Consider the following 462,686-nt stretch of genomic DNA (forward strand, 5'->3'; position numbering starts at 1 on the left):
ACTATTTGTTTTATGGTGGGAACTTCATTTTCTTTTTAATTCCTTTACTTCAATTAAAGGTTAGACATTTATTTATAATTTTGAGTGAAAGATTGAAACAAACATTTTTTCACAGCTCATTTTGCTTTTATTGATCACAGCAGGTGTCCATACTGGTGGAGGGCACTGGTAATGTGAGCTCATCGCAGTTCCCAGATCAGGTCAGTCCTTGTTGCCAGTCTGTTTGGTTCATTCATGTTTGTGGTGTTCAGCCCTGCCAGGTTTATGAATTCAAGCACGCTAAATACATTTTAGGCAAATTCCATTAACAGGATCATTTTGATTTCCAAAACCGTAAACTTGCTAATTTACGGTTTACGCGGGACAGCCCCCCCCCCCCCATGTTTTCTTTCCTGAAACATTTTTGGTGATTATGATCGATAATATCAAGCTGAACACAAATATCATTTCAGATTGACTCTGTCATGTATGAATTCAGAGAAGTGTGAAGTTAATTTTTATTGAATTTTAGTGTGTTTACTCGCTTAATGCTGTTTAGCTGTTGCACTGGTTCACTTGCTGCTGTTTTTCATTTCAGTGTCCAACATCAGCCAGTAAGCTTTAATGGGCTCCACTTTTTCATCCTTGCAATGTCCTGGTGAAGCCTCTCCCCACCGTCGTCACTAACTGCACCAAGACTGGCATGAAGAAGCCCAATGTGAATGAATCTTTAGCTAGATGGTGTACTTCATGCTTTTGTATGCTTGAAGCACACTGTGAACTGGCTGGGCTCAGTTTGGTGGTCTGCGGTTGTCAAGGAGATTCACCAACAGCATCGTTTTGAAACGCTTTCCATTATCTCCAGCCCCACTAGCAGATCTTCAGACCGCCTGTCATTGATGACGTGTCTAATTTGTGGAACAACCGAAGTGCCTTCCTGGTTATTGCCATCAGTTATTCGTGGAAACCTCTTCCTTGTTTATCGCTTTCATGAAATTTTTTGTTAGTCCCAGTTTTATCCGAAGAGGAGGCATAAACGTCATTGGGTCGACGGCTGGTTTATGCGCCACTCTTTTTTTTTACCGTGGAACCAAATGTTTATGGAGCGGGTATTTTTTTCATTTTTTTTTTTGATATTGTCAAGCTTGTGTCATGGAGTTGCACAGGATAAAGGGGACCAGGTTTCATAGGTACAAACTCCTTATTGCTGAACTGGCAGGTACAGACACAAGACTTTATTCAAAAGGGGATTCTCCTCGGCAGATGAGCCCACAGGTTACAACTGTCAAACATGGAGGTCCAGCCCCCCTTCCCCAGGTTAGAAGAACACCAAGTCTTCACGGCTCGGAAGCAGCGACTGGGGTAGAGTGAGAAAGAGAGGGCAGGAGAGTGAGCCGTTCGGTTGGCTGGGGCTCGACCTTTGTGTGGTAAGCCTGCCAGCTGGTAGCTGATCCCACAAAGGGGACGCGTAAGAGTGTGTTTGTTTCTCATTGAAATGCAGTTTCAGAATCAGAATATCTTTATTGTCATTGTAACAAATACAACAAAATTAGGTGCAGTCCCTGTGGTGTCAAAATATAATTAAAAAAAAGATAAGAATAAGGTACAACACAAACATTCAACATAAGACCTTATTGCACAAGATGTCATCTATTGCACTGCTGCATTGGAGGTGATGAGGTGGCATTCAGTGCCCTGGCAGCAACAGGGTAGAAACTGCTATTCAGTCTATTAGTCTTTGTTTTGATGCTCCTCTCTCTTTTGCCTGATGACATGAGCGGGGATTGAGGAGTCTTATAAGATATTTTCTACTTTCCTGAGGTAAGAGGAATAGTCCCAAGGGGAGCTGCGTTTCTTTACCATAGGTTTACTGTTCAAGAGAGAGACCACTCGTAGTCCAAAGCGTGCAGCTGGTGGCGCTAACTACTGAACTGCACATGAGCGACAGTCACCACCGTGATGGGCAGCGACGCCGCTCACAGAATAATGAGACTCGTTAGCACGGCCGTCCCATTCTGCTTTACTCGACATGTCTGCGCTGCAGAGCCACTACTTTTAGATCACCACAGGCCTTCCAGTTGTTGTGCTGTTCATGTGTACTTGTAATATGAAGTGAAATCAGAACAATGGCGCAGAATAGGATAACTTAAACATGGTCGTTGTGCTCAGGAAGCAAAGTCTTGGTTGTCCAGTGGAACTGAAATTAAAATGGCTGGCGTTGTAGGCCTCATTGCCTTAAATTCTGGTCAGCAAAGCCTGAAGGCTGCACCTCAGTCACCAGGAAGACCCTTGGCAGGCACATCAGTGGCCACGATGGCAGACATGCATGTCGTAACTGATGACGTTTCTCCAGATCTGTTGTATTGTGTACTAGCAAAAGAAGTAGTGTGTTCAAGAAGTTATGAAAAAGAAAAGGAAACATTTTAAAAATAACGTAACATGGTTGTCTATGTACTGTAATTGTCGTAGGCTTATTTTAGTATTGAGAGTGAATGTGATGATTGTAAAGAGTTTATGATTGTAAATGTTGTGTATGAGAAATGCACATTTTTAGGATGTAAGGATCTTTTTGTAAACGACGTTTGCAGTTCTGCCCTCGGGCTGTAAAATGGCCAGGCTGTCTGCTGAGCTCACTCTTGAGCATGTTGGCCATTTGAGAAGCAATCTCGTGTCAAGTCAATGCTGGCCCTGTGACTTATTTATTGTCACAGCAAAGCAGACCCTTACTGGAAATGGGAGGTCAGAGGGGATGAGAGGAATAAATCGAGTCTCCGCTGAGCCAGTGCCAGTGAAGACCGTGGCCTCAATGAGGTCCTTGTGCAGAGATTTGATCTGAAGCCTGGTGCCGTTACAAAGTTTTGGTGGTTGTAAGTTTCGTAGTAACATCATTGGTGCGCCGACCTTCAAAAGTAGAGAATGCGGAGGCCTGCCTGGAGGATTAAGAGTGTGAAGAAATGAAATGAAAAGGCAGGGAGACGTAAAGCAAGGCAAACAATAACAGGCTTGAAGAGGTGGACTAAAGCAGAAGGGAGCAGTGAGCACAATGAACAGCTGAGGAAAGTAAGGAGGCGAGTGAGGAGACACACGAGCGCGGGATAGCGTTAACATATGCAGGCAGGGAGCCAACCACGTGGACAAAGGATGAGGGACTGGGGGCGGCCCTTGTGCATCTCTGCCGTGAAATAAATCCTCCGTTAACGAAAATAAGGAATGAAACCGCCAGAAGGGGAGGTCAGTTCCGAAAGTTCCTTATGGCATAATGGTGAGAACCACCAAAAAGACGACGTTATTTTCAAAAGTTCGCAGAATGAAACCTACTTAACGTTTGTAAGTACAGTGGAAAGGATGAGCATGGGAAATCTGGGCTTAACACGTATATTGGAACTCGCAGAAATAGGAGGGGTTTCCCCTATCTATATATACAGTTTAGGCCCTAAACTTTAGGGGGTACAGCCGTTCCCCAATTGGGTGTTGCAATAGGACATGAAACATACCGAACTTTTGTAAGTACACTGCAAGGAATGAGCATGTGAATTTTCAGCTTCCCGCCTATATTAAGGTGACAAGAATTTTTTGGGCCAATCCGGGGACATATGGGGGGGGGGGGGGGGGGCTAGAGGAGCGAAGACTACAAAGCAAAAGCTTATCACGTGATTTCTCGCCAAAGTTGCAGGATGCGGTATAACATCGCGCACGCACGCTGAGTTCAAATTATCGTGGTGATGAGATACATTCAAAAAAGTGAACCAGCTGAAACCGGGGACAAAACGGGGACATGTTTCTGAGTGGGGACAGATGTCCAAAAAAAGGGGATGGATGGTCACCTTACCTATATGGAAAGTGGGAGAATTCGTGGGTCTTGTTCAGAAAGTGGACGCCACTTGAGACGGCCTTCCCTTCACCCAAACACTAACCTTAAGGTTAATCCAATATGTCTCTGATGTTAAGTCACTATTTGAGGGCTAAAATGATAACAGAAATGTGAAACCTACTTATACGGTTTACCTAATCTTAATTATTGTGAAACAACCGGGTGGCGTCCGCTTTCAGAACAAGAGCCGAATTAGCGCCGAGTCAGTGAGGGTTTGCTTTGCCGTTTACTTCTTTAAATGCCGCAGTTGGATTTCTGGGTTCACAGGAGCGGACGGCCCGATGCGAATCCCTTCGGTTATTTCAAGCACTGACCCGGTATAATGAGAGGGCTGATTTTTAAATGGCAGACCCCACTTCCTCCTGGCTCTAGGATCCTGGGTTCAAAGCCCAGGCTGAGTGAAGTTTGCACCCGTGTCCGTCTCTGGGTATTGTTACTCCTCTGTAAGATGTGCAGGTGCAGTGTGCCCTGTGATAGCCTGGCATGGCACTCCCTTGGGCTGAGTGACACCTCCAAACTGGATTGAGCCAGTTCAGAAGGTGTAAGGATGTGTGGTTCCCAGGCGCTGGCACCTAATGGGCAACCAGTCCCCAGAGGATGCCACATTCCTTGCACTTCATACCATTCTGGCACATGCGAGTAGTAATAGGCTGCTTCACCAGAGCCCTGTTTATAGACCACAGCTCAGCATCTAACACCGTTGGGTCATCAAAGCTGACCAGTAAACTCCTCAATTTAGGGCTCAGTGCCACCCTCTGTAAATGGACTGTAGACTTCGTAACCAACAGACCTGCAGCATGTGTGGTCTTGCACCCTCACATCCTCCATTGCAGAGTGACCTGCTCCAGCAGTACCATCTCTGTCATTAAACTAACTAATGACACCACCACCATTGTCAGGAAGGATGATGTGACAACAAGGTGACCAGCAATGTCCATCAAGCCAAGGAGCTGGTAAGAGACTTCAGAAGGCAGACCACCCAGCCATCGAACATCGGAGGGATTCTGTGCAGAGAGAGAGAGAGCGCTGCTTTGAATGTCTTGGAGTGACCACCACTGGTGAACTGAAGGGGGCACAACGCATTCAGCTCTGGTCGGAAAAGGCCCACCGGCACCACAGTTTCCTCAGGCGTATGAGGGCAGCTGACACGTCTCCATTGGTCCTCGGGAACTCGTGCAGCTGCACATGGGCTGCGTCACCTGCTTGGTGGTGGAAGGCAGCACAGAATGTGACCGGCGCCCAGTGGCCTTCTGTTTGGGATCCACATGACACTCGCTTATGGAGAAAGACCAGAGCCCACCTTCACGGCCACTCCTCTCACTCCCCCCATCTGGCAGATTCATGGAGAGCTTCTGAGGGAGCGAGTGCAGTGCAGGCCACGGACAGAAGGCAGCTGAGCACTGGGCACATTCTGAACCACCTTCACCCCCTCTGCAGGGCTTTATGACCCCTGATCTGGTCCCTCAGCCACCGGACCACCGCCACATCTCAAAGATACATCCTCACAAGGCCTTCATATACGGTCCTAATGCTGTGTCGTACAGGTCCTTTCATCCCAATTCTGACAACCCCCTTTCAGGTGCCCAGGACTGCAGATGTATCACCCCAGTGATGGACCATCTTAACCTGTAGTAGTGATAATCCAGCATTTTAGAAGTGATGACATTGCTGATGTGTTTATGGGATGCAAATAAAAAATACCCGAAGCAGACAGTAAAATCCATTAAAGTAGATACATAGATATGAAAAGCAAAATATAATAGATATATGAAAGGCACTATATAATAGATACATAGATATGAAAAGCAAAATATAATAGATATATGAAAGGCACTATATAATAGATACATAGATATGAAAAGCAAAATATAATAGATATATGAAAGGCACTATATAATAGATACATAGATATGAAAAGAAAAATATAATAGATATATGAAAGACACTATATAATAGATACATAGATATGAAAAGCAAAATATAATAGATATATGAAAGGCACTATATAATAGATACATAGATATGAAAAGCAAAATATAATAGATATATGAAAGGCACTATATAATAGATGGTATTTTATTTGTCCCAAGGAGAAACTTTGCGTTAAAGAAGCTCAAGAAATATTGAAGTATGGTGGGTCAAAATTGACCCAAAGAACACAGCAGTGTTCAAAATGTGTAATAGCAGTTGTATAAAAACTTAACATTTGGAAACGTTTTTGTTTTTTTTTTTTTTGCTTTTTGTAAAGTCCGAGCGCTTTATTAAAAGTTTTAATGTCTCTGAGCTGGAAGGATGACGTTTAAGTTGTTTTTTTGGCTTGTGAATTAAAAACAAAGGTACCCTAAAATCCATTAAAGTCAATGGCAGGTCAGAATTGACCTGAAAAACATGGCAAAAAGTAAGATTTTTTTTTTTTTTTTAGAAACTAAACAGATTATGGGATGTTTGTTTATTTTTAATTGAAGGAAATGTAGGGAAAGTCGCAACATTTCTTCCTATACAGCTGATATTAAAGTGGGCTCTTACTGATTTCAACCACAAAAACAGATCACTGTAAGGGTCACAGTGCATCCAGAAAGTATTCCCAGCGCATCACTTTTTCCACATTTTGTTATGTCACAGCCTTATTCCAAAATGGATTAAATTCATTTAAAAAATCTGCAAAAACCTCAAGTAAACTTTTTTCACGTTGTCATTATGGGTGTTGTGTGTAGAATTCTGAGGGAAAAATGAATTTAATCCATTTTGGAATAAGGCTGTAACATAACAAAATGTGGAAAAAGTGATGCGCTGTGAATACTTTCCGGATGCACTGTAACTGGGCCTGCACAGGTGAGGGTGCCCTGTGATGGACTGGTGCCAGTCTGGCATTAATTTCTGCTCTGTACCCAGTGTTTTTTGGATGGTTTCTAATGAACCTCTGAACTGGGATAAGGGGCTTCAGAAAATGAACGCATCAACTGTCATTGAAATCCCTTGGGCGAGCCCACGGTTCAACAAATGATCCTAGAAAGAGAACTGTTACCATTGCTGGAGAAATATAAACTTTCTCAAAATGTCTTATACTCCTAAAGTGTGGTGTATTTAGCGTTTTATGTTTAAGAAACTGAAACAAAGCATCCATAATACGCGTGCATTCGATTGATATTCAATTCTGAAACGCCCTGCATGGGTATCTTCATAATTGGCATCCCATCCAGGGTTGGCTCCGGACTTTCACACGCTTCAGGTGACCACAACACTCACCGGTGTTTCAATGAAAAGAAACAGAACTCGAGGGAGGAAAAACAAATCCCAGTAATGAATCCTGATTAATCTGACGAAATCAAAGCCCATAAAACCGAAGTAGTATACGTTAGGCTGCACTACCGGCATTGGACACGAGATGGCGAGCTTTCCCATCATTTTCCTTACTCGCTGATTCCATCTCGGAGTTGTGGCATTCACGAAGCAGAAAGCTGCCACTGCGGTTGATGCGTTTCTTTTATGTTGTGCCTTTCCAAAGCGCAAAGGTATTCGCTTCCTGAAGGATTTGTTTTTTGTTCAGTATTTACATCCACGTCTGCTGTAGCTAGGGTCAGGGAAATGGGGCGACGATTTTATTGTTCAAATGATAAACAGTGTTTACTGGGAAATGTGTAACGAAACAGCGGTGCTGCCAGAAATCACCGTTGATTGACATTATTTATATCGAGCGGTCAGAAGCGATCAATCCCTACCTCTCCGCACATACAGTACGAGAGTATGGCAATTGGGTACACAGGCGCCGAATTGAACTCACGCCTGCGCAGATGTGTCGGTCAAACCGCAGCCGGGTTGGTGAAGCGCATGCGTACGGAGGTCTCAAAGTGGCGCATTTTTCGAAACGCACGCTCCTCTTGACGGACTGCGCCGCCGGTCGTGTTCATGAAACGTCGAGACGAAATCCTCAGAACGGGTTATTTTTCTGGAGGTTATACATCCGGTGCGAGCTTTCCCGAGTTTGAAAAAAGTGTCACAGGACATCAAAGGTAATGTTTATTTTGGTTTGTTGGAATGTTGTTTGTTTTGTTAACGAGGTTCTGCATTAGAAAAAGGGGTTCTGGTACCACCTCAGTGTGTGTGCCCATAATCATGAATATTGATTTGCATGTCAAGTTGGACAGCGGGGATCATCAGATTGGGCAGAATTCTGATAAGAGTCCTAACGCGACGTTTGCTCCACAGCTACGCAAGCGTTTTACTGTTCATACTTGCGCGCGTACTTTACGTAAATCTGGAAGATTCCACCAGGTCGCAGTGCGAGATATCATCACGGTGAGAAAACGTTCGGCCTCGCTGTGTTATGATTTGCCTGAAACATCCATTAAATTCCGAGGACACCTCCCCACAGTATCTCTGAAAAGGATGTTTAATGATTACATCCATCAATCCAGCGATGCGCCCATTCCAGCAAGAATCGGGTGCGAGAAAGAAACAAAAATCCCTGGACTGGATATCAGCGCATGGCAAGGTGAACACAAGCGCACACATACACTGGCGTCATTTTAGCGTCACCAAATCCCCAAACCTTCATCTGTTTGGAAGGAAACCGCAGCACAGAATGGAAACCCACCAGGAAAACATGCAAACTCCACACAGGGAACACAAGGGACGCGACTCCCTGCGAGGCAGACCGAACCACCACAACATGTGTAATTATTATCAGCATTTATTAACCACTTATCTGTAAAATGTAACATACATACTTTAATGAATTTCATCACGAAAATGATATCAAGTATAAATCTAAGGATTTTAAATGTGCAGAGAGCTGGAATATCATAAATGTAATGTGTTCTGTGTGGCAATTGCAGCTGTCATGTCCGGAGGAAGCCATAGTGATTGGGTCGGTTTTAAGATGACGTTCACGACGATCTGCTTTAATGATAAAGTAAACTACCAGGTTAAAGTAGATATTTCGAGATTAAATCCGAAATTTCCACTTTAATCACAAAATAGACCTTTTCACAGTGTCCTTATTTTTTTTCTCTGTGGTTCAAATATGCTGCCGTATGTTCTGATGATGTTGTGAAGGTGCAAAAAAAAAAAAAAAGACAACGACAACATTTATTTCTAGAGCACATTTTCATACAAATGATGAAGCTCAAGGTGCTTTACAGGATGAAGAAGGAGAAAAAAGGCAAAATATTTAAGAAAATTAGGCAACACTAAATTAACATACAATAAAAGTAACGTCCGATGGCCAGGGAGGACAGACGGCACAGAAGATGGTATGTGAGACCTTTAAAACGTATCGTGTCATTACGTTGGGGAATATGTGACGCTTGAATATAAAAGCACCACGAATGCATCTGTATGTCGGTATTTTGCTTCACCACATCAAACCATTCATTCATCAGATGTCGAAAGCAGGCACGTCGATCCTTTCTGTCACATGTAGACTGTAAAGAGACATAGACATACCGTATATAGATAGGCGCCGCATTCACGGTGTTACCCAGTCGACACGATACATCAGTGCGTCTGCCATATTGCGAGTGGCAAAAGTGCCATTTAAACTCGTACAGGTAGACGTGGAAACCGGGTTTTCTGATGAAAAAACAATAACGTTTAAAACAGTATCGGTTACATACAACAGACTTTGGTGAATTGTTTACATGCAATTATTTATATCCATTTATACACTAATAATGGCAATTATTAAATAATAATGATAGTAATAATAATTATTATTATTAAATAATTCCTCCCATATAAGTAACATTTCTCTGACTGCCTCCTTCCATCTCCAAAACATTTCTAGACTTTGTCCTGTTCTGATGCAGCACAGTACTGAAGTATCAGTTAATGCCTGAGTCACCTCACGTATAGATTATTGTAATGCTATTCTGTCTGGCATCCCACAAAAATGTATCCATCACTTACAACTTCTTCACAATTCTGCTGCCAGGATAATAACCTGCTGTTCTAAATCCACTGACCATATTACACCGATTCTCTCTCAACTTCATTACCGATTACAATACTAAATACCGCTCTTAACATTTAAAGCTCTCCGCAGTCTCGCTGATCTCCTCCAGACTTGCTCTCCTCTCAGTCACTCAGATCCTCATCTGCAGCTCGACTTTCTGTACCGCACATCAGACTCAGTTCTACGGGAGTTCCAGCGTCTCTCATTCTGCTCCTAAACTTGGGAATTCTCTTCCCTCTCATATCCGTCAGCTCGATTCAATAACACATTTTAAAACTGCCCTCAAAACTTATCTTTTCAAACTGGCATACCAATTGTGAATTTTGCACGGTTACTGCCAGTTATCTTTGTTTGTTTGCTAATTATTGCTTTTTGATTTATCATTCTCGTTTTAATTTTACTAATGTTGTTTAAATTTATTGTAAGGTGACCTTGACTGCCAAGATTATAAAATGGGATTTTCTAATGGCCAGATATAACCAAAAAATTGTTCAGCCTTACCTATGAAATGTAATCCCCTGGGATTTGGTTTGGAGCGTACAGCGGTTTGTACAATCCCAAGCAGCACATGCGTGAGGCATCTTTATCAGTTACTTCGCCCCACAGCAGTGCCACTCGCAATATGGCGGCGACGTTGACGTACGATGCTGCTGGTCATGCGGCGTCTAGTAATTCTATGACGTCACATTCCGACTTTATCACACTGCGCCCCCCTGACTTTTTTCTGGTACTGCAACTCGCGCATGTAATTTCCGAGGACCTGCTCAGAGGACTCGTTAAATGAACGCTGGGAACGCGAAATTAAAACCACACCAGGGGGAGAACTGGCAGGGGTGGACCATTGCATCCCTCACAGAGACAGTTCTTTCTTCACCCTGTAGCGGTCTGGTACCGCTAAAATTCATACTGTCGAGAAGATGGCCATCGGACCTTACTCCTTCTTATGTTAACTAAGGTTGTCTTATTTTAATTTCTTATTTGTCTTTTATTCTTCTTTTCTTCATTATGTAAAGCACTTTGAGCTACTTTTTGTATGAAAATGTGCTATATAAATAAATGTTGTTGTTGTTGTTGTTGTTATTTAATTTTTATGGTGGAGATTCCAGGGACGCACCCGGCCTTGGCTGGACCCGCACATAATCACAAAAATGCAACCAGAAATAAAATCAATTAAATAATGTATTAAACACTAATACGCACTAAATAATCCCACCCAGTCCCCTTACAGCGATGTACAATAAATACACAAAAAACACTCAAGACGATGTCCTGTTGTGAATTTCCCATTGGGATTAGAGAAAAGCCAAGCAAAATGACACCTTTTATTGGCTAACTAGAAAGATTACAATATGCCAGCTTTCGAGGCCTCCAGGATCTCATGTTGAGCCGAGTAGGGAGCAGATCCCAAAAGAAACGAGGATGACATCTCGCCTGAAGAAGGGGCCTGAGTTGCCTCGAGAGCTGGCATATTGTGATCTTTCTAGTTAGCCAATAAAAGGTGTCATTTTGCTAAACATCGCACCATATCCATAATGGCTAACGCGGTACAACATCCTAAGACTGGAGTGCAAAATCAGGAGATAAAGAACATGTGCATTTTTTATTCAGATGGGTGTAACTGGCAGTTCTGAAGACAAGCAGAAACATAAAGAAGACAGAAAGTCATGGAGTCAGATAGTTTCTGTCCTATAAACTGACTGGCAGTGTGGAGGTGTTTGGGGGGCTGATTTTGAACTGGTGCCTTATACTGAGAGCCCCCAGCATTGCCTGGTAAGACATTTCAGCCTCTGGTCCTTTTTTCTGCTACTGGGCTGTCAGCCTGCGTTGGGTTGGCACCCTGCCCGGGATTGGTTCCTGCCTTGTGCCCTGTGTTGGCTGGGATTGGCTCCAGCAGACCCCCCGTGACCCTGTGTTCTGATTCAGCAGGTTGGGAAATGGATGGATGGGCTGTCAGTCCTTGCTGGTGTTTCTCTTGCTTTGAGCCACTAGGTGGCACCGTGGTATGAAGTTATAAAATAAACGAAAAGGGTGGGCGTCCACACTAAAGGGTCAGCCGGTGGGGTTCCAGAGTAGTGAAGGGTCTCTTCTTAACTAAAGGTTGTTGAGATTGGGCCAAGGCTGTGGTACTGTGGCTCCAAAGGGCAAGTGACAAAAAGGGGCACGTCACACCTTTCATTTTATTTTTTTGTCACTTGCCCTTTGGGGCCACCGTACTGTGGAACTGCATAAAGAACAAACTGGGACGCCCACGCTGAGTTTGAGATGTAAGACGTAAGGGGAGTAAGGAACACGCTGGGTTGTCATTTACTCTTCACAAATAAAGATGACATCTCGCCTGAAGCTGGGGCCCGAGTTGCTTGGAGAGCTGGCATATTGTAAGCCTTGTCGTTCATTTTGTTGGACTTCTCAGCACATTCAAAATGGCTGACACAGTACAACACCCTAGTACTACATACAGTGCATCAGGAAAGTATTCACAGCGCATCACTTTTTCCACATTTTGTTATGTTACAGCCTTAATCCAAAATGGATTCAATTCATTTTTTTCCTCAGAATTCTGCACACAACACCCCATAATAACAACGTGAAAAAAAGTTTACTTGAGGTTTTTGCAAATTTGTTAAAAATAAAAAAACTGAGAAATCCCATGTCCATAAGTACTCACAGCCTTTGCTCAATACTTTGTCGATGCCCCTTTGGCAGCAATTACAGCCTCAAGTCTTTTTGAATATGATGCCACAAGCTTGGCACACCTATCCTTGGCCAGTGTCGCCCATTCCTCTTTGCAGCACCTCTCAAGCTCCATCAGGTTGGATGGGAAGCGTCGGTGCACAGCCATTTTAAGATCTCTCCAGAGATGTTCAATCAGATTCAAGTCTGGGCCACTCAAGGACATTCACAGAGTTGTCCTGAAGCCACTCCTTTGATATCTTCGCTGTGTGCTTAGGGTCGTTGTCCTGCTGAAAGATGAACCGTCGCCCCAGTCTGAGGTCAAGAGCGCTCTGGAGCAGGTTTTCATCCAGGATGTCTCTGTACATTGCTGCAGTCATCTTTCCATTTATCCTGACTAGTCTCCCAGTCCCTGCCACTGAAAAACATCCCCACAGCATGATGCTGCCACCACCATGCTTCACTGTAGGGATGGTATTGGCCTGGTGATGAGCGGTGACTGGTTTCCTCCAAATGTGATGCCTGCCATTCACACCAAAGAGTTCAATCTTTGTCTCATCAGACCAGAGAATTTTCTTTCTCATGGTCTGAGAGTCCTTCAGGTGCCTTTTGGCAAACTCCAGGTGGGCTGCCATGTGCCTTTTACTAAGGAGTGGCTTCCGTCTGGCCACTCTACCATACAGGCCTGATTGGTGGATTTCTGCAGAGATGGTTGTCCTTCTGGAAGGTTCTCCTCTCTCCACAGAGGACCTCTGGAGCTCTGACAGAGTGACCATCGGGTTCTTGGTCACATCCCTGGACCCTGACTAAGGCCCTTCTCCCCCGATCGCTCAGTTTAGATGGCCGGCCAGCTCTAGATAGATAGATAGATAGATACTTTATTAATCCCAATGGGAAATTCACAAGAAAGAAGACTCTAGGAAGAGTCCTGGTGGTTTCGAACTTCTTCCACTTACGGATGATGGAGGCCACTGTGCTCATTGGGACCTTCAAAGCAGCAGAAATTTTTTCTGTAACCTTCCCCAGATTTGTGCCTCGAGACAATCCTCTCTCGGAGGTCTACAGACAATTCCTTTGACTTCATGCTTGGTTTGTGCTCTGACATGAACTGTCAACTGTGGGACCTTCTATAGACAGGTGTGTGCCTTTCCAAATCAGGTCCAGTCAACTGAATTTACCACAGGTGGACTCCAATGAAGCTGCAGAAACATCTCAAGGATGATCAGGGGAAACAGGAGGCACCTGAGCTCAATTTGGAGCTTCATGGCAAAGGCTGTGAATACTTATGGACATGTGCTTTCTCAATTTTTTTATTTTTAATGTGTAGAATTCTGAGGAAAAAAATGAATTGAATCCATTTTGGAATAAGGCTGTAACATAACAAAATGTGCAAAAAGTGATGCGCTGTGAATACTTTCTGGATGCACTGTAACAGTATGAAAATTATTCATATTTGTCAATCCTAAATTTTTCAAGCAATTGTTTTGCACTGTGGACTTCCCTGAACCTTCATTGGGTCTCTTCTTGCAATTTTGTATCTGCCTTTGTGCGGATACGACCGTGTGGAGACGTCAAGCCTGCCATATTAATGGATGTTCTTTTATTAATCAATCACAGCCATTACTTTGTTCTTTAGGTTCAGTTTTGTCCCAGCAAGAACGTCGTCCAGTTAAGCAGCAAACCAGGAAGAAGCAAAGGAAGTGGACAAGCGAGCAGGACGGGCGCAGAAGGGGCTCGGGTCAGGCTTGGCAGCTCTCCACCTCAACCCACTGGCATGAGCTGGCATCGGAGGTAAGCGTTTTCAGGAATGCTGAGCCTGTCGTTGGAATGGCGTTCCTCTCGGCAGGTGTTGCCCCTCACTGGTCTTGAGGGGTCTTTGTCTGGCTCTCCATGGTAAGCAGCTCGTCTGCGCCTGGCGTGCTGTGGGTCAGGGTGGACTGGTTGTGCCCCACTTGTTCCCTGCCGGATGCTTTCCACTTGCGGATGATGTACAAGACCTCGAGGAAACTGATCACCGAAGAGAACACCCCGACACCCAAAGTAGAAGCACAGAAATGCAGTTTTCTCATAGGAGCGTGCCAAGAAACAGTCCACATTGTGGGGACAGGGGTGTGCCGTGCAGATGTATATGGATTTCACCCTGAAGTCATATAAGTACCACTGGCCAACGAGGAAGCCAACCTCCACCAGCAGACGGACGATGACGTTGATAAGGTAGACGAGTCTCCTCCTTGAACGCTGCGTCTCTTGCCCAGCTAAGGCCTCCACCTCAGCGCCGTGCTGCACTGCGCTCTTAGTCAAAGCATACGTGACGAAGAGGATGACGGGAGTGGACAGGAGCACAACATGGAAGACACAGAAGCGATAGTGCGAGATGGTGGTGGCCCTGTTAAAGCACACCTCTCTACATCCAGTCATCTGGGTGTTGCAGGTGAACTCCGCGTATTCGTTTTCAAAGAGACTGGGAGTCACCGTGCCGACGAGGAGGAGGCGGAAGACCATAACGTGCAGCAGCCAAAGGCGGCCCAGAGCCGTCATGTCATTGTGGAGGCTCCTGAAGAGCTCCTGTAGAAAGTTCCACTCCGCCATGTCGCTGCTGTGCCCAGGAAGGCGAGGCCTGCTATGGACGGCTGGCACTTGGTGTTCGCACTGAGCCTGATGGGCACGGGGGTGCCAGGCGCTCCTTGTTTTCTTCTATACGTGGTCAGTGAGGGGGCACCTGGACAGAGGAATCAAAGAGAAAGGTCAGGCGTCACAAGCGGAGAGGCGCAGCTCATCCCAGTGGATGTAAGAAGACCTCAAACTTTATTCTGTTTTTGTTCTTTAAATTTAGGGCTTTTTGTTTTGAATTTTTAAAAAAGTCAGGGGGCTTTGCGCTTTGCTTGCCTTGCTAATCCCGCGGCTCACAGATTTGTGCAAAATCGGAACTGCGCGTGCCAACCTCTACCGACGGCTCACCAATCAAAACACAGCACTCGCTAGAGCCCGCCCCCTCGCGGCTGACGGCTTTCAATGACACTTCTTGCTTCATTTCATAGTTTGAGTGATGCGTGCAGAGCAGTTTAGGGATAGCGGGGGCAGCTCATCCCTATGGAAGATGATTTGTACCGAATTGTTAACTGCTCCGGAATGCAATGCTTATGCACTTGGTGCGTTTCATTTGGCCCAGCTTTATGGTGGCGTAATTAAATGACTTGTCAACTAAACGATCGGTTTGTTTCACTATGACACACAGCATTCCTGTCAGTTTCAGACTGCATTTTCATTCATGTCCTTTGATCGCATGTTGTATTACATTTCGTTCTGCGGCCACTCCGAGTGGACTGCGTCGCAATTCGAGACCACATGTTAATCCCACCAAACTAAACGTAATCGAGGACCAGTCAGCGTATAATGGTGGAGTAAAGGTTCATTATGGGAGGGTTTTCTTTTTATTCTTTGGGCTTTGAAACGTTTTTGGACAAAACTGAACCCTTTTACCGCTAAGTAGACAGGACTCTAACAGATCAAGGAAACGTGAACCGAGTCAGTGTGCCTGTATGCAGCGAGGGTCATTTCAAAAATTTGTTACCATCTGCTAATGGGTGCATATGGAAACTGGGAAATGTCTAAATATGAAAGCCCTCTTTGGGGAACCAAAATCGAGTACCCTATGGCGTCACTCTGAGGGACCATTTTGGCACCTTTTTCTTTTTAAAGAGTGCAGGTGGTCCCGTAATGATGGTTCGAGCCCGCGAGCCCTTCTGTAAGTCCTCCTCACGTGCGCCGCGCAGGTTATGAAGCGCAGCTCTAGTGGAGCCGTACATTGACCCTGGGCTAAGTTTAAGCAATAATTAAAGAAAATAACGAGTTACTTTTATTAAAAAGTCATGCTAGCCAATTTAAAGACCAACGTCAAAAGTGGATCTTTTGAAGAATGTCAAACTCACCAAACGTTTGGCGGCCCCATTTTGAAAACCATTTTTTAAGTTACCAGTTAACCCAGTGATCTCACCATCGTTTACGTGAAAGCGGGGACAACGCGCAGGACACAAGCTAACGGGACGGGACGCCGGCTGGAGAAGACCGCAGCTCGGTCACGTGTGCAGACAAACGGTCTTCTGAGACAGTGAAGCTAATCAGGGCGCATGAGCCTTGGCTTATTTCTGTGAGGAAAAAGTTTATTTATTTATTAATCTTATTAATTTCTATGAGGGAAAAAATGTTTTATTAACATTTCATTGCGATTCGGCGCTAGTGCGCATTAGCAGTAAGCGAACTCCTAAACGATGAAGAAACGAGCACGGACCGCTTACGCTACTTACGGCGGACCAGAGTCCACTAGACGTCAGTTTCTAGCGGCTTTCGCAGTGCGTAGGTGGGAAGGTCTTTTTTATGTGTTGCTGTCTTTCTTTATATTTCTTTCTTTGCGTAAAGTCGCTCGAGCGACTTTTAAAAAAACGCGAGGAACTGGCGACAGACTGCGCGAAATAAACAAGAGTCAGTTTGGTGTGTCTGAGGAGATGAGGCTACAGACTCGAAAGAAATAAGGCAACCCCCCCCCCTGCCCCCCAATTATTGAATCATCCTTCCCTTGAACCCTCGGCCAGCTCTCACCTGACTTCCTCGTGTTTCTTCCTTCGATCCCAGAGATTCTTTGCCAGTCCTTTTCTCCGAAGTTGTTTCTCCTCCCAAGCGCAGTTCCCCAATTTTATGTTTGCTCTTGGACGCCCTGCGCAGGCGCGCTGACAGCACAAGTTCAAGTTCGGTCCGGCCGGACGTCCGTTGCGCAATTCAAGGTGTTCCCGGTTTGGGAAAAAAAAAATCAATTTGATATCCTGGCTCTTATTTATTTATTTATTTATTTTAATCCGGTTGTTTTCTTGGTTTACGTGAATACTTAAGAACGAAAGTGCGTGACTGCGTTTTGTATTGCTTTTTTTTTTTTTTTTATAAAAACGCCTTTAGTAGTACAGTTACAAGACAAAAATGGCTGTAAAGAATAATATCAACGCGTAGACAGAAAAGACCAGTTAACGGATCTTATATCTCATTTTTGAAGCTTTAAAACAAAATAACGTCCAGCTATCTTCCTAACCAGTTTATCCTTTATCAGGGATCACACACACACGGGGCAACTCCGCATCGCCATTCCACGTAGAAAGCAAAAAAACAAACAAACAAACAAAGCCTTAAATGCAGTTGAAGTGACGGCCCAGCCCTTCGTTTCCTAAACCCGTTTCGCTCCCTTCCTCTCTTTCGGTGCTCCTCACAATGGCTTCCCACAGCCGACTTTCCTCCGCCCGCTTAACATCTGCAGCGTTTCTGGCATCAACTTAGCAGGCTTTAAAAACTCAACCAGAATTTAACAAAAGTGACACACGAAAGTCCACAAGATAATGAAAGTGTTTGAACTCCTCTGTCAGGCCGTCACAAAGCATTTTATAAAAGTAAAGAGGTCGACATGAAAGGCGCCATATAAGACAGACAGCTATGCGGATTCACAAAGTCTTCAGCCGCCTTCCTTGTTTTCTCACATTTTGTTTTTTGCAGCCCTGGGCTGAAATCATTCAAATTCCTTTTGTTTCCTTCATCAAGCGACACTCAGAATGGGAAAGCTGAAGCAGGACGTCACTTCAGCCATTTTTCTAAGTTTATTAAAAATCAGAACCTTAAACATCAGACCGGCACGAGTGTTCAGGCCCTTCATGCTGTTGATCATCGGTGAGATGTTTGGACTCCTCCTGTGCTCACGTCGTGATGATTGTCTGTGATGTAAGATTATTTTAAAAGTAAGTGAGAAAAGAATGGGAAGTCAAACTCGTGCTAAAATTGAACACATCGCAACATGGTTTGAATAGAGACAAGAGTTTTATGGCCGGGTGTGAGGATTGTTTGAGTCTCTCGGACTGACACAGACACCCCGACTACAGACCCACATTGTATGGAAAAACTCACCAGAAACTTGAAAAGACTTTGTTGGACACTCATCTTATCCAAAGATCTTCACCATACATTGTTCTCCTCTCTTGTTAAAGGAATCTTAGCCTGAAAGAAGTTTATTCATTTGTTACATTTAAGATTTCTCACTTAAAGATTTACCAATGTTGTTATTTGTCCTGGTGTGCCTATAAACACAGGGGACTCCAGTGACTGTATGACATCTCGCCAGAAGAAGGGACCTGAGTTGCCTTGAAAGTTTGCATATTGTAATATTTCTAGTTAGCCAATGAAAGGGCTTATTTTGCTTGATTTCTCACTGCATTTTAAAAATAAATAAATACATAAAGACACATTTACAAATGACATGGTGGACAGGCGTACAGCTTGTGGTGTCGCAACTCACTTTTAAGCCTTGTAAACGCCATAGCAGATGGACTGGCACCCAATCTGGGAATGATAGATAGATAGATAGATAGATAGATAGATAGATAGATAGATAGATAATGAAAGGCACTATATAATAGATAGATGTGAAAGGCACTATATAATAGATAGTGCTCAACCCTGAATGGACCCCAGTCCAGCTCTGTCCTTCCATTATAGCCTCCCTTCCAGGTCAGGGCCCATGCTGTACTTCCGGGTCGGGATGCCAGTCCATCCTATATGGCCCTCACAATAGACAGACTGAGAGATATGGATATACATTTTAAAAATAAATAAATACATAAAGACACATTTACAAACGACATGGTGGACAGGCGTACGGCTCGTGGTGTCGCAACTCACTTTTAAGTCTTGTAAACGCCATAGCAGATGGACTGGCACCTGATCTGGGAATGAGAGATAGATAGATAGATAGATAGATATAGATATGAAAGGCACTATATGATATATAGATAGATAGATATAGATATGAAAGGCACTATATGATATATAGATAGATATAGATATGAAAGGCACTATATGATCTATAAGGCACTATATGATATATAGATAGATAGATATAGATATGAAAGGCACTATATGATATATAGATAGATAGATATAGATATGAAAGGCACTATATGATATATAGATAGATATAGATATGAAAGGCACTATATGATATATAGATAGATAGATAGATAGATATAGATATGAAAGGCACTATATGATATATAGATAGATAGATAGATATAGATATGAAAGGCACTATATGATATATAGATAGATAGATAGATAGCTTTATTAATCCCAAGGGGAAATTCCCATACTCCAGCAGCAACATACTGATAAAAAACAATATTAAATTAAAGAGTGATAACAATGCAGGTATAACAGACAATAACTTTGTATAATGTTAATGTTTACCCCCCCGGATGGAATTGAAGAGTCGCATAGTGTGATGGATGAATGGTCTCCTCAGTGTGTCAGTGGAGCAGGACGGTGACAGCAGTCTGTCGCTGAAGCTGCTCCTCTCTCTGGAGATGATCCTGTTCAGTGGATTCTCCATGATTGACAGGAGTGGGGGGGTGGTGGGGTAGATGGGGGTTATGTCCGTTATGGAAGGACAGCTGGGATGAGGAAATAATGGATGGACTGGGGCACACGGCCTATAAAGAAAGGTTAGTGCCCCCCAGTTCATTAGGTGGCTGCCCCCAGGCCTACATTTAATGTTTAGTTGGGTCCCTTCCTCCGGGGCCGCTGCCAGAATTTTACTTCACTGGTCTATGGCGCTTCACTCCGGGCTGGTGGTGTTTCCTGGCTGTAATTCTATGAGACCAGAGGAACTCAGATATACAAAAGACCACCGTACCTCGCTGAAGCAGGGGGGTGCGGTGATGTTCAGATAGATAGATAGATAGATAGATACTTTATTAATCCCAATGGGAAATTCATGGCTGGTGACTCCTTCACAGTCAGATTTACAAATATATAAACTCAAAAGAGTCGCTTATTCACTATTCAGTTGACAGCCTGGCCCTGCACATTGACTACATGGTGAGGCGCATGTTTGGCTAAGAACGAACGTTACGTTTCTAGCGCCGCGAGGAGAGCGCAGAGAGCGCATTTGCTCCTCACCCTCCGAGTGTTGTTGCAATTCCACAATTCATACTCATTTAATACAAATAAAAGTATTGACTGCTGTACAAATAAAAAACGTATTTCAGTTTTGATCAGGTCCCATTTTTTTTATAAAACTGAAAACCGTTTATGGTCTTACCTTTATTTGTAAATGAAGTCCGTGTGCCTATCCTTCTCCGCGAAAATGTCCGTCATTTTCTTGTACAAGTCCTCCTTATTTTCCTTTAGTTTTAAAAATCTTAATCTTCCATTTTGGCAGTCAGTCGGAACAAAAAATAAAAAATAAACGGCCCGCTGCAGTACCCTTGACTTTCTGATATCGCTAACTTATTGGCGCCGAGCGTCTGCGTAGAACAACAGGAGAGACGAGTACCTGTTGGACTCACATGCGCCTCCTTCAGGGCGGTACGGTACTGTCTGCCTCACCCTGTGCCTTTTCACTGCGGTTTTATGTCCGATCAGAAAGACTAAATATGTCACACACATTCATTAAAGATATTAGAAAGTCAGGGTGTATAATAAATGTGTCTGCACACTTTATATCGGCGACATACAGAGAGACAGCGACAGGCACGCGCCACTCGCACGAGTGAGGAGAGCGCAGTCCAAGGAGATGGGAGGCTCGTCGCTGCGCACCTCGTGTGTCTCCCATGTATTTAAACAGGAAATGCGCCAATTCAGCGATTTTGACTTGTAGCCGTACTACAGTCAGTAAGAACTGCGTCTCCCAGCAGTCCATGCCGGGGCTGTCAGGGTCAAAGGTTGTCAAATGAGGTTAAAGGAGGGCAGGCGGCCAAAAGGAAAAAAACTAATAAAGTTGTTTTGTTTTTGCACGTTGTGTGTTGCGTTTATCTGTCGTACTGCCTGCTGTTAATTGAGCCTTAGCTAATCATCGTGTCCTGGAGTGTATTCGTCTGTCTACCTGTGTACTGAGGACTGTGTTTTCCTTCACCCTTTCAACACACAGATCGCAGGACTTAACTTCGTCACCTCTCATTCCATCCGGTTTGGTTTTTACATGGACTTTGCTGTGTGGTGTTTGTATTTATTTGTTAAATGTAATATCGCCGAAGGGGTCGGGGTGGTATTATTGTTTCCTTTTAGTTGATTTAATTCCATTATATTCTTAATTGTTTAATGTTTCCAGTGCGCTTCATCTGGTCCCAGTTGCGAGTGTGTGTGGGTCGATCTAAGACTGGGGACTTCCCTGCGATCTCCTCTATTAAAATAAATAAATCCCCGTCATTTTTGACGGTATGAATCTTAGCGGCCCTTGCCCGTTACAGACTATAAAAATGATCAAAGTTATTGGAATACTACAGAAAACAAATTTATAGCACAGACCAGTGGACACATTTATTTTATATTATTATTTTTTTACTTTTCGTGATGACAGACCCCCCTGACCGCACGTCCCTGCCCTGAAGAGGTCGGCGTCTGCTGGAGGAGTAAAGGAAGAAGGACATACGAATGGATTGATTGTGGTCATCTGATTGAAAGAGCCAGTAAAAGGAAGTGTATAGAATAAAGCACTCTTAATTTGAACCCAGGACTGAGTTGGCAGAATCGAGTCTGAGGTTTGGGGTCCACTGGGCACCCCCTACTGGCCACACCCTCCTTGTTTTCTTTAATTTTGCCACCCAATGTGCCACCCTACTGGCAGAGACTGTAAAGTTTGCAGGAGTGAACCCCTTGGGTTTTAGACTCAGGTCTGCGTTGCATTTATCATGAAAGGCGCTGTATTTAAGCTTTAGTGTCTACAAGTGTATCTGATCTCAAACCAGTGGAAGTTCATCTGGCAATGAAACAACAGAAGGAACTCAGCAAGAGCCGAGATTGTAACTGAGACCACCGCCTAATGACCACGAGTGGCAACAGCGATATAGCGCCATGCATCACGTGTGACCCCGAGCAAGGCGACAGCTGCTTCTTCTGGACTTGGCCATGTTAGGGCAGTAAGCCACTCTGGCAGTGCCATCTTAATGCATTGGCACAGGGGGCATCAACTGGGGTCATCAGGAGCATTGGGGCCCACGAGGCTTCAGTTCTGTTATAAAAACAAGGATCCCAGCACCCTACTTTGCCTGGGGGGCTTATGATGCTGGTAAGACAGACTGTGGTCGGGTCAATTTATTTGGACGCTCAGATTACTTGAGGCGCGCCACCAGTTCAAGTAGTCCGACAAGTCTGAGGTACCAAACAAACAGGGTGGGCTTGAACACTGAATACAGAGAAAATCTGCAGAGGCGTCTGAATGAATCTGAGCCGGGGGTCTTCATCAATTCAAAAGGCGTTGGTCAGCTGATCTGTGAAAGGAACTTGAAAATTTAGCTGTGCCACGTGCTGAATGAGACGGCAGCCCTACAACTGAAACACGCAGAGAAACCTCGTTAACCTGAAAGCCCAAAACTGGGTATTTGGTCCAACAGGTGGCGCCTGCAGCTTCTCACCGGAGCCTTCACCGTCTCCAAGGAGGAGCAACAAACAGAGAAGGCACCACTGAACCAAAGGTCCTGGGGTCAGAAAAGCCACACAGGGTCAGGACAGAGGATGACGAAGGTAGAGAGGAGCCGACCGCCCGGATGTAAACTGGCCGCCCCTGCCATTCTACTATGCGTTGATGGCCACCGCTGCCTCTGTTGGACTTGACGACCGTCAGCAGGCAGGAAATTCCACCAACTTGAAGCCACAGCGCCCCATCCATCAGACCTTAAAACGCGGAGGGCAGCCATCTTGTAAACTTGACAGCGAGGTGACCAACCGGCCAGCAAATGTGAAGAGAACGCGTTTAACTTGAGCGGCACGTCCCCAAACACCACCTGTAAATGACATCGTCTGTCCGCAGTGCCACAGCTCCACGACGTCACAACAGTTTTAGTGAGCAGAGTCCTGCTGCAGACCCGTGTGTCTGAGGACCCCGTGATGCCACTAGAGATCTACACTGGCAATCGGAAGGTTGCCGGTTCGAATCCCATAAATGCCAATAGGGACTCTGCTGTGTTAGGCCCTTAACCTGCAATTGCTGAACGCTTTAAGTAGTGAGAAAAGTGCTATAGAAATGCAAAGAATTATTATTATTATTAAGGGGCCTGCAGCTGGAGGTGTGAGGTGAAGAGTCTTGACGGAGGAGGGATCAGCGAGTCCATCGCTTTAGAGGATAACCGTTACGTGTGCACGTCAAAGCCGACATGGACGGCGAGCAGAAATTAAGAAATGGTGCTGACCTTTGCTAGCAAAGCCAAATATCATCAATGAAGACGTGTGCGGCGTCAGCCATAAACGGAGTGTTCAGTGATTTTTTTGTACCGTAAGCAGAAAGGAGTCACATTGTGTGCTTTAAATCGGCTAATACTGACGAGTGTCCTCATGTTAAACATGCAGCAACGAACATCGAGATGAGAAGACCGAGACAAACAAACATCAACAGCAGCTATGCCAGTTTATTACACAAAGGCAGATCATCCATCTGTACCTCGGGAAGCAGAGCGTCACAAGGCGTTGTCCTTACAAGAACTACAAAGTCTGACCCCACGACGCCAGCGCTCACGTCCCCGGCATTGGGCTTCCAGCCGATTTCAGTCGCCTCCATCTTAGATAGTAGGGCCTGTTCACCCATCTGAAATCATCGAAACAAACCGAGAGCTCAAGATGGAACTCTAAACTCCCACACAATAATTACGTGTTAAAAAATAAAGAACCTGCGGCCATCTTAATTCAATTTCTGAAAGGACGTAAGAGCCTGAGTGAGGGTCTTGGCCGCAGTGGGCCGAATAGGTCTGGGCACCATACCCCCAAAATGCAAATTCCAGCTCTTCCTGGGAAATTCCCAGGCAGGATATGAGAGACACACACAATCAAGTCTCCCACAGCATCTCCCACTCAGGGGGCACCTATAGGACGAGCCCGGACCACCTCAGCTGGCTCTTCTCAATCCAGAGGAGCAGCGACTCTACTCCGATGTTCCCCCAAAGTGTAACCCTGTGAAGAAGCCGCTTGTACTCGCGCCGAGGGTAACGAAGGAGAGCTCAGGACCACCGGCCAGGAGAGGGGTGCAGATGGACTGGCAATACGGAGGGGCTTTGTCTCCTGCAGAACAGCTGCCACCATCCCAGTCCACCCGTCGATCTCGCCTTCTCCTTTTCCATCACTTGCTCTTCCACTATCGGCAGCTGGACAGAGCAGTCCGCTCTCCACCCCCCCCCCCCCCCCGAACCGGGGGGCTGCAGATCCACAACTCCAAATGTGCGCCGAAGGTCACAGGCAGAGGAAACTGAGGACATCAGCATCTGCATTAGGCAGCCCGCCAGGTAGACCCCCTGATATCCTGTCCAGGAAAATGGGCCTCGTGACCAGCGAATGACTTCAGTTCCAAAGCTCAGGGCCAGCAGCCTTTAGTTTTCCGTTTATGATGTGCACTGACCTTCCCCGAAGGACCTAAAACAATAACTTTGGTAACAAAGAAAAGTGCGAGTGCATGACTGGAGACTGGAGACTGAAACACGTGGATTACGGGATGCGAGTTTAACTCCATTTGTTGTTTTTTCTTTTTTAACGGTCGTTTGTTTGTAGTAAACTGCTGGTCACCATGGCCTTCTATTATCTCCTAAAATGTTGAAACGAAGATTCAAAATTTTGCTCAATCTTAAGTGCGGACCTGTAGATGGGGTAACAAAAAAGTAAAAACACACCACTGAGAATTCAAGAAGAGCAAATGGAGATTTCACTTTCACGCCTCAGTAAACCTGAAATGATCGGAGAGGAGGCTGCGCAGCACCCAGCAGCTCACCGCGTGTCGACTTCCTATTACTGTCCACTCGGAAATGCCGAACCCAAACAACGCGTCAGACACACAGACCACGCTCACCGCTGGAAGTGGCAGGAAGATCGAGAAATGAAGCGAACGTCACCCACCGTGCGTCACGGACCTCTTCAACTGCTTTCACATTTTCTGTTTCTCCAAGTCAGTGAGGCTTCGCTTACCTCAAAACACCCAGCAAGTCACAGAAACCCGATTTCCAAAGTGCCACGTAAACACTTACCCAGGCTCCTCCGGCCAGTAACTCGGTGGGTTTATCGGTGGTCAGTTTCTCTGTGAATAACCCGATTGATTCTGTGCCCGGCTTACCGTTCAGGATGATGGCGCTCGTCTCCGCCTCACACAATCATCACCAGAAGGCTTCTCACCTGAAATGAAGGAGTCTCAGGATAGGCAAACAGAATCTATAATTTGATTGCAATAAAATAACCATAATAATAACACGGACTCAACCCAATACGGCCAAATTGAGCCGAGCCCCGAACAGTTCACAACCCAAAACCTATAAATATCATTTCTTATCAATCTGACCTCGTTCAAATGGGCTCATCTTCTCCGACTCCCCTCTACTCCTGTCCGGCCGATACCTCGAGTTCCCATGGGAATCCTTAACATCTCCTGACTTCACCCTGCAGCTGGCCCTGGTACTTTCACGGTCTAGTCTTCATTTCTACTTTCTGATTTTGCTTATTTCTTTCACTGGCCGAGGCCTCGATTCCACATATCGGTTTCCTCTCGTCATTTCCTTTTCTAAGAAGCCTTACTGACTGTGTTGTTATAACGGTGGCCTGAAGCTAAGCTTTAATCTAAAAAGAAATATGGCATGTGCTTTTATTCAATTACTGTATTTACTTGGCAATCCTGACTTGCATTAGTACCTACACTAAGGTTAATGTTTATATATTTGTCTAGATTTAATTATGCTAATACAGGAATACACTAATTTTACTTTCCATACATCACATCATCTTCCTTTGCTGTTTCGCTGTCTCACTATTCCAGCTGGCTTCTTATGTGCCTACCAGGGCCATTATTTCTATACTACAGAAAGAGTCCGTTTTGACAACGTGAAGATGAAACGGGCGCGAGTGGAATAGTAATAAGCACCACAAACCTGATATTGGTGTATTGAATCAGAATGTGTAATCAGGCCTCAAAGCTGTAGTCGAAATCGCCTTTTAGGCCTCTAGAGCTTTAACCGAAGTCGCCTTTCTCTTTGAATTTTCGTGACCGTAAATCCGACGCCTGCCGCGATGTCGGTCTCGTAAGGTTTTTCGGGCAGCTGCGCAGAAGGCGACTGCGTATTCGGCTTCGGACAGACGTGAGTGAGTGAGTAGGCTGGCGAATTCTATATAAGATTATGTCAGTGGTGTTGTTCCTCAGCTTCCCAACCTTGAGCACAGGTGTCCATGTTTTTCCCTTTCTTCTGTCCTCTGGTAGTTTCTGTGCGTCATTCTTGTCCTGTTCTCTTCTTCCTCTTATACTGGTGATTTTCCTTTTTTTTTTTACTAGAAAATGCAATAGGACTGATTTTTTTAGTTAACCATTTGCTTGACCTCTCTTATTTGCTTATCATTCTAATTTATGCTTAATCTAACGTTTTAGAAGCGGCTATTTGCTAATATGCTATTTATGCCTAATGTAAAAAATTTTTCCTTCTATACTTTCAGCAGCCACAACACTGAGTTCCAGATGCAGATCTTCAGGTGATTACTTTATTCCTTCTCCTGGCTGAAGTCTCGACATTTCAGAAATTGCTAAATTGATGTCAAGGAGGTAAAGACACAGCACTAAACTCGAGAGCGGAAGGGCGACGTGTGCTCCACAGTCCGAGTAACACCACACTGAGGGAACAATGTCTGCGTTGGCATCGCTACTCCAGCAGCACTGGGGGGTAAGGAGCCCACATACTGGTATGCCAGTCCTTTAAAGTGCAAGGTGGCAGAGCCAAACAGATGAGAGTGCGCAGCCTGCAAGCTGGTAATACAAATTAATAAAGCCGTCTGTTTGACTAAACATATTTATAAAACACAAAATGACGACAAATATCAAGCTTATTTTCAAACTGACAGTAGCCAATGATAGATAAGGCACTATATGATAAATATGAAAGGCACTATATGAGATAGATACCTTATTAATCCCAAGGGGAAATTCACATACTCCAGCAGCAATGGAAACACTTAACTCATTTTTTGTGCGGTTTAATGACATTGGAGCGATTTTAACGCCAGGAGAGTATTTACAGTACGTGTGTAAAGTAAGTGCTGTGTATCAATACCCCGGATATCCAACTTCAGCAGGTTACTCGCCTCAATCCGGTTGCGGTGCGCATCTTTCAGTTCCGTTTTTCTTGCCCTGTCCGTGTCTTTCATGTCGCTGTACGTTTTCGTCAAACACACGACGTGACACTGGGACCCCAGACGTTTCTAGTGCGCCAACAGGACGACACTGGGTTGGTTTTTGAGGATGAAAAACGAGCCGTGTCAGTGGTTTTGGATTTCGCTGCCATTCGTGGCTAACGTTTTCGAGACGAGACTTGTGGCGAGGGTGCAGACGTCTGGCCCTGCAAGACTAAACTGACTGTGCCGCTCTCGTGGCGCTTTACCGCACAGGCTCTCTTGTCCCTGGACAAATGGACCAATCGCTCGCCCCTACAAGAGAAGATGTGCATCATGGGGACCTTAAAACACACACACACACACAAGACAGCCGCCAAGTCTCCGGGGTGCACACTCCACGCCACAAACACCGGTGGTCTCCAAGACCACTGCTGCGGCAGCAAAAAGAAACAAATGACAAACTGTAGTCTTAAACAAACCAAAATCTGTTTTATTTCAAGTAAAAGGAACAGAAATAGAATCCTAAAAAACAAGAACAGTAAATATTTACACTACAGACAGAACAGACATGAAGACATACAAAAGGACACAACACAACAGAAAATGCAAATGTAAAAGTAGCGAACCCCCCCCATATTGCAAAGAGGTAAAATGGGGAGCAGTAATGTACAATGGGTGGGGGGGGTCAGAGAATATTAAGTGCCGAGAGGCCGTGTCTAAAAGAGCCGCATTAAAAACAATCAGAACACCCCGGCTTGACGGCCAAAGCCCCCTTGGAGCGCACAGGTGGACGCACCCAAACACCAACAAGTTAAAAACACTTCATTTGGGGGGGGGGGGGGTGGCGGGATTTGAAAAAATCCAAACTGAAGAAACAAAAAGGGTCCTAAAAATGAACACTAAACCTCACAAACGGGGGGCAGAGGCAGCGGGTGACGGTCAGCCCAGGCGAGTCTGCTCAGCAAAGCCCCCCCAGATCAGCTTGAAATTCATGTTGTAAAAAGTCTTCTGTTTAAACTTCGAGTTCCTGGCAAACCAAACCGCAACAAACTGAACAAACAAATCCAATAAAGTTCAACAATCAAGTGGGGGTGCAGGACAACTACTCCTCCTCCTCATCAGAGGAATCAAAGTTATATCTGACGACCTTCTTCTCTCGGCGCTCACGGGCTCGAGGTGCCACAGGCTCACAGTCGATGTCAACGTTAAAGCTTTCATCATCCTGCTTGAACTTCTACAGAGAGAGACAGACAGACATCGTTACTTAAAATATCCAAAAAATAAAAATGAAACCCCAGACGTCTACAGAGGGAAGAGACTCGAGGACCAAAGCAGCCAAGTCACACACATCGGCACGTTCAGGAGACAACAACAAACCTTGGAGGTGAGCCTGGACGCAAGGTCTTCTCCCTCATCTTCAGATGAAGAGGGCTTCCTCTTACGGACCAGCTTGGGTTTAGCTGCAGTGGTCTTCTTGGAGACCACCTTGGCTTTCTTTTCCACACTGGCCTTCTCAACCTCTGAGTCATTTGAACTGGACGCTGCAGTTGCCGCCGTCTTCTCTGCAGTTTTTGAAGTCCCCTTCATCTTTGTCAGGGCTGTCGATATCAAGGGCTGCTTGTCATCTTTGGAGAGAAAATAAAAATCAGCAATGCGCCCGCCTGATGACAAAGTGCTGAAACATTCTGAAGACCACTGCAAACATGCATTGTAATCACACTGGTGTCATGTTAAGTACTTCAATTCTGAATCTAAAATTCACGCCTATTGAACTGAGAACTAAACTACTGAAGACACTCGATGTGTGTGTGTGTGTGTGTGTGTGTATCTGCTCCTGCTCCACATTACAATCTCTCCAGACAAGCTTGACGATCTAATTACACTGAAAAAGTAAGTTTAGAAAGTGTATGAGAACAACCTGGACATTCAGCCAACAAAACTCGCCAGTCCAAACCAATGAATTCCTCTAAAATAACAACATCAGGCTGAGCTCTGAAGGTCCTCCTGTCCACCACACGACTCAGTCACTCATTTCACGTGTCTGTGGCTCTCTGTGTGAAGAACAACTTCCTGATGTTTGTGTGAAATTTACCGTCGAGTTCCTCAAGAACACAGGGACACAGTTGGAAACTTATCTTAAAAGTCACCGTCTTGATCTACTGGACCAATTCTCTTCATAATTTTAAACACTTCAGTCAGGTCTCCTCTTCATCTCCTTAAGGCTCAGCTCTTTTAATCTTTCCTCATAACTCATCCCCTGTAGTCCTCTAATCAGCCTCGTCGCTCTTCTCTGGACCTTCTCTAGTGCTGTTATGTCCTTTTTGTAGCCTGGAGACCCAAACTGCACACAGGACTCCAGATGAGGCCTCACAAGTGTGTTATAAAGCTGGAGCAGAACCTCCTGTGACTTGTACTCCACACATCAAGGTGCTATATAACTTGACATTCTGTTATCTTTCTTAATGGCTTCTGAACACTGTTGGGAAGTCGATAGCTTAGAGTCCACTACGACTCCTAAATCTTTCTCACAGGGTGGCCTCTCGATTTTCCGACCTCACATTTTTACTTCCTATGTGTAATTCTTTCCATTTACTGACATTTCATCTGCCACAAATCTGCCCAAGTGCCTGTGTGACGATTCAATGGATTCGAGATTATCTGGTAGTCTGCCCATCTTGGTGGTATCCGCACACTTTACCAGCTTATTACTTTCTTTTATATGAAGTATTGTAATTTTCCAAATATTCGATGTCGAGATTTTGAAGAATCAATGCTTTACACCTCCCCGAGCCCTAAAACACCGTTTATAAACACGGTAACGTGAGTACACTTTCACTCCGGTCAACCAAATTTTGCACACAAGCATTAGGTACAAAATGTAGATTTCTATCAAGTTTTTGGCTATTTCCATTAACCAGAGTAAAGTGGCGCTTTACCTTTTATTCATGCAGCAGCAGAGTCCGATTTATTCAACTTTACTTTTATAATAATTGTTCAATATATTATTAACTTGATTGATTTGTTGTTGATGGTTCTTTAATGTACATAATATAAAAATAATCATTGTCTTGTGGTTTACTCCTCAAATATCTGTCCCTATATCTGAGTATACAAGAAAGTCGGGTTGGTACCACTGCCGATTTTTATTTATATTTTTATCCAAATCATTTACAGTTATATATTACAAATAGCAGCGGTCCCAGGACTGCTCCCTGCTGGACACCTCACATCATCACCCAATTTCCTTTGTCTGAGCCCATGTTGTAACCACCCACACCCAACACTAACTGAACTCGATCTCTGCGGTGGGCTGGCGTCCTGCCCGGGGTTTGTTTCCTGCCTTGCGCCCTGTGTTACTTGGGATTGGCTCCAGCAGACCCCCTTGACCCTATAGTTAGAATATAGCGGGTTGGATAATGGATGGAGAACTTGATCTACTGGCCACATGGCCTGCAACGCCCGCTCAGGAATCAGAGCAGCTCATCAGCAATTAGTGCCAATGGCACGTCTGCGGTCATTAAGGGCGAACCTCCGTAAATAACAGCAACTTTTACAAACTCACTTGGTGGGACTGTGATGTGGGGAAACGAGAGGAACAACAATTGGTACCAGCATGTCCTGGGGTGGGGGGTCAGAATGCAAAATTAGGCTGATGTGCTTCAGGTCTGTCTGCTGGCTTGGCAGTGGTGTGGTGGGCTGCCCATAGCCTCAGTCAATGTGGTCTTCCCTTTCAAATGTGGACGCAGGCCCCTCAGAACATCTGCCCGTTTGAGGGTCAACAGCAAGCATTGTGGTTCATGCACAAACTACCCTCTAGAGGTGGTCTGGCCACATTTCAGATCAACTTTGAAAAGCAAGCTTGGATACGTCAATACAAAGTTAAAATTATAACTGAAAATTTATGAAATGCAACCTGCTAATTTGCGCTGTTAGCAGGAGTGTAAAGTTTCAGGCCATTTTCTGATGTTTACCTGCAGCCTTCTTTTTGGGCGCTGGCTTTTTACCAAGCGTCTTCTTGCCCGCCGTTTTCTGAACAGGTGGCACTGCTGGTACTTCAGTTTTTTCTTGCACTAGAAGAATGAAACAGACACGTTGAATTACGACGAGTACTTTGAAAGTAAAATAAGAACATTCCAGAATTTGGTAACCACACACAACATGAATTTTAAATTAAGCCAGCCACCATCTCACTGGCCAAGGTCACTTGTGCCATCTGGCAGCAGCATTCGGCCACTAATCTAATTACTGGGTTCAGTTATGGGACCTTCTATCACCAACCATTCTTTATCAAACTGAAGGTTTAGCTGCCAAAAACTTACCGCTTTCCTCCACAATTTCGGCCAATGGAGAAGATTCCTTAACTGGCTGCTTCTTCCTAAAGGCAGAAAACAAGTTGTGACAAAAAAAAAACAAACAAACCCTCAATGAGGCCCCCAATACCAAAAGGGCTCCTTATTTTGTACTAAATATCACAGGCAGTCACTGAAAGGATTTAAATCTTAACCCGACTCCATGATAGAACAGAGTGAAAACGGCCAAATAAACTCGGACAGCACGGCGCTACTCACTTGGGCTTTGGTTTAGAGAATTGTGGAGGGGAGTCTGGAGAGTTAATGGGCACAAAGTCGTCGTCGTCGTCATCATCATCATCTTCGTTACTCTCTTTCTCTTTGTTAACGGTTTCAAACTCCTCATCGCTGGAGTCGATTGTCAGCTTCGCTTTTGCAGCTGTAAGTGAAGAAACACATCTTATGATGCACAGACTCGAGGGCCGAAGCTGGAAAGCGCCGATGCCAAAAATCAATAAAGGAGGGCATTTCTAGAAGTGTGCACAATTTACTTCAAGGCACGAGGGTCCAAGAGCACAAAAGCTTCCAATCACCCGCTTAAGTCTTTCAGCTCCACAGACCAGCACTGGAAGTGATCAGCTGTTAGCGTCGATGCACAAATTGAGAAACATCAAGTTACTGTGGATATGATGAGCAAGAGGACGATGACACCGCACTTATATAGTGCTTTACATCAGGAAAGGGAGCCACCAAAGTGCAGCATCCAGCACGACGACGCAACAGCAGCCATTTTGAATCAGTACGCTTGTCACGCATCAGCTGATAGGTAGTGATGGGGTGAGGGAGTCAGAGATGGGGATATTAGGAGGACCGAATGACCAGACCACGATGGACAATTTAGTAAAGAATAGGGTGTGCCTGACTAAAGAAACCCAGGGGGTCTTTAATGACCACAGAGAGTTAGGACCTCAATTTTCCATCTCATCTGAAGGACAGTGCCATTTTTTACAGGACAGTGTCCCCGTCACTGCATTGGGGTCCCCACTCATACAACAGGGTAAGCACCTCCTGCTGGCCACACCATTACCTCTTCCAACAGCAACCCAAGCTTTTCCTGGGTGGTCTCCCATCCAAGTACTGGCTGGGCCCCAACACGAAGAGCTTCATATGGATTACCTGTTCAGTTCTGAAGGGCAGGTGGCATGGCTGCTGGCGAGAGTCGCTATGAACCAGTCAGTCACCACGCTTCTATTTATTACTCTTTTGCAGTAAATTCCTGTTGCATCTGAAACATGCGCAAGAACGAGGCTTTGCAATCCGACGGTCTCCCCACGCAGGTTACAGATATGGTGTCAGTATCAGTGAATCCAAACCGGAAGAGCATTTCTGATTGTTTAGAAATTAAACCTGTGTGTGTATATACAGGTAAAACTCCGTTACAACAATGTATTTTTATGGTCCTGACAGTTTCCCCATATGACACGGGTCTATAGAAATCTCGTTACTATGACGGACATTCAGCAGATACTTTCATTACAATGAAGTGCCCAAAAGACCTTGAAATGCCTGAATGAATCATCTGCAGAGCAGTTAGTTCTGTGGCCGCAGCTCAGTTGTGCACAATAACCCCCAAATAGAAACACTGTAAAAAAAAACAAAAAAAACAAAAAACACCTTTCCTCATACTGTATTTTTTTTTTTTTGCCTTTTTTGTTTCCTGTGGTTTTCAGTGATACCTTTTTCTCATCGCTCGTCAACATTTTAAAAACATCCATTGGAATTTAGCTTGTTGTAACCCTCCTATAGAAACGGCAGACACGAAAAAACGATAACAGTTCATATTGGGGGGGGGGGGGGGGGAACCTTACATTTTTGCAGCTCTCGATTGTGGCAAAAAGAAAAAAAAAAAAAAAAGACGTTGCCAGTGAATTCGGAATTTCGCCATCGACGCTGTCAAAAAATCTCGGGTTGCAAACGTATGTGAACTGCTGCATTCGAAGACATCAAAAAGCAGTTTATGTGGTTCAGTGACGCTCGTTCAAGAAACATTCCTATTAATGTGGCACTCATTCAAGAAAATGTGAGGTTTCTAAACCGTCCTGGGATGTCCGTCAATGGGACAACACACTGAAGAGCGTCCCAAAGTCCGATCTCTGCGTCTACGGAAGACCATTTATCTGTTGTCGCGGCAACAGCAGGCTCAAAGCTATGCTGCGTCTCTCTTATAGCGCGACCCCGATCTTTTATGATTTGCTTCCGTGTCGCTTGACTGCAGCGCTACAAAGCCTGTGTTTGCCCCGACCCGGCAATGGACAAAATCTTCCACAGACACTGCAATCGCACTTCAGCGTGACGTTCCTGTTGGGGAGTGGGGGTCTCAAAAGAGTTCAGAAACCTCACAACATGAAGAAGAAAAGGATGATTCGGCTCCTGATTGATAACTGCTGCCCACAACATGCTTCCACATTTAGATAATGTTCGCGTTCAATCCCTCTCATCCAATTGTTCAACAGTGCTTCAGCCACTGGATTTGGGCGTCATTTGCACCCTGAAAAAGTGTATCATCACAAGGAAATGCGGAGAGAAATTCTCATCAGCATAACTTGTAGGCAGGAGGAGATTAAAATGAACGCGAAAGAAGCTACTGCAGACGGCAGGGCGCAACCTAAAGAAAGCACTAAAGTAACAAACACAGAATCTCATTACAACAAAATATTTTTTAGGTCCCTGGGAGTTCGTTGTAACGGAATTTTACACACACACACATTATCTATATATATATATATATATATATATATATATATACACACATATATATACACACATATACGCACCCCGGCTGGCAAGAAGGTCTGAGACTCAAGTAGATTCTTAGCTGCTTAAATCACAAACCTAACACTAACTTCTTCTGGACTCCATTGCTGTTCCTTTACACGATTCTGAATCGTGTTCTTGTCTCATGATTTTTATGTAATCAGGACCACTAACTTCTGTGTGCAATAATACATTTCTTAACCCCTTGAAACTGGCAGGTTGGTTTTCAGGCCAGCTGCAGAGTGGTACATAGCCGAAAAGCCAGTATAATGGACCATCTATCTATCATCATAACTCTGCTGGCCTGAATAATGGCCTACGCACATCTGTAACGCTACACTACTCTCTAAATCTGAAAGTCTGCTGCTGTGGAGACATTTTCAACAAGCCGCTACACCTCTCTGCCATCATAAGCTGTCTGGGCAGAACACCGGCCTTTGCTATATTAGACTAAGCACATAATAATACACCTGTAAGAGCTTAGAAAGTTACACATATTAGTGTTTGCTTAATGTGAACAGAATATACTTTCTTTCATAGCTATAGATTATGGTATCCCCTTTCACCCCCCCCATAAGTTAACATGAGATAGATCCTTCTTAGTTACAGTGTGTGTTCATAATTTAGTCCGACTGCTAGCATGGACTGAAAGACTCACTTGCGGCTTGTAAGTACGACAGGCATAACAGTTTCCTGACAGTTAAGAAATGTTTCAACTGCATCGGAAAACTTTCTTAAAACAATAACGTTTCTTTTTTTTACAATACAACTTTGTTCTTTATTTTTGTGTGAACTGTTTTACTTTGAAATTTTACTAAAGCTTTTTAAAACAAAGATATTTTGTCTTTGGAATCGTTTCAACACGTCAAGCTATTGCCAGAATCCCACGAAGCAAACTAAGGCTGCAGAAGTTCTGGGTAAACGCAGCTACAGCCCCAATGTCTAGCTATGCTGCTGGATTTTTTAAGCTGCAGGTCAGCTTTGTTTTTCCTTATAAATTCCAAAACCAGAAAGGATTTCAATTGAACTTTAGCATGAGAGGAACTCTAAACAGCAGATGTGTAGCGTGTGGGTGAAGAAGTATAAACAGACAAAGGGGGGCTTCAGCTCCTCTGCTCCACAGAAGGTTTCCTTCCTCCCTTAAGACATCTGCATTACGGTGTGACAGACGTACCGCCCCAATCAAACTCTCGCCCGTCACTGTCCCCAATGTTGGCTGTACCAGGCCTGAGGGGGTTTGGGTCCTTGACTCCGGAAGCGAGAGCCCCGCAGAGATGCGCGGTGATTGATCAGAAGACACTGATAAAAATGTGAATTGTTCTTGCGCATTGCTTCTGGCATTAAACTATTTTCAAGCATATTACTGAAAAGTGCATCTTTGGCATTAGGCCCTTATAAAGCACGTTTTGCTCTTGTTAAAACAAACATGGGGTCATTTTAGCGCCAGCCAAGTTATCACGATGATAACTGATTATTTCTTTTTGGAAGACAGCAGACAGAGTGGAAAAGTTTCAGCAGGCGTCAGACATGCAAGATACTGCACCCCTCAATACATACAAGCGACTCTGAAAAGTAAACTTCAGTCATGCTAATTCCAAACATTAGTTTCCTTTCATGGACTTTGCCCAACAATCGCATGCTATGACTGCATCTGGGCACTGAAAGAAAAAAAAAAAAAAAAAAACTGCCAGGGGGCATCTGCAATGGTGGGCTCTTACCTGCAGCTCTCTTCTGTACGGCCTCTCGAGGAGCCACTTCTGTATCACTCAGGTCCGATTCTCCTTCAGAGTCTGACCACGGATTTTTCTTCTTCTTTAAAGGTTTAAATGGCAGCTTGGTTTGTTTTTTTGTTTTCTGGCCTTTGAAACGAACAGAAAAGGGTCCCAGTTAATTTAAACAAGAGCGGGTCCCATTTACGAGTACCCCAGTTCACTTCAAGTGACGGCACAGCGTCTCCTACGGACTTTTATTCATACCTGGTTCTTTTGGTTCTCTTTTGATTTTCCTGGCCACTTTGGAGGCGAGGCTGTCTCCATCTTGAGATGGGATGCTGCAGTCGTTCTCATCATTTCCACCTTCATCAAACTGTATCCCCATGACAACTCCATCTTCAGTCTGCAGAGAGTTTGGACAAAGGCACATTAGAAACTTCAGCCATTTTACTGTAAAAAGTGACCAAAATATTTAATTTCTCTTGTTTTAAACACACATTCATCAGCTGGATTACACTTCATGTTGAAAACTTTCTTCTTTTACACATAAAGTCAAAACCAGCCATGCACAAACCCCCACCGTGTCGTAACAGGCCAATTCAAAGTCACCAATCAAACCAACCTGCACATCTATGAAGTCTGGGAGGAGAGGAGACTGGCATATTTCAAGGCACACATGTGGGCACAGCATTTAAATTCTGTACGGGAAGTGGTCTGCTCAGGAATTCACCCCACGACTTGGAGATAAATCCATACACTGTAATGAATTACCAAGTAAAGGAATGTAGCAATGGGACTCTCCGTCAGTGCGTGGAACTCGTATTTTTAAACATTTCTTTGGTGTCAAGAAATTCAAATTATCACTGGACGTATTGTTTGTATTTCATGTAAAGGACATGCCTGGGGATTCATTTTATTATTCTACAGTATGAAACGTTTGCCTTTTAAGTCAAGTCAAGCTGGGGAGCCTGCACTGGTACAGTGTGTTGTCGCACCCACTACACGGCGAAACAACTCGGGATCCCGGTTGGGAACCCCCCCCAGGCAGACACGTGGTCCAGTCCCATCCTCCAGAAATGACCCTCTATCTGCCGCAGCCAGGTGTTACGTGGGCGACCCCAACAATGAGGATCTTATGAGCCTGATCACCCTCGGGGGGTTGGGGGGGGGGGGACATGCCACCATGGCCATAGTGCCGTAACTGGCGCTCCCTCACAATGCAGGTCATGTGCCTCATTCGGGACTCCACGAGCAACACAAACCAACGGTACCCAAGGATTTTCCGGAGGCACACACATGAAGGAGTCCAGTCTTCATCTCAGGTCGCTGGACAGCGTCCATCTCTCACAACCATATAGCAAGACAGGAAGCACCAGAACTCTAAAGACTTGGACCTTTGTCCTTTTGCATAGATATTGGGAGCGGCACACACCCCTTTCCAACAATGATGGATGGATTAAAAGCCAGAAGTCTGTATGACCATCAGCATCAAGTGACTCCGTGAAAAAACCCTAACTACAAAGAGGACTATTTCATTTATGTTAGGTAGAATGCCCAGAGGGGACTGGGTGGTCTCGTGGCCTGGAACCCTTACAGATTTTATTTTTTTCTCCAGCCTTCTGGAGTTTTTTGTTTTTTCTGTCCACCCTGGCCATCGGACCTTACTCCTTTCTATGTTCAGTAATGTTGTCTTATTTTAATTTCTTATTTTGTCTTTTATTTTTCTTCTCTTCATTATGTAAAGCACTTTGAGCTACTTTTTGTATGAAAATGTGCTATATAAATAAATGTTGTTGTTTCCAGCAACCTCATGACCCCCTGGTCTCCCAATCCGTCTACTGACTTCACAGGATGAGTCACCAGAGACATGAATGTCACTGCCAAGGTAAATAAACCTCTCGTCGAGGTGACTCTCTCCACAGACAGACACACTGCTGATGGCCGTGCCCAAGAGGTCATTAAAGGTCTCAAATTATGAGAACCCTCAGTGCCAGGATGCGGTCGATGGTAGACTTCTTAGGTGTAAAACCAGACTGTTCTGGTCACTGGTAGGTGAGCGAGTGATCATGGATCCTATTGAGGACAACCCTAGCAAGGACTTTACCTGGCACTGAGAGCAGTGTTATCCCCCTGTAGTTGCTGCAATCCAGGCGATCTCCCTTCCCTTTCCAGATAGGGATGACAAGTCCCGTTTTCCAGTCAATTGGGATGATGCCAGTCTCCCAAATGGAAGCAAAGATTGCTTGCAATGCCAGGAGGACAGCCATACCACCAGCCTGGAGAAGTTCACCCCGGATACCACAGATCCCTGCAGCCTTTCCCCACCTCAGCTGGTTCACCACCAATTGGAGGATCAGCCTCAAGAACCGTGGGCCCAGAGATGTTCAAAGCTGATCCTCCGGTTAGGACGTTGGATAACTGCTCAGAGTAGCCAGCCCAGCGGGTCACAACTGCAGTGTCATCCGTAAGGACCGTTCCATCAGCTGCCCTGAATGCGACTCTCCGAGGAACAAATTCAGATGTGCGTAATGCTGCGATTCCTCTGTAAGCGCGAGGAATCGTGGGTCGCTAGACCACAGATTCCTCTAACAAACGCCTCTTTATCTGCCCTCCGAGCCCTCGCAGCCGTCCTTCTCAGTTCCCGGTACAGACCAGAGTTGTAAAAGCTTGCCACACAATACTATTTCACTGCCCGGAGATTATAAAGTTATTATACAATAAACAGGAGCATCTCTGCAGTACCAGAACATGAACACACTCACCTTAACCTTCTTTCTAGCCTTCTTGGTGGCATCAACTTTCATGGCAGTGGTGATGCGTGGCACCACCCTACGTCCCTGGGGGGAAGGCATGACCTCCTGTTGGGCCAACTTCACCACCTTGGACTTGCCCACTTTGCCCTTAACAACTTTGACTCCAACAGCGGCGTCCTCCCGTTCCTGAGCCTCAACCCGCTGAGGAAGAAAAGGCAGAGTGGATGACAAATCTTTAAACCAACACACAAAAAAAAAATTCCTGACGTTTTTTTTGGCTTCGCATGTGTGGAAATGACAAAGCCTGGCCTTGGACAACTTACTTCTAATTCCTCGAGAAACGCTGCCAGATCCTCTTTCCACAAATCCGTCGCACTTTTTCTTTTCAAGGTGTTCAACTCTTGCTCCTGTAAATGAGAGGAGAGGAAACCGATCAGTATCTCCCGGCTGGCCTTGGAATGCCTCGGGGTCCTCCCAGAGGAGCTGGAGGAGATGGCCGGGGAGAGGGACGTCTGGGCTTCCCTGCTTAAGCTGTTGCCCCCACAACCTGACCTCAGGTAAGCGGTGGATAATGGATGGATGGAAACCGATTAGTGGATCGGGGCCTGTGATGTGTGTGATGGAGGAGGCTCCTCCAATGCTGGGGTTGATATTTCAAGAATCAAGTAAGCCAACAGGCCTAAAACAGCAGTAACAGGACATGTTTGCTGATCTCAAGCTTCCCTGTTGTCGGATCAGAAGTAGTTAAGCATTCAAAGAGATGTACCGTATATACTCAAAGTATAAGTCAGGTGTTGAAACATGAAAAATTGATCATAAAAATCAGACCCTGACTTATACACTCCGTTCAAAAAATACGAAACTTATATTTTTTTTTTACATCTTCTTGCCTCCTCCAATCTCACACCAGTTTCTCAGACACATTGAATTTTGTTGCAGCAGCGCAGTTACCAATTTCTTTTGCCACTTCAACTTTTAATTTAAAACCAACTTTATATTTTCTTCTGATCGAACGCTCCATCGTAGATAAGGGATGCTCTTACGATAAAGGTGTATGAGGGCGAGATACAAAAAAAACACAAAACAGTGCAAACGTCGCTTTGGAATAGTGTGGGCATCACCGTGTGGTCACATAGGCACAATACATAGGAAAAAAAACCAAAAAGGCCGTGTGCTCCCCTGTCTCAGGTGGGTGTTAGCATATCAATCTCTTGGACCAATAGCATGAGTTTTCCACATTTGGAATATACCACCGACATTATTAAATACCAGAAATTATGCGGTAAAATCAAGTCCCGACTTCTCCGCAGGAGAACTTAAAGGCGAGTATATACGGTACTTGAAATAAGGTCAGAAAGTGCCGATAGAAAACAAAAAGTTGTGTGAATTTTGCCAGATGTCACAAGGCATTTCTTCAAACTGAGGTGGGCAGGCATGCCTCATATTCTGCACTCTGACCCTCCATGTCCAGTTTGACACAAGTACCCCTAACTGAAATGAGGGAAGGAAGCCACAAACCTTGACATCCCGCTGTTTGCATAGCTCTTCTTTCTTCTCTTTGGTTAGGTACCACATGGGCATGCTGAGCAGGTAATTGTAGTCTGGACCAGATGTGACCGTCTCTGCATTCTCTTCAGCTTCTGGTTCCTCTTCAGCCTAAAACAGGTAGACTCATTTATTTATGAGAGAGTCCATTTGTTCCCTTTAAACAATCATCTAAATAGAAGAATTAATTTCTTTCTTATAAACAACTGATTTTGACACAAGTCAATCTCACCTCACCTTAGTAAGAGACAAAATATGGACATAAATAAAAGGCCAAACAGCCTGTCCAGGTCTTTCACTGTGTTTTATATTCAGTCTTTATACAGGAAAGCTACGAGAAGCTTCCAGAACCTATTAAATGAAATTTGAATCTGCAGGGGGTTTGTTTGCTGCAAACAACCTTGCAACTGATGTGTAAATGAGCCCCCTTTTACTTGAGGGACTCCCAAGGTTTGTAGTTTATGAAGTACACTTGGAATAAAATGTCCTGCTGAGCTCAAATCGCTGCTTGGAAGAATAGGTTTTTAAAAATAAAAGACAGGATTACAACCTGCCAACAGTTCTAAACGTTTTTGCCAGTCTACCTACATTGTTGAGCTTTATCTTGATAACACACACACACACACAATCTTCAGAGTTTCTAATACACTTTGGCACTTGGTTCCTCACTGACCACATTTGCAGAAAGCATGCAGTATAGCAAACTGGGCCTTGCTAGGCAAATTGAAAATCCTACCATCCACTTCCAACCTACATAGACACGGGATTTTATTTCGCTTCACATTTATCAGATGCACGTGGAATTCACCGGGTCTTTGAGTAGACTGGGCTAAGTGGAGAACACGGAACTTCTATACAAAAAGAGTCAGCGCAGGTGAAGGTCCTTTAAGGTGTGCAACATGCTGTTAGGAATGTTAAGTTACTGTCATGGTGGCCAGTGTACTAATGCGGTCTGCTGGGCAAGTAACATCAGCACAGAGGATGCCAAACCAGACAGGGCAGGGTAACAGCACTGCAGGGCTGGTCCTGGACCCATTACAGTCAGTGGCAGAAAAGACAGGGTGGTACGATTAGAGGCCATCACATGAAATGTTATGACCTGGAGTGCGTTCAGTTGCTGGCTCAGTCCGCCATTATTGGTGTAGAGGTGTAGCCATCAGACTATACGGTTATAGTAGACACACGAGGACAGGGCCTCATATTATACCGCATTCAAAACACTGTGTGCACATTTCTGGCTCTTACCCCTTATGTAAATGTATACTTCATTTTTTAACTATACTACTGCTTTTGTTCTGTTTATCTGAAGTGCTTTCTATCCTTCTGTATTCGGCTGGAGGAATTTAGGCGTATGATACACTTCAAGAGGGACCATCCACTATAATCCAAACAAACTCTTCTCTCATAATTCCTCAAAGGACTTTGTGCCTGACTAACAGCACATTCAAAATATCCACCCGAATACAACATACTGAGGAGGCATGGAAGAACAAATGTAGTACGGCAGGGAAAAAGTAACTCAAGTGTGCTAGGCTCTTTAAATCAGAGAAGGCCCCAGATGCTCCAACTCTCAAACGCCTGTCCAAAATACTTTACACGCTCAGTTCCTCCCTCGCTGGGCCACCAAAGGAATTTGTTGCAAAACTGCGAGCCCTGACAGCATGATGTGTGTGGGACGGCGTACAGCTGGGTTCACGACACCACAGACCCTTAAGCAGAACTCCTGCTTGAGACCGTTTGAATTCCACGCTTTGCAATAAGCTAAACCAATTTTACTCATAAAGAAATTCCTACTTCGGACATTCCATTGATGCAAAATTCACAATAGTGGTCTTGAAGGGCAGACACACTGGTGCCCAGTGCAGGGTTGGTTTCCTCCATGCACTTAATGCTGCTAGGGTCGACTTCAGCCCCAGTAACCCAGAACTGGATAAACAAGAACAGAAAATGGCTGGACAAATCATAAAAGGAAAAATGTCAATGCTGCCCAAACAAAGGGAATCGCTATGGTAGTGGGTCATGGGCTCTGCCAGTCGCAGAGTTCACAGATTTGGAGTCAAAGCTAAAAATCCTTTAAAAGTGCACATTGAAGGTCAAGCTCAGTAAGTTTCAAGTCAAAGTTATTTCCTCACAAACATGGCATACATGCATTTACCACGCAAAAATGTGTTCTGAAGTTGAGCAGTTCATCTTGGCACTGGATAATGGAAGCTATGGGGCACAGAGCACCATCGAAAAACTAAACCTTTAAGATGTACCAATTGTGCCAATTTATCAAGCCAAGAATGTTTTTCAGCATTGGCTCTGAGCCTGGAGATTACACACACATTGTGAAACAGCTTATACATGTCATATTCAAAAATAAAAACAAAATAAAATATTGAGATTCAGGCATTTTAAACAGACAGCCAGCTGTGTGCGCCACCTCAGTGCTCGTCTTCCTCCACAACACCCTTTCACTCCCAGTGGTGTGGTTTCCACTGTAAAGACAAATCACACAAAAAGTTTCCCACCAGATATGTGGTATCGTGGTGCTTTACTCCCACGAACACCACTAGTGCCACACAAACAGAAAACGCATCCTTACCTCAAGGAATAAAAAATAAATAAAAAATACTACCAGGAATGAGAGATAATGTGACTATTCCCAAACTTGCATCGGAAACACGGACAGGACGTTTGCTTGTATTGAAACCTTCGCTGCTTCAAAGTAAGCGTATTTGGTTAGTTTTTAGGCTTATTTTGACGGTGCTCCACGCCCCCTGGCTTTCATTATAAAACACCAGGATAGGCTCTGTACTGCTTTTTAAAATTTATATATATATAAAAAAAAAAGGTTCCCTTTAGAATACAATTTTACGTGGCCAATGCATATATTCTGTGTTTGTGAAGTAACTGACTTGAAAAATACCAAATTTATTCTTCAAGGAATCGCTGTTTCAGATCACCAAATGTCCCTCTCCCGCCCCCCCACTACCACAATGTGGTCACAGAATGGTCATTGGGTGATACGAGGACATCAGTAGACAGGATGACTACGCTCCTCACAGAGGATTTTAGAATCAAAAAAAAAAAAAAAATTTAATATATAGATATATCTATATATCTTACATCTATCTATCTATCTATCTATCTATATCTATATATATATATATATATATATATATATATATATATATATATCTATCTATCTATCTATCTATCTATATATCTATCTCTATATATCTATATTTCTATCTACATCTATATATATTCTTCCTCACTTGGCCAAATATGTTAGTATTGGATTCTGATCAGAAACTGGAGAAGTCAAATTTTATTACCGAAAAACTGACATCCATAACCTTGAGGATTTTAGACTGGACGGTCAGATCAGCGCGGTGGTGAAATCTTGTTTTTTTTCAGCCGAGACGTTTGGCAAAGATAAACATTCTTTCCAAAGATCAATTTACAACAGTAATCCACGCTTTCATTACAACCCGGCTGGACTATTGTAATTCGTTGTATGTTGGTGTTAGCCAGTCCACCCTGTCTCAGCTCCAGCTGGTGCAAAATGCTGCTGCACGCCTTTTAACTGGCACGCGAAAAAATGAGCACATTACACCTGTGTTATCCTCACTGCACTGGCTGCCTGTTCAGCTTAGAGTTCATTTTAAGATTCTTTTATTTGTTTTTAAGTCCTTAAATGGGCTTGCTCCGCCATATCTCGCTGAGCTGCTGCATATGCACTCTCCTTCCCGCTCACTCAGATCAGCTGCTTCTGGATGTGCCGAGGACTCAGCGAAAGCTCAGGGTGATAGAGCTTTTTCCGTTGTGGCTCCAAGGCTCTGGAATCCACTGCCGATCCACATTAGACAGGCCTCCTCACTGCTCATTTTTAAGTCTGCTCTTAAGACTTACCTCTTTGGTTTGGCGTTCGATCCTGTGTGAGCAGTTGATTTTACTCTGTATTAACTCTGTTTACTTGTGTTTACTATGTTTTAATTAGTTTAATTTATTGTATTTTATTTTACTTATTTATTATTTTGTTTTTGTTAAAATTTATTTTAGCCTATGTTCAGCACTTTGGTCAGCGGCTGTTGTATGTAAAGTGCTTTATAAATAAAGTTGACTTGACTTGCACAGCCAACAGTAGTCTACCTTTTCCTGTGACTTTTTCCAGGCCTTCACTGGATCCGAATCGTATCCCATTCTCTCCAACATCTGGATCAACTCCTTCTTTGGCTTGTTCTCTGCAGAAAAGAGAGAAAGCTGTAACATACACACTGAGGACACATGTATTCACTTGGGGCTTCCAGAACTCCATTCCATATACATTCATTTCTAGTGAAGTGACACGCGCTTTATTTAATTTATTTTGTTAAATGCTTTTACAGTTAGCTTGCCTCGAGCACATACGCCTCCTCCAGAGTTTCACCAAAGCCGATGTCACATTTGCTCCACCGAGAAGTTGTGCAATGTCAAACTTGACATCTGGGCTGTTGGTCTCATTGCCAGAGCAATTATGCATGAATTTCCAACACAGTGGTACATTTCCAAGGTATTGTGCACTCGTCCCCCTTTTCTGAAAGCCGATAACGTCCTGCCTGATGTGGCCAGTGCCCATGCAAAGGGTTTACAGGTACGGTGAGATCAGCCACAATTTCTGCTTTACTATATTTTACATAACATGACAGACAAACAAGCCCCTCTTCTATTTCAGAAGTCCAAAACACTCTCACTCATTGCTGCATTATAAGCCTGTTCTGACAATTCAAAATAAATTGCAAGCACTGATGCACAGAGAGCCTGCTCCGACACGTTAAAATGAAATCAAACCGGTTTTACATTGTTAGGGCGAGTCGCAGGGTACGTCATGCTACACAACTGTTGGTCATGGGAGATCTCTGACTGGCTAAGATATTGTAAACGAGGTTTCTACATTCATTTAAAAAAAGGTTGGAAAAGTTGTGTAGTAAAATGAAGAGTTTGTGAATATTTCACCAAAGAATGGAACGCGGACAGCAAGCCCAGATTAAAAAGACCTGTAACCGAGTTTAAGAAAAGTAACTTCTTACCAATGACAAGCTTGCCCTCAATCTTCTCCAGAATGAAGCGTGCTTGGTTACTCAATTTACAGGATTCCGCACCCAAAACACCCAGAAGCCAGTCCTTGCGCAGACCATAGTATTTCATCCTTAATTCAAAGAATTCTTTTAGAATGTCTTGAATTACTTCATATTTCCTCAGACAACCCATGTGGTCAAAAAGTACCTGCAGAAATAACAAAGAAGAATAAGGAAATGAACCTGCAATGCAAAAGAACTGACGCCTGTGTTAGAAAGGAAAAAACGCAATACAAAACTAGAAGTATCTGTGGGGCCAGATTTAGAAATTCACAAACATTAAAACAATTCAATGAAAGTGATCTGCACCACTTAAAAACAAAGTATTGGAATATTAAAAAAATAAAATACCCAGAATTCTAATCTGGATACTAATGGATCGGCCTCAGCTTCTTAAAAGTGCCATTACCTAATCTAACCGCACTACATTGGAAGGAGCATGCAGCAAACATCCATGTTTCATTGAAATTGCACCCAAAAGAATCACTGCATTTGGTTTCTTTTTTTATTAAAAAGACATATATAGTCAAATGACAGGTGATCCAAACCATGAATCAGTGTGTCACGATAGCCAACTCCAGTAACATGCTGCAAGCACCACAAGAATTTGATTGAGTCTACGTGAGGGCTGCAAATATCTGTGCTTCTTTCCGTCTGTAAATTGTAGCTGTATGTTCAGTTTTAGGGCGGCACGGTGGCGCAGTGGTAGTGCTGCTGCCTCGCAGTGACCTGGGTTCACTTCCCGGGTCCTCCCTGCGTGGAGTTTGCATGTTCTCCCCGTGTCTGCATGGGTTTCCTCCCACAGTCCAAAGACATGCAGGTTAGGTGCATTGGCGTTCCAAAATCAGCCCTAGTGTGTGCTTTGTGCCATGTGGTGGGCTGGCGCCCTGCCCGGGGTTTGTTTCCTGCCTTGCGCCCTGTGTTGGCTGGGATTGGCTTCAGCAGACCCATGTGACCCTGTAGTTAGGATATAGCAGGTTGGATAATGGATGGATGTTCAGTTTTACCTGAATTTTTAATATCCTTAAAATCAAATGACATGAGTAACACCAGACACACAATGAACTTTGATGACCGGAAAGCTCATGGAGTCAAACTTACCATTGAGTTGCAAGTGAGCGACGTCTGAAGCTTGAAGACTTTGTGCAGTCCAGCAGCCTCTGCTTCCGCCAGTTTCTCTTCAGTCATCTTCACCACAAAGCGAACCGTGGTGTCCGTGTGGTACTCCTTGTAATCCGTAATTAGAGGTGGGGTCTTCTCACTCCCATTCAACATCGGTTCTAAAACCTGTTCTTTGTAAATCTAAAACACAAGGATACATCTAATTATGAACAATTAAATCAGAGAGGAAACATTAACACATTAAACCGTGCATCTATAAGAGTAATAATAAAAAAAAAAAAGTGTGCGTGTGCTTGTACTGCTTTTATAAAAGGATCTAAGACCCTTAAGAGAACAGGCACTTGATGGCTTAAATCAGCGTTTCTTTAAGTATGGGTCAGTCACAGACATTTCTATGCTAGGTCGCCACATGATTGCGTAGTAAGACTTTGTTTCAACGGCCCACATTTAGCCCACCCTGCCATCTCAAATGCAATTGAACAGCTGCCCTCCATCACAACCTGCAGTTCACTGGAGATACACAAACTCGGGGATGACTGCGACTAGCAGCAGATGAGTTCTCAGGGGTGAAACAGGACTGGATCTACCAGTCTAGTGGCAAGAATTTGTCTTTGAAATACAAAGAACAAAAAACAGTTTTATATATCCTGATTAATTTCAGGAGCCTGAGGTCACAGACCCCATTGGCCCATGCAGAAGTCCAACTGGGACAGCAGCGTTGTATGCTAAATGCTGTTTCAGATGCCATGGAGTTCCAGCCAGTGCCTCATGACGTGGTTGCCATAACAGCATAAATGTAATGGAGTGGAAAAGATGTTTGGCATTAAGTTTATAGTGCCACAGTGAAAAAGAATGGCTTCATGTAACGCTATTTTAAAGTGGTTTGAGAAATCTCAAATCAACTGGTAGTGTAAAGGCCTTTTTTTTTTTTTTTGGACAACTAAGAACCGTAAGAACACCAGACAATATCACAAGGGTGACACAGGCTGTTGAGCGGAGCCCTCGACAACGCAGCATGACATTGAAATGCTTAATCCTCCTAACCAAACTAGACTGCTTGCCAAGTAACTTATCAAGATTTATCCTGTCACTGGTATGAAATACAAATAATGAACACAAACCTGATAGTTATGTGCACACACAGATTTTATATACTTTTATTAACTTTTGAGGGGTAATTTTCTTTTTGCATAACTTTTGGGGGGTCTGCCATTATACAACACCCATGGAGCAATTTTCAGGTTAAGGGCCTTTGCTCAAGAGCTCAACAGAGGAGGATCCCTTCTGGCATTTAGCTACATGACGCAGCTTATTACCGTTTATTGAAATGTTAAGCCGACAAACAGTTCAACGTCCTGCTTTTCATTTATTGATAAAAGTGGAGCTCATTAACAAAAAGGGCATTTACTTTGCCTTAAAAAGAATAAGCATTAATTGTTTTTTGCCACTTTATTCCTTATCTGATGGCCTAAGACAAGTGACCCAAATTAAGTGACCATTCATCCCGTCATTTCAAAAAATCACATCTCTGTGCTGAACCCAATTAAGTTATTTTTCTCAGCTTTACTAAAGCTTTGTAAGAACCAATCTAAGGAAGTTGAAGCTTTGAATTAAACTCCTATTAATGTTTGCTTAATTTGAATAGAATAGAATTTCTTTCATTGTCAGACAATGGTATTGAATTTTCACCCTATAAGTTAGTAAGAGATAGAATTTTCTTGCTATAACTGAGGTACAGTGTGATAATTGATTCAGTTGTTGTTCAGAACAGGTCCCAGTACTCAGGGACTTGACCCGTTTTCAACTCAAATGGGATAGGCATACAGTTTTCTGACCGTCGTCATTTTGAAATGGTTCAGAAACGTGTTTTGAAGTGATTTGTAACGATTTGAAATGTAACAAGACTTAAAGATTTGAACAGAACTTTTCTTAACAAGAACATTTTTTTTTGCTAGTTTCTTTTTGTGTGAACTGTTTGAATTTTAACTTAAAAAACTTTTAAAAACGAAGATATTTTGTCTGTGGAATCATTTCAGGCTTTTGTTGAATCCCATTTTTATATAATATATATAATATAATTTTTTTTTTCCACGGCATTCGTTGTCTGTGTCACAATGTGATTATATGGGTGGTGATGAGCCCAGAATTAGGGCGAAACACGTGTCGCGTACTCTTTGCATTATTTGACAGTAAACTATTTCAACCATATTTTATATATATATTTTATTTATATATATATATATATATATATATATATATATATATATATATATATATATATATATATATATATATATATATATATATATATATATATATATATATAAAGTTAGAGCTGCTGAACTTTGATAAATTTTAGAAAAACGCAGCTACAAGCTTGCACCAAGAATTTACACTGGCAGTGTTATACCACAGGAATCGATGCCCTGTTTTGAATAACCGTTTCATCAACAAATGTTTGCTTTTCACATTTCCCTTTAATATTCATGTGAAAAGTATGCTTTAAAGCTCCTCCAACCCGTCTTAAATGGCACAGACAAGGTCCTCACCTGAGTCCACGTTTTAGCCGGCAACTCTGTAATTTCCACAGTGGTTGAATCCAGCACCGACACTTCCCCACTGATAATGTATTGATTTGGGCCGAGTTCCAGGACGGTTCCTTTGAAATTCTTGAAGCTGGGAAGCTATTCGGAGCAAAAGAGGGGAAGGAAAAAAAAAAAAACCCAAAGTCGTACAATTCTGCTTGGTTGGTTTCCATTCAGAAATCATAGCCTAAGTAAAAGGTTTTGCAGCCAAATAAGTCTTACCATGGGAAGTGGTTCATCTCCATCTAGCATGCGACGAACATTGTTGACAACCTCCTTCACGTCAAAATTAGGAAGTCGGCAGGCCCATCCAGTCCCTATGCCCTCTGCTCCATTGATAAGGACCATTGGGATAATGGGGATGTACCACTCGGGCTCCACCTTCTGATTGTCATCATACATGTACTTCAGTAAGTTATCATCCACAGCTGGGAAGACGAGCCGAGCCAGAGAGCTGGGGACAAGAACACAATTGAGACGTATTTAAAATCACAAGGTCCATATATAGGTGCTGAAATGTGAACAATGAGAGGCGTCGTAGGTGTATTAATATTCAGACCTAAGCATGGTAAAGATGTATCGAGGACTAGCAGCATCTTTGCCACCATGTAAGCGTGTGCCAAACTGACCGATGGGTAGCAAGAGATTCAAGTTGTTACTGCCGACAAAATTCTGAGCCAAGTTTATAATAGTCATCATAAGAGACATCTGTAAAAACAGAAGGAAGACGTCAGAAGTGATACAAATAAGAATACAAGCCAACATATTAAAAACACATTTATGTGCTGTAAGAGAACAGGAAAAATACTCAGTACATCACCACAGTCTTCACACATCAACTGTATACAGTGTGGGGGGAGAAATGAGCAGGCGAGACTTTATAAATTCCCATGGTTTTTAGACATTAAGGTATATATTTCGATGTGTAGACTACATATAAATATAAACATATAAATATACATATAAAAGGCAAAGCCTTCACTGACTCATCACTAATTCCCCCACTTTCCATAAAGGTGGGAAGCTGAAATTTCACGTGCTCATTCCTTGCAGTGTACTTACAAAAGTCAGGTATGCTTCATGTCCTATTGCAACACCCAAGGGGGGTTGGGGAGAAACGGGTGTACCCCCTAAACCAGGGGTGGGCAAAGTCATTCCTGGAGGGCCGCAGGTTTTTGTTCCAACCCAATTGCTTAATAAGAAGCACTTATTGCTCTAGAAACACTTCTGCTTCATTTTAGTTATCTCCCTCAATAAGATTTTGAACCCTTATTGCTTATTTAAGTCTTAAACAGCTGTATTCTCGGTTTTTAATTGCTCCTTATTAGCAATAAGATGCAAACGACAAAATAAACCAGCAGTTGTCCATTTTGCTTGTTACCCTTTACACCTGTGTGTATTTATCATGCACTATTTGGTTTAATTAAATACTTGGAAGGAAAGAGAAGAGAAAAAAGTGAAGGATTGAGAATTACCCATCCGTTTTACACTTCAAAGTATTTGGATGATATCCTTAGAATGGAAAAAAAAAAATCTAGGATATGAGAATGACTTGACATAGCAGAGTTAAAGCACCAACAAGCCATGAAATGTAATTATTGGCAAGGTTTGTTTTCTAATTAAGCAACTGGGTTGGAACAAAAACCCGCGGCCACTGCGGCCCTCCAGGAATGAATTTGCCCACCCCTGCCCTAAACCATATATATAGATAGAAATAGTGAGGAGAGGTTTCCCCTGTGACTTCCAATATACATGTGAAGCCCAGATTTCCCATGCTCATCCTTTCCACTGTACTTACAAACGTTAAGTAGGTTTCATTCCGCACCGTGTTTCATAACGAACTTTTGAAAATGTCTTCTTTTTGGTGGTTCTCACCATTATGCCATAAGGAACTTTCGGAACGGACCTCCCCTTTTGGTGGTTTCATTCCTTACTTTCGTTAACGGAGGATTTATTTCACGGCAGAGACGCACAAGGGCCGCCCCCAGTCCCTCTTCCTTTGTCCGCGCACCTATCATGTGGTTGGCTCCTTGACTGTATACGTTAACGCCATCCTCGCCTCCTTACTTTCCTCAGCTATTCGTCGTGCTCACTGCTCCCTTCTGCTTTAGTCCACCGCTTCAAGTCTGTTATTGTTTGCCTTGCTTCACGTCTTCCTGCCTTTTCATTTCGTTTCTTCACACTCAATCCTCCAGGCAGGCCTCCGTATACTCTATTTTTGCAGGTTGGCGCACCAATTATGTTACTACGAAACCTGCACAAGAACCTCATTGAGGCCACTGTCTTCACTGGAACTGGCACATTGGAGACTCGATTTATTTCTCTCATCCCCTCTGACCTCCCATTCCAATTCAAACGCCTCCAATTTCCAGTAAGGGTCTGCTTTGCTGTGACAATAAATAAGTCACAGGGCCAGCATTGACTTGACACGAGATTGCTTCTCAAATGGCCAACATGCTCAAGAGTGAGCTCAGCAGACAGCCTGGTCATTTTACAGCCCAAGGGCAGAACTGCAAACGTCGTTTACAAAAAGATCCTTACATCCTAAAAATGTGCATTTCTCATACACAACATTTACAATCATAAACTCTTTACAATCATCACATTCACTCTCAATGCTAAAATAAGCCTACGACAATTACATTGACAACCATGTTACGTTATTTTTAAAATGTTTCCTTTTCTTTTTCATAACTTCTTTAACACACCACTTCTCCGCTACGAAGCGCGGGTATTTTGCTAGTATTCTTATATACACACTTACAGTATGTACACACAATGCAACTGCTTGTACTCCATTACATTCACAAATTTCAATTCAAACCACCCCCCCCTTCAGCTTTAACTGGCGTCCACCATCACCTCTGCGTTATTCGTGGTCACTACTATCAGTTTTGGAAACTGTCTACATCCTTTTTCAGATGCGTACAATGCTGATATTTTGTATTACGTTTTTCACCTTCAGCACACTGCATAGATGCAATTCTCAGCCTTGAAGCTCAAGATTCATCGCCTTCAGGCGGCATGTCACGAGAGTGAAAAGGGCTAATCTGGGAATTCAATGGATTTCCCACACCTGCCTCATGTCTAGCAACAATGCACACAGCTCTGAGAAGATGTTCTAAAAATGAAGCGAGATTGTTGTGTTGTGGTGGAGTGCCTGAGCATTATAAATTGTAATCTACCTACAGAATCCTTGTGAAAAGATTGTGCAACACACAACATATAAATCAACCTTCAGCTGGCATTAGTGGGGCGATGACAGACATCTACTCGCCTTTGGGAATGCTAGAATGCTGGTATGCTGCCATCAAGTGGACAAGATGAGTGATTAGTACACCACCGTTTTTTAATTGTAAAAGCCCACGAGGCACCACAACTTTGTAAATCTACATAATTTGACATCATTGAAGCCTTGATGGGTCACACAACGAGTAACAGAGGTCTTAAGGACCCACACGAGAACCACTGGTGTATGTTACACACACCAGAACCTGCAGCTTGCAGGATTCTGCACAGATTCCACTAAAATAGTTAAAAGTATTATTGCTTACCTCACCGTGATGGTAAGCTGACATTTCAGCCACAGACCCTGCCAGCTGGGCCACCTTCACTTCTCGCTTGTCGTTCCTTTTAAAGCAAGTGAACAGCACTTTTCTCTGACCTGGTTTTACACCTTGATAACGAAGACAGAAAGTTACACTGATATTTGGGGCAAATAACTCGGACTTGCCAAAAAAAATAGAAAACAAATGTACTTTTTCCCTCTCAGTAACATTTAAACAGTAGAATCCACCTCCAATCTGAAAAATTTCCCCCCTTATTATTAATGAGAATAAAAGGAGAGAATAGAGAAAAGGGTACACAAGCTAGGCATTTACTGTATATACAGTACATCAATGTCCACACAGCGCTCTGCCAAATTCAGATGGTTGGCATTTTAAAAAAATGGGCCTAAATGAAGCTCAATACGCGCATATTAGGAGTGGTGAAGATGCTTGGGTCCGTAACTCAAACCCACTCATATATGCCAGCTAGCAAACACTGAGCTCCAGCAGGCACAACTCAAAAGGCGATGTCACCACATTACAGGTATTTTAAAGAATCACTCGAGGCTCAGCAATGGCCCTCATTCAAAACCGTGTACTACAGCAGATCGGCAGCAAGCTAACTGGGTAGTAAGGAGACTGTGGAAGATTGTGGGTTCGCTTCCCGGTTCCTCCCTGTGTGGACAGCGCTTTGAGTACTGAGAAAAGCGCTATATAAATGTAATGAATTATTATTTATTATTATTATTAGTTTGGTTTTAGCCGTACGAACTAGACAGAGAAATTCCAGAGCTTACAAAGGCACAGATAATAACCCTAAATCTTGATTGTCAGGGAGCAGTTAACCATCTAATAAAAAGTGGAACTATTACAAAATGATAAAAGTTAACCAGAATTATTATTTTGGGAGTGGCTGAAAAGAAGCCAGTTATAAAAAAAAATAAAATAAATAAATTCAAATATATAGCAAAATAAATATGTCTAAGTATAAAAACAAAATTTTCTTCTCAATTGTTACTTGTGCATTTATACATCAAGCTCCATAACATTACAACACAGAAAAATCAACAGTGGTCTCCCTTAGACTCTCTCATATACTCCGATGTGGGGATAGATATTTGAGGAGTAAACTACAAGATAATGATTTTTATATTATGTACTTTAGTGGGTGGCACAGTGGGTAGCACTGCTGCCTCACAATAAGACCACCCAGGTTCGCTTGCTGGATCCTCACTGCTCGAGTTTGCATGTTCTCCCCGTGTCTGCGTGGGTTTCCTCCGGTTTCCACCCATGGTCCAAAGACATGCAGGTTAGGTGGATTGGCGATCCTAAATTGTCCCTAGTGTGTGCTTGGTGTGTGGGTGCCCTGCGGTGGGCTGGCACCCTGCCCAGGGTTTGTTCCTGCCTTGCACCCTGTGTTGGCTGGGATTGGCTACAGCAGACCCCCGTGACCCTGTAGTTAGGATATAGCGGGTTGGTTAACAGATGGACGGATTATGTACTTTAAAGAACCATCCACATCAAATATAATGAACAATTATTATTAAAAAGTTGAATAAATCGGACTCTGCAGCTGCATGAATAAAAAAGTACCACTTCCGGCTAGTGGAAATAGCTCAAAAGTTGATAGAAATCTACATTTTGTACCGAATAATTGTATGCAAAATTTAAGTGAAAGCGTACTCAAGTTATCGTGTTTATGCACACACACGCACTTCTAAAAATGGTATTTTCAGACTCAGGGAGATCTAAAACATTGAAATTAATCAAAATCGAGGTCAAATGTTTAGACAATTACAATACTTCGTATACGAGAAAGTAAAATGTTAAGCTTATCTCAAAAAAAAAAAAAAAAAAAGTTTGTAATTTTGAGGTCCTTTTTTCCTGCCATTGTGTTGTTCTGATTATACACACAAGAATCAGTTTAAAATAAATCCTATTCAGATCAAAGGTTCTAGAAACTCACCATCCACTATGGAAGGAATGGACCTCTCATTGTCAGAGTTGGAGAACAGAATTAGCTCTTTATTAATAAAGTCATTGTAAGTGAGGTGTTTAGTTGCTTGCCCATACAAATAATCCTGCAGAAAAAAAAAAATATAAAAATTTGATTATGAATCTGACAACAAAAGGCAGAGACTCGATTCTCTCTCATCCTTTACCAGTTTAATCAAAGCAACAATGTGATTAACAAAATAATCCTTAGAGCAGAACTGTTCAAGCATACTTAAGGCATTCACATTTCAGTAGAAGACTCTGGAAGTTCCACCCGATTAAAAAATGGCAGCCCTCATTAGCTTGTCTGCTGCTGGTGGGCAGAGGCCTAAATTGGCACAACTTTTAAACGAGGCATCAGCAATGTAAACAAAAACCCTTTTCCATACTCGGAGGAAAGCAGCACCAATTTTCTACACTTCATAGCCTTTTTGGTTTTTTTTTTTTTTGAATTCTTAACATTGTGTTGTGGAAGAGTTCATGAGATTTGTCTGTTCTGAAGCTGTCACACACTTTCAACACCTCAGGTAAACATCACACTTTCTTCTATAACGGTAGAACATTATGAGCTGTCTGCCTGACGAATCTACATGCTTTTTTTTTTTTTTTATAAATATACTTTTGTTAGTTCACCCCCCCCCCCCGAGTAGAAATTGTCGTTTTGCTTGTTTCAAGTATTGTTAAGTTGGTCAGACCCTTTACCTCTGGCAAGCCATGGAGTCGCCTCTGACGCCTGTCATTCATAAAGTTGGTAAGCCACTCCTTTCTATCGTCCACCTTCTTCTTACTAAAGGCCTACGGGGTGGGGGGGGAAGAGAAAGAGTTAAGCAGCACACTTTATATGGCAGCAACAGGAGAAACGGCGCACACTGCCCACTTTTAAGAAAATGCGAACTATGATCAGGTAACCATCGAACTAAACATGCAAATCAGACTAGTATAATCTAACAAATGTAATGATTTTAAAAGGAAAACAATTACATAAAAAGTACAAATATGTAAAAAAAACATATTACACGTGTATTACAAACGAAACCTAAACACATCTTTTTAGAAAGACATTATTAAATTATTTTTATAGATTATCTTGTTTGTTAATTTATTCTTATCTTGTAGCACTTTGAGATTGTTAAATATAAAGCACAATAAAATAAAATTTATTATTATTATTACAAGTTTAGCTGACATTACAATTACATCACACATGAAAAAAACTCTGCAGGAGACACTTTTACATGCCCCAGTATGCATTCTCAAATTTGAAAGACGTATACAGTTCAGAATTAACGGGTAAATAAACTAAATTAAAAATGGCAGTGGAGTCGTTACCAAGGTGATCGCAGCATCATCTTCAGGACCTGAATATTTGAAAGGAATCCGGTGCCTTTCCATATCAGCAAAATACTCTTTTGCTTCTTTAGATGTGCTGGTACCCAGACCTACAGTGAAGGAACAAGCAAAAACCAAAAAGAATGCAACAATCAGAAACGAGAGTGTGGGGTAGGAGAGTGCTTACGAGCAATGGAATAGAAAAGGGAAATATAAATAAGTTAAACAGCATTTCATTGATTGTGGCCCTAAGTCACAATTATGAAGCCCATATCACCAGGTCATTCTCATATATGAAAATCAACTTGCAGAGTTCTAAAATATATTAAAGGACAAAAAACAACATTTTCAGCATCCGTGAGACTGGAAAAATCTGTGCACAAATGGCAAGCATGGACAGGTGAGGGTGATTAATCTAAAAAATATACCAGTAAAACATAAAAAAGCACTTATCTTCCAAAAATGTGCACTTGAACCCCTGCAACACTATACGCCATGTCATATTCATGGTGCCTTACTGTGTTTACCATATATACTAGCAGGATAACTCGGGGCTTGATTTTATCATATAATTTTCGTTATTTTATAATGTCAGTTGTACAAGTCAAATGTGGAAAACTCACACTATTGGCCCAAGAGATTATGCTATGCTAACGCCCACCTGAGAGAGTCACCACGGAGCACACAGCCTCCCCCCACCCCAATGTATTGTGCCTACGTGACCACACGGAAAAACCTGAACTATTCCGAAGCTCTGTTTGCACTTTGTGTTTTTTGAATCTCACACACCTTTATTGTAAGAGCATCCCTTATTTACGATGGAGTATTTGATCAGAAGAAAATATGAAGCTGGTTTTAAATTAAATGTCGCTGAAGTGCCAAAAGAAATTGGAAACTGTGCTGCTGCAACAAAATTCGATGTGTCTGAGAAACTGGCGAGAGATTGGAGGAGGCAAGAAGACGTAAAAAAAAAAAAAAAAAAAAAAAAAAAAAAAAAAAAAAAAAGTCGTCGTATTTTTGAACAGCCGTATAAGTTGGGGTCCAATTTTATGATCGATTTTTCGGGTTTCAAGACCTGACTAATACCCGAGTATATGCAGTAATTATTTCACAAAAGCAGTCATTCCCTAACCAGACTACTCAGCGAGGGGTTCAAGTCTGTTCTGATCAAGAGTTACCTCCTTGAAAGACAAGCAAGCAGCACTGTGGATTTGACAAAATTAAAATGACACTGACATTCAATAAAAATTATATATATATATATATATATATATATATATATATATATATATATATATATATATATATATATATATATATATATATATATATGCACACAGAAGTTTTTGCCTATACTCATTATCAATTAAGCGCCTTTATTTGGGGGTGGGTGCGGGAGCAGAAGCCTATGAAGGCAACAATACATCCATTTTGGAAGTGATTTTTTTTTAGGGCTTGCAGCAACACTGCTCAGGTCACAAAGGTGTTGTTCTCAACGCATCCAACTAGCAGAGTAACGAATTTCTGGAACTTACACCGTTAAAATTAAGAAATTGTTTTATTATTTTAATAAAATTTAGAATACTGGGAAAATGTATGTAATTAATATTCAAATAATAGAAGTACTCATTTTTTTCAAATTCTAATTGTATTTCACTCGAGTTCTTGTTTGCTCACCAGTCTTGAAGGTTGTGTACGTATCCCCTTGCTGCAGATCCCCCCCCCCCCCCCCCAAAACAACTTTTCTGCCCCACTTTAATGTGAGCGGTTTTCAGATGGTCACCTTTAGACAGCCTTCCTTACAACATCGAGAGTTACAGATCCTGTATGTCCTCCTGTTTCCATTGACAAGGTTTTGTTTTTTGTTATTTTGAAGTATGTTTGTATTTTCAGTTGTAAAGCTGCTTCTTATATGTATTAATATTTGAAGATACAGTCCCAGATTTAGATAAACTTGTTCCAAAACATGACAGGTGTGTTTACAAGTCAGAAATTCCCTGGCTCTTTGTCCTGCTCTGAATGTTAAATCTCACAGAGCAAGGCTCAAATAAAGGAGTGCCGCCCATCACTCTCAACAAGAAAAGGTTCAGAAGAGTGCTTACATTTCTCAGCAGCACTACCACACAGGGTTTAGAACAAACCTTTGTAGTACTTTATTTTCCAAGCTTTGATATTCTCCTGATTGTTTTTCCATTCTTCAAATTCTGGAATGCTGTAGAAGGAAAGGTCCTGCTTTTGTTTAGAAGCCTGACAAGAGAAAAAGATGGAGAAAAGCTAAAACGCGGGCAAAGAATTTGCATCATTTAAATCATTTCTCTTGAATGGGTGGCTTTTATCCTGCATTAAACATTTACTTTACAAAGCAAAGCAGTATACATTACGTTGGGTCAATTTCGGCATAAATTTGCAATGAACAGTTAGATATATTACCTTAATAATGGGTGTAATAAATTCTTCTAAGAAATTGTGTCTCAGCAGTGAAGGCCAGTTGTGGTGAATAAAATTAATAAGAAGCCCCTTAATATGTGATCCATCTTGATCCTGTAATAACAAAAGTAAATAAAAACACATTTTTGAGCAAGGCTGTGACTTATAGGATCATGCATCACAAATAAAACAATCCTGGAAAAATGCATGATTTACATCTTTTTAATAAGATGTCATCCAATCCTGTTTTTTGAGTTTTTAGTCTAATAAAGGATTACAGTTACTGTAGTTTGTCTTGCCAGCTCCGACTGCTCAATAAGCACCAACAAGGGCCTCTCATTCAAAAGGGGATAATCTGAGAACCCAATCAAAAATATATAGTGGAAAACAGGAATAGCCTGGGAAGACCTGGACAGACAGAGAGGAAAGTGCGAAATGCTGGCCAACAAACCAAGTCTTCCACAGCAGTGAAGAAACAGCAGAAGCGCTCCTTCAACATGGATGTTCTTCTTTTGATTTTGCTGGTTATACAACACACACACAAAGGACACTTAACTTGCTCTATTATTATATAGACCGTATGCCAACCTGATCTGTCATGATCATGACCTTCCCATAACGCAGGGTTTTTAGGGATTCTGGATCATCATAGTTCTTCTTGTACTGAAGGCCCACAATTTTGATGATATTATTAATTTCAGCATTTTCCATGATCTAAAAATATGGAAGAGAATCCTTGGATTAGGCCATACAAAAACATTAGGCACGCAGGCCTGCTAAAATCTAAGCAAAAGACTTAGTCATGTAGAACACATCATTTGGTTTGACATATCGTTCAACCTGTCAAGATGCAGCCCATACCCACATAACCAAATAAGAGGACTTTAAGATATATTAATACTTAGGGTGAAACCTAGGAAGAAAAAAAAAAGAACACAAACTTAACATGAAGCACTCCTAACGTAGGTCATGTATGTATGTATGTGTATATATTGTCGAACCTGGACACAGCAACCAAAACCATTCACACTTTACACTCCTCTTTGAGGACATGCTTGATCACATCCACACAATAGTGCCATTTGTTAATAGTTCCCTTCAAATGAGAAGTTTTCTGAATTCTTTTTATTAATTCATGTGGCACCAATATAATTTTTGGATTTAGATTTTGCTACCAAAGTGATTGCTTATCTGCATGCTATGATGATCATGTCCTCCCCTCAAGCATATAAAAATCTTTCCCTTTATGGGATGAACTTTCTCTCTCTACCAAAAACAAACTACATTTCATTCAGGCAGCAAGTTTGAGATAATATCTGACAAAGTGGCTTGGGGACAGGGTCCTGGCTCAGATTTCTCAAGCGATAAATCTACTCACCAAGGGCGATTTTTATTTTTTTTAAAGCAAAGAATAGTATAGCAAAGACAGAAAAAGTGAGATGGATGGAGTTTGGAATGCAAACAAGCACCTGCAGTTCCTACAACGTTCCTACAACCACAAGCGCATTTCTGAACTACAGGATTCATTTATTAGCGGTAAGTGGAAACCCCCCCCCTTGCCATAGTCAAGTCCCTACTATTTCCTTGCTTAGTTCATTTAAACCCTATGAGGAAACAGAGCTAGATTATCACACCAAACACTTTAGGAACTTTGGGAAAAGGCAGTTAGGTGCTTCCCCTTGTGGCTGAGAAGGGGAATTTGACTTCATGAAGGCTCCGCCTGCATGAGGGGCGGAGTGGTGGCTCTGAGGCTAAGGATCTGCGCTGGTATCCCGAAGGTTGCCGGTTCAAATCCCCGTCACTGCCATAAGAGATCCTACTCTGCTGGGCCCTTGAGCAAGGCCCTTAACCTGTAATTGCTCCAGGGGGCGCTGTACAATGGCTGACCCTGCGCTCTGACCCCAAGGGGTATGCGAAAAAAACTAAAACACTGTTGTAAGTCGCTCTGGATAAGAGCGTCTGCTAAATGATGTAAAATGTAAATGTAAATGTAAATGCAAGACTAAACACCCTCAAGGAAACCAAGTCCGTTACCCTGCCTACAATCGTATTGCACAAATATTTGTGTTTGTAAAACAAATAAATACTTCTTTATGTAATACCATATTTAAAAGTATGTATTTTATAGTTATTTAATGTTGCCTATGAATGGACCAAATATATATCAGAAAAGTGTTTGAAAGTTCAATATAATAAAACTATATTTACATTTATATTTTAAGGGCTCTCCCTTAAAGACAGGGTGAGAAGCTCGGTCATCCGGGAGGGGCTCAGAGTAGAGCCGCTGCTCCTCCACATCGAGAGGAGTCAGATGAGGTGGCTCAGGCATCTGATCAGGACGCCTCCTGGATGCCACCCTGGTGAGGTGTTCTGGGCACGTCCAACCAGGATGAGGCCCCGGGGAAGACCCAGGACACGCTGGAGGGACTATGTCTCTCGGCTGGCCTGGGAACGCCTTGGGAAGAGCTAGAAGTGGCGGCCAGGGAGAGGGAAGTCTGGGCATCTCTGCTCAAGCTGCTGCCCCCGCAAACCTGACCTCGGATAAGCGGAAGAGGATGGATGGATGAACTATATTTACATGGCAAGGTAAAAAAAGAGGGAGAAAAATGAAGAGGGGAAAACGAAACAAAATCACACCCCTTCTTCTAAGATAGTAGCAGAGCACAACATAGGCACTACCACATCAACGGCGGTGACACACGACATTAGAACATTTGAAAAACGTTGATAAGAACAGGCACTTCAGCCCAACAAAATGCGCCAATCCTCATCACCAAATTTCTCCAAAATAAACGTCAAGTTGAGTTTTAAAGGCCTCTAAAGACCTACTCCCCAACACACTATTTAGTAATTTATTCCATGTGTCTGTGGTACTTTGCATAAAGGAGAACTTTCCAAATGTTTGTGTGAGTTTCATCCTTAAGGAGTTTCCAACGGTGTCCGCCTGTTCTTGATGAACTCATTTTAAAGTAACAGCCTAGATCCAATGTACAAATTCCTTTAATTTTAAAAACTTCAAATCGGATCACCTCTTAATCTCTATTTGCTTAAACTACAAAGGTTCAACTCCCTTAATCTCCCTTTACAGTTCATACTCTCAGTCTTGAATCAGCCTAGTTGCTCTCCTTTGGACTTCTGTCTTTTTTGTAGCCCAGAAACCAAAACTGCACACAGTACCCCAGATGAGCCCCACCGGTGTATTATAAAGCTTAACCATAACCTTTGACTTACACCCCACACATCAGGTGCTATACAACCCAACATTCTGTTCTCCTTCCTAATGGCTTCTGACCACAATCTGGATGTCTAGACAGTGACATGACCACTAGGACACCAAGGTCCTCCTAATTAAGAGAACTTTCAAATTTCAGACCTCCTATTGTGTATTCAAATCTAACACATTTTCACTTCTAAATGCAATACCCTTCATACTGACTTGCATTAACTTTCATTTGCCACAAATCTGCCCAAGGTCCTCAGTAACAATTTAGCCAATTCTACAAGTACATCATCTGCTCTTCCACCTAGTTTGGTATCATCTGCAAATTGAACCAGCAAGCTGCAAATATTCCTATCCGGATGATTTAGGTATGTTAAGATTGAGTGCTGGGGCCGCAGCTTTTTAACATCACTTAATACCAATAAGTTTTCTTGTACCATAACCCTTTGACTTGGCATAAAAATTAAAAAGGTTTAGGGCCTAGTTTTGTAGATGGGTGCAAAATTGTAGAAGATACAGAAAGATAGTTAGGCATGACCTTGGCAAATGCATCTGAAAACCAAGATACTGGTTTAAAGACTTCAAATCTTCACCCTTTTATATATAAACGTCCCATAAAGATCTACTGTACAGTCTGTGTGTGTCACATGACTGGCAATTTATTGACAGGTTCTCTCACTTTTGGGTATTTATCACCTTGCTGAAAAACTGTTTATAGAAATGGAGGCAAAGGTCAATAAATCAGTTTATATTTGTTATATATCTGTTATATATCTTACTGTTTTGGTGGTGGTTAGAGAGAATAATGAAGTTTTTATTTATGCAAACTTTTGATAAAACTGGACTTGTTCAGACCAGAGCTCATGAGTCAGTAAAGATGTGAATCATAACACCAGCATGCGGACAAAATTTAGAAAGAAACCTTCAGATACAACATGCATAACCTTAATAAATATTGCATATTAAATATCACTTAGAAGTTTGTTAATATTTTAGTATACTTACAATTTTATTTTTTCTGAACCTAAGATTTTCAGGAAGGAGTCAGCATTTAAGTATGTGATTTTCAGACAATTAAAGAATACTGGCAAATCTGACTATTATATGGATCAAACGTGGCATTTTCGAAAAGAAGGAACTCACCTGCTTATGTGTTGCTTCACGAACATTTAGGAGTTTACCTCGGAGGGGAAACACACCAAAACGATCTCGGCCAACCACACCAAGACCAGACACGGCCAACGTTTTGGCCGAATCTCCCTCAGTCAGAATTAAAGTGCAGCCACCAGAATGTTTGCCACCTGAAATTAAGTACAATTAAATAAAGTATAGCCTGGCCCCTTACCAAAACCCCTAAATGTGTTTGCAATTAATATCACCACAGTGTGACTGGTTCAGGCAGTTAGATATCAAGTTATTAAAAAACTAGCCGTACTACCCATCTAAAAAGAGTGGAAGTCCAAGTAATCAATGTAGACCACAGTGTCAACAGTTGCTGTGCACCAAGCAATAGGTCTCCGTTATATGCCATTTGGTATGGGATTCACAAAAGCCGTGGTAATGTTTGTGATGTACCATCTATTGGAATACCAGAGACATGGCTACAGGACAGACACATCTCTTATTAAGGTGAATATTTCAAGATCAAAAACAGGGCAGGATGAGAGAGCAAGACTAGTGTGCCTCAGGCTGGGCTAATGACAATTACAGCATGTTACATTCATAAAAACCACGATAAAAATGGCTCTTGCAGCTTTGCTGCCATCTACTTTATTGGCACTATCATAGCAGCTGTCACACGCTGAGCATTGTGGCTATGAAGAAAGTGATACTCACAAAACATTAGCGTGACAGCACAACTAAATGAAAACAATGAAGACCCCACTTTGGGATGCCATGATTTTCATGCTTTTAGTGATGATAGGAAGTTATTTAAGAAAACAGATGTGGCAACCACTCCACAAATACCGAATGTCTGAGGTAAACGTTGCTCTGTTGTTTAGTACCAAGAAATCTCAGATTGTCTAAGGACTTAAACAATAAGAAAACACTTCTGCATGAGGACACCGAGCTCCCTGGTTGTCAGACATGCAGTACCATATGAGGGCTGGAGGCATGAAAGCCTCTAGGTACCCCACACCTGCTAGTGGTCATGAAGCTATAAAACACTCAAAATATCGATATCTTCTACTCTAGGCAATGTAGGCCTAAATAGCTAATGTGGATTTCAGTCAACATGTACAATATTGTATGTAACAAGGGACACAATAAAGTGACCTCACGCCAACAAATCTAACTTAGCCAACTAGAAGCAGGTTAAAATTGACAAGCAGTCTTACCTGCATCATTAGCATCATCCAGCTTAGGTACTCCCTTGATTTTGGTATGCTTAACAGCGGAGCACTTTTTGTTCAGCTGGTTTTGTGCTTTGAACTTGACCCAGTTCATAATGCTCTCCACAATGCCAGAACCAACAGCCTGGAAAGGAAAGAAAAGAAAAAAAGCATTTAAGAGGAGACCACCACCACTATGGTCATTGTACTGTTTAAGCAGGGTGAAATGTCAAAATGTTAAATGTCCATATCAAGCAGAGCAATGAAGACAACATATTGTTAAAGCCACACTAATGTTAATTCTTTACGCCTAAGGTTCTTTGGATGGGAGAGCTACAGGCAAGAAAAGAAAAGGATTGGGGTGGTGGATCATTCCCCCTCTTAAAAGACAATAGGAGTTAAAACTTAGAAACACTGTACTGGCTTCAGAGCCAGACACTCCACTCGTATATTCTGCATTCCAACACCAGGATTAGCACTTTTATTACGTGGCGGACATTTTCTTGAAGAGGATTGGGAACTAAAGCTCAAAATACAGGATAAGCCTTTAGCCGTCGATCCTTTAGGAACTTTCACTTATCATGAGGCATAACCGAGGGGTCTGAAAACTCACCGCCTTTATGAACTTCTCACTCAGTGAACAGTTGGAGCCAAAGCTCTTACTCTGCAGCGTCATGTTCTCCTTGGTCTGGGAGTCAAAGGTGGGGTTCTCAATCAGACAATTCACAAACAGCCACATGTGATTCTTCACCTGAAATATTTCAAATACTCATTAAATGGAGAGTTTATTGAAAGATTTTATGGGCACAATCATACCCCCCCCCCCCCCCCCCCCCCCCCCCCCCCCCCCCCTCCACACAACTGAATATAGAAAGTAAAAAAATCAAGTAGCCTTAATAAATCGAGTGGTTAAAAAAAAAAAAAAAGTACAGAATTTGTAGATAGCGTAATAACGCCATTTTATAGATATGTTGTGACATACTGTATTCAACTGATTTACTGGAAGTGTTAGGATAAATACAAAAAGGATAAATATGTACACCTATATGTAAACAACCCGTTACTTTTGTATTCAGTTTTGTTTGTTCACACGTGTATTGATTTCCACTTATGTATTTAACCCTTTAACCGCCAACTCCCTAAATATTCCCCACGCCAGGCGAAATCTGAACAATTTTCGTTTTTTTACTTTTTTACATTTTTTACATTTATTCAAGCAGTATTGACCACTAAATGTTGTGCAAGTTCTAGAAATGGGCAAACACATAATAAAACACAAAATGTACCTTTTCTCAGGCTTCTGGATTTATTGTCTACTACAAAATGGAACAGTCAAAAGTAATTCAAAAGTCAAAAGTAGTTCAGTCAATCATAGTTTCATTCCCAGTATTTGAGTTTGCTGTGCCACAGGCCAAAGCAGGGAACTGCACAAAGTCCTGGATTGCTGGGACACTTTGAGCAGAAGGTCTTGACGTCTCTACGCTGACCCTTCTTTGAACAGACACGACAGCGTTTTTCTGAAAGTCCAAAGTCCTTACATTCATCTGGCAACACTGCTGAAATACTACTCATAGGATCCTCTTTGCCAGTGTATACACGAAATCTATAAATGTAACCTGAATTCTCAGCTAAGCAAAACATCTTGATACCAAACCGTGCCCTTTTCAATGGTAGATACTGTCGAAACTGTAAGCGGCCCTTCCACAACAATAAACTTTCATCAACTGTAACCGACGGTCCTGGCATGTAGGGCAACTGAAATGCTTCAAATAAATGATCAATCAAAGGACGTAGCTTGAACAAGCGGTCGCGGTTTGGATCTTTCTTATCTGGCTAATTTCTGTTGTCATTCAAATGAAAGAATTTCAGCAGCAAAGAGAATCGGTTACGTGTCATGACAGCTGCAAAAATAAGTGTTGCATACATAGGATCTGTAGACCAGTACATCTCAATATCTGGTTTTCTGATTATTCCCATCAACATCAAAATCCCAATGAATTTTTTCATTTCGTTTTCATCAGTGTCAAACCAAGCACGAACACGGGAATGTGGAGGTAAATTGGGATTTTTCTCAATAAACTGTGCTGCATACAGATTTGTCTGATGAGCAAAATGTCTGATCAAATCAGGTGACACAAACAGCTCATAAAACTGCTCAGCAGTGTAATTGTTTACATCAACAGTAAAGCCACACGTTGCCTCAAACGGATGCAGAAAAGGTAGTTCACCTCGGGCAGCAGCCCAGCTGAGATGCTGGGGATACACCCACTCATCGCCGTCATCCGATGCGTCTTCATTCACAGTATCACGCAGCGCACGTTGCTGCTCATCATTGTCGCTAAAATCTTCTTCAGAACTGCTACAATCATGATCAGAACTGTCCAAAATCGCCTGCAAAGCCTCACTTGAAGTCAGTTTACGTTTCGCCATATTCACAGCTGTTACATGCGAATCACGTCACATGACCGGCCAAAACAACCACAGACTTGTTGAAATACAAAGTAATAATACCCACGCCAAACCGTCAGTTATACTACTTGCCAGGCATTCATATAACCACAGGCAAATGTGCCGGATAATTCCGGCAGTATGGCGTTAGCAATAAAACAACGGTGCCGGATATATCCGGCAGAGGGCGGTTAAGGGGTTAAAAAACAAGCCCTAAGTGACCTTCTGCTAATTGTGCATTGTCTTGCATCGTATTTTAATTGAAAAGTCGTGTTTCTGTTGCACAGTACATAAAGTATTACTTGCTGTATATATTGGAATAAATTGTCACTTTTGCCTAAATTATTTTTTCTCATGTTAAATACTTTTGGTAATATTTGTCCAAGGTAAAGGAGCTGCCTTCAAGTCTGATTACATGTTTAAAAATTACACAAATGTTGGTGGCCATAGTAATTTCCAAAACGTTTTCAAAATCCAGATTCTTATTTAAACTCACTAATGTTCAGTTCTGTAAAGGTATTTGGTGCTCTATATCACACAATAATATGCTTTTTGGTTTTGTCAGGGTTCAGAAATACTATTCCAACTTAAAAATGATCAATAGAAAAATGTATAATAATTAATCGATATTGAATGAAATGGAAAAAATATTGTAATAACATTTTGCCCTTTATCATCCAGTCCCCAATTCTTACAATACAAGTTAATGAAAAGCCACCTCAGTCAACATCATCTGGTCTTGTGCTTCAGAAGACAGTTAAAGGAAACAAAATACCAATTCAGGGGACCTTTGTTTGTTACACATCTATCAACTACTCATTGGTCTCTGGAGGCAAAGGACCCCAGCACTCGTGTGTCTCTGAGCAGGTCATTGCACCCTGGCTGCTCGTATCCTTCAGTCATCCATCGGTCTGGAACTGGATCTTCTTTATTAAAGCGAACCGTTAAGGCAGCTAGCCGGACATAATATTAAGGTGATGGCCTGTGTGTTGAATACTCAACTTTCCTCAAAACAAAACCAAAAAGATCCAACTACACAAACACACTCATGCCACCACCAGCCTGATGCCTTCATTCTTCCAGATGAAAAATGAGCCAAGGAGTGTAGCTTGTGGGCTGCCCTTTTTTTAAAAGCACTCCAGTCACTTTTGTGACTACTCCAATATGGATTCACTTCGTTACTCATGGGTTTTATCTGCAGTAAATACAGTATTAAAGTGTTTAGATTAAGGAGGAGTGTAAAAACAAAAGTGCGCTGGACTACTCATACAAATCTGCAGCTGGTACCAAACTCAAATTGCTCTTCCTCAGTTGTAAAGTGGTAAATGACTTCTCTTCTTTATCGTCTTCTGTTATGCACCTAAAATCTGGAATAGCCTGCCAGTAGGAATTCACCAGGCTAACACAGTGGAGCACTTTAAAAAAACTACTGAAAACACATTACTTTAACATGGCCTTCTCATAACTTCACTGTAATTTAAATCCTGATACTCTGTATATCCAATTCATTATAATAACTATTCATGGTGGCTCTAAAATCTGTACTAACCCCTACTCTCTCTTCGGTTTCCTTTTCCGGTGTCCTTTTGGTGGTGGCGCATCTACCCAAAGCACCGTGATGTCCCAACAATGATGGATGGATTAAAAGCCAGAAGTCTGTATGACCATCAGCATCAAGTGACTCCATGAGAACCCTAACTACAAAGAGGACTATTTCATTTATGTTACGTAGAATGCCCAGAGGGGACTGGGTGGTCTCGTGGCCTGGAACCCCTACAGATTTTATTTTTTTCTCCAGCTTTCTGGAGTTTGTTTTTTCTGTCCACCCTGGCCATCAGACCTTACTCCTTTTCTATTTTAACTACTGTCGTCTTATTTTAATTTCTTATTTTTCTTTTCTTCATTATGTAAAGCACTTTGAGCTACTTTTTGTATGAAAATGTGCTATATAAATAAATGTTGTTGTGGTTGTATCTCTACCTGTCTAGACTTTTATCAAAAGTGACCCCTTGATTTTTCTTCCCAAGTTTGACTGCTTGGGAGAGAGACATTTCCTTGGGCTTAAAAAGAAGCCTTACGATGGACAGGAACAGGTAATCCAGAACAGGACTCATCAAAAGGACTTCAAATCATGGACGTTACCCCAAAGAGAACGACAAGAGTCCACAAGGAAAGGCGGACTAAAATGCGAGTCAAGGTATAATAGGTTGACTGTTATCAGAAGGTAATTTACACAAATTGGCGATTTACTCAACTCAAACATTTAAATAAGATGTACCAGAAATTAAATTTAAGACTTGCTTATTCTTTTTCAATCTGGGAGCATGTGCAGAGATCCAAGAATGCCTGCTTGGAGAGTGTCAATATAATAAAATAAAGACAAAGCGTTATAATTTTATATCACTTGGACGCATTAAGCCACATTAAACATATATATATATATATATATATATATATATATATAAATATATAAGTGTTAGTTATTTGTTTACCTGAAAGGGTTTAACTGTTACACCAGCTTTATTCTTCTTTTTCACCACTTCGATAAGTTTGTTTACGATCTGGTCAGACACATAATCAACATGCCTACCACCCTATTGAGGGGGAAAGAAAAAGAGCAGGCGCAGAATTACAAACTAAATTAACATTGTATAGCAGCTTTCACTGTTAATATCAATGCAAACAACATATGAAGACATCCAACACACACGTGTGAGACAAACAGTCAAGGGATTTTAAAAGCTGCATAAAATTATAAAAAAAAAAAAAATTTAAGGTTTTTTATTTTAACTAAAATTAATTTCAAAAGCTCAATCTGTAAAGTGCAAATGCCACCCTGCATTATCTGAACAAACACGAATGCCATGTGAAAGGTTTAGAATTACTGTTTGTGATGTCCCACCTTCAGCTTTGTTCCGTTTGTGTGTATTTTTGTTCAGGATTTAGGAAGAAACAAGAGCTTTACGTCGATTTACTGCATGATCACACAAAGCAATTAAAGATTAGCTTTATCCCCCCCAAGTTAAAATAATGAAAAATGTTGGCTGTTCCTTTTGAAGGAATACAATACAAATGTCATTTCTGGCATGAGATTAATATTTTTTGGTTTTATGGTGAAATGAGGAGAGTATTATGTGAACATTCAGCAAATTTAGGTGACAAAATTATTTCCAAATTCTTCCATGGGGAAATCACAAGGTCTTGTGCAGTGTAACATTCTAACACTTGTTTATATTTGAAATCATTATGTGTCTGTTGGGACGAAAAAGAAATCCACACTTATAAAATTCAATTGGGCTATACCTTTAGAGTGCATGTTGTTGTGTGTTATTGTATATTATTCTTGATTTCAGTCAAAGTTAATAAGGATCCCATTGAAATGTTTACAAGTGACGGTGCCAACCCCTATGTGCCTGAAATGAAGTAAGCAGATTTAAAGACTATCATTTACAGATGTCCAAAAAATATTCAGCTTCAGTGGTTGACCGAGGTGTTACGGTACACCCTGCTTCATATCAAGTAATTTAAAAAAAAGAAGAAAAAAAAAAATGAGGGGCTTTGGGGGGTGACGGGTGACACAGGTGTGGATAACTGATCTGAATTGTGTTTCAAAATAAGAGATCACTTTGCTATCAAATTTAAACTTCGAACTGGTTCATTTAAAATGTGGAACCCAGTACTAAACAATTATACACAATTCAGCATAGCAAAACATGTGAAAGGGTTTAGCTTTACACAAACAGATGGTTACCTTGGTTGTGGCGATGCTGTTGACGAAGCTGACTTGCTGGAAGCCCTTCTCGCTCAGCGTCAAGCACACATCCCAGCGCTCATTGACTGTTTCATGAACTATTGTAAGAGGTGCACCCAGCTCATCCACTTTATCTTTAACATAAAGGTCAACATAACTACGGAATCCATTCACCTACAAAGAACAAAAACTTATCAAATTATAAAACAATAATCTTCAGGCATTTTAGTGGTTTTAAAATTGACAGGACAGTATCTTGCAAAACATACAGTACTTCAAAGTTTATTTACAATACAAGCCCTTTTTCCCCCCACACACAGGTTGCAGGGTTTGCAGATTTGGGACAAAATTACAAAATAGCTGAAGCAAAAAAAAAAAAAAAAAAAAAAAAAAAAAAAGCTTTGGAGGACATATTGGGGCAATTTAGTAAACATGACCAAATAAATGAAAAGAAATAACCCTACTGGAGCAGATTTCACTAAAAATGTTTTATCAGATATGATGATGCTACTGTTAAATTTACATTATTCTATAATGCATTATCTCTTTCCATTCACAATTTAAATAACGTTGCAGGAAGAAATGGGCCATCCCTGTTACAGGACACTGGGCCAATTCAAACAAACCAATACATGTGCGAGTTTATTTTCTGAAACTGCAGAAGTAGAACAAAGCCTCTGAGGGAAACAACCTGGCAGAACATTCAGCCCACACATGGACAGCACCCTAGCAACTGTGCTCTCGCTTTTATTTTGGAAAACAATTTACATGATAATAAGTTCTAACAATATGGTGCTTTAGGTCATCAGAATGCTTCATTTAAAATATCCATCCATTATCCAACCTGCTATATCCTAACTACAGGGTCACAGGGGTCTGCTGGAGCCAATCCCAGCCAACACGGGGCGCAAGGCAGGAACAAATCCCAGGCAGGGCGCCAGCCCACCGAAGGGCACACACACTAAGGACAATTCAGAATCACCAATGCACCTAACCTGCATGTCTTTGGACTGTGGGAGGAAACCCATGCAGACACGGGGAGAACATGCAAACTCCACGCAGGGAGGACCCGGGAAGCGAACCCAGGTGTTTAAAATTTCAAAAACTCAAAATACTAACGGGCAGTTTTTTCCCATTGAGAAAAACTTTGACACCCTTTGATGCCCCAGCGATATCGTGTGCTCTTCTTGACATCAGTGCCACGATATCCTTATCCAAAGACTGCATTTTGAATTTAGGGAGATCAGGCTGGAAAGTAATGCAGGTGTAGTCCTCTCCTTCAAAAGGCCGGATCTTTGGCTCCCCAGCTCTTGCCATGTTTTCAAACCAGGTCTGAAAGAGAGACACAATGAGGATTACAAAAATGTGCCTTTTGCAACAGATTACAAGCAGAACACATTTAAAGTGTAGCATGGGACACATTCAAATTTAAACTCTTTGGTTAATTTTAAAAGCAGACCAGCAAGGTGGATTTTTTTTTTTTTTTTTTTAAACAAACATGAGCTCAAAAAAACAATAAGCCCCTTCAAACGCGCATCAAAACTACTAAAAAAAAAGTACTAATCTTGCTTTAAATAGAAAATAAAATCAGATGTGTAGGCGAGGAGGGTCTAATCTCATGCCAAATACAGAAAACTGTTAACCTGCTTGAAAGTCTTCTTGGACTCCCGGCAGGCTGTCTCCACTGAAAACTTGGTACTGAAGATGTTACACAGCTTGGCACCATACCCATTCCTACCACCTGAAAACAACAACAGAAAGATAGAATTTTATTGGTCATCCAGGGGAAATCTTTTAAAGAGCTTCTGTAAAAAGCCAGAATACATACATACATACATAAATAAGCACAAACACACACTGAAAAGGACTAGAAAGCAAGAAAATTCGAAAGAAAGAAAACTTCTGACTACAGTGAGACACTATACCGGCACCTGTCACTTTCTTTTCATCATCATAGTTGCTGGAGGTTAACAGCTGCCCAAAGAGGAGTGCGGACACAAACACTTTGTGCTGTTGGTATAAAGGACACCCCACCGTCTTGACACACTTCTGCTGAATGATTCGTTGGCTGAAAGTCCTCAGTGTTGGTGTGTCAGAGATAGGATGTGCAACATTGTTCATAATGGCACTCGGTTTTGTTTTAATTCTCTCCTCCCTCTACTACTTCCAGGTGGTTCACAGTGTGTTCTGTAACGGAGGTTGCCCTTTTAATTAGCCAGTTGATAAGGTGGGCATCTTTTGAAGCAATGTTAACAGCCCAGCACACCACAGAAAAATCATACTGGCCATCACAGAGTTATAGAAGATGAGAAGGATGTCAGGTCCCACATTAAAGAATCAAACAATTAAACAACGAGAGGCTGTACAAGAATTTCAAGCAGCAGGAAAACGGAGAACAAAACCACAAGACTAAACAGACACATCCCACTAACTCCAAGAATCCTGACAAAACCAGTTTTTATGAAAATGTGTTTCAATTTAAAATTTTAATCGCATATATTTTCAGTTAATTTATTTATAACTGATAGGCAGCATTTATAAAGCCCAACTCCCCCCCAAAATCATCACCTGTAACTTTCTTTTCATCATCATCATAGTTGCTAGAGGTCAACAGCTGCCCAAAGATGAGTGCGGGCACAAACACTTTTTCAACTTTGTGCTCCACAACAGGAATGCCCTTCCCATTATTCCACACGCTAATTGTATTGTTCTCCCTAAAAACAAATAAAACAAAACAAATTTGACCGTACGTTTTAAAAATGTGCTACTTCAGTGCCCAAGGAGTTGCACTTTAAATAACACAAGTGCAACTTCAATTCTTTGCATTGAGACTGTGAGTACCAAACCAAATCACTTCACCTGCCAGTGTTCAAAAATTGTGGCTTATTTTAAATAAAAGCAATGTCTAAATAAAAATGTGATCATCTAAAGTACTAATAAAGAGTATAAAAATGAACGCACTATAGAAGGGGGCACTCTGTTTAGGGGAGACACTTACGGGTCAATGTTAATTTTGATGCAGTTCATGTTCTTATCTCTTTGCTTATTGTCCGCGGCATTCACTGAAATGAGACAAATGAACACGGAATGTTAAACCAAACTAAAAGGATTAAAAATATCCTGTACCTCCAACGGCTTTAACTTACCAAGGATTTCATCAAAAATCTTGTACAACCCTGGAACAAATGTCACTTCTCTGTTATTTAATCCAGCCTCTTCATCAAAAACCCACATTTGCTAAAATGTTTAAAAAAACACGGTCATTAGGTGGGAAAAGATGTGCATTCCAACTTAGAAAAAAAATGGACATAGCGGATTAGTGAAACAAAGTAAAACGGTGAGAAGACAAAAGCAGACGCTCACTGACCTGCGTGACAGGCTCCACAGAGCCAATGTAGGTGTCTGGACGCAGGAGAATGTGCTCCAGCTGCGTTTTTTTTCTGATAAATCCTTTCCACTGAAAGTCTCTTGCCATCCTTCTTAGTCTTGACTATGGTCTTGTTTTCAAACAAAGCCTACAGAGATTAGAAATAAAAATCCCATTGTGATTACCTAAACAAATACAAAAGACCAGTAACTGCGCATTGCTATAACGATATCGTGCAGTGAATCCACTTGACTTGAGCATTCTTAGTTCTCCTCCTCTTTCTCTGTATGTTTAGCATTCATGTGCTCAGAGGTTGATGTGCTTGCTGCTTCCTGAGCGGCTCTTTACTCCACCCTAGCGGTCCGCTGCTTCTCTTCGTTCGTTGGCATCTTTTGGCGTTAAAACTAAAATCAGTGTTTGTATTGGAATTAGTACGTTTTCTTTAAATTTTTCACTTAAGTGTTCAATCTGCATCAAGAATGACTTAAGATATGAAGAAGTAGGGGAAGTGACGGTGAAGGTGGTAGGGAATGAGAACGGCGGCCATACGCACGCGCCGCACAGACGCCCTGCTGGCCGCTGCCAAGAGTTGATTCTACAATAAAATAAAAAGAGGAATAACCTTGGAGTTCAATCATCACCCCCGAAAGCGGATAGTCGACGTCACGTAGTATATGTTTACCAAATTTCAGTTCAATAGGTCAAACGGTTTGCAGGCTACAGACAGACAAACAGACAGCCATGGTAGCGTATTACAGTGCATCCGGAAAGTATTCACAGCACATCACTTTTTCCACATTTTGTTATGTTACAGCCTTATTCCAAAATGGATTCATTTTTTTCCTCAGAATTCTGCACACAACACCCCATAATGACAACGTGAAAAAAGTTTTTGAGGTTTTTGCAAATTTATTAAAAATAAAAAAACTGAGAAATCCCATGTCCATAAGTATTCACAGCCTTTGCTCAATACTTTGTTGGTGCACCTTTGACAGCAATTCCAGCCTCAAGTCTTGTTGAATATGATGCCCCAAGCTTGGCACACCTATCCTTCGCCAGTTTCACCCATTCCTCTTTGCAGCACCTCTCAAGCTCCATCAGGTTAGATGGGAAGCGTCGGTGCACAGCCATTTTAAGATCTCTCCAGAGATGTTCAGTCAGATTCAAGTCTGGGCTCTGGCCGGGCCACTCAAGGACATTCACAGAGTTGTCCTGAAGCCACTCCTTTGATATCTTGGCTGTGTGCTTAGGGTCGTTGTCCTGCTGAAAGATGAACCGTCACCCCAGTCTGAGGTCAAGAGCGCTCTGGAGCAGGTTTTCATCCAGGATGTCTCTGTACATTGCTGCAGCCATCTTTCCTTTTATCCTGACTAGTCTCCCAGTCCCTGCCGCTGAAAAACATCCGCACAGCATGATGCTGCCACCAACATGCTTCACTATAGAGATGGTATTGGCCTGGTGATGAGCGGTGCCTGGTTTCCTCCAAACGTGACGCCTGGCATTCACACCAAAGAGTTCAATTGTTGTCTCATCAGACCAGAGAATTTTCTTTCTCATGGTCTGAGAGTCCTTCAGGTGCCTTTTGGCAAACTCCAGGGGGGCTGCCATGTGCCTTTTACTAAGGAGTGGCTTCCGTCTGGCCACTGTATCATACAGGCCTGATTGGTGGATTGCTACAGAGATGGTTGTCCTTCTGGAAGGTTCTCCTCTCTCCACAGAGGACCTCTGGAGCTCTGACAGAGTGACCATCGGGTTCTTGGTCACCTCCCTGACTAAGGCCCTTCTCCCCTGATCGCTCAGTTTAGATGGCCGGCCAGCTCTAGGAAGAGTCCTGGTGGTTTCGAACTTCTTCCACTTGCGGATGATGGAGACCACTGTGCTCATTGGGACCTTCAAAGCAGCAGAAATTTTTCTGTAACCTTCCCCAGATTTGTGCCTCGAGACAATCCTGTCTCAGAGGTCTACAGACAATTCCTTTGACTTCATGCTTGGTTTGTGCTCTGACATGAACTGTCAACTGTGGGACCTTCTATAGACAGGTGTGTGCCTTTCCAAATCATGTCCAGTCAACTGAATTTACCACAAGGTGGACTCCAATGAAGCTGCAGAAACATCTCAAGGATGATCAGGGGAAACAGGAGGCACCTGAGCTCAATTTGGAGCTTCATAGCAAAGGCTGTGAATACTTATGTACATGTGCTTTCTCAATTTTTGTATTTTTAATAAATTTGCAAAATCTCAAGTAAACTTTTTTCATGTGGTCATTATGGGGTGTTGTGTGTAGAATTCTGAGGAAAAAAATGAATTTAATCCATTTTGGAATAAGGCTGTAACATAACAAAATGTGGAAAAAGTGATGCGTTGGGAATACTTTCCGGATGCACTGTATATAAGAAGATATTTATATATATTAATATATTATAATAATAATATTATATATATATATATATATATTTTTTTTTTTTTATTGGTCATTTATTCTTTTCTTATAACTTTCTCTTTGACGTCTTGTAAAGCACGTTGAGCTACACTGCTTGTATGAAAATGTGCGACAGAAGTAAATGTTGTTGCCTCCATACTGTTTGTACTGAACCTGCCTACCCATGCAGGCCAACACAAACTTTGACTTCATTATATGTGATTTTATTTGAAAATTCACTTTTATACATGGGGTTCATTTATTATTATTTAATTGCAACTGCCCAACTGTATGTTGAATCTGTAAAATATGTACATTCAGGGTATACATTGTTTTTATAAAATTAACATTTATAGCCTGCACATTGTATGCCGTCTGATTTGCTCTACATATACTTTTTACATTTACAACTTGTCATTCAGTATCCATTTTATGTAATATCTTTCATAGAGTATATCATCACTAGGTGCTTTATACATTAAACAATATATTTTGAAGTAAACATTAAATGCAACACCTTTTAAAGTCACGTTTTAATAATAAGATTAAGCACAAATATGAGCAAAAAAGTACAATGAAGCAGATGACTGTATACGGCCACCATTAGGATCAGTGCAAGTGTTACAGAAGCACGGCATCAGGATACAATAAGGGCTGAACAAAAGTGCATGTGTGACAGTAGAGGGACATCTTGTGCACTTTATGGATGTCATCTAATTGGCCACTTACTGCTCGATTACACAAAGCAATTCAAGATTGGCTCAGGTCAGAATGGTGGTTGGAGCGAAGGGCCCACTGATTTGCTATTCTGGGTTCCATCCTAAAACACACTCATCTGTGACAAGTTTGCACCTTTTTCTTGTATCTACGTGGATTTTCCACACATATCCTTACATAACTGTGTTGCTGGACATTGAAGTTGATTTTAAACCAGAAAGTGAAGAGCACAGAGCTCCACGATCGAAGAAACGGCCTAAGCCTGAGAACAAAGGCACTCAGGGATGCACTATGTCCGCAATGCCACCCCTGGAACTACTGCTTCGTTGTCTCAGCTGGTCCACTTTATTCTCTCCTTCTTGTCCTTTCTCATTACAAGATAGATAGGAAAGGGACTAATAGCTAGATATGAAAAGTGCTATATAATAATAACAAATTATTATTATTATTATATAAAGGCAATGGATTGACATATACAGACCGCCTTTTATGTATCGTCTTTTCAGTACAATGTATTAATCACCGAGGGGAAATTGTCTTTTTTTACATGACCTTTGGAGGTTAAAGCACAGGGTCAGCCATTCATTGTACAGCACACCTGGAGTGACTTTCAGGTTAAAGATCTGCACGCTTGGCCCAATTCAGACTAGTGAGGGAACGTTTGTTACCACAAACAAGTGTGGGCCTTAACACAGTCTGGTGGGAGAGTCTCTGGCCTCCTACAGCCCTGAAGTGGATTAAGAGTTTGAGGTTGTTATGTTGTATGTTTTACCAGGCTGTATACTTTGGGTATCTATAGTGAAAAGTTGAGGATGACCGAGTGAAATGGGGCACTGAGGCAGAGGGGATGAAGTCCTGAGGGAGGCTGGAGACAGGGTTGGACGTCGTGTTGAATGATAGAAAAATAATGTGCATCAAACCAAAGGATGCCCTGGACTACAGAGAGCGGAGGACAAAGACATGGGGGCAAGTGGCCGACTCCGATAAAGCTGGAAATGTTGGTTAGACCAGTGATAACGTGTGCACTTAATGTCTTTGTTTGAGAAAGTGTTCCTATAATTAAAAATGAACTTTATATGGAACTTGCAATGGTGGCACATGTGCACAGCAGACAAACATCACTATTGTGCAGTGCAGAATATGGTGGGTGGGAGAGAACCATTGTATTGCTGGTTCAGGATTTCCAAGCTTTTCGTTTAATCTCAAGTATGACAAACCCTTAAAAAAACAAAAAAGGTTTAGGGTTTCATACATTTATAGTGAAATACGACAGGTGCCCTTAATCTCCTTAAATACCCATTTCACATGACGAGAAGCTGCGCCGTCCACCTCAGGTTGATGTCACGTACAAACTGCGCCGAGTTACCGGGCAGCGATGTCCATCGTCAGCGTCAGAAAATGAAGAGTTTCAAATTTCAGTGCATCCGCTCTATTATTATTATCGTTCACATATTTGGACTTCCTTTTGCCGAAACACGACTCTACATGCAGTTTGGTCAAAGAAATTCCTGTTCTTTCGTCTGACCAACACGTCGCCATTCTCCGACGCCATGATTAAAATCAAGAAAAGAACTTGCTTTGTGGATTAAACAGTAAATTGTTCGAGAAGAAGTCAGTCCGCTTCATCAGTTTAAAAAAAAAAATTGGACACAAACAGATCAGTCACTAATTTCACAACCGATTGACAATTTTTTTTCACAATATTTACATTGGCCGTGAAATTACACTTTACTTTTTCAAGTTTTTAAATAATGGCGACTGCAGAAGTTTCTAAAGGTGTGTAAAACAAGACCGCCACTAGATGGCAGTCGGCGCGCATACAGTCGTTTAAATCTTCAGTCTGAAGCAGGCATCGAAATGCGACCGCCTTTATAAAGTGAATCATCGTTGTGAAATAAATTAGTAAATGCACCGATTCTACTACATTTCAGGAATAATATCGTCCATCCTAAAACAGGAGAAAATTGCGTTGGAAATTTTACGTCTGCTGTCCCGTTTCTAAACTTCTCTCACTGGTGGATGGAGAAAATCCTAATTGGGTACACTAGATGAACGTACAATCGACATTTTCATGTTTAAACGCTCAATGGCGATTTAAGATACGTTCCCTGAATTTACACCTTCGTCACAAGTACAACTAGCTGCAATAACTTTCGTTTTAAAAAACCACTACCTAAGATCAAATAAAGCAAAAAAATGAGTCTTCCTACTCAAAAGACACAAATTCTGGACCAATCTTTATCTGTCAGTTGGGATCAGAGTTTCTCACATCAGGGACAGTAGGATTAAGAACTTACGTTTTCAGTTTATTTAAAAAAAATATTGAGTTGAGACACATGAGTTATCTAATACACAATCAAAGAGGAATATTAATCCAGAAAGGAATTCAATAGAAGGTTTTACCCCATTGCTCTTAGGATTTAACAATATGAAGTATAGCAACTTACACAAACACTTTAATATCTCTGGTGCCATTTGTAATCAAGACAAGCAGTATTTTAAAACACAAAAATAATGAGCAACATTATTCAGTAACTGACGTACACGTGGAGTGAAATAATAATAAATATAAATACGAAAACAGTGACATTTGGATCTGACAGCCTGCGAGCAGGCAAGGGCGGCCCAATCATTCGCCCCTCTGTTTTTTAACCCAAAGGGCAGCCATCGTCACAAGGAAGCCTGCAGAAGCAGTAAAAGCGGCCAGTCAAACAAAATAATCACGCACAAGACACAACGCGTACAGGAAAAAAGCTGCAGCTCCTCTGCATTAGTCAAACATCTCGCTGTGGATTTCTTACCTTCAACGGAGACTCGGTAGCCATATTGTCGGTTATTTTACTCTCTGAAGTAAAACCAAATAAAGTTGGCGTTCTGTTGTATATAACCTCAGAAAGATGAGTAAAGTTTCAAACTAAAAAAAAAGCCCACGATACAAATATTTTTAATTAAAAAAACACCTTCTAAACTGTCACCTAAGGACAATGACCCCCTAAAACAACTACAACCCTAACCGAATAAGACGTAATGTGGTCTTCTTCGTCTCCCTCTAATTTTTTCAAAAAAAAAAATTCCGACCCACTACAGCATATCGCCGAATCAGAATCGAACTAAGGAGGGTTTATCCAACTAACAGCCAATCACATACAAGAAACTCGATTTTTTGAAATCCTGCGAAAATGATTGGAGTGTCCTTACATTCAAGCAAGTCGTATTCTCTTCGCAGATTGGATGTATTTTAAAATAGGCGTGTACAATTTAAACTTTGAATGATTCCTATTTTGTCCTTTTTTTAAGTGCCGACTTCCGTCGCGTCTGTTATCTTTGCAAGCGTTAAATTTAGAGTTTCATCCAAGGAAAACAAAAAGACTAACGGTTATGTGTTGTTTTAACAGGAATGGTGTATTACTTTACGGTAAATAACTGTATATCCACTCGTTCAACCTTGTATTTCAGTCCTTTGCGTGATTCGTTGAGTTTAGGCCTTCGAAGCCACCTTTATGATTTCTTTCTTTTTATTTTGATATACTTTGTTAATTCCCGAGGATAAATGGTCTTTTCGCATGACTTTTGAACCGGCAGCCTTTCAGATATCACCGCAGATCCTTAGCCATAGAGCCAAATAATAATAATAATAATAGAGCTCCAATAAATAATATTACTGTGTAATGTGACGATAAATCAACAAGAACAACACGAAATGTAAGTATACAATGTTGATCTTGGACTTTCTGACGGGCAGATATTGGCATGCCTCCATGACTTCAGTCCCCTTCTGTACTCTCAGGACATGACCAGAACTGTATTGCCAGGTATACAGGTAGGTCCAAATGTTTGCAAACAATTCCACCATCACAGACTTGATCACAGATAATGATGAGACCGCCTGTCAAGAGACGATTGGGCTCCTATCAGTGTGGTGTCAGGACAATAACCTCCCTCTGATTCCATCAAGACTAAGGAGATGGTCATTGATTTCAGGGAGCAGCAGGTAAATCTCACCACTTTTTACACTGGGGGGTGAAGCTATAGAGCCAGCGGCTTTAAATTCTTGGGGGTTACTATCCGCTTAAGTGGGCAAAACACAGCACAGCGGGCACCAAAACAGGTCCACCAGCAGCTTCACTTTCTCGGACCTCTGAGGAAGGCCTTGATGTCTCCAGCAGTCCTCATAAACTTTTATAAATGTATGGCAGAGTCCGTCCTGACATGGTGTGCTAGTATGGCAGGAGTTCAGCTGAAGACCCCAAGGCATAGCAGAGAAGGCAGAAAACAGTGCAGATCGTCATTGGCACACACGCATCATTTGGCAAGCGTGAATCTTTAAGGACCCAAGTCACTGGCATGGGCATTTTCTCCCTCCTTCTATCAGGCAGGCCCTACAGGACTAATAAGACCAGCGCTGGGAGATTTAAGAGCCGTTTGTACCCGCAGGTCATCAGGCTGCTCAGGTGCCATATGTGGTAAGCCCTCTGAAATCAACTGAGCGAGTCAAGTGCCACATCTTCTTGTGTACGTAAAGCGTTATTTACTCTGATTATTATTAATACTGGAGTCAAGTCTGAGCTGTTTCTTTTCCTGATGGTTTATGTTGATTATTGTGTTTGTGAGGAACATTACGCAAGTAAAAATGTACATTTAACAATAAAACTACCTTGATCTATAAATAATAACGTTTTGCCATGAAATAGATTTGTTAATTACTTATTTTATATATTTACTAGCTGAATACCCGGGCTTTGCTATGGGGTAGCAACAGGGAAAATGTGTTCTAAAATATACAGAATGACAGTATACGTCCTGTAAAGGGCATAAAGCGAAATTTAGCACATAAACGAAACAAAATAGGTTACTAATAATTTCTTGAAATGGTTTACTGAAATATAAGCTGTTTTAAGTATAGAAGACTTAAACAGCGATGATCAAAACTTGCTTTGGACTAAAGCCCCAGTGATCCCATCACCACCCCTGGTATTATTTAGTAACAAGACCGTGTAAGTTTTAAGTGCTAAATGTATTTGTTAATAAAAATAGATGAAGGTGAATGTTATAATTATAATAAATATAGATTTTCGAGGGGTTTTTAAGATCATAAAAAAAATTACAAATCCTAAGCAGTCTTAGAGAGGGTGCAGACCTATAAATACCTGGGAGTGCAGCTGGATGATAAACTGGACTGGACTACCAATACTGATGCTCTGTGTAAGAGAGGACAGAGCCGACTAAACTTCCTTAGAAGACTGGCGTCCTTCAACATCTGCAATAAGATGCTGCAGATGTTCTATCAGACGGTTGTGGCGAGCGCCCTCTTCTACGCGGTGGTGTGCTGGGGAGGCAGCATAAAGAAGAAGGACGCCTCACGCCTGGACAAACTGATGAGGAAGGCAGGCTGTATTGTAGGAACGGAGCTGGGCAGTTTGACATCCGTGGCAGAGCGACGGGCGCTGAGCAGACTCCTGTCAATCATGGAGAATCCACTGAACAGGATCATCTCCAGACAGAGGAGCAGCTTCAGCGACAGACTGCTGTCACCGTCCTGCTCCACTGACAGACTGAGGAGATCGTTCCTCCACCACACTATGTGACTCTTCAATTCCACCCGGGGGGGTAAACATTAACATTATACAAAGTTATTGTCTGTTATACCTGCATTGTTATCACTCTTTAATATTGTCTTTATCAGTAAGGTGCTGCTGGAGTATGTGAATTTCCCCTTGGGATTAATAAAGTATCTATCTATCTATCTATCTATCTATCTATCTATCTATCTATCAAAGTCAACCTGCGTCTGAACAGCCAGAGAAGCGGTGCTGGGCACAATAGGCCAGTGAGGAGAACAGGACCATTACTTTGTCAATATAAATCCTTTCTTCCCCGGTTATAGTTTTATGGGTTTATTTAAAGAGGTATAAACTTAATAGAAGAATTCCTGAAGAAAGTATGAAAAAGAATAAAATTTTAAGAAGTATGAAAATCAAAATCCTCAAAAAAAAAAATCAATTTGCTTTAATATACATTGGAATTACCTAACTAAATTATTTTAAAAAGATAAACAAATGGCAAATTCTAAATGCTTTGTAGAAACTCGAAAATAACAAAACAAAACTTGTCCGAGTGACCGATTGCACCATTGGAGATGTGTGTGATACGAATTCAAGAAAATGGCTAATTTGAAAATTCACTCAAATCCAATTATTTAGGGTCTTTTCTAGGGGGTCCCAACAAATGTGTGCAGGCCATTTTAGGAGATCTTGGTAGAATGAGCCCCACTTGAGCTCTTGTCTCACTTGCTTTGCTTGACTTGATGACACATCAAAGGCGTGTAAGTCTACAGGGGACAATTGCTGTTCATGTCGTCACTTTTCAGGGGGCACACACCACTTTTCCATTGAGCTGTAAGAAGACCAACACATTTGTCCAGGACCCCCTTTGCCACATTGCCTGGCCATCCTAACAGGTGGTCCCGTATTTCTGAGTCTTCTCCACCGCCTCTCTGGTCTTCGTTTTTCACAGCCTGTGCCTAAATGGCTCTGAACCCCTTTTAAGGGGGCCGCAGGGGGTCAGTTGAGCAGCTCCTCAAGCTCTCATCCTTTTGCACTGCTGTAAGCCCCCCTCTCCCCCCCGCCCTCTCTTTCTTATTGTCTTCATTTGTATTTTTAGATTTTACAGCCCTGCTTTCATTTTGTCATCTTAATGCTCTGAACTGGACGCTGTGTTCCAGTGTTGCGAGGCCTCAATGTCCCCAGATGTAAATTTGATGGAGAGACTGGTGCACGCGGGTCAATGAGATGGTGATGTGCCCACCATGCCAAAGATGGAGTGGCCTGCATATTGAAAGGGGAAGAGTGAGAATGAAATGACAGGTCCATCCTGAAAGGATTTATCTCATCTGCCCTCCTGGGTGAGCCTCGGCCAGCTCTGCATAACGATGTGCGAGGAGGACTCACTGCGGCTTTAAAGAGGCAGAGAAAGGGAAATCAGGCTGGGCATGGAGGTTACAGCGGCAGTCCGGGCCCCCGAGGGATATTAGAGGGGCAAAGGGGGTGTGGCTTGATGCAAAGTGATAATAATAATAAAAATCTTTACATTTATATAACGTTTTTCTTGCTGCTCAAAGTGCTTTACATACAGAGGGGGCAACCACTTCAACCACCACCAATGTATAGTACCCTGGTGTATGATGCCAGGTCAGGTTTGGGAGCATGTACTGGTACAGCGTGTTGCTGCACCCACCACATGATGAAACAGCTCAGGATCCTGGTTGGTAACCCCCCTAGGTTGACACGCGGTCCAGTCCCACCCTCCAGAAATGACCCTCTATCTGCCGCAGCTGGGTGTTACGTGGGCGACCCCTTGGCCTGGTCCAGCCACTCTGGTCCTCAACAATGAGCCGGATCACCCTCGGGTAATTGCACCACATGGCCATAGTGCTGTAACTGATGGACCCTCACAGTGCAGGTCATGTGACTCACTTGGGACTCTGTGAGCAACGCAAAGTCAAACCAGTGGTACACAAGGAGAGACACACTGAAGGGGTTCAGTCTTCGACTCAGGTCACTAGATAGCGGCCATGTCTCACAAATAGGGAGCACCAGGACTCTAAAGATGTGGGCCTTCGTCCTTATTCAGAGACTAGGGGGCGGGGTGCCCCCTGCTCGCTCCGCCCCTGCTCACCCCGCCTCCTGCTCACTAACCCCGCCCCTGCTCACCCCGCCCCCTGCTCACCCCGCCCCCTGTTCACCCTGCCCCTTGCTCACTCACCCCGCCCCCTGCTCGCTCCGCCCCTGCTCACCCTGCCTCCTGCTCACTAACCCCACCCCTGCTCACCCCGTCCTGCTTGCTCCGCCTCTGCTCACCCCACCCCCTGCTCGCTCCGCCCCTGCTCCCCCCGCCCCCTGCTCACCCCGCCCTCTGCTCGCTCGCCCACCCCCGGGTTTGCTTTACCAGATATACAATTTAAAGAGATTGTTATTTTCATAGGAATTATTACATATGCATTATTTTCACTTTTACTTTAAAACTTGTAAAAACAATACTTGTCCTTTATTTCCAGCCCCGGGTGTGGTTACATCTCTTTCTCGCAGGACGTATTACGCCGCTCGCGTTGTCATTGGGGGGGGGTGAACGCATGCTAAGGAGAAGCGGTCGGATCATCTGCTGGCTTTCTGCTTCTGGCAAGCTGCGTGTTTTGCTTGTCGTTTGTCGTTGTTTTAAGAGCTGGGCACACGTGAAAGTGTCTCTCGCGGGACTTCAAAATGTCTTCCGAGAAGATCACGTCTCGTCTCCCTAGTCTCCCTCCCAAAGATTTTTTTTTTATAATAGAGAGATATCGAGAGTGCCACACGCCCTTTCCAGCGACCTCAGGACCCCCCATGCTCTCCCAATCCGTCTACTGACTCCATAGGGAGAGTGAGGGAGCGTCAGTTATGGCACTATATGCATGTGGGATGACTACCTGAGGGTGGTCCGGCTCATTGTTGAGGACCTGAGCAGCTGGACCAGGCCAAGGGGAGGCCCACATAACAGCAGATAGAGGGTCATTTCCAGAGGGTGGGATTGGACTGCATGTCTGCCTGGGGGGTTGCCAACTAGGATCCCAAGCTGTTTTATTATGCGGTGGGTGTGGCAATGCGCTGTACCAATGTATGCCCCCCAACCTGACCTGACCTGAATCAGAGTGCGGTTAGAGTCTGCGTTCACAGAACTCTCCGTTTCCACTCGTCCACACACTGCAACGCCGAGCTGGAATTGTCAGAAGTGTTTGAGTCTGCAGAGCGTTTTCAAAAGTCTCCGTTTAAGGGGTTAAAAATGCTGGGGGGGTGCGGACGAAAGGCAAAAACGGAGACAAATAACTGCATTTTTAACCGAAAACGTACGCGTGTGGACGTAACCTAAGAAAGTCAAAAATCCTTAAGATTCTCTGGAAAAACTGACCAAGGTGACGGGCACGTACTGCAGGAGTGGGCTAGGCCTGGAGACCCCCCGGAGGGTGACGTCACAGAGCGGTGGCGGAACAAGGGAGGGGGGCAACAGGGCTGGTTTTTGAACCATTAGGCTGGTGGTGCAGTTAGCGTTGACATTTGGTGGGGGGGGGGGTCCTCTTTGTGTTTAGAGAAGTCGTGATCCAAGGGCAGATGTGTGTCCCCTTTTGGCGATTCTATCTGTGCTATAAAAGTGTGGGAGGACCCCCTTAGTGTTTAGAAGGTGGTCACTGAAGGGCAGTTGTGGGTCCCCCTTAGCGATTCCAGAGTGGGGGGGGCCTCTAGCAGATTCTAGCTGTACTATTAAAGAGAGGGGGTGCCTCCTTGGTGTTTATAAGATTGTGATCGAAGAGCCGGTAGGGGGGTCCAGCTGTGTGATCAAAGAGCAGATGGCGGAGTCCCCCGTGATGTTTAGAGCTGTGTGATCAAAGAGTTGGGATCCCCCATCAGCGATCTGAATGGCACAATCAGCACAAGTCTGCCTCAGGGTTGGGGGAGCAAGGCAACTTTCTGGGGGTCAATCTTGTTAGTGGGCCCACCTCAGGTAACCACTCTTAACGCACATCCGATGTCCAGCACAGAAAGATTCCACACATTTATATCAGCGGTCATTTTAGAACTGGCGAGGGTCAGTGGCGTCAGTCCTGAACAAGGGGGCCACATCTGCATTGTCAGCACTGGTGGGTTGTGATGGTCCACTGACTGTGTCTTCTTTGTTGCTTGCTCTCTCATTATTCCATTGCACTGTGTTCATTATGGGCCATTGAGAGGTAGATGGGTGGGCAAAAATGGCCACGTTCTCCATTTAAAACCCAATAAAGTGTGCAGAAAGTGAAGGGGCCCGAGCAGGTGCTGCTTTACTTTTTCCATCTTCTTCCCCCTTCTTTGGATGGCACACCTGCCATGACGCGTTTGCTACTCTCAGATCACAGGATGGCACAGTGAAGGAAACCTGTCAGACACGAGTGGAGCTGCGACGCCACTGTCAGATGAGCGCCTGTATAAATTTAGCTCGGCACACGATGAGGTGCGAACTCCAGGCGCCATCTGGGCATGGAGATTGAGACCTGATGTATTCTTAGAAATTTGGTGAAGTGCCACGGGCTGATATGAAGTCTGTCAGGTATGAGAGTCACAGCATGGCGCTGGCTGACTGGAAGGAACAGAAGGGGCACCGAAGTGGTGCAAGAGGAGGACGGCAAGGCAGTGGCCAAGTAAGGAAAGGAAAGCAGGATTGGGCACCAAAAAGTGTCCAGTGGGTAAAATGGAGGGCAATAAGCCTGGAAAAGGAATACCATGGGGGTGACGGAGATGCCAAGGTATCACCACAAGAAAGCCACCTCTAGACTTGTCAGTTAACATGCACAGTAAATCCTGGCTCAGTCCTGCAATAAAACTAAAGGCCACTAGAGGGCCCCTTACCGAGGGACTTTATAGGACAGCAACTGAAACATAAAGGGTCCCGGCACGGCCCCTACTTTGAGTGCTAATTGAGTCAAGCTGGGACAGGAAAGTGACGACGATGGAGAGGGGCCTACTCCTGTAAGGTGGGTTTAAATTGAAATAATCAACGCAGACCTCAGCATTAACGTGTGCAGTGCACCATCTACTGGAATGTATTTTGTAATGCAGGCAGTAATAAAAGGCATTGCATTTGTCATTCCAACAGATGGCACATCACACACATTTGTAGTAATAAAATGCATTACCAGAAATGATTAAATGAATGGGGCGGCACGGTGGCGCTGCTGCCTCGCAGTTAGGAGACCCGGGTTCACTTCCCGGGTCCACCCTGCGTGGAGTTTGCATGTTCTCCCCGTGTCTGCGTGGGTTTCCTCCCACAGTCCAAAGACATGCAAGTTAGGTGGATTGGCGATTCTAAATTGGCCCTAGTGTGTGCTTGGTGTGTGGGTGTGTTTGTGTGTGTCCTGCGGTGGGTTGGCACCCTGCCCGGGATTGGTTCCTGCCTTGTGCCCAGTGTTGGCTGGGATTGGCTCCAGCAGACCCCCGTGACCCTGTGTTCGGATTCAGCGGGTTGGAAAATGGATGGATGGATGGATTAAATGAATGAAAAATGCAATGCATATGTCTTTGAGCTGACACGTAGATCAACAGACATTTAATCTTTGATTAAGGTGGATATGATATCCTCCTTAGTAACATTAATAAAAGGGCAAGTTACCATGTCTCTGTTATTTGACATTTTTTATGGGAATCGTAAAAGCAGTGCTAATGTTTGTGATGTACCATCTGTTGGAATGACAACTGCAATGCATTTTTACAACAGACTTTTCTGATGCGCCATCTGTTGGAATGACAGATGAAATGCATTATGTCACTGTTATATGCCATTTGGTATGGGATTCTTAAAAGTACTGAAATGGATGTGATATGCCGTCTGTTGGAATGACAAATGCAATGGATATTATTAGTACACATGTTTATGATGTGCCATCTGTTGGAATGACAAATGCAATGCATATTATTAGTACACATGTTTGTGGTGTGCCATCTGCTGGAATGACAAATAAAATACATATGTTTTTGAACGGACACACATATACACACACACTTACCCTTTACTTAAGGTGGATATGATATCCACCTTAGTAACATTAATAAAAAGGCACATGTCTGTGTGTCCAGTCTGTTGCCATGTCTCTTTTATATGCCATCTCATATGGAAAGGCAATGCTAATATTTGTTATGTGCCATTTGTTGGAATGTCAAATGCAATGAATTTTTATCACTACAAACGTTTGTGATCTGTTGAAAAAAAACAACGGCAATGCAATTTTTACAAAATATTTTTCTGATGGACCAGCTGTTGGAATGACAGATGCAATGCATTATGTCTCTGTTATATGCCATTTGGTTTATGATTTGTAAAAGCAGTGGTAATGTTGGTGAAGCACCATCTATTAGAATAAGAAATGAGATGCAGTTTTTTACTGCAAATGTTTGCCATCACAAGCATTAGCACTGCTTTTACGATTCCCATACAAAATGTCAAATAACAGAGACATGGCAACTTGCCCTTTTATTAATGTTACTAAGGAGGATATCATATCCACCTTAATCAAAGAATAAATGTCTGTCGATCTACATGTCAGCTCAAAGACGTATGCATTGCATTTTTCATTCATTTAATCATTTCTAGTAATGCATTTTATTACTACAAATGTGTGTGATGTGCCATCTGTTGGAATGATAAATGCAACGCCTTTCATTACTGCATGCATCACAAAATACATTCCAATAGATGGTACACTGCAGATGTTAATGCTGAAGTCTACGTTGATTAATTAGATTTCAACCCATCTTAGATGGATGCCACAGCTATAATATAATATAATATAATATAATATAATATAATATAATATAATATAATATAATATAATAAAATAGTTTTTCACACACAACCTAAAGAAGCGCCAGTTAGTTTCACATTCCCCTGAATGAATGTGGCTGTTGAAGTGGCCGCACCCTGCACTGGACTAGCCCCCCCCCCCCCCCATCCAGAGTCCTGGAGGTCCTCGCCTTGTGCCCACTGGTTCCAGGGTGTGCCCCCCCCAAGCCCTTCATTTCAAGGGTGCTCTGCAGTAGCATAGGAGCAGCTTCCTGAAGTGTCTGTGGGCAGCAGAGCGGCTCACTTCCAGCCCCCAAAAACACCCCCCCCCCCCCCCCGCCCGTCACAATGAGCCCACTGCTCAGGTTTCCTCCATTAAACTCTTGAGCCATGACACTTCACTTAATTGAGTGAATCATCTGAGCTGTTCGTCCCACATGGCACCGAGCGGTGGTGGGGGGGCTCTCGACAAGTCAGCCTACAAGTAGTCAGAGGAGACCACGCGTATGATTTATAACTCAATCCTGTTGCTGCCCTCACCTTGGGGGGCGTGGGTGTGATCAGGTGCGACGTGGAAGGAACAAGACAGTTAAGCCCCTCAAAATGTCAACATGGCGGTTGCAGTCATTAAAAACGTTAATGAATTAAATGCCATCAAGTGAATTAAAACGCACAACAAGTGAACACAACCAAAGCTGCTCTTTCAGCAGACAAAGTTGAAAACAATGCCAGGCTAACATTACAGGATTCTGTGCCTAAAATGTGAGACAAACTTGACCCATGTGACACCCACCAAAGGTGCCCTCTTGACTTCAGGACGGTCTCAAATGATTTTCTTTCCAGATTATCCTTAACATGTGGCACATGGTGAGTAATCGGGCAATGCCACTTTGTTTTTTACGTATTCTAATAACGAAAACTACACCGTCATGTGTGAGATCTGCAATATCTGCAAGGGCATCGATGCCACCATTTCCATATAAATCTCCAGAAAAGAGAGGGCTGAGCTTGGGGGAGAACTCAAAGTGTGGTCTCGTCCAGGGCCATCTTAACAGCATTATTGGCCCGCCGGGCATAGCACTGGGGTCCCTACGTGCACAACCACTCAGCAAGTCACAACATACATAGATTAGCATGGTGCCCCCGGGCTACTGCCCACCGTGCCCACGTGTTAAGATGGCCCTGGTCTCATCACTTCACTTCCTTGTGCTCCAGTGGCGTCCTCTATGAAAGGCGCTATATAAAAACACAAGGCGTTGCCTCTTCAGTCTCCACCACTTACTTACCGAGTGACCCCTAATGAGTCCACTTTGGAGGAATTTGAAATTGTGCTGAGCTCGTAACATGCCAGCTGAGAGGACGGCCGCAGTTTATTACCCAAACGACCAGAGAAGGCGGATTCAGAGATGCAAAGCTGACCTGCGCCCCTCTCCCCTGGGCGTGTGGCCAGAGCGGCGGTCAGTGTGGCTCTCTGAAAGCCTCCATTACTGAAAGGTCGGCCTTTTCTTCCGTCCGCTAGCTCGTTTGCTCCTCGTTTTAGTGCCCATCAAGCCGGGTGGCTCCACTTGAGGACCTGTCATCGCTCAGTTCCGCTGCCTTCCACTGAAGGCTTTGATTTAAGTGCAGCAGAAAGCAAGAAGTTAAGTAAAAAAAAATGAGAAAGGCTGCTGCCATTTACCACAACAGACACAAGTGACCGGCAGGAGAAAAACAGAAAAGGGCACAAGGGTGTGCCCCATGGCGGACTGGCACTCCCTCCAAGGACGTCTCTTAAATCAGACCTGACACTTCTAACATAAGCCGGGCAAGGAAGATGGACAAATGGACGGCTGAGCAGGCAGGCAGACGGATGGATGGCATGGTGCACAGCACTCTAAGAGATGAAGGGGCAGCAAAGCGTCCTTCACAAATGTCCACTGTGCCACCAGTGCCAGCTGAGGTGCACTTCACACTCAGCGCTGCAATGGCATTCACGACAGAAGGAGCCCCTTCCCTATCGTCACATTTTGTTAGGTCACAGTTTTGTCCTAAAATCGTCTCAATTCATTTTTATTTTACGTGAACAACTCGACACCCCAGAACAACAAAGCGGGAACGGCAGGTGGAGAGCTCCTGCAAATTTATTAAAACATTAAAAATGAAATATGATAATGGCAGAAGAATTCAGACCCAGCCTGGGGTCTTCTTGATTTCACATGACGAGCGTCACACATCTGCACACCAGTTTTCTCTGCGGACCCTCTCAAGCTCTGCCAGGTTGGGTGGAGACCCTCGGTGGACAACTATTCTCAGTTGGGTTTGACTCCAGGCTGGCCCACTCAAGGACATTCCCAGAGTTCCGGTGTCATCTTTGCTTTGTGATCCTTTGGCCCACCCTGGGGTCCTGAGCAGGTCTTCATTTAGGATGTCTCTGCCCTGTTCAGCTTACCCTCGACCCTGACTGGTCTCCTGCTGCCACCATCATGCTGCACCATGGGAATGGTGACGACCGGTGACTGGACTCCTCCAGATGTGACACCAATCTTGGTGTCATCAGAAGGCATGGGTCTCCTCCAGACACAAACAGCCCAGAAGAAACAGACAGGGGTTCAAACAGAATGTTGGGGGGGGGGGGTCAGCTGACAAAACCCTCCATTATTGAGAAAATAAGTTAAGTACAAGCACTAGTGCTCAGGACCACCTCCTGGTTCAGATGAATGCTGGCTGCTTTACAGGTGTGAGCTTCAGAGCAGGACGTGGAGGTGGGACCACTGCTCCTCTGGACTGTGGACACAGAAGACTAAGGGAAACTTAAGAGATTCGTTCAGCATTTTAGTAGTAAAAGGAGGAGGTGAAGTGCATCAGGAATAGTAAAGGGGAATAAAAGATACAGACAGTGAAATAGCGGACCCTCTAAATTTACATTATTCTGAGGTGTGAGCAAGTGGATAACCGCCGAGTGGTAACAGGGACTACTAAGGAGGTGCTGAGGGATTTGGAAATTGTAAAGAGAGAGAAGAGCTGCTGAGATCAAACAAATCACCAGGAGCAGATCAGATTTACCCTCAAGATCTTAAGGAGGCTGGCAAGTGTAGATAGAAACCCTTGGCACATATTTATAGGAAGTCACTGCACACTGGAGGGATTCTGAAGGACTGGAAAATGGCAAACATCATCCTGTTATATAAAGAGGGTGAGCGGGCAGATCAGAGCAACTACAGGCCAGTAAGCTTAACGGGCATCACAGGAAAATGAATGGAAGGAATTATTAAGGAGAAGATTGAGCAACGCCTGGCAGGGACAGGAGTTATTAGGAACAGTCAGCGTGGGCTCAGAAGAGGGAGGTCGTGTTTCACTAACAGGCTGGAATTCTATGAGGAGGCAACAAAAGGAGTGGAGCTCATGATATTATAGATGTGGCAATTCAGAAAGCGTCTGATAAGGTGCCACATGAGAGGGTGGGCATCAAACTACAAGAAGTGGCAGTTCAGGGTGTGGGTGCAGAATTGGCTCAGACACAGGAAGCAGAGGGTGAAGGTGTGAGGAACCTCATGAGAATTGGGTGATGTTAAGAGTGGTGACCAGCAGGGGACAGTGTTGGGGCCACTGATATTTTAATAAATAGTAAGGATTTAGATAGGAATATAAGGAACAAGCTGGTTAAGTCTGCAGATGATACCAACATAGGAGGATTAGCAGATAATTTGGAATCCATTATATCATCACAGAAGGACTTGGATAGCAGACAGACTTGGGCAGATCTGTGGATGATGAAGTTTAATGTCAGTAAATGTAAAGAATTACACATAGGAAGTAAAAATGTGAGGTCTGAATACAAAATGGGGGGTCTGAAAATCGAGAGTCCACCTTATGAGAAGGACTTAGGAGTCTTAGTGGACTAAGCTATCGACTTCCCGTCAGTGTGCAGAAGACATTAAGAAGGCGAACAGAATGTTAGGTTATATAGCGCCTTGACGTGTGGAGTACAAATCACAGGAGGTTCTACTCCAGCTTAGAACACACTGGTGAGGCCTCTTCTGGAGTCCTGTGTGCAGTTTGGGTCTCCAGGCTACAAAAGGACATAGCAGCACTGGAGAAGGTCCAGAGAAGAGCGACGAGGCTGATTCAGGGCTACAGGGGATGAGTTATGAGGGAAGATTTAAAGAGCTGAGCCTTAAGGAGATGAAGAGGAGACCTGAGTGAAGTGTTTAGAATGATGAAGAGAATTAGTCCAGTGGATCGAGATTGTGACTTCAAAATGAGTCCATCAAGAACACAGGGACACAGCTGGAAACTTGTTAAGGAGAAATTTCTCACAAACATTAATAAGTTTTTCTTCACACTGAGACACATGGAATAAGCGACCAAGTAGTGTGGTGGACAGGAGGACTTTAGGGACTTTCAAAACCCGACTTGATGTTTTGTTAGAAGAATTGAGTGGACAGGACTGGCGAGCTTGTTGGGCTGAATGGCCTGTCCTCATCCATATTGTTCTAATGTTCTAATGAATGATGGCGCCCTCTCCTGGTCCAGTGTGGAGTTGCTTACTTTTCTTACAGCCCTGAAGGTGACCCCTTAAACTCCAATCTGCCTTCTGCGAGTCCTTTAGTTGCCTTTTTTTGCAAACTCCGAGTGGACTCCCAAGTGTCGTCTGGCCAGTCTACCATTAGGGTCTGATCAGTGGAGTGTTGTGGGTGGTGGTTGCCCTTCTAGAAGTTTCTCCCATCTCCACACAGGTTCTCTGGAGCACATCCTGACTGCTCTTGGTCACCAATTGCCCAGTTTGTCTGGGCAGCTCTGCGGAGAGTTGTGCTCACTCTAAACTTCCTCCATTTAAGGATTCTGGAGGCCACTGTGCTGAGTCCTGCTGGCCAGTCCTTTGACCTCATGGCTTTTTGCCCACCTGTGGACCTTCTGTAGACAGGTGGGGGCCTTTTCTAGTCAGTCCAGTTACCTGAATTGACCCCTGGTGGACTCCAAACATCTCAACGATGACCAATGCTATGGGACGAACCTGAGTCATGGCAAAGGCTCGGAATGGTCGTGTTGGTGGGCTGTTTCATTGTTTTATTTTTAATTACTTCCATAAAATTCCTAACATTCTGTTTCCGATTTGTCATTCTGACGATGTTAAAAAGTGAATTTTAAATGATTTTAGCAAAAGTCTGTAACAGAACAAAATGTGAAAAAAGTGAAGGCGTCTGAATACCTCCGAAAGGCGCTATATAAATGTAATCAAGATGGAGGACTGACTGCTCTTTAGTGGCTAAAAGAGCCGCTTGGAAAGAACGGTGAGCTTAATGGAGTGAGCAGGGGGCTCATAGGGGCAGAGAGTGCAGGACAACCAGTGGGCAAAAGTGGAAGTGGGCATGCGGGACCTTTATGATTAGTCTTAATATTACACGTAGGGCCTGGTGGCACAGCAGCTAGCTTGGCCAGCTCACATCACTTCGACCCCAGTTCAAGACCTTCTCCCGAGAAGCAGGAGACCTTGGCGCCCCCCCCCCCCCCCACTCGGTCTGTCCAGTGGGCCCTCACTCAGTGCCCACCCCCCACACATTCTCAGAAGGACATCTGCTGTCCACCTCCTCTGATGCTGAAGAAGGAGCCGCGAGTTTCTAGCGGCTGTGGACGGCGACACTGTGTTGCCATGGTAACCAATGGCCTCGGCACGCTGCAGCAGGAGGGAGAACTGATAAGGAGATAAACGAGGACGGAGGTGGCCCGTTTGTGAGAAGTTAGGCAGGGTGGCATATGCCAGCGATCAGCTCAAAGGTTTGCCAGCGCCAAACAAATTAAAAAGCCTGCATCAAAACTGTGAGGGGTCACTCACACCTGCTGGCTCGTCCTGGGTACGGTGGAGTGGGTGTCGAGGAGGACAGAAATCAGTAGAAGAGCACTGAGATGTGGACACCATACTGTGTGTTATGATGGACAGCAAAGCCTGTGAGGGACAATGACGCATTGTTTTATATAGCGCCTTTCACAGCCCTCACCATCACACATCACTTTATGTTTCCAGGATTATTGATAAAAGTGTCCAAGTCCTAAAAAAAAAAAATGACACAACCTGTGGTCAGAATGACCCCATGAGGACCACCCATTCACCCACCCAGCCATCCATCGAGCTGCTGCTAACAGCCTGACCTGCAAGAGGCCTGAGCATCAGGCTGCACACCAGGAAGATGCAACTTCAGAGCCCACAAGGGACTTCTTCGTGTGTGACCCCCCAGAGGGCCACTTTACTGGGCACTTCTTCAGTTGTGTAAACACTAAAACAAACACATTGTATCTGCTTAGAGTGTGGTCGACTAGGAAAGGCGCTATATAAAATCACATTTGCTGACTACTGGCTCCTTGTGCGACCCTCACAAGGCCATTTCATGTGCCAACTGCAACTATGCCAAGTATCACTTAACAATTGTCTACGTATGGAAACAAACATATTGTGCTGGCTTGTGGTTGACTTAGAAAGGCGCTATATAAATGGACATTTGTGGGATTTCATTCTGATCACTGGCTCCATGTGCGACCCTGACAGCGACATTTCACTTGGCCCATCTTCCATTGTGTAAATACTGAAACAAATATATCGTACCTGCTTAATTTTTTAGCTTTAGTGGGCCACGAAAGGCGCTATATCAAATTAAACATTTGCTGGTTTTCATGGAGACCACCGTCTCCTCGTGTCACTCCCAGAGAGTCACTTCAGGTCACTTCAACTGCCCCAGGTGTAGAACAGAAATGTGCTGTGTCTGTAAATTGCTTTAGGCTTTAACTGCCCAGGAAAGGCGCTATATAAGGTCCCATTTTCTAGTGTCCATTCTGGGAGCATCACTTCAAATGAAACTGCTACCCGATGTATGAATATGGAAATAAATGGTGCTCTGTTGAATAGGAAGGCGCTATATAACATCAGAGTCCTGCTGCTTTAGCTCTGCTCACGGGCTCCTTGCGTGACCTGAGTGAGTGGCTTCACGTGGCAGGACTCGAACATTCAAGTTTTTGGAGACCACTATTAAGCTACCTTGGGATTAAATGTGCTACATAAAATGACAGATTTGACAGCTTAATCTCCACCACTGAGTGACCCTGGAGGAGCCAGTTAGCTTCTCAAGGCCCCCACTGTGCCAATGCAGTAACTAGGGTGGTGCTCACTATAAAAGGCGCTATATGAAATCAGGATGTTTCCAGGACATCTGTGAGTGAGTTGCATAGCCCAGATGTGCTAAGACAGTGGAAACATTTCAACATCTGTATTCTGTCTGCACACAGCTTTGGTAAATGTTCACTATGAAAGGCGCTATATAGAATCACCCAAGTGGCCCTCCACTCAATGAAATCACTTCATCTGTCATTGTTAATACTATAGAACAGGGAGACAGATGTCCTGGACCTACAAAGGGTCTTGACAGTACGATTGGTATGAAAGGCACTATATACAACTGCAGCATCCCAAATGCAAGCTATGTGACTTGTCTGAGCTCTGGTGTGCTCTCTGAGGAGGACGGTCCATAAAAGCCCCAGGTCACAGACTCAGTCCCGGCCCTGCCCCCTTGTGTGACACCGGATGTGAGACACTTCATCAGTTAGCACCCTCGTAACATTTCTCACACCTGTGGAGGCTGCAGCCTATCCTGGCACTATAAGGCCTAGAAGGGGTGCCAGTCCCATGCTGGCGAAACTATCTTTTCCAACTCACCTGCCCTGGATGCCTTCTGACATGTGGAAGGAAAAGAAGAGCCCCTAGCAGAACAGGGGGAGAACATGCAGACTCTACATGGAAACAACTGAGTGCAGGAATCAAGCCATGAGTGCAACGCAGGGGTCATAAACCAACTGAAGTTCACTTTTTGTATTCAGCATTGTAGCCCAAAACAAACTGAAAGGCACAATATATAAAACATGGCGGCATGGTGGGGCATGGTGGGGCAGTGGGTAGCACTGCTGCCTCTCACTTAGGAGACCTCGGTTTGCTTCCCGGGTCCTCCCTGCGTGGAGTTTGCATGTCCTCCCCGTGTCTGCATGGGTTTCCTCCCACACACCAAAGACATGCAGGTTAGGTGCATTGGCGATCCTAAATTGTCCCTAGTGTATGGGTGTGTGTGCCCTGCCTGGGATTTGTTCCTGCCTTGCGCCCTGTGTTGGCTGGGATTGGCTCCAGCAGACCTCGGTGACCCTGTGTTAGGATATAGCGGGTTTGAAAATGGATGGATGGATTGACTGTTCATCATAAATAGAAACAGCAGTCGCCAGTGCACAGCAAAGGAAGAACTTGGAACTGAAGTGGAGTGAGTGTGGGGCTCACGTGGGCAGGGAGTGCTGGAGAACCCCTGTATGAAGGCGGCAGTGTGTCTGGAATACTGGCATCCAGAACATACACATTTATTTAGGAGAATGGCACATTGGGTGGCATAGCCAGCTCATGTTACTTAGACCCCCAGTTCAAGGATAGTTTGCCCCAACACCCCAAAGATGTGAAGTTAGTTGGCCTGGTGAATGCCTGTGTGGAGGCAGAACCTATGCCAGCACCATCGGGTACCAAGTAGAAGCCTGCCATGGCTGGCATGCTAGTCTTTTGCATGCCCACGTGGGGCTACTTTGGAGTCACTAGTCAAACCAATCTGAGCCTGCTTAAGGATGTGCAAGGAAATCTGGAGGATCTGAAGGAGACCCACTGGGACACATGCCAGCTGTACATGGACGATGACCGGGCACCAGCCGCACGTGGACGCCTTGTGACTAAGTGGTCGTGATTTGGATCAAAGTCTCAGATGAAGCCCCCTCTTTATCTGTGGCCTGACTTTGGGGTTTTGTTCGAAAAATGAAGATGACGTTCGTTTATTCCTCGGTTTAGGAGTTACGGGATGACTGATAACGCGGTCGTCGCCCTCCGTGAAATCGATTTATTCCTAATGATGTTAAAATGTGTTTCGTGAAGCCTGCATTTCCACAGAGAGACGAGCATGGAGGGCTGCGGTCAATCGACCAGGAGCCCCTAACAGAGCTACAAGGTGCCTTTATGAGGGCACTTTGTTGAATTTTTAATTTGTAACACAAAGACGGAGGGCGACGAGACCGAGGAACGCAATGTCCGCGACACTGATGTTTTTTTTTTTTTTTTTTTTGTCGTAGTTGGAAGAGGAGGAATTTGCAATTAAAGAGGAAATTAAAAATACGGACTCATAGTCGGGGAGGGGGGTGACGCGGACGGCACAATTACATAAGAACATCACTGCGAATATAACGCGATACTTCAAAAGCTCTTCAGACCCCGCAATAATTGAGTGCGGAGGAAATGAATGAACCGCAACATCACAAGAGGCACCAAAGAATGGAGGAGTAAAAAAAAAAAACATAAATAAAACATCGAAGGGGCTAAATAATTCACAATTGAGCCGTCACCGAGGACTGTAGAGCTGGTGGAACACAACAAGAAAACCCTGCGCTTCATCATTCAGCAGACCTGCAAAGGTGAAACACTGGAGGGGTCTGTTTGGGGCACTGGGGGGCACTGCGGGGTCAAACAACTGAATGAAACGCAACCTTCACAAGTCCATGCCAGACGCTACTCCGGAGGGGAGTGAGAGACACGTGAAGAAAACTAAAAAGACAAAAGTAAAGAAAAAAAAAGACAAGTCGGCCGAAGTCCCAGCGCAGCGTCGCGATGAGGGCCGAGGACACGTGACGTCACCTGGCCTTTCTGCGCCAAACTGACCGAACTCCACTGCGCTTGAGGTGCGGCAATGGGCGGAGTCTCGGCACACATTTAGGATCGCATTTAGGAGTGTGGGAGGAAACCCACGCAGACACGGGGAGAACATGCAGGGAGGACCCGGGAAGCGAACCTGGGTCTCCTAACTGCAAGGCAGCAGCGCTACCCTCTGCGCCACCCTATAATATAATATAATATAATATAATATAATATAATATAATATAATATAATATAATATAATATAATATAATATAGGGCGGCACGGTGGCGCAGTGGGTAGTGCTGCTGCCTCGCAGTTGGGAGATCTGGGGACCTGGGTTCGATTCCCGGGTCCTCCCTGCGTGGAGTTTGCATGTTCTCCCCGTGTCTGCGTGGGTTTCCTCCGGGCGCTCCGGTTTCCTCCCACAGTCCAAAGACATGCAGGTTAGGTGGATTGGCGATTCTAAATTGGCCCTAGTGTGTGCTTGGTGTGTGGGTGTGTTTGTGTGTGTCCTGCGGTGGGTTGGCACCCTGCCCGGGATTGTTTCCTGCCTTGTGCCCTGTGTTGGCTGGGATTGGCTCCAGCAGACCCCCGTGACCCTGTGTTCGGATTCAGCGGGTTGGAAAATGGATGGATGGATAATATAATATAATATAATATAATATAATATAATATACCCTGTGATGGATTGGCCTCTCATCCTAGGTTGGTTTCTGCCTTGTGCTGCTCCTGCTGTTGATACAGGCTTTAGGATTCCATGACCATAAATTATATTAGGCAGGTTTGAGAGTTAGATTATGTAGAGCAGGGTCAGGAGCAGGAGTTCATATGAGGATAGAGATCAGAAAGTGCATGAATCATGTATGCCAAACTTCCATCTATGCAATCAGTTGGAACTGTCAAAAAATATATTTCAGGGTGGTTAAAACCCAAACACCCCACATATGCCTGTAATGTATACTTCAGTATAACAGAGTACAGAACAGTATGGCGTAGTATAGTATAGTTTAGTAAAGTACAGTACAGCACACTATAGTAAAATAAAGTATAGTCTAGTACAATGCAGCAGTACAGTATAGTATGGTACAGTACAGTATAATATAATAAAGTATAGTCTAGTACAATGTGGTAGTATAGCATATTATATTATAGTGTAGTATAGTATAGTACAGTATATTATAGTGTGCTACAGTACAGTGCAATATAGTATAATAAAGTACAGTCTAGTACAATATACTAGCATATTATTGTATAGTATAGTGTAGTATATAGTATAGTATAGTGTGGTACAGTACTGTATAGTATAATAAAGTATAGTCTAGTACAGTTTACTAGTATTACATAGTATCCATCCATCCATTATCCAACCCGCAATATCCTAACTACAGAGTCATGGGGGTCTGCTGGAGCCAATCCCAGCCAACACAGGGCGCAAGGCAGGATACAAACCTCGGGCAGGGCGTCAGCCCACCGCAGATTACATAGTATGGTAAAGTGTGATATAATATAGCACCTTATACTATAGCAGTGTTTCTCATCCACTGGGTTGGCGTTGTGGGCTGCTGCCTGTGGGTCACAAGTTGGTATTGTTTATGGTGGTTGGTCATGAAGTGTGTCATGATACAATGTTGCTTTGATGATTGTGTTTGATTCAGTATTATGGAAAAAAAATTGGTCATGGCACCAAAAATATTGACTAACATTCTACTATAGTAATAATTCTTTAATAATAATAATTCTTTGCATTTATAATGTGCTTTTCTCACTACTCAAAGCACTCAACAATTGCAGGTTAAGGGCCTTGCTCAAGGGCCCAAAAGAGCAGAGTCCCTATTAGCATTTATGGGATTTAAACTGGCAACCTTCTGATCTGCCAGTGCAGATCTCTAGCCTCAGAGCCACCACTCCACCTATAGTATAGTATAGTATAGTATAGTATAGTATAGTATAGTATAGTATAGTATAGTGTAGTGTAGTGTAGTGTAGTGTAGTGTAGTGTAGTGTAGTGTAGTACAGTTTAGCATAGTATAGTATAGCACTGTAGTAGTGGTATTCACTATTGAGTACTCAGAGGCGCAGCTAGGGTTTTCAGTGCCCGGGGACAACTGAAGATTTCGCACCCCCTCATGTTTGCCAGAATGCAATGGGGAAGGGAAATTTGGCACCCCCTGGATGCTGCGCCCCACCCTTGCCCCCCCAGCTATGCCACTGTGAGTACTATGAAATTATTTTCTTGTATGTCGAACCATCATGCAACATGTCACCATAGAATAGGTTCAGATCAACAAAAAGCTGTATAAGGGCACCAGTCCATCCAAATGCCCACTCATGCTTCCAGCCACGTAAATGACCAGCCAGTTTAGAAGTGCCAGTTGGCCAAAGCTGCTGGTCTTTGAGGTTGTGGAAGGAGATCTGCACAGAGATGGGGAGAACATGCAAACTACACGTAGACAAGCACTGGCTGTAGGATGCAGGATTTGGGAGGTGGCAGTGCTGCCCTCTACACAACATGGCTTCTTATATTATATTATATTATATTATATTATATTATATTATATTATATTATATTATATTATATTATATTATATTATATTATATTTTTACAGCTGTAAATTGGTATGGAGTTGAGTGAGCTCCTTACCATCCATTTAATTCCTGTCTATCTGCAGGGGTCAGCTCAGCCATACGCTCAGCCATACGGGTACAAGAAAGGAAGGAAGCAGCCACAGAAGTGGAGCAAGTCTTCCACCTAAACATCCTTATAATGTGTGACCTGCAGTTAACAACACCTTCATGGGGTTTAGGGTGTGCAGGTCAATCTGTGAAGGCTATACCACCTTGTATTGTATCACATTATGTGATTTGTGCTGTTGGTTGAGAGTCACAATGGAGTAATGGCATTGTCACCACTGATTTCATGGGCGCAGGTCTCGTCCACATGTGTTCCCAGTGTCCCTGTTAGGTGAACTGGCGTCCCGTCCAGGATTGCTCACATGACACTCAAACTGAGGACAGTACGTTCAGAACATGGCGAGGACGATTCTACGGCTGCAGCTGTCTGGCTTTACTTTTTTGCCTTCGCTTTAAGACAAAGACATAAAAACGAGACCGTAAGCTTGCAGCGTTACTCGAACCAACGCGTTACGGGCCCCTCGACTGCATGGATGTGACACCCCCGATCCCCCGGTGGAAGATCAAAGCGACGCTGCGAGCAGATGAGTATGCGGGGCGTGTGCTGCTGTGCAGAATCCCCGCTGCCGCCGGCGCCCGTGCCAAGGAGAGACGGTGCCAACTCGAGGAGGAAGCCGTCGCTTTGGAGAAGAACCGGCGCCGCAGGCGAGGCGGACGCGCTTGTCATCAGCGAGTACCTCAAACCGAGCGCCTCAAACTGAACCCGGCTGTCCGGCGCTGAGTCACTCGCTGAAAGAGGCGAGAGGCGGGCTGGTGGGCGTTAAACACACACGAGGAAGGTTCTCAGCAGATCACTGGCCGCGTTAGCCTGAGGCGCTTGAACCCAAACCATCCCTGAGTTAGGAACGTGCGAGAAACGGCTTATTGAAAAGAAGGACGCCATATTATGCCTCCTTTGTATTGGTGAGGGTCAACGCGGCTACAGGTTTGCCCCCTGCTGGGGGATTTCCACACGAGCATGTCCTGGATCTGAACCGCACTTACATCGACTGGGGACCCAAGGGGCCAGCCATCTCATCAACAGGAGGAACGGGTCTACTTTAAGGTCTTCCCAGTTCCTCCAGTAAGAAAGACAAATGAGTAAGCCAAATGTTCTAGAGTTTGTTTACTGGGTGCCCCCTTAAGGGCACTATACACCAAGCTTACATTTTAAAGGTAGTCTGTGTTGTGCCCCATCCAAGAACACCTGTGGCCATCACAACCTCAAGGACAATCTGATCAGCTTCACAGGATGGCACCGGACACCTCAGGCTCACTGGTGTCCCTCTCACTGTAACTCAAATGAATCCCCCTGACCATCTATGAGATACACCAGACTGGCACCTTAACAATATCCTCAAGTTAGGGCTCAAAGTGACGACACTCACTGACCACCGACCTCTGGGTCAATGCATTTAATATGTGCTTTTATAAATGACCACCAATGTCAAAAAGGGGTGGAAAATGAGATTCAGGAGACACTTGATGAGTCCAAAGCACATTTAAAGGATGAGATGAAGAAGAAGAAGAAGAAGAAGAAGAAGAAGAAGAAGGAGAAGGAGAAGGAGAAGCAGCACACTGTCCACAGAATACGCAGCAAGCCAGTGCTCAGTCTCAAGGCTGTCATCGGAGCCAGTGCTGCCATTGTCAAGGTGGTCCACCAAGCTTTGACAGCACCTTTAGTGGAACACCACACACCCTGCAGATGTCCTTCTGCTCGATGCACACATCATCGTGGCCTTGGCCTTCATCTGGCCTTCTGGATTGGCATGATGAGTGGGATTGACTCAGTGCCCCCCTACTGTCGAGCACTTGCCCTGGTGGATTTCCATTAGATTGGCAGGACGTTAGCTAGATGGACACTGGCACTGCGACTCTGGCATAAAATGAAGTTTACTTTCACCACAATTTCACCACAATTACTGTGGGTGAACCTGTGGGCAAGGCATACAGCCACCAATTAGCATGTGCTGTATGACAGGGGAACAGAGTGGTGCCAGTTCAAGTGCCACCATCTGAGTGACAATACGTGAGGGAGTCACTGCACTGGGAACCCAGAATTAGTGCTACTGTACTTTAGGGTATAGTTTAGAAAGGCACTATATAAACTGTGCATACTTACGACTTTTATTTGGAGAGTAATGTAATGGTGTTCGAAAAGATACAAAAAATGTGTAAACTGTTATTATGATGATGATGTTAATTTTTATTTATTATTATTATTATTATTATTATTATTTGTTCCTACTTTCACTTGTTATTTTTGCTCAGGCATTGCCTTACTGCGTATCTCTTTGTTAGTAATTTGTACAAAAGCATAACGCATATAATAATTAGGGCGGCACGGTGGCGCAGTGGGTAGCACTGCTGCCTCGCAGTTGGGAGACCTGGGGACCTGGGTTCACTTCCCGGGTCCTCCCTGCGTGGAGTTTGCATGTTCTCCCCGTGTCTGCGTGGGTTTCCTCCCACAGTCCAAAGACATGCAGGTTAGGTGGATTGGCGATTCTATATTGGCCCTAGTGTGTGCTTGGTGTGTGGGTGTGTTTGTGTGTGTCCTGCGGTGGGTTGGCATCCTGCCCGGGATTGGTTCCTGCCTTGTGCCCTGTGTTGGCTGGGTTTGGCTCCAGCAGACCCCCGTGACCCTGTGTTCAGATTCAGTGGGTTGGAAAATGGATGGATATAATAATTATGGGATGTTCCTAACCCTCCTCTGCTCTGTTTCTCTTCTTGGTATGTCGATGTGCCACGTGGTGCCCCTGCTCTGCTGTACTGTCAAGTTGTTCTCCTGCCCATGAAAAGCCACCTCAGATACCGGGATCATCGGATGGAAAGACTCACCGCCGGACAGCGCGGCTCCGACTCTGCTATAGAATGACCAGCAGGGGGCGGGCAAGCAGCCAGTTGGCCGAGACCTCCAGGACTCTGACGGTGACTTAACTTTCTTTTTTACAATTGTAAGTGGACCCCCGCATTAGTTTGTCTCCCCCTCTGATGCTGCTGACTGGAGCTTTTGTTTTTCACGTCTCCATTGTCAACCTGCAATAGTGTGAAAGGATGGATATTGTGAGGTTCAATTAATGTTAATCCATTTCAAACTACTTTGTGTTCTTGTGTGTTTAAAAAATGTGGTTCTTTATGGATACTAATTCTGTATTTGGTCATTTGTAAAATTTATATTTACATTGTAGCTGAGAACTTGTCACAGCCCTCTGAGTCTGCACTCAGCAAAGAGCAACATCAGTGTATGAAGAACAAACCGAAACGTCCTACAGTCCTGAACTGCATCTTTGTGTTAGAAAAAAATATTATTATTATTGTAACACAATGACAAAATAAATGTAAATAGCATATAATTAGAAAAGGCTTGCACAGTGGCAGAGTAGTTAGTGTCGCTTCTCCACAATTCCAAACACTCGAGTTCAGTTACCAGTCTGTGCTGAGTTTGTTTGTTCTCCACAGATCTCTGTGTGGCTCTCCCACTGAGCACAGCAGTTGGCTCTTCACATGAAATACATCCAGGGACACTCAGTGTGTGTGTGTGTGTGTGTGTGTGTGTGTGTGTGTGTGGAGATGAACTGGCATACCATCCAAGGTCAGTTTCTTCTTTGACCCTTACATGGTACACTCCATTACAGGCTGTGCCATCCTGAGGCTCTGTGATGTGCACAATGACTCAAGAAACTGACCTGGGGGTCACATTAATGGCCCAGAGTTCTGTAAAATATTTAGCTCTAATTTGGAATCTGTTTGTCTAAAGTAGCTGAACAAGCAAGTTGGGTGGGAGGCGTACGGTGATCAGCTGTGAAGGATGCAATAAAGTAAAAAAAGAAATGATGGACAGACAGACAGACAGACATGAAAGGCACTATATGATAGATAGATAGATAGATAGATAGATAGATAGATAGATAGATAGATAGATAGATAGATAGATAGATAGATAGATAGATAGATTTGAAAGGGAATATATGATAGATAGATAGATAGATAGATAGATAGATAGATAGATAGATAGATAGATAGATAGATAGATAGATAGATAGATAGATAGATAGATATGAAAGGCACTATATGATAGATAGATAGATAGATAGATAGATAGATAGATAGATAGATAGATAGATAGATAGATAGATATGAAAGGCACTATATGATAGATAGATAGATAGATAGATAGATAGATAGATAGATAGATAGATAGATAGATAGATAGATAGATTTGAAAGGGAATATATGATAGATAGATAGATAGATAGATAGATAGATAGATAGATAGATAGATAGATAGATAGATAGATAGATAGATATGAAAGGGAATATATGATAGATAGATAGATAGATAGATAGATAGATAGATAGATAGATAGATAGATAGATAGATAGATAGATAGATAGATTTGAAAGGGAATATATGATAGATAGATAGATAGATAGATAGATAGATAGATAGATAGATAGATAGATAGATAGATAGATAGATAGATAGATATGAAAGGGAATATATGATAGATAGATAGATAGATAGATAGATAGATAGATAGATAGATAGATAGATAGATAGATAGATAGATAGATAGATAGATAGATAGATAGATAGATTTGAAAGGGAATATATGATAGATAGATAGATAGATAGATAGATAGATAGATAGATAGATAGATAGATAGATAGATAGATAGATAGATAGATAGATAGATAGATATGAAAGGCACTATATGATAGATAGATAGACAGATAGATAGATAGATAGATAGATAGATATGAAAGGCACTATATGATAGATAGATAGATAGATAGATAGATAGATAGATAGATAGATAGATAGATAGATAGATAGATAGATAGATAGATATGAAAGGCACTATATGATAGATAGATAGATAGATAGATAGATAGATAGATAGATAGATAGATAGATAGATAGATAGATAGATTTGAAAGGGAATATATGATAGATAGATAGATAGATAGATAGATAGATAGATAGATAGATAGATAGATAGATAGATATGAAAGGCACTATATGATAGATAGATAGATAGATAGATAGATAGATAGATAGATAGATAGATAGATAGATAGATAGATAGATAGATTTGAAAGGGAATATATGATAGATAGATAGATAGATAGATAGATAGATAGATAGATAGATAGATAGATAGATAGATAGATAGATAGATAGATATGAAAGGCACTATATGATAGATAGATAGACAGATAGATAGATAGATAGATAGATAGATATGAAAGGCACTATATGATAGATAGATAGATAGATAGATAGATAGATAGATAGATAGATAGATAGATAGATAGATAGATTTGAAAGGGAATATATGATAGATAGATAGATAGATAGATAGATAGATAGATAGATAGATAGATAGATAGATAGATAGATAGATAGATAGATAGATAGATATGAAAGGCACTATATGATAGATAGATAGATAGATAGATAGATAGATAGATAGATAGATAGATAGATAGATAGATAGATAGATAGATATGAAAGGCACTATATGATAGATAGATAGATAGATAGATAGATAGATAGATAGATAGATAGATAGATAGATAGATAGATAGATAGATAGATAGATTTGAAAGGGAATATATGATAGATAGATAGATAGATAGATAGATAGATAGATAGATAGATAGATAGATAGATAGATAGATAGATAGATAGATATGAAAGGGAATATATGATAGATAGATAGATAGATAGATAGATAGATAGATAGATAGATAGATAGATAGATAGATAGATAGATTTGAAAGGGAATATATGATAGATAGATAGATAGATAGATAGATAGATAGATAGATAGATAGATAGATAGATAGATAGATATGAAAGGGAATATATGATAGATAGATAGATAGATAGATAGATAGATAGATAGATAGATAGATAGATAGATAGATAGATAGATAGATAGATTTGAAAGGGAATATATGATAGATAGATAGATAGATAGATAGATAGATAGATAGATAGATAGATAGATAGATAGATAGATAGATAGATAGATATGAAAGGCACTATATGATAGATAGATAGACAGATAGATAGATAGATAGATAGATAGATAGATATGAAAGGCACTATATGATAGATAGATAGATAGATAGATAGATAGATAGATAGATAGATAGATAGATAGATAGATAGATAGATAGATATGAAAGGCACTATATGATAGATAGATAGATAGATAGATAGATAGATAGATAGATAGATAGATAGATTTGAAAGGGAATATATGATAGATAGATAGATAGATAGATAGATAGATAGATAGATAGATAGATAGATAGATAGATAGATAGATATGAAAGGCACTATATGATAGATAGATAGATAGATAGATAGATAGATAGATAGATAGATAGATAGATAGATAGATAGATAGATTTGAAAGGGAATATATGATAGATAGATAGATAGATAGATAGATAGATAGATAGATAGATAGATAGATAGATAGATAGATAGATAGATAGATATGAAAGGCACTATATGATAGATAGATAGACAGATAGATAGATAGATAGATAGATAGATATGAAAGGCACTATATGATAGATAGATAGATAGATAGATAGATAGATAGATAGATAGATAGATAGATAGATAGATAGATAGATAGATAGATATGAAAGGCACTATATGATAGATAGATAGATAGATAGATAGATAGATAGATAGATAGATAGATAGATAGATAGATAGATAGATAGATAGATAGATAGATATGAAAGGCACTATATGATAGATAGATAGATAGATAGATAGATAGATAGATAGATAGATAGATAGATAGATAGATAGATAGATATGAAAGGCACTATATGATAGATAGATAGATAGATAGATAGATAGATAGATAGATAGATAGATAGATAGATAGATAGATATGAAAGGCACTATATGATAGATAGATAGATAGATAGATAGATAGATAGATAGATAGATAGATAGATAGATAGATAGATAGATAGATAGATAGATAGATGTGAAAGGCACTATATAATAGATAGATAGATAGATAGATAGATAGATAGATAGATAGATAGATAGATAGATAGATAGATAGATAGATAGATAGATATGAAAGGCACTATATGATAGATAGATAGATAGATAGATAGATAGATAGATAGATAGATAGATAGATAGATAGATAGATAGATAGATAGATAGATAGATAGATAGATATGAAAGGCACTATATGATAGATAGATAGATAGATAGATAGATAGATAGATAGATAGATAGATAGATAGATAGATAGATATGAAAGGCACTATATGATAGATAGATAGATAGATAGATAGATAGATAGATAGATAGATAGATAGATAGATAGATAGATAGATAGATAGATAGATAGATAGATAGATAGATAGATAGATAGATACACAGACATATCCACCACTACTACACACTTATTAATTCACACACAAATGTAAAGTTTTACTTGAAATATTCAGAAATAAAACAATTACATGATCGACAAACATCATTAATATGCATATAAAGAGGTAATTGTCCTGGTGTGCCAGATTTGCATTTTTTTAAACAATATAGATTTACAGGACACTTGCAGTGGTAATTAACATCAAAGCATCTTCTCTCCTGAATTGTACCAGTGATCTGTCACCTTTAAGCATCTGTTTTTTGACTTAAGAACTGGGAACGCCTGTGATGCCTCTGGCTGTGTTGATTATTTTAGAACTTGTGAATGGAGATACCTAAAAAGAAGAACAACTATTGAGGAAAGTCATCCATCACACAGACAGCCAGCCAATCCAATGTGTGTAAGATCACGTGTCCTGAAGGCCCTGCAAGTGGAGTTTTAACAAACTGTAAATACGACTTGTCTGAGGGACCAAAAGGAGAGGATGAAGGTGATGTCAGAAGAGGAGACGGAGACACGTGTGACCATTTCATCTGAATGTCAGCGAGCGTATCTTATGAATAACACAGACTGGTATGTCAAAAGCCGGCCCATGCAGGACAAAATCCAATCCTTGACATTTTCCATAAGCTTTTTCTAAAGACTACATCCCGACTCTTACTATCAATTTTATTTTCTATTGTATCTTGTTCTACTTGATATTATTGCTCATTAATAAATACCACTTTGTTTGACATTTTCAATACTTTGTTCTTGTATCTTGAGTGATTAAAATGGTAAATTGAAAATTAAGACTCCTGTGTGAGGAGTTCACTGAGTTATGGACTCCTAAGGTCCTCAAGACTTAGAGGCCACTCGCTCCTCAGATGACAGACCACTGTAGTTGCAGCAGGCATATTGTTTGACTGGTAAGTGGCGTATAACCAAAGGAGTCAATGACCCTGGCATGATCGTCAGTGCTGGTGATCATAAGTTCTTGACTCCTGTACAATATTGTGTGATGCACTTAGGCTTTGCCATGATCTATATTAGGATATCCGTATAAATGTGAAGGAGTTCTAAGAAGCATATTGTGGGGTGACTGACAATTAGGCTTTCACCAGAGAGTTTGTCTACAGGATCCCCATGTGTCCGGTATGTGTATCTGTATGTGTGTTAATCTTAAGATGTGAGAGGAGATCAGCCTAATTACGGACCTGGCCAGTCCCACAGAACCCACAATAATACAATCATGAAGACCCCCTTCTGTGCTACTTATTGCATTCACATTTTTAATATCAATTCCCTCTCAGTAGATCCCAGCACCTGTCCGACTCCCCATACTGTACGTCACCAAACATTTCCATTTTTTAATGTAACCTCAAGTGCCGCCTGCACTTCACTATAGGCAGACAGACAGAATTCCAAAGTCACGAGGGTATCTGGCGGCCCACCATGCCGTTCAAAAGGCCACTTTGCTTATTATTAACTGTCCAGTTTAATTTGAAATTGAAATGGATTGTCAGATTCGAGGTGAATTTATGTTTGGAGCTGCACAGTTGAGCTCTGTTAGCTATTCGGTTGTAAATAAATTCGCCTCGGCAGCACTGAGTGGCCATCTCTGTGTCATCATCACCCAAAAGCGCACAAATAAACAAGCGTCTGCACTCTGCTGTGCAGGTACCTGGAGATGATGACGATGATGATTATTATTATTGTTATTATTATTATTGTTGTTGTTATTGTCAATGCTAAGCGCTGATTCTGTTTTGCCTGTCGTCTACTCCCTCAGGTTTATTCTGCCCTGGCACTGTCAGGCGCCAGCCAGTCGAAACGAAACAAGAGAAGCGGCCGGGTTAGCTCAGAGGAAAGGCGCCAACACAAAATAGTTTAACCTTTGGGGGCTTCGGCTATAGAGGGACTAAGTAAGAAAAAGAAACTGTCGCCGTAAAACTTAGATATGAGCCGTCACTTAATGATTGATCTCCGACGGATTTACCGTATCAACGCCTGGCAGCGCTGCGCTCGGCTGCACCTGAACCGGAGACACCGTGTTGATTCCGGGACTTAAGTGTTGCACGGTCTCCGGTTTCCAGACGCCACATAGTCGCTTGCATTATGGGTATTGACCAGGGCTGGGTAATCGATATTATCGATATTTCCAAAGAGTGTTAGTAACCCCTGCCCCCATGTCCCCCCAGCTCCCTCCCTTTCGTATTTAAGTCCGTTGTTGCAGGCAGCACTTAAGCATCTTGCATTGAGCGGCGTTGCGAGAGACGGATGACCGACTGATCCGCCGCTCGCTCGATTTTAATAGGAGCTTCCTGCACTGGCGGAGTGAGCGAGCGAGCGAGCTGGAAACTTGGGCTTCTCTCTCTCTCTCTCTCTCTACCGCCCTCCCTCTCGCCCCCCCTACGGACTGTACTCCTTACTGTACTGCAGCTGATGCCTCTGCTATGCAAACAGGGTGGACGGACGGCGGTGTGCGCCTGTTGCGCGGTGTCGATCTCACTCCAGCCGCTCCGGAGCAGCACCGGTAAGCACGACCGGCTTTTTTTCTTTCTTTCGGAGAGCTGGGATGGTTTGTAGTTAGCCCTGCAATTCCTGCCTCCCTGGCTTTATCACATTCCTGCTCAGCAACATAACGCGCATGTTCATCGTTACAGTTTACATGATGAACGACCGAACGGAATTGAATAGAACAGAATAAGTGGGTTGGCTAGCAGACTGCATTGCTCACGGCTCTTCTCTGGTGGCACCCTGATGCCCATCACGTTTCTATAACAGCTCTCGCCGTGTCGCCGGTGCCACCGGTGCGTGAGGAAAGCTCGCCGTGTGAGACCACACAAGCCTGAATTTGAGACTTGAATACCTGTTGTTCTTGGTAATTCGTGAATGCTAAGGCGTTGGTAAAGAGAATCAGATGTGTTTTTTTTAACTGAAGGGAATCCGCGCTGGTGTTCATTAAACTGTCATGTGACAGATTCCCACCCTCATTAAATAAATCGAAGACTGGAATTGGAGCCAAGGACCTCCACACTATCCCGACAGCTGCGACCATCCATCCTATCGTTACATGCAGGCACACCGTAGTGGTGTTTGGCAATAATAATAATAATAATAATAATAATAATAATAATACATTGATGACAGCAGTTAAACAACGACACCCTGGGGGGCTGAGTAATGCATGTCGATTAAATAAATAAGTGAGAAGAGCTGCTCGTGGCAGGCAGGTTTCTGGTAACACTGCCAGGCTGCCCTTCGTGTGGCTCTCCCGCACCTGCATCTTCGCATTTCAGTGCCAATGCAGTTCCACGTTCAAGAAACGGAATGATTAAGCAACTCAGTTTACAGGAGAGAGTCGGACCACCTCAGGACCCACCACCCCATGGGGAATACAGGTTATTTGAAAATGCCAACTATTTTACTCCAATGCTTCGATCTTTGAGTGTCAGGAACCAAACCAATGCAGGGGAGACTCGCGCAGGCACCACTAGCCCCTCACTCGGGACTAATTTAGCTGTCGGTAAATTAACTTAAAACGCTCGTCTCTGATATGTAAACCGAAAACAGCTGCAAAAACCCAACGCAGATACGGGAGTGACTTGTGAACTCCTACAAGCATTGATAGCAATGCGGCCGCCGCACTAACCACTGCGCTACCGGGCCGTCGTACTCTTACAAATCCGGGTTCTTTAATGGCCCATTTACCGGGTGGTGAGGCTCCTAGTCGAGTCATTACTTAACATTTATTCGGGGGAGAATTTTTTCCGTTTAAAGTTGTTTGTTTGGGTTTTGAAAAGTCGACTGTTGACGTGGATAAAACGGAAATCATTAATGGACTACTAGTGGGATGCAACAAACCAAAGCCCCGTGTGATTGTAGAAATGAGAACCCGTGGGCCCGTTAGCATCTACGCTGAAAAAAGATTTGGGTCCAGTTTTTAACATTTACACATTTCAATTGTATGATTAATTGCCGTCAAACTGAATCAAGTACTCTTAAAATTTAAGTTTTCTTTTTTCTCTGATAATACCATGAAATGATTTATATACTAAAGTTTATGAAAATAAAGCAGAGTAACTTAGAAAGATAGGTTACTTCACGTGATGTGTTTTCATTAACTTTAAAAGGTTCAGATATGTTGATTTTATTACCGTTTCTGCGTTTAAATAAATATTTGGGTCCACTTCTTACTGTGTGTTTCAGTCGTATGACAAACTGGGATGGACTGGCGGCCTGTACGGAGTTTGTTCCCGTCTTGCAACCTGCTAGCTGGGATAGGCTCAACGAACCACGCCCTCATAACCCCCCCCGGTAACCCCCCAACAACCCTCCACCCCCAGGGCCCCAGATTTGGATTAAGCGGGTTTACAAAATAACATGACATGCCGATGCCCACTCTTAGTACCACTGGCTCTTATGTTTCATTTATAGGTTCCACGTATGGATCCACTGCTTGACAAAGCGCCACTTCATTCTGCAGGAATTGGGGTCTCTGCATATGAAGTTGGTTCTTTGTGCTTTGAAAAATTTCCTCATTTCTTTATTGTATGGTACACTTGCGGAATAAAAATCCCAAACTGAGCCCGCCTGACTTCATGCGACGAGAGTCCTTTTAACATCAGGAGCCACTGGAATTTCACTAATCTGTCACCAGGGCCGGATTTATATGAAAAGAGGCCCTAGGCTATTCCACTTATGAGGCCCTTTCACCTTCCATTTTTAAGTTTGTAAATTACATGAGAGATAATAAAACACGTAATACGCGTTGATCTTAACCAATACATTTTTATGTTTGTTTATTAGTCATATGCGTAGAATTTCTCCTTATTTTCGGTTCAGTGTTTTAGTGTTCACTGTTTTTAGAATAGTGTCATTTTAATTTTGCTAACAATTTGAATGTAGGCCCCTCTTGATCTTGAGGCCCTAGGCTGAAGCCTAGTTAGCCTATAGGAAAATCCGGCCCTGTCTGTCACCATATATTCCTGGCTGTTTTCCGGGTCTAAATTAATACCAGTTCTATCTGGACTCTTCATTTATTTTTAAGAGCGTGTTTTGAGTATTAAATATGTGTTAATTTTGAGTAAGATTAACATACAATTGAGGAGTAAGGACAAGAAACCCCGAGGCTGTTCTTTTAAAGTAATTGAATGGTTTTGTTTCAATAGTATTTAATTTAATTTAAGGATTTAATGTGACATCTAAAAGAATTATGAAAACTTATAGAAAATATCACGTAATATCAACAGCCATAATTATTTTAATTTATATTGAGATAGATGAATAAAATAAACAGCCCAGTTGGTTTATTTGTGAGTGTATTTATTAAAATGACGGATTTCATTTATGTGAACCTGAAACAATTCAAATATCCGTCCGTCCATTTTCAGGACGGATCGTCACGACGCGCAAGCGCACAATGGCAACACCGCACCTATTTATTTTTAATCGAAAACCCTTCGTGTAGTTCCTGCGATATTGTCTGTTGAATTCTCCACACTTCCAAACATTTTTTTACTTAATTACAACGATGTGTGTGTCGTTTAAAATAATGAAAAGCATTTAACAAGACTTGATGAAACATTTGAATTTATGAAAAGACGTGAACCGACAAGTTTAGGATGGTCTGAATTTATAAGGGTGACGCGCGCACGTTTACTTTGAGCTAATTTCATACTTTGTAAAAGTTGAGCAGTTTTAAATAAATGTAAAATGTTTATTCACATGTTACCATTGTGAAAGCGTATGCATCCAGGCTATTTGTGCAAGGCCGGTTGCTGATGTAAATAAATAAAGGTTCTTTCTGGACCCTTCCCGGGGATGCGCTTTGTCCCCAGTGACGTTGCTTTGGCTGAACTTTGTTTCTGCGCGCAGTGGAGAACGCGCACCACATGAACGCGCGGGTATAGTCCGATATCATGCCTGAACACTCCGTAATGAATATAATTGGTGTTTCAGGTTACCTTTTAGTACAAGCGATTTATAAATCCTAATTCTGTTTTCCACTAACGAATAAAATGACTCGCTCAGACTACGCTAACACTATAGGAGTGTTTAAAAAGTGTCACTTTATCAAACCAAAGATTGCTATAGTTTTCCACGCAATGGGTTATATTTAAATGAGACTACCCGTTATTGCTCAATCTTCATTTTATATAGCGCCCTGCACACAGCGCACTATCACAGGCAAAGCAGGTACAGTAATTCCAAATTCAAGTTGTGTACAATAAATGGAGGCTTCGTGGATTGCTAAATATGGGAGTGCATGGAGTGTGAAAAGCTGCGACTTCAAATCGCTCTCTGGCTCGGCCTTTCAATCTTGGATTCTGCTTTTCTCTGCTAATAATTAAAGGAGTGGATAAAGGGAGACTCGTTGGCGCAGTGGCTGGCGCTGCTGCCTCCCTCCGCCATTTAACCTGGCCATATCGGCGAGCATTTTCTATCCTTCTCCATCCCAAAGTCATGCGGTGTTAGGCTAATGGCGACTGTCAGATGGTCCCCGGGTGTTGAAGTGTGTGCTTCTTGTAGTATACGCTTTGTGATGGCGCTGCTAACCTCTTTGTGCACAAAGCTGTCAATTTAGGCTCCTGTAATTTTGGACACGATTAGTGAGTTTGCAAAATCCATGTATAAATATACTGTGTTCACTGACAAGGCACTATATATAAACGAAATAATTGATTGTTGAGATTTCGGGGGCTTTGCCAGTGTAAACATTTCTGTTTTTTGCATTGTGTATTTAAGTGTAAAGTTTTAATATTGACTGTTTATTTGCCTGATATAGTGGGGGGTGGTGGTCGCGTCGTTACGTCATGGTATTCCAGAGTACGTCGGCTGCCTCCCTGCCCTCCTCATTGGCTGCTGCTCACTCGTAAACTAATGGCTTCTCTTAAGCTGTTTCAAGGTAGGAAGTATCACTTCCTAGTTAAAGAAGTGTGAAAAGCGATACTCTTTGAGATCGTAACGTGTCACTTTGTAGCGGACACTGTGCCACACAGGCTGGGCATCCGAGCAGAAAGCGACCCCATCTGGTGAGAGCCCCTGAGACGACTCGGAGCAGCGAAGAACAAAAAGACAAAGATGAAAGCTCATCCCCAAGCGAAAGGACTGGAAATCTGCAATGTCATGTGGCGGCCCAAGGGAGACACCTGGGCTTGCCTGCAGGTTTCCACTTTGAAAACGCACCCGAGGGACGCGTGTGACTCCGGCGACTGCAGAATAAACAGCGAATTCATCTCCACCCTGAGAGCGATCTGTGGCAATCTGAGCCCCCATTGACCTTCATTTTTGTATTGCGTCTGACTCTTTTGAAGGCGGACACAATCTATAAATCTCTGTGGCTCTCACCCCTCCAACCCCCCAACTACAGAAAGACTCCCAGGTGGGCGAGCCAAGCGCCGCTTGTCGTGTTGTGCATCTAAAATCAATGGCAGTGGAGGAGTGGGCTCGCTTGGAGAAACGACACAGGAGGTCAAGATCGATTGCTTTGCAAGGTGTCAATGGCAGCATATTAAATAACGAATAATTGCCTTAGTGCTTACTAAATGAAAGGCACTACATAAAATGACCCGAGAAGCTGTTTAGAAACTGCGTTTTGCTGACAGTGCAAAAAGAGTCGGCCCGCAGCTTCTGACCATCACAGAGCGCTCATATGGAAGGGGCGTTCAGAAAACCCAAACCTCCAAATAAGTAAAGTTCTGCAGAACATGACAACGTCGTCCTGCTTTTTAAATGTTTTGTGATTGAAAGGAAAGTACCAGCGGGGGAACCTGGCACTGCCCGGGGTGGAATAAAGTGCAGATGACGTCACTAAACACACCCCCACGGAGACATTTTGGCGCCAAACCGTAATCCGAGTGACTAAATAAACACACCGTGAGGGACAACTCCGCATGAAAGTCCCCAAAGTGCTTCATAGGGGCACCAGAGGATAAAGCGCAGGTACGGTCGAATTCTGCAACGAAACAGAGAAGATATACAGAGAAGACACCATATCATAGACAGATAGACAGACATGAAAGACAGTAATAAAAATTCTTTGCATTTATATAGAGCTTTTCTCACTACACAAAGCGCTCAGCAATTGTAGGTTAAGGGACCAACAGAGCAGAGTCCCTATTGGCATTTACGGGATGCGAACCAGCAACCTTCTGATTGCCAGTGCAGATCTCTAGCCACAGAGCCACCACTCTGCCTTATATACAGTATATACAGTAAAATGATAGATAGATAGACGGATAGATAGGAAAGGCACTATATAATAGATAGATAGATTGATTGATGTGAAAGGCACTATATAATAGATAGATAGATAGATAGATAGATAGATAGATAGATATGAAAGGCACTATATGATAAGATAGATAGATAGATAGATAGATAGATAGATAGATAGATAGATAGATAGATAGATAGATAGATAGAAATGAAAGGCACTATATGTTAGATAGATAGATAGATAGATAGATAGATAGATAGATAGATAGATAGATAGATAGACATGAAAGGCACTATATGATAAGATAGATAGATAGATAGATAGATAGATAGATAGATAGATAGATAGATAGATAGATAGATGTGAAAGGCACTATATAATAGATAGATAGATAGATAGATAGATAGATAGATAGATATGAAAGGCACTATATAATAGATAGATAGATAGGAAAGGCACTATATGATAGATAGATAGATAGATAGATAGATAGATAGATAGATAGATAGATAGATAGATATGAAAGGCACTATATAATAGATAGATAGATAGATAGATAGATAGATAGATAGATAGATAGATATGAAAGGCACTATATAATAGATAGATAGATAGATAGATAGATAGGAAAGGCACTATATGATAGATAGATAGATTGATTGATGTGAAAGGCACTATATAATAAATAGATAGATAGAAATGAAAGGCACTATATGTTAGATAGATAGATAGATAGATAGATAGATAGATAGATAGATAGATAGATATGAAAGGTGCTATATAATAGATAGATAGATAGATAGATAGATAGATAGATAGATAGATTGATGTGAAAGGCACTATATAATAGATAGATAGATAGATAGATAGATAGATAGATAGATAGATAGATAGATAGATAGATAGATAGATATGAAAGGCACTATATAATAGATAGATAGATAGATAGATAGATAGATAGATAGATAGATAGATAGATAGATAGATAGATAGATAGATAGATATGAAAGGCACTATATAATAGATAGATAGATAGATAGATAGATAGATAGATAGATAGATAGATAGATAGATAGATAGATAGATAGATATGAAAGGTGCTATATAATAGATAGATAGATAGATAGATAGATAGATAGATAGATAGATAGATAGATAGATAGATGTAAAAGGCACTTTATAATAGATAGATAACACTTTATTTGTCCACAGGGTGATATTTGGCATTTTACAGAAGCTCAATAAATGCATCGCTGGCCACTTTTTAAGGATGGTGCTGTTACAGATCGTGCATAGAAAGGAGTTTAAAGGTTTTATATATTTTTAATAGTGTATGCTATAAAACATAACACAACAAAACTTGTTGCCCTCTGCCCACTACAGGAATCTGAGTTGCAAGGCAGTAATCCACACCAGGTGCTGGGTCATTATATTATAAATTAACAGCCCTGGTTAATTCACTTGAGGGTCGCAGTTGGTTGTTTGAAGTCTGTCCTGGTGACACTGGGTACAAAGCAGGAATCAATCCTGGACAGGGTGCCAGTACATTGTTTCACAGCGTGGCCCACTATGGCACACAGGGTCAATCTGGAATCACCAGTCCACCTTTGAGGATGCAAAAGGAAAACTGAAGTATCCTGAGGAAAGCCAACACAGATGGGGGAAAATGTAAAAACTCCACATTGGCCGGCCTTGCATTTGAATGCACTGATGTTGGGTCCCTGAGCTGGCAGGTGTGTATTTCATAAAACTAGCAACTGTTCCATTTGTCAGACACTCTGCCACAGGAGCTCACTTTAAATGGCTCCATGAGCTGCAGATTTAAAAAGCAGTTTGTGACTGTGGCTGCCATGATCATCATAAAAGACGAGGACTGATTAGATTAATAAACACCATGCAAAATTGCTCACAAAGAAAGGCGCTATATAAAACAAATGATTTTTATTTTCAACACACATCTATTAAAGGGCTTATAAAAAGCAAAAGTTTCACTTTCTCGACTTCTGCTTTTACTTGCCACACTGTAGTCCTTACGTGGCACTTTACTGGGCTCATTCTGAGTCGGCTTCTTTGCGTATGAAACTGGGCGTTTGGGTTTTGAAAAGGTCCAAGCAGAGGTCTTTAATGTCTGATAGGCTACTAGCAGGACACAAAGAGATCAAGACGACCTGAACTGAGCCTGTGACATTGTGTGCAGTGACAAGTCCTTTAAAATCAGGAACCCACTGGGATTTCTCAGGTCTGTTATCATCTCTTCATGGCTATTTATGGAGCCTTTAATGGATCAAAATGGTTTCCTATGACATTGCTGGTTCCTTTATGTTTCCAACTGAATGTCCGTCTTCTCTGCTTCTCTTGTCTTTTCTGCCACCCCACCACATTTCTCATTGCTTTTGTCTACCCTGCCCTCGCCTTATCTTCTCCACTCTCACAATGTCTGCTACGCCTATCAAGCCCTCAGTCTTCACTTTTATTATTTTCCCTCCTGTAACCGTAGTCTGTGATCAGATATCCTGTGCCCCCCACTGTCACTCCCTCAGCCCCCTCATGTTTCATCTCTCTCCCTCTCTTTTAAACCTCCATCTCATGTGCCCCCCTGCTCGGTGATCAGGGTGCTGTGCAGCACTAAAACTCAAGAGCTTTTCCTCACAATGCCGCTTTGTAGACGTATAATGGAGCTGGCAGTGTCAATTACAGCACTTCTCTCTTCTGCCAGCAAACACACCGAGCGGCGAGAACTGAGGCAGGGGGCCCAGACACTCCATCAGGGCAGGGGATGAAAAGAACGGCTTTGGGGTAGGAGAAGGAGAAAATGACGGGAAGAAAAGAGACAGACTGGCTGTTTGATCTGTCCAGTTTTAATTCAATGTTTAGCTTATTGTCATGTGTGCAGATACAAAGAAAACCTTCTATGTATGTGTAAGCGGAATATGAGGAATAAAGACACACACACACCAAAGTTTACATAGCATGCAACATATACATATATATATATATATATATATATATATATATATATATATATATACTGTGTATATATCCAAAATAATAACAGAATAAGTGTCTGTGTGTCATTCCAACAGATGGCGCATCACAAACATTAGCAGTGCTATTACGAATCCCATATCAAATGACTTATATTGAGACATATGTATTGCTTTGTCATTCCAACAGATGGCACACCACAAACCTTTGTGGCAATGTATTATAAACATTTGTGATGCACCATCTGTTGGAATGACAAATGCAATGGATGTTATTACTGCTGTGACCAAAAAAGGGTGTCCCAGAGCCTCTGGACTTTAGGCACAAGTGCACATACACAGTCAGGGGTTCAAATCAAGTGACATATTATTATAACTCGTACCTTTCACATGGTTTTTCTTCAGCCACACAAGTAATCACAAACTGATAATGAGTCTCCTCCACCCATCCACAGGCAAGCCTTGTCCTCTGCCTCCTGGGTGAGGCAGAGTGATCTCCTTTGCGCCTCCGTTGCTGACACATTGCACCTGGGAAGCACTTTCGGGTCAGGTGGAAGCCTTACAAAGAAGGGACAGCCATTCCCTATCGCACCCCCTGGCAGCACCCATGTAACCCACAGGGCTGCCTCATGCCCTGCCGGTGTGGATCTGGGTACACTGTCCCCAGAATGCTGCCACCCAGTGCACTGGTAGTGCATGCATTCTTGGTCAAATCCCCACATCCATTCATTACTCAGGCCTCCTGACCCGGGCAAACATCCTCTGCTGATTCCCATCGGGATACCAGTCTGTCCATGTTGGCATGGTGTGTCCGGCTACAGTGTGATTTACTGACAGAGGGCAGTGATACTCAACTTATGATAGTAAGAATGTTTGTATCCTAAGTGGAGGATTCGGCTTTGATTCCCACCATTCATATTAAACGCTCTCTTTAATTAAGTATTAAGGACCCCAGGGGTGGCCATATTGTCTCCATAAACTTTCTCCATCACATCACTAATGCGATTTGCCCAACAGTGAGGCTGTGACCCGCTAGTCAGACCCGGTGCTGGGTGCCATTCAACTGTACAAATCCCAGATGTCGAGCCGGAATGTTGGGTATACTGTTACTTTTAAAAATGTTGGCTCTTTTATCACATTATATTGTCCCTTACTACTTTGGTGTGGAGCTCCAACCCCAGGATGAACTTGGACCACTGAACTCAGTTAGTTAGTCTAAGCACAATGGTGTATCTCGCTTTACATTTACAGTGCCCTCCATAATATTCAGGACAAAGACACAGTTTTTCTTGATTTCTCCCTCATCCACAGTTTAAAATTACAAATCAGACAATTGAGACATTGTGATTAAAGTGCACTTTCATTTAAGGGGATTTGCTCTGAAACAAAAGAAAGCTCCCTAGAGCACAAAAGACAAAAGGAGTTGCCCGGGGCAAAGTCCAAATCCTGTAATCCAGAGAATGGGAAAAAACAGAGCAGAAGGTTAAAAAAAATCACAAAACACAAACACAAGTAAACCCCCCGAATTCCTAAGGCATCTGAATGAACCGCCAGGAACTCTGGGAAATGCTCTCCCTTATAAGGCTGAGGGCAGTCCTGGGCAGTGATGGGCAGGAGGCTCCACCCCTTGGAGAACCACCCACGTGATGCAAGGCACACACCACAAGCATAGAAGACAACGCAGATAATTAACAAAGATAACATTCACATGGAGTGCTCTCCATAATGTTTGGGACAAAGACCCCTTTTTCCTTGATTGACCCCTCTGGTCCACAGTTTAAAATTACAAATCAAACAATTCAGACATTGTCATTAAAGTGCACATTGCAGACTTTCATTTAAAGGGATTTGCACCCATTTCTGCCACACAGCACTTTTTCTACATGGTCCCCCAAGAGCGCCACTCCACTAAGGAGGTTGTCACTTTAGAAGATACGTCGGCGATGACACCTGGTTACACTGTGGTTGAGATTAGGGTTAAGGGAGGAGTTATCTGACTCAGGTCAAGTAAACCAGGTGACAAAAATCTGCAATACAATTGGCTGTCCAGCAGAGCTACTGAATGGCAGAGCTGCAGAAGTCTGCAACTGGACCCATCTCAATACGTCTGCTTTGCTTTTAGTTATGCCATGCAGTTTATGGACATGAATTAAAATGAAATATGTTTATTGTATTCCATTTTAAATTAACAGAAAAAAACATGCTGTAGTGGAAATCAATCGATTATTTGGTTGAAATGTTTTTAATTACGACATGATAAAACTGTACCAAAATTAAATGCACCACGTGCACATGCTGGATGGCATTTAATTTTGGCACAAATAATCGCCCACAGAATGGAGAGCAAAAAGTTTATGACATAACTGAAGCCAATAGTGGCCAATGCTGTACATCAGCAAATAATGAGAAAAACGTACATGGAAAAAAAAGAAAAATAATAATGTTATGTTACTTGTGGCACACAATCCACATGTCAGCTGTCCAGTCGCATGCTCAACACATGAAAAACACATGCCTTTCTTATTTTTTTCGTTAAAATATGGTTATTTCGTAAAAATCAGCACACGTCATAGATAGGAAATGCGATCCACATGGAGCGGAGTTTATGAACTGAAGTCAGGACTTGAGTGAGGGGAAAGCGGAAATCGTGTTTGGGTGGGAAATTCAAGTCAGTTGTATTAGCAAGCCTTATTAGTTTTGAGTTAAGTCAATTTACGTTAGCCGAGTAACAGCCACCTACACCCCAAGAATCATTCTGAAGAGTGCGGGGTTGAAATCCCAGCCTGGCAGTGCCCACCCCTGCCTTCTGTTTTAGAACCCCCACCCTATTTGGTTATGTTTTCTGCACTCTCCCTCCTTTATTAGAATGCTGCAGTGTTTAATGTTTGATTTGATTGTAAATGAAACACAATGACAAAGAACCGTCACTTGAAACTAAAGAGAGCACAACCGACCACGCGTGAAAAACCCAAGAACAGCCAAAAACTCGACGGCCATGGTGAGATTCCGTTATGGAGGAATGCTGCGGGGCTTCTTTATGGACGGTGCGAACTTAATCAAGAACAAAGTTGCAGTTACGAACAAACACGTTGTAATATAAAATAATTCGGACTGTTTCCAGCTAGGTGTAAAACGGTGGGGTGGGGGGGGGGGGTGGTTTGGGGGGCTTCTTCATGGACGGAGAACACTTTGCAGTCATTCAGAAAATTAAGGCGAGCGAAACCAAAGGTTCAGTCAGCCAGATTCACGTCATCGGCGTAGTATAAAGTAGTGAGGAATAGTTCAGACACAACTAAACGAATAAATACGCAAATAAATAAAAGTACATTCATTAAAATTCATCGTCAATTAAGAGCAACCTAGTAACCAAGCCAAAGCTGCTGTTTTAACGGAAAATGAATGCAAGGCTCACATTACAGGATTCGGGGCCCGAATTTAATTGGGCTAAATTCTATTCCATTAGGGGGGGGGTCAGCATCTGATCTCAAACATCAAACTGAGAAAGACTGAGACTGGGGCTGTCATGATTACAGCTTAATTTTTTCCTATTTTGGAAGCCATTTTGCATATCGTTGTCAGGGTCGCGTCCCACATTTCTAGGGGTGTGGCCTACAGGGTCATGACCTTGAACTAATCAGCATACAGCATAAAAGGTCTGCCTTTGCATTGAGCCTTATCCGATCTGCAGATAAGCCTTTTTGAATTCTATTTGTGATTATTTTCGTGTCATGCCTGATAATTGAGTGTGATTTTTCCTTCTCGTCTAGATTTCGGCCACTCCATTTTATTTTATTTTCATTTGTTTTGTCTTTCTGCATGCACCTCCTGGTTTAACTTGTTCTCTGTTTTGCTGCTGCTAACTCATTATTTTAACATGGCTTTCTCTCAGCTTCATTTAGTTTAATTCCGATATTCTGTATATGCATTTAATTATCATTATTTTTCCTGGTGGCTCCATAATCCGTACTAACTTCTACTTTCTCTGCTGTTATTTTTCTGGTTTTCTGCGCCACCACCACCTGATCAGAGCACCGTGATGTCCCTACATTGATGGATTAAAGGCCAGAAGTCCACATGAGTGTCATCATCAAGTTCTTCCACATGAACCCTGAATACCATGAGGACTGATTGTGAGGTCATTTATGTCAGGTAGAATGCCTAGAGGGGGCTGGGTGGTCTCATGGCCTCAGACCCCCTGCAGATTTTATTTTTTTCTCCAGCCGTCTGGAGTTTTTTATTTATTTTTTGTGTCCTCCCTGCCCTTCAGACCTTACTTTTCCTCTTTGTTAATCATCCATCCATCCATTATACAACCCACTATATCCTAACTACAGGGTCACGGGGGTCTGCTGGAGCCAATCCCAGCCAACACAGGGCGCAAAGCAGTAAGCAAACCCTGGGCAGGGTGCCACCCTACTGCAGGGCACACACACACACCCACACCAGGGACAATTTAGGATCGCCAATGCCCCTAACCTGCATGTCTTAGGACTGTGGGAGGAAACCCACGCAGACACGGGGAGAACATGCAAACTCCACGGATGGAGGACCTGGGAAGTGAACCCGAGTCTCCTAACTGCGAGGCAGCAGCACTACCCTCTGCGCCACCGTGCCACCCTCTTTGTTAATTAGTGTTCCCTAATTCTATTTTCTTATTTATTTTGTCTTTTTTCACTTTCTTCATTATGTAAAACACTTTGAGCTCCATCATTTATATGAAAATGTGCTCTAGAAATAAATGTTGTTGTTGTTGTTGCCGAGTCAGGACAGGGATTACCCGTCTCCAATATCCAGCCCCCTGCCACCCACCCCAAAACCTTCTGTGTCATGGATCAGGAGTTAGTGCCAGCCTCGTTTACTCGCGTCTTGTTCTCACTTCTCACTCTCTTTCTTACTTTGTTTTCTCGGCTGCTGACAGTTACGTTTCGATGCCACGCTTTGCTGTTTTGTGTATTGATATCCAGATGGGGGCGGCTTCCCGGGTCCTCCCTGTGTGAAGTTTGCATGTTCTCCCCGTGTCTGCGCGGGTTTCCTCCCACAGTCCAAAGACATGCAGGTTAGGTGGATTGGCGATCCTAAATTGGCCTTACTGTGTGCTTGGTGTGTGGGTGTGTCCTGCGGTGGGTTGGCACCCTGCCCGGGATTGGTTCCTGCCTTGTGCACCGTGTTGGCTGGGATTGGTTCCAACAGACCCCCGTGACCCTGTGTTCGGATTCAGCGGGTTGGAAACTGGATGGATGGATATCCAGATGGGTGAAGGACATCTTGTTATCATCTTTTGATGTGACCAATCATTCTGGAGGGGTCCCTCTCTGTCAAGCCTGAGCCTGTTGTGTCCAACGACGCCATTGTGAAATTATTAGCATTGAGTCTGACATAACCTGCGGAGTTTGAGTAGAGAGGGCACCGGCGCTGCTGGATGGACATCATCTGGGTGGACCTTGCATGTTGTTTATAGTGTGCCACTTAGGTCAGCTGATCTATCGGTGTGTGAATGTACCCTGGTGCTTCCCACCCATCACTGTGTGACCCTGAGCTGCATACAGTGAGTGGGTTATGTTATAAGGGGTCTCTCCAGCTTGTACCCGGGCCTCACTGCTCTTGATGTGTTTGCCTCTGGCAGTAAAGTGCTTTTTCCGGAACAACCGTCGATACCTCCAGCTTGCTCTAATTGCTCTGGATGTTTTGGGAAGAGCGATGTCTCTAATTCAGCCGAGTGCAATTAAAAAAGTGAGAGAGGTGGAAAGGCTGCCACATTAAAGCCCGGGAGGCTCGAGTTCACCTCCGGTTTTAATTGCATTGTGGAGTGGAGGGGGGGAGTCGGCCACACATCTCATTCCAGTGATCTCGTCTTACTGACATTATATATTCACATATTTATATAAGGGCACTGGGGGGGGGGGGCACAAAGCAGACTTGGCTAATAGTGGCCATGCCTGGCGCTCTGAGGACCCCCTTCCCAAGCCAGTGAGGGTGGGCTGGAGCCACTAGGTGGCAGTACAGTACATTGTGTCGATGCCGAGGGCACCAGATTTAGGACGATACCGTTGTAGCTCCTTATGCGACGATATACGATAAACACAAACTCAACAATAACAAAAAACACACACGATGAAGTCCATGAAAAATGGCAACTGACGGAATGAAATGATGGAGGAAGATAGTCCAGAGATTACGTGAATGAAAAGATCAGTCCTACTGATACCTCCTGATGAGATGAAGATGTGTGAATGGGATCAGGAGCGGCTCCTTTCTTCTTTGGATGACAACAAATCCTCAGACAGTCCTCATGCGGCAGGAATACACCAGACAGTCCATACACCCGAAACAGGAGACGATCCACGGCAAGAACAAGAATCCAACGATTGTAAATGGGAAGGCAAACAGACAGGCGACTCCAGACACACAACAACAAAAGAACTGTAGAAGTGGCCTCCTTTTAAATCTCACGCTGGCCTCCTTGTTCCCAGCAGCCCCTGCACCCTCAGCAGACGACCAATCACAGCCACTGCAGGGATTGCTGGGAGCTGAAGTTTCATTCCCCAGTAACAATGCTACAATGTGGCAGGATTTAAATCCGGCTCTAGGACATTGGGTTCACTTCCCGGCTTCATCGCTGTCTGTGTGCACCTTTGCATGTCCTCCTCATGTTAGAACATTAGACAAATTGTGACCCAAATAGGCCATTCAGCCCAACAGGCTCGCCCATCTCAATCACCACGATTATCCAAAATGACGTCAGGTCAAGATCTACTCTCCATCACACCACTTGGTCAACAGCAACAACAACAACATTTATTTCTAGAGCACATTTTCATGCAAAAGACGAAGCTCAAAGTGCTTTACAAAATGAAGAAAGAAAAAAAAACAAAACATAAAAATAAAATTAGGCAACGCTAATTAACATAGAATAAAAGTAATGTCCAATGGCCAGGAGGACAGAAAAAAACAAAAAAAAAAACTCCAGACGGCTGGAGTAAAAAAACAAAATCTGCAGGGGTACTGGGGCCACGAGACCACCCAGCCCCCCTAATATAAGTGATCTCAATCAGTCCTCATGGTTTTCAGGCACCACATGGAAGAACTTGATGGTCACGTGGCCCTCTGGCTTTTAATCCATCAAGGTAAGGACATCACGGTGCTCTGATCAGGTGGTGGGGGCGCAGATCGGCACCAGAGAAAAACGGAAAAAGAACAGAAGAGAAAGAAGGGCTTAGTACGGATTGGGGAGCCACCAGGAGTGATAATGATAATTCAATGCATATACAGAATATCAGGATTAAACTAAAATGAAGCTGTAAGAGAGCCATGTTAAAGTAATGAGTTCTTAGCAGTTTCTTAAAGTGCTCCACCGTATTAGCCTGGCGAATTTCGATCAGTCAGCTATTCCAGATTTTAGGTGCAGAACAGCAGAAGGTCGCCTGCCTCAGCACTTCTTTCAAGTTTAGCTCTTGGAATTCTAAGCAGACCCTCATTTGAAGATTTGAGGTTACGATTTGGAGTGTCAGGTGAAATGCATTCTGGGATATAAGATGGAGCAGATTATTGAAGGCTTTGTAAATCATAAGCAGGATTTTAAAGTCAATTCTGAATGGCACTGGTAACCAGTGTAGTGACATCAGAACTGGTGTGATGTGCTCGGATTTTCTTTTCCTAGTTAAGATAAGATCGACAGGCGGATCAGTGCGGCGTCCACAGTGATGAGGTGAAAAAGGAGCTGAGCCGTAAGTCAAAGCTCTCAATTTACCGGTCGATCTACGCTCCTACCCTCACCTATGGTCATGAGCTATGGGTAGTGACCAAAAGAACGAGATTGCGAATACAAGCGGCTGAAATGAGTTTCCTCCGCAGGGTGTCTGGGCTTTCCCTTAAAGATAGGGTGAGAAGCTCAGTCATCCGGGAGGGGCTCAGAGTAGAGCCGCTGCTCCTCCGCATCGAGAGGAGTCAGATGAGGTGGCTCGGGCATCTGATCAGGATGCCTCCTGGACGCCTCCCTGGTGAGGTGTTCTGGACACGTCTAACCGGGAGGAGGCCCCGGGGAAGACCCAGGACACGCTGGAAGGACTATGTCTCTCAGCTGGCCTGGGAACACCTCGGGATTCCCCTGGAAGAGCTAGAAGAAGTGGCCGGGGAGAGAGAAGTCTGGGCATCTCTGCTCAAGCTGCTGCCCCCGCGACCCGACCTCGGATAAGTGGAAGAGGATGGATGGATGGAGTTAAGATTCTGGCAGCCCCATCCTGCACTTGTTACAATTGATTGATGTCTTTGTTTGGGTGGTCCTGAAAGGAGTGCTTTACAGTAATCTAGCCGACTGAAAACAAAAGCGTGAACTCATTTCTCAGCTTCTTGCAAAGTTATAAGAGGTCTAACTTTTGCTGTATTTAAGTGAAAAAATGCTGTCCTAGTAATCTGATTAATATGCGAGTCAATAGTTACCCCTAAATTCTTTACCTCCGTCTTGACTGTTAATCCTAATGTATCAAGTTTATTTCTAATGCCCTCATTATATCCATTTTTGCCAATCACTAAAATTTCTGTTTTTATTTAGTTTGAGAAGTTACTTTGGTCAAGCAGGGGTTTTCTTCAGATTCTCAGGTTTTCTTCCACCACCCAAAGACGCGCCTGCTGGGCTTGAATGGTAGCCCTCAAGAATGAGGTGTGGGTGTCCCGTGACTGACGGGCATGCAGTCCAAGTTTACCAGGACTGAGAATGTTCAGAAAATGAAGGCACACTGTGAGGAAACCTGCATCATCACATCCTCCCAGGCAGCAGTCCGGTGTCTGCTGAGTCTACTGGGGTCTTACCGCCAAAGACCAAGAACTGTTTATTTAGAAAGTCGGCCATTTTTCATGTGGAGACCACGAGTTCTCCTGGGTCTCTCTGGGTCTTCCTCCCACATCCCGAAAGGAGAGCAGGTTAGGTAAACTGATGATTCCTAATTGGCCATGTGTGCCCTGGGATGGATTGGCACACTGTCCAGGGTGGGCTCCTGCCTTGTTTCTAGATGTGTAGGGCAGTGTTTTTTAAACAGTGGGTCGTGGACGTGTCTGTGATGGGTCGCCACATAATTGTGTGGTAAAATTAATCAAGTCTGTCCGGTATTGAGTGATAAGCCAGTGCAGCATGTGAAATAATGGCGTCAACGCATCACAGAGAACCTTCATCTCTGTGGCACTAAAATATAATAAGCCTTCCCCCCTTCCATCTCACAACCAGTAACACAATCAAAATGGGGAGACTGGCATGTATAAGATAAAGGAGGGAATGACGGATAGAAAAGGGGCCGCGGCGATCGTTTGAAATGAAAATCGCAGGTGCGGCTCAAGAGTGCGGTGAGTCAATAGAGTGAGGGTATATATAGCGCCTTGGAGGTTTCATGGACGACCAGTCGCTTCCTCATTATGTGTTGGCCTTTACGGCATCTAAATCTGCACCCGAGGTACAAAGCAGACTTTGTGTTAAGCTTAACTTGCCTCCCTGTCACAGCATTTTAAAGCAGTTCAATAAACGCAAACCCACTGCCAGCGTGAAGGACCCCCGAGAACTGCAAGAACACCTGAAGATATCAAAAGGGCGAGACAAGCAGAAGACGTTCAGCACACAGTGAGTCAGTCGAGTTAAACATGTCAGACCGGACTGTCCACTGAATTATTCAGCAAGATTTATCCTATAAAATACACTTTAAGTATCATTTAGATTTTGTGGGTTAATTAAACTGTTAAATGGAATATGGAGTGTGTTAAGCTCTTTGTGAAGTCATTTAGAAAAATGGGTTGTTAATGGTGGAGCTCATTTGGGAAACGTTATTTTTTAATGTTGTTCAAGACCAGCAGAACAAGCTGCATTGATTCGTTCATTTTTGGATGACTTCATTCATTAACTGCCGCCATGATGAGTCGGATGACAAAGATAAGTGACCTCTCGGGCTCTGCTTTCAAAACTCATCAAATCCTCGCGGCACATAATAAGAAATTCTTCCTCTCAGCTTTGCTGAACTTTAAACTGGCGAATAAAACACCTCAGAAATCTGCTGCTGTTTTGAGTGACGAGAGCTGTTTTAGGGTCGGACCCCCTGTGCTGGGTGAGCGTCCTGCCACAGTCCAAGACACGCAGGTTAGGTGAACTGGTGGGGCTGAATTGGCCCTAGTGAGTGTGTGTGTGTTTGGGTGTGTGTACTGTGGGTTCAGGGGTGTGTGTCTGTGTGTCAGTGTTTGGGCGTGTGTGTGTGTACGTATGTTGTGCCTATGTGTGTGTGTCAGTGTTTGGGCGTGTGTGTGTGTACGTTGTATGTTGTGTGTGTGTTCTCTCTGTGATGAGATGGTATTATTCTGCCCAGGGATTGTTCCTGCTTTGCTCCCTATGGTTGCTGTGATTGGCTCCAGCTGCCCACATGACACTCCTCTGACTAATCATTTTTGGATACACAGTTGTGTTTTTTAATAATTCGTTAGTCTCACGCTTTTCTCTTTATTAATATTCATGTGATAAAATATGCTTGCAAGGAAACAAACTCACATACTTTTTTATTGCATAGTCCTTGTTATTTGCCTCTTTATATCTCTGTTGTCACTCTCATTACAGTCCTCTTCTTCGGCCTCAGTGTGGTATCGATTTTCTAATTTGGGTCCACAGTCTTAAAAAGTTTAAGAACACCTGGTGTAGGGCCTGAGAATGCCATGCCAAGTAGTAGAGCGTGCCCACCTAGCAGACTTTGGTGCTTTGGTGCCCGGTCTCGGGGTGTCCTTTTAAAGACGAGCCCGCCGTCCATGAAGTCTTCAACTGGAGATTCTCCTGCTTGAATTTGCTCTGTGCTTGTGATGATTGAAGCATACGGTTTTATTAAAGTGCCCCAAAAATACGTTTGTTATGTGATTTGGCGTTCGTGAAACGTAAATGAGGCGTTTTTGTGTTTTTTTTATAACTTATTTTGTTTACTGGAGGTGTTTTGAAAGTTGGTTGGTGTGGAAGGAAAGGACTTAATCTGTTGTGACCTATGGGGGGGGGGGCTTCAAATCCCAAACCTCAGACACAAGTCCCGGGTTCAAATGAATACTTCCATCCATTATCCAACCCACAGAATCCGAACACAGGGTCACGGGGGTCTGCTGGAGCCAATCCCAGCCAACACAGGGCACAAGGCAGGAACCAATCCTGGGCAGGGTGCCAACCCACCGCAGGACGGGGTTGTTGTTGTTTATTATAATATTTCATAAGCCTTTGTAAAAAACAAAATTTTCCTCTTGGGACAAATGAAGTAAACTAAAAATAAAGTACTTTGTGTCTATCTATCTATCTATCTATCTATCTATCTATCTATCTATCTATCTATCTATCTATCTATCTATCTATCTATCTACAGTGGGTACGGAAAGTATTCAGACCCCCTTCAATTTTTCACTCTGTCATATTGCAGCCATTTGCTAAAATCCTTTAAATTAATTTTTTCCCTCATTAATGTACACACAGCACCCCATATTGACAGACAAAAAAAAGAATTTTTGAAATTGTTGCAGATTTATTAAAAAAGAAAAACTGAAATATCACCTGGTCCTAAGTATTCAGACCCTTTGCTCAGTATTTAGTAGAAGCGCCCTTTTGAGCTAATACAGCCATGAGTCTTCTTGGGAAAGATGCAACAAGTTTTTCACACCTGGATTTGGGGATCCTCTGCCATTCCTCCTTGCAGATCCTCTCCCATTCTGTCAGGTTGGATGGTAAACGTTGGTGGACAGCCATTTTTAGCTCTCTCCAGAGATGCTCAATTGGGTTTAAGTCAGGGCTCTGGCTGGGCCATTCAAGAACAGTCACAGTGTTGTTGTGAAGCCACTCCTGCATTATTTTAGCTGTGTGCTTAGGGTCATTGTCTTGTTGGAAGGTAAACCTTCGGCCCAGTCTGAGGTCCTTAGCACTCTGGAGAAGGTTTTTGTCCAGGATATCCCTGTACTTGGCCGCATTCATCGTTCCCTCAATTGCAACCAGTCGTCCTGTCCCTGCAGCTGAAAAAGACCCCCACTGCATGATGCTGCCACCGCCATGCTTCACTGTGGGGACTGTATTGGACAAGTGATGAGCAGTGCCTGGTTGTGTCCACACATACCTCAGTGCAAGACACATGACAGCCCGCATGGAGTTTGCTAAAAGACACCTGAAGGACTCTGAGATGGTGAGAAATAAGATTCTCTGGTCTGATGAGACCAAGATAGAACTTTTTGGCCTTAATTCTAAGCGGTATGTGTGGAGACAACCAGGCACTGCTCATCACTTGTCCAATACAGTCCCCACAGTGAAGCATGGCGGTGGCAGCATCATGCTGTGGGGGTGTTTTTCAGCTGCAGGGACAGGACGACTGGTTGCAATTGAGGGAACGATGAATGCGGCCAAGTACAGGGATATCCTGGACAAAAACCTTCTCCAGAGTGCTAAGGACCTCAGACTGGGCCGAAGGTTTACCTTCCAACAAGACAATGACCCTAAGCACACAGCTAAAATAACGAAGGAGTGGCTTTACAACAACTCTGTGACTGTCCTTGAATGGCCCAGCCAGAGCCCTGACTTAAACCCAATTGAGCATCTCTGGTGAGACCTAAACATGGCTGTCCACCAACGTTTACCATCCAACCTGACAGAACTGGAGAGGATCTGCAAGGAGGAATGGCAGAGGATCCCCAAATCCAGCTGTGAAAAACTTGTTGCATCTTTCCCAAGAAGACTCATGGCTGTATTAGCTCAAAAGGGGGCTTCTACTAAATACTGAGCAAAGGGTCTGAATACTTAGGACCAGGTGATATTTCAGTTTTTCTTTTTTAATAAATCTGCAACAATTTCAAAAATTCTTTTTTTTGTCTGTCAATATGGGGTGTTGTGTGTACATTAATGAGGGAAAAAATTAATTTAAATGATTTTAGCAAATGGCTACAATATGACAAAGAGTGAAAAATTGAAGGGGGTCTGAATACTTTCCGTACCCACTGTATATAAAATCTCCACAGATGCCACACACTCACAATTGTCTCCTCCTCTCAAACAAATATTGTGGACCTCCTTGACCCCCCTAGGAGGGTAGAGCGGCTGTTTTCATGCTGGACCCAGAAGTACTTCCGACACCAGGCCACTGCACTTGAGAAACAGTTCTGGGCCGGGCAGACTCGGGGGTCCCCTTCCCAGCAGCTCCTTCTGGCTGCCCCCCGTGCTTTTGCAAGAAGGATGTGGTGATGGCATGAATTTTGCCAGTTTTGTTTTTTGTATTAAAGTCTTGCTGCAAATTCAGTTTCACGCAAATGTTTTTCTCGCATCACTGCTCTCCACTCTGCTGGCCGCCACATTGATCTTCTCTAATTCTTCTCCATAACTTTGTTGATTTGTCTTTTCCAGCCTAATGGACTCCTGTGGCCTGGAAGGCTGATGGGCCGGTGGCCGCCATTTCTCTTCTCCTTCCAGGAGTATGCCAGAAGCCCACAATGCCGCTGCTGCTGGACTGGCTGTTGCGCCACTCGGTGGCCATGTGTCTGCTCCTGCACAGTTTTGTGCTCATGACCTTCTGCTTCCATCATGCGGCCACCAGTTGCTCCAAAGGATGCTACTGCTCGGAAACGGGTGAAGGGGTCAAGACGGTGCGCTGCAGCAACACCAGGCTTGGCGAGATCCCTCAGGACATCCCTAACGACACTCATCGCCTCTACCTGGACTTCAACAATATTGCCGCCGTTCCCGCCGATGCATTCCGGGACCTCACGTTGCTGGTTGAACTGGATTTGTCACACAACATCATTGCCAAGCTGGAAAGTGGAGCATTCCGGGGCCTTAATGAGAGGCTCCAGCTGCTGGACCTCTCCTCCAACAGGCTCATGTCACTCAACAAGGATGCCTTTGGCAACCTCAAAGCTCGAACGAACCTGTCCAACAACCCCTGGCACTGTGACTGCGCCCTGCAGAACTTGTTGCCCACCATGGAGCTGGACCCAGTTTCCCTGGCTGGCATAGTCTGTGAGACAGCCGTCCCAGAAGAGTATGCTGGTAAGCCATTCCTGCTGGCCAAGGATGTGGACTTTTGCAATGTTTCCAAAAAGACAACTGATGTGGCCATGTTGGTCACAATGTTTGGCTGGTTCACCATGGTCATCTCCTATCTGGTGTACTATGTAAGGCAGAACCAGGAGGATGCCCGCAGGCACCTGGAGTACCTCAAGTCCTTACCGAGCAAACAGAGGAAATCTGAGGAGTCGTCTACCATCAGCACGGTGGTGTAAACCAGGTGGCAACACCCCGAAGGACATTACTGGAGACCCCAGGCAAGTGGGCGCTGGACTGGGCACGCTGAGTCTGATTGCACACTTCCTAAGATTTGATGATTCAGGCTCTGATATGCAATCCAGTGTGAGTCTGGTGCTGATCAGACAGGACAGGGATCACCACCGCTGACCTTAACAATTCCATTTCAACGCGTCCTCATGCCTTGAGTTTAGCTTTTCCTTCCATATTTTTAATATTAGACCCCCCACCCAATTGTCATGCTCTGTCAACTCCAAAGCTAACATATTCTGGATTGTCCTAATGTGTCCTGGCCTATCAGAGGAAGTGGGTGTGTCCAGATGTGTGGGCGGAGCCACACATTTAACACGCAATTCCGACCTCTGCCACTTCCACTCACAGGAAAGCACCTGTGATGGTCTTTTATATCAATGACTACCGTATAAAGAAAATTAAAATGAACCCCACCTATACCCACCTTGACGGCTGGATTCTGACTGTGACTTTTTTTGACGTCTATTTCAGATGAGGGTCACTTATGGCATCCCCTTTCTCCACCTGATGGAATGTGAGGCGCCCACTCTTACGAGATGCTACTTTCATTCTTGAATCCTGTTAGTGATATTTTGACACGTAAGAGTATGAATAAAGCGTTTGGACAGGGAGAGGTGGGGGCTCCAGGTTTTATTTCATGTTGGGTTGGTTTGGAGGGGAGGGGGGGGGGGATACTTGAAATTTGCCAAACGATCCAGGAAAGGCTCATGCCGATATGCCACTGGAGATGCCCCAAAGGCTGCTCGCTGTGATCTAATCCAGAGGCGCTCAAGCTTCAATCCCTTGACATGTTGGGCCTCGCACCTTACAGTGCCTATAAAAAGTCTTCACCTTTGGAATTTATCACTTTTTCTTGTTATACATCACTGAATTCCAGTGGATTGAATTTGGATTTGATCAAACTCTACTGTGGAAACAAGCAGCCTTTTTACAGCTCCGTTATTTCTCACTGTTTTTCTTTTTTTAAGCTTATTTACTATTTACCATCCATCCATCCATTATCCAACCCGTTATATCCTAACTACAGGGTCACGGGTTACCAGTCTTATTTAAAATGATAACTGTCCTATAGCTTCAGGCTTGTCGATGACAGTAGCCACTGGAAATCGGACAAATGGATTTTAAATAAATTTTAAAATTTTACCAACGAACTGAAATGCATGCAAACCCAGGCGCAACTTGTCAAGACTGCAATGGCTGCGAACTTGGATGGAGTCGCGAAGAGGACCCGAAGGCTTCCTTATGTCGCCAACACCTGTAAATATAAGAGACGCCGAGTGAATGCAAGCGGGATTGTATTAAATACTCCCGTAATCTGCGATCGCTACAGTTTACCGCCGGAGCGCAGATTTACCGGCGCGGGAGTAAAAGCGAAGCGAAGAGGTTTTAGAAGTGAACTGCCATCCATTGTAACGAGCGATTCTCGATCGCTGTCAAATAAGATGGATGAACTGCCTGCGCTTATAGCGGACCATAGAGCAGAGATAAGAATACAGTAGTGGCATTTTCTGCTTTTCAGAGAGCTGCCTTCTTTTTCTTTCGGCTGCTCCTGTTAGGTGTCGCCACAGCGGATCATCTTCTTCCATATCTTTCTGTCCGTTCCATCTTGTTCTGTTACACCCATCACCTGCATGTCCCCTCTCACCACATCAATAAACCTTCTCTTAGGCCTTCCTCTTTTCCTCTTACCTGGCTGCTCTATCCTTAGCACCCTTCTCCCAATATACCCCTCATCTCTCCACTGCACATGCCCAAACCAACGCAATCTCACCTCTCTGACTTTGCCTCCATACCTGACAATGTTTTGATGCTGGACGGATTTCATCTTATTCGAGAAGACAGAGAGACCCAGTGCGGTGTGGAAAAAGGACAAAAAGGGGAACTGGTCATCTACGGGAATGGTGTCAGTACCGCCGCTCCCTATACGCAGAGTACGCAGTCTGCGTAGGGCACCAACTCCCAGGAGGGCACCATCCCAGCTGCTCAAAAAAAATCGTTTTTATATATTATAATAATAAATTAATATTAATAATATACATATACAAATAAACAAAAATATAAACGTATATATTGCATTTTACGGTGAACGCAGAGTAGGCTAAGCACACCTTATTTGAATAAAGTTCTATTTTGGCCCCTATAGTAGGTGTTTTTTTATTTTATTTTTACTTCCGTAATATTTGGGGGAGGGGGCACAAAAGTAAATTTCTGCTTAGGGCACCCATTTGGCCAGCAGCGGCCCTGAATGGTGTAAAAGGGAGAATATTACAGTTAAAACTAGAATTTATAATTCAGACATTGAAATTCTGGCTGTCAGAATTTGTTCCCGTTATTTGTCCCGGGAGCGAAATGACGTCATCCTTATTAATAATGTTAATATTCTTCCCTCCGCGAATGGGGACCTGGCAACGGAAATGATTCATTCTGTCACCAACACTTTAATGATGATTCACTCCGACCCTGCAGTTATTATAATATACGGTGACTTCAGCCATGTGATTTTCAAACAAATGATGACAAATTTCTATCACTATGTGACCTGTTCCCCTTCAGAAAATAACAAGCTCTTGCTGTGCTCAGATGTTAAACATGCTTTTAAGTGTAAATTACTTGGATTTGGATTTACTTTATTGTCATTCAAACAGCACAACAAGGAGGGCACAGCTGTAGAAAATTAAGTTTCTCCAGGATCAAAGTGCGAACACAAACATAGAGACAAGTGCACGTCATACTACAACAGACAGAAGATAAGTCCAATCACAAAGACACATTGGTGTTCAAGTGACGAAAAACATTAATATAATCCAGCGTTTCTCAACCTTTAAGTATTTGCGACCCGAGTTTTCATAACAGTTTTAATCGCGCCTCCCCTAACGTTTTTTTGAAAGGATCCCACTAATACCAATTTGTTCTTTTTTAATTAATGATATATCATAGATGCATATTTTATTATACCTACTTAACTTTTATCGACATTTATCTAACTCTATATTTATTTTTCTAGTATCAGAATGTAGTTTACGCAGTGGGTGGCGCTGCTGCCTCACAGTTAGGAGACCTGGGTTCGCTTCCTGGGTCCTCCCTGCGTGGAGTTTGCATGTTCTCCCCGTGTCTGCGTGGGTTTCCTCCCACAGTCCAAAGACATGCAGGTTAGGTGGATTGGCGATTCTAAATTGGCCCTAGTGTGTGTTTGTGTGTGTCCTGCGGTGGGTTGGCACCCTGCCCGGGATTGGTTCCCTGCCTTGTGCCCTGTGTTGGCTGGGATTGGCTCCAGCAGACCCCCGTGACCCTGTGTTTGGATTCAGCGGGTTGGAAAATGGATGGATGGATGGAGAATATAGTTTAAGTTAATTTGTTTTGGTTTCAGTAGATGTATTTTTCATATTTTCGATTCTTGTTTTCTTATTTTCACATCTTCGCTCCCCCCTTTTTGTTACTTTGCGCCCCCCTTGGGGGGCCCGCCCCACAGTTTGAGAACCACTGAATAATGCAGGTGACATGTTAGGAGACACAAAGGAATTGCTTATTGACTTTCGTCGCAACCAAAGAGCCTCTATGTCCGGTGGGTGGTCCATTCCTGCAAGCACTTGGGGGTCCATATTAATGACAGGTTGGACTGTTCTCGTAACACAGGAGAGAGAGCTCAATAAGAATGGGCAGCAGAGGCTCTTTTTCAGAGAGTGTGTTCATTTAATGTGGGAAGTGAGCATCCTTCACATCTTCTTGAACTCTGTGATGGCCAGTGTGGTGTGCTGGGCTGGTAACATCACTTCAAGAGAGGCCCGCCAAATCAACAGGCTAATTAAAAGGGCAGGCTCACTTATAGGATGCACTCTGGACCCCCTGGAGGTGTTAGCAAAAGTGAGAATGAAGTCAAAACCGAGTGCCATTATGAACAATGCTGCACATCCTGTCTCTGTGACACACCAACACGGGGGATTTTCAGCCAACAAATCATTCAGCTGAAGTGCATCAAGAAACGAGACTGGGGGGTCCTTTATGCCAACAGCAATACCCCTGTAAAGCACCTCACTGTGACTGTGACAGCCAAATCAGAGCTTTTCTTCCTTTTGAATCTTCATGCTGTGTAGTAATTCCAGTGTGTGTGTATTTAATTTACTTACTATTTATATATTTATTTATTTAAAGAGCTTCTGTAAAATAAAAAGAAGGTGAGGCCAGTAAAGAGAATTCCAGTCACACAGGGCTGCACTTCCAAGAGGACGCCAAGCTTCACCAGCTTCATGGCCGGCTGAGGACACGGTCTCAGTCACGCCAGCTCACTTTCTTTTTATCACACTCTTCCAGCTGACCCACTTGCATATCTAAGCTATTTGTGCCACATTGGAGGGCAGCCGTGAATCAACTGCCACCTAAATCCAGGGGACTGGATTCAAATCCCAGCCCATTCACCGTCTGTGTGCAGCTTGTATGTTCTCTGCATGTTCTCCCCGTGTTCATGTGGGCTGTCTTAGGTTAATTAACAGCTCTAAATTGGGTCAGTGTAGCTGTGAGAGAGTCTGACCTGTGGTGGGCTGGCACCCCCCTCCTGGCTATGCCCCCTGAAGCTGCCTGGATTAACAGATTTAGAGATTTCATGGATGCACACTTTACAAAACACTTCATTAAGCAGAACAATGGAGAAATCCTTTCCCCTCCAACAGATCCCTCAGTTGGACCCTTAGTCTTCAGCCTGGGGCAGTAGCGTAGCATGGGTGTCAGCCAACGGGGCGGAGGAAAATTCCGCCGCCCCCTTATTTAGGTATGGTTCAAATTTTTACAAGATATTATTATTATTTATTGTGAAATTTTGCCGCCCCCTAAAAGTGCTGCCCGGGGCGGGCCGCCCCTGCCGTCCCCACTATGCTACGCCACTGGCCTGGGGTAGGTGACCCCGAATAAGTGAGTTATTGAAATGATAAATGGATGGAGGAGAGGACTGGAGATACAGCAGGGCTCCTCTCATCACCTGCTCCACCTGTTTGATCCCTCATTTGTCTTAAGTGACACAGGTGACAAGGACCGGCATGGAAACAATAAACCCACGAGGGTCTCTGCTGCACCACCCCTCACCTTCAGGAATATTTCCAGAAGACTGTTGTAACAGGTGGGTTTGTGTCCCCACAAAAGGCTGCCAGAATTTGAAATCTTTAGTGTAGCAAGGGAGGGATGATTACAGGGAGATCTTTGTGGGAGGGATGATTATAGGGAAAACACAGAAACAAGGGAGTTAAGGGAAACCATGACAGCCTGGAAAGGCTGATCCGGGACTTTCTTACTGGATTGCAGAGAAAAGCCAAACAAAATGACACCTTTTATTGGCTAATTAAAAAGATTACAATATGCAAGCTTTCGAGGCAACTCAGGCCCCTTCTTCAGGCGAGATGGAATCATCAATGTGATCAATTGATTACATCTCGCCTGAAGAAGGGGCCTGAGTTGCCTCGAAAGCTTGCATATTGTAATCTTTGTATCCATCCACTCATTATCCAACCCACTGTATCCTATCTACAGGGTCACGGGGGTCTGCTGGAGCCAATCCCAGCCAACACAGGGCGCAAGGCAGGAAACAAACCCCGGGCAGGGTGCCAGTTTAGTTAGCCAATAAAAGGTGTCATCTTGCTTGGCTTTTCTCTACATTCATATTGGCTAACACGGTACAACGCCCTAGTACTACAGACTTACTGGATTGTCCTAACCATGTCCGTCAGGTTGGGTGCCCCCCTATGAACCCCCGAAGCACTCCTCTCCTCACTGTCTCTCCGCCATTTCCTTCCTCCTGCCCCTGAAAGTTCTGGTAATGGCAGCCTTTAAAGCGCCTTCACTTCCTTGGTCGGAGACCTTCAGCAGACTACAAGGCTACAGCACCCTCTCGTGGCCTTTAGAGTCTCTGCACCCTGGAGTCCCATTTTGTCACATATCCAAAACAGCCAGTCAGAGCAGTAGGATGCCCCCCAATTCAGGTCTGATACCTACTCTGCCAATCTGAAGGACTCATCAATGATGTCCTGCCAGTGGTCTCTCCCCCCTCTCACTCTCTGGCACCTTTAGGAGGTCTCAGTTTCGTAGTAACCCTCACAGCTGTGATGTATATTGACTCCACACTGGTATGTAAAAAAGGGGTGTCTCTCTCTCCCTGTTGGGCATTCCCCCTGCCCTGTGTTAACCAATTGGCACCTTCATCACTGGCAATCCCATGCCAGCTGGCTAACCACTTACACTGTGTGGTGGCAGTAAAACAAGAAAGCCACTTTCACGTGGTATCGTTATGCTGTTCATACGGATACTAATGTGATGAAAAATGTGAGACACCGAGGGTTCAAGGCAGACGAATGAAGCAGGTAACTTCATCCAGCACTTTGTAGCATTAAAGTGCGGACCCCTGACTAATCTGGAGGGTGGTGTAGGCTTGTGTTACATTAGAGAATGAGAGAGCCGGCAAACTCGGTGTGGGTTACCCTCAATGGTAACTTGAAGCCACCAAGTGGATTAGGTGACACGGCTCGTTTGGAAAGACCTTGGCCAGAAACCCACCTGGAGGATCGAGCTGTACACTGGCATGTTGCCCTCTCCTGTTGGAGGACCTCATGTTTCAATGCTCACTGCCTTCTGCTTCTCCTTTTGGATCTGATGGACCAGAGAAATGAAGCCTCACTACAACATCATCTAACCTTGGAAGTAAGTGGTGCAGCCCATTGTCAAAAAGTACTTTATGTTGGCTGGGCAGCATCAAAGAGGCATCATACCAAGTCCTGGCCCCACTTTTCACCCAATATGTATGGCAACCCACCTTAACTCTTACAAGTGGTGAACGCTCATGGCAGCTCCACACAGCTTCTTATGAGCTGTTACATACGCAAGGAAGACATCAAACTTTACTCTATATAACACCTTTCAAAAAGCGAAGGTGCTTCAGCAGTACACCACGATTGACTTCAAACGTCCACCCTGGGAGAACAAGCAACTGAGGTGGCTCAGCGGCATGGAAACAGGATTAAAGAGTCCATCGAGTTAGCTGATTGGTGAGTTCTGTGAAATAAAATGAAGTTCTTCACTTTAACATGCACTTGTTTGCCATGGCACGGTGGCGCAGTGGGTGGCGCTGCTGCCTCACAGTTAGGAGACCCGGGTTCACTTCCCGGGTCCTCCCTGCGTGGAGTTTGCATGTTGTCTGCGTGGGTTTCCTCCCGCAGTCCAAAGACATGCAGGTTAGGTGCATTGGCGATTCTACATTGCCCCTAGTGTGTGCTTGGTGTGTGGGTGTGTGTGTGCGCCCTGTGGTGGGCTGGCGCCCTGCCCGGGGTTTGTTTCCTGCCTTGCGCCCTGTGTTGGCTGGGATTGGCTCCAGCAGACCCCCGTGACCCTGTAGTTAGGATATAGCGGGTTGGATACTGGATGGATGGATGGATGGATTGTTTGCCATGGCGCCGGAGAGTGGCAATGTGTCAATTGTTGCTCACATGTGCAAGTAAGAATTTCACTGAATTTTGCACACCTGACACTACTACTACAATAGTGTGGACTGAGTGTGAGAATATGACACACTCATGGCCAAACTGGGATTTAGTGTTGAGAAGTAAATCTTTTATATGTTACTTTATGTAGCACCTTTCACACTGAATACCACATCAAGGTCCTTTATAAGTAACAGTCCACTCCTATTTGTATCTGTTCTGTGAGTACTGGCATGTGAAGGGGCACACGTGATTGCTCAGACTCATGAAGAAAACCAGTGGCATTTATAGTGCCTTTCAAGATGAACACCATATACTGTAGGTAAGTCTTTTGTGACGAAGACGAAGACACTTTGTTACATAAGCCTATTACTGTCCTGTCTGACTACCCCTCCATATATATCCTACAAAATTTAGAAACAAAGAAAGAAGAAGCAGATATCTGTATGATCTGAGCTGCATTGGCATAATGGCCATGTCACATTACACGACTTTCACAGAGACTTTTAGCCATAGACTTCATTTACATAATCTTGGAGAGTCAGAGGGTGCCCCACAACTGACAATCATGTAGTCTGACATTCCCCGTCACTCAGTCCAGCCTCTACAGGTTTGATTATGTCTTAAGTTGTAGGGTGGGCTCTTCGCATACGCGAAAGTTGAGAGCTAATGAGTGCACAGCTCGAAGTACACTGCATAGAAAAAGCAGCCATAAGGAATAAGGAATGCAGGTGTTTATGACATGAAAAACAGACATCTGGCTTGCCCGTCTGATGTCTTGTGTTTTATGCACCACAATAAAATGGAAAAAGGAAAAAAGGACAGATTTCAGCTGAACCCACCATACCTGGAAAGCGTTTGTTGACCACCTGCACATTGGCTATCAGATAAATGGGCTGTCATGATTTAGGCTGTAAACAGAGGCTTCAAGGCCTGCTATTTGCATACTGTTGTCGGGGTCACGACCCTCGTTTCTAGGGGCAGGGTCGGGGGGGGGGGGGGGGGTTATGGGTTGTGACCTTGACTTGATCAACAACTGTAATAAAAGGTTAGCCTTTAGTTAGAATCAAACTCCTTACATTCATTTAGATATCATGTGCTTTCTTTTCTTGTATTAACTGGTTACAAATTATTGACATTATTTTTTTATTTTGCCTCACGTCTGGTTTACGGTCGCAACGGTTTATTTCATTTTCTTTTGTTTTGGCCTTTTGCCGCTTCTCCTGCAGGTTTACTCTCAAAATCAGCTCTCGTTTTCCTCAGTACATGGGCATGCTGGCTTTGGAAATATGCAACTGTGTTGTAAAGTCGTGCAATTTGTCACCCCCTGACATCCACAAACAACGAGATCAGCAACGGCATTCGTCAAGTTTGACACCCTGTCTGCACGGAAGTCGTGTAATATGAAATCAGTGTAAAATGCGAACAGCCTGTCTTCTTTGTCTTTGTCTGTCTGTCTGCTCCCACATGATCAGTTTAGTTCACTTCATCAATGAGGTACAATTGTCAAGGAAATTCGTTGAGAATTGCGCTTTACACAAATATTTAAAATATCAAAAAAAAAACATGAGCGAAGTTCTCCACCGGAAAGAAATATTCTGTGCGGCCTCACTTACTGATTCGTTTACTTTTTTGTTTTTACCTTTAAGCACATTATTTCAATTAATAGCGTTCGCACTTGTCGGCAAAAAGACACCCAATGCACGGGCCGTTGAAACAGCGTGCGGTTGAGAAGTTGATTCCTCATCTAGTGCGTTGCCTAAAGTCCGTGCGCGAGCATCACGCATTGTTCACGTCACCTTTTGAGCGCGAGCGCGCGGGCGATGCGGTTTGCACGCGCACTTTTTGAGTGCAAGCGATACATCTTGCAGACGCTTTGTACGAACGTGTTGTTTGCTAAAGTTTTCTCACAGTGCTACTTTCAAAAAGCCGGGAGCGAGCACGACAAGTTCCGGAAGCGCAAGTTATATTCTGAAACGTTTTGCAGTTGCACGTTGCACACTTGGACGCCGGCGATACATTTTGCAAAGCGCGCGTAGGGTTATATTGAAAGCGAGTGACACATTTTTTCAGTAGCGTGATTGTTGGCAAGACTTCTTGTGCACTTGTATTACCAAACGTCCGGGAGCGAGCGATACAATCTGCGAAGCGTAAGTCTGCACGTTGAGCGTGGGTGCGCGCGCACGGGCAAATTGATTATGTTAGCCATTTTAGCTCCATCAGCTACTTCAAGCAAAAATTTTTATATTTAAGAGATCTGAACATACAATCTGCTACAGACCCTCCAGAATCATAATTAAAAAGAGGGCAGGAATCGACAACGCTTTTAGATAACGGGTGTTGGAGTCGGTGAAACTGTCAGAGCCACCTGAAGCCTCTTTGGGCACTTTACACGATATTGTAAAATGTATTTTTAAAATGCGTATGTTATGTAGCCTGCTAATACATTCATCAATGATTCATTATTACAAAAATCGTTTATTATTGTTTATTACCATAAACAAAAATATGGTAACTCTTAATGAAATAACCCGAAAATTAAAAATTCTCCAACTTTCAAAAGCAGTTAAAGGCTATATTCTGTATTTTTCAAGTCAAAGTATATGATATATATGCATTTACCATGCAAAAATGTTTTCCAAAAAGAAGTGTTTTCTATAAATTTAAGAAAATATATCACTTTACAAAGGAGGCTATGGGGCAGGGGACACCACTTGAAAATAAAAGATTAAAAACGTATATGTCCAAGACAGTTGTTGAGTATTGGCTTCTTGCAATTACACACACATTCTAAAATAGTGTATATAGGATATTTTCGAACAAAAACAATATTGTGGGACTGAGCCATTTTGAAAGAAGACCAGCTGTGTGCGCCACCTCAGCGTTTCTGTTTTCCCCCAACAACCTTTCACCCCCCCCCCCCCGAGGGCGTGGCATCTTTTTTGACAGACCAAATCCCACTAAACTGTTCGTGTCACGTGCTTGGTGTTGTGTTGATTTACTTCTATATTTATGTAAGAACTCACGGAAGCAAACAGAAAACATATTCTTACCTCAGGAAAAATAGTGCCAGGAATATGCTATAAAACGATGATTTCCAGATCCCTTCTGTCATCAGAAACATGTGTTGGAAATGTGGAAGACATGTTTGTATATATCGAAAGTTTTGCTGTGTCATTGGTAAGTTTATAGACTTTTATCTTAGGGTGGTGCTTCATGCCCCATAGCCTCCATTGTAAATGCCAGTGTGGGTAAGATGTTTTGTTTTTTTTTTTAATTTATACAAAATGCTTAACTTTAGAGCACAATTTTGAGTGGCAAATGCAGACACATCATGTTTGTGAAGAAATAACTTCGACTTGAAAAATGACCAGGCTTATCGTTTAACAAACACTCTCTGAAAATGTTACACCATGCAGACATTTTTAAACTTGACAGAAACTGTTCAACCCGATTGAGCTGAATTTTGGGACTATTGGGTATTTTGAGCATTTAGAGCCAACTCCCATTTTTGGGGCCTGTTTAGGGTGAAGCCTGCAGGTTGTATTTGGAGACTGGCTGGCTTTTGCCTATTCTGGACAGGCTAGTGAAGGTCTTGGCCTCCTTTGTGGCTCTTCTGGAGGCATCACACCCATTTTCACCATGCTAGTGATCCCTAAACCCCCAACAGGATTCACCTGTGGTGCTAAAACATGAATTGGCTGTCTGGTCTGATTAACTATCCATCCATTTTCCAACCCACTGAATCCGAACACAGGGTCACGGGGGTCTGCTGGAGCCAATCCCAGCCAGCACAGGGCACAAGGCAGGAACCAATCCCAGGCAGGGTGCCAACCCACCGCAGGACACACACACACAAACACCAAGCACACACTAGGGCCAATTTAGAATCGCCAATCCACCTAACCTGCATGTCTTTGGACTGTGGGAGGAAACCGGAGCGCCCGGAGGAAACCCACGCAGACACGGGGAGAACACGCAGGGAGGACCCGGGAAGCGAACCCAGGTCCCCAGGTCTCCCAACTGCGAGGCAGCAGCGCTACCTACTGTGATTAACTATTGCTAACCTTTCTCTGTTTTATATCAAAATTCAAAATGTTAATATCTGAGTTTTAAACGTGATTTTGGGAGTTTCACGTTTGACATTGAATTTTTCAATTGCTGATATCCTGATTACAACAGCTGTAGCAGCAGAGTGCCCCCTAAATGATGGCAACAGTGGGCCTACATAAAAATGGATGGCTTTAGCTTTCCACTCCTATGTTCCCATGGTGTCCACCACGCCAGTTTGATTCTTCTGTTGTATTCACATGACGATGAGCCTTTAATTAGAAGATCATCTCTCCTTGGTCACAACGCCTTTCACTGTACGCTCGCATACTCGCATATCGATTGTGTGACATGCGCGTGAAAGCCGGAGCCCGCCGTTCATTGAAGAATTAATAATGCTCGCAACACGATCAGCTTACATCTCTTACTTCATCCTCTGGGTTCAATGCTGCATGACAGTAAATGGAAATAAAAAAAGAAGACGAGGCTGTTACTATAGCAACTTCATATTGACCCCTCCCCCACCCCTTTATTTTCTCTGAAGATTGCTTTATCAAACAAACTGCGGTTTGGCTCATTACTGCGTCACACGTGACAATAAGGCCCATCAGAATCGCAATAAATTTAAAAAGTGGAAATCTCATAGTGGCCCACCTGGGAGCAGCAGACCTCTTTTATGGGGAACACAAGGAGCTTTACAAACGACAGGCGGCCGCTCCATCCATCGCACTGCCTGCTGACTTGCTGACTCAAATCCACTCAAAGATGGCAGGGTGCCACTGAACAGTTTGCTCTAAGCACCTTTGTTAATGCCACTTGTAGCACCAGTCTGAATGTGGCACAATGGACACTGCTGCCACCTGTGGTGCCCGGCGGGCATCCATGCCCGGCCGGGACGCCCAGGAGGAGTGGAGGAGGGCTTGTGCCTCCTCCAGGACACGAGGGGGCATCCTTCCTGGTTGTATTGGAGGCCACGGGTACAGAGCTTGGAAGCTCTACCCTGTAGGGGCCTGTGGCCACCGCCAGGGGGTGCCCTGATGCCTTGGGGACCCTGGACCCCAGTGCTTCCGCCACACCAGGAAGTGCTGGGGCGAAGAGAAGAGGGGACACCCGGAGTGCTTCCGGGTACACAGCCGACACTTCCGCCACACTGGGGTGTGTCTGTGGAAGATTGCCGGGGAGCACCTGGAGCACATCCGGGTGTGGATAAAAGGGGCCGCCTCCCTCCAGTCAAGGACAAGAGTCGGGAGGAAGGAAGATGATGTCGGGAGGACGGCAAGGAGGCGGCCTGAAGAGAAAGAAGGCATTGTTGTGTGGCCAGGACTTTGGGGTTTGTGAGCACAATATGGACAATGTAAATAGTGAAAATAAACGTGTGTTGGGTGACATGAACGTGTCTGCCTGTCTGTGTCCGAGCCAGTCTCCACACACCTCATGGATTCAGCATCCAGGGTTCAAGTCCAGTGCTGGGTGGAGTTTATAGATTTGGTCAATGTGAGCTGTAATATCACGAATGTAATGGATTCTGTGTCCTGTCGGCGGAAGAGAAAGCCCATTTAAGAAGCACGTAGTGATTCACACACATAGAGCAGATAGATAGATAGATAGATAGATAGATAGATAGATAGATAGATAGATAGATAGATAGATAGATAGATAGATACTTTATTAATCCCAATGGGAAATTCACATTCTCCAGCAGCAGCTTATGGATACAATAAACAATATTACATTTAGGAGTAATCAATAGAAGAACACATACAAAACAAAGCATTTAACGTGCTACTTTAGTTACAATGGTATTTGAGAAACTAGTAAATTAAACGATTTAAAGATGAAGTTTATGATGTTCTACTTTAATGACAAAACAAAGTATGTGATTAACATGGAAATTTCGAGATTAAAGTTGACATTTCGGGTGGCATGGTGGTACAATGGTAGCGCTGCTGCATCGCAGTAAAGGAGACCTGGGTTCGCTTCCCGGATCCTCCCTGCGTGGAGTTTGCATGTTGTCTGCGTGGGTTTCCTCAAACAGTCCAAAGACAAACAGGTTAGGTGTATTGGCAATTCTAAACTGTGTGCTCGCCCTGCGGTGGGCTGGCGCCCTGCCTGGGGTTTGTTTCCTTCCTTGTGCCCTGTGTTGGCTGGGATTGGCTCCAGCGGACCCCCATGGCCCTGTAGTTAGGATATGGCGGGTTGGATAATCGATTGAAGTTGACATTTCGAGCTTTTTTCTCACCGTGTCCCTATTTTTTTTTCTTTTCTCTGTGCCTTAATAAGCTTTCATATGACACTCGGATGGTGGGCTATGACTCTCCTTTTCATGGTGACTTTGATATTGTAGCGCGTTCCTCTTACTATGGATAAGGAGCCCGCCACACACAAAAAACTCCTATTCTTAGGAAAAAATAATTATATTAGGTATGGAACTCGACAGAACCTTAGCACCTATTTGATGTCCCCAGATGGAGTTGTTTTTATGAATTTATACAAAAAAGAAAATAATCACCCCAACAAGTATTTAAAAAACAAAAGAATATATATTATAAGTCAAATAAATCATAAAACACTCTTTAAATTAATCCTTATTCAACTAAATCCTAAGTAATAGGCCACCCCTTTTACCCTTCTATAATATACAGAAAGAAAGCAAGAAAGAAAGCAAGAAAACGAGAAAAAAAACCCAGAAAGAGAAACGGAAATATAACCTACTTATCAATACCCCCAATGTATTCACAGAACATAACCGACTAAATACACATATATACACATATATACAAATATAAATTAGACACCCGCTTACACAATCCCCATGTGTTCCCCAGTCCCTTTTATATTATATTTGATAAAGTCTTAATCCACCCGGCCTGGGAAGTCTGTGACAAATCCAGCAATCCAGTCAGTTAAACTTCGCTGACTCGTACACTGTATTAATAGGTAAAAAGAAGCAATCTCACCGGCCTGGTGAACGATTCCTTGTTAAAATCTGAAATCCGTCTCACCCGGGTGTCTCGGCGTTAGCGTCCTTCCATGGCCGCCGCCCGCAGCACAAATGTAAGGTAAAGCCGTGCACTCCAAGATCCTTTTCGATTAGCCAGAGCTCCTTTTCGTTGAGTCCAACCGGTATTACAATGGAGCCTTACGAGTTTTTACCATTAACTTCTTTACCAAGTCACTTTCCCAGGTCCTTCCTTAAACCGACTTTCTTCACGCTCCTCTCCTCTTTCTTTAAACTCTTTCAAACTCCCTCCTCAACCTCCTTTTCAATACGCGCCTCCTCGCCTTTTAAAGAGGGTTCTTCCTCTTATGTCACACCACAGTTCATTTTGGCAAGGACCCCCAGGCATTGTTTGGACCCCTACTCCCCTTAAAGAGATATCCCACAGACATTAATTGCATTGGACATCATCTCTAAAGGGCAAGCGGCAGAAACAGTTAAAAACACACAAAAAAAAAACAATATGTGACAACCGTTACAATATCTGACAACTTCTTTTTTATTTCGGGCACTGTGCGACTTTGTGAACTTGAATTTTCGAATTTCTCCGACACTATGTCACTCGATCGACTCCCTTTTGTTGTTTATACCACTGTTTAAACCAACAAATAGTACGTTTTTCCTTGCCTCCACTTGGTATTCACTGAAATTCTTCTATTTTCCCCCGTGCTTTTGCCATTGTCTTTTCACAGAACACTGAGCTTAAGGGCTATTTATATTGATTTGCATATTCAAAGAGGTGTAATTCTGGGAGGAGACGGGGCGGGACAACAGGCGCGTGTGTTACTTTTCACGCTGACCGGGATTTATGGAGTAGAAGAACGTGGAAGTTGGCGAACACACAAATTTTTACATCTGGATTTTTTTGTGCCTACGCACATTTCCGCTTTTGTCCTTAGACCATGTTTTAGTGTGAATTCTACGCGCTGCGTTATGCATGAGGCCCCTGGACTGCATAATGCATACTTAAGGAGGGATAATGGCAGGGTTTGGCCTTGGTCACTTGGTTCTACTGTTAATGCTAAAGCATACAAAGACAGTTTAGATAATTGTGCTCTTCCAATTTCGTGGTAGCAGTTTGGGAAGTTCCCTTTATGTCCCATTATGATTGTGCCCCTGTGCACAAAACCAGATCCATAAAGCCATGGAAGAACTGCACAGAGTCCTGACTTCAACCCTTACTGAACACCTTTGGAACATCAATTGTGAGCCATGTCCTCTCATTCAACATCAGTATCTGACTTGACAAATGCCCTTTTAGCTAAACGGGCACAGATTTTTCGCAGGCACTCTGAAATCCTGCAGACAGAAGAGAGGAACCTTTTTTGGGGGGTTTGCTGGGAATTCCTTCAACCTCAAAGCCTAATCAGTCCAAACTGTTGAACTGACCAAAGGTGGACTTCAACCATCTGAAATGATTGATAGAAGGGAGACACCTGAGCCAAAGCAAAGGCTCTGAATACTTGTATCAATTGGATATTTCATTTTTCTGCTATTTTAATTAATTTGCAAGAATTTCTAAACTTCTATTCTCATTTCGTCATTCCGGGGTATTAAGCATTTCTTGATGATCGGAAAAATGAATTTAAATGATATTAGTGGGATTGGCATTCCAGTCACTGTAGAAAAACCGCACACTGCTCCATTCCATTGAAACCAGAGTGGTGCTGAGGTGTCACCCGTTGCACAACTGCACTCGGGTCTTGATCTGGAATCCTAAGGTGGTTTTCGTCGTGTGGTGGGTGCAATGCTTCCAACCCACAGCTCAGGCAGGGGCGGCCTTAGGCATGTGCAAACTGTGCCGCCACGCCAATATATATTGAATATAAAACAAAAAGAGAACATAACGACACAGCTGACGGCAATGTGGCCGAAAAACATCGTTTCTTGTTAATTAGTACGCTGCATTTACTAATGTCGCTAGAGTCGGAGCAGTAAGCTATATGTAGTATTATAACGTTCTGCCGTAATGAGAATATCATGGGCCGCCACTTGTTTTTCAAGTTACTGACTCGCGCATATAGAAGCGAAGCTAGTGCAAGTGGGCGAGTCGTCTTACAAGTTAATACGATACCGTGCATAAGATACCATATTGATATTGGCAGGCGAAGGGGCCACCGATTCTTTCTTTCTTTGCCCTGTGCCGCCACGAGCCTAGAGCCGCCCCTGGCTCCAGGCAGCTAGATAAAATATGGAAGAAGTGAAGGCGTCTGGAGGCTTTCTGAAGGCGCTGCGTCCAGAGTTTTAAGCCACGACCCAGCTGAGCGCACACTGACCCCTAGCGACCTCAATTTGACAGTGCAGCTCTGACAACGACTAGCTGGTCTGCTTTCCGTGCTCAGTGCTCGGCTAGCTATCCCTAGTTACCCAGAGGCCTCCGCGGTCCGTCCATACTTGCCAGTCATTCTACTGAAAGAACAAGCCGACCGGAGTAGAGAAATAGCAGCGCAGGTTTAGCCCGTGACAAGTTAAACGGAGTCCGAGTCCGTGGAAGTCATCGTATCACACAGAGCAAAGCATTATGAAGGAGACTGCGGCCAAGCGGCGGGAGAAACCCCGGGACTCGAAGGTGGAGAAGCAGCCAGAACCGGGCCCCGAGCCGCAGGATGAAGAGATGCCGGAGGAAGAGGCGGCCGCAGCCGGGAAGCCTCATAAGGAGATCGACGCCCTGACCCTTGAAGGTAGGCGGTCTGTGGGAAGTCGGGGTGCAGATAAAAGGGAGAAGGAAGGTGGGGCGAAGTATGTTGCCGTCGAACTCGCAGCTGTGTCACCTGTCAGTACAACCCGACTGCTTAAAAAACAGCAAATAAACCGTTAAAACTGACAAATGCGCCCTATCCTTGTAGGTGCATGATCTGCTAATAAACGGAGCTGATCGGCTGTTATTTGTACCTCAGAATCCGCCGATGTGTTATAGGGGCCGCTCGGTTGTTGTAACAATGTGGAGAAGTTTGCAAAGCGCTTTCAGATGTTGCCGACTATGAGAGGCGCTATATTGATTGGAACAGAGGGGAAACTGCGCAGACTTGATTGCAATTTCAGGGCTACTTGCATGATGGAGCCGAGCTTAACTTTAGGGTACATTTCATTTGAGGGGCAGTAGGAAAAGCGCTAAATAAAATGAAGTTTATTAGCGCCAGGAGGAGCGCGCTTCGATCACACGGCCGTCTGCTTCATAAATAAGAAAGGCTGCTTCTAAAAAACAGAGCAGGCACAGATTGTGGGTTTGAGGTTTGATTATTGTTTGCGTCCAACGTGACCCTGAAATGAAACTTCGTAGTTCTGCTCCAGCTTTACCTGCTCGTCTTTGGGGAAAAATTGCACTATATAAAATATAACACGAGTTACACAAGAAAGCGCGTTTGTGAACGAGGCAGTGCGCTATTTGTTTACAGTTTACTTATAAGTCAATGTTAGTTTATTGATATAATACCTCTGAATAACCAAAGTGAAATTCTTCAGAGCGATGCCATAGGTGAACCTTGTTTGGTTCCCGTAAGAATCGTCAACATGAGGGTTCTAGAAAGAACTTTAATTTATGTAGATTTGTAACAGGCTTCATGCAGTGAATACCTTGAATTGAAGGTAAGAGATACTGTATGTGAAATCCCAGTGGCTCATGATTTTAAGAGAGTTCAGTTTTTTTCCACATGTGAGGATGTTTTTCAAAGCACAAAGAACCAACTTCATATGCAAATTACCCGTCTCAGAATAAAATGCTGCTTGGTCAAGCAATGGTTCTATAAGGAACCGGACAACGAAGTAAAGAACCATAAACTGCTATTAAAGAACCAGTGCTTTTAATAGAGTAGGGCATAAGAAAACATTCACGAGGCGGCCGACTAAACCTGCTCTGTTAAAAGACTGAAGGGGATTCTTAAGGCTGAAGATCAGCCAGACACTTCATTGATGTCCCAGTGTGTAGCAGCATATCAAATTGGTGTTTAACTCACTTCATTGCTTTTCCTGCCTATCTTTGTGTCAGATTGGCATGACACAGACCAAACTTTCAGCTTAGGGTGCATGCATACTCAAGATGTTGAGGCCGAGTGTTTGGCGACGTTACACAGAGAAGTAACCGGTTAGTCTGTAACGCTGAAAATGGCAGCTTTGTGCTCTTTCAGTCAGTCCATCATGGCACTTTATGCAACAAACAAGAAGAATTAAAAGTGAAGTATGAACAGAAAGAGTTCAGGAGAGAGCACAATCACAAATGCAAGCAGGAAATGTTATAAACCAAATCAATGTATTAGGGAAAAATACTTAGGCATAATGTGTGCTCACATTCAGAATCAATATTCTAACAAGGAAAGAAGAGAAAGAAGTCCATCCACACGCACTTGGAGATCCAAGGCTTTAATATCTTATGAAATAAAGTTCTAATGGGCAAAAGGAAACATCCACATCGGGTAACTCGACGGTTTGTAATACTGACACCAAAAGACCCCCTGATTGTCTGGGATGAAGGTTCATGGAGAGTTAAGATGTAAAGGGGCTCAGAGCCAACGGAGAAGATGGAGTGACTCTTTACTTGTCATTTCCTCATGGCTGGTTGTGTGAGGCAGGCCGTCAGTCATCAGGCTTATGGATTTGGTGCCAAGTTCCCAAACTTTGGAAAGGATGATACACGTGTTAAAAGAAAAAATGCCAATCTGCCTGCATGTTTTATGGGCTATCCCAACTCATTAGTAAAGGTGATATAAAAAAAAAAAAGCAGTATGTCAACCCACGTTATAATAACGACTTAGTGACGTGGACTATTATACACACACAGTACGTCATTTAGCTGGTTTGGCTGCATTTCCCTACTTGATCAAAGATGTCCCCATATACATATGTCATTATGTTTATGCAAATATTCCAAAATCCGAAAATATCTTAAATACTTCTAGTCCCAGACATTTTAGATCAGGTATATGTGTGAAGACAAGCTACGCTCTGGGCTGGAGTGGGCACACTCGGTGCTAGGGGGCAACAGGTTTCACTGATTGGTATTCTGATGAGGTAATGGAACCTCTTGGCTTGTACTGCTCACCTTTTAAAGAAGCTAACGAGGGGTCGTTTTGCCGTTCTCCAGAATATCGGTGCAGATCACATGATCCAGTGCCCTCTACTCCATAAATGGTGGGCCACTTCTTGTAGGCGAGAATTGCAGCCACTTTATCCTGTGTCGTTTGCACCATTAGAGACATTGGACATTCACTGCTTTATTTTTTCATATTTTGGTATGAGGATCTTCAAAACCAAAGTGTTGTGACGCCAACTGAAAAGAAAGAAACAGAGCAGCAATGTCAATGATGCAACAAAATCTGAGGGAACAGTCCTTTTAATAACATAAGCCTGTCTCTGTCCATCTGGCAACTGCAATCATACGAAGTTTATGGTAAACTTCACTGCACTTACCTTAAAGCTCTAAACAGACCAGCTAGTTCATAAATATGACCCAAAGATAAAGTGGTCCGGTGAAACTTTTGACTGTCAGGAATACAACCCCTGCCTTAGGCGCACCATTTATTCCCATTAGCGGATGGGCGATCGGGCAGGGATTGATTCATGTCACAGACGGACATCACTCAGCCTCTTTCTTTTCTGTGCAGACATCAAGGAACACGTGAAGCAAATCGAAAAAGCTGTGTCTGGGAAGGAGCCCCGCTTTGTGCTGCGCGCCCTCAGAGCTTTGCCCTCGACCAGCCGGCGACTGAACCCCAACGTCCTGCACAAAGCCATCAGCGGCTTCTTCACTTCAAACGCGCCCACCAAGGAGTTTTTGCTGAACTTTTTAGAAGAGGTAAAGTTTTACACAAGGTTACTTGGAACCTTTTACAGGTTTATTTGTCGTTTGTTTCTGATGGTCATCTTCAATACTCCAAATGAAGATGATGGGGGGCGGTGTGGTGGGTATCGTTTGAGTTGTTGTTTTTTTTTTTTTTGTTTTTTTTTTAATCTTACTTTTCACGTGTGATAGGTTGTTGCGGTTTAAACCTGTGGAAGCCCATGAAGTGGTTGCCATCTTGCTGCAGTTGTCACATTCAATACCTGGTTCGTTTATTGATACATTTGAAGCAGTTTAGTTAATCTTGTGCTTCAGTGATGCCCATGTAATCTGATGCCCCCAGGTTCCACCTCTGCTTGGCACTCACTGAGCACTACGTGCTTGTTAGCATTAAAGCGTTTCTTACCTTGAAAGTAACTATACTGAGGTGGCCTTGTGTGGATAGATGGGCGTTTGGGTGGTCCGGTCGACATGCAGCATAAGAGAAGATGCCAGCTGAGCACACAGTAAAATTGGCCAATAAGTTTAACATTGAAGGAGGAAACACAAACTTTGGTAACCATTGAACAACACTGGTGCAAGCCAGATGAGTGTGCTTGTTTTTACATTTGTATTTGTGCTACTCTGAGTCGAGACTCTGATGGACTGGCAGCCCATCCAGGACTGGTTCTTGCCTTCTGCATGATGCGTCGCGAGTGTTATCTTATGGTTCCATTGAAGATACTGTAACATAAGGAAAGTACCTGCCGACACCGGAGGATACCAGTAACAATTTTTTTTTTTCCTTTTCATCAGCCGATGGACACAGAAGGTGACGTCCAGTTCCGGCCACGGACTGGAAAAGCTGCCACCATCCCTCTTCTCCCTGAGGTGGAAGCCTACCTTCAGCTACTCCTTGTGGTCTACCTCACAAACAATAAGCGCTACCCAGAGGTAATACTGGGTGAAATGTGCATTTTTTTTATTATTTTAGTTTTGATAAACTGTCTATTTAACTGCCTAGCCGATCCCAGTGCTGCCCAAATGTTCTGTTCTGTTTCTGTAACTTATAATGGAGGATGATAAAGTTATAGATATGAGCTCCAGCAGATTCCTAACTGTCATATATGGTGTGTGCCTGAAAAATCCCATAATTTCCAGTTTCCATTGAGATTGGCGTATGGGGTCTTCTTCTTCTTCTTCTTGTTCTTCTTCATTTTAAAAGCAGACACTTGCAACTGTGTCTGCATGGCTGTAAAATATTACAGCTAAGCAAGCTGTAATTTCCCTGTTTCTATGTTTCGGTGTTCATACAGAAATTACATTTCTGAGTTTTCTAAAATTTCTATTGCAGTGTGGCCAACATTTTTGCTTCTTTATTTTTAAGATATTCATCATTGAGATTTTTCTTCCACTTTTCTGGTTGTTGTAATGGGGAATGCTACAGAGTACTAAAGGCCTGGAGGAACATCAGTGAGCTGTATAAAAATGAGAGAGTGAGAACTGCCAACAAAACAATGTCTAAACAACAAAACAGCCTCATTTATTTTTCTAAGGTACTACCCCCCCCCCCCAAAACAAGGATGGAGATAGTACAGAAAAACGGCAATACAACACCAGCTCTTCGTGCTGTTCTTTAGTACCAAGTGTGTTAATGGGGCTGACGCTGAGGGAGCCTTTCAGTGCTGTTAGTCGTTGATTTGTTGTTATTAGGATACCGTTAAGGGAGCAGAAAGCAATAAGAAAATCACAAAAGAGAGGTGATGCACCCTTCCATGTTCTACCTTTTTATTTGTTCAGGGTTGTAGGGTCTCAGTGTAAGCAAAAATGCTAAGACATCTCCTTTAACTCCTCCAGGGGGATACCAAGGCATTCCCAGGCCAGACTGGAGATTTAATCTCTCCAGCGTGTCCTGTGTCTGCCCTGAGGTCTTCCTCTGGTTGGACATGCCTGAAACACCCTTACAGGGACGATTCCAGGAGGTGTCCCGGTCGGATGCCCGAACCACCATAACTGGCTGCTTTCGATGGGGAGCAGCAACAGCTCTGCTTTGAGCTCCTCCTGAACGGCTGTCTTCTCATCCTAACTAACTCCTGAGTCTGATCACAGACCCCATGTGAAGGACATTCATTTCCAGCACTTGTGTCCACGAGCTAGTACTTTCAGTCGCTACCCAAACCATACCTGAGGGAAGGAATGCAGGTGGACCACTAGACTGAGAGCTTTGCCGTTCAGCTTAGCTCAGAGTTCACCATGGGTGGCCGGTTCAGCGTCCGCATAACTGCAGACACCGCTCTGACCCTCCTATCAACTCCCTTCTTCCCCATCTTGTGAACAGAATACAGTACTAATATTTCTTTATTATAAATGTAAATCTCACACTAGTGCAGTTTTTGAAACGGAGAGTAAGAGAATAAAATAAAAGACCAGCTAATTAAACAATTGCATCAATTAACGGGAAAACGATTCACTAATAATGAAACGGGTATGGAGGACCCTGGGACTGAACTTGAAATGCACTCTACTGGAGTCTGAACTTGGCACTCCTAAAATGTTCAGTGTGGACGCGCCCAACACAGGACTCCATCCTAGCATTGCCATGCAACATTAATTGTGAATTTCCCATTGGGATTAATAAAGTATCTATCTATCTATCTATCTATCTATCTATCTATCTATCTATCTATCTATCTATCTATCTATCTATCTATCTATCTATCTATCTATCTATCATATAGTGCCTTTCACATCTATCTATCTATCTATCTATCTATCTATCTATCTATCTATCTATCTATCTATCTATCTATCTATCTACAGTGGTGTGAAAAACTATTTGCCCCCTTCCTGATTTCTTATTCTTTTGCATGTTTGTCACACAAAATGTTTCTGATCATCAAACACATTTAACCATTAGTCAAATATAACACAAGTAAACACAAAATGCAGTTTTTAAATGATGGTGTTTATTATTTAGGGAGAAAAAAAATCCAAACCTACATGGCCCTGTGTGAAAAAGTAATTGCCCCCTTGTTAAAAAATAACCTAACTGTGGTGTATCACACCTGAGTTCAATTTCCGTAGCCACCCCCAGGCCTGATTACTGCCACACCTGTTTCAATCAAGAAATCACTTAAATAGGAGCTGCCTGATACAGAGAAGTAGACCAAAAGCACCTCAAAAGCTAGACATCATGCCAAGATCCAAAGAAATTCAGGAACAAATGAGAACAGAAGTAATTGAGATCTATCAGTCTGGTAAAGGTTATAAAGCCATTTCTAAAGCTCTGGGACTCCAGCGAACCACAGTGAGAGCCATTATCCACAAATGGCAAAAACATGGAACAGTGGTGAACCTTCAAAGGAGTGGCCGGCCGACCAAAATTACCCCAAGAGCGCAGAGACGACTCATCCGAGAGGTCACAAAAGACCCCAGGACAACGTCTAAAGAACTGCAGGCCTCACTTGCCTCAATTAAGGTCAGTGTTCACGACTCCACCATAAGAAAGAGACTGGGCAAAAACAGCCTGCATGGCAGATTTCCAAGACGCAAACCACTGTTAAGCAAAAAGAACATTAGGGCTCGTCTCAATTTTGCTAAGAAACATCTCAATGATTGCCAAGACTTTGGGGAAAATACCTTGTGGACTGATGAGTCAAAAGTTAAACTTTTTGGAAGGCAAATGTCCCGTTACATCTGGCGTAAAAGGAACACAGCATTTCAGAAAAAGAACATCATACCAACAGTAAAATATGGTGGTGGTAGTGTGATGGTCTGGGGTTGTTTTGCTGCTTCAGGACCTGGAAGGCTTGCTGTGATAGATGGAACCATGAATTCTACTGTCGACCAAAAAATCCTGAAGGAGAATGTCCGGCCATCTGTTCGTCAACTCAAGCTGAAGCGATCTTGGGTGCTGCAACAGGAAAATGACCCAAAACACACCAGCAAATCCACCTCTGAATGGCTGAAGAAAAACAAAATGAAGACTTTGGAGTAGCCTAGTCAAAGTCCTGACCTGAATCCAATTGAGATGCTATGGCATGACCTTAAAAAGGCGGTTCATGCTAGAAAACCCTCAAATAAAGCTGAATTACAACAATTTTGCAAAGATGAGTGGGCCAAAATTCCTCCAGAGCGCTGTAAAAGACTCATTGCAAGTTATCGCAAACGCTTGATTGCAGTTATTGCTGCTAAGGGTGGCCCAACCAGTTATTAGGTTCAGGGGGCAATTACTTTTTCACACAGGGCCATGTAGGTTTGGATTTTTTTTTCTCCCTAAATAATAAAAACCACCATTTACAAACTGCATTTTGTGTTTACTTGTGTTATATTTGACTAATGGTTAAATGTGTTTGATGATCAGAAACATTTTGTGTGACAAACATGCAAAAGAATAAGAAATCAGGAAGGGGGCAAATAGTTTTTCACACCACTCTATCTATCTATCTATCTATCTATCTATCTATCTATCTATCTATCTATCTATTATATAGTGACTTTCATATCCATCCATCCATCCATCCATGCATGCATGCATGCATGCATGCATCTATGCGCCAGTCACATAAATGGGGGTTGAGGTCACCAAAGCATATAAAAGTGGGAGCCATCAGAGGTCCTTCACCCCTTATCAAGCGTTTCTGTGCTTCTTAAACTCAAATGTTGATTGTGTTTTTTATGCTTATTTCCTTTTGACTGTTTTTGATTTTTTCGTCATTTTATTTATTTATTGGTCTCCCATTTGCAGGCTCAGAAGGTGTCTGATGATCTCCTTCAGAAAATCAGCTCACAGAACCGCCGGGCCCTTGATTTGGTGGCAGCCAAGTGTTATTATTACCACTCACGGGTCTATGAGTTTCTGAATAAACTCAATGTCATCAGGAGGTCAGTGGCTTCTTTTTGTAATCTAAACACATACTTTTTCTCGTTTTTGGAGAGTTTACTGGAATGTTCAGGTTATCCAAGCTTGTCTGTCAAGGAAGTGTTTCCTAAAGTGTGCTGTGTGATACGTGCTGGACAAGGGTAACACACATATTAGAATGGCAAACTGAGATCAGTCTTTAAAAGGAGATACAATGTCTGCATTTTTTTTTGACATTGCAGACCATGTTTGTCTTTTGCGCCAGTATTCTTATTTTCCTCCTGTGCCACAAAGATGTGACGGTTACGTTGACTTTAAATCGGTTGTATGTGCATGCATGTACATGCGCTGCAGTGGACTGGTGCCACATCCAGTGTTGGCTTCCTCCTGCTGGGATAGACACTAGCTTTCCATGCCCGTAAAATGCAAAAGTGGATTAGTAAATGGATATATGTGTGGATAATTCTCTTGTTAAATAAATAACTCTAGGGTCGGGTGGCGCAGTGAGTAGCGCTGCTGCTTTGCAGTTAGGAGACCCGGGTTTGCATCCCGGGTCCTCCCTGCGTGGAGTTTGCATGTTCTCCCCGTGTCTGCGTGGGTTTCCTCCCACAGTACAAAGACATGCAGGTTAGGTGGTTTGGCAATTCTAAATTGGCCCTAGTGTGTGCCCTGCGGTGGGCTGGCGCCTTGCCCAGGGTTTGTTTCCTGCCTTGCACCCTGTGTTGGCTGTGATTGGCTCCAGCAGACTCCCGTGACCGTGTAGTTAGGATAATAGCGGGTTGGATGATGGATGGATGGATCTAGGGTCGCATGTCGGTTACCATTCAGAACCCTTAATTGCCTATTTAAGTTTTAACTGTTGCCCGTTTTCTTAACCAGACATTAGTAAATAATGAGAGACAGATAACCCATAAACCAGCAGCTCTCCAGCTCACGTGCTTACCATGAAGTGTCAGTGATAAAAACATGTTTAGAAATGAATGAGAGGGGAACTGGTGTTATGGTGTGAGAGCAACAACCTCACCCTTAACACAGACAAGACGAAGGAGATGATAGTGGACATGAGGAAGGAGAGGAGACATCACCTCAGAGGGCTGTTCATCAGAGGGCTTGAAGTGGAGAGGGTGAGCAGCATTAGATACCTGGGCATCTACATCAGTGAGGACCTCACTTGGACACTTAACACTACACAGCTGGTCAAGAGGGCTCAACAGCATCTGTACTTTCTGAGGAGGCTGAGGAAGTTTGATATGTCGACTAAGATCCTTGGCAACTTTTACAGCTGCATTGTTGAGAGCACCTTGACCAGCTGCATCACCGTGTGGTACGGCAACACTACTGCCATGGAGCGCAAACGCCTGCAGAGAGCGGTGAAGACTGCTGAGAAGATCACCAGGACCCCACTGCCCTCTCTGCAGAGCATCTACAACTGCAGAGTCCGCAGGAGAACTGCCTCGATCTTCAGGGATCCCACCCCGGATCCCACCCACCCCAAACACGAACTGTTCACACTTCGACCTTCAGGCAGGAGGTACAGACGTATGAAATGCAGGACTTCCAGGCTAAAGAACTCTCTCTTTCCAAAGGCCATTAGACTCCTAAATAACTGACTGGAGTCAATAACCGTGGGCCACCTCATTCTATCGACCTTACACAACTGTATTTGACTTGTCCATCACACACCTACCTGCACGTTACACTTTATATTTCTATTCTGTTTTTATACTTTATGCTGCCTCTGTTACTTATTATCTTTCTGCTACTTATTATTTGTTTATCTTTATACGTTGGTTTTGTCATTTGGTGCGGACAGTAAAGAAAGAATTTCATTGTACAGGGAAACGTGTTTCCTTACAGTGCACATGACAATAAACTTTGAACTTGAATTGGAAGGACCATTAAGTTTCAATCTATTTTGGTCCACAAAACCCTTGGATAACATTCTGACAGAAGGAAACTCTACAGTGCAATTCAAATTGCTGTTGGATGAACGCAAGCATTAACAAGGCAAACGGTTCAATACCAAGTTTCTTTATCAGCATGGACTGCTTTCTAATTAGGAAACTAGTTGGAATAAAAACCTGCAGCCACTGCGGCCCTCCAGGACTGTGATTGAGGACCCCTGCTTTATAGCCTTAAGCCTGAAAAACTCTCAGGACAATATTCTGCTGCCATCTAGTGGGAGAAGTAATATCAAAAAAAGAGAGAGACTATTGCCATGTATTGTGTCATGAATATTCATGAGCAGGGTGGAGCCTTCAACAAAAAAGAAACACAGTAGCAAACAAAAAACCTTAAACGCAGTTTTAGAACGAACTGAAACTGAACCACTGCTGGATCTTAGCGATTGGGATGAGGATGTGAATTGGTCATCAGATATTAACACATAAAATGAGATGGCACTGAACGACTGAACCGCTGCTGTATGTCTGTTGAATTCAGTCTCGTGAAGCTTCACCATGGTGTGACAAAAAGGCAAAATAACTGCAATTAGGTGCACGGATAAGCAAGACGATAGACCACTAAGCACTGTTTACAATGTAGCAAAGGTTCAGTGTTTGTCTTGGGAAATATGGATGTCACTAAGCCTTGAGCGTGTCGATCATGCAGGTCAGGCACTGACTGTGTGCCCACCTCCTCGTGTGCAAGCAACAGTAAATTATCTAAGACAAGTGTGCAATGAAACATGCGTCTACGGTCCCGATTGAAGCATCAGGCTGTGTGTTGGCAGCTGTCTCAGAACTGTCACATGAAGGACATGCACTGAATCTGCATCAGTCCTCACAGGTGGCGCAGTGGTAGTGCTGCTGCTTTGCAGTAAGGAGACTGTGGAAGATTGTGGATTCGCTTCCCGGTTCCTCCCTGTGTGGATAGCACTTTGAGTACTGAGAAAAGGCGCTATATAAATGTAATGAATTATTATTATTTATTATTATCAGTACAGCGTTGGACTCTTGACATAGCTTTCTGACTGTATTTATGTTGACGTTTTTTTATTATGTTCATGCTTCTGTTACACACAACTTTTATTGTTGGTGGAGGGGATCGTGTTTTTGGCTTGTTTTTTACTGGTTTTAACATAACGCTAAGGAGGTTAACCCGCCACACTGCACAGAGATGAATACCCACTTTACAGAGGCTTTGTAAATGTTAATAAGACCTAAAGAGGCCATTGTTACCGTCTTGTTACGCATCAGCGTGTGACTAACAGATGCATCACAGCTGGTCCTTAATCTAAAGTGTTACCCTTTAAAAATGAGACTCGTGGGGACTAATGTGCGTAAAGCAGAGACTGTAGAACAAAGTCGCAATTAATAGAGGAGGCTGAGGCATATTTGGTGGCGGGGTGAGACTTTAGTGATCTGAGATAAAATTGCCCCCAATAACTGTGCACATACTACATCACGTACTGTTAGAAGTACCACATGTGTGGACTTGAGTTAAAACCATGGAAAGACAGACAGGCTGTGCCATTTTTTTTTTCTTTATTTCAGGTCACTGTAGAGCAGTAGGATGCACTCGTTTTGTTTTTTCTTAAAACATTTTGTTTCTGCACTCTTTTTCAGTTTCCTGTATGCCCGGTTACGGACGGCCACATTGCGCCATGATTTTGACGGCCAAGCTACACTGCTAAACCTGCTACTGAGGAACTACTTGCAGTATAACCTGTATGACCAGGCCGAAAAGTTGGTGTCCAAATCTGTCTTCCCCGAACAAGCCAACAATAATGAATGGGCACGGTACCTCTACTACACAGGTATATATATATATATAAAAAAAGCTTTCAGTGGGCAGTGTTGATTTGTGCCTGGGTAGTTGTGCTGGAAATCATCAGCATTGTCTCCCTAGGTGGCCCAGAAGCTGCCTAGTGCTTTAAGGTGGCATTTACTAATGGTGCTGTGTAACCATGCTGGGGCAAACATTGTCCTTTTGGTTTTATACGGTCACAGAACTCATTGCTTTCTGACTCAAGCCTTTTCTATCACTCTGATAGCTGGCACTTGAGCAACTTGGGGCGGAGTGGTGGCTCTGAGGCTAAGGATCTGCGCTGGTATCCCGAAGGTTGCCGGTTCGAATCCCCATCACTGCCAAAAGAGATCCTACTCTGCTGGGCCCTTGAGCAAGGCCCTTAACCTGTAATTGCTCCAGGGGCGCTGTACAATGGCTGACCCTGCGCTCTGACCCCAAGGGGTATGCAAAAACTAACAAATTCCTAATACAAGAAATTGTATAAGGCGAAATAAAGAGCAAAAAAAAAAAAAAAACAACTTCATGTTCAATAAAATTCAAAACACTATAGGGAACAGTGACACATCAAAACAACGTATTTATATGGTGTGAAAATACTGTGAAGAAAGTGACACAAGTAAAAGGCATATCCAGTAATTTTCAGTCACAGCCTTCATTTTTATTATCCTAGCGTCCAGGAGGCATCCTGATCAGATGCCCGAGCCACCTCATCTGACTCCTTTCGATGCGGAGTAATGCACCACACTCGCATGAAGCTTATTGCGTAATGTGACATGTCCTTCGACTCACTCCAACTAGTCTGTGACTTGCACTGATAAAATCACGCAGTAGGGGTGGCGTCTGTGTGCATGAGTACCGACAACAACAATGGGTGCTCATCCAGAGGTACAGTGCTTGTAAGGCAACAACAAGGAATTTGGGACCTCACAGATACGAGGAGCTGGTCTATCTTTTTTCCAGACGTACCATGGCAGAAAGGGGGAAAAAAAAAAAAAAAACGACCAAGACTGCGACTGAACTTGCCGTACCTGTTAATCCATTGTACAGTACCAGCTCCATCAGGCAACACACTATTGGCTGTCAGAAAGCAGGGTGAGTATGACTGTGCTGGAAGATCAGCACTCCGTCATAAAGTGTGACATAGACACATGATTGAAAATCGGTGGCTATCACAGATGGACATACATACGATACGTAAATACTGACATGAACTAGTGACAAGATCAGCAACTGTGATTTGAAAGTGTGACATTTCCCCCAGCATTAGAAGTCATTGGGGAAAGGCTCTATGTAAATTATTATTGTTGTTATTATTATTATTATTAACTTAAGTCTCCAGGGCTCATGAAAGCAGAGTTGGGTTGGGATTGAGAAGACCCACATTTACCAACTTCAAATCACGTCTGACATGATCACAGCCCTGTGATGTCCCGTATTGTATCAGCCACTTGCCTTTAGGTGATTTCCGCCCTCAGTAAAATGTTACGAGCTGCATTGGATGCGTTGTTCTTGTTATTTTTGCATATTTATGGCGTCAGCCTATTTATCGGTAAAGTAATTCTTGGGCGTAGTCACATACAGCACCTCATTCGTACACGGACATCACTACCCATTTATTGAATCCATTTGGTGTACCTTCACTCGCACATCATAATTAATAGAGATCTGTTCGTTTGTTTCCCCTTGCATTTTACTTCATTTTTAAATGAGCTAAACATAGAAATATGAGAAACTAGTCAACCCGCGGCGTAGCATACGCCGCATAATTATGTATTGATGGGTGAACACTTCCTGAAAGACACAGTTGTCCAAATGGGGTGGGTTTGAGGATACGACTGTAGGTGAATGAAAAGATGGTACTCTGGAGAGGGCAACATACAATTGTCCGTGACTCAAAACTGGAGGACCGCCGTCGCGCCTCCACCTCCCAGAGCAAGGGACGGGGCTGGGTGTGGATGGCGGAACGGGGGGAGAGGGGAAGGATGCCCATTCCGCCCCTTCCCCCCCGCCATTCTAGTCTGCTGATTTCTTAGTCATCATTCAGTATGCACTGCCTGCTCATGTGCCCGCCCCCAACTCCTCACCTGAGTCGTTTTCGCCTTTGCACAGTCCACATGCACCTGGGAGTCACGTTGACTGTTCATTTTCCAAACAGCACCTCAGTTGCTTTCGTCTCTGCTACAGTCCACATGCACCTCTGAGCCACGTTGTCTTTTCATTGTTCTTTGCGGTTCTGGCTGCTTTTCTATATATAATCCACCAAGTCACCCGACCATGGTAGTAGCGGGGGGGGGGGGTGTGTACAAAGGGCAGGGACTTAATCAGTGTGAGTGTATGACCCGCACTTACTGGGAATTCCTCGTTTGTGGGGAACAATTCCAAGCCCCGGTCTCCATCCCGAATGGGGTTCAAAAGCGTACCCATGCCTCTCGGCGCCGGGTAGATACACGTTGATCCATTCAGTGTAGCGCGCGCGTTCAGCACCGGACATCTAAGGGCATCACAGACCTGTTAATGCTCAATCTCACATGGCTGAAAGCTACTTGTCCCTCTAAGAAGTTGGACGCCGACCGCTCTTTTGTCGAGTAACTATTTAGCAGGAGGGAGTCTCGTTCGTTATCGGAATTAACCAGACAAATCGCTCCACCAACTAAGAACGGCCATGCACCACCACCCACAGAATCGAGAAAAAGCTATCAATCTGTCAATCCTCTCCGTATCCGGGCCGGGTGAGGTTTCCTGTGTTGAGTCAAATTAAGAGAAAGGTTCCACACCTGGTGGTGCCCTTCTGTCAATTCCTTTAAGTTTCAGCTTTGCAACCATACTCCAACCCACCGCCCCCCCACCCCCGGAACCCAAAGACTTTGGTTACCCGGTTGGCTGTCCAGCGGGTCATGGGAATAACGCTGACGGATCGCCAGTCGGCATCGTTTATGGTCGGAACTACGACGGTATGTGATCGTCTTCGAACCTCTGACTTTCGTTCTTGATTAATGAAAACATTCTTGGCAAATGCTTTCGTTCTCGCTCGAATTGTTGGTGGGCGGGGCTCTGTCGTGCGTGTGCCATGGTTGGCTGCTTAGTGAATGGTGGGCGGGGCTCTGCCTTGTGTGTGTGCCATGGTCGGCTGCTTAGTGAATTGTTGGTGGGCGGGGCTCTGTCGTGCGTGTGCCATGGTCGGCTGCTTAGTGAATTGTTGGTGGGCGGGGCTCTGTCGTGCGTGTGCCGTGGTTGGCTGCTTCGTGAATTGTTGGTGGGCGGGGCTCTGTCGTGCGTGTGCCGTGGTTGGCTGCTTCGTGAATTGTTGGTGGGCGGGGCTCTGTCGTGCGTGTGCCGTGGTAGTGAATTGTTGGTGGGCGGGGCTCTGTCGTGCGTGTGCCATGGTCGGCTGCTTAGTGAATTGTTGGTGGGCGGGGCTCTGTCGTGCGTGTGCCGTGGTTGGCTGCTTCGTGAATTGTTGGTGGGCGTGGCTCTGTCGTGTGTGCGTCTTGCTTGCCATGGACTTAGTGAATTCTTAGAGTTGGTGGGCATGGCTCTGTGAGTTGGTGGGTGTAGCTATGTCTTGCGTATCCCATGGTTGTCTTGCGTGCCCTGTCGGCTGCTTAGTGAATTATATATATATTGATGATGGTAAGCATTACCAAAGCAAAAAGACACGAGAATTTAGTAATAAAAACAACTCGTTCTGTTCTGCAGCTGAACAAAGAAGAATGAAATGGGTGTTAAAATTAAAAGGATTACATAAAAAGTGTTGAATGAAATTACCGCTGTACGGGTACAGGAAATGTTCTTCTAAAGCCGGCATCAATTGCACGACTTCTTGCTGGTAGGGATGTCAAACTTGACGACTGCAGTTGCTGATCCCGTCAGAATGTCACATATAGGATCTGCAGAAGATGACAAAGGACACGGCTGTGTGACAGCTTTCCACAGGTATTGCAAGCCTGAGTTCGCCCTTGTTCTGGAAGCCAGTATCCCCGCCGGGACTGTACGAATGCTTTGCAGGTACGGTGAGTTAAGCTGAAGTCCTTGTCCCTTTTTTCTTTCCTGTCATGGTATGTAAAGGAGACAGCAGATAGGGCCACGGCGTCTCTCTTCTTTCTGCTTGTGAGGTCCACCTGTTCCCTGGCAGTTGCATTGCATCCACTTTACTTCTGGCTGAGTGCTCGTTGATTGTCGGCTGTTGCACACACAGAGGCCACCTATATGACTTAACACAAACTCAAACTGGTCTTGTTTAGTCGGGCCGAGCTGCAGACCTGTTTTAACTAAGTCACTTGAGATCTCAGACTACAGGACTGCTTGTCACAGACCCGCGCCATGACTGCTGCTGACTGAGATCATGTAACTAAGGTCTGTGACTGAAAATATCTAGAGAAATCGTGTAGTGTGACAGCCCTTTAAGTGCTCATTCTTACTGAAACTTGCTCTGTCCATCTGCACCCTTAATCAGGTCCAAACTCTGCTGCACATGTGGCGTAGAGACATTTTTGGACCATAAAGCACAAAGCTGCCATTGTAATGCCCTTCTCGCTATACATTGTTGGGTCAGAGAGCCTGTCGCACTTAAAATCTGCTCCTGCTGGATCTTGTCGCCTTGAGCAATCATAGCAGATGGCAGGTTTACTCAACTCTTTGGCCCAGTTTACAACTTCCTATTGTGCCACAACAGTATTGTAAGATTGACACTTTTAGGCAGCCAATCAACACGGAGCATCTTTTGTCTTTTTCCGCCCTGCTGTGGTAGGACAACAATGAGACATCAAAATGGACTCTCTGACTGTAAAGTTCTAGAGTTCCAACTTTCCTTTGTTTCTTTGATCTGATCAGACTTAGATCATGTAAGTGAAGGCTGTGACTGAAAAAGTCGTACGTCATAACGTTGGCTTACTGTGCGTCCTTGAGCGAGTCACTTAATCTGCCAATATTCTTGCTTTAGAAATACGACATCGGTCAGTCCGTGGTGGTTAGGGCTTCGCATTATAAAGCACAAGGTTAATGCTTCACTGAGTCACCAGCAGTCGTACTGTAGAGCTCTGGAAATTAATTGTCATCAGTAAGAATTTATCACAAATGACTGCAGATGTAAATCACCAGGCTGACACTTCTCTTTGCTCCACCTGCCAGCATTTACGCTGTAAGAACTTGAGAAGTATCTGTGATTAATAAGGCCGTGTCACAAATGGTGGTCATCATGGCCCCACAGTGGCTGAGGCACTGGACTGTAAAGCGCAAGGGTTCCCATTTCTTTCCCCATTGCTCCTGCACAGGAACACATCACCTACCACTGCTCCCATTTTAGAGATACAGAGAAAGCTGAACTGTGTACAGATGGTCCTCAGCCTACAATGGTTTGACTTGTAATTTTTCAGTTACGATGAGGATAGCGATACGAGAATTTATATAAAATTGTGTAAAATATACATTTGCAATTGGGAGACAGCGGTTTACCCTGGTGAGTTACCATGCCCCGCTTCAGTGGCTGATATGAACGTCCTACTCACTTGGTGTTGCGTTAGTTTGCAGGCTTTTGATGTTCGCCACCGTCCTGGGGCTTCATGCACCAATGCTGACATTCTTTCCCGCCTAGCCGAGCCCTGCTTAGGAGGGTCGCTTTGGCCACACCGGGGGGAATGTGAGATTTCAGAACTCTTTTGAGACCCCCTCCAACGGGGCGACACGGCGAAGTGTGATTGCCTTCGCACGTGGCCATCGCACTTCGCAGAAACACGAGGGACCGCTGCCACGCTAGAAGCGCCTGTTGCCGATGGATGATGCAAGGAACAGTTTAACTTGGCCACTGACCTGGTGCCAACTGTGTCCGTTTGTCTGTGTATAGGAGAGTGGCAGAGCCCGCTACAATAAATAACCGTGCTGTTCCTGTTTCAAGTTGAATAAAGCTGGTTTTGCTAAAGTACTGAGACTCGGCCTCCTCTTTGGGGCGCAAGACAGCGACTGACGCATCACAGAGTTTTAAATTGAAATATTACCCACAAATGAGAGCATTATTGATCACAGATTCCATGGAATTAGGCCAGGCTTAGCTTAAGTAGGCTAGGAGTAGAGTACACTTACAGTACTTTTAGCGACTTACGTTTGATTCAACTTGTGACCTGATTTTCGGAATGTAACCTCGTCGTAAGCAGAGGACTACTTGTATTTGTGATTTGTATGTTACTTTGGGTTAATCATTCACTAAATGTGGCCATGTGTGTATCCGAAACAAATATGGCAGCAAAGCAAATATGCATGAAGACGTCTCCTGCTCTCTTTACTACCCCGTTAATCTGAATGTCGTCTTTCTGTTCTTCATGTTAGGCCGAATCAAATCAATCCAGCTGGAATACTCTGAAGCCCGGAGAACGCTGACCAACGCGCTCAGAAAAGCCCCTCAGCACACTGCAGTGGGCTTTAAACAGACGGTAAGCAAGCATGAAAGTGGCTGACGGGTGTGCAGGAACTGAAGTGTTACATTGAGACAGTATGGCGGTTGCATCTGCGCTGCAGCTTTCTATTTTTTCACGGCCCCTCTGCAGGTGCACAAGCTTCTCATTGTGGTGGAGCTGCTTTTGGGGGAAATTCCAGACCGGCTACAGTTCAGACAGCCCTCCCTGAAGAGATCCCTCATGCCTTATTTCTTACTGACCCAAGGTAATCTGCATGTGTGGTGCACAGAGTGTCCGTTTTAGTGCCTGGGAACAGAAGGCCCCCATGAGATTAATGAAAAGATAAGTGACTCGAACCCTAGGGTGAGCAGAGGGGGGCGGACTGTGGAGGTGCCATAAAGAGCAATTTGTGGAGTTTTTGTCTCACAGATCATGTGTATGTGTCTATGAGGACCCTTCGATTGATTGTCACCCCATTTCTGCCCCAGTGTTGCCGTCGTAGGCTCTGGCCTCCAATGACCCTGAATTCGACAAAGCAGATTTGACGACTTTGTTATGTGACTAAAAGACTTTTAAACAGGATGTAAAATTGACCCCATGTAAGTGAATGTGGCCTGCAGTGAATTGTCACCCCGTTGAAGGACGACTACAGGATCCGCTCCAATCCCTGCAATTCCAGAATGGATTAAGCAGGTTGCATAATGAACAATGGATGGCCCTTTGTCATAGCGCATGATTTTTTTCCCAGTAGGCATCATTTTCATTTTTCATGGCCCAGACATCTAGACATTACTCTTAGTGTAAAAAAGGTGAACTCGTTAAGGACAGAAATTGAATGTGTAAGATAGTTAAGGACAGAGAAACACTGAGAGCCACGTCTGATGCTTATCTTCTGAGGATTTCGTTTTGTGTGTTGACCATCACAGATGCCTAAACGTTTCTCACTTGACTAACGCTGTCACAATTTCTGTTGCAGCTGTAAGAACTGGGAACTTGTCCAAATTCAACCAGGTACTGGACCAGTTTGGAGAGAAGTTTCAGACAGATGGGACATATACATTAATCATTCGTCTTCGACACAATGTCATCAAAACAGGTAATTCACATTATTAAAAGGATACGTGTCAATGTGTTCTTTCTGTGTCCATGTCTTTTCCATTCTAACAGATGGCACATCACAAACTTTTGTAGTAATAAACAATAACACTGCTTTTACAAATCCCATACCAAGTGGCATATAACAGACACGTGCACTGCATGTGTCATTGTAACAGATGACGCATCACAAACATTTGCAGTTTGTAATTTGCCAGCGCATTTTTATTACTAGAAGTGCTTGTGACCACCATCTGTTGGAATTGCAAATGCAGTGAATTTTAGTACTGAATGCATTACATATACACTCCAATAGATGGTGCATTGCAAACGTTAGAGCAGCGTTTATCAGCCTTTAAGTATTTGCGACCTGAGTTTTCAAAAGTTTTAATCGCCAACCCCCAAAAGGTTTTTTTGAAAGGAGCCCACTAATACCAATTTGTTCTTTTTTAGTTAATGATATATCATAGATGCATATTTTATTATACCTACTTAACTTTTATCGACATTTATCTAACGCCATATTTATGTTTCCAGTATCAGAATGTAGTTTAAGTTAATTTGTTTTGGTTTCAATAGATGTATTTTTCATATTTTCGATTCTTGTTTTCTTCTTTTCACATCTTCGCGTCCCCATTTTTGTTGCTTCGGGGTGCACTCCACAGTTTGAGAACTGCTGCGTTAGTGGTCTATGTTGATTACTTCGATTGCAATCTATTTTAGATGGGTCAATGGCCCAATGAAGAGAGTACCCCCTGGTAGCTTTAGCATATCTTTAAATGCCTCCTGCCTTTCATTTCTATAGAACCTTTTTTTTTTTTTGTGATATTCTCTCCATATTCAATTTTGATTTTGTATCTTTAAGGTGTGAGGATGATTAGCCTGTCATATTCTAGGATCTCCTTGGCAGACATTGCACAGAAGTTACAACTCGACAGTCCCGAGGATGCAGAATTTATTGTAGCCAAGGTAAATTAATGCTGCTATATCGGGCGCGTGAAGTGCACACATGAATTTTATTTTGTGCATGGTGTGTTGGCCTGGGACCACTTCTGTGACACAGGTGTAGCATGTGTGACGCTGCTGCAGATCCTCTTTAAGCTCGGCTGGCAGCAGGTCTTGTGTGTGCCTGCTCACATTTGGGGTCAAACCAAGGCTGATGCTACGGGTTATAATTGTTATAGTTACATTTTTTTGTTGTTTATTTGTTTAACTTGCAGGCTATCCGAGATGGCGTGATTGAGGCCAGCATCAACCATGAAAAGGGTTATGTCCAGTCTAAAGAGACCATAGACATTTACGGCACCAGGGAACCCCAGCTTGCTTTCCACCAGCGAATTTCCTTCTGCTTGGACATCCACAATATGTCTGTAAAGGTAAAGTGACGATGTGCCTGAACATATCTGTGCCTCCGCTGGCCCACCGTTTTCATGCAGTGTCTGTGACTTTTGTTGCACAATTAAAGAAAAAGGGCAAATGAATAGGAAAATGAGAAGAGGTGAGCACCTAAAAGTATGGCAAAATAGAAATAATTAATTTCTTACTGAATGTAAATCTCACACGGTTGCTCTTTTCTAAATGCAGAATAAGAGAAGGAAGAAAAGAAAAAGCCAACTATACATTGTTAGAAGGGGAGAAAAAAATGACTGCTTGATTTTTGAAACCAATTGGAACAAAACATGCAGCCATAGTGGACCCCAGGACTGAACCTGGAGAAGCCACCGCACTACACTTTCATGTGACACTTACTGACTGACTAACACACTTGTGATGGCGCTCAGTTTGTGTGTACAACATAACCCGTCTAAAGTGAAGTTAATTTGAGAGAACTAAGGCTGCAGCAGAGGCAGACATTTGTAGTCTGTGCAAGTCCAACACAGAATGGCTTCACAAAAGTGACAATCAGCCAGACAAGAGCTACACATTGTGAAAAGGAGACAAAGATGGAGAGTTGGGGCCAGGTGGACAGGTAATAGAAATGACATCAATTGTGGAGTGGCGGTTGGTCTTCAGTTGTGCAGAGGGAGGAGAAGAGACAGATTAGAACACCGCGCCAACCTCGTCACCAAAACTCTTAAGCTCTCCACCAAGCCCACATGCGTAACACCATCTTCTCTCTGTACACTCACAGGCCACTTTATTAGGTACGCCTTGCTACTCTCTGGTTGGACCCCCTTTTGCCTTCAGAACTGCCGTGGCACAGATTCAGCATGGTGTTGGAAACATTCCTCAAGGGTTTTGGTCCACAGTGACATGATAGCATCACACAGTCGCTGCACATTTGTCAGCTGAAGCTCCCATTCCCCCACATCCCAAAGATGAATTGAGATCTGGCCAACTGTGGAGGGCTTTTGAGTCCATTGAGCTCATTGTCGTGTTCAAGAAACCAGATGGAGATGATGTGAGCTTTGTGACCTGGCACATTATCCTGCTGGACGTAGCCATCAGAACATGAGTACACTAAAGTCGCAAAGGGATGGGCATGGTCATCAACAATACTCTGGTAGGCTGTGGCATTTAAACGATGCTCAATTGGTACTAAGGGACTCAAAGTGTGCCAAGGGAGTATCACAGACACCATTACCCCACCACCACCAGCCTGAACTGTTGATGCAAGGCGGGATGGATCCATGGTTTCATGTTGTTGATGTCAAATTCTGACCCTACAATCCAAATGTCGCAGCAGAAATTGAGACTCATCAGACATGGCAACGTTTTTCCAATTTTGTATTGTCCAGTTTTGGTGAGCCTGTGTAACTTGTAGCCTCAGTTGCCTGTTCTTTGCTGGCAGGAGTGGCACCCGGTGTGGTCTCCTGCTGCTATAGCCTACCTGCGTCAGGGTTCAGTGTGTTCAGAGATGCTCTTCCGCATACCTTGCTTGTAACGAGCGCTTATTTGAGTTACTATTGCTGTTCTATCAGCTTGAACCAGTCTGACCATTCTGTTCTGAACTTTGGTATCCCGTCACTGGATATTTTCTTTTTTTCAGACCATTCTCTGTAAACCCTAGAGAGATCCCAGTAGGTCAGCAGTTTCTGAAATGGTCAGACCAGCCTGTCTAGCACCAACAACCATGACACGTTCATAGTCACTTAAATCACCTTTCTTCCCCATTTTGATGCTCGGTTTGAACTTCAGCAGGTTGTCTCGTCAATGTCTACATGCCGAATGCATTGAGTTGTTGCCATGCGATGATTGGCTGATTAGACATTTGCGTTAACAAGCAGTTTAATGGGTGTTCCTAATAAAGTGGCCGGTAAGTGTGTATATCATATCATATCATCAAATCGTTTAGTTTGCTCTTCTGGAAAACCCAAAAATCACTGTGGCCCAGCATGCTCTGCTCATCATATAAGTTGATGATTTCTTGTGGACTCGGGAGGCCCTAATGATTTGCCTTTCTTCAGATGCTTAAATCAGATGTTGGCGTGTTGTGGCAGCGGTTAAGACTGTTGAATCACAGATCCAGTGTCCTGGATTTGAATCTCAGCCTGGTCACCATCTGCGTGGAGTTTGCACTGATTTGTTCACATAACTGGCAGGTCTAAACTGACTTGTCGTGTGTGAGTTGGAAGTGTGAAAATGTGTGCCCCATCATACACTACCTGATTCCTACCTTTGCCTGGTGCTGCTCACTGTAAAAAATGTCAGTAAATTTAACAGTAAAAATACTGTAAATGGTGAAAGTAAAATACCTTTTCTGAAAAAAAGGAAAGTTACCTTATGTTCTACTGACAATTTACCTGTGTATCTTAAACAAAACATTTCATTATTTTTTTACAGCCAAGTTCTGTAAAATCAATATTATTCTACCTTCAAAATATTCTGAATAACGTTTACGGATACATTACAGTTGCACTGAAAAAATCGCTGTTGATTTGACAATATGAAACTTAAATAGCGAAGGCGAACAACAGTAAAACGGTAAAGCGCTGCGTCAGTAACAGCGACGTTACAAGATTTGCATAAAGACACGCCCCCTTTACCATATTGTTCCTGGTGTACCGCATAACTGCGCAGTAAGGAAAAAAAACTTTAAAAAAACAAAAAAAAAAGTTAGCATCCGTATTATTCCCAGCATGTTGAAAGCTTTATGAGGTTATGGAAGCTGATTTATGGTGGATTGTATTCGATAAGCTGGCATACCCACAGGGCACCATACACCACAAAAGTAAACTTTACTTCTCTGCCAGACAATGTGCCATAACTTCCTTAAACACTGAATTCTTTTCAGTGTATATGTAATTAAAGGATACATATTTGCTATTGGTTGTTGTTACTTTATTGATGCCAACTGTGTAGTGGTATTTGATCCTGACAATATTTTCTAAGAGATTATTGATTTTTGAGTATTGAGAAAAGCGCTATATAAATGTAATGAATTATTATTATTATTATTATTAGCATATTTATTACAGTACATGGATTGTAGGCTGTGGTTAAATGTTCACTTCTGTTGGAATGTGTTGTAAAGAAAAATCAGTTATTTTTACTACAGTTATACCGCAGACCTGAAAATATTGTCATCTTATTTTTTACAGTAAAATTCTGGAAACCACAGCTGCCAGTACTTTACTGTAATTTTAACATTATTTTTTTGCAGTATAGGATGTACTTGGCCTCCTTAGATCAAGCAAATGCAGTAAATGAATGTATAGAACTTACTCCATTTTAAATTGGATAGTACATATATCATAGGCATGCAGTGACTGTAGTAAGCAGCAGGTGGCGATATTGTATTGTTTTTAATTCCACTTTCCTCTCTTGCAGGCAATGCGTTTCCCACCAAAATCTTACAACAAAGATTTGGAATCTGCTGAGGTAAGCAGTCCCACCTCAGGGCCTTTCTTTGTTTCTTGTATTTAATACTGGACTTTTTCATGTAGATCTAGAGTAGGGTTGTACAGTATACCAGTAACGAAAAACCAAATTATAAAATGGTCCAATACCAGCATTTTGGGATTTTTTGGTACTGGTGGTCAAGTGTGCACTTTCCCGTCTATTCACCCAACCACCCAATACACTCACTATAGAAGTTTTTTTTTGGGGGGGGGGGCATCCATTTTGTAGACTTCACAGAATGAAACTACTGTACACACTTCTTAAAGCAGTCGGAACTTGACTTGCTTCAGCACGATTGGAACTTCATGGGGTGCCCTGCCTTAATAGTTCAGTGCTTGCTGGACTTTACAGGGGGACCATTTATTGTTTTGACATGATCAAGACTTCACGGGGACCCACCAGTGACATCCATCCTGCCACTCCAATTATTGCTTCGGGGCTTCACGGTCCACCTCATCCACCATATTTCTTTCATGCAATTTTGTGGGGCAGCAGGGAGGCTAAAATAAGAAATGGGGGGGAGGAGATTGGAGTTATCCATTATTTGCTTCATAGATAGATAGATAAATACTTTATTAATCCCAAGGGGAAATTCACATTCACCAGCAGCAGCATACTGATACAAAAAAAATATTAAAGAGTGATAACAATGCAGGTATACAGACAGACAATAACTTTTTATATAATGTTAACGTTTACCCCCCGGGTGGAATTGAAGAGTCGCATAGTTTGGCGGAGGAACGATCTCCTCAGTCTGTCAGTGGAGCAGGACGGTGACAGCAGTCTGTCGCTGAAGCTGCTCCTCTGTCTGGAGATGATCCTGTTCAGTGGATGCAGTGGATTCTCCATGATTGACAGGAGTCTGCTCAGCGCCCGTCGCTCTGCTACGGATGTCAAGCTGTCCAGCTCCGTGCCTACAATAGAGCCTGTCTTCCTCACCAGTTTGTCCAGGCGTGAGGCGTCTTTCTTCTTAATGCTGCCTCCCCAGCACACCACCGTGTACAAGAGGGCGCTCACCACAACCGTCTGATAGAACATCTGCAGCATCTTATTGCAGATGTTGAAGGATGCCAGCCTTCTAAGGAAGTATAGTCGGCTTCATAACTCTTTTAGCACTGGTACTGAGGTATAAAATCTGGTATCGATACCAGTCAGACGTTTAGTATCGAGTCAGCACTGGTGTAGTGTTGAGTGCTTGTTTATCCCATTTGTGTCCAAGCAGGTTATTTTGTAAGAGTGTATCATTTACCAATGTAAAGGTTAGCATCCTCCAGCGATAAGGTGGGAAATGTGCATTATAACCAGATTCTTACTTTGAATGGATCGTAGAAATAGTAACATCCATGTATAGAGTTCTCTGTGTCAAGGCTTTGCTGTGGGTTTCCTGGAAATGTATTAATGGAGGTGTGCAGTAAAACAGAAACTGGTGGTTGATGTGAAAAAGAAGAAGCAACAGAATGCAATTTGTAATTTTTTTTTTTTCCCCCCCATCCACACATTGTGTAGAAATGTATGACAGTGCAGCTGAGAATGTGATTGCCTGCTGTAAGCTTTGGGGTATTTTTAAAATGTTTTTTTTTTTATTCAGATTATATACATATAATCTGTTCTTGTTGTCTTTCACCTTTGATTGGGAGAACCGTGAAATGCGTCCATGCTGTACATTTCTTGGTTCATTTTGAGCTAGACTGCAGCGCCACACACTCTTTTGTGTGCCATTTATCTTAAGCCAGTGTCACATGACTTCTAGATGGAGGGGATTGCAGACCTCCCCCCTTTTTCTGACAGCCAATACCGTGCTGCCTGACAGAGCTGGTGCCTGTGTGAAGGGTTGACAGGTAGGACCACCTCACCCACACACTCTCGCAGAACATGAAACAAGAGCCATCAGACAGATGAGCTACACTTCTGCTTGTCTGGTTGCAAACACCCACATTCCTTATTCCTCACTGCCACGTTCAATGAATGGTACGTCTGTGTGAGTGCTCACTGGTTGTGAACTGTTGTGCACCTACAGTCCAGGCCTACAACAAAAGACAAAGTGTGTTTGATTTTATTGCACAGAGCCTAAGACGGGTTGGAGTGAGGATATCGGACTACATGACTGCTTTTCACTGGAGAGTCTTGACTCGCTAAGGTTAGATAAATGAAGTCTGCGACTGAAAAATCACTAGAAAAGTTGCGTAATGTGACATGGGCATTAGTGAGTAAACAAAATACACCAATATCAGCGGGATATACAAGCATTGCCAGCCCAGGGGGCAGGCAGGGTGTATAAGGTACTGTTGCACTAATCTATTTTCAATTAACACGAGAATTACCAGAGCCTACGAAAAAACTCGTAGATCCGGCCCACCTTAAAACCGTTCTCACCTTTCTTTTGTCTTCTAAATGTGCCGATTAAGACGAGCCAGCAAGCAGCCGGCTATTCCATCCCCCACCATCACAAAACGTTCACTAAGTGTTCCCAGCTCATGCCTTGTTTGATTATCTGGGAGTGACTGAACTGCTGGAGTTTTAGAGTGGAAATAATAGATCATTATTTGGAAAACACACATTTCATGTGTGTTCCGTTTCTACAGTAAACACATTGTTAAAACAGAAACTTTTTTATATTTTAGTAATAAATGTTACAAAATATAGGTCACAAACTCCAGTCCTGGAGGGCTGCATTGGCAGCAGGTTTTCATTCTAACCCTTATGTAGTGACCTGTTTTTGCTGCTAATTGACTTGTTTTTTAAGATTTGTTCTCCTGAATGTCTTCATTTCTTTCCTTAATTGGCACCCAAACAGAAATGAAATATGAAGTGAGTGAGCCAGCAGAAGACCAACTAAGTCAGAGCCTCAAACTCCAACCAATTTCACTCCAACCAGTTGCTTAATTAGGCGCTGAGTCTTGTTGTTAATTAAACTCGTTCTTTAATTCCACGGCTTGTTGCTGCTCTCATTGTGCAAAAATTGATGATTTTTTTTCTTTGCTTTTCTAAGAGCTCTGTTAAAATGTTTTGGGGACCTGAGAAGGTCGACATTCCTGAGACCTTCATCTTTCTTTATTTTCAGATACTGTATGATGGACACCAGTTGTTTTGGCTCATTTTGTATCTCATGATTGTTTGGCTGCTAATTAAGGAAAAAGAAACAATTAAGGGGTCTGAGTCTTCAAGAGCAAGTCAATTAAAATTAATTCAGAAGAAGTTAATTAGCAGCAAAAACAGGTCACTGATTAAGAAAAGGGTTAGAATGAAAACCTGCAGCCACTGCGGCCCTCCAGGACTGGAGTTTGAGATCCCTGGCTTAGACGATGAAAATGTTGTGTCAGCATAAACCCCAATTCCTTTCCTGAGGTTGCTTTCTTGTAGGTCAGTGTCTCCCATCCCAAACTTTAAAAATCAATAAACATAAAGGTATCGCTAGCTAAGCGGAAGGCAAGTTACACTCCAAAACACACAGGTAGACCGACTCCCCACTCCTGACGTCACACTTCCCCCTCCCCTCGGCCCATTGCCGCTCTCTCGGATTCATGCAAATAAATTGGAATCGCAAACAAACTGTGATACTTAGTGCGATGAGAGAAGTCGCAAAATCAACTGGAATGTTCAAGCAAATTATATTAAAAAAAAAACCCAATCTAAATCCGTAAAGTAGTTCTGTTGTGAAAAGCGAACTGACAGACAGACATTGGATTTTATATATAAAGAGATGTTGTACCACTTCATTAACTCTTTCAGGGCTGATGTTGACTTTTGTCAAAAGGAGGAGTTGATGATGGTAATCAGTTGTAAACGGTGAAAAAACCAACTATTATGTTTTAGTTGGACTCTCATTGCTAGAATGAAAGTTAGCTTCATTAGTTTTGACCATGATTTCCTGCGCTCCCATGAGTAGCAAGGCACAAACAATGGCACTGACATCTGCCGAGAGATCAAAGTGAATGTGTAAAGCAAAATACTCCGTGGACGATGTTTTACATATTCTCTCTGAACTGGACTATGACTTGTCGGACTCCGATTTTGATACAAGCAATCAAAGACGAATGTGAGGTTCCGGATTCAACTGATTGGTCTCCGGCTATTCGTGGTACTGAACAGGTTCAAGTAACTCGCACGCCTACAGCACTTTTCGCCTGGGAGGACTGCCATTTAGCAATGATAAGTGCCCGTGCCCAGTTGTATGGGATGTTATACCTTAGCCATTCATTTTAAAAATGATAAAGATGGCCCGTGACTGTGTCATGAGGTGTTTTAATCAGAGCACAGCTTTGTGCATGTCACTTTATCCATCCTCTAACATGGCTCCTCAGGGCCTTCAATTCCATCTGCTTCTTATTTTAGACTTCATTCACTGAGTTAACTATTTAAAAAAAAAAAAAAAAAAAAGCCCACTCTTGCACGACTTCCTGTTGTTGATGACATCTTCACCTGCACATATTAGAGCAGTGTGTGCCAATATACAAACAGCCATGGTGACGCAAGCTCAGGAAGTTGTAGTGACACTTACTGGCACAAGGGAGCATGCTGGACACACACTACTAAAAATGGCCCACACACACTACTAAAAATGGCCCCTGACTGGGTTGTGTGGTTCTTAATAGAACCCTTGCTTGACAATGAACTTCTTCATTCTTGGAAGAGCTCACTCCATTGAAGTTCGGTCTTTGAAAAAAAAAAAAAAAAATCCTAATATGTGGACAACATAAATCTTGAATGTCTAGTAAGGGGTGTCCAACTCTGGCCCTGGTGGGCCGCAGTGGCTGCAGGTTTTCATTCTGACCATCTTAATTAGTGAGCCGTTTTTGTTGCTGATTAACTTGTTTGCCTTCATTTTAATTGACGTGACTCAGATCCCTTAATTGTTTCTTTTTCAAGTAAATTCTAGAAAAAACCCTGATCTAAATCCATTAAGTACTTCTCTCGTGAAAAGCAGACAGAGATACAGACATATATATATATATATATATATATATATATATATATATATATATATATATATATATATATATATATATATATATATATATATATAAAAGAGAGAGAGTGAGATATATAGAGATATTTTCTTTCTTCATGTTGTAAAGCACTTTGAGCTACATCATTTGCATGAAAATGTGCTAGATAAATAAATGGATGTTATTTTTGATTTTTGATCCTTTACTTGAGGTCTGGACTTAACGATATTTTGGAAGAATATAGGACTGGCGAGATTTGTTGGGCTGAATGGCCTGTTCTTGTCTAAATCGTTCTAATTAAGCCCTCACCAAACGTCTACCAGTGGACGACAAATGACAAAGTTTTATTACATTTGAAAATATTTACAGTACAAACAATGATTACATCTCGCCTGAAGAAGGGGCCTGAGTTGCCTCGACAGCTTGCATATTGTAATCTTTTTAGTTAGCCAATAAAAGGTGTCATTTTCCTGGACTTTTCACTACACTGCAAACATTTAAATTGAAGCACAGAGTTTAGTGTTTTATGGGTTAGCTGGCAAATTGAAACTTAAATGGAGGTGTGCAAGAAGAGGCCTTCTGTGTTTGCATCTGTTTATTACCGTCGGAGCACAAGCCAGTTAACAGACATCCTCAGTATCACACTGTGGGTCAGACGTGCCAATTGAATCTCCGGGTTTGCTGTGTTGTAACTGGTGTAAAATACCAGATGGTAATCTTGGGGTCCCATTTGAGACTGAACCCTCAAATCTTATTCTTAATACTGCTGTCACCGTCCTGTTCCACTGACAGACTGAGGAGATCGTTCCTAACCCTCACATTATGCGACTCTTCAATTCCACCCCGGGGGGTAAACGTTAACATTATACAAAGTTATTGTCTGTCTGTATACCTGCATTGTTATCACTCTTTAATTTAATATTTTCTTTATCAGTATGCTGCTGCTGGAGTATGTGAATTTCCCCTTGGGATTAATAAAGTATCTATCTATTATATAGTGCCTTTCATTATCTATCTATATATCTATCATATAGTGCCTTTTATTTTTATCTATCATATAGTGCCTTTTATTTTTATCTACCATATAGTGCCTTTTATTTTTATCTGTCTATCATATAGTGCCTTTTATTTTTATCTATAATATAGTGCCTTTTATTTATTTTTATCTATCTATCATATAGTGCCTTTCATTATCTATCAATCTATTATATAGTGCCTTTCATTATCTATCTATCTTATAGTGCCTTTCATTATCTATCTAGCTATCTATCTATCTTATAGTGCCTTTTATTATCTATCTAGCTATCTATCTTATAGTGCCTTTTATTATATCTCTATCTATCACTCTATCTATCTATCCTGGTACCATGTACTCTACAATAAATTAGCCATGGGGACTACAATCAGGATGCACACAAGTAGGTGATTCGCTATACACAAAGGCCAAACCACATCGTAGTTTGCAGTAGCATCATACACAATTGCCATATTCCATCACTGAGCTGCAGTGAAGCTCTGTGAGCCAAAAAATAAATAAAAATTGGAGGCAAAGCTTAGCAGGGTGTTCTCCACGGTCATTTTAACATGGAGCTTGTCTCTGTATGTGTGACCTGAACAGAATTTAGTAGATTTACCTTGTGTGTGTGAAAGTTTAATAATTGATTAAGAAAATAGCAAACTGAGGTCCACGTGTTCCTTGTTTATGGGCTCATGTTGCAAAAATTGTGCAGACGTAAATGTAGATGACGTGCAGAAGGGCATCTGCGTCAAATTGGGTGTTGCTGCTTTCTAATCAACTCCACAATCATGGAGGTGTCAAATGGGACTTGTGCCCATACACAACTTTTTCATGACATCAAATATGAGTTTACAAGGGGGATATTATAATAATAGGGGAGTGTAATTACCCAGCCTTAACTGGAAATGTCAGGAGCAGAAATTCATAGATTCTGTGTTGTTGACTCTATGCTAAAAGCACACAAGGAGAAGTTCTTCATCTTCTCCTAAAGCTTTTCCCACTTTTGCGTGGGCTCACTGTATTGGGCCAGCCTCCACCACTCTGGTCTGCTGTATGCTTCCACACCACAGCCTCTGCTGCCCTGAGCTTCCATGGCTCCTCTGTGCAGCTCCACATGCTTTTGTCTGACTTGACTACAACCTGCACAGTGCACCTCTCACTTGGGTCAGGGGGCAACACCCTCTGCCGTACTTTTTACTCGCCAGCCGTCTGACTGACCCGTCAACCATCAGACCTGACTGACTGTTTGACAGGACTACCTGACTGACCATCCAATAGAGTGTCTTGCTAACTGACAAGATCGACCAATTGTCCCACAGCATGACTTACCGATCGATCAATTGACAAACCTATAACTCTGCCAACCGACTAGCTAGCTGCTCGACAGGCCATGGCAATGACGGTTCCATCCATCCATCCATTGTCCCCCGCTTATCCGAGGTCGGGTCGCGGGGGCAGCAGCTTGAGCAGAGATGCCCAGACTTCCCTCTCCCCGGCCACTTCTTCTAGCTCTTCCGGGAGAACGAGGGAGTCCCCAGAAGGTATGCCCTCTAGCACCCCCTCCAGGGACTCCAAAAAGGGTGGGTACTCCAAACTGCTGTTCGGTGCATATGCACAAACAACAGTTAGGACCCGTCCCCCCACCCGAAGGCGAAGGGAGGCTACCCTCTCGTCCACCGGGGTAAACCCCAATGTACAGGCTCCAAGTCGGGGAGCAATAAGTATACCCACACCCGCTCGGCGCCTCTCACTGGGGGCAACTCCAGAGTGGTACAGAGTCCAGCCCCTCTCAAGGAGATTGGTTCCAGAGTCCAAGCTGTGCGTCGAGGTGAGTCCGACTATATCTAGCCGGAACCTCTCAACTTCGCGCACTAGCTCAGGCTCCTTCCCCTTCAGAGAGGTGACATTCCACGTCCCAAGAGCCAGCTTCTGTAGCCGAGGATCGGACCGCCAAGGTCCCCGCCTTCGGCCACCACCCAACTCGCAATGACGGTTCACCAGACTGATTGGCTGACCGACTGATAGAAAGCAAGCTTTATTTGCTCAATTCTCTGGCCACACTTGGACTGTCTCATGGCAACATCACAGAAATCGCATGAGATTTCTTCTCCAATCCTGGCCTCGAGCTCTGGCAGAGTGACTGATTATTTATTTACAGTGCATCTGGAAAGTATTCACAGCGCATCACTTTTTCCACATTTTGTTATTTTACAGCCTTATTCCAAAATGGACTAAATTCATTTTTTTCCTCAGAATTCTGCACACAACACCCCATAATGACAACGTGAAAAAAGTTTACTTGAGGTTTTTGCAAATTTATTAAAAATAAAAAACTGAGAAATCCCATGTCCATAAGTATTCACAGCCTTTGCTCAATACTTTGTCGATGTCCCTTTGGCAGCAATTCCAGCCTCAAGTCTTTTTGAATATGATGCCACAAGCTTGGCACACCTATCCTTGGCCAGTGTCGCCCATTCCTCTTTGCAGCTCCTCTCAAGCTCCATCAGGTTGGATGGGAAGCATCGGTGCACAGCCATTTTAAGATCTCTCCAGAGATGTTCAATCAGATTCAAGTCTGGGCTCTGGCTGGGCCACTCAAGGACATTCACAGAGTTGTCCTGAAGCCACTCCTTTGATATCTTGGCTGTGTGCTTAGGGTCGTTGTCCTGCTGAAAGATGAACCGTTGCCCCAGTCTGAGGTCAAGAGCGCTCTGGAGCAGGTTTTCATCCAGGATGTCTCTGTATATTGCTGCAGTCATCTTTCCCTTTATCCTGACTAGTCTCCCAGTCCCTGCTGCTGAAAAACATCCGCACAGCATGATGCTGCCACCACCATGCTTCACTGTAGGGATAGTGTTGGCCTGGTGATGAGCGGTGCCTGCTTTCCTCCAAACATGACACCTGGAATTCACACCAAAGAGTTCAATCGTCGTCTCATCAGACCAGAGAATTTTCTTTCTCATGGTCTGAGAGTCCTTCAGGTGCCTTTTGGCAAACTCCAGGCGGGCTGCCATGTGCCTTTTACTAAGGAGTGGCTTCTGTCTGGCCACTCTACCATACAGGCCTGATTGGTGGATTGCTGCAGAGATAGTTCTCCTTCTGGAAGGTTCTCCTCTCTCCACAGAGGACCTCTGGAGCTCTGACAGAGTGACCATTGGGTTCTTGGTCACCTCCCTGACTAAGGCCCTTCTCCCCTGATCGCTCAGTTTAGATGGCTGGCCAGCTGTAGGAAGAGTCCTGGTGGTTTTGAACTTCTTCCACTTACAGATGATGGAGACCACTGTGCTCATTGGGACCTTCAAAGCAGCAGAAATGTTTCTGTAACCTTCCCCAGATTTGTGCCTCGAGACAATCCTGACTTGGAGGTCTACAGACAATTCCTTTGACTTCATGCTTGGTTTGTGCTCTGACATGAACTGTCAACTGTGGGACCTTCTATAGACAGGTGTGTGCCTTTCCAAATCAGGTCCAGTCAACTGAATTTACCACAGGTGGACTCCAAGGAAGCTGCAGAAACATCTCAAGGATGATCAGGGGAAACAGGATGCACCTGAGCTCAATTTAGAGCTTCATGGCAAAGGCTGTGAATACTTATGTACATATGCTTTCTCAGTTTTTGTATTTTTAATAAATTTGCAAAAACCTCAAACTTTTTTCATGTTGTCATTATGGGGTGTTGTGTGTAGAATTCTGAGGGAAAAAATGAATTTAATCCATTTTGGAATAAGGCTGTAACATAACAAAATGTGGAAAATGTGACGCGCTGTGAATACTTTCCGGATGCACTGTATTTATTTGTTGATTTTTAATTTGTGTTTAACATAATAAAAAAGGGGCCAAGATTAGCATTACATCACAACTGTGCACATTCAGGTAATTCCAGAACACCAGCTTAGAGGGCCAAATCTCCCCCAGGAAGGTTTCATTGAAGAGTCACCAGGCTATGAGGAAAACTCGACTCCGTTTTGCAGCTCCTTTTTTTTTCCCTTTTTGACTTTCTATTTTGTGTTTTCTTTGAAATCGTTGTTTCATAATGATGAGCGTCATTTTAAAAAGAAATCCTCAAGTTACATCACAGGAAACCTTTCTTTTTTTTTTTTTTTTTCTTTTTCCACAACCCATTCATTTATTGTTCCACTGGTGAGTTGTGTTTTGATGTAAGAAGCTCAGGGAACTTCATGGGTGTGTAAATCGAGCCAGCGTGACATCAGAACATTAAACTGATGGCATTGTTGTATTCCTGTGTCCCCCCAGGAAAGGCGCGAACGAGAACAGCAGGACCTGGAGTTCGCCAAAGAAATGGCCGAAGATGACGACGACAGCTTCCCCTGATTCTACACCCAAGTGGTCTTGCATGACTTTTTTTTTTTTTGTATAATTTTCCTTTTCTGCTCTCCTTCACTTCAAGGGGTTTCAAATCAAATTGCAATGTGTGTGAGGGGGGGACCTCCTGGAGCACAATAGACCGTGCTGTGAAGAAGGAGCCAGGCTTTGATCTGTGGCCTTCCTCACACTGACCCCGGTGTAAAGCAGACAGTCTCTCCTTCCTTACTGGTTACCAGTTCATCTTTCAGCTCACGGCTGTGGGGTGTTGTTGTATTCAAGATGTAAGGACAAAACAAAACTTTTCTATACCTGATCTGAGTGTCTCATGGTGTCTTCTGTTACGTGCCGGGCCGCCGTCATGGTGCATTGGGGGGTTCAGACTGCCACCTGGTGCAGGGAGTGCAGTTTTCACTTCATGACAAATTCAGCTTTAACGGTTTTTGTTTCATATGGATTTGAACGAAAATAAATAACTGATAACCACTCAATGTCAGTGGTGGGTCCAGACGTAATGGGAGTGGTGAAGAGAATATGCGACTTCATTTTAAACTAATCACATGTTTGGGGAAAAAGAATATGAAGGTTAGGTGGATTGGCCATTCTAAATTGGCCCTAGTGTGTGCTTGGTGTGTTTGTGTGTGTCCTGCGGTGGGTTGGCGCCCTGCCCAGGATTGGTTCCTGCCTTGTGCCCTGTGTTGGCTTGGATTGGCTCCAGCAGACCCCCGTGACCCTGTGTTCGGATTCAGCGGGTTGGAAAATGGATGGACAGACAGATGGACCACCGACAGCCCCACTGCAGTAGCTTGTGGCCCGTGAAGGAGGTGCCAGAGACACCATCTGGCCAGCTGTGATGAGAAGGTCCCAGTTCGAGTCATGCAGCCTGGCTGTTGTCCATGGGTGACTCTCCAGGCACTCAGGTTTTCATCCCACACCTCAAGGACATGCAAGTTAGGTGGACTGCAGATGTGTGACAGGTGGGCACAGCAATGGACTGGTGCCCCCTCCAGCTTTAAATAAACGAGATGTGAAGGGCACCATATCTTAAGTAGACATGCAGAGCAGTGAAGGGCACTATATAATAGTAGGCAAATAGAGCAGTTAAAAGGCACTATATTAGATTGGTGAAAGTTACTATATGATAAAGAGATGTGAGAGGCAGTGCATGATAGACAAGTGAATGGTGCTGTGAAATAGATGGCAAAAGCACTAATGGAGAAAGATGTGAATGGCACTATATAATCGTCAAACATGAAAAGCATTATAGAAGTCAAAAGAGATCTAAAAGGCACTATATAGTAGGTAGACAAAGCTGTGAACTCCTCTGCACAATAGAGAGACATGAAAGACGTTGTTTAATAGGTCAAGAATGATGTGAAAGGCACTATATGACAGAGTCATACAGAGATGTGAAATTCATTATATAAAGGGTCAAAAATGATCTAATTGATAAAGGCACTCTATAAAAGATAGCGTTTTAATGTCCTAAGGGGACTTTTAACTTTTTATAAAAGCTCAAGAATTTTAACGAACAGCACACCAGAAAAAAAGAAAAACTTCCTTGGCTAAAGATAACAGCAGTCTCAGTAAGGCGCTATAAAGGTGTATTGTCATAGGTTCCTGCCTTGTGCCAGAGGTTGCTTGGATAGGTCCTGGTTTAACAAAATGAAAATATGAATTACGCAGGTTTGAGAATGTCACATTATTATTAGATTTAGTTAGTGAATGTGACCTGTGATGGACCAGCACGCCTTCTAGGGTTGGCTCCTGCCTAAGGAGTGTGCTGCTGGGATTGGCACCAAATCCCCCTCCCCTCCCCACTGACCCTGAACTGGGTTAAGCAGGTTTGACAATGTGACCTTCTGTTAAATGGATAGTCCAGTTCATCTGTTCTCGCCCATCAGGGCTGATGGAGCCTTCAGACTACACGCCGTAATTTCTGAGATTTGTCATTTTGATTCATGAAGACTGAGACAACAGAATGTGCTGCAGTTTACTCTGCTGTGACCCTTTAAAGGTGGCTGCCTGTTGTTAATTACAGTCATGCACCTCTTAATGACATGTAGCTGATGGCACCAACGAGTCCTGCTAGTCCACGTAGCTGACCGGCCAGGGCCCAATTGTATTTAGAGAACTATTCAGGAACTTTCAAAACTAAACAAGCGAAAATGTAATGTGTGTGTGGTGGGTCAGCAGCACGAGTGTGGAGAGGCCTGGATGAAGATCAGCACCTCCAAGTCTTGAGGTCATAGTGGTTCTCTCTCTCAAAAATGAGTGGAATGCTCTCTCCACATGTGGGGGAACTACAGCTGAAAGTAGAGGAGTTCGGGTTTTTCAGGATCTCATTCACAAGTGGTGGAAAAAGGGAACACGTGGACTGGGGCAGATGTTCTTCAGGTCCTGTGCTGGTCGATGCAGGTGAAGTGGGAGCTGTGTCTAGAGACTTAGACCTCGGTTTACCAGTCGACCTCCACCCATGTCATGACCTGCAGTCATGAGTGGTGGGTAATGACTGAAAGAACACGAGTGCGGGTACAAGCGGCAGAAATGAAGTTTGTTCACAGGGTGGCTGGGCTGACACTTCGTGACTGGCTGAGAAGATCAGCGAATTGAAAGAACATCGGAGCCGCAAGTCGAGGTGGTGTGGGCTCATTAGAAGGATGCCTCCCAGGTGGCTCCCAATAGAGGTGCTCTAGGCATGTCCCGCTAGGTGAAGACCCTGCGGCAGACCCAGGACACACAGCTGGGATTATAGCTCTTGGCTGGCTTGGGAGTGCCTGGGAATTTCCAAGGAGCAGCTGGAATCTGTAGCTGGGGACAAAGAAATCTGGGCTGGCCTGCTTAGTCAGCTGTCACTGCCACACTCACCTGGAAAAGCGAATATATATATAAACAATATTGTAGTGTTTTACCTATAATAATAATAATTCATTACATTTATATAGCACTTTTCTAGGTACTCAAAGCGCTATCCACACAGGGAGGAACCGGGAAGCAAACCCACAATCTTCCACAGTCTCCTTACTGCAAAGCAGCAGCACTACCACTGCGCCACCTGTGAGGACAATGTAATATAATGATTTATATACAGTAGTTCCTTGCAGACGTATCATATACAGTATGTACTTATATGTTACATAGTGCACTATCAATCATATAGTGCCTTATCTGCCTATGTTTAATACAGTGTCTTAAATATTTCCTTTCATATCTATCTTTTATATATTATCTGTGTTACATGGTGCTTTACATGGTCCCCTTCCTGTCTGTCTAATATGGTATCTTGTATACTTTCATATGTATACATATTTTAAATAATTATCTATTGATTATATAATATCTTTGATATCTATGATATAGCGCCTTTCATATCTGTATCATTTCATTTTACTGTATATAGTGCCCTCTCTATCTATCTTTAGGGAAGGACTTCAAAGTGGTACAGAGCTACAAGTACCTGGGGGTTCACATAAACAACTGGACTGGTCTGACAATACAGTGGCACTAGACAAGAAGGCCCGGAGAAGACTGGACTTCCTGAGGATACTCGGAATTGGATGCCATCATTACAAATTCACTCCGTCCCCTGCAGGAGTCGCTCTCTTTGAACACTTCTACCCACGGGCTCTTACCACCTCAGGAGTGTCTTTGGGGGTCTTTTCTGCTAACTGCTATCAGGCAACTCAGTGCTTCCACCTGATGTCTCAGACTAAATGCTGATACTCTTTAAGTTAATTTTACAGTTTCTGCAGAATATACATTAATTATTTATTGATTGTATTATTTCACCTATGAGTCTGTATCCTTGTTTTTAAATGTTTTCTGCTGCTGTATACATCAAAATTTCCCCTTAAAGTTATTCTAACCTAATGTAATCTAATGATATACTGCCTTTCACATCTATGTATCTATTATAAAGTGCTTTTCACATCTATCATAATATGTTTACTGTATATAGTGCCCTACTATTTATTATATAGTGCCTTTCACATCTGTCTATCAATTAATCATTTGGTGCATTTCATAACTATTTAGGCTTTCTCAGAAAAACAAAATCTTTGCATAAAGTATTGTGCCTTCGTAAAACTATAATGACGTTGACCACATTTCTTGTCATTTATTCTAAATTCAGTTTGCTTTTATGCAGTGCACTTTCTATTAATGGACTTGAACATTCTTATATAAAATAAAAGAATAAAGTGCAAAGTAACATTTAATAAAATGCAAGACATCCAGTAAGAGGGACAGAAAGCTGTCCTAATCTACCCATCTGTTTGGGGAATGTGCTTGTTCTCTCACCAGTTCATTTGTGCCCAGTCAAGATGGCAGCTGTACATAGAAATGACAATTGGCAGCTGCCAGCGATGGTCACACCCTGCACATCACCATACAAATATGTGTGTCTGTGTTTTATATATATATAATTCAATTCAGGGTTTAATTATGTCATCAATAATATTTCCATAGTAATTAGATTAATAATAAATGATGATTACATATATTGTACCTACAAACAAATCTTTACTGTCATAACACTGGCACAGCAGGCAGGATTCCTCTGACCCCAGCTGAGCCTCCTGGTTTTGTACCCTCTGAATGAATTAAAAAAACAAACAAACCTGAACCCGAGGAGAACGTGCCAAACCCCAGACAGACAGTGACTGAGCTCTTAATTGGGTCTCCACCCAGAGGTGTGAAGCTGCCATGCTAACCGCCGGGTCACGCTGTGCCTGTGAACCTGACGAGAGGAGCTGATGTGAGCCGCTGTGTGTGATGATCCTGTCAACAGCAGGCCCACACTGTGCTCATTACTTAACAAACTCGTTGATCTCGTGGTCTCTCCTACACAATCTCTCTCACGAATATGATTCAGTGACCCTTAACTGGCTCTCTGGCTTGAATATCCACCTTGTGTGGGGTGAGGTCTGCAAATTGATAAAATTCTGTTTTTTTTACCTTAATGCTGTCTATTTGGTAGATTTTCTGGAATGTTTACGATTGCAGCAATGCCGGAGGATGCCACTGCTGTCTCCACTTCATCTTTTAGACGGAACAGCTGATGCTCTTTTCCACAGTATTGTAGTGGTGGCACAGTGGAGAGCTCCAGGACTTGGGTTTGAATCCTTTGTGCAGCTTGCATGTTCTCTCTGTGTGCATGTGGGATTTCATCCCACACACCAATAACCTATGACTTAGTTTGAATGGAGACCCCAAACTGGCTCAGTGTGAGTCTGTCTGAGGTTGAGTAGAACTTTCTGGCAACTGCAGCGACGCTCAACTGGATAAATGGTTTGGGAAATCGAGGAATGGACAGTGAAGTCATAGCAACCTCAGTGACAGCAAACTCTACTGGACTGTGACACTCCAGCAGGCCTGACACTGGGAATTTGCTGGCACGATGAGTTAGAACTGGAGGAAAAAAATATGTTCTTGACGGAAAAGGCTAAAAAAAACATCTGATATGTCTGCCAAAAACCTAAGAACATCCAGATGGTCAGAATTAGTGAACTTCCAATTGAATTTAACAAAAATGAATCTCTCTCTTATATAGTGCACTTCATATCTATCTATCTATTATATAGTGTCATTCACTCTATCTATCCTGCCTACTATACTAAGATTAAAATCTATCTATTGTACAGTGCCTTTCATATCTATCTATCATATAGTACCTTACTATCTATCTACAGTGCATCCAGAAAGTATTCACAGCGCATCACTTTTTCCACATTTTGTTATGTTACAGCCTTATACCAAAATTGATTAAATTCATTTTTTTCCTCAGAATTCTGCACACAACACCCCATAATGACAATGTGAAAAAAGTTTACTTGAGGTTTTTGCAAATTTATTAAAAATAAACAAACTGAGAAATCCCATGTCCATAAGTATTCACAGCCTTTGCTCAATACTTTGTCGATGCCCCTTTGGCAGCAATTACAGCCTCAAGTCTTTTTGAATATGATGCCACAGGCTTGGCACACCTATCCTTGGCCAGTGTCGCCCATTCCTCTTTGCAGCACCTCTCGAGCTCCATCAGGTTGGATGGGAAGCGTCGGTGCACAGCCATTTTAAGATCTCTCCAGAGATGTTCAATCAGATTCAAGTCTGGGCTCTAGCTGGGCCACTCAAGGACATTCACAGAGTTGTCCTGAAGCCACTCCTTTGATATCTTGGCTGTGTGCTTAGGGTCGTTGTCCTGCTGAAAGATGAACCGTCGCCCCAGTCTGAGGTCAAGAGCGCTCTGGAGCAGGTTTTCATCCAGGATGTCTCTGTATATTGCTGCAGTCATCTTTCCCTTTATCCTGACTAGTCTCCCAGTCCCTGCCGCTGAAAAACATCCCCACAGCATGATGCTGCCACCACCATGCTTCACTGTAGTGATGGTATTGGCCTGGTGATGAGCGGTGACTGGTTTCCTCCAAACGTGACGCCTGGCATTCACACCAAAGAGTTCAATCTTTGTCTCATCAGACCAGAGAATTTTCTTTCTCATGGTCTGAGAGTCCTTCAGGTGCCTTTTGGCAAACTCCAGGCGGGCTGCCATGTGCCTTTTACTAAGGAGTGGCTTCTGTCTGGCCACTCTACCATACAGGCCTGATTGGTGGATTGCTGCAGAGATGGTTGTCCTTCTGGAAGGTTCTCCTCTCTCCACAGAGGACTTTTGGAGCTCTGATAGAGTGACCATCGGGTTCTTGGTCACCTCCCTGACTAAGGCCCTTCTCCCCCGATCGCTCAGTTTAGATGGCCGGCCAGCTCTAGGAAGAGTCCTGGTGGTTTTGAACTTCTTCCACTTACGGATGATGGAGGCCACTGTGCTCATTGGGACCTTCAAAGCAGCAGAAATGTTTCTGTAACCTTCCCCAGATTTGTGCCTCGAAACAATCCTGTCTCGGAGGTCTACAGACAATTCCTTTGACTTCATGCTTGGTTTGTGCTCTGACATGAACTGTCAACTGTGTGACCTTCTATAGACAGGTGTGTGCCTTTCCAAATCAGGTCCAGTCAACTGAATTTACCACAAGGTGGACTCCAATTAAGCTGCAGAAACATCTCAAGGATGATCAGGGGAAACAGGATGCACCTGAGCTCAATTTTGAGCTTCACGGCAAAGGCTGTGAATACTTATGTACATGTGCTTTCTCCATTTTTTTTATTTTTAATAAATTTGCAAAAATCTCAAGTAAACTTTTTTTCACGTTGTCATTATGGGGTGTTGTGTGTAGAATTCTGAGGGAAAAAATTAATTTAATCCATTTTGGAATAAGGCTGTAACAGAACAAAATGTGGAAAAAGTGATGTGCTGTGAATACTTTCCGGATGCACTGTATAGTGTCATTCACTCTATCTATCCTGCCTACTATACTAAGATTAAAATCTATCTATTATACAGTGCCTTTCATATCTATCTATAATATAGTGCCTTTCTATCTATCTATCTATCTATCTATCTATCTATCTATCTATCTATCTATCTATCTATCTATCTATCTATCTACCCATATAGTGTCTTTCCCTGTAAATAGCACCTTTCATATCGATTATACATCTTTTCTATGTATCAGATGTATATCTGCTGACCACTGTACCAGCCTGCCACCTGAATGCCCTTTTCTGAGTGTATGTTCAGTTGCACACATTCCTTCCTCTTTACAATAAGCTAGTAATGACCAGGTTTCATCAAACAAAATATGACATTTAAAGACTTTCAACAGAGGGTCACCAATGGTTATATATTGTATGTGACCACATTTGGAAGTCGGCATATAACAGAACATGCTCAGATCTGTAAGTGAGGCATGTTGGCTCATGTCAATCCCAGCAACATCAGAAACAAACCCTGATTGAGTTGCCATTCCAATCCTGGACCCACTTTACCCAACACACCCATCACTGGGGATGTGGGAGTACCTGCGGAAAAAAAATGTAAAAAGCACCCAGACACAGGGAGAACTGCAAATGCCAACCAGGGTGGAACCACAGCACCACCAAGCTTAGAGGACCAACACTTGAGTCATTTCTAATAAAGGCATAGACAAGCCTCTTATTAATGATTGGGGCCAGAATGAAAATTAGCAGTGGGTGCTTCAGCCCTTGAGGGTCCCAGTCAGACCCCTCTAAGCATTAAAAAAGAAAAGCCTAACCACATTGCTGAGTCCTACTGCTGTCCTCCTCTGGTGTTTGTGAATCTGTTCTGGAGAGGAGATGCCTTCGTGCACCCTGCCCTGATCTCGTGCCCGCTGGTGTGGCTCTGTCAAAAGGAAAAGCAGTCATCATAGTTCCTGTCTGTAGGAAAGGAAAATGAAACACCCAACCACCAGGGTACTGCCATCAAAGTTCCTGTTTCGGAATGTGTTTTTTCTTTTTTTGTCTTTTTTATGAATGAAGAAATCCTATATGACAAACACTCTCAAAAATCTTACACCCTCACCCCAGGATATCTAATAAGAAAATGACAGTGTGTGCCGTTATGCAAAGCTGGTGTTGAAATGCAAGAACAAATTGAGAAGAGCCCTCAAAAAACCCGCCACGAAGTGTGTCGAAAAGTGTTGTGACAAATTAAAACTCTGGAATGTTGGATCATGGTGTGACATCATACACAGTCACTCATCCGGCTGACGCTACTCTGCCGCTGATTCTGCTTCCCTTGGCTCGGCTTCTCCAGGATTGCTTAATGAATCGACCACTTTTGGATTACTGACAGCCCCTTTCAAGGTGCGTGCGATCGGATGGCGACATGGAGAATTAGCATCTCCTGCGGAATCCTTGTCCCCAGGGAATGTGCTCGTTTTACAATTTGTGCCAGGTATGGACATTCACACAGCTGTTTTGAGTTTGCATGTGCACTACTTTCTTCTTCTTGAAATAACTGAAAGTTTCTCTCTTTTCAATATGTCCTCATTTTACATTGGGCCATTAGCCATCAGAACACACGTCTAGTAACCTTCTGGGAGAAGTTTAACTCAATACAGGTGGGTTGGCATTCAAAAGCCCACACCCAGGCACCATTAGGATATTAAATCAAATAATTTTCCTTTTTCTTTTCATATATTCTGATTTATCATGGCATCAACATCCTGCATTCAGTACTTGGCTGTGTGGAGTTTGCATGTTCTCCCCATGTCTGTGTAGATTTTTCTTTTCACATCTCCAAAGTTAAACTGGCCCTGCATGTATGTCGACGTATGTATGAGGGTGCTATTCGAAGGACTGGCTCCCTTCCAGAGCTGTTTCCTGTCTTGCACCGAGTGCTGCTGGGATAGGCTCCACCACCTAGTGTCCTTGGACTGGATTAGGTGGGTTTGGAAATATGTCATCTAAGTATAGATGTGTGTATGCATGTATGTATGTATGTATGGACATGTGTATTTATGTACATATAGATGTGTGTATGGATGTATTTACTTATGCATGTAGGTTTAGGTGAATGAATGCATGTATGTACAATATGGACACATGCATTTATGTACTTGTGTATGCATGCATGCATGTATATATAGTATGTACGTATGTACTTGTGTATTTATGAATGTATAGGCATGTGTATATATGTATGGGTTTATGGATGTCTGTATTGATGAATTTACTTATGTATGTATGTATATATATATATATATATATATATATATATATATATATATATATATATATATATATATATACTGTATATATATATATATATATATATATATATATATATATATATATATATATATATATAAAGCACACTGTAACAAGCTTCCAGTCTTGCATGTATGTTATCATCCAGTTGACGCTCAGAACGTTTACTGAAGCTCCATCTGTTGGCTGATTATGAAGTTGACATGTAACTATCTCTATATATATATAAAATCCAACGTCCGTCTGTCCGCTTTTCATGAGAGAACTACTTAATGGATTTAGATCAGGTTTTTTTCTATAATTTGCTTGAACATCCATCCATCCATCCATTTTCCAACCCGCTGAATCCGAACACAGGGTCACGGGGGTCTGCTGGAGCCAATCCCAGCCAACACAGGGCACAAGGCAGGAAACAATCCTGGACAGGGTGCCAACCCACCACAGGACACACACAAACACACCCACACACCAAGCACACACTAGGGCCAATTTAGAATCGCCAATCCACCTAACCTGCATGTCTTTGGACTGTGGGAGGAAACCGGAGCGCCCGGAGGAAACCCACACAGACACGGGGAGAACATGCAAACTCCACACAGGGAGGACCTGGGAAGCGAACCCAGGTCCCCAGGTCTCCGAACTGCGAGGCAGCAGCGCTACCCACTGCACCACCGTGCCGCCCTTGCTTGAACATTCTGGTTGATTTTGCGATTTCTCTCACTGCGCTAAGTATCATAGTTCACTTGCGGCACTAATTTATTCGAGCTAATCCGAGAGAGAAGCTGCGGGCTGAGGGAAAGGGGAAGTGTGACGTCAGGAGTAGGGAACCAGGCAGGGCCCTCCTCACTCACACATCAGCCTCCGTTCAAGTCTGTCGATTACTGTGTTTTGGAGTGTAACTTGCCTCTGCTTAGCTAGCGATACCTGTTTGTTTATTGATTTTTAAAGTTTGTCCTATTTTACTACAACCGGGGGCACAGCCATGGGATACAGCTAGTATATATATATATATATATATATATATATATATGTGTGTGTGTGTGTGTGTGTGTGTGTGTGTGTAAACGTGCATGTATTTATACTTATGTATCTATCAGTGTATGGTCATGTAGATGTATGTATGTACTTGTATATGTTTGAATAGATGACTGCTTGTGTGTATGTATGTGTGTATGGACATGTGTACGTATGCATGTGGAGCCTATCCCTGCAGCAACAGGAACAAGGCAGGAGCCAAACCTGGCAGGGCACTACTCCATCACAGGACACACACCAGGGTCAGTTCAGAGGAGTCAGCTAACCTAAAATTTGAGAGGAAAACCTAAGCAGACATGGAAGAATATGGAAACCCAACACAGATGATGGGCAGATGTGGGATCTTAACCATAAGTACTGGAACTGTGAGGCAATACACGTCACAGCTGTGTTCCCCTTCTGTTTTTTTTTTAAATTTTTTATAGTGCCTTTAGAGATGGAACTGTTTAAGCTGTGAACAGAACATGAGGAAGCACACTAAATGCTGCAAATTAAATGTCTTTTGTGTATATTAGTCACTATCAGCGAACAGAGAGTTGTGATTTCCTGAGCTGTGACAACATACTATACCAGAATATTCTGCTGGGACAGAAACACTGCAGAAGGCTAGAAATGCAACCAGTAAAACAATTTATTCTATCTAGCACTTTTCAAACTGGACACTTTACTCGATCTGGGAAGAGAACTTATGAAGAGATTGCTGACTCTGATACATTAACTGTCTAAGGGTGGTGCCTGACTTGAACTCAGTGCTACTTGAATAGGCTTTATAACCTTGAATTGGTACTGGAGGGCACACAGACTTTTCATGATGGACACTTCAACCAGTTGTGTAGAACCAAGTCTGGCCTGGGAATCAACAAACATGTCTAGTAGAGATTGCTGACAGCTACATGAAATGAGATGGGCTGGCACCTTGTCTATGGTTGGGTCCTGCCTTGCAGCTCGTTCTGCCAAGAAAGGCTCCATGCCACACCATGATGAAGTGGGTCTGAGCATGCTGCTACATCTAATATCCCTCAAACTGCCATATACCTGGATAAGTGGGTTAGGAAGAAGGATGGATGGAAGGATGGGCTAATCTCAAGAAGAAGAAGTCAGAAATTTAAAAAGAGAGTGGAGTCTGAAATGAAGTAAAGGAGAAACAGGACTATGAAAAATCTGAAGACACACACCTCCAAACACACTCACACTTCATGTCAGCTGCTTTGATTTTAATATCTTCACTTTTTTTTCAGTTTTTTTTTTTCTCCAACTGTTGTAATCATGGAGGTGAATGAGCAACAAGGGAAGTAAATGACTGAGCAAAATGGAGCTCCTTCAGTAAAGGGACAAATGCAAAACCCACAAGGATAAAATATGCCCGATTTTAAAGAAACAAAAGTTCAAGGCAGATGACTGTGCTCCAGGATGAACCAGAGGTTGCTGAGGGTGACCAGTGCCAAATCAGATGATCGTAGTGCGGCTTACACAAACCCCGCCTTCGATTTTTCCCCAGTTACATCACTTTTTTGTTGTTGGCTCTATAAAAGTGGCCATGAGCAGCTCTGATCGATTTACACTGATAGGACTTTCTGCCCTAAAGTCTATCCCCGGCATTATCTTCTACGCCAGCGTGACGCCACATGCACATCAGGATGGACCCCGCCTACTGTAAGTGCTGTGCTTTTACTGCGCAAACTTCTTATCATTTTATGCCTTTTTTTTCAGGCTCCTCATATTTCACACAAACAAAGCTGTTTATAATGTGAGCAAATAAAGCCTGCCGCTCAGACTCTTAAATTGTTCTTTGGAATGGGACGCATTAAATGGCTGAAAAGTTGACAGCAGTAGCTTTGACTTGTAATGGGAGAAGGAGGGGCATGCTCACTGTCTTTTAAGGGCCATGCATACAGTAGCAGCTTTACTTGGCACTTAGGTGCCAGTGGTGCACATTCACATTCTATACACTTAACCTTCATTCTGAGGAGCGGCAAAAGGCAAAAATCTCTCACCTAGCCAGCTGTCGACATTCTAATCGTGCAGGTCTGCTTGCTAATTTGCTTAACTTCTGCTCACCCCTCCAGGCATTATTCTTTGCACATGGTTCACTATTTGGACAAGAATGCAGGCACAGGCAGCAGCTCTTCCAGAATTTTCTGGTGAAGTGAGCTCATCTGCGGAGCACCCAGAATTTCAGAAATTTTTGATAAACAGCCGGAGGTTAACGGACAAGATCCAGAAAGAGATCAAAGTCATCCAAAGGAGTTTGGTAAGTACCAGGAGCCGCTGGCTTCTTTATATTCTATATGGCATGAATGAAAACCCATTAGCAAAATGTGCTGCTGCAGAAAAATAAATATGTATAAGCACGCAATGTATCAACAGATGCCTCAAGGTTCATTTATAGTGCTGAGTATATGAGCCAGTTAAAGTGCAGTGACAGAGAGTACAGCAAGGACATAAAACTGGGACACAAGAGGTCATCTTCAACTCAGTTGGTGTCTGCTCTGCCAGCCTGGGTGCCAACTCAGGAGAGGCTTGTTACAGGATGGGCACTAGAGAGGGTCAGTTAGAATGAATGGAGTGAACAAACACAGTATACCATAAAGTGGATATATTTAAAGACACATACACAGAGAACAGACACACACACATTATATATATATATATATATATATATATATATATATATATATATATATATATATATATATATTATATATATATATATATATATATATATTTATATATATATATATATATATATTTATATATATATATATTTATATATATATATATATATATATATATATATATATATATATATATATATATATATATATTATATATTTATATATATACATACACACACACACACACACATACATACATTGGATTGGATTGGATTTACTTTGTCATTCAAACCATACAACAAGGAGTGCACAGCTGAATGAAATTATGTTTCTCCAGGCTAAATGTACGAACACAAACATAAAGACAACAGACAGATATAATAGCATAAACAGACAGAATATGTGTATAGTCAAATAGACACATTAGTGAATACTTGTAAAGTGTTAAAGTGATAAAAAAAACATTAACATAATGCACAGACAGAACAGCAGTTTAGGAGATGTGAGATTCTGAATATATGTGATCAGTCTGTGTGTGTGTGTTTAGGAATTTAACAGTCCCAGTAGGTCAGCATGTTGTGTGTTGTTTGTGGGAGCTGAGTAGTCTGATAGCCCTTGGGAAGAAACTCCCCCTTGACTCTGGCAGTCTTGCAGCGCATACTGTGGTAGTGTTTGCCAGAGGACAAAAATTTGAACAGTCCATGGGCTGGGTATGTGGGGTCTCTGACTATCTTAGTAGCTCTCCTAAGGCAATGTGACAAGTACAGATCTTGTATAGATGGGGGGGGGGGGGCGGTTCTGATGATTTCTTCTGCAGTCTTCACCACTCTCTGGAGGGACGTCTGATCTGAAACAGTGCAGCAGCTATACGAGATTGTGAGGCTGCTGGTCACGATGCTCTCTATAGTGTCTCTGTAGGACAAGAGGGAGGAGGGTTTACTCTCCTCATCTGTTGCAGAAAGTGAAGGCACTGCTGTGCTTCTTTGACAAGGGAGGTGGAGTTTGTATTCCATGTCATGCCATCCATGACGTGCACCCCCTGGAACCTGGTGCTTCTTTCTGAATCCACAGTGATGCCATGGATTATAAGTGGAGTATGTGCCTTGTGTTTTCTCCCGAAGTCTACAATGATCTCCGTTTTGTTGACATTCAGTGACAGGTTGTCACACCAGACAATGAGTTGCTTCACTTCCTTTCTGTAGGCTGAGTCATCATTGATGCTGATGAGGCCCACTACCGTTGTGTTGTCTGCGAATTTGATAATATGATCCTAGTCATGCATTGCATGACAGTTGTGAGTCATCAAAGTGAAGAACAGAGAGCTCAGAACACAGCCCTGGGAGACCCCAGTGTGATGGTGATGGTCTCAGAGATGTTTTTTCCAACACATACTGCATGGGGTCTGTCTGTGAGGAAGTCCAATATCCAGTTGCATAATAGGGTGTTGATGCCTAGTGGGTCAAGCTTACTTATCAAGTGCTGGGGGTTAAATGTATTAAAAGCAGAGCTAAAGTCAATAAAGCGCAGCTGCACATAACTGTTCTTATTTGACAAATGGGCCATAGTCAGATGCAGTGCTGCATCAGCGATGGAGCAGTTAGAGTGGTACACAAACTAAAATGGATCAAACGTTGCAGGGAGTTTGGATATTATATGGTCCTTGACCAGACTTTCAAAACACTTCATCATGATAGGGCTGAGAGCTATAGGGTGATAAGTCATTGAGTGTTGATGCTGGTGACTGCTTTGGCACTGGTATGATAGTAGTGGCCTTGAAGCACAGAGGTATGATGGCTTGCCTCAGGGAGGCATTTTAATTAATTAATTTAATTAATTCATCATTCAGGTTGGGTGCACCGTTCATTGTTGTTGTATTGTTCTTTTCTTCAAACCAGCTGAAGTAGGTGTTAAGTACTGAGGAAATCAATATTGTCATTACAGAGTGGTACTGTATGCCTTGCCGCAGGCGCTTGGGATCTTTTGAATCAGTGAAGTAACCCTAGATTTTCTGTCCATAAGCACGCTTTGCTGCTCTCATGTCCTGATTCAGGTTGGCTTGTGCAGATCTGAGTGCATTTTTGTCTCCAGACTTGAAGGCAGCATTTTGTGCTTTCAAAATTGCATACATACATATATATATACTTTATGGTACATGAAGTGCTATACACTTGCAACCTACAAATTAGCAGTGGAGTAAGCAGGTGTAGAAAATAGATAAAGTAATAAATGAATACATTAAAGTTCTGGCAGATAGATAGATAGATAGATAGATAGATAGATAGATAGATAGATAGATAGATAGATAGATAGATAGATAGATAGATGAAAGGGACTGTATAATAGATTGTTAGATGTGGAAGATTTTGTATGATAAATAGATAGATAGATAGATAGATAGATAGATAGATAGATAGATAGATAGATAGATAGATAGATAGATAGATAGATAGATAGATAGATAGATAGATAGATAGAAAGTACTTTATTTTTAGTTTACTTCATTTGTCCCAAGAGGAAAATTTTGTTTTTTTACAAAGGAGCCCCAGTAGCGTATCGTGACTTTTTATACAGTGCATGTTTTCTGATTATGTTTCGGCCTTAAATTTTGTATTTATATTGCATTTATTTTAATCATGTTTGTCAGTCCTTCAGTCATTTTTCAATCCATGTGGTCCAATGCGCAGCCCACTCACACAGGGTATACCGACTTTTCTCCTGGGTGCTCCTTATTTCTGCTTGTATCCCACTCTAAACTGGCCAGTGATTGAGTTTTTGTGCCTGCCTTGTGCTCAGTGCTGCTGTACTTGCCTTTAATACACATGTAATCCTGTAGAGGAAAAAGTGGTTTCAAAACTGTGGAAGGACAGATAAATGTATGAATACAGTAATATCTCTATAAAGTATTTTGTATTATTAACTCAAATCTGTAATTTTATATTAGCCACCTAGTAGGCCTGTCATGTCTCCAGGGCTGTTGTAAAGCTCATAAAATCACCAGCTGTACAATGCACCAAACCGCAGATATTGACAAAATTGCTGTGTACATTTGCCAACTTTAACACAAGCTTTAAATTTTAGGTTGTGCTCGTCATTCAGTTTGGCGTTTTGACTTGTTCCTAACCACAGCAACATAATTACAAGACACTTTTTCATTAGAATCGCTTTCCTTTTCAGTGCGCTGCATTTTGCCACTAATTAATAACATTAATATTAATGTTAATATACACAGACAATGCACCTGATACACCCAACATTAAAAGGTTGTCAAACTGAAAGACACACAATTAATTAAAAATGTCTTTCTTAAAGTTTAATAATAATAATTTTTAATAAATTAATATACTTACTTGCCTCTGCTCCTGGATTTTTTCTTACAGCTTGAACCTGTAAATATAATAAAAAGCATAATATTGCCATTGTTATATATGTGTGTATATATATATATATATATATACACTGTACATATATGCATATATATATACAGTATATATGTGAACATGCACACATATATAAGTATACATGCATATACAGTATATACATATAAATATATATATAAATATACATGAACATATATTTTCTTATTGCTCAATTCACTATTATAGTTTAGAAGAGTTTGGAGCAGCTTAAGCTGTTAAGTTGCCCTGCCCTGCACCCTCACACCCGTCATATCCAGAAATCTTTTCCTCTGAACACTTCACTAAAGTGTTGACTCACAGCAGTGATTTTTTTTTAAATACTCATGTGAAAAATTATATTTTAAACAGTCATATAAGCAAGAGTCATGGGGGTCTGCAGTTCTGCCAGATTCATGCAAAGCTCACTGAAAAGACAAAATTTCCTCCAAGCTGGAGAACCTCCTTTTGAAAATCCTATCAACAATCACATCTTAGTGTGCAGATTTGCACCCCTAAAGCGGCAGGGCCAAGGCTGTGTTCCTAAGTGAATTATACCAAACAGACACGACCCACACAACTCGTTTCTCATGCAATACCACTGGAGCCTCCCCGCCTTGCAAGAGTGTGGACCTCCGCTGCTCTGCTCCTTTGAGGAGGTTGTTGCCTTACATTATATGTCAGTGATAACACCTGGTTACAGTACTATGGTTAGGTTTAGGATTGGGGGAAGGGTATCTGACTCAAGTCAAGTAAACCAGGTGACAAAACCTGCAATCCAATTGGCTGTCCAGTGGAGCTACTGAATCCCAAAGCTGAGGAAATCCGCAGCTGGACCCATCTCCCACCTCGTCCCTTTACATCTTACTTTACGCTCCTTGTTTGGCTCTTCTCTAATAGGTCAATGTTGTCAAGTGGTTAGGGTACTGAATTGTAAAGTTCAAGGTTGCAGGTTAATTCCTTAACAAAGTGATCTTGCATGAGTGAGTCACATTGCATGCAGTCACAATATGGAAATAACTGCCCTGCAATATACTTGAAAAAAGTGTTCAAGTGTTATATAAATTTCAAGTCCCCACCACTGATGGCAAGTGCCCCTGAATGAGATACTCAAAACGCCACTGTATGGAAGCATCTGTTGTGCAATTTTCTACAGACTAGCTAATACGGTGTCATTTCAGCGCCGACTTTGCCTGCTTACACTCAAGCAGAGCTCAAGAGACTATGTAATTGAAAAGCTTATGATCTAAAACTGTTAGGAAACGTATGAGGCTTTGAATTGTTCGATGTTATAAAATGAATCAATAAAATAAAAATATGCAGCAAACAGTACACCCGCAATCTACTGGTGACTGTAAAAACTACCAAACGTAAATAACTCGAGCACAAAGAGGGGTTGTGACAGGACAAATTTAACAGGGGGGAGTGGATTTTAACAGGAAGGTCGATGCCTGATTACAGTACAAACAATGCCCTTATTATTTTTGGTTCATGACAAATATGCCTAAGAGTGCAAAATCAACAGATTTAAGTAATCAACGTTTGCTTTCATTTGCTTTGTTAATATTTGTTTATGAACATTTGGTACATTGTATATGTATACAACTGTTAAAATAATATAACTATTATTATAACAATTCTTTTGTGTATTTGAGGAGGTTGTTGCATTCTGTGAAATGCTAAATTTTCTCTTGGAACAAACAAAGTAGTATCTATTTATCTATCTTTTATATAGTGCCTTTCACATCTATCTATTATAGAGCACACTTCATATCTATCTAGTATATAGCACATTTGGTATCTACCTATCTATATATTATATAGTGCACTTCATATCTATTTTCCTATCTATCTAACCGACTACCATATAGTGCCTTTCCCATCATTTAGCTACATTATATACCATCTTTCTGGTCCAGGTCTCTATCTATAATATAGCACACTTCATACCAATCTATCTACAATATATAGAGACTTTCACATCTATCCATCTAACTGTCTATCAGCAGATCTCACATCTTCATATATGAGGACAAGGCCACACATTGGGTGCCATCAATTGTGTTACTATGTTCACATGGCAGTTCTCTCAGTGTAATGTAGAAAAAGATAACATAGCATAAAATACTATGACCTGTTTTGTCTATTTCAAGGTGTTGCAGAGCTGATTATGGTGGGACTAGGCACAAAGTAAGAATCAGCCCTGACAGTCCTTCACAGATCCCAATCACATGGGGCCATTTTAGTTCTAGTAGTAGCAGAAGCATCACCAATTAACTTAACCTCCTTTGAGATGTGGGAGGAAAACCCATACAGAATGGATAAAAAGCACAAACTCGACACAGACAAAACAGACGCAGGTTTCATACTTAGGATTCTGGATACATGAGGAAGTAGCATTAACTACTGTGCCATCATATAGAAGCAGATAACAATCATGTTTTTGACTATCAGATTACTTTGAGTCCATTATTGCAAGGCAAAACTTGTCCTGAACGAGTGCAAGACCTGGTCATCCCTCTGGGTTTCAAATTTAAGTGTGGCACCAGCTACAATGATCCCTCACACAACCAATGTGGATGTACAGCATGGGGTGTTCATACTGGTGGTATGGGTGTCATTGTCTATGTGGTTTGCAATCCGAATTTGACCTTTGTCTTTAAATGCCACCACAGAGTCTGCTATTACTATAAAATAGAAAGTGCCATCTCCAAAAATAGGCTATGACATGCTAGGCCTGTGTGACTGGCTCAGAATACAAACCAATGGAAAAAAAGAAATCTGGTGGTACGTCCAGCAGCAACTGGTCTAACTGATCTTTTCTGCTCTATACAGGTTCACAGCCAATATGAAGAGGAGAAGTTGGCATTCATGGAAGTCAGACTGCAGATCCCTAAGGTGCACTTAAAAGAGTGCATGTCTCGAGCTTTCCACTTGGTGAGTTTTCCACTTCAGTATGACCTCCACTGGCTTCTGCTTTACCATCTCAGACTAATGTTTGGCACTGATAGTGACATGGCAGATCTAGACAGAGAGCTGCCCCACAGTTATAGTGATAAGTAATTAAAGACATCTGCATGGTAGCACAGTGGGAATGCTGCTGGCTCACAACAAGGAGACCAAGGTTTACATCTCCGGTGCTCACTTTGTGGAGTTTGCATCTTCTCCCTGTGTCTGCATGGGTTTCCTTCCAAAGACATGCATGCTACGTGATTTGGTGCTGCTGAATTAGCGCCTTATGTGTGTGGGTTCACCGTATCCAGGGCTTGTTCCTAATGATTGCTAAGATGGGCTCCAGCTGTACTGTGTCCTGAATTTCTTTTAAATAAAAACTCTGAAACCATTGTAAAAAAGATCAGACATTGTATGATAGACACACAGTAGAGGACATAGAGTCACTCAGTGTATTTAAACATCTGACTGAGAAGGAAGCTGTTAGTCCACCCAAGCAGTAAAATAAGTCTGTGTTTTATATGCTGTCTTTGACTGAGACTGCATCCTTTAGACAATTTGGTATACAAGATGCTGCATTCATGAAAAATGCCAGTCAATGCATTGTGACGAGGCAGTGTGACATCTAGTGGCTGAACCATTAGACGTTTTAGAGCAAGGTTACCTGATCACTCCACACCAGTGATGCCCTGTGTGATCCTGGGAGAGGTGCATCCATCTTCTGCAATGGTGTAACTAGAATTTAATGGGCCCTAGTGCAAAGAAAATAAATAAATAAATACATTAGGCCTCCATATGCAAAATTAAATTCAATCAAAAAAAACAACCATCTTCAATGAGATGTGTCTAACATATAAGAAAGGTCAATGGTCATACTTAAGTTCTATGGAGTTGTGAGAATAGGAACACCACTACCCTTTTTTGTTCCGATGTCAAGTAGACAAGCATGTTAGCAAGAAAGCCTTGAAGTCACTGTGGGCTCCCAAGGTTGTAACTCCCTCACCATCAGCCCCTCCTGCCAGTGCTCAGTAACGCAAATTTAAAGCTCCTGAGGATGCCATTCTCCATTGACTGCCCACTTCTATGGGTTTATCTGAGCTTTTTGAAATGCTCCAAAATGTATTTGCACCACACATCTGTTTCTTTCACCTGCTTTTCTATTACTCATTTCAATTAATAAACACACAGATTTGTTTAAACAGGCAGCAAACAAACACAGGGTACAAGGCTGGAACAAACCCTACATTGCAGGGCGAACACACACCAAACACACACTAGGGCCAATTTAGCAACATCAGTCCACCTAACCTGCATGTCTTTGGACTTGGGAGGAAACCCAGATATGGAAACCCCACACAGGGAGGATCTGGGACATGAACCCTGGCACCAAGGCGACAACATGTCCCCAGCTTCAATATGCAGAAATGCCTTTATTCATGTATGAAATGTCTTTACTCTCTCAGGAAACCTGTCTGGAAAGGGCAAAGGCTGGCCTGCAGATGTTCCTGGACCACCTCCCTATAGTGCAGAAGCAGTCACCAGAAACCCAGGAGGTAGAAACTTTGAAAGCAGACCTCAGGGACCTTCTCAATGCCTTTAGCCAGCAGGTAAGAAGAGAAGACCCTGGGATGGACTGTGTTGGCACCCTCATCCACCTGTCCCACTGTCCCCTGCTAACCTGAATGTCTATTTGCTTTCTGCAGGTGACCATCCACTCCCTACCTCAGATTGAATATCCTCATCAGCCAGTACCCACGTTTTCCAATCAGTTTGATGAACAGATTGGCACTCACATCATCCTCAATTACATGACCCGCTTTATGAATGACATGTACCGCAGTCTACGGAGCCTCATAAGGAGCTAATGGGATTGTGCCAGACTGGAATTTTAGAGACATATGTTTCTTCATACTGTGTATGGCTCATAATTTATTTATGATTCATAATTTATTTGTTGCACCAGCACTGAATTTAAATGCACAGCTATATTTATATTTCTATTTATTTTAATATTCATAGGAAAAACAATGCAAGTTAGATGTGAATATTTGTTAAGATGTTTCTCTGAATCTCTGCTGTCTGCTGAGTGATATTACTCATGTCACAGTTATCGGACGTGTTGTAAATGGAACTATTTATACCCATGAGAGAGAAAGCATGTAAATTAATTATGGCATTAGGCATCATGGGTGGCATGGTGATACAGTACTTAAGGCCTACTGCACCACACCTCCAAGTGCTGCCCAGGTCCCAGAATAGAGCTGGCCCATTCACCATCTGTGCAGCGTTTGAACATTCTCCCTGTGTCCCTGTGGGTTTTTGACCCATGCAAATTAGGTGAGTGAGTGATTTGAAATTGTTCTGATGTGAATGAGTGTGCCCTGACTTATTCAAGTTCCGTTCTTGCCTTGAACCTGATGCTGCTGCTGGGGTCATCTCCAGCTTTGTGTGACCTTGTTCTGTATAAGCATATCCAGAACATGGGCCTGGATATAACACTGCCATCTTCCTTCTTGCTTAGGTTTTGTAACACAAGTCATGGGACAACAGGACACTGACACACAGTGCACTACTCCATCACAGGCAGCAATGCCTCCCAAGAGTGGATCAAAGGTCTAAATGCTAAATCAAGCATAGGGATTCTCCTATGAGCTTATGGAATGCTTTTACAAGCACCTCTAATTATATGTGTGTGAACGTGGATAGCTTGGCTGCAATGTTTTTTTTTAATGCTGCTGTCTCATGGACCCAGTGTCATGCTTTTGAATCGCATGCATGGTTGTTCTCAGTGTCTCCTTGCAGAGTGGCATTCCTCTCACATCCCACAGATTAAATGGTGATACCAAATTGGCTCTGTATGGCTGTGCATGAGCTGATCCTACCTGGTCTCAGATGCTTCCGGGATTGGACTAAGTGGGATGAGAATGTCATATAATGTGTGTATGTTTGTGTGACATGCTTAACACTATGTGTCTCATCTAATTTTTGGTGAGCTGCATTGGTCCACGTTGGTACATATCCGCACTAATTGATGCTTATTAGGAAGTTGGCACTCTGAGCCAATGCAGCTGGTTAATCTCAAAGTCTCAAAAACTAAACATAAGGGAATGTATATATTTATTTAAATACAGAATAAAAGTTTTTACATTTATATTTATAAATATTTATTAGTAACTTTGCTATTTATATTACAAGAGGACTGTGTTTTTATAAAGAGACATTTTGTAAACTTTTAAATCACAAGGATGCCAAGTCGATCTCCATCACTGATCACCTATGTAAAAAGCTTAGGAATGGTGTGCACTTTGGAAGAGCACTATATAAAATCTAAATGCTACTCCTCCATGCATAGTCCTGAGAAGCATCAGCCTTGATGGACAACGGGGGAATATTCAAGGATACACGTTTATATCGTGGATACTATGGCATCACTGATTTTGGACATTTTCATATTTAATACCAGAAAGTTAAGGACAAGTGACTTGTTATGCCTAAAATTTGAAAGCTTGTTAAAATGTTGGAAATTAGTGGAGGCTGGGTAATTGTGGACTTGTAATATTTAATATATGAACAAAGGTGTTTGCAAAATGACCTTGCTGTTTGTTGCTTTCAGCTGCTTCATTCTCCACCACTGACTCCGTCTGTATTATCATGAGTTAAGTCTGTGGTCAGATAGTTCAAGTTTGGAAACTATTGTTTGTGGTGTAAATACAGCTTTTAAGCTAAAGGTAACCCACACGATGTACTCCACACATCATAACAATAGGAAACGGCTCCATTCTGTAACACTACTTCAGGTGGTGGTGCTCATTATTTTATGGCTCAATGTTATGAGGGCAGGCCCCTCTATTAGTTAATGACTGGGCAGGAAAGAGATATACACTGAGCACTAGGACCAGAATAAGTTCCCCCTTTTATTTCCATCATCTTTTCTGTGTAACACCTCCTTGTACCCTGTCACGAGCCAAAGCCATCCCTTAATTAACAGCACAACAGCAAAAGTGAAATAAAATCATCTTGTCAAAGATGCGGGTAGCACAGTGGTGCAATGGTAGTGCTGCTGCCTCAAGGAAGGTCCTCCTTGCATAGACTTTGCATGGTCTCCCGGTGTCTGTGTGGATTTCCTCCCACAGTCCAAAGACATGCAGGTTAGGTGAATTAGTGATTCTAAATTGAGTGTGTGGTTTGGGTGTGTGTGTGTGTGTGAGTTTGTCCTACGATGGAGTGGCACCCTATCCAGGGTTTGTTCCTGCCTTTTGCCTTATGCTAGCTGGGATAGGCTCCAGCCCACCCACGTGACCCTGTTCAGGACACAGAGGATTAGAAAATGACTGACTGACTGACTGAAAGATGCAGCCCGCACCACTGACTCGCTGTATAATATCTAATGTGCCCTGCAAACTATTTTACTTGTTAGGACTTGTGGAATAAGCTGATAGCAGTAAGAGTACATACATACGTAGGAAGCATCTTGGGAGGGTGATTCTTATGAAAGGTTCTACATACAGATCACAAGATCACACACTGTATCTTTAGCACTGAGTCTGAGAAAGTGATTATTATGGTACAGGCAGGTGGATTTCCTGAATAAAAATTTATTTATTGTTTATTTAATTTTTTTATTATTATTTAAACATAACTTCATATTATGTTCTTAATTTTGTTTTGCTATTTATGTAATATTATGTTTTTTTTATCAATATGATATTATTTATGTATGTACTTGGTGTTTTATACTTTTTATATATCAAGCCTAAGGAGGTGGGGCCACCTAATTAGGCCACTGAAATATTTGGCCCCAGTAAATATTTAAGACAAAGCTGATGAAGATCCAACAGCTTTGGCACTGCATTTGTAATTTTGACTTTTGATTTATGATTCTTATTTGGATTCTTAAAACAGGCAATGTGACTTTTTTATTTGCCTCAATGTCTTCTCCTTATTGCCTTGTCTTTTGTTTTACTTTCTGGGGGAATCTCCTTAATAAATCTTCAAATATAAAAGAACTTGCTTGGTTTTGTGTTGGATTAGTGGTTTCATAGTGCTGCTCTTCTCCATTTGTCTGAACATTTTGGACCTTTTATTAGCTCCACTATGGGCCTAGCAGGCTTGTAAACCTGCCTGCTGAGTTTTGTCTTGGTTGCCAGTTATGAGGCCAACTTTGGGGTCCGACTCAGTGAAGTCCTGGTGTGAACTGGTGGTTTTTGGAAGCCCGTTCAACTTAGTTGTGTTTTGTGTGGAAAGATTTCACAACAATGGAATTAGAAAAATTGAGACGAGAACAGCCCTTTCAGCAGAACAAGCTCATCCATCCTATACACCTGGATCATGCAAAATAACATCAAAGTGAGATCTGAAGGTCCCTAAAGTCCAGATCTCCACCACACTACTTGGTGAATGATTCCATGTGCCTATGGTTCATTGTGTGAAGAAAAACCTCCTAATGTTTGGAAATCTGCCCTTATCAAGTCTCCAATCATGTCCCCTCTGTTCATGTTGCAGAATTTATTTAAAAAGTAAAATTTGGGATCTACTGTACTAATTCCTTTCATAATTTTAAACATTTCAAAGGAGTTCAACTGTTTTAGTTTCGACAAATACGGATTAAGAGGGGACACAATCAATCTCTTTTGCCTAGTTGCTTTTGTCTGGACTTTCTGCTGTGGTTTTTTTGTAATACGGAGACCAAAACTGAATACAGTACTCCAGGTGAGGCCTCCCCTGTATGTTATACTGTATAACTTAAGAATAACTTCCCTTGACTTGCACTCCACTCCTTGGGATGCTTTATAACCTCACAACCTATTAACCATCTCGATCGCTTCTGCACGCTGTCCGGATGCAGACAGTGATAAGTCCACTATGTCTCCCAGGTCCTTCTCATAAAATGTACTTTCAAGTTTCAGACCTCCCATTGTGTATTTAAATCTAACATGTATACTTCCAACATATACAGTAGTTCTTTACATTTATTGACATTCAATTTCATCTGAGTCAAATCTGCCCAACCCTGTATACAATCCCAGTCCCTATGTAACAATTTAACTGATTCTACATTATCTGCTTTCCTGCCTAGTTCGGTATCATCTGTAAATTTAATCAGCTTGTTGACTATAATCTTATCCAGATCATTTATGTATATTAAAAAAGCAGTGACCCCAGCACTGACCCCTGAAGGACATCACACTTAACATCACCCAGTATAATAAAAGTGATATCACCTGGCAGGCTTTAAAGTTCAGAACTTTGGAAGCAAAGTTTCAGCCAGGTGCCCCCAGTCCTTACCCCTATATGGGGTTCAAAGTCTTGTTTCTTGTCTTTTTTGTGCCAATTATTTAAGTTAATGTTGGTTTTGTTGATTACGTATTATTCTTTGTTTTTGATCTTGTCTATAAGCTGCCTGGTTTCTGTGGGTAGTCCCCCAAGAGGCAGACCACCTGCCAATCGCCACCAGGAACTGCCCTCCTCCTGCCTATAAATCCATAGGGTCTTACTCAGTTCCTGGCTGTTCATTTCAAACACATTTTGGAGGTTTGTTGAGCTTCTATGTTTCTGCTCTGCTTTGTGAAATTTCTAGATTTTTGACCTTCTGCCCTGTTGCTTTGAACTTGCTTTCGATTTGTGATTTTTGGGGCTGTGTTTGCTGGGGATTGCCTTATTGGCGAGCTACATTCTTTGTGCCTTTTGTGCTCTATGGAGCTTCACTGTTTTGACAGAGCATTTTTGTGGAAATAAAACCTTTTAATTTTTAGAAAGTTTTGTGTTTGCCCTTGTTACTAGCCAGGTTTGGTAGTTTTTCTCTCTAATATACCATTACTGGAAGTGTTGTGGACCACACACTTTGAAACCTACATGCTTTCAGACTCCTAATTCCACAATAGGTACAATGACCTGTGACTTGGGGGTGGTGTTCACTGTGAAAGGTGCTACAGTATATTAAATCACAAGGACACGGACAAAACCCTTAACACTGACACCTGACACGACTGACTCATGTGTCATTTCATCTCCAAGAGCTCATAGTGCATAAGTCAGTTTCTGGGATATGTCTTGGGATGGTGTTCTCTGTGAAAGGCTCTATATAAAAAGCTCAGATGACAACACTGACTTCTGTAGGATCTTGACCAGTTAGCACACCCACCGGAGATCACTTTGTACAATTATGGTAGTGATTGGGTGGTCACATTATTACCCCAGTTTAACTCTCCCTTCTTTGTGTTTTTGTATGACAGACATGCTGCCTGGCAATTCTAAATATGGTGATTGCACAAATGTGATTTTGGAAATGGGTGGAAATAATGAAATGTGATTAGCAAGGCACTTTGGATTCAAGTGTCAGAAGTCTTGGTTGCTATGTTTGGGACTGATAGTGATGAGTACCACAGTTTGTGTTACTTCTCCTTTCCAAACTCTATCATGTTATCAGACTTTCTTTGGATTTTGTTATAAACCAAATACTGCTAATTGGTGTTTCCTTTCTTATAAGCTAATTCCAGCACTGCAAGGGGTGAGTTATGTAGAAATATTGAGAAAGTCAAGCCTTTTCAGTTAAAGCAAAAGAAGATTAAGAGGAGACGTGGTGGAAGTATAAATGTTAGATTTAAATACCCAATGGGATATCTGAAACTTGAAAGTACATTTCATGAGAAGAACCTGGGAGACATAGTGGACTTATCATTATCTGCATCCAGACAGTGTGCAGACGCAATCAAGATGGTTAATAGGATGGGAGGCTATAAATTATGAAGAGATTTAGTCCAGTGGATCAAGACTGTGACTTTAAAATCAGTTCATCATGAACACAAATGGAAACTTGTTAAGGGTACATTTCACAGAAATATTAGGAAGATTTTCTTCATACAGAGAACCACAGACACATGGAATAAGTGACCAAGTAGTGTGATACACAGTAGGGCTTTAGGGACTTTCAAAACTTGGCTTAATGTAATTTTGGAAGGATTAAGTGGATAGGACTGGCAAGCTTTGTTGGGCTGAATGGCCTGTTCTCGTCTAAATTGTTCTAATGTTTTAATAAGTGACCCGATGTTAAATTATTTTCTATAATAGAAAGTAAAGAAAAAAAAAATGGAATACTGCCATTTGTACTTTTTGTTAGATGGACAGTCCTTTCTCAGTATCCTGTATTGTGTGGTTGTCTCAGTTTTTACCTAAAATATACAAAAATCAGCACCATAGTGGTGCAGTGGTGCCCCTGTTGCCCCATGTGCTCCAAGCATGGAATTTGAATGTTCTCCTCATGTCCACATGGGTTTCCTCCCACAGCCCAAAGAAATGCAGGTTAGGTGGATTGGTGTTGCTAAATTGGCCCCTGGTGTGTGTGTATGTTCACCTTGAGATGGACTGATGTCCTGTCCAGGGATTGTTCCTGCTTGTGCCTGATGCTTGCTGGGATAGGTTCCAGTTTCCCCATGATCCTGCTCTGGATAAAGAGAATTAGAAAATGGACAAACATACAATAAGAGCAATATGAAGCAGAAATAAGCTTAAAGATGAGACCAGAAGGAGGTATTTGTCCATTGTATTTGGGTCCATAAAACCATCAGAGCTTTACCTACAGCTCACTTTCAGAAATCTAAATGACCCTCTGCCAAAGTGCCCATCCCAGGTGTGGAGTTCTGAAACTTGACACTTGGGGTATTGGTGCCCAGCCCAATCCATTCAAGTGGAAGCCTTCTGTGATGTAAATGACTTCCAGTGCCACTCTTAAAACCTCTCTTCTGCCATTCAGAATTTAGGAAAGAGCAAAGACAGAATGCAATGTGAGCAACTTTCATTATTTGGGCAGAGTCACTTACCACACGATAGACATCAGCAGCTTTCCCAGACACTGCATGACTCCCTCAGGTGACCCGAGCCACTGACAAGTTGACATAAGAGATTCCATGTGCCACTTTCAGCTTGCAGTGACGCAATCCATTCAGTGGGGCTTTTGAATGCAGGAGGAACTGTTGAGTGGGAAATAGAAAAAAAAAATGCACAGCCTTCACAAGCTGGCATGAACATTGTTTTATCTTTTTAAAATTATTATATCTGTAGTACTAGGGTGTTGTACCATGTTAGCCATTATGAATGTAGTGAAAAGTCAAGCATAATGACACCTTTTATTGGCTAACTAAAAAGATTACAATATGCAAGCTTTCGAGGCAACTCAGGCCCCTTCTTCAGGCAAGATGTAATAGTGAGTTGCCTCGAAAGACTGGCATATTGTAATCTTTTTAGTTAGCCAATAAAAGGTGTCATTTTTGCTTGACTTTTCACTAAATTATTATATCGATAAGCATTCATTGATATCTATTGCTTTATTCATTTCAGAGAGTTTAAAGCAGGCAGAACTGTGTAGCGACTAAATCATAACACAAGATTTCCGGCTCACTCTGTGACCCTAAGCGAGTCACTTAACCTGCCTTGGTTCACACTTAATTCACTCTATGAACATGAAGATCCAAAGGGACCACCAGGAACCAACTGCAAAAGTGATAATAATAATAACATTTATTTGTATAGCACATTTTCATACAAAAAAGTAGCTCAGAGTGCTTTACATAATGAAGAACAGTAAATAAAATAAAAAAATAACAACATAAGAAATGGATGCCAATCCACTTTAAGGCACATACCCACACAAATGCTCACTTACACAAGACCAGTTCTAGAATGGTCTGTCCAAAGACTGCATTTCATAAATGGGTATTATGTCGCTTATATATAAAACAAAGATGACATTTGTGTTTATTATAGACTGATGAGCAAAAATGGCCAATTTACCCATTTAAAATGAAATCAATAGCTCAACAAAATGTACAGAAAGTACAGGGGGATCTCAAGACTTTCTGAATCCACTGTATAAGACAGGAACCAACTCTGAATGTGGTGCAATTCAATCACAAGGTACAACCAAAAAGAAACAAATTAGTGCTGTCATTTAACATAACTTCCACGTTTTAAGGATGTAATGAGGAAAATCAAACTAACGAGAAAAACCCACACAGGCATAAGGAGAACACGCAAACTGAAAGCTTTCAGATTCACAGGCAGTGTGATCAGGTGGTTAAGGCTTTGGACTTCAAATCCTGCTATTGACGCTGTGTGACCCTGAGCAAGTTCACTTGACCTGCCTGTGTTCCAATTGGAAAACCAAAGGAAATGCAACAAATTGTATCATAAATGTTGTAAATCCCCTTGGATAAACACATCAGTCAGTTAAGGTAATGTAAAACGTAATTTTGGTGCGCTGTGAGGCAGCTGGAAAGTAAGGATAACACACTATAACTGGGGGAGCCAGGCCTCATTAGCAGTTGGCAACAAGTGAAATGGGCATAGAATGGTTCTGATCATACCTTAGAAACCCTTGTTAGTTATAGTGCAACCTTCAATAAATGAGGATTACTTGAATCTTGTCAGGCCTAAACTTGTAATTAAACACAAAGCCAAGTGATCTACAATAACACAGCTTTGTTCAGTCTGGGATGACACCACTGACATGTTTGTTTAGGGTTTTCTCTTTTATATTATTACACAAAAAAACAGTCTTCATACTTAAACTTTAAGATGTCATACTAATAATTGTTGAATGTCAGCTATCATAAACACACTTCAGTAGTAACAGATTGGCAATGACATGCCTGCATTCTTTAATATTGGCATGAGAATGAAAGTTGAGGTTTATTCCATGTTCCATAGTTTGATTCTTCTTAATTCATTTTGGCATGCCCATATATATATATATATATATATATATATATATATATACACACACATTATCTTGTCCATAAGCTGCATATATATATATATATATTTATAGCACATACATTACATACAGTGGTGTAGCCAGCTTGCTGAAGGCCCTTGTGCAGTGCCCTGAGGTGGGCCCCTCCTGTCTACCATAACTCTTAGTAATTTACTTGCAACTAGATCCTAGGGGCCGGCTGGGCAATGGTGTCTGCGACACTATGAGATCACACGCTGGTGACAAATAAACTGTCCCTCTAAATGAAATTTGTAATAACTTTTTAAATCGCTTTATTACAGCCACTGTAAGTTAGCAAAAATTAAATAAATTGTGGGAATGAAATGTGGGAGGTGTGGGTAGTAGTAGTAGTACATACATCTATGTAAAATGTGGACCTGCTTACTTTTGCAAGACAACTTTGTGAAAGATGATTAAAATATAACATAAGCTACAAGGCAGAAACTGTTCTGTGCTATATAGTCATATGAAAATGTTTGGGAACCCCTCTTAATTCTTTGGATTTTTGTTTTTCATTAGCTGAGCTTTCACAGGGGATGCACAAACCAGTGTGTTTCTTCGTGCCGGTCCCAAGCCCGAATAAATGGGGAGGGTTATGTCAGGAAGGGCATCCGGTATAAAGTTTTGCCAAATGAACATGCGGACAACAATACAAATTTCCATACCGGATTGGTCAAGCCCCGGGTTAACAACGACCACCACCAGTACTGTTAGCCAACAGGGTGCTGGCAGAAATTGGGCTACTGTTGGGCGAAGAAGAAGGAGAAGAAGAGGGGGTAGACGTGTCCGGAGGCAGGAGGAGAGGAGGAAGGTAAAGAGAGTGGAACTGAGGGTAGGAACTTTGAATGTTAGCAGTATGACTGGTAAGGGGAGAGAGTTAGCCGATATGATGGAGAGAAGGAAGGTTGATATACTGTGCGTGCAAGAGACTAACTGGAAGGGGAGTAAGGCCAAGTGGATCAGAGGTGGATTCAAACAGTTCTATCATGGTGTGGATAGGAGGAGAAATGGAGTAGGGGTTATTCTGAAAGAACAGTATGTCGAGTGTTCTGGAGGTGAAAAGAGTGTCAGACAAAGTAATGAGTATGAAGCTGGAAATTGGAGGTGTGATGATGAATGTTGTTAGTGTATATGCCCCGCAAGTTGGGTGTGCAATGGATGAGAAAGAAGATTTTTGGAGTGAGTTGGATGAAGTGATGAACAGTGTACCCAAGGGACAGAAAGTGCTGATTGGAGCGGATTTCAATGGACATGTTGGTGAAGGGAACAGAGGAGATGAGGAGGTGATGGGTAGGTATGGTGTAAAGGAGAGGAATGAAGAAGGTTAGAGGATAGTGGATTTTGCCAAAAGGATGGACATGGTTGTGGTGAATACGTATTTTAAGAAGAGGGAGGAACATAGGGTGACGTACAAGAGTGGAGGAAGATGCACACAGGTAGATTACATCCTATGCAGAAGAGTCAAACTGAAGGAGATTGATGACTGCAAAGTAGTGGCAGGGGAAAGTGTAGTTACGCAGCATAGGATGGTGGTCTGTAGGATGACATTGGAGATCAAGAAGAGGAAGAGAGTGAGGGCAGAGCCAAGGATCAAATGGTGGAAGTTGAAAAAGGAAGACTGCAAGGTTGAGTTTAGGGAGAAAGTGAGACAGGTACTGGGTGGTACTGAAGAATTACCAGACAGCTGGGAAACTACAGCAGACGTAGTAAGGGTGACAGCAAGAAAGATGCTTGGTGTGACATCTAGACAGAGGAAGGAGGAAAAAGAAACCTGGTGGTGGAATGGGGAAGTACAGGAGAGTATATAGAGGAAGAGGATGGTAAAGAAGAAGTGGGATAGTCAGATAGATGCAGAAAGTAGACAAGAGTACAAGGAGATAAGGCGCAAGGTGAAGAGAAAGGTGGCGAAGGCTGAAGAAAAAGCGTATGATGAGTTATATGAGAGGTTGGACACTGAGGAGGGAGAAAAGGACCGGTGGGCTACAGAGGGACCGAGCTGGGAAAGATGTGCAGCAGGTTAGGGTGATAAAGGATAAAGATGGAAACGTCCTCACAAGCAAGGAGAGTGTGTTGAACAGAGACTGATGAATGAAGAGAACGAGAGAGACAAGAGGTTGGATGATGTGGAGATAGTGAATCAGGAAGTGCAACAGATTAGCAAGGAGGAAGTAAGGACAGCTATGAAGAGGATGAAGAATGGAAAAGCCGTTGGTCCAGATGACATACCTGTGGAAGCATGGAGGTGTTTAGGAGAGATGGCACTGAAGCCTTTTACCAGATTGTTTAAAGGAATCTTGGAAAGTGAGAGGATGCCTGAGGAGTGGAGAAGAAGTTTACTGGTGCTGATATTTAAGAATAAGGGGGATGTGCAGGACTGTAGTAACTACAGGGGGATAAAATTGATGAGCCACAGCATGAAGTTATAGGAAAGAGTAGTGGAAGCTCAGTTAAGAAGTGAGGTGATGATTAGTGAGCAGCAGTGTGGTTTCATGCCAAAAAAGAGCACCACAGATGCGATGTCTGCTCTGAGAATGTTGATGGAGAAGTATAGAGAAGGCCAGAGCAAGTTGCATTGCATCTTTGTGGACCTGGAGAAAGCATATGACAGGGTGACCAGAGAGGAGCTGTGGTGTTGTATGAGGAATCGGGAGTGGCAGAGAAGTATGTAAGAGTTGTACAGGGTATGTACGAGGGAAGTGTGGAGTGACGGATGCATTTAAGGTGGAGGTGGGATTACATCAGGGATCGGCTCCGAGCCCTTTCTTATTTGCAATGGTGATGGACAGGTTGGCAGATGAGATTAGATAAGAGTCCCCGTGGACCATGATGTTTGCTGATGACATTGTGATCTGTAGCAATAGTAGGGAGCAGGTTGAGGAGACCCTGAAGAGGTGGAGATATGCTCTACAGAGGAGAGGAATTAAGGTCAGTAGGAACAAGACAGAATACATGTGTGTGAATGAGAGGGAGGTCAGTGGAATGGTGAGGATGCAAGGAGTAGAGTTGGCGAAGGTGGATGAGTTTAAATACTTGGGATCAACAGTACAGAGTAATGGGGATTGTGGAAGAGAAGTGAAAAAGAGAGTGCAGGCAGGGTGGAATGGGTGGAGAAGAGTGTCAGGAGTAATTTGTGACAGACAGGTATCAGCAAGAATGAAAGGGAAGGTCCACAGGACGGTAGTGAGACCAGCCTTGTTATATGGGTTGGAGACGGTGGCACTGACCAGAAAGCAAAAGGCAGAGCTGGAGCTGGCAAGAGTTAAAAATGCTAAGATTTGCATTGGGTGTGATAAGGATTGGGAGACAAAGTCAGAGAGGCGACATTGCGTTGGTGCAGAGGAGAGATGCTGAGTATATTGGGAGAAGGATGCTAAGGATACAGCTGCCAGGGAAGAGGAAAAGAGGAAGGCCTAAGTGAAGGTTTAAGGATGTGGTGAAAGAGAACATGCAGGTGATGGGTGTAACAGAACAGGAGGCAGAGGACAGAAAGATATGGAAGAAGATGATCCGTTGTGGCAACCCCTAACGAGAGCAACCGAAAGAAGACTGGGTGAGCTTTCAAAGTAGCAACTTCCTTTTAATATCTGACATGCCTTATGGAAACAGCAGTATTTCAGCAGTGACATTAAGTTTGATTAACAGAAAATATGCAATATGCATCATAACAAAATTAGACAGGTGTATAAATTTGGGCACCCCAACAGAGATATGACATCAATACTTAGTTGAGCCTCCTTTTGCAAATATAACAGCCTCTAGATGCCTCCTATAGCCTTTGATGAGTGTCTGGATTCTGGATGGAGATATTTTTGACCATTCTTCCAAAAAAATCTGTATAGTTCAGTTAAATTTGATGGCTGCCGAGCATGGACAGCCTGCTTCAAATCACCCCATAGATTTTCGATGATATTCAAGTCAGGGGACTGTGACGGCCATTCCAGAACATTGTACTTCTCCATCTGCATGAATACCTTTGTAGATTTCCAACTGTGTTTTGGGTCATTGTCTTGTTAGAATGTCCAACCCCTGCATAACTTCCAATTTTGTGATTGATGCTTGAACATTATCCTGGAGAATTTGTTGATATTGGATTGAATTCATCTGATGCTCGACTTTAACAAGGGCCCCAGTCCCTGAACTAACCACACAGCATGATGGAACCTCCACCAAGTTTGACAGTAGGTAGCAGGTGTTTTTCTTGGAATGCGGTGTTCTTCTTCTGCCATGCAAAGCGCTTTTTGTTATGACCAAATAACTCAATTTTTGTCTCATCAGTCCAAAGCCCTTTGTTCCAAAATGAATCTGGCATATAACAAGCGACTCTGTTCGTGGCTTGAGTGCAGAAAGGGCTTCTTTCTCATCACCCAGCCATACATATGTTCTTTGTACAAATTGCGCTGAATTGTAGAACGATGTACAGATACACCATCTGCAGCAAGATGTTCTTGCAGGTCTTTGGAGGTGAGCTGTGGGTTGTCTGTAACCATTATCACAATCCTACGCATGTGCCGCTCCTGTATTTTTCTTGGCCTGCCAGACCTGGGTGTAACAGCAACTGTGACTGTGGCCTTCCATTTCCTGATTCCATTCCTTACAGTTGAAACTGACAGTTTAAACCTCTGAGATAGCTTTTTGTAGCCTTCCCCTAAACCATGAGACTCAACAATCTTTGTTTTCAGATCTTTTGAGAGTTGCTTTGGAGGATCCCATGCTGTCACTCTTCAGTGGAGTCTCAAAGGGAAGCACAACTTGCAATTGACCACCTTAAATACCTTTTCTCATGATTGGACACACCTGTCTATGAAGTTCAAGGCTTAACGAGCTCATCCAACCAATTTGGTGTTGCAAGTCATCAGCACTGAGCAGTGACAGGCATTCAAATCAGCAAAATGACAAGGGGACCCACATTTGTGCACAGCCAGTTTTTCACATTTGATTTAATTTCACACAACTAATGCACAGTAAGCCATACAGTACTAAGGTACCCAATAAAACAGATTACAGATTTGTTAAACTGTTAATAAAGCTTACAAAAATGGAACTGACTGACAAGTCACAAATCAAATTACTTCTAATATCACTAGTACCTTAAAATACTCGCTTGCGTACCTTCTGGTGCGCAAAAGTCTCGACAATATTTGACACGTCAAGTTGTCTGAGGCGCTACAGGAGTGTGAAATCACACACCACAAGACTGACACATAGTTTTTTTTCCACAAGCAATCAGACTCCTCAACAATGCTAATTGTTAAAGTCAATCCAAACCACAACTCATAGCCTCATAAATGGTACTGACTGCTGCGGTATGTCATCAGGTGCTGTGCACCTTATTTTGTAATTCTTTGTAATTGTAATTGCTTTCTGTCTTTGTATATGAAGGTGAGCAAGCAAAGTAAGAATTTCATTACATGGTTTTAACATGTGTTTTAACTGTGTATATGACAATAAACTTCTTGTATCTTGTAGAAACAGTCACTGGTATAGTTAGCAGTAACATGTAAGCCGTGCAAACGTCACTGGAAGTAGATAAAGGTGCATAGTGATCTATCAGCAGCAGTTCAGGTACTTCGAAAACAGTCGACTTGGTTGACAGGATGGATTGAAAACACACACGAAATGACAACAATTGAGTGCAAAATGGCAGTGAAATGTCAGTGCTATAGCATTGAATGAGAAGATCCTCAGCTGCATACAATTCGTCATCAGCCATCAAGGTCAAAGTTGATGGTAACAAGACATTGAATGTTGAAGCCACTGCATCGAGACTGTGAAACCGCTGATTTAGATGAATTATTAAAAATTTTGTTTAAAAATCTATATGGCCCTAATTGGGCCCCCCCAAGCTCGTAGGCCCTTGTGCTTTGCACAATCAGCACAATCCATTGCTACAGCAGTGATTACATATACATACCATATATAGTGACTAAAAAGTACTCTTCCCCTTGGAAGTTTTCCTCTTTTCTTGTTACACAACATTGGATCACTGTAAATTTGACAATTATCAACAGAAAATAAAAACACTTTAATATCAAGTGAAAACCAGATTTCTGCAAATTAGTCTTCACTAATTACAAATATAAAACACAAACTAACTGATCACATAAGCATTCACCCCCTTTAACATGACACACTTAAATCATCACTGGGACCGCCATTTAGTATTAGAAGCTACAGAATTAGTTCAATGGAGGTCACCTATAAGGTGATTAAATGCATCTGAATGTGGAGGGGTTAGCTTGTGATGAATCAGTGTGGTGTCATAACCCACACAAGAAAGACATAAGAACAAGCCATGGAACTCAGTGAAAAGTGCAAGTCAGGGGATGGAGACAAAAAAATCTGCGGTCATTAATAAATGAAAAGAGTATGGCACAGCTGGAAATCTGTCTACAAAAACTGAAGAAGACAAATGAGGGAGGCTGTCAAGAGACCACTGAGAACTGTGAGGGACATTCAAGATCCAGTGGCTGAGACTGAAGATACTATGCAGATTAGTGTCCCCTGAGTGCTTCATGAGTCACAGCTCTATGGGACAGTGGCAAGTAGAAAAATCACACAGAACATCTTGACAGAAGACACATTGGAGAATCTGAAATCATCTGGAAGAAGGTAATGTGGTGTGATGGGACCACAATTGAGCTTTCAGTCACACTGTCAGGATCAACTGCTGTTGTAGTTCAATACTTTGCCCCTTTCTATTACATTGTATAACTCCAGGCAATTAGATGGAGTACCAGAACAGGCAAGAGAGAAAGTTACACTTGTTTTCATTTATTATAAAAAAAATATGCCCAAAATATAAACAGAGTACAAATATGAATGTTGGCAAAACAATATTAACACAACCTGGGTAAATAATCACTTCATCTTGCTTAAACGACCAGGTCACTTGCTGTCTTGGCATGTTGATTGGCCTCATTCTTTACAAATGTTTGTGCACTTTATACATCTCTTACTTTGCCAATTGAATGATCAGGCCCTCTGCATGACAGACATAAACAACATGTAAAGATAGTTTGCATTTTCCTGCATACCATTTAAAGCAATTCAAAATGCAAAACCAGGCACACTGATGTTGGAGTGTAGGAAAAATTGATTTACAATTAAGAATACTTGTTAAACATTTTTGGAATTTTGCAATCAGAATACATTGATAATAGTAAAGGACGCACATTTATGAGAAGGGCAGGCCACTTGGAGACTAACCAGTATGGCCACGTGTTGTGCTCCCTTATGCACAAGCTGTGCCCACACACCAGAGCAGACATTACATTGAGCCCAAAAATATAACAGCTTTTGCACTGGGTCGAATGCAGGAACACTACCCATCATCCCCATCTAAATCACGCGTGCTGTTTGAACAGAGTATTGAGGAAGACGATTAGCAAAAAAGGTGTCTTAATTGATTTCTGCTGTGAGATGCAAGAGCATTGGCAATTAAATAACCAATGTTCATATTAGCATTTATTTAGCCCTTCAGACTTTGGGACTTATGTCATACATGGTGTAAGTCAATGAAGCCACGCTTTCATCATTTTTTTGAGGAATAATATGATAAACACAATGCACTATACATATGGGATAAGTTTCTTTTAATGAAATAAGCAGATGTAAAATTGATAATATAATATTGATACAGAGGAATTTCAGTACTCCAATTAATAAATGGTTCATAACTTTCTCTCTTTAATTAACAAACTGTTTTGGAGGTGGAACGTAAGCAAGCACTTGATCAGAAGTCGATGACCTCCAAGTAACTAGAGGGTTATCTGAAATCTAAAGGGGTTTAGAAGACAAATAAACAGTCGAGCAAAGGCCCTCTATTAAATATACTTGGTCCCTTCAATACCAAGATGCTAATCCTTGTTGGGTATTTTTCTCTTACGAGAGAGAGGGAGAGGGGAAGAGGTTAGGAGCAAACGCTGATACAGCATATTGATACACCCACCACATGATAAACCAACTCGGGATCCCAGATTACGACCAAAGTGCAGCCATGCAACGGGTAACGCCTCAGCACCACACTAGTTCAAATGGAATGGAACCAGTGTGAGGTTTTGTTATGGTGGCTGGAGTGCCAATTCTGCCACCAACCCCCAGGTTTTTCCCTGCAGGCTGGAAGGCCTACATGCGGGTCTGGATGCAGATTAGCATCATACCCAGGACTGAGCAATAGCAGGTTAAGGGGCTTGCTCAAGGGCCCAATGAAGTAGAGTCACTTTTGGGGTTTATTGGACTCGATCCCTAGCCTCAGAGCCACCACTCCACCCCAATCCATATCCTCACTAGCTGGACATCAAATTCTGGAAAGGAGTAAAACTGTTTAATTGATGGAATGTACTAAACCAGGTGCAGGCCTAGCCAGGTTTGGCTCGAAAATGGAGGGGGAAGCCTTTGATATCTAAAGAACTAGAAAATAAGAAATTTGAAAAATTAGAGGAGACTATTCAGTTCATCAAGCTTGTTTGTTTACCTAATAGCTCAGCTGTCCCAATACATAGCTAGATACTTCTTAAAGGTTATCAAGATTTTTGATCCAATTTCATGACTCACTAGTTTATTCCAAATTCCCACAGCTCTTTACAGGGCCTGCAGAAAGTATTCAGACGACTTCACTTTTCTTCAGATATCGTCATGTCGCAGCCTTGTGCTAAAATCATTTAAATTCATTTTTTCCCACGTCAAGCAACACTCAATACCCTAGCATGACAAACTGAAAGTTTGACTCTTTAGGCAGCACTCAGTCGAAGCCCCAGGCTGGAGTCTTCTTGGCTCTGCTGTGACAAGCTTCAAACACCTAGACTTGGACATTTTCTACTATTCCTCTGAAGCTCTGTCAGGTTGGATGGTGAACAACAGTGACGCGGAAGGACATAGTAGCTTTGGTCTCCTCTGAAAAGTCTTAATGATTTGTTTGTTATGCTAGCATATTTGTCGAGCAGTATAATCATTAACATTAGTGAAAATGACATATAACCAGGAGGACCTACTAAAGATTGGGACACTATGCAGGGAGATAGATTTCAGCAAGGAATTCCAAAAAGAACACATCCTGAGCAAGAGCATATGCACATCGGGGTCTCCGTGGATTACGGTACTGGTCTGGAGATGCAGGAGGCGGCAAAGAGAAAGGAAGCAGAAACGGGCTGCTGGGATGGCATACGGATCAGACTAAAGAATGCTTCTCACGAGCCTACACTGCCCAATATTTATTGATGCCAGATCTCTCAGCAATAAAATGGAAGAACTGGAGCTGATCATTTTGGTACAGAAGTCCATATGGGACTGCTCAGTCATGATAATAACTGTGACTTGGCTACACACAGGGATCCCTGATGAAGCTATTGTGCTTGAAGGCCACAGAGCACACTATGCTGACAGGAACAAAGGTTCCGGTAACAGCAGAGGAGGACAGCAATGCATTTACTCTAATAATATGTGGTGCACTAATGCAAATATCATAGACAGGCACTGCTCACCAGATTTAGAGTACATGACAGTTAAGATACCAACTTCTTTATCTGCCACGGGAGTTCACGGTTGTCATTATTGTGGCGTCTGTTTCACCAAGTGCCAACACCAAGACAGCATTTGACACCCTGCTAATAATAATCAGAAAGCTACACTGCTCACTTTGATGGGATTTTTAGCATAGTTGGAGACTTTAACCAAGCAAATTTGAAAACAGTCCTCGCTAAATTCTATCAACATGTGACTTGTACCATAAGAGGCCAAAACAAATTGGACAATGTTTACGGCAACATTAGGGAAGGAATAGACAGTCTCCAACCTCCTCAACTTAGGTCTTTTTCTCACGCCTGCATACAGACCTCTTATTAGCAAAGCAAAGCCAACTGTGAAAATCATCCAGACCTGGTCTGAAGGGACTTCCATTCAAGCCCAAGACTGTTTTGAGTGCACACACTGGGACCTTTTTGCACAACAAAACATAGAGAAGTACAGTACACAGAGTGTCCTTTTAATATACAGAACTGTGAAGATAGTGTCATTGTTAGAAAGCTCATTTGATGCTTCTCAAACAGTAAACCATGGGTGACCAGAGAAGTCAAGTTTTGGACAAAAGAGCTCAATACAGCTTTTGGGTCTGGCAATGGTGAATTACATAGTTCTTCCAGATTCAATCTGAAGAGAGCTATAAAGAATCCAAAAACAGATTACAGGCAAGAAGGCTGAAGGCCATTTCAATGATGGAGACTCCTAATGTGTATGGCAAGGCACCCAACCCTTTAAAAACTATAAAGGCAGCAAAGACCCAACCAACAGCAACAGTGACTCACTAGCAGAGGAACTCAACCACATTTTTGCTCATTTTGAGGTGAATGAGGTTACTGAGGCAGAGACTGGGACGGCACTGTCATCAACTACTAACAGTATGGCATTTACTGTTAGCACGAATGATGTCAGAAGAGCATGATGTCAACTCAAGGAAAGCCGCTGGCCCAGATAGAATTCCAGGGAGGGCATTCAGAGACAGTGTGAATCAACTGGCAGAGGTGTTCAGCAACACCTTTAGTCTCTGTCTGTCACAATGCACTGTCCCCAAATGCCTTAAGTCTGCCACAATTGTACCTGTTCCAAAGACGACAGTAACCAGCAGCCAACCAGCAGATTACAGACCTATAGTTCTCACCGCCACTATAATGAAGTGCTTTGAGAAGGTAGTACTGAGGCACATCAAATCTTCACTCTTACCACCTTGAAGCAGCACCAATTTGCCTACAGAGCCAACACGTTAACAGAAGATGCCATTAATACAGCTCTCCACACTGCACTGACTCATGTGGAACACCAGGGGGCATACGCGAGGATGTTATTTGTAGAGTTCAGTTCTGCCTTTAACACAATCATCCTTAGCAAGATGGTAACCAAACTGCTCAACCCGAGTGACAATCAGCACACATCTAGATGGATCAAGGACTTCTTAACAAACTACCCACATACTGTTAAGCTAGAGACCCACCACTCTCTGACCCTTAACACTGGTGCTCCACAGGGCTGCGTGCCGAGTCCTCTTCTTTATTCCTTATATACCCACGACTGCACACCAATACATAGGAAAAAATAAAATTATCACGTTTGCAGATGACACCTTTGTGGTAGGTCTAATACATAATGGTGATGAGTCTGCCTATAGGAATGAGGTCAGTAAACTATCTGAATGGTGCTTCATTAATAACTTGGCACTCAACACCTCCAAAATAAGGGATCTGATTATCGGCTTCAGGCAGAAAGAAGAATCTGCTCCTCTATACATCAGAGGGGACATAGTGGAGAGAGGGCCTAGCTTTACATTCCTTGGCACACATATCTCCCAGGACCTCACATGGTCTGTTAACATAATTTCTCTGGTGAAAAATGCACAGAAGTGGCTTTACAAGCCTGTCCAAGCAGCTGTTGGTGTCTTTCTATTGCTATTCAGTGGAAAGCATACTCAACTGTGGCTTCTGTTATGGTATGCTGGATACTCTGTGGCTGACAAGAAGGCTCTTCAGAGGATCATCAAGTCAGCACAAAACAACCAGCACCCTGTTGCCTTCACTAGAGAACACATACAGAACTTGATGTTTAAGAAGGGGCAAAAAAATTATTAGGGACCCGTCTCACCCAGGGCATCACCTTCTCACTGTACTGCCTTCTGGAAGGCTTTATAGTTTTATTAAGATGCAATTGTCCAAACTACTGAAAAGCTTCAACCTGAACACTATTAGAGAACTAAATCTTTGCTAAATAACTGTTTACTGCATCTAAGTGCTTTCGATCTTATGTCTTTCACTGTCACCCACGGCACCCATGGGACAAAAGTGTAACATCTCAGAGACTCATTGCAATTTCTGTAAAATTGTACTCCACTATTTAGTATTTATACGTTTCCACCTTCAATGTTTTATTGATTTACATTAATGTATGTGTGTAACTTAAAATGTAGAGCACATGTTGAATTTGTTTTTATTATAATGTATGTACTACACACCAAAATCTGTTTTATAGTAATTTTCAGGTCTCTCTGGAGATGTTCAATTGGGTTTAAGTCTGGGCAACTCAGACATGCCCAGAGGTGTCCCTAGGGCACTCCCATGTTATCTTTACTTTGTGCTTTGGGTCATTGTCTTGGTAGAGGTTGAAGCTCTCGGCACATTGTGAGGTGCACAGCATTCTGAGCACATTTTCATTAAGGGTACCTCTTTACCTCGTTCCATTCAGGTTTCCCTCAGCCCTGTCTAGTCCCCCATTCACTGCTGCTGAGAAAGAACCCCACAGCATGATGCTACCATTACCTTTCTTCATTGCTGGAATGGTATTGTGCAGGTGATGAGTGGTGCCTGATTTCCTTCAAATATGACTCTCTGAATTCAGGCCAAACAATTCATTCTTGGTTTTCACAGTCAGGCCTTAAGGTGCCTTTTTACAAACTCCAACTTGGGCCATAAAGCCCAGATTACTGGAGTGTTGCAGTGATAGTTATCCTTCTTGGAACTTCTCCAATCAAGTTCTTTGGTAGCTCAGCCAGCGTGACCATCAGCTTCTTGGTCACCTCTCTTAACATGACCCTTCTCCCCCGATTGCTCGGTTTGGCCAAGTAACAAGCATTAGGAAAAGTTGTAGTTTTTCCAAACTAATTCCATTTATGACTTATGAAAACCACTGTGGTCTTTGAGAACCTACAGTGCTACATGAATTATATATAGGCTTCCCTAGAACTTTACCTCAACACAATCCTGCCTCTAAGTTTGACCTCATGGCTTAGTATTTGCTCAACTGTGGAACTTTCTATAGACAAGTGTGTGCTTTTACTAATCATGTCCAATCAACTGAAGTGACCATAGGTGGACACCAAATAAGGTGTACAAATATCTCAGTGATGATCAATAGAATGGAGTGCACTTGAGACATATTTCAAGTATTATATAAATTGGTGTGAATACTAGTGTCAATGTGATATTTCAGTTTTTCATTTTTTAATAAACTTGCAAAAAATCCTAAAATCACTTTGTCATCGGAGTACTGGGTGTTGTTTGACAAGGGGAAAAAAAATCCAATAATTTTAGGATAAGGCTGCAGCATAATGTGAGGAAGAGTGAAGGGGTCTGAATAGTTTCTGAAGGCAGTGAAATGCTTCCTGGTTTAATTTCTAAATAAAATTTACCTTGATCTCCACTGGTGCCCTTAAGTATGTGATTCGTCATTCAACCGAAAGAATTTGTCTGGATCTACTTCTAACTCAGAGTAAATCATGTCAACAAACATCATAAGAAATGACCACGACATATAATCACAGGATAAATATGGCCTAGAAGACCTGAGAAAGGTCTAGAATGTAAGCCATTACTGTGATTAACAGTATTGTGGATAGAAAGTGCAGATTCTGACAACACAGGGTAGGAACCAACCATAGAGATGTCAGTCACACTCACTCCAGGCCTAATGACCTAATCTGCATGTTCTTTAGGAGGCAGAAGGAAAATTCCCACTAACTTCAGGATAACATGCAGACTGCACAGGATGTGAACTCAGTGAAGGAGTGTTGACTACTGCACTCTTGCACCTCCCACCTGTATTATAGAATATTGAAAAAAAAAATGGGTGAAACAACATGAAGAAATAAAAATGTTCAATTTAAAGAATATCTCTTTAAAAAAGCAATTGTTATTTTACACATGGCTGATACATGTAAGGCTTCTTGTAAGACTAAAATATTTTACAATTTTAACACTTGGAGCATTGACAGGTTAAGGGACTTTAGCAAGGGAAGACTGAAGCAGCAGTAGGAACAGAACTGTCAGCCATTATGCCACAATACCAAGCCAATGAACAGCATACCTCAGATCTGTAGCACTAATTTTTTTTTAACCATTGATAAAAGTGAGACTTTGAGTTCAATGAACCCAGACAAAGCAAGAGAAAAACAGGAGTGGCTGGCATGTGTCACATGTCTTCTAGCCTCTCCAAAAACTTCCTCTTTGCTGTTTTTAGAAACGTTCAGTCTGACTTGGCTTTCTAATGAATGAATTCAGAGACCAGAGCTTCCAACTAGGTCACACCCTGTTGCCTCATCTCCTTTCAACCACTACATCATGACTATTATCAAGCTGGCCTTATTCTAGAAAGGCACATGAAGATTCTGCAGAGGAATGCACAATTTGTTTTTCCTTAGTCAACCCTCTGCGTTCATCACACCATGGAGCTGATCTTGATGTCCTAATAACCTCACGAGAGTATATCAGATTTGAAAAGTGTGTCAAAGACTTGCTTCATATGGATGTATCACGTGTTTGAGGAATACATTTTTATTTGTGTTGTACACATTCTGGAAACATGCAGGTGCCAGTTTCTAGCTGTCAATTATAAAATGATTTAACAAATAATGTGGAAAGAGGTCCTATCCAGTGCAGCCTAACTTGGGCTAACTTTGACATAGTATCTCTACTTACTTAAGTCTCCTCAAAAATATTACCAAGCACTGGTCAACAATAATTTTCTCCCAAATTGTGACTGCTGATCTTAGCATACTTTATCATGCTGAATCCAAATTTGAAGTCTCATTTTTTCTATCAGACTTAGTTTTCTTGTTACACCACTGTAATATTTTCAACATTTACTGTCATTGAGGGATAAAAATTTTATTAAATATATATGTAATGTTTTTTCAAATATTAATTTCTGCTACACTAATTGTACCAAATCTTGTAGGACTGGGACAGTAGGAACAAGAAGAACCACTGTTACCAAAAAGTGAGGCCAAAACGTCTTGGATTTCCCTGGGTCACTGATGTCAAGAATAATGGAAAACATTGATATTTTTCCAGTCAAACTTATTTTTTCACAAATATGCTATATATGCATTTGCCACATGAAATTGTGTTCAGAAGTTAACCTCTTTCTATAAATTAAAAAATATATATATATATATATATATATATATATATCTTGCCCACACTGGTTTAGAGTTTTTGAAGGTCCTCACACTCCACATTTAACACATCTGAGAAGTGTTAAAGGTTGAAAGATTTAAAGAAGAGTTGAACAAGGTCGAGAAAACTGCTTGGCAGAGCTTCAAAAGTGTCTGCACAAACTTTCTGTTAAATTCTTAGGATGAAAACTATCCTGAAATTGTGAGTGACCAAACAATGGGAAGAAGATTCATTTCTCAGATTCTTTACCTGAAATTCTTGGAGCAGTGATGAACATAGCAAGTGATTTCACTAGGACATTTCCAATACGGAAAAATGTTACCAAGGCAAGTGAAGTCCCAGCATGGTGGCTGACTACTGCTGGACTCTTAAAAGAGACGTACTGGAGGCAAAGCAGAATATCTAAAACAACTCAGTTTAAGATTAAGTTTCCTTTCATTTTAGTAAGCATGTATACACATATATATACATATACATATGTGTATACATTATATATATATATATATATATACTAGCAAAATACCCGCGCTTCGCAGCGGAGAAGTAGTGTGTTAAAGAGGTTATGAAAAAGTAAAGGAAACATTTTAAAAATAACGTAACATGATTGTCAATGTAATTGTGTTGTCATTGTTATGAGTGTTGCTGTCATATATATATACATATACACATATACACACACATAGAGATATATTATATATACATATAGACATATATTTTTTATATATATATATATATATATATATATATATACACATATACACACATAGATGCACTTACAATAACATAGAAATCAATATAAACAACATTAACATCATTATCATATGAGAATATGAAGTAATATATAAGAAGCACATTTCATATAAATATAAATTATTAAACAGTAAAATCTTCTTCTATGATTTGCTACCGTGGCTTTTCGTTGGTCTGTCCAGGATTTTAAATCACCTGTAGCTTGCAAACCGTTTCACCTATTGACTTGAAATGTGGTACACATATAATACGTCACGTCCGCTATCCGCTTTATGGGTGATGATTGTATTACGCTTTTTATGTTTATTTTATTTTAGAATCAACTCCTATCTGCGCACACCAGGGCGGCCGTGGGCAGATGCGTATGGTGTATTCACTCCATGTTATCGTGTATTGCGCTGTCACTGGTATTTTGATAAAAGAATTTGAACAATATATAAGAAGCGTATAAATTATTAAACAGTAAAACATTAACATTTAAGAAGTAAAGTTACATTGAGTACTACTGCAGTGCCTTCGGGTATACCTCATTTTTTCTTTGCCCATTACATGCTTAAATGTATACATTTTTTGGTGTACCTACCCGAGAACACGCGACATATAACCGACCGTGGGAGAAGCATGGATTTTAAACACGCGTTGAGTTCATCTGCTGGTCTCCCTCGTGGAATAACTGGTAATGTTTGACTAAAATCTACAGCGAGTAAAACGACATTACCTCCTTTTTTTTTTTTACGATCTCTGAGATCTTGCTTTTTTCGGATCAAGGCTTCATAAGCTCTTTTATGTTCCATGGTGTACTTAATAAGTACTAATTATCCCAAACCATCATCTTTGAATGTTGCAAGACTTTCGCCTTGTATGTAGATCGGGGTAATTACATTCATTGCATTCCTAGTCTGAATCACAATCTGATTGTATGGGTGGTTACCTGGCACTGTAGGGTTGCCACCCGTCCTTTAAAATACGGAATCGTGCCGCGTTTGAGAATGAAATTGCGCGTCCCGTTTTGAATCAATACTGGACGGGATTTATCCCGTATTTTTTTTATCATTTTTTTTTAAAAGCAGCGTCTCATGCAAATCATCCCACACGCATTTTATGAAGATGCCTCCTTTCCTACTTTTGATTGGGTAATACTTGATGTCATCGTTAGTTTGATTGGTGTTTTTAACTGTCCAGTGAGGAGGGCGTGTCTTTTAAGTACAGTCTGCAAAGTGTTGGCACTGAGATGTGGCGTCAGCGCCATAGGTGAAGCCCCTAACGTTGCGGTCAGCAAGTCGGCTAACATCCGCCATGTGCCGTCTTTCAGTTGCGAGAAGCAGATCATAGAATGGTTGAAACTGTTGCCCCTAACGTTGCGCCACGGCGTGTGGTTCGTTTATACCTCGTGTGTTCTCATTAAACTTTTATCTCGCGAATATGTTATTGCAATCCGCAGCGGGAGCGTTTCTATAAACTTAATTTAAACTTACGTTTTACACCGTGCTTTCTTTCCCTTATGAACATGCTTGTATGCTTAACTCGCTCCGTTCTCAATTGTTTAATTAATTTTTTGCTCTTAGCTGTTCGCGGCTCTTCCTCCATTTCCCCCTACTTCGTTCTTTTATCTCGCGAATATGTTATTGCAATCCTTAACGGGAGCGTTTCAATAAAGTGATTGAAAATAGTTTTGCATTTACCTTTTTAGTAAAAGGCGAGCTTTTAAGCCTGAGAAATCAGCCCGTAAATGTACACGTTTAATTGCACGTGTTAATATGTATGGTTACACAGTATTAAAAGACAGTGAACAACGTCAGTTACCTTTGTTCCCGCGTTTGATAAAAGGTGAGCTTTTAAGCCTGAGAAATCACCCCGTAAATGCACACGTTTAATTGCACATGTGTTAATATGTATGCTTACACAGTATTAAAAGACAGTCAAAAATTAACGTCATTTACCTTCGTTCCCGCGTGTGACTCGTGCTGTAAATCTCTTCCTTGTTTTTAGTTCACGTGATTACGTAGGAGGCGTGATGACGCGATACGTGACTCCGCCTCCTCCATTACAGTGTATGGACAAAAAATATGTTCCAGTTATGACCATTACGCTTTGAATTTCGAAATGAAACCTGCCTAACTTTTGTAAGTAAGCTGTAAGGAATGAGCCTGCCAAATTTCAGCCTTCCACCTACACGGGAAGTTGGAGAATTAGTGATGAGTGAGTCAGTGAGTCAGTCAGTCAGTCAGTGAGGGCTTTGCCTTTTATTATTATAGATAGATATATATATATATATATATATAGATAGATATATATATATATATAGATATATATATATATATAGATATATATATATAGATATATAGATATATATATATATATAGATATATATATATATATATATATATACAGTTAGGTCCATAAATATTTGGACAGAGAACTTTTTTTCTCATTTTGGTTCTGTACATGACCACAATGAATTTTAAATGAAACAACTCAGACGCAGTTGAAGTGCAGACTTTCAGCTTTAATTCAGTGGGGTGAACAAAACGATTGCATAAAAATGTGAGGCAACTAAAGCATTTTTTGAACACAATCCCTTCATTTCAGGGGCTCAAAAGTAATTGGACAAAGTAAATAACTGGAAATAAAATGTTCATTTCTAATACTTGGTTGAAAACCCTTTGCTGGCAATGACAGCCTGAAATCTTGAACTCATGGACATCACCAGATGCTGGGTTTCCTCCTTTTTAATGCTCTGCCAGGCCTTTACTGCAGCAGCTTTCAGTTGCTGTTTGTTTGTGGGCCTTTCTGTCCGAAGTTTAGTCTTCAACAAGTGAAATGCCTGCTCAATTGGGTTAAGATCAGGTGACTGACTTGGCCATTCAAGAATTTTCCACTTCTCTGCTTTAATAAACTCCTGGGTTGCTTTGGCTGTATGTTTTGGGTCATTGTCCATCTGTATCATGAAACACCGCCCAATCAATTTGACTGCATTTAGCTGGATTTGAGCAGACAGTATGTCTCTGAACACCTCAGAAATCATTCGGCTGCTTCTGTCCTGTGTCACATCATCAATAAACACTAGTGTCCCAGTGCCACTGGCAGCCATGCACGCCCAAGCCATCACACTGCTTCCACCGTATTTTACAGATGATGTGGTATACTTTGGATAATGAGCTGTTCTCTGCCTTCTCCATACTTTTTTCTTGCCATCATTCTGGTAGAGGTTGATCTTGGTTTCATCTGTCCAAAGAATGTTTTTCCAGAACTGTGCTGGCTTTTTAGATGTTGTTTAGCAAAGTCCAATCTAGACTTTCTATTCTTGAGGCTTATGAGTGGCTTGCACCTCGCAGTGCACCCTCTGCATTTACTTTCATGCAGTCTTCTCTTTATGGAAGTCTTGGATATCAATACGCCTACCCCCTGGAGAGTGTTGTTCACTTGGTTGGCTGTTGTGAAGGGGTTTCTCTTCACCATGGAAATGATTCTGCCATCATCCACCACTGTTGTCTTCAGTGGACGTCCAGGTCTTTTTGCGTTGCTGAGTTCACCAGTGCTTGCCTTCTTTCTCAGGATGTACCAAACTATAGATTTTGCAACTCGTAATATTGTAGCAATTTCTTGGATGGGTTTTTTCTGTTTTCGCAGCTTAAGGATGGCTTCTTTCACCTGCATGGAGAGCTCCTTTGACCGCAAGTTGTCTGTTCACAGCAAAATCTTCCACATGCAAGCACCACACCTCAAATCAACTCCAGGCCTTTTATCTGCTTAACTGATAATGACATAACGACGGACTTGCCCACACCTGCCCATGAAATAGCATTTGAGTCAGTTGTCCAATTACTTTTCAGCCCCTGAAATGAAGGGATTGTGTTAAAAAAATGCTTTAGTTGCCTCACATTTTTATGCAATCGTTTTGTTCACCCCACTGAATTAAAGCTGAAAGTCTGCACTTCAGCAGCATCCGAGTTGTTTCATTTAAAATTCATTGTGGTAATGTACAGAACCAAAATGAGAAAAAAGTTGCCTCTGTCCAAATATTCATGGACCTTAACTGTATATACATACCTGTGCAAAAGTTTTAGGCAGGTGTGAAAAAATGCTGTAAACAAAGAATGCTTTCAAAAATGGAAGTGTTAATAATTTATTTTCATCAATCAACAAAATGCAGTGAATGAACAAAAGAGAAATCTAAATCAAATCAATATTTGGTGTGACCACCCTTTGCCTTCAGAACAGCATCAATTCTTCTAGGCACACTTGCACACAGTTTTTGAAGGAACTCAGCTGGTAGGTTGTTCCAAACATCTTGGAGAACTAACCACAGATCCTCTGTGGATATAGGCTTCCTCACATCCTTCTGCCTCTTCATATAATCCCAGACACACTCGATGTTGAGATCGGGGCTCTGTGGGGGCCATACCATCACTTCCAGGACTTCTTGTTCTTCTTTACGCTGAAGATGCTTCTTAATGACTTTGGCTGTATGTTTGGGGTCGTTGTCCTGCTGCAGAATAAACTTGGGGCCAATCATACGCCTCCCTGATGGTATTTCATGATGGATAAGTATCTGCCTGTATTTCTCAGCATTGAGAACACCATTAATTCTGACCAAATCTCCAACCTCCATTTGCAGAAATGCAGCCCCAAACGTTCAAGGAACCTCCACCATGCTTCACTGTTGCCTGCAGACACTCATTATTGTACCACTCTCCAGCTCTTCGACGAACAAACTGCCTTCTGCTACAGCCAAATATTTCAAATTTTAACTCATCAGTCCAGAGCACCTGCTGCCATTTTTCTGCACCCCAGTTCCTATGTTTTCGTGCATACTTGAGTCGTTTGGCCTTGTTTCCTCGTCGGAGGTATGGCTTTTTGGCTGCAACTCTTCTATGAAGACCACTTCTGGCCAGACTTCTCTGGACAGTAGATGGGTGTACCTGGGTCCCACTGGTTTCTGCCAGTTCTGTGCTGATGGCACTGCTGGACATCTTCCGATTTCGAAGGGTAATAAGCTTGATGTGTCTTTCATCTGCTGCACTAAGTTTCCTTGGCCGACCATTGCGTCTACGATCCTCAACGTTGCCCGTTTCTTTGTGCTTCTTCAAAAGAGCTTGAACAGCACATCTTGAAACCCCAGTCTGCTTTGAAATCTTTGTCTGGAAGAGACCTTGCTGATGCAGTAGAACTACCTTGTGTCTTGTTGCAGTGCTCAATCTCGCCATGACATGAAACTGTCTTCCACAACGTCACCTTGGTAGCAGAGTTTGGCTGTTCCTCACCCAGTTTTAAGCCTCCTACACAGCTGTTTCTGTTTCAGTTAATGATTGTGTTTCAACCTACGTGTGACATTGATGATCATTAGCACCTGTTTGGTAGAATTGGTTGATCAAACACCTGACTAGAATCCTACAAAATCCCTGACTTTGTGCAAGTGGACCTATAAGAATTGATGCTGGTTTGAAGGCAAAAGGTAGGAACACCAAATATTGATTTGATTTAGATTTTTCTTTTGTTCGCTCACTTTGCATTTTGTAAATTGATAACAATAAACAATCATTATTTATATTTCTGAAAGCATTCTTTGTTTACAGCATTTTTTCACACCTGCCTAAAAGTTTTGCACAGTACTGTATATATATGTATATGTGTGTATATATATATATATATATACACACACACACACACACACACACATACACACATATACACATATACAGTGGAACCTCGGTTCACGAACGTCTCGGAACACAACATGTACAAATCGGTTTACGACCAAAAAGTTCGCCAAACTTTTGCATCTGTTCATGACCACACACTCAGTATACGAACAAGCCAGTTTCCCTTTCAATTTGTACGTGTTCAGTCTCTCCCTGTGCAGCGACCAAGAGAGAGAGAGAGAGAGCGCGACACACACACGAGAGAGACACACACACACACACACACAGGTACGCGAGAGACACACACACAGGCGCGCGAGAGAGAGACACACACAAACACACAGGCAGAGCGAGAGACACACACAACCACACAGGCAGCGCGAGAGAGACACACACAAACACACAGGCAGCGCGAGAGAGAGGGCTGGACACATAAGGTAGAGAAGGCAGTTAAAGAATGCACTGGGCTTGTTTTTGTTTTCACTTCTGTTTACAGCGATCGGTTCGTAGCGTGCATTGTTGCAATGTTACTTTTCTTGGTGGTTTATTAAATTACGGATTTTTTCAAATATTCATTTTTTCCCCGTGCTTAAAACTCATTAAAAAAACGTTTTTAGCCAGCGGTTGGTAGCGCTATAGCGTAAACTATTGCAGTGTTAGTTTTCTCTGTTGTTCAAGGTTTTCTCAGTGTTATTCAGTGTTTTTACATTTAGTTTACTATTACGCTGTGCATTCTATGGTTTAATTAACTGTATTTGTGCTTAAAAAATGTTGTCTTATTTTAATTTTGTTTTTTGTCTTTTATTTTTCTTTTCTTCATTATGTAAAGCACTTTGAGCTACTTTTTGTATGAAAATGTGCTATATAAATAAATGTTGTTGTTGTTGAACAGATTAATTGTATTTACATACAATCCTATTACATCGGTTCACGATCAAATCGGGTTACGACCACAGTTTAGAACGAATTATGGTCGTGAACTAAGGTTCCACTGTATGTGTGTTTATTTTATATATATATATTTTTTTCCTCAAATTTAGGTTTCATGTTACTCAAAAACCATACCTAAGAGAAACATTCAAAAAACATATTTAAATTCAACACACAAAATATCACAAGTTTCAGGTATTTCCATCACTGGGACAATTTCTTTTTTTTTGACCAATGAACTTATTTAGGGAGGTGTATCCTGCAACAGCTGTGATCAATGGGGATTAACAGCATCCACATCAATTAAGTATATATAAAATATAAAGTTTATACAGGATGATAAAAGTAGGTATTTTTTAATTTTCTACAGAACACCCTGCAATCCATAGCCTGATGCAAAAATCATCAATTTGCATAGAAAATCATTCACAAAAATTTATGTTACAGAAGTCGAGGATAATGGACACCGACTTCAAAACTAACCACCACACTACCAAGACAAGAATTATGTATGGTCAATATCAGCGCACTTCACTTTACTCCTAAGGTCAGTTTTGGCTGTCAGGCTTGCAGAAAGACAAAGACACAATGGAAAAAGGAGTCTTTTTTTAAGACTGTCCAGCACAGGTGTGAAAATTTTTAGCAGCAACTGTTTCTGAATAAACAATTTCATTTGTAAGCTCTCATCCACAGTGTGCTACTTTAATTTAAAACATTGACATTTTATATATGTTGGTATTACATTTATATACACTAACACCAAATGAAGCATCATAATTGCATCAATGCACACCTTTCACCCGATTTAATTTTAGGATTTCTGACTGATCAATTTCTGACTAATCTTTCCAAAAAAGTGCTTCTAGAAAGCTAGAAGTCATTAATTTATAGGAACTCCTTTCCAATGCTCAACTGCTTTATTCTTAGAACTTACTGATGCGACAAAAAAAAAAAAAAAACTTGCCACAGTAATCCCCGAAGATTCAGCAGTAATTTCATTCAATGTGAATAAAATGTGGAAGGGATGGGCAGAGAGAAAAACTGAAGAAATATTAAAAAAAAAAAAAAAAAGGCAGCACTCCACAGACCCTTATTTTCAGTTAAAAGAAATTAAGGTGAATCACTGTTGGGTGAAATTCAAATCGCCCAAAGAAAAAGACATTCTCAAATTCAGGTCAAAGCAGGAGCACCCAGCATTGAACTACCCTGCTGCCACCCTTAAGTAAACAATAAAGATTGTAAACTGGAGACCCTATACAGGCTGTAGTGCGAGTGGGGGAGTACCCTGCAATAAAAGGGTTCATTGTCCAGAACTGTGCCCACTGCTCCAGCCCCAGCGACCCTAACTGGATCAAGATGGGTCTAGACAATGTATGTATTTATTGATGGTAACAAAGCTGATCTGTACTAAACCACCCCCAAGCTGCAGGACTGTAGGTAATGGCACTGAACTAACTGCCACATTTGACTCACTAAGCAACTCCAAATCACCTACTGTAATTTGACTGCGTTTCAACTGTCAAACATTCTAAACAAACAAATGTATTTTACTGTAGTTTCATACTTGGTAAACAGTTGTAAGATGGTGCTCACTATTTATAAAATATGCAACTCGAACAGAGAAATGTTCAAAGCAACATTCGCTCCCAGCTACTGTCGCTAAATAGTTAATCAAAAAATGGATACCCAGGATATACAAAGGCAATGGCTTTATTACTTTTTTTTTTTTGTTATAAAATATATGCACATATTTATAAGTCTGGTCCAAAATAATTAGGAAAAAAAAACCTTTTGGATGTATCCACAAAAATCAGGCAGCAAACAGGACATTTTTGAAAAATGGCAAGTAGTTCAGTCCCCATGTAATAAGGCATTGACGAGTGAAAGTTGGCTATGCTGGTGATGTCCCAAAACAACAGTAAGCTCCCATGGTTTTATAATGCAGCAATGGCTTTTGCGGCCACCCTCCGACCCAATGGAAGACTTAAGTCTGTTATCGCCAAGACCACTTTCGGTTTTGCCAGTGCAGGCAATTTCACCAACTCCGACACCTGAGAAGCAAACACAGGAGACAGCTGAGTTGTAATCAACACCCAGAGTTTTTACTCCTTTGGAAAGAAGAAGAATGGAAGTCACCACCAACATAATGTCCATTAGCCTTTCCCTTTATTCCAGAATTCCTTCCTTCATTCACTGTTTTCTCACACCTGCTCTTGAGACATTTGCTATTTATGAGACAGATGAGTGTATTAACTAGAAAAGAACAGAAGGGGCTGACATGGCTTTTCTCATATGCCAATCATCTTTTACAGATGGGGAAAAGTAAAAGACAACCTCAAATGGCAGGCTCTTATGGAAGTGAAAAAGCTGAAGATGAACAACTGGAAGACATAGACAGTATGATACAAAAGAATTAGGTTTATGATTGTGTGGCACATACAGTAAAGGTGCTGTAATGAAGAAAGTTTGTTTAGTGCTTCTTCGGCCTTAATTCGTGAAAATTGTAAGGGGTTGTGTACAGTCAGAATAGTAAGACCCAACTTTGAACACATGGGAATTGGACGAGGATGGAGTAAATCAGGGCAGCACGGTGGCGCAGTGGTAGCGCTGCTGCCTCGCAGTTAGGAGACCTAGGTTCGCTTCCCGTGCCTGTGTGGGTTTCCTCCGGGTGCTCCGGTTTCCTCCCACAGCCCAAAGACCGTGCTTGGTGTGTGTGTGCCCTGCAGTGGGCTGGCGCCCTGCCCGGGGCTTGTTTCCAGCCTTGCGCCCTGTGTTGGCTGGGATTGGCTCCAGCAGACCCCCGTGACCCTGTAGTTAGGATATAGTGGGTTGGATAATGGATGGATGGAGTAAATCAACACAGACCGTGTCATTAGAAAGATTTGGGGGGGAAAAAAAGTAGGAAAGTTCTACTACTTAGTTGATGTGTTAAGTGCAAATGGAGGTGTAGTCTCTGCTAGAATTTTTTTTTGGTGATTTCTGAACATCATCATCTTTAATTAGGAACAGTAGTTGCTTTAAACGCTTTCCCAAGACACAACTAAAATATACATTATAGAACAGCTGTTTATGAACTGAGAAACTGCCCAACATGATTTGCCCACCTTATTTAATGAACTATGCTGTCCAGATTGCTGAATTGCATTAAGTAGTGGTGAAAATTACTTCATATGGACAACTTCTTTTTCATATATATTTCATTTTTTGAAATAGGTGTATTTCTCTATGACAAATTCTACTACAATATGGCAAAAAGCATTCTTAGGCTCATAACATAAAGATACTATTCTCTCCAACATTGAAAAATGATATAAAAGTCATTTGTTCACTGACTTACCATGGTAAAAGGCATAAATTGCAGGATGCTACCCCGGCTGCCCTGTTCCAAACACTCAACACATTCTTCCATGAAATTCTGTACAAACTGAGTATGTGGACCAGCAGTCTTTGAGCCCAGAATGGAGGAAATCAGTAAGAAAAGGTTTGCTGAAGAGACAAAGGAAGTCACAACAATTAGAAATGCCATCTTCCATGAACAGGTTACCACTATGGTAGATTGGGTTCTCTCAAATTTACCTTCAAAAACCAGAATGAAAAAATAAGTGCCAAGAATAAAAAAAATAAGAATTGAAAAGTACAACTTTGCAATCTCTCGATTTTTTAAAATGGATATTTGCAGGTCGGCCAGAGGTGAACAGGCCTGAAAGTGACATGTTTCAGTTTTGAGATACAGAACTGATCGATATACAAGATACAAAAAAGTGGTAAAACCTCTCCATATTTAGCTGAGTTTAGCAACGTTTGGAATAATAAAAATTGAAAGTGGGAAACCACAAAACAACAAAGTTGCACGATTACTGCTCTGGATGGACTGAAAGTATTAAACAGCATTAAGAAAGCTCTCAACAAGATACACTGATTACGGCTTGAAATGAAGGATCATAATGAAGTATTCATACTGGTTGATTTTAATTCTCAGTAAATTTTTTGTCTTATTGATTCAGCAGAGTTTCTCCAAATTGTCAAAGATACTGCACACTCTGATATACTTCTAAAGATTCAATTGCAACTTTTGCCATTAAAATTAATAATGTGATAATCTCTGCTGAAAATTAAACCATTACATATAATTTTATTAATTTTGATCTTTTTCCCACTCTTGTCAATAAATACTAATACTAAGTAAGGAGGCACTACTATTAGGCATCTACATGTTATTAATACTAGAAGATTCATTAACCAAACTAAGAATTTTACATCTGACTTAGAAACTAATAACAATATAGATGGCGTGACACATCTTTGAAACGGGGCTTTTGATAAAGCAGCTCCTGACCAAATAAAAGTAATTAAAATTAAACATTGTTAAATAAAACTATGCATGCTTGAATTACAATAATGAAAACTGAAGTGTGAAAACAGAACAATCAATCTTGATGGACTGAAAGTATTACACAGTGCAAGACAGATCTCTAAGGCACTGAAAATATTAACAGCGCTCATGTTTTATTTAAAACAACAGCTAACTTTACAAAGAGGAAAAGCAAAATGTCTGACAATTCTACCCAATATTAGAAATAATTGCTTTATAGATTTTTAAATATCAAGCTAGATGTCATGTGGTAGACATAATGTTTAGTTTGATGGCTTTGTTCTTTGCTGGTGTGTTTTTAATGTTGCATTGTGGTCAAACCCTACAACTTGCTGAAAAGACAAATGTGACACAGGGGACATTAAAGCTGTTGAACTTAAGGTTTTAAGAGCTCTGCATGTCTAAACCTGTGGAACAGACATTGGTAATGTGCAAATCTGACTACAAAATGAAAATTAGCTGTAAACAGAAAAGTTTAGTTTGGCTATTTAAGAGTAACACAATACATAATTTAACCTTACATACTTAATCCAGTAAAATCGATTGCTTAAACCTCTTAAATACACTGTAAATGCTTATCGATCTGCAGCTTCTCCAATTCACTCCTGCCAAAAGAGATTTGTCTCCTTAGTCAAGACATGAAGAACCAAGTTATCTGTGCTTCCAGGCTCATGAGATGCAACTTAAGTCAGAGAAAATTGTTGCCTCCTTAAATAAAGTGTATGGAACATATCACATAAATAAGGGCACAATTTCAGTTTCTGACAATGATTACCAGGATGCTTGCATGCACCTCTTCTTACCCCATTACTTTTCAAAACCAGACACCATTTATCTTAAGATTTGTGCTGACCATATAATGAGCTCAAATTATGAGCATTGCTTGAGAAGTATAATAAATATGGAGCTACATACCCAAAACTCTGTTCAATGGATCCCGCATGTTGACAGTGTGAAGCTGGGAGGCAGAGAGTGAGCTACTCATGGATCGGTCACCTGTGTGAAGAAACAGAATGTAATTTAATGTCAAGAAGCATTCCTATGTGCCATTCTAGCCTTAACAGCAACCCTAGGGAAATTATCTGGCAAGCAGAGAATTACTATTTAATTTTGATCGTTAATAACAACAAAAGAATAAATAAGAGGAAATACGTTAAGACAAATTAGACTTCAGGGAAAATTTCACTATCAGGGCAATTATGCCTCTTCGCCTTCGGTAAGGAGGGAAAGTTTATGGTAGAAATGTAAACTTGTGATAAAAAAAAAGATTAAGGCTGCTAATTCCAGTTTTTTTTTCCCCATTTGTTTCCCTGATTTCTAAATCTTGGGCTGTTCTTATCTGAATAGCTCATTAAACCCACAAAGTGTTCTAGTATATGACACTTTAGATTGTGTAATTTTGACTTTGGGAAATTCCTTCTCCTTACTTTCAAGGTGCAGTCCATACTGCTCTGCGTTTTCTTTATACACCCTTCAAGGGACCCATTTAACAGCACAATAGGTTGTTTAAACAAACAACAAGCTCAGGCAGGAATGAACTGCAAGTAAAATCCACCCAATTAAAACAGATTTTTATCTGCAGTCCCCTGTACAAAAGACAGGAGCAGAAATAAATTTCACACTGAGGACTGACGTATGGCAAAAGAAGAAAAATGAAAAAGCTTCCTCTTGCATTTGCATTAATGCTCTTCATATTACAACGCGCCGTAAAATTTTAAAGTAAAAAGCATTACACCCCCTTCTTCCAAAAGAATTTTTTTTTGGAATGCTGCCTGTCTGACGCACAGGAGGATTACTCAACACAGTTGCCGCTGCCTTTTTTTCCACAAAGCAGTGTGGATAATAGTGTGTATAGTTGCTAAACATTGGGATTTCAGAAAACGCACAAGGGTTTAGCAACAGCTGATCTGGATCAAATGAATGCATTTTTGGCTGCTTTTGACGCATTAATATATGTATTCTGTAAAGTAGCAATTTCTGAGAGAAACAAGAATTTACAACATCAAACATAACTTTCTCTGACCATAAACTTTCTTCTCTCCCTAGCTGTAAAAGCATAACAAAGTACTATGACAGTTCAAATTTTAAACAGCTTAATGTTGTACACTGCTGACTAAAAACGAGGACACTTGCAACACCAAACAATGTATTTTAACAATAAAAAGGTAGAGTATATATGTCAAAAATAAGTGAAATGTTTTTGTGGATTTATCATTATTGACCATTATCAAATTTACACTCATTTCACGCTTTATTAAGACCATATGCCCATAAATATAAAAAGCCTGCTCCTCCAAACAGCCAAAAAAAAAACGTAGTGTAACTCAGTTTACAGTGGAATCAGAAAGTATTCAGACCCCCTCACTTTCTCCAGACTTTATTTATTGTATTGCATATTTAGTTTTAAATAGATAAAATTTGCCATCTTTGAACATCAGTCCATCTCTTATATATATTTCTCTTCTGGTTCATCCTGCTTCCACTTCAAAACCAGTCCCGCCCACACTCAGCCGACACAGCATTTCTCGATTCGTATTCGTCCTCCTCCAAACCCTTCCCCACATTCTTCAAGTGCGATTCCTGCAACAAAACTTTTCAAACGCGAACCTCACTTGCTAAACACAAGAAAAGGCATTCTTCCCAACAACTATATGAGTGCCAGAAATGCAATAAGAAGTTCACTACACAGGATTGTCTGACTAAACACAACAAAACTCCTTCACAACTCTTGTAATGCAACATCTGCAAAGCAATGTTTCCAAACCAACGCAGTCTCAGCAGACATACACACAATCCTCTTCCCGTTACCACAGGTACTTCACCTAATTCCTGTCTTCCCGTCCAAGAGTACAACATTGGGACTCCAGACCAGCAGTGCAAACACGGTCATGCACTATACTGGCTTGCTGAACGTAATACATCCAACAAGTACTGGAGGTGCTGCCACAACGGTAAAGTAGCTTTACCACCATTGCGGGAGCCACCTGTGTCTTTACAATAGCTTCTTACACAGCAAACATCAGAAGCTAAAAATTATCGTAAACATATTCAAGAATACACCTCTTCTCTAGCGTTTGCTTCCACGGGTGCGCAGAAAACTCAACCTCCTGGCCACGGACCATACTGTTTTAAAATACACGGGCAAATTTATCACCAAATCTCTCCACTATACGCTAACACTTCTACCTCCCCATGATATGGCCAGTTGTATGTTTTTGACACAGTGCAAGCTACTGAAGTACACTTACAAAATAAAGCAAACTCTGCATGCAGCGAAAATTTACTTCTCCAGCTAGATTCCATTCTCAGAACCATCAACCCCTTCGCTAAATCATACAAACACATGTATGAAATCGCTCAGTCCAATCCAACAGCATCTGTATGAATGGTTTTCAAAGAAAGGCAGGATTTACGACAATACAATGCCCCAAAATGTCACACCGATGTTGCAACGATTTTCGTCGGAGAAGATGGCGAACCACCTGCCAAATGGGACATTTGCATCTATCCCAAAGGCAACTCCTGTAAACAGATTTCCATGCTCAATATGAATTGCAATCCTATGGTTTACCCACTTTTATTCCCTTATGGAGACATTGGCTGGCACAAAGATTTACAACATGTTCCTGATAAAAGAACCGCCAAGCGAATAAGGCTTACTCAGTGCCAATTTTACAAGTACAGTTTAGCAATGAGGAATATATTTAGTATTTTGCACTCCAGCGGCAAACTATTCCAACAGTACGTCGTAGATGCGTATGAAACAGAGGGTGTGCGTCTCAACTATCTCATATTACATCAACAAGATCTGCGTGTAGAACAATACAAAAGGACTATCAGGCGCACTGCAAGCAAACGCTGAAAATAACAACGTACGTGTAGGCAAAATAATATTACGTCCACATTTCCAGGAAGTCCAAGATACATGCAACAAAACAATCAGGATGCCATGGCCATAGTATGTAAATTCGGAAAGCCTGATTTATTTATCACTTTCACATGTAATCCTGCTTGGCTGGAAATTCTACATGCAATGTCGGATATCCAAAGACCAGAGCACAGACCTGATATTGTAGTACGAGTAGATCTTTCGACTCATTATCTGTCGTCTTCACCAAAACACTTATTCACAACTGCGTCTTTCAAGAAGTATTTATTTCTTCTTGATTTCTGAATTCCTTTCTCACCGTTTTCCGTTCCTATTCTTACACCGCCGTATGCTACAGCGGGCTTCGGTTAGTACTTAATACTCCATAATGACGCAGTCAAAACATGTTTTCAGAAAGGTTTGTACATTTGCTAAATGCAAAATTTCAAGTCTCTTTGTAGAAGCCTCTTTAGCAGCAATTCCAGCTTTGAGTCTTCCTGGGCAGGTTTATGCCATTCTTCCTGGCAGATGCTCTAAATCTCTATTAGATTGACTGGGTGTCTATAAACTGTCATCTTTAGGTCTCTCCACACATGATCTATGGGACTTTGGCTGGGCTACTCAAAGACACTCATAGACTTGCCCGAAGTCACCCCAGCATTGTCTTGGCTGTATGCTTCAGGTCATTGTGATGCTAAAAGGGGAAGAGTCGCCCCAGTCTAAGGTGCCATGCACTCTGGAGCAGGTTTTCTTCAGACATCTCTGTCTTTGGCTGCATTTATCCTTTCCTCATTCTGACCAGTCTCTCTGCCTCTGTTGCTGAGAAGCACCCCTCATATCATGATGCTGCATCCAAAATACTTCACTGTTAGAATGGTATTAGGTAGGTGATGAGCAGCGCCTGGTCTTTGACAATATTGTGCTTGGACGTCTGCTCAAAGAGTTCAACTTCTGCATGTTGCCATTCCCTCCAGTAACCTTAGATCCTCTTCCTCCATCCATCTGACCGTCCCTCTTACCCATCTAACCACCATGAGGAGCACAGCATTCAGCCATTCTGCTTCCAAGCTCTGGAACTCACTACCTACTAAGCTTACAAATATTAAATCATTTTTAACTTTCAAATGCAAACTTAAAACCCATCTGTTTAAAATGTCTTTTTCTTTATGATTACAGTGGCTTTGTTTTGTTTTAATTTTTATATTTCTGTATTTTCTGACGTTTTAAGTTTTGTTTATAATGTGCTTTTTTATTTATTGTTTGTTGGGTGTCCTTGAGTGCTTAGAAAGGCGTCTTGTATAAATAAAATGTATTATTATTATTGAAATGCCTTTTCACAAACTCCAAGAAGGCTGTCATATGCTTTTAACTCAAAAGTGGCTTCTGTCTAGCTGTTCTAGAATAAAGGACTGATTGGTGGAGTGCTGCTAGAGATGGTGTCCTTCCATCTCAGAAGAGGACTCCTGAAGCTCTGTTAAGAGTTACCAATGTATTTCTTGGTCACCTTCTTGACTAAGCCCTTTTTGCCTGGTTACTCAGTTTGGCCCGATGTCCAGAGCAGACTTCAAACTTCTTCCATTTCACAATTAGTTAAGCAACTGTATTCCTGGGTAATAAAGATGAGACTGTAGTATAGCAGTAGCATTCAATCTTTGTTTACAGACGTCGCCTTTAAACTCAGCTATTCATGTTTTTCAGTCATGTTTAATTCTGCTTTTGCAGATAACTTTGCTAACCATGTATCTCATAAAAGTCAACATACAGAACACAACAAAAACTGATTGTTTTGTCTCCTTGTATAATTAAAGCAGGTCCAAATGGTATGTTTGTTGTCACAGGAAATTAATTAAAAAAAACCTGATGTGCCTAGCACATAAGTTTCCATATATCACATACAACATACTGCAAATTTAACAAAAAAAACACAGCTAGTCAATATTTTATTTGAAATAATAATGAAAGAATATGTTCTTGAAGACATCTTCTCCTTCCCCAATAGCTCTGGTGTTGAGTACAAATGCGTACAAAAAACAATACACATTACAATCATTCTTATAGAGCAAAATGTACTGAAGTGATTTTAACATTTAACATTTATTTTACAATGCTAATAACCACACTGGTATCATTCAGATCGAGTTACTTATTTTTGAGTTATGATGTTCACAGCCCCATATCCAGTTTCACACTCAGACAGACTATGGACATGGTGAACTTGTATTCAGTAGCACTTAAAACTTACCTAAATGCACTGAAAATGTAAAGTTTAAAATATATACTGTACACACATACACACATAAATATACATAAATATATTTGTGTGTGTGTATATATATATATATATATATATATATATATATACACATACACACACACACACAGCACTGTGCAAAAATTTTAGGCAGGTGTGAAAAAATCCTGTAAACAAAGAATGCTTTCAACAATGGAAGTGTTAATCATGTATTTTCATCAATCAACAAAATGCAGTGAATGAACAAAAAAGAGAAATCTAAATCAAATCAATATTTGATGTGACCACCCTTTGCCTTCAAAACAGCATCAATTCTTCTAGGTACACTTGCACACAGTTTTTGAAGGAACTTGGCTGGTAGGTTGTTCCAAACATCTTGGAGAACTAACCACAGATCTTCTGTGGATGTAGGCTACCTCACATCCTTCTGTCTATTCATGTAATCCCAAGACACACTCGATGATGTTGAGATCAGGGCTCTGTGGGGGCCATACCATCACTTCCAGGACTACTACTTCTTCTTTACGCTGAAGATAGTTCTTAACGACTTTGGCTGTATGTTTGGGGTCGTTGTCCTGTTGCAGAATAAATTTGGGGCCAATCATACGCCTCCCTGATGGTATTGCATGATGGATAAGTATCTGCCTGTATTTCTCAGCATTGAGAACACCATTAATCCTGACCTGCAGAAATGCAGTCCCAAACGTTCAAGGAACCTCCACCATGCTACACTGTTGCCTGCAGACACTCATTATTGTACCGCTCTCCAGCCCTTCGATGAACAAACTGCCTTCTGCTACAGCCAAATATTTCAAATTTTGACTCATCAGTCCAGAGCACCTGCTGCCATTTTTCTGCACCCCAGTTCCTATGTTTTCGTGCATACTTGAGTCGCTTGGCCTTGTTTCCACGTCGGAGGTATGGTTTTTTGGCTGCAACTCTTCCATGAAGACCACTTCTGGCCAGACTTCTCTGGACAGTAGATGGGTGTACCTGGGTCCCACTGGTTTTTGCCAGTTCTGAGCTGATGGCACTGCTGGACATCTTCTGATTTTGAAGGGTAATAAGCTTGATGCATCTTTCATCTGCTGCACTAAGTTTCCTTGGCCGACCACTGCGTCTACGATCCTCAGCGTTGCCCATTTCTTTGTGCTTCTTCAAAAGAGCTTGAACAGCACATCTTGAAACCCCAGTCTTCTTTGAAATCTTTGTCTGGGAGAGACCTTGCTGATGCAGTAGAACTACCTTGTGTCTTGTTGCTGTGCTCAATCTTGCCATGACATGAAACTGTCTTCCACAACCTCACCTTGGTAGCGGAGTTTGGCTGTTCCTCACCCAGTTTTAAGCCTCCTACACAGCTGTTTCTGTTTCAGTTAATGACTGTGTTTCAACCTACGTGTGACATTGATGATCATTAGCACCTGTTTGGTAGAATTGGTTGATCAGACACCTGACTTGAATCCTACAAAATCCCTGACTTTGTGCAAGTGTACCTATAAGAATTGATGCTGGTTTGAAGGCAAAAGGTAGTATCACCAAATATTCATTTGATTTAGATTTTTCTTTTGTTCTCTCACTTTGCATTTTGTAAATTGATAACAATAAACAATCATTATTTATATTTCTGAAAGCATTCTTTTTTCACACCTGCCTAAAACTTTTGTACAGTACTGTATGTTACTATGTATTGTATTTGTAAAGTTTACTTAAAGAACTGTATATATTTTGAACTTCACTTTGTACCTCAGCATGGTATGTGCTGGACTAGGCTGGCTGGGTGTTGTCTTGTCATGGCATTCCCCCCTTTTGAAATAAATAAATCAGTGTTTTTGATAGCGTGAATCTTAAATCTGCTACATAACAAGCACAAACACTGAGGAGTATATGCAGAGAAAAATTAGAAACAGAAGTCACACACTTAACAGGCTTAATAAAGACCACTGACCTGGGCTGGAAAGGACATTGGTGTCTTCTTCATTTGAACTCAAAAGTCTCATTAGCTTAGAGGGCTGTGTATCATCCAGTGGAAATAATGTGTTATAATCCTGAAATCAAAATAAGAAACGGTTAATGGTATCTCTACAGTTAATGTTAACTCTACGAGCAGCTAGAGCACAGCCACCTGACACAACTAGGTCTCCAGCATCTTCCTTCATACTAATTTTTCCAATTTTTGCAGTCTCCCTAATAAAGCTTGATCTGCTATGTAGCACTAAAAAAACATAAAAGTAATGGAAGGCTGGTACATAAAAGCAAGATAAACAACTAAGTCGAAAAATATCACTTGCTATGAAAAGCCTGAATAGTCGATTGAGTGAACAGACTTTGGAGAGGAAAGAACAGGACACAGCTTCACTTCTTGGTCTGTAATAATAATAGTCCTATCTGTCAAATGGAAGAGATTTACAGCTAGGATGGTCGTGATATATAGCAAACCTTATAGAACACGCAACATGTAAATACTTGTTTTATTCCCTCTGAGTTTGTGTTGGTTTACTTCATTGATATGGGTTTCCTCTCACTATTTAAAACCATTCTTCATGACTCTACAGCGGCCTATCATAAGTGAGTATAGTTAAGGGCCTCTGATACCATTTTAGTTTCTGCTTTGTTTTGGGATCTCCTTGTCCTCAGAAAATAGATACATATATGCCAGTGTTAATGTTAATTTAGCTTAATTGTACAGTATTTAATAGATATGAACACTTATGCCAAAGTTATTGTTAAATTAGCTCTATTGTTGTGTGGTGGTATTAATAAAGAATATAAATCCAAACTCTCTGAGGTGGTGAGTAAAGAATTTGTAACACAGATTTTATATTTAGAATCCACATGCATACCCCACCCATACAGAATAAAATGAGCATATAGTGTATAAAGAATTAGGAAAGTCTGAAACCTACTGTAGCAAGCAGTTTAATTAAATTGGGCAAAGAGGTTTTAATTTAAAACTGGACAAAAGAAAAGAATTTAATACTCCCTGGCAAAAATTAACTCTTACTTGAAGAATTGTTGAAAGAGTCACTAACAGCAGAGATGGTGAGGTTCACTCTTTTTTGCAGTGCCCACCTAACTGAACATGAATCAAACAGATATCAGGCTTGGGCAAAAAGGTGGTTGGTCATCTTTAGTTACAACACATGGATCAAAAGATCAATTACATTATCGAACAATGCTAGGGAGTCCCCTAGAGACAATGCATGCTGGCCCTGCCCGGCCAGCATGTCAAAAATGTGAGGGCTATTGACTCATGGATGGAATCAGTTAAGGAAACCAGCCCAAAACAACCAAGCCACATTGCTACAATAAACACTGGAACATTAACCGGTCGAAATCATAAGCTTCACTCAAGCGCCTCTGAATCAATATTCTTTGAAATTGATGACAAACGTCCCAATGGAAAGTCAAAACAATGGTGGCAAGCCACAAATTAACATATGAAAACCATCAGCCTACATCGAAAAGATACATGCAATCGTGCAAAGTAACATTCCAAGATCCAAACAGCAGACCCTGTGTCTATGTGGGTCAACGCTTAGAAGAGATTACTTATAGCAGGGATAGAAGAGATACATTATAGTGCACTGAGGTGGATTAGGGTTATTTTAATGACTTGCACAAACTACATTTCTGAGTATTAATGGAATGTGAAAGACTTACCTCAATATCCTCTCTCTGTCTTTTGCGCTGTCTGGCTGAGGCCTGGCTTCTACTGTGAGAGGCAAAGGAGCTTAGAGCACACCAGACAGCAAGTCTATAAATAAATAAAAAACATTTTTTTATTTATATGCTATCACCAAATTCTTTGCCAAACGATGAATACAGAAATTCAACTTTACTAACTATTTGTCCCTAGAATATGGATGTGCTTATCTAAATATTTAAAACACTTAACTTTAAGATGTTCAAATAAGGCATTTACTGGATAACTCATCAGCCCCATTTCAGAATTTCAAAATAATAGCAATGTCTAATCTTTTCACAGTCTGTTTCAGATAAAGTCCAAAACTACTTGTTGCTAACCACTTACTTAGCCAAGGACTTGCCAGGAGGATCAAGAAGACTTTGCCACTTTGAGGAGTTGGTGAGAAGGGCAGGAAGGATGTGTCCCAAAAGGGTGAGAGAAATCTGGTGCATGTCTAAACAGAAAATGCTGTACAGCAACTCCACCGCACGCAGTGTGTATTCCTGCCTCGTCTCCTTCAATAGCTCCTGCAGGTAAAATTTACAGTTTTCAAACAGAAACCTATTGAAATCTTCTCTTTGTCACCAATTTGTCATACAATATACTCTCTATAGGTGACACTAATTAACAGGTCATCTAAAGGTCATGATCTAACACCAAAAAGCTAGTTTCAAACATTTTATAAAAGTGCTTGGGAGTAATAAATCTTGAGCAATTAAGTTGCATGTTAGCAAGCACTAGCAAATGAAAATGTATTCTATAAAAACAGTAAAACTGTACAAGATTTAAGTTTTGTAAATTATACAAAACATGGCAATAACATCAACTCTGAACTTACAGTATAGGACCAAAAGTGTGAGAAACCCCTCTGCAGATCCAGCTATTTACCTTTAATCAATTAACCAAGAGATGTTTAAATGCACAGTAGAAACTGCGTTGCCACTATTGAGTACATGGTTCACAGCATCTTACTTTTGTGACTTTCAGGGCATCACCTCAAATTAACATACCATGGAATAGGATCTCCACAAGCATTTGTAAGTCTTAAAGTAAATGGAGGAGGAGGACCAGTGCATATTGTCAGCAGACAGTGCACCTCTGCATTTCATATCATGCATAACAAGGCTGTTTCAGCCTTCATATCTAGGGTTTATAGTACATTTACATATATATTTAATTGCTTAGCAGATTCTTTTATCCAAAGCGATTTACAAAAGAGATCAACATATTGAAGTAAACATCGATTATGTTGATGGGCAGTCTGGGGGGGATTGTTTAGGAACAAGTATTATAGGACAAGGTTACAAAATTTATCATCACAAGGGGCGAGATCAGAAAAAAAAATCAAGCAAGTTACAATTCTTAGATAGTAAAATGTAACAGCTAATATCAGACAAATATTCACAGTCTTCAAACGCATCTTAAACACATTGAGGGAGTCAGAATTCGGAATGCACATGGGCAGCTCATTTCACCAACTAGGAGCTTTACACAGAGTCTGGAATGAGAGTTAATACCACGTAGAGAGAGGATCACCAGATGCTGTTCATCAGCAAACCTAAGTGATTGAGAAGGAGCACAGGATCTCACAAGTGTCTCCAGATATAGTGTATAGGATCCATTGACAACTCTATGGGCAAGAATCAAGGTTTTGAACGTAATATGCACAGCTATAGGGAGCCAATTTAGTGATCTGAGGAAAGGAGTGACCTCAGCTTATTAAACACCAGACATGCTTTTGCATCTTAAACCATCTGCAGTGGCTTGGTGGCACATGCCGGTACTAAGACCTGCAGTAAGTTGCAGTAGTCCAGACGTGACAAGACCAAAACCTGGGCCAGGGGTTATGCTGCATACGGTTACAGTGTGATCTTGTGGCTATAATATAGAGTGAATCTGCAAGACCGAAGGACCACTGAAACACGGTCCCTAAAAGACTGCTAATCATTAAACACCACCTCAAGGTTGCAAATTGACTTGGCAGGCATTTGTGATAATGAGCCAAGGTGAACAAAGATGAGATGCTGAACAGACGGGCAAACTGAATTGACAAGAAGGTGTGTCTTTGCCATATTGAGCTGGAGATGGTGTTTCTTCAACAAAGTCAAAGTACCTGTGACATGAACAGAGATTCTAGTGGATAACCTTGTGGTCCTTTGGAGGAAATGACAGGGAAAGCTGCTTATCATCAGCACAGCACTGATAAAAGAAACCATTAAATTGGTTGACCATAATAGGACTCAGTCAGAAGGTGTACAGGAAGAAGAGAAGGCCCAGGCCTGATTCTAGGGGCACCTTGGTGCTTGCTTGGTGCACCCTTGACATCTCTCCAAACCAGGACACACAGTAGGATCTGCTCAAGTAGTAGGACTCAAACCACCTAAGGGCAGTCCTAGTGATGCCTAAGTCAGAAAGGACAGTAGTACTGTCACATGTATAGAATAAACTGAAATGCTTACGGTGCAAAGTATCGTTAACATAAACTATTGTTTTCTGATAAGATAAATAAGAATGGAGGGAGTAACTTTCAACAGGCCTTTGTTTTACTCAAGGTAACAGATTTCTGGTTTATGGGGCTAAGAAATAAATGACAGTAAGGCGAAAGAAGTTCATTAGACTCATGCAGGCTTATTTGCCAGAATGTGTTCAATTTACCCCAGGTGGAATGACTAAACAAACTAGTGAAGATGGGGTGAAAAAAATCAATACCCAAAAAGCAAAAATGTAATTATCTTGCTATATGTCTGAGCAGGAATCATTCAGTTGGTGCTACCCAAAGAAATCAGACATATGAAGTGTGTATTACAATGAAAACTACAATCACAGCCGCCATAACTTTAAACACTTCAGGCTACAGACCTACCTTCACAAGGTTGTTGGTGAACCAGTAAACGCCACCCATATGGAGTAGACTCTCTAACAGGTGTAAGGCTTGACTGTCCACCCAGCCTCTGTCTAAGACTTTGGTGAATTGCTTAGTCAGTGCCTCCCTGATTGGCTCCCGTGGAGGCAGCAAATTCCTGTATGGGATAGGATCCAACCCTTCCATTGGGAACTTAATTGAGTTACCAGTCTGCTGGAAAACATCAGCACACATCCTCTCCAGAATTGAGCTCATGATGACCACCCTGAAATTAAGAAAACTCAACAATTGATGCAGTATTCAAAACAAGTACATTAAAACTTAAAAACAGGAGCCCAACAGCACCTCCCTACCTCTCACTGTAGAACTGCAATGTACTCTCCCCATAGAAAGGTGTCATGAGCTGTCTGATCATGAGTTGGGGTTTTTCCCTTTCGTCAAGCCCCAGCATTCTGACATGAGCCACTAGCCAAGCCACTGCACAGATAGCCATGCTGCATACCTTCCCTTTTATGTTATCTGTGATTTTCTGAAAAAGCAGCGAAATAAAAAAATTGCTAATGTTTACATAAAGAGTTTTCAAGGTTTGGTCTCTTGCCCCCTGCCCCTCTGATACCTGCACTGATTCCATGGTTAATACACCATTCTCCCAGGCATTGAGAATCTCCAGTATGGCAGCTGGTATAGTCAGGCATACCTCATGACATTTCATTTGCCTGAAAGGAAAGAAGAAAACTATTACTTTCATTCCTTAATATCAAAGAACCCCCAAAGCACAGTCTGCATAAGGTTTAGGATAAAATATGGCTACCAAGCAAAAATAGAATAGCACCACCATCATCAACAATGCAGCTTCCCAACAAATAACTTACACAAGCTTCATCTCTGCACTGCTATTCAGCAGGGCTACCAGACCCTCGACTTTCCCTGGATCTAGTCTAAAGCATGGATGATCTGGGTTCAAAATCTTCCCCTCCTCTGGCATGCAGGACTGGAGCCATGTCTCAAAGAAAGGCGTCTCCCCCAAAGGACTTGGCTCAGAGAGGATTACCTGAAGGAAATGAGGGGTAATCAGAGTGAGATTAGAAACAGGGGATCAGCACTGAAACACCCAAAACTTTTCTCTTTCTCTTGCTCCTGCAACTATCAAGAAAGTAATTATTTTGTTTATTCTTAAACAAATTATTTTGTAATTATAAAAATAATAATTTTACAAATAATAATAATTTTACAAATTATTTTGTAATTATTTTTGTTATTTTATTCATTAAAAAATGACTTCCTACTGTAGTTCATATGAAAAGATACTAATGAAACTTGCTAGATCATGCATCCGTTGTTGCATTAATGCTAAACTAATAATGAGACTGATAATGTGCAAATTTTGTTTTTCCTCATGTTGAAAACACACTTGTACTGCATATCAGTATATGTAATCTTAAATCATTTTTGCTTGTTTAGCTTTGTGCATATCTATGAGATGCAGCTGTTGGCCGCGCATGAATTAGAGAAGGAAATGGAATCATGTTGCCATCCAGTGACTCAAAAATTAAAGTACATCAAAGAAGCTTCACTGGTATACTTCTGTCAGTTGGGTGGGCTTCAATTCTCAATGAATAAAAATGCACAATGCATGACAAACCAAGTATAACAAAAATCATGTATCAGACCTACCTCAGAGCCGTAGGTTTGGACCACATGGCACAGCATTAGGAAAGAGATGTCAAACAACAAAGCCCGAACTGATGCAGGTTTGGCTGGAAAAGAATATTGAGAAAGATCAAACAATGAAGATGACATCTGTACATGGCAAATATCAGGCATTAAGCAGAGCCATTAAAGAAAATTTTCAGAAAGAGAAGAAGTAATATGAAGTCCAAGAGGACTGGGTAAGGAGAGAGATGATGAAAAGAAGAAGTGCAACTGTGTGGTCAGCTGGCTAATGGGTCACATTACCTGATAAACTATTTCCCTTTAAATTTTTATTTATGAACTTATTTTTTATCCTTATATACCTCATTACAACAATCAATTCAAACAGAATTACCTAACAATCAAGCTTTACTTTAAAATAAATGATCAAAAATGACTTTACAAAGCAATTGACATCACAGTCAGTCTTAACTATTTTAATCCATCAAATTAATTAAAATTACAACATCAAATTATAAGAAAACTTTGCCTCCAATCAATTTTCTTGCCAACACTTTGTTCACTTATTTCTAGCAGAAATGGGGACACAAGAATCTCTGGAATTCATTTGATATTTTCAGGTGACATGGATAAAAACGCTACTTAGGGGCAACAGTTTGAGTACGCTTCTGAAAAATGAAATTAAAGAGATGACCACATATTATACATAACAAGTGTTTCATTTAAAATTTGAACTGTTTCACATTCTACTGTTTGACAATAGGCAGTTACTAAAATTATTTGCCAAAGAAACCACCAGTCTTTTAGACATACTGAATGGACGAGACAATGAACTGTGTTGTAGTGACACTTGTCTTCAGTTCCCAAGGTTACTGGTTTGATTCCTACTCCAGCTTACTGTGAGTCCTTAAGCAAGCCATCTAATCATCCAACAATCATAATGAGTATACAAACTGCACCATATCTGCAACAGATGAGTCTCCCTGGATAAAAATATCAGCCAAACATCATAATAGTAACAAAAAAAAAAAAAAATCTTTCCAAAGTATGGATATTTTAAAACTTTTTGTGGTGTACTTGCAGCTCAAATGTGGTAAAATCCCCAGCCTGTTATCTCTGTATTTATCTAATTATGTCTCAAAATGTAAATGTAATTAAGCCTGGGTGTCCCTTTAATCTCATATAGTCAGAATTAGTGTTTTTCTCAATCAGACTAACTGCACTTCTGGATACCATTTAAAATAATTCCTCAACTGCTCCACATATCAAAGAACATGTTAATGACCAAAAATGAATTGCAGAGACCAAACACACTTGAAGGTAACAGAAAGACACAAAGTGTCAGGGTCTAATATGCAATGTTATGCAATGCATAACTGACAACAACTAACAACTGTTATCGCTTTTTTATATACATACACACATTATATATATAAATTTTTTGGACCTTTGGGGGACAGCGCGCAGAGTCAGCCATTGTACTGCGCTTCTGGAACAATTTTCAGGTTAAGGGCCTTGCTCAAGGGCCCAACGGAGTAGTATCCCTTCTGGTAGTAACATGATTTGAATCGGCAACCTTCTTTATTGACTGATTGCTGTAAAATTACTCTTCCCTAGCTTTCTGCTGTATGCTGTATTTAAGGAGTAACCCTGTTTATTAAATGTCATTTGTCAGCAATTTGTATTCATTTCTTCTTCATTCAAAGTACTGTGTATTTAAATATAGCATATGCTTTTACGTATAGTCCTTAAAAATGAAACGACTGCAATTGACCTTCTGTGAATCCCCCTAAATTGTCCTGTTTACATAATGCAATTTACAATGTTGTTCTAAGTTTCAAGATTTTATTTAAATATCCATTCCAAATCTGTCTATATTATATATATAACATCATATTGCATATTATATTATTTTATATATGTTTTCATACTGAACAAATTTAGAGTGAACAATTGATCTAAAAAACATTAGTCTGTTGAGCTTTATGGGGGGGGGTGGGGGACTTTTGAGGGTTGGGGGCACAACGACAGAGTGATCAAACAAGGGATAAAGGACATATCCAGGAGGCTTTCAACCAGCAGTGTTAACGACTGCATCACAATATTAGTCAATTTATATAGGAACTAATTATTTTCTTGCAAAACGATAGCAAGAGAAAATCTAAACATATATTTTTATATTTTTGTTCAAGAACGTCTGGTTAAGTTGCCGAGAAAAACTTACTTCCTTCTCCAGTGATGTGTTTTGGAAACTCATTCAGTCTGAAAAATAGGACATAAGGAATGTAAGACAAACTACATTAAAACACAGCAGAGTACTCTCTACCCTCTAGAATAAAACTCACTTAATAAACTTTCTGGCAAAGGATTTCAGTTTGCCAGTAGCAGCAGCAGCAGCTAACAGGAGGTCTAGGCTCTTCCCTGACAACATGTGTCCCAAAACACCCAACAGTCCTTCTGGCGATTTAGAGTGGTCTGCATCCACTGTCTGTATGGGAAGAAAGGAACACTACTAGATTTAAAGATTGAAAATACACAAAAAAACAGTACATAGATTTAAGGCAATATACAAGCATCTCTAGCACCTTGAGGATGTTGGTTACAGTGGGCTCTGCTCGCAGAATTAGCCCAGGGTTTGGCTGGATGCTGGCATTTTCAGCAGCCTTCAAACGTGGAGCATGTTCTCGGTCAGCTGCTCTGGATGTTAATAAAAAGAGGAATTAAGATTTGAAAAAGAAAATAATGTAAGTCAGCAGAAAGTGAATGAGACAAGATTGTGACAGATCCCATATGGATGACCTTACCATTTAACCGACACACCACTCTGCACTTACCTTTTAGCAATGAGGTTGGCAGTATTGGACTCAGACAACAGGCCTAGTTTGCTGCATTCCTGGAGTAACATGCTCATACAATCACAGCTGTGAGAACAGAATTATATTAGGCACAACATTACTGTGAGTTTCCGAGACCTTGGGATGTTTTAATGCTGGGAATTTTAACAGAGCCTGTATGACAGGGTTGAGAGCATGTCCTAAACCCAATTAAAATCAGAGAGAATAATGACACCTCAATGAAATCTTCTGTAACCTACCAAGATGTACAAATAAGCCTACAGAACAGTCCACTGTTATTTTCATTGGACATAGACTATATGAAAATTTGAGCAAAGCATTAAATGGTAACGATACCTTACAATTACCTAAGAAGAATCATTTTAACAACTATTATGGGGGAAGACTAATGCCTTCATCATTTACAAATGCTGGCTGAATCCTCTCATTGAGATTCAGACACTCTTCTGATAGATATGTGGGCAATTGAAAAATTATTCTTTCTTACATCAGTTTTACCACAATAAGTAATCACTTGTGGGAATCTTTAATTGACATTAAAAGTGATTACAACATACTTGCACCGCTGGTCGGCCTTATCCAGGAGTGGGGTGAACTTTAGTAAATACTCAAACCCAGCGCTGATGTCTTCCATGAAATCCTAGAGTAAAATAAAGGAAAGCACAATTGTTATTGGCAAAATGCCCTACTGCCTCTTTGGTCACAGTGATAGAGAAACCAGATGCAAACAAAAAGCAGAACTTAAGCACCCCCAAGCTTATGTCACCATCACTGGTCAAGAACCACTAGATGACAGCAGATGATTTTCCAAAATTAGAAATGTATCATGCAGTTCTTAACCAAAGTACAGAATCGAAAAGTTACTTCAGGTTTAGGGGTTTTAGTAAAATTTCCTGCTTGCTTTATTCATTGCCATCCTACATGTCAAAATTTCCCCCGCAACTTATTACAAGTCAAGTGATACACTAAAAAAAAAAAAAAAAAAAAAACAACCTTTTCTCCTTGTGGGTATTTTTTTAATCTGATCAGCACCTGTGGAATCTTAAACAAAAAATGTCAGAGTATTACCAATGACACTCCACGGGAGAACAAAGCATGAGAAAACCGACACTAAGAGACATTTCTGCCTCAACATGCAAGACAAAACAGCAAAAATACAATGATGACCACATGCTGCAAATAGAATTTAAAATCTAACCTGTAGGTATAGCATCATACAATGTCTATCGCATCTCACTCAGACAGGCGACAGCCGAGTCAGAACAGCTGTGAGAAACTTAAAATCACTAAACACATACAGACGCAGCCAAATTTACATACTAAATCAAACCCAAATTGCCTGCTCTGGTGAATACCAATTACTTTAGTCGGTTTCAACCTGTTTCACAGACAACTGAAATTTGTTTCTTTTAAAAGTGGAAGGGTACCAAAACCTTTGGCTGTGTCTGTATTGCTAGGACATCCATCAGTAGGGACACCAAGACAGATGAACAGTCGCTTGGGCCCTGGACCTTAAACCACAAGGCTACCGGACTCAGATTCACTCTGTGACCCTGAGCAAAGTTGTGTACTATAAGTGTAAAATAAATATTGCTGAAGCAATCTCAAAATTCATAAGCAATAGATGACCAACTCTGATTGATTAATAACTGAATTGTTTAACAGACACCATGCTTAGTAACAAAGTACTAATGCAGAAAAGCTTTCTTTATGCATTGTGCGTGTTAAGATTTTAACATTAAACATGGAAATATGTCACAAATTGTCATTTTACATTAGGAAAAGGAACATATTGATCTGTTGTAATGTCAGCTGCATGTGCAGCCAGCCTCTGTGAGCAGCTGCTGTTTTGCTCAGATAGCCTCTTGCCATAGCTAAAATAACTGGCTGAGAATTCCTACACCTGTACAATACTAGTTCATTTCGAAGAAAACACATTTTTAGGCCAGACGTAAGGTTAACAACCCGTTAGTAGTAACACCAATTTTACCTTGAGGAATGTGAAGGCTGTCCACTTGAGCTCCTCTGTACCCTCTGGAGATTCAATGAGACCAGTGAAACAGGCTTTCCAAATCTCAAGGACAAACAGAGAAGATGGGATTCGCTAAAAAAAAATGAGAAAACATGTTTTCTTAAAACATGTTTAGCATATTTCTAAAGTGACACCTTAATATTAATACATTTTGTCCAAAACTCATCCAACATCTACATTCTGACTAAGCTATTACTCTTGAATACCACACACTTATCTTGAAGGTCCCATAGCTGACAATGTGTATCAGAGCAAAATTCAAGGCATGTGGTCAAATGAATTGCCTGAAGAGCTTAGAAACAGGATTGAGGCACAGCACAGATCTGGGGAAGTCTACAAAAAAATATGTAGCACAGGTGGTTTCCAAGAGCACCGCAGTTTCCATAATTCTTAAATGGAATAAGTTAGGAACAACCAGGACTGTTCCTAGAGCTGGCTGACTGGCTAAACTGAGCATTCAGGGAGAACGGCATTGGTATGTGATGTGACAAAGAAGCCGATATTAACTCTGGCTTCGCTCCAGAGAACCTGTGTGGAGATGTAGAGATAGGAGAAAGTTTCAGAAGGACAACCACCATAACACTCCACTAATCTGGCTTTATGTGAGTGACCAGATGACACATTATAGACCATTTGAAGTCTGTCAAACGTCACTTAAAGGAATCTCAGACTGAGAAAAATGAATTATCTGGTTTGAGGAAACAAGGTTGAATTGTTTGGCCTCAGTTCTAAGAATTACATGTGGAGGAAACCAGGCACTGCTCATCATCTGTACAGAACCATACAAACATCGAAGCATGGTGGTGTCAACATTATCCTGTGCAATTGTCTTTTAATGGCAGAAACTGGGAGACTAGTTACAGCTGAGGAAAGGCTGAACAGGGGAAAGGACAGAAATACTGTTAATAAAAACCTGTTCCTGAGTGCTCTGGACCTGACTGGACCAAAGGTTTATCTTCCAACAGGAAGATAAACAAACCAAACACAAAACAGAAGTGGCTTAGGGTCAACTCTGTGAATGTTCTTGAGTGGCCCACCACAGCCCAGACTTGAAGCCAATTGAACATCTTTGGAAAGACCTGAAAACAGCTGTCCACTGATGGTTTCCAATCAACTTGACAGCACGCGAGGAGATCTGCAGAGAAGAATGACAAAATCCCCAAACCCAGATGTGCAAATCTTGTTGCATCAGACCCAGGAAGGCTCTAGAGTGTAATTGCTGCCAAAGGGGCTTCAACCAAGTACTGAATAACGGGTCTAAATATTTATGTCAATTGATATTTTGATTTTATTTTTAACAAATTTACAAACATTTTTATGTAATTCTGGTATATTAAATGTTGCTTGACGAGATGAAAAAGAATTTAAATAATTTTAGCATAAGGCTGCAACAAAACAAAATGTCTCAAAATTGAAGGGGTCTGGATGCTTTCTGAAGGCACTGTAGATCATTTTACACTGCTGCCAAATCATAATTAGAAATATCAAACATGTCTGAAGGGTTAGTTCCAGATGACTGATATGTACAAAAGATTCTCTGTAAATCTAACTGCTGTGGTGGGTGGCTGGAATTCTTACCTGGCCAGGATGCCCAGAGAGTGGAAGGATAGGGGGAGATAATATTTGTGGTGCAGATTCTTCCCGGTACCAATAGTGGGCAGCCCCCTTGGTTTCCAGTGGGGTCACGGATTAAGAGCATGGGAGCTCAACCCTGTTGGAACCTATGGCCACCGCCAGAGGCGCATGGACCTTTTCAGGGCCTTATTTGGCCACACTTCCGCCACACCCGGAAGTGAGGCCGGAAGCAGCTCGTTAGGCACCTGGAGTCCTTCCAGGTGCCCTATAAAAAGGAGCCAGTCCCACCATTCAGGGGCCAGAGTTGGGTGGAAGGAGTGGACAAAGCCTGAGGACGATTGGAGGTGGAAGGACTGATGGCAAGGAAGGGAATGGACTGTGTATTGTGGTGTTGGTGATTGATGCACAACCTATAAATAAACACGAGTGTTAAGTTGAACCTGTGTCCTGCCTGTCTGTGTCGGGGGTTGGGGCGACAGTACACCCCCCCTAGTGGCTTACACTGCCAAACCAAACTAAAAAAAACAATAGATTTTTCAGGCAGCCTTTACACTAAAAACATCAAAATTAATATACTCACCTGCATGCGCTTAACCATCATTAGCTGCTCTACCAGAGGCTGAGTTTCCCCAGTAAGGTTCATAGTACCTTCCAGCAAAACAAGAGCATGTATGGAGGGGAAGGCCATTCGTGCAGGTGATTCTGAATGTGCTGACAGCATCACAGGTATACTAAAGAGAAAAGGACTCCAAATATTAGCACTGTCTCTGTAAAAAAATATGCAATATTCTGAATCATGTGAAATATGACTTTTGTGGCTATGCTTAATTGTTTAAGCACTTTCTTTTAACATGTCATTTTTAAAATTAAATAAAAATGTGTAAGAAGAAGTTGCTCTTGTCTTTTTCTACATTTGATCTTCTCAACCTGCAATATACAGTAACACAGGTAAATACAACCCATTGCAACATACATCTCACCACTTCCTCCTCATGGTGCACAAGTAAGGAAAACAATTTTTCCACTCTAACATTTTCAGTCAAGCTCCTGCATCATTCCAATGGCCAGTTTACTGAGGCTATCAGTGTATACACTTTTTAGTTGCATTTTACTTTGCTCAAGACTCCTCTCTTACCTCTTCACCAATGAGATGCACTCCTCCAGCTTTCCCCTCAGGACTGGATTGGACAGGTTACTCATGTTCTCATTTACTCGAACGACTGCCTGCTCCACATTTGTCCAGGATGCTGATGATTACAACAGATGAATGAATAAAATAACTCCCACTATATAAGCAGCAACCTAAATTCAAGCTCTTGATTGCCACGTCTACGTTTGCTGATTTTAGAAGCCATTTGAAGACACGGCAACAATACATTACCAACCTGGTTCTTCTAGCCGGGCAATGTGAATCATTGCTCGGTTCTTTGTGCTGTGAACAATATACTCTAGCCTTTCCAAACAATCCTTCAGCTGAATCTCTCCAGCATTGAGGTCAAGCACTTCCTTCAACCTCTCTGTGTAAAAAGCAACTCCTCGGAGAAGCCACACCACAACGCTGAGCAAAGCCCTGCATAAACCAATGCATTCCTCTCCTTTTCCATAGCAGCTGTGACAAAAGAGAAAAAAAAAATGATTATTTAACCAACATTAAGAATATGCTGGGAACTGGACAGTAGTTTTCTTTCATCATGTCCACTAACAGAATGCATTCAGGTGGCATAGCAAGAGAAAGGCTACAGCACCCAATCATAGCAGTAGAATGAGGCGGAGTTTAGACAAAAATTAATAAATGAAGAGGTCAACAAATTCTTGAAATTAGTAAATTATTCTATAGACTAAGAGAACACAAACAACATAACTGCTGCTGCTGTTTCCTGCAGTGCTTCCAGAGATTCTGTCTTTTTATGTATCCTGGTGACCAGACCTGCACAGTGTCTAAGCGCAATACCTCTCGATTTCTATTCAATGAAATCCCATATAAACATATGGAGAAAGTACTAGGGGCATTCAGAGAGCAGAAGCAAGAATGAAAGTCCAGTTCTATAGCGTAAAGGATATGGGGTGCAGGATACTCATGGGTTATCATAGGTAAGTTGGTAATTAGGGCTAAAGCTGAGAACAGCAATGAGACAAAGCAATCAATGAGGTGAAGGGTCTCAATTGTGAATGGCCTGTATACAGGAATGCAAACCTGGACAAAAAAAAAAAAAAAAAAAACACGTCTTTCAACCTGATGCCATGATCCCAGTATTAAAAGAAAGAAGAAGACCACGGTTGAGTAGGTGCAACTTCAATTTCAGGGACGAGAAAATAAGGAGAGAGAACAGGAGGGCATTACATTTAATAGGAAGCCAAGAATGTGGTTTAGCAGGAGGGTTAATCCAGCACCAAGGGAGGCATGCCCAAAAATGTAAAGCTACTTTAGGTAAACAATAAAAAAAAAACACTTCTCTTCCTATCCTGTAGAATGCCACATCTTATACAGGATCTCTTTTCAAGTCACAGAAAAAAAGAGAAGGGTCTTGACATCTGGACAATATTTGACTAGAGGGGCGAGGGGGAGCATATCATAATGATAGCAGCCAATTAGGAATGAAGAGGTGCAATTTATGGAGGGTGATGGCAAAGGGCGAGAGAGATTAAAGAGTAAAAAATCATTACATCTTGCCTGGAGAAGATTCCTGAGTTGCCTTGAAAGCTTGCTTATTGTAATCTTTTTAGTTAGCCAATAAAAGGTGTCATTTTGCTTGGCTTTTCTCTACATTCATAATGGTTAACACGGTACAACACCCTAGTACTATGGTAATAGTAGTAAAGCAGCTAAGCAAAAAACAGAATGGTAGCCCAGTCTGGTATTTACATGAGCTCAGAACATTAATTCATGTAAGGTTTCAGTTTTTTCCATTGTGCAAACAGTGTTACTTTCTTGTTTACTCTATGAGTTTCTTTTCTTGACTAAGCCACTTTGTGTTTGACAGTAAACCAAACCTTAACAAAGACATAATCAGAGGAAATACATGGTTGACCTCTGTAATAGTACAGTTTTGCAAAACCAACATATTTTTCTGAATGTTTTATTCATACCTTAATCTGTGAACAAACATATCTATGATTTCCAGAAGAGATTTAATGCAGAGCTCCCGAGAAAACTCATCAAACTGAAAGAAAACAAAAGTTTATGAGAGATCAAACAAAAAACATTGTACATCCTTTTACAATTATGAGCCTTAAGGAATATCACATTCAGGCAGCATTTTATTTATTTGTTTGTCATTTACCACTTTAGATCTGAATCAGAATGTGTATTCACACATACATCTAAAACAGGCAGCCGCAATAAAAATTTTATTAAAAATAAAACATCTGGTGTGTTCCCAGAAGGAGAGAAGAGCATCAAACAAAAATGGTTTTAAAGGAAATTATGACAAATTGTTAAATCCCAATGGATAGAATTCTTGCTTTAAACACCTAAGACGTTTGCCAAAATGAGAGGAGACCATTGGGTCCATCAAGTTCATTTGGTTAACTCCGTTTTCTTACACCTTCAAATTTTGTTTTCCAATTGCACTGTCTGCAACAGATTGCTTTCTCTAGGAGAATAACATCTTATATATAAACGACTACGCGTGGAAGTGTGTGCGTCTGTCTGCCTAGCTCGGAAGTGAGAGGTGGAGTCGGGGTAAGGGCTCCCTCCACCTCCAAGGATACACAAGCGAGGTCAGCACGTCAGCAAAGCGAAACCTCCGAAGAGTCACTCACTTAGTGGCTAATACAGAAGCGAGGCGAGAACATTAGCAAAATGGTATCCCTTTTACTTTTCCTCCTGCCACTAATACACAAGCGAGGTGAGCACGCCGGCAAAAGGAAAACTCTGAAGAAAGACAGTCGCATAGCTGCTAATGCACAAACAATGTCAGCACGTCAGCAACACAAAACCTCTTATGAGAGAGATGCCCAAAATAGTTCCTTCCAATTACCTGACATCTCTATATTGCAATTTTTTTTTCCTGACAATTTCAATACTTTCTAAGACCCTGTGCTTTTTACAGCACGTGCTTACACAGCTACTGTTTTATAATATGTTTTCTTAAACATGCCATTAATTACATTTGGATTGATGTGTTCTTCAGATTTGATATTAATTTTTTAAGTTCATAATCTATGCTTTTCTTTACATGCTGTGTGTTCACACCCTTCCTTCAACTTCGGGAACAGAGACAATATAAACAATCCACAGTATAAACATAATCGCATGTTAATGTGAAAAAAAAATCAAACTAAGGCTTATGTGTTTTTGTCACTTGCTATCTGAAGTTCTAAGTGGCCTTCAGAACTACAAGTTTGCCCACATAGATATAAAGCATATATAAAACATATGGCGAATATTCAATTTTGTTGACGCTACATAAAGCTGAAAAGAATTACCAGAATGTGATTTCACATAAGCAGCATACGTGTTCAAGATTTTGAATGCTGCACAAAATGAACAATAGGCAGAGTACAATTTGCAATGTGCTATACATACACTTAATCCAATTCAGTAATGTGGGGCTAGAGCCAATGCAAATGCAATACTGGGCACAAACTGAGAGATAACCCTGCACAGAGTGCCAATCCTTTGCAGAGCACACATTTCACACTCACAGGGACCAATTTAGAGTCACCACCTAATCCAAGACCAATGTCACCTCATGCAATTATGGCCTTCACTCTCATTAGTGAGTCATTGACAGTTAACAGTGTAGTCGTGGAGTATGCCTTCTCCAGAGACTCAGTAACAGTGATCTGTGATTAGCCACAGGTTTGATTTCGTCCTAAGACGTAGGGTGGGATCCTCTATGTACACGAGTTGACAACCAATCAGTTTTCAGTCAGAAGCACAATGCATACAATATGGTTTCAATGAAACAGGGACACTGTGTACTGTGGATAACAGAAACAGGAAAGAGGCTCGTGTTTGCTGTACCACTTAAGAATGGAAAAAAGAAAACAACATGAGCTGAGACTACGGCTAAATTCACCAATCCTGGAAAACTGCCACTGGCACGATATTGCAGCACATGAATTGGATGTCAAAATGCAGCAAGTCTGCAATACTTTGGAAATTTAAAATTGCTGAAAAGTTGTGGGGGAGACATGTAATATCTGTCATCCATCGTTACCACTATACTGCAAAAAATGTGGATGCAAAAACTAGAGAAAAAAAAAATCATAAATGGGAGTAGTTTTGCTTTTTATTTAGCAAAAAAAATCTACCAACATGGCAAGCAAAATTCACTGAATAACATTTCTTAAATTAAGCTAAATAATCTTAAAAATTTAAATCTTACTACTAGGAAAACAAGATTTAATGGCTTGATATAACAATTTTCCACTTGCTTAGATTTCATTTTTTGCAGCATAGTCACATAACCGATCATCCTTAAGGTAAATCAGATCCAGCAAGTGAAATTGTTAAATGTGACATGCTCTCCAATTTGAAGTCATATAGAGTGACACTGGCGTAATCTGCACATACGAGCATGTGAGAGGAAAACCTGAATACCCAGAGAAAAGCCAAAACAGACACAGGAAATAAGTGTAAACCTGAATCTAAAAGACTGCATTCAAGAGGAAGCAATGCTAATGTCTGTGTCAACAACCCACTGCATTGTGCCAAGTAAAAACACAGATGAGATTTAATCTTAATCATCACGCACTTAAAAATTCAAGTGTGTTAGTATTATCAACTAGGGGGCTCCACCCCCTGCTCGCTTCGCTCGCCAACCCCTGGTCTTGGGTAACACGAAATACATCCGATAGAGATTATTGTCTGTCTTGGTCATTGTCACATATGTATTATGTTCAGTGCAACGATATCTGTAGGTCTATGTAAGATATGTAAATGACAATAGCAGTGTAATTGTTATGTTACGTAGGTATAGATGTGCAGATCTATGCATGAGATATATTGGAGTGGTTATTATAATCTTAATGTTAACATTACATGAATGCCGAACTCTTGAGATGGCAACATAAAGTTGTCCATGTCTAAATACAGGCTCAGAGAGGTAAAGGCTGACTCTGTCCATGGTCTGTCTTTGGGATTTCTTGATTGTTATGGCAAATGCAGCTGTAATGGGAGATTGGCACCGTTTAAGTGAACTGTATCATTAGCAACCATTAATAATGTATCACTGCAATGTGCCTAACATATGCTGTGTAGTTTGGACGTTTGGGGATTCCGTCCGTATAATACGGAGCGTTCGCTTATTCATATTACACCTGTGGTATCGTGTGTGTGTTCTTTGTGGTTGTCGTTGTAGGCGCATACGCCCTCCGTATTATGTCGGGTTTGACTATGCTGCGGTTTGTGGACGTTTGGGGCCTCCGTACTTTCTCTGGGGGCGTCTGTACTATCCTAGGTTTTTGCTTGCGGTGTTGTAGAAGTGCGTTGTAGGCGCCTGCACCTTCCGTACTATGTCGGGTCTGACTATGCTGTGTAGTGTGGACGTGTGGTGTCGTGTGTGTGTGTTCTCTGTGGTTGTCGTTGTAGGCGCATGCGCCGTCCGTATTATGTCGGGTTTGACTATGCTGTTATTTGTGGACGTTTGGGGCCTCCGTACTTTCTCTGGTTTGACTGTAGGGCGGGACGCCGAGGCCTCTTGTGTGTTACTTCCGTAAGTACTTATAATATTGTATTACTGTAATGTGATTCACATATGCTGTGGAGTCCGGATCTTTGGGGCATCTGTACTATCCTGGGTGTTTGCTTGCGGTGTTTTAGAAGTGTGTTGTACGCGCCTTCACCTTCCGTACTATGTTGGGTCTGACTATGCTGTGTAGTGTGAACGTGTACAGTTCCGTATTCCTCCATCAGGTCTCGTGTCTGTGTGTTCTGTGGTTGTACTGTTAGTAATGTATCACTGTAATGTGCTTCACATATGCTGTGTACTCTGGACATTTGGGGATTCTGTCCGTGTAATACAGAGCGTTCGTTTATTAATATTATACCTCCGGTGCCGTGTGTGTTTTATGTGGTTGTCATTGTAGGCGCATGCGTCCTCCGTACTATCTCAGGTTTGACTATGCTGTGTTTTGTGGACTCCATACTCTCTCCGGTTCGATTGTGGGGAGGGACGCCGAAGCCTCTTATGTTTGTTTTGTCTGTGAGTACTCATATTATTGTATTACTGTAATGTGATTCACATATGCTGTGGAGTCCGTATCTCTGGGGCTTCTGTACCATCTCGGGGGTTTGCCTGCGGTGTGTTAGATGCGCGTTGTAGGCGCTCGCACCTTCCATACTGTGTCGGGTTTGACTATGCTGTGTAGTGTGGACGGTTAGGGTTCCGTATTGTCTGTGGTTGTTGCTTTATTTCGTATTTCCGTTAGTTGAGCTCTTTCGGTTTTGGTGGTGTATCAGAATTCGCTTGCGGTGGTTAGCTATGGTTCAGAAGCACGTTGTAGGTGACTGCGCTTTCCGTACTCTCTCAGTTTGATTATGCTGTGTGTTGTGGACCTTTGTGGACTCCATAGTATTTCTCGTTTCACTCTGGGGCAGTGGGCTGAATCCTCTTTATTGTGTGGCTGTGTTGTTACCTATGGGCGCGTTGCCTCATTTCTTATTTATGTTAGTTGAGCTCATTCGTTTTTGAGCTGTGACTCCTTCGTTCTCGGTGGATCAGACTTCGCTCGCTGTTGGCGCCTGCGCACTATGTCTCCTGCGCCGTGTACCTGCGTCCATGCCTTCTGGTTTACCGAGACCTGCGTCCATGTCTTCCGGTTTACCATTCTTGGTTAGTAATATGGATAATAGAAGAGAATTTCAAATGTATATTTAGTATTTAAGACATATATATTGGCACCCTTGCAGAGTGCTTACCACCTGCATACACTGTTTTGACACCTGTTGGCTCAACAGAAAGCATATTGCTCAAATACCTTTAGTCAGCTGCACTTCCATGTTTAAAGCAGAGAAGATTTTTGATACATTAATTCTTGCACCTAAGTGTGTGTGCGTTTTTTTTTTTTTAATATCCTGTAATAAGCATGTACATCATTTATGAGATGCTTTTTGCATTTCTATCCATCATTTCTTCCATCTACAGCAGATGTTCAATGTAACTACTAATTTACATTTGAATTCAGGGCTACCTAAAACACATCTTCTGATTTCTGAATGAAGCACCTGTGGTCTTTTTTTTTTGTTTACTAAACTGTCATTCATATGCCAGAAAGGTGTACATATTTCCATCATACTAGGAGACATGGGGAGAGGGGTTGAAGTAAATATTCAGACAGCAGAAGTGTGCAAGGGGCAAACAAACCTGCTCCTCTGCTGACAGGAATTGCAGCATGGTGACTCCAAATGAAGCACAACTGTTTCACTCAGTCCTTCTCTGACCACATGCAAAACAGTGACTGGAACAGAGAAATTGTTACCTTTCATCTGTCCTAACAGAAAGATCCTGATCAATATATTAAAGATATAAATTTAAAGCTCAACAAATCAGACAGTCCTCCAATATAAGACAGAATCTGATGACGTGCTTCAACAGAACAGTTTAATGACATTGATGGAGTCACGAATGTTTCAGTGGGTAAAAAAAAGAACAGGAAGTTCATTTGATGCATTGCAGTGGTGTGTTACTGCCTTTTACAAGTATGTTGACGTGGTAAGGGCCTGAAACGTTTTCATACTAGGATGTTTACAGCAATTATTGTCCTTCAGCCACACTAAAAAATAGATAACTGTAGAAATAAATGTTATTTTTTAAGGTATTTGTATATCTGAAAGCATCCCTCCAATGCATGGCAGCTGACAGACTCCAATGAACCAATGCATGCCCTCATTCAAAAACAGCCAAGATTAAGTTTCAAAAATCAATAGGGTCGTTTTTCCATCCATCAGCAGTAGTAGTTTTGAAGTCGGCCCTTGGGCAGTGCATCATAAAAGGAGGCACATGTGTCCTAGGACATATTCGATTGACCTTTGGTTATCATGGCCATATTGTGAATGGTACTTCATGTGTGAAAACGGATTCCACAATTGTTTTTTTTTTTTTTTGTTTATAACAAAGGGTGAGCAAAGGGCCGAAATAGTAGGATTTAACATGCAACTTACATTTATATCTAACTGTTCAAGTAAAACAAATACAACAATTAAATAACCTGATTAATAAACAAATCTGAGAAGGTTTGACAAACTACTGCACAAATTAACAGAAATCTGTCAACTATTTACATGACCACTGAAACAGTGCATGCATTCATTCAAACTGGACCCTTTACAGATGCACAGAAAAGTAATATTCCTCAATAATTGATGTTTTCATTGCAAGTGTACCAAATGTATAATAAACGTAGTCATGTTACTAACCTTACTAATAGCAGTTAAAATACCAGAATAAGACACCATCTGTTTTGGGAACAAAGAAAATTGACAAATATTAGATACAGTATTTGATAAATGTGTGTAGAAGATTTAATTAGGTACAAGCTAAATATGTAATAACTAGCTTATATAAATACAAAAATAATTATCAAGACTATTCAATGGCTTCCTCCAGTTTCACACAACTGTTGGTGTGCAGTAGTACCTACTGGTTTTTGTTGTGAATGCACTCTTCCTTAATCTCCACAAGGTGTCCTCAGGTATGTCAATTATTATTTATTGGCAAGAACAGTGGATCTTAAACTTCTATTTTTGCAACCCAATTTTGCCTTTCATGTCACTGTGTGTTATCCAGAGGTTCCCCCCTTGTGGATCTGCCATGATCCTCCACTGGAGGAGGGTGGAGTCCCCCCCTGGAGATTCAGTGCCGATTGTCATCCCTGAAGGGTGTTTTCCCCCTTGGAGAATTGCCTGTGTTTGTCATCTGGGGGATTGTTTTCCATGTGCAAGCAGTGACCCATCGCAAGGCCTTCTGCAAACCTTTCGCAAAACTTTGTCATTCACTATTGTAATTCATGACTCAGCACAACCCAAGTTCGGACATCATGTGCACCAAAATGGGTGGTGACCCATTTTTTAGGAAAACACTGGGCAATAAAAATGCTGCATCAACTATTTAATTCAGTTCACATTGAGAGGTGAGAAAGGTTTTGATCATTAAGAGAAATGCAAGCAAAATCAAAAAAGTTTAATTTTTAATGCCAGTGAACATTAATGCACTTGCTATACCATTCATTAATATTACCTATGCCACTCAGAACATTATGTCTTGTTTGTGAAATTACTTTTCTGTAGCTTATGTGATGTCTTCATCAGTGGAATAGCACATCCCAATAAGGTAGCCCTGCAGATTGGGGAACAAGTGATGGTCACATGGGACCAGGACTGAAAAATAAGGTGGGTGTGGCATCTCTTTGAATTCATCATTTCATAGAGCACATTGTAACCTCTGCATTGTCAGAGTAGGGTAAGTAGGAAGGGAATGGTGGTCAGCTTTTCTTGCCACTTTTCCTTTGAGTGATTCCACAAAGGACAGAGCAAATCAGTATAATGTTGACTGGCTATTTGGGACTTCTGAGGCATATAATCAATATGGACTACACCATCAAAATCATTAAGTCTGAACATAACCTTGCAAGTAAAGGCTTGGACCTAGAATGTCTTTAATGTTGGAGAATCAACATACTTCCATTGTTTTGGTTGCTGTTTGGAGTCTGGGTCATACTGAGGCATCCATGTACTTCCCCTCTGTTATGAAACAATTCTAAAATTCCTCCCACTCCAAATTTCCTAGCTCAAGATTCTTTCTTGAACATTGGCAGAGGAAAAACTTGATTTCATGAATCGACAATGGGGGCCAGCCAATGTGCACAGACCATGGTCAAGTTGCTCAGACCTTGCTGAAGTTTACTTGTGCATGAAGAATATATTTAACCGACTGATTATTCTGCTAATATAACTCCCTTCACAAAACTTTCTTCTTTCATCAATGTTGAAGGTCATCCAGACTTCGAATCGTTTTGGAAAGGTGTCCTGTCACAATGGAAATATGGAGCCCATTTCCTGTCTGCACAGTATGAATGAGACTGGTGCACATTGACCAGGTGAGAAAATTAGCAAAATACTTGATTTTGCAGTTTGGGGCTTCTGGGACAAGAAAGCATAATTGCTTCAATTGTTTAATTCACAAATTTTAGTACACATGAGCTAATTTTTATCCAATTACAAATCAGATCCATGGAATATCAGTTCCAGGTTCAAGTTCAAAACCTTTTCATTGTCCCCCATATTCAAATATACTAGAGAGAATGTAGAAAGTGAAAATCAAGTTTCATTTTATGATAAGAGCACTTGGAACTGTGCCACCCTAAGCCGAGAGAGTGGCTCCAGCAGACCCCAGATATTACACCATCACTCTCAGTCCAAAAGAGCTCAATACTAGCAACAGCAAAAACACTGAACGCCACCCTCATACACTATATGGGGAAATGTGTGGGGAGTGACACCACTCTAAATTATTGAGTCCTGGTGTTTCAGTCGTGCCCATTATTAACAGATGCATCAAATCAAGCAGACAGCCATGAAATCTCCACTGACAAATGCTGGCAGTAAAATGGGATGTACTGAAGAACTCAATGACATTAAATGTGGCACTGCCACAGGATACCGACACTGTCACAAGTCAGCATGTGAAATTCCTGCTTTGTTAGATGTGTCCCGGTCAATCGTAAGTGCTATTATTGTGAAGTGGAAGCGTTGAGGATCACTAGCCGCTCAGCAACAAAGTTGTAGGCCATGCAAACTCACAGTGCGGTGCCTATTGTAAAGTTTGATGGAGGTGGGGATAATAGTGTGGAGTTTTTTTTTTCAGGGTTTGGGCTAATTTCGTTGGATCCAGTGAAGGGTACTCTTAATGCTACAGCATACAAATACATTTTAGACAATTGTGTGCTTGCAACTTTATGGCAACAGTTTGGGGAAGGCCCTTTTTTGTTTAAGCATGACCATTGCCCCCTGTTCACAAAACAGGGTCCATAAAGACAAGCTTTGATGAGTTTGGTTTGGAGGAACTCAAGTGGCCTGCACAGAGCCCAGGCCTCAACCCTGCTGAACACCTTTTGGATGAATTGGAATTCTGACTGAGAGCCAGGTCTTCTCATCCATCATCAGTACTTGACCTCATCCATTTGGCTGAATGGGCACGAATTTCCATGGACACACTCCAAAAAGCTTGTGGAAAACCTCCCAAGAAGAATGGAGGCTGTTACAGCCACAAAGAAGTGGCCAGCTCTATATTATCCAACAAGTTCATATAGGTGAGATCGTCTGGTATCCACACATTTTTGGCAATATAGTGTACTTCTAGGCCTCTGGTAAGAGGGCCAAGTCAGAGGAAGAGACCCTTTGTAATTACATGCCTGTGGTAAAAATAATAGCATAAAAATAATTAAATCAAAAGGTACCTATGAGTACTGTGAATACCAGGATTAGGTCCCCATATAGCCTAAAAAAGGTTTAGCATATAAGAGTAGGCGATGCCCTTTAACCATGCATTTTGTTTTTGTTCTTTCTATTACTTAAAGTGCTGTTATGTCTTTTTTGCATCATCAAATCTAGAAATGCATTTAGTTCTTAAGATGTAGCATTACATGAGGATTACACAATTGGAGTATAATATGCATAGGTTAGGAGTCCCAGCTTCCTTTAGATTATTTGAATTTTCAATCCAGATGTTTTTTCGACTGTCTTCATTGCCATCTTAAAATACCAGAGACTGTTCAAGCACAGAGAAACAATAGACTTATTATTTCTTTATCTTACCTGTGAGGTGATTGCATACTTCAGGTAAGACAAAATCAGAGGATTAGGAGATGGCCCAATCATAGCTTGTTCAAGCAATGCTTCTAAAAGAGGCAAAGAGAATTAACAGAAAATTACTGGTGATCTGTGAGTAATGACAGTCTGCCAAGTGATATGATTTATATCACCTATTTTAAAATTACAATTAGTTTAATTTCCTACTCATCTACCTCTTCACACAAAGCACACTTACCTGCTAAATTCAGCATGTCCCACGTAGTACCTTTGGGGAAGTTCTTCTTGATGTTGATAGCCCATTGGTAGTCACTCCACCTTTCTTTCCACGCTTGCAGGATAGCCTGCTTCAGATTGACAACTTTCATGATGTTAGCCAACAGTACCACTGCGATGGAAAAGAAAAAGGCTCAAACATTGCACACTCTTCTGTCATGCAACAGGGGTGAACAGTGTTTCAGGTCTTTATTAAGACAATGCAAGAAATAAATAGGTCATGCAGAACTGCATTTTTAGCTATTCATGAAGAAGACAAGCCACACATACAATTTACTAACAGATCCAAGCATTAAAATGTTGAATAACCTATATGCTTTATATCACAGGCAGAGTTCACAAAAAATGTAAATGCCCAATATAGTTCAGTAGCTATATTAATTTAGGAAATTATTTAGGACATAAGAGCTCAGCAGGAACAAAGGAATATTTGGAACCTTTCCCAGACATGCACATATGGGAACAATTTTTCATGACTAATTAATTTGACAGCATGCATTTAGGCTGTGGGAGAAAATTGGACTTGCCAGATGAAAAACACAAGCAACAGAGAAACATATAAAGACACAAAAGACGGCAATGTAAACAGTGAGCATCTCTTGCATATTCCTTCCTTTACATTTTATAAGTGTACATTATTGCTCAGTTTGGTGTAGCAAATCCTTTGATGTGAGATGGGCAGACCCAAACAGTAATTACATAATGCCCTTAACATCACACAGTACTGTAAAAGAATGTTCATTGTGAATTCTAAAATGCTTTACAGTTAACTTCTTCAGAGTGGGATTTTTCACACCTTGGAGCATGAGGCTAAAAGCAAATTACTTTCTCTAAATGACAGTACACACTGTCTAAATATTCAACTTTTTAATGTAGCAAAATGACAAAAAAGTAAAAAAATATGAACATCAATTTAGATAGATAGATACTTTATTAATCCCAAGGGGAAATTTCTGCTATTTCAAACATATTCTCTCACTGGTAGTTGCACTGCCTTTCTATTTTGTTATGACAATCATTTTAAAAAGCTATCAATTTACTTCTGAGATGTTTTATGTTTGAAAATGTCATTGCATATATAAACCTGCATCCCAATTGCTGTTTTAGTTAAGCAGCTCTGCTTCAGTATTAACGAATTTAAAGATGAATGTTAGGTTTAACACAGTTTGAGCATAATGCCTTATGTTAAAAGGTGGATGATGACCCAAACAGAAAAAAAAGGTTAAAATGGAATTTAATAATCAACAATACACCTAACTTTTAAATAAACGGGGCAGATATTACCTTGTCTAAATCAATACAAAATGGAGCACTGTGCTGAAATATATTTTTAATGTAAATGGCTTCAGGGGCAGCAAAAGTGGTGCATCTTAAGGTATCACAGGAGAGGCTGGTCATCAAATCGAAAGACACAGAGGTTCGAGAAGCACCGTGGAGAGGACAATACTGGTCTAAACAAATAAAGCAAAGGGTTATGCTGCAAGGAAAGCTTTTTAAAACAAGGTGATCAGAGATCAGTGCTGGACCTTCTGCTCTTAATTTTTATAAATAATCTAGCCTAAAATGTGATCTGCCAACCGAAAATAGATTCCTGATATGATGATATGTGTTTTATACATGTAGATACTTTCTGTAGACTATGGTATAATAATCCTAATTATGATAAGTTATATATTAGCATGATAAATATGTACTTTATATGTTTTGCCTATTGCTTTTAACAGAGGGAAGTGTCAAAGATGCTTATATGGAAAGTGCTTCTCCAATACATGGAAAAGGGACTTGAACTGGGCCTTCCAAACCATCAGGTGATAACACAGACATCTACTGGACAGTGATCTTGAAAGTAAATGATCAAAAGAGTAAACTAGCAAGAGAAGGCAGCAAGTCAGGGGTAAAGCGATCATAAGGCAACAAGGCACTCTCTGCCAACCGGGAAATATGCTGGCATGTTAAGAGGCAGTGAACAAAACCTTGAACCTCCAGCAGGAACTTAATGATGCCTTCTCAGGTGGACATTCTATCAGTGTCTCTTAGTTCAAACCAGCACTTGAGCTTTTCAAACAAAAGCACTCTCGATGAGAGAAGATGACATCACTGACCAAAGAAATGAAAAAAAATTACGCAGATCTTGTTAAACGTGTTAATGCCAAGTTAGGCTTACATGTATTTTGTTCAATGAGAATCTAAAGGAATTGGAAAGAGGAGCCAATTGAATACCTGTTTTTACATTCTTATTTTTTTTTTATTACAGTGTGTATATAGTATTAATATGCATATATATTTAACAGTTCTATGTTTAAAAAGGCATGTGCAATAAAAGGGTTTATTTATTTATTGTTTGGTTCTTTTATTATTTGCACAATAAAGATATTTTATAGAATCACATTAGTTACTTAAAAAAGGTTAAAAAGGTAGCTATGAAAAGTGAAGAAAAGACCACTTGTAATCTGAAAATGCACCGACTTAAGCAAGTAAATTGGTTTCAGTCTGAAAAGATACATTACATTCTGTATTACAATACAGATACATTACACTGCAGCATATGCAAAAAACTTGAAAATTTTTAATTATACTGCAATATGCATAATAAATAAATGCTGGATAGGATGTCAGTCAATCATACACCATAACCATGTACAATATTTCATAAAGGACAATTTATGATTTGGATATCATCCTCTCACCCATGTCAGTGTAACGTGGGAAGAAACCAAAGTACAAATCACACAACACCAGGGGGAGAATGTGCACATTTCTACACATACACTGCCTAGACCATGATCCCTGCAAAGCACGGCCATGTTGGTTCTCACTGAAAGGTACGAGTGCTAATCGCTCTTGTACTATGCCAAACAAAATTAAAGAATATCATGAAGTTTTAGTTAATTGTAAACTCTAAACTGGCCAAGTGTGAGAGTGTGGGTGTGCATGTCACAATGCCATGCAATTTACACGTTCCCTCTTAGAGGCTGGATCCCATTTTGTGCCCAACACTGTCAAGACAGGAACTTCTTATTCCCTCCCAGAGCTGGATTAGCTGCTTTTTAAATAGCAGTAGTGTGTATTTTTCCCCATTTTTATTCTTTTCCTTGTCAGTGCGTCTTTGTGGATAAGTTGATTGATCATGGAGCATAAATAAATACTCTGTCAGATGAAATGCATGGAATGCAGGTCATCATCAGTAAACAGGTCACTGTTTAATGCCAGTAAGCAAAGAGTCTACCATTTTAAAAAGTGAGCTTCCATTTGGTTCTGCAAGGGTTAAATAGTGCTTTCCTTAACAATGATTGACAGCAACTGCAAAATATAACTATGGAAGCGTCTGCAATGCCTTCATTTAATTCTAGACCAAAAACAGTGAGGAGCTGTCACAATGGGAGACTACTTTCTATGCATGTAAAGGTCACAAAATCAGCAGACATCAATTTGCTCTGTGCCATATTTTATATGATAAATTGCAGCTTTTTATCTCCAGACTTTCCAAAGGTTGAAAGAAATGATGTAGTTGATTTGTTTAAAATGACACAGCCCGATTCTCTTAAAGGGTTTGTTTCTAAAGGACTTTTACACTACTCTACAATATTTAAAATAACAGTATGTGTGTTATGGGGTATATTTTTTGGAGAAACTAGCCTCATATTTGGGAGGCAATGTAACAAAATATTTGATCAAATAATTCTTTAATAATAATTCTTTGCATTTATATTGCGCTTTTCTCACTACTCAAAGCGCTCAGCAATTGCAGGTTAAGGGCCTTGCTCAAGGGCCCAACAGAGCAGAGTCCCTATTGGCATTTACAGGATTCAAACCGGCAACCTTCCGACTGCCAGTGCAGATCCCTAGCCTCAGAGCCACCACTCTGCCTAATTAATTAAGCAGCATTATTTCCCAGTTTCTGTGTTATGGTAACAATGCATAGGAATTTGAACTAGATCTGCTATATTTTCATTGGAATGTGGCAATTGTTTATGTATTATTAATGACAAGAATAAGCAGAAATCATAAATAACTGGAAATGGGTAAATTGTGAGGTAGTCAAATTAAAGAGAATAAAATGGATATACATATTTTAAAGAAAAATTATAAAATTTTAAAAATAGAAAATAGAACATAAGAAATTTGACCAGTGACAGGTGACGACTCAGTTCATCAGGCTCATTTGTTTAGCTAATAATGAAGATGACCCAATATCTCATGCAGATTCTTCTTAAAAGGTTGTCAAGGTTCCCGTTTCAACGCCATGTCTCGGTAGTTGATTCCCACAATTCTTCAGAAATGCTTCCCGGCTTCAGTCTTAAATGCACTTCCTCTTAAATTCCACTGGTGTCCCTGAATATGTGATTCTCTGTTTAGCTGAAAACATTTTGTTTGATCTACTTTATCATTGCCTTGAAATATTCTGAAATCCTGCTCTGTTTGAAACAAGGCAGGTATAATTCTCTGAGTCTGTCACAATACAACAACTCCTTAAGTCCTGGGATGCACTTGATTGCTCTCTTCTGCACAGCTGCAAGTGCTGCTCTGTCCTTCATGTAGCGTAGTGTCCAGAACTGAACACAGATCTCCAGGTGAGGCCTCACTACTGCATGACATATTCTGAGTTTAACAGCCCTTGAATTATTTAACAGTTCTTACAATATAAACTAACACTTATTTTGTCTTATTAATTGCTTCTGCATATCACTTAGATAATGAAAATGTTGTATGAACATAAACTCCAAACTCCTTATCAGATGTTGTTTCCTATAAGACATTTATAACTGATGTTCCTTTTACCCACATGTAATTTAACATAGAAAAGTGAAAAAGGACTACATCTTCCAAGTGTTTGCCCAGTTCTGAATCTTGTCCAGGTCTTTTTGGATTGTTTTTGCTGCCTCCTCAGTGTCTGCCAGCCCCCATTTTTAATGCCAACTGTGAATTTCACAATTTTACTAAATATACCACAATCAATCCATGTACAATAACAAATGGCAGAACAATCGTTGTATGTCATATTCTTTCATTTGTTTACCTCACAATTTACTGGTTTCCAGTTATTTACGTGTTGCCATCTCTACTAATATTTGTGTGTATATAAATATATTTTTTGTTCTTTTTAGCATCATTCCAATTTTTCATTTTTGTCATGTTTCATTTATTAGATTTTAACATTTTCCTCCACTTGATCGCTATTACTATGCTGACTTTATGTACATTTGTTTCCCATTTTATGTTCATTTCTTTACATTTACTAATTTGATTTATTCACTACACTGAATCCTACATATACTTTTCATTAGTAGTAAGATTTATTATAAGCAGGTCTTTAATTATCTTGGTGGTTTTATTTATGTCACATAAGGATAGTTTAGTGTTTTTAATCTTGGTTCTTAAAAGATTTTCACCAGCCTCACAATGACTTCCCATTCCGCTTTTTTGCCCTGCTTATTTAAGCCATTATTTACTAATGAGCCTGTTAGCGTAACATTGAAGCCGTTGCAACCTTTTGGTATTCATTGTCTAATCCCTGTTATCAGCTTGGCTTGTCAAATCCTAATAATGACAATTAAAAGAAACAATAAATTAACAGGAAAAGTAAAATTGTGCATTTAACGCAAGCAAATATCAACATATTTCAAAATTTGGATTAAACATATTACTCATCTAATTGTAATTTTTTTGAATGAGCAAAGAAAACACATAAATCTATTAAACAATTAAATCAATCAGTATGAAAATGTTACACAGATTGGCAGAGATAGCAGACCCCAGGACTGAACTTGAAAACAACTAATAAAAGACACACACACTTTCATTTCTGATACCTCACTTTATATGCAGACTTTTTTGATAATTCAAAATCTTTATATAAAAATTAACAACAACAACATAATATAATACAAACAAGAACACATATCACTGGTCACCTTCAAACAAAAAACAATAGCGGGTACAGAATAAAAATCAAATGCAGTTTACGGAAAAAATGTTTCTATGATTTAAATAAGGATAAAGTCCACATTATGTAGCAGAAACCCTAATGTAACATTTTTTGTCTATTAAGCTTTTATTTATATTGTCTTTTGCCTAACCGTCCTAAGTAGGAAGTATTCATTCAGGTATGCAGTCCCCTCCAGGTAGCCCCTGACCTTCAGATGAAGTATCAGGTATCTCTCTCTGTACCCTAAAACATGATGATCGAATGTCCCATATATCGACCAATTTATATTACAGTAACATGTTACCAGCTATATGCTAAATATTCTCTGGTTTATTCATACACTTTAAAGCCTTTCTAACAAAGAACTGTCACCACTCCTATGTTTATACTGCAGAAAGCATGATACAAAGATATAGTTGTTAAACAAATTTGTATATCTATATACTGTATGTATCTATCTCTATTATTTATTTTTTATATATTATATATATATATATATATTACTAGGGGGGCTCTGCTCCCTGCTCGCCAACCCCCGTGTTTGGTTTACCCGGATATACAATACAATTTATTTTTTGTACAGCCCAAAATCACACAAGTACCACCGCAATGGGCTTTAACAGGCCCTGCCTCTTGACAGCCCCCCAGCCTTGACCCTAAGACGACCAGAAAAAAACTACCAAAAAAAAAAAAAACCCTTGTAGGGAAAAAATGGAAGAAACCTAGGGAAAGGCAGATCAAAGAGAGACACCTTTCCAGGTAAGTTGGGGCGTGCAGTGGGTGTCAAAAGAAGGGGGTCAATACAACACAGTACAATACATAGAACAGAATAAATCCTTAATACAGTATAAAAATAAAAATTCTAGAAGTATGGAGTAGAATTTCACATTAGATGATATTACATAATATGATTTGGTTTTGTTTTAAGTCCTGGAGACCTAATTCATCAAGCTGCCTCCCCCATTTTGCCATTCCACATCTGAAATGGTGCTAATCCGATGAAAGGACCCCTCATTCCCATGTCCCCAGTCATCAGGGAAGACTTTACCTTAGGCAGGCAATCTACAATTTAAAGAGATTGTTATTTTCTGGGAATTGTTACATATGCATTATTTTCACTTTTACTTTAAAAACTTTTGTAAAAACAATACTTTTTCCTTTATTTCCGGCCAACTGCTCGTGTTGTGAAGGGGTTGGGGCGTCTAAACACACACTAAGGATATGTCTTTGGATCATTTGCTGTCTTTCTACTGCTTGCGAGCTGTCTCTTCTGCCTGTCGCATGTTGTTGTTTTAAGAGCTGGGGATCACATGATGCTTGTCTGCCAAAAGCAATCCAACAACTACTGTGGTTAGATGTCTGTGGACTTCTTTTAAATGATGGCTCACTGTCTGGTCTTGCGTGACGTTTTTAAAAACAATACCTGTCTTTTATTTCTGGCCACGGGCGTGGTTAAATTCTTTCTTGCAAAACGTATAACGCTGGTCGCGTTGTCGGGCAGTGGGGGGGGGGCTGCTGTCGCGCTGCCCTTCGATCTTTTTAAAGCCTGTACGGCCACTGTCCTTTTTTGCTACGGCCCTGGGACAATCTCTTGGCACCAAGTCTCTTGTTTACGGTCCCCGCAAGACGCACTGTGGCAAGTCTCTTTGGTCTCACTGGTCTTTGCTTTCCAGGACAGGATTATTTTTATAATAGAGAGACATATCCATCTATATACACACACACATCTATATCTCTGATATGAAAGAAAATATTGAGACAAGACGAGACTATTGCCAAGAGATTTTTTCAAGTCCCGCTGTCCTCTCAACAATTTACGGTTAACGGCTCACGCCCACGGTCCTCTCACCTCTTATTCATGCGATTGCTTTTGTCAGACACAGTTCCTGCGCTCTCAGCTCTTATAAATTTTTGCGTTGTCTTTACTTTAAGTTCCCGATAAAAGAAGACTTATATCCAAATCTTATTGAAGAATTTCATCCCGAAGGGTTATCAACACAAGAAATGAGTACACAGGCAATCCTAGCAGCGAGAAACGATGATGTCAAATGAATTAACACGAAAACTGTCGATCGGTTACACGGCAAATTGGTTAAATGCATATCGATAGACTATGCTGAAAACAGTTGGTGGTGATCATGCGGAAGAAGAAAACATCAACTACAATATCCCGTAGAATATCTACAACCATCAACACCGGCCGGTCTTCCACCGGCCGAATTACTGTTGAAAGAAGAATGTATCAATGTTATTGCATGTAAAATTTTAACAGGCGACAAGAAAGGTAATGTAGTACATCTTAAGTGGATAACAGACATCAAAGGAGATCTTGATATGACATCCGTATTAAAACGTTTACAGTTTCCCGTTAGAATAGCTTTTGCTATGACAGCTAACAAATCACAAGGACAAACATTCAAAAAAGTTGGTTTATTTATTAGAGACAAAGTAATTATATTCACTCATGGGCAGTTATACATTGTGTTGTAACTCCAAAGATGGAATCAAAATTCAATGCGATATTGACAAAAAGTTAATGCCAAATATTGTTTTTACTGAAGTTTTACAGTAAAATTGGAAGTTTAAAAAGTATTTGCATGTTAATTTCAAAGCCAAACAGAATGAAAACATACAACGCAACGAATACCGCTAAAGCAACATGAAACATAGTCTTCTTTCAATTTAATACGTTTTACTATGGTTAATTACTCGCTGTAATGTAAAATAGTTATTGTACATCCGCTTCCCCATATGCGAGTGGCAGAGCCGTGAAGTGGCTAGTGCGTATCACCCGCCCGGGGGTTGGCGAGCGAAGCAAGCAGAGGGCAGAGCCCCCTAGTGTGTATGTGTGTGTATATATATATATATATATATATATACACACACAGTAACTGGAGACGGAAGAGCTGTTTTTTTGAAAATAAAACTGGAATCACGATTTTTCCCTATCAGTTGCTTTCATATTTTTACATTCTAAATTAGTCCATCGATACACTTTTACAACTGTTTTAAACAAAGGATTTGTTTAAGACCATTTCATTTTGTGTATATAAATGTGCCAATATACTAATTAAGTTAAATACAAATTACTTTATTATATATAGCAAGATTTAACAGAATATATAGTTCTTCAAAACTAATATCCACAACTCCACCCAGAATTAGTTTTTTTTTTTACAATGGGACATAACCAAACTAAACCCTGAAATGTTTTAGGAATACTGTCACACAAAGTAGTATCGCCGAACACTAATTTGTTTTACAGTGCTTATTGGTTATCACCCACATCTTTCTTTCTTTTTTTTTTTTTTGGAACCAATCTGTTTTCAAATGAAGAATTCCAATATGCCGTAAAAGTAACATGTACAATAGTTATCATCCAATAACGACCTCAAAAATTGATTATTACATCCATAACTGAAACCATCCTTTTCCTGTAATTTAATGCATGCTGTAAATTCTTTAAATGGTTTCCATTAGACATTCACCACAGCTTCTTAAAATAGAGAATATGTCTCTACGAACTGCACTTATTACAGTACAATATTCATCAAGATTAATGGCTAACAAATTACAACATTATGATTCGCATAAATGTTATTTCTACCAATAACATCAAAAATACAATAGCATTATATAAATTACCATTATGGCTAAGTGTGTGTTTAGCAAAAATTATACTATTTTTAACTGACTTGTATTTCTTAAGGTACTTTTACAATGTAGTATCTCCACACCTCCGCCTTATCTTCTCATTCATTCATTCATTTCCAAGCTGCTTCATGCAGTAAACTATAGCAGTAAGCCACTTCTCGACACGGTGGTAATGGGCTAATTTAGACTCGCCAGTTTAACTAACCTACTTGTCTTTGGAGTGGAGTATTAGTGAAAAAAGCACAGACACGCAGGAAAAAAAGACATGAAAGACCCCCATAGTGCCGGGCAACAATCCATCAGCGAGCGTTACTTCAGAGTACTACATTTGTCAGACCCATTAATCATTCCGTTTTTTCTGTTGCACTCTTTACCTTTAGCATTCATAAAACAAAATGAAAAAGAAGCACCATTTATTTCTCGTCTGCACGTACCTGCCTTTTAGTTTTCACGGCCGCGTTACTTCAAAGCTGAAATAATACAAAAATAAAAACAAACAAAACCTTCACCACACGGACGCAGCCATCTTCCAACGCGGTCTTCCAAGTTCGTGCTACCGATTGGCGCGCAAGCTGTCGTCGTCATAACCAGTCAGTTTTGGCGACTTCCTACTACAGAGCATCCTGGGATATGTAGTTCAGGTTTATTATTACTAGTACTATTGATACATATACAGCCTATTGTTAAAGTCTTACTTGGCAAGTAACCTATATACAGACTAAAGGTAGAGCTATTCTCGGTTAATCAATGTACAAGAAACGATCCCACATATTAAAAAATAAATGCTATATATCTATTAAAATATGTTGGTAATTTGTACGTAATATTTCATTAACCATCCATTTCCTAAACCAACCTAATTCAGTTTTATTTATAGATTCCAAGAAGACGTATTTCAGGATGCCGGGGATAAACCCATGCAGATAACAAGGGAGACATGCCACATGCACATTGATAATGAAAGAATCCAGGCAAAGGCTCCACAAGGCAGTGATCTTGCTTCATTGCAACCTGTACTGGAATAAATTAATTAGTCATTTCTTGGTATCAATCAAATTAAACAACCTTTTCTACGCCAACATTAAACCCAGCTACACATATATTTCTACTTTCATCTTAAATTAGTTTTACTTCCATTCAATAATATATCCAACAACAATCACATCTATTTTTAAAATATTATATAATGTTCTCAATCCTGTTTAATCCAGTTCAGAGTCAGGAGGTGGAGGAAAAGAACCCTGGACTGAACCTACACTCAGAGTCACAAACAACCAGTCTGGCTTCACCAGCATCTCATTGGGAGTGTTAATAACATTAAATCATTGCAAACTAATTTTATATACCCTTATGTTCAGTTTTTTCCATAGCCAATCCTGGCAGTAACTGTGCAAAGTAGGAGTAAATTGTGGACAGGATACCTATCACCACACTTTCTGAAAAATATTAAGATCAATTAAAAATACTTTTTATTTTTATGGCATTTACATATCTAATCAATAAAGGTATCTGTTGCCAAATGTACATTATTCTACACATTATATATTCATTCTCATCAGGGATGTCATACTTGAAGCTGAGTATGCAGATCAAGAATTTTTAAAGTCTGATTCTGTTTTTCCTTTGCTGCTTGATGTGGTCTTGCAAATTGAACTGGACAGGGTTAATCAGAGTATTTTTATTACCTTGTAAATTTGATGTCACCTTTAGATAGATAGATAGATAGATAGATAGATAGATAGATAGATAGATAGATAGATATGAAAGGCACTATAGATAGATAGATAGATAGATAGATAGATAGATAGATAGATAGATAGATAGATAGATAGATAGATATGAAAGGCACTATATGATAGATAGATAGATAGATAGATAGATAGATAGATAGATAGATAGATAGATAGATAGATAGATAGATAGATAGATAGATATGAAAGGCACTATATGATAGATAGATAGATAGATAGATAGATAGATAGATAGATAGATAGATAGATAGATAGATAGATAGATATGAAAGTCACTACTGTATATGATAGATAGATAGATAGATAGATAGATAGATAGATAGATAGATAGATAGATAGATAGATAGATAGATAGATATGAAAGGCACTATATGATAGATAGATAGATAGATAGATACTTAAATCCAGTGAAATTCAAGATTCCAATTTCTCTATAGAAATGTAAATGTTACGTGTAGCACTTTATACCTAACCTTGTATGTATTTCATGCTGTTGTGGTTCTGCGTTTGAATTTGTATTAATCAGGAGTAGCACCTCCCAAATCTCCTTGTATGCACAATGGCAGTAAAGGTTTTGAATTGAACTGAATTTTCAACTGGCCATAGTTCATCAGTTAATTAATGGACAGATATTGTTGGCTTCACTTTGTGTTTAATAAGTGTCTACCTTGTTCTGTGTGTGTTTTAACCAAATCTGTATTGATGTATACTAGTTCTGTATTTAGTAATTTGTATTTTAACTGAGAACATGTTAGTAATTTGTATTTTAACTGAGAATTGTTCTCAGTCCTCTCCTCATTCTCACACTTAGTGATTGTTTTTTATCGTTTTTATTGTCAACTGAATGGAGTGAAGTTCGCTGTCAGCATTGGCTCGATTAGCTCTTCTCTTCTCTTCTGACCAGAGGGCTGCGTTATTTATGCTAATCTATTAAAAGCACAAACATGTCATACTACCAGGAATTTGAAGAGGTTGGGCAATAATTCTTTGGTGTTTCTTTTTTGCAGACCTAATCATGATATTTCTTGGAAGAAATAGAATGATTTCAGGATGAATGACTTTTTGGAAGTTGCTACATTTTTTTTTTATAGAAAAGATGACCTCCATTATATTGTATTGCATTTTTAGGGTGTGTTTGGGTGGGCTGGAATTCTATCAGAGGAGCTCAAGCTTGGGAGACCCTTGAGTTTTAATTAGGCCTGATTCCATCTGTATCATTTTTCATGTGTGTCTTGTTGTATTAGTGTGAACTTTGTGAGACTAACCAGGAACATTTATTAGGTTCATCTACTCTTACCGTTGAAGATTAACACACACAGATACACACAGCAATCCTAGCTGGACAAAGTTTCAAGTGCTGCCAATTACCAATCACTCCTCAATACTCTGCATAAGAGACTCTCTAAAAGGATTTGCCATCACCAGCTCAAACAAACAAAACACGCGGGTGTCGTCGCGACACACAGAAAAGCGCTGGCCTTTTGGATTTATGTCACTTACTAACCAAACCATGTCCTGCTTTTAACGCCACTGTTCTGATTATGGAGGAGCGACTTCAATAGCCTTGATAAACTCTTTACAAGAAAGTGGCAATGTTGCCCACACTTGATGCCCTCTTATTATTTCAATCACTCTGAATCAGGGGTTCCCAACTCTGGTCTTGGAGGACCACAGTGGCTGCAGGTTTTCATTCTCACCCTTTTCTTAATTAGTGACCTGTTTTTGCTGCTAATAAACTTCTTTTGAATTTATTTTAATTGAATTTTTCTTGAAGACTCAGACCCCTTAATTGTTTTCTCTGAGGCTAGAGATCTGCACTGGCAATCAGAAGGTTGCCAGTTCGAATCCAGTAAATGCCAATAGGGGCTCTGCTCTGTTGGGCCCTTGAGGAAGGCCCTTAACCTGCAATTGCCGAGCGCTTTGAGTAGTGAGAAAAGCGCTATATAAATGCAAAGAATTATTATTATTATTTATTATTTTCTTTTTCCTTAATTAGCAGCCAAACAATAATGAGATACAAAATGAACCAAAACATGAGCAGAAACTGTGGCCATCACACAATATCTGAAAATAAAGAAAGGTGAAGGTCTCAGGAATGTTGATCTGCTCAGGTCACCAAAACATTCTATCAGTGCTCTTAGAAAATCAACAATTTTGGAAATGTACAGTCGTGGCCAAAGGTTTTGAGAATGACCCAAGTATTGGTTTTCACAAAGTCTGCTGCTTCAGTGCTTTTAGATCTTTGTGTCAGATGTGTTTCTCTGGTGTACTGAAGCAGAATTACAAGCATTTCATAAGTTTCAAAGGCTTTTATTGACAATGACATGAAGTTTATGCAAAGAGTCCATATCTGCAGTGTTGGCCCTTCTTTCTTTTTCAAGACCTCTGCAATTTACCCTGGCAGGCTGTCAATCAACTTCTGGGCCAAACCCTGACTGATGGTAGCCCATTTTTGCATAATCATTGCTCAGAGTTTGTCAGAATTGGTGGGTTTTTGTTTGTCCACCTGCCTCTTGACCACAAGTTTTCACTGGGATTAAGGTCTGGGGAGTCTCCTGGCCATGGACCCAAAATTTCAATGTTTCATTCCCCGAGCCACTTAGTTCTCACTTTTGTCTTATGGCCTGGTGCTCCATCATGTTGGTCACCAGACTGTTCTTGGATGGTTGGGAGAAGTTGCTCTCGGAGGATGTTTTGGTCCCATTCTTTATTCATTGCTGTGTTCTTAGGCCAAACTGTGGGTGAGCCCACTGCCTTGGCTGAGAAGCAATCCCACGTGACATAAATGGTCTCAGGATGCTTTACTTTTGGGATGACACATGACTGATGGTAGTGTCGTTCACCTTATCTTTTTTCCAGATGCCCCAAACAATCGGAAAGGGGATTCATCAGAGAAAATGACTTTAGCCCAGCAGTCCTCAGCAGTCGAATCCCTGTCTCTTTTGCAGAATATCAGTCTGTCCCAGATGTTTTTCTTGGCTTCTTTGCTGCCCTTCTTGACACCCACCAGGCCATCCTCCAAAAGTCTTCACCTCACTCACACCTGCCTGCTGCCATCCCTGAGCAAGCTCTGCACTGGCAGTGCCTATGAACACTGCCATGAATAAAGAATAGGACCAAAACATCCTCTGAGATCAACTTCTCCCAATCACCCAAGAACAGTTTGGTGACCAACATGATGGAGCACCAAAAAAGCACCAAAATAAAGCAAAAGTGAGAACTAAGTGGCTCGGGGAACAAAACATCAAAATTTTGGGTCCATGGCCAGGAGACTCCCCAGACCTTAATCCCAGTGAGAACTTGTGGTCAAGAGGCGGGTGGACAAACAAAAACCCACCAATTCTGACAAACTCCAAGCATTGAATATGCAAAAATGGGCTGCCATCAGTCAGGATTTGGCCTAGAAGTTGATTGCCAGCCTTGCAGGGTGAATTGCAGAGGTCTTGAAAAAGAAAGAAGGGCCAACACTACAAATATGGACTCTTTGCATAAATTGAATGTTATTGTCAATTGAAATGCTTGTGATTCTACTTCAGTACACCACAGAAACATCTGATAAAAAGATCTAAAAACACTGACACAGCAAACTTTGTGAAAACCACCACTTGTGTCATTTTCAAAACTTTTGGCCACGATTCTATTTTGTAAATTAAATGAAAGCTAATTTCATTATTTGCATGGTGGAACAGGTTTTGAATTCAAGTCTGGCAGCCATCTGTATGGAGTTTGCATTTGCCATGGCTGTGTTTTTTTTTTTTTTGTCTGGGCACTCCTGTTTACTTCTCTCGTCTGAAAGCCTGGCTTTAGAGATTAACTAGCTATGCCGCCCATCTAAGACAGCTTGAATTCTAAGTAACCAATGTAGACCTCGGTGTTAAAGTTTGCAGTGCACCATGCAATGCATATGTCTCTGTTATATGCAATTCTCCATGGGATTTGTAAAAGCAGGGTTAATGTTTGTGGTGCGCCATCTGTTGAAATGACAGAGACATAGCAACAGGACACATTTGGATACACGGACACTTAGGCTTTTATTGTACTAAAATGACTTGAGCAGGAGATTGTCCTACGGGAGGCTTGTACCCAGTACAGTGGGAATGGAGTTTACGAGGTGGGCTGGGGAGCATGATGGTTGAATGGATGGATAGGATGGTTTCCATGGGGTTGGATGATTGCGGATGACAATGTCCGGTGTTTTTGGTTGGGGCCCGGGGTGAGTATCCCTCCACTCCCTGCTGGCTCTGCCAATGGCTCAGTGTTTCTAGGTTTCCCTGGGGGACGGTGGTTGGTTGTAGAGGATGGTGTCCATTAAGTGTTTTGATTTTTGTCACAATTGTTGGCCCCTCATCTGGGTAGGCCCCAAGGCGCCCCCCACCCCATTTTTTTTCTGCTGGTTTTGCCACTGGTGTGTGTCAGTTAGGCACCAGCTCCCTTTGATGAAGAACTGGATATGTGGGAGAGGAAATGAAATGGAAATAATTCATTTGTGGAAAAAAAACATTAGTTTTCATTTATGTTAATCAGTTTCAAACTACTTTTTTTTTTGTGCGATTAAACGAATCTGTGACTTTATGTGGATTAATTCTGGATTTAGTAGTAGAACGATGTACTGTGTTAGCCATTTAGGGATGCAATACAAAGTGAAACAACATGACACATAACTGAGTAGCTTACAATATTCTGTTTTTAGTAATTTGTACAATTTATACCTGCGTTTTACCTGTGAACCTGTCACAGTGATCTGTGCCCGCACTCTTAAAAAAACACTTTTTCTTTAATGGCATGTCATGGTTCTTTTTTGGGTTGTGGGGTTCCTTGTAGAACTATTGCTTAGCATAGCCATTTCATTCTGAGAAGAGTTCTTTGCATATGACGTTGGTTCTTTGTGCTTTAAAAAACTTCCTAATATGTAGAAAAACAAACTGAAATCTTTAAGGCTACCCAGGAGGACATCAACAGATTAGTAAACCTGGACTTAGCTCGTGTTGCAACGAGAGTCTTTTTAAAATCAGGAGCCATTTTGGGAACAGTCTGAAACAAACACTCTGGCACCTTTATTTTTAAGAGCGTGTACTCAGTGAAGAACACTATACAAAAATAAACTAAATTGAAAACGGATGTATACTTTTGTTCTGGGCACACTGTTGTCTTTCCTATCTTCCCAAAGATGTGCTGCTTAATTTCACCAGGGATTCCAAAGTGGCCTCAGTAAGTGTGCTCAGCACTAGTTTGGCACCCTATCCCGGGTGTGTTCCCTCCTGCCACGTGCCCCGTGCTGCCGAGATACACTCTCTGATGTGGCTCTGAAATAATACGTCTGTCCATTAATTTTCTCGCTCGTCTCGTCGCCATCCAGTTCACTGCGATCTCGTTTTCTCTTCTTGTGTTACAGGCCTGCTTTGGCTCACGGACTCAACGCAGTGGCGACATCTAGCGGCAGAAGAAGTTCAAAAAAACACCGGACTGCTTTGCGAGTCTGATGACGTCACTCAGCCCATGTTTCTCCGGTTGCTAAGATACCACAGCACGCTGTTCTACACAGCTCCGCGCGAAGAAGCGCGGCTCCGAGGCTCCCTTATTTAGATTCACTAAATTAAAGAATAATAATAGTTTTTGACAAAATTTAAAGCAAATCATGGCTGACGACCACGAAAAAGAAGATCAGGGACCCAAGTGCTCCTTCACCATATACATGGCAGAAGGCGATCAGCTGTTCCTAAAAGGACTCTACGCAAAAGCTATGGAAAGCTTCTCAAATGTAAGTTTGTGTATTTTGTTGTCCTGATGCTAAGTGCCAAGTTTATTATCATTGTCATTATTAATATCGATGGTACAACCCCGATTTAACATGGTGTGTAAATTGATTGAACTTAAACAGCACACATTTTTTTAAGTGTGGCATGGCGCTGCAGTGGTTAAATTCCAGGGTCCTGTCTGTATTGATTCTGCACGTCCACCCTGTTTAGTCTTGCGTTTTATTATCACATCCGAAAGACGTGCGTTTTAGGTTAATCAATGATTTTAATTGCCCTTCTCCTGTGGGTGTGGCCTACGATGGACCGTCCAGATCTGGTTCTAGACTCGTGTCTACTCTTGTAGAGATAGACTCCGATCCCACGACCCTGAGTTTGATGCACCCATGAGTACTCTACACGCTTACAGATAAAAATAAAGAGAATAAAGCACAAGCTATTATATGAAATCACAAAGCTCACTATACAGATGCATATTTAAGCGTTCTAATAGTAATAACAGCACAAGTCAGGGGGGACTGGGCGGTCTCGTGGCCTGGAACCCCTACAGATTTTATTTTTTTCTCCAGCCTTCTGGAGTTTTTTTTTGTTTTTTCTGTCCACCCTGGCCATCGGACCTTACTCCTTTCTATGTTAACTAATGTTGTCTTATTTTAATTTCTTATTTTGTCTTTTATTTTTCTTCTCTTCATTATGTAAAGCACTTTGAGCTACTTTTTGTATGAAAATGTGCTATATAAATAAATGTTGTTGTTGTTGAAGTCAGCTGTGATCTAAAGTCTGACCACATTTAATGATGTGTACCTGGTAATGCTCTACAGAAAAATTATGGCAAAAAGTAATTGGGCTGCTACTTGCTTCTGTAAAACCGTTTTGTTCAACACATGTGAATCACTTTGGAATTGTCTTCTTTATTCAAGTTGTTCAAAAATAATGCTGGGGAAAGTGACCACAAACAAGACAGTTAAGGCTTTTTATTTCATGGGACATCTTTGATTAGCAGGTCCTGGGCCGGGGAGATGAGAAAGTGAACATCAATCATAACTTTGTCTATGATCAATCAGTAAGAATGCACATAAAATATATCGTGGGGAGGTATGGGGGGGGGGGGGTTCAAATCTCAGATCCTTCACCCCATCATGCTAGGCATACAGTTGATCCTTAAGGTTACTTTCTGAATAATTTATTGTGTTGTATATTTCATTTTAAATGGATACATTTCCAATTTTTGCCCATCAATCTACATCAGTAGCTCACAATGACAAAGTGAAAACATATTTTCAGAAAAGTTGGCAAATTCATTCAAAGTCAAACATTAAAACCTCTCATTCACAGAAGTATCCAGACCCTTCATTCAGCACTTTTTAAAAGTCTCCTTGGGAGCAATTCCAGCTTTGAGTCACCTTGGTAGGACTCTACAAGTTTTGCATGCCTGGATTTGGGCAGTTAATCCCACTCTTCCTGGCAGAGCCTCTCCGACACTGTTAGATTGGATGGGATGCTTCTGTAAACTGCCATCTTCAGGTTTCTCCATTCATTTTCTATGGGGTGTAGGTACTGGCTTTCTCAAGGGCAGTTAGAAACTTGTCCCAAAGCTCCTCCAGTATTGTCTTTGCAATACACTTTAGATCATTAAAGTGAACCATCACTCCAGTCTGAGGTAGCATGCACTCTGGAGAAGGTTTTCTTCAAGAACCTCCCTGTATTTGGCTGCATTCATTCTTCCCTCATTTCTGACCAGTCTCTCTGTCCATGTATTCCCAAGCTTGATACTGCCACCACCATGCTTCACTGAAGGGATGGTATTAGGCAGGTGACGAGCAGTGCTGGGTCTTTGCCAGACACAGTGCATAGAGTTCTGCCCAAAGAGTTCAGTTTTTGACCCATTTGACCAGAGAATCTTTTTTCCTTATGCTCTCTGAGTCCTTTAAATGCCATCTGAATATCTTTTACTCAAAAGTGGATTCCATCTGGCCACTCTACCATAAATGCCTGATTGATGGAGTGCTACTGAGAGGGTCAGGTTCTCCTATCTCAGCAGAGGACTACTGCAGCTCTATTAGAGTGGCCATCGGCTTTTTGGTCACCTCCCAGACTAAGGCCATTTGTGCTCAGTTGCTCAGATTGGCCAGACAGCCAACTCCAGGAAGGGTCCTGGTGGTTTGAAATGTTTTCTGTTCCACAAGTTTTGAGGCCATTGTGCCTTTACTAAACAATGTCCAGTCAATTCAATTTGCCACAGATAGACTCCAACCCAGTTCTGAAAACATCTCAAGGAGAATTAAAGCAAACTGGATTCACCTGAGCACAGTAAGGAGAGCCACAGCAAAGGGTCATAATATTTATGAAAATGAGAGACTTCAGTTTTGGATAATCAATAAATTTGTAAATCTTTATGAAAACATGTTTCCACTTTGTCATTACAGGTTATTGAGTGGGCAAAAATGAAACATTTATCCATTTTAAATTAAGTCTACACCATAATAAAGCATGTAGAAAGTGAAGAGGTCTGAAATTTTTCTGAATCGACTGTAGATTTAGGAAGAACTTGCAATACCCACACAGGCAGACCATTAAGGTTAAAATATCTGCACATAGCCAAACAAAGGCCCATATTGTAATAGATTGTAAATATTAGAAAAAATCTACATCATCATATTCATATATATGTCCCTTATTCCTAACTATCTATCAATCCGCTAAACTAAACTTACATTTTCCATTCAGGCATTAACAGGTAGTTAGATCCTTTTCCTATAGACTTGGGCACAAAGCAGGGGGCCGCCCAGAGTAGGGACTTTACTCTGCCACACGGATACACTCACTTATAGCAGGTCTGATACCAGGCCCAGCCCAAGACCCCTCTCTTCACCCAGTCTCAACCATACCAGGCCAATCTGAAGTCGCAGGGAACAGTTCTTCACACTGGCTCTAGACTCTCTCAAGGCACATTTACACACAAGTCCCTAATCTTAACCTAGCAGGCCATTTGAGAATTTTGCATTCATCCTAAATTGCATGTTCTTGGAATGTGGGAGGATGTTAAGCCGGGGAAAGCACAAGAGGAACATGGAAATTCCATAGCACCGCCAATAATAATAATAATAATAATAATTCATTACATTTATATAGCGCTTTTCTCAGTACTCAAAGCGTTATCCACACAAGGAGGAACCGGGAAGCGAACCCACAATCTTCCAGTCTCCTTACTGCAAAGCAGGAGCACTACCACTGCGCCACCTGTGAGGACCAACCACTTCATCACCATGTGCCACCCTGCTCTTTACCACGTTCTCATAATCGTTCTCGGGAAACAATTAGTAGGCTGAAAAAAAAAAAGAAAATTGGAAATACAGAAATGAGAAGAGGGGCAGCACAGTGGCGCAGTGGGTAGTGCTGCTGCCTCGCAGTTAGGAGACCTGGGTTCCTCCCTGCGTGGAGCTTGCATGTTTTTTTTTTTTTGTTTGTTCTTTATTTCACCTTATACAATTTCTTGTATTAGGAATTTGTTAGTTTTCGCATACCCCTTGGGGCCACAGTGCAGGCTCAGCCATTGTACAGCGCCCCTGGAGCAATTACAGGTTAAGGGTCTTGCTCTAGGGCCCAGCAGAGTAGGATCTCTTTTGGCAGTGACGGGGATTTGAACCGGCAACCTTCTGGATACCAGTGCAGATTCTTAGCCTCAGAGCCACCACTCCACCCATATCTGCGTGGGTTTCCTCCGGGTGCTCCAGTTTCCTCCCACAGTCCAAAGACATGCAGGTTAGGTGCATTGGCGATTCTAAATTGTCCCTAGTGTGTGTTTGCTGTGTGTGTGTTTGTGTGCCCTGCGGTGGGCTGGTGCCCAGCCCGGGATTTGTTTCCTGCCTTGCGTCCTGTGTTGGCTGGAATTGGCTCCAGCAGACCCCCGTGACCCTGTGTTAGGATATAGTGGGTTGAATAATGGATGGATGGATGGAAATGAGAAGAATTTTCAGATAAGAAGGGTACTTTCTCAAAGATATGGTTATGTAAAGCCGATTTGAATCAGGCATGGCAAGGAGGTGCAGTAGCGACCATTGAACACTGAGCTCCTCGTCCCACTCAATGTTGCTGATGCCGTGGACTTTTCACCTTCTCTCTGTGTCAGCATGTGTTGCTTTTCCCAGTAGTACCATTTTCCCTCCCGTATCCTAAACACAGACAAGTTTGGTTAATTAGCACCTTTTACTTGATCCACTGGGAGCGAGTCTGCCCTGTGATAAACAGCATGTTGTTCGGGTTTACCTTCTGCCAGCACGCCCAAGTGCTTTGATCTGAGGCTTCATTGTCTTGTGCGCTGTAAAATAAAGACATACTGACTGATTCTGTAATGGAAAATGGTTTAGGAAGTAGGTGGCTGGGCAAGATGTGCATTTTTTATGACTACAATTAAAACTCCCAGTGTGTTCAGCAGGGGGTGCGTGTTCCCTGGGAATGTGTTCTTTTGGAAATGCAGCTCATACTTTGAACCTGTATACAGCGGGGAAAATAAGTATTGAACGCATCAATGTTTTTCTCAGTAAGGGGGCTATTGATATGAAATTTTCCCCAGATGTCGGTAACAACCCAAGTAATCCAAACATACAAAGAAATCAAAACAAATAAGTCCAGAAATGAAGCTACAATATGTGTAATGAAGTGGAAAGACACAGGGAATAAGTATTGAACACACTTACTGAAAGTTATTTAGTGGAAAGGCCTTTGTTGGTAATTCCAGCTTCAAGACGCCTCCTGTATGGAGAAACGAGTCGCACGCATTGCTCAGGTGTGTTTTTGGCCCATTCTTCTACACAAACGGTCTTCAAATCTTGAAGGTTCCCGGGGGCCTCTTCTATGAACTCTGAATCTTCAGTTCTTTCCATAGATTTTCAATTGGATTCAAGTTGGGTGATTGACTGAGCCATTCTAGCAGCTTTATTTTCTTTATTCTCAGAAACCAATCGAGAGTTTCCTTGGCTGTGTGTTTGGGATCCTTGTGTCTTGCTGAAATTTCGATACCCCTCATTTCATCTTCAGCATCCTGGTAGATGGCACCAGATTCTTATCAAGAATGTCCCGCTACATTTCTCCATTCATCCTTCCTTCAATTCTATGAAGTCTGCCAGTATTTTGGGGTGATGTGCAGTGCCATTTCTCCTCCAAACATGGTGTGTGCAATGACATCCAAAGAGTTCAATTTTGGTCTCCTCTGACCAGACTCTATTCTCCCAGTATTTCATTGGCTTGTCCACATGTGGTGTAGCAAACTTTAAATGAGCTTCGATGTGCTTTTTCTTCAGCAGTGGACTCTTGTGTGGTGGGCGTCCATAGAGGACATGGCGGTGGAGTGCATTACTTATTGGACCTGCTAATTTCAGGTCTTTCTTAAGCTCTCAGCGAGTGCTCCTTGGCTCTTGGATGACTCTTCTGATTATTCCTTTGACTCCTCTATCAGTAATCTTGCGAGGAGCACCTGGTCGTGGCCGGTTTATGGTGACACGTTGTTCTTTCCACTTCCGGATTACGGTCCCAACGGTGCTCACTAGAACATTCAGAAATACGTCTGTGACCAGTGCCATCAGGATGTTTGGCAACAATAAGGTCTTGAGAGAGCTCTTTGCTTTCACCCATCATGAGATGGTCCTTGTGTGACACCCTGGAAATGAGAAACCTTTTTATAGGCCATCAATTAGGACTAAACCCACTGATATTCATTGCACTGACAGGGGGCTATCAGGACTGCTTTCTAAATACTGACAGATGTCAGCTGCTTTCTTGGCTTTCCAGGCCTTTTTGCACCTCCTTTTCTTCATGTGTTCAATCACACCTGAGCAATACATGCGACTTGTTTCTCCATACAGGAGGCATCTTGAAGCTGTCATTACCAACAAAGGTTTTTCTAGTAAGTATTAAATAAATTTCGGTAAGTGTGTTCTATACTTATTCCCTGTGTCATTCCACTTTATTACACATTACTTCATTTATGGACTTATTTGTTTCGATTTCTTTGTATGTGTGGATTACTTGGGTTGTGACCAACATCTGGTGAAAATTTCATGTCTGTAGCCCCATTAGAAATAAAACGTTGAAGTGTTCAATACTTATTTTTTACCCGCTGTAGATACCCCTATTTTAGTAACCAAGACAAGAGAGGGTATATGTAACGTGCTTTAAAATGCAGCTCTCACTCCTAACATGCACTGCAGGGCAAACATACATACAAACAGAGACGAAGAAACGCCACTGGAGCAGCGCAAGAGTCTTGTAGTTCTTGAGTGGGGGGTTTTTGACGACTTTCAGTAGGAGCAGAGTGGCACAGTTCTTGGCACAGTGTTGATGTCACATCTGTGCCTACGGGGCGTCTGGCTTGAGGCATCCTGACAAGCCTTAAGTACTCACTCTTTCAGTATATTCAGTGCGCTATTTTGTGACCAAAACCATGTATGGATTAGGCTCTGTTGTCCCCAGGGGACGCTGCAGTCCCCCAAACTCCAGACACAAAGGCTCGGACACAAGTTCTTAATGAACAAAGGATTGCTATTGTGTGAGACTCTTTCACAGTGAAGTGTTTCCCACACCACAAACTATACTTCAGCTCTCAGCAACACTCTCCGGTCTCTCCACCGCTCCATCAGCCATCTTTGTCTTCCTCCTACCAACTCTGGCTCCTGAAGTTGAGGCAGGCAGCTCCTTTTATGTAAAGCCCAGGAGTACTTCTGGTGTCCCAAGACCGTGGCTCAGAGTACCTCTGGGTGATGCTCAAACCCCACACAGTAGTGGTACCTGCAGAACCCAAGAGGGCTGGCCCAAAAAACAACAGTTCCCAACCTACCCTGTGGGCATCCACAACGGTACTGTCACCCAGGGACACTGCCACCCAGAGTACTGGGGAAGACAATATCATAAACAAATGGTTCCCAAACTCAATTCTAGGGACCCCTTGGGGCTGCAGGTTTTTGTTCCAACCAACTTCTCTTTTAATTGGACTGCTAGCCTAATTAAGTGAGCTGTTATTTCCCAGTTTCTGTGTTTTGGTTCAATGAAGAAATTACAAAAGTAAGCGTGTTACTACATTAAAAATAAAAACATAATCAGCTATATGTTGATAATTTATTTATTTTTTTACTTTTTATTTATGCTCATCCTGAATTCCATTCAGCCTTTCCATTATTGACTAATTAGAGGGTCTAACACTGAAGCAGTTGCAGCCTTTCCTCCCTTAGTGTTGTTCTCCCGGGTGTCTGCTTAGTTTGTTTTTAATTGTCACTATTAGGAAACAATAATGGGAGCAGAGTACACAGAATAAGAGAAAAATAATAGGAAAACAACAAAAAAGAGTTATGCTTTTAAAGCTATAGCAAAAAATAGAAATATTTCTAAATGTCTTATATTGTAAAAATCATACTGCTGTGCTTTTCTGAATACAGAATAAGAGAAGTGAGAAAAAACAGCTAATTAAATGAGATCCATTATTAATAATAACTAGCTGTCCCCCATGGCTCCGCCTACATAGCAGTGAAACAGGACAAACTTTGAAAATCAATAAAACAAATAAACTGAAATGTAATTTTGGCCAAGCAGAAGTTAGGTACGCTCCAACGTCAAACTGATTGTATTCAGCTCTGACGGGAGAGTGTCCCCCACATGGGGAGAAAAGCACATGGCTGTGATATCTTTGGCAATTAGCAGCTACCCTCTAAAACACATGGAGCTCTGATCTCTCTCTCAAAAAGTCAAACGTTCCTCCTTAACAATCTCTAGATGATAATGTCTGTTGAAGAAACAGGTATCGCTAGCTAAGCAGAGGCAAGGTGCGCTCCAACACATGGTGAGAGGAAGAGCGACTCGAATGGAGTCTTGCACGTGAGTGAGGAGGGCCCCACCTGTCTCTCCCTCCCCTCGGCCCGCAGCCTCTCTCTCGGATTCACGCAAATAAATCAGTACTGCAAGCGAACTGTGATACTTAGTGCGATGAGAGACGTCACAAAATCAACCGGAATGTTCTAGTAAATTATAGAAAAAGACCCAATCAAAATCTGTTAAGTAGTTCTCTCGTTGAATAGCTAAGCTGAGGTAAGGTACAAGCCTCAAGGCTGGTGCGCGAATGACAAGGGCACACCCCCCCTCCCCTCCCCTCGGCCAATCTAAATCCGTTAAGTAATTCTTTTGTGAAAAGCGGACAGACATACATACTCACAGACAGACATTGGTTTATATATATATATATATATATATATATATATATATAGTATATATAGATTATCACAGATTGTGGAATCTGTTGGAACAAAAACCTTCATCCACAGGACTAGGACTGAGTATAGAAACCACTGCCCTAAACACATTTTCACCTCCTGTCCTTTCGTGCCACTGCAGTCCTGACAGGTGTAAAGGACGGCCATGAGGTGGAAGGATAGGTAAAGGCAGCTTTTTTAGGGCTCTGCCTCCCCTCAGAACGCCAAATGGCAGCCCCCCTGGGTTGCAGTGGTCCCATGGTTTTGCACAGGGCTTCATGGGAATTGGAGTTGTTTGACTCAGATCTGTTGGGTGCTGCAGGAACTGAGGTGCCCCACTTTGTGGTGCTCCAGCCTTACCTGGAAATGCTCCCGGGCCAAGCCTTCTGAACGCTGGAAGTACTTCTGGGGATTATTTAAAAGGAGTTGCCTGCTGCTACTTCGGGAACCAGTCAGGAGGAAGGTGACAAAGCTTGTTAGAGGAGGAGTGTGGCCAGATAAGAGAAAGAGAGAGAGAGAGAGAGAGAAAGTGAAGAGAAATGCATTGCTGTGTGCTGTATTGGTGCTTTATACTGTGCTTATTGTGTGGAAAATGATTAGGAAGAGTTTCCCATGTGAAAATAAAAGCCTGTGTACTGTACTGAACTTGTGTCTGTGTCTGTCTATGTCAGGTTCTGGGAAGATGAGCGCCCCCTGCAGGCCACACCGGGTAAGGATCCCAGTACAACTACAACCAGGATGCCAGTCCCTGAATGGCATCCCTCACAGCTCCCTTAAGACCCCAATAGAGCATATTGTTTAAGGTCCCAGCCTGAAAGAATGTCATTGCTTTAGCTAAAAAATGTGTGCACGCTAAACATAATTAGGTTCACAAATCACAGCATTAAATACTTATGTTTCAATTCTGGTTAAACCCACCAGCTTTTATATTTAGATAAGCACTCACTGATCTGTCCTTAACTGGCCATTTGTCCATAACTGAGCAGGTGGGTAGCGCGGCCTATTAAACTTCACAGTAGCTAGTGAGTTACTAAAACTTATTGGGTTTCAGTTCTTAAAAACCATGCAGTTGTACTATTAATAAAGTATCTATCTATCTATCTATCTATCTATCTATCTATCTATCTATCTATCTATCTATCTATCTATCTATCTATCTATCTATCTATCTATCTATCTATCTAAATATTTGGTGTTTACAGTCAAAAAGGCACTATATAAAGCACAGATTGTGTATTTGCTGAGCTGCGATTAGCCGGCCTGTTTGTTCATTGCAGTTGGTCACCACTCTTCATGGCTATTTTCATTCTTTATTTTTGTTTTAGGCCCTCGCCCTGAAACCAGACGACAGGATTTGCTTGGTTGCCCGTTCTAAGTGTTACCTAAAAATGGGGGATCCAGAAAGTGCCCTCAAGGATGCTGAATCCTCTCTTAAAGACGATAAGGAGTTCTTCAAGGTTTGTGCAAACTTACCAAATCCCAATATGCTTGACTACTGTAAATTAAGTTATTTCTTAAAAAGTGAGTTCATTTTTTTTTTTTTTTTACAAATAATGCCCACCCAACTTAAAAAATGAAATGGTATCGGCCTTTGATTTCAGAAGGTTTTTCACTGACTGGCTTATTTCAAGAGGCCCTGAGAATTGTCATTCCTAGCCGAGTCTGATTCTAAATGAGGCGATTTATAAACACGGGTATATTTTATGGAAATGTGAGTTAAATTTATACTTAGCCACACCTCGGGCACCTTTAGCCCAATAAAAAAGTAGAAAAGTCTGATTTTACACACTGATGATTTTCCTTGTTTGCACTTGCTGTGACAGAAAGTGTCACCTAGCAGTCATTTATGACTAAGAAAGGAATTAAGTAAAACATATCCAACTTTTAGAGGCCGCATTCCTATAAGGTATTAACAGAAGTAGTAGACAAATTAAAGAAAGAGGGGCATAACGCAGGGGTGGGCAAAGTCATTCCTGGAGGGCTGCAGTGTCTGCAGGTTTTTGCTCCAACCCAATTGCTTAATAAGAAGCACTTATTGCTCTAGAAACATCTTCTGCTTCATTTTAGTTGTCTCCCTCATTAAGATTTTGAACCCTTATTGCTTATTTAAGTCTTAAACAGCTGCATTCTCGGTTTTTAATTGCTCCTTATTAGCAATAAGATGCAAATGACAAAAGAAACCAGCAGTTATCCATTTTGCTTGTTACCCTTTACACCTGTGTGTATTTATCGTGCACTATTTGGTTTAATTAAATACTTGGAAGGAAAGAGAAAAGAAAAAAGAGAAGGATTGAGAATTACCCATCCATTTTAGACTTCAATGTATATGGATGATATCCTTAGAATGGAAAAAAAATCTAGGATATGAGAATGACTTGACATAGCAGAGCTGAAGCACTAACAAGCCATGAAATGTAATTATTGGCAAGGATTGTTTTCTAATTAAGCAACTGGGTTGGAATAAAAACCCACGGCCACTGTGGCCCTCCAGGAATGACTTTGCCCACCCCTGGCATAACGGAACATCAGGGGAAGTGATCTGTGCTTTCTGTTCCATAAAATGAAGTTCATCACGGCACCCAAGAGTGGTGACATCTTGCATGAGTAGCAATTTCGCTGTATGTGCCCTGTACATGTGACTATCACTACTACTACTACTTCATTCATTGGTCAAGAATCCTGTCTTCAATCCAAAAGCATGATCTTGTGTGAAGGGGCTTCATGTCTGTGGACTATTTTCATTTACCAGAGTTATTTATTTAACAACTAGGGGGCTCTGCCCCCTGCTCGCTTCGCTCGCCAACCGCTGGGCGGGCGCTACGTGCTAGCCACTTCGCGGCTCTGCCATTCGCGTATGGGGAAGTGGATGTACAATTTAAACAGATTGTTATTTTCATGGAAATTGTTACATATGCATAATAGAACCATTTTACATTACAGCGAGTAATTAACCATATTAAAAAATAGTAAAACATAATAAATTGAAAATGTGGAAGCGAAAAATATGGTGAAGATTCTCACTTTAAATGAAGCCTCAAGGAGTCAAAGGATAGGCAAACAGAGTAATTAGGTTTATTGCAATTAACAATAACATGGACTCAACCCAATTAACTCAAAGTGAGCTGAGCTCTGAGCAAGCTAAAAATCACACTTCCTGCTCTGTTTTTATGAGTGTAACAAGGCGCTATATAGCGCCCAACCCGACAGAGATTGGACACAGGAGGCACGTATATTATTTTCTTCAGCTGAAGGGCACGTCTTCCCCGTAATTCCCCCAGCCACAACACAGTCCCAAGCACAAACTGTAAAATCAAACACAACACACACTCTTCTTGTCTGGCACCACCACTCCTCCCAGCCAACCCTGTCCTCCTCCACCTGACTCTGGCCCCTGAGTAGTGCTTGCTGGCTCCTTTTATAGTCTACCTAGAAGTGCTCCAGGTACTTGATCGCTGAGTTCCAGCTTCACTTCCGGGTGTGACGAATACGCTGCCCAGCAGCAACAGCAGACAGCAGAATCCATTGGCCTTCGCTGATGAAGGCATTCACTGTGGTGATGTGGGCTCGTGTGCACGATGTTGATGGTCGACCAGATCAAGCTTCTTCGGTTACATTTGTTCTTCCTGCTTTAAACCTTTCTACCCATTCATAAACTTTTCTTTGAGTTATGCTGCTTTCATTTCCATACTCAGCTAACATCCTTCAGTAAATTTCAGCAGGTTTCACTCTCTCTGCCCCGAGAAATCTCACTATGGCACGTTCTTCAAAAATGGTCCAATCCCGCAGCGCAGCGTCCATGTTTATTTGACCTTGGCTACAACTAGACTAACGAGAGTGCTGTGCTATGTGTGTTCAGACTACCCATAAGCCACTGCAAACGTGATGCATTGTGTCACTCTCTATCTTACTTTTTGATTTACCCTCATACATGGGTTAAGTAACATAAAAAATATGACTTGTGGGTAAAGTACTCCTTTAAAGGACTGATGCCACCATGTGATACCATGACACTAAAGTACACTTTGGGCACATTATACCTTCCCTAGTATGTCAGCCCCCTGTTGCTGACCTGTTGCCTACACCAAAGCGTGTTAGTCTTTCTGTTGAAATATCACAGCTTGGCATTTTTTTTTCAGTATTTGGAAAAAAGATGAGGGTGGCATGGTGGTCAGCGTTGCTGCTTCACACCTGGGTGCAAATCCCAAAGTGTGCATGGACTCTCTTTGTGGTAGACCTTGTCAATAATTGCTTACTGTGTCCTCTACACATCCCGAATGAGTGTAGGTTAGATTGATTGGTTGCGCTGAGCCGAGTAAGAGTGTGTGTGTGTGTGTGTGTGTGTGTGTATGGGTTGGGTGGACGCCATGATTTAGTTCCTGTCTTGTACCTGATCACCCTTTGATAGGCACCTATTCCCAAAGCCCATCTCCAAATAACAGATGGCAATTTGAAGCAACTCATCCATATCCCTTTCTTTCTTTCTTTGTCACCAGGGGCTCTACCAGAAAGCAGAAGCCCTCTATGCCATGGGAGACTTTGAATTTGCTTTAGTCTTTTACCATCGAGGATTCCAACAGAGGCCAGAACAGCAGGAGTTCAGACTGGGGATTCAGAAGGCCCAGGAAGCCATTAACAATTCTGTCGGAAGTAAGTAAAATGTGTCTCGTGTATGTCAGAGTGGGCAGCCTAACAGCTCTAGGGCAGCAGCAGAAGTGTATACTGTGCCATGGAGAAAAAAATGACAAGTTAATGAATAAATATACTTTTAATGAGAATGCCATAAGATATGTGATGCCAATATACACTCTCTGAGCAAATGAGTAGGGACACCTGTACACCTTGCTTATCCATGTAATTATCTAATCAGCCAATCATGCCAATCTGTTGGCACAAAGTCTTGTCTCGCGGGACATGAAAGTATCTCTCTGAAAAAGTCTTGTCTTGTCCAAGGCTAAAAAGTCTCATCTCGTCCCAGGATTTTTTTTATTATAATAGAGAGATATAGTGCTGTAAATTGCACTTCAGACGTAGTTAATCGCTGTTCAAGAGACTACGAGTAAGTGTGGTCCTCAATCACGGTCCTGGAGGGCTGCAATGGCTATGGGCTTCATTACAGCCAGCGTCCTAATATGAACTCCGTCCTTGCTGATGATGATAGTTGGTGTTTAACTCTATGCCTTGTTAGTGCTTTCATTCATCAAATACAAATTTGAGTTACTTTGTAGATCAGAGGTCCTCAGTTACAGTCCTGGAGGTCTGCCGTGGCTGCGGGTTTTCACTTTAACCAATTAGAACCATTTCATTTACTACTAAAGCAAGTTTTTTTTGGGCTTAATTTTAGTTCTCTTGCCGGTTACCATTCAGAACCATTAGTTGCCTATTTTAGATTTTAGCAGCTTTTTTAAGTTTTAATTGTTGCCTGTTTTATTAACCAGACATTAGTTAATAATGAACCAGCAGCTCTCCAGCTCACATGCTTACCATGAAGTGTCAGTGATAAAAAAATGTTTAGCAATGAATGAGAGGGGAATTGGAAGGACCATTAAGTTTCAATCTATTCTGGTCCACAAAACACTCAGATAACGTTCTCACAGAAGGAAACTCTACAGTGCAATTCAAATTGCTCTTGGATGAATGTCAGCATTAACAAGTCAAACAGTTCAATACCAAGTTTCATTATCAGCATGGACTGCTTTCTAATTAGGAAAGTAGCTGGAATAAAAACCTGCAGCCCTCCAGGACCGTGATTGAGGACGCCCTGAGTAAGAGAGACAATGGGCAGAAGGCCATAGAGAGGTTGATTAGCGTTTAATGGCTTTGTCCAAACTTGTGAGCTCAATGATACTTCAGTCGAAGTGCCTTATTGAATTTGAGTCTCAAGCTGTCTGGCAAGAACAGTTCCAAAAGCATGGATGTCCGTTCTAAGTATTTATTGAAAATTCGTAAATCCAGATATTCCATTGTTTCAATGCAAGATAATTTTTATTATCTTTAGAAGGTTGCGATATTGTAAGATAAATTAACTTTTGTAAACCACCATTACGGCCTCACCCACTAGAAACTAATGATTCTGTAGGCAATATGGTGGAATCCTTCAAACTACCACAACCACTCTCAGATGGGATATTAACACAACTTCCATCGCTAAGACGGCTCAGCAGTGGGTGTCATTTTCACTGCAACTTTAAAAAATAAAATAAAGAAATTCCCAGCCCATCCTAGTACAATTTCAGTTTCACAAAGTCATAATTGTGGACGTCATTTCATCGTGCTTTGTTGTCAACTCCAAAGATAAATGACAGATGCCAACATGACACAACTGGCCAGTGCCCTTCAATTGCAGACGTGGTGCCTGCAACTGGTGACAAAAACCACGTCAAAGGGACCACCTGCAGCGACACAAGTCAAGTTGGGGAGCAGGCACTGGTACAGATAGATAGATAGATAGATAGATACTTTATTAATCCCAAGGGGAAATTCACATACTCCAGCAGGAGCATACTGATACAAAAAAACAATATTAAATTATAGAGTAATAAAAATGCAGGTAAAAACAGACAATAACTTTGAATACTGTTAATGTTTACCCCCCCCGGGTGGAACTGATTCTCTGTGCAAGAGAGGACAGAGCCGATTATACTTCCTTAGAAGGCTGGCATCCTTCAACATCTGCAATAAGATGCTGCAGATGTTCTATCAGACAGTTGTGGCAAGCGCCCTCTTCTACGCGGTGGTGTGCTGGGGTGGCAGCATTAAGAAGAAGGATGCCTTACGCCTGGACAAACTGGTGAGGAAGGCAGGCTCTATTGTAGGCACAGAACTAGACAGTTTGACATGCGTGGCAGAGCGACGGGCACTGAGCAGGCTCCTATCAATTATGGAGAATCAACTGCATCCACTAAACGGTGTCATCTCCATACCACAGATCCCTGCAGCCTACTCTACCCTCAGCTGGTTCACTGCCTGTGCAATCTCAGTAAGATTGGGTGGTTCACAGCTAATTTGGAGGATCAGCCTTAAGGACCTCAAGTTCCTCCGCCAGCGACGCAGCTCAGAAAAAACCCCAGCAAGACAGAGACTGTGTCGGGGTGACAGCATTAAAATGGCAGCATCCAGTCATTGGTGTTTAATAAATCAGGATTTCGTTTAGTGATTAAGAGTTAATGTTCAGCATTTAGCAGAACACCTGGGCTATAATGACTTTGTGACATGTTGCATTGCTTTCCAATCTCAGAATAATAGTTTCACTTGGGTGGCACAGTAGTAGCGCTGCTGTCCTCCCTGCATGGAGTTTGCATGTTCTACCCATGTCTGTGTGGATGTCCTCCAGGTGCTCCTGCTTTCTCCCACAGTCCAAAGACAAGCAAGTCAGGTGACTTGAAAACCCTAAATTAGCCCGGGGGTGTGTGTTTGGGGGGGTATGTATGTGCCCTGTGATGGACTGGTGTCCTGTCCAGGGTTTGTTCCTGCCTTTCGCCCTATGCTAGCTGTAGGCTCCAGCAGACCCCTACGACCCTGTTCAGGACTAAGCAGGTTAGAAAATGACTGACTGACTGACTGACTTTATTATTTTTTTTTCAGGCCCTTCCTCTGTTAAACTGGAAAGCAAAGGTGACTTGACTTTCTTTACTGCGAAGGAAGAGGTGAGAAAATCAGTTCTGTAATTTTGATAACTTTAAGCAGGTTGTTCTAAAGGTGGGTGCCACAGCAGCTGGCGTTGTTGGGTATGGCGCCCTGGGTGTGTGTATGATTGTCTGTGTGTGGTTTTCATATTTGATTTAAGTTATTGTCAGCACAATGAGACATATTTGTTGCTTGTCTTACAAATGGTGCAATAAGCAGAAACGATACAGAGCAGGGTACAATGACACAGTGCTGGACACAGGTGACAAAACAGAGCAGTGACAACAACAAATAACTAATAACTGACAGTCATAAGTGAAAGAATAATAAAAAAAAAATAACAGTTTTCAACATGCAGCTTGCATCAGGCATATCCAGGGGGTCTCAAGTTCAGTCCTAAGGGCCCCCTGTGGCAGCAGTTTTGTATTTCAACTCGTTTCATCACAAGGGAGTCAATCTTTTTCAACTACTTGACCTTGCTGTTTAATGAGCTGAGGACAAGTGTATAAAACTTGCCTATGCACAAAATGAATTCTGAAATGAGAATACATAACTTTTCACACAAAATTCTGGATTTATGAGATAAACTTGATTGCAGAATTTGTACATTTACAGCAGCTCTCACCCATGTGTATGAGAAACTGGGAAATGGCGACACCCTTTGATCAAGAAGACAAATGCACCCAAACCCACTAACTTGCACATTTAATAATTCGTATCACCGAGCTGTGATTTTAATGTAAGCTCTACATAGATAGATAGATAGATAGATAGATAGATAGATAGATAGATAGATAGATAGATATGAAAGGAATTATATAATAGATATGCTTTTTTCTCTCTATTATAATAAAAAAATCCAGGGAAGAGAGAGGAGACGTGACTTTCTCAAAGAGACACTTTCACATCCCGCAAGACGAGACTTTGTGCCAAGAGATTTAACCAGGCCCAGGGCCGGAATTAAAAGACAAAAAGTAGATGACAAAGTAGAATGTCGTAGAGAATTCAAAAACATTGGCGCGATACACATGCGGAGCAAGTTAGACATAATGAAAGTACGAAAATTCGAAAGTTCCGAAAAACTGATTGTAAAGATTGCATTAGCACAAACAAATGGAAATTATTACTTGGTGAAATAACAGAACAGCGAAAAGAGATTGAATATATTGTTTGGATTTAAACTTTAAGTCAGAGACTTGTAGATTGTCTAATTCATGTTGCCATCAGGGAAAAGTAGTGTTTCTTCCCAATGAAGAGATAGATAGATAGATAGATAGATAGATAGATAGATAGATAGATAGATAGATAGATAGATAGATAGATAGATAGATAGATAGATAGATAGATAGATAGATAGATAGATAGATAGATACTTTATTAATCCCAATGGGAAATTCACATTCTTCAGCAGCAGCATACTGATACAATAAATAATATTAAATTAAACAATGATAATAATGCAGGTGAAAAACAGACAATAACTTTGTATAATGTTAAATGTTAACGTTTACCCCCCCGGGTGGAATTAAAGAGTCGCATAGTTTGGGGGAGGAATGATCTCCACAGTCTGTCAGTGGAGCAGGACGGTGACAGCAGTCTGTCGCTGAAGCTGCTCTTCTGTCTGGAGATGATACTATTAAGTGGATGCAGTGGATTCTCCATAATTGATAGGAGCCTGCTGAGCGCCCTTCGCTCTGCCACAGATGTCAAACTGTCCAGCACCGTGCCAACAATAGAGCCTGCCTTCCTCACCAGTTTGTCCAGGCGTGAGGCGTCCCTCTTCTTTATGCTGCCTCCCCAGCACACCACTGCGTAGAAGAGGGCGCTCGCCACAACTGTTTGATAGAACATCTGCAGCATCTTATTACAGATGTTGAAGGAAGCCAGCCTTCTAAGGAAGTATAACCGGCTTTGTCCTTTCTTGCACAGCGCATCAGTATTGGCAGTCCAGTCTAATTTATCATCCAGCTGCACTCCCAGATATTTATAGGTCTGCACCATCTGCACACAGTCACCTTTGATGATCACTGGGTCTATGAGGGGTCTGGGCCTCCTAAAATCCACCACCAGCTCCTTGGTTTTGCTGGTGTTCAGGTGTAGGTGGTTTGAGTCACACCATTTAACAAAGTCATTGATTAGGTCCCTATACTCCTCCTCCAGCCCATTCCTGATACAGCCCACGATAGCAGTGTCATCAGCGAACTTTTGCACATGGCAGGACTCTGAGTTGTATTGGAAGTCCGATGTATATAGGCTGAACAGGACCAGAGAAAGTACAGTCCCTTGTGGCGCTCCTGTGTTGCTGACCACAATGTCAGACGTGCAGTTCCCAAGACGCACATACTGAGGTCTGTCTTTAAGATAGTCCACGATCCATGCCACTAGGTATGAATCTAATCCCATCTCTGTCAGCTTGTCCCTAAGGAGCAGAGGTTGGATTGTGTTGAAGGCGCTAGAGAAGTCTAGAAACATAATTCTTACAGCACCACTGCCTCTGTCCAAGTGAGAGAGGGATCGGTGTAGCATATAGATGATGGCATCTTCCGCTCCCACCTTCTCCTGATATGCAAACTGCAGAGGGTCAAGGGCGTGTTGAACCTGTGGCCTAAGGTGGTGAAGCAGCAGCCTCTCCATGGTCTTCATCACATGTGATGTCAGAGCAGCAGGCCGAAAGTCATTCAGCTCACTAGGACGTGATACCTTTGGGACTTGGGTGATACAAGATGTTTTCCAAAGCCTCGGGACTCTCCCCTGTTCCAGGCTCAGGTTGAAGATGCGCTGTAGAGGACCCCCCAGCTCCGATGCACAGACCTTCAGCAGTCGTGGCGATACTCCATCTGGACCCGCTGCTTTGCTGGCACGAAGTCTCCTCAGCTCTCTGCTCACTTGCGCTGTTGTAATTATGGGTGGGGATGTCTTTCCTATGCTGGTATCAGCAGAAGGATGTGTGGAGGGTGCAGTACTCCGAGGTGAGAGTGAGAGTGGGTTAGGGTGGTCAAACCTGTTAAAAAAGTTGTTCATTTGGTTTGCTCTCTTCACGTCTCTCTCAATGGTGGTACCCCGCTTCGAGCTGCAGCCAGTGATGATCTTCATCCCATCCCACACTTCCTTCATGCTGTTATTCTGCAACTTCTGCTCCAGCTTTCTCCTGTACTGCTCCTTCGCCGCGAGAGGTGTATCCGCGAGAATTAAAAGATCTGTTGTTTGGTGAAAGTGAAATCCCGTGAGAGAAAATTTCAAGCTCTGCGAGACAAGACTTTATGCGAAGAGATTTGGAAAAGTCCTGACCACATCTAAAATATTTACAACAACGCACACGGTTCAATCATTTCTCATTTGTGTGAATGCTATTGTCAGACACAGTTCGTGTAGAGAGGAAGAAACGATATTTACTTATGGGCAGTTATACGTTGCATTGTCGCGATGTAATTCCAAACACGGAATCAAAATTCAATGCGATATTGATGAAAAGGTAAAAGTGAAAGAGATCGAATATATGGACATAGGTGATATGACAGAAGTATGTAGATATCGTTTGGCTTTGAACTTTAAGTCGGAGACTTGTAGATTGTCTAATTCGTGTTGCCATCAGGGAAAAGTATTGTGTCTTACCAATGAAGAGGTGTATCTGCGAGAATTAAAAATTCTGTTGTTTGGTGAATCTAATCAAGGACTTTGTTAAATTGTGCGACTCAAACCACCTACACCTGAACACCAGCAAAACCAAGGAGCTGGTGGTGGATTTAAGGAGGCCCAGGCCCCTCATGGACCCCATGATTATCAGAGGTGACTGTGTGCAGAGGGTGCAGACCTATAAATACCTGGGAGTGCAGCTGGATGATAAATTGGACTGGACTGCCAATACTGATGCTCTGTGCAAAAGAGGACAGAGCCAACTATACTTCCTTAGAAGGCTGGTGTCCTTCAACATCTGCAATAAGATGCTGCAGATGTTCTATCAGACAGTTGTGGCGAGCACCCACTTCTACGTGGTGGTGCGCTGGGGAGGCAGCATAAAGAAGAGGGACGCCTCACGCCTGGACAAACTGGTGAGGAAGGCAGGCTCTATTGTAGGCACGGAGTGGGACAGTTTGACATGTGTGGCAGAGCGACGGGCGCTGAGCAGACTCCTGTCAATCATGGAGAATCCACTGCATCAACTGAACGGGATCATCTCCAGACAGAGGAGCAGCTTCAGCGACAGACTGCTGTCACCATCCTGCTCCACTGACAGACTGAGGAGATCGTTTCTCCCCCACACTATGCGACTCTTCAATTCCACTCGGGGAGGTTAAACATTAACATTATACAAAGTTATTGTCTGTTTTACCTGCATTTTTATTACTCTTTAATTTAATATTGTTTTTTATCAGTATGCTGCTGCTGGAGTATGTGAATTTCCCCTTGGGGATTAATAAACTATCTATCTATCTATCTATCTATCTATCTATCTATCTATCTATCTATCTATCTATCTATCTGAAACTGAAATCCACATACACGAGCGGCAGAGATGCAAAGTTGCTGGCACGAAGCGCAGGCGGGGGGGTTGGCGAGTGAAGCGAGCAGGGTTCAAAGTTTTTCAAAAAAAAAAAATGACGTAATATCAAAACTGACTATATCATGACATCTTAGTCACAGGTCTAACAGATTTTATACAAATTGACAATTTGGCCCATGTTTTCTTGCTAAGATGTGTGGGGTCTGAACTCAAGTCAAAATGAAACTAGAGTTAGAAAGTAAGTCGAGGAACTGTAAGCACAACCGGGAGTGCTGCCGGAAGCTAATCCAAGAGCACCTGGAGCACTTCAGGGTGTGGTATAAAGGAGTCAGGAGGTGGAGGACACAGCTTATGAGGAGAGGAATACAGGCAGCAGAGAAGAGAGAAGAAGAGAGGAAAAGAAGGGGGAATACAGAGAAAGAAAGAAGCAATTGAGCAATTTGTGGGTGATTTGTGCACTGTGTGCCGGAAAAGAAAAATAAAAACCATGTGTGCTTGGACTTGTGTCACTGTGCCTGTCTATGTCAGGGTTAACCTCCACACTGCTCATTTGTTTTGTGGCATTTGTCTTGAATTTTATCTTGTGAAAGGGGTCAGCAAACCTGAATATAAACCTATATGATACATTTAGTGATGATTATTACATTACCGTCCTCCAGTCAAGTCAATAGTGGAGTGTCTGCTCTTGATTCCAGCACAGTATGGCCAAATTCAATTTTCTCACCATTTGTTGTGGCTCCCTGTGACAGACCCTGTTGAGGATAAAAACGGGTTAGGGACTGACTGACTGACTTTTTGATTCACAGCATACAAGTTCCAAGATGGGAATATATACTGTTTGTCCATTTGATGAGAATGAAAGATATTGGGGTGAACAGCAGTTTGCCATACTTATTGTAGCTCTCTGTGCTCTTGAGGTCCACTGGCCTACTATGCTTTTTGTTGCAGGTAAAGAAAGGAAAATTTAAAGGCCCTCCCAAGCCCCAGAGACTAGGAAGTCCACAAAATGAGAAAACTGCCCGGCAACTGCTGGGGGAACTGTACACAGATAAGGAGTACCTGGAGAAACTGCTCAAAGACAAAGGTACCGGCTGACGTTTACACACTCTACTTGTGGGGCTGCACTTAGCAGGCTTTTTTTTTTTTTGTTCTTTATTTCACCTTATACAATTTCTTGTATTAGGAATTTGTTAGTTTTTGCATACCTCTTGGGGTCAGAGCGCAGGGTCAGCCATTGTACAGCGCCCCTGGAGCAATTACAGGTTAAGGGTTTTGCTCAAGGGCCCAGCAGAGTAGGATCTCTTTTGGGAGTGACAGAGATTCAAACCGGCAACCTTCTGGATACCAGTGCAGATCCTTAGCCTAAGAGCCACCACTCCGCTTTAGTCAATACACCAGACCAGCTGATTGTGTTGTATACAGAATTCTCAGACAGAAGGTGAAATGGGTGTGGGATCTCTAAAAAGGACCAGAAAAGCCCACCAACTCTTACCTTTAGGGTTCATCCTAAGAAGGCCCCAAAAAGGGCTAGATGGCTTTGAAAGCTCCAAAACATGAGAACATTAGACAATATTATGATGAAAACAGGTCATCCATTCTATTCATGTACATTGTGCAAAATCTCATCACGCCCTTTTTGTACCCACCTACAGACAGTACCTTGAATTCCCACTTCTTTTACTTTTATTTTGATCTCCAACCTTTCATGTGGGACCTTGACCAAAACTTTCTGAAAATCAAGCATCATCTACACCTTTCTTATCGCATGCTTTTGTTGTTTTCCCATAGAATTCCACCATATTTCCATACATTCCTTATATGGAGTATTTTATGACCCCCCTTCTTTTTTCTTACCAGTTTTAAACTCCCAACTATGGAGGAAATACTTGGTATTATTACCAGTAGCGTAGCTCGAGTTCGCGCCACTCAGGGCGGGGCTTCAATTTACCGCCCTCCAACGTATCTGAATATGTTAACTTATTTAAATAGAAAATTAAAATGACATATTGAGAAAAATTAAGATATATTTTGCATAGATTTATTTATATATAGAAAAACAGCAATATTTTTTTCAATATAATTATTTATAAGCATCAACTAGACAAGAATATAGTACAGACGCACTGATAAGCCGTGTTCTGTTTATTAGTTTAATATAATTACGCTGCGAAAATCAGAACTGGTGTGGTGTACAAGCGATAGGTGGGGATGAGCAAGAACATATTCGGATTGATAACGAAATGAAATTATACATTGTGAATTAGTTATCTTCCTAGAAATTATTATCGCTGTAATGTTTCTATTTATTTTTGTTATTGCCTCATAAATTTCAACTGCCATGTCTGATGTCATCACAGAAGGAAAATGACTTTTGCAGCATTTGTGGATGAAAATCAGAGAATTTGACTTTTTTTCATTCATGAGTGATATTTTTCCGAACCCTGCTGCTTACACGTGAAGTGTTCTGAGCCTTTTGTCCAATAATGCCACCCCCAAAAATGTGCCGCCCGGGGCGGACCGCCCCCTCCGCCCGCCACTAGCTACGCCACTGATTATTACCAAGCCCTCTACCTGTCAGCTGGATCCAATTCATATTTACTTGGTTAAATTCTGTTTGTCTTCTTTTTCCTCTCTAATAACTAACATCATATATTCTTCCCTTATCTCTGTACTTGTTCCTTTATCTTTTAAAATCGCTGTAATGTCCAATTCTCAGATCCCCACAACCTAAATAATTATCATTCAATCTCAAATTTACCTTTTCTTTCAAAAACACTGTTGTTCTGCGGTGGGCTGGCACCCTGCCCAGGGTTTGTTAACTGCCTTGCGCCCTGTGTTGGCTGGGATTGGCTCCAGCAGACCCCCGTGACCCTGTAGTTAGGATATAGCGGGTTGGATAATGGATGGATGGATGGAACACTGTTGTTGAGCAGATTCACTCTTACCTTACTGACAATCATTTGTTTGAACGATTTCGGTCCGGTTGTCGTCCATTTCGCAGTACAGACACAGCCCTGGGTAAAACTCTGGGCTGTTAACCATACTTGTGCTCCTTGATCTGAGCTCTGCCTTTGATACAATCTCTCATGATATTCTTCTTGAGAGATTACAGTCAATTGGTATTATTGGCACTCCACATGCCTGGTTTAAATCTGATCTCTCTGATCATACACAGTTTGTAAGTTAAAAAATTTCAGATCTCAAGTTTGCCCAGTTGTTAGTGGTGTTCCCCAGGGCTCTGTCTTGGGTCCCCTTCTATTTATTATTTATCTTCTGCCTCTTGGTCATATCTTTAGGAAATTTAATATTCATTTTCACTGCTGATGACACCCAGCTCTATCTGTCTACTAAGCCTGATTCCACTCTTCCACCTTCTTCCCTCTCTGAGTGTCTGCAGGAAGTTAAATCATGGCTGTCTGCTAATTTTCTTAAATTAACTAGTGATAAAACAGAGGTTCTTCTGGTAGGAACTAAATCTGTTTCAGGTAAATGTGATAATATTTCATTGACTATTGATAATTCTCTAATCTCTTCTTCCTCCCAGGTTAAGAGTGTAGGTGTTATTCTCGATAGTACCTTAAAATTGGAGGCACATATTAATAATGTCACTCGTTCTGCATATTTCCATCTACGTAATATCAGCTGTTTACGTCCATCTCTTTCAGCTACCAGCACTGCTCTTCTTGTTCACGCTCTGGTCACATCTCATATTGATTACTGTAATTCTATCCTTTCTGGTCTTCCTCACAAACTCCTTTACAAACTCCAGTTGGTTCAGAAAGCTGCAGCGTGTATTATTACCAGAGCCCCTTCCATAGAACACTTCACTCCTGTCCTTCAGCAGCAGCTCCCTATAAAATATCTCATTGATTTGAAGATTCTGCTTATCACTTACAAGACCCTTCATAATCTTGCATTTCCTTATCTTTCTGATCTTCTTCACATCTCCGTTCCTTCTCGTATCCTTAGATCTTCTTCCTCTATCAGTCTTACTAGACCTCCTGCTGGCTTGACTACCATGGGGATTAGAGCTTTCAGTCAAGCGGACCCTCGCCTCTGGAACTCTCTCCCACAAGACATTTGTAATGTCGACTCTCTTCCTACCTTTAAATCTCAGAGAGTGGTGGCTCTGAGGCTAGGGATCTGCACTGGCAATCAGAAGGTTGCTGGTTCAAATCCCGTAAATTCCAATAGAGACTCTGCTCTGTTGGGCCCTTAACCTGTAATTGCTGAGTGCTTTGAGTAGTGAGAAAAGCGCTATATAAATGCAAAGAATTATTATTATTATCTTAAAACACATCTTTTTCAGCTGGCTTATTCTGTCTGATTAATTTTATTATTGTATTTATTCTGGTTTTATTGTACTGTTAATAATTTTTATTAATTTTATGTTGTGACTGTTGTTAATAATGTGCTCATTAAGGTGTCCTTGTGTGCCTTGAATGGTGCCTATAAATAAAATAAATTATTATTAGTAAAAACATCACCTGCCTCGTCTGAACCCATCTTAAGTATTTGCTAACACCAACAGCAGAGTTTGGGGGTGGCAAGTGGGGTGACCACCCCTGGCCTCGTGCTTAAGGGTCCCCACTTTTGAGGTCCGCGTGTCCCATTCGAGCAGATTTGTCAACAGGTGAACAGGTGCGAAGTAATTAAAATATCATTTTTTACTATATTTCAATTCAATCAGAGTGCCACTGAAAATCATTCCGCGTGCCACTGTTGGTCGCCAACCCCTGATGTATGCCATTACTGTAGCCATACAACTGTTTTTGAACCATTGCATAATTTTTCAGTTCCTGGTATTTGCTTCTAAACTTCCCTCGTGTACCTTTTCAGACCTGATGAAAGTTAACACCAGAACTGGAATAAAACTGCAAGATCTGATTCTTGGTGGCATCAGCTACTTGGACACCAGAACTGAATTTTGGAGGCAGCAAAAGCCCATTTATGCCAGAGTGCGTGATTACCGGCTAATGCAACAAAAATGGAATCAATCTAAGCTTAGCAAGATCTCGGACCCAACAGACTACATCCTGAAGAATCTGGAAGAGATTTATCAAAGTGAGTATGGTCAAAAGGTCTTCACCTCACTTACCAAGACCTTCAGTGCAACAGAATAAAGGTGGGAACATCTGAGTGACTTTACTTTGGGTGTATATTGTGTCTTTGTAAAAATGTGGGGTACAGCCTACCAGTTACTCGCACATTAGACACAATCTCATCTAGAAAAGTGCTATTCTTTAGCTGCTATGATATGCCGTCAGTTTATAGTTTTTTCTAGCCACGCTACCTGTCGAATACAGGTAATAGAATAATTTCAAAAAATATTTGCAATCTCTTACCTCTCTTATCTCAGCTACTTTCCTTGTTATTCACGTGTAGTGTGAACGTTTCTTCACCAGTGTTCCATCTCTTGGGCACATTCCTGTAATGTCTGCTTCTCAGACTCTGTTATTATCTTTGGGGTGGCTTTCTCACATCCTGTCTGCTTTTTTGCCAACTTTGAAGGTGACTCTCTCGGCATGCCTCCCATGCTGTTTCTCCTTTTCACGTGTCTCACACTCACACTTCCTCTTTCGTTGTGTCATCAAAGCCATCCTGACCAATCAGATTGCTCAAAGGGACTGAACATACACACTTTAGTGTTTTATTATATAGTAGATAGGTGTGTTTCTATCAACCAATTTTTTTGATGGGACATTTCCTTTGGGTAGTTTGAAGCCATACACTTTAATTCTGATGTTACTTTTTCATTACGTCATTTCCTTTACCAGTTGTTTAAATTTTTTGTATGTTTTGGCTACCATTTTGTATTTTAATGATCGCAACTATTTTGGACACCCATGGTCAGGACAGAACTTTGCATTTTCAGGAGTGTGTCCCCGGGTCCTAATCTGGGATCTTGAGCTAGTTTGTCATGTGGCAGAAGCGGCAACGCACCATATCAGCGCATGCTCCTAACCTCTCTAACCTCAAAGATAATGACACATGAGTCATCGACATGATGGGTAAAAAGGTTGGTTGATAGGCACTTCCTTATCTGAGCTGTGGATTCAAAAATCTTTTTTTTTATACTGCTGTGATTTTGACTCCACAAAATAAAGCCCACAGAACAGATCTCACCCAAGGTATGCCTGACCCAGGAAAATGGGAAGCTTATGACCCAACTAGGCCTCAAATAGGAAACAAGCCTTAAAGTTAAAAAAAAAAAGGCAAATCCCTTGAAAAAGAAAACATAAAAACTCTCACTGGGAGCATGTAAGTAAGAATTTCACTATACTCTGTATACATAATAAAAATGAACCTATAAAGCTGTGAGGTCAAAGCGGGGATTCAGTTGGGCATCTTATCTAGGAAAAAAACCCACGGGTGACAGTACAATAGGACTGTGTGATGGAATCATTCAGGTGCTGAATAGTACTCAGTGGCACATTCTGTATTACTGAATTCAATTAATTTGGTAACATTTTAGTCAGGCACTGCAAAAATGGATCAATTACTCATTTACTATTATGTAACTAGACCTTAACAAAGGCTATCTTTTGGTCTTTATAATCCTTATCAAACATCAGTAGACAGGTTAGTCATCTCTGTGCAGTGTGACATAGTGACCTGATGGTAAAATGAGTTGTTAGTATGAAGGATTCACAGGTCATACACTAAATATGTCATATCAAGACCAATGTGTCTCAGTTAACCCACCTCAGACAACTCCAAAGTGACATTTTGTTAGTCGGTCACATTGCAGAGATGAATCAACACTTTACTGATGCTTGTGAGTGTTACGAGGACCCAAAGAATAACAATAATAATAAATGTTATTTATACAGTGCCTTTCTAATGCTCAAGGCGGTTCACAGAGTCTCAGAAAGAACAGCAAGGTATATATAATATTGATTACAAACAACATCTGCAGAGAATACTAAAAAACAGACAGACGCACACCATACAAAGCATTAAATAACATAAATAGACAGTAAACCAGAGTAAATTACTTGCACACACAAATTATCCTGAGCATCCCAACAGAGAAGTAAACTGACAGAAGGGGCACAATGTCAGGTTAAGTTCGACACCTTCCTGAAAAGATGAGTTTTAAGTTGCTTTTTAAAAGAATGAATGGAGTCACTCGATCTCATTAAGTTGAAAAGGTCATTCCAAAGCCTGGGTGCTGTAAAACTGAAGGCCCTGCTGTCACCCACAGAGTGCAGGAGAGTGTGGGGCACAGCAAGATGGCCGGAATCACAGGACCCTAGTGGGCGAACAGGAGCACTGTGATGAAAGTTACGATGCAGTCCGGTGCAAGGCCATTTAAAGCTTTGTGGGTTAAGAATAGAATGTTATATTTTACCCTGTAAGACACCGGCGGAAGCAGGATGGATGTTTATTAAGGTCTTGGTCCATAAGAGTAAACGACTAATAGATGCATTTTTGCAGTACCTAAACTAAAGTGTTACCTTCAATTCAGTTTATTTTTGTATGGCACTCTTCACTGATGCAGGAGCAGCAAACAAGTGTCTATGCAGTTTTGCCCAGAGGGGCTTGGGTGGTCTTTTTGCCATGGCACCCCTGCAGAATTTTTTTCTTCAGTTTAACTGGAGTTTTTTTTTTTCTGCCCTTCCTTCCAGCTGACCTTATTGAGACTTACATTATGATATCTCTATATAAAATGCAATGTCTGTCTGTCTATATGTCTGTCCGCTTTTCACAAGGGAACTACTTCACGAATTTAGATTGGGTTTTTTTCTATAATTTGCTTGAACATTCCGGTTGATTTTGTGACTTCTCTCATCGTGCTAAGTATCATAGTTCATTTGTGGTACTGATTTATTTGCGCAAATCCGAGAGAAACACAACAGGCCGCGGGGAGGGGGTCGGGACCCTCCTCACTCACGTTCCAGCCTTGGGGCGTGTACCTTACCTCCGCTTAGCTAGCAAACAAGAGAACTACATAATGGATTCAAATCGGTTTTTTTTAACTAGAATTTGCTTGAACATTCCGGTTGATTTTGTGACTTCTGTCATCGCGCTAAGAATCATAGTTCGCTTGCAGAAGCGATATATTCGCTCTAATTTGAGACAGAGGCTGCGGTCCAAGTTGATGGGAAGCTTGACATTAGGAGTGGGGAGCCAAGCAGGGCCACTCTTTCACGTGTCAGCATCCGTTCGAGTTGCTCTACCTCTGGCCACGTTTTGGAGCAGACCTTTGCCTCTGCTTAGCTACAACAACAACAACATTTATTTCTATAGCACATTTTCATACAAATAATGTAGCTCAAAGTGCTTTCTTTACATGATGAAGAAAGAGAAAAAAAGACAAACTAAGAATTAAAATAAAAGAACAATAATTAAGATAGAATAAAAGTAAGGTCCGATGGCCAGGGAGGACAGAAAAAACAAAAAAAAACTCCAGACGGCTGGAGAAAAAATAAAATCTGCAGGGGTTCCAGGCCACGAGACCACCCAGCCCCCTCTAGGCATTCTACCTAACATAAATGACCTCAGTCAGTCCTCATTGTATTCAGGGTTCTCATGGAAGGACTTGATGATGACGGTCATGTGGACTTCTAGCCTTTAAACCATCAATGTAGGGACATCACGGTGCTTTGATCAGGTGGTGGCGCTGATCTCCACCACAAAAAAATAGAAAAAGAACAGCAGATAAAGTAGGGGTTAGTACAGATTTTGGAGCCACCGTGAATAATAATGATAATTAATTGAATATACAGAGCATCAGGATCAAACTAAAATGAAGCTATCAGAAAGCCATGTCAAAGTAATGTGTTTTCAGCAGTGTTTTAAAGTTCTCCACCGTATCAGCCTGGCATATTTCTATCGGTCAGCTATTCCAGATTTTAGGTGCAGAACAGCAGAAAGCCGCCTCACCACTTCTTTTAAGTTTAGCTCTTGGAATTCTAAGCAGACCCTCATTTGAAGATCTAAGGTTATGATTTGGAGTATAAGGTGTCAGGTATTCCAAAATATAAGATGGAGCAAGATTATTTAAGGCTTTATAAACCATAAGCAGTATTTTAAAGTCAATTCTAAATGACACAGGTAACCAGTGTAGTGACATCAAAACTGGAGAAATGTGCTCGGATTTTCTTTTCCTAGTTAAGATTCTAGCAGCTGCATTCTGCACTCGTTGCAATCGATTGATGTCTTTTTTGGGTGGTCCTGAGAGAAGTGCGTTACAGTAATCTAGTCAACTGAAAACAAAAGCGTGAACTAATTTCTCAGCATCTTTCAATGATATAAGAGGTCAAACTTTTTCTATATTTCTTAAGTGAAAAAATGCTGTCCTAGTGATCTGATTAATATGCGATTTAAAATTCAGGTCACAGTCAATAGTTACCCCTAAATTCTTTACCTTCGTCTTGACTTTTAATCCTAATGCATCAAGTTTATTTCTAATAACCTCATTATACCCATTATTTGCCAATCGCTAAACTTTCAGTTTTCTGTTTATTTAGTTTGAGAAAATTACTACTCATCCATTCAGAAACACAAGTAAGACATTGTGTCAATGAATCAACAGAGTCGGGGTCATCAGGTGCTATTGATAAGTACAGTTACGTGTCATCAGCATAGCTGTGGTAGCTCACGTTATGCCCCGAGATAATCTGACCTAATGGAAGCATGTAAATCAAAAAGAGCAGCAGACCCAGGATAGAGCCTTGTAGAACACCATATAGAATATCATGTGTCATTGAAGTATAATTACCACAACTAACAAAGAGTTTTCACCTGCCAGGTAGGATTCAAAACAATTTAAGACACGGCCAGAGAGGCCCACCCGTTGACTAAGATGATTTCTAAGAATATTGTGATCAATGGTATCATATGCAGCACTCAAATCTAAGAGGATGAGAACAGATAAACGGCCTCTGTCTGCATTTACCCACAAGTCATTCACTACTTTAACAAGTGCAATTTCTGTACTGTGATTTGTTCTGAAACCCGACTGAAACTTATCAAGAATAGCATGTTTATTCAAGTGATCATTTAGCTGCATAATGACTGCCTTCTCTAGAATTTTACATAAGAAAGGCAAGTTAGAGATAGGTCTAAAATTTTTAAAAGCAGAGGAGTCAAGATAATTTTTCTTGAGTAGGGGTGTAACTACAGCAGTCTTAAGACAGTCTGGGAAGACCCCCATATCTAATGACAAGTTTACTATGTCAATGACATAGCTAATGACACCTGTTTGTTTATTGATTTTTGAAGTCTGTCCTGTTTCACTGCTATGCAGGCGAAGCCACAGGGGATGGCTAGTAGTATATAAGGACTTACTATTCTACTAGTTATATATCTGTTTTATAAGATCGTATAGATTTATTCATTAATATTCTTCTCTAATCTTATTGTTTTTTCCTTCTCTTTGACGTCCTGTAAAGCATTTTGAGCTCCATTTGTTATAAATGTTGACCCTGTTTTCTTGACCAGATCTGGCACTCAATAAATCAGAAGCTGTGAGTAAGAAGGCCCGGCAGGTATTGAAGACCGTCCAAGGGTGGACCGATAAGGAAGTGCCCAACAAGCAAGAAGTGATTGGAAATCTGTACAGCTGTATTGGAAATGCTCAGATTGAGATGGGCGATATGGATGGAGCCCTTCAGAGCCATGAGAAGGACCTGGAAATCGCCAAGCAAAAGTGAGGAAAGAAAAAAAAAAACCAAAAGAATTGTCTTCTTTGACTTGTCAACGTTAGTTGAGAATAGAAAGTCGTGAATGACGATTAACATATTGTAATGTAGGCAGCTGAGAATGTGACACCGGAGCCTTCAGAGTTGCCAGTATCTCACATGTGTTAACACAGTGCCTGGTTAACCACTTCAGGAAGTACATTTTGTTCATTTGTGAATTTTGTTCATTTACTGGGTCTACAGCATTCAGCAAGTCAAGGGTGAGTGGATGTTGAAAGGTCCACCATCTGTGAAAAATAAACAACCACTTCTGTACATCTGTTTTTATGTTTTGCCTAAACGTAAAGCAGTGGGTATGACACGCATGCGCAGTGTAAGTGCTGCTATTACTATTTTTCAGACAAATTCACTTTTGCACAGTGTTGATGGATCATAAAGTCACTCTGGAGATAGGAGCACAACTAGGGATGAAATACTGAAAATCAGAATTAGCCATAATAAAAAGCTGTAAGGATATAAAGAAAGGCACACAATTTCAGGTTGCATATACAGTACAGCAAGCTAATAAGGTTCATTATTATCACAGTTATTAGATCTCAAGCTACTGACACTTCCAAAATTAAATACGTTGACACCCATGTCTTGATGATTGGCTTACTCCTTGAGTTCTCCCAACATAAAACTGCAACATTTTGCATTTTTGACCCAGTAATTGTACAGGTTTGATCATAAAATGAGGTCCTAGATTCACATGAATAAAAAACTTGACCAGGAATACTGTCGAGTTCATTTTCTCCATCTTCATTTCCCAGAAATTTACTGCCAAATTTACAAGCTGAGAAAGGTCTAAGTGGAAAAGTCAAGTTTTACCACCGAGGTCTGGATAGGCACATCCTATCAGAGCTTATATGGTTAACTAGCTGTGTAAGCCCGTGGTGTAAAAAGCCCAGAGTCCTAGAAACTATTGAAATCGTCAGAAAAAAAACTGAAATGTAGAGATGTCAGGTAATTGAAAGGAACTACTCTGGGCATCTCTCTCCTAGGAGGATTTGTTTTACTGACGTGCTCGCATCGCTTGTGTATTAGCGGCTAAGCGAGTTTGTCTTTCTTCTGAGGTTTCGTTTTGCTGTCGTCGCTTGTGTCATTAGTGGTTAAGCGAGTTTTCTGTTTCCTCGGCGGCGGAGCCCTCACCCCGAGTCCACCTCTCACTTCCTGGCCGGACAGATACACACACTTCCACACATAGATGTTTATATACAGTATAAGATAAGGTGGAATCTGAAATGAAAAAGTGAAATTTGAGTTTACTAATTCATTTATGCTTTTATTTCATTCTTAAACAGCAATCTTATGGATGCCAAATCCCGGGCACTTGACAACATTGGTCGTGTGTATGCAAGAATTGGCAAATTCCCACGAGCCATTGAAGTGTAAGTGTGCACCTTCTATTATATGTACAGTGATTTTTCCCTTATGCTATTATACAAAGTCCCCAGTGTATGCCAGTGAGACACCATGGTAAAGAAGATGATATACAGTTTAAAGCCCAGAATCGATCTCTGATTAACACTCTCTTAGTATGCCTCTGCTGCCATCTATTATGAAATAATGCAGCTTAGGATTCAAGATTGTAGAAAACAATACCCACGATACTGCAACATCCTACTGTTTGTCACTGAAAGACATTCAAGCATCTTGTGAGGCTGTAAGAGTTTAGGAAAAGACAATTTCTGGGTGATAAGAATCTGTTAGTCTATCTGTAGTGGCCTGCAGGGGGCAACACATGCTCCAAAACCACAGACACAACTATTACAGACACGGTCCTGGGTTCAAAACAGTTTTTCTTTAATTAAAAGTGTACCTTTCGTAGGTTTCTTCCCTACACTGCTGTAAAGGGTCCCAACACCTAACAGCACAGCAAACACTTCAGTCCTTCATTTTATTTGCTCTGTTCTCCTCCACTCCACCTAGGCGAGTGTTGTCCATCTCAACCCCCTGGGCTAAGTGAAGGGCTCTTTTAAACTTTGGACTTGGGAGAACTTCTTGTACTCAATAGATTTTATCCAGGAAGCACTTCCGAATCAGCCAAGGCCACAACAGTCGTCCCTGTGCCATTAATATCCGACCAGCTACTCTTGGTGGTCCCCCTTCCATAGCAGTGCTTACCAGATGGGATGCCGAAACACAGTGCACAGGGGGACATTCTGCCAATAGCAGGCAGTCACCTTCTGTCCTGTCCTTCCAGGTGTCCAAGCCTGACCAATGTCGCTACATGCTTGCTGGAATGCCAGCCCCGGTGTAGCTGCCATGTCTTGGCACAGAAGGGGAATATCGCCGCTACCTTGCTGACCTTCTTTAATCAAAGCCTCCTGGCCGGGCAATGAAGCAGGATCTATCCTGGCAGGGGCACCGGCTGGTCCTTCGCAAAACATACATATACATTTAAAGAAAATACAAAATAGAGAATAAAAGCAAAAATGGCACTGTAATTGTACAGGGAGATTCACTCAAAAGAGGCCCCGAATATTCTGTTGTAACTCCCATTAGGATGAAGCAATCTGAACCAAAAAAAATATGCTATATACCTTGACGTACGTGTAATCAATTGCATTACATGCGATGCTGGAAGAAGTGGTTTCCATTTTCTGCCAGACACATTTTGATGCGGCTCTCCAGGTTCCTGAATGTATCGGGAAGCATCTCAGGGAGGGGGGAATAGCAGCAATTTCACGTTGAATGTTTTCCTTCAAATCTTCCTCAGTGCGAGGCTTGTTCCGATAGACTTTTCCTTTGAGTGGACCCCAAAGGTAAAAGTCTGGTGGTGTCAGATCGGCAAACGGGGTGGCCAAAGCCCCTTTGAAATGGCCCTGTTGCCAAAGAAGGACTCAATTTGTGCCAGGCTCCTTGCCAATGTGTGACACGTTGCTCCATCTTGCTGGAAGTAACCTTCCATTAATTCATGATCATCCAGTTGATTCTAACATCGCTTAAACGAACTGGTGACCTAATAGGTTTGCACCATGAAGACACGCTGCTCAGTACTGTACACCACCATCCTGATGAGAAGTCGAGTGACTGAGTGAAGGGGTACGGGCGGTGTGCACCCAGAAGTTGCAAACGGAGGTTAAACATCACGTTGGCTGTCTGGCGCTTACCTCATCGCTCCGACGCAGGGGCATCCCAGCTTGATTGAAGCTCCATATACTGTTTCGTTCAGATTGCTTTGTCCTAGTGAGAGTTATTACAGAATATTTGGGGCCTCTTCCAAGTGAATCTCCCTGTATATTATTGTGAACTTTGTGAGACTTACCAGGACCATTTTTTGGTTCATCTACTCTCGCCCTTAAAGATTAACACACACACAGATATGCACACATACAAACAGCAGTTCTATCTAGACAAAGTCTCGAGTGGTGCCAAGATACGCTATACAGGGTTTCACTTCTGCCAGCCCTAACAAACACGCAGGCGTCATCACAACACACAGAAAAGCGCCCCTCTTTTGGTTTTATGCCACTTACTAACCAAACCATGTCCTGCTTTTACCACCGTTGTTCTAATTACTGAGGAGCGACTTCAATATGCTTGATAAACCAAACCTGTGGGTAAGAAAGCAGCCATCGAACTCACACTTGGTGCTCTTTAATTATTTCATTCACTCTTGATAAAAAACAAAGTATAGAAAATATAAAAGCAGTATTGCATTTATTAAAGTATAAGAATACCAAATATAAGAAAATATAATAGAAAATAAAATAGCAAAGTCCTGATATAAACAGTCTTAGAGAAGCTTACTGAAAGTCAGGAGTGCCAAGGGGTGGATGTTGTCCTGGGCGGCCTTTGGTTTTGCGGTTGGCGTTATTTTTTCTGACATCCAAATCAGATGGCTTCACGTCTCTCAATCTCAGATGTCACTTTCTGTGTCATCTCCCTTCTGTTGTCAGCCTGAGTCCTTTGGACGAGTTATATTTATGTCAAAAAGCACACATGGGGTTTTAGGACATGTGACTTTACACGCATTTGATTGGCTATCTTGTCCTGATGACGAATAACACTGATCAAAGTGTTTGATCTTTGAAGCTCCTCCTCACTTCTTCCTTTCTCACGCTGCACACTAATTCTGTAATTCTCAGTCTTGCGGCGTCCATGTGTTCGTTCCCAGGATCTAAATACATTAAAATGGGTTCTGTAGCATCTACTTTTTTTCAGTTCCCAGGTCATAAACTAATTGGAAAAGAAACCAACTGGAACAAATTAAAATTTAATATAAACGGTCTGTAATTCAAAAATTGAAGATTTTCCACACCAGTGCAGAGGCAGCCAATGACAGATTTAGGTCAGGATAAGAGTATCCTATTCAGGATGAAAATGTCAACTTTTGAATGCCGTTAGTGAAATGTGTGTCTTCAGGTTGAATTTTGAATAATGAGAACAGAGGGGGCACTAAAGACCAAAAATTTGACAGAAAAAAGTAAAGTGGGTGCTCTGAAAAGAACTTTAAAGTCACTAGTTTCAATATTGGCACATTCAGATTTGAAACAAGGGGTTTCGACTCAAATGCACTGTTTAGAGAGGGTCACTTGGCACTGGCAGGGGGGCATTTATAAAAGAAGGTTGAACGGTATATTGAGACTGTCTAATAATAATAATAATAATAATAATAATAATAATACATTTTATTTATATAGTGCCTTTCCCATGCTCAAGGCACTTACAGAATATAATAAAGAACGGCAGCGTATACAGTATATAGCATTGTACAAACCGGATAAATAAATAAAGAAGATTAAGACAGTGAATTCTGAAAAAAAAAAAAAAAAAGAAACAGACAACATAATTGATGGTCTAGCACACACACACACAGGTTACATTAGCATCTTGACAGAGAAGTAAACTGAGAGAAGGGTAATAAAGTCAAATAGAGCTAAAAGCCTTCCTGAACAGATGAGTTTTGAGTTGTTTTTTAAAAGAATTCATGGAGTCAAAAATACAAAAATAAGGCAATGAAACAACAGTGTTGTGACACACAGAAAGGACTGTTTTGCCCAAATAAGCATTGTTTAAGTGCTGAGGACAAAAATACAGAGAGAGGTGGCAGTTAAATGAAGACGACTGCACCAGAGAGGGTGGCTGTGCACACGGAGAAGGCGTTTATATGCTGTTTATGGGGGATCCCTATAAATAAGGACATGGCATGTGAATGCAGTTGCTCTGCAAAGAAGGGCACTGTTTAAAGGCGGAGGGTGCACTGTTGGGATGTGTCACTCCACATACAAAAGTGATGTTCAAATGTTGAAAGCTGCACTATTAAGAGAGCAGCTTGGTGTATTGGCAGCTGGCTTTTAAATGCAGTCGCTCCCCATAGAGAAGTGGTATGTGGTTAAAACAGAGGACTCTGCTATTAAGGGGCAGCACGGTGGCGCGGTGGTAGTGCTGCAGCCTCACAGTAAGGAGACCTGAGTTCACTTCCCAGGTCCTCCCTGCGTGGAGTTTGCATGTTCTCCCCGTGTCTGCGTGGGTTTCCTCCCACAGTCCAAAGACATGCAGGTTAGGTGCATTGATGATCCTAAATTGTCCCTAGTGTGTGTGTTTGCCCTGCGGTGGGCTGGCGCCCTGCCCAGGGTTTGTTCCTGCCTTGCGCTCTGTGCTGGCTGGGATTGGCTCCAGCAGACCCCCGTGACCCTGTGTTAGGATATAGCGGGTTGGACAATGACTGACTGACTCTGCTATTAAGAGACAGCCTTGCCATAGGGAATGGAGTCGATCTGCATAGACGAGTGGTGTTTAAATAAAAACAGCTGCACTATTTAGAAATATTTGTCAAATATAGAAAAGGGGCTTTAAAAACACAGAGGGCTACCATACAGTGGATTCAGAAAGTATTCAGACCCCTCCGCATTCTGCACGCTTTTATTGTGTTGTGGATAAAATTTTAAATGGATACAACTGCCAGTTTTACCCATCAATCCACACTCCATAATCCATGATGACAAAGTTAAAACACATTTACGGACAGGTTTGCAAATTTATTAGAAATCAAAAGCTGAAATCTCTGAGTCTTCAGACACTTTGCAGTGGCACTGCAGATTAATAATACTAATTCTATATATTTATATAGTGCTTTTCTCCCTACTCAAAGTGCTTTAGTCAGCCACCGCTAATGAGTAGCACCCACCTGGATGATGTGACGGCAGCCATGTTTGCTTCAGTATGCTCACCACACATGAGCTATTAGGTGGTGAAGGGGTGAAAGAGATAGCCAACTAGAGACAGGGAATGATCAAGGGGCCATGGTGGGCAGTTTAGCCAGGACATTGGAATACACACTGCTCTTTATGAAGGACACCCTGGGATCTTTTATGACCACAGAGCAATAAGAATATAAACCATCTTAACAACATTATAAAAATCAGCAGTAAAATTATTGGTTCACAGCAGACCTCTATCACTGAAATGTATTGCAAACAGGTCAGAAAGAAAGCCAACTCAGTTCTGTCAGACCGACGCCATCCTCTTTTCTCTAAATTCCAGCTCTTACCATCGGGCTGCAGACTTGGGTTTCCAAAGGTAAAGGGTATCAGGCTTCAGAACTCTTTTATTCCTAGAACTATAAGCATTTTAAAGGTAAAGGTTAAATTCTGTATTATTGTTTTATTTATTTTTATCGTATTATTGTTTTATTGTTCTTTGTACTAATCTTGAGTGTGGGTTTAAGCAGTCACATTGGTTGTCAAATGCTGTGTCTTACCCATTGGAATCTCTGAAACAATGTATGTTTTTGTAATTTCCTGCTGCAAACAAATTCCCCTTTGGGATAATAAAGTTGAATTGCCTAATATAAAGAAACAACATTTAAATGCTGAGGACTGCACTGTATAGAAAATTTCTCTTCATCGATCATTTTCATTAAAATGGAAGGGACTGTGCTATTTAGAGAGGATCTCTTTATTCAGAATGGTGACATTTAAATGTTGAGGACTTCACTCAAGCATATCCGTCCATAAGGGCTGCAGTTGCTCTATGTAGAGGGGTCACTTGAATTTAGCACGTGGCAAAAATGCAGAAGTGTTCTGTAAAAGCTGAGAGATGAGATATTTTGAGAGGGTCACCTCATATAGGAAGGTGGCATTTAAGCACAGAGGGCTGCCTTATGCAAAGGTGGCATTTAAATGCAGTCATTGTGCACATAGAAGTGTTGCTAAAAGGCAGAGAGCTGCCCGTTCTACAAAGGTGGCCTTTAAAAGTAAAGGGCTTCACTAAACAGAGAGAACTGTTCACTTATGATTAGCTTATTTAAATACAAAGAGCTGTTCCATTAAGAGATGGTCATCCAATGTGAAGTAGTGGCATTTAAATACACCGGATTATGCTGATTTCTCTGTACCGATAAGAGCGATTTCAAAGCAGAAGACTGCACTATCTAGAGAGGGTCATTCTGCTCGGAAAGGTTGTGTTTTGATAAAGAGGGAAGCATTACGGAGGGTCACAAAGCATGAAGAAAAGTTGCCTTCAGGTGTTGAGAATGGGTCACCGTACAAAAGGGCGGTGGCATTTAAATGCAGACGCTCTGCATAGAGAAGTGGCTTTTCAGATCTGGAAGTCTGCTCTGTTTAGAGGGGATTACCTTATATAAAGAAGCAAAAGTCCAGACACTCAATAGAGAAGGTGACATTTAAATGCTGAGGATTGTACCATTATTTGGAACGGCTTGCCTCATATAGAAAGATGGCTTTTAAATACAGATTTCTAGGAAGGAGTGCACCATATAGGTGTAAATTATTATATATTAGCTGTCCCCTATGGCTCTGCCCATGTAGTAATGAAACAGGAAAAACTTTAAAAATCAATAAACAAACAGGTATCACTAGCCAAGCAGAGTCAAGGTCCACTCCAACACATGGCGACAGGTACAGCGACTGAAAAGGAGGCTGGCACGTGAGTAAGGAGGGTCCTACCCTCGGCCTGCAGCATCTGTCTCGGATTTGCACAAATAAATTGGTGCCGCAAGCGAACTATGATTCTTAGTGCGATGAGAGAGGTTGCAAAATCAACCAGAATGATCAAGCAAATTATAGAAAAAAAACCTCATCTAAACCCGTTAAGTAGTTCTCTTGTTCGCTAGCTAAGCGGAGGTAAGGTACACACCCTGAGCCTGGCACGTGAGAGAAGAGGGCCCCGCCCCCTGCGTCTCTCTTGGATTCGCGCACATAAATCAGTACCGCAAGTGAAATATGATACATAGTGCAATTACAGAAGTCGCAAAATCAACCGGAATGTTCAAGCAAATTCTAGAAAAAAGCCTGATCTAAATCCGTTAAGTAGTTCTCTCGTGAAAAGTGACAGACATACATACAGACAGATGTTGGATTATATATATATATATATATATATATATATATATATATATATATATATATATATATATATATCTATATATATAAAATCCCTATGTGCATCCAGGTGTCCATGTGTGGGTGTCTTATTACTGTCAGAGAAAGTTAGAGGCATTTTACGGAAATACAAACCAGTATTACTGCGAGAGGAAATTAAAGGTACACAATACAGTGATGCATATTACAGCCACATACAAGCCAGTATTACTGTCAGAGGAGATTAAAGGCATATTACTGACGTGCACGCCTGTATTACCGCCAGAGAAAATTAAAGGTATATTACAGACGTACAAGCCAGCGGACGTACAAGACGGTATCCTTCAATAAGGGCGCGCCTCAAAAGGGCGACCTCAATTGGGCGCAGCGAATAAAGGCGTGCATAAATAAAGATCTGCACCTTTGTTGCTCTTCACATATTCCAGAGCAATTTGAACTAAATTATCTATGAACGCCTTTATTTGCCACGCTCAATTGAGGTCGCCCTTTTGAAGTTCGCCTTTTTGTGCATGCCCTTATTGAATAGAGCCGTACAAGACAGTATTACTGTCACAGAAAATTAAAGACACACAATACACGGCGGTAGCCCACGAAGAACGGTCAGCTCAGCAAGTAAACATCAACAAAAGAAAGGCTTAAAGACAAAGAAAAATACGACCAACAAAAAGAATGAGGTCAAAGTCCCTTGCCATTTAATATAGACTGTTCCTACTAAAGTTTATAAGATACCTCGTCTTGCCTCTACCCTTTGAAGTCTGTAGTTACCATTGCTCAACATGAGGACAAGAGCTGTGACAATGAAAGTCAAAGCAGCCATTATGAGGCTGAAAAACAAAAGTAAAACCATTGGAGACATCGGGAAAACCTTAGAATGACCAAAATCAACTGTCTGGAAAATCACTAAGGAGAAAAACCACACTGGAAAGCTCAGTAATTACACAGGGACTGGTAGGCCAAGGAAGACCTCCACTGTTGAAGACAGAAGAATCCTCACTATGGTAAAGAAAAACCCCCTAACTCCTGTCTGACAGATCAGAAACAGTCTTCAGGGGGCCAATGTGTGTGTGTGTGTGTCACAGATGGCTATCTGCCAAAGACTCCATGAACAGAAATACAGAGGCCACACTGCAAGATTCAAACCACTAGTTAGCCAAAACAATAGGGTGGCAGATTACAATTTGTGAAAAGCGACTAAAAAGAGCCTGCAGAATTCTGGAAAAAGGTCTTGCGGACAGACATGACAAAGGTGAACCTGCATCAGAGTGATGGCAAGAGCAAAGTGTGGAGACGAGTGATGTAAGGTGCCAGTCTCTCAATGGGTAGCCAAGATCACCTGGCACATGTAATGGTGAATAGTTCAGGCCATACGAAACACAAAGGGTTCAGCCAGTTATCTTACCAACAAGCCAGCCATCACATACAGTACCTTCAGCAAGTCATCTGATCAACACTGCTTTGCCTACTGAGCCATGGACAATTGTCAGTGTCATCTTTCATCGCAGATGACATGTGTATTAATGGAATGTCACTGTTTTCAGTTAACAAAAGCAGCGTCATTCTTGCTAGGTGCCCTTATTCCAATATGAGTGCCGTCAATTCCCACAATTACTTTAGGAACACCGGACACTTCTGCAAATGGCCTTTAATGTTGGCATGTGCAACCAAATCTTATGGAAACTGAATGTCGTGCCTCACCAGTTGCTGTGCCTTCAAGCACAGTAGCCATGATGGAGAAGAAACTTGGCTGAGATATTCCCGACTAGTGCTGATCAGCGAATTTCACCAAAGTGTTATTCCTAGCGAATGCTGCATTCGTGTTTATTATTATTATTTACTGATAATTCCCCTCTGGTAGTTGCCTGAACAGGTAGACCCCGATTTCATACTTTCAGACAGTATGGGCCCACTCAGCACAAAGTTCCAAGACAATGGCACTTGAAAGTCTAAATTGGCTCCGAAGCCAGTCATCATCATCATGGGCAAAAAAAAAAAGAAAAAAATCCTTACATTCCCTAAAGGTTTGTTTTCTTTCGGATGTGACTGTTTGCATATCTTCAAGCAGGGCCATATTGTGTCAAACCATTAGACTATGAATAGGCCCCAGGATGTGAGATTTGGAGTTTTCTGTACCCAGGGAGTGAATCATATCCATGTTTTTACTACACTTTGGTTTCTCATCCTTAGAAGTGAAAACAGGTAGCCAATATAAAGTAATGAAAAAAAAAATTCCTCAGTACAAATACGCTGCATTGGCAATCTTATCAGGGAATTAACGACAATTTGTGTGTCATGTTCATCACTTTTGAGGTGTAAAATGTCAACACACATTATAATAACACCAATCTAAATCCATTAAGTAGTTCGCTAGCTAAGCGAATGCAAGATACACCCCGAGGCCAGCACGAGAGTGAGGAGGGCCACGCACCCCTGCCCTCAGTGTCTCTCTCGGATTTGCGCAAATAAATCGGTACTGCAAGCGAACTATGATTCTTAGCGCGTTGAGAAAAGTCATCAAATCAATCGTAATGTTCAAGCAAATTATAGAGAAAAAACAGATCTAAATCCATTAAGTAGTTCTCCCGTGAAAAATGGACAGACAGACAGACAGACAGACGGACGTTGGATTTTACATATATAGAGATTAAACTTGTGAGTTGCTATTTTGCTGGTTTGATTGCTCTTCCCTACTTGATCAAAGGTGTCATCATTTTTTCTCAGAAATGTTTCTTTATGGATGGGTCAGAGTTGCCATAAATATACACAAGATTTCCCATCAAGTTTTCTTTTATAAATCCCGACTTTTGGAGGCCTCTTTTCTGTGCATACGCAAGCTTTATAAATCTGAACCAGTAGACAGAATTAAAATATTGATGGCCTGTCAGTGTAACACAGGAGGAATTCCATCCATCCATTATCAAACCTGCTATATCCTAACTACAGGGTCATGGGGGTCTGCTGGAGCCAATCCCAGCCACACAGGAGGAATTGAAATGAAATATTACTGACACCTGGTGCATTTGAACACACCCCTCCCACTTTTAAGCTCTTTGTATTATAAAGGCCCTAGTCTTTGATTTACCATTGAATGTTTCACTTACAGGATTTCCTGCCAATTTTAGGGCTGACATTTCTTGATCATTTCCCTCATTAGGTGGGAAGAGAAGATTCCTCTCACCAAGTCAAGCCTGGAGAAGACCTGGCTATTCCATGAGATTGGTCGTTGCTACCTGGAACTGAATCAGAATGTGAAGGCCCGTAGCTATGGAGAGAAGTCTCTAGCATTCGCTCTGGAGGCGGACAACATAGAGTGGCAACTTCATGCCAATGTGCTGATGGCTCAATCAGAGGGTGAGCTGTTCACTACTTCGTCCTCAGTTAGAACCTGCTAGTTCTCATAACATCTAAAACAAACTAACTTCTGCTAGTTAATGTGCTCGACAGACGTTTGATAAGATGCAAACATTAGAATGACCAGTAAATGGATATTTCAAAACAATACATAATTTCTTAAATTTGTCAAGTCTCTCTTCTTTGCTCATTTTCCCAAATTAAAAAAAATCCTTCTTCTTCTGCTTTCATGGTTCCTGCAGTGAAACTTGGAGACTATGACACTGCGGTTACACTTTTTAAGAAGGCTCTGGAGAAGGCAGAAGTTCTGAAGGATGAAGCAACCAAAGAAGCTATCCATATTGTAAGTGACTGGAAATTAGACCGTGTAAAATTAAAGGAGGTTTCCTGCCATCTACCTAATGTTAGTGACATCACATCTCATCAGGTTCAAAAAACAGACAGATGAAAACATACATATAGAGTCATGTGGAAAAGTAAATACACCCCATGAAATGTTTTCTTCTTTTGTAGTTAATGTTGTGATAAAGGCGCTATATTGGCACCCGTCCCGATACAGATAGACACGGAGGCACACGTAAAAGTAAAAGAAAGGTTTATTTTTCTTCAGCTGGGGACCATGTCTTCCCCGTGTTCCTCAGCCCTAACACAGTCCCGCAAAAGCACAAACACAATCACCAAGACAAAAAGCACACTACTCTCTTCTTCTTCTCCTCCTCCCAACTCTCGCCCTGAGTAGTGGCTGCTTCTTATAGCCCACCCGGAAGTGCTCCAGGTGATAATTGACCTAAGTCAGGCTGCACTTCCGGGGCACCCCTACACTCCAGGGGAGCTGCCATCTAGCATTTTGGGGGAGTCAGTGTCCTGACAAAGCTGCCTTCCCTCATCCTTCCATTTCAGGGGCATCCCGGCCGGGATAAGCTGCCAGCCGTCTGCCACAATCTATAAATAAAGGTGATGTAATTGGAAAAATTACAGTAATGTTTTCAATTAGAAATAAACAAATATGCCAATTCTGTCTGTGGGAAAAGTAAGTAACCCCTTGGCTCTAGTCTTATGGGGCCAGATGTGATTCTCAAATGAGAATACCTGTCTGGGGACCTAATCTGCACAACTTCAGGGATAAGGATGGAAAACCAAAGCAGCAAAACAAGGAAAACCCACCTAGACAAATAGAAATCATTCAAACTCCACACAGAAAAGGACTGGCTGCTGGGTTGAAACCCACAATGATGGATCTGTGACACAGCAGAGCTGAATTCAGTGCTGCTGTGTCACCATACATATAAATGACTCAGCTCATCCATTTTAATACAGTCATTAAAGAACCTAAGAGGCAACCTTTATGTATCAAAAGATCATTGTAAACTGCAATAGTTTAAATGTGAGCTTTTACAATGTAATCATTATGGATTAATCTGTGGGAGTGGGAGTTATTGGATTGTTGTTTCATTCAGTTTCAGTTCCTGCCATTAACTTGATGCTATTGGCTTAGGTTGCATTGGACTAAGGAGAATCAGATACTCATAGGGATGGGTGGATACATAAAAATATTATTCATTAAATGTGTATCAAAATACAGGCACTTGAAGATGTTCAAAAACAAATCCGTGAGGCACATTCTCCTGAGGAGGTTACAGAAGAAGCGGACACTCAGAAGGACAGCTCTCATGTTAAAGGTAATATAAAGAATGCTCAGCATAAACCAGGGACTTCAGGAGTTTACAGATATAGGAGAAATGATAAGAAAGATTCCAGAAAATATCCCATCTGACACCCTGATGACAGGTAGGATGAAGAGTATCATTTTAACTTGAAGATGTGTAACTCCTGAAATGCATCAACTCCACCTGGTAGCACAGAAGCCCTCATAAGACAGTTCACCATGGCTGGCTAAATTTACAAATTCTAAAAATGGAAGATGCTTTCAGAACATGTATTACCTAGTTAGCTGTACTACCCATCTAAGACGGGTTGACATCTAAGTCATCAATGTAGACCTCTTGTTTTTTATTTGATACATGGGTTGGTTATTTGGTCTGGTATATTAATACCCAACTGATACCTTTACCTCTTCAGACAGAGATATCCATTTTCACCAATTCCTCTCGGTGTTGCTTATCAAACTGACCACTTTAATGACACTAGCCTAGTCGTGCTTGGACTTTGGTTTCCTGATATATGTGATTTATCGTTTTTGTCACTCCTCCATTGCCCACCATGCAAGGTTATCAGTCATTAACATTATAGCTATAAACCTTCTTTGTTCATTTGATCAGAGTTGAACCAAGAAAGTTGTTGCCACGTTGCTATTGCCAGCATATAATGCAGGGGTGTCCAACTCTGGTCCTGGTGGGCTGCAGGTTTTCATTCTCTCTTCTTAATTAGTGAGCCATTTTTGCTTCTGATTCACTTGTTTGGCCTTAGTTTTAAATGATGTGACTCAGACCCCTTAGTTGTTTCTTTTTCCTTAATGAGCTTCCAAATCAATAATGAGACACAAAACAAGCCACCACATGACTAGCTCACCTGAAAATAAAGAAAGGTGAAGGTCTCGGTCATGTTGGTCTGCTCAGGTCACCTAAACATCTTGACGGTGGTCTTGGGAAAAATAGAAAATCAATAGTCTGCTGAGAGCAGCAGCAAGTCAGGATATTCAGTAATGGCTTTAATTAACAGCAAGAATTGGCTTCTCATTAAGAAACTGGTTGGAGTGAAACTGGCTGGAGTTTGACGTTCCAGTTTAGATGGTCATCTATTGGCTGCTTTCACATCTCATTTCTGTTTGGCTGCCATTTAATGAAGAAACAAATCAAATCAGAGGACTGAATCCTTAAAAACAGGGATATTAAAATGAAGGGAAAAGGAGTTAATTAGCAGCGAAAACTGATCACTGATTAGGAAAAAGGGTTAGAATGAAAACCTGCAGCCACTGCAGCCCACCAGGACCGGAGCTGGACACCCCTGATATAATGTCAGACAACAGAATAGGCCGATAAGGCAAATTTAGACCCTTATTTGGTATTTTGATCATCATTTATGATTTATTTATGATTCTTTAACTGTCTTCTACATGTTTAAACTTTTTTTTTTAATTTTTGTTTCTAACTCAAGCAACTGCATGGATGCACAGATACATAGACACTTGTCCTTTCATTAAGGTGGATAAGCTGATTTCTGTCTGTCCAGCAGTTACTCTCTGATGGATGTATTCAGTGTTAACGTTTGCAGTGTACCGTCTATTGGAATGTATTTTTTAATGCATGTAGTAATAAAATGCATTGCATCTTTTATTCCAACAGGTGACGCATAACAAACCTTAGCACTGCTTTTTTGAATCCCTTACCAAATGGCATATAGCAGAGACATAGCAGCAGGACAGACACACAGACAGACACTTTGCCTTTTATTAAGGTGGATGCACTAAATCAGTTATTTGCTGATGGCCATTATTAAGTTATTCATGCAAGCTATTTGACAGTTCCAGAAAAAATCTGTAAATACCAAACCAAATTTACAGTAATTACAACTCTTCATGATGACCAACTTTTGCAAGTTGTTCACATTTTGCATGCGTGTAATTTACAAATCATTGAAGCCTGATTTGTACATTAATATACAGAGAAGTATCATTTATTTTAAAAATGTTATCAATTTAGACACATAATAATTGCACTGATGGTTTTATCATCCCAGCTTGTATAAAGTAATAGATGCAGGATTTGCACTGAAAGAGCTCTGATTCAGTTGAAATACAGAATTCACACCATTTAATTTTCAGACTTTTCTGAGAATTATTACATTAGAAAGAGCAATGTCACTTTATATATTTCAATGATCTGTTACTTTTAGTTACTATAACATAACATTCTCAGATCCACTTGATCCAATCATTTATAATCCAATTTAAATGATAAAATATATTATTTATTGTAGCATTATCACACATACATACAGGGAGACTCACACAAAAAAGATATTCTGTTGTAACTCCCGTTAGGATGAAGCAATCTGATCCAAAAAATCCACTCTATACCTTGACTTACGAGTAATTGATTGCATGCTGGAAGAAGTGGTATCTGTTTTTCTGCCAGACACATTTCGACACGGTGCTCCATGTTCTTGAACACATCAGCAAGCGTCTCGGGGAGGGGGGAATAGCAGCAATTTCACGTTTGATGTTTTCCTTCAAATCTCCCACAGTGGAGGCTTGTTCGATAGACTTTTCCTTAGAGCAGACCCCAAAGGAGGAAGTCTGGTGGTGTCAGATCCGGCAACCATGGTGCCCAAAGCCCCTTTGAAACGACCCTGTTGCTGAAGAAGGACTCAATTTCTGCCATGCTTATTGTCGATGTGTGACAAGTTGCTCCATCTGCTGGAAGTAACTTTCCATTAACTCTTGATCATCCAGTTGATTCTGACATCGCTTAAACAAATTGGTGACCCAATAGGTTCGCACCATGAAGATGCGCCGCTAAATACTGTACACCACCATCCTGATGAGAAGTCGAGTGACTGAGTGAAGGGGTATGGACGGTGAGCACCCAGAAGTTGCAAATGGAGGTTAAACGTTGTGACGGCTGTCTGGCGCCTACCTCGTCGCTCTGATGCAGGGGCATCCCAGCTTGTTTGAAGCTCTATATACTGAGGAGCACATTGCATGTTGTTACGTTCAGATTGCTTCATCCTAGCGAGAGTTATTACATAATATTCAGGGCCTCTTTGAGTGAATCTCCCTGTGTATGTATATATTATATATATATATATATATATATATATATATATATATATATATATATGTGTATATATATATATATATATATATATATATATATATATATATATATACAGTATATATATACAGTATATAAATATACTATATACTATATATATGTGTGTGTGTATATGTGTGTATATGTAGCACAGCTGTTTCCAAACTGACTCCCTCAATATGTTGTTCTAAAATGTGTTTTTACAGGCTGGTGAAGGTGTAAATGGCCATTACCTTATATGCAGGTGGTCCCCTCTAAACATTTCCCCATCAAAAAGGGCATAAAAAGTGTTTTATATAGAATACATGCACATACACAAATACAGTTGCAAGAATAAGCGTGTTCCCTTTGGAATTCCCTGGCTTTCTGCATTAATTCCTCATAACACTGTGGTCAGGTCACTGTAATAAACAAATACAATCTTCTTAAATTGATTGCAGTTCTTCTAGTCAAAAGTGAACACACTGTTTAAACATTCACTGTCAAGTCTATGACCTTCTAGGCAGATAGCAAAAGCTCCAAAAACTAACTGGAGTCAGGCTTAGAGGTGTCCTGCATTATAAAAAAAGACACAGAGAGCCTGGCTGTTGCCATAGTCTGCTCTTCTGAAAGATCTGTTCATGTGGAAATATGACAGGACTTTGAAGTGTAGGAATAGTGGAACAGGATACTGGGTGTTCATCAATCCATGGTAAAACAAATTATCAGTGGAGGAAATTCAGTAGGGTTACTGCTTTCCCTAGCAGTAGAAGTCCCTGTAAGAGATCACAGGAAGATTGCAAAATGCAGTGCTGAAGTAGGTAAAAAAGAACCCTAGGGTAACCATGAAGAAACTGAGGGATTTTCTTAAAGTACAAGAAAAACAATGAAAACAAAAAATGTTCATGGGAGGACACAGTGGAGGAAACCACTGCGTTCCAAAAGAAACACTGCTGCATGTCTATCTCAAGTTGGCAAAAACCAGCCTAGATGTTCCACAGCTCTTGTGTGACAGTGTTCAATGGGCAGATGAGATCAAATTTAAATGTGTTGGCAGACATGCACAATACCACGTTTGGAAGGAAAAAAATCGGGAGTGGTCTTCTCTCGACTTTCTCTATACTCAGGTATGGGGATGGATATTTGAGGAGTAAACCACAAGACAAGGATTATATTTTTATATTATGTGCATTAAAGAACCATCAACAACAAATCAAATCAAATTAATAATATATTGAACAATTATTATAAAAGTAAATTTGAATAAATCAGACTCTGCAGCTGCATGAATAAAAGGTAAAGTATTACTTCTGTTTAGTGGAAATAGCCCAAAAGTTGATACAAATCTATGTTTTGTATCTAATACTTGCATGCAAAATTAGGTTGACCTAACTGAAAGTGTACTCAAGTTATCGTGTTTACATACACACACACACACAGACACAGACAGACAGACACACAGGCATAATTCCAAAAATGATATTTTCTGACTAGAGGAGGTCTAAAATGTCAAGATACATCAAAATATCAAAATGCAATTTTTGGAGGAATTCCAATACTTTCCCTATACTTTGTATACGAGTAGAATAAATATATATATATATATATAGTACATATATATAAATAAATAAAATATTATATATAGTATGCCAGAAAGTTACAGGTGAGTGCATACAGGTTGGGGTTGGGGTGGGGATGTGGGGTTGTGGACGGAGTTTGAGGGAGAAAGATACCCAGATCTTTATTGATCAACCTTCAAGCAAGGGACTGGGAGGGGGAGTTCGTTTCGTCCTCTTCTTCCTCCAGGTTGTCCAAGATGGAGTGGCCTCAAAGCTGGCTGTGGATGAACCTGCGGCAATCCTGGATTGACATCCTCTACCTTCTTGGCAAGCCCAAAAGCACAGCGCATGAACCTTCAAGACTTCTGGGTTGTTTTGCATTTTGTGTGTATGTGTGTAGGTGCTGGGAAACAGGCCATAGTGTTTGAGAGGCTCCTTCTGGGCCTGCAATCTGCCAGTTCCTGTTCCAGGTTGCCCAGCAGGACTTTCACAGATTCTAGGCATGCATGAAGGTCCTCAGGGGTAAGGTTCGTCCTCCACCCCAGATAGCCATCCATGCCTGGTTTTGATGTCTGTTGGTAAGTCTGTTATAAGCTAGTCTCTCTCAAAAGATCTGCATTGTGTTGGCAACACATTTTCAAACAGGTTCCACATATTGTCCTTGGCTGTAATGAGTTTGAGGATACTCTTTGATTTCCACGGGTGCATTTTAACAATTCTCCAGATGATACTCCTTAAAAAAGAAAACCTTTGTAAAAGCCAGGTAGAACCACAAAGTGTTCGGGTATCAAGGGCTGGAGCTGTCCCTGTGCCAGCTGAGCATTTTCCAGGGAAGAAGGAGGGAAAAATAGGACATCAAGCGTCCTTCCCACAGAGTCTTTAGTTTAGTCCATCAAAGTCCTGTGGATGCAGTTGCAGGCAAAAATGACTAACAGTATGATGAGGAATGATGAGGGTGCCTGGTATTCCATTCCCACCCTTCTGGGGCTCTTTGTACTCTGTACATTTTGCAGACTTATATACTCTCATGATGGCTCTGCAGACCACAGCGAACTGGGTCTATGCCTGGGCCATATACTGCAGGAAGTCATTGCACAACACCAATGCTTTGCCTATAAGAGAGAGAACCCCTGGGCTCCATGGAAAGGATTTTTGTCTGACCTGTGCTAGTTACTCTTCCCAGGCCTTCAGGGTCGAGTCCTCAACATACACCAAGCATCTTAATGACTTCTGGTTTGATGGTGATGATAGATGACACATGCTAATGTATGAAGTGTATTACCTATGACATCCCCCAGCTGACCTATGCCCCTGAACCAAAACCTTAGTCTCCGCAGGACTGGAGAAATTCTGTCACTGTTTGATGAGGTGTACTAAACATGTCGATGTTGTCCATGCAGAGCAAATATTAGCTCTTTAATTTCTGTGGTCCTGGTGCAGCAGTCCCTCTGATCGTTGGATTCTGCCTAAGGTGTTTGGTGAAAGCAGAAAGATGACGTGAGATGGGACTGGTCTAGCTAATCTTGGAAAGGACAGGGAAGGAGTTAGTGTCTGCCAGAGTACCAGGCTGGCAAATGCATGCACAAAGCACCATTTGAGAGTTCATAAAACACAGACTTGAAAGATTTTTCTTGGCCAAGTTTGACCAGGACTGCAAAAATGGGATGCTTGTTGATATTATGGGCAGAATACCTGGTCAGGGTGAGACTGTCTGCAATCCTACACTCTAGAATTTCACATGGATGGCCTGGGTGGATTACCTGTCTGATGAAAGCCTTCAGGTGGCGAGGCTAGTTGTGTACTGAGAGTCTTGTAGCTCACATTCAAGAGGGAGACTGGATGTCAGTTTTTTAAATTGCATTTCTGCCCTTTCTACCTATTGAAAATTGTGGCATCCATTCCCTCATTCCTATACCACAAGAAGGTACTCTGATTTTGGTATATGAAGGGAATAGTTCTGGTACCCATTGACCAGGTGAAAATGAATCTCTTAAAGTGTATTCATCTCTAAAGTTAGGAATTTAGTGGTAGCATAATATTTAATTTTGCAGTTTTCCACCTCCAACATGACTTATTTTGATCAAGAAACATACACTAGAAACTTGTAATTCACATATTTTGGTGCTCAGGAGCAAATCTTTGGTTATGTATGAGACCAGTACCATAGGATACCTTTTTAAATTTAAAGTTCAGAACGTTTTGATTGGCTGTCATACAAGGGCTACATGATGGCTCAATGTTTAGTACTGCTGTCTCATGGATCCACTGTTCTGTGGTTGATCACCATCTGTGTGTAGTTGTACATAAGTTGGTAATGGCATGGAATGCAGCAGTTGTGTTTACATGTATGCCATGGTAACAACATAAATCACCTATGCCAGAACAGTTTTGATAAGTGAAGATATTGCAAATGGCCCAGGTCATGTGAACTCTGGTTTTGTCTGTCATTACCGAATGTTGAGTCCAAAACAGTATATTTCCCCTAGTAATGCTATATTTTATGACTTTGGGGTTTTGGAATGAGCAGATTCCAATTGTGCCCAAATTTTGCAATTTTATGTTAATTTTAAGGTAACAGTTAGTTTTTATTATTAATTTGTTGATGTTTTCGCATTTTTTTTAATTTGTTATCGACTGTGGCCACTAACATTTCAAATGTTTTGTTGTGCACAAGGCCATGTTGTTGGTGATACACAGAGGCTGGGAGTAGTGATACATTTTTGTCACGCAGCTGCCACACTATCAGAAGTGCCGAAACTTCTGGATTGAATTTAACAACCTTGTGCATGGCAGCTAACACAAATCAATTTAGAGAGTCAGGATTTTTTTTGTGTGTTTCTTGACTTTAATTTCTGGTTTATGTATTGGGTTTTTGATGCTGACGTTTCCTGCCTAATGTGTGCTCTCATTCATCTCCTTGTCCAACCTCTCCATTTGATATTTGGCCTACTAATTGTTTCACCAAGGTCTATCATCTTGTATCTGCAGTTGAAGTGCTTGTCTGATTCCATAGTGTAGTGGTTATCAAGTCTGCTTTTCTGTTGTAAGTCGCTTTGGATAAATTGTCTGCCAAGCAAATAAATTTTAATGTAAATGTTCCCCACCGTTAGTGTGAATCGACTTCTGTTATTGAGATTTACTTACTGCTTCAACTGTAATGTGTGTTCAATGTAATGTCTCTTTATTTAAGAAATGTGGTAGGGTTGAGCAATTTACTGTTAGTGCCTCATATGTGCAGTTGGTTGAAGAGTGCTATATAAAAATCCCAGAGTTCTTCCTTGCATCCTCTGCAACTGTTTGGCCTAGAACAATTGATACTGAGGAGCAGGCCATACTTCAGTGTGTCACTTGGTCAGCAGAAAAGACAATTTGGCTGTGACTTACCCAAAATCCAAGATCTGCATAACTCCAGGTCCACAAAGCACGTAAACAGATTATTGCTGGCTTTTCCCATCTTGAGCATCAAATCTTTCAATTCCTCAATTCCAGAAAAACATTACAGGGCCCTGAAGGTACACACAACGCAGCATAAAAAAAGAAGTATTTTTACCTAAGCCATGAGTCTTATTAGCCTTTGATCTATTTTTAACAGCCCATATTGTGTTAAAATGGTGCTAGACTATGTGGTGTTAATTGCTTTCTTACAAAGATTGTGTTAAGTGTCAGTGAAAACAACTCCCGAGGTAAATTGTTTTGCACAGTAAGTGTAAACGTTCTTGACTAATTAACTGATTCTATTCTATTCCTTTCCAAAATAAATTGATCTAAATATTGCAATAATATGAAAGGTCCAAAATAAATTGATCTGAATATTACCATAATACAAAATGTGGCCATAACCTCTCCATGATAGTTTCATGCTTTCGCGGGGAAATACAAAATGACTATGAGCTACCATCCTGATATAGTGTTAATAAAAAAAACCCTCATGGCAAATCCATAATAATAAAAGAACATTAGCCAGACATCTGTTAAAGAACAAAAGTGGACATACCTTTAAGTATTATTGCTTTGGCCTACTGAAGCCTATTATCTGGTAGACTGATATTTGTATTAAATTGCATATAAATTAACTTTTTGTTTTCTTTAGAGGAGGAAAAGAAAGCAGCTACTCCATTACCAGAGAGCCCGCAGTCTTTGCAAAGCCCAGAGGTGGTGGAGAGCCCAGAATTGGTGCAGAGTCCAGAGTCAGCAGAAAGCTCATATTCACCGGAGAGCCCACAATCCTCTGATGAGTAAGGTGGGCTTGGAACACACAGACCAATCTATCGCCGAAGGCTACTCATACAGCTGCAGCATGGGACCGTATCATCTATTTTGTCACACTGACATAAAATAAATTGTACATTCAAGTTTTTGATCTATGTCTCTGATTTGTGTTCACTTTGATTCCTGCAAGGACTGATGTCCCATCCAGAGATCTGTTTTACTTTTATACAACACTACTTACAGGATGTGCTATCAGAAGACACTTGACAGAGATCATAAAAATCATAAACTAGCACCAAAATGAAAAACTCATTAGTTAAATGAGAGAATGTAGCAGCATCATGGAAGCAGAGAAACCAATTCTGTATTATACTGATAATAATTCTTTACATTTATATACTGTAGTGGTTTACTCAGCAGTTAAAGCACTTCAATGAGTGGAGAGCCACTTCAGCCAGCACTAATGTGGAGCATCCACCTGGATGATGTGATGGCTGCCATTTTTGCGTCAGTATGCTCACTACACACAACACAAGCTCCTTATTAGGTGGTGCAGTGCTGAGATACAGCCAGTTAGAGACTGGGGATAATTAGGGGGCCAGAATGACTAAGCTATGGAGGGAAGTTTAGCCTGGACATCGGGATACACCCTACTCTTTACGAAGGATACCCAGTTATCTTCTTATACAATACGCTACCGTGGCTGTCTGTCTGTCCAGGATTTTACATCACCTGTAGCTCGCAAACCGTTTGAACTAATGACCTAAAATTTGGTACACATATACTACGTGACATCTACTAGCCACTTTCGGGGTAATTATTGACCTCCAAGGTTATTCCTGTTTTTATTTTTATTTTATTGTAGAATCAACTCTCAGCAGCGGCAAGCAGGGCAGCCGTGCAGCACACGCGTACTGGCTCCGTTCTCATTCCCTACCACCTTCACCGTCACTTCCCCTACCTCTTCACATCTTAAATCAAGTGAAAAATTAAGGAAAACATACTAAGTAATTGCAATACAAACACTGACTTAATCAGTTTTAACGTGAAAAGATGCCGGCGAAAGAAGAGAAGAAGCAGGCTGCTAGGGTGGAGAGAAGAAGAGCTGCTCAGGAAGAAGCAAGTGCATCAACCTCTGAGCAAACGAGTGCTAAACGTACAGAGAAAGAGTTTGAAAACTATAAATGATCAAGTCAAGCGTAACGTGTGGTGCGCCGTTACTGGTCTTTAATAACCACTGAGAGCCAGGACCTCGCTTTTACGTATTATCCAAAGGACAGATACCCCGATCATCCTATAAATGTTTTTTTTTGGATGCTCTGAACCCCAACTTTTTATATGTGCGCAGCAAGGAATATTTACCAGAATGTATCTCATATTTAGGGCGGAGTGGTGGCTCTGAGACTAAGGATCTGGGCTGGTATCCAGAAGGTTGCCGGTTTGAATCCCCGTCACTGCCAAAAGAGATCCTACTCTGCTGGGCCCTTGAGCAAGACCTTTAACCTGTAATTGCTCCAGGGGTGCTGTACAATGGCTGACCCTGCACTCTGACCCCAAGGAGTATGCGAAAAATAACAAATTCCTAATACAAGAAATTGTATACGGCGAAATAAAGAACAACAACAAAAAATTAATCCAAAGGATTTTCACCAACTTCATGCTCTAATAACAAATCCAAATGCTACCCACCCTTCTTAACCTAAATCAGGGGAGCTTTGGTGCAGTGGTAGTGCTGCTGCTTTGCAGTAAGGAGATTGTGGGTTCGATTCCTGGGTCCTCCCTGTGTGAGTAGTGAGAAAAGTGCAATATAAATGTAAAGAATTATTATTTGACAGCTGCCTGGCCTGTTACTGTAACTAATGAGGCAAACTCATAATGATGGCAATTTAAAACAGCCAGTTAATTTAGTACGCATTTTGAGAATATGGAAGGAAAAATTTGAATGCAGACCTGGGTTCGCTTCCCAGGTCCTCCCTGCGTGGAGTTTGCATGTTCTCCCCGTGTCTGCGTGGGTTTCCTCCAGGCGCTCCGGTTTCCTCCCACAGTCCAAAGACATGCAGGTTAGGTGGATTGGCGATTCTAAAAATTGGCCCTAGTGCAGGGGTGGGCAGATTCATTCCTGGAGGGCCGCAGTGGCTGCGGGTTTTTGTTCCAACCCAGTTGCTTAATTAGAAAACAATCCTTGCCAATAATTACATTTCATGGCTTGTTAGTGCTTTAACTCTGCTATGTCAAGTCATTCTCATATCCTAGATTTTTTTTTTCCATTTTAAGGATATCATCCAAATACTTTGAAGTGTAAAACGGATGGGTAATTCACAGTCTTTCACTTTTTTCTCTTCTCTTTCCTTCCAAGTATTCAATTAAACCAAATAGTGCACGATAAATACACACAGGCGTAAAGGGTAACAAGCAAAATGGATAACTGCTGGTTTCTTTTGTCATTTGCATCTTTTTGCTAATAAGGAGCAATTAAAAACCGAGAATGCAGCTGTTTAAGACTTAAATAAGCAATAAGGGTTCATAATCTTAACGAGGGAGATAACTAAAATGAAGCAGAAATGTTTCTAGAGCAATGAGTGCTTCATATTAAGCAATTGGGTTGGAACAAAAACCTGCAGCCACTGCGGCCCTCCAGGAATGAATTTGCCCACCCCTGCCCTAGTGTGTGCTTGGTGTGTGGGTGTGTGTCCTGTGGTGGGTTGGGACCCTGCCCGGGATTGGTTCCTGCCTTGTGCCCTGTGTTGGCTGGGATTGGCTCCAGCAGACCCCCATGACCATGTGTTTGGATTCAGCGGGTTGGAAAATGGATGGATATTAAAATAAAAATAAACACGAGAAAATTATAGATTCAACGCTGGTGAGAGATCCGACAAAATTAGCATACTTGCGCCCGCCTATCTATGCTTAACCAATCGCAAAAGCCGTCTCCTCCACGTGCATATTTTTGACCAATTATGGATTACCATTGGTTCTCAAACTGTGGGGCGGGCCCCCCTAGGGGAGCGCAAAGATGTGAAAAAAAGAAAACAAGAATCGAAAATAGGAAAAATACATCTATTGAAACCAAAACAAATTAACTTAAACTACACTCTGATACTAGAAAAATAAATATAGAGTTAGATAAATGTCGATAAAAGTTAAGTAGGTATAATAAACTTAAATAATTGTGAATTTCCCCTTGGGATTAATAAAGTATCTATCTAAAATATGCATCTATGAGATATCATTAATTAAAAAAGAACAAATTGGTATTAGTGGGCTTCTTTCAAAAAAACGTTAGGGGTGGGGCGCGATTAAAACTGTTATGGAAACTCGGGTCGCAAATACTTAAAGGTTGAGAAACGCTGGATTAGACATTTTATTTTATAGTCCCAAAATGCGCCTCCGCTGGCTGGTATAGTTTGGCTGCGGTCGGCTAAAGAGAAATTATTATTAGATTACAGAATTATGATGGATTTAAAATGCAATAAATCGAGAGGAAAAGAAAAACAACATGTTGCAGTTCTAGTTGCAGGGTGTCGGAGTCTGTATTAGTGGGATTTTGTCCCAGACGGGAAGACAGTCAGCCGCACACAATAACTAACTTTGTGCCTGTCGGCTTCCCAAGCACAGTTAACTAGGAGTGTAGCCGGCAGACCAGCATGTTAGTCTAACTGGGTAGATTTTTTAATAAAGTAGTTTTAACATAAAAGATTACAACTAACAGTGCAAGTGCAGTGTTATTATTTTAAAAAATACGCCTTATACCTAAAAAGGCAGGACATTGCTTTCTTTATTGGCATTACCTAATGATACACAGCCCAGCGCTGCAGGTGCTCGGCAGGTGTCGTTGTCTCACCGGCGCTTTAATCTGCGCACTCCGCCCAGCGTTCTCTTCCCGTCACGACGCTGCGCGCGGCCGCACTCGCAACTCCCGCCCATTTTGACCGCTCAGTTTCGTTTTCGTTTTTGATAATTCTCGTGGCGCCCGACTGTTTTGTTTATAGCGAGGAAATACCCGCCCATCTAACCGTTTCTGTGAGCAAACTGCGCATGGCAAGACTCGTCTCTGGTTTGGTGAGTGCCTTTAAATATCGTCAATTTTTGCTCTCTAATTGGGGAAGGCAGCACTTTAATATGGCAGAGAAAGTACGAAAATAGCCGATAATAAGTGCGGCATCGGTAATCATCCGAGGTGTTGGCCTAAGTAATTCCGCCAGAGAATGGGGCCGTGCTTTCCGTTATCGTAAATGGTGCGCAGTAGGCCAACAGAGTGAACCTACAGACTGCAATACCTCGGAAGGAAGAAGCAACAACTTGTTTAGGTCTAAATGTGATTTTCGACCATGTCGGTGTGGATGTTTGCAGCTGGATGCCTCTCGCTTAAGAGTTCCAAAGTGCCACACGCTCCTTTCTTCTTCATGTTTCCCCACTTCTATGTAGGGTCGATGTGCTTGATCAACCTTTTCCAAACAGCTGGGTCCATCATCTTCTCGCCAGTCGAGCCTTTTTGCTTCAGATCTTCTTTTATTTTACCCATCCTCCTGTGGTTTGGCCTCCCTCACTTTCTCTTTCCCCGTTTTTCCATTCCCATCACTCTTTTTGCCCACGTATTTATTGTCTTTCCTCATCACATGTCCCATCTACTTCAGCCTACTTTCACGGTTTATTTTTTGATGTCTCTCCCACATTTGTTGCACCTCCGATTGTCTCATTTCTTATTCTGTCCTTTTTTGTAACTACCACACATCCATCCCATTCTCCTTTCTGCCACATCTAACTTCTTCTCCTGTGCTTCCTTTGTTGTGAAGAAATCTTGAGAAAAAACGAGAAGTGTCTTTATAAAGGCAATCAGAATTTAGACTTTATTGCACAGCATAGAAAACAATTGCAGAGCACATAAAGCCTGTCTCATTTCATAAAGTGAGCCCCAAATTTAATATAATTCTTATCATAAAAATGTACACTGTTTCCCATCATCTCCTGTACAGGGTTTCTCATGATGATGACCTCATTCAGTACCTTTTCTCATAACAATCACCTGGTGTTCCAGACATTTTTGTAGCAATACCCTTGTCCCCGTAGACATCCCCATAACAATCTTCTTCCCAACCCTTCTGGCTCGGAAGACAGATTTGCGATTTGCCACCCAGAGGTGAGCATCACCTGATTACCCCTCCCTTCATTCTTACGGCCTAATTCTGAGCTGTTAAGATAGATGGCCTTTCAATTAATCATCCATCCATCCATTTTCTAACCCGCTGAATCTGAACACAGGGTCACGGAGGGTCTGCTGGAGCCAATCCCAGCCAACACAGGGCACAAGGCAGGATCCAATCCCGGGCAGGGTGCCAACCCACCGCAGGACACACACAAACACACCCACACACCAAGCACACAGAAGGGCCAATTTAGAATCGCCAATCCACCTAACCTGCATGTCTTTGGACTGTGAAAGAAAACCGGAGCGCCCGGAGGAAACCCACGCAGACACGGGGAGAACATGCAGACTCCACGCAGGGAGGACCTGAGAAGCAAACCCATGTCTCCCAACTGCGAGGCAGCAGCGCTACCCACTGCACCACCATGCCGCCCTTCAATTAATTTGGGTTCAGAAGGACCCATCTATGAAAACTGGACTGCCTAATCAATAAATAATTCAATAAATGATTGCTTGTTGCACTAGCATCCTGTAAGGTTAAGGCTAACATAATAGGCAACTGTGCCAGTGAGCGTCCGCACACAGCTTCACTGATAAGGACCAAGCTGCCAACAACCTTGACACGGTGCTTCATACTTGAAAAAAGGAAAAAAGACAAGCCTTTAACAGTTGATTTTTTATGCTAGCTAATATCTGTTTTTTTATTATCACTAAGATGCATAAATATAAATGTACATGCTAATACAGTATAAGAGCGTGCGGCTGCAGACAGCAGTGCTGTTAAGTCATGGCACAGTAGTCTGACTGAGGCCAAGCTACTGCTTACGTCACGGGCACATGTCTCAACACTCAACTCTTAGGCCTCTGTAGTGCTCAAACTAACTTATATCATAATACAATGCATTTTAATTTTATTGGCTAAGGCTGTGTTTACCAAATTCAGTCCTGGGGACCCATTGTGGCTGCAGGTTTTTGTTCCAACCAGATTCATAATCAGCGATAACACTTGATAGCACTGATCTTATTTAATTAGCTGGTATTTTTTTTCTTCTGCATTCAGAAAAGCACAACAGCATGATTTTTACATTTATAAGACATTTAGAAATATTTTTGCTTTTGCTATAGTTTAAAATGCTTAACTCTCTTTTGTTGATTTCATTATATTTTACCCTTACTCTGTGCAGTTTTTCCACTTCGTAGTATCTTATTAATGACAATCAAAAATGAGCAAAGCAGATAATAATAATTCTTTGCATTTATATAGCGCTTTTCTCACTACTCAAAGCGCAAACAACACTGAATAATCAAAGGCTGCAACTAGTTCAATCTTAGACCCACTAATTAGTAAATAACAGATTAATTAAACAATTGGAACATCTGGAAAAGTAGAATGAAAATCAAGATGAAAATATCTCTCTATTATAAAAAGAAATCCTGAGACGAGACTTTCTCGGAGATAATTTCATTTTGACAAGTCCCGCCCTTCTCTCAAACATTTATAACTATGCCCGTGTTCCACTCACTTCTCATTCGTGTGAATGCTATTGTCAGACATAGTTCCTGCGCTCTCAGCTCCAAGCAGGGTCAGAAATAAAAGACAGAGAGTAGAAGACACAGTAGAATGTCGTAAAGAGGATCAAAAACGTTGATGCGATACCCATGCAGAGCAGGTTAGAGATTATGAAAGTACTAAAATTCAAAAGTCTCAAAAAACTGATTGTAAAGATAGCATTAGTGCTAACAAATGGAAATTATTACTCGGTAAAATAACAGAACAGCGAAAAGAGATCGACTATATGGACATAGGTGATATGTCAAAAGTATGTAGATATTGTTCGGCTTTAAACTTTAAGTCGGAGACTTGTAGATTGTCTAATTCGTGTTGTCATCAGGGAAAAGTAGTGTTTCTTCCCAATGAAGAGGCGTATCTGGCGAGAATTAAAAGATTTGTTGTTTGGTGAAAGTGAAATCCACATACGCGAGCGGCAGAGACGTGAAGTGGCTGTCCCGGAGGTTGGCGAGCGAAGCGTGAAGGGAGCAGAGCCCCCTAGTTGTTAAAAAGAAACAAATACATTATTCCCAAATAACTGCTTGGTACATTTTAATATACAGTGTGTGTGTGTGTGTGTGTGTATGTATGTATGTATATATATATATATATATATATTATACTGTATATAATCTTTTTTTATCAATTAGTTTTCTAATTTCTATATTGTTCCCAAAACACAGAACTTGGGAAATAACAGTTCACTTAATCAGCCCAGGAGTTCAATTAAAAACAGAAGCTGGTTGTAACAAAAACCTGCAGCCACAGGGGGTCTCCAGGACCGAGTTTGGGAAACATTGAGCTAAGGTATTGATGAGCCCTAATACGTCTAAATGCCACTTGAGTGATTATATTTTTATGCACTAGCTTGAGAGTGTGCCCTTTACTCACACAGACAAAGGTCCTACATGCAGTTATTTTGGTCTTCTAGCAGCACTTGCATCCTCAAAATTAAATCTGCCTGTTTGCTTCCTCAGAGAACATGAGGTTCTCCCCTGGCTGGGATTCTAATCCTTGTTTTATGTCCTTTTTGGTAGTTTTTGAGTCATTCATTTATGTCAATGTTACTTTTGTTAATTATTTGCTTTATGTATCTGTTATGTTCCTTGTATGTTGTGGGTATTTCCCCAAGAGAAGGAGCCACCTGCTCATTACTGCAAGGGACTGCCCTCAGCCTTATAAAGGACAAGTCGCAGTTCCTTTTACATGAGTCAGATGACTACTTACCACCACGCTCAGCGACCCAGCAGATGTTTTTGTTTTGGCTCTGTATCTTAAACTGTCTGGGTCAAAACAAGCCACTTCATCACGTTTACTTAAAAAAACAGTACAGACTTTCCACATTTGTATTAAAGTGACCACACTTTACATGTAAGACCATGACCGTAAATGGCAAAAAGTCTAATAACTTCAGGATGAAAAATTGACAGTAAACCATATGTTAGACAACTCGGAAATGGAGAGTGTCAAAATGACCTGTAACATAATAGGACAGTTAACTAGGTTCCAGAATCGTCACGTTAGTCTGCCATTTTCTGTTTGTTTCCGTCCTGAGTTGTCACATGTTGTGTCAGCATGTAGATAGATAGATAGATAGATACTTTATTAATCCCAATGGGATATATACTTGTGTTTTTATATAATGTAATATTCCTGTTTGGTGAAAGTATTCCTAACAGTGGAGCCAACAAGAAGAACTTTTGTGCCTATGGCACATTTTCATGCAAAACATGCAGCTCAAAGTGCTTTACAAAAAATAAGAATTCTAAAGAACAAATTATTAACATGAAATACAAAAAATAAATACAAACTTACATAGTGCAGATAAATAAGTAAGCAATAAAAATGCCACGTTTTGATCAAAAATTGTTGCCCGCCACTCTGTATAGGAATACAGTGGGTATAGAAAAGAATCATCCTCTTCGAAATATTCCCATTTTTTTTTATTATTATTATTATTACCACGCTTTATATTAACTTCACCTGTTTGTTGTCTGGTACAATATTTAACCCACTTCTTATTGACCAAATGACTTGAAATTTTGCACACTTACTCACTTCCAATGACAATACATGAATCAATAATCCGTTTCACTAATTGATCAATTAATCCATGTTAATTAAGAAATGAAATTTTCATATGAAGAATAGTTCAAGATTTCACCAATAGATGGCGCTAGTAACGGATAGAAATATTAAAGGAAGTGTTAAAATATTGATTACAAAATTATACTAAAACAAACCCAAATTGAGAATAATATATACCAATACTTTTTAAAAACCATGCTTATATTAAGTTAAAAAGTGTACCTAAAAGTAAAAAAAAAAGTCGTAAAATAAAAGCGTAGGCACTTTTCATCAATCAACGTTCAAAGCACACTTCTTAAAATCTTATCAAAAGTCATTTTTTGTTTTGAGTATATGATTATACCACTTCCATTTTTTTGTTTTTTATTTTATTTGTTTCTTCCTGGAATTCTTAATATTAATATGTCACTTTTAATTTTGGTACACCTTGCTTACCTACTTGTTCAGTAAATTTCTTTTTCACATTTTCTTCTTTGTTCGTTTCTGATTGCTGTACTATAATTTACTTAACCTATTTGCTGTGTGAAAGAGTAACGGTTTTTGTCTGGTGTTTATTAGAAACTATCTTGTAGTTTTCTAGTCATTGTTTGTTATTGCCATGAAGTACAGAGTTACTAAGCACAAAAGTCCCAATAATGGCTCAAAATTCCCTACAAGAGGGGAGAAACAGTCAAACTGCAACTAGTAACAAGAGGGCACACTTAGAATATCTATAAATACAAAAAATGTTTATTATACAGAAATGTTCTGTAATAACCAAAGTGCCAAACACGTTGCTTGAAGTAGACCATCCTGTAGCAAACAATATCTCAGTGCATGATACAAAAAATGGTCAAAAGACAGAGCACAGAGGTCAAAAAAACCCAGGAAATCATGAAGAAAGCACAATAAGAATAATCTCTAGAGACGCTTTCCACCAACTGTGGGCAGCATTCAATGAACCACAAGGGACTGTGGGTTTTCACAGACTTTATTAGGATTAGGGAAGCTCCTTGACAGTGACGGGAACTACGAACAAGACTCATGGAAGATACATAGAAATTAAATGACCAACAATGTTAACATAAACAAAAGAATCAGAAAAGACATAAAAATGTTATTTTAACTTCAGCAAGTAGAGGGACCCTGGCTGGAATATAACATTATCAGTTTTATTATTCTTAAACTGAACTGGCATTCTCTTTACTTGGGTATATTTAGGTACTGGCCTGCCTCTGTTCTGAGCCAGGGCACTGACTGTGTAGCCATTAGTATGTTCTGCCTGTGTTTGTGGTGGGTTTTCCTCCCATATCCCAAAGATGTGTATGGTAGGTTAGTTGTCAACTGTAATTTGCCCTTAAATGACTGTGTGAACCATGTGATGGACTGAATGCTCTTTCAGGGTTCTTTCCCCTTTGCACCCACTAATGCTGGGATAGGCAGCACCTCTCCATGACACTGAACTGGATGAGTGGGATAGAACTGGGATGTGTAAGTCATGGATGTGCAGGATTTGAGCTCCGGGATGTGGTCTTGTGTATCATATTCCCATTTTTAAGTGTCCCTTTGTAAAGTCCTGTAACACTTGAGTTTTTTAGTATGTCAGTGGTGCATTGGTTTGCAAGCATAATTCATTCCGGAAACATGCTTGTAATTCAAAGCTCTCGTATATCAAAGTGAATTTCCCCATAACAAATAATGGAAACTCAGATGATTCGTTACACAACCCAGAAATAATTATATAAAAATGATTAATACAAAATATAATACATAAAAGAAATTAACTTTCACTTTACTTTTGAAAAGAATCGTGGCTGGTGTGAAGGGGGACAAGAGAGAGGAGAGGAGGAGGAGGGCTTTCACTCTTAACTAACGGAATCCCTGCTATCTGTTGGCTGACTGGAATCTTTTTTTTTTTTTTTTTGTTTCCGACTTTAACAGGGAACCTATCCAATGACAGTTGCTTTTGCCTCCTTTTGAGGATTTTGCAGAAATGTGACATTGTATTGTCGTTAAACAGATTCATCACTCACACACAAAATAAAAAAAATCCTTTACGCACACACACATGGCCACAGTGCTATAATAAACAGCATACGCTCGCATGGATGTTGACTATACGAGTGAGGCATGCTGACTGAGAGTGGGCATGGGAGACAATTACCCACAATCCCACAGCAGGAGCGAGAACCACCATTGGCTCAGTTGTGATCATGCAACACTCGGCAGACAAAGTGTATACGTACTGCTAGTATTGCAAGACCTCGCTCATTTATCAAATTGCAATTTATTAATTTTTGCTCATCTTGCAAAACATTCGCAGACCAAGTCACTCGCAATCCAAGGTTTTACTGTATCTGTAATACCTTATAGCAAAAGCATTCGTCCAGTTACTGTTCTATAGATATTCATGTAAATGGTTGTACTCTGTGGTATGTAAAAGAAAGCTTGAGTATTTAACTCTTGTAAAATCTAAATCAATGCGTTTCAATTTCCACTAAGTCTGTTTTTAGTACTAATTGATTGTTTGCTTAAAGATGGGAATATTGATGATATCTAATTTGGAAATTCTTGTTCTAGAAATTCAACCATACTTTGTTTTTTTTCTTTTTTTTTCAGGTTAGAAGATTTTCCCTCAAGTCATTTTTATTTTTTTCAAAACAAAAAAGCAACAGCAGAATGTCGAGCATTGAGAATGGCTCACTGGAGTTTCCGTTTCTATCGGATACATCAAATGATAATTATTATTTCCGTACTTTAATGATTATAAGAGGGCTTCCTGGTAGTGGCAAGACCTTACTAGCCCAGGAAATCAACAAACATTTTAGGGAAAGCTGCCAGGTGATTTCTTATGCCCCCCCTCTGCCTGGGCATTCAAATCAATTTGAGAAACTGGCCAATGATATCAGTCTCTCCTGTAAGAATGGGAAAGAAGTCATTGTTGTGGATCATACCAACCACCAATTGGAATGGCTAGAGCAGCTCTTTGATATTGCAAATGGCCACCAATATACCGTCCTTATTATTGAGCCCAAGACAACCTGGAGACATGAAAAGAAACTGCAATGCCAGGGCCCACCCTCAGTCTCAGAAATGGAAAAAATGAAAGAAGCCTTGTCGCAGCCTCTCTTGCCCTTATACTATGGCTGGTTCCTGACTCATGAAAGTGGACATCACTTAAAGAGCCTTTGTAATAAGTTTCTGAAAGTCATGAAAGAACTGAGTGAAGACAAGAAGCATGTGGAAGAGTGTAAGCACTGTAAATGTGGTAATTGTATCGGAAGGTTACTGGTAACTGTACAGTCAACTACTAATTTATAAATAAATAAAATGGTAGACATCCTCTTTAGGCAAAAAGAGAAATAAAACCACAAATATTGGAATAAAATCACCCCAGCTTGTACACTGAGAGTTTTAAAAGGCAAATGTCAAACATCTCAGTCACTTTGACTCTGACTAAAAGCCCAAGTGCATCCCTTCAACCAACTTAAGGTAGAAATTGTGCAGTGGTGTCTTTAGCCTACCTACCTGAGGGATCAGCATTCTTGTTGGCTAACTATTCTAAAGTAATTTCTTTGGGGAAAAAATGTTTTGATTTACACAAAATCTGCCCGATGAGTACCTTTACCAAGGTCACAAAAGTGGCACAAGGGTTTGTACCCCTGCTTTACAAATCCAGTGTGTTGAATCAAGTCCTTTACCCAGTTTTTGTCTGTGTGACGTTTGACTGTCTTCCCCACTTATTTGTGGACTTTCCACCCAGAACTAGTGAGAAGCAAAATGACACCTTTTATTGGCTAAATAGAAAGATTACAAAGCTTTCGAGACAACTCGAGCCCATTCTTGCCTGATGGCTAACACAGTACAACACCCACAACTAAAAAGACATATGTGTTTGGCTAACCAGCAGCTGTAAATTGACTGTCTAGTGTGGCTTGGAGTGTGTGTGTGTGTGTGTGTGTGTGTGTGTGTGTGTGTGTGTGTGTGTGTGTGTGTGCAAGCCCTGCAGTGAATTAATGCTCTGTTACAGTGTTCCTGAATTGGTTAGGTGTAGTATTCAAATAATTTATTTATCAAGGCAGGGTCCTAGAGTAACCCTAGTCTCACTTTCCAACTCTCAATATTATATAGACCTGGATAAAGTGTCCTAAATCCCCACTTATAGCCTTCATATTTATACTTGACAGCCTGTTACAAGCCAAAACAATCAGGACAAGAGAGATTTACACTTTTATTTTTACATTACAGATTAATACTCTCCAACTTAAGGTTCCTAAATGTGCCAAAAACAGAAGAACAGTAATGTGTGTGACAAATCATACCAGTTATAACCTGGATGGGATAGCAGGTGTCATACTAGGAGTCTCTGATCTGGTATGGTCTCTGGCTGGAATGATGGACTAAGACCGAGACCATGCTGGATCAGAAACCAATCAGCTTACTAAGATGAAGAGCCACTTGGTTGTCTGGAGTATATTGCATGCCTAGAATCCTAGCAAGACAAGCTCTTATCTATCCAGGTTGTATTTGGTATTGTTTGTCACACTCATTACTTTGCTTTTCTTTTATATGTAATAAAGAATCTAAAAGTAAGAATTGTTGTGAGTCTGGTGCCATAAAGTAGCAAATTCAGGTGAAGCCTTCAAAATGGCTCAGAGAAAACAGGCCAGAAACCTAACTGGTCTGCCCAAAAATAGATCTTACACTAGTGGAGCCTGAAACTAGGAAATGGTGAGGCTTGAACAGGCTTTTAAAGGTCAGAATGCAAAAAGCAGTCTCAAATATCTCTAAAAAATGTCTCACAAGAGCAACTCTGGCTTGTACAGAGACCAGTCCTGAATCTTTATAAAAGAGGATTTATTAACAAAAATTGCAAAAATAACAAAATACTCAAAAAATAACAGAAAGGGAGGCAGAAAGGTATTGCATAAAAGCCAATCCCAAGTCCCAATACAAAAAACAGAAATCAGAGTCCTTAGAGCAGTAGCAGAAGTCACAAGAACCAGTAACAAAGTTACTGGTTACAAAGAAACAAATAATCAAAATAGGAACTTAACCAACCACCAATGGCAATGGACTGCATCTCCCATAAGGCTTTATAGGGCGAGCCTCTCAAAACTGACATATGGGTGGCCCTGCCTCCTGGGGAACCACCCACAGAATACAGGGAACATAGACATTTAAAGAAACAGTACATAAATATTTTTAAACAAAACAAAAACAATATATTAGACATCAACTAAATAATAAATGAGCAGAACAATATTAACTATAGTAAATGATTTAAACTGAAAAATGAATGAAAAAGACAAAACATAACATAAACATAATCCAGGGAAGGAACCTGGCCAAAGCATAACAAGAATAGGGTCACCCCAGGACACTTCCATGACAAAATGATTGGCATAGTCGACAGGATTTTGGGCTAACCGTGTCTTGCACGCTGTTGGCGAATACTGTTTTGATTAGTGAATGAGTAAAGTAGTTACAAGACACCTAGTGTTGGGAGATAAACACTTAAAGCTACTTTTCTGCTTAATGTTAGTCAGTCATTTCCCAACCCGCTATATCCTAACACAGGGGTCTGCTGGAGCCAGTCCCAGCCAGCACAAGGCACGAGGCAGGAACAAATAACGGGCAGGGTGCCAGCCCACTGCAGGGCACACACACAGACAGAGCACACACTAAGGACAATATAGGACCGCCAATGCACCTAACCTGCATGTCGTTGGACTGTGGGAGGAAACCCACGCAGACACGGGGAGAACATACCAACTCCATGCAGGGAGGATCCGGGAAGCGAACCCGGGTCTCCTTACTACCACTGCGCCACCGTGCAGCCCTCTGCTTAATGTGAATAGAATCAAACAGTGTCTTTTGAGTGGATGTGGAGCAGAAAACAGGGAATGTGGCTTTTTTGGTTTCCTCTGAACAAGCCTCCAGTGTTTATTCTGCAGAGATGGTTTTTTTTCTAGTTTAGGCTGATGTTTACTTGATTTGTTTGACTGTTTTTTGTAAGTCACTTCGGATAAAACTGTCTGCTTAGCAAATACATTTGAAATGGTGAATCCACATTGGTCCCTGGTTTGTGTGTGTGTGTGAGAGAGTATGCTGTCCAGTGAGCTTGCATCCTGTGCAGGGTTGATTCCTGACTTGTATCTGATGCCGTCAGGTGTATGTGTGAGTAGACTCTCCAGCAGAGTAAACATTTGCCTTAGTTTGCTTCTTGCCTTGTGCCCAGTGTTTTTCAGATCAGTTCCAGCTCCTCACCAAACTGTAATGATAAAAGCATATTCAGAAAATGGTTGGATTGTGCTTGAATGCACTGTATGTACAATTTGCAGTAGATGTTAATGAAATCCATCCATCCAGTTTCCAACCCGCTGAATCCGAACACAGGGTCACGGGGGTGTTAATGAGATGTACTGTATATATTAAGATCTTCTATTTTGTTGTCCCACTGTTTGACCAGATGTGGAACTAAAATATTAGCATGGATATGCAAATTCAAATTTTATGTGGTGGATCCCCTTGAATTCAAAGCGAAGGGCCCAACATTCCCATATTAAATAGTCAGGATATAAACATGAGACTTCGCCTTCTGCAAGAGGAATTGGGGATAGAGGTGGTCTGCTGCTAATATGGTGCTTGTCTGCTTCAAATGTGCTGCAGTTGTGACCATTGCTTCAGTTCTAATGTTTGAGGGCTCAAGCACTTTTGACCGTGTAGACTGATGTGCTGTTTCTAACTCCCCTAAAATGTCAGTGTCTTGGATTTCAGATCTTGATTCTTAATATCCATGTGAGCTTAGCTGTCTGTTGTTCTTAGAATCTTGTGTTATTTGTATAGTATTTCAGTATTGATTATAGTACAGTTTATTCATTTTTCTTTTTGTATTCTAGTTTCCCTGAAGTCTGGAGAGAAGCCCATCGACTTTGAGACTTTCCATCATGAAGGGCCACTTCATTGTACCACAAAGTACTGTGACTATGGGTCTGCTGAAGGGGCTTCTGAATACTCAGAAAAGAAGGTGTGGAATAAACCCTTTTTTTAAGATATTTTAGGCTGCAGGCAGGCATTTAGATATGTAAGTTTTCTTATGAAAGAAAGCATTTATCCAAAAATCCCCCAAAACGGTAGAATCACTTAAATCTTGCATTTTGATGAAACTGGCCCTGGACTATATGAGTCCACTTGTGGAAAACCACCTTAACCCACTGCAGTTTACCTATAAGAAAGATTGAAATGGAGGATGCAATTATCTGTCTGCTACACAAGGGTTATTCTCACCTGGACAAAACTGGCAGCACTGCGAGGATTGTGTTTTTTGATTTCTCCAGTGCCTTCAGTACCATCTGGTTATCCCTGTTAAGGGTTACGCTCAGAGATGTTCAGGTGGATGAATCTATGGTGTCCTAGATAATGTGCTATCTGACGTAGAAACTGCAGTTTGTGAGACTCAAGGACTGTGTGAGCAGCACTGGAGCACTGCAAGGAACAGTCCTGTCTAATTTTATCTTTACTCTGTACTACTTGGAGTATAAATATAACACCAGGTCATGTTACTTGCAGAAATTTTGATGATGATTCTGTACTTATGGGGAGGGTGTATTGAAAAGGGGGGGGGGGTGACAAGGAGTATACAAGTCAGGTGGAGTACTTTGTTTCTTGGTGCAGAAAGAGTTGTGTGCAGCTTAACATCAGCAAAACCAAGGAACTGCTTATTGACTTTCACTGCACCAAAGAGCCTCTCTACCCAGTCAGTAATCAGAGAGTGGATTGGGGGGCTGGGGGGGGGGGGGGGGGGGATCATGCATTGCTACTGGGGTACTTGGGGGTCCCATCAATGACTGGCTGAACTGGTCTAATACAACAGGGTAACTATATAAGAAAAGGCAGAGTAGGCTCTTCTTCCTTAGGAGAATGCAATCCTTTAATGGGAAGTGAGATCCTTTACATTAACTATCTATCTAAAAACTAACATTCTTAAAGATAGATAGATAGATAGATACTTTATTAATCCCAAGGGGAAATTCCCATACTCCAGCAGCAACATACTGATAAAAAACAATATTAAATTAAAGAGTGATAAAAATGCAGGTATAACAGACAATAACTTTGAATAATGTTAACGGTTACCACAGTGCACAGTCACACAGTGTGGGGGAGGAACGATCTCCTCAATCTGTCAATGGAGCAGGACGGTGACAGCAGTCTGTCGCTGAAGCTGCTCCTCTGTCTGGAGATGATCCTGTTCAGTGGATGCAGTGGATTCTCCATGATTGACAGGAGCCTGCTCAGTGCCCGTCGCTCCGCCAGACACGTCAAACTGTCCAGCTCCGTGCCTACAGTAGTGCCTGCCTTACTCACCAGTTTGTCCAGGCGTGAGGCGTCCCTCTTCTTTATGCTGCCTCTCCAGCACACCACCGTGTAGAAGAGGGCGCTCGCCACAACCGTCTAATAGAACATCTGCAGCATCTTATTGCAGATGTTGAAGGATGCCAGCCTTCTAAGGAAGTATAGTCGGCTCTGTCGTCTCTTGCACAGAGCATCAGTATTGGCAGTCCAGTCCAGTTTATCATCCAGCTGCACTCCCAGGTATTTATAGGTCTGCACCCTCTGCACACAGTCACCTCTGATAATCACGGGGTCCGTGAGGGGCCTGGTCCTCCTAAAATCCACCACCAGCTCCTTGGTTTTGCTGGTGTTCAGGTGTAGGTGGTTTGAGTCGCACCATTTAACAAAGTCATTGATTAGGTCCCTATACTCCTCCTCCTGCCCACTCCTGATGCAGCCCACGATAGCAGTATCGTCAGCGAACTTTTGCACGTGGCAGGACTCCGAGTTGTATTGGAAGTCTGATGTATATAGGCTGAACAGGACCGGAGAAAGTGCGGTCCCCTGCGGCGCTCCTGTGCTGCTGACCACAATGTCAGACCTGCAGTTCCTGAGACGCACATACTGAGGTCTGTCTTTAAGATAGTCCACGATCCATGCCACCTGGTATGAATCTACTCCCATCTCTGTCAGCTTGTCCCTAAGGAGCAGAGGTTGGATGGTGTTGAAGGCTCTAGAGAAGTCCAGAAACACAATTCTTACTGCACCTCTGCCTTTGTCCAAGTGGGAGAGGGATCGGTGTAGCATATAAATGATGGCATCCTCCGCTCCCACCTTCTCCTGGTATGCGAACTGCAGAGGGTTGAGGGTGTGGCGGACCTGTGGCCTCAGGTGGTGAAGCAGCAGCCGCTCCATGGTCGTCTTCACATGTGATGTCAGAGCGACATAAACCTTTTTATGCTGGTATAAGTGGAGGGCAGAAAGAAGCTTGCAGTTAACGGTATTGGCCAGGAGTGCGGAGTGTGTTTTTGTAACATTTCTTCAGGGTTTTTTGATTTACAGATGCATCTCAATACATTAGAATATCATCAAAAAGTTAATTTATTTCAATTATTAAATTCAGAGTGAAAGTCATTTATTATATAGATTCATTACACACAGAGTGATATATTTCAAGCGTTTATTTAGTTTCATTTTGCTAATTATGGCTTTCAGGTAATGAAAACTCAAAATTCAGTATCTTAGAAAATTAGAATATTACATTAGACCAATTAAAAAAAATGATTTTTAATACAGAAATGTTGGCCTACTGAAAAGTATGTCCATGTACGCACTCAATACTTGGTCAAGGCTCCTTTTGCATGAATTACTGCATCAATGCGGCGTGGCATGGAGGCGATCAGCCTGTGGCACTGCTGAGGTGTTATGGAAGCCCAGGATGCTTTGATCGTGGCCTTCAGCTTGTCTGCATTATTGAGTCTGGTGTCTCTCATCTTCCTCTTGACAGATTCTGTATGGGGTTTAAGTCAGGTGAGTTTGCTGGCCAGTCTAGCACAGTGATATCATGGTCATTAAACCAGGTATTGGTAGTGTGGGCAGGTGCCAAGACCTGCAGGAAAATGAAACCAAAACTGTTGATTTTCTTTTTTAAGAGCGCTGGCTGTCAGAATGTTTTATGGACCTGAGCAGATAGACATTATTGAGGCCTTCACCGTTCTTTATTTTCAGTTACTGTGTGATGGACGCAGGTTGTTGTTGATGTGTTAATATTGTTTGGTTGCTAATTAAGAAAAAAAGAAATTAAGGGGCCCGAATCTTAAGTTGTGCATCAATTAAAATTAAAGCAAAGTGATAATTAGCACCAAAATCTGGTCACTAATTAAGAAAAGAGAATGAAAACTTGCAGCCACAGTAGCTCTCCAAGACTGGTGTTGGAGACCCCTGCTCTAGTGCAATGTTTCTCTGACGTAATGGTCAGGGTCCACCTTGTGTGAAGCTAATTTTGGAGTGGAAGCCCCCTTGAACAAAAATGTCTGTCGATAGTCAAATTAACTCTCTTGACATCCGTTTTACGTGTTTGCCTTTGTTTTCCTTTTTACAGGCTGTGAAAGACAATTATGGCGCTGCTTTCAAGCTGGCAATAGAGGCCTTGTTCATCACCCCCAGGACTCTGGGAGCAAGAGTCAAACTTACAAAGGATCAGCTACTTTTGTGGCCAGAAGATGATGAAGAGCAGTGTAACGCAAGTCTTCCTTTCGGCAGCCGTGCACACATCACCCTGGGTGTTGCCCCTGGTGTGCAGGATGTACAGACTGGCATTGACTTGCTGGAAATGGTCTCCATGATGCAGAAAGGAGACAAATGTGAGATGGTTTCAGAGGTCAGCGAGGGAAAGCTGAGTTACTTTCGTCAGGATAGGTGGATGTTGGAATTAAACAAAAAGGAAGAAGTGAAGAGTGTGTTCTCTGGATATTATTCCAAGCGTAAACAAGAAGAAGGGAAAGAAGGAGAGGAAAAGAAAACCGAGAACAAGCCGAGCCGATGGAAATGTGGCTTGCTGTGAGTCTTACTGCGTTCTTACCAGAGTGTGCCTTACGCCTTCAGTCACTAATCAAACCGCTAGAAAGTGCTCTCCATCCCTTTTGAAATTGAAAAAGAGGAATGGAAACGGTACAAAGATGAATATGTGCTTTTTTTGTTGCTTTTGGTAGAACAGTCAATGCTGAATCAATTTAAGGATGGCTATTCATAAATCACTGCTTTGTTTCTCATTTTTATTATCAAGAAATGCAAGTGCGGCAATGGCAAATAAAATAAAGGCAGTTGGGTCAATTTTGGATGTCTTTGTGTCCCAGCAGGTATGAAAACTACGGCCTGTAAATTGGTGTTCATTGCAGCAGCCACTTAGCGGTGTCCTGAAGGGCTTCTGCGGAATTCAAAAGCCAACAACAAGCTGCCTCCTTCATGTGTAGACTTGCTGCTTTAACGGGCTAATTACAGAATGGATGATGGATGGGGATGAGTAGCAAAATCAAGACTTTAGAACAATTTAGACAGGAACAGGCTATGCAGCCCGATAAGCTTGCAAATCCATCCATTATCCAACCCGCTATATCTTAACACAGGGTCCAAGGCAGGAAACAAACCCCAGGCAGGGCGCCAACCCACCGCAGGGGGCACACACACACAGGATCGCCAATGCACCTAACCTGCATGTCTGTGGACTGTGGGAGGAAACCCACCCAGACACAGGGAGAACATGCAAACTCCACACAGGGAGGACCCGAGCTTGCAAATCCTCTTTCTCTAAATTGAGTTTTAAAGGCCCCCACACTACTTGTTTGTGTCAAACTCCAGGCCTGGAGGGCCGCAGTGGCTGCAGGTTTTCATTCTAACCTTTTTCATAATAAGTGACCAGTTTTCACTGCTAATTAACTTCTTTTCTTTAGCCCTGTTTTTAAGGATTCAGTCCCCTGAATTGATTCTTTTCTTCATTAAATGACAGTCAAACAGAAATTAGATGTGAAACGAACCAACAGATTATAAATTAAATTGGGGATTCAAACTCCAACCAATTTCTTAATGAGATGCTGATTCTGGCTGTTAATTGAACCCGTCATGTAATTCCATGGCTTGTTGCTGCTTTCATTCTGCCACAGCAGACATTTCCAAAACTGTTGATCGTCTGTTTTACTAAGACCTTCACCCTTCTTTATTTTCAGCTATTGTGAGCTGGTCATGTGGCTGCTTGTTTTGTGTCATTGTTTGGCTGGGGCGGCACGGTGGTGCAGTGGGTAGCGCTGCTGCCTCGCAGTTAGGAGACCTGGGGACCTGGGTTTGCTTCCCGTGTCCTCCCTGCGTGGAGTTTGCATGTTCTCCCCGTGTCTGTGTGGGTTTCCTCCCACAGTCCAAAGACATGCAGGTTAGGTGGATTGGCGATTCTAAATTGGCCCTAGTGTGTGCTTGGTGTGTGGGTTGGCACTCTGCCCGGGATTGGTTCCTGCCTTGTGCCTTGTGTTGGCTGGGATTGGCTCCAGCAGACCCCCGTGACCCTGTGTTCGGATTCAGCGGGTTGGAAAATGGATGGATGGATTGTTTGGCTGCTAATTAAGGACAAAGAAACAACTAAGGGGTCAGAGTCACGTCAATTAAAACAAAGGCAAAAGAAGTTAATTAGCAGCAGAAACTGATCACTAATTAAGGAGATGGTTAGAATGAAAACCTGCACCCACTGTGGCCCTCCAGGACCGGAGTTCGACACCCCTGCCCTAGGGGACTTCGCTCGCCAACCCCCCAGCCTGCACTACGCACCAGCCACTTCACGTCTCTGCCGCTGGTGTTTGTGGATTTCACTTTCACCAAACAACATCTTTTCATTCTCGTGGGTACGCCTCTTCATGGTGAAGAAACACAAATTAGACGATCAACAAGTCTCCGACTTAAAGTTTAAATCCGAACAATATATTCAATCTCTTTTCGCTGTTCCGCTATTTCACCGAGTAATTATTTCCATTCTGCGGTGGGGTTGGCACCCTGCCCAGGATTGGTTCCCTGCCTTGTGCCCTGTGTTGGCTGGGATTGGCTCCAGCAGACCCCCGTGACCCTGTGTTCGGATTCAGCGGGTTGGACAATGGATGGATTATTTCCATTTGTGATCTTTACTATCAGTTTTTTGAGACTTTTGAATTTTAGTACAGTACTTTCATAATCTCTAACCTGCACAACACGTGTATCGCACCAACGTTTTTGAACCTCTTAATGACGTTCGACTTTGTCTTCTAATCTTTGTATTTTATTTCCGACCCCGCTTGGAGCTGAGAGCGCAGCAGCTGTGTCTGACAATAGCATTCACACGAATGAAAAGTGATTGGACCGTCGGCGGGGTTGTCAATGTTTGAGAGGAGGGTGGGACTTGGCAACATCTCTTGGCCAAAAGTTTCATCTCACAGGACCTGAAATCATCTCCGAGAAAGTCTCCTCTCAGGATTTCCTTTTGTAATAGAGATTTATATCTGTTATTTACCACGCTTTGGAGTGCCGATCACTAACAGGCAGGTCAGAGGCAGCAAGTTAAAGCGCGTGACGTCAGGAGTAGGGAGCTGGGCGGGGCCCTCCTCGCTGTCCTGTTTCACTACTACGTGGGCGGAGCCACAGGGACGGCTAGTATTATTTTATTTATATAAAGAGATATATGTATACTCTATCTCATATATATCTATCTGTGTTTAATTAGCTTCATTTCCCTCTTTGTAAAAATCTCCAAAGACAAAAGTTTCTCGGCATTTCTCACCGGCCGAGTACAAGAATTACTGATCCAGCATGATGGTGAAAAACAAAAAAAAAAAAAAAGGAAGACTCTCAAATTTAAAAAAAAAAAGGAAAAGCAAGTTAAGTAATAAGTAGAAATAAAACGTCAGCCGTGTATGAGTGAGTATCACAGTCCCTACGCAGGCTGTGGAGCTGTGGCTCGTTCAAGTTCAAGTAGAAACACAGGAGTCAATCTCAGCAGTTTATTTCAAGCATTTCTTTATTGATGGTGATATACAGTAAATATAATTACTAAAATAGATCGAGAAACATTATGCAAAGTTTCTTTTCTGTCAAACATGGGATGTTCGTTCTTTTGTAAGTTCAGTTTTTGGCACACTATTCAGTGTATTTTGCGTCAGAAAGGCCAAGCCACATAACATGTGTGCGGCCACCGCCGTATTTCGACCCCGTGGGAGCGCAGCGCTGCGCGACAGGCGCTTGACGCTCTCGAGCCTTCACAGGTACAACCCGACTGGCCGGCGCGGCGACAAACAGCAAGCCGTTGAGTTTGCACTTTTTATGTTTGTCTAAGGAAAATAACGGAAATTATTCAACCAACCCAAACATCTGCATAACCTCACTGTGCCAAGCAGCTAAAGACGTGCGCTACCAGTCTCTGCTCTACGGTCTACCAGAACGTGGTTTGTTCCATAAGTTTACGAAGTGAATAGAATGTGTGCACTTTTTTAAAAAAGAATATCCGTTTATTGAGGTGAAACTCCCAAGCTGAAAGTTCCATTCAAACAACATGATGGTAGCGAGCAGTAAAGCGGCCCACCTCCAGCAGACACGGGTGGTCCATTGAGCACACGGCTATGATCGTATCGACTATTACAACACATGGAGCTCAAGCCAATAAGCAGCGGTCAGCCATGACTTGGTATTTAACTGACATATCACTTGGTAATTGAGGATGAACGCCTTCCTCAGTTAACCCCTGAACAGATCACTTGTACGAAATGCTGCTGTCAAGCGGGTCGCGGCAGTGGGCTCAACTCGGGGTACTGCAGGCGAGACGGTGCAAAGCAGAAATGAACTTGCAGCCATCGTAGAATTGAAAATCCAGATCTGCACCTTTGAAAATCAGCCTGATGCAACAAGCCGACCAATTAAGTGAAACTGGCCCTTTCACTTTGGGTTCAAGGCCAGAATCGGACTCGTATAATTTCCCTGAAATGGCAAATCCAGCCACTCTTCCAATTATTTCACTGAGCCGGCTCCTGCTTTGCACCTGATGCTGCCCGGAACGCCTCCATCTCCCCACAATTCTGAACTTAAAAGGGCGTAACAGCACAGAGGCTGGTGGAAGTGAATGGGGTCTAATAATTTTTAATAAAAACAAATAAATAAAAAAGGACCAGCTAGATTCTGCTTGATCTCCAGATACATAGAAGAGAAGTGTTGGAAAAACAGCAATAAATATGCGGCATTTTTAGTGAACCCCCTTGAATCTTAAACTGTTGCGCCTCTCTTTCGGCGATTTAAGCGTCGTGGAAGCCGCCCGCTATTTTACCGTTAGATGTTCTCCTTCCAGCCTTGGCTCTTTGAATTTCGCTTCTAACGCTCGGCTATTATTACAACATATCCTACACGTTTTTTCTCACAATCAAGTGCTTCATTATTACTTAAACATTAATTAACTGTCCACTCACAAATTTACAAAACAAAAAAAACATTCAAGACATTTTCTGCGGGTAAAAGATTACGATATTGTCCTCAGGGTGGCGCGCGCGCGCACACACACACAGCGCCGCTGCCGGGACAGCCGTGAACTCAATGCAAACGATCCCGTTAGCGACAGCGCCCTCTAGTGGCACGCAGCGGTCATAGCAGGGCCTCCCTCACCTGTACTGCAGCAACCCAAAAGAAAAACACTCGATGAGGATTACAATATATTCTAAAGTGAAATAATAATAATAACAATTCTTTACATTTTTTGAGCGCTTCTTCTCACTACTCGTGGACCCGGGATGCGAAGCCACGATCTCCTTTACTCGGCGGATTCAAACCAAAAGCCTTCAAAAAGGTGGAGACCTGGCGCTGCGTGCGGCTCGGCGGATGTGCCCCCCTTGCTCACTTCCTACTTTTCGACATGCTGTAAGAAATAAACGATTTTGGTCAACACATGTCAGATGAGGCGTAGCTTTCCAGCTGCAACTACAAATATACTTGATCGAGATTATAACATTAACGCGAGCGCAGCTACAGAAACGAAAAGTTCTGCTCAGCTTTATCGCTTCTTTAGGGTGGCGTGGGGTCGGGGGATGGAGATGCCTGAAGGAAAAAACGAGAAGAGCGGCGGGCGGATTTGAGATGAGCTAAACATGAGGGAAGTGGAACTAACCGACAGCCAGCCCGCCCCCCCCCCCCCCCCCCCCCCAGAAGTGGTCAGATCTGACATTTTCACCCATAAGGACGGCTGGCGAATCGCCTCGGGGAGCAGGACACTGCAGGTATGAAGAATGACCCGCATACCCCCCACCCCCCCCAAAGAAAGTTTAAAAAGGGGCACATCCATGAACTGATCTCCTTCAGGCGACTCACCGCAACACAACACGACAGCCCCCGACCCCCAAAGACCACCACACACCCACCTGTGCACAGGTCCACTCACGATGAGAAAACTCTTGGGACTGAACTTTCTGAGATGAAGTGTCCATGCAAACAGGTCTTAAAAAATAAAACTCTGGACGGCCGAAGCACAAGCCAGGCCAGCGTCCGAAGGTTTATGTCCAAAAGTTCGCACAAAGTCTCCATGTGGCTCACAGGCTTTCCTGTCTGACAGGAGATGAGGTCTTTAATGTTAACTCCAGCAAAAGGCAAAAAAAAAAAAAAAATTAATAATATAATAATAAAAAAAGAGTTCTTGTTTAATCCAAGAAAAAAACACCGAAGAAGGTAATCCTTGTTGTGTTTTTTTTTATTAAAATAAAATTCACTAATTCCGTTTGTTTACTTTGAAATAAGATAACATTTATATTGCCACATGTTAAGAACCATTTTATTTGCTGTTAAATTCATTCCTAATAAAAAGGAGGCTACGGATGCCCTGTCGCTTTAAGGTTGACCTCCCTTCTCTCTTCCAACGTAAGCACAAACTACAGCGGGATCCGACTGAAGACAGAGATGTCATGAAGTACATTAAAACTTGCAGGAAGATGAGTCCGATTACAATAGCTCCATGACGGAAGGGTCCAGAAACAAAATGGAAAGTTCTTTAGAATTGATGCCGAGTGTTTTGTTGTTGTTTTTTTTTTTTTTAAATATCTTTCCCTTTTTATTGTCTTAGCCAAACTGAAAGAAAAAATTTCCAGGACCCGATGCTGAAAAATACAATAAAAAATAAAAAAAAAGAAAAGTCATTAGAAACAGGATCAGGGAACGGAGAGGTGCAGGCGCTCGTACGTACGCCCGCGCTCGCTCGCGAGCCCGCACACACACGCGCACGCCCGCGCTCGCTCACCCGCACACACACGTGCACGCCCGCGCATACATACACGTGCACGCCCGCTCGCCCGCACATACATACATACACGTGCACGCCCGCGCTCGCTCGCCCGCACATACATACATACATACACGCACGCCCGCGCACACATAATATAAATAAAGGTACTTTTCCATTATCGTGACGCAAATCGGTGGGGCCGCTGCCCCGGTTACTTAATACTTGGAATTTTAAATTATTACACTGGCCTACCCCCAAAACCACAAATATTAACCTTAAAGTTAGTGTGGGGGGAGCATAGTTACCTATAGGTCCCTAATGTGAATGTCCCCTTTGGGTGCCTAATCTTAAAAACGATAATACGATTTGCGTCATGATAAATAGAAAAGTACCTAAATAAAAGCAGACACTCCTGAAAATAAAGAGAAGCGCAGGAAAAAAAAAAAAAAAAAAAAACTGACTGACTTACCTTCAAAACTGAACCCCCCTGGACCGCCAAAGAAAGCTTTGAAGATATTATTGGCATCAAAATCTGAAAAAGATCAGGGGTTGAATTAGTCATGTGTTCGTAAGCCAACAGTTTAACTTTAGAATGAACTTTGTTTGTCCCCAGAGGGAGATGGGGCTTTTTACAGAAGCACTTTGAATAAATATGTAGATAAGTAAATAAATATACCTGGGGGGGGGGGGGGGGGGGGGGAGACCCAAAAATAATGAGAATTAAACAAAAATCGAGTCAGGAGGTCGAGAGATGAGGTCTTGGTGGAGAGGAGTGGAGGCTTGTAGGAAGAAGAGGCATTGGATAGAGGCCTGGACTTTTGGGGGTGTTCTTTGGGGTTGTGGGTTTTTCACTACTGTTGTTAATAATGTATAATAAACGTGTTGTGGGTGAAGTGAAGGAATGCTGTCTGCCTGTCTGTTGCTGGGCCATGTTCCACAATATATATAAAAAAACTCAAAGTGTGTATGTTTATATATTAGATAGATAGATAGATAGATAGATAGATAGATAGATAGATAGAAAGGCACTATATGATAGATAGATAGATAGATAGATAGATAGATAGATAGATAGATAGATAGATAGAAAGGCACTATATGATAGATAGATAGATAGATAGATAGATAGATAGATAGATAGATAGATACTTTATTAATCCCCAAGGGGAAATTCACATACTCCAGCAGCAGCATACTGATAAAAACAAAGTGCAAGTTACAAAGTGCAAGGTGGAGAGTGCCAGGCAGGTATACAGACAGACAGTAACTTTGTATAATGTGACGTTTACCCCCCCAGGTGGAACTGAAGAGTCGCATAGTGTGGCAGAGGAACGATCTCCTCAGTCTGTCAGTGGAGCAGGACGGTGACAGCAGTCTGTGGCTGAAGCTGCTCCTCTGTCTGGAGATGATCCTGTTCAGTGGATTCTCCATAACTGATAGGAGCCTTTTGAGTGCCCTTTGCTCTGCCACACGTCAAACTGGCCAGCTCCATGCCAACAACAGAGCCTTTATTATATATATGTTGCATAGTTTACTGTCAAATAATGCAAAGAGTACACGACATGTGTTTTGCCCTTATTTGGGCTCATCAGGCGTACACACTCACTGCAACCCCTTCTCGGGGATTGAACCTCGGACGTCAGCGCTAGAGGTGAAGCCCCTTTACGGTGTGCCACGGCGTGTGGTTCGTTTACTTGACAGCCTGGAGATCAGGGTAAGGGGTGCAGTGAGTGTGTACGCCTGATGAGCCCAAATAAGGGCGAAATACATGTAGTGTACTCTTTGCATTATTTGACAGTAAACTATGCAACATTCCATGATCTGCTTCTTGTGACTGACAGGGCCCCGTGGCGGATGTTTGCCGACTTGCAGACCAACCACAAGCGTTACCTGGTAGGTAACCACCCATACAAATTGTGATTCAAACTACGAATGCTATATCATATTATATATATATATATATATATATATATATATATATATATATATATATATATATATATATAGAGAGAGAGAGAGAGAGAGAGAGAGAAGAGGTCTGTGATACGGTTTGCATATTTGCAGCTGGAGATCCACAAAGGGAGAAAAAATGAATCGCGTATCAAAGTAGTTTTAATTCCTGAGCTTTCATTTATTATGAACATGTTCTTCTTAAGTTAGCATATGCTGGGTTTATGTCCAAGTGTCTGTTGATGGCGTTTTCATTTGATAGCCAAGACTCGGCCAACTCTCTGGCACTTTTAGTACTGGCCTTAAATTTTACTTTTACGTTGTCCCAGTTGAATGTGTGTCCTGTCGATTTAGTATGTGCATAGATCAATGATAGTGCGTCCTTTCTTCTGACGGTGTTGTGATGTTCCTGTACACGTGTTGAGATTCTTTTTGAAGTTTCTCCCCCTCCCCCCCCACTTCATGTGTTGCTATATATTGCCTTTGATTCCTTTAAGTCTAAGCATTATCCTCTGATGAAGACCCCTGGCAGGAGTTGAAAGCTGAGAAATAAAAACTACTTTATGATACGCGATTCATTTTTTCTCCCTTTGTGGATCTCCAGCTGCAAATATAAAAAAATATTATATATATATATATATATATATATATATATATATATATATATATATATATATATAAAATAAATAAAAAAATAAAAGTTAATGTATGTATGTATGTATGTTCCGGCATCTCTTCAGAACGGCTACAGTAATTTTCATGAAACTTGGTACATATGTTTCTCAATGGTCGACTAAAAATACGGGAGGGTGAAATCAACCCTAACCCACCCCCTTCTGGGTAGGGTGGGTGGTCTTGTAGTCTTGTATGCATGTTATCATCCACTTGACACTCGGAACGACCACCAGAGGGCGAACTGGAGGTGACTGCCAGCATTCTTTATGTCTGAGCACCAACACCCGCCTCTTGCTTTTGAAATTAAATAGAGTTGGCCGGTTCTGAGCGTTAACTGGATGATAACATACATACAAGACCGCAAGACAAGCACATTAGCGAGTCTTCACTGTTTGTTAATTTATTTTTAAAGTTGAGCTTTTTTTTTTCCTTTATATTTTTCTCGAATAATAAAAAACACTTTACTTTCCTCCCAGGCAATGCCGGGTGTGTCAGCTCGTGTAGGAAACAACGTTTTTCAACGCGGCCTCAATGAGGCAGAGACAAGCGGGGGCCGAAAAACCAACTGTGTGCCATGTCATCGGAGAATATACACATTAATGGATGACCATCGCAAATGTAAGATTAAAATACCATATATACTCGCGTTTAAGTTCTCCCACAGATAAGATAAATTAAGGGTTGTATTTTTGAACAGTCATATAAGTCGCGGTCTGATTTTATGATCAATTTTCCAGATTTCAAGACCCGACTTATACTCGAGTATATACGGTAACTAGAATACAATGCAAGTCTAGCAAGAAGGCGTCACTGGAGTTTATCAAAGGCAGTCTGCACATTTTAAACATTTTGCCTCTAAACCAGCAGGGTGTCCAACTCCGGTCCTGGAGGGCCACAGTGGCTGCAGGTTTTCATTCTAACCTTCTTCATTAGTGACCAGTCTTTCCTGCAAATGAATCTCTTTTGCCTTCATTTTAATTAACTTGACTCCTTTGTTGTTCCTTTTTTCCTTCATTAGGAGCCAAACAATAATGAGACACAAAACAAGTTGCCACGCGACCAGCCAGCCTGTTGCCCATCACACAATATCTGAAAATGAAGAAAGGTGAAGGTCTCAGTAAGGCTGATCTGCTCAGGTCACCAAAACATTGTGCCGGTGTTCTTAGAAAAAAACAGAAAAAAATCAAATCATTTGGAAATGTCTGCTGTGGTAGAAGGAGAGCAGCAACAAGCCATGGAATTAAAGAATGGGTTTAATGAACAGCAAGAATCGGCTTCTCATTAAGAAAATGGCTGGAGTTTAACATTCCAGTTTTGCTGGTCATCTGTCGGTTTGTCTCGCGTCTCATTTCTGTTTGGCTGCCATTTAATGAAGAAACGAATCAATTCGGAGGATGGGATTCCTTAAAAACAGGGCTATGAAAATGAAGGGAAGAGGAGTTATTAGGAGCGAAAACTGGGCACTGATTAGGTGAAGGGTGAGAATGAAAACCTGCAGCCACTGCAGCCCACCAGGCCTGGAGTCTGAGACCACTGCATTAATGGTTGACCATTGCAAGTGCAAGACTAAAATAATAAACTATAATGCAAGTCTAAGAGCGTTAAGGCGTCGCTCGAGTTTATGAAGGGCAGTAAGCCCATTTTAAACATTTGGCACCCAAACAGAGGAGGCATTCCCCACCACCAAGACTCCCGAGACTCACCACCCATATTCATGCCCTCGTCATCCAGATCCTGTCCGCTGTCGTATCTCGCTTTTTTCTTGGGGTCGGAGAGGATGGTGAAAGCTTCCCCCACCTCTTTAAACTTCTTCTCCTCTTCTTTCTGCACCTCTGGACTCGCACCACTATGACGGTCTAAGAAGCCGCATCAGGGAAAAAGCAAGCAGACAACAACAAGCACAATGTGAGCTGTAAGTATGTAATCAGATAAAGCCAGTACACCTGACTTAACATTTTATAAAACCTGCCGCTGTGACATCATTTGTACGCACGCCATCTAAAATTTCAGACTCTGAATCGGAAGCCATTTTGCCACACACACACACACACACACTTACTCGTCCAGCTGTACGGGTGACACGCATTAGGTGGGCCTCTCCGTCAGTGAGGAGGTGCCCCGCGTCACATGTAATGCGTATTAACAGCAGATGACAAGACCACCCAGACGCCAAAAGAGGGGACCCGTTGCTTCCGTTACCTGGATGATGCATAAGAGCTCGTTTCCTGTACGCCTTCTTGATCTCGTCATCTGTGGCGTTTTTGTCAATGCCCAGGACTTTGTAATAATCTTTTCTTTTGCTCTTCTTCAGTTCAAGTTGTGCAGTTTTAAGGAAGTGTTTGTGTTCTGGAAAAGGGAAACAAACAAACAAACAAACAAACAAACAGTGCTTGTAAATTACATCTTTACTGTCACCTTCATTCATTTTCTGACCTGCTTATGCAGTTCATGCTTGTGGGGAAAGTGGCGCCTGTACTGACAGAATTGAGAGAAAAACCATTTATTTCTCATGTCAAAAGCATCAAGCTTATTGCAGGTTAAATGATAGTCTAAATCAGGGGGTCTCAAAGTTGGTCCGGGGGGGCCCACTGCGGCTTCAGGTTTTTGCTTCAACCAGATTCATAAATCGGTGACAATTACTAACACTGATCTCAATTAATTACCGTATATACTTGCGTTTAAGTTCTGCCACGGATAAGTCGGGGCTTGATTTTAACGTACAACTTCTGGTATTTTATAATGTCAGTTGTACAAATCGAATGCAGAAAACACACGCTATTGCTCCATGAGATTACGATATCCTAACGCCCACCTGAGAGAGTCACCACGGAGCAAATGGCCCGTTTTTCTCTGTGGGTGCGACAATGCGCTCTATCAGCGTGTGCTCCTAACTTCTCTCTCGTGCCCACACGGTAATACCCGAACTATTCCGAAGTGACGTTTGCACCAATTTGTGTTTTTTGTATCTCATACACCTTTATCGTAAGAGCGTCCCTTATCTGCGATGGAGCATTTGGTCAGAAGAAAATATGAAGCTGCTTTTAAATGAAAAGTCGTTGAAGTGGCGAAAGAAATTGGAAACTGCGCTGCTGCAACAAATTTGGATTAGTCCGAGAAACTGATGAGGGATTGGAGGAGGCAAGAAGATGTAAAAAAAAATATAAATAAAGAAATGTCGCATCTTTGAACAGGCGCATAAGTTGGGGTCTGATTTTATGATCGATTTTTCAGGTTTCAAGGCCCAACTTATACGTGAGCATATACGGTAAGTTTTTATTCATTGGTTATATTCTTGAATAAAGGCACACTTGTTATACCTTTTGTGAAAGTATTTGATATTTCAGTTTTCACACATTATACATTTCACGTCAACATTGTATTAATTTTGACCATAACATGAAAAAAAAAGTTTCTGTTTTAGGTATGTGTTCCAACATTTCTTGCCTCGCATTTCCTGTCATCCTGCATTTACCCAGATTGTTGTAGACACGGAAAACACACGAAATGCATGTATTCCAAATAACGATGTATTATTTACCCTATGCAACTCCATGCACCTCACACCCAGATAGACAGACAGACCGGAGCTCTGAGAATCTTCTTTGCGATTTGAGGGGCGTCGGTGGAGGAGATGGGATAGCAGGCTGCTTGTGCTGATCGACACATTTACAACACAAAAGACGCTGATGACGAGGTGGAAAGGAATTTGAGGTGGCCCGGGATTACAAGTTTTTTTTTTGTAGGGTTCTGGTGTTAAGGCAACGCTTTTTGTAGGTCACACTCAGATATTTAGGTAGGGGCAAGCAATCCAGGGTAAGGTAGGAGACAACTATGGATGGGGTGCCACTGCGCTCTTATGGCTTAATCAGGGCTTTGTCCCGGACTTTGTTATTTTTCTTTTGTATTTCGTCTTCTTGATGTATTTTGTTACTGATCTTGTTATTCCAAATATTGTTTGATATATTGCTATGTCTAGCGATTCACAAATCATGTTTCTTTTGGCCTTCATGTTGCACTGGGGGGTGGGGGCCAGCACCACATTCACAATGGCTGCTTCAGCATTGCAGTTATTCTCCTGTCCTTCAGTTTGCACTTACATTCTGTTTTCAAACTCCTGCCCTGAAGTTAGAGTTTTGTTTTCTGTTTTTCTTCTCATCTTTGAGGCTTATCTAAATTTTTCCAGCCCCATTTTTGGCTTAATTCTTGTGATATTTAAATATTTAAGAAACTTTGTTTTGGTTTTCATGCTCAACGGTATTTTACAGTTTTTCCTTTTCTCTCGCGGTGCTTTTTATCTATTTATTTATTTCTTTTATTTTGAACTTAAAGCTTTTGTGCCAATTTTGGGCCTGATGTGGCCCTAGGCCTACTGCTAAAGTTAGAGACAGGGCTGATTTAATGTCTACAATTTGGGTTCAAAGCTGTGTGTCTGGGTGTAGGCCTAACTTTCATTCTTTTTAGTGTTGTAAACAGGCAAAAAAAATCACAACACACTCACAAGGAACTAAGTTAAGGTGGAAAAAATACACACATATTTGGGAGGAAAACATAGGAGGATGCAGTGGGGAGGTGCGAACTCCACATAAGGAACGTCCAAGCTAAAATTTGAACCGAAGACACTGCAGGCTAACCACTGCACCACCATGGACACTGCTGTAAATCTGTCAATTGCATTAAGGGACATGTGTGTGCCAAATACCAAAAATCAAATGTGAGAAAAGAACAGCAGCGGCCTAAATGTAGTCAGGACAGGCAAGAGGTCAGAACCGGCAGATCATCATAACCTGGCAAACCAGAACCAAAGTCAAAAACAAGAATGAAGAGGGGTCAAAACCAAAACCTGACATCGGGGTTTACTTTGGGGGGGAAAAAAGAAGCCAACGACACTCGAGAATTTCAAGATTGTGCATATTGAACTCTCCTCCATACTTACATTATTGTCACTTCATTAATGTCATGAACACGGTCACATGATGGTCAGGTTGGGGAGCATCACTGGTACAGCAGGTTGCCGCACCCACAACATGAGAGAAAACAGTTTGGGACCCTGGTTGGCAAACCCCCAGGCAGACATGCAGTCCCAGTCCCCAGAAATGACCCTCTATCTGGCACAGCCAGCTGTTACGTGGGCGGCCCCCTTGGCCTGGTCCAGCCACTCAGGTGCTCAACAATGAACTGGGATCACCCTCAGGCCGTAGTGCCGTAACCGACGCTCCCTCACAATGCAGGCCATGTGACTCATTCGGGTCACACATTGAAAACCAAAATTAAATCTCAAAAAATAGGATCCTGATTACAAACAACCCATAATGGACCACAATACAAGTATAAAACATGCTATATAGAGTAGAGCACAAATTGGATGCATTACCACCAACTGATACGGATACTTTGTGTGTTACTAGCATTTGCAGTATTTTAACAGGCAAAAAATTCCTTTGCTACAATAAAGAACACAATCATTACGGTGATAAGATTGAACTAAAGGTGAGGAAATGCGAATCAGACGTCAAGTACTGGAGGAAACTCCGAGCCAACAGTTTGGGCCTCTCCTGCTGTGCTGCTTTACCTTTCGTTTTCTCGGTTTGGTACACCTTCTCGTAGTCTCGGACTGCCTCTTCATACTGTTCTGTGTCCATATAGCTGAACAGAAAAGAGGGGGGGGGGGGAGAAACAAACATTGATAGGCTTAACTGAGATGGACTGCAGTTGCAGTTAATCACAAAGAACAGCAGCCATGCAGTTAAACAAACTGCCCGACCAGGAGAACAAAACACAGCAGGAAGACTTACCACTGCGCTCGCCTTAAATACGCTTTGATGTAGGTGTCATCCAGCTTGATGGCACTGGAGCAGTCTTCTATTGCCTGGTCTAATTTTTTTAGCTGCAAAGGCATCGTAAGTTTTAATACCAAACACATGAAATGAATATCACAGTAGATGATGATGGTGGACATCGGGGCTGGCTCACATCCCATATAACAGATCAGTGGAACAATAAGTGCTAGAAAAATTCTAAAATCCGATTAGCCCAATTCAGGGTCACAGGGCACCAGAGCTTGCCTTTAAAATATATTTAAATAATATTTTCATATTCATTTATTCAATTACTAGCCGTCCCCTGTGGCTCTGCCAGCGTATTAGTGAAACAGAACAGTGAGGAGAGGCCATGCCCGGCTCCCCACCCCTGACGTCACACTTCCCACCCCCCCTTGGCCCGCAGCCTCTCTCTTGGATTCACGCAAATAAATCGAACTGCAGGTGAACTATGATTCATAGTGCAATGACAGAAGTCGCAAAATCAACCGGAGTGTTCAAGCAAATTATAGAAAACACCCGATTTAAATCCATTAAGTAGCTCGCTTCTGAAAAGTGGACAGACATAAAGTGGATTTTTAGATACATACACAGAGAGAGAGAGATAATGAAAGGCACTATATAAGATAGATAGATATGAAAGGCACTATATAACAGATAGATGTGAAAGGCACTATATAATAGATAGATAGATAGATAGATAGATATGAAAGGCACTATATGAGATAGATAAGATAGATATGAAAGGCACTATATGATAGATAAGATAGATATGAAAGGCACTATATAATAGATAGATGGATAGATATGAAAGGCACTATATGATAGATAGATAGAGATAGATAGATAGATAGATAGATAGATAGATATGAAAGGCACTATATAATAGATAGATAGATAGGAAAGGCACGATAGATAGATAGATAGATAGGAAAGGGACAATAGATAGATAGATAGATACAAAAGGGATGATAGATAGATAGTGAAATGGAGACCATATCTCCTTAAAAACAGGACCCCCCCCCCCCCCCATTACTCCACCCACCAGGACAAGCAAAGGAAAATAACACAAGTGAAATCACACAAATACCAAAATGCAGAGGGACCCTCACGTTATTTATTCACACAAACAAGGTGGGCAGCAAGCAGCTTACCTTAGCCCCTACCGTGCCCCTGTTGCAGTACAGCTTGGCGTTCGTTTTAATGTTGTTGGGGTCTATTGTGAGGGCTTCAGTGTACAGAGTGTATGCTGCCTCATAGTTTCCTTCTTTGAATGCCTGGTTTCCTTCCTCCTTCTTAGCTTTTAATGCTTTTGCATTCTGAAACAAACAGACAAACATTTCCAAAGGGCAGGAATGATAAACTAGATACGCCAAGTCACAGATTAATCAACAGAAATCTCTTTCAGGTCTCAGAAAAAGTGTTCAGTCTTTGAGGATGTTCTCAAACTCGAAATGCAACTGACATGGGATGCCATCGTATCTTCATTATTCGTCGGTTTAGGAGCAGTAAATGAATCAACCCAAATTTAAGACAGATTTAATAAGCAAAGTCACACCCATTAGACTCTACTACTGGGGGCTTCACCTTAAATATAAATAACTGCTTTGTGGCAGTGACAAGTCTGTCACACTGCTATTGAAGAATTCTGGCCTGTTCCTCTATGATGATTTGCTGCATCCTTTAGACGTTTTCCAGCATTGAAACACTAGCTTCATACTCCACTGGCAGCATTTTTGTAGCAATTGGGTCTGGAACACCACTTAACTAATCCACATCAGCAAAAAATTGTCTTCTTGCTCGTATCAGCATGAGAGGACGTGAGCCAATTGTATTTTGCCAGAGTGAGATACGAGCCGCGTTTCCATTGCAGTTATGCGCCAAAGGGAAGTGACGCTTCCGAAAATTCGACAAAACGCAAATGGCAAATTGTCTGTGTTTCCATTGTGGGTCTTTATGCGAATAAAAGTTAGTTTAGATCTCCTGGAACTAAAAACTGCAGACTGATATGATGGGTGTCGGTCCTGCGATTTCAATTGCGTCTACAATCGCATGTTCGTTTTTAATCCGAGGCGACAAGAGCGAGTGAATACAATAAAGGGAAGGCAAACTCCTTATAGTAAACAGAGGCCCCCGATTAGGGATTTCTTTGAAATCGTCCGTAGTGATTTCACTGAGGGGCTGTGGGTACAAAATTTTAGGGTGAGCAGCTCAACATTCATGGAATTATGCAGCACAGTAGGCCCCCTTGTGCCCCCTGGTACAGCACACCCGAGGAAGGCAGTCCCAGCCGAGAAGCACAGAGCCATTTGCACTTTATAAGCCAGACACCAATGGTGTCGAGACTTTCGGTGCGAGCCAAACCAGCGTTCCCAGGTGTGCATGTGGGGTGTGTCAGGCCATACGTGCCAAACTAATGAGGCGATAACGTCACTTTACCTGATGAGGAAGAGGCAGGGCAGATGTCAGAGCTCAATCAGGAGGCAATTAAAATACACAATATAATTTGTGGTGCAAATCGATGGCACCAAGTGATGGGTATCGGAATTATGTTAGCAGGAAAGGCGAGGCATCTGCTGTTCTGCAGGCGGTCACAAACGGCAGATTAACGATGAGGGACATTTGTGTTGGGTTACCCGCTAGTGCTCATGTTGCTGTTGGATTTGCCACATCACATTTGTACAGCTACTTGAAAATTTATGTCATGTCATGTGACCTAAACACGAAAAAAGTGTGTCCATTGCATTTTTGTGAATTATTGATTTGTCGAATTGCCTGAAGAAAAAAAAAAAAAAAACAACTCAAGCAAGCGTCTCAAGTTTTTTTTACAATTTTTGAAATGCACGTGATTCCAATACCAATTTTTTTTTGTTTGTTTTGTAATTTCAAAATGCGCATTAAGGAGGTTAACAGAAACGCAGCTACTGCTTGAGAATTCTAGGAGAGTTCATGGTGGTAGAGTGCCTCATATCCTGAGCCAGAAGACCACCACACTAGAAAGAAAGTACAGTGGAACCTCGGTTTGCGAGTAACTTGGTTTACGAGTGTTTTGCAAGAAGAGCTAAAATTTTTAATAAATTTTGACTTGATAAACGAGCGAGGTCTTGCAATATGAGTAGTATGTATACGCTTTGTCTGCTGAGTGTCATGTGATCACAACTGAGCTGATGGTTCTTCTCTCTCTCTCGCTGCGGGATTGTGGGTATTCGTCTCCTATTCTCCATCTCAGTCAGCGTGCCTCACTCATATAGTCAACTTCCATACGAGCGTATACTGTTTACTACAGCATTGTGACTGTGTGTGTGGGTGCTGTGACGTGCGAGTCCCCATCTTGCACCCCAAAACACAAAGCCAAGTCTCAGCACTTTAGCAACACCAGCTTTATTCAGCTTGAAACAGCAACAGGGCCGCTCTCCTATACACAGACACAGCAGTCAGGCAGGGTCGAGGCCAAGTAGTACTGTGCCCTGCGCATTTATAATGTTCCTTGTATCACCCATTGGTGACGGCAGGCGCTTATAGCATGTCCGCGATCTTTTTGATTTCGCTTTTACAGCGAACTGCGACAGCGCTGGGAGACTGCGATTGCTTTGGGACGCTCTTCCGCATGTCGTCACGTTGTGTCTCGCCTCGTACACTCCTCAATTAAATTTAGCATTAGTGAATACAACTTCTTAAGAATATTGGGATTCAGTGGAGGATAGTGGCTTCAAACTAGAGATGTGGTCAAAGTATTGATATGTTGAAAGTCTAGGGATGTGTTCAAATTATTAATAAATCTCTAACTGATGGTGCTTGTTTCTATTTCTAAATTCAACGTGAATCAAGCCTTGTTGAAGTGGACCATCTTTTTGTGCTGGTCTGTCTCCTCGTACTCCCTATGCTTTGTGTTCCTTGTAGATGGTAAACTGTTCTGTTTGCGTCCTGGACTGCGGGCAGGCAGTTGGCATCTTGTGAAGGGCAGAGGAGCTGGTTCTGAATTTGACGTGCCAGCCTTGCAGCTCTTCACCAGTGAATGTTGAAAATGGCCCAGTGTTTCAATATCCACATTGTACTGTACATTTTATGGAAGCAACTGGCATGTTATTTACTGTTTGTAGACAGCATCAGTGAATCAGCTTCTAACCGTAACGATGAGTTCACCTGTTATGAAAGCTGTTGCTCCTTAAGAAGAACACTGATATTTTTTCACGTTTTTTTGGAAAACTCCTGGATGGTCCTTAACCGTTCTGAATGAGTGTGCTGCAAACAGGACACTAAAGTGAAGTTTTTTGATCGTCACGGTTCTGGTGGTTTGTGATGAAAGCCAAATTTTCCATTGCACAATATGAACCACATACTACAGTGGAACCTCGGTCTGCGAGCATAATTCGTTCCGGAAACGTGCTCACAGTCCAAAGCACTCGTATATCAAAGTGAATTTCCCCATAAGAAATAATGGAAACTCAGATGATTCGTTCCACAACCCAAAACTATTCATATAAAAATGATTAATACAAAATATAAAGTAAAAATACATAAAACAAATTAACCTGCACTTTACCTTTGAAAAGAATCATGGCTGGTGTGAGTGAGTTTCTAAACTCTTGTGGAAGTCCACCCAACGGGACGACACGCGGAAGAGCGTCCCAAAGCAATCGCAGTCTCCCAGCGCTGTAGCAGTTCTCCGTAAAAGCGAACCTGAAAAGATCGCGGACATGCTATAGGCGCCTGCCGTCGATGGGTGATACAAGGAACAAGGAACACTATAAATGCGCAGGGCACAGTACTACTTGGCCATGACTCTACCCGACTGCTGTGTCTGTGTATAGGAGAGTGGCAGATCCCGCTACAATAAATAACCGCGCTGTTGCTGTTTCAAGCTGAATAAAGCTGGTGTTGCTAAAGTACTGAGACTCAGCTTCGTGTTTTTGGGTGCAAGACGGGGACTCGCACGTCACAGCACACACACACACGCAGTCACAATGCTGTAGTAAACAGTATACAGTAATCTCTCCTCCATCGCAAGGGTTGCGTTCCAGAGCCACCCGCGAAATAAGAAAATCCGCGAAGTAGAAACCATATGTTTATATGGTTATTTTTATATTGTCATGCTTGGGTCACAGATTTGTGCAGAAACACAGGAGGTTGTAGAGAGACAGGAACGTTATTCAAACACTGCAAACAAACATTTGTCTCTTTTTCAAAAGTTTAAACTGTGCTCCATGACAAGACAGAGATGACAGTTCTGTCTCACAATTAAAAGAATGCAAACATATCTTCCTCTTCAAAGGAGTGCGTGTCAGAGAGAGAAAAGCAAACCAATCAAATAGGGCTGTTTTAAGTATGCGAAGCACCGCCGGTACAAAGCTGTTGAAGGTGGCAGCTCACACCCCCTCCGTCAGGAGCAGGGAGAGAGAGAGAGAGAGAGAGACAGAGAGAGAGAGAGAGAGAGAAAAAAACAAAGTCAAAAATCAATACGTGCCCTTTGAGCTTTTAAGTATGCGAAGCACCGTGCAGCATGTCCTTCAGGAAGCAGCTGCACACAGAAGGTAGCAACGTCCGTATCGTCTAGGGGTGCGAACAGCCCCCCTGCTCACACCCCCCTACGTCAGCGCAAGAGAGAGAGAGAGGTGAGAAAGTAAGCTGGGTAGCTTCTCAGCCATCTGCCAATAGCGTCCCTTGTATGAAATCAACTGAGCAAACCACCTGAGGAAGCGTGTACCAGAAATTAAAAGACCCATTGTCCGCAGAAACCCGCGAAGCAGCGAAAAATCCGCGATATATATTTAAATATGCTTACATATAAAATCCGCGATGGAGTGAAGCCGCGAAAGGCGAAGCGCGATATAGCGAGGGATCACTGTATGCTTGTACGGATGTTGACTATATGAGTGACGGAGTTAGGGGTCTAGAAACTGCAATTAAATACATTAAGCAACAAGAAGAAGCTACAGGAATCAACATAATGATGCTGCAAAGAAGGCGAGACTTGGCAGCAAAGAAACGGCACTCATCAGGAAAGCAGACTACGATCAAAAATTTCTTTAAATCATCACAGGACTGAACTTTTTAAGTACAGTACATACTGTATTTAACTTCAGACAATTCTGTAACTAAGTTCATTTTTTCAGTTCATTTTTTCTGTTTTGTTGTAAAACATGATTATTAGGTTCGTAATGTGTAAAATTATAACATAGTTTGATGTTTGATAGGCTTTTTCTTAACATCTCCCATTAATACGACATTTTCGCTTATCCGTCGTTCTACCGGTCCGTTTATGTCAGATAAGCGAGGCTCTACTGTACTTCATTTTGGCTCACCTTGTACAAATAGAAACTCAACTTTCAACCCCGACAGGCAAAGTTTGAGATTTCTATAATGGGGACACAGGACTCAGTTCAGTGTTTTGGTAGCTGTAGGGTAATAAGTTAACTTTGTCAGGCTCAATTCATTCATCACACATTAAACTTCTGGGGAATGAGGCATTAGTCTTCTTTCATTCTGGTTCCCATGATCAAAAGATCCCATGTGAAAATCTGACCCAATTCAATGGAAAAATAGGAAAATATTTTGAAAAGGGGGGGGGGGTGAAAAGCTCAGACGGGCCTTGTAATTTGTTATTCTTAAATACTAATTCGAGTTGATCACATCACACTTTTTAGAATAAAAAAAAAAAAAAAGTTTTGATTCCTCCTTGCCATGGCATACTTACTCGGCAGGCCAGTCTAGCTTTCTCATGATCGGGTGCCATTCTCAGCGCCTGGACAAAAAACTGCACGGCTTTGTCGATGCAGTCTTCATAGTAGAGGCACAGTCCACGCACATAGAGGGCATCGGCGTTTGTGGAGTCCATACGCAAGATATCACTAAAAAGACAGACAAGGCAATGAGAAACACTAAATCACACTGCAGAACTTGACAAGTCCACATCAGAAAGGCCACCATCATTGACTTCCCTGGAATGATGGGAAATCTTTGTTCATTTGTACTCACAGTGGAAATTTTGGGGATAGCTGACATGTGAAGGAAACTGCAGGCACTCGTTCAACATTAAAGAGACATGCCATACTAGAACGCTTATTAGTAGCAGGCGGTGTGGCCCAGTGGTTAAGGCTTTGGATATCAAGCACTGGCACGGTGGCGCAGTGGTAGCGCTGCTGCCTCGCAGTTAGGAGACCCGGATTCGCTTCCCGAATCCTCCCTGCGTGGAGTTTGCATGTTCTCCCCGTGTCTGCGTGGGTTTCCTCCCACAGTCCAAAGACATGCTGGTTAGGTGGATTGGCGATTCTAAATTGGCCCTACTGTGTGCTTGGTGTGTGTGTGTGTGTGTGTGTGTCCTGCAGTGGGTTGGCACCCTGCCCGGGATTGGTTCCCTGCCTTGCGCCCTGTGTTGGCTGGGATTGGCTCCAGCAGACCCCCGTGACCCTGTGTTTGGATTCAGCGGGTTGGAAAATGGATGGATATCAAGCCCCGAGGTTGTGGGTTCAAATCCCACCACCACAACACGTCACTTCACCCGCCTGTGCTCCAACTGAATAAAGAAAAGAAATGGAACCAACTGTGTCTCAAAAATGTTGTGAGTCGCTTTGGATAAAAGTGTCGGCCAAATAAATAAATGCAAATGCAGTAAGGTGATGTTCAGTGTTAGCCATTATGGGTGCAATGAGACATGAAGCAAAATGGCACCTTTTCTTGGTTAAATGAATGGATTACAATATGCAAGCTTTCAAGGCAAAGCAGGCCCCTTCTTCAGAAAGCTTATGACAAATGAACCCACGTCTGTCATTACACAAGTGCATCACATCCACCAGTCAACTTGAGCAGCACGCACTGCCGCCACCAAGCGCCCTTTACCCAGAGACATTTTACTTTCCACCACCAGCACTCTTGGACGTATGCAGAGTTATGTCAAGTACAGAGGATTAAGCAGTGCTTACCTGGCTACAGACTGTGCCTCTGGGTAGCGGCCAAGCAATGCTAAGCACTCTGCCTTCAGGATTTTAAAGCGGTGACATGACGGGGCAAACTCCAGAATCCGGTCCATGCAGAACACCACCTGCAAAACATGACGGAGGGGGGTGCAACACACAATCAGCTCACTGATGCTCACAGAGGACCAAGTGGTTTATTAGACAAATGTGATTCTATGGCATGGCACAGCAGAGAGGAAAGGTTTCTTGGCACAGAAACCTGCAATCTAAAATCTGTGTTGCCTGGCATGCAAAACACCAAAGCAGAAAGACTACCTTTCTGAAATCCCGCTTGTCAAAGTCGCTCTCTGCCATCTTCTCAAAGTCGCACACAGATCTGGAATTCCTCAGCTGCACAAAAGAATCAGAAAGTGACAATCAGCAAGAATCCTCAGGAAGTTTGATCCGATTGGCTGAATCTAGCAGCAGGCTTTGTTTATTGGCTGAAACTATAATTAACGTGATCGTCATTGCATTAGATGTCACGATTTTGGCTGCTTGAACTTCACGATTAACTCCCCTTGTAGCGGTGCTACTAGAGTTTGAAACTGCAACTCCCAGCAGTGGCTCTGATTGGTCTTCTACTGAGGGTGCAGGGGCTGTTGGGGTCAAAGGAGGTCAGCACGGCTTTTAAAAAAGGGGCCAATGACCAAAAGGAAAAGAGGTATTTTGTATTTTATTATTACAGTGGAACCTCTAGATACGAGTTTAATTCGTTCCAGCACTGAGCTTGTATAGCGAATTTCTCGTATCTAGAACAAACGTCCCCATTGAAAATAATGGAAATCCAGTTAATCCGTTCTGCATCCCAAATATATTAACATAAAAATCATTTTTCCTAACAAATAACACTGATAAATTATATATACTGTAGTCTACCTTTAATAAATAACACTGGTAAATAATATAACTGATTATTAAAAGAATCAAAACAGGTGTCCAAAGTGCAGTAGAGCATTCAATAAATCTTTAAATAAATAATCCTTAAAACAGTTGTGAAGTGGAGGTTTAAAGTACATAAGAATAACAATCCTTTAACACGAGGTTAAAACGTCAACAGGAAGCAGTCTTCAAAAAACAGATGACAATCCCCGGTGCTTCTTCTCTGTTAGCGTCTCACCCGCTTCTCCCATGCGGGCTCTGCAACAGGCGAGACACTTAATGCAGCTGACCTTCTCTACACCGTCCTGCTTCAGCTGTTTGGCTCGCCTGTTCAGCTACACACGAGCCTGTACTCGCTCGCTCTCTCGCACCGACTTCCTACTGCTGCGGATTCCTGCCTCCTCCTGCAACCTCCGTTCTCTCTCCTCTCTTTTCTTTTACTTCTTCTCCCCCATAACCGGCTCGCGCTTCTCTATATATGCGGGGAAGACATGGCAGCTGCTAGGGTTACCACTTTTAATACAAAAAAATAAGGGACGCATACGTATTGATTCAAAACGGGACGCGCAATTTCGTTCTCAAATACTGGACGATTCCGTATTTTAAAGGACAGGTAGCAACCCTGCCCAGCCCATCAGCCACAGGACAAATCATGGATGTGGGCAGTTTCCTACCTGTGCACTTAGGTGAGAAATGCAGACACCGCAGATCGCGGCTCGCAACTGCTACCACGCCCCCTCGCTAAGCTGCGAGCTATACCCACAGCCTGGCACGTGGCTCGTTACGTGAGCCAATGCTCGTATTTAGATCTGAATTTTTCGCTCATACTTTCCTCGTATTTTGAATTTCTCGTATACAGAGGTGATCGTATCTCAAGATTCCACTGTACCACGCTTATATTAACGTCACCTGCTTGTTGTCTGGTACAAATCTTGTAATTGATATTTAACCCACTTCCTATTGTGCAAATGACTTGAAATTTTGCACACTTACTCACTTCCGATGACAATACATGAATCAATAATCAGTTTCACGAATTGATCAATTAATCCATGTTAAGAAATGAAATTTTCATATGAAGAATAGTTCAAGATTTCACCAATAGATGGCGCTAGTAACGGTGAGAAATATTAAAGTGTTAAAATATTGATTACAAAATTATACTAAATCAAACCCAAGACTAAAAAGTTGAAAATTATATATATAAAAATACTTTTTAAAAAACAACCTTATATTAAGTTAAAAAGTGTACTAAAAAGTTCAAAATAAGTCTCTCATATATCACTTGTAAAATAAAAGCGTGGGCACTTTTCATCAATCAACATTCAAAAAACACTTCTTAAAATCTTAGCAAAAGTGCCCACGCTTTTATTTTACAAGTGATGTATGAGAGACTTATTTTGAACTTTTTAGTACACTTTTTAACTTAATATAAGGTTGTTTTTTAAAAAGTATTTTTTTATATATATATTATTTTGTGTCTCAAGTTCCTGTCTGGGGCATGGTGGTGCAGTGGGTAGCACTGATGCCTCGCAGTTGGGAGACCTGGAGACCTGGGTTCGCTTCCCGGGTCCTCCCTGCGTGGAGTTTGCATGTTCTCCCCGTGTCTGCGTGGGTTTCCTCCGGGCGCTCCGGTTTCCTCCCACAGTCCAAAGACATGCAGGTTAGGTGGATTGGCAATTCTAAATTGGCCCTAGTGTGTGCTTGGTGTTTGTGTGTGTCCTGCGGTGGGTTGGCACCCTGCCCGGGATTGGTTCCTGCCTTGTGCCCTGTGTTGGCTGGGATTGGCTCCAGCAGACCCCCGTGACCGTGTGTTCGGATTCAGCGGGTTGGAAAATGGATGGATGGAAGTTCCTGTCTGTCTGCCTGCCTTCTGTTGGGTTACCTGTGCTTATTCATTTTGTCCTGGATCGTTTCTTGGTTGGGGTCTGGATTGTCTGCCGGTTACTTGAGGACTGTCTGGAGATTTATGGCCATCCTGAGAAGAAAGGAGCGCTCCTAAACCAGTCTTCACCATTTCAGGAACTAGCGGTAGGACTATCTTTACATTCCCATTCAACATGCGGATCTCTGGACTATCTATTTTCATCATTACATTTCATCCATTGCCGTTTTACATGGACTTTACTGTGTGCGTTTTGTTTGTGCATTGTTGTATTTAATGTATAATCACCGTAAGGGGAACAGGGGTGGTAACGTTGTTTCCATTATTAGTGTTAATACATTCTTTATTTGCTATTTTATTTCCGTTGGCTTGTTGTCTCTGTTTGTGAGTATGTGAAGGTCGGGCCAAGGCTGGGTGCATCCCTGGAATCTCCACTAAAAAAATAAATAAATCACCGTCTCTTGAATCTTAGAGGCACCGGACTGCTTTTTCTGGCAGGCCAAGAAAAATACAGGAGCGGCATATGCGCAGGATTGTGAGAATGATTACAGACAACCCACAGATCACCTCCAAAGACCTGCAAGAACATCTCACTGCAGATGGTGTATCTGTACATCGCTCTACAATTCAGCACAATTTGCACAAAGAACATCTGTATGGCAGGGTGATGAGAAAGAAGCCCTTTCTGCACTCACACCACAAACAGAGTCACAAATGCTCATTTGGACAAGCCAGATTCATTTTGGAACAAAGTGCTTTGGAGTGATGAGACAAAAATTGAGATATTTGGTCACAACAAAAAGCGCGTTGCATGGCGGAAGAAGAACACCGCATTCCAAGAAAAACACCTGCTACCTACTGTTCCATCATGCTGTGGGGTGGGCTGTGTGGCTAGTTCAGGGACTGAGGCCCTTGATAAAGTCGAGGGTCAGATGAATTCAACCCAATATCAACAAATTCTTCAGGATAATGTTCAAGCATCAGTCACAAAGTTGAAGTTATGCAGTGGTTGGATATTCCAACAAGACAATGACCCAAAATACAGTTGGAAATCTACAAAGGCATTCATGCAGAGGGAGAAGTACAATGTTCTGGAATGGCCATCACAGTCCCCTGACTTGAATACCGTCGAAAATCTATGGGATGATTTGAAGCAGCTGTTCATGCTCGGCAATCATCAAAATGAACTGAACTGGAGAGATTTTGTATGGAAGAATGGTCAAAAATACCTCCATCCAGAATCCAGACACTCATCAAAGGCTACAGGAGGACAGCGTCTAGAGGCTCAACTAAGTATTGATGTCATATCTCTGTTGGGGTGCCCACATTTATGCACCTGTTTAATTTTGTTATGATGCATATTGCATATTTTCTCTTAATCCAATAAACTTAATGACACTGCTGAAATACTGTTTCCATAAGGCATGTCAGATATTAAAAGGAAGTTGCTACTTTGAAAGCTCAGCCAATGAGAAACAAAAATCCAAAGAATTAAGAGGGGTTCCCAAACATTTTTATATGACTGTAAGTGGGGATGCGTCCTCAAGCCCTGTCCAGGTTTTGTTCCCACCTTACAGCTCCCCCCCCCCCCCCCCCAAAATAAGGATAGGCTTTGGCTCCGAAATACTCCTGTCCCGATTTTTTGTGAATTCAGAAAACATTAAGGAGACGAATTACCGAGTGGTAGGGCAAGAATACAACAGAGCAGAATTCAGACCATGCATGGCATTGTGTTCACAGCATGAAACCCTTCAATCAACATGGCCGTAAGTGTGGTAAGGAAATCCTTTTCTGTTATCTAGACTTGAGTCATTTTGACACCGAACATCAGTGGGCTTACCTCCTGCTGTGCCTGTACATTATCGGGCTCCATTTCAAGGACTTTCTGGAAACAGCGGGTTGCTGCCATGGCATTACCCAGTGACAAATGGCACTTGCCTTCCCGAAGATGACCCTGAAATGACACAGCAAAGTTATTTTGTTCAAGACAAACTTGCGACAACATGAAGGCAGCTAGTCAGACACGCACACACACACACACACACATAGCGAGAACCTCACTCAGGACTCCACAGACAGACCACTGGACCACTACCTTCACAAATGTGTCATCCAGCCTGACAGCCTGCTGTGCATCTTCAAGTGCATCGCGGAAGCGACCCAGCATCATTAGGGTGGCAGCCCGGTTTCCATAATAACTGGCATTCCTGGGACATGAATCTGAAAAACAAAAAGTGTTTCAAGCATAAAAAACAGATGCAATTAACACTGGGATTGCATTTGGCGGTGAAGAGAGAACTGCCAAGTGGCACAGTAGACCATCAGGATGTGGAATCCCCTTCTGGTATTTGTAATGGCCTCAAGTGACCCTCAACTCTAATGGCATACCAGTGAACTTGTATGGCTCATGGAAATCATTTTAAAGGTAATACATACGACAAAAGATGCTTCATAAAACAGAGGCAAGGATTTTCTTTTGACATTTTGGATCATCAGTGGGCTTGCTGCAGATGCCCCATGTTGTGTTCAGCTCTTAGCGAAATACCGACGTCCGCAAAGGCTGTCAAATTTGACCTGGAAAGCCACAGTAGTGGCAGGTTTTCACCCAGGAACAAACTGAAGATCTAAATCTAGACTACTGTCAGAAATGACTTCTCTGCCTAATTTGTCTTTTTTGTGCGTCATTTTGGTTTTGTCATCTAACAGATGTTTACAGAAATCTGTCACATGGATATACAGAGGGGGAAATAAGGATTTGATCCCATGCTGAATATGTAAGTTTGCTCACTTACAAAGAAATGAACAGTCTCTAATTTTTATGGTAGTTTCATTTTAATGAAGAGAGACAGAATATTCTCTTTTTTTCGGCTGCTCCCGTTAGGGGTTGCCACAGTGGATCATCTCTTCCTGTCCCTGTCATCTTGTTCTGTCACCCACATCACCTGCATGTCGTCTCTCACCATATCCATAAACCTTCTCTTAGGCCTTCCTCGTTTCCTCTTGCCTGGCAGCTCTATCGTTACCATCCTTCTCCAAATATTCCCAGCATCTCTCCTCTGCACATGTCCAAACCAACACAATCTCACCTCTCTGACTTTGTCTTCCAACTGTCCAACCTGAGCTGACCCTCTAATGTCCTCATTTCTAATCCTGTCCATCCTCGTCACACCCAGTGCAAATCTTAGCATCTTTAACTCTGCCACCTCCAGCTCTGTCTCCTGCTTTCTAGTCAGTGCCACGGTCTCCAGTCCATATAACATAGCTGGTCTCACTACCGTCCTGTAGATAGATAGATAGTAGATCTTCCCTTTCACTCCTGTCGATACCAGTCTGTCACAAATCACTCCTGACACACTTCTCCACCCATTCCACCCTGCCTGCACTCTCTTCTTCACTTCTTTTCCACTATCCCCGTTACTCTGTATTTAAACTCCTCCACTTTCACCAACTCTACTCCCTGCATCCTCACCATTCCTCCCAGTCACACGCATGTAATCTGTTGTGGTGGTCCTACTGAGCTGCATTCCTCTCCTCTTCTCCCCACAGCATATCTCCACATCTCCAGGGTCTCCTCGACCTGCTCCCTACTATCGCTACAGATCACAATGTCATCAGCACACATCACAGTCCATGGGGACTCCTGTCTAATCTCATCTGTCAACCTGTCCATCACCATTGGGTATAAGAAAGGGCTCAGAGCCGATCCCTGATGTAATCCCACCTCCGTCACTCCTACCGCAGATCTCACCACGGTCACACTTCCCTCGTACATATCCTGTGCCACTCTTACATACTTCTCTGCCACTCCAGACTTCCTCATTCAATACCACAGCTCCTCTCCAGGCCCCCTGTCATTTGCTTTCTCCAGGTCCACAAAGACACAATGCAAGTCCTTCTGGGCTTCTCTCTACTTTTCCATCAACACCCTCAGAGCAAATATTGCATCTGTGGTGCTCTTTCTTGGCATGAAGCCATAAATGGAGAGACACAGAATATCAACTAAAAATCAAGAAAAAAAATACATTACATAAATGTTATAAATTGATTTACATGTCATTGAGAGAAATAAGAATTTGATCTCCAACAACAGATTGGGATTACAATCAATTCCAGATACTCCTAATCTCAATTTGTTATGTGTATAAAACCCACCTGTCCACAGAATCAATTTCTTTTATTCCAACCTCTCCACCACTGTGGACAACACCAAAGTGCTGTCAGAGGACGTCAGGGACAAGACCTGCACAAGGGTGGAATGGGCTACAAGATCACCAGTAAGAAGCTTGGTGAGAAGGTGACAACTGTTTGTGTGATTATTCAGAAATGGAAGAAATATAAAATGGCCATCAATCACCCTTGGGCTGGAGCTCCATACAAGATCTTGCCTCATGGGGAGAGGATGATCATGAGAAAGGTGAGGGATCAGCCCAAAACTACATAGGAGGAGCTTGTTAATGATCTGAAGGCAGTTGGGACCACCACAGTCGCCAAGACCACCAGTGGTAACACATTGTGCCGCTCGCAAAGTCACCTTGGTCAAGAAGGCACATGTACAGGCCCGTCTTAAGTTTGCCAGTGAACATCTAAAAGACTCAGTGAATGCTTGGAAGAAAGTGCTGTGGTCAGATGAAACCAAAACCGAGCTCTTTGGCATCAACTCGACCGGCCATGTTTGAAGGAAGAGAAATGCTGTGTATGACCCAAAGAACATCAACCCCACAGTCAAGCAAGGAGGTGGACACATTATACTTTGGGACTGTTTCTCTGCTCATTCCATGAGATCACTCCGCTCCGGATCATTAACAAGCTCCTCCTGTGTAGTTTTGGGCTAATCCCTCACCTTTCTCACGATCATACATGGAGGTCCAGCCTGATGGCGATTCTGTCTCTCCATTAAAATGAAACTACCATAAAAATTAGAGACTGTTCATTTTTTTGGAAGTGAGCAAACTTTCAAATTCAGCAGGGGATCAAATACTTATTTCCCCCCACTGTAGGCGTTATGTTCGTTGTTTGTAAATTGTTAACAGTTTTAATGAGAACAGGCCACCCAGTCCCACCAAGCTTGTCGGAACTTGAAGATCATTAAGGTTGTCCTCTTTTTCATTTATCTACAGTTCTCCAGTTTAAGGAAATATGGCCAGCAGCCATATCACTTGAACTTCAGAAGAGGTCACCCACCTGAAGCTTAGCATGTTCAGGTCCAGCTAGTACTTGGATGGGAGACCATCTAGGACAGGGGTGTCGAATGCCAGTCCTGGTGGGCCGCAGTGGCTGCAGGTTTTCATTCTAACCCTTATTCCTAATCAGTGCCCAGTTTTCGCTGCTCATGAACTCCTTTTCCCTTCATTTTCATAGCCCTGATTTTAAGGATTTGGTCCTCTGAATTGATTCGTTTCTTCATTAAATGGCAGCCAAACAGAAATGAGATGTGAAACGAGCAGACAGATGACCAGCTAAACTGGAACGTCAAACTCCAGCCAATTTCACTTCAACCAGTTTCTTAATGAGAAGCCAATTCTTGCTGTTATTGAATATCGTGACTTGTTGCTACTCTCGTACTGCCACAGCAGACTGTTGATTTTTCTGCTTTTTCTAAGACCACCGTCAAGATGTTTTGGTGACCTGAGCAGACCAACATGGCCAAGACCTTCACCTTTCTGTATTTTCAGGTGAGCTGGTCATGTGGTGGCTTGTTTTGTGTCTCATTATTGTTTGGCTACTCATTAAGGAAAAAGAAACAACAACTGAGGGGTCTGAGTCACATCAATTAAATCTAAGGCAAAATGAGTTAATCAGCAGCAAAAACGGCTCACTAATTAAGAAGATGGTTAGAATGAAAACTTGCAGCCACTGTGGCCCTCTAGGACAGGAGTTTGACTCCCCTGCTACAGGACTTGGTATAATGCACTACATGTCAACCTTTCCTTAAGAACACCATTTCAATCCTGATTTAGTATTGAGCCTTGGGTGGTTTCAGTGCCCCACAGTAGGTCTTAACAGGGCACTGACTCTCACGGTATGATCCTGAGCAAGCCATTCAACCCACCTTTGCTCCAACTGCTTCATTTTGTATCTCATTATTGTTTGGCTGCTAATTAAGGAAAGAGAAACAATTAAGGGGTCTGAGTCTTCAATAACAATTTAATTAAAATTAATTCAGAATAAGTTAATTAGCAGCAAAAACAGGCCACTAATTAAGAAAATGGTTAGAATGAAAACCTGCAGCCACTGTGGCCCTCCAGGACCGGAGTTGGGGACCCCTGCACTACTGGCTCTTATACTTGCCACATGAGAAAACCAGCCACATTTTTTTGGGATTTTGATTCAATATACTTTGTTGATCTCCAAGGGGAAATTGTCTTTTTGTATGACCTTTTGGGGGGGGCGGAGCACCTGGGGAGCAATTTTCAGATTAAAGGCCCAACAGAGTAGGATCCCCTTCTGGCATACATGCCTCTCTCTTACCTATAGCTTTTGAATAGAAGTTAAATGCTTCTGAATAATCTTTCCTCACGTAGAAGGCATTTCCTTGCTCTTTGAAATCTTCTGCTTCTCTACAAAATAAAAAAAAACAACAAACAGTGAGAGTTAACAAAAATGTGTATACGCAAACTAATACAGATTAGTAAGAGAAAAGTGTAATCAGCCTCTCAGGTGAATTTATTTAAAAAAAAATTCCTGATTGGGGGGGGGGGGGGGGGGGGGGGGGGGAGTATAAAAGAATGTTAAAGGTTAAAAAAATGGGGCCTACCTGTCCACAATAGGCACAAACTAAGGGGCTGCAAGCTCACCACAATAATGGGGAATGCCTGCTCTCTTTTTCTGTTCTGTTTTTCCTGGAAGAACTGAGCCAAGTCTAGGAATTCATAACAGAAATGCATTAAAATAAATAAATAAATCAGTATAATGAAGGCAGGATAAGAACCCTTGAGTTAATCTTGGTGGTTACAGAGAACTGCAAGTTTTCTTCTCATGGGAAGTGATAATATAAATGGCACAATACAAGATGGATATTAACTGAGTAAAGGCCAGTATTTGTTCAAATCAGCGTATTCTTGTATTGAGTTGTCCTCTGTTGACAGGCTCAGAGTGCGTATTGAGATTGTAAAAGCAAAGCAGCACAAAAGGACAGAACCATAGCATTTTTTTTCTAAATAGTGGAAGGGTTGGACAGTTGAGAGACAAAGTCAGAGAGGTGAGATTGCGTTGGTTTGGAGAGATGCTGGGTATATTGGGAGAAGGGTTTTAAGGACAGAGTTGCCAAGCAAGAGGAAAAGATATATACACACATACATACAAAAGATATATACATATCTATTATAAAAAAAAAGGCTTGGAAGGAGACGATATGTGATCTTCTCAGAAGACAATCTGACATCCAGCGAGAGACACCTTAACGTCATGCGAGACAAGGCAGCTGCTGTACAGGCTTTTAAATGATCGACGCGCAGCGCGACAAGCAGAACACGCAGCTCGGCAGCAGAAACACAGCAGCTGATCAGACCGCATTTCTTCAGTGTGCGTTCAGCCCACGCCAATGACAATGCAAGTGGTTGTATTGTAGCGCGTTTGGGGGACAGATAATGGGAGGGGCTGGGTTAGCAAAGCAAGCAGGGGGGCAAAGCACCCTAGTGTGTGTATATATATATATATATATATATATATATATATATATATATATATATATATATATATATATATATATATTCATTGCATTTGTAGTCTGTGTCACAATCTGATTGTATGGGTGGTTACCTACCAGGTAACGCTTGTGGTTGGTCAGCAAGTCAGCTAACATCCGCCACGGTGCCCTCATTTCAGTTGCAAGAAGCAGATCATAGAATGGTTGAAATAGTTTACTGTCAAATAATGCAAAGAGTACGCGACACGTGTTTCGCCCTAATTCTGGGCTCATCAGGCGTACACACTCACGTTGCGCCACGGCGTGTGGTTCATGCAACATTAGAGGCTTCGCCTCTGGCGCTGACGCCCGAGGTTCAATTCCCTGAGAGGGGGTGGGGGGGTGGGGTGCAGTGAGTGTGTACGCCTGATGAGCCCAGAATTAGGGCGAAACACGTGTCGCGTACTCTTTGCATTATTTGACAGTAAACTATTTCAACCAATATATATATATATATATATATATATAAACACATACATATACACACACACATATATATACACACATATCTACATAATAGAATAATTAAAAAGTATTTGCTATCTCTAGCCCTACAAGTACTTTCAGCATCTTTCCTCTGTATTTGCTTGTGTCTGAACGTTTTTCTCCGGTGCTCCCCATCTCAAGTCTGCTTCTCATTCTCTGTCATTGTTCTCGAGGCGCCTTTCTCACCTCCGGTCTGCTTTTAAACTTGCTGTCTTTGAAGGCAACTCTCTTAGTGTGCCTCATAAGCCTTTTTATCCTCGCAGGTGGCGCAGTGGTAGTGCTGCTGCTTTGCAGTAAGGAGATTGTGGGTTCGCTCCCCGGGTCCTCCCTGTGTGGAGAGCGCTTTGAGTAGTGAGAATATATAAATATATAAAATGTAAAGTATATAAATGCTGTATAAATGTAAAACCTTACTCCTTTCTATGTTAATTAATGTTGTCTTATTTTAATTTCTTATTTTGTCTTTTATTTTTCTTCTCTTCATTATGTAAAGCACTTTGAGCTACTTTTTGTATGAAAATGTGCTATATAAATAAATGTTGTTGTTGTTGTTATTGACTCCTCCTCATGCGTCTAAAGTTGGTACTTCCTCTTTTGTCATGTTACCAAAGCCAAACTGACCAATGAGGTTGCTTAGAGGGACTGGACACATAGACCTTAGTGTTTTATTATATAGTATCTCTCTCTCTATATTATATATATATATATATGAATGATACATAGACCTATATGTATAAAATATCTGTCTATATGTTCCCTATATAATCCTACACCCTTTAACTTATCTGAACCAAATTTTGCAGAGTTGCTCTATGGGGCTTTATAGATAAGACAGACTAGTTTACAACCTAAAACTTTGATCCTGGGTGTTCCACTCCCACCATGTGTGCTTTAGTTTGCACACCGATGCCACCTGCTGGCACACAGTAAGTTAAACATCTGAACAGACCGAAGCCAAACTAGCAGACAAAATGAGCACAGCTTACTTTTTTTTTTTTTTGTTCTTTATTTTACCTTATACGATTTCTCGTATTAGAAATTTGTTAGTTTTCGCATACCCCTTGGGGTCAGAGCGCAGGGTCAGCCATTGTACAGCGCCCCTGGAGCAATTACAGGTTAAGGGTCTTGCTCAAGGGCCCAGCAGAGTAGGATCTCCTTTGGCAGTGACGGGGATTCGAACCGGCAACCTTCAGGATACCAGCGCAGATCCTTAGCCTCAGAGCCACCACTCCACCCATACTTACGCATGCAACACCTCATGCTGCCTCTCTCTACTGTCAGGATGTCTGCAATCCACAATCAAACTCTTATAACTGTGTCGGCATCGCATGCTACTGGGTATACCAAGTTGCAGCCATTTGATGCTCTGCTTGGAGGAGCAGGAGGTTTGTGTTAAAAGTCCAGGCGTACCTAAAACAGTATGGAGGCCACTGAGCACATATGAAAACTTCAGAGGTACAATATGAAAATGTAGGGTGGTCCAAACATTAAGCTGATATCCACTGTCTGCAGACACAAGGCAGCAGGTCAAAGTAAATAAATAAGATATGACAACCTTAAGAGAAGCAGTCATATAAAGTGCACAGTTTGGGATACAGACTACCAAAATCCTGCGATTGCCTGGCGCCTTATCCAGGGGTGGTTCCAGCCTTGTGCCTCATGCTTGCTGGGATAGGCTCCAGCCTCCCCATGAGCCAACTCAGGTTAAATCCGTTTTTAAAGATGGCTGGATGGACTACAAAAGTAAAAACTAAAAAGAAGGAATCTCCTCATGGCTCAACTTACAGACAAAGCTCCAGATGACAAAGCAGCCATTTTGGTCCTCAACACTCCCTCCATGTGACTCGATGACCCGTCACCTTCAGCAGTTTAAGACTAAATAGGCAACAAATCCATTTGGACAAAACTTCCAACATTAAAACAAAACATTCTTATATAAAAAAAAATCTATCATGTTAACTTTGTTCAAGAAAAAAAAAATCCTTTCACTCGCACTGAGAGAGACATCTTCAACATTTCTCTATAAGCGGCTTTGGCTTGAATGCAGCGCAGGGTAAGTGATAAGGCCCAGGGGGAACATTCAATGACTTATTTCCACAAGACACTGTAATGCTCAGCAGCTCAAATCACAAGCCCATGTCTGACGGGAGCATAACTCAGAATCACAAGCTGCTGTCATTTTTCCATTCATATTTTATTATTTATAACTCAAAGCAGTAGAAAGTGAGAGAGGAGAGGAGGTTAGGAGCAGGCGCTGATACAGAGCATTGCTGCACCCACCACATGACAAACCAACTTAGGATCCCAGATTAGGACCCGAGTGCAGCCATGCAAGGGGTGACACCTCAGTACCACACTAGCTCAGAAGGAGTGGAACCAGTGGGAGTTTTTTTATGGTGGCTGGAGTGCCAATTCCCCCACCAACCCCCAGGTTTTTCCCTGCAGGTTGGAAGGTCTGGATGCAGATTAACGTCATACCCAGGACGGACCGACTGTAGATAAAGGGCCTTGCCCAACGAAGTAGACTCACTTTTGGCATTTACGCCATTCGAACTAGTGAAGACATTTAAAATATTTTTCTGCTAAGGAACCTACTGTGTGAAACAGTAACTTGCAGACATCCCTCCAATACATGGCTCTAAAATCAGCACTCCGTACGCGTTGTGCGGTCTTAACTAGTACGCCAAGACTTACCCAGGACGAGGCGCGCTGTCTGCATCCTGTCGCCGGGGCTGAACATTTTGAAGGTGCTAGCGGTACATTTATCTAAATTGCCTTAATGTAAATTATTCCGTCTACGCCAATGTCCACTTCAGACCATTCACACCTATAATGCGTTTGCTCATACAGATTTTACTGTACCTGAAGGCAAAACTCAGTGTGCAAAATGAGGAATGGACATCAATTGGGAAAAAGGATCTCTCGCTCAACATTTCAGAAAAGGAGTGGAAGGCAGCCATGCACAGGATTCAATCGAGCTCCATATGTGCAAAGCATACAATTATTCAAGTTAAAATTATCTATCGAGCGCATTCTCTTTTTGTTTAAAATTGTCCAGAATGTTTCCAGTGAAAGAGCCAACCTGCAAACCTTTCAGTCGAGCTCCAGCCTCACTGGGCCACACATTCCGAGTGTGTACTTTAAATGCCTTTCAGACAGCCTTGGAATCCCAATTCCTCCTAATCAATGTTTGGTGGGCTCCCAGAGGGGCTTAAAGTGGAGAAGGACAAACAAACTAATGGCCTTTACTTCACTATTGGCACGCAGACTTATCTTGCTCAACTGAAGGAATCCTAGCCCACCTCTTATAAGTCAGTGAGTAACTGATGTTATATACTATTTGAAATTGGGGGGTAAAAAATCAAATTCTCACATAGAGGATCTGTGCAAAACTTTTTCAAAAACCTGGCAGGAACTAATCAATAACATTTTAGAAGAAGCATTTAAATCGAGGAAGCAGATTCTCTTCCAATTTTTATTCTATATTTATATTTATTTATTCTTCCTACTATTAAAGTTTTACTCTGTTGGCCTAGCTCTCTCTTTCATGGGTGGGGGATGATTTGATTTGAACCAAGTTTTGTAAAACATGACTTGCTTGGACACCAAGCAGTAGTTGTAGCCGAGCGTTTCTTAAATCATGTTCCGTGCAACTCTAGGGTTTCGTAAAAACGTACAGGTGTTCAATGAGCCAGCAGTCATAATGTCTTGTAATCGGCTGTAGCTACTGGGAAAAATTAGCACCGATCAACGAGTACCCCGAATTTGATGTAACACTGAGCCCATCTCTCGCCACTCTGATCAGAGCTCACCCACATCAGAAAGCAGAGGTGCTGCCATCTGGCATAATTGTTACTAAACGTCTCTGTCATCTGATTCATTCAGGGTTCCTCTTGTCACCGTGAATCAACTAAACTGAATGTATTATTATCGCAGTTATTGTTACTTTCTCATATACAAAGTATAGGGAAATTATTGTAATTGTCCAAAAATTCGATTTTGATGAATCTCGACATTTTAGACCACCCTGACTTTCTCATATACAAAAGTATAGGGAAAGTTTTGAAATCCTCCAAAAATTCAACTTAGAATATATATATATATATAAATAAAATCCAACGTCCGTCCGCATGTCTGTCCGTTTTCACGAGAGAACTACTAATGGATTTTTTCTAGAATTTGCTTGAACACTCCAGTTGATTTTGCGACTTCTCTCATTGCACAAAGTATCACTGTTCGCTTGCGGTACTGATTTATTTGCATGAATCTGAGAGATATGCAGTGGGTCAAGGGGAGGGGGGGTGGCACCCTCCTTACTCTCGCGCCAGCCTTGGAGAGTACCTTTCATCCTCTTAGCTAGCGAACGAGAGAACTACTTAACAGCTTTATATCTGTTTTTTTTTTTCTAGAATTTTCTTGAACATTCCGGTTAATTTTGTGATTTCTCTCATTGCACTAAGAATCATAATTCACTTGCTGGAGCAATATATTTGCGCTAATCTGAGAGACACCCAGCGGGTTGAGGGGAGGGGGGGCGGGACCCTCCTCACTCTTGCGCCAGCCTCAGGGCGTATCTTACATCCACTTAGCTAAAAAACATTTATAGGTTACTTATATAAACTCCACACTGAATGTTATTTACCTTGATTTATTTACTTATCTTCCTACAGCGTAAAGTCAAAGTAGACTGCAGAGCTTCCTGTGTTTGATCGACATGGGCATGCTGACAAAGTACAGAGTGATTAAAAGAGCCAAGCGTCTCACCAGTTGTGCTCTGCACCCAGTACAGGACATTTACAATAGGAGATGTTAGACCAGAGCATTTAAAATTATTAAAGAACCTTCACAGCCCATGAACTGCCCGTTCAGCCTACCGAAATCAGGCAGTTTCTGTAGTCTTAAAGCCAAAACTGAGAGACTTAAAAGGCGCTTCTACCCTCAAGTCGTAAGACGTCTTAATCAGGACATGAATGACACTGTTGCTCAAACCTAATTTAACTATTTTTTTTAACTTATTGATATAATAACCCTATCATATTCTCTATGTATCTGTATCCTAATTATCTATTACTGATACATTATTTCTCTAATAGAGTCTGTTAAGCTAATCAGGCTTACATTTCACTGCACACTGTATGTGTATACAAGTGCATGTGACGAATAAAATGAATCTTGATGGACTGGCACCCTGTGGAGTCCTGACAACTTGGCACCCCCACAATGCTGAACCGATTTAAAGTGGTGAATGTTAAGTATATATTTTGAAATGAGTTGCCATTGTACTTTCCCCCACGTGTTTTAAGTGCTCTTTGGACTGGTTAAGATACTGCAGTCCTTACTAGAACATTAGACGAGAACAGGCCATTCAGCCCAACAAAGCTTGCCAGTCCTGTCCACTGAATTCCTCTAAAATAACATCAAGTCTAGTTTTGAAAGTCCCTAAAGTCTTACTGTCTACTACATGACTCGGTCACTTATTCCAAGTGTCTGTAGTTCTCTGTGTAAAGAAAAAACTCCTAATGTTTGTGCGAAATTCACCCCTTTACAAGTTTCCAACTTTGTCTCCGTGTTCTTGATAACCTCATTTTAAAGTCACCGTCTCGATCACTGCACTAATTCCCTTCATAATTTTAAACACTTCAATCACGTCACCTCTTAATCTTCTTTAACTTAAACTGTAAAGGCTCGGCTCTTTTCATCTTCCCTCATAACTCATCCCCTGTAGTCCTGAATCAGCCTTGTCGCTCTTCTCTGGACCTTCTCTAGTGCTGTTATGTCCTTTTTGTAGCCTGGAGACCCAAACTGCACACAGGACTCCAGATGACACCTCACCAGTGTGTTATAAAGCTTGAGCAGAACCTCGTTGGACTTGTACTCCACACGCCAAGGCACTATATAACCAGAAACTCTGTTAGTCGTCTTTAATGACCTCTGGATGCTGTCCGACAGTTGATACTGTCGAGTCCACTATGACTCCTAAATCCTGCTCACAAGGTGTACTTTCAATTTTCAGACCCCCCATTCTGTACAAAATTTACTATTACAAAATAGTTTTCCTTCTTATTTGGCCATCCCTATTGCATTACTAAACCGCCTATAAGTAAGCAGTATAATAATTTAATTTGCTTGTTTGCAATGGTGATGTACAGGTTGACAGACGAGATTAGACAGGAGTCCCCATGGACTGTAATGTTTGCTGATGACATTGTGATCTGTAGCGATAGTAGAGAGCAGGTTGAGGAGACCCTGGAGAGGTGGAGATATGAGAGGAGAGGAATGAAGGTCAATAGGACCACCATGACAGAATACATGTGTGTGAATGAGAGGGAGGTCAGTGAAATGGTGAGGATGAGAGGAGTAGAGTTGGTGAAGGTGGATGAGTTGAAATACTTGGGATCAACAGTGCAGAGTAACAGGGATTGTGGAAGAGAAGTGAAAAAGAGAGTGCAGGCAGGGTGGAGTGGGTGGAGAAGAGTGTCAGGAGTGATCTGTGACAGACGGGTATCAGCAAGAGTGAAAGGGAAGGTCTACAGGACGGTAGTGAGACCAGCTATGTTATATGGGTTGGAGATGGTGGCACTGACCAGAAAGCAGGAGACAGAGCTGGAGGTGGCAGAGTTAAAGATGTTAAGATTTGCATTGGGTGTTATGAGGATGGACAGGATAAGAAATGAGGACATTAGAGGGTCAGCTCAGGTGGGACGATTTGGAGACAAAGTCAGAGAGGCGAGATTGCGTTGGTTTGGAGATGTGCAGAGGAGAGATGAGGGGTATATTGGGAGAAGGATGCCAAGGATACAGCTGCCAGGCAAGAGAAAAAGTAGAAGGCCTAAGCGAAGGTTTATGGATGTGGTGAGAGAAGACATGCAGGTGATGGGGGTGACAGAACAAGATGACGAGGACAGAAAGATATAGAAGAAGATGATCCGCTGTGGTGACCCCTAACAGGAGCAGCCGAAAGAAGAAGGAGGAAGCCATAGAATACAGTTGTGGCCAAAAGTTTTGAGAATGACACAAATATTAATTTTCACAAAGTCTGCTGCTTCAATTTTTATGATGGCCATTTGCATCAACTCCAGAATGTTCTGAAGAGCAATGAGATGAATTGCAATTAATTGCAAAGTCCCTCTTTGCCATGAAAATCAACTTCATCCCAAAAAAAAAAAAAAAAATTTCCACTGCATGTCAGCCCTGCCACAAAAGGACCATCAATGCTTTGCACAAAAAGGGCTTCACAGGCAAGGATAGTAAGATTGTACCTAAAATCAACCATTTATCGGATCATCAAGAACTTAAAGGAGAGAGGTTCAGTTGTTGTGAAGAAGGGTTCAGGGCGCCCAAGAAAGTCCAGCAAGCACCAGGACCGTCTCCTAAAATTGATTCATGGTTCGAGATCTGGGCACCACCAAGGCAGAGCTGGCTCAGGAATGTCAGCAGGCAGTTGTGAGTGAGGTGAAGACTTGTGGAGGATGGCCTGGTGGGTGTCAAGAAGGGCAGCAAAGAAGCCAAGAAAAACATCAGGGACAGACTGATATTCTTGGATTGGACTGCTGGGGTCAAGTCATTTTATCTGATGAATCCCTTTTCTGATTGTTTGGGGCATCCGGAATAAAGAAAAGGTGAGCGGCACTACCATCAGTCCTGTGTCAAGCCAACAGTAAAGCATCCTAAGACGCTTCACGTGTGGGGTTGCTTCTCACTCACAATTTGGCCTAAGAACACAGCCATGAATAAAGAATGGGACCCAAACATCCTCAGAGAGGAACTTCTCCCAACCATCCAAGAACAGTTTGGTGATCAACATGATGGAGCACCAAGGCCATAAGGCAAAAGTGAGAACTAAGTGGCTTGGGGAACAAAACATCAAAATTTGGAGTCCATGGCCTGGAAACTCCCCAGACCTTAATCCCATTGAGAATTTGTGGCCAAGAGGCAGGTGGACAAACAAATTCTGACAAACTCCAAGCATTGATTATGCCAGAATGGGCTGCCATCACTCAGGATTTGGCCCAGAAGTTGATTGACAGCCTGCCAGGGCGAATTGCAGATATCTTGAGGAAGAAAGAAGGGCCAACTCTGCAAATATGGACTTTTTTGCATAAACTTTATGTAATTGTCAGTAAAAGCCTTTGAAACTTCTGAAATGCTTGTAATTCTACTTCAGTACACCATAGAAACATCTGAGAAAAAGATCAAAAAACACTGAAGCAGCAAAACCAAAACTAGTGTCATTCTCCAAGCCTTTGGCCATGACTGTACACTGGGGGTGCACACTCACTTAACTAAATCCAAAAAACTTGAGCGAGTTCAATAAATGAGAGATCAATAGGACAGAAAAATACAGAAATCCAGCCACTACAGACCAAAAATTGAAAAACCGCAGTGGATATGCCAGAGGTGAGTCCCAAAGACATTCATCTGGCCAGAGTGCTGACTACACACCCACCTGCTATTTTTATACCGGGACACATTTGACACAAACTGTTGCTACCATTTATAGAATGCCAGAGGTGTCCGAGGGCTGCAGTCAGATGCTGTTGCTCCGATGGCCGACACTGATATCTGTCTTTCAGGGAGAGACACTCGAGTCACTTGTGTCAATGACACAGCTGAAATTTGACAAAACCGACTGTGCTTGGGGTCGCTGGACAAAGCTCATGGTGCTTTAGGTTTTATTTTTGATCAAAAAAAAAAAAAAAAAAAAAATTCCCAAAACCTGGTCCTACATTTGTAAATTTTAGTCCACCCAGCACCAACAAAATGGATTTAATGCTTCTGATGGTAAATGGAAGGAGACATGGAGGCACAAAGCCTGCTTTTGTTAGCCCTTCTGCTGTTACCTGCCTGAAACAACGTCCTCTTTTCGTAATTGTTTTGCTGAACCCCCCCCCCCCCTAAATCTGGCTGATTTTGCATGTTTCTTCTGTAATTCTTGTCAAATTCCTCTTCTGGAGGCCTACATATCAGGATATAGATAAAAATGGTAATGAAGAACAAGGAGGATAGGATAGGCAGATTATACTCTTGTTTCAATGACATTTTGCAGGCTGTAATTTTGACTGCTTTCTAAACTCAGTCACAGTGTAGTTCCGGAAAAGGTGACGAGAACTACGCAGAAACACACTCATCTTTTTAAAGGTGTCACCCATTCACTGCATCAGGAGCCGGGGATGATGCGCATATTGTGTGTGCTTAGTACAGCAAAGTGAACTGGCGGTCGATAAAATGTGAAGTATAAAAGACCTGCTGGCACCTACTGATCAGCACATCCATCTGTTACTAGAGTCGCTCAGTTACAGCATCATGAAATGCCAGCAACATGCACGTTTGCACTGTGATGGACAGGTGTCGTGTCCAGGGTTTGTTCAGGCCTTGTGCCCTATGTAAGAGTTGAATTTGAACCCTGGTCCAAGGTGCACCTGGCATGTGTCTGAGTCTCATATCCTTCTGAGCTTATACTTAAAAGCGGACGCTGTTATTTTATTATTCACTATGATAAATGTATTTCGTGTTATTTTATATGACCCCTTAAGAGAAAAATGTTATATTTATGGCAGAATCTTTCTTCTATAATACAGTGGAACCTCGGGTCACGACCATAATTTGTTCCAAAACTCTGGTCGTAACCCGATTTGGTTGTGAACCAAAGTAATTTCCCCCATAGGATTGTATGTAAATACAATTAATCCGTTCCAGACCGTACAAACTGTATGTAAATATTTTTTTTTTTTTTTTTTAAGATTTTTAAGCACAAATACAGTTAAACCATAGAATGTACAGCGTAATAGTAAACTAAATGTAAAAACATTGAATAACACTGAGAAAACCTTGAACAACAGAGAAAACTAACACTGCAAGAGTTTGCGCTACAGCGCTACCAACTGCTCGCTAAAAACACTTTTTTTTTTTTAATGAGTTTTAAGCACAGGGAAAAAAATGAACATTTGAAAAATCTGTAATTTAATAAACCACCAAGAAATTGCAACAATGCATGCTACGAACCGATCGCTGTAAACAGAAATGAAGTGGAGGTTAAAATCCAATAGAAAAAAGTCTTCATTAAATACAACGAGGTTAAAACAATGCTCGAATCTGTCTCTTTAAAAACAAGCCCTTATGCGGCCAGCCCTCTCTCGCTCGCTCTTTCTCTTGCGTGCGTGCGTGTGTGTGTCTCTCTCTCTCTCGCGTGTTTGTGTGTGTGTCTCTCTCTCTCTCTCTCTCTCTCTCGCGTGTTTGTGTGTGTGTCTCTCTCTCTCTCACTGCACAGGGAGAGACTGAACACGTGCGGAAATCATTGGTGCGCACAAACCAAAAGGGAAACTGGCTTGTTCGTATACCGAGTGTGTGGTTGTGAACAGATGCACAAGTTTGGCAAACTTTTTGGTCGTAAACTGATCTGTATGTGTTCAGAGACGTTCGTGAACCAAGGTTCTACTGTACTGGTTCCTGTTTCTGTACCCAGCTGGATCATATATATAGGCCATTGTTCTTTTCTCTTCTTTGTGAAATTCACACATCTCCTAAAATAAAAATGAAAAATATACATTCAAAAAGTCACGTACATCCTAAGCAAACAGGACTATCAATCACATTGTGGTCTTCTAAGGTATCAACATCTGCCATGTCCTGTTAGCAACTAGGTGTAACCAATCATGTTAAAAGTTTTTCTTTTTCCAGTGGGGGGGGGGGGGGGGGGGGTGTCTGTATTCATAATTTTCTTCCACACCTGTGCTAGGTGGGATAGGCTCCAGCAGACCCCTACGGCCCGGTTCAGGACTGGGTGGGTTAGAAAAATGACTGACGTCGTATTTTCTTGTGCTTTATACAACAGCTTCTGTTCTAAACGGTTGCACTGACAATACTTGTCAAGTGAGAAGAGTCATTACATCTGGAACCCACCGACTTACAGGTCAGGTTGGGGCGGCATGCACTGGTACAGAATGCTGCCGCACCCATCACACGACGAAACAGCTCGGGATCCTAGTTGGTATCCCCCCCCCCCAGGCAGACATGCGGTCCAATCCCACCCTCCGGAAATGACCCTCTATCTGCAGCAGCCAGGTGTTACATGGGTGTCCACTTGGCCTGGTCCAGCCACTCGGGTCCTCAGCAATGAGTCGGATCACCCTCAGGTAATCGTGTCACATGGCCGTAGTGTCGTAACCGACGCTCCTTCATAATGCAAGTCATGTGCCTCATTCTGGACTCTGTGAGCAACTGCTTGTCCGACTGACTGCCAACACCAAAAGGTTTAAGAAAGTAAACCCTGACAGGCAAGAGTGAAACGTTTCGCAGGTCGAATCAAGCGGCCCCCAACTAAACAACTCAGATGGCAGGAAGGCGAGACTTCAGTTTTTCTCATTTACTAGACAAGTTACAACAAATCGCCTGGGTGAGAAAGAGGAAATGTAGAGGTGATTACAAACTCTGAATTACCAAATTTTATTACACTTAAACTTACTGCATTTAGTGTACAACTATTGCTGTGTCCTGGGGTGGCTTGTGGCCTTGACAAAAACACTGAAGGAAATGCTTAACTAAACAACAGCTAAATGTTTAGGGACAGGAATTGATGGACTTCCTGGTTGAAAATAATTACAATACATTTTATTTATATAGCGCCTTTCCCATGCACAAGATGCTTAGAAGCAAGCGTTCTAAGCATCACAATGCCACCATAACCTTTGGTGGGGCTGTTTCTAGGCTGATAAGTCCACCCAATGCTTGAAGTGGGCAGGTGCCCTCTCACGGCACAGTTTGAGGTCAGCTGGCACTTGCCAGTTTGCAGTACGAGCACTTCTACCCACCCCCCCCCATTCAGGTTTATGGTCACTTTTACCTTTTGGTATTCCATATGGGCACTTATCACAACCCCTCTGTACTAGAATGCCACGTGTGTTAACTGGTAGCTATGTCCTGGGAGTTGTAGTGATGCTTCCCATGTTGCCTAGCTTATATATGAGGGAGGGACCCCCAAATTCCTGGAATCAGTTAATAAAATGGGAGTATAGTGTAGTGATTGAGTATCATATGCCTACAGTCTAGTTGATCAGTGTGCCGAGTGGCAACATGCTGAGATAATCGACTGTATATTTCAGGCACTTATTCTACAATAAGACAAAGGTGATGTGGGTGAAGTCTAATCCACCATGGCCGACTTACCAGAGACAATTATGATCGTATTGAGGGTCCTGTTCTTAAAGAGAGTATTCCCTGTGGGCACACTGTTAATCTGAGACATTAAACTGCTGGAAAAGCATCAGGAAAAAACACATCCATAGAAGTGGCGCACCACAACACTGCATCTGCACACACCACGTCAGTCAGTCAGTCAGAGTTTTTGACCAAAAGCAATGCGTTTATTTGCTTCTCAGCACCCCTATTTGCCAGATCTTGCTTTCTGTAACTTCTTCCATCCATCCATTTTCCAACCCGCTGAATCCAAACACAGGGTCACGGGAGTCTGCTGGAGCCAATTCCAGCCAACACAGGGCACAAGGCAGGAACCAATCCCAGGCAGGGTGCCAACCCACCGCAGGACACACACAAACACACCCACACACCAAGCACACACTAGGGCCAATTTAGAATCGCCAATCCACCTAACCTGCATGTCTTTGGACTGTGGGAGGAAACCGGAGCGCCTGGAGGAAACCCACGCAGACACGGGGAGAACATGCAAACTCCACGCAGGGAGGACCCGGGAAGCGAACCCAGGTCCCCAGATCTCCCAACTGTGAGGCAGCAGCGCTACTCACTGCGCCACCGTGCCGCCCTCTGTAACTTCTTTTTCTTCCCAAATTTAAAATAATTCCCCAAAAATCCCCAAAAAAACCCCACATCAGGCTCTAGACACGGTCACCAAAGATTAAGTACAGAGAATGTCTGCAGGAAGAGGACAAGCACTGGGAGAAGGGGAGCATTCGGAAGGCAACCAGAAGGGAATTGCTGCAAGATTTAGAATAAAGTCTTTTTTTTTTTTTTTTTAAACTATTCCTGTATTTTTAGGTCTATTTGTATACACAAGAGAAAAATTAGCACCAAGAGTGCAGTCTCATTCTTATTATTATTACTACTTATTATTATTTGGCTGACCGCTTTACTCAAGATGACTTATAATATTTGAGATACGATTAACTATATTTCTTTGGTTTTTTTTCCCCCTGATTGGTGCACAGGCAGATGAAGTGACTCGCACAGGGTCACACAGTGTCAGCAGCGAGATTTGAACCCACAACCTCAGCATCTGAAGTTCAAGTCCCAAGACTTAGTGCAGTATGACCAGTGGCTGAAGTGGGATTGAGCAGGCAGTGTGGTGTAGGGCTCTATCTACTGCCACTTTATCAGACCCCATAGTTCTGGGAGGCAAAACCAAAATATCAAGAACCTGACTTGGTGGCGCAAACTACCTCCATCCATCTTTATAACCTGCTAATGCAGGGCAGGGCAGGGCAGCGTTACAGCTGGAGTCAATCCCAGCAATCACCAGGAGCAAAGCAGAGGCAACACCAGGACAGGGCGCCAGTCCATAACAGGATACACACACACACACATTAGGGGTGGGGGTACATCACACATATTTATATACTTACACATGCCTGACTGTGTGCAACTCATTAATAATAGCACTGAATGTATCATCACTGCGATGGTTTCATAATTTAATCAGCAACCCCCTTCAAGTGCGTCTCAACCACCGTGCCTGTTCCTTAATTTACCTAACCCTCTCCACTTCTTCAGTGGAATAACTTATTATTTTACTAAAATAAAATAATTTACTAAATAATAATAGGCGGCACATTGGCGCAGTGGAAGCGTCGCAGTAAGGAGACCTGGGTTCGCTTCCCGGGTCCTCCCTGCGTGGATTTTGCATGTTCTCCCCGTGTCTGCGTGGGTTTCCTCCCACAGTCCAAAGACATGCAGGTTAGGTGTACTTGGTGTGTGTGCCCTGTGGTGGGCTGGCGCCCTGCCCGGGGTTTCATGCCTGTCTTACGCCCTGTGTTGGCTAGGATTGGCTCCAGCAGACCCCCATGACCCTGTAGTTAGGATATAGCGGGTTGGATAATGGATGGATGGATAATTTACTAAAAGTGTAAAGTATTCTTTTCCGGAACACTCCTCTAACAATGATGTGCCCCTGGCTTCTTTTGCTTTCAGTAACCCAGTACTGGCATTTTATTCTTTACTAGTCATTAAGCCCGTTACAATAACGGGCACTAGAACAGTAGTGCATAAACATTAGTAGGAACAGTCTATATTAAATGGCAAGGGACTTTGACCTCATTCTTTTTGTTGGTCGTATTTTTCTTTCTTTCAGCCTCTCTTTTGTTGATGTTTACTTGCTGAGCTGACCGTTCTTCGTGGGCTGCCGCCGTGTATTGTGTGTCTTTAATTTTCTGTGACAGTAATACTGTCTTGTACATCTGCTGGCTTGTACGTCCGTAATATACCTTTAATTTTCTCTGGCGGTAATACAGGCATGCACGTCGGTAATATGCCTTTAATTTTTTCTGACAGTAATACTGGCTTGTATGTGGCTGTAATATACGTCACTGTATTGTGTACCTTTAATTTCCTCTCGCATTCATACTGGTTTGTATTTCCTTAAAATGCCTGTAAGTTTCTCTGACAGTAATATCACGCATCGCACCGTGCCTCGCGCATGCGCACTTCACCAGAAGACACCCACACACACACACGGACATCTGGACGCACACAAGGATTTTATTAAAGAGGATTTTGGCTGTATATATTTTATTTAGAGGGCAGCACGGTGGCGCAGTGGTAGCATCGCTGTAAGGAGACTCAGGTTCGCTTCCCGGGTCCTCCCTGAGTGAAGTTTGCATGTTCTCCCCGTATCTGTGTGGGTTTCCTCCCACAGTCCAAAGACATGCAGGTTAGGTACACTGGCGATCCTAAATTGTCCCTAATGTGCGTGTGCCCCGTGGTGGGCTGGCACCCTGCCCGGGGTTTGTTTCCTGCCTTGTGCCATGTGTTGGCTGGGATTGGCTGAAGGATTGAATTGAAGGATTTATCAACCGACTCCACAGCCCTGCTAATAAGCATTACTGTTTTTGTAGGGTTTTTTTTTCTTTGCATCTAATGATTTGATCCAAACAACATTTCATTGTATTTGTACAGCAACAATAAAGTATCATATTTGATGAATGCCCAGTCACATAACGTGCATGGCAGGTCTTGTACTGGGAGAGGAAGCCCACACATACACAGTAAGAACATGCAAACTCCACGCAAGGACCATCCAGGACACGACCCCTGGTCTCCTCGTGGCAAGGTGGCCGCGTTAGCAGCGCACCACTGTGCCTCCTGTGTGTCAGCTTTCAAGTCAGTGTGTTGTCAAGAGAAGCTGTGTATGCCGAACATTGTGCATTACACATATTACGATTTTAGCCATGCAATGTATATGTGCAACACAGACGCTGGGACTGCTGGGTGTCTCTTCTTCATGATAGCTGCTGTGGTACTGACAAAACGTTTAGGATACCCACGTGCGTCTTAGTCCAGCCGCAGGTTTATTTACATAGTAGGATTAAGGAGGACTACTCCCCCTTGCTTGTTTTTATTACCTTGTTCTCTGTTGCTTTTGTTGCTTGAACTTGCTAACCATTCACATAAGCATAACTTGTTTTGTAAGCTGCCTTGGATAAAAGTGTCTCCTAAATAAAATAAAATAAAAAAATAATCGGGAGTGCGCTCCCCTCGACTTTCTCGTATACTGAGACAGAGAAAAAGGTCATCAGAACCAATTCCAATTTCTCAAATGTCATATCTCTTTGTTTCTCATCATAACTCATTGATAATATCGATACACGATCATTGATCTCTATTTATAATCAAACTTTACATTAAAATGATATTTTCGCACTTAGGGAGGTTGAAAATGGTGGTGCAATTTTTTCATGACTACACATGCATTACCTCGATTACGTGCAAAGTAAAAAGAGTTCTAGTCACCTAAAAATAGAGAAAGTGTTAGTGCAGGGTGGCCCACCTCCACCAAGACAACTGCATTACATGGTGAAGAGAAAAAAAATGATCAAATTTTGTCCTCACATTTACAGAATATGTTGGAAGTGATCTCTTTGTGCGTCAATAGACCTCTGTGCCCATTTCAGCATGTTCATATACACTCTTTGCAACATCACGGGATTGAGCCACCCTGTATTATATAATACTAGGGGGCTTCGCTCATCAAAGCGTATGTGAATTTCACTTTCGCCAAACAACAAATCTTAATTCTCGCGGATATGCCGCGTCATTGTGGAGAAACACTACTTTTCCCTAATGGCAACACGAATTAGACAACCTACAAGTCTAAGTCAAATCAAGTTACATACTCTTTCGACTCCATGTTGCACCGCTTCTCCATGATCATAAATATACACCTGACCGAATTATGGTTTCTTCGAAGTTAAACTTGTCACAGCTTTAATTGTTGCCGGACCACAGATTCTCAAAGTGTATGGTCCTGAATCGTGTAAATCTACGTTTTGAGCATTGAATGATGCGAACGCAAAAACATTACGGTAGACTCGGATATTTTGCCTGTAGTGTTTGTGGACTTCACTTTCACCAAAGAACAAATCTTTTAATTCTTGCGGATACGCCTCCTTATTGGGAGGCAACACTACTTCTCCCCGATGGCAACACGAATTAGCCGATCTACAAGTCTCCGACTTAAACTTTAAAGTCTTACAATATCTACATACTTCTGTCATATCACCTATGTCCATATATTCGATCTCTTTTCACTTTAACCTTTTCATTAATATCACATTGAATTTTGATTCCGTGTTTGGAATTACACAGTGACAACGCAACGTATAACTGACCGGGAGTGAATATCGTTTCTTTCTCTCTGTAAGAAATGTGTCTGATAATAGCTTTCACACAAGTGAGAAATGATTGAACCGTGTGCGAGGTTATGTGGGCAGGACTTTTTCATATCTCTTTGCATAAGCTCTTGTCTCGCGAGGCTTGAAATTTTCTCTCGTGGGATTTCACTTTCACCAAACAACCAATCTTTTATTTCTCGCGGATATGCCTCTTCATTGGGAAGAAACACTACTTCTCCCTGATTGCAACACGAATTAGCCGATCTACAAGTCTCTGACTTAAACTTTAAAGCCTTACAATATCTACATACTTCTGTCATATTACCCATGTCCATATATTTGATCTCTTTTCACTTTCACCTTTTCATTAATATCACATTGAATTTTAGATAGATAGATACTTTATTAATCCCAAGGCGAAATTCACAAATTTTGATTCCGTGTTTGGAATTACACAGTGACAACGCAACGTATAACTGCCCGGGAGTGAATATCGTTTCTTTCTCTCTGTAAGAAATGTGTCTGATAATAGCTTTCACACAAGTGAGAAATGATTGAACCGTGTGCGAGGTTATGTGGGCAGGACTTTTTCATCTCTCTTTGCATAAGCTCTTGTCTCGCGGGGCTTGAAATTTTCTTTCGTGGGATTTCACTTTCACCAAACATAGTCTCTGATTTAAAGTTTAAAGCCGAATAATATATTCGATCTCTTTTTGCTGTTCCGTTATTTCACCGAGTAATAATTTCCGTTTGTTTGTGCTAACGCGATCTTTACTATCCTTTTTTTGAGACTTTCGATTTTTTGGCACTTCCATTATCTCTAACCTGCTCTGCATGTGTATCGCACCAATGTTTTTGAATTCTTTATGAAGTTCTACTTTGTCATCTACTCTTTGTCTTTTATTTCCAGCCCCGGGCCTGGTTAAATCTCTTGGCACAAAGTCTCGTCTCACGGGACGTGAAAGTGTCTCTCTGAGTCTCGTCTCGTCTCCTTCCAAGATTTCTTTTTATAATAGAGAGATTTGTTGCAATAAATTGCTATAGGTAAAACTGCATTTAGCTACATTTAATTGTGATAATGATGGTGGAATTAAAAAATATATAAATTATAAAATTAAATGTATTACCAGGAACATGATTGGGACATAGCAGCTTATTGTTTCCATTACATCTTTATGTTTACATGGCCTGTTAAATGTTTTTATATTATTGTGAAACTGAAGATTTTATAAATTAAAATAACATTAGTAATCCTTATTGAAAAAATATGCATTATATTGAATACAGTTCTTAATATCATGTACACATTTATATTTAAGGGCGGAGTGGTGGCTCTGAGGCTAAGGATCTGTGCTGGTATCCCGAAGGTTGCCGGTTCGAATCCCCGTCACTGCCAAAAGAGATCCTACTCTGCTGGGCTCTTGAGCAAGGCCCTTAACCTGTAATTGCTCCAGGGGCGCTGGCTGTACAATGGCTGACCCTGCGCTCTGACCCCAAGGGGTATGCGAAAACTACCAAATTCCTAATACAAGAAATTGTATTAGGCGAAATAAAGAACAAAACAAAAAAAAATTTCCATGATACACAAAATTCAGGTGGTTGTTTAAATAAAATACTACTTTCAGTTGAGTAATTTTTCTCAAATTTCATATCCATTTGCTTTTTATCATCATTATAAATATCTATACCAAATTTGAATCATCAATCTGTAATTATAATCACAGTTTACTTGAATATTCACAAAAGTATTCAGTTAAACTAGCACTTCCAGTTGTCCTAAAAGTTGATAGGACTCCCAATTTGTGATATAAAGCAGGTGTACAAAATCTCACTGATGGAGGTCAAAGCGTTTGAGTTATTGTGTTTACACACTGACAGACATTTCAAAGATTGTATTTTCGGACTCAGCAAGGTCTAAAACATCAAGATTCATCAAAAATCTCAAGGTCTAATTTTTTTTCACGATTCCCATACTTTCTCCATACTATGTATACGAGAAAGTAATAAAAATAATTATAATAAATACACACCTGACAGCCTAGCAGTTGCAGCATTAGGCTGTAAAAGCAGAAGTTCGACGTCCATTTTTGACTCCCGCTGCTGCCAGGATTAACAACATTTATTATCCATAAGGTTGTCTACTAACATGAAGTTAACAACTGAAAAGTAAAACACAAACAATCTATCTTGGCAAGGCTCCATGATCAAAATGTTACGTTTCTTTTAATGCCAGAGTTAAATTAAAATTCACCGTTTTGAGATACCCGAATAGCAAAACCTGAAATATCTGTCATCTATTCTTAACATATTATAAGAATATTTATTCTAATGCCCACTCACTCTATGTCTATGTATCTCCGTACTTTATTCTTACAACCACTTTGGGGTCCATGTCAGTGATTTTTATATTTTGTTCTTTATTTCACCTTATACAGTTTCTTGCATTAGGAATTTGTTTGTTTTCGCATACCCCTTGGGGTCAGAGTGCAGGGTCAGCCACTGTACAGTGCCCTGGAGCAATTACAGATTAAGGGTCTTGCTCAAGGGACCAGCAGAGTAGGATTTCTAATGGCAATAACGGGGATTCGAACCGGCAACCTTCTGAACACCAGAGCAGATCCTGGTCTCAGAACACAGAGGACCTGTAGAAGAAAGTGTAGAGCAGGATCTTCTTCTCTTGGAGACTGTGTTCCTTTAAATGGGGAGGTGACGTGCTTTAACTCTCCTACAACTCTGTGATGTGCTGGGCTGGTAATATCACTTCAAGAAATGCTCACCAAATCAACAAGCTAATTAACAGGGCAGGCACAGTTACGGGACCCACTCTGGAGGTCGTAGCAAAGGAGAGAATTAAAACAAGAACTGAGTGCCATTATGAACAATGCTGCACATCCTCTACATGACACATGAACACTGGGGACTTTCAGCTAAAGTGAATTAATACCAGAAGTGTGTCAGGAAACGCAACAGAAATCCTTAACACCAATAGCAATGTGTCTGTATGGTGCCTCACTGGGAATGAGACTGCAAAGTCAGAAATTTTCTCTCTTTTTATTTTTTTTTTGTCCTTTTAGTCATTCTGGCGTGTGTTCAAACCATAGACTATGTATATACATTTATCTATTTATTAATTTAACGAGCTTCTGTAAAATACTGATGCTCTGTGTAAGAAGGGACAGAGCTGACTATACTTCCTTAGAAGGCTGGCGTCCTTCAACATCTGCAATAAGATGCTGCAGATGTTCTATCAGACGGTTGTGGCGAGCGCCCTCTTCTACACGGTGGTGTGCTGGGGTGGCAGCATAAAGAAAAAGGATGCCACACGCCTGGACAAACTGGTGAGGAAGGCAAGCTCTATTGTAGGCATGGACGGTTTGACATCCATGGCAGAGCGATGGGCGCTGAGCAGGCTCCTGTCAATCATGGAGAATCCACTGAACAGGATCATCTCCAGACAGAGGAGCAGCTTCAGCGACAGACTGCTGTCACCGTCCTGCTCCACTGACAGACTGAGGAGATCGTTCCTCCTTCACATTATGCGACTCTTCAATTCCACCCGGGGGGGTAAACGTTAACATTATTCAAAGTTACTGTCTGTCTGTATACCTGCATTGTTATCACTCTTTAATATTTTCTTTATCAGTATGCTGCTGCTGGAATATGTGAATTTCCCCTAGGGATTAATAAAGTATCTATCTATCTAAAAAGCCAAATATCCCCCTGGAGGCAAATAGTTTTATTTATAGATAGATACTTTATTAATCCCAAGGGGAAATTCACAATACACACACCCACCTTTCTCTGCCCTATATATGATAGACAGACATCCACCTTGTGAGGGCCTGTGCATTTCTCGACCACTAAGGTCTGCTGATGAATGGCATCTGGTTATGCCACCTCTGCCTGGCACCAAATCTCAGTCCAGACTCTTCATATGTAGCTCCTAGTTTGTTTAACGGGCTGCCCCCCTCCATGTAATATTCCGACTCGCTCAAAATGCATTTGAAAACCCTGTTATTTAGTGAATTTCTGTCCCTGCGCTTGTTATAGTCTTAAGAGTCTAAACTCGCTTGTGTTTTGTTCTGTAGGCTTCACTTGTGGTGATCAATTTTGTACCCTTGCCCTGTCACACTTGCCCCCCCCCCAACAGTTGAGACTGAGGAGTACTCGATTATGTGGGCCTCTTTTGTAAAGTCGCTTTGCGTCTGCGAAGCAAATGCATTTGAGTCGCTCTACCGTAAAGAAAACGAAACCGAGACAACATTCCCGTGTCGAGGATATTAGCGTTAACGAAGGACAATCGCACAGACCACGATGCCGCGCTCACTCACAGCCGTCACCTTCCCCTTTCCTTGACATTACCTGAAATTCTCCGCTCGGTCACCAGGCTGATCTATAAGGTGTCACCAACACAATCAGACGAGCGCTGCGCATTGTCAATGACACCAATTCTATCTGCTGCTTACAGGACGTCCTTTGGTTATCTGGGCCACACCGAGACACCCAAGCCCCCCACTCCCACTCCAGAACCGTTCCACTCGGGTCTCCAATTCGTCCTGACACCGCTCTACGCAGCACGTCCTCGAGTCGTCCTAGCAGACCTCGACACATCTTGACGCACATAGGACCAACACTGTTTAGATGAGTCGCCCCGCACTCTCGGCTTCAAGGCAACAGAAATCCCGATTTGTCAAATCGCCTTGGCACAAGCAGAGCACACCGCGCCACACTTTCACCTTCATTTCAACTATTTCTAAGGTAACTCGGGCCACCACCGCTCTCTTCCCCACCAGAAAGCGCATCCACATTCCCGAAGCTTCTGTCGAGTTCAGCAAATCAGCAAACACTAGGGACTGACTCTCCTCACGAGGCCTATCAGGGGGGTTAAAAAAAAAAAAAACTCTCTCCGGTCGCCCCCTCGCCACGCACCCCGGGATTCGGAAGCCTTTATAGCGATGTATGCGCGTTCGCATCAGCCGAGTACCTTTCCATGTCCTCTCCAGTCATTCGGTCTGGTTCTTGAGGCATCGGTACATCACAACCGACAGCCGCCATTTTACCGGCGAGAGGGGCAGGCGCCAGCGGTGGAGGGCGAGACTTCCGGGAACCATAGATAGAGATGGGGCCAGGGGGCGGGCCGTGCGCGTGACGTCGACGTTGACTACATTTCCGCCTGGCGCTAGGCAGCGTTACAAACAATTTCGGTTTGGTTTTCATTGAGACTGTTAAGACGGGTGCGTGTACATTGGCGATACTGGACTTGGTTGTGCTGTCCTTGGATTTTAACAATAGTCGAAGGAAGGCATGAGCTGTGGCCAACTGTGATGAAACTGATTTTTAGAATGTGTTATTAAGCCATACCACGTGCACTTCGAAACAAGCAATCCAGCTAAGCATGTTTGATCCCGGGCAGCGCTTGGATGGAAGACCACAGGGCTAGAAGTGGGCCAGGACGCACCGGGACAGCATACTGGCAATAAAAGCTGCATACCACCGTCTTCTGTTCATACCTTTAAGGGTGCCCTGCACCTTTGTCCGACCAAATGCACTAATTTGATCCTGATTAGAATTCCAAGGGGGACCCCATTGGATCTAATGTGTGTATATCACCCTGATTGAAATTCTAAAGGTGCCTCACCCAACTCTCCTGTTTCATTTATGATCCCAGTTACTTCTGCTTGCAGACCATAGGAACATTTATTTCAATGGCACATTTTCATACAAAGAATGGAGCTCAAAGTGCTTTACAACAGGCATGTCAAACATGCGGCCCGCATGACAGATCCTAGTTAGCACTAAACTTGTACAAAATGATTACTATCGTTTGTGATTGAATCATTCTGCATCTTCGGTGTTACTTACTGACTTTTCTTACTTTTGCCTTCTGACAAAAGCGCGTTTTCCCATGGGATTACGGTACCGGAAACGTCATCTGCTAGTATAGCCACGAGCCTTGACCAAAGTTAATGAGCCACAGCATCACAACTGAAGTGCTAGGCTGCAGCAGGGGTGGCCTTAGGCATGTGCAAACTGCACCTGCACAGTGCCACCAAATCCCAGGGGCCACCACGCCAATATATATTGAATATAAAACAGAAAGAGAAAATAACGACACAGCTGACAGCAATGTGGCCAAAAAACATTCTTTCTCTTGTTAATTAGTACGCTGTATTTACAAATGTCGCTAGAGTCGGAGTAGTAAGCTATATGTAGTATTATAATGTTCTGCCGTAATGAGAATATCATGGGCCGCCACTTGGTTTTCAAGTTACGGACACGTGTACAGTGGGGCAAAAAAGTATTTAGTCAGCCACCAATTGTCCAAGTTCTCCCACTTAAAAAGATGAGAGAGGCCTGTAATTTTCATCATAGGTATACCTCAACTATGAGAGACAAAATGAGAAAAAAAAATCCAGAAAATCACATTGTCTGATTTTTAAAGAATTTATTTGCAAAATATGGTGGAAAATAAGTATTTGGTCACCTACAAAAAAGCAAGATTTCTGGCTCTCACAGACCTGTAACTTCTTCTGTAAGAGGCTCCTCTGTCCTCCACTCGTTACCTGTATTAATGGCACCTGTTTGAACTTGTTATCAATATAAAAGACACCTGTCCACAACCTCAAACAGTCACACTCCAAACTCCACTATGGCCAAGACCAAAGAGCTGTCAAAGGACACCAGAAACAAAATTCTAGACCTGCACCAGGCTGGGAAGACAGAATCTGCAATAGGTAAGCAGCTTGGTGTGAAGAAATCAACTATGGGAGCAATTATTAGAAAATGGAAGACATACAAGACCACTGATAATCTCCCTCGATCTGGGGCTCCACGCAAGATCTCACCCCGTGGGGTCAAAATGATCACAAGAACGGTGAGCAAAAATCCCAGAACCACACGGGGGGACCTAGTGGATGACCTGCAGACAGCTGGGACCAAAGTAACAAAGGCTACCATCAGTAACACTCTACGCCGCCAGGGACTCAAATCCTGCAGTGCCAGATGTGTCCCCCTGCTTAAGTCAGTACATGTGCAGGCCCGTCTGAAGTTTGCTAGAGAGCATTTGGATGATCCAGAAGAGGAATGAAACCAAAATAGAACTTTTTGGTAAAAACACTACTCGTCGTGTTTGGAGGAGAAAGAATGCTGAGTTGCATCCAAAGAACACCATACCTACTGTAAAGCATGGGGGTGGAAACATCATGCTTTGGGGCTGTTTTTCTGCAAAGGGACCAGGACGACTGATCCATGTAAAGGAAAGAATGAATGGGGCCATGTATCGGCAGATTTTGAGTGAAAACCTCCTTCCATCAGCAAGGGCATTGAAGATGAAACGTGGCTGGGTCTTTCAGCATGACAATGATCCCAAACACACTGCCCGGGTAACGAAGGAGTGGCTTCGTAAGAAGCATTTCAAGGTCCTGGACAGCCCCAAAACATCACTGCTCTAGAGGAGATCTCCATGGAGGAATGGGCCAAAATACCAGCAACAGTGTGTGAAAACCTTGTGAAGACTTACAGAAAACGTTTGACCTCTGCCATTGCCTACAAAGGGTATATAACAAAGTATTGAGATGAACTTTTGTTATTGACCAAATACTTTTTTTCCACCATAATTTGCAAATAAATTCTTCAAAAATCAGACAATGTGACTTTCTGGATTTTTTTTTTCTCATTTTGTCTCTCATAGTTGAGGTATACCTATGATGAAAATTACAGGCCTCTCTCATCTTTTTAAGTGGGAGAACTTGCACAATTGGTGGCTGACTAAATACTTTTTTGCCCCACTGTATATAGAAGTGTATCATGAGCACGAGATGGCTATGCAGTGTCCGCAACAGATGTGGCCATCCGCGGTGCATAAGATACCGTATTGACATTGCCAGGCGAAGGGGCCACCGATTCTTTCTCTGCCCAGCACTTTGTTCCAAAATGAATCTGGCTTGTCTAAATGAGCATTAGGCATACAACAAGCGACTCTGTTTGTGGCGTGAGTGCAGAAAGGGCTTCTTTCTCATCACCCTGCCATACAGATGTTCTTTGTGAAAATTGCGCTGAATTGTAGAATGATGTACAGATACACCATCTGCAGCGAGATGTTCTTGCAGGTCTTTGGAGGTGATCTGTGGGTTGTCTGTCACCATTCTCACAATCCTGCTCATATGCCGCTCCTGTATTTTTCTTGGCCTGCCAGACCTGCTGGGTTTAACAGCAACTGTGCCTGTGGCCTTCCATTTCCCGATTCCATTCCTTACAGTTGAAACTGACAGTTTAAACCTCTGAGATGGCTTTTTGTAGCCTTCCCCTAAACCAGGAGACTCAACAATCTTTGTTTTCAGTTCTTTTGAGAGTTGCTTTGAGGATCCCATGCTGTCACTCTTCAGAGGAGAGTCAAAGGGAAGGAAGTACAACTTGCAATTAACCACCTTAAATACCTTTATATCTCATGATTGGACACACCTGTCTATGAAGTTCAAGGCTTAATGAGCTAATCCAGCCAATTTGGTGTTGTAAGTAATCAGCATTGAGCAGTGACAGGCATTCAAATCAGCACAATGACAAGGGGACCCACATGTTTGCACAGCCAGTTTTTGACTTTTGATTTAATTTCATACAACTAAATACTGCTTCACTAAAAATCTTTGTTCGCAAAACACCGCAGTACTCAGATGTTCCTAGGAAATGAAAGACATACCACTGTTACCTTTTTTTGGTTGAAAGTAGAGTCAATTATTATGCAGGCTGAGAGGGGTTCCCGGACCTTTTCATATGACTGTATATAAACATGAGCGGTAAGAAAGGAGCTCAGAAAGAAACGGAAAAGAAATCCAAAGCTACACCCAAGCCTAGACAGGCATCAAGTTCAAGTCCAAACTCAAGCTATGGCCTAACAGGGACTGATCTGGAACAGACAGGCAGAAGCACAGATTTCCCGGGATTTCGGTCCCCTGCTTCGTCTTCAGTCAAGAACAAAAGTGGGAGCGAATGTGCAAGTGATGCAGGTCACGATAGCTCGTCGATTCCAGAAGATCCATTGAAACTGGAAATGGCCTTGGCCTTCCATATTTTCATCTACTCCTCGCGAGCCAGGAGCATCGGCTGTAACAGGGCCTGCCACTTTACCTGCGGAGCACGAAGGCCGAAACGATCTGTCTGAACGGAAGGTAATGATCAGTGCAATGGCCAATATGGCCTCCACTCAGGACATAAAGGAGCTCAAGAAAGATAGAAAGAAATGGTTCCGCTGTATAAGCAAACTTAAAGAAAGGAATCAAGATCTATAAATTTTAAACAAGAACTTTTCTTTACTTTGCAATATCAATTTTTTCTCTATTTTTGTGTGAAATGTTTTACTTGGAATTTTTACTAAAGCTTTTAAAAATGAAGATATTTTGTCTGTGGAATCATTTTAACACGTCAATCTTTTTGCCAGAATCCCATGAAGCATGCTGAAACCGCAGAACTTTGGTAATTCTGGGTAAACATGGCTACAGTAGGCACTTCAAAATATAGGAAGGGGCAGGATAATTTAAGGCTTTATACAGCATTAGTGGTATTTTAAAGTTAATTCTAAATGACACAATTAACCAATGTAACAACACTAAAACTGGTGAGACCGCCCACCCCCCAACCAATTTCATTTACTAATATCCCGATGAAGTAAAAGATCCCTGGACATCTTTCGAAAAAGGGTAGGGTTCTTTGTTTTTTTGTCTGATGTCTCAGCTAAATTGCCCACCATAGCCTGATCATTCTGGACTCCAGTTACCCCTGACCCTTACTGGCTAACCATCTCTCTCACCCCTTCACCACCTACTAGCCTAATGTGTGGTGAGTGTTCTGGTCCTTGCCCAGTGGGGCCTGGGTGGTCTCATGGCCTTGGAAACCCTGCAGATTCTGTTGGTTTTGTTTTGTTTTTTCTCCAGCCCTATGGAGTTTTTTTTTTTTTTGGTTTATTCAGTCCTCCCAGTCAGCTGACTTTACTTCATTCTTTGTTATTTAGTATTGCCTAATTTTTTTTGTGATGCACTTTGAGCTACACCATTTGAATGAAAATGTGCTATACAAATAAATGTTGTTGTTGCTGTTGGTGCATAAATGGCTACCGTCTTATCACTGGTGGTGGTTGATTTAGCTCCCCACAGTCTATCTAAAGCACTTTGTGTAAGTCAGTAAAGCACTAGATAGATAGATAGATAGATAGATAGATAGATAGATAGATAGATAGATAGATAGATAGATAGATAGATAGATACTTTATTAATCCCAATGGGAAATTCACATTCTTCAGCAGCAGCATACTGATACAATAAATAATATTAAATTAAAGAATGATAATAATGCAGGTGAAAAACAGACAATAACTATGTATAATGTTGAATGTTAACGTTTACCCCCCCCGGGTGGAATTAAAGAGTCGCATAGTTTGGGGGAGAAACGATCTCCTCAATCTGTCAGTGGAGCAGGACAGTGACAGCAGTCTGTCGCTGAAGCTGCTCTTCTGTCTGGAGATGATACTATTAAGTGGATGCAGTGGATTCTCCATAATTGATAGGAGCCTGCTGAGCGCCCTTCGCTTTGCCACAGATGTTAATGTATGACGGACTAACTCCACCACTTGAATTCTGAATGAAATGACTAGCCGTTAGATCATCACCTAGTTTGGTAAGTGGTTGGTTGTTTTCGCTCCTTTTTGCTCAAAGTTGCATCATCGTTTTTTTTTGGGTTTGGTGATACGAGTATTTCTTACAAAGAATTGACCACCGGCTTGTTTCTCATACAATTCCAACATATTAGTGAAACACAACCTTCCATGTGTGAACCCCTGCTGGCTACTCACTAACACACTTACATGTGTGCTGCTTGATCTTCACCTTCATAATTCCTCCCTTTAAATAACCTGGGATGTTACTGGCTTTAAGTTATTTGGATCTGCCTGATCGCCCTTTTTACACAATGAGATATTTGATAACCTCCAGTCCTTAGGAATTTCCCACTGAGAAGGGATTATTGAAAAAAAAAAATGTGCCAAAGGTTTATATCTGTACCTGTTAACTTCATTATGAACTCGAGGATAAATGTTATCTGGTCCTGGTGATTTGTTTAAATGATAGATAGATAGATAGATAGATAGATAGATAGATAGATAGATAGATAGATAGATAGATAGATAGATAGATAGATAGATAGATAGATAGATAGATAGATAGATAGATAGATAGATAGATACTTTATTAATCCCCAAGGGTAAATTCACATACTCCAGGAGCAGCATACTGATAAAAACAATATTAATTAAAGAGTGATAAAATACACAGTGCAAGTTAAAAAGTGCAAGGTGGAGAGTGCGAGGTGGGTATAACAGACAATAACTTTGTATAATGTTACCGTTTACCATCCCTGGTGGATCTGAGGAGTCACATAGTGTGGGGGAGGAACGATCTCCTCAGTCTGTCAGTGAAGCAGGACGGTGACAGCAGTCTGTCGCTGAAGCTGCTCCTCTGTCTGGAGATGACACTGTTTAGTGGATGCAGTGGATTCTCCATAATTGACAGGAGTCTGCTCAGTGCCCGTCGCTCTGCCATGGATGTCAAACTGTCCAGCTCCATGCCAACAATAGAGCTTGCCTTCCTCACCAGTCTGTCCAGGTGTGAGGTGTCCCTCTTATTTATGATAGATAGATGTGAAAGACATGATAGATAGATAGATAGATAGATAGATAGATAGATAGATAGATAGATAGATAGATAGATAGATAGATAGATAGATAGATGTGAAAGACACAATAGATAGATTGACAAATAGATAGATAGATATGAAAGGCACTATATAATAGATAGATAGATAGACACTATATAATAGATAGATAGATAGATGTGAAAGACACTATATGATAGATAGATGTGAAAGACACTACATAATAGATAGATAGATAGATAGATAGATAGATAGATAGATAGATAGATAGATAGATAGATAGATAGATAGATAGGGCGGCATGGTGGCGCAGTGGGTAGCGCTGCTGCCTCGTAGTTGAGAGATCTGGGGACCTGGGTTCGATTCCCGGGTCCTCCCTGCGTGGAGTTTGCATGTTCTCCCCGTGTCTGCGTGGGTTTCCTCCGGGCGCTCCGGTTTCCTCCCACAGTCCAAAGACATGCAGGTTAGGTGGATTGGCAATTCTACATTGGCCCTAGTGTGTGCTTGGAGTGCAGGATTGTTTCCTGCCTTGTGCCCTGTGTTGGCTGGGATTGGCTCCAGCAGACCCCCGTGACCCTGTGTTCGGATTCAGCGGGTTGGAAAATGGATGGATGGATGGATAGATAGATAGATAGATGTGAAAGGCACTATATAATAGATAGATAGATAGATAGATAGATAGATAGATAGATAGATAGATAGATGTAAAAGGCACTATATAATAGATAGATAGATAGATGTTAAAGGCACTATATAATAGATAGATAGATAGATAGATAGATAGATAGATGTGAAAGGCACTATATGATAGATAGATAGATAGATAGATAGATAGATGTGAAAGGCACTATATGATAGATAGATAGATGTGAAAGGCACTATATAATAGATAGATAGATAGATCGATAGATAGATGTGAAATACACTAAGATAGATAGATCGATAGATAGATAGATAGATAGATAGATAGATAGATAGATGTGAAAGACACTATATGATAGATAGATAGATAGATAGATAGACGTGAAAGACACTATATGATAGATAGATAGATAGATATCTAGATAGATAGATAGATAGATAGATAGATAGATAGATAGATAGATAGATGTGAAATACACTAAGATAGATAGATAGATAGATAGATAGATAGATAGATAGATAGATAGATGTGAAAGACACTATATGATAGATAGATAGATAGATATCTAGATAGATAGATAGATAGATAGATAGATAGATAGATAGATTTACCACTCATCCATTGATGCCATTGAATGCCAATGTATAATCTGATGCTACAGAAAGGTTTTTCCCTTGCCACAACTTATGTTTTTGTTCTTCGCACAACACACATTTATATGTCTGATGATGTTTTTGTAGGAAACTTTTGGACAGTTCACTGTAAACTGATTTATCGGACCAGGTTAAAGTGAGCTCCTCTGATCTTTCCAGTTCAAAATCCCCGCCCCTACTTTGAGTGTAACCTTCTTGGATTGATTTAGAAATGTGACACTCAGTGAGTCATCTAGTTGGTCCCATCCAGTTTTATGCAAAATTCACTCACGGCTGTCTCATATGTTAGTTCAGCGAGTCTATATCAATTCTAACTCAACAACCTCCTTGCCGCTCGATGGCGCTATTTTACAAATGTTTTACGTTTGCTAAAGCCGGAATGGCTTTTCCTTACTGCGGGGTGCGGTCTGCGCGGCATCCTCGTCTGTAAACAGGAAGCTTCGCGGAGAACGGCAAAGGAGAACAAGTCGATTACAGGTGAGACTGGCTGACCGACCTTAAGGATGGGTCTCGGGGTGTTATGCATCTGTCATGACTTGTGAGAAAACGACCACCCAATTAGGAGAGTAAAACAGGATGTATCTCGTCCACGTAAAGACAAACTCAGTGATCAGCGGGATGTGAAAAAACTGACATTTCGTTTTCGGAAAGGAGAACCTGTCTGCCTCAGCCTCATTTGCATTTTCTGTTTGTCTTTTTGTAACACTGCAGGTAGACAGCAGCCATGGGCAAAAGCTGCAAAGTTGTCGTGTGCGGAGCGTCCTCAGTGGGGAAGACAGCTATCCTCGAGCAGCTGCTTTACGGAAATTATGTCCCTGGTAAGTGACAGATCTGGAGGTAATGCTGGCAGGGTGGTCGGGACTACTGATCTCAAAAAAAAGTAGGCTTGCTTGTAAAGACCACCGAGTGCCAGCGAAAGGGCAGCTGGATAATGACGTGCACAGACGGGGAGAAAGGGCGCTATACGGGACAGGAGCGTTTTCATTTGAATCTTGAATGCAAATTAATGGCCACTTTTGTTTCTGTAGTTTTAATCACACCGTTGAATTGGGTGGAACTGCGGGACAATTCTAATTATTCGTAAAATAAAGTAACATTTGGAGGGCAAAGGAGGACGGCAATTTTCAATTTCGGGATGCCCTTTCAATCGCTCTTAAGATGCACACATTGTTAGACTTCACTTAGGGGGTCGATGGAACTAAGATACACACATCGGAGAGGCAATCTGTCATTTACTAACCCACTTAATTCAGATCAGGGGCGCGTTCAGGTTAGCTGGAGCCAATCCCAGACAGCAGAGAGTGCAAGGCAGGAAAAAAAAAAAAAAACCCTGGACAGGGCACCAGTCCATCACAAGTCAAAGGGACAATTTAGTATCACTAATCTATGAAACCTGCATGTCTTTGGACTGTGGGATTGTCGGTACAAAAGCATTTATTGTAGTTGCACAATCTGCAATTCTGACTCCCTCAATGTCTTTTAGAAGCGTGTGAAGGCTCACTTGTTGGGTGAATTTCTGTCTGTCTGATATTAACATTTAGGTTTTGTAACCTAGGAACTGTAACTCGCTTGTATTTTGTTGCGAGGTCTTCACTTGTGGTGATCAATTCTGTCATTTTGTTCTGTCACACTTTTTCCCAAACAGTCCTATAGACTGATGTTTGCTCGACTATGTTGAGCTCTTTTGTAAGTTTACAGTCTGCTAAGATAATAAAAGAAAATGTGTAATGAACAGTGTGACAAAAATGAAAAACTGTGGCTCTGTTCAAACTGAGCTATGGTAACTACAGAAGTCATTGGAGAAGGTGGATGAATGTTTAAAAAAAATGTGGTGATATCGTGAATGATCACATCCCACCCATAGTTCTCATCTGTACCTACAACCAGATGCGAGAGAAAATGGATAAATTAATGGATGTTTCGTCTTTTTTGGCTAAGGTGGTAGGTCTGGAGGAAGATTATAATTTATGTGACTTACACAAACAATAAAACTAAATAATAATGTTAACAATATTAATTGTAATCTTGTGTATAATAAACCACTAAATTCTGTGTGCCCAGTCCCTCAGAGCCATCTGATTGGTCAGTTTGGCTTTGATCCGATTGGTCAGTTTAGCTTTGGTCTGATTGGTCAATTTGGCTTTGGCCTGATTCGTCAGTTTGGCTTTGGTGTCATTTCTTAGTTTGGCTTTGGCCTGATTGGTTAGTTTGGCTTTGGCCTGATTGGTTAATTTGGCTTTGGCTTTGGTCTCATTGCTCAGTTTGGCTTTGGTCAGTTTGATCAGTTTGCAGTTTGGCTTTGGTCTGATTGATCAAAAGAGGAAGTGTGTGTGAGACACACGAAGAGGAGAAACGACATGAGAAGCACACTGAGGGAGTCCCCTTCAAAAATGGCAAGAATAAAACCAGACAGGAGGAGAGAAAGGCGCCTCAAAAATAACGACAGAGTCTGAGAAGTAGACATTACGGAAATCCGCTTGAGGTGGAGAGCACCAGAGGAGAAATGTTCACGCACACATGCAAATATGGAGGCAAGGCACTGATGGTACATGTAGGGCAAGAGATTGCAAATAATTTTTCATTTTTCTATTACCTGCCTTCATTGACAGGTACCATGGCTAGTAAATTAATAATAATAAACATTTAAATGTTCCTTCTGTGGTTAACACTTAACAGAAGCCATTAGAACTGATTCATCTGATCCCATTGACCACCTTTTTTTTTTTTCTTTTCAATAAGGAAACATAAAATCGTTGTGCTCCAGAACTCAAAGCACAGCGTAAAACGATTTTGTATGCAGTGGATTCAGACAGTATTGAGACTCCCTGACTTTCCGCACACTTTATTGTGTTGCAGGTTTCATTTTAAATGATGCAGCTGCCATTTTTTGTTCATTATTATTTTAATTTCCTCTAAAATCTGTTCTTGTTGTTTTGTTTTCCTTAAAAATGGGGTGGTCTCCTTCAAAAAGTGTGATCTTCTATTTTATGTGAAACATCTGGATGCAAACACCGGGCAATAAAAGCTGATATTCTGAACTTTTGTCTCGTATTCATCCTTTGATCCCAAACCCAAATGGCTGCAGTGTGGAGCAAAACCAAATGAACTGGCCCTGCTGTTCCAAAATTTTTAGAGGGGGCTGAAGATTTGGTGTTGTGTGTTCTGAATCTTAAAAACGGTTGTATTTGTTAAATGTCTGCTGCTGGTAAGCACTACTCCCTTCCAGCTCCAGGACACTGGGTTCAAATGCCAGCCCTGTGGCTGTCTGTCTATGGCTTGTTCTCCCTCCCTGTTGTGTCCTGTAGTCCCAAATTTCTAAGATTCAGTGCCCCTCACCTCCATTTTCTGAAACTGCAATTTTTCACCCCCGGCTCTCTTGTTGCCGTCTGCCAGTCAGACCTCCGATTTAAGACTCTCTCTCATTCCCATTTTAACCTGAAATTTTCTTTGTCATCTCAAGACTAAAAACTGTTTAGCTCTGACCACACCCACTGGGCGGGGCCATACCTTTGCAGCATCATAGTCTCATCAAGTTCAGACACCAAAGGGTTAAAGCAGTAGATCCAGAGCTTCAGGGTAACTTGGTGATGTGATGGGCCTGATCACACTAGGACTTGTCACCACACGATGGGCCTCATCACTCTAGGGGCTGTTGAGGTTAAATTCCACAATTTAGTCTTTGGGTCAGATCTCCATCTTGGAAACTTTTGGAGAAGATCAAGTCCAGTATGAGATTATCTGATATTAAATTTGCCATATTACCTTTCTGGAAGAGAGTGCGTATGGCTTCTTGTCATTTGTGAAGAGGGGGGACGCCACGAGGAACGTTGTCTCCAGACCTCCTTGACCGTATTGTCTTTGCTCCACAGGATCCGAATGCATGGAAACTCTGGAGGACATCTACATCGGCTCGATTGAGACCGAGCGAGGGGTACGGGAGCAGGTCCGCTTCTTTGACACCCGGGGTCTGAAGGAAGGAGTCGAATTCCCTAGGCACTACTTCAGCTTTGCGGATGGCTTTGTTCTTGTCTACAGCATTGACAGCAAAGAGTCTTTTAAAAAAGTGGAAGCTCTGAAGAAGGACATCGATCGCTCCCGGGATAAGAAGGAGGTACGGTGGATATGTTGTTATTGGTCATGTAATCAATACATGCTGACAGGGTTTGGGATGGAATTGACAAATATGGGGGTATACAGTATATATACACCAGGGTGAGCCAAAATGAAGCACCACATTTCTCAAGGTCATTGTGGGAGGTCGAGGCAGCTGAGTGGGTTAGGGTGGGGGGTCCTTTGATAGGCGATCTCTTGTAGTTTTCAGTTGGCCACATGCTTTGGTCCGGTGTGCAACGTACTTTCACTGTCGAAGCATTCTTCAAAAACAACGAATCCATCATCACTACACAACACGCCTTCCTAACGGTGACGTCCCAAATCGGAACACAGTTCTTCAGTGGGTGGCTAAATTTAGACAGATGGGTACAACATGGAACAGAAAATCTCCAGGCAGTACTCGGACTGTATGAATGCCTGAAAACATCCAAGCCGTAAGGGCATCAGTTTTAGCAGTCTGCTAGACGTTCAGCATTTCCAACACGTCTTTGATTTTGCATGAGGACCTTAATTTCCATCCATACAGAATGATGGCAGTGCAGGAACTCGCTGAGAGAGACTGGGAGAGCCGTAGAGAGTTGTGCGCCAACATTCTGCAAACCGTTCATCGAATTGCCATCGTCATGTGCAGCGATGAGGCACATTAACATTTGAAAGGTTGCGTAATTAAGCAAAACTTTCACTAGTGGGCTAAAGCCAACCTTCATGAACTTCATCAGAGACCCCTGCACAGTGAGCACCGTGTTACAGTTTGGTGCGCCGTTGCAGATTTTGACGTTGTAGGCCCTTACTTTTTTGAGGGGGGGGGGGTGTAACAGTCACTGTCACTTCAGAACGTTACATTGAAATGCTAGAGAAGTGTTTGGGGCCCTAACTGGAAGAAATTGATATGGTGGATGCCTGGTGTCAACAGGATGAAGCAACATCTCACACGGCGTGGTGATCCATACAAGTTTTGCTCCGGGATGTCGTCATGGAGCAGTGGAAGACGATTCCAGTGGCAACCTGTGAAGCTCGTGTGAACTCCATGCCCAAGAGAGTTAATGACGATCACACAAAATATTGACACTTTGGGCACAATCTGGACATTTTTCAATTAGGGGTTGTAGCAGTAGAGCGTATTAGTGCTCCCTTGAACCCTCAGGTACCACTCCAAACACCAGGTAAAACTATAAGTATTATTTATTTTATGATAATACTGTGCATAAAGCACCCTCCACTCCACACTACACATACAAGTACAATAATCACTACCAATCCTCCACTCCCAGACACTTCGCCACCCTACCTCCCAGCTCAGTTCAGCGTCTGGTCTTTTCCATAATCCTTTTATACTCCCTGACCCAGAAGTGTTCCTGCCCAACAGTCCACAAGTCCTTATTACTTCCGGGTCAGGGTAACAGTCCTTTTCTTTAACCTGGAAGTACATCATTTCTCCTGTTCACGTGACCAGGACGTACTTCCAGGTTATAGGGCACATAAGAGTCCTTGAGCCTCCCTGCAGCATCCTCTGATGCACAGGTGTCGAACTCCGGTCCTGGAGGGCCGCTGTGGCTGCAGGTTTTCATTCTAACCATCTTCTTCATTAGTGACCAGTTTTTGCTGTTAATTTACTTCTTTTGCCTTAGTTTTAATTAACGTGACTCAGACCCCTTAGTTGTCTCTTTTTCCTTAATTAGCAGCCAAACAATAATGAGACACAAAATGAGTCACCACATGACCAGCTCCCCTGTGCCCATCACACAATACCTGAAAATAAAGAAAGGTGAAGGTCTCAGTGAGGTTGATCTGCTCATGTCATCAAAACATCTTGACGGTGTTCTTAGAAAAAAATAGAAACATCAACAGTTTGGGAAATGTCTGCTATGGCAGAATGAGAGCAGCAACAAGCATGGAATTAAATAACGAGTTTAATTAACAGCAGGAATCAGCTTCTCATTAAGGGATTGGTTGGAGTTTGAATCCCCAGTTTGGCTGCTCATCTGTCGGCTCGTTTCACATCTTATTTCTGTTTGGCTGCCATTTAATGAAGGAAGGAAGGAATCAATTCAGCAGACTGAATCCTTAAACACAGGGCTAGTAAAATGAAAGAAGTTAATTAGCAGTGAAAACTGGTCACTGATTAGGGGTGAGAATGAAAACCTGCAGCCACTGTGGCCCTCCAGGACTGGAGTTTGACACGCCTGCTCTGGTGGGCCCCACGGTGTCCAGCAGGGTTGGGAATAAAAACTCCACTGTCCATAATTCCCTGCTGGTCTTTGGGGCACTCCCATGCTACAGGGAGGGCTCCATCTAGCGGCCTGGGGGTGCTGGCCGGGATAAACAGCCGGCCGTCTCCCACAGGGTGTACTCATTTTTGTTGCCAGCGGTTTAGACATTAATTGCTGTGTGTTGAGTTATTTTGAGTTAAATTTACACTGTTATACAAGCTGTACACTGACTACTTTACATTGGAGCAGTGTCGTATCTTCAGTGTTGTCCCATGAAAAGATCTAATAAAATATTTACAAAAATGTGTGGGGTGTACTCACTTTTGTGAGATACTGTAAGTCATAAAAACGTTTCAAAACTCTCCCTTGACTCGGCCAACGGACTTCTGTGTGTTACAGAATATCTTCATAGGCAACATTCAGCTCGGACAGAAATTCCTGAAACTGTCTGTGGTTTAGTGCATGAGCCCTAATGAAGTTGACACAGGACACCACAACTTTCATGACAGAGTCCCACTTCAGTGATTTACACCTTAGGACTTGTTGGTGGATGAGGCTATTGGGCGTGAATGGTTGTGTTTGTCCATCTCTTGGTTAATGCGTGCAACCACTCCTTTCATAGACCCCACCATGCTAGGAGCACCATCAGTTGTCACGCTGGCTAGTTTAGCCCAGTCCAGCTCCAAATCATTCACAGTTTGACAAACCTTTTCATAGATAGCCTCTCCTGTTGTTGTTCCTTTGATGCTTTGCAGTGCAGCAAACTCCTCTGTGACTTCGAAATGATCATTTATCCCACGAATGAAAATTAGAAGTTGTGCAGAATCACGAACATCATTGCTTTCATCGAGTGCCAACAAAAAATAGCAAAGTTTTTTTGAGGAGTTTTGCAAAAGCTGATGCAAATTGTCGCCCATTTCTTCAATCCTTTGTGTAATTGTAGGTCCTGAGAGACTCACTATACTAAATACATCAGCCTTCTCTGGACACATCTCTTTGGCAACAGAAAGAAGGCATTCTTTAACAAGTTCTCCCCCTGCGAATGGTCTGCCAGTGCGCCCTATTAGCTTGGCAACTTGAAAACTTGCTCGCAGTGATGAAATCTTTAGCTGCTTCTGCTTCACATAAGCATTTTTGCTGAGTTGTCAATCCATTTTTCAGTTTTAATATTTTGACTTTTCTCTTGTCTGACCAAATAACCATACAGTAATCCCTCACTTATCGCGGGAGATAGGTTCCAAGGCCGACCGCGATAACTGAATTTCCGCGAAGTGAGGACACCATATTTATTTAATTATTTAACGTGTATTTGGACGTTTTTAAACCCTCCCTGTATTGTTTACAACCCACCCTTTACTCTATTAATAACAGGGACAACTGCTAAGCAACATGAAATCAGTAGATAAGTTTACACTTACTGTATAGCGAAGTACACGTAGCAGCTTGTGGGCGGTCATGACGTCGTCGACCTTGTTGCAAAGATTCCTAAAGCAGATTCCATCCAGACTACTGCCTTATCACGTCCACTTGCAACTCGTTTTGTGCCCTGGTTAAAGGACACTGCGGCCGTAGATCTTATATGCTTTTCCTCCTTTTTAAATAAAAAGAATCGTGGACTCATTGATGCTGTGATGGTGTCCTGCAGCGGTGTAGCTGTTCCCTTCCATCAACATATCCAAAACTTTTACCTTTTCTGCAATCATTTGTATCTTCTGTTGGCGCTTGGACACGGCCCCTGCAGCTGTAGCACGTTAATGCTGAATGAGTGAGATGAGACTTCCTGGTTAATGCAGCACTCCGTTGCTGAGCCAATCAGCAGCACACAGGAACTTAACTGCGTGCTCTGATTGGGTAGCTTCTCAGCCATCCGCCAATAGCATCTCTTGTATGAAATCAACTGGGCAAACCAACTTAGGAAGCAAGTACCAGAAGTAAAAAGACCCATTGTCCGCAGAAACACGCGAAGCAGCGAAAAATCTGCGTTATTTATTTAGATATGCTTACATATAAAATCCGCGAAGTCGTGAATCCACGAAAAGTGAACCGCGAAGTAGCAAGGGATTACTGTATTTGTCTTTATCTTGAGTTTCATAGTGTCGACGCAAATTGTATTCCTTGATCACAGCCACTGACTCCTGGCACACCAGACAAACCGCTCTGTCCTTGCACTGCGTGAAAAAGTAATCGTTATGTCCACTGTTCTTTGAATATCCTGCACTCTGAGTCAATTTTTCTTTTCCTTGACATTATTGTTTCCAAAAGGATGCACAATGGCTATTACTTTTTTGGGGTGGGTGCGTCCTAGGGGTGTGCGATATTGGGGAAAAAAAAATACCTCGATATTTTCTGGGACTTTGACGATAACGATAATTCCAAGATAATGTAATGTATTATTTGAAATTATATTGAATTATATTTGTGTCATCTATAGCTTTACTTATCAGGTCTTTTTGTATTTTTAAACGTCATAATAAATAAGATCAATTTAACCTAAACCTAATTTTATAGAGGAACCCCAAATTACTCACTAATCGCAATATGAAGCCTATGCCCAAAACAAGGTAGCCTCTTCCAGTTATTAATCCGTAGTGCACTGACAACGTTAGTCCCGCTGTCTGTTGTCATGCAAACCATGCGGTCTTCTCGCAGTGACCGTGATGCCAGCGCATCTGTCGGACCTTGCCCAATGATGTTGCCAGTGTGATCTTGTGGGAAGTAGGATGTCTACAAACAGACACTTTGCAGTTGCCAGTTTTCGTCAATGAAATGCACCGTCAGGGAGAGGTATGGCTCGGATGTACGGCTTGACCATAAATCCGTTGTTGTGGCAAAATGTGAAACCTTTTGCAGTTTATGCGTCAGAGTTTGGCGACACGAATCATACAACTTAGGCAGAGCTGTTTGAAATATTTTCGGCCAGGCAGTGTGTACCTTGGGTCTAATTAGCCCGTTATCTCCCAAATTAATTTTTTTGTTTCCGTTGTAAAGTTATTGTCATTTGGATTCCCCGGAACAGAAAAACCATGTAATCATGTTTCTTTTTGTTTACTTATGTAGATACAGCCTCTAAATAGGACACTGGGATGACTTGACATAACAGAAGCTCTATGTACAATATGAGAACATATACATTTATTGCTCATAATTATGACCTTACAAGAAAGGACCAAACATAAGAGGAATCATAGTCCAAATGCCAACACTACGTATCATGATATGGCTGAAAGCAAGCATGGCAAAGTGTTGTATTGCACTTGTTGCAATATGTTTTAGGCTTGCTTTTGCATCCTTAACGCTGACAGCGACGCTGTTTATCCCTCTGCATCAAAAAATGTCCCACGCCATCGTGTCGCATCATGTCAGCTCCTGTTGGTAGTCTGGGCACCCTGGGTCTTCCTGCATACTTGCGTTGGATAGTGATCTTCAAATAAACTGTGGCAATTGCTCGTCTGAAATCCTTCAGTGATATGGCATTTCCCCCATGGATACTTTTGTGCAGAATCCACGCATTCACTATTGCCATGTCAATGCAGTGAGTAAACAGGGGCCAGTACCATTTCTTTCCGCGTATAGAGACACAGTATTTTGAAACAAGCCAGTCATGATGGTCAACACCGCCCATGTACGCATTGTAATTAGATATCAAGTTAGGCATTTTCACTGTGCTTTTTTCTTTCTGGCCTTTTACACGTCGCTTGACATCATGAAGCGGCTCAAGAGAGTCGTGATTAGTGGCAGTTGTTACAATGTTATTGTCGTGCCAACGCACGAGAAGTACCTCTGACGTTCTGTCGTAGACGTACTCGCTGGCACCACGATCTGGTTTCTTCATCTCTTTTGATGACTTCATTGGACTTGTTCTTTTGATCCTGTTTTCTCTAATGGTAGCGGTTGCTCGAAATCCTGTATCTGCCAGTTGAGAGAGCAGATCCGTGTTTGTAAAGAAGTTATCAAAATACAGAGCATAGCTGCTTGGATCAGCAATATGTTGTACAGCATTCAAGACAACGCGAGAACCAAGTGGCACATCTGCTGCAGTTGTTTCCTTTCCACAATACAATGAGAAGGTGTAACAGTATCCTTCGCTGGAGCATATGGGCCAATATTTATACCCAAATCTGATGGGCTTTCCCGTTATAAATTGTTTCAGGCTGTTTCTCCCATAATATTTCATGGTCATCTCATCAGTGCTGATATTGGGTGTAAAATAGCGCAAAAAAAGATAAATAAGGTGCACTTTAGATATAGGCACTATATGCATGCCATCATCCCAATGTCCTCTTCACAGGACAGTGGGAAATGTCGCAAAATAACGTCTGTGTAAGTGTGATTAGAATACAAGTTAGCAATATGGACATGTAGATAGTTTACTTACATTGTGTCAATCTCTCCGTCCCAGCAAACTAGCACAACATGTCCAGACTCGCCATCACATGTAGGGAACGTCAGAAGCTGCCTCCAAAGACACAAAGCACAGCCTGCCGCCCACACGCTATATGGCACATGGCCGCCTTCACGGAAGTGTTGTGACACACAACCTCAAGTCTGCTGTGAATGTGCCCCGGATCACGTAGTTGCTTCGGTGCAACAGATATAGGCATATATGTAGCTGTCCTACTAATAGGACATTAGTAGATAACGGTATTCAGTATTCAGTATTCAAAAGTTGTTTAAAACCATCTCTCTCTACCACTTGCATTGGCACCATATCTTTTGCGATGTAATTGGTGACAGCGTTTGTTATGTCATGCCATCTGTTGCTTTTCTTGTCGTAAGGCACTTTTTTGCAGAATGAGTCCGCTAAAGTTTGCTGAGTGTGTTTTTGTGCTTGTACCTTGGTTACTTTAGACTTGTGCTGGACAATTGACTCCTTAAGCTTTTCGTATTCTGTGCGGTGGTTAGTTCGCAAATGGTGAAACAAGTTAGTTGTCAAGCTGTCTTTAACGGCAACCGATTTACCACATAGTTTGCAGAATGCCGTCTTTTGAGCAACATCAGTCTTTTCAAAACCAAACCACTGCCATGCGAGTGAGAATGAACCACGTCTGGCAATTAACTCTGACGACGTAGATGGAGAGGCTGTTATATCATCTGGCGCTGTTTGTTCACTCATTTTGAGGCAGGGAGCGATGCTAACTTGCGGCTTGCTGGATGTGCACACCTACGCAACTCGCTGTGCGCACGCGCAGTGGTCTATACTGTTGCATTAGTGAATGAACTGTTTCTTTTTTTTGCAAAGCGAGTTACATACTCGATAATATAGTCTCGCACATCGTTAAAACAGCAATTAAGATATAATCGTAAATGATGTATTTCGCACACGCCTAGTGCGTCCTTGCCCGTAGTTACTACCCTGTCTGCCTCAGCGTAGTGAAGGTGGCTCGGCTTGGCGCGTCCTCGGCTCCAATGCATCACGTCACTGCATGCTAATGATGCTGGAAACAGCACCGGCCATGGCTACAACGTCTCCCATGGCGGCAGCGGGGGCCAGGAAAATGACCTTGGGGGCCGTAGTTTTGAGGACCCCTAATATAGTTATAATATATGTGAATTTCCCCTTGGGATTAATAAAGTATCTATCTATCTATCTATAGACCCTTTACCAAGTACTTAGTTGATTCCAAACGAGAGTCTTCTTTGGTTTGAAGCAACGAGCTTCACACACCTGAAATTTGAGGATGTTCTGCCGTTCTTCTCTGCAGATCCTCACAAGCTCCGTCTGTTTTTAGGTCTCGCCACAGATGCTTGATTGGGTTCAAGTCTGAGGTCCAGCTGGGCAAATCAACGACATTCCCAGATTTGCCCCTAAGACACTTCTGTGTTATCTTCGTTTTTGTGACCCTTTGGTCCAATCTGAGGTCCAGAATGCTGCGGTAGGTTCAGGTTCTCATTAAGGATATCTCTGTACTATGCTCTCTGTTTTCATCGTTCCTCTGAATTGCTTCATTTCTTTCCTTAAATGGCACCCAAACAGAAATGAAATGTGAAGTGAGTGAGCTGACAGAAGACCAACTTCAGTAAGTCAGGGCCTCAGACTCCAACCAGTTGCTTACTTAGGTGCTGATTCTTGGGGTCCCCACCAATAAAATAAATAAGTCACCGTCAACTGGCAGTGTGAATCTTAGCTGGGTTTTGCAGACCGCTACAAGCGGGTTGAGTGTGGATGGACGGAGTCATTGGGTACGTCGGACTACATGACTGCCAGTCCACAGGAGTGTGTCACGACTGTCCCCGATTCACTAAGATCACGTACATGACCTCTACTACTAAAACTGGGCCGAAGGTTCAACAGGACAATGACCCTAGGCAAAAAAAAGAAGTAAAGAAAGCACAGATGTGGCTTGGGGTCATGAAGAGAATTCAGGGAAACAAATCTTAAAAAACAATTAAATTAAACTGGAATCATAAGAAGTTAATTAGCAGCACAAACAGGGCACTCATTAAACTAAAAAAATGGGTTAGAATGAAAATCTGCAGCCACGGTGATCCTCCAGGACCGGAGTTGGCAACCCCTGGTCTAAGTGACTTTGACTGTACTGCGATTGTTAGTACCCGATGTGCTGCTTCCAACATCTCACAACCAGCTTCCCACTTGGGATTTTCACACACACAAACTGTGAAAGGGTGCACCTCATTAATGGGAGACGTCAGAGAAGAGCAGCCAGACTCCTTCAAGCCCACACGAGACAGTGGTGTGCAGAAGGGCAACTCTGAACGCACAACGTCTTCAACTGTGAACTGGGGAGACGGCAGCAGGTGCAGGCCAAGTCAGGTTTCACTCTGTTATGCTAAGAGTAGGAAGATCAGGCTACAGTGGGCGTGCAATCGCCAAAGCTGGATAACCAAAGACTGGAAAAATGTCTCCCACAACGGACAAACCTTGATGGTTGGCTCAGAGTGTGGTATGAACTTCTGGAGTCCACAGATCCATCTTGCCATTTGTCAGCAGTGCATTGTAATGGTGTGGAATGTTCTCCTGAGCCGTATTTTAGCTTTCTGGGGTCCTTGTTGTTCTCAACATTGCCCAGCATAGCATCCCAGTATTACTTGGTATTAATGGTGGCTGATATACAAGACTCAACCCTGTGCCCACACAGCCTCACCCAGCACCTTCGTCTTTTTTTTTTCCCCTGTTCCTTGTCATGCAGGTGACCATCATAGTACTTGGAAACAAGTGTGACTTGCAGGAGCAGAGAAGGATAGACCATGACATGGCACACCACTGGGCGAAGACTGAGAAGGTGAGGCTGTGGGAGGTGTCCGTGGTAGACCGCCGCACCCTCATTGAGCCCTTTGTCTACCTGGCCAGCAAGATGACGCAGCCCCAGAGCAAGTCCACCTTCCCCCTCAGTCGAAAAAACAAAGGCGGGGGCTCTTTGGACAGCTGAACGTGACGGGGTTCGTGAGGAAGATTCCTTCAAGTTTGGGACAATTTGAGTTTGATGTTTTTATATTTTTATAGGAGTTACCCATCTGAATGTTCGTGATGGGCTAAAGTCGTTGTTCACATAACTAAAGGGGCCTGCTTGGTGATAACAATCCTGTGGTCGAGTTAAGGGGGCAGGCTTGGTGGCATTCTGTGCAGTTCCTTATGTGATTTCATTTTATTTTTCATAGATCTTAACTTTATATCATGACACAAAAATATGTATGTAAATTAGATGGCAACTAAATAATCACATCATTATTATTTTTTTCTATTTTGCATGTCTTCTTGAATTATTCACAAGATGTAAGTCTGGGCGGTGGGCTTCATAAACCTTGAGGCGGGGCATTGGACCCTCAAAACATAGAGCTGGGTGGGAAATCTGTAAACCATGAGCCTAGCCCACCAAAACCTGAGCCTGGGCAGTGGGTCTTCAAAACTCAAGTCTAGGACGTGAGTCCTCAAACCTGAAGCGTAGCCTGATCCCCCCCGAATCCCCCACCCCCAATCTTGAGCCTGAGCAGTGAGATATCAGAATCTTGAGCCTGGGAAGTGGGTCCTCAGAACTCACACCTGAGTGTAAACTCATTACAAGTGTAAGCCTAGCCCCTCAAAAACTGAGTCTTAGGAGTGGACCTTCACAATCTGAGTCTGGGCAGCAAGCCCTCACAGCTCAAGCCCATGTGTGAGCCCTTAAACTATGGGCCAGACCCCCAGAACCTGAAAGAAGGCAACGGGCCTTCAAGACTTGATCTTGGGATGTCTAATAGAGTCTGAAATCTCCATCCTGGATCACGAGTCCTTAAAAACTTCAAGCCTCGATAGCAAAAACTTGAGCCTGGGCATCCGGTCCTCAAAAGGTCAGGTTGGGCAGTGTGCCCTCAAAACTCACACCAGGGTCTGAATGGTTAAACCTTTAGCCTAGACCCCCCAAAACTTAGGCCTGGGAAACGGGTCTTGGCAGTGGAGTCTCAAAACGCAAACCTCGGTCATAAGTCTTTAAACCAGGGGACCCCAACTCTGGTCCTGGAGGTTTGCGGTGGCTGCAGGTTTTCATTCTCACCTTTTTCTTAATTAGTTACCTGTTTTTGCTGCTAATAACTTCTTTGGAATTAATTTTAATTGACTTGTTTTTTAAGATTAAATGTATTGTTCCTCTGAATTGCTTCATTTCTTTCCTTAAATGGCACCCAAAAAGAAATGAAATGTGCAGTGAGTCAACTAACAGAAGACCAACTACAGTAAGTCAGGGCCTCAAACTCCCACCAATTTCACTCCAACTAGTTCCTTAATCAGGCGCTGAGTCTTGTCGTTAACTAAACTCGTCCTTTAATTCCATGGCTTGTTGCTGCTCTCATTGTGCAATAGCAGACATTTCTGAGATTGTTGATTATCTCTTTTTTAAGAGCACTTGTAAAATGTTTTGGGGACCTGAGCAGATCAGCATTCCTGAGACCTTCATCCATCTTTATTTTCAGATACTGTATGAAGGACACAGTTTACTGGTTATGTTTTATATCTCATTATTGGCTGGCTGCTAAATAAGGAGAAAGAAACAATTAAGGGGTCTAAGTCTTCAAGAGCAAGTCAATTAAAATGAATACAAAAGAAGTTAATTTGAAGCAAAAACAAGACACTAATTAAGAAAAAGGTTAGAATGAAAACTTGCAGCCACTGGGGCCCTCCAGGACTGGGGTTGGGGACCCCTGCCTTTAACCATGAGTCTAGTCCTCAGAACCTGAACCTGGACTGTGGACCCTCGAAACTTAAACCTGGATAGTTGAACCCTTAAGCCCCTCAAAACTTGAGGTTGGTCAGTAGATCTTCAGTACTCAAGTCTGGGTCTTGAGTCCCCAAACTTGACATTGACCCCCCAAATACCTTATTCTGGACAGTGGGTCCTCAATATATAACCCTGTGTTATGGGTCTTTAAATGTCAAGCCTACACCCTCAAGATGTGGGCCCTCAAAAGTCAAGCCTGGGTGCCAACCCTAAAACCAATTAAATAATTAAACTAGCCCTCGGACCCTGAACCTGGGCAGTGGGCCTTCAAAACTTGAGCCTAGCAAGTAGAGTCTCAAAACTCAACACTTGGTCCTGAGTTCTCAAACCTCAAGCCTGACCCCTCAGAGCCTAAGCCTGGGCAAATAGTTAAATAGTTAAATGTTTCATGACATGTGTTTGTTACGGCCTGTTTCTTTGTGTATTTAAATATTTCTTCATTCATTTATTTCATTGACACTGCACGCAATGTGAAATATGCAATGAAGTGCAGAGTGTCATTTACACCCTTCAGAGTTAAGAGGGTGGGCTCTGGTGAGTCCTGTGTTTTGATTGGTGAGTCGTTGGCAGAGAATGTTGAGACCAATCAGGGGCCTCGTTCACAGCAGACACTTTAGATGCCGGCATCCATCCATCCATTTACCAGCCCGCTGAATCCGAACACAGGGTCAGGGGGGTCTGCTGGAGCCAATCCCAGCCAACACCGGGCACAAGGCAGGAACCAATCCCGGGCAGGGTGCCAACCCACCGCAGTAGATGCCGGCACCTGATGATGAATTTGGAAACTTCTTGAATTTGAGTAGTGTCTTGTTTTTATTGGGGGGGGGGGGGGGGTTCTCAAATGTCAGGCCAGAGTCAGGAGTTCTCTAATCTCCCACTTAGCCCCTCAAACTGGAGTCTGGGCAATGGAGCCTCAAAGCTCAAGCTTAGGTTTCAGAACCAGTCAATCCATTAGGTGACCCCCTAGGGTGCTGTCATCTGAGAGGTGCCATTTATGAAAGTTAAGGGGTGCTTGCTCAAAACATTGTGTGGGCCCCCCACACCCACGTTGTACAAGTATGATAGTAATATCTGTGATATGTACTAAAGGGGCACCATTTGAATTTATGAAGGCGTGGATGCTCTGGACACCGAAGGGCTCCCCCCCCTCCCCCCCCCACTAGTTCATTGAACTCTGATGATACTGAGGGGGAGCCGTTACCCAGTGGGCACTGTTTAGGAAAGTAGCATACTCTTGACACTGAGAGGGACCAGGTCATCAAAGTCTAATAATACCTGCTAGCTGCTATGGACAGTGGAGTGTGACGTCCATTAACCCCACCCTAGGCCTTCAAGTGGGCTTCGATCGGCATTGCTGGGTGCCAACCCTTGAACCAATTAAACCTAGCCCTCAGACCCTGACCCTGGGCAGTGGACCTTCAAAACTTCACTCTGGGTCCTTATATCTCAAGTCTAGACCCCCTCCTAAACATTAGTCTAGGCAGCAGGCCATCAAGACCTCTGCGTGGGCAGTGAGCCTCAGAAACTTGATCCTGGGTCTTTATATCTTAAGTCTAGACCCCCTAAACTTCAGCCCGGGCAGCAGGCCCCTTAGAACCTCAGCCTGAGCAGTGGACCTTCAAAACTTCACTCTGTGTCCTTATATTTCAAGTCTAGACCCCCCCCCCCCCCAAACATTAGCCTGGGCAGCAGGCCATCAGGACCTCTGCCTGGGCAATGGGCACCTGAAACTTGATCCTGAGTCTTTATATCTCAAATCTAGACCCCCTAACCGTCAGCCTGGGCAGCAGGCTATCAGTATCTCTGCCTGGGCAGTGGACCTTCAAAACTTCACCCTGGGTCCTTATATCTCAAGTCTAGACCCCCTAAACTTCAGCCTGGGCAGCAGGACCTCTGCCTGGGCATTGGGCGTCTGAAACTTGATCCTGGGTCTTTATATCTCAAGTCTCGACTCCCTAAACATCGGCTTGGGCAGTGGGCCTCTGAAACTTGATCCTGGGTCTTTATATCTTAAGTCTAGACCCCCAAAATTTGAGCCTGGGCAGTGTAGCCTCAAACCTCAAGGCTGGCCCTTTAGAATGTGAGCCTGGGCAGTGGACCTTCAAAACTTGAGGATGGACATTGGACCTTCAAAATCTGGCCCTGGGCAGCAGTTCCTCAAAACTCAAGCCTGGTCCTCAGAACCTGAGCCCGAGTAGTGGGCCCTCAAAACTCAGCCCTGAGTCATGAGTCCTTCAACCTCAAATCTAGACCTCAAATAACCTTCTCCTAGGCAGTAGAACCTCAAAATGTGAGTCTCTGGGCTTCAGTTCTTGAGTTTGTGCTGCTGGCAGTTCAAATTCAAGCCTGGACAGTGGTCCCTTAAAACTTAATCCTGGGTAGGTCTCCCTAAATCCACAGGGCTAACCAATGAGCCTAACTTAACTCCTAGGATTTGTCAGTGTGATGGACGGCCAGGGTAATTATCCGGCCACGATGCCAGCCGGGCGGTAGGACCAATGGAGAGAGCATGGTTGGGACATTATCTCCCCTGGGATGCTGGAGAGCCACCCCCCTGGGTTGCTGTGGCACCACAGATTTCGGTTCCGTGGGCACTGCCAGGTGGTGCTGCAGAGATGATGGAGCCCTTTGAGGCAGCTTTTCCACCACACCCGAAAGTGCTGCCGAAAGAAGGTCAGGGGACACATGGACCTCTTCTGGGTGTGCTATAAAAGGTGCCACCTCACTTCAGTCGAGGAGTCAGAGTCGGGAGGAGGTGGACAAAGCTTGTGAGGAGGAGTGTGGTGAAGAAGAGAAAGAGCGAGACAAGAAGAAAGAAAGGACTGTGTTTGCTTGAGTATTTGGTGCTTGTACTGTGCTGTTGTGGGGAGCTTCAAACATTTGATCTTGATCAGCAGGCCCTTGTTTTGGGTTATGAGCACTGCAGGATCCCAGAAAAGTTGTTAGCGAGTTGTAGGACTGGATTATTGGAGCGTTGGGAGTTTAGAAATGTCCTGTGAAAAGCTGAGCAAGATCAGTGGGCCCTGAGCCTGGATGATGGGCTCCTAAGAGCTATACTGTGAGTGAACTGCCCCTGAACTCCTCGGTCAAACCCAGTGACCCCTCCTGGGTGATGAGCATTGTGTAGCAGGTGGGCTCGGACTCATTTGGCTCTCTGCGCCACCCCTGACAATCACCTGAGTGCGGTGGCTAACAGAAGCGTTTCATCTTTTCAGCGAAATCCAATTTCCTGTGCTAGTTGAACACGTCAAGAGCCGGCGGTCTTTCAGCACCAGGTCATATTCTAACGTCACAAAGGGCTGAAGAGGCACCAGCTGGCTTTTGAATGATCTTCTAATCTAATTTGTGCCCGTAGCACACAGTGCGGCGGATCGTTGTTTGTTCTGTGCAGTGTCTGATGATGATGATGTTTACTGTGAAAGGCACTATACAAAATCAAAACCACAGCCTGTTTTCTTCCATTTTCTTTTTTTACTCCTGACTTAGAAGTTCTATTCCATCTCAGATGTAGCATAGCGGTCAAGAAAACTGGGTGGATGAAACAAGTTGTGATTTTGAGGTGGTGTGGTGGTCCACAGCTCTAGGGGTCCCTCTCTGTTTGTGCAGCTTGCATGTTCTACCCATGTGTGCATTTATACTCACTATGTGCAGTTTGTGTGTTCTCCCCATGACACCCATTTCAAGCTCTGTCTTGCACCCAATGCCAGTATCAGCTTTGGCTTCCCGTGAGCTAGGAAAGGGGAAACACGGGTTTAGAAAGTGGATGGCGGGACTTACAGGCATTATTCAGCTTCCATGAAGGACCACTTATTTTTGAACCCATGGTGCAACACTTGTGGTATGTGTTAAGAAAAAAATCGAAAGAAGGAGTGCTCAAACAGCTTATGGATTTCACTGTGCCACCACTGTGCCTGTATATAGTGATATGTTGTGGCAGCCTGTGCTTAAAAAAAGATGATCTTATTCTTTTGTCATTGCAATAAATCCATTCATCACGACAGCCACTGCTAAGCGTGTAAACTAAGGCCTGCCAAGTTCGAGTGTAGTGAGCGCCGATGAGAAATGAAATGCGGTTCAGCAGCGACTCAAGAGGGCCTGCAGAGGGCAGCATTGAGCCGCGTTGTGGCCGCTCTGGTCAAACTCGTCGGGATTTTTTTAAAGACGCGCCTGCGCCTGGGAATCTCTAAAGTTGCGCGAAGGACGAGGTGATGTGTGGAAGTACTGAACTACGTTAGAGAGTCGATCTCTGCAGTTGTAATCTACTGCATAGAAACCAAAATTAAATAAATGTGAAAAAATATGTTTTGTCAAATCAGTAAAAATGGAAATGTAAGTAAAGCGCAATGATATGAACGCATAAATAGTTAAATGTTTCATAACGTGTTTTTGTTATAACCTACTTATTTATGTATTTAAATATTCATTCATTTATTTAATTGACACTGCGCACAACATGAAACACGCAATGAAATGCAAAGTGTCATTTTCACCCTTCATTGTTGAGAGGGCGGGCTCTGGCGAGTCCTGTGTTTTGATTGGTGAGTCGTTGGCAGAGTGCGTGAAAATCTTAAGTCTATCAGGGGTCTCATTCACTGCAGACCCTTCACATGCCGTTTCTTGCACTAGTCTGCCACGGACAAACTCTGCACATGCGCTTTCCTTGCCTTGGAACTCCTGTGACTGATAGGCTTATGCAAAGTTGCGACTGCGGTTGTGCCCTAAACCAGCGATTCACCAATCAAAACACAGAACTCGTTAGAGCCCGCCCTCTCAGCTTTGACTGTTGAAGTGACAGTCATCGCCTATTTCATGTTGTGTGCGGTTCCCCTGAAATAAAGGAATGAAGACTAAATAATTAAACACAAAGAAATAAGCATATTCTGTAACACATTGAATTATGTAAGCCCACATATCATTTTACTTTTATTTACTTTTTCTCACATTTCACGGGGTACTTTTTAATTCTTTTATTTGATTTTGTCTGGAATCTACAGCGAACAGTTTTTTAGAGCGCCCCCTAGAGCACCATAACGTGTTACATTACACGCAGGTGTGTTTTGGGGGCGGGCACAAACATAACCAAAGAAAATCAATCGACCCAAAAGCGAGAGGCAAACAGTTGTGTGTTAAAATGTCTGGGGACACAATCCTATGCCACCCCATGATAGGTGCCAACAAAAGCAACAAATAAAGTCAAGAAAACCCCAAATCATCCCCACCAGCCCCACTAATGAGTTTGCCCCACCCAGTTAAAAACCCATTGCTCTGTCACTGGACACATGTCTTTAAGGAAGACCACTGTTGCCCCCCCCCCCCAACACCCCTAACCTCCTATACCTGCCTCCTACTTACTTTGCTTACTTCTGCCTCCACCTTCACCATATTTGGCACACTGACCCCTTTGTTTTCCTCCAAAGGCCTTTAATTGCCCCTCCCCCCACTTTCCATTGTGCCTATGTCTGCCCCCCATTACTTGTTTACTATTCCCTACCTTCCGCCAAAGCCCATTTTGTTTCAAATTTACTGCTTCATCCAATGACTCCCCACCCATCCATATCCATGCCCCCTTGACCACACTCTCCTAACTGCCACTCCCACACTCCTCCCCTTGGCTCCACCCCCACCATTTGCATACAAGCTCTTTCACCACACCCTTAGACTGTTCGTGCACTCCTGCTCTTTTGTCACTCACACACTCCTCCTCTTGGCCACACCCCTAGCTTGTACCCCCACATATGTTCATAGTACTCTTGACCACACCAAATTTCTAATGAGTTTGCATGCAGTTTGTGTGAGGAATTTGCAGATTTGGGTTTGACTACCGATCCTAATGTGATGTGAGAGACCTTCCGTGACAAGACCCTGAAGGTTGCTGAGGGTTGGGTTGGTGTTACCGGTGTTCCCAGAAGGAGGTGTTTCATCTTGTAGGGCACCCTGGATACCATCGAGAGAAGTCGCAGCGCACGGCTCAATGGAAACTCTGGTCTGAACTGGGAATTGAGAAGGACGGCTGTGAGGGCTCTGAGGGCAGATAAAGAAGCGTTAGAGCACAGGTGTCAAACTCCAGGCCTGGAGGGCCGCAGTGGCTGCAGGTTTTCATTCCAACCTTTTTCATAATAAGTGACCAGTTTTCACTGCTAATTAACTTCTTTTCTTTAGCCCTGTTTTTAAGGATTCAGTCCCCTGAATTGATTCTTTTCTTCATTAAATGACAGCCAAACAGAAATTAGACGTGAAACGAGCCAACAGATTATCAGTTAAACTGGGGATTCAAACTCCAACCAATTTCACTCCAACCAGTTTCTTAATGAGATGCTGATTCTGGCTGTTAATTGAACCCATCATTTAATTCCATGGCTTGTTGCTGCTCTCATTCTTCCACAGCAGACATTTCCAAAACTGTTGATCGTCTGTTTTACTAAGACCTTCACCCTTCTTTATTTTCAGCTATTGTGTGATGGGCACAGGTTAGCTGGTCATGTGGCTGCTTGTTTTGTGTCTCATTATTGTTTGTCTGCTAATTAAGGACAAAGAAACAACTAAGGGGTCTGAGTCACGTCAATTAAAACAAAGGCAAAAGAAGTTAATTAGCAGCAGAAACTGATCACTAATTAGTGAGGCGGAGTGGTGGCTCTGAGGCTAGGGATCTGCACTGGCAATCGAAAGGTTGCCGGTTCGAATCCCGTAAATGCCAATAGGGACTCTGCTCTGTTGGGCCCTTCAGCAAGGTCCTTAACCTGCAATTGCTGAGCGCTTTGAGTAGTAAGAAAAGCGCTATATAAATGCAAAGAATTATTATTATTATTATTATTAAGGAGATGGTTAGAATGAAAACCTGCACCCCAGTGCGGCCCTCCAGGACTGGAGTAAGACACCCCTGCCTTAGGAATCTGTGAGCAAGTGACACACCATCTGTGGTTTAGCGACCCACGTCCTGCTTACAGAGGAATGACACTGCAGTTGTGACCAGCTGGGCTGGCTACTTTGAGCAGTCGTTCAAAGCTAATCCTCCGGCTCAGACGTTGGATATCTCTGGGTCCACAGTTCTTGAGGCTGATCCTCCAATTAGCTGTGAACCCCCCAGTCTCACCGAGATTGCACAGATGGTGAACCAGCTGAGGGGGGGAAAGGCTGCAGGGATCTGTGGTATCCGGGGTGAACTTCTCCAGGCTGGTGGTAAGGCTGTCCTCCTGGCATTGCAAGCAATCTTTGCTTCCATTTGGGAGACTGGCATCATCACAACTGACTGGAAACAGAACATGTCGTCCCTATCTGGAAAGGGAAAGGTGATCGCCTGGATTGCAGCAACTACATGGGGATAACACTGCTCTCGGTGCCGGGTAAGGTCCTTGCTAGGGTCATCCTCAATAGGATCCGTGATCACTCGCTCACCTACCAGCGACCGGAACAGTCTGGTTTTACGCCTAAGAAGTCTACCATCGACCGCATCCTGGCACTGAGGGTTCTTATGGAGTGCAAACGTGAATATCAGCAGAGTTTCTTTGCAGTCTTTGTCGATTTTTGTAAAGCATTCGACTCAGTTCATCGAGCTGCCCTGTGGGACATCCTGAGGGTTTGCGGGATCCCCTCGAGGTTGCTGGATATCATGGCCGGCCTGTACACTGGTACTGTTAGTGCTGTGCAGAGTGGAAGCAGGACCTCTGTGTTTGTCCCAGTTGATTCTGGGGTTTGTCAGCGGTGTGTTCTGCTCCTACTCTGTTCAATGCTTGCATGGACTGGGAGTTGGGCAGGGTCCTGGGGTCCAGCGGCGGTGGGACATTTGTTTGTGAAGAAAATGGAGTCAATGGAGGCTCTGATTGGGGCGCTCGAGTGTCTGGGCTTGCAAGTGTCCTGATAAAAACCAAAGATCCAGGCCTTTAATGACCTCTTGGGCTCAGCCATGAGCAGTGTGTCTGTCTGTGGAGAGAGTGTCACCTCGTCGAGAAGTTTACTTACCTCGGCAGTGACATTCATGTGACTCTGGTGACTCTTCCTATGAAGTCAGTAGACGGATTGGGAGAGCATGGGGGGGTTGATGAGGTCGCTGGAAAGGGGTGTGTGGCGCTCCCGATATCTCTGCAAAAGGATGAAGGTCCAAGTCTTTAGAGTCCTGGTGCTCCCTGTTTGTGAAACATGGCCGCTATCCAGTGACCTGAGACGAAGACTGGACACCTTTGGTGTCTCTTCAGAGGTTTCCTTAGGTACCGTTTGGTTTGACTTTGTTTTGCTCATGGGAGTCCCGAATGAGGCACATTACGTGTAAGATCCTCACTGTTGGGGACCCGAGTGGCTAGACCAGGCCAAGGGGTCGCCCACGTAACACCTGGCTACGGTAGATAGAGGGTCATTTCCGGAGGGTGGGACTAGAGCGCGTGTTTGCCTGAGTTGTTTCGTCGTGTCGTGGGTGTGGCAACATGTCATACCAGTGCATGCTCCCCAATTTGACGTGACCACACCCTTTAGACAGTCCACGCCCCCTGCTCTCCTTACAATCCACTACAACACTCTTTCTCTAGACCACACCCCCTGTATTCCACCCATGCCACGCCCACAGTGACCACACCCTCTAGACTGTCCACACCTCAGAGCCCTCCATTCTGTCTATGCCCACGGGCCTCCCACTTCCTTCCTATTCCGTGCCTGTTCTGTTTCCACCCAAACCCCTCCCAACTCTCTGCTTTGGCCAACCTCGTCATGCTCCGCCCACATCCACTCTTGACTGCTCCACCCACTCTCTGTCCCTAAACCACACCCACTGCAGTCAGCACAAAATCTGGCAGCTTTCTGGACTCGACGGTCCAAGAATGAAACAGACAAGCAAATGTGACTTTTAGTGGGTGACACTTTTAGAAGATGTGATGCTTATGTGAGTCATGAATTAAAAACAGCTTCTTCTGAAATGCTGGACAAAAATAGCCGTAAAGGTCACGGCAGAGCTCCAAAGTGCACTGAGTGGCACTGATTATAAACTTGTGGAGAAAGCCATTAAGCCATTTTGCTGTGTAAAGCATCTTGTGATGGTGCATTCTGGGAATGGCGCTATATAAAATAAAGATTGATTCGAAAGCGCACAATTACAGATACACAAGAGTTGTACGCCTGTAGTGTGAGTGAGGGGTGTGCACACCTTAATGTCGCCGGCCAGTTTGGATTGGGCTCACCTGGCGGACACCCCCTGGGTTTATTCAGGTCTGCCAGGTGTCATCCACATTCTCGTCTTGTCAGCCATCATTATAGACACAAAGTGACATTCAAGCTGCTTTTACCCGATGTGCCCCTTCACCACGTGGCCGGTCTCCCTCCTTTTTAATTTTGTTTTGCCATCCACATCTCACCTGCCATGCTGTCCACCACAAGGCTCCTCATGTAGCTTACGTCTGCTTTTATATTTGGTGGCTCAGCTAGACGTCTGAATCTCAGTCGGGCTCCTCCATTCACATTCCAGGTGCCTGGCATCCCCATTTCTCAAGCTCACGTGCCCGTCTCCCCTGCTCATAGCTTGACGTGGCACACCTATGACATGTGCCACTGGATGCCACCCCGCCAATATTTGTTGCTTTTCCTTTGAAGGCTGACTCAAAGTGAGCCGACCAATCAGAAGGCAGAAATCCAACAAAGCAATTAAGGCTCGTTAATGAAGAGGAGCAGCAGGGTCATCAATTCGTCGCCAGCCCCTCTCAGTGTGGCCGTCTTGTAGGTGTCGATGGCCCCTTATTCTGAAGATCGGTGGTGCTGACAGGCCTCGGCCATAAATCCACGCTGAAGAAAGCAGATGCTGATTTTATAGCGCTGTAAAATGTGATTTAGAAGGTGCCTGCCAACTCCATAGAGAAGGCGTTTATTGCTCATTATGGCAGGAGGTGGAATTTATCAGTTGATGGAGCAGATGCAGCTGGAAAAAAATAAAGAGAAAGAGTGTAGGCATCGGAGGATAAAAGGGGTGAAGCAGTGGGGGCTCATCATGTGCTAACTTACTGGACGAGATTCAAGCGCAGCTCACATTTCATTTCCTCATTGAGGCATGATGTTTATATAGCGCCTTCCATCGGAAACCCTTTTCCGTGTGCTTGGTTTTGTTTTTGCCGTATGAAGGGCGGGCTCGTCCCATAGTGAGCCTGCAGTGTTGTGGATTTTTGAGCCTGTGGTCATCATGTCCGCCATTTCACACCACCTGCTTGAATTTCTGGGCAGGTCCTGCTAACCCAAAAAGGACTGGAACTCGTGGGGGTCTGGGGATCCAATGTGAGAGCGAGACTGGAATCCTTAAGGCTAAACTCTAGTCAAGCTCAAGATATCCCCCCCCCCCCCCCCCAAAAAAAAAAAAAAAAAAAAAAACTCGGGCCAAGACTTGAAGGTTGATGTTATGGTGATGGACCAATCCTGAAAGCACATGAGGGGGCATTACTAACTATTACAGGGGGGCACTTACTTTTTCACAGACTGTGGTCATTAAAAAGAACATCTTGCAAAGTCAAGTTGTCCCTAATTTGTTTTCAATTGCGTCCCCTTTGTGTATCCATGATGTTTGAATGAAGATCACATTTTGATAAGTCCAAATATCTCTCTATTATATATAAGAAATCCTGAGACTTTGGCCATGAGATTGTTTTCAAGTCCCGCCCTCCTCTCAGCGGCCCACGCCCGCGGTCCTTTCACCTCTCATTCGTGTGAATGCTTTTGCCAGACTCGGTTCCTGCGCTATCAGCTCTTATAAATTTTTACGTTTTCCTCACATTAAGTTCCAAATAAAAGAAGACGTATTATGTCAGTCAGTCATCGTTCATTATCCTAACACAGGGGGTCTGCTGGAGCCAATCCCAGCCAACACAGGGCACTAGGCAGGAACAAACCCCGAGCAGGGTGCCACCCCACCGCAGGGCACACTCACTCACACACACACACACACACACACACACCAAGCACACACTAGGGACAATTTAGGATCGCCAATGCACCTAACCTGTGTGTCTTTGGACAGTGGGAGGAAACCGGAGCACCACGCAGACAACGTGCCGCCCGACTTATTATGTCCAAATCTTATTGAAGAATTTCATCCCGAAGGGTTATCAACAGTAGAAATGAGTACACGGGCAATGCTAGCACTGAGAACCGATTAATTCAAATGAATTAAAGCGAAAATTGTCGATTGGTTACACGGCAAATTGGTTAAATACGTATCGATAGACTGTGCTGAAACAGTTAGTGGTGATGGTGCAGAAGATGAAAACATCAACTTACAACATCACGAAGAATATATACAACCGTTAACACCGCTTGGTCTCCCACCGGCCGAATTACTGTTGAAAGAAGGACGTATCGTAATGTTATTGCGTAATTTATGTCCGAGTGATGGGCTATGCCAGTGGTTCTCAATCTGTGGGGCGGGGCGCGAAATAACAAAAAGGGGGGCGCGAAGATATGAAAACAAGAAAACAAGAATCAAAAATATGAAAAATACATCTATTGAAACCAAAATAAATTAACTTAAACTACATTCTGATACTAGAAAAATAAATATAGAGTTAGATAAATGTCGATAAAAGTTAAGTAGGTATCCTCTTTAATAAAATCCCTATGTGCGTCCAGGTGTCCGTGTGTGGGTGTCTACTGGTGAAGTGCGCATGTGCGGGGCACGGTGCGATGCGCGATATTATTGTCAGAGAAAGTTAGAGGCGTTTTACGGAAATACAAACCAGTATTACTGCGAGAGGAAATTAAAGGTACACAATACAGTGACGCATATTACAGCCACATACAAGCCAGTATTACTGTCAGAGGAGATTAAAGGCATATTACCGACGCGCACGCCTGTATTACCGCCAGAGAAAATTAAAGATATATTACGGACGTACAAGCCAGCGGACATACAAGACAGTATTACTGTCACAGAAAATTAAAGACACACAATACACGGCGGCAGCCCACGAAGAACGGTCAGCTCAGCAAGTAAACATCAACAAAAGAGAGGCTGAAAGACAAAGAAAAATACGACCAACAAACAGAATGAGGTCAAAGTCCCTTGCCATTTAATATAGACTGTTCCTACTAACGTTTATGCACTACTGTTCTAGCGCCTGTTATTGTAACGGGCTTAATGACTAGTAATAAATTATGCATCCATAATATATCATTAATTAAAAAAGAACAAATTGGTATTAGTGGTCTCCTTTCAAAAAAAACGTTGGGGGTGCGATTAAAACTGTTATGAAAACTCGGGTCGCAAATACTTAAAGGTTGAGAAACGCTGCGCTATGCAATGGAACAAGATTAGTTGTATTCAAAATTGATCGATTAATTCTAACGTAAAATATTAACAGGCGACAAGAAAGGTAATGCAGATCATCCGGGGATAACATTAGACACCAAAGGAGATCTTGTTATGCCATTCGTATTAAAACGTTTACAGCTTCCCGTTAGAATAGCTTTTGCAAAGACAGTTAACAAATCACAGAGCGAAACGTTCAAAAAAGTCGGTTTATTTATTAGAGAGAAAGAAACGAAATTCACTCACGGGCAGGTATACGTTGCATTGTGACGATGAAAGTCCAAAAACGGAATCAAAATTCAATGCGATTTTGACGAAAATGTATTTCAAAAAATTGTTTATACAATTAGATGGCGTCTCGGCTTTATCTGACTTGGCACAAAATAAACGTGAAGTGCCAGCGGGGTGCTGCCTGCCAGCCGTCGGCAGATGGCGCTGTTGTGCAAATCTTAAAACGCGTAGGAAACCCAACCCCTCTCAATTATAAACAGACCCCTGTAAACTCAACTCAGCCGGCAGAACCCAATTGTCTGTGACGCGCTCTTCAAGGCCAACCCCTCGTCTTGGAGTGTGTGACAATTTCTTGGTGCCCGGTGCCAGTGGTCTGTTTCTGGGCTGCTTGGACCCTCACGTTTCTTAGTTCCAGGCGTGGAGTGCTCCATGTAGCCGTCCGTTGTGAAGATGTTGAGAAGAATCATTTATTACTCTTGAGATTGATATCGCCAATTATTTTTTTTCCTAGAATCAATTCCCATTCTTAATTTCTGTCTTGCCGGTGTGGAGCCATTTTGAGGTCTATCACACCGTTTTAACGCTAGCACTGACGCCGATACCAACGTGAGTGTCACGCTCGTGATGTGACACTATATAAGATGGCATTCTCTGTGGTTCTAAAGTCCGTGTTTCTGGATTACAATCACTTCAAATCCATCCTGCCTCTGAACGAGCGATTTAGGGACAGGGTCTTAAGGTGAACATCTTGAATTCTCTGGCCACAATGTTTGTTCTCTCAGTTTTTGGGGGCTACATGGTCAAAGTGTTTTTAACTGAAACACACCAACAACCTTGATGTCTGTTTTCTCCTCCCTTACTGTGAGAAGGCGTCCAAGGAGGGCACCCCAGTCACTCCACCCCCCCCCCGCCCCCCACCCAATTAAGCAATGCACCTTCTAGGCTCCCAGAAGATGGGGTCTCAGTTGGAGGAACTAAAGTTCCATATGAATAAGCCCCCCAACACAGAACCACCCGTTCGAGAGAGGGACGAATATTTTGTGAAGCTGCTGAGACTCAACCAAACATTTTTTGGTTGTGCCAAATTTTCTGTTGTGCCACCACACGCCCACTTTTGTTCTGTTTTTTTTTGGACACTTGCAGTAAATGGGGTGGCATGGTTGGCACCCCAAATTTTCCTCAGTTCTTTGATTTCTTATTTGCCTTCATGCCTTCATGGGGGTGCCTGGAGTCTCTCCGAGTTGGCACAGGGCACAAGGCAGAACAAACCCTGGAGAGGGTGCCAGTTCATTGCGGGGCAAACACACACCCACACATACACGAGGGTCAATTTAACATCACCAATCCACCTGACCTGCACGTCAGTCCCAACGAACGGAGGACCAGAGGACCCGAGACACAAACCCTGGTCTCCTAACTGCACCACCGTGTCGCCCGTTTTTGAGTCGTAATTTTACGTATTTTCTGTTATGTGTGTAGTCACTTTAAACGTGCCCCTATTCCTTATTCTCAGTGAGTGGACCCCCCTGGGAGGCTCAGACGAGATTTTCTCGAGTGATGTTCTGATTCAAATTTAAGGCCAGCAGCCGCACCACCTGCACTTCAGAAGGGGTCACCCACCTGAAGCTCAGCATGGATGGGAGACCACTTAGGAAAAAAGCTTGGGTTGCTGCTGGCAAAGATGATGGTGAGACCAGCAGGGGGTGCCTACCCTGTGGTCTGAATGTAGACCCCGCCAATGTGCAGTGACTGTGCTGTAAAAATGGCACCGTCCTTCAGAAGAGACGTAAAACTGAGGTCCTGACTCTCTGTGGTTATAAAATATTCCTGGGTATCCTTTGTAAAGTGTAGGGGGTATCCGGATGTCCTGGCTAAATTGGTCATCCTGGCCCCCTAATCACCCCCTGTCTCTAACTGGCTAACCATCTCTCACCCTTTCACCACCTAATAGCTCATGTATGTGGTGAGCATCCTGCCTCAAAAATGGCTGCTGTTGGGTGGGTGCTTCACATTAGTGCTGGTCGAAGTGGTACCCTGCTCACTGAAGCGCTTGGAGTAGTGAGAAAAGCGTTATATAAATATATAGAACTAGTCATTTAGCCCGTTACAATAACGGGCGCTAGAACAGTAGTGCATAAACATTAGTAGGAACAGTCTATATTAAATGGCAAGGGACTTTGACCTCATTCTTTTTGTTGGTCGTATTTTTCTTTCTTTCAGCCTTTCTCTTGTTGATGTTTACTTGCTGAGCTGACCGTTGTTCGTGGGCTGCCGCCGTGTATTGTGTGTCTTTAATTTTCTGTGACAGTAATACTGTCTTGTATGGCTCTATTCAATAAGGGCGCGCACAAAAAGGCGAGCTTCAAAAGGGCGACCTCAATTGAGCGCGGTGAATAAAGGCGTTCGTAGATAATTCAGTTCAAATGGCTCTGGAATATGTGAAGAGCAACAAAGGTGCAGATCTTTATTTACGTGCGTCTCGGGAATTGCAGATCTGACATTGTGGTCAGCAGCACAGGAGCGCCGCAGGGGACTGTACTTTCTCCGGTCCTATTCAGCCTATATACATCGGACTTCCAATATAACTCGGAGTCCTGCCACGTGCAAAAGTTTGCTGATGACACTGCTATCGTGGGCTGCATCAGGAGTGGGCAGGAGGAGGAGTATAGAAACCTCATCAAGGACTTTGTTAAATGGTGCGACTTAAACCACCTACACCTGAACACCAGAAAAACCAAGGAACTGGTGGTGGATTTTAGGAGACCCAGGCCCCTCATGGACCCCGTGACTGTGTGCAGAGGGTGCAGACCTATAAATACCTGGGAGTGCAGCTGGACGATAAATTGGACTGGACTGCCAATACTGATTCTCTGTGCAAGAAAGGACAGAGCCGCCTGTACTTTCTTAGAAGACTGGCATCCTTCAACATCTGCAATAAGATGCTGCAGATGTTCTATCAGACGGTTGTGGTGAGCGCCCTCTTCTACACAGTGGTGTGCTGGGGAGGCAGCATTAAGAAGAAGGACACACCTCATGCCTGGACAAACTGGTGAGGAAGGCAGGCTCTATTGTTGGCACAGAGCTGGACGGTTTGACATCCGTAGCAGAGCAACGGGCACTCAGCAGGCTCCTATCAATTATGGAGAATCCACTACATCCATTAAACAGTGTCATCTCCAGACAGAGGAGCAGTTTCAGCGACAGACTGCTGTCACTGTCCTGCTCCACTGACAGACTGAGAAGATCATTCCTCCCCCAAACTATGCGACTCTTCAATTCCACCAGAGGGGGTAAACGTTGAACATTATTTAAGTTATTGTCTGTTTTTTTACCTGCATTTTTTATTACTCTTTAATTTAATATTTTTTGCTGCTGGAGTATGTGAATTTCCCCCTGGGATTAATAAAGTATCTATCTATCTATCTATCTATCTATCTATCTATCTATCTATCTATCTATCTATCTATCTATCTATCTATCTATCTACTGGCTTGTATGTGGCTGTAATATGCGTCACTGTATTGCGTACCTTTAATTTCCTCTCGCAGTAATACTGGTTTGTATTTCCGTAAAACGCCTCTTTTTCTGACAGTAATATCGCGCATCGCACCGTGCCCCGCGCATGCGCACTTCACCAGAAGACACCCACACACGGACACCTGGACGCACATAGGGATTTTATATATATATAGATTAGTATTATTGCTATTTGAGGTTGTGATAAATGGTGGGGTGCACTTACTTTTTCCACATGTAAAATTTGCATTTCTGTTTATTTAAATTATACAATGAATCACACAATGTAAGTGTGGCCTGATGATTATTACATCACCGCTATGTATAGATGTTTAAATGAAAATCAAACCTTGATATGTCCACATATGTCAAAAAAAAAAAAAAGACACGTGGGGTGCACTTACTTTTTCACACGACCACAACAACTGGTCTGGCCGTCCAGTTACGAGTTGAAATCGACGGCAGCCTTTGGGGGGGGGTTGTTGGGGTTGGTGGAGTTGGGGAATCCCCAGAGCTGAAAGTCGACAAGCTGGACTTCCACAGACGGCGCTCCTGCGATGTGATGGCGCCAGTCGGCCAGCAGAGGGCGGCAGTCGTTCGTCTTCTGATTTTTCTTTTCTTTCTTCCCGTTAAGGTCGAGAAAGCAGAGAGGCACACAGAGTGAGAGTGGAAGCTCGAGTTCATTTATTTCATCCTCCCCTTCATCTCTTTACAGCAGAGACACAAGAACGAGAGGCGCAATCTCTTAATAAAATACTTTTTTTGTTTCATAGTTTT

General features: G+C 42.1%; 10 protein-coding genes across 11 annotated transcripts; 6 read left to right on the top strand and 4 right to left on the bottom strand.

Annotated features, from left to right (window-relative positions):
- Positions 1-13,857: 13,857 nt before the first annotated feature.
- Positions 13,858-17,217, bottom strand: LOC114664637 (gap junction delta-3 protein-like). The gene is given in 3 exon segments (XM_028818825.2): positions 13,858-14,509; positions 14,511-15,192; positions 17,070-17,217. Coding segments are annotated over 2 exon segments (732 nt in total). The 5' UTR covers positions 15,063-15,192; positions 17,070-17,217; the 3' UTR covers positions 13,858-14,329.
- An 11,231-nt stretch (positions 17,218-28,448) lies between these two features.
- top2a (DNA topoisomerase II alpha) lies at positions 28,449-80,114 on the bottom strand. The gene is given in 36 exon segments (XM_028818465.2): positions 28,449-28,851; positions 28,995-29,242; positions 31,589-31,687; positions 31,937-31,992; positions 32,186-32,345; positions 36,439-36,579; positions 36,697-36,835; positions 39,195-39,386; positions 39,509-39,592; positions 40,704-40,841; positions 44,871-44,962; positions 45,788-45,983; positions 46,937-47,137; positions 49,507-49,641; positions 49,765-49,996; positions 50,102-50,250; positions 53,097-53,218; positions 55,057-55,171; positions 55,788-55,880; positions 56,415-56,524; positions 58,556-58,661; positions 58,845-58,955; positions 59,430-59,555; positions 63,205-63,362; positions 64,401-64,539; positions 65,008-65,145; positions 69,335-69,436; positions 70,594-70,767; positions 71,713-71,925; positions 72,237-72,334; positions 73,162-73,307; positions 73,592-73,655; positions 73,740-73,830; positions 73,961-74,032; positions 74,034-74,108; positions 79,898-80,114. Coding segments are annotated over 36 exon segments (4,671 nt in total). The 5' UTR covers positions 79,922-80,114; the 3' UTR covers positions 28,449-28,719.
- A 31,483-nt stretch (positions 80,115-111,597) lies between these two features.
- Positions 111,598-135,301, top strand: lrrc3ca (leucine rich repeat containing 3Ca). The gene is made up of 2 exons (XM_028819056.2): positions 111,598-111,716; positions 133,761-135,301. The coding sequence occupies exon 2, from the start codon at positions 133,847-133,849 to the stop codon at positions 134,633-134,635; it is 789 nt and encodes a 262-aa protein (XP_028674889.1). The 5' UTR covers positions 111,598-111,716; positions 133,761-133,846; the 3' UTR covers positions 134,636-135,301.
- Positions 135,302-151,555: 16,254 nt separating this feature from the next.
- Positions 151,556-186,481, top strand: psmd3 (proteasome 26S subunit, non-ATPase 3). The gene is made up of 12 exons (XM_028818824.2): positions 151,556-151,873; positions 154,790-154,980; positions 155,761-155,898; positions 159,692-159,828; positions 163,372-163,562; positions 169,874-169,977; positions 170,092-170,206; positions 170,918-171,037; positions 171,902-172,005; positions 172,257-172,412; positions 175,807-175,857; positions 186,097-186,481. The coding sequence occupies exons 1-12, from the start codon at positions 151,714-151,716 to the stop codon at positions 186,172-186,174; spliced, it is 1,545 nt and encodes a 514-aa protein (XP_028674657.1). The 5' UTR covers positions 151,556-151,713; the 3' UTR covers positions 186,175-186,481.
- Positions 151,607-444,388, top strand: nkiras2 (NFKB inhibitor interacting Ras-like 2). 2 transcript variants are annotated; one of them, XM_051918852.1, is made up of 4 exons: positions 151,607-151,617; positions 431,070-431,183; positions 434,235-434,476; positions 443,837-444,388. In XM_051918852.1, the coding sequence occupies exons 2-4, from the start codon at positions 431,090-431,092 to the stop codon at positions 444,074-444,076; spliced, it is 576 nt and encodes a 191-aa protein (XP_051774812.1). In that variant the 5' UTR covers positions 151,607-151,617; positions 431,070-431,089; the 3' UTR covers positions 444,077-444,388. The 2 variants fall into 2 exon arrangements, with proteins under 2 accessions (XP_051774812.1, XP_028675274.1); XM_028819441.2 differs by lacking the exon at positions 151,607-151,617 and adding an exon at positions 430,745-430,842 and having other exon boundaries at positions 431,077-431,183.
- LOC114664684 (myelomonocytic growth factor-like) lies at positions 198,361-208,209 on the top strand. The gene is made up of 5 exons (XM_028818889.2): positions 198,361-198,474; positions 198,888-199,072; positions 205,664-205,765; positions 207,244-207,387; positions 207,484-208,209. The coding sequence occupies exons 1-5, from the start codon at positions 198,447-198,449 to the stop codon at positions 207,643-207,645; spliced, it is 621 nt and encodes a 206-aa protein (XP_028674722.1). The 5' UTR covers positions 198,361-198,446; the 3' UTR covers positions 207,646-208,209.
- Positions 240,495-287,117, bottom strand: med24 (mediator complex subunit 24). Its single transcript, XM_028818816.2, has 26 exons — positions 286,999-287,117; positions 276,947-277,096; positions 276,715-276,797; positions 273,319-273,357; positions 267,042-267,115; positions 265,340-265,563; positions 265,090-265,201; positions 264,535-264,685; positions 262,338-262,451; positions 261,341-261,388; positions 260,905-260,987; positions 260,327-260,413; positions 260,078-260,189; positions 259,838-259,980; positions 259,717-259,754; positions 257,514-257,596; positions 256,712-256,890; positions 256,456-256,555; positions 256,193-256,368; positions 255,840-256,104; positions 253,322-253,503; positions 252,952-253,045; positions 251,237-251,336; positions 244,088-244,168; positions 242,138-242,286; positions 240,495-240,851 (listed from the first exon to the last, which is right to left on the bottom strand). Exons 2-26 carry the CDS (start codon positions 277,074-277,076, stop codon positions 240,735-240,737), a joined length of 2,964 nt encoding a protein of 987 aa, XP_028674649.1. The 5' UTR covers positions 277,077-277,096; positions 286,999-287,117; the 3' UTR covers positions 240,495-240,734.
- odad4 (outer dynein arm docking complex subunit 4) lies at positions 293,836-347,483 on the top strand. The gene is made up of 12 exons (XM_028819602.2): positions 293,836-294,073; positions 303,628-303,759; positions 306,796-306,949; positions 309,884-309,945; positions 315,375-315,510; positions 319,266-319,490; positions 324,876-325,083; positions 326,419-326,505; positions 336,617-336,813; positions 337,056-337,156; positions 338,396-338,492; positions 347,214-347,483. Exons 1-12 carry the CDS (start codon positions 293,951-293,953, stop codon positions 347,360-347,362), a joined length of 1,671 nt encoding a protein of 556 aa, XP_028675435.2. The 5' UTR covers positions 293,836-293,950; the 3' UTR covers positions 347,363-347,483.
- On the top strand, positions 351,194-367,260 carry cnp (2',3'-cyclic nucleotide 3' phosphodiesterase). Its single transcript, XM_028818695.2, has 4 exons — positions 351,194-351,391; positions 358,711-359,341; positions 362,994-363,121; positions 366,530-367,260. The coding sequence occupies exons 1-4, from the start codon at positions 351,368-351,370 to the stop codon at positions 366,989-366,991; spliced, it is 1,245 nt and encodes a 414-aa protein (XP_028674528.1). The 5' UTR covers positions 351,194-351,367; the 3' UTR covers positions 366,992-367,260.
- dnajc7 (DnaJ (Hsp40) homolog, subfamily C, member 7) lies at positions 372,712-422,493 on the bottom strand. The gene is made up of 14 exons (XM_028818716.2): positions 422,357-422,493; positions 398,815-398,903; positions 394,442-394,566; positions 394,187-394,300; positions 389,856-389,930; positions 389,547-389,665; positions 388,322-388,475; positions 382,782-382,946; positions 381,604-381,695; positions 381,381-381,454; positions 378,011-378,157; positions 377,515-377,667; positions 373,656-373,718; positions 372,712-373,061 (listed from the first exon to the last, which is right to left on the bottom strand). Exons 1-14 carry the CDS (start codon positions 422,425-422,427, stop codon positions 373,024-373,026), a joined length of 1,479 nt encoding a protein of 492 aa, XP_028674549.1. The 5' UTR covers positions 422,428-422,493; the 3' UTR covers positions 372,712-373,023.
- Positions 444,389-462,686: the final 18,298 nt, after the last annotated feature.

This window comes from Erpetoichthys calabaricus, chromosome 14 (assembly GCF_900747795.2).
Source record: "Erpetoichthys calabaricus chromosome 14, fErpCal1.3, whole genome shotgun sequence".
In the NCBI taxonomy this organism is placed as follows: Eukaryota; Metazoa; Chordata; class Cladistia; order Polypteriformes; family Polypteridae; genus Erpetoichthys; species Erpetoichthys calabaricus.

What these genes read in the sequence shown, in the direction of transcription:
- lrrc3ca (XM_028819056.2), top strand. Translation starts at nt 133,847, where the DNA reads ATGCCGCTGCTGCTGGACTGGCTGTTGCGCCACTCGGTGGCCATGTGT.
- psmd3 (XM_028818824.2), top strand. Translation starts at nt 151,714, where the DNA reads ATGAAGGAGACTGCGGCCAAGCGGCGGGAGAAACCCCGGGACTCGAAG. An exon ending in ACACAATGTCATCAAAACAG is followed by an intron (nt 171,038 to 171,901) that starts GTAATTCACATT and finishes TGTATCTTTAAG; the next exon opens with GTGTGAGGATGATTAGCCTG. An exon ending in CAGAATTTATTGTAGCCAAG is followed by an intron (nt 172,006 to 172,256) that starts GTAAATTAATGC and finishes TTTAACTTGCAG; the next exon opens with GCTATCCGAGATGGCGTGAT.
- LOC114664684 (XM_028818889.2), top strand. Translation starts at nt 198,447, where the DNA reads ATGCACATCAGGATGGACCCCGCCTACT. An exon ending in CAGGATGGACCCCGCCTACT is followed by an intron (nt 198,475 to 198,887) that starts GTAAGTGCTGTG and finishes TCACCCCTCCAG; the next exon opens with GCATTATTCTTTGCACATGG. An exon ending in AAGTCATCCAAAGGAGTTTG is followed by an intron (nt 199,073 to 205,663) that starts GTAAGTACCAGG and finishes TGCTCTATACAG; the next exon opens with GTTCACAGCCAATATGAAGA.
- med24 (XM_028818816.2), bottom strand. Translation starts at nt 277,076, where the DNA reads ATGAAAGTTGTCAATCTGAAGCAGGCTATCCTGCAAGCGTGGAAAGAA. An exon ending in TGCCCGGCTAGAAGAACCAG is followed by an intron (nt 265,202 to 265,339) that starts GTTGGTAATGTA and finishes TGTAATCATCAG; the next exon opens with CATCCTGGACAAATGTGGAG. An exon ending in TGCATCTCATTGGTGAAGAG is followed by an intron (nt 264,686 to 265,089) that starts GTAAGAGAGGAG and finishes TTTTCTCTTTAG; the next exon opens with TATACCTGTGATGCTGTCAG.
- odad4 (XM_028819602.2), top strand. Translation starts at nt 293,951, where the DNA reads ATGGCTGACGACCACGAAAAAGAAGATCAGGGACCCAAGTGCTCCTTC. An exon ending in GCTGATGGCTCAATCAGAGG is followed by an intron (nt 336,814 to 337,055) that starts GTGAGCTGTTCA and finishes TGGTTCCTGCAG; the next exon opens with TGAAACTTGGAGACTATGAC. An exon ending in CCAAAGAAGCTATCCATATT is followed by an intron (nt 337,157 to 338,395) that starts GTAAGTGACTGG and finishes ATCAAAATACAG; the next exon opens with GCACTTGAAGATGTTCAAAA.
- cnp (XM_028818695.2), top strand. Translation starts at nt 351,368, where the DNA reads ATGGCAAGACTCGTCTCTGGTTTG. An exon ending in CAAGACTCGTCTCTGGTTTG is followed by an intron (nt 351,392 to 358,710) that starts GTGAGTGCCTTT and finishes TTTTTTTTTCAG; the next exon opens with GTTAGAAGATTTTCCCTCAA. An exon ending in CAAGAAGCATGTGGAAGAGT is followed by an intron (nt 359,342 to 362,993) that starts GTAAGCACTGTA and finishes TTTGTATTCTAG; the next exon opens with TTTCCCTGAAGTCTGGAGAG.
- dnajc7 (XM_028818716.2), bottom strand. Translation starts at nt 422,427, where the DNA reads ATGGCGGCTGTCGGTTGTGATGTACCGATGCCTCAAGAACCAGACCGA. An exon ending in CTTCTATTCAAAAGCTATAG is followed by an intron (nt 394,567 to 398,814) that starts GTAAGAGAGAGG and finishes TTTGTTTTTCAG; the next exon opens with ATTCATGTCCCAGGAATGCC. An exon ending in ACAAGCGGGATTTCAGAAAG is followed by an intron (nt 389,666 to 389,855) that starts GTAGTCTTTCTG and finishes CATGTTTTGCAG; the next exon opens with GTGGTGTTCTGCATGGACCG.
- nkiras2 (XM_051918852.1), top strand. Translation starts at nt 431,090, where the DNA reads ATGGGCAAAAGCTGCAAAGTTGTCGTGTGCGGAGCGTCCTCAGTGGGG. An exon ending in TTACGGAAATTATGTCCCTG is followed by an intron (nt 431,184 to 434,234) that starts GTAAGTGACAGA and finishes TTTGCTCCACAG; the next exon opens with GATCCGAATGCATGGAAACT. An exon ending in GCTCCCGGGATAAGAAGGAG is followed by an intron (nt 434,477 to 443,836) that starts GTACGGTGGATA and finishes CTTGTCATGCAG; the next exon opens with GTGACCATCATAGTACTTGG.